The 576716-nt window shown below is 48.1% G+C and overlaps 3 protein-coding genes and 1 pseudogene across 3 annotated transcripts; 2 read left to right on the top strand and 2 right to left on the bottom strand.

Annotated features, from left to right (window-relative positions):
* Window positions 1–34922: 34922 nt before the first annotated feature.
* On the bottom strand, window positions 34923–39099 carry Nps (neuropeptide S). Its single transcript, XM_042701361.1, has 3 exons — window positions 39055–39099; window positions 38219–38326; window positions 34923–35102 (listed from the first exon to the last, which is right to left on the bottom strand). Exons 1-3 carry the CDS (start codon window positions 39097–39099, stop codon window positions 34923–34925), a joined length of 333 nt encoding a protein of 110 aa, XP_042557295.1.
* An 81001-nt stretch (window positions 39100–120100) lies between these two features.
* On the bottom strand, window positions 120101–559169 carry Dock1 (dedicator of cytokinesis 1). Its single transcript, XM_042701327.1, has 52 exons — window positions 558992–559169; window positions 516189–516272; window positions 509841–509881; window positions 507292–507347; window positions 504854–504950; window positions 501135–501283; window positions 498374–498509; window positions 497499–497656; window positions 496382–496463; window positions 495266–495401; window positions 488902–488974; window positions 485821–485900; window positions 480598–480723; window positions 475813–475937; window positions 474710–474808; window positions 473783–473855; window positions 471981–472084; window positions 471197–471380; window positions 466912–467009; window positions 462517–462606; window positions 462159–462259; window positions 457263–457397; window positions 447386–447494; window positions 407043–407113; window positions 403843–403949; window positions 386484–386611; window positions 384800–384895; window positions 275169–275270; window positions 268183–268277; window positions 204447–204525; window positions 203139–203239; window positions 195589–195647; window positions 186453–186601; window positions 176303–176388; window positions 175959–176115; window positions 170953–170993; window positions 169537–169627; window positions 166768–166887; window positions 158393–158482; window positions 157466–157570; window positions 152490–152631; window positions 152287–152365; window positions 150428–150512; window positions 145910–145996; window positions 144358–144534; window positions 143310–143393; window positions 139309–139446; window positions 134134–134279; window positions 129914–130112; window positions 126664–126817; window positions 124768–124937; window positions 120101–121257 (listed from the first exon to the last, which is right to left on the bottom strand). The coding sequence occupies exons 1-52, from the start codon at window positions 559035–559037 to the stop codon at window positions 121168–121170; spliced, it is 5610 nt and encodes a 1869-aa protein (XP_042557261.1). The 5' UTR covers window positions 559038–559169; the 3' UTR covers window positions 120101–121167.
* Insyn2a (inhibitory synaptic factor 2A) lies at window positions 319615–375389 on the top strand. The gene is made up of 4 exons (XM_042701328.1): window positions 319615–319675; window positions 337834–338983; window positions 359347–359418; window positions 374975–375389. Exons 2-4 carry the CDS (start codon window positions 337839–337841, stop codon window positions 375156–375158), a joined length of 1401 nt encoding a protein of 466 aa, XP_042557262.1. The 5' UTR covers window positions 319615–319675; window positions 337834–337838; the 3' UTR covers window positions 375159–375389.
* On the top strand, window positions 502049–502221 carry LOC122126888 (annotated as a pseudogene).
* Window positions 559170–576716: the final 17547 nt, after the last annotated feature.

The raw sequence follows: 576716 nt of genomic DNA, 5'->3' as shown, positions 1-576716 counted from the left end.
AAGCCCTCTTAGGAGGCATGGAGACAGGTGGAGAATGCTCATTTCCACGCTCAGGCCATTCCAGTCTGCTCAAGTTGCTGAGATGCAGGCAGGGAAGTAAACAGATCTGGGTTTAGAATCTGAAAGACAGGTGTGTGTATGTGTGTGTGTGTGTGTGTGTGTGTGTGTGTGTGTGTTCCAACTCAATTCAGTTTTTAGAAACAGATGGACTAGCTGACCAGCCTTTCACCTGCCAAACCATGAGCCAGGTTCTCATTGTTCTTCATGGTATATGTAAACCATTATTTTTCATGTTAAGCCAAGACTAGACACTGAATTTAAATACAAAACTCATTTCTATTGAGGGGCAACAAGAAATTTGGGGAGAAAACAAGCAAACAAAAACACAACTACAACCCAAGTAGTTTGTCTGCACATATAAAGGTAGAAGAATGAAAACTGTTGAACTTGTTTTAAGGAGTGGGAATGGTTTGGAAGTTCAGAAAATACAAATAATAAAATGAAATGAAAAATAAGTAAAATAAAATAAAGGGGAGGGAAGTAAGAACAACAGAGGCCAGTTTGTTAGGATTTCTTCCACACATGTATGAAATATCACAATGGATCCTCCTGTATAACTAATGGATTCTATTAAGTATCATTTTCTAAAAAACTAAAGAAAAAAAGCAATCAGAAAATTTAACATTCCCCATCCAACTATTCCTTGTGGCAGGAACTGGTATCTCCAGGAGTCTGTGTAAAATAGTAAACACCTACAGATACAGAATTTCTACAAGTGTAATAGTCTTTCTGCAAATTAAGCACTTTCCCTATACTAAGTTCCTTTAAACTATAAAACCTAGAGGAGTAGGACACATATTTTAGGTGGAAGAATTATATAAATGCTTAATAATTTTGTTGTACAATGTTAAATTCCAAGTACTGAAAGGCTGGCTATTAAATGACTCTTTAACCCAAACTCCTATCCAGCAAATGGACGTGGATGAAGAGCGGACGCCTGGCCCAGGGCTCACACTTGTGCCCTCCACAGACATCTTGTGATTTTCCCCGTGGATGTGTGTGAAGAAGCTGGATGACTCACAGTCTATGCCAGTCTCTGCTTGTCTTTGTTTTTGTGTTCCTTCTGCTTACAAGCAGAGTGACCTAGTGCAGAAATGATGCTCTTTCCAAAAATCACTCCTGGAGCCATTGGAAATCTACCTGCAAAACAGTATAAACACTGTCTCCCACCTCCTACCATCCTTCAGAATTCAAGTGGAGAGCCTTACAGCCAACATCCTAAAACTATAAAAAAAATACTGGAAGAAAACCAGAGAATAGTTTGCAACCTCAGACTAGGCAGGAAGATTTTTTTAATGCAACTTAAAAAGTGATTCATACAGCAAAAATAGAGACTTGGTATGCTTAAAACCTTAAACATTCTCAAAAATTCTCAATTAAGCAAATAAAAAGACAAATCAGATTGGAGATGCAACACACACACAGGGTAAGAGACTGGTAATGAGATTCTTGTTATCTCCTAAGTCAATAATAAGAAAACAAGCCTCCTTCTTGCCCGGGACTAGGGTTTGGAACCAACACCCGTAGCTTTATTTAAAGAAACATATAGCTGGCAAATAACAATGTAGAAAAATGGCAACAACGTCAGGCAATAAGGAAAAGCCAAGTAACACACCACATGGCCCATGACCCTCTAAGTTGGCCTTAAAAATAGAAAATTTTAAATGTTGGTAAGGAAACAGCATCTGGAGTACCAGAGGGAATACAAAATAATGTAAGCACTTTAAATAGCAATTCAGTATCTTCCATAAAACTGAACATACTCAACATTACAACCAGAAGTTCTGATCTTATATGCTTATCTGGAAGATATGAAATATTCAGAGAGCTGCACACATAGCAAATTTATTTACTTATTATTACATTATTATTTCTTTATTACAGTAGCAAATTTATTGTCCCCAAAGTTTTGCGAACAATTCAAAGGTCCACCAATTGGTAAATGGATAAATCATTTCTTCTATAGGAAGACATGCTATTCAATAATAATAATAATAAATGAAAGGACAAATTGCTGATTCAAATAACCTCATTGGTAACTCTCAAAAGCACGATGCGAATTGAGCATGACATGCTCAATGGACCACTGTATGATTGAATTCACATTAATGACATTCTAGCACAAAGTTTTAGGAATAGACCAGCGGTCCTCAAGCCCTGGGGCTGAGGAGGGAGAAGGGGTCAGGCTGCAGAGTGATCAGCACTAACAGGATCTTTTTAGAGATAGAAATACTTTATGTCTTGAAACTACCTCCCAAGTAGCTATACTCTCTGTCAGTTCATAGAACTGTCCACCTAAAGTGAGTGAATTCTACTCAATGAAAAGTCTCCCTCAATAGAGTTATAGGAGGAGAAGGAAAGCCACACGATGATCAGGTACAATATGTGCCCTCAATTGGATCCCAAGCCCAGCAAATCCTACCAGATAAACAAGACAACTTTTTAAAAACCAACAGCTACTACTTGGGGACAGCTATATTGTTGGGACAGTGTAGGCAACAAAATGAAATATATAGTTGTTTTTGGATAATGTTAATTTCTTAGGCATGATCAACGCAGGAGGAGCAATAAGAGAAGAGCTTTGCTTTGCAGAGACTGGATTAAGTGTTCAGGAGTAAGTGATCTATCATTGCATCTGCAAGTGACTTTCCCAAGATCAAGTTCTAGAGAAAAAAGTGTGTGTGTGTGCGTGTGCGTGCGTGCGTGTGTATGTGTGTGTGTGTGTGTGTGTGTGTACAGAGAGAGAGCAAGCAAGCATGGTGGGGAAAGAAGAAAGAATAAAGATGAGAGAAAGGTTCATGTATACTATAGTAAGTCTGAGTAGAATCCTCATTATACTATTTTTTCTTCTGTTTTTCCTGTAGGTTTGAAAATTTTCAAGTAAAGAGCTGGCAGAAAAATGTGTTAATCCTTTTTCATCCAACGGTGACCTTTGAGAAAGTTTATCTTAACATAATCAAAGCTGTACACAGATGCAGGGGTAATCCACTCTGTATTCTGAAGTTCGTGCTTAAAATTTTAGAAAATACCAAAATGTCCAGCAATATCCAACACCTGACACAGTGGGAATCCAACACATTTTTATTGAACAAATTTGTGTTTGCATTCTGGGATCATGAATAAATAAATTATAGAATATAAATATAATAGAATATTATGTTGACTTTAAGTATGCTTTGCTAAATATTTAATGGCATGTGAAATGTTTATGCTATGTTTAAATGAAAAATTCAGAATGTGAAACCTGAAGATAAGATTCTTTTTAACACATGGAGAGAAAGCCTAGAAAAAATAAACTAAGCAGTTAAAGGGGTTTGTTGTCTCTGGTGACAGGATTTACGTTTTGTTGTTGTTTATACTTTGCCCTATTTTCCACTTTTTGATACAGAGTGTATCCTTTTCTGTTTATGTTTTCTGACATCTAAAACCGTGCTTGAATTAAGCAGTGCGATGCATAGGAAAGGAGAGAGACACATCTAGAAGAATATCAGAAAGAAGTCTGCATATGGGGAGGAGGCAAAAACAAGGTTGGTAGCATAAAATACTGGATGAATTCTGCAAGCGACACACGCATTAACTGAATCTCAACTATTATGACAAAGCCCCAGGACCTCCACGGAATTCTTTTCTCCTCTATGCTAAGAAAGCATTTTTATATATGCCTTAATAAAATAGTAGCGTTTTCTGACTTCGTGTTACTCTTCAGCACGAAATTAAACCTTAGAATTAGCTAAAGCAGAATTATACAGTTGTTCTTTTCCCAGAATTTTCTTAGAAGCTCTGGTTTCCAGCCGCGTAGTGCGCGTGTGTGTGTGCGTGTGTGTGCATGCGCGCGCGCTGCCTGGGGTATGGAGACCCCCCCTGCCCTGTGTGTGGCAGCTGGGACACACAAAAAACCCCTTCTGCTGTGTCCCCCCCCCCCCCACGCTGGGTGAGACCCGCCCCTAGTCGGAGCTTCTCCCAGATCTGTGGCCGGAGGGGAGAACGCGGAGCAGGAAGGAACCTTGAAAAGGCCAAGCGGAAAATGTGTGAAGATGCCAAGCTGTCGTCAACCCCCCGGGCTCCGGGATCCTGTCGCCGCGGATCAAGGCTGAGTGGGAAGGATGCCGTGGGCCTGGGATTTCAGGAGACCTCCGTGGCGCGAGGAGACCTAGTCTGGAAGGCGGGCTGTGCGGGACTGGGTCAGTGCACACTGTGTGGGACCTGGGCTCCGTGCACTCTGTGCGGGGTCAGTGCGGGGTCTGGGCTGGGTGCGCTCTGTGCGGGGTCTGGGCTTGGTACGCACAGTGCAGTGTCTGGGCTGGGTGCACTCTGTGCTGGGTCTGTGTGGGGTCTGGGCTGGGTGCGCTCTGTGCGGGGGTCAGTGCGGATCTGTGCGGGGTGTGTGCGGGGTCTGGGCTGGGTGCGCTCTGTGCGGGGTCTGTGTGGGGTCTGGGCTGGGTGCACTCTGTGCTGGGTCTGGGCTGGGTGCGCTCTGTGCAAGGTCTGTGCGGGGTTTGGGCTGGGCGCACTCTGTGCGTTGTCAGTGCAGGGTTTGGGCTGAGCGCGCACTGTGCGGGGTCAGTGCGGGGTTTGGGCTGGGCGCACTCTGTGCGGGGTCTGTGCGGGGGTCTGGGCGGGGCCTGTGCGGGGCCTGGGCTGGGCGCGCACAGGTAACATGTGGGGTTTTCTCCAGCTTAGAGCCGGGAGGCCGAGGTCCGGGGTAGCGAAAGAGAGGCGCAGCATTTCGGGTTGAGGAGTCTGGTGTGCGCTGGGGAGTCCTGGGAGGAAGGACGGCATTGCTGGCGGAGAGCGGGAGCTGGGAGGCGCAGCGTGCGCCCAGTGGAGCTGGAGGTCAGGGTCGGCCTTGTGTCTGCCATCAATCACCCACTGTCCCCGGGGAGAGCGGAGGCCAGGCCATAGAGGACCGGCTGCGAGGCCCCAAGCTGGGCCGTCTCCACAGTAGTGTGCCTTCCTCCAGAGCGCCAGGGGGTTCTGCTGCGGCCTGGCAGTGTTGAGAGGCCAGGACATACCAGAATGAGAAGAGAACCTCGTGCTCCAGCAAGAATTTTTAAGCATTTTTCAGCCCTGTGTAATTTTCCGAATAAATTAAAAAAAAAAAAAAAAAAAAAAGCCGGTGCCAGTGGTTCATTCCTGTAATCCCACCTTCTTGGGAAGCTGAGAACAGGAGGATTGCAATTTGAGGGCAGCTGGGGCAGACAAGGCCTGTGAGACTCTCAATTTCCATGGATTTCCACGGAAGGAAGTTGGACACAGTGGTGCATTCCTGAAATCTCAGCAACCCCTTGAAGACTAAAGTAGGCAGCTCGCAGCCTAGGCCCCTGTCTGGTCAGGAGTGAAGATTTTAAAAACAACCAGAGAGAAACAGGGTTGGAGGCGTGGCTCAGAGATATTACAGGGGTGAGGCTCTGGGTCCAAAGACCAACTCTACTTGAAATGATTTTGGAACTGGTATTTTTGAATAAAGGCTATTTTTCTACGCTGTCTTCCTCACAGCGGCCATGAAGGCCTGTGGGACACACTGAGCAGCGAAAGCGTCAGCTTCGCCTCTCCCGTGAAGCCATCTCTTTCTGCTGGGCTCCCTGTGTCGCTGTCATTTCTAGTCACCTGCCTTGGACACGGGCCCTAAATAATGCAATTGTGCTGCAAAACGCTCTGGACTCAATTGAGTTAAATACTAAGTGTAGAGTTCTACAAAACGGTGTGGTTAATAAATGATGTTACGACTTAATGCGATGCTTAGGAACCTCTGAGAGCTTTTATCTTCATATTTTAAATTCTTAATGATTCCTCCCCTTTCTTATTAAAGCCATTTGGAGAAATAAATCTTTTTCTACAGGAAACCCTTAACATTTACCTCATTTGCTGGAGGGAATGGAACTGCGGGAAAGCAGCTCACTCCCTCGCAGTCTCCCCCTCGCTCTGTCTCTGTTTGTCTGTCTTTCTGCCCCCCTCTCTCTGTCTTTCTCTTTCCCCTCTTTTTTCTTCTCTTTTCCCCACCCCTCCCTTCTTTTTTCCCTCCCCCCTTCCTCCTCTCTCTTTCAGTCTCTCAGTCTCTCTCCCTCCCTCTCCCTCTCTCTCTGTCTCTCTCTCACACTCTTTCTGACTGCACTATCTTGGAACAAAGAATTGGATTTTACGGTGACAATTCAGCTGATATAACCACAGTGTGAGCTACTCAGCCATCTCTGGGGTGGGCACACACGTGGTCGGGGGGTTCGCACACACATGTGTGTGCACACACACAGTCACAGTGTGGGAAATCTTACCTACAAACACAGAAGCAGCTGAGGTCCTCAAGAGTCCTCTCCAGCCCAGTTCTGTCCCTTCACCTGTGCTGAGTCTGAGGCTCAAGGGCGAGGGGGGCCGCAGCAGGCCGGGGCCTGTGCAGACCCTGTCTTCTGGGGCACCATGGGGTGTGCAGGTGGCAAGACTCAGGAGTTGGGGACGCGGCCCAGTTTCCAGCATGGCGGTGAAGGGTGACGAGCCTGTGTGCCTGGTGGGAAGCGAGTTCTTCAGACAGTCAGGTCCTGAGCTCACGCGTCCCACCCACAGGCTGAGGCTGATGGGGTGGAGGGGACAGGGAAGAGGGGACAGGGAGGAGGGGACCGGGAGGAAGGGACGGGGAGGAAGGGATGTGGAGGGGGGCATGGGGAGGAGGGGGATGGGGAGGAGGAGGCGGGGAGGAGGGAAATGGGGAGGAGGGGACGGGGAGGGGGTCCTGGTGCCTGTTCCTGCCACAGGTCCCGCCCTTGCTCAGTGAAAAGGAACTTCCTTTGGGGATGTTTTGGGAACCAGCATCTACTGCTCACCTTCCTGTAACTCAACAGAGCCTGGAAGCTTCCATCCACCCACCAGCATCCTGCTGATTGACGACCAGTCAGGAGCGTGACCTGGCGTGGGGACGCAAAGCCACGTCAGACCTCATGAAAACAAAGTAGAATCGGCTCTGTGGTGGCAAATCTTGTTTTCCATGTGCAGCACAGCCACAGCCTCCCATCTATCCCCCCCCAGACCACAGCCACAGCCTCCCACCCACCCCCCAGACCACAGCCACAGCCTCCCACCACCCCCAGACCACAGCCTCTCATCCCCCCACCCCCACCCCACCCCCAGATCACAGCCACAGCCTCCCACCCACCCCCCCAGATCACAGCCTCCCATCCCCCCACCTCCACCCACCCCCAGATCACAGCCTCCCACCCCCCCACCTCCAGGCCTCAGCCACAGCCTCCCACCCACCCCCCCAGATCACAGCCTCCCATCCCCCTACCTCCACCCCACCCCCAGATCACAGCCACAGCCTCCCACCCACCCCCCAGACCACAGCCACAACCTCCCATCCCACCCCATCCCACCCCCAGACCATAGCCACAGCCTCCCATCCCCCCCACCTCCAGGCCTCAGCCACAGCCTCCTATTCACACTCCTACCCTCCCAGGTCTGTTCAAGTTGCCTATTTGTGTCTGGAATTCAGGGGATATCCTGCACCCCAAGAGAGTCATCCATGACCTTCCCCAGAATATTCCCCAGGGTCACATTTGTGGCCCTTGAAGGTCCAACTCAGACCTCCCTCCAAGGGTCTGGGAGGGGTCTGGGGGGCCCGGGAGCATGCTTAGTACAGGGCCGTGCGCCTGAGCTCTGGCTGTGGACAGGCCCAGGTGAGGGCTGGGCGGGTACTTCAGTCTGGTCAGGTGAGTTCTCTTTCCTCTTAGGCAGATAGCATCTGGTTCTGTTGTTGTTCTTCTTTTTCTGCTACTGTGTATCTTTACAGCTCACTAAACTTTAGGTCACTTAAGTATGCTCTAAGGCCAAAACAATTCCTCAAGCCTATCGAAGGCAGATGCAGAGCTAGAGCTGGACCTGATGTGACTGAGAGTCAAAGGACCTCACCAGTGCTGGGCTGACTGAAGGTCACTTACAGGGCATGTGCGGTGGCGGTGGGTGAGGCCGACTCTCCCTACTTTGAAGGAAGTAAGACAACGGCCGTATTCATTCCATGAATTTGCCTGTGTGATTTTTAAGACTGACATGAGACCTCACCTCCACCAGGACCCACCGAAGCCCTTCATGCGGGCACCGCAGACAGAGATTGGTGAGCACACACCTTCTCCACGTCATCAAGTGGAAGGTGACAGGCGTGATGCATGGTCATTCATTCTTACAATGAAAAGAGGAAAAACTTACTTTTAATAGAAATTGCAATCCTTTTTCAAATGAAGGGCAAATGACTTGCTGATTTCAGCCAATAAAAAGAAAGTAGTCAAAATCATTTATTAACCAGCTGGTGGCAGTGTTTTCATTAAGAAAAGATAAAGTAATGTTTTACACACTACTTCTGATCCATTTTTATTAAGTGTTAAAAAGGATGATTTTTTTTTGTCCTTCTCACAAATATGCTGGAAATTCCCACCAAATTTGGAGCTCTAAGAGGAAACAGTGTCTGATAGTTCTTCAGTAAGTTTGTGCCAGCAAAAAATTAATTATATAAACTAGACAGGGGAAATTTAAATGTGTGCTCTGTTTTCTTTTTCAATTACAGATCCTTTTGTGAGCGTGTGTGAGATCGGACTATGGGGCTGCTCCGCTGGGCTCTGCCTCCACTGGGTAACAGACTGGCTTAGCTGCACGGACAAGATACATTATGCATGTGTTCATACTGTAGCTTAAACTCAGGGCCTCCCGCTCTCTTTTAGCTTTTCCATTCAAGGCTGACACTCTACTACTCGAGCCACAACATCTATTCCCAGCGTTTTGCTGAGTAATTGGAGATAAAAGTCTCTAAGGATTTGTCTTCCCAGACTGGCTCTGAACACCTTGATCCTCAAATCTCAGCCTCCTGAGTAGCTAGGATTACAGACATGAGCCACCAGAGCTCAGCTCAGATGCATTTTTTGACAAGATAATCATTCCTCTTCACTGTGTAATATCCAAGAGGAGACAGTGGGATTTGGCTTCCTTCTCTAAAATGGAATTCTGTTCTCACGCACTCTCTGCAGAAAAGGAAGTCGGCCTGCAAAGAAGCCAGTCCTACGTCAGATCAGCAGAGTGCCTGGAGTTTTATTTCTGTGCATGGTCATGTGACAGCATCCTTGCCAACGTTTAGATTCCATTATGCCAAAAAGAATTGCCAATCAGGTGTGGGAATAACGTTGTCCTCCTACTGAAAAACACTCAAAATACCCACAGCCTTGACCTCTCCATCTGGGAGGATGAATAACTCCTTCTCAGAGGGACCGAGCCTCCCACCCGATGTGCTGCTGGGACCATCTGCACCGTCTCCATCTGGGAATGGGGTCCAAAGCCCACACAGCCACGCTCTAAGTCAGTGCTGGTTCCCTGAAGACCCTGGGACCCCTTGGCTCTGCAGGAATCAGCGGATGGCACAGAGCAAAACTTGGCAGTCAGTGTTTCCCCTCCTCTCGTTGAATCTGTGTCTTCTTCCTATTCCTAGGATAAGAATTGGGTCATTTTTATTTCCAAGGGTATGTTGTTCTAATTGGCATTGCATTTAGGGTGATCTTTACTAATTAGTGCTGCAAAGCCCCGTGGCCCGGCTGCCCCTGAGATGCTAAGTCCTCCAGAATTGGGCAGCCGGCAGCTTGGGTCACCTGCCAAAGGCTGCACAGCAAATTGCAGACAAATGAAGCAGGAAGCCTTGGAACTGCAGTTTTCAGTCCATGAAGACTGTGATGTGGGAGTGGAATGCACGTTGTTGATTTGCTCAAGTAGGGATACACAATCTGCCCTACAGGCGAGGTAGCAGGTCCTGGAGCGATGAGCCTTGAACACCTGGTGGCCATTCCAGTCCTGGCACCTGCCGAAAACCTGACAAGAGCTCAGATGACGACCTGAGTGTCCAGCATGTAACAAAATCAGTCACAGCACCTGCCCTTGCGTCAAGGAGTCTGAGGAATGAGCAGATCCTACGGACGACTGTGGGAGGCAGATGATGGGCACCAGAGGAAAGCAAGCCTCCAATGTCCTTGAGTAGACCTTGGTCAAGACCCAGGATGCTCGTGTTCTCATGGAGCACGTGGAAGACACTGGCCATCTGGCATACACAAAGTGATCTTAGCTTCAGACCTTCGAGTTTTCGTTCTATATACTGTCACATGACAGCAGGCTTGCCAACACTGAGATTCCATTATGCCAAAAAGAATTGCCAGTCAGGTGTAGGAATGACCTTGTCCTCCTACTGAAAAATCACTCAAGATACCCACAGCCTTGGCCTCTCCATCGGAGAGGAAGAATGACTCGAGCCTGGCAGCCTAGAAGTCAGGGGCTATGACCATGATAGGAAGAGCAATATCTTTAAATGGTAGAAAGGCTGGCTCATAAAAGAAAGGAGACTTCAAAGGGAGGTCCAGTTCCGCTCAGAGCTTTCTAGCAATTTAAACTGCTCCTGATAGAGGGGAGAATGTTCCTGAATGTGGCCTTAGAATGATTTGGGAATTAAGTCTTTGTTCTTATACATACCAGTGGAATGACCTTGAGAAGGTTACTCATTTCCTCCTCTCTCCTCCCCTCTCTTCGGTTTGTTATGGTTGTTAAGGGATGGATCTCCATTTGAACTCTGAGTATTCACATCTGAAGGGATTGTCATTTGTAAGAAGAACAGAGTTGGTGGCTATCAAAGTTATGGACAGACCTCGCCATTCCTGGGTAATAATTGCTTAATTTACTGGTACTGGATCCAGTAGCACCTCCCTGCTTATTTCCATGGCTTCAGGTAATCCTTCCAATAACTTATGAAAGACTGTTGCGGTTCTCATTTGGAGGTCCAGAAGCTGCATTAGAAGTGAGATGCATGGTTCAAATGGATGGCAGTGCTGAAATCTGAACTGGCATCCTGGGACAGGGTTCTCTCCCACTCAGGACCTCTATCCCTCCTGCCAGATTGCTTGCACTGCAGAACAGGAGAGTGGAGGAGGGGCACGCAGGTCCCCACCCACAAAAGGCCAACAGCGCTGGCAGTCTTCAGAGGTCCTTGGCTACCCTGTGTTCCAGAGTCCCATGAGAAGCCCCTCACTGATGTAACAGCCAAACCTACAAGTGTCTAAGCCTCAGAAGATCAAAGGATTGTCTTCCAAAATATGTTCTAAATAGCTTCAACGCTCTCCTTTAATCTGAATTGTAAATTCTACAAACATCACCACGATCTCCCAAGTGTCCCAGGAATGTGTGAACAGCTGGGCAAATGCAACTCTGGCGCTAATTGACTTGCCTCAGACATGTCTGTCTTAGCCTGGCTTGAACTGGAGGAGTTTTCTGGGGGTATTCTTCTGGCTTGCTAATGAACCATTATGAGCAGTGTGAGAGTCAGCTACATCTTACAATTCATGCCATGAAGATAGGGAGACAGGTAGCTATGAAGATGCAGATCAAATTGTGCTCTCAAAATTCTGCTGTTTCAAGTTAAGAGTCCTGTGTCTGACCAAGATCATGGGTAAATCCACCAGGTCCTATGTGTCCAGGAGAAAGAATCTGTGTGGTCTCTCTCATTATTTGTAGTCTTGCTCTTTCCTCCCTTCTTCCTTCCTTTCCTTCTCCTCTTCCCTACCCACCTCCTACTTTTCTCCTTTTCTTTCTTGTCAGTTAGGTTTTAGTTTTATCATTCTTGCCTTACTCATTCACAGGTTAAATGTTTATTCCTTAAAAATCTATTCACTCAGCTCACTTCCATATTTTTTTCTTTCTCAGACCTCCAATTGGCTAAAGAGCAATTATTTGGTGTTCACATCTGCATTTCCAAAAATATTCTGGTACCTTTTCTTTTTAGTTTGGGGAATATGTAGTTAAATTATTATTTTTGTGAGATCAACATTGGTTATTCATCTTATAACTCTGTATCGCCATTCAGTCAGCCACATAGTGAGCTAAGATTATTTTTCCTTGCTTTTGTTGGAGTTGAAATTTTTATCTCCTTTTGCTTGCCTGATTTTCTATGTACTTATCATTAATCCCAGCACAAAAGCTCCATTAGTGGTATAATCTCCTGTCAAGATGTTCAGACATGTCAGGATTTCTATTCCTTAGACCTCATGAAGAACTTAGTCTCAGAGCCTCTGCCCTCCTAAGCCTGGCCTGTTATCCAGAATGCCTGAGACACACTGTGGCTTGAGTATGCCTCCTCCATCAGTCCATGGTTCTCATCTCCAATCTTTCACCTTCACGACCTGCTCCTTAATTCTGAGCCATTTCTTGATCTAGACTCTGTGTAAGGGTGAGACCCATCTATCTGAGGGTCCCAAGAAAGTGTGCATCTGAAGTATGCATCTCTGAGATGATGTTTGCCTGAAAATCTCTTATTTCTCTTTCAAAATGTATTTGCTGTCTTAGCTAGGTATAGAGACTGCAAGTTATAAAATTCTATGAGATCAGCTTTCTGCTCTTGTGCCATTAGCCTCAGCTTTCAGTTAATTTTCAGTTTTATTAGGAAGATGGATGCTGCTTTTGGATCTCTTCAACGGTTTTGTTTCACATCTATGTTCTTCCTTCCTTTCTAGAGAGTTGTAGGATTTTTTAGCTTTCTGGCTTCAGCCTGTTTAAATAGACTTGGTGAGGTCTTCTCTTGCCTGCCAGGCTCCGTGCTGGATGAACCCTTTTCTCCCACACTTTCTTTCTCTTTACTCTGTGATTGAACTCAGGAACCCAAGCATGTCAGGCAAGGTCTCTGCCACTGTAGCCATGCCCCCTTCTGTTTGTATTTGTTTCTGACATAGAGACCTACTAACGTTTCCTGCTGGCTGAGAACTCCTGCTTCTCCTGCATCCACTTCTCAAGTAGCGGCGATTGTAGGTATACATCACCACACTCAAGTAGCGATGATTGTAGGTACACATCACCACACTCAAGTAGCGATGATTGTAGGTACACATCACCACACTCAAGTAGCGATGATTGTAGGTACACATCACCACACTCAAGTAGCGGCGATTGTAGGTACACATCAGCACACTCAAGTAGCGATGATTGTAGGTACACATCACCACACTCAAGTAGCGGCGATTGTAGGTACACATCAGCACACTCAAGTAGCGATGATTGTAGGTACACATCACCACACTCAAGTAGCGGCGATTGTAGGTACACATCACCACACTCAAGTAGCGAAGATTGTAGGTACACATCAGCATCACTCAAGTAGCGATGATTGTAGGTACACATCACCACACTCAAGTAGCGATGATTGTAGGTACACATCACCACACTCAAGTAGCGATGATTGTAGGTACACATCACCACACTCAAGTAGCGATGATTGTAGGTACACATCACCACACTCAAGTAGCGATGATTGTAGGTATACATCACCACACTCAAGTAGCGATGATTGTAGGTATACATCACCACACTCAAGTAGCGGCGATTGTAGGTACACATCACCACACTCAAGTAGCGATGATTGTAGGTACACATCAGCATCACTCAAGTAGCGATGATTGTAGGTACACATCAGCACACTCAAGTAGCGATGATTGTAGGTACACATCAACACACTCAAGTAGCGATGATTGTAGGTACACATCAGCATCACTGTTGTGTACTTTCTTGTGTGGTTTTGCTGATGTCCTCTGATCTGTTCCCTCCTTTCAAAATGGCTGTAGCCACCCTTATCTCTAGCTTCACTCTCCAGGGTTTTGGTTTTCCTCCACTAACCAAGTCCAAAAACAGTAAGCAAGTTGTTTTGTTCCCCAAATGTTCTTGTCCTGCTGAATGGCTGGTTAACTAGGGACACTCCAGTGTTGGCAAAATGGGTGCTTTGTTGTAGGAGGCCAGACAACCAAAAGAGAAGTCTCGTAATCATCTCTCTGGTAGGTAAAATTCCAGCCTTGGAGAAGCTAAAAGCAGTCTTTGTCGTCATCATTGTCATTGTTGCTGTCATCTTCCTTTCCTCCTCTCCCTCCTCCTCGTCCTCCTCCTCTTCCTCCTCCTCCTTTTCTTTGAGTAGTTGTACAAAGGGGTTTCAATTCAACATGCCATTTTTGAGTACAATGCATCATGATTAATGCCATTCCTTCCATCATTCTCCACTATGTCTCCCAACCCCATCCATCTTCTCAAGTTATCTGGTTCAATTTTCACAAGCATACATTGAATATTATGACTACAGCTTAAACAGATTTCTAAAAACCCTCCCTGTTTTAATCATCCCTGATTAACTCTGCTTCAGAGTTATCCAAGGCCATGAACGATTAGGCTTTCTGAAGGTTGCACTATATAAACCCTCTTAATTGATTCTAATTTTTTTCTTGCAGCCAGGTTAGAATTAAGTTCTCTGAGGTCTGCTAGGTCATGGACCTCTTCTATTTTCTTCCCCATATCCAGAACTTTACTGCTGTCCTTTCCCCTCCCTTTCTCCTTATCTTTCTGAGTTCATGCCTATTTTCAACCCATTTTTGTTACCACAATGTTATTGAGCTCCTAGGGGGTGGAAACATGTGTTTTACCTTCCGCCTTTAGGTAGAAGGCCAACCATCATTCCCCTGAAGGAATGTTTCATCTCCTGTTTGCACGGAGATGGGAAGACAGCTAATCAGTGTCAATCTTGGGTACACTTTCAAGTATTCTGTTAAACTGCTACCAAAAGTGAGTAGAAGGAGCCCTGCTCTTTCATTAGGAATTCTCTTAACTTTTTACTTGAGCTTAAAGTGCAGCTGATGGCCCATTGTGATTCCTTCCATACTTTTAGCTCTACGTATTCCTAGTTAATCATTTCTTAAAATAAAGGAAAGCATAAGTAAGTAATTTATTCATTTAGTGAGTGTTTACCATTTTCCAGTTAAGTACAGGGATTACAACAGGAATTAGAGAAAAATGCTTTGTCCAGAGGGACCTTAAGTCCTGCTTTAGTGGAGCTAAAATTCTAATGGTCATTGTCTAAATATAGTCTTAAGATTTGGCAGAATAACTTGGGTGGATGTGGTAGGGTTAGTTGGGACAGAGTCAATTTCAGTTCCCATTCAGGTACAGTGGGGCATTTACTGTTTGATCAGCCTATTAACTTAATGTTTTACACATAAATTATCTTCCCAATCATGCCTTCTTTCTTGGGCTCTACTAGTCACACAATATATGAAAGAAACATCCCCTTTACTTGTAATGATATTTAATTGCAGTTTTCAAATGTAGACCCGGTAGGTAACTAATAGGTCTGCCATTATAACTATATTAAAACATTGTTGTATTTATATCTATTTATCCAAGCCTTGTTTTGGGATGTGGCTCTTATAAAGGACATAAAATTAAAATGTAGAATACCATTTATGAAAAGAACCAGTTGCTACTGGGTGAATTTTACATCCAGCTATAAAACTGGTATCAGAGGAGGCTAGCATGGATAAGAGGATTGTACTGAAACAGGAATAAGTAGAAGCCCAAGAGGGGTCTGAGATGGATTCATCTCTGCACTCACCCACGGATTTCCTGTGGAAGTGATGATTCATGACAAATCCCCCGCAGTTCTACCTGCCTGGACTCCCCAGACATACCCAATGTCAGGCCCACTCTCCTCCCTGAAAACATGCTAGAAGACTAGAATCCCCAGCCTGGGAAGCTAGCCAAAGGTGTATAGAAGGTGACACTCATCTCTCAGATTGCCATCTTATTCCAAACAGCTCAGGGGAGTTGGTTAGTCATTAAGAGTCATTGATCCTGAAAACCAAGCTCAGCCTACGTGACACTAAAGCAACAGTTCCACTTAATTTTCACCTTCCTGTTGTTCCTGAGAGTTGAGTGTGTCGTACACTCTGGAAAAGTCTCTGAAAGGGAGCCCAGTGGAGGCTCTACTTTCTAGTGGATTCCATGGAGATCATCTGCCCTGTGTAGCTTCTTCTAAGGACATCCTCCACATCATAGCTTCATGGCTACAGCTCACAAGTGAGGTTCTGACACACAGAGGATGAGGTTCAGATGTGAGGTGAACACATCATGAACTACGTTCTAGACAGGGACTTACCCTTGGCCATACCTAATAGAGCCAAAGAGGATACAGCCTGGGGCCTGGCCATCCAGTCTGCAGACAGAGAAGGGCCTGCAGAGCAAGTGTCCTTCTCCCTGTACCATGGAAGCCATGAGATGAGCTCATGGTGGTCCTGTGCCCAGCCATGTGCAGGAAGCTATGTCTTCCTGGGGTGGAAAAGGAGCAGAGGATACAGAGAAAGAGACAGAGGGCTGCCCACACAGACAGCCTGGCAGAGGCCAAGGCTACCCCTGGTTCCAGTGGTCTTCAGAATCCTCACTCCATAGCCCAGAAGCTCCTTTGGTTGAACCCTGTTCCCCACCATCAAAGGAGTCCGTAGCAGATCTTCCACCTCCCCCCAGAAAATGCTGCTTGGTTCTCAGAACTGGATGTTCCTTATTTCCCGTGGGTCTTCCTCCTGGCACATGAAGCCAAGATCCTCCGGAGACTTGCTTATTTCCCTAAGCTCACATCAAGCTGTGTTTCAAATTAGAATGAAGAAATGGAGAAGAAAAGGGATAGAGAGATTCCGTGGGGGTTCATGTTGCCTTGAAGCAACCGACAATGTGTCTAGGAGCCAGGGCTGCTGAGTATCCAGACACCGCTTATGGTCCAGCCACCCTGGGGAGCTTCCTCCCGTGCCTGCCAGAAGGTTCTTTTCTGGAGCCTGGAGCCATGGAGGGTGCTGTGTCACATTTGTTTCTTCCCTGGTTCACTAGCTCACTTGGCTCCGGGGCTATTTCAATATGCCTCCTACTCGATGCCAGCTGCTTGGGGACAAGGGACGCATTTCCTTTTCTCCTCCATCTCCTCCTCCTCCATCTTAAAATCCCGTGACACATAGCAGAAGAAAGAGCCACACCACAGAGCCTGGAACAGGAATAGAGTGCCAGCAATCTTCATTTCTAAAGATCTGATTGTCATGCAAGAAGATCACCCTGAAACTCAGTCAGGTGACAGACACCTGCATCCTGAAGGACAGGAACGATGTGCTAGAATGTGTCATTTCTGTGATTTCTCCTCATCAGATGCCAAGTTCATTATATTACAGTCCAAACAAGAACTAGAGGCTTTCGACTGTGGCTTCACTGGAGCTGGGACTGTGAATTCTGTATTTACAAAGAAGTGCGGTGCGTGTCAACAGGATTAAGGGTTAATAATGGTGTGATATATGCTCAGTGTTGTATGTGTAAATATTTTCTACAAACTTGAGTGCCATCCTAGAATTAAATGTGGAAAAAGAAACTTGTGCATTAACTTCAGCAAAGAAAATTTATACAAAAGTAAATAGACAACCCACACACCACTCTACTACAAGAATTCTAGAAGGCTCATGATTTTTAAAATATGTAGTTTAATCTTATAATTGCCTTTTTTCCTGTCTAGCAACTAAATATCTTATTATGCAAGAGAAATAGGAAAGGAGAATGCCATCGATTTCCAGAGTCTATTTAAACATTTTTTGCTTTTTTTTTTTTTTAACCATCTGTGTGAGACCATTTCACCAGGTAGGAAAACTTTTCTCTCATTAAAGCCAAATTACATTTGAAAAGTTAAAAAGCTTTCAGCAGAACTTGTCAACAGTATTCTATTAGTGAAAATACAGAGATGGAAGGGGAGCTAACAGCAAGTAATTTCCAAGGTAGAGATGCTTTAAAAGTTATGTACATATATAGGCCGGGAATGGTGACACATACTTGTAATCCCAAGTATTCGGGAAGTAGAAACAGGAAGATCAAGGTTCAAGGACAGCCCTGAAAAAAAGTAGCATGAGACCCAGTCTAGAAAACAAAAAGACTATGGGTACAACTCAGGAATAGGTTTAGGAAGTATGAGACTCAGTTTAAACCAAAGGACCATAGAATGAATATAGATAGTGTATATATACATACAGTAATATATTCATATGGTATATATACTATATGTACTATATTCATTATGTAAAATATATTCATTATTCTATGCACTTATTATATAATATTTATTATATATCCATTCATATAATCATTATATTCATTCACATATATGTTCATTATACAATATGGTACTATATTAAATAATGTATATTATAGATTATACTGTAGATTAGTAATTTATTATATGTAATATTGTGTGTGTGTGTGTGTGTGTGTGTGTGTGTGTATCAGCAAGACCTCCATAAATGAGCCATTAGCCTTAGATCAAGGAGTGATATTAATTTAATGTCCAGGGTCTTAACGTGAGCTGTCCTGCGTTTCCTCTTGGACTGAGCAGTCTCAGAATTCTGTGAGAGGCACAGTGAGAGAAACACGGTGGTGGCTCATTTCCAGCCACTTAGGATGATGGCTGCAAACGGGTCGGAATCCGTATGACCTTCTAATTCGATGGTGGAAGGGAAGGCTTGTAAAGCGACTGAGTCATTCCACTTGAATTGCATAAGACAGAAGTGTAACATGAAAAATTACATCTGTCCTGTTCTATTCTGACTCCGGCGCATGACGCCGGCGATGGGGAATGCAAAGCATGTCTACAGCTGGGACACACAGGCAAGGCCGTGGACCTCTGACATCAACCCATGGAGAGAAAGCACATTCTCCCCAAAGAGGAGCTGAATAGAGTTTTGGTGACTGTGATAACTATGGCGATGGTAGTGGTAGCATACTAAGAATGACAATAGTAGTAAGGCCACTGCTGTCAGAGATGAACAATCAGGCTCTTTACCCAATATTTTATCATGTCATCTCATTTAGCAGCTATAAAACTCTATAATATTCTCATTAATAGATATTGTTACTACAGTTTGCACAGTAAGGAACTATATTCTACCAAAGTTAAGAAACTTTTCCCAAGGCTGACAGCTAGTGAGATAGGAGCTAGGATTACTGTGGGTCCATATGCCGGCGCCCATGATCTTGGCAGGACTTGGTTGGAATCCATCTTGATGAGATGGAGAGCCCAGGGAGGCCCCCAGCTTGCTTCCCAACAACACCATGGTGTTTGGTTCCTAAGGTGTAGTTGTGTAGTTGGACTTATCCGTGTCCAATCCTTCCGCCGAGTGCGAGCATGTGGTTTCTAAAAAGGAAGTTTTAGAGAGATAATAGATACTGCATAATAATTTAAATGTCCCAAAAGCTCTTGTGAACAATTTAATGTAGTTTTTTTTTTTTTTACCACTCATTAGGTTCAAAAGTTGCTATGTGAAGTCCTTACCTAGCTTGAAACTTCTGGAATCATGGACAAGAGAAACAATATTCTCAGTAATGAATTGCTGCAGAATCTTTCTGAAGTGCAGCGGGATGTAAGTCAGGAAAGGGTTCTTCTCCTGCGGCCCCACAGAGAGCAGATTCGTAATTACTTCCATGTTCTTGGCTTTCATCAGCTGCAAATGGGAAATTACACAACTCTCCTACCTATGTCCCAGAATGATAAAGATCAGTTCATGTGTGAACACAAAAGCTTTTTTCAGTATTTATGGAAAGGAAGAAAGGAAGTCTTATCAGAATGGAAGAGATGGCTTTTATTGTTACAGCCACAAGATGAAACACAAGAATTTTCACAAACACGCAGTACACCTTCCATTTCCGTTTTCCTCCGTGACAAGCACTTTTTCTCCCCCTCCTGCTTACTGGCAGGAGTTTACTACCGAGAAGCCACTCGCTGCCTTTCCCTCTCCTCTCTGCTCTGGATTGATGGGTGGCAGGTCCTCCTGCACGCTGGGGACCCAGTGTGGGCCTCGGTCGCCCTGGGAATAGATTAGCATTCGCTCTGCACAAGAGAAGGAAGTCTCCCACGTTAAGAAGAGAGCAACTTCATCTTAATTTTGCTTGTTGAAGGCTTTATATAATACTTCTAAGGAAACAACACCCTGAGGCAGGTCCCTTGGCAGATGAAATGCTGTGACCGCGTTATTAGAGAACATCAAAGCTGTTTAGTAGAAACCAAGGCGCTGGAGAAAGGGCTGGCATCGGACTGCGATGGAAATGAAGAACAATCGGGCTCTCGCTCAGGCCATATCCGGGCAGCAGAGGTGTCCTGGAGAAATGCTTGTTCACAAGCTGCACATCGCCCCCTTCAAAACCACTGAAATTAAGAGCATGGGCTGGATGGCATCCGCTGATGGCTGAAGGTAGTGCACAGCTTCAGACGCAGCAGCTCGGGGCCGCGTCCCCCGGGCGCTCCCCACAGCCCAAACATTGCCCTTGTTGTGGAAAAATGGCTGCTAGGGGCTCGGTCTTCATGGCTCTGAGGCTTCGCCTTTCGAGGAAGGTTCGGCCAGAGTCCTGCGCCCTTTCCTACAGAGGGGGTCCCCGTGGCTGAACTGGTACACCGGCTCGCATCACCAAGTCTGGGGTTGGGGCTGAGCTGCGTCTCCGGGGCAGAGCTTCTGTGAGCACCACGGGAAGCAGGAAGAGACCACGGAGGGTGGCACACCACCCGTGCCCACCTTACAAACCTCGAGCAAGCCGAAGGACGCCGCCTCCTTCCGGGAATGCCGCCTGGGCCCTGCTGTAAGGTCCACCGCCCGAGCCGGGCCTTGGCGCGACACCCACCTCCTCTGCTCCGACCTCCCGCGCCGCCCCGGCGTCCCCGACAGGCAACCCCTGAAAACACAGCGACGGCCGTGGAAACGAGCAGTGAACAGCAGCGGCTTTACAGCTAGGGGGATAGCCTGCGATGGCAGAGAACGAGCCTGGAGCTCAGCGCGCAGATCTCCCACGCTGACTGGACGCTACTCGTCCAGGGCCCCGTGGGGAGCCTCAGCCACCAGGACCCCCTACCCTGTGCGCCGCCCCGTGAGCCACCGGGGCCACGGGGACCCCCCTACCCTGTGCGCCCCGTGCGCCACCGGGGCCACGGGGACCCCCTACCCTGTGCACCCCGTGCACCATCAGGGGCCACGGGGACCCCCTACCCTGTGCGCCCTTTGCGCCATCAGGGGCCACGGGGACCTCCTACCCTGTGCGCCCTGTGCGCCCTGTGCGCCACCGGGGCCATGGGCGCCCACACCACGCCCCAAACCCGCTGGGCCCCTGGTGTCTGGCTACCGCTTCGGCCACTGTCTCAACCATGCACAGAGCTGCGCTCACCTCCAGCCAGCGAGCCCACAGCGCCTGCTCAGCACAGGGGACAAGGACCTCGGCACCGACAGCACACCCCGCGGGCCTGGGAGAAGGAGGGGAGGGGAAAGGACAGGGGTGGAGGACACCCTTCGAGGGGAAGGGGCAGGCACAGAGGCGGTTACACAGAGCAGGGACCCCTGCAGGAAGCCCAGGGGCCGCGGAGACTGCTGCCCGCAGCGGAGCGGCTGCGCCCCGCGCTGCTGCTCCACCCGCGCTGCTGCTCCACCCGCGCAGCTGCTCCACCCGCGCTGCTCCACCCGCGCTGCTGCTCCACCCGCGCTGCTGCTCCACCCGCGCTGCTGCTCCACCCGCGCTGCTCCACCCGCGCTGCTGCTCCACCCGCGCTGCTGCTCCACCCGCGCTGCTCCACCCGCGCTGCTCCACCCGCGCTGCTCCACCCGCGCTGCTGCTCCACCCGCGCTGCTGCTCCACCCGCGCTGCTGCTCCACCTGCGCTGCTCCACCCGCGCTGCTCCACCCGCGCTGCTGCTCCACCCGCGCTGCTGCTCCACCCGCGCTGCTGCTCCACCCGCGCTGCTGCTCCACCGGCGCTGCTGCTCCACCCGCGCTGCTCCACCCGCGCTGCTCCACCCGCGCTGCTGCTCCACCCGCGCTGCTGCTCCACCCGCGCTGCTGCTCCACCCGCGCTGCTCCACCCGCGCTGCTCCACCCGCGCTGCTCCACCCGCGCTGCTGCTCCACCCGTGCTGCTCCACCCGCGCTGCTGCTCCACCGGCGCTGCTGCTCCACCCGCGCTGCTCCACCCGCGCTGCTCCACCCGCGCTGCTGCTCCACCGGCGCAGCTGCTCCACCCGCGCTGCTCCACCCGCGCTGCTCCACCCACGCTGCTGCTCCACCCGCGCTGCTGCTCCACCCGCGCAGCTCCACCCGCGCTGCTGCTCCACCCGCGCTGCTGCTCCACCCGCGCTGCTCCACCCGCGCTGCTGCTCCACCCGCGCTGCTGCTCCACCCGCGCTGCTCCACCCGCGCTGCTCCACCCGCGCTGCTCCACCCGCGCTGCTGCTCCACCCGCGCTGCTCCACCCGCGCTGCTGCTCCACCTGCGCTGCTCCACCCGCGCTGCTGCTCCACCCGCGCTGCTGCTCCACCCGCGCTGCTGCTCCACCCGCGCTGCTGCTCCACCCGCGCTGCTCCACCCGCGCTGCTGCTCCACCCGCGCTGCTGCTCCACCCGCGCTGCTCCACCCGCGCTGCTCCACCCGCGCTGCTGCTCCACCCGCGCTGCTCCACCCGCGCTGCTGCTCCACCTGCGCTGCTCCACCCGCGCTGCTCCACCCGCGCTGCTCCACCCGCGCTGCTGCTCCACCCGCGCTGCTGCTCCACCCGCGCTGCTGCTCCACCCGCGCTGCTGCTCCACCCGCGCTGCTCCACCCGCGCTGCTGCTCCACCGGCGCTGCTGCTCCACCCGCGCTGCTCCACCCGCGCTGCTCCACCCGCGCTGCTGCTCCACCCGCGCTGCTGCTCCACCCGCGCTGCTGCTCCACCCGCGCTGCTCCACCCGCGCTGCTGCTCCACCCGTGCTGCTCCACCCGCGCTGCTGCTCCACCGGCGCTGCTGCTCCACCCGCGCTGCTCCACCCGCGCTGCTCCACCCGCGCTGCTGCTCCACCGGCGCAGCTGCTCCACCCGCGCTGCTCCACCCGCGCTGCTCCACCCACGCTGCTGCTCCACCCGCGCTGCTGCTCCACCCGCGCAGCTCCACCCGCGCTGCTGCTCCACCCGCGCTGCTCCACCCGCGCTGCTGCTCCACCGGCGCTGCTGCTCCACCCGCGCTGCTCCACCCGCGCTGCTCCACCCGCGCTGCTGCTCCACCCGCGCTGCTGCTCCACCCGCGCTGCTCCACCCGCGCTGCTCCACCCGCGCTGCTGCTCCACCCGTGCTGCTCCACCCGCGCAGCTGCTCCACCCGCGCTGCTGCTCCACCCGCGCTGCTCCACCCGCGCTGCTGCTCCACCCGCTCTGCTGCTCCACCCGCGCTGCTGCTCCACCGGCGCAGCTGCTCCACCCGCGCTGCTCCACCTGCGCTGCTCCACCCACGCTGCTGCTCCACCCGCGCTGCTCCACCCGCGCTGCTGCTCCACCCGTGCTGCTCCACCCGCGCAGCTGCTCCACCCGCGCTGCTGCTCCACCCGCGCTGCTGCTCCACCCGCGCTGCTGCTCCACCCGCGCTGCTCCACCCGCGCTGCTGCTCCACCCGCGCTGCTCCACCCGCGCTGCTCCACCCGCGCTGCTGCTCCACCCGCGCTGCTGCTCCACCCGCACTGCTGCTCCACCTGCGCTGCTCCACCCGCGCTGCTGCTCCACCTGCTCGCCTCATTCTTACTTCATCCTCTGTGCTAGACTCTCACGCCAAAGGAAGGGGTGGCCGGATGTCGGCTCACTTTCCGTTTGGGGTGGGATGGGGAGGAGTTGCAGGCTAAAATGTGGATCCAAATGCGGTAGACAATGGAAATGACATGACTTTGGGTTCTAAACATTAGAATTAAACGACCAGGAATTGAGAGAGGAGAATGTCAAGATATGTGCCTTGACCAGGACAATGAAGAGCTATTAGTGGAAATTTATCCTGGCAAGGTTACTGAACATTAAAGAAACTGAAAATACTCAAATGTTCATATTTGAATATATATATACATATATAATCGTGGTCCATATAATTATGTAATTATGCTATGTCCTTTATACAGGAGACATAATATAATTATATATAAATACCAGAATGATGCCTCAAACATGTCATAGAACTCCAGGAAAACAATGAAATAATTGAAAGTGTGCAAACTATTGACAGTAAACTATATGCTAACCTCAACTATATGCCACAAGAAGCCACATGCATGGCAATGAGAATAGGGCATTGGGTGTGGGCAAAGATCACCGTCTGAGGCCAGTCCACGCCCCCTCCCCCCCAAAACACATCCACCAGACCCCATGCCAACCAATGAAAGGTTGAACGCAGTAGTGGGCGCCTGTCATTCCACACAGGCCTGTAGAACGGAGGACTGGGGTCTAGGCCTGGTCTGGGGAGAGCCACAGAGTGGTAGAACGGGAAACTTCAGCTGCACCCTTCTGGGAGGACGCCCAGAGAGACAGCACGGATGGATTAAGACGCCAATGTGACATTTGTTTGCTCTGCTGGTTTGGAGTTGGAGGTGAGGGAGCAGACAAGGAGAGAAGACACTGGCAGTCTCTGTGGTGTCCTGAGGGCCTGGCTCGGGCCGCTGGCCACACAGGGGCAGGTGTGGCGAGGCAGGCCGGGTCGCTTCTGTGTCCAGCCCTGCAGTGGAACTTCAGGTCAGCTATGTGTCTGCCCACGGCAATTCTACAGAACCCAGAAGTCACCCCGGGTCTCAGCCATATCAGAATTTACGTTAGGTGAGAATGATATTTAGAGAAATACTTGGAATAATACCCAATTCATATTTTCCCCAGGAAGAAGCATTGTCTCTCCGTCCTTACCAAGTTAATTGGAAAGGGTGCCGAGTATGCCCGTCTTGCTGTACACTCACCTGGAATGTCTGCAAAGCTCTCACTATGACGCGCTCCCACGAGCCCAGCCCTGCGGTGATGATTACGTGTATGACTCCCTTCCTGCCTAGAAGACCCTTGGGTTCCAGGGCCACTGTGGCTTCCGGTTCACAGATGAGGAGACCGAGGCTTGGAGCGGGTTAGGAACCTGTCTGCAATTGGTCAAACGACACACCCTTGAGCTTGAGCTCGTCTGATGCAAAGCCTGTCCTTACATATCCCCAGAAATGTGAGATCCCAGCAAAGCCCAGGGGGTCCTGGGAGAGAGCACAGTGTGCCAATCCGGAGCTGTGGCGTCTGTTTCTTGAAGACTATAAAAAAGTCTGAAGCCGTAATTCTTCCAGGTAGCTGGAGGGTTTCCATCATGGTGGCAGGAAGCAGGGTTACAGCTAATGTCATCCTTTGACAGTGGTCGTAATTCACTTTGGTAATTACTAGCCCACCCTCCCGCTGCCCGCCCAAGGAAGCGAGAAGTCCCATTGTGGACAGAAGGACGAGAGCTCCCAACACCCCACAGGCTGACTGAGCTGCGAAACTGTTGACATGGCTGTAGATGGAAATATCCCAGCTCTCGGTTCCTGACAGGCCAGCTGCATGTCATGTCTGCATTTCTCACATGTATAGGGAGCTAGCTTGTAAGTTCAGTTTTTTTTCCTATTGAATCCACTTCAACCATTTTCTTTCTTCTTTTCCATTTCCTGGAGTTCATCTTGATAAGTATTATTCTCTATGAGCAGGGGCCCAGAGGAATTGTCCTCCCCTGGGTTCCTCCCCTGCGGGTATCTTCCTTAAGTCTCACTGAGTCAGTCCAGCCATTTTCAGGTAACTTCAGTAGGAGTAACCAGTGCAGTTGCGCATCCTCCATACGTCCCTGCTGCCTTTTCTGTTTACTTGATCTCTACCCTGCCCTCGCCCCCCCCCCCCCCGCAAAGCCTGCCTGCAGCCAACTTTTCCCCACCACCTGTGACATTGAAAAATACTGAGTGCTCCTGGGAGAAGGGCTCGTATGTATATATGCTCCTAGGGCAGGGCCTGGCACACAGTAGGTCTCCAGTAGCTCAGGTGTTTGCATGTGCACAGTTGTAAAGTGGCTCTAAATGTTAGACTCAGCCTTGCTCCAAGGGGTCTGCTGCTCATGTGTCAGTCAACTGCCTAGAGTGTCTCACAATGTCCTTCCATTGGGCATGGTGCCCTACAATTTCTGGGGTGACATACTCCACTGTCTCCAGTAATCACACCGCTGGTGTTCATACACAGTGTGAGTCCCTCCACTTGCCTATAGGAGGGACCTATAGCTTTCTCTTAGCCACTAGCATCCCACAGAAGCGATGGATGGGTGAAATCACCTCCATGACTATGTTATACAAGGCACCGATGCTCTGATGCCCATTGAACTAGAGGATTCTCCCCCTTGCTGGCTTTTTTTAGGCTTGAACTCTGGACCTGGGCGCTGTCCCTAACTCTTCAGCTCAAGGCAAGCGCTCTACCACTTGAGCCATGGCACCACTTCCGGTTTTCTGGTGGTTCATTGGAGATAAGAGCCTTACAGGCTTTCCTGCCTGAGTTGGCTTTGAACCACAATCCTCAGATCTCAGCCTCCTGAGTAGCTGGGATTACAGGCGTTAGCCACCGGTACCTGGCTCTCTTCCTGGCTTTGAGGAAGCTGGCAGCTATGGTGGAGGCCCAAGTAGAGAAAGGACTGACCACAGCCTCCAGGAACCAGAGGTGGTCACTGACCAGAATGAAACTGGGGCCACAAAGAGATCTGATTGAGCCTGAGCATCAGCCCACAGCCCTGTGACTGCTGCCCTGAGTCACCAGGCAGAAGGCCCAGTCTCCCAGTAGCAGAAGACCCAGTTGCCAGACCCTTAGAAGATAAAGCATGGCTGTTATTTTAAGCCAGTAACTTCCTGGTGATTTGTAGCACGGCAATGGAGAAGTAGTAGACCTTCTGGTTTTTGTTCTTTTCTTGTGTGGTATCTTCTTACTATGGATAGCTGTGGACAGCTGCATACGAAGGGCTACAGGACACCCCTAGCACAGAGACCTGCCTCTTACTGCCTTCATGACCTTGAGAAAAATCACGGCGGCGCTGTCTGAGCTTCACTCTCCTTGACTGCGCATAAAGACAGCACCATCCTGCATTCCTCTCAGGGCTGCAATGGAGAAAAGGAGACAAGACACGGAAAGGTCTTGGTGCGAATATTTAAGCCTGTTAAATAAATCACATTGTCCTCAGGGAGGAGCCTTTTTTATAGCCACAGATTGAGAACCACACAGCAAAAATCTCTTCAGCTTTGATTTTGGTGGGTTTTTTTTTTTTGGTTGGTTTTTGGGATTTTGTTTTGCATGATGAAGCCATAGAAGGCATTAATTACTTAAGTTGGTGTTGGGCAGGCAGAAGCTTGCAAATACCCAGGCACACTGTCAACATGACCAGGTCCAGGGTTTGGCTCACGGGTAGCACACACAGAAGCTGAATCATCCCAACAACATCTGGCTGTGGTCTCCCCAGAGAGGGCCATGAGGACACCACATGGCCACATCTATGGATCTACAATCTGTGCTCTAGAAAAAGGGATCCTGCCCACATCCTTTGATCCATTTCCTCAGAGAAGAGAGTTAGATCAGCAACTGATATGCCTCTTGAATGTCTATAAACTCTGACGGGGAGAAGCATGTTCAGAACGGAAGAGGCGGAGGACAGGGGCCTCAGGTTCCTGTTTCACTCCTACAGGTTGATAGACCAATGGACAGAGGAGAATGTGAGCTAGGACTAAAACTCTGGCATCAAATCACCAAGTTCTCTATCTTACCGTAGGCAGGAAATGAAATTTGATTCTTTTCAGACTTTCCTACCCTGAAGCGCAGATTCTTTCCTGCAGCTGTCCAAAGTTGAATCAGACAGTGTTTGGGGTTTAAATTTTATAACAGGCACCTTGGTGTGTGTTATTAGGTTACCGCATTAGAAATCAATAGCCAGCAGAAAGAAAATAAGGTCAGTGCTCCAGAACTTCCAGTGCAAAAGTTGAAATTGTAATTTTTGTACTTCTTGGCCTGGGCTTTCCACCCACCCATTCCCTCCTAAACAAAGCTGTAATAGTTCTATGAAGATTTTAGAAAGAGTTTACGGAACATTGCAGAAAATGTTTGTAGGAGCAGTATGCCCCTCATTCTTACATGACAGAGACTCCCCGGGATGGAGTTCCAGCTGCAGGACCAGCCTTCAGGAAGCTGACACTGCAGCTGGCTGCCTTCAGCACCTTGGAGAGATCCCACTCTCCTTGTCCAGGTCTTCGCCCACCAATGGCTGCACACCACTGCTCAACTGTGGAGCAAGAGAGAATGGACGGAATCTTTGTCCCTGGGCATCCTTCATAGAGTGAAGAAATTGCTACCTGTGTTGAAATTTCCCTTGTGTATATTTTATTTCTCTTTCCTCTGACTTCATGAAGACTGAAAGAGACACTTGATGGATAATGACATTTGCTGCTGTAAACCTTCCTGTGGCGTCCAGTGTCACTCAGAGGAAAAGCAAAGCCCTGGGGAGACCTTCCAGGAACTAGGAACTCACTCACCTGTCTGGTCCCAGCTCTTTGCATCCTCTATGTGTTCACTCAGTCCTGGGTTTCTTTATACATACTGCAGGGCCATCTTTCTCCCTTAAAAAAAAAAAAAAGAGTAAACTGTCATCAACTTCGTGGAAGATTAGCAGAAAATCATTCAGCTCACCTTGAGCAAAGAGTAGAGCTTTTTAATCTCACTGTAATAAAAGAAACTGAATTCACCATTATTATGCTACCTCAAAGGTAAAAAATATTTTAAGTCCATCCTTTGGTCTTAAATTCTGTACATGGTGTTTGAAATGTCTTTCAGTTGGAATTGTTCATCTTTGAGGTGACTCTTATTTTAACCTTGACTCCTTGAGTTTTAATTTCAGAGGAAAAGTGACTGGAAAGCAAACAATTCTTGCTCTGTGGTACTGAACATATAATTAAAATTCATCAACAAGATTAGAGCTGGGGTTGGGGCAAACACAAGACTCTAGGTTTGATCCCCAGCACCACCAAGAAGGAGAAACAGTTATTAATATATACTCACTGTGCTCCAATTTTGGAATTCTTGCTAATTCTTTCTAGCAATATTTTCTGTCATAACTTCATCAGAAATGACATACCCAACTCTGCCTTGTGAACTATTCCCTCTCTCCCTACTTTGCTGATCTTGTTATCACCATGTAAACATATATATGTATAATTGCATGTACTGGTTCATATGTGACCCAAATGTATACTGTTATTTGTAAATGTTATCTGTATAATGTATACATAGTCATTACTACCTACCAGTCTATCAAGTTAGCTTCTCTACCATAATGTAGAAAGATCAGAGATGCCATTTCTGAACTCTGGCTAAGTTGTCCACATTTTATCGGGAGTATGGTCCATGTTGTTTGTGGTCCACATAGATTGCATGTTTCTCAAACTCCACGTAAGTGAGTTTGGCCTGTTTTCTTCATTGCTATTTCTCAGTGCTTAAGACACTGTGGCACATAGCAAGTGCATGAGAAATATGTGCCAAACAAATGAACTAGTAAATGCATGAAAAACACCCCTGCTGAGGTAGTAATACCAGCTCCATCTTATATCGGTAAAACTTGGGCTCGAAAGGATTCTAAAAGCGTGGTCCAGATGGTACAACTGGACGAACAACGGCTGCAGTCTGTGGAGGCTGAGGTCTCTCTGGCTCCCAAGTCAGCCCTGAGGTCCTTCCTCCGCGTCAGCATTCTCTCTCCCCAGAAGCCTCACCTGCTCTTCTTCTCCCCTCCCTGCCCCTCACAGGAAAATCTCTGAGCCCGACACTCAGTCACACTTGTGCCTCACTGAGGGAATTAACTAACTCCTTGTCATCCTGGATGCTGTTTTCTAAGAACCTCCAAATCTTTGCATGGTGCATCCAGCTCTGGCTTCTGTCAGTGACCCTTGACAATGTGGGGTGGAGCCCCTCGGATGCCCTCTTACCTCAGGTTCATCCTTGTCCACATGTGAAGGACAGAGGAGGAGCAACAGGGTTCAAAGCAGGATGTGATTTGCAGTGTTCTCTCTGTCCTGCAAGCGAAGCTATCCATCCTTGGTGACCTGTCCAACGACTGTCTAAACATGATTCAGAGACATTTTCTTTGTCTTCAACATGACAGTCCTGCACCTTAGCAAGAGGTATAATTTCTCCTCAGAGAGCCAATTTTCCCGTCTGCCCGCTTGCAATCTACTATGATTTTCAGAGTGCAGAAACTTTTTCATAGTCCTTTTCCCCTGGAGGTTAAAACGATATTTTAGATCCAGAAATAGGAAGAGAAAATTTCCAATTATACTTCTGGTGTTTTATTATTCCAGCCAATCCATATAAATGCAAATAGTAGAAAATTAGAAAGAGTCCCTGAATTTGCTGTCTTCCCTCTGTGATGGCCGAGGTGCCCGTCACCAGCATTCGCAAGGTGAGCTTGTTAACGCAGCCGCTTGCTTTCTGTGTGGAAGCAGCAAATAACACCTATTGGGCTATCTAATTAGCAGCCCCACCAATAGTGCTGGGCAGAGTAGAACTGCCGGTTTCCCTGACAAACCCCTACCAGGTTTCCTATTGTACTGGAAGCACTTGAAATGGTGCCCATTGAGCCCCATGGTGCCACCCAGGCTGTGGCGCACCGTTGTTCACTCCATTCTGTGAGTGCAGGTGCCCCAAGTGCGAGGTGCTGCTTGGGACAAAGTGAGGAGAGCAGAGCTGCTACCGGCCATGGCCTCCCCATAGGACCAAAGCCAGTAACCATGGCAACAGAAAACAAAGGACGTAAGCACTTAGTTCACCAACTGCATTAGCACCTCCACCATTCATCCCTCTCCACATAATCAACTGGGAAATGATGACAAGAGCTTCCACTTGGGAAGTTTATGCTTACTGTTTCAACTATTTCAACAAACAACAGATTCTCAGTGACCTCAGCTCACATTGTGGCCACCAAGCACCCCGAGAGCTGGATGGAGATGGTGGATAGAGACAATGGCTCACCAGACACTCTGACCTCTAATGCAGTCCTCCTTTTGCCACTGGAAGGGAAGGTCCAACCTGCCCCACCCCAAGCTCCTGCACAGAAGAGGTGACGGCAGACCGGGATTGCTGGGGTGGGCTGGTGTCCCCTCCACACACCTCCTGGGGGAGGACATGCTGGTGAAGTCCTGCCGACACTGCTGCTGCTACCATGGGAGGGAACAGATCATAACAGCGAGGGAAGCTGGACCAGCAAAATTAGTTCCACCAGCTTTACCTACGCTGGCACATCTGCATCCTGAGCCCCATCGGAACTGCAAGCAAGGTGATTGCATGTCACACTGGTATAAAGACCCAAGTCTAGGCTGGGCATGGTGGTACACACCTGTAATTCCAGCTACTCTGGGAGTGAAAATAGGAGGATTGTGATCCAAGTCCTGAATCAGAGTGTATAACCCTATGTGATAGACAAATCAAAAAGCAAAAGAATCGAGGCATAACTCAAGGAACAGGGTGCTTGCCTAGCAAGCCTTAATGTCAAGCTCTAATAAGACCAAAGGGCAGGAAGGAAGGAGGGAAAGAAAGAAGGAAGGAGGGGAGGAAGGAAGGAAGGAGGGAAGGAAGGAGGGAGGGAGGGAAGGAGGGAGGGAGGGAAGGAGGGAAGGAGGGAAGGAAGGAAGGAAGGAAGGAAGGAAGGAAGGAAGGAAGGAAGGAAGGAAGGAAAAGAAAATTTTTAAAAAGGATCAGACTTTAAACTCTGCCTTCGTAGTTAGAAAATTAACCCTGTGGGGTGTGTGTGTGTGTGTGTGTGTGTGTGTGTGTGTGTGTGTGTGTGTGTGTGTGTGTGTGTGTGTGTGTGTGTGTGTTAGAGGGACAGGAATAAGGAGAGAAAGAAAATGTGAATATATTTTAGAAGAAATTTTTTAAGTATATCAAGGATAAAAGTAGGGAACAGTAGAAAAAGAAACATTTCCTGTTTTCCGCCCAGGAAAGGAGAGTTGGAAACGCGGCTGGCAGTTTCTGTCTGTGGCGTGCCTCCGTTTGTGCTGCGTGCATACACACCGTCCAGCAGTCCCACAGCTCCCGATCCTTAGACACTGACTGAGTGGGTAAGATGGGGTAGGCCCACTCGACACTGAGGTCACCCTTTACACAACTACTGAAAGAATTTTAAAAGTAATATTTTTTCCAAAAGCCAGGGTACCCTTCAGACTTTCCTTTTGCTAGATATGTTTTTCATATTTTGTTTTTACCCAGTCATGAAGGGTTCCCAGATTCTTGCCATTTCAAAGGAGAAGATGGCTTTAGATGGCCACTCTGTGACCTGCGGCCACCACCCCCCCCCCCCCGCCAACCCCCCCCCCCATGGTGTAACTTAACATTAAAAAGGAAGTAGTACATTAGTGCTTCCTTCTTGGCTTTAAAATGAGTCTCTCCTTTTGTTGATAATAATCTATTTTCTCTATCTCTGCATCCATCTATCAGGCTCCATTTCCCCCCTAAATGACTTTGGTCTCATTGAATCTTAAAGGGGTTCAGAGGGCCCATCTTCTATAGCTTCCTGTGGTATGCCCAAAAATGTTCCCTTTGGGTTAGATAGGGACAGAGAAGCCCCATCTGATTTAGACATTGACCTGGGAAATTCAGCTGGCAGGCTGACTAGAAGATCAGAATTGGAAGTTATCAAATTATTCTTCAAACTAAAAGAAATTGAACTGATATTAGTGTAATTAGTGCTATTAATGTTGTGCTATTATTTTTAAGGAATCATAGAACATGAGCAATGGAAATGTCTGTGGGTTTACTATATTGAATATTTGCAGAGAAACAGCATAATAGAATGGCCTCAGCCAGAGCCTCTGAGTAGGCAGATCACAGCTATCCTGCATGGACAAGGTTTTACATTGATAGTGAGTGCCTCCTAAAGGGATGAGGTTGGGTTTAAATCCTCTAATGGCCTACAGGAAGAGGATTCTTGGCTCCTCAGTGAATCTGGCTGTTTTTGTTTCTGTTGTAAGAACTTAAGAGAAATACATTTTATTTTTGAAATGTAAATCTGGATGCTTCTGCATCTAATAGTTTCGAAACCCAAGCCTTAGGCTACAAAATTTTTCTCCACCTTTGAATAAGAACTTTGAAAGCCATGACCTGCCTTACAGTTACATATACAGAGAATCATAGGTTTACCTAAATCCAGAGTCCCCGGGGCTAGGGCAGATAGCAAGCAGCTTTTAAGTTTGAGGTGCTTTGTTTCTCCAGTTTATCTAGGTGTTTACACTCAGGTCATGGGTTTGCTTCTAGAGAGACTGTGTTATTACCCCGATGGAAGAATATTTTTTAAATATTTCAAGTTCCATCTGCTTCCCTCATACCTAGAATATTTGATGAAAGAGAGAACAGCCCCCAAGGGGACGGGTATAAATTTGAATCCAGCCAACAGAGGGAAAGTGAAGCAGGTAACATGCTGCATGTGTGATTCCCCCCCCCCCCCCCTTCCACACCACCTTCCGTAGGGTCTGTCACCGTACAGCCCACGGAAGCATCCTGAGACCTGGGACCGGCACTGCTACCTCTGTGGAGACACACATCATGCACGTGTGTATTGAGTTCTGGAGCAGTGACACAAAGCCCCAGGAGAGGGTAAAGGGAGGGCAGGCCCCAGGTCTTCAAGACCATTGCATCTGCCGGGAGGGCCAGGGGAGGGAGAGAGACAGGCCAGGCCAGGGGGCAGAGCGCAGAGCTCACACAGGATCAAGCGTCACTGACCTTTCAGATAAACACCCCTTCCTCTAACAAGTCTTCACGGTGTTATGCCAGCTCAAATCATGCTTCACTTTCATCTGGGGGGGCAGAGGTAAGAGGAGCACCTATTTAGGGCCAAGGACAGAACTCAGACCCCAGAGGCCTGGCGTTTCCTCAACACCAAATGAGGACTGTGGCTTGCAGAATGGGTTTGGTTCCGTGTAACCACTCACCCTGAATACCGCTCTGTGAAGACCGTATCACTGTCTGAAATGAGTGACTGAGGACATTGTGTTCCCGGAGCTTCCAGGATGCCAGGTCTGGGGACTGTGTGTGGCTTTCAGGGAAAATGCTCACCATATTGCAGAATGCAACATGTACAGACACTTCCCTTATCACCGTACTTTGGAAATAACACACAAGTCAATGGTACATTATTCTTTCTTTTAAAAAAACACCAGGAGTTTTTAACGGAAGAGCACTGGGCCCTTCCCCGGAAGCCCCGAGTGTTGCCACCAAGCCGAGCTTTGGGAAGCTCTCCCAAAGGACTGCCCTGCCCCACCAGCAGCCAGCTAGGCTCTCTGGTGTTTTTGTTGTCACCAGCAGTATTTCATGTTTTTTTGTTTTTTTTTTTTTGGGTCCGGTCGTGGGGCCTGAACTCTGGGCCTGGGCGCTGTCCCTCAGCTCTTCAGCTCAAGGCTAGCGCTCTACCACTTGAGCCACAGCACCACTTCCGGCTTTTTTCTTTTTCTTATGTGGTGCTGAGGAATCGAACCCAGGGCCTCAGGCATGCAAGGCAAGCGCTCTACCACTGAGCCATCTTCCCAGCCCAGTATTTCATGTTTTAAGACTACTAAAGGTAATAAATACCCAAGACAAAACATCAATCCTTATATAAATATATTTGCAATCAGGGAAGGGAGGCAAGAATTACATCCAGAGAGCTCCACTGATGTCTAATTGATCGATTTATTGATTGATTGACACACTGTGACACTATTCATCTTAACTTTGGTTAATTTAACAAGTCTATCTTACAAACTGAAGCAGCACAACCCAAAATAATGGGTTGAGAAATTACATTGAAGAGAAATGTGGCATATACATGCTTTGCAGTATTCAGTAGTATGATATCACAATATTACAGACAGGGAATAAAAGCATACTAATGTCATGACTATAAAAAATGCTCACAAGATCTGCAGAAAAGTATGATCAAAGCAGATGCACCCATCTTTATCTGGAAAGTTACCAACTGAGCACATAAATAGTTTTTTTCTGTTACAATGGAAAATTTCAAAGAGGTTCACACTCTTTAAAACTCAATTTACTCAGAACCAGTTAGGAGAGGAGAGGTGTTTGCAGAGTGGGAGGAAAGCAATGCTTAATGGTAAAGCTACAACAGACTTCCAGCATATCAGTCACACTCCACATAGTTTGAGATTAATTCCCAGAGTTCTTTGCACACTTATTCATCGTTTTGCTCTTCGAAAGGAAGTTTTTTTCATTCCTGTGCCAACTCCATTGCGAAAAGACCTTTTCATTGACATCTTCTCCAAAATTGGCTTTAGAAAAGCTAGTCCCTCACTCCCATCCAGCCTGTCTGGGCAGCTGTTCAGCAGGATGAAGGAAGAATCGTACTTTCCAGACACCTGGCAATTCAGATGAGGGAAGAAGGAGAGAATGCAGCTTCAGGGTTAAAAGTTTATTTCAGCAGGAACAATTTTCAAAAGCTTACGGCAATAAACCCAATATATCTTAATCTTAAGGCAGAAACTTAGTCAAATCATAACATATATTTTACCTAGATACAAAAAAATATTATTTGAAGGGATACCCATTTGTCTAATTTTTATACTTTTTATGTAATTGCTGCTATTCAGTATTTCTATCACGCACGGTACCTAGTAATCTTGCTGCTGTTATTTTGTAAGGAATATTTCAAGTGGCACTAATTAGTCCTGGGAATAGTTTTAAATTTTCACTTGAAAACCACCCAGGAGGATGAAACTCCAGGGTTTGGGAGGTTCTACTGAGCCTCCTACCAGCTGTCCCGAGGTGCTGCAGAGGGGGCCCATTTCTTGAGCTCTGGGATCTTCACCTTGGGGTGGGGGGCCCTGTCCTCATTGTGGGCTGAGGTCTGGATGGCGCATGGGAGCATTGGGGTGCTGACGGTAGAGGAGAGTGATGTGAACCCTGAGTGCTCACGCTGCGCTTCCAGCCCCATGCCTAGGGATGGAGAAGTCAGCTCGAGAGCAAAGGTCAGACACAGTTACAGCCACAGAGACCAGGGACAGGCGGACCTGGCCTTCCGCTGGGAATTGTGAATGCTTGTCATGCTTTCTCTCCTGCCTGGTTTCAGAATTGAGAAACACACCAACAAGGGACAAATACAAATCACATCACTAGCAAAAGCTGTGATCACCAGTGGTCTTAGAGCCCCATGCATCACATGCTTCATTTTATTTGGTTCCACAGTAAAGCTAGACTACTATTTCCTCTCTTTTATACTGGGAAGCCATCTGACTAGTGGATAAAGTTATTTGAACTGATACTTTCTGACTCCAAGCCCAGGTTTCTCAGTTGTACCAAAAGTGTAAATTCTGAATTAGTTTATGAAAGAAATCTACTGTAAAGCAAAAACAGAAACAAAAGCCAATCCACGTTGCACCAGGTAACTTGAGGAGATGGGTGGGGTTGGGAGGGGAGACACCAATTAAAATTCATAAACTGATGATAAGTAGAATTGAAACCTCTTTATACAATCTATAAATATCCATTTTTCTGTCTTGGTGTGGGAAGTCAGGTTTGGCCTCGGGATCCTATAGATGGAGGTTGAGGCTAGGTAGGGTCCAGAAGGTTCTCTGTGGCTTTCCTTGCCTTGGCTGGTGACCTGCTGAGCTCTGCAGGTCCCATAGGAAGCATCCTACTGATCTCTGGGGAAATGATGAGCTTTCTGTGTATTTTTTCCTTTTGGATCTGGGAATAGTCAAAGACAGTTTCATAATATTGGTTATGGGGAAAACAATTTTACAAGTACCACTGTGTGTCTTTCCCTAAGGAATAAAGCAGGGGAAAGACAGCTATGTTAAGTAAACAAGAAATAGAAAAGCGACAGATGCAAAGATTAGCCAGAGGACCAATTATATAACTGGAGATAGTTATTTGGATACAGGATTGATGATAAGTAAATGATAGTTAATTGCCATCTATTTTAAATTACCACCAGCTCAGCCTAGGTATCAACTACAGAAAGGGAAACGATTCGGAGATTTCCAGAAATACTCAAGATTTGCCACCTTCACCTAACAGGAGGACACGTTCTAGTTCTGAGGTCCCTGAACCCTCCCTGAAAATATTGCAATACCCTTTGCCCGTTGGAAGGCATTTTGTGCTGGGAGGAATGTTATACACGTTAACAGAATAATATACATGTGGCCTGCTGCTGAGCTTTATGAAGCTCCAAACAAAATCATAAAATCCCATAAGTCCCAGATACATCATCATCCCCCCCTCAACAATCAAATTGGCATGCACACTAGCACCAGATGATGGGGTAGTAATGACAGCAAAATTGTCACTTGCAAAACCACAAATGTGGAAGATGCAGTCCAAGGTGAAATATTTCATTCGCAGGCAAGGAGGTCTTGTAAGTACGTTAGAAGAAAGAACATTCTTAATTTTAAAAAGCTACAGACAAGTGCCTCTTGTTCAATAGAAATGTCATGAGAAAACCTTTGGGGGAAAGAATAGAAAGTAATTAGGAAGACACTTGAGAAAATAGGCCAATTTATGGATTGTGACTCATCAACTTGATCAATGTGGTGTCTTATCAAATCAATGACTAAATTAGAGTTGAATGCTCATAGGAGTAGAGCAAGAAAAAGACAGCTATCTTAAATAAACAAGAAATAGAAAAATGGCATATGCAAAGATTGGTGAAAGGACCAATTGTATAAATAACGAGATCGTTACGTTTAGATGCAGATTTATCATTTAGAGTTTGTGTGATAGCTCTTTATCCTAAACTTAGTGTCATAAACTTCGTGGATCTCAGTCATTACAATGGAAAATATTAACATTAGGTGCAGAAAAGTTAAGTTCACAATGTCATCAACAACCACAGATAAACCTTCTTAAAATATTGGAAGAACTGAAATATCAACTGAAATAATATTAGACATTCCAAAGAAAATCTTTCATTTTCAGAATTTCCTGAACAGCTCAGGAAATACAATTAGGAGCTCCATGAAAGCCCTTAATAAATACATGAATTAATATTTTATGTACTCTTTCACTGGAATTTAAATTGTTGTCTGTATTCTTCATCTGGGAAATGTCTCTATTTTTTTGCAAAATTAAGAAATTCATGGCTTCAAAAAATAACTTTTGTTTTTGTATAATTTGGATGGCTAAATGTTCACTGTGACTATGAGCCCATGCATGCAGAGTAAACAAAATGTCATGGCAAAAAATTAAACATTTTAACTTTGAAATGAATGTTTCTCTATGCAAGAGATAACTCGAAGACAATTTCCAACAACTTTTATATTGGCCAGCATTTCTTCTGTCCTAACAATGCCTCTTTTGACTAATTTCAGGAATCTGTTTATACTTTTTTTTTTCTTGAAAGCTCTGGAAACAAAGAAAATTACTTTTCTGTCACATATTCTTTGAGTTTATTTTGGATCCAAATACTCTACAATTTCACTCATCTATTCAAACAGAAAAAAAAAAAAAACAGAGGCAAAAAAGAGAAAAGCCTTACCTTTGAAGACAGAGCTGGATAACACCAAAACACATGCATGGTGGACAGAGACAGAACCAAGATCAGATTGAATTTCAATGGGCTGCAGAGTAGGAAGGACAGAAAAGGCTGGATTTAGTTTCTCATAGGCAGTATCAATAAACAACATATAGAAATTCAAATTTTCTCCAGGCAGAGGAATGCAATGCTTTACCTGATCATTTTGGACTTCCTAAAATCCGTCCAGAGACAACGAATGGGTGGTCTTATTGTTGAGTTCCTCAAACTTACTGTCAGCTCCTCCTTGGAAGGCCCTTTTATAACAGAAAGTTCAGAAGTAAAAATGTCACCATGTCCCATCTTATGTGACTAGTTGGTCTGCCTGTGGCCTTTTGTTCTTGTGAAGTAGGAAAAGGACAATAATGTACACGCGTTGTCATTGAGCTCCTTGTGACTGACTTCATTAAAGGTTACCATGAAGAATGCCCTTCAAAAGTCTGTCCTCTGTGCTGTGTTCATCGGGACGTGGAGGGCCGGAGGTCTCAAGAGGAACGGAAGGTCTTGTTTTGTCTTAAGAGCTTAAACTTGAAAGAAGGCTGGCATATTTCCTTGAATGTCTCTGGCATCTTGTTTCACAGACTGGTACCAAAGAAATCACTATAGGACTTGGCAAGCAATGTTTGTGCATTAACTTCTCAACTGTGGTTTTCTACAGCACTTCCTTTTGAACTACTGTGAAGGGTTCCACTAGTTCTTCAGATCAAGGGACACACTGTTTCTGTTCTGGGGCCCTCTTCAAGACCCAGACCCAGAGTTCTGTAAGCACCTGCTGGTCTGACCTTTTCTCCCTAGGGTACCTGGTTCCCCGAAGGCCTGGACTGTCCTTGCGTGTCAGTGGGCATTGGTGGAAGCCCATTGATTTGGGAAAGCTCAGTAGGAACAGATGCTGCTGAGGTTGAGGTTCAGAATGTAGGAAACACCAAGGGAGATGCTTTCTGCTTGGATGGCCCGTGCTTCTGAGATGGTGCCAACATTTCTTTAATACAGAGCAACAGAGGAAAGCGCTTGCCTCCTTCAGATCAGCATATTTTGGAGGACAAAGCAGCCCTGCGTCTGGCACACTTTCTGCCTGCTTGTCAGTATTGTGTTTCTTTCTTTGGGAAACTTCCACTCTGCATGGTCCTCATGTGACTGTCGACCATGGAGTTCCGGTGCGACTCTCGGGAGAAGCAGAGAGCTGGACTCTTGAGAGAAACGAGATCATGGGGCCAGAGCCAGGCTTAGGGCAGGGGATATAGCACTATTGTTTTGGGGGCCATCTCATGGCCAGCCGGTGGCAAAGGGCTGGCAGAGCACAGAGGGGATGAATGTCCATGTTCTCTGTCAGTTTCTTCTCAATCCTAGCTAAAATAAATACATGAAAACCAAAGGAGCAGGGGTGGGGTGAGGGGTCACAGCCGCAGAATTCTGCTAAGTGCTGAGCACTTGAATAGGTAGTGCTGAGAAGGGCTTGCTGACAGTCCTTCACAGGCTCAAGTCTGCCTGGAACCAGCCACTCACTGCTTTCTGCGGGACCTGAAGGAGGTCTCATCAAGGAGGACTAGAGAGAAATCTGTTTAAGGGTAATTTGCATACCACGTGCCCTCCTCACTGACTTGCAAGAAGGCTAGATTCTCTGGGACAAGATACAGAGAAGGTCTCTTGACAGAACGGATGGGTTAGGCATGGTGGAATGCACAGGCACTTCTAAAAACAAAGACTGGGAAAATACTAGACTCAGAGCAGAGGCCAGGGGTCTCTTCTGTGATACGGCATCCAACACACTTCTAGGCTTTAACCTCAAGGAAAGCAACTGGAAAAGCCCTTCATTAACTGTCCTCCCTAAGAGGAAACCTTGGAAATCTAAAGACATGAAGGTTCCAGGACAAAAACACTCCAGCCAACTGCAATGCTGGAGGCCTCCAGTCACAGATCCAATAGCACACAAACCCCCACGGGCCTGCTGCTGCCTACTCAGAGATCAACAGACCCACCAGGCACAGCACAGTGAGTGAGCCAGAACCCAACATGAACAGTACAGCAAGAGAGAATGAAAAAGAGAAAAGAAAAAATGTTCTTTGAAGGACAAGAAGTTCTATCTATAAAACAAAAAAAAAAGAAGCTGTGTGAGAGGAAAAAATAGACCTAAACAAGCTAATGGAAATTAAAACTAAAGAAAACTCCATAGAAGGAACGAGAGACATGGTGAATTCCTCTAGACCTTATAGGAAAAAAGACAAATTAAAAAAAGTAAGGAGAATGAAAGAATAAGACTAGTCCAAGAGACCCAACACAGAATGAAAGAATAAGACTAGTCCAAGAGACCCAACATAAAACCAATAGAAATTCTGAGAGAGAAGAATGGGGAGACACAAGAGCATCGGTGAAAACAATTCAAGAACATTTATCATAAGAGTAAAAAAATCCATCCCTTGGAATAGGAGAAACCCTGGGTCTCCTCGGCTCAGGCCGAAATTTTCTGAATAGAGACCCGGAAACACAACAAATCAAAGAAAGGTTGGACAAATGGGATTGTATAAGGTTGCAGAGCTTCTGCAGGGCAAATGACATAGCTAGCAAGATCAATAGAAAGCCCACGGATTGGGAGAAGATCTTTACTAGCCATACAACGGACAAGGGTCTCATATCTAAAATATACTTGGAACTCAAAAAATTAAACCACCCAACAACAAATCCTCAAAGAAACAACTGCCCAATAAGTAAGTGGGCGAAAGACCTAAAGAGAAGCTTCTCTGAAGAAGAAAGAAGGATGGCCAATAGACACATGAAGAAATGTTCAACATCCCTAGCCATAACAGAAATGCAAATCAAAACAACATTGAGATATCACCTCACTCCAGTTAGAACAGCAAAAATCAAGAACTCTAACAACAACAGATGCTGGAGGGGATGTGGACAGAAAGGAACCTTACTTCATTGTTGGTGGGAATGTAAACTTGTTCAACCACTTTGGAAAGCAGTATGGAGGTTCCTCAAAAGACTCCATATAGAGCTCCCCAATGACCCAGCAATCCCACTTTTGGGCATTTACCCAAATGACCACAAACAAGGCCACACTAAAGCTACCAGCACAACTATGTTTATTGCAGCATTATTTGCCATAGCTAAGATATGGAACCAACCCAGATGCCCCTCAGTAGATGAATGGATCAAGAAGATGTGGCATATATACACAATGGAATTCTATGCCTCCATCAGAAAGAATGACATTGCCCCATTTGTTAGGAAATGGAAAGGCTTGGAAAAAATTATATTAAGTGAAGTAAGCCAGGCCCAAAGAAACATAGGTCCCATGGTTTCCCTTATTTGCAATATCTAGTATAGGTATGAGTCAAGCGGAAAAAGTCAGAGAATGTGATGTTAGGAAAACGAACCCTCAAATATGTATTTTAATGTTTTTGTTTCATTCATGCACGTGTTTCTAACGCATTTATAATATTATTTCTTTGTTGCTTTGTATGTCCCTCCCCCACAGTGTAACCCCCGCTTTCACTATATTTGATGGTAGTATAACATGTGGAGGAGACGGGGACAAACAAGTCGTTTAAGGATTCAGGTGGACCTGTTGCAACAATGAGAAGTACAAAATGTCATGTCAAAACCAGCTTTACAATGTCGGTGGGGGGGAGGGAGGGGGGGTATGATTGGGTGGGGGGGAGGGGGGAGGCTGGGAAGGGAGGTGAAGGGTAAACAAAGGAGGAGGCTGCAATGCTTGGTAAGAAATGTATGCATTTTCCTGCCCATGCAATTGTAACCCCTCTGTACAGTATGTTCTCAATTAAAATAAAATAAAATAAAATAAAATAAAAAAATCCATCCCTGCACAATGGATAAAATCCAACTTATACCAATAGACATCATAAAATGTCAGCAAACTGGATTTTACCAGTGTCCATATCAGACTTATCTCAAAAGTAACATTGACAACCTAGTCTATACTGGAACAATGCTTTCAAAATTTGAGAGGAGAAAATGTAGCCAATCCAGAATATTATTCCTACCAAATCATAAATAACCCGAATTACTTTCTTAATATGAAATGATAATACAGATTTTCAGATACATAAGAGTACAAAATTATACTTCCTGTAAGACTTTTCTCAGAAAGCTACTTCAGGATGTGCCTTTCCTTTATAGGCTTATTGTACATGAACCTGTAACAAGGAAAGTTCGAGATGCATCCAAGAGATGAAGATGGGAGACAAAAGAAGGGAACTCCCGGGATGACAGCCAGGGGAGCTCTCCATTGAGCTCACAGGGACGGTTGTCACCTGGGCAACAGGGAAAGGGAGGGACATGTGCCCTCCAATGAAAAAGAGGGACATGTATGCACTGCAGTTCCAGGCCTATTTGAACCTGTGAAAGGTCGATCAGCAAGCACTCTTCAGATCTACCTACTCAAGTGCTCAGGATTTAGCAAATCGGGGTATTTCTATTAGCAGCCTCTTGGAATGACTTCTGTGAGATGAAAGGAGCCAAAGAATGCCTGAATGTCTTGAGAGGAGAAACAGACAACTGGGGAATTAGGGCTCAGTTAGTCATGAATCCATACAAAACTAAGCAACGGGAAAAGAGGGACATATATTCACTCTAGTGAAATAACAGTTACCTATGAAGAAAAAGTAATAAAAGTTAACTACTTGAGTTAGCCAGGGGAGCATTTACGTAGTGATAGCAATCATGTAAATACCAAATACTCTTCTAACCCAAAAGCAATTTAAGTGTATTTGAAGATGGGGCTAGGGATGAGTGTATTTCTGTGGTGAAAAAACTGCCCAGCTTCTATGGTAGGAATACAAGACACAGGGGCTGGGAAGGTGGCACAGTGGTAGAGCATTTGCCTTGCATGCATGAGGCCCTGGGTTCAATTCCTCAGCACCACATAAAGCAAAAAGAAAAAAAGCCAGAAGTGGCACTGTGGCTCAAGTGGTAGAGCGTTAGTCTTGAGCTGAAGAGCTGAGGAACAGCGCTGAGGCCCAGAGTTCAGACTCCACGACCGGATTAAAAAAAAAAAAAAGGAATACAAGACACAATGTAGAAAATGAACAATCAAAATGCACTGTTGTTATTTAGAGATAAATACAAAGATAATCAGCTTTAAAAGGTTAAAAGTGATGGCTCTGGGGGAGGAAATTGAACAGGGAACAGAAACTACTGTTTTTGTGAAGTACTTCTCAGAATGATTTGATTCTTTAAATAGACTAAGTATAGTGTTAGCTGTGGTAAAAGTAATTCTTGGAAAAAAATGTAGGTGAGCATGAAGATATCAGGGGTCATCTCTACCATTGCATTGAGAAAATGCATGTGATAAAAAGGCTCAAACAAGAAATGAGAACCTGGGGATCTGATAGGGCCCTGGGAAGGGGAGGAGATGAAGGGGAAAGAGGAGGAGGAAAAGGAAGAGGAGGAAGAGGAGGAAAAAGAAGAAAGAAGAAGAGGAAGAGAAAGAGGAATAAAGACAGGGTAGATAGGGATGAAGAGAGAAAGAAAGACAAACACTGGGTTGGACAGAGGGAGAAAGACAGCTGTGGACAGAGAGGGAGAGGATTCGAGAAAGAAGTAGGGAGACTGGAAAAGAGATATGGCTGTAGTCCTGGAACTCACATCTCCCTCTTTATCCTCACGACCTTGAGAACAATTACCTACCTTTTGCCTCTGACCTTGATGGTATTATTTGCATTCTTATCCACATATTATCTTACATGGTTTTGAAATTTTTCTTCCCCTTTCAGATGTTTGCCTTATCCCACAGACTTGCTCTTCTTTCAACTTCTTATACTTCGGATGATATTTCTGGTTCTATCGGTGATTCCCCATTTATATGTTTAAGTAATTTGGTATGGATAATCCTTGGTTCAATCTGGCAAAATATGAAAACATCATTGCTTGAAATCTGTGAAGTAGATAGATTCCCAAGGAAATCTGGGGTCACCTTGCTCTCCAGGAGGCCCTTGGAATGACCAAGTCTCACCTAACTGCTCTGACTCATGTACAGAACCACTGAGACCAGAAGAACTCCCTTATTGACCCACAGGTACTAATGACTGTATTCGGAAGAGAGAAAGTAAAGCTGTCAGCAGATTCTCAAAGATTCCCTTAAGAACCATGACCTTCCACCCTCCAAAGAGAATAGCGCTGACCTACACCAGACCTGTACCTCGCCAGGTCCTCACCACCAACAGAGAGCGCTTAACCCATGGTGCCTCTTCCTCTCGGCCATCTGCCTGCATGGCTCTCATTTGTTCACCCATTGAGCCAGTAAGTAAATGGAGTATAGAGACTTGCAGCAAGAAAACTCAATAGGAGAGTTCTGCCACCTATTTGGTCTGGTGGGTTTGATCCTTTTCACCTATCTGTCTGGATTTGATCCTTGTTCAGACATATTTGTGCCCTCCAGGCTGCTATCCCCACAGATGGAGAGTAGATCTCCACTCTTCAGCGTTGGGATTCACCATGTAACTTGTCTTGGCTGGTGGATCTTTGATGTCATACCACCACAAGCCCCTGCTCCTGGCATGCCTGCCCGCCAGTGCCCTGGGAAAAATGTGGCCCGGAGGTGCTAGGGCTCCAGACCAACAGGTAGCAGCACTTTCCGGCTCAACAGAGACTGACCACTGGCCTGCAGAATGTCTAGGATTTGAGTCTCTGAACTTCAAGGTGTCTTGGTAAGCAGCAAGCTACCAGGAGTACTTCTGTAAAGATTCACTTGAGAAAAGAAGTTGCAAGAAACCTCGAATGCAGTTCCTTCTTGGAGTCAGTGCTGTGGTTTCTCCTGGCATATTGGCCTTCCTCCCCATACTTCAAAGACTGTCTGGCGTTGTAAAGGGCTCTGGACGTCACCTCCTGCCTCGGCCATTGGCCAGAGTGACTATGCCAGGAAGGGACACAGGAATTGTGGGTTAATGTTTTAGATTAGTTCTTTCAGGCCTAGATGTACCTCCTACCCTTCTGCTTTTGAAAGGAACGTCTGTTACAGGACTCGACCATACAAATGGAGTTAGTATACAAGGCATTCGGCCTACCATTTGCTCACTGAATTAGGTCACTTGCTTGTCTATGGTATGCTGGGCCCCTGGCCTGGGTGGTACTGATGCAGGAGTAAATGAGAGGCCCTGTTCTCACATTATAGGTCTTTATGGAATGCTCAGCTTAGGTTCAAAAATAGGGTTTTTATTAAACCCAAGTGCCAGGCAGTCGAGCAGCTGCGGGGAGAAGGCTGAGCTGGGGCACAGATCGTGCACAGTGCTCTGAGTTCAGAGCCCCAGGATCACAGCTCAGGGTTAGACTTCTCCATGGATCGGAACATCTCACCTCAGCCGCATAATACCCTTAGCCTGCACGTGTCGAAGGACGCATTTCTCTTTCAACCAAGTTTGGTCGGGAAGGAAGGGGAGAATATTGAGCACTGGATACTTAGAAATGGGGACCATGACTCTGCACCCTCCAGACGGGACAACAGTGGGAGGAGAGTCAGGAGAATCATGCTCACACAGTCTGGCGGTGGTGTGGGCTGTGTCTTTGTGTGAGCCGCCCTTTAGTGTGATGTCTGGAACCATGAGGGGACAATCACCCAACTCAAAGCCACTGTCAGCGCCTAACAGGGAAGGTTAGCACCAGCTCAGCCCTGGGATTTATTGGCCTTCTCACAGAAAGTTTACTTTGGCATGATGGATCTGTCTTAGTGTCACCAAAGCCCTTTTCACATATTTCTTCCTGACATCAGAGTGAAAGCAAAGGAGAGGGAGCAGATTCTTTCTGACTTTTTCCTCTCCCTGGTCAACAATGAAATATTCCAAGGTGCTTCGGTATCACCGCCTCAGAAGTTCAAGGACGTCAAAGCAGGCATATTTTGAACTGAAAGGATCAAAGGAGGTCTTTTTCTAATTCTCAGAGCTTAGCGTTATCATATCAAGAAACTTCCTCCAAGACCAGCTTTATTGCTATTGGGTTTTAGTACTTTACCAAAACTTTACAAAGATGCTTTAATGATCTTATGAGCAAACAAATGACAAAAGAGAAAAGATTCGCAATTAAATGCAGTTCAGGACTTTGGTGTCTTTCAAAAAATATTCTGCAATTGGTCCCAGTTGTAATAAGCTTCATATCTCTCTATATGTATGGAAAAATCCATTTAATTTTACTGCTTCTTAATTCATTTAACCATTATATGCTCTGGTAGTATAATTAAAATGTAAAATATGTCCAAGTATATATATTTTTTTGGCTTTCTACTTGAGAAGGAGAAATAAAGGCTTGTGCAGAGCTTAGGCTAGCTTATTGAAATAAATCATTGCTCTAATTGATGGTTGCTCCTGGAAAGTTTTGCTACACTTTTCATCTACATATTCTGAGAAGCCCAGGGCTTAATGTTACGACCTGTGTTCTGTGGAGACAAAAAGCTACAGGAAATCTAGATAGTGATGGGACTTGTCATGGCCGGATGGAGAAAGCACAGGCAGTGATTTCTCAACATGCAGCACTACTGGAACTTTTGGCTGGTGATTCTTGCTGGCCTCTATCCAATAGATATCACCACCCCAACTGTGGCTACTGAGGACTTCTGCAGACATTGCAAATGTCCCCTTGGAAAGTGGGCCGGGCACTCCTGGCTGAGGAATACCTCTACCCCACAGCCTGCTGGGCAGGCCAGCTGGGTGGGGTATGCGTTCCACAGTGATACATTCACCTTAGCTGGCAGCGGGTCATTCCTTCCTGGTGGTGCATCAAATAATGATAGAGTTTTTAGAGTCAACTAACTATTGTTGTTATTTCTGGATACCATGGGAAGCAGTGGCATGGAATAAGTGGCTTATGTGTTGACTTAAATAATTAGTAATAAAATATGCTATTAAGTTTTCTTTCCCCTGACATATGTCCTTAGCTACAAACTTACGCATATGGTCTATTTTTCTTGCACTTTGCTTTTGGATACTCTGAATGTGTTTCTGAGAAGGCAGATGTCGCGTCAGACTTGGCTTTGTCATTCTGCTGATGGCATTGTTGAGGAAAGCCCACTGGTGGGCAGGAGGGCCTCTGTAATGGGCTGCTGAGTCACTTGGCCCAAAGCAGCTGGATCTTCCTGGATGAGCAAGTAGCCTTTGTAGGGACTCAAGGTGCTGGGAGGAGAGCTCTGCTGTAAAGTCCCCTAAAGCTTTTTCAAGAATGTTCTTTGCAGCAGCCAAATCGCATTTGTGGATCCATCAAAGAATCAATGAGGGTGCCCTGCTTGCCAACGGCTGCCGCAATGAGCAAACACTGGGAAGCGTGAGTGCGGGAGAGCGCCGACCGCCAAGCCGCGTGCTGGCGCAGCATCTCGCCAAACGTGGCTCTGAGGAGGAGGAGGGGCCCAAGCCCACGGGTCTCTGTCGCTCTCAGAGTCTCCTTGCTGTCGCACAGGCTTGTTGGGGAGCACAGCACTGTCACACACGGCATGAGCACTAGGCCAAGCCCTCTGGACGTGTGACTGCAGACTTCCCGACTGCCAGGAGGAGGACCCGTTGGCCCGGTGGCGGCAGCAAGGAGACGGCTGCGTGGGCTGTGATCAGATCCAGGGAAAAGATGAGGCCAGGGACCAGACCGGGGCAATGGGCGCAGAGACAGAGCCTCGGGGCTCAGCTGCAAGTTGCACACGTGGGCATGATGACGGGGGCGGAAGGGATTTCTTTTTCCCACAGCTCGTGGCAATCGCTCAAAAATGTGCGATCTTCAAAATGTCCCCTCCACGCCTGGGGACAGTGCCACAGCTGCAGCCTCTCTGCTCCTGTTCTCCATCTCCTGGAACATGGGTTCCGGTCTCTGTTCCCACCACATCCTTCCTCCTACCCGCTTCAGCCGCAGGCCGCTCCTCCTTCATAGTCCGTCCCGAAAATGCTTCTCTCCACGCAACGCAAATAACACAATCCCAACCACGACTGAAGCCACATCACTCACTCTTTCCTGGTCCTACTCAAGGTATTACTGCACAACAGAAGCCACCTGGTCTCCTTGAGAGAGCGATTTCACACTATCAGTCCTGGGAAACTACAGTGCTGGGGGCTTGCATTACCCCACCCCTGTGCACACGCACACACACACACACACACACACTCACACACACACACACACACACACTCACACACACACACACACACACACTCACACACTCACACACACACACACACACTCACACACACACACACACACTCACACACACACACACACACACAGAGCTCACTGAGAACCCAGAAGTGACCAGACAGGAACGCTTAGCTTTTCCCCATCACATTACCAACTCACTCTTACAGGTACCCAGATACTACTCCTGCCTTGTATTGACGATGATAATTCTTACATCTTCTGGGGGCCGAGTCTCCCCCAGTTTCTCAAAGACTTTTTTCCTGCAATTAGCTTCCCCTTCTCTTGTTCTTCCTCAACCTTCTCTTCTTCTTCCTCCTTCTCTTCTTCTGCCTTCTCTTCCTCTTCCTTTTTCCTCCTCCTTCTTCCTCTTCTTCCTCTCCTTCCTTGAGTTCATCCTTCACCTCCTTCTTCATCTTCTCTCTCCCTGGCTTCCATCTGCTGGCATACATGTCATAGCTCCTGCTTCATAAAGGCATCTTCTAACATGCCTCCGTGAGTTTGTCCATCCATCCAGGCCTCCTCGGCTCCATGAAGACTCGTGTGTCTGAGCTCCAGACGCTGCTCGTGCACCTGATGGCTGCTCTTGTTCCTTTGGAAAATACTTTGTCATACTTGCCTTTCTTCCACTGAAAAAAATCCCAACTCTTGAGACCTCCTTCTGGTCTCTCCGTACAATCTCTCTGGAGAACCACAGGCAGTCCTGAGGCTGGAAAGACAGCTGGACATCTGACTCACATTTTATCTCCTCCTGTGACACTCTCCAGGACACCCCTGAGTATTCTTTCTCCTGGGAGCACTGGGGATTGAGCCCAAGGCCTTGAGCCTGTTAGGCTAGTGCCTTATGACTTGAGCTATGCTCCAGCCCTTTTGTTTTCATTTTTGAGAAAGGGTCTCACTAATTATTCCCAGGTTGGCCTCCATTACACCTACCAAGCAGCTAGAATTACAGATGTGTGCTCCATGCCCAGCTCCCCAAATGCATTCTTGACGTAATCTCCAGGCTTCTCCTCGTCTGCTTTATATAAGCCCTCAACCCCTCCCCTGCACAAGCCAAGCATCTCATTTTTACTTTGGTTGTCCCTTAGCCCTCTCCTCAAGAAGACTTACAAGTTCTTCCTGCAGGACAGACTGTGAGCTCATCCACATCTTTGCTCCCACCACCACTGCTGTCTAGGATACCTGCGAGAGACTCTTACTTGGCCTTGACCTTCTCTTTTCTCCCTAGAATCTTCAACACACAGCTGTCAGAGCAATTCATAGCCATGTTTTTAATAACACAAATTGTATTCCAGCCCTCCCTTATCTTCCCATTGCGTTTAGAAGAGATTCCAGGCTCTTGCCCTTCGCCCACAAAGCCCTGCTAAGTCCAGGGGCACTGGAGTTGCACTTTTGTTTATCACACTGAGATAAGCACTGCTGGTATTTGGTTCCCAATGCCCAGAGTCAGGCCCACACAATTACCCCCACCAAGACACCAACCAGGTTTCTCCTCTATGGGAAAACAAGGGACATTGTGTAGACTCCTTGTACCTCCCCAGCCTGCTCTTCCCACTCTATTTGCCAATGCCACGGGCCTGTGTCTCTTGTTTGAACTGAGGATACAATTCCTTTTGAGTCTGAGTACCTGGCTCCATTGTTTCATTTTCTCTGGGTCTGCATCTAAATGTAGGCCTTCCCTAAACCACAGGGAATCCTCCACCCATCCCCACCCCCATTGAGCCCCGCTTCTATTTGTTCATTTCTGGAACCTTCCCCAACCCAACCAGGAACAGACAATTTGCCATTCCATTCACTGTTTCATTCTCCACACAAGGAGAGTAAGGACTCAATGGATATTTGTGAGTGAATGAATGGGCGAGAAAAAATAAAGAGAAGAGGCTGTTCTGAGCCGAAACAGGGTCATGGCCAAGTTTTGCTTTATGAGGAAAATAACATCCTCTCCTTTATCCTAGAGGAAGAACAGGTTTATTTATCCAGCAAATACAGTTTGGACTTCTCTCAGCCATGCTGAAGGGCAGAGTGGAGAGTGATGGGCATCCAGTGTGAGATTTGGGGGAGACTGGTGTTCGGCAGTCTGGGACAGAACCCCTCACCCTGTTACAGGTTTTCTCCAGTAAGGAGAAATTTCTGGAAGCAGCACTGAGAATGTGAAGGCAACTCAGTGGCTCCTACCTCTGAGGATTGGCAGTGGGCATCAGAGTCTTTAGGGGAGGATGTCTTTAGATGGTTGACCAGATGTTCAAGGCAGCCTGCCATAGCCAAGTGAATCTGGGAAGGGTAATGGGCTGAAGAGAGGCATCGTGGAGAGGGGGGACAGAGGAGGAGGGAATCCAGGGGCACAGACAAGGAGGAAACAGACTCCTGACCTGGGGTTGGGGTGACCCTGGAGAGCGGGAGAAGCCCTACAGAGATGCAGTGGACCCAGTGTGCTTAATAGACAGTGTTCTAGGCATCTGGGGAGGTGAAGGGGCAGAATTGAGTCAAGGACACATCCTGAGGGGAGGGGAAGGAGGTTCCTCTTCTTCCTGTGCTTCTTGGACTTTGCCTCCTGACCTGTACCAGCCTCACGCGGACCATTTTACGTGCAGCATCCCATGGCATTCTCGTGTACAAGGATGCAAGCCTACACATCCATTTAGGCCACAGAATCTACATCCAAGGTCACTCTCGTGATGTTCAGCCCAGACCGGATCCCACAGAGCTGCGCCTAGGAAGGAGCAGAGCCTGTAGCTCTAGGAGCCTACCACTGCCTCTTCCTCTTCCGCTCCAGTAACCAGATCCTCTCCTGAGCAGAGTAGCCTTGGAAACAAGGAAGGCATCAGCTCCTGCCTAGCCACTGAGACCCCATAGGGCCCATTGTCTCCCAGCCCCCGCAGAACTTTGCCTGGGCTCCCCAGCTAAAAGCTCAGGGGAAATTAAGCCTAAACTCTCAGGGTACCAGAGGAAGAGGCAGGGCTGAGTGGTCAGCTCTTCTCTGCAGACAGGCCCCAGGACTCAGAAGCATTCCAACCCCCTCTCTTGGGACAAACCTGCTGAGTTTGTCCTTGCTTTCAACCTCTGGCCTCATCTTTATCCCCTGTGGTTTTAGAGATCTCATCCATAGATGATACTATCTGGGTTTTATGAGGTCCATAGTTATTTTCCAACTATGTACCTATTTAAACTTTACAATCTTTTATAAGGGTTGCATTCATGGATAAATAAATACCAGGCACTTAAAACTTTATCTCCTAGAAGCTTCTGCTTTGGCCTACAAAATGATCCTGATGTCCCAGCTAAAACAATTTAATGTCATTGCTGCTGGAAGACAGAGCTTCCTGAATTTCAGATCCTAGACAGGGTGAAGAGACATTTCTTACTGTCTAACTCAAGTGCTTATTTTGTGGATGTTGGGGCCATTTTTGAAAATTCCTTTATTTGAACACTGCAGATACCAGTGGAAATTTAGTGTACTTATTTTAATTTTCCTATAAGAATAAACATCTCAGTACAATTACAAATATGAAATCCATGTAGGCAAGGTAGTGCGGGCCCAGGCAGCTGCCTTACCTATTCAGATGATTTCAGTGCAGTCAGTTGTCAATGGAAATTTCAAGGGCATCTGACTAATATTTTAACCATGCAATTAGTAACAGATACTGTAATTGTCTCCTGAACAAATGAAAGGTTGTTGAGCCCAATGAAAGCATCTCATTTCCTCTAAACACACGTGCCATTCCTTCTTACCTTGTCAAATATGTCACCAGGGAACACCCTAAAATACAGGTCAGACGCTGGCCAGAAGGAGACACTGAAAGGCTGCCAAGTGTGGAGGAGCGGGGATGAAGGAGAGAAGATGGGAGAGCTCATCAAGAACTCTCACCGCATGGGGGACAGAGTCAGAGCAGGGGCTCCACCCCACCATAGGCTGGAGCTCAGCCTCCTCCCGAGAGCCACAGATGGAGAGCGTGGGACCAGCAGCCTGCCTGTCCTCATGGGGCAGCCCTGGCTCTGAGAGCTGGGGAGCTGCAGGTTCCAAATCCCCTTTCCTGAGAGGAGGAGAGAGAGTACTCAGCAAGGACCGCCACACGCTCTCTTCCTTGTGACCCAGATGAGCCCCAGGCCGCTGGACAGGCCACCGTGGGGCTGTCACCGGAAAGCCTGGGAGCCCATCCACCATGCATGTGGACTGTGCACTCTCTCGAGAAAGCAGTCTCGGGTATTGGGTCCTACAAACATCTCTGCATATTCCTTCGTGCTTCTTTTTATTTGACAAATGGGACAGCTGAGACACGGGCAGGCACCTGGGCAGCGAGTCACGCCTCTCGAGATCGTCTGTCTTCTTTCTCTCCGGGTTTCTCCTGGATTCATGGTGGTAGCTGGCATCTGAAAATTCTGTCAGTTTTCCATGAGAGAGGACTCTGTCACTAACAGAATCGCTGGTTAACCCAGTCCCTCTGGGTCAGGGAGACCTATGGAGGCCGTGTTTGCCAGCATCGGCTGGGAAGGGGTTTTCTGTGCAGCTCCACGGAGCTGGAGGTGGTACAGAGCCAGCCCAGCCCAGTGCCGGCCTGAGAAGCAGCTGCCTGGGGGGCTGTGGGAGCAGAGTCTGGAGCCGTGAACCCCACCTCTTATTCGAGTGGCCTCAGACAGGCGAGGGGCTTCACTTCTCTGTATCAATTCTTACCTTACAGGTCTTGTGAGACCCACGGACGGCTCCTCGCATGCTGCTCCACACAACCTTACCCAGAGCTGACCCCAGGATCTGCAGAGCTCCGCTCCGACCTCTGTGGCTGTCAAGCTTTTCCAGAGGCACCGAGTGTAAAGCTCCTCTCAAGGAGCTCCTCATCAGCCTGCGGGACAAGGCAGGCTGCTTTCCTGCCTGGATCTCCCAGGGGGCCAAGTGGGACCCAAGGATAGATCTGTCTCCTCAGGAACCCAAGCCTCTTCCAACTCCCCCCCTCTCCACACACACTCAGCTTCCTCTAAGGTATCTTCTCATTCTAAAGAGCACCACAGGAACCAACCAGGCTATGCAGAAGAGCTAGAGAATGATCAGAGCAGCTGCCTGGATGATAGTGAACTGGCTTAGTCAGCAGGGTCAGCTAGACCAGCTGCAAACTCTAGGCGTTGGGGGTCTAGGGAATAATCTATTGTGGGTAGTGGGCAGGTATGGAGTGATAGGAAGAAGGCCAGGTGGAGAGGAGAGCTGCCCAGGGGAGCTCAGCCCTGGCTGTCTGCTGGTGACATGCTTTATGAAGAAGTGACTGGCAGGAGAAAGCACCGCACCACTGTAAATGTCAGTCATTGTGAAAAGGTCCCTCCCAGAAAAGGCGGCCAGCACCGCGGCCAAGCCCTGGCCCAGGGAAAGCTGCTCCGCCTCCCAGCTCTAGATCCCATTTCTGTCCAGGAGCAGAATCTGGCCAAGAACACCACACAGCCCTAGGCTTTGTGGCCTGCCCCAGAGCTCGCCTTCTGCATTTTCAGGAAAGAGCATCCTCCTTCCCAGGCTCGTTCCTCCAAAGAGAACAGGAAAAGTCATTTAAGAGAAATGGAAAGCCTACTATTTTATAACTGCATTTGTGTAAAGACAGAGAATCCAGGCTGGCATACACGCTTCTGATTTTCAAAGAAATTGAAAAATGCACGAACAAGCTGAGCGCTTATGGACTACACCTGTAATCCTAGCTACTCAGGAGACTGAGATCTGAGACGAAGTGGTTCAAAGCCAGCCTGGGCAGGAAAATCTGTGAGTCTCTTACCTCCAATTAACCACCAGAAAAACCAGACGCGGCTCTAGTGGCAAAGTACTAACCTGGAGCAAAAGGAGCTCAGGAACAGCACTCAGGCCCTGAATTCAAGACCCACTACCAACCCCCCCCAAAAACCCACAAAAAAGCATGAACACAGAACACTGAGCACTGGCACCACTCAGGAAGAACTTGCCAGAGCTCACATTTGCTATGTGTGAGCTGCTGAGTCAGAGCCAGGAGCAGCTGCCTCCCCCCCCCCCCACTTTGCACCTCATCCCCTCTGCTGCCCTGGCCTGAGAGCATCACCATCCCACTCACCCCCCCCCCACACACACACAGGTATGTCCCGTCCCCTTGGGTCTGCTGTTCTCATACCCACTTCATAGATCAGAAGGGTCAGTGCTGATCCTGGGGTGCATCTGACCCCCACAACTTCAGAAGCCTGTGGAACCAACCCCAAGGCCCAAGTCTTTGCTAGACTCACAATAAAGAAAGTACACAGAGGACTGAGCAGGTGGCTCAGTGGTAGAGTGCTTGCCTTGCATGCATGAGGCCCTGTGTTTGATTCCTCAGCACCACACAAACAGAAAAAGCCAGAAGTGGTGCTGTGGCTCAAGTGGTAGAGTGCTAGCCTTGATCTGAAGAGCTGTGGGACAGCGCCCAGGCCCAGAGTTCAATCCCCATCACCAACAACAACAACAAAAAAAGAAAGTAAGTATACAAAATCACTTCACGAAGACTGGCTAAACTCCTCAATCCTTCCTTCCTTTGTAAATCGCTCATGATAGAGCCACAGGCTCGGTATGATTCTATTTGTTGGCAGTACTGAGGTTGCACTCAGAATTTGTCGCTTTCTTGGTGACCACCTTGCACTTAACCTGTGCCTCCAGCCATTTGCTGTTAGTTTGTTTTCCACAGAGAGCCTCAGTCTTTTGTCTAGGCTGGCCTCAGACTGTGATCCTCCTACACCTGGGCCCACAGGTGTGTGCACTAGAACACAAGGCCTTTCTTTGAGATAGGGTCTCATCAGCCTTTTCCTAAGGCTGGTCTGGAACCCACTCCTCCTCCCATCTCTGGCTACTAAGTTGCTGGGATTATAGATAGGAGCCACCATACCCAACTGTACAGACACTTAAAACATTTTTCAAAAACACTAGGCTTTAATTATTTTTTTAGAAAAATAAGGAAAACTGTTTCTCTAAATTTCCATCCTGCTCAGCCCATTGGCCTCGGGTGGTGGTAACTTTCAGGAAAACAGAAAAGGTCCTTCAAACTAGGGCTGTACACTCAGTAGGGACCCAAGCATGGAATTCTATTAAACAATGAGGCATGCACAGAAACCCACCAGGCTGATTCTCTGACTTCTTTTTCAAATACTGCAGCTCTGAACACCAGCCCAGCATTATTGGTACACTCACAGAATGCCCAGGACATGAGGAGAGGCAAAAAAGTAACAGAGATAAGCACTGGGGCCATGGGTGGGGGTTGGGGGACTGGGAACACTTACAATACACCATTGAAGGTTCCACTGAAAGCCACACTCTCTTCCCCTATACTATAACCAGATCACCTTAAATCTAACCTGTGGCACTTGTTGATAATCTGACAGTTCTTTAAGAACTAGACTTTTCACAGTTCAATAAACCACCAAGACCTACAGTTTATCCAAATGCACTGTCATTCTCTCCTGAGACCTGAGACTCCAAACGCTACCCCGGTAGTAAAGCAGAACCTGACTTCGTGGGCACGAGGTCTAGGGGATGCTCTGTCACTCAGAAGGAGTTGCTTCTGTGGGTATGGTGTGTAGGGTATCGACAGTCCAATTCCGCAAGTCAGTACATCCACAAATTGTCCATCTTTCCTCGATTGTTACTGCTTAATACTCACAAGTCTTTCCTTCATGTTGGAAAACTCATTTGTGATATCAGATTGCTGCTGTGTTCTTTTCCTCCTCCTTTCAGAAACACTTCCCAGCTCGCAGTCAGGATCACATTGGCAAGTGCGCTCTGCCAGGCTGTGGTGAGCTCTGTTTCCAGCATGGCTGGCCCACCCATGGCTGACTTTCTGTGGAAGTTCAGTTGCTCATTTGGTGGGACAGCTCTGCTTGCTTCCAGACAGTTCTAGAGGCCTCTCTTCTCTCCGTGCCAACTGGCTGTCTCAGGTCTCTGCGTTGTGGTGTGGAATTAGAAAAAGATGGTAGAAGACCAGGAAGGATGTGGAGGAAGCCAACCCCTGGGGCCTGGAGCACAGGAGAAAAGTAAGAGACAGAGGCCATCTTAGAAGGTCCCTACGCTGCAGCTGCTGTTCATATAAGGGAAAAAGTCCCGTTTGTTGGAAATAGCTTTCTGGCGGCCGAGCTGTTGTTGGATGGTCTGAGACTGCCCCTCTGCTGGCTTTGGCAAAATTCCATTTCAAACCTCAGATGCCTGGTCTCCTTCACTCACAAGCCCCGTCCTCCATCAGTCCCCACATTCTGCGAAGTAATACGGTATCCTGTGTCCTCAGTGTCTTCTTCTACATGTGTCCTTCAAATGCCCTCACCCTTCACCTGAGTAGGGCCTCCATCCACCTCCTCCCACCTGCCCAGTGGCCTTTTATAACCCCTGGTATCTTTGGACCGTTTTGATGTTTTCAGACTATCAGGCTCCTCACCACCCTGGAGTCACAGGAAAGCTGGATTGTGGTCAGGTTCACTTCCCTCTCTGGCAGGGCCTCCTTGGCAGCCTCATCTCCTCCTTGGACCCCACACCACTCCCTGGGGTCCCTCTCCCGGCTGCAGTTACGTCCTTGCCTTGGCTCCCAAGAGAGGACCATGCTGTTCTCTCCCAGAAGCTCTTCATCCCCAAGCCACCATGCTGTCCAGATCATCCACTTCCCACTTCTCCATTGTTGCTGCAAGGACAGCAGAGCTGTCTCCAGGCTGGAGACAGGCTCAGGTTCAGACTCTTTGGCATGCCCTCAAGAATATCTCTGGGAGGCCGGGTGCTGGAGGCTCACGCCTGTAATCCTAGCTACTCAGGAGGCTGAGATCTGAGGATCGTGGTTCAAAGCCAGCCTGAAGCACAGGCAAGAGCCAGGTGCACCACCAGGCCTGCAGTGCTCTAATCTTCTCTTCTCTCCACTGCTCTACCCCTCTACTCCTCCAGCCTCTGAGCCTCTGCTCATACTATGCCCTTTGCCACAACACTTCTTCCTCCCCCTCCATAGACCCAGCCCTTTGTATCTTTAGAAAAGCATAAAAATTGTGTTTCTGGAAACTCTTCCCCCAAATCCCTTGTCCAAAGCGTACTATCTCATTCTTCCTCTACCTGGTTCCCATGTGGCTCTCATAGCACTTTGCAATTTTTAAAATATATTTTTCATTGACATGGTTTTTCACCTGACTCACCTACAAAATTCTAGCTTCCGTTTGATCAGGAGTCCTATCCTCCTTAGTTACCCCAGTATCCCCAGAGCTCATCAGAACAAGACACGTGTTCTTTTTAAACAAATGTGTATAGACACAATTTTCCTTTCCAAAAAATTATATATGTATTCATCAGTGAAGGTAAGGCGGCAGTAACAAATAGACCCATATCTGTGTAGTGGAGTAAACACAACAGATCGCACACATGCAATCTCCCATAGGGTGGTCCTGGTTAGTAGGATATTCTTGGCTAGCAGGTAGCTCTCCTCCATGTGATGGTGAAAGAGCTAAAACTTCTTCCATGCCAGGACTCCAAAATTATCTAGGGCCTTCCAGTTGTCTGTATTCCGCTGGCTATAGAGGAAGCGGGGAATGGTATCCATTTCTTGGAAAGCATGGTTCTAATATGGCACCCAGTGGCCTTGACTGGGGAAAAAGTCTTGGAAAGAAGCAAAATAGGTAATAACCATATCCACCCATGATGGATCATAAGGGAACCTCGGCCTGTCATGGCCCAATTGAAGGACCAAGCTCTTTACCTTGAGGGCCTTTGACTTTCCAGTCATGAGAAGAAAAAAAAAACAACAACTAATGCCACCCAAGAAGCCAGAGCCACTCTCTACTGTATTACTGACTGTCCTAATAGGTTTGGGGCAGCTCTTTTTGAAGTAGCCTTTGTTGCCATAAAAGACTTCTCTCTGGCTATCCCTTTTAAAAACCTGTGATTGAAATTATTAATGGGTGGCGTTCATTTTTGTTCTTCTTTGTTCCTAAATATTTGAGCTCTCATTTGATATTGTCTCCTCTGACTTTATGCCTACAGAGCCATTCCCGGGTGGGATTTTGAGCACAGGTAATTGAAAGTAGAGCCGGTAGCCAGGCAATGAGGGCAGAAGCTGCCCATCTGCTGGCGGGGGAGGGGGGGTAGGTACTGTTTACCTCTCCATTGTATCTGCCTCCTGTAATTTGGGTTGCAGACAATGCCATCTGTTTCCAAAATCCACTTACCGTCATTGAGCAAGAGGGTAATAACCTCGCTGGCCAGGATTCAGTCTGCCCTCACTCTGATCAGCCGCCCCCCCCCCCCCGATCTGTGAGAGAGGTTCAGGGTAGGAGACCGGGAGCCACTCAGCCAGGACAGCTTCACCTTCCTCCCACGGAAGACCTGTCTCCTGTGCCCATGAAAACACAAAAATCCAGATACGGCCAAGGCTGGGAAAAGACCCTGAACCCCATGAATATGAAGATATTTCCGTTGCCTGGGAAACAATTTCCCCTTTGTGTCCTGGGATCAGCAAAGACATAGTCTATAAACTTCCCTCTCAACAAATACTCAGCTGGCTCGTGCACAGCCTTTCGGGAAACCCTCAGATTGAACAAAACTTGGGTAGCAACTCACTAAGTCTGTTTAACCCTTTTTTTAGCATGAGCTGCCCATTCCTGACATCTAAAGTAATATTGAAAGTGTTAAGCATGAGTTCAACTCTTTCTAGCAACTAGCACAAGTCTTCTTCCTCTCCCACTTATATGGAAGAGGTGGGGGAGGGGTTTCAGCTTATAATGAGAACCAGGAAGAACTTTGCGAGGTAAGACAGCTGGTCAGCAATCATGCCAAAGGATGGATTTTGGAGAATTAAACTCCACCTACTCATTTAGTCGCAGCCCTGCAATGATGGTTGAACACGGGAGGCTCCTCCGGGAGGCGTTCTGCCATTGACATTGGCGTGACAGTTGATTCACGGCTAAGAATTGGGGGTCATTATTTCTGCTAAATCCAAGTCACAATCACCACTTTACCAGCATCCTATTTCACACTGCTCAATTCAAAAATATGTAATGAAAAAGTTCTATTAGTGTGGGCATAAATTTTCAATGGTTGCATCCCTAAATTGCTACCAATGTCTCTATCCAATTTTGCGATGTTATCCTAGGAAATTAACCCGTGCATAACTGCCTGAACACCAGAATTGGGTCTGCGCTATTTGCACGTGCTTGAACCCTAATAGGCGTGGCATCTCACTCAGAGAGGGCAGAATCAAAGGAGATGGAGTAGAGCCAGGGAGCTCAGCAGGAGCCATCTGCCACGTGATGAAGGCAGGTTCCTTGGAGCCAGGATGCTCCCAGTGCAGAACAGAAACAACCCAAGCCTCTCCACCAGGCCTAGTACACAGGGCACGCTGCACAGCATGAGCCTCTGGAGCCATTGAGTCAGTGGACTAACACTGTGAGATCAGCAACCCCATCTACATCTTTTAAAACCCTGCTTTGTGCCAAGTACTGGGCAGGGCACCAGGGAGACAGAGATGTCTATTCCATGGTGTCTGCCTTTAAAGATTTATAGAATAGCTAGAAAGAGGCACTGGACCTGGGCACGTCAATGCAGCGACAAATGCCAGCAGGGTGGCAAAGGCAGGAGAAATTCTTTCTCCCACTTCTTGTGCCCCTGGCTGGTGTCGCTAAGGCGTTACGGTGCTCTTTGTCTGAAAAGGGGTGTAGTTCCAGAACCCAGTGAGGTCCTCCAGGCAGCCATGGTGCATGAGACAGCTCTCCTGTGCCAGGAGTTGTGTCATGCCCGAAGGTAGACTCCAACTTCAGTGCTTGGAAGAAGAGACGCCTCTGAATATCCAAGTCTGCTGATCTTCTGAAAGTCAGCCGCTCACCTGTGCTAAGCTGCAAGTAACGAAGATGGGTTGAAATCCTCCCAAGCAAAACAGTTGAGCACGATGGGGCTGGAGACGTCTCGGGGCCGTCGAGCAGCCCAGGGCTGACTGTGGCTGACTGTGTGGTCATGCCCGTGGACTATGCCACTTAAGATGGGATCTTACCTGAGGATGTGATGATCTTCCCCGGGAGAAGAGGGACTGGTCTGCACTGCTCTGTCCTGCACACCAGGCCTAGCATGTGTCTGGGATCACCTCCAATTTTCAAGACAGAATCTGGGCCACAGAGGATGGAGAAGAGAGCATTGTGAGCTTAGAAAACAGATACGGTGGTAAGACTCAAGATCCCCGCCCCCCCACATACCTCCCCCTCTTGCCTTTAGCAGAGCCCAGAGGCCAGACAGTACCAGAGTGAAGAGGTACCAGGCCCTCGGGGTGGACAGATGGCCATGTCCGGAGCACAAGCTGCCATTGGAAAAGGAAGCAGGTCTCCCGTCCACTCAGCATGTGTCTTCCGGAGCCTGGGGCAGGAGCCTGTGGGAGAAGCAAGGGGGAGCCAGGCGCTGTCTCTTGCAGGTTCACAGTCTTGCTAGGTGTGAAGGGAAAAGTAGAATTCCAAGTTCCTCACCCGATGCCACCAATGCTGACAGGTCTCAGCGTGATGATATTGTTATACTTATTTTAATAGCTTGATCACATCCCTGTGCTAGTATCCTACTGGCGCAGTAACAAATCCCCATAGACCTAGTGGCTTAAAACTGCTCAAAGTGTTACCTTGCAATTCTTGGCATAAAGTGTTCAAAATGCATCTTCCCAGGCTAGACTCCAGGGCGTGGTGCAGTTGCTGGGGTTACTGAATTCCTGGGCTGTAGACCCTCTCTCCATTGGCAAAGCTCACTGTCAGCTATAGTTTCTATTCTTAACACCCTCCACCTCTCTATTCTTGGAAAGCCCCTGTGATCTTGGGCCAGCCTGGTGAGCCTGATGGCTGGCCCCATCTCTGGGTGATGAGCTTGACCCCTCTGCAGGCTCTCTCCTGTTTAAAACTCCTTGGCTTCCAGGATTTGGAGGTGGTCCTTTGGGGTATTGACAATAAGGATCATCTGTTTTTCTTTCAAATTCCTTCCACTTCTCCCCTTGCCTCTGCTAAGCAGGTGGCACCAAGGGCTCTGTGGCTGAGCCCTTAGAGTTGGCAGGAGAAGATAACAGAGGCTGATTGTGAGAGCCAGGGACTTCAACTGCTGAGCCAGGCTCTTGAGATAGAAGAGGCTGATTTGAATTCCAAAAACCTTCATTTGGGAAAAAAAAAAAAAGCAACAGCCAAAGTCTGAAGGATGAGGCATAAAGTTAATCCAAATATAACAGATTAGAAAGCGAACTCATTTGTGTCTGTCCAGAACGGGATAAAGCGTTCCCAGCTGGTGACAGGAGGAAGAGCTGATGGGCCTGGCGTCAGTTTGGGAGTCTGCTCCCTGCTGGGCCAGCAGCCCTGACCAGTGCAGGGAGCCCAGCACTTCAGAGCAAGGCGGTGGGTCGTGGAGGAAGGAGACCGGTGCCCTCGGCAAACCTTCCTCGGGGCAGCCAGATGCAGAGGTCTCTCCAGACTCCCTCCTCTGGGCCCTAGGTTCCACACCCCACACAGTGGGTAGGAAAAGCCCTGGGGTTGCTTCTCCCAGAACAGAAATGGCAGAGTCAGAAAAAGAACCAGAAGGCCCAAAGTTTAGGGAGCGTGAGTCGGCAGGCGGAAGGTGCCACAGGGGATGGGAGTCCCGGGCGCCCCACATCCAGGGCCAGCATCCCAGGCGAGGCCCCGGGCCCAGGGTCACAGGTCATCTCCCCTGTCTGGGGTGGCTTCGGCACTCCAACTCAAAGGAGAACAAGATGGAGACGCGGTCGAGTGACGGGGGTGTTTGAGGGACCGTGTTCCGGTCACATTCAGAGCAGGGACAATGGAGTTGTGTTTACTTGCTAGTCTCTTTGAGGTGCTGATTGAGTTTTCATTATCCACAGACTACCAAGCTTTTATAAATCATGCTTTGAAAGTGTACATACTGCCACTTTCCACAGCTTACATATCCTTATAATAAGAAGAAAGACATGCATTTACCTGGATCAAGAAATGTCACTCGTGGGTGCCTGCCTTATTTTCTGGCATCCACCCAGCAATTTAGAAGGCCCTGGTCCCCAGTCACTTGCTCAAGAAGACAGGGGAATGATGGTCAGACTGGATTTTAACCCTTCTCTGCCTCCATCGCCCAGGAGCACTGTAGGTCTTTCCTTAGTGTGTCTTCACCAGAACATAGACTCCTTGAAGCCGCAATGGAACCTTATCTCCCTGGCTTTCAGCACCTACATGCAGCTCAGAAACGAGCAGTGAGCTGCACCGTCTGCCTTCAACCTGTAGTAGGACTGAATGAACGAGGGAGCATCTTCTGGCCCCTAGGTCAGCCTTAGAGACTTGAGGGGTATCAAAATACAAGCTGAGAGAGAGAGAGAGAGAGCAATGGGCAGGACCAGGTCACAGGTCACCTGGTCACGGGCAGTTGTCCCTAACGAGCACTTGCGCATCTTTGAATGAATGACATAACCCGCTGGCAAGTACCACAAGTCTTTCAAACACTGAGTCACAAGGGGAGATTCGACAGGGAACTGAAACCCTTGTCACAGGTCCCTGTTTTCTAAAGTAACATGTTTCTCTTCCACTGTCCCTATGATCTTGACTCTTTAGAAGAAACTTGAAAAAATGAACACCAGCCGAAGCTTCAATGCAGACCTTCTGGTGAGGCGTCTCTCCCACGATTCTCAAGAGATGGGGGTGGGGGCAGCCGCCCACACGGTCGGAGTGACCTCTGCGGAAATGGGGCTTTGGAAGTGAACTGCATGGAAGCTGTCAGCTCAGAACAGCTTAGATCTGGATTGCTCTGAAATAAAGATGCAGACTTGGGACATTTAAAAAGATTTCATGTGTCTATTTCCTCTTTAGAATATCAAGGGGGTTGGGAAGTGCAACAACACCCCCAAGGTGCTTTGCTTCTTCTTCAGCTGGTTCCTTAAAGGAAAAGACCACACTGGCCACTAGTATTTCCCAGGTCGGACCTGCGGGGGTCTGTCTGCATTGGTGCGTGGGTGCTCACCAAGTGTGCTGAGCAAGCGAAGATTCTTGGGAGAAATGAGACAGAAAAGAATGGCTCAACGTGAACACAGAACAGCCCACTCCATTTTATGTCCCTTATTTTTAGTTCAAAGGTGTAATCTAGCCTCATGCACATTCTTTCTCCTGGAAAGCAATCCCCCATGAGCAACTATATGTGGCCTGTCAGCACCCCGGTAATCACTGGGCCTCATGGTGCTTTGAAAAAGACAGAGATTTCTAGTCTTTGCTCCTAAAGGTTCAGATTCAGCAGGCCTGGGATTCTGCTCAGAAATCTTATCTTTTAAATACCTTTGGGGATGATTCTGAGCAGAGCCTTGCCTGGAATCACAAATTTCTAATTATTCAAAGCTACTAGCTGGGTCAGCATGCTTTGAAAGAGGATTAATTTACCACCAGGTGAAACTTTAGAGGCTCAGCTCCCAGCCCCGCAAAGCTTCTCAGTCTGCCCCCTAGAACGGTCAGATGGCTGGGAGCTTTGTAACCATGGGGCAGCCTGCCAGGAGAGAAGGGAGTCCTGCTTCTTGTTAATCACCTTACTAACTCCCCATACCTTATAAATTTACACAGTGTGCAGCACTCTTAAGAGTAAGGTTGAGGAGGAAAACTGGGAGAGAATGAGGGAGGGGATGACACTGTTCAAAAGGAAATGTACTCATTACCTGAATCTTGTAACAGTGTAATCTACCTGAATCTTGTAAAGGTGCTGTACAGAGGGGTTACGGTTCTATGAGTAAGGTAATGTGTACATTTCTTGTCAAGCATTGTTCTCCCCCCGCCCCCCCGCCTTTGTTCTTCTCCTACTCTCCCTTCCCTCTCCACCTCACCCACTCCACCCCCCCAAAGTTGTAAAGTTCATTTGCAACGTAGTGTCCTGTGAGTCTCATTGTTGCATTGGGCCATCCTATTCCCCTTCCCCTCCCCAAATTAGATAAGAGTATATACAAGATGGAGGGCACCAAAATCAAATACAGTGACAACAGGAGATCTACCATATGTGGAAGAACATACAAAAGAAACAAAAACAATCACGTAGTACATTAAAAACAACAACAAAGAAAGACCTCTTGCATCTATATCTCAGGGTTCATTTCGCTTAGCATCATCTTATATGGTCATATATACATAGCTTTTGAGCTTTTCTGCTCATCTGATAAGATTATCCTAGATTTATACTAGAAAGAAGTATGGAAGTTCCTCAAAAGACTACATATAGAGCTCCCTTATGACCCAGCAATCCCACTTCTAGGCATTTACTCAAACGATCACAACAAGGCCATACTAAAGCTACCAGTACAACTATGTTTATCACAGCATTATTCACCATAGCTAAGATATGGAACCAACCCAGATGCCCCTTGGTAGATGAATGGATCAAGAAAATGTCACACACACACACACACACACACACACACACACACACACATACACATACACATACACACACACATGAATTTATCACTTCCAGCAGAAAGAATGATACCACCCCATTTGTTAGAAAATGGAAAGATGGGGGAAAAAATCATATTAAGTACAGTAAGCCAGACCCAAAGAAATATGGGTCCCATGTTTTCTCTTACAATAATTAAAAAAAAAAGAGTATGGATATCAGGGAGCTGGTAGCTCACACCTGGAATCCTAGCTACTCAGGAGGCCGACATGTGAGGATTGCAGTTCAAAGCCAGCTGGGGCAGGAATGTCCATGAGACTCATTTCCAAGTAACCACCAGAAAACCAGAAATGGCACTGTGGCTCAAGTGGTAAAGCGCTCACCTTTAGCTGAGGACCTGAGGGTCAGTGCCCAGGCCCAGAATTCAAGCCCCATAATAGACAAACATAAGAGTAAGGTTGATCTTGCTTACTAACTCCACTTCACAGGTAAACACAACGATGCTCACACAGGTAAAAGTATCATGCAGGTTCTTCCAGCATGAGTGGGCACCAGCATAAGTACAGAGCAGCAACTCACACAATGGTCTTGCTACCGACTCCGGAGAAGTCTACTGCTGAGTCTGATCTTGCTCAAGTGAGAAGTTATTTAATGATTGCTTTTTAAAGGCCCACCCATGAGTCTTTCAGTTTGACCTCCAGTGGTAGTGGATGTCTAGGGTGGGTAAGAGGTATGCACACACAAGACAGTCAAGAGGGAACAATTTTCTGGGATGCTCATAATTGGCATCTTATGAAAGTAAGATGTGAAAAGAGAAAAAAAGACTTCAAGTAGCTAAGTGAATCAAAATTTGCAAGGAAAGAGATAAAATGACTCGAGGAGAGAGCAAAAACAAGATAACATAATATATATATTTAGGATCAGACTTTCTAATTTACTGCAATCTGTGATTCTCTGAATCTGACTACATTGGGTGTAATTATTTCTGTCTAAATAATTTTGCAGACTTGCTGCATAATAACCCAGGATCACAACTAGGAATCAACTCCGCTGTGCTCACAAGACAGCAGTAATTATGTTCTTGAGGCGGTACAGTTCCTTATGTCTTGGCGCAAAGTCATTACGTTTCTTTCTTAGCACACAGCATATTAACCTGTGGAAATGACAGATCGTAAGGTGTAGGAAGCTGTTTTTCTTATGGGAAAGTGCCAAGTTTGGCCTCCTGAAAATCCCAGTCTACCTGAAGAAGCTGGCATTGGTGAAGCTTTCTGGTGAACACTTTCCATCCCTGATTGAGGTCATCATTTCTTTATGTGGGTAGGGTTGTACAATATTATTTGTTTTATCCTCCCTCATTTTTGTTCTTGCAAAATCATCCACCACTTCATTTTCTTCCACAAAACAAGGAAAGAAAGAATGCAATTCAATGAAGATGACAGGGGTATGGCTTCTTGCATTTTCCAGACTGCATACAAACTGGCAGAGCACCTACGCAGTGACCTAAAAAAGTAATAAAATTAAGGAGTAAGTCACTCCCACAATCCTAAAGAATGTAAACATGGAGAAAAGTCTCCAACACCCATCAGGGTTTTGGTGTCAGTACAGAAGAAAGCAAAAGGAAGACAGAAAAACAGGAGAAATCCAGGGTGGTCAGCTGAACTTCCTGTGAGCAACACAGGCCAATCTAAGAGCAGAGGGCACTTGGGCAGAGCTGGCCTACATTGGTGAGGGTGGAGTGGTACCAAAGGACCTGAGCTGAGAAGGTCTGAAGGGACTAGGGCCCCTGTGAGCTCTGGAAACCGCCCCCCAGGATGCTTATGTAGGCAGAGCTCCAGGCTGAGAAGAAGCAGCTAGAGCAGCAATCAAACCTGAGCGGGAAATGGACTCCAGGGTAACAGAAATAAAAAGTGAGATAAAATTGTAAGGGTAGAGGAGATACAGCCAGAAAACACCAGAAACCGAGCGGGCATGTTCTGAATTTCATATGAAGCTAACAGAAGTAGGGCCTGCTATGAGTTACAAAGCTGCAGCTGAGCTAGGATTCCTTCCAAATACTGGAAAAATTAATTTATGCGGACTATTTATTATAGAGCATTGTACTACAGAAGATCAAAGCATTCTAGAAAGCCATACTAAGAAAGAAATTAGGTTAAAGTATAGTAAACATCATTAAGTAAACAATGGAAGATACACAATAACATCAATCGGAATTAAACAAATTTAGAACTAGGAGTCTTTAACTCCTATTCTCTGCATGGGGAGCAGGACGTGTTCCTCTATCTTTTTCTTACAACTTTCACTCTAAACTCTAAAAAAACTCTAAAACTCTAAACCTCTAAAAAAATCAGAATTCAATGAAACAAGTAGAAATTTAAAACATTTAAATGTAATTTAGAATGAGAATTAGTCTAGAAAGATCAAAGAATAAATAATCCAACAGATAGTGTCCTACTAAAAATAGTAATCAAAAGAATGTTTGTCTTAAAAAGTAAGAAAGAGCCGAGCACTGGGAGCTCACGCCTGTAATCGTAGCTACTCAGGAGGCTGAGATTTAAGAATCATAGTTCAAAGCCAGCTACAGCAGAAGAGTCCCCATGAGACTATTATCTCTAATTAATCACAGAAAAAGCTAGAAGTGGCACTGTGGTTCAAGTAGTACAGTGCTAGCCTTGAGCAAAATTGCTCAGGAACAGCACGCAGGCCCAGAGTTCAAGCCCCAGGACTAGCCAAAAGATAAATAAATAAAAAGTAAGGAAGAATTTAAGAATTTTTTAAAATTAATTGAAGATAATGTGGCAATATTGGAGGTAGGCAAAGAAGATGCCTTCTTAGAGAAGACGAAAAGACAGATACAGAATAAATAATACAAGCCTCCCTGAAATAAAGAAAAACACGTGAAACTAATTATTGAAGAAGCATTTTATCTACCTGAGAGCACTTGGCATAGAACAACCAATAAGAATCTATGTTCTAGAATTATTAAAAGAAAAAGAAAGGAGGAGATCTTAGATAGCTAGGCAAAACAAAAAGGTTATTTTAAAAGGAAAATAAAATTAGATTATTGCCAAATGATTTTTTTCTAGCACTATTTTGTACCAGAAGATCATAAATTAGTACAGTCAAGGCATGTAAAGAAAGAAATCAAGAGCCAGGATTTTGTGGCTCAGCAAAGCTTATCTGAGTATAAAGAGCACAGATAGTATCTCAGATAAAAGAACTTAGGAGAGATCTCCTAAGTTCACGGGAGATCTCCCAGAGAATCACAGGGAGAAGAGGCTCCAGACAATCAAAACACCCAGGGTTTTCAGCATGAGCTTGGCAGTGGGAATTACATATGTTTCCTTGTGAAATGAAAATTAAGTAAGACCTAAGGAGAAGTAATGTGTAATTACTCTATCTTTAATGCAAGCATAGAGTAAGAAGTAAAATATTGTCAATACTCACAATTAGTGATGGTAATAGAATTATTATCATCAGACTTTTGAAGATGTAAGTAGAGTGAAATAAATAAGAAAAGAGCATTCTCATGAGATAATGATTCAAACCCCAGTATGAGAAAGAGAAAAAGAGAAAAGGAGGGAGGGAGGGAGAGAGGGAAGGAAGGAAGGAAGGAAGGAAGGAAGGAAGGAAGGAAGGAAGGAAGGAAGGAAGGAAGGAAGGAAGGAAGGAAGGAAGGAAGGAAAGGAAGGAAGGAAGGAAGGAAGGAAAGGAAGGAAGGAAGGAAGGAAGGAAGGGAGGAAGGAAGGGAGGGAGGGAGGGAGGGAGGGAGGGAGGGAGGGAGGGAAAGAAAGAAAGAAAGAGCAAGAGAGAAAGAAAGAAAGGAAAAGAAAAGAAAAAAGAAAGGTAGAAGGAAGCAGAGAAAGAAAGTGAAAGAGGGAAGGAAGAAGGGAAGAAGAGAAAGAAAGAGAGGGAAGAAAGGAGGGAAGAAAGGAAGCCATAGAGAAGGGAAAAGGTAGGAAAGGAAGGGAGGAGGAAAGGAAGGATAGAGAGAAGAAAGGAGGTAGAAAAGAAAGGAAGGAAGGAAGGAAGGAAGGCAAGTGGAAGGAAGCAGAGAGAGAGAAAAGGAAGGAGGGAGGGAAGAAGGGAAGAAGGGAGAATTATTGTTAATACTATTAATAATAGAATTATGGTCAGACTTTTGAAGATGTAAGTAGAGTGGAATGAATAAGTAAAGAGGTAACAAAGGAAGAGGTAACAATGCTTGCTCCATAGGAAATGTACTCATTACCTTACTCATCTAACTCTAACCCTTCTGTACAGTATTTTTACAATAAAAAATATATACAAAAAAAGAGAAAGGACTCTGACTTGCAATGTTGAGGTTTAAAAAAGAAGAAGGAAAAGCTTCCTATCTCCATGTTTTTGTGCAAGTGGAATAAAATGTGGTAAGATAAGTTTCCCTGAGCTTTGCCAACTAGCATGAAACAAGTCCTTGGTCGGAGTATGGATGTAGATCCTTTGCTCTGGAACAAGAGGCCAGGGTCTGCCCATCACACCCGTAATGATGATCCTAGAGAGAAATAAAGTGCTGCCCTGGAGGTCTGTGACACACGATGAACTGTGCTTCCCTACAAGACACTGGGGTGGCCAACGTCCTCCAGTGCCTGCTGGCGGTGGATGGCAAGATCCATTATGTCGCATACACTCAATGTATGACATTTTAAAACTAGCTTGTTGAAAAAAACAACAATATAAGGGGGAACCCATATTGGGTGATTGCTGTTATTTATTCGGGTAGCAGCACATGATCATCTCTGTGGATCAGAGAAAAAGCAACAGCACCCTCAACTCTGGTTCTTCATGGAGAGCTGTTACACAGAGCTCAGCATGAGACACAGGATTCAGTCACGGGCGGCCTGGCAATGTGGCCAGGCTCTTTTTTCATCCTTAAGAGGAACGATCTGGAGGAAAAGCTGTGGAGATGGAAAAGGAAAGCTTTCCTGATATTCCTGCCCCTCCCTGCATGTCCCAGAGCCAGGGTCTGAGCGCACACTGCTGAGGAGAACACAGCTCTGGGTCACTGACCTTAGCACCAGCTCACCTGGAAGCCAAGGCCTTGTCCTGTCCTCCACGGGGTTTGCTGTCCTCTGAATCCCACAGAAATGAAGATGCAGGCCCACAGTCATCTAATTGACTACTTGCCCTTAAAAATACGACTGATATTACCACCTGCAGTCCCTCACTTGAGGCTGAGCCAGGATAATCTCAAGTTTGGGGCCACCCGGATCACAGAGCAAAGCTGTCTAAAACATAGGAGAAACGGGATGGAGGTACAGCTCAAAGGGTGCTACACTTTCCCGAAGAGCGCAAGTCCCTGATGTACAGTACCAACAGGAAGGAAGGGAGGGAGGAAAGGAAGGGAGGAAGGGAGAATGAAGGAAGGAAGAGGAAAGACTGAAGGAGGAGAGGAGAAAGAAGGAGAAGGGATGAAGACAGGCAAAGGGAACAGAAGGGAAACATGAGAGAAAGGGGAATGGAAGAGGGAGGGAAATAGCTGAGAGGCTAAAGATTTAGATACAGGCCCAAATTAACTAATAATCTGATCCTATGTTCATCTCTTGGATAAGTGCTAAGCATAGCACATGACTCGTAGTAAATATCCAGTTCTGGGAGCTATTATTATTATTATTATTTATTACAATGAGGCCCAAACTAGAAAGCCACATTGTACCCTTCCTTGGAAAACCCTCCGGAGTATTGTAAAGAAATCTGAAACCCACACTGACCCTAGGAAAGGGGCTCTATAAATCTCATATCGTGTGTTCAAAATTCATGGTTTTTACACTATGTCTTCGGGGAGATAATGTTTATACTTTAACTCTAAAACAAATGTTTGTTACCCTAACATATAAAAAGTTCTCTTGATCATAAAACTAGAAGAGCTATAAACCTAGTTTTATTAACACGGAGCTTAGACTAAAAGAAAGGTGAATGGCCATTGATACATGAAAACAGGTCCCAGCTCAGCCATAACAAGATAAAAACAAATGAAAACTATATTGCAATATTATGTATGATCTATCATTTAAAGGAATACAGATGTCAAGCCATGCACTCTGGTGTTTAGCCTGAGGACAAACCAGTTTCTGTACTATTCTGGTAGAAACCCATGATTCTATGGCTTCTATTCAGGGATAGACTCATGAGTGAACCCCTGTAGACGCCCTTGACCAAACCACCCGCTTCCCATAAGCTGCCATGAAGACAGATTGCTGCAAACACAAAGACGCCTCTTTGACAATTTTAATAATAGTGCAATTGCACACCATTGGAATCAATTCAAATGCCATTATCAAGAGACTAGCTGAACCGATGGACAGAGTGTGAACATGGCAGAGTTGTGAGAGGCCAGGAGAAGTGTCAGTGAGCCCCTATGGGCTCATTGGAGGGGATCTCAAGGGGGACTGTTGCGTGGAAAGACCTATGTAGGTCAACATGCGGAGAACACATCCTCAGGGGTAAGAAGGAAGGAATAATAACATTGCGTGTGTTTGCCCATTTATGCAACAAAAGAAACCCTACAAGACCAGCTGGGAGCAAACAAAGATGGAACTGTGGTGGAAGAGAAAATTCTTTGTGTGGTTTGGATCCTTGAATCCTAAGAATATTTCATATACTCAAAACTCATAAGTAAATCCAAAAGGGAAAGAAAATCCAAAGATTAAAAAACAACCAATGACATCAGTGAAGCAAACTGCATTTCAACTTAGGAAAACATCCTAAGGAAGCAGGTTATCTATGGCGGCTCTGAGTTCAGGTGGTCCTTTGAGACAGACCCCAACAAAAAGCCATCAAAGAACTTTAAACTTCACTTAGCAATTTCAGGATAGAAGTTCTATTGCAATTGTAGGTTTGGAAGCAGTTTAATCTGTATGGTAGGAACAAAAAAATAGCAAGTACGTTAGTGTTATTAGGAACTCTAAGACATCATAGTGAATGCTGACAATATCTCAGCATCTTGGGGTACAACAATAGGAATAAAGAGACTCTCGAGAGGAACTCAGGAAGGCCAAGTTTTTACTTCCGCCAAAGGTTGTGTTACTGACAGAAGGCCAAGGAAGCAAACATGCTGAGCAGCCAGTTTACTCCCTGATGCATTACCGCCCCTCTTTCCCATCGGTCGGTGCTTAGGTTCACGATCTTTAAAAAAGAAAAAAAGGTTATATTCATATATATGTGTATATATATACAGACATACATATCCTATCTTTTCCTTGTAAAGGTGATGTGCAGAGAGGTTGCAGTTACACACGTCAGGAATGAGAACATTTCTTTTTGAACAGTGTCCCCTCTCCCCTTGCTTTCTGCCAGTTTTCCCCTCTCAGGCCTTCCCCTAAGTTGCGTGGTTCATTTTCAACATAGTGTCAAGTGAGTGTCGCTGCTGCGTTTGTTCACCCTTTGTCCCCTCATTTCTGTGCTACCCCTCCCAAACAAATAAACTTCCAGATGAGACAAAACCGTGACAAAGGAGAGAAAGAAACAAAGGCAAAAAACCTCTTGTTTCCATTTCTTGGAGTTCATGTCGATAAATTCATTTTATATAATCATATGCACATAGCTATTGAGCCTTTGTGATCCTCTCAGAGTATCCGCCATTGGCCTCATTGTGTGAATGCTCAGAGACCCATATAATTTACCATGCCCCACTGTATTTTTTTGTCTTTTACTACCTATTGTATTTACTTGTAGATTTATAGGCACATTGGGGAAACCATGCAACCTATGTTTCTTTGGGTCTGGCTTACTTCCCTTAATATAATTTTTCCAAATATTTCCATTTATTGACATATGGGGTAATGTCATTCTTTCTGATGGAAGCGTAGAATTCCATTGTATATAATACATACCACAGTTTCTTGATCTATTTGTCCACTGAGGGGCATCTGGGTTGATTCCATATCTTGCCTATAGTAAACAGTGCTACAATGGACATAGTTGTATGGGCAGCTTTAATGTGGCCTGGTTTGTGGTCTATTGGATAAATGCCCAGGAGTGGGATTGCTGGGTCATAGGGGAGCTCCATGTGGAGTCTTTTGAGAACCCTCCATACTGCTTTACAGAGTGGTTGAACAACTTTACATTCCCACCAACAGTGCAGTAGCGTTCCCTTTGGCCACATCCATGCCAGCATCTGTTATTGCTAGTTTTCTTGATAATGGTCATTCTCACAGGGGTGAGGTAGAATCTCAATGTTGTTTTGATTTGCATTTCTTTTATGGCAGAAATCAGAGATGTTGAACACATTTTCGTGTGTCTATCAGCCAGTCTTACCTAAATATAATCTTTAAGTACCTCACAATCCTGTGTATTTGGCTAGTTTGAAAAGGGTTAAAAGTTTCTTCAAGCAATCAGCCAAGATCAGGACACGTGGCCAAAGCAAGACCTTGTTAGGAAAATGAGAACTGTAACCTAATCAAAATAGCTTCTTTTAAGATGGTAGCAATCCTTAAAATAATGCTGCTTGTATCCAACTCTGACAGCAAAGATTCTAACTCCCACACTCAGGAAAAGAGAAATGCCTCAAACATCTAAACATGCGCAAAGAAACCTGGTCTTGGTGGCAGCAGGTAACCAGAGGTTGAAGAAAGGCAGACAGAGCTAGGATTGTGTGCCAGCCAATGTTGACATGCTGAGCCAGACCAAGGGGAGGCATGGCCTTTATTTTTCAAAAACCAACATGTGACTGTGTCAGTGGCTGGCACTACATGCTCAGCTGACTTCCTTAACAACTTTATTTGTCCTGCTGTTCTTAGAATGTGTGCCAGGTCCTGGTAGGTCAACGAGTGGTTATAACTAAGATGGTTGTAGTCAAGTTGGATTTCCTATAACTCTGTCATGTTAAATTTAAACTGCAATGTCCGTGGTAACTCATAATTTAAAACAATGTCTTGTCTTGGCCTCCAGGGGGGCTTCAAGACCATGGCACTTCAGTGTTCAGAACTCGATTTTCTAAATGCCATTTCTTCCTAAAACATAATTAGGCTTGTTGGGACAAGAAGGATGATTACAAAAATGAGACATCATTATGACCCAGAAAGTATGGAAACACTCAATGGCCAAGAGGACTTTGTCAGAATGACCTAGAAGATTTACCACTGGTTTAGTGAGAGACATTCTGAACTTCAATGAAAAATTCTTATTTCTAAAATAAACAAAACCCCACACGCCTAGAGTGATTCACAGGGCTTGAGAGAGAGAAAACTTTCCAGCATCAGAGGCTGCTTTGGTAATTAGTCGTTCTGGAGGAAAAGCACAAACTCCACATTATTTTTGAGAAACTCTAGTCATTTCTAGTTTATACTCACAAGGATATCTCTTTCAGAAAGGCCAGCTAATAAATGTTGAAAGTGCGATAAAATTAGAAAATTACCATTCTGTCATCTTCAAGAAAATAAGTGATCTAAGTAAGAAGAATTGGATGATGCAACACACGTTCTGAAATGCTGGGTAACAAAATATTTGCATGGCGCCCAAGCCTGCCTCTGTGGAGGCTGCTCGCAGGGAAAACGTCTAACGAGACATTGTCAGGGGAGATCTTGCTGTCACCTTTAAATTTATTTAAGCAATCAGTATTAGGGACCCAGGACGACGCCTTGGGTCTCCTGGGAGGTTGCAGCATCACCTACACCTTGCCTGAAGTATCTGCCCCGTGCTGACCAGAATCTAAGTCCAGTGTATCCTAAGCATAGGGATTTTTGTTACCTATCTAACCAAAACACTCAAAGAAAGACCAGGGCTCTCCTTTGTAAAATAAGCAGTAACAATCATGCATCTCCTTCCCTGTGACTTGTTGTGAGGATTGTGTCAGGTAGTTCAAGTCACACATATATCACATACCAGACTACATTCGATGAATTTCGATTTCTTATTCTAATTTCTGTGTCACATAAAAGTTTGAAAGTCATGGAGTTTGCAGAGAATGGAACATGGTAGTGTTACATGCTTACATGGTATGTGAGCATTTCTGATCACATGAGAAGTTCCATCACACCTGCCATCTCCGATTTATTGCCAAGATTCCAAGCAAATGATGTGCAAATCCTTTTAAGTATTGCACTGAGATAGAGACTCAGTCTCTTGGAAAAGGACTTGCTTAAAGCTGGAGTCTAGCCAGGTGCCAGTGGCTCATGCCTGTAATCCTGGCTATTCAGGAGGCTGAGATCTGAGGATTGGAGTTTGAGGCCAACATGGGCAGAAAAGTTTGTGGGAGTCTCATCTCATGTGTGTGTGTGTGTGTGTGTGTGTGTGTGTGTGTGTGTGTGTGTGTATGTCTCTGTGTGTATGTCTCTGTGTGTGTGTGTGTGTGTGTATGTATATATATATATATATATACATATATATATATATATATATATATATGAAGAAGTAAAATTGCGGCTCAAGGGGTAGAGAACTAGTCTTGAACACAAAAGCTCAAGGACAGTGCCCAAACCCAGGACAGGCAAAAAAAAGTTGTAGTCCACTGGAACAGAGAGATTGTTTTCTGTAGTGTCTTTAGAATTCCTGGTTTTCGAATTGGATCTGAGACAGTAACATGTGGCAACCTCCAGAACTCTAGCACCGGGGAAGGGTGCTGCCTCCCTTTCCCGCCTCACGGTTATCAGCCCTCTGTGGTTGATGGAGATAATGATAGGAGATTGGAATCAACCACATGTTTCTCACATGAATTTCCTCGTGTCTGGGGGTAACACTGCCTGCCCATGCTGAGTCAGTACAGGACCCAGGAGGCCACAGCAAACCCTGCCACCCGGCATCCACAGGTGTGTTCGTTTGTCCCCGCACAGGGGCAGGGGCAGGGCAGGGCAGGGGCAGGGGCAGGGCAGGGCAGGGGCAGGGCAGGGCAGGGCAGGGCAGGGGCAGGGGCAGGGCAGGGCAGGGCAGGCCAGGGCAGGCCAGGGCAGGGGCAGGGGCAGGGCAGGGCAGGGCAGGGCAGGGCAGGGGCAGGGGCAGGGCAGGGGCAGGGCAGGGCAGGGGCAGGGCAGGGCAGGGGCAGGGCAGGGCAGGGGCAGGGCAGGCAGGGCAGGCCAGGGCAGGGGCAGGGGCAGGGCAGGGCAGGGCAGGCCAGGGCAGGGGCAGGGCAGGGTAGGGGCAGGGCAGGGCAGGGGCAGGGGCAGGGCAGGGCAGGGCAGGGCAGGGCAGGGGCAGGGCAGGGGCAGGGCAGGGCAGGGCAGGGCAGGGGCAGGGCAGGGGCAGGGGCAGGGCAGGGGCAGGGGCAGGGCAGGCCAGGGGCAGGGCAGGGCAGGGGCAGGGGCAGGACAGGGCAGGGGCAGGGCAGGGCAGGGGCAGGGCAGGGCAGGGGCAGGGGCAGGGCAGGGCAGGGCAGGGCAGGGCAGGGGCAGGCCAGGGGCAGGGCAGGGCAGGGGCAGGGCAGGGGCAGGGCAGGGCAGGGGCAGGGGCAGGGCAAGGCAGGGCAGGGCAGGGCAGGGCAGGGGCAGGGGCAGGGCAGGGCAGGGCAGGGCAGGGCAGGCCAGGGCAGGGGCAGGGGCAGGGGCAGGGGCAGGGCAGGGGCAGGGGCAGGGCAGGGGCAGGGCAGGGCAGGGCAGGGCAGGGCAGGGGCAGGGGCAGGGCAGGGCAGGGGCAGGGCAGGGGCAGGGCAGGGCAGGGCAGGGCAGGGGGGGGTGCCCCGGTCCCCCTAGGCTCTCCATCACTGCACAGGAAGCACCTCTGCACTTCGAGCTCCTCCTCCTGCCAGCCGTGCTAGGCGTAAGAGAACACAGACCAGCCTGTCACCCAAGTTTAAATATTTATCTCTTAATGCATTGTCTGTGTCCTTGTGGTGGGACATTATAAAGGATCAAAACGATGCACTTTAAACACATGTTTAAAAATTCAAGTCATACAACAAGCACTCAATAAAATACGTCTTCTTCTAGCCCAGTTTCCTGTGGTTGGAGAAAGCCACAGTGAGCCATCCCTGTCCTCTGCTTTCAGGCATTCAGCCAAGAAACATGCATGCACACATTTATCCATTTGCTACACAAATGGGAGCATCCAACACATCATAGACTCCCTACCTTGCTTTAAAAAATGCTTTCCATGGGGAAATACTACTGCCTACAGAAAAATAAGCAACATATAAACACACAGCCTAAGGAATCACAATATAGCATCAATAAACTATCCATTGATATCTACAATCAATATGGAGAAACAAATCCACGACTCACAACACAGAAGAGCCATGTCAAGGGCAGAGTCCAGTACCATGATGATCTCTTACGGCAGTGCCTTGCTCTCCACGTCTTACTGTGGCGTAAGGATGCATCTCTGACACTGCAGTGAGAACCTCTTCTTCATGAACAGAGGCAGCCTCTGACCTCTGTACGTGTTTCCATTTGCCCACATGAGGTCTGTGAGTTTCATTCCCATTGTTGTGCACAGTTGCCGTTCATTTCTTTACATTGTTGAAATGATGCATGGATGCATGACCATAGGAAAACAATTCTTGGTCCCTTTGGGTTGTATCCAGGTCCTGGCTGTTGGGAACAATGTTGGTGCAAGTGTTTCTGTTCATCCTCTCTGTGCCCCCGCATGCCCTCCTGCTGAGTGGATTGAGGGTTCACTGGTGGTGAGGACACTTCCAATCAGCTCGTCAATTAGTGCTCGTGGTGAGTGGTCCTCCCCACAGCCACGCTGGAGAGGCCCTGCTGCCTGGAGGGCTTCTCATCGCCGAACGTCCCAGCCCTTCTAATGTCCAGCTCTTCTGCTGAGCATTCACCGGCTTGCATTGCCGCCATCGGAAAGCGGTTCTACAGATGTGGTTGCCCATTACGCTTTCCATTCTTGTCAATTACCTAGCCCATTTCTTATTTGTTGTCTGCTGGGCTGTCTTTTTATTATTGATTTATAGAACTTTAGAAAATATTGTAAATATTACCTCTGTCAGTTTTATGAGTTACACATATTTTTCCTTACTTTTTCCACTCAGTGTATTATATTATAAATAAGTCCTGCCAGGACATGGAGATCCATCTGCTTTTGAAAACACAGATTTTTGGCGAATTCATGCCCTTCTAGTCACTATTTCTTTAAAAAGCAGTTTATTGAGACATAGATTATATACTATATACTTCATCCACTTAAGGCATCCAACTTAATGTCACTTACATTCATGAGATTGTACAAATATAGCCATACTATTATTCTAGAGCATTCTTTCTCCCGCAAAAGAATCCCACAGTCACTGACTTTCTTCTCTCACGATCATGTATTCAAACTTGCTCATGCAATAGATGACTTGGGGCTTCATTCCTGGTCAAGGCGTATTCATATTCGAATGTTTGGACATGCTACATCTTGCCTAGCCACAGGTCATAGAAATTTTACACAGCAGTTACCATGCTATGGTGTGCCTACGCCATGTATGTTTTAAAGAATCTAACACTGGGATAATGTTAGATGATTTATTCTGAATGTTGACAAATAAAAATAATAAGTAAATAATAACTGGTTGTTGTTTCTGATTAAGAGGAGGTAAAAGACCTTGCAGTATGGCTGTGTGAGGACACCGGTAGAAGATCCTTATTCACAAACCCAGAGAAGAAGGCAGAGATACTTCACCTACCAACACTTCCATCTGGGACTTGTAGCCTCCAGAATTGTAATGAAGTGATTTTTTATTGTTTAAAGTCCTTTGGTATGGGGTAATCGGTTATGGTAGCCCTGGTGGATGCTGGTGTTCAGCTTCCCATTGGTAAAGGGCTTACATGATGTCAAGATTGGATATTAACTTGGTTTAATATTAGTATTTTGCTGCTGGTGAGGATCAGTCAATTATTATATGTTCAATTAATGTCATAAGTGATATTTGTGAATTTCTTATGTCAGATCATCTGGGCATCCTTGGGAAAAGGGTAACTGTGGGTGATTAATTTGAGTTTTGGCATTATTGTGTTGGAATCCATTGGGGATATGTGGTTTTAAATTCTGTACCGAAACATCGCTGAAATTTTGTCAGTCTTTGTTTTGTCGTGTTGTGTTTGTCAGGTTCCCTTTTCACATTATTCTAGCTATACTAAAGAAGTTCGATGTCCTATATTTTGAAGTTTTGACAAAAAATCTTGCCTCTTAAACTTACCAACAATTTTTTTCTTTGATGGAGAACTATGTGCTTCGATGTTCTATATCTTCAGATTTGTCACTGTCAGTCTTTTTTGCCTGAATTTTGTTTCACTTTACTGGATTTTGTTATTACCTTGTATTTTAAATTAGAGTTCAAATGTCTTAGTGTTCTCAGTGTATCAAATAAATGACTTGGCTTTTATTTTGTCTGATTCCCACATGTTTTATTCTTTATGTGTCAGGCTCTCAGATTTTCTTTCTGTCAAGTTCTTGCTGTTTTTCCCAAGTTAATACACAACCAGTTCTTCTCACAAGAAAGTTCTTTTCCACCATTGTGTGTGTGTGTGTGGGTGTGGGTGTGTGAGAGTGTGAGTGTGTGTGTTAGTGTGTGTGTGTGAGTGTGTGAGTGTGTGTGTGAGTGTGTGTGTGAGTGTGTGAGTGTGTGTGTTTCTCCTTCTTGTCCTGATTGCAAGTTGAGCAACGTCAGTCTCATTCTTACTAATACGGACTTGGCATTTGTTTCTGTGATGACTTGGCTTTTCTCTTCCATGTCCCCCAGCCTTTCTACCTCACCTTCTACTGCCTTAACAATTGAGTCTGAGATTTTGCAGATAGCTCTCTGCTTTCCTCTCAGCACAATCACACTGCTTTTCCTTTGTTTGCTGTCATAGAGAAATGCTTGTCTGCACCTGTCTGCTCTTCCCGACCATGATACTTCGTATATTTTTGAATTTAGTATACACACACACACACACACACACACACACATATATATATATATATATAATTTAGTATGTTCTTATTATTCTATCTGTCAATATTGCATCTGAATCTGAATCAGATTCCTTTTGGATTGCATCTCATCTTTGAGTAAGTTCTTCAGGACCCTTTGATTGCTAGGCAATCTTCCTGGAGGACACATCTCTGCTTTGGGCATGCAGAAGGCTTGCCTAGCTCAGGAACAAGCCCAGCAGACAAAGGTTCTTCTGGCATTAGCTCTAGTTTCACCCCTTGTCTGCTGACTAAGACCAACCATTGCAGCTCTGATCCTCACTAGCTCCCTCTTCCACCTTGGCATTCCCTCAACAAGCTTGTTGCAAAGGCACTGTGCCTTCTGCTGGAACTCTGCAATGTCATGTCACACTCCAGGGCATTCTACCAGAGCTGGTCTTTCCACTCAAGGAATTTCTGGGGTGGAGCTCAGCCTCTGCAAAGCCCAATGCCCTTCTTGGCGCACGCACATGCATGCACATGCACACTCCACACACACATATGCACACACACACGTACACACACGCACACACACTGCACTCCATTACTGCTAAAGTAGCTAGCACGTAAGTGCATACCTTTCCCAGGCAATGTTTGCAATCTGGAAAGCTCCTTGTTCCACAATAAACTGAGACAGACTGTCCCAAAACACACCTTTGAGTGTCAGAACTAACAGGTGAGGCCATGTACAGGAACATGCATGGAAGCTGGATGCTTTCTGCTTGTCAAAGATGAGAGATTGACTGGGTAGAGTCTCACTCTTTATGTTCTTTGTGAGTTTCCAGTTCTTTCCCTTTCCATGAGCCACACACTGTAATGACGAAGCCCTGTCTGCGGGGCCGCCCAGGCAGAGACAGACACCGGAGCGCTGCGGCGGAAACCTGCAGCCCTGGCAACCAGGCTTCTGCTTTCCACCTCCCCGGTGTCCACTGACACATGGCACAATGACCAGGGAAATGTTGGGTGTGTAAATGACTGCGTGTCACAGGTGTGATCTGTCAGGCTTCGTGTCTAGATCTGTTCCCAACTTATGTCTAAGATGGTATTAAGAAAGGAGCAAACGCTCACTCTGGGGTCAGGCTACCACACCGTGATGGAACTGAAGCAGCATGGGAAGCAAAACACAGCTGTGGGCAGGAATGATGAAGGGGAGCCTGGCAGGTCGGAGGGTGCTGCACACCAGGTCAGGGGAGCGCAGAGCCCGTGGGCCACTTCCAGAGACGGAAGCAGAACAAACAGAAGCAGCGGCTGCTCTGCAGGAATGCGACTTGCATTCTGGAAGGCAGAGCAAAGTCTCTGGAGAATAAGGGATGGATGATAGAGATGGCTGTACAGGAAAAGAAATATGATTAACAGGAAGACATGGCTCTTTTCATGAAATGGCCTTGTGCTTCCAAAACTGGAGGAGAAATGCTTCCATTTTGGAATATGGTGATGGAGTCTGGATTGACCCGCCCCTTGGCTGTGTGTTACAGGATGGTCTCCGTTAGAGCCCTGGTCCTGTGATCATCCATCCCTGCCTGCAGTCGGCCTTGTTGTTGGTCTTGGCCAACCACACATGCTAGTGCTGCGGTCCGTCACGCTGCATTTGCTGTGAGGAGCTCATGCCGCAGGTCTCTGGGGAGCCAGGCGCCCCCTGAGGAAAACCAGAACCCGCACACTAGCGGTTCCACCCGGTCACCTGTCTCTGCCCTGTCTACGTTCATGAATCAACCCCTCTGTGTATGTCACAGTAATTTTTAAATCAAACTAAATAAAAGTAAAAGTCTTGAGATGACTTTACTTTTCATACAAAATTCAAAAATCCCCATGTGACAAATTCTCAAAAATGTTTGCATTTTCCTTAGTGCATATTAATTATACAAAGGGATTTATTGCACACACACACACACACACACACACACACACACACACGTGTTACGCTGTAGTCAGATTAGCCCCTCTAGTGCATTTTCTTTTCATATCTTCCTGCCTTGAATTGCAAACCAGCTTTCAGTGAGGCTCTTTATTGTGTTAGATAGATAGATAGATAGAGAGAGAGAGAGAGAGAGAGATGTATATACACATATATATGCAGATCTTATAGAAGTATATTCCCAATATGAGAGAAACTATTTGTCCCTGGCCCGTCTAAACCTTGCTTACTTGGCATGCTGACCTCCAGACCCATCTACTTTCCTACAAATTCCATAATTTCGTTCTTCTTTATGGCTGAATAATACTCCATGGGGTGTATATCTCACACCTTCTTTTCCTATTCATTCGTTGTAGGGCTGTATTGCAGGTAATGCGGTAATAAATGCAGGTGTGCACGTGTCTCTGTAGCATCTTTATTTACATTCCTTCCACTACATATCCAAGAGGGTAACACTACATCCTAGGGAAGTTCTGGTTTTAGTTCTTCGAGGAACCTCCATACTGTTTTTCCATAATGGTTGCGTTAAATTTACATTCCCCCCATCAGTTATAAGTGTTCCCTTTCCCAGCATTTGTTTTCATTTGTATTCTTTATGACAGCCATTCTGACTAGAGCGTGATGCGTTTTCTTTATGGCCAGCTATATTGAGCATTTATCCATTTGTTTATTGTTCATTTGTACTTACTCTTTTCAGAATTATCTACTCAGTTCCTTTGCCCATTTATAAACTGGGTTGTTGATTCTCGGGGAGTTCAAGTCTTTGAGGTCCTTGTATATTTTGGCTATTAATCCCTGTCAGAGCTATAGAGGGCAAAGATTTTTCCTCCATTCTGCAGGCAGCCTCTTTCCTCACTCTCATGACTATGTCCTTTGCTGGGCACAACTTTTGAGTCTGATGAAATCCCATTTGTCAATTCTTGGTTTTATTTCCTGAGAGACTAGAGTTCTCTTCAGGGAGTTGTTGCCCTACCTCCCAGTTCCAAGGTTTTCTTTCTGTTTTCTTATTGTAGTTTCAAAGCTTCAGGTCTTACATTAAGGTCCTTGATCCACTTTGAATTGGTAGTTTCAGTCTTCTACATTTAAATATTTCATTTTCCCCAGCACCACTTTTTGACGAGGTTATCTTCTGCAAAGTATGTTTTTGGCACCTTTGTCAAAAATCAGTTGACTGTAACTGCGTTGAAAAAAAATTTTAATGAGTTGTGTCCATATTCCCAGTACTTGAAAATTGTCACACAATTCATTTACTATAGAAACTCCTCATCTTAATCCTTTTAGAGTGCTTGGGTCAGTGGCACTAAATACATTTACGTTCCGATGCAAACTTTATCCAATCCATCCTCTGCGCACTTTTAACCTTGCAAAACTGAAAGTCTGTCTTTGTTAAACAAAAAAATCACATTCTTTTCCCACTGAGCACTGATAACCAGCTCTTTCTGGCCTGTCTCCTTGCATTTGGTGACTCCAGGGGCTCTGTCTAAGTGGAACTACACAATGCTTGCTTTTGGGGGTGAACTTATTCAGCCAACATAAGGTCTTCAGGGCTCATCAGGCAAAGTTTTGAAGAATCATTAAACTACACAATACCATGCTGTATGGATGGATCACATTTTTTGTTGATGCATTCACCCATCAGTGAATATTTAGGGTACTCTCACCTTTTGAACAGAGCTACTATGAACACAAATAGATGTACAAATAGTTGCTCAAGGTCCTGCTTTTAATTCTTTTTACATTTCTGGAACTTATGGTAATTTTATTTCTATTTGTGTGTGTGTGTGTGTGTGTGTGTGTGTGGGTGTGTGTGTGTGTGTAGCAGGCATACTGTCTTGCGTATTCCATACATTTTTGGAACTATTGACTTCTGAAGAGAAAATGTTCATGCCATCCTTGGAGAGAATGAGAACTCTCGGACCATACCACCTATCAGAGACCTCTGCCAACGGGCCATAGATCTGCTCATTCCTGTTTTGCTCAAAAGTGGTTCACGTTTTTAAAGTTCTGTTCAAGATACCTTCCTGTGGGGCCTTTCTTGTCTCTCCAGACAGGAAGGACCTGCCAGGGCCCCTAAGAGGTCTCACGTTTACCATTTTGCCATCACCTGCTCAGATGTGACTCCTGTACCAGCTACAAGCTTGTGGGGGGAAGGGACAGGACTTCCGTACCCCTCCCCTTGTATCTGCAATGATTTGCATAATCCCAAAGCGCTTCACTGACACTTCCTGGAGCTCTCACAATGCAGGGCACAGCTCAGGTCCCCAGTTCCCCTCTGTCCTCAGTCTCTGCGGGCTGCTCTCTGCCACAGCCTCCCAACCCCACCTCTGTGAGCTTGTTTGCCTGACCTCGGGGAGCGGGGAGCGCAGGCCCTTCCCTACTCCACCGTGGCCTCCTAGTGCAGGCCTTCCTCCCTGGCTCTTTCCTGCCTCCCTGGTCCTGGACTCCTAGCGAGGGCCATGTTCAGAGGCCTGCCTGACCAGTGGCCCCTCTATCCACTCTCCCTACAAGCCTACAGGCAGGGCAGCCCTGTAGGTTGCACCCTAGAACTCCTAAAACTCAATTTGGGTAGCTAGTCTAACGAGCTTTGCCTTCTGCAATGACTGTACATAAAAACTCATAATCCCAATTCTACAAACAAGCTTCTTTAGTCTCTTACCCTGCATCTGCTCCAGGACCGTTTTGCCTGCTGGCCCTGGACGTGGGGCCCCTCCTCCACGAAGAGCCCCTCAGCCAATCTCCTGTCAGTGCTTCGCCCTTCTGCATGTCCTGAGCTATGTGTGGCTTTGGCGACGACCTTGCCCTCTGCCTTGTCAAGGTCAGAGGTCACCAACTCCTTTGTCCATCATAGCTGACAGTTCACTGGCCATCAGCCTGTCCCACAGGAGCTCTTGAGCTCTTTCTTCCTGCCCAGGCCACTGCTGTGTCAGCTGAGATATGTGCTGTTAGTCCCCTGCCCTGGAGCGTCCTGCCCAGAGCGGTGTGGGCAGAGACCAGCTCAGAACCACAGGGCAGACTTTACCCTTCCCCCAGGGCAGACCTCCGTGCTGCCCGAAGCCTGGCTCTGTCGCCCTCCCTTGCCTCTGTCAGCCCTGTGGTAGATCTCATTGCAGCTGATTAGGAAAAGAACCTACCCAAGTCTAGCAAGTAGAAGGCAGAGGAAAGCACACAGAGCAGCAGGCAACTGAACACCAAGAGTTGCGGCTGCTACGGAGCCTATATGCGGGCGGGGGACAGGGACAGGTTTATCTGAGTAAAACCAAGCAGAAACAGAACAAGAGTGCACCCTCTGCTGGGAGGTGAGCCAGCTCAAGAAGGGACACTGCCCAGAGGTCCCCAGGCCCACGTTTTTCTGGGGTCTGCAGAGGTGAGGGTGGTCGGTCCGGGAAAACTGGGTTGTGTAGATTTAACTCTCAGAGACTGGGCCGTGGGTCAACTCCGCACATGGTAGGTGGGGAGGAGGGGTGGCCTTGGACGTTGTGTCATTTTCTGTGGACTCCAAGGAGCTGCAGGACAGCAAGGCCCTGCTGTGTGTCACCAGCAGCCTCTTTGCCAGCAATCTAGCATACCATTTCTTATTAACATCTACCTGATCTACCAAGCCCTAAGCCAGGGAAGGGAAGGAACGGGAGTCCTACAAGCCGTTATTTTGTTCCTCATGTAACATATCTGGAGAGAGAATCCCACATGCCCAGACCAGACACTGTTATACCTTAAAAAGTACCCAGATATTCTTTGTTTTTTTTTGTGTGTGAAAATACCATTCAGAGGGGTTACAATTACATGGGCAAGATAACGAGTACATTTCTTGTCAAGCATTGTTGCCTCCTCCTTTGTTTCCCCTTCCCATCCCTTCCTATACCCCCCCCACACCCAATCCTCTCCCCTCAACCAAAGTTGTAAAGTTCATTTTTTGACATAACGACTTGTACATTTCATTGTTGCAATGGATCCACCTGTATCCCTAGTTAAACAATTTGTTTTTTCCCTTCTCCTCCACAAACTATACCAACATCAAATACAGTAAAAGCAGGGGTTATACTGTGAGGGAGGGACATACAAAGCAACAAAGAAATCATATTATAAATATGTTAGAAACAATTGCGTGAAAGGAAAAAAACCAAAAAACATTTGAATACTTATCTTGGGGTTCATTCCCCCAACATCAACTTAGCTGACCTTTTCTGCTTGACTCAGACATACACTGGTATTGCAAATAAGGAAAACCATGGGATCTATGTTTCTTTGGGCCTGGCTTCACTTAATATAATTTTTTCCAAGTCTTTCCATTTCCTAACAAATGGGGCAATGTCATTCTTTCTGATGGAGGCATAGAATTCCATTGTGTATATATACCATATTTTCTTGATCCATTCATCTACTGAGGGGCATCTGGGTTGGTTCCATATCTTAGCTATGGTAAATAATGCTGCAATAAATATAGTTGTGCTGGTAGCTTTACTGTGGTCTTGTTTGTGATCCTTTGGGTAAATTCCCAAAAGTGGGATTGCTGGGTCATAGGGGAGCTCTATGTGGAGTCTTTTGAGAAACTGTTTTCCAAAGTGGTTGAACAAGTTTAACAAGTTTACACTCCCACCAACAATGCAGTAAGGTTCCCTTCTGTCCACATCCCCTCCAGCATCTGTTGTTAGAGTTCTTGATGATAGCCATTCTAACTGGGGTGAGGTAGAATCTCAATGTTGTTTTGATTTGCATTTCTTTTACGGCTAGGGAGGTTGAGCATTTCTTCATGTGTCTATTGGCCATCCTTCTTTCCTTTTCAGAGAAGTTTCTCTTTAAGTCTTTAGCCCACTTGGGCAGTTGTTTCTTTGAGGATTTGTTGTTGGGGGATTTAATTTTTTGGGTTCCAGGTATATTTTAGATATGAGACCCTTGTCCGTTGTACAGGGTATTCTTGTGTAAAAAGATCACACAGTGCTTTCCAGCCCTACCTTAGCATTTGTCCTCATTCCCTCACGTCCAGAGGCTTTTCTGGATATTGCTGCCCTGGTGTTCTGCCAGGAGAAGCAGCCTCCCCTCCCCCGTTCTCTATCTCAGGGGTGCAGATGTTTCCATTTTCTCTTGGGATGCACACAGTGGCCAGGTCAGGGTTTTCCCTGTGCCCACCTCTGACCGTCTCCACTGCACCAGCTGTCTAGCACAGGTCAGCGGCCACTCTGCCCTCATGTGGAGTTTTAGTGGGATCCTAGGAAGATTCTATGCTCCGTAGACCATGCAGATGAGCAAGCGGACAGATGGCCTCTCTCTGGAGACAGACGAAGTGCCAGGTTCAAGGAGCATGGAAGAAGGCATTCTGGGCTTGGCCAAAATTGGCTCTCTCCAAGGACTCGGTGCAGGGTACCCCAGCCCAGGCCTGCATGGGATGCAAGGAGTGTTTGCCAAGCAACTATGACTCATGCAGGCTGTACAGGGAAACCGGGAGCTTCAGTCCTCATCATCTGTGGTAGCTGCTGGGGTCTAGAGGTTAACAAGCTTCTTCATTTGGATTAGATTTATTTTTTAAGAGGCAAAGACGACTCGTGGAAAACGCGACCAATTCCAGGGATGCTGGTTCTGAGGAGAGCTGATTCCTTACAAGTGCTGAATCCACTGGGGTTTAAAAGCTGTATTCTGACCCTAGGGCCCAAGGCTTGAGGTAAGTGGATTTCAACATTACCTGCTGGGAACCGGCTGGTGACAAAAGGAGCCGTGTCTGAGGCATGGCCTGGATATACATTCCAAGAATAAACCCAGGCCCAGCCCCTTCCTTCCCAGCCTCACGAAAAACAACGAGAGCCACCACCGGAAAGAGCAGGGGAGAGTCACCAAGAAGGCCACAGGGAGCTAACCCACGCCCTTGAGTCCTAAGTGGGCTTCGCGTGGCCAGCGACGGTGCATATGAAATCAGCTATTTGGGTTCTCTAGGAGACGCTGATTGACTGTTCCTGCGGCAGGCTCCTGCATAGCATACATGCCCGGGGGATACAACCAGGGACGTGAGAACGGAGCAGGTGGCGGATCAGTACGCGGAACAGACGCAACTTACCACGGAGGAGCTGAGCAGAAGCTTTGCCCGTGCCTCAGATGAAAAGACTGGCAAGGCACAAAATAGCAATGAACAAAACCTAATGCACTGTTAGGATTCACCACGTGGGAAGAAGGACCCAAGGCATCGTGGGGGGAGCTGGAGACCCGGGGAGGGGGCAGAAGAAATGGAAAGTGGGGGGTTGTTAGCTTAGAGTGATATGCAAGAGCCAGATAGGGGCAGGGACCCAAAAAGTCAAGAGCGGAGATGTGGAGGGAGTGAGGGGACCGAGGCCATGGTCACTAGAGCACTGGGGCGGGCTCCTCCAAAGGCACCCACACAGCCTTCCCACAGCAATGAAACCTTCCATCCCATGGGGTACGCGATGGAGCAGACATGACGCCACAGAACTGTCCAACGGACAGTGGTAGAAACTAAGCACTGTTCTTAGTACCAACGCAGTGTGTCGGCGCTGATTCATCAATGGTAATAAATGTGCTTCACCAGTTCAGCACGTAAATAATTGGAGAAGTTGAGGAGAGGCCATGAGGCAGCTTTGTACGCTCTGCTGGATTTTCCTGTCAACCGAGAGCTACTCTAGGACATAAGATCTATGAATTTAAAAGAGGAAGAAAAGCAGAAGTCATAAAAAGATAAAGAAAACTCTCCACCGATGTCTTTCATGGAGCTCTTAAACCCAATGAGGCTCTGGGAAACATGAATGCGGTCTTCCCAACCTAGGGACCCCGAGTCACGCTGTAGCCCCAAGATACAAGCCTCATTTATCTCAGCTCAGAAGGAGGACTTTCCCATCTTTAGATGCCTGTATTTGATTTTCCTTCCTGTTATGATTGCAGAATACTCCCCTAAAGGACGTGTTGAAGGACTTCTCTTACCCAACACCTTGTTGCTGGATACACAAGAGGTAGAATGGTGGCACTGTGGCTCGAAGTACTAGAGCGCTAGCCTTGAGCTGAAGAGCTCAGGGACAGCGCCCAAGACCTGAGTTCAAGTCCCACAACTGACACAAGAAGGAAGGGCTCGTAAAATACTGACATCCTTTGTCAACTGCCAGGTGGTGAAGCTCTCCTCCACATCTGTGGAATTCCCTCTACCCAATAGCCCATCAAAGCTCTGCCTTGTCACTGAGTTTTTCACTCAGAATCATAAACAAGACTAAACAGAAATTTAGCAAAACTTCTAAAATTCTCACAATGTCAGCTCTGTACTCAGCTCATCAATACACAGGCGACCTGGCAAAGCCCTCATTTGCTGAAAATAAACAATCCTATCGTAGATCACTGACAATTTCCTTCGAGTGAATATCTCAAAGTGGTTCTATTTTTGATAAACCATAGTTATATGCAAATTCCTGGCTTTATTTCTCTGCACCTGAGCTTTGATTAAACCAAGCAATTTGCCTCTCTGAGTCTCTCCTGAGCTATGGAGGGGTGCAGTGCAGGAGGGGTAACTGTGATGGAAAAAGCATGTGGGGGCTCCACGGTGGGACCCCAAAGCACCTCAAAGCTGGCGATGAGGTGGAATCCTCACAGAAGAATAATATAGCCGGAGCTTGGGGGGTTCTTGGGGTCGGGGAAGCAATCTACCCACTGAGACGCAGAACATCAAGCCCCTGGGCTCCAGAGCTGATCTGCAGAGGCTAGCCGGCCACCAACAGAGAATGGTAGTTAGCCTTCACCTTCAACACCGACATGGGGTTGCTTATTGACCGGATGGTCTGTTTAAGTTTGGGAAAGTTACGGTGGTTAGACTACCCAGTGTCTGAGAAGGTGCTATGTCTGCATGCTGTGACCCTTGCTCCAAATCCCTATGTTGAAACCCTAACTCTACAGATGAGGGTAAGAGGCAGGGGGCCTTCATGGGTGATTAGGTTGGGAGGGTGGAACCGGCCATATGTGGAACACCAGGAAGCTCTCCTGCTCTTCCCTCCCCGTACAGATCCATGGAGATGTTTCCAGGCTGCCACCTAGAAGGACACTAGCAGCTAGACTCCTGATCCTCCATGGCCAATCTCTCCATCAGTCTATGATATAGGAACTTCCATGGAGCAGGACAGAAAGGAGCAGAGAACTTCTTTGTGAGAATTCAATCTGATGTTGCAAGCTTTCCATGTGGAGGAAGCGCTCACACACCAGAAATGCTAGAAACCTCTTCAAGCTGGAAGGGGCCAGGAGGAAAGGCAAATCCTGTGATGCCTGATGGAGCCCAGGAAGCTCCATATGAGACTTGTAGTCCATGAACTGGGAGAGGTTTACTTGTGCTGTTGCAAGCCATCACATGTCTGTGATGATTGATTACAGCAGCGAGAGAAACCCAACACATGCAGACTGCTACCCGCGAACACTAGCTGTCCCTCAGGGACTCTTGAATTCTTCCATTGTATCTCCATGTGATGGTTTATCTTGACTAGCAAGGAGAAGCGCATAGGACATGAGTGTGCCTACGAAGTGTTTCTGGAGTGGATTTGCTAAGTGAGCAGAAACAATCCTGAATGTGGGGGAGTGTCACCCTACAGCCTAGGAGTCAGATAGAATAACAGGGGAAAAGGAGAAAAAGCAGAGTCTCTCCCCTCCTTTTTCCTCCCCTGACCTCTCTTTTCCTCCCCCATCCTCTCCTCTCCTTCCTTGCTACTACAGTGCAAACGGCTCTGCTTTCCATACCCTTCCCTCCATGATGGGCTGAAACTATGAGCCAAAATAAAATCCTTCTTCTTTTGATTTCATTTCTCATAGGTATGTGTCACAGCGATCCAATCTGATGAACACATCTTGCAACAATTGTAGGAAAACCCCACCATTTACCTCATTTTCAAGAGACAGAAACTGAGTCACAAGGAAGTTACTACCGCACATGGGTTCAAGGAGTCCACCTGATTCCCACTGGGGCTTTGTAGGGAGGGAGAGGGGAGGAGGGAGTTCTTTACAGATCATCCCTAGGGCATGAGCTCAAATGAGAAGACTATGGAAGGCATCCTAGCCTGTCTTGTGTTACCACACACAGTACTCGTCTGAGTAATTGACTTAGAGGGCTGATTCCTTCCTGCACGGGAAGGTGGAAAGTCCAGTGGTAATCTTGGCCATCTGGCCTCATTGTCACATGGTAAGACAGAACAAGCATGCACACAAGCTTGGGTCTGCTATTTGTAGAAAGCACTGTCAGCCATACTGGGGCTGACCCTCATGACTTCATCTAACCCTAAAGTCCCACCTGCAAATCCCATCCACACAGGAGTCCCAAAGTTGTCTGAACACATGAACTTCGTGGGGATACAGTCAACCCACAACGGAAGAAAAGAAGCCACGCCTCAGAAATGACCAGGGCCCTCGTGATGAAGTCTTGGTCCCTGGCCCAGTCCGCTGGTCTTGACTCACCCAGGGCCCAAGGGCTCACAGCAGGTCCTCTCTCCCAAGACTGCTCCCCCTCCCTGCCCCCATCTCTCCTTGTGGCTCAGCACACAGCTGGGTTGAGTCCAGTAGAGTGATAGTGTGGGATGTGGAGGCTGGAGCTCCGGTCCTCACTTCTGCCTTGTTATTACAACCTGTGTGCACCTTCCTGGGCCTCCCGCATCGTCCTGGCTCTGGGACATGGATCTTCTAGAAGGCTATGCCCAGCTCTTGCAGTAGCTCACACGGAAAGAGTCATCTTCAGTGCTCCTAGGGAAGGGGGGTCATACTCGGTGCTCCTAGGGAAGGCACACCAACAACAAAAGTGCTGACATTAGTTTTGTGCCCAGCTTCACTTCCTGTGAAGCTTTGAAAATAGTGAGCTCATAGGAGAAATATTTAAACCTAGGAACTAAAATTCCCATTATAATCTACCTAGAGGGTCCCTCTTTGTGAGTTTTGAGCTACTCCAGAGAATCACTTATTACTCAGAATGAGAAGGGGAAAGAAAGCAAATTCACCTCCGGGTGAGAGAGAGACCATTCGAGATATTTTTTTAGTGCGCTTGCCCTTGGCTTTCCATTGCTATCGTCCATTACTGGCTAATGAAGGAGAAGAGGTATATCTCTGTGTGTTCTGAAAAGGAACACGGTGCTGTCGGTGGAGTGCAAGGGAATGGGAAGTAGGGAGGGGTGAAGGAAGGATCGCGGCCAAGTGGGGGAACTGGGAGGTGAATCTGGGAGACGTACCCATGGGGTGCTCAGGAAATGTCTAGGAATGGTTGTGCCGGAAACTAGAAAAAGCGGTGTTGCCTCCAGTGCTGTGTGAGACCTCTGAGAATGTGGCCTTGCATTTAAATGACGATCCATACAACACATGTCGGCAATTGTGAGTCTGCTACAGCCAGCCCTGCACTAGGCACAGAGGACCAAACACAGCTGCACCCACAGGAGCCCCTGCCCAGTGGGGAGATGCAGTCAAGTGCCTGAGAGGTAGAACCAGAAGGCCAGGGAACCCATCGCCGCGATTTATTATGCTAAGAGGTTAAATGAGAACACCATATGGTCATCAATATGGGCGCCAGAAAACATTTACAAAAATCACACATCCGCTTCTGCTACCAAGTTTAAGGAACCGGAGAGTAGGAATACATTTTCTAAAATTAAGAGCATCCATTCAAAACATCTAGCAGGCAGCATGTGTAGTGATAAATCACTGGACATTCCCATGAAAGGCAGAGTAGCAAATTGCTAAATGAGGCTAGGAACTCACACACCATGCCTGTGCACACCTCACCCTAGCGTGGCTTTTGTGCTCAGCTAAGTAGCTGAGGTGTCCCCACCTCCTGAACATGGGCTGTCTTCACAAAATGCCTAGGCATTCAATAGCTGTGAGAGAATCAAGACCCAGTAAAGCCACCAGCACAACCATGTTCACTGTGGCACTATTCACCATAGTCAAGGTATGGAATCAGCCCAGAGGCTCCTCAATGGATGAATGGATCAAGAAAATGTGGTATAGATACACATGGAATTTTACATAACCATCAGAAAGAAAGATATTAGACTATTTGTAAAGAAAAAGAAAGATTTGGAAAAAATTATATGAAGTGAAGTAAATCAGGCCCCATGATTACATGTTTCCCCTCATATTGGAAGCTATATTTAGCTTATCAACTCATAAGTAAGTACATTGGGTGGTAGATGAGTGTATACAAATGTGTTAACTGAAATACAGTAGATTCAAGGGAGAACTCCAATAGGGTAATTTCTTAGAAAGCCAAAATCCAAGTTTAGCAAAATAAAACACCAGGAACCAGGTACTTGAAAGGGATAGGGTGGAGTCAAGGGGAAAGAGGCAAGTGAACGAAGAGGAGAGGGGGAGAATATAGACTAGAATCCAATATATATCCTACAAAAATTAAGGAGAGTAAGGGAAAGAGTGGGTAGGGGAGGGCTGGGTGAGAATGTTGAAAGGGGTGGCGCAGGTGAAGACATACTGTATCCATAAACTACTTTGTTACGTGGCAACTCCTCCACACAACTACTTAAAGATAATAATAGAAATAACTGTAAAACCACAGTGAAGGATGCCGTATTGGTTCCGCTAGTGCGGCTGGAGGTCTTGTGAGTTCTGCTTTTGACCCCCAAGGACATCATGTGTAAGTGGTATGGCAGCCCGTGCTGCTCCAGCTGCGGGCTGGTGCCAGCCATTCTGCACGCGTGTAAGGCCACATGGCCCACTTGGCCTTTGTGAGCTGCCGATGGCTGGGGTCACATGAAGGACGCTGTGGGGGAAGCCACCAAGAACGGCCCAGCTGAAGCTCAGCCCAAACTGCTGACCCACTGAAATGCAAACAAACACGAAACCACTGCGGCATGGAGCCATCCTGTCTGGGTGATCTGTTCTGTGGGTTCGTTTACTTGGGCTGTCATCTCCAGTCGCTAAACAAACTGATGGGCATCACCAGCTGTGACTGCAGGGTTGGCTGCTTCGGGGGCTCTAAAGCAGGTCAGAGGCCTGGCCCCTCTCTCTTCCTCTCTCTCTTCCTCTCTCTGTCTGTCTCTCTGTCTCTCTGTCTCTCTTCCTCTCTCTCTTCCTCTCTCTCTCTGTCTCTCTGTCTCTCTCTGTCTCTGTCTCTCTCTCTCTCTGTCTCTTCTCTCTCTCTCTCTGTCTCTCTCTCTCTCTCTCTCTCTCTCTCTCTCTGTCTCTCTCTCTCTCTCTTGGACTTCAAGATCTTCCTGTTTATACGGTATGAAGCATGTGTGTGTCTGTGTCCACATTTGCCCCTGTCACAGAGATGCTGGCGGTACTGGATGAAAGCCCACAGTTTTGACTCCATTTTAGTTTGTTAACTTCTGCACAGACCCTTCCCCTGAAGAGTGCCTGCTTCTGAGCTGCTGCTGGCTGGGAAGTCCGCATAGGTATTTTAGGAGACCCAACTCAAGCCTGACCTTCTACACCCACGGGAAACCTATGGTGTCCACTGTCAGGATTTACCTTGCATCCGAAGGCAACGTAGTAAGACAGGAGCAAGGAGCAAAATGTCTAAGAATCAGAAAGCAAAGACAGCTTACCTTACTGTCTGCCTGCAAATCCTAAAAACTTGAACTGAGACACTATTGAAAGTCCTATGAAGAGAGTTCCCAGGGATTTCTGCCTGATTGTCAGGACAGCTTTATTTCCTGTGGAGAATAATTAATTTGAATGTGTAACCTAAAAAAACTACATTTGCAAACAAAAAGAAAAAAGACATATACTATTTCTACCCCCAAATAGAAAACACAGAAATTCCTCATCAGCTGACATCCAGAGGGCTGCACAGCCATCCAAGGATGGTGACTTGGGATCATGTACAAAAGGCTGGTACACACATTTTTCTATGAAAACATATTCTATAGCCGTTTAAAGCTGTTCAAACCTACATTTCAATGGATGACTTCACTTCATTATATGTAAATTGTGCTTCAAGAAATAGCTCTTCGAAATTCCAACTTTATTAAAGGGATAAATCTTTTTTTAAAAAGATATTAAAAAGTCCAAAGAAAATTTGAAGAATATTTATATAACCTTATGGAAAAAAATAATTTAATCAACATGACAGAGCCAAGCAAAAGCTATAAATTAAAAGATAAAAATTTCTGCACTCCTATATAAAATATTCTACGTGATTATGTATGGAAGGACACGAGCCCCAAAACTTAGAACCAAGCCACAGGGACCGAGGGCGCTGAAGCTCCGTGGTGGAGTGCTCGCTTTGCATGCCCGAGACATGGGTGGACCCTCACCCCACAAATAGAAAAAAGGGAAGTACTTGGGGAACTTCAGTGTGTCTGGCAAACAGTGGGAGATCATCAAAAATGCCGGTGTAGGGCGTGAAGTGAGGAGAGAAAGCTGTGGTTCGGAACCAGGGAGTTGGGCAGACCCCAGACATGAGAAGGCAAAGGGGCTAGGTCTGTTTGGATAGAGAAGCAGCCAGGAAGGCAGAGAGAGGGAGCAGAAGAGGCTCCTCAGCCTGGTGCCCATGTGCCACCCAGCGTGGGAGCAGTGGGAAGACCTTGTCCTGTGCCCTTGGCCCAGGGCACCGTGACCCCTGCACATCCTCAGTAGCTAGTGTGATGTCATTGCTCTCTGGCCAATCACCATCTCCTTCCTCCTAGAGCACAGTGGAGAATGGGTAGGAGGCTGACGTGTGGCTGCAGCTCTCAGCAGACCTTTGCATATGAGATAACCACTGAAGATTCCCAAAAGTGTGATCAATGCTTGCTGTACCAGAAATTAAAACGGAGAATGCACCCACAGGTTCACTGATATATTAAAATGACAATAAAGAACCATGACACCTTAACATAAATGAGCAGTAATTAAAAAAAAATAGCTCTATTTTTCAAGACAAACTAAACACAAGGAGGAGGAGGAGGAGGAGGAGGAGGAGGAGGAAGAGGAGGGAGGAAGAGGGGGAGGAAGAGGGGAGGAACAAGAAGGGGAGGAGGAGGAGGAAAGAAAGAGGAGAGGAGGAGGATGACGAGGAGGAGGAGAAGGAGGAGAGGAAGAGGGAGAGGAGGAGGAGGAAGAGGAGGAAGAAAAGGAGAAGGGGAGGAAAAGGTGGAGGAGGAAGAGGAGGGGAGGAAGAGGGAGAGGAGGAGAGGAAAGGAGAAGGAGGAGGAGGAGAGGAGAAGAGGAGGAGGAGGAGAGGAAGAGGGAGAGGAGGAGGAGGAAGAGGAGGAAGAAAAGGAGAAGGGGAGGAAAAGGTGGAGAAGGAAGAGGAGGGGAGGAAGAGGGAGAGGAGGAGAGGAGAGGAGAAGGAGGAGGAGGAGAGGAGAAGAGGAGGAGGAGGAGGAGAAGGAGGAGAGGAAGAGGGAGAGGAGGAGGAGGAAGAGGAGGAAGAAAAGGAGAAGGGGAAGAAAAGGTGGAGGAGGAAGAGGAGGGGAGAAAGAGGGAGAGGAGGAGAGGAGAGAAGAGGAGGAGGAGGAGGAGGAGGAGGAGAGGAGAAGAGGAGGAGGAGGAGGAAAACAAAGAAGAAGATGAAGAAGATGAAAAAGAGGAAGAGGAAGAGGAAGAGGAAGAGGAAGAGGAAGAGGAAGAAGAAGAAGAAGAAGAAGAAGAAGAAGAAGAAGAAGAAGAAGAAGAAGAAGAAGAAGAAGAAGAAGAAGAAGAAGAAGAAGAAGAAGAAGAAGAAGAAGAAGAAGAAGAAGAAGAAGAAGAAGAAGAAGAAGAAGAAGAAGAAGAAGAAGAAGAAGAAGAAGATTCCTCCATATCTCACTCATGACTTAGGAGAAGACAGCTGGATTCTTAGATTCAATTGGCCCCAATGGTTTGAGTACATAAAGAAGAGTTACTTTTGTACAAATAGATCATTGGGAAAGAGAGGGGTTTGTAATGGCCTTTTTCGATCATGTAGATATTCCTTTTACATACCGCATCAAATCTCAATAAGTTACCAGCACTTAAAAGTTTATTCCACATGAATCAGAAGTCTCACCAATGACAGTTTACTCTGCTACTTAAACTCTTATCGGTTGTACGTCTGTGAGTGGATCTTTGACTCACAAAACGTCATGCTCTGGTCATCTGAAAATGATGAAGTTGCTGAGGTTATGAAGATCTTCTAACTGTTGACACGTTATCTTTGTTAAAATCACTTCCAATCTCATCAGGAAGGTATTCATGTACTGAAATCTGCCAGGCTCGTGGCGTCGGCTACAAGTGTTCCAAAATTCCAATTTTCACTTGAAAGCTTGAATTTTATCACTATCCAAAAAAAAAAAAAATACTGTCAGTTGCTTTCCTTGAAGTGACAGGCTTGCATCGTTCATTTTGGAAAAAATGTCTAGAAAATACTGAAGCCTAGGGAGCCGTGGTGTGTCTGTCAGTCATTCTTTTGAAGAGAAAATGGTGTTCGGAGAAGGAGAAGTTAACTCAGCTCAAAAAAGAAGCATTGCACACCAGCCCTTCCGGAGACAGCTTACACAATGGGTGGGCGCACGCTTCCTCTGTCACCAGGCAGAATAACAGAAGTCATGTATGCAAAGGCCCGAGTATAATAAAACTAACTCTTTCATGCTGTATCATGAGCTTCTTCAACTACAATTGGTGCTAAGCATGAGTCCAGAGCTCCCAGGAGCGCACTGGCCATTGCTACCAGCACTGTTTCTACACCGTGGAGTACACGTGTCGGCTGGGCCCAGTGGCTCAGGTCTGTTACCCTAACAACTTAGGAGGCTAAAATCTGGGATTCTATCTCCAATTAATCAGCAAATGACATTGATCAGATGCATTGTACTTAGAGACAACTGATATGTTAAATTTGAGGTGCCCCTCAGTACAACAACTTGAAGATAATTTTTTTATAAAAGAAAGAATGAAAGAAAAAAGGAAAGAAGGAAGGAAGGAAGAAAGGAAGGAAGGAAGGGAAGGAGGGAGGGAGGGAGGGAGGGAGGGAGGGAGGGAAGGGAGAGAAAGGAGAAAGAAAGAAAGAAAGAAAGAAAGAAAGAAAGAAAGAAAGAAAGAAAGAAAGAAAGAAAGAAAGAAAGAAAGAAAGAAAGAAAGAAAGAAAGAAAGAGAGTGAGCAAATGAACAACAGGTCTGGAGGCATGGCTCAAGTTGTAGAGCACCAGCCATGAGCAAACAAGTCCAGTGAATGCTGAAAACTCTGCATTCAAGGCCCAGGGAGGAAGAAGAAGTACAGATGTACAGATTTACAGAAGTACAGAAGTACAGACAGCCACAGGATGGAAGAGAACATCTTAATGTTGTTAGGAAAAGGGTTTTGACCTCGGAGGCCTTGGGGAGCCGGGCCTGTGGGGTGCTCGCGCTCGGGCTCACCTTGGGGAACCCGGGCCTGCGGGGTGCCCGCGCTCGGGCTCACCATGACAAGCGCATCCCAGGAGGCCTCGGAAGGCTGTTCAAAGAGGTTTGGTTAAAGGTCTTAATTCCAACAACGTATAAAACAGCAGAGAATGGTGAAAGAACCATCTAGATGTGACTCAGGAGGGCATGTGTGCATGCAGTGGACGTGGACGGAATGGGGGGAGCAGGGGGAGGGTGAGCGGGGGGGGGGGACTGGCAGGATGGAGCCCACCGTGCTGGGGCATGCTGGGGCATGGGAATTGTCAGGACACGGGGGACAGGCACGGGACGGAGGAGACGCTGCTGAAAAAGAGGCCTGGACCCGACACACACACAGAGGGCCTTTCAGAAGGCGTGAAGGGCACGGGGCAGGTCTCTCTGCTCCTGCGTCTGCCATCCAGAGCTGGGCTTGGGTGGGAGCCTGGAGGGCACTGAGCTAGTGCCTGGGCAGGGCTCAGCACCTCCCCAGAAGCTACTAGAAGAAAAGCTGCTTCTTGCTAAAGGAGGGTCTGGGAAGCATGCTCGAGTATCCACCGTAAGCTTTCAAAGCAGACGAGGCAGTCCCGGGATGCGTCGTAGACAGATGTGTTCAATGGCTGGTGTGCTGTGTGAGTCGGGCAGCCCAGCTGCGTGGGAGGCTGAGATTGGGGAGATCACGGAAGGCTGAGATCAGGGGCATCATGGGAGGCTGGGATGGGGGGACCATCGGAGGCTGAGATCAGGGGCATCATGGGAGGCTGGGATGGGGGGACCATCGGAGGCTGAGATTGGGGGCATCATGGGAGGCTGAGATGGGGGGACAATGGTTCAAGGCCATCCAGGTCTCAGTTCTGAGCCTAAGACCACATCTCAACAGAAAAAGCTGAGCTCGGTAAGGTGTGTCTGTGATCCCAGCTAGGATGGGAAGTGTAAAAGGAGGATCAAAGTCCAGGCTGAGCTAAGCAAGGATGCAGGCCTCATCTCACAAATAATCAGAGACTAAAGGACCGGAGGTGTGGCTCACATCAATCTCAGGTATCCCCCCCAATAATAACAAATAAAAGATATAATTACGTGAAGTAAAAATTTCTAATGTAAGTTCATGTTCTATACCAATAATATAAAATAGAAAAATAAAATGAGAGTCCTCGTAGAATAGCCTAGAAAGATAAATAATGAACTTCACAGTAATGACCTTGAATGGTAGCATTCAAGAGGAAAAGTCATCTTTATTTTATGTGTATGTGTGTATTATTTACTAATCTCTTTACTTGCAGTACTGGGAATTGAACTCAGGGCAGGGTGCTTGATTGATAGGCGAGCACTCTCCTGCCTGAGCCACACCTCCAGTCCACTGGCTTTTAGTTTGTATTTCAGATAGAGTCTGGTAGTACCTTTATCCTAGCCAGCCTCGAAACTCAATTCTATCTCAGCCTCCCAAATAACCGAAATTACAGGTGTGTACTAGCACACTGAGGAATGCTCATTTTGAAATCCTGTGGACCCTTCGATGTTCTTTAACAAGTATAAGCAATGAGTCCATATTTCCTAGATGCACCCTAAGAAAACCTCTCTATCAGCTTGAGCATCCCAAGAGGGGTAAAGGAGCAGAAATGTAATTAAAAAGAATAAGCGGAAATGTTATTTAATGGGCTGGGCACCCGTGGTTCACACCTGTAATCCTAGTTACTTAGGAGGCTGAGATCTGAGGATCATGGCTCAAAGCCAGCCCAGGCAAGAAAGTCTGTGAGAGTCTTCTTTCCAATTAACCAGCAAGAAATCGAAGTAAAGCTATTGCTCAAGTGGTAGAGTAAATGTTGAGAGAGAGAGAGAGAGAAGCAAATGTACAGCTCCCAGGCCCTGAGTTCAAGTCCCAGGACTGGCACAGGATTTAGAGCCCTTAGGAGTGCAGAACCTCAGATCTACATCGGTGACACACGCTGCTGCTCACATGTGCCCCATTGGGGCTGTCACATAAAGAGTCCCCATTAGGCGTTCCCCTGGCTACCCCAATGGACTCACCACTTCACCCAGCTCGTGTTTATTGAGGAGCTGCTTATCGAGGACCTGCTTGTGTGAGACAGGTGTTGATTACAGACAGAATGTGATGAAGCATCACATTTCAGGCCTATCTAAACTGCTCACTCAGCAGGCTAAGTGACGGAAATGCCTGGCCATAAGCACTAAGGAGCTTCAATAATTGTGTCATTTTATCTTGGAACACAGAGACTTGCCTTTGCAGAATTTTTCCAACAAGAGGTTCACGGCAGGAAGTAGAAGACCTACACCTTATGATTCAACCCGAGCAATACTGAAGGCACTGAGTCCCTGGCGCCACACCCAGATCAGCCACTGTGGTCCCAGGAGGGAGGTACAAATGGAGCCAGGGGCCCCAACTGTAGGCAGATGCCGGGAGGGCAGTAACTCTGGCCTCGCCAAGGAAGAGAGCTCACACAGATCAAACTCTGGGGTTGACGGCAGCTGTGCGGGCCGCACAGTTCCTCCCTGCGGAAGCATGTGGCCACCTTCTGTACACTGAAATCCAGTCCACAGCTGTGCACTGGCCTCCTAGGCTGGGCCTGGACTAGAGAGCGAGTTGTGTCCTTGAACTCAGACCAACCTGTGCATCTGAAACCACGTCTAACATGCTCTCACCAAGGTCAGAGGCTGGCAGGTCTGTGAAATAATGTTCAAGGCGCCGGAGAAGGCCGATGGCCTCCAGTGGAGACCTGTGGGTCTCATCCCCCACATCTCATCCCACGGGAGTCCTTGGCCGGTGAGGCAGACGCTGCCACGCCAGGTCTGAGGTATGAGATGGTGCTTCCCGTTATGAAGCATGACGTTGTCCCCGCCCCCGCCCCCGGAACCTGTGAGCCTGCCTTTGGAGATTCCCCACCGCCCCTCTTGCTCCCCTGAACCATGCATTGTGAAGCCACGACCCAGCGACTGCTCCTAAGAGGTGATTCTGCATGCCACCAGCAGATCCGAAAGCCTGCCGTGACGCCGCATTTAGAGTTCCTTTAAAACACGACGGCCCCGAGAATGTCAGAAAGGGAAGTCAGAACGTCACAGGGAGCTCTGATGAGAGGGTGTGAGGGTTTCCAAGACACTGGCCCCGCTGGATCTTCAGGGAAGAGATGCCCACAAGAGACGGTGCGGGGGAAGAGGCTAAGAAATAGCTTGGCCTTGAGTGATCCTCGCCCTTCTTCCTCCCCCCCTCCCACCCCCTCGCTTCATCTAGCGACTAAAGTTCGTGCTATTCCATCCGTGACAGCAAGGTGAACTGGCAGGTGTGGGGCACAGGGGAGGGACGGACATGGGGAAGTACACAATGCATATCAACTGCCTCTCCCAGGCCCACAGATGATTCTGGAAGGGTCTGTCTTGCCTCTACCATCAGCAAAGGAGACTTTAAGCCTAGAAACCTGAAGACAATCGCTGAGTACCAGGGTGAGGGGACTGAGGTAGAGAACAGGTCACCCTTCTTCTAAGACAAAAACGCCGCCGTGTAGTATCTCATTTGGAGGGACATTTTAACCTGCAGTCATTCTGACCATGGATATCTTCACTGACGGGTAGAGCCACAACACAGAAAAGGCTTTAGGAGATGGCACTTCACCTGCTATTTAATCTGGCACTTACAAAAGATGGAATAAACCTTTTTGTGTCAGCTTCGTCCATCCTCACTTCAGTGTTTGTTTTAATTAGCTCAAGCTCTAAATTATCAGAGGTAAGCCTGCCTTACAAAAGTGTTTAGTTACTTTAGCTAACAATTGAAGAGGGCGTCCTATTTTTTTTTTTAATTGCAGAATTGCTTAACTGTTCTCATTTGACAGGAATTATTTTAGTGTCAACAGATTTCTTACAAGTTTGAGAACCATTTTAACCTCTTTCTGCTGCACTGGGAATGTGTGCTGGTACAGACTCTGAAGAGACTGTGGAGTCCGATGAGGCAGCTACCCTACCCTCTCAGAGAACTCTGTGGGGGTGGCGACTGTGCCTCACCCCGCCACAAGCATTGTATCTGTGCCTGCAGATGGGGGTGTGACATTCAGGACGTTTGGAAGTCATCTTCATAATACAGTAAACAGAATGAATGCTGCGAGATTGTGCATGCCCACTGACCTATGAAAGTGAACGAAATGATGTGACCACTTTAAAAAAGAAAGGGAGAGAGAGGAATTAAAGTTCCCTTTATGGAAACACTTTTTTCACACTTTATATGCCATCACTGATCAAAGCAACTCTAAATAGATTCGTTGATGTGCCTTTCTTAACCAAAATTCACCTCTGATATCCTACGGAGGGCATAGCTGCTTCCATTACAAACTCGTAGAACACGTGCAGGAGCTCCACTGGCTGGTTCCAGCGTAACTTGTGGGCGGTGAGGTGGTTGGAGAGAAAAGCTTTATTGGTCAGTTGACGTGCTAGCTTCTGTGTACGAATGTCACCATTTTGTCTGCAAGCTTTGAGGATAGATGTCAGAATCCATGGCCATTTTGTCAGTTACTCCATTCTCTTGCAGAACAAAAACTCTCTGGTGGAGTTCCCACAGTGCTTAGGAATTATCAATGTATGGTGTCCTGACTGTGCCTCTCAAGGCCTAGTGGACCCAGGAACCGTTTAGTCAACAAGTGTCCATGGTCTTTCTGTGTTTGCCCTAGAGATCCTTTGTGAATGAGAAAAACTATCCTCACGAAGACATTCTTGAAAAGGCTTGAGTAGTATAAAGAAGAAAAAGTTAACAGCCCCAGTTCTGGAATATTAATATATCAAAAGCACTGTCCTATATGATGTTCAAGAAAATATGCTTTCTTAGAAAATTCCTTTGCAATGGTTTGCAGGGGACCTGGGAACACTCGGAGCACCTTCTTCTTCAGTTTGCTGCGAACTCAAATTGTTGTTAAAAAGAAAATTACCCCGCAAATGCTGTATAAATGCTCTATACAGTATTTGATCAGCATGCAATATCTCTAGGCAAGCATTGGATAAATAAAAATAAACTGAACGTTCAAAGGCTTGCGAATCCACAGTAGACCTGTGTGTCCACCCGACCAGTTACTTGAAGGAGTCAGGCAGTCCGGGCAAGCCCATGGGTGTCTTTTTGACCTGCTAGCATCGGACTGGATTTTCAGCCTGGAGTAATGAAGCGTGACAAGACTGAAGTTGAAAAGGTTCACATAAAGGATCTGCGACAGGTCAGAAGTCTAACAAAATGGTAATGCTGTGCTTTGAAAAGTATTTCTCCATAAAACACTCGACAAAGTGAATATATCAAAATATAGTGCTGTATATATTGGAGAAAAATGTGTGACTCTTCTCTTCCACTGACCAGCAAGAAGCTGGTGCCAGTGGAGGTGCGGCTGAAGTGGTGTGGTACCAGTCTTAAGTGGAAAAAGTGAAGAAAGAGCCGAAGGCCCTGAGTTTGGGCCCCACTACTCTGCTATAAGAGATTTTGAAGTCTGAGTAAAAACATATGTAAGCTGTAATCAACTCTGAAGAAAAAAAGTAGCAAGCCAAAATAAGCCAACATAATTATAAAATCCATCAAAAAGCTGGGAAGAAATGGAATAAACCAGAGAACATGGAAATCAGTCAAGGATCTACTTCTGAAATTAAACAAACAAACACCTCCTCCGTGCAGATGGATTTGTAAGTTCGAACACCCTCTCAAGAGTTCCGAGATTTAAGCCATTGCAGTCAGGGAGAAACAGGGCATCATTATTAACATTAGTAACAGACTCATTCTTCACCACATCATGATTATCCCCAAAGTCTGTGGATTTAAACAATCGCCACCCATGCCCACGGCTGAGAAGTGGCTGAAGGTGAGATCCCACCACGGAGACTTGGAAGTCTGCAGCCAAGACATTGGCTCATGCAGGAGTCGTCTCAGGGCCTGACTGGGGTAGCTGGACCCAGTTCAGGTTCGGTTGTTCTCAGAGCCCTTGGCAGAAGTTCCATTCCTGACAGACAGCCAGCAGCTTTGGTCTTACTCATGTGGCACTCCTAGGGCTGCCTGCGTTCCACTGGGACACCATGGCTGACTTCCCCCAGGATGGGTAATTGGGAAGAGAAAACAAAGAGGGTGTGGCAATGACTCTGGTGACCCAGGCAGAGCCAGCACACAGCCATTGCTTCCTCTGTCTACTCCCCAAATGCCCATCACTGAATCCAACCCACCCTCCAGGGGAGATGAATTCGTTCCGCATCTTGGAGGGAGGTGTGTCAAGGAACTTACGCACGTATTGCCTGGTTCTCTCACAGGCAACACACAGCCACCTCTTCTCATCTCCCCAGAACCTACTCTCTACTACACCATCAGTTGTGCCACGCAGGAGCTGTGCATCGAAGGATGCTGCTGAAGTGCAGCGTCTCGCATACCCTGGCTTTTGCCGGAAGACTTGTGAGCTGAAGATATCTGATCTTCACCTATCCAAAACACCTATGAAAGAACTGTCATTGGCCCTCTTGTTAAGAAAGGGAAATGGAGGGGAAAACAAAGGAGGGGTAACAATGTTCGACAGGAAATGCACTCCTTACCTGACTCCTGAAACACTAACCCCTTTGTACAGTGTCTTTACAATAAAAGAATTTAAAAGAAAGGGAAACGGGGAAGTACGGTATCAATTTTTAGGACATCCAGACACGCTGTGATTTTTTTTTTTTTTAAATGAGAATGCTGTCCTATTTTGGCTCAGCTCTTAGAACTATCTTCTGGACACCTAGTTCTGCTTTCAGAACTATAATTTCTTTTTTCTTAAGAGATAATCATGCAAATGTTTTTATCTGCTTTCTGTGGCTGGAGCTTTGAGGGAGGGAAGACTGAAGGTCTCTTTTCATTGTCTATTGTTTCTGTCCTTTCAATCTATTGGTATTTCAACCAATATATTTCTTTTGTAAACTTTCTGGTTCTGCTACAAATCTTAGTAGGAATTCATTCCCCTAAGCATAAATCACAGTCGTTAATATTCCCAAGAAAAACTCTTCTCCACTTGGATGACTAACCTACACTTCTTGGGAGTCCTATTATCAGAGTGAGCAATTCACAGAGGAAGCAGGTATTTCTTTCTGAGGGCTACATCTAGGATTTCACAGAGTGTCTTTGTCTTTAGTCTCACTCTCCAATGATTGCCTTAAATTTTCAGTTAGAAGCTGTTTTTTAAAATTTTATTCAGCTGTTTGCCAGCTAGAAAGGCTAAGGGATAGTTTAAAACATGAGTCCTGCATCTTCTAATGTTTAAGAACCGAACTTCCCGAGTTATGTCAGTCCTCTCGCATTGCACTGGACACAGTAAAGATCCCTCAGCCTTTAGCTAATCATGGAGTCCATGAGTCTACTCCCCACCAGTACCCCAGGTGACTGAATCGTTGAACTTCCTGCCGTTATACAACAATGAGTCCCTTTCCTCTAGTCTTCTGCAGGACTCTCTTCGCTTTCCTTTAAGCTGTGGCCTGTATCAAAGGCCATCTTGCTTTCACATGTGGTTTCTTGAAGCTTGTGAAGTTCGCACTCACTCCTCAGCATCCTCCAGGTCTCCATCCACTGCCTGGCTGCAAAGTCATCCCACAGTTCAAGCTTTTGCCATGGCGATGCCCTACTCTTGGTACCAAAGTCGAGCTATCTGTAAGGGTTCAATCAGAGGAGTAGATCAAAACCACTAGGACATCTATAAAAGGAAGTTGGCTGAATAGGTCGTGAGAGCTGGCTGAGCCGTGTCTAGATTGTTATTACATTTTTATGGAGAAGCCTGACATCGGCACAGCAGATGGTTGGGAAGAGAAAACGTTGGAAGGTGGAGGAATGCAGAGAAGCTTTAGCCCCGAGCAACAAGCTGGCCCAACCCAGAAACACACACTCACCCCGTGTCATCCCTGCCTGTCCCTGATGAAATGGGGTTCCCTTGGAGAGGATGAGTCCTGGCAGCACCAATCTAAACATAGTCTGGACCCTAGAGTCAGGGAAGCCAGCAGGGATGGTGGGAAGGTGGGAGGGCACAGGTCAAGCTGCTCTTCCAGGCCAGTGAGGTGAATAGATGGGTACATGTCATCATGTGAACTGCAGAAGTACCCATCTTAGCCATGCACCTAAATAGAGAAGCATCCTGGCGACTGCTTTGGGAAAGTGGCTCCTGGGGCCATTTCCTGTGGAGGCCTGTGGAAGAGAGTGTTCAGGCCTGGTTGGATTAACTTCCAGAACAAAGAAGAACAACAGGAAGCCCCTTCCAAGTGGCCAGGCACGGAGTTCTTCAGTCAAGCCTGCACTTCCACTCTGTTTATTATTGCTATCCTCAGGGAAGAATTTTCTCCCTCTGCAATATATTCTATTTTGGAGGATGCCATCCGAAGCTATCCATCTATCTTCTTGCCTGTCATTGATACCCAGCAAGGACGAGGAACATAGACCCAGGAATCAAAGAGTTGACCCGGCCAGCTCGGAGAGGTAGGTCCTCCCCTACAGGCTAAAATCCGGCACCTGCCGGCGCTCCATCCCTCAAGAACTGGAGTGAAACATACTTTGGAGAAACGAATCCTTTTCTCACTAACAAATGCTACCCACACCTTACTACTATGTACACTTCCCTAGAGATGCGTTCTATTAATACCAGCCAAGGACACAGCTGGCCAGCTCCCCAAGAGCCCTACTTTCATTCTGGGCACAGAGTTCACTCAATGATTAGTCAGGTCTCAGCAGGCTGTGAGGGAAGGAATTGTGCTTGAGATCAGAGACCAGGGAAAGCCAGGGAAACCCCTGCCCCTGTGTGGCTCAATGGCGCGTCAGTGCTGGACACCTGGCTATCTGGTGAGTTCTCTCTCCATGCTAAGCCCACCTAGATTGGCTTTTCCTATAGGCTTTGGACCCATTCTGAAGAACATGCTAACACTGAGACCCTGGTTCAAGAAGACTACCATGCATGACAGAGATTGAGGGGGGAGAGGCACCTGAAGATGGGCCTGTAGAGAGAGAGAGACCTACAGATGATCTTTTCAAATAAACTGGAGGACTTGGCTCTGGTGATAGTAATGTACAGAGGCTCTGGTTTGCACTGCGCAGAATAGCTCTCCCCCTCAAAAGCCAGGGATGAAGGCAACTATGGCTTTATGCAGACTGTTTCTGGACAGCAAGCTATCATCTGATCAGACCTGGCAAAGCACGTCTGTCTGAAAGCAAACTCTAGGGTGGACAGAAGGGAACCGCTGGAGGGTGGATTGTGACTTGGTTTATAAGTTGAAAGGCCTGAAGACCATGAAGTCCAGAGCACTTCCTCCTGTGCATGGATTTGACCATGGGCTTGTGCAGCGTGTGAAGCAGAAGAGGTAACCTTGTCCAGTGCAAATTCCTTGGAAAGACTCGCGTTACATAAGGCAGGGCAGGGCTCAACCCAGACATATTTTACATTCCAGAGTTCTTACTGAGGCGCTTAACATCTTAGTAGAAGGTATTCCTCTAGATACACACGTGTACGTTTCCAAAGCTGATATGCTCACATTAGAAATCCAATATTTTCCAGTGTCTTTTTCTTATCATTGCGGATGATATTTGTTTTTTCCTCATTAAAAAGAATTCTTACAATCCAACAGATGGTTTGCTTATTCCACAATTAATTACTGAGTAATGAACTATGAGGAGTTAAAAAGTTAAACTAATTGTAAGTTAAGCTTGAGGACTGCTGAACAAACTGGTTGTGGGGATGGAATTGTGCTGCTTCTGATCAGCAGATTCCAGGGCGATAGATGAAGAGAGGTCCATGCAGTGATAGCTCCGAATAGTGTTTATTAAATAATTAATCTTCCAGTTACAACCCTGGGGAGGAAATGAGTTTAACTGACAGACATGGTTAGGCTCAAGGTGGCCCCCCAGTCTCTGCTTCATGGGTTCAAATTAGCCCAGGATAATAGACACAGGGGCCCGTTCCAAGGGGTAGGTGACAAATGTGAGAAAGCGTGCAGTTTCAGAAAGTGCTTCTGGAAATTTCCTCACTAAGATAATTACCTACAGGGACTCTGTCTTTTGACGGAAATTAATGCAAGAGGCCAAATGCTCAGAATCCTGTGACTTTAGTCATGGAACAAGCAACAAGACAACCAGGGTTTTCCACTGGAATCATTCCCTTTAAGCTCACCACGGGGCTCTGGGGCTCCCATGGAGCTGGGTGAACCACTGACCAAGGGGCAGGTTGTAGCAAGGAGCACCCCTACTTGGACCTAAGTACGTAGGAACAGATGATGTGAAGGCGCAGATAGAAAGGTGTGTGGGGAAAGGAGGAAGCAGGAGCCGGGCTGCAGAGACGAGACGTGGGGCTCAGTAGACTCAGAGCGCAGCAGAGAGGAGCAGAGAGGCCGAGCCGAAGCCCTGAGCCTCCTTCTGCACATGGCAGCCTGATTCTCTAGGCCTCTGTAGTTTCTCCCTCAGAGACAGTTATGGATCCTCACGACGTCCTGAGGCAGGCTGGTTTTATTCTGTACAGAAGCAGAAGGCCTTCCTGTGTGCCGATCCTCACAACGGCAGAGGAGACTACAGACTCGGAAAGGTGGGCTGCAGGGTACCAGAGGCCACAGGGCTCCATGCTGCTCCCCGATCCCCCCTGTGCCATGAGGGGTGTGGCCGGCCTGATGCCATCCGTTGAGACCACCTCCATGCGGCTGCCCTCCCGGCAGAGCAGGTCCCCTGCCCTGCACACACCTTCCACGTGCATCCTCTACTCCTTGGACCTGAAGCCTTGGTTTTTATCTGAAGTCCTCCATGGAGCAGGGCCTGTGGCAGGTGTTTAGGAAGTGACCTGTCACAGTCGGGGAGCCTTCTCCTGCTGGTATCCAGGCAAGCATCTGTAAGCCAAGTCCATCCAGCAAACAGCAAGAATGACACCTTCTGGGCGCCATTCCCAGGCCTGTCACATACAAGAGGAGGGCAGGGCTCTCCTCTGAGCTGCTCATGATTCTAGCTCTCCCCTGAGACCCTGTACACAGCGTAGGTCCTAGGAAAGGGGAGTGGAGGGCTGGAATCGCCACTGATTCCACAGGGACTTGGCACCTGTGGTATCTCCTCCTGCAAACAGCTAGAGGCTGAGCAAGGAGAGCCTGACTTGAAGCCAGTCAGGTCTGTGTGCCGTGCCAGATCTCTGCACAGCTTCCTCTGGGTCAAGAGGACGTGATGGCACCTAGTACTGCAGAGGGATGCCTAGGGCACCAGAAAGCAGGAGGCGGGCGTTGACCACCGGCATTGACCACCAGCCTTGCTGTGGGACTGCTGTGCGTTCACAGCTATTTCCAGAGCATCCTGCATACATACTGGTCCATACACACATAGACAGACACACGGACACACAAAGACACCACACAGGGACACACACACAAACAAGACACACACATAAATATATACACGTAGGCACAGACACATAGATATCATATGGACCCATACACACACACAGGCACAGACACACACACACACAGACACACACACACACACACAAGCACACGGGCACACAGGCCCATGCTATGGGTCCACTAAGTCTCCAGCCATAGCTCAGAATATTTGCTTCTCCTCTGTGGCCTTGGTGTTCCTGGGGGAAGGACAGATGGCTGCACATTGCAGAGCCACTTTGGGGGTGCTGTGCGGGGTGCCAGCCCTGCTGGCAGCTTCCTGGGAGTCTGGCGGCTGAGGTGGCCCAGGAGGAGCTCAGCGTGGGTCAATCTGGAGTCTGGCAACACGGCCTCTTCCCAAGGCACCGTGGGGCACAGGTGCGCTGCGTGGCGATCACCTAGCTGGAGGAGTGTCTGGGGACGTAGTTTCAGTTGACCATCTGAGCCAAGTCCTCAGTAAACACTGACTAAGTGAGGGCTGGCAGGACCCCAGAGGCCCAGACCCTCACTCCTGTGGACGTACCAATCCTGGCGGAGGCCCAGCTGTCAGATACACTGAGAAAGTCACTGACAGGCTCAGACCTGTCTGCATGAGTGGGGCTGGACTCTGTCAGAACCCCGAGGACCCTCTGCTCACCAGCTAGGTCTGGTTCTATCCAGCCCAGGATGGTTGTGGTCCTGGAAAGGCCATGCCCCATCTCAGACGCCCGGTCTCCCTCCTCCTGACCGTCTACAAGGACGGGGGCGCTGCTCGGATCCCCACACCCCATCGCCATGGCATGTGACTGGTCACTTCCAGTTATGCCGACCCGTCCTTTAACGCTCTTTGTCAGGCAGTGGAGACAAGGCCTGAGAGGAAACTTGTTCCTTTAGTGCCACTGTGGCATGGGGGATGGGCTCCCCCCAGGAAGCCACACAATGATCGGCTAGCCAGCCCTGGTGGAGCTCAGCCCTGGCGGGCACTGCCTGTTAGAAGGCTCCGCCCATCAGCCTCCCATCCCCAGGGGAAGCTGTCAGCATGCTTAGGGGCATTCAAGAGAGACCGAGGGTCACCTCCAGGCCTAGCTGGGGGCCTGGACCCCAGGTTTGAACCCCAGATTTCCCCCCGGGAGCTCTGGGGAAGCTCTGGGGAGCTACTGCAAAAACCTTCATGGCCACCCAGCTGTAAAGTGGGGCTGGTGTGGTGCCCCGCTCCGCAGCTAGAGGGGTGATGGCGCTGGCCTTCGCATTCACTGTGTCCAGCAGAGCTGAGCACTCTGGGTGCACGTAGCATCACTGAGTCCTGGGCTCCCATGTCAGAATGCCACAGCGACGAAGGACACCTCTGAGCTGAGGAGGAAGCTCAAAGCAAAGGAAGGAGGGAGCCGGCCAGGCAGGCACGGAAACAAATGACATAATGAGTAGAAAATCAACGGAGAGAGCCAACAGAACCTAAAGTTGCTTCTTTGAGAAGATCCACAAAATGGGCAAAGCTTCATCTAGCCAGAACCGGGATAAGAGGGAGAAGGCTGATAATACTAAAGTCGGGCGGGAAAGAGGGGCGCTGCGCTACCAGCCTTTCAGAAGCAGACATAAGCGAAACCACTCCACACAATGGTTTGAGGCAGGGCACACACTGGCCAGGAGGGGGTTCTGGCACCTGATAGGACTACAAGAACCTCCCAAGGAGACACAAGCCGACTGGCCTAGTCACAAGGCAGGCTCTGCTCTTAGCAGGCTTGGCCCCAGCTGTGGTAAGTATGGAGGCCTCTGCCTCTGGTTGAAGTGGAGCCCATCTGCCCCCAGGGGGCGCTGAGTGGTTGGGTGAGCGGACCGCAGACCCCTCTCCCTGTGGGGGCTTGGCTGACCACGGGGCCCTGCCTCCTGACTGTGGGTGCCATCTGTGCTGCCCTAAGCCCCTTATAGGGCAGAGACCTGGGTGACTACAGGGGACAACAGACTGTCTACAACGTCAGCCGCCTTTGGCTCTCCCAGGATTCCAAGAAAATCATGCAAGGGTTCCGTGGGTGGAGATACATGGAATATGAACGTCTTTCTCATAGGAACACTCTCCCAAGGTTAAAAATTAAAGGGCAGACTGCAGGTTGACTGGGTCATTATAGGTTTCATTCCCATCTTTTTTTTTTGGACGGTCATGGGACTTAAACTCTGGGCCTGGGCACTGTCCCTCAGCTCTTCAGCTCAAGGCTAGCACTCTACCACTGGAACCATAGCGCCACGTCCAGCTTTTTCTGCTTATGTGGTGCTGAAGAATTGAACCCAGGGCCTCATGCATGTGAGGCAAGCACTGTACCACTGAGCCACCTTCCCAGCCCCAGAAAAGTGGATTCTTAACATGCTCAAAGTCAGTAATTTGCTCACATGGAAGTAGAATCTCTAGAATGCAAATGAAGCTTCCAGGTGCTCAGATGCAGTCCTGCCTGCTGCAAAGGCTCAGAGGGGGAGGAGTTGGGTCTGTGAGCTCTGTGCTGCCGCACAGAATGCAATGCAGGGAAAGAGTCATGAATGCGGCAGGTGCCGAGGAGACTCGGATGGATGTCCTTTGGGACACATGGTTGGGCTCCTAAAAAGTCACAGCCAGTACATAATCCAGAACCGAGTTCCTTCTCCATCAAGTGGGAAGAGAAGTGTGCGACTCTGCTGATCCACTTAGGCCGACTACCAAGTCCAATGGGACTAACTGTGAACATAATTCGGAAAATAGAGCGATTCTTTATAAATAAGTATGATCCTGCTTTATACCTAGTAATAATGAAATCTTTCTAACAACTAACAGACAGTTTAGCAAAATGAATATGAGGAAGTTGAAATGGGATTCTCAGAGGGGCTAGTGGGAGAGGGGCGGATGAAGGGAAAAGGGAGTGGGAGACAAATAGACCAGAATATTCCATTTGCACATGTAAGGAAGGACAGGGGAATGTGGAATGTGGCATGAGTCTGGGGTGAGGGGCAGGCAGGATGGGAGAATGCTGGGAGGGGAGCCTCCACACAGAAAGCCCCGGACATCTAGACGGAAGAGTGGTCGCAATCCCCTCTACAACCTTCTGATGTTCAAAAGACTTAAATTTTCAAAAAGAAAAATAATAATTTACCAACATTATAGTTTTCTCGACTCATTGCTACGTGGCTCCAGGAAGCCACTGGCCATGAGTTAAAGTTTTATGAACATTTTTCTACTTTTCACTCTCTTGCACTCAAAATGATATTTCCTGTTCCACCAAAGGCATCTGTCAGAGGAGGAGCAGGGCCGGGGAGGGTGAGAATTAGCCTTGTCAGAGAGAGGCGAGCCCGGGCAGTCCGTGGGCACTGCTGGGCTCTCTTCTGCTTCCTTTAGTTGCTCATTCTGAGTCTGAGATCGATGGCAGGCTCCCTGGGGTGTGTGAATTAGGTAGAGCTGCGGCACGCAGCCAGGCAAGCTTGCTTGCTTATTCTCTCCTCCTCTCTCTGACTCTCTCTTTTCCTCCTCCTTCCCAGTGTTCCTCCTCCTCACTCTGCTTCCCTTCCACCTTCTCTCTCTCTCTGCCTTATTGCAGTGCCACTTTCTCCTCTGTAGACTTGGTTGTGACTTCTCTAAGATGCATGCCCCCTGGCAGAACTGCACTGCCACTGAAAGCCTGGCAAGCTCCGTAGCACACCTACTTGCACTCCCACCACAACTGGAGCCCGCATGGCATTGTGGGCTGTCCCCTCCTGTAGTGCCCACCTGCAAACTCATGTCATGGAAGTGGTTTCCTTCCCCCCTGTATACCTGAGTCCACCAACGATGCTGGTGGGGACGCTGACAGGATGGTGGCGCTGGCGGTGAGGGTAGGGATGATGCTGGGGGTGTGAAGATGACGGTGTGGTGATCCCGATGATGGCGGTGATGCTCACAGTGGTGGTTGGTGGTGGTAAGGACAGTGGTGGAGATTTTTTGACACTGTCCTTGTCCCTGCTGGCAAGATGAAAATGACAGGAAGGTTTCCTGACCATCCACGTGCAGAATTTCCAAATCTGCCCCAAGCTCCAGGGTGGACAGATGAGTCTCCCAGCTGCACCCAAGGAGCAGGTGGTCCCCATTCACAACAGAATAGGGGTGCACAGCCTCTCCACTACTCTTACAGAAAGGGGAGGATTTCAGAGTCTGGGAAGTGCTGCCCCAGGGAACGAGAGGGGCTGCTGGGTGGGGTGGGGGGTCGGTGGGAGAGCAGCAGGCCCCAGAGAAGGCGAGCAGCAAGACGCAGGGAGCCCTTTGCTTGTCGCAGGACCCCTCTTTTCTGCCCTGATATAAGGCACCATCCCTTCAGTAGGAAGCAGTGATATGTGCAGCCCGGAGTCTGTGAACCTCCAACGGGCTAGTGGAGCCCCAGGGCGGGAAGGACAGGTGGAAACACCAATTACATCTTTTGGAAGGACTCAGATGGCTGTGGAGGGAAGCTGGGGGTGGGGAGAGTATGAGGGCGCAGCGGCCGTTGGGGTTGAGGAGGGGATGGGGCAGGAGGAGATGGCGCCCGAAGACGATGTTCAAGGCCATTTGAGAACCATAGTCGCTGATCCACATCCTTCTTTATAGTTAGGGGATTGCGGTGAAATGGTTGGTTGTAAGAACAACTTTTAATCCACCTTCCTCAAAAATTAGATCACCGAAGGAAATGGGTTATAGATGGCTAGTGAGAGCCCTGGCTAGATTCACAGTCCGATTTTCCTTCCTCTAGACTCTGGCCAACTGTGAGGGGGGGCTGGCCCTGGGAGGAGTGGGGTAACCTCCATAACTGGAAGGAAGTGAATCCTAAAAAAGACATGAACTGGAAAGCCAGCCGTGTGACCTTGGTAAATCACAAGGCCATTCGTAGCTTGTGTCCACTAGGCTAATGCAAGTACTGTGATAGTGAACAATCACAGCATTGGGCACCGAGATGCGTGACTCCCAAGAGTTCTTACTTAGACAAGACTCTAGACTCTTCCTACTGTGGACCCCTCATCTCCTCTGACTTTAGACAGCAGTGATAGACAGAGCCGAGCCGCCAGTGGTTCTGACAGCAGAGCTTTGGCTGGAGAGCTCTGGGATGCTGGCAGCAAACACGGGCCTCCGGTGCTCCTGTTTAGTCTCTGATGTCTCTGAGCTGCCGACAGCTGGGCCTGCAGTGATTTCCAAAGCGTGGTGGGTCTCCATTGCGGTGATCCAGCGCACCTGCAAACTGCACAGTTCCAGTCATCAGCCATTGCATTCTGTTCTTGGCAATCCTCCCCGGAATGGGATAATCTCCAAGGGACATAAAAGCTGTGACCCCTAGGCCTCTTCTGCCCTTCCAGGCTGCAATGAGCCTCCACCACAGGCCGCCAAGCTGTCAATACAACAGAGCTGAAGCAAGGCAGTATTGGGGTCAAAAAACACCCACCTCACTAATGCTTCTGAAAAGCAAACGGGATGAGTCCTCTCCATTGTAACTGCTGTGCTTTCATAAAGCAAAGTTTGCTTTTCAGGTAAAAACAACAACAACAAAGAAAACCCCCAAACCAGTTTCACCAAGGCAGTGAAAACCCGCAGATGTTGTCTGTGAGCCCTGCAGAGAAGCCAAAAATACGTCGGCGCTTAAAAATAACCCTGCACTTTACGGGTAGCTCCTTGTTCACGCTTCCGCGTCCTTCTCTGGTGCGCGGGTCCATAATGCTAAATTAACTGTTAACAGGTATTTTTAAATAGCCCAGTTTATGCTCATTTAAAAATATTCCCGTTCCTGATTGGATTATTTTTACCTTCCAAATTGCTGCACTCTTCCATTGGTGGCGGACGCCACTGGTGGGGTCAGAGCTCTGATTGAGCAGCTCTGGATCCCGTGGCTGCTTTCCGTGGATGAGTGTGCACCGCCTGCTGGGGGCTGGTGGGGGCTGGGTCTGTGTGTGTGGCTCTGTGCTGTGCTGTGGTCTCTCGTGCTGTTGGGGAGGAAGCAGGGACACTGCCCGCATGGTGAGGACTACCTCACCGAGGGGCTGGGTGGTCCCAGGAGTACTTGTTGGCCCCTCTGAGCTCACCCGGCCTCTTCACCCCCTGCAGGAGCATGGCATGGGCGCCAACAGTGAAAACAAGAAGAACCTAACCTGGTGTGGACATTGCTTCCTCCACAGTCCCCGGGGACTTCCATTTCACTCATCACTTGCATGAGGTTTGCTCAGTTCTTCACTTGTGAAGCCAAGAACCTGGAATGATGCCGAATCGGACCACTATCCAGTAGCCACTTTTGCTCCTTTTGGTTTCTGAGTGGAGACCCCCAAGTTGGAGAAGTCCTGTTTCCATGACACTGAACCTAAGGACTGCGCTAAGCAGACCCCATTGTGGGTGTGGCCATAGAAGTTTCTCAGAGCAGCTGTTCAACACGGTGTCATTCTTCCCATGGGAAAGGCCGTCCCAGGCTGTGTGAATAATCTATGAAAGGCCAGGGCACGTCACTCCCCTCTAAGTAAGTTGTCTTGGTTTGGTGGTTTGTCTTCAAGTGAGGTGGTTTGTCTTCAAGTCTTCTGACTCAGGAGGTAGGTAGGGAGTTAGGAAACCTCATGTCTGTGAATAAGAGGTTGGGCACTGAGAAAACCTCACTTCCTGAGCTGATGACATGAACAGAACTGACCTGTGAACACTGTGGAGACTTCTTGACCCACAGCCCTCCCGGTCCATGGCGACAATGGCTTCAGTCTGACCATCCAATACTAAGAACTCCCTGTCTGACGACGGAGGAGCCGATGACACAGAGCCCAGCACCTGGCGTGGACGGCGCGGAACCCGGCTTCCTAGGACTGACCACGCCCATGCGCACAGATGCCAATGAACGCTTGCTGTCTCAGGACCTCTGAGACAGGGCTGCCGTGAGCCTGCCCGCAGTCCCCTCAGGAGGCACGCGCTGCCTCCACCTTGCGTCTCCTCCTGCTTGAATCTCCTCTGTGCCCTTGAGTTCTTCTCCAGTGCGACCAAGAGCCTTCGACCGCTGGCTGTGGCCTGAATCCAGTGATACAGCCTGACATAGCCTCCACGCAAACATCCAAATCAAGAAAACAACATGGATCCATCAGCACCCCCCATCCTCAGACTCTTCAGGCTTTCCGAGTTGTCCAATGTAGGGTCCGGATCAGAACTGCGTGCAGTTATTTATTGTGCCTCTTTAGCCTGGAATATGTCATTCATGGCATAGCACGGCTGGAGATTGAACAGCAGCAGTGTATAATTTAGCAACCATAACATTCACCCTGCTATGTGTACAGCTCAACAGCACATAGTATTGTCATGGAATCAAGCGGCTGCACCTCTGTGATGTGCTGCTTGAAGCTTCATCCTTCTCAAGAGAAGCCCATGTTTGCGCAGTCTCTCAGTCCCCACACCCTACTAATCCACATTCTGTCGAGGGGTCTGTTGCTGAGGACATTTCACAAATGGGGTCACCTGCTATAGACCAGTCGTTCATAGAACATCTGGGACTCAAATTTGGCCGACTTTCCTCCTGGTTGATTTCTGACCCTCCATCTTGGCCTCATAAAACAGCCCTGGAGGGATGTGGTATTCTTCTCGAGGCATCTCATCAGGGCGCACACATTGTCATCTGTGTCGTTACTGATGCTCTTTTATTTCTTGATTGAGGCAATGTCTGCCAGCTTTCTTTTTCCATTGTCAAAGTATCCTTTCCCATTGCAATTAATGTTACTCTGTGAGAAGATGCTTTGAAGCTTTGTCTTCCTCAACAAGCTTGTATATGTGGGCATTGATTTCTATCGATGTGAGCTCATGAAACATGATCACTTTATTCAATGGGTGTAACAAAAGTCACTACTGTCATTTATTTGGATGTTTGCAAGGCCCCAGGTTCAGCCAGTCCATTAGGAATTGCGTTTTCTGGCTTCTGCGTCTCATCCTCGTGTCCCCCTACATCTGGGGTATCCTTCTTCAGACACAGAATGCTCAGAGCTAGCTGTGCTCCCAGCTCCGGAACCAGAAGCTCCAGAGCCTCTATCAGGGAATGGGTTTTAGGAGAACTGGGCACTTCCCGGTACTGAAAACCAGTATCAACGAGCAGCAATGCATTAAAACCACAGGTGAACCAGGCAGTCACAGGTGGGAAACAGTGCTCCATGAGAGAGAAGGCTGGGGCCCTCTGGATGGGGGAGAGCAGCGTGAAAATCAGAGGATTCACTCACAAACTCGGCTGTCTTCAAGAGCAACGCAGGCTGCAGTGTGACGCCCGAACCAGCGGCCCCTGAGTGACTCTGGAGGAATGAGCAGAGCTGCTGGGCTCTGAGGAGGGCGCTCCTACCGCGTGGAGGTCACGTGGGAAGGTCAGAGCCACAGCCCCATTTTGGACTGGAAGAGTAAAGAAATTTTGTTCAGAATGTTAATGGAAAACTTGAGTGTGCAGAGCAGCTTCCTACGGATGTAATACAATATCCCCGGATGATGGACAGCTGGTGGGGGTGGGGGTGGGGGAGAGAAGTGGGAGGAACGCCAGCCGGCCAAACTGCCAGACATAGGAGGGAAGCCATCTTGGATGTTCCAGCCTGGTGAAGCGACCCCATGGGCAGTTGGTTCTACCTCTGGCCAGTGAAGTAATTTATGACTGGAGAGGCTAAGAGGCTTATTTGGGGATGTCTAGGTCTGGGATTCTACTCTAGGCATCTCTATTGGAAGGTGCTTCTTCCTGCAAGAATGCCAGGGCTGTGTGTGTGCGTGTGCATGTGCACCTGCCTGTGCGTGTATAACTGTGGGGGGAGTGGGTATCTGTCATGCAGCTGCAGGGCTGGCATGTGGGCCAAGCAGGCTGGGAAGCCAGGCAGGAGTCGAGGCTGTGGTCGGAGGGCAGTTCCATCTTCTCCCGGACACTGTTCACTCTGGTGTCTTTGAACTGATTGGGTATGGTCCATCCAAATTATCCAGGGTGCTGTTCTTTACTCAACAGTGGATTACAGGTTCTAACATCATCTACAAATGCCTTCACAGCCACGCCTGTGTAGCTTGGTATTTTAGCTTAGTCGTACGACAGTAGCACAAATCCTCCTGAAACTACCTTAGTTTGTCCTGGGCCAAACAGGCAGGTAGCCCCTGCTCCCCTCCCCAACTTGGGCTGCCAGCATAGGCTATTCTAAGGCCCAGGGTAGGAGTGAGAGGCAGTCAGGAAACCCCGATTCACTACCGCAGGAGACGTTTAAGTAACTCTGAGAAGGCCTATTGCCAAAGGAGTGGTAAAGTTGCCAGGTTTTAAAGAGTGAGTAAAATATTAAAAACTAATTAGAGATAGAAAGACTTCCGTGAACATGAAACGTAAAGTCCAACATCACCAAGAATCCAGAGCAGAGACAATAAAATCTTTTAGGAATTAAAAAGATGGAATCTTTACATGAAAGAATAATCTTCAAATTGATTTTAAAATAATTTCTTTGAATACTCAGAAGCAATCTTCAAGCACCAAGGGTGATTTTTAAGTAGGAAAAAGACTTCTTCCATTTAGGAAATACAGCTTATGTGCCATCTACGCTGAATAAAGATGTGAGAAAGCAGATATTAAATTGGATAGTTAAAGACAGAATTTTAATATGCCAGAAAAGTATTTTGGAAGACCAACAAAGTAAGACAAAAATTGTCCTGAGTGTGTGAGGATGGACTTTGGCTTTGAGCTTCCAGGCAACCAAAGCAAAAATAGAACACAAGACATTCACCTTCTTGGTTGAAGCACGTGATACTGAAAACTGTCATGGGAGAGATAGTCATCAGACTTTATGTTGCTGTAACAAAAATACCACCCATACGCAGTGTAAGGAATTATTTATTTCTCTCATGGTTTTAGGGGTCAATTTATCATTGGGGAAGGGAGAGGTCTTACATTATTGTGTGGACAACAAGCACACACACACACACACACACACACACACACACACACACAAGCACAAGGGGCCAGGGCATGATTCAGCCTCTGAGATACACCTGTACCCCCATAGGACTGTAACTTGTAACATATTGGCTGTGTCCTCTTTTCCCTCTCCTGCATTCAGCTCTGTATTCTCCAAGTACTCTCCAGGCCATTGTGGGGCGCACAGCCTGGGAGGGGAGGTGGGGGGGGTCCCAGGTGGGGTTGTGTTGCACAAACATGGTCCTGGGGGTTGAGAAGACCCGCCCCAGGTCCACTCTATGGTAAACCACCATTTCGGTAGGGTGCGGAACTAGTCTGGCAGTTTGGGGTGGCTGCTTGTGTGGGAGAACTTGCTGACCACCCAGAAAGGGACCCATGGCCAGCAGCGGGGCTCTCCAACTCTCCCCGATCAGTGTGCCAATGTACTTACTGCAGACTTGTGGATAATGTCCTGCTTCTAACTCACTGGCTGGAGGCTGAGCCTTTATCTTGCTCAGAGAGAGTGGATTCACAAGGGAAAAAAAATGTATCTTCCCCGTGTCTGTAGTTCCTTGGGGTGGACTAGATATTCTCAAGCGCGAGGAATGATGACATTTTAGTGTTAAGCAGGAGTTAAAGCAGAATTGTGCAGCTCCTGAGCCAGAGAACGACACCCCAGACGCGGCGCAGCAGCACGCGCTTATGGATGGAACACATCTGGAGGGAAGCAGTGGGAGAGAGCCCTCCACAGCAGGCAGCACCCCTCTGCCTTCCTCTCTTCTTGCAACTCAACATCCAGCCCGGAAGGTGCGGGGCAAAGCTCCAAGTGTCCAGACCTCTCAAGTCCAATCACACACCCTACTGAGCAGAGCCTCCTCTCAAATTAGCAGCTGCAAGGGGCGAGGCGGAGGTGTCAGTGATTGTGGCCGGCAGCCCCCCAGGGTCGGGCAGAGGAGGGGGGCCGCAGCGAGCGCCTGCTCCGCTCCCCGGCATGAGGACTCACGAGGACTCCCGCGAGGGAGCAGGAAAACATGGCGCCTGTGCCCGGGCCCCACCAGGCACAACGCAACCGAGATGACAGGAAAGTGATGTCTGAGAAAGCAGTGTGGCTTCTCACTTCTTCTTTAAAGAGAAAAAAGGTAGAGTTTCTATTTCACAGTAAAAACAAAACAGGCCAGGCACTGTGCCGCTTTTTAAATACCATTTTATTTTTTCATTTGCCAATGATTAACTTTGAAGCTATGAGGAGAGTATCATGATCATCGTGAATAAAAAAATATAGATAGAATACAATATCAGGTTATACACGTTAGTTTTCATAAAAAAAAAAACCTCGTTGTCCATCCATATCTTCAGGAGCTGAATGCTCTGGAGAACACATTGAATTTGTGGATGTTTTCTGGTATTTTTGTTTTTTTACATTTCTACCGGTTAGAATTAGGAATTCATCTTACGAATCATTTGAAAGTGACTACAAACAGAAGGGCCACAAAAAGTTAAAACAAGTTCTAAGAACCACCAAATATATATAAATCTCTCTATATACAAACTTCTGTACAGGAGACTGAGATACAGAGAATGCTCCAGTCTAAAACCATCTTGTGTGGTACGCAGGCTTTTACAGCAAAGAATGCCCGTGTCTCTTCTTCCTATACCCATCTGATCCAGTATCCTCAATGGTGTTTCTACTCCATAAATTAGTAACTGTTCAGTAGCTGAGAAATATCCTATTTTAAATTATACCAGGGAAAAAACAACCAAGAACCCAAACCAGGAACCTCCCTGAAGGGTTGAACTCTGAGTTGCTCGGCATAGGTTGCAGACATAGCCAACCCGCACAAGTCTAGGGGTGGGCTGGGGTCCGGGCGTTAGCAGACGGTGGGCGGCCAGGGGGATCGTGAGAGTTCTTACATCACAGCGGCACGCTGCTCACCTCTCCGGGCTGACATAGCAGCCCAGCTCTTCGCTAACACACATCATTTGGCACAAAAACAAAGGATGTTGGGCAAGACTGGGGCTCTCTCTAAGACTGACCTGCGAGGGGTCCCCAAGTGTTGATGAACTCCAGGTGCACCTTGGTCCAATGCCCCCCTGAGGACACCCCAGGTGAGGGCCACGGGTGAACCACCTCCCTCTTTCTGGGAAAAGCCCATGCACTGAAGGTTAGACACCACAGGCCCCCCCCCCAATGAGGTAACTGCCAGACACGAAAGATGGGGGGGACAGCTGGCCTTTGAGGCAGGCCCGCGGCTGCTCACTGCACGATCCCGGAGTCCACCGAGGTCTGCTTGCGGGTGGTCTTTGGAGGAGGAGGGGGTGGCGTCTTGCTGGGCAGCGGAGGCGGCTGGAAGACACGATGGGAGGAGATGTCATGTTATTTCTGTCCCCACGTGGAGAGGTCTGTCTCTAGGAGGGGCTGCTCCTGGCACAGCAGTTGGGGCAGGAAGCGATGCAGGCCGCTGGACTGGAGCCGTGCCCCACACAGCGACTGGCTGAGGGCTCGTACAACGCTACACCCAAATCTGGCTACCTGGCCACCGAGGGTCTCTCCAACAGCTCTGAGTGCTTGCTCACCGTGTGCACAGTCCCTGAGGTGCATGGCCCCCACACTTGGCTGCCTTAATACAGGTGCCACGGCAGTGGTGACTGGTCTGCTATCAGGGACGGGCAGGTCCCGGGAGAGGTTCTAGCGAGGTGGCGGCAGACCCCTTCCCTAGCCTTGTGAACCAGAAGTCAAGGTGGTCAGGCTTCCCCGGATGTGTGGGCCCCACAGTTCTACTGAGCTGGAAAGAGCTAGCGATGGCACTGGGTTCTAAGGAAAGTTGACTTAAAAAAATGGCAGGTCCTCTGAACAACTACCCAAAGATAATAACATAATACAAAATAATAAAGTAACCCTCCACTACTTTTTCAAGGGGGGAAAAATAGATGGCTGGTGAATCTGAGCCCTAAGCCACTGGATGTCTTAGAAAGAGAATGAAATATCTGGGTACCAGTGGATCACATCTGTAACCTAGCTACTCAGGAGGCTGAGATCTGAGGATCATGGTTCAAGCCAGTCCAAGAATGAAAGTCCGTGAGACTCTTATCTCCAATAAACCACCAGAAAACTGGAACTGGTGCTGTGGCTCAAGTGGTAAAGCGTTCACCTTGAGCTGAAGAGCTCAGGGACAGCGCCCAGGCCCAGAGTTCAAGCCCCATAAAAAGAAAGAGAATGAAGTTACAGCTGGAAGCGAATGGCCCTGCCTGACGCCAGCAGCAATAGGCCTCTGTGACCATGCACCCATCACAGACAGACAGAGGCGTTCCACAGCTGTGGGTCCATCACAAGGTAAATGAGCAATGGAGCCAATGAGCCCACGGCTGAAGCAATGAGCCGAGCTGAGACGGTGGTGCATAGCACGCAGGGCGGCTGGGAAGGCGGAGCGGCTGGGAGGGCGGCTCGCACGCCACCGCCTGGCTTAAGGGGCTTGTGGCTTGCTCACAGCCTGCAGCGGAGGCAGGCACGTAGGGAAACGCTGGAAAAGTTTACAAAGGACCTCAGAACGACGCAAGCTTTTCTCACCGGCCAAGTTTCTTCCCGACTCCCAGACAAGGATCTATGGCTGAGGATCTGGGTGAGTCATGGAGTTCACACCTTTATTAACTGAACCCAAGCCAGTGGAGAGGATGCTAGGCCTTTACCCCGGGAACTTGGAATGATGCGGTCCAGGAGAGGGGGAGGGGGCAGGAAAATGTTCCCCAAATTTTCCGTTTACTTGCATAGGGAGACCAGGGGCGACATTTCTGTTTTTCTAGTAAAATAAAAGAGAGGAAATTAAAGATGTGATTAAGTGAGCCAGTAGGCTAGAACACCTGACAAAGCCAAGGTTCCTCCTGGACTCCGCAAGTCTCCTTTGCGGCCACTGCACAGCTACAGCGCTGGGAAGGTCAAGTTTACACTGCAGCTTAATTTGGCCTCCAAGGAGCAGCCCGCAGCATCACCGGGTCCCCGGTTCTCCACCGAGCCACGTCTGGGAGGCAATGACACTCTGGTCTTGCAGGCAAAAAGTAATACCCAATAGATGCTACTAACAAGCACTCTCTCCTCCGCTCCTCGCAAAGAGAGGACAAGTCTGCAGAGCACTCAGGGAAACCGTCTCCCTGAGGAGGAACAGGAAATGGAAAACAGAAATGGCATGCAGAATTTCCATTGTCTAGAAAGAGCAAGAAGCCACACCTGGCAGTTTCCTGCCCCTGCGTGTCCCCTTGTGCCACAGGCCGTCTGTGACTATAGAATTACTTAACAGAGCAGCTGCGGAAATATGAGCAGAGACATTTACTCTGCAGACTGAGCTCCTTTAGTTTTACAAGGCCATGAATCATATGCGCGCGGGGAAGGGGTGAGACTCAGAAGTGGACTTTCTGGTTACTGCACCCATCACCCAACTGCACCTCCTGGTTCTAAACGGGAGCAGCGGGTCTGACCAAGGGCAACAGTCGTTGAGAACCAGGGACCAAGGCACTGGACCTAAATGGAAGGATTCCACACGTGGCGGCCGGCAGCAGTAACCAGATCGCAGGCTAATGTGCATCAGTGCCCAGAGCAGGCTCAGGGGCCACTGGGCACGGTTCATACCACACCAGAGCCTAAGGAGCAGCAGCCTCGGGTGCAGGTGGGAGCGGGCTCAGCACTGCCGGAGGAAGCCAGCACCCAGAACCCACATGAGGGGTCCATGGGGCTGGGGCACGGGAGGCGGGGGGAGGGGAGGGGTACCCGTGCTGTGTCAGAGCCTGACGACCCCGCTCTACGCCTGCGATCCCGGCACGAGGGGCACCGCCGGGACCTGGGCTGTGGGGCACGGGTTTGTGCCTCCTCTCCAGGGCAGCGTGCACACAGACAGCACAGGCAGGCAGACAGACAGACAGACAGACGCCTTGGCAGAAAAGCCGCTCTCAAAATCAAAATTCTGGTTCACTTCTGCCATCCCAGCTACCCAGAAGGCTGAGAGGTGAGGATCACAGGTCAAAGCCAACCTGGGCAGGAAAGTCCATGAGGCTCTTATGGAAATGAATCAAGTGGTGGAGTACCAGCTTTGAGCAGGGGTTAAAAAAAAAAAAAAGCTAAGGGACAGAGCCCAGACCTTGAGTTCAGGCTCCAGTACTAGCATAAAAACAAACAAACCGGGCTGGGAAGGTGGCTCAGTGGTAGAGCGCTTGCCTTGCATGCCTGAGGCCCTGGGTTCCATTCCTCAGCACCGCATAAGCAGAAAAAGCCGGAAGTAGAACTGGGGCTCAAGTGGTAGAGTGCTGGCCTTGAGCTGAAGAGCTGAGGGACAGCGCCCAGGCCCAGAGTTCAGGCCCCACAACCAACAATACAAACGAAAATCATGGCTTGGTAGGAACTGCACGCCCAAGGCACGGCAGCTGCTGGGAGGGGCTCCCTCCTCCCCACGAATCAGGAAGCCTGGCATGCGGCCTCCGCACCCTCGGAGCACAGGGCTCCCCTGCCCGCGCCCCCCTCGGAGCACAGGGCTCCCCTGCCCGCGCCCCCCTCCGCCCCCCTCGGAGCACAGGGCTCCCCTGCCCGCGCCCCCCTCGGAGCACAGGGCTCATCTGCCCGCGCCCCCCTCCGCCCCCCTCGGAGCACAGGGCTCATCTGCCCGCGCCCCCCTCCGCCCCCCTCGGAGCACAGGGCTCCCCTGCCCGCGCCCCCCTCCGCCCCCCTCGGAGCACAGGGCTCATCTGCCCGCGCCCCTCCGTGTGTGGTGCTCTCAGTCAAGCCCAGGCTGCTCCTGTCTCTCTTTCCTCACATCTGGAAGGGGGGGGGGTGGCGGGGTCGCGTGTTGGGGGGGAGCCCTGCAGGGACACTTACCCGCTGGTGGGGAGGCGGGGGCGGGGGCGGGGGCGTCGGCGAGCCCCCCAGGTCCTGGGTCTCCATCAGGTTCCCGTAGTCTGCCGTGCTGCCTTTGAGAGGCAGAGGGGGCGGGACATCCGCCACGTCCACGCTCGTCACGCCGCCCGTCACGCCGTTCAACTCCAGACCTGGAAGATCAGGGATCTACTCACACCGGCCCGGGACGCCCCTGCGGCCCGGTGCCCGCGGGCTGAGTCCTGGCTCCGGGCTTGAGGAACACTTCGTCCGGGGGAACATCTGCCCATGGAGCAGAGAGCCAGGGGGACATCGAGAACTTAAAGGGTAGGATTTCCTTCTAATGGAAGGCTCTAGAAATGGAATAGCAAGTCTCACAAGGCACTGAAAACCAGAGCTTTCATAAGACATCGGGCATTGACGCAGCTCTTCCCGGAGCCCCTGCCCGGTGGCTTCGCCACGCCACGGCCACTCTCTGGAGCCGGCCTGCCCGGACGGTCCCCAGGGAGAAACCCCCAACAAGGGGCACAGACGGCGTCCACCTCCCGCTCCTCCTCCCTCTCCTGGAAGACCGCACGGAGGGGTGGCTGCCGCTCTCCCCCAGCACAGGGGAAGAGGGGTGCATGGGGGACCGCACGGGGCCGTCCCTGACCCGGCCAGCACCCCGGCCCACCACCCCCTCCCCCGTCCCTGAGTATCCTGGGAACGATCTGTTTTCTTTCATATCAGAGAGAGACACATTGACAGGTTTGCTGATGGGCGTCTTCTGGAGTTCTCCCCAGTGGCTCATCTGATGATAAATCAATCGTTCATTAGGAAATCCTTCTCAGAAGCAGGGGTCCTGTCAAAGGGGAGGCCACGCTTCACAGGGGCGGGGGGAGTTGGAAGAAGGCACTGCTTGTCTTAGGACGGTGAAACAGGCATGGCATAAACTCTGCCATTTTGCCATCTAGTAGTGTATGACCCAGGGACAACGCTGTCTCTGCTGTCACCCACACAGACGGAGTGCGCACCCAGCCCTACTCCCTGAGTCTTCAGTTCCTCCACCCTTTGCCTGTTCCTGCTCTAAGTGCAGTGAGACAGAACTTTCCTTCAGTGCTCGGCCCACCTCACTCAGCTGTTTCCCAGGCTCATCAGTGTTGCAGCGCGTCGGAACCCCATTCCTTTTTCTGGCAGTATAATGTTCCACCGCCCGCGTCTCCGCCCCTCCCCGCTTTGGGTGCACATTTTGTTCATTTTGTCAGCTGATAGTATTTGTACTGGTTCCAGCTTTCTCGAATAACAATGCGGCAGACATTCTCATACAAGTATCTGAGGATTTTCCAATTTTTGAGGAGGGGGATATAGGTTTAGAAATGGAATTGCTGGGTCATATATGGTAATTTGGAGAAAACATCAAACCGTTTCAAACAGTGTTTTGGAATAGAGAATTCCTTTTGGAAAGGATTCCTGTGGTTTAAAGAATGCGGAAGGACGTCACCACCTTCCTTCCAAGTATCCCGGACATTCTTGGCTTACTAAAAGTGAGCTCCATCTATCTACTCCTGGAGCCGAGAAGCTACCACCTGAGGGTCTCCAGAATCACCGCTATTCTCCTTTCTGCAAGAAGTCAAGTGCTCGCCGTTGTCTGTCTGTCCACCGCGCTGCTCTCTGTCTTGGAGCCCTCCCTCTGGCCAGCGGAGGAGGGGACGCCCCCGATTCTCCAGCCACCGAGTTCCGAATCCAGAGACGAGCTTTGGCCGAGCTGCTGGCAACCAGCCCATCCTGAGGGTCATCCCTGGACGCTGGGCTGTGATGCCCTGGGCCTGCTGCTGGGGCGGTGGGGAGGAGTCGTCGCCGCAGAGCCCTGCTCGAGGGGCCGGCGGGGCGTGCGCAGCAGGGACAGGCTCTCTGACTTACCAGACTGAACGCTGAAGCTGAGCTTGGCCCTCGGCGTGACCGGAGGCGGGGTGTGCTGGGAGCCTGGCGGAGCTGGGGACACGGAGAAGCGCCGCTCACTGCCCATCACATTGAGCACCTGGCTCTTGGGTCTCTGTGGCCGTAAGGGACTGATCTGTGGGGAGGAGAAAGCCCGGGGCAGGCGAGTGAGCTCCAGGCCCTGTGCCGAGGCCCCTCCCCCAGGCTCCAAGGTGCATATCTGAAAACAGGAGTCTGGCAAATGGCCCAGTCCAGCTGATGTCTCCCCATGACAGGTGTCCTTCTAAAGGGGACGTTGCGCACACACACACACACACACACACACACACACACACACACACACACGGAGAACAGAGGAACAGAGTAGAGGGCCGACCTGCCTCTATAGGCCAAGGAACACCAAAGGATTCTGTCGGTTTCAGGAGCTGGGGTGGAGGATGGAGCAGGTGAGACTGTCCTGCACCTGAACCTCAGACTTCAGCCCCAGAATGGAGAGGGGGTGGATTCCTGGACTGCCCAACCTCAGCAGTGTTGCCCCTTAGTGTGGGCCTCATGGCTGGGTGGGGGTGGCGTTCCCAGGCTTCCCAAACACAGTGAACAGCGGCAGAGCACTGCCGGAAGCCATTCGATGCCCAGCAAGACGACCCCGGCAGCCCCCAAAGACTCAAGAATGGAGAGGAAGTCTAGAAACATTAGCAGAGCTTGTGCTGCATCCCTGCCACCTGTTACTGGGCGAGAGTTCTTTTTCTGTGACTTCTGTGGGCCTCTGGCTTCTGGTGCGCTTGACTTTCCTTGTCTGAGCCCCTTCCCCGGGGCTTGTTCTGGCAATAAATTTTGTTTACATATTTCCTATACCTTGGCCTCAGATCAGTGGGCCTCAGAGAAGACCAGGAATTGCAAAATATTCAGAGGTAATCAGAAAAGTTATTAACTCAGCCAAAACAGCAGGACGGTTTCTCCTGCTTCCCCCAGGAAGGAAGGGCAGGCAGGGGCTCCGGCCTCGGTGCTGCAGCCTGATCTGCAGGGGCGAGCGCGCATGCGTGTGTGTGCGTGTGTGTGTGTGTGTGTGTGTGTGTGTGTGCTGGGGTGGGGAAGGGACTGGTTTGAATGAGGAAGCGCAGCTGAGGTGCAATGTCCATCCCAGGAAAGGACCACAAAGCCAGAAGCATCTAAAGCTTCCAAGGCAGGCCTGGAGGCTGTGCCTGGGCAGGAGGCGGGTCTTGCAGAATGGTAAACAAGGGGCCCAGGGCTCAGCCAACAGGCCCACCTGAGACCCACCCTGTGGGGATGGGTGTGGGGAGGCCTGCTCGGAGGCCTGGTGCCATGCCAGGCTGATACATACACCCAAGGGCTGGAGAACACAGGATGGGGAGACTCAACACGGGCCTGGTAGGCTCTACTTGGAGAAGCTAGAAATTCACCTCTGGAGCCCACAGGCTCAGAGAAGGTGGTGACATCATGGATAGTGCAAATCAAGTAGGAGGCTAAGCCCAGTCCCAAGGGTTAAGGAGAGGAACATTCGTACAGTCTGGAAAGGTGAATGAGGGCAAGGGCAATGCAAGGCTAGGTGCCTGGCGAACACTAGGGGGCGCCAGGGCCACCTGGGGAACGCAGCTCCTCTCTGGGGCCTGGGGCTGCTCCCTGCCTCTCTCCCACTCCAGGCTGTGCTGGCACTGACCTTACCAATATCTGTGGCCTGGTGGTGGTGGTGGGGGGGCAGGTGGTTTTCTGGCTGCCCCCAGCTGGAGGTGGGGTTCCTGCCCTCCTGGTGTGGCTGCTGGCTCTGGTGAGTGTGGCAGATGTTAACCAACAATGCGGTCAGCTCTGCGTGCTGACCGTGCTCAGTGCCAGTGGCGGTGCTGAGGCCCTGCCCCCCTGGCCTGCCGTTCACAGGTGTCCTGGCAGGGAGCCGGGGCCGCCCGTGGGAGGGCAGAGGTTTCCTGGGATGATGGCTTAGCACGTGCTCTGACCTCAGGACTTCTCACCCAACCCAACCAGGCTCAGCTCCACCACTCGGCTCTACTTCGAGGCCCCCAAACTTCTGCCATTATAGGGCTAGAGAGGACATTCCAGATCGTGAGGGCTGCTGGCATCACAGTAGGGGGTGGAGGATGTGGGGTGAGGCCCGGCCCCTGGGCACCAGATGCTGACCTGTGTCCAGTGTGGGTCCAGAGCCCGACGCCCAGGGCCACACACACGCTGTGTGGAGACACAGGGGCCTCGCTGCGGTCACAGCACAGGCCCAGGGCGCGGGGGACGTCTGCCTTCCAACACCGCGTGACCACTGCCCTCAGAGCCGGGACAGACCCTCGGTGTCTTAAGAGACAACAGCAGTGCAGTGTGTCATATTAAGACATGGCCCTGTCTGAGTTCTCATGAAGAACCCTTACATCATGGACATGACAGAGCCGCCAGTCGCGGCTGCTGTCCAGCAAGGAGAGCTTTCTCCACTCACCAGACAAGCCTACGTGTGTAGAGTATGCCACGCCCACATCGCCGGGGAAGCCGGCAGCCAAGAGGCCCTCTTCCCACCTCGTTCCAGCCTCTGGACAGTGCTTTCTGTGTCTGCACTCAACCCCAAACACTGTGGTGTGCTTCTGGGAAGCCCTCCCTGCGATGACAGCAGACCCCCTGGACTTCACTCCCTCCGGACGCCCAGGACGCTGGGGGTGAACACGAGCCTCTGGGTCTGTCCTAATGTCAACTTGCTAGCGTGTGTCAAGTCCCTGTAAATCCTTCTGAACTATGGCCAAGAGAACTGTGCATGAGGCAGCTGGGGTGGAGGGTGTGGAGTCTGGTTGGCGGAGAGGAGGGGCATTGGGGCGCTGCCTGGGCGGGTAGTGATCGGCTATGATCCTGGTCAGGAAGGGGTGAGGGAGAGGTACGGCTGACATGTAGCACTGGTAGGCCTCGTCTTCCCGGACACCAGGTCCTTTGTGGAACCAAGCCACACAGAGCACAGGAACCCCAAGATGCCAGGGCCTGCAGAGACAGACCCCTCCACAGCCCTGGGAGCAGGGGATGAGGGCTAAGACATCACCCTCCAGAGAGCAGGCCGCTTGACCCTGCAGCTCTGATGGTTGAAGTTAGGGATGAGGACAGCCTAGGTTTTCAGATGACTATTTTTGTGAAAACTCAATAAAATCCACCCAGCAGCCCTCTTGGCTAGTTGCGCCAGAGCGATGGGTCCCAAAGGCTCCCATGGAATGAGGCAGATACCCCGGCGAATTACCGTTTCCGAAAGGATCACAGCCTCGGCCGGCTGCAAGGAGCCGTCGGCCGGCTTGAATTCCTTATCAAATATCTCCTGGTGCTTGCTGTTCCGCTTCTCCTTCTTCTTGTCCTTCTTCTCCTTCTCCGCGTCGTCCTTGTCCAGCTTGTCCTGGGACCTGGAGTGCATTTTCTTTGGCAGTAGAGGCTCCAGAGCAAACCTAAAGGAAGCAGTTAAGTCACAGGAGAGGAATTGCTTGTCACCCTGCAGAGTTAGTTCATCCGCTCGCCAGGCACTTCACCGCTGCCTGGGAATCACAGCCCTGGGTGCAAACGACTCAGCCAGAGCCAGTGGGGTCCTCCAGACACAGGGGCCCAAGAGTAGAAAACGTGTTTGTATCCCAAGAAAAACAGACGGGGAAAAGAACACCAGGAGGATAGGAAATCGGGCTGCGTATTTGTTGTTGGGCCTAAGAGCATCTGTTGATTTATGATGGTTGGTATGACTTATTGGGTCGATTGAGAAATGTACACATATATTATCAGAAGCAATGGGGGAAGTGGGGAGAGCTATGCGGGTAGCAATGTGAAGAAATTTCTCAAACCTTCATTCTGACCGAGCGTCTGGTTACAAATAGTTGGTCTCTTCCAAGTGAGAGCCCTTTGGACGGCTGGCCAGAAGCCAGTGGGTTCCATGGAGAGGACCCCAGGTTCGCAGAGGTCTGGGTTCCCACTCTGCCGCCTGCTTTGAGCCCTGGTGTCCGCGAACCCCTGGGAGCCTCAGGCTGGCCTGGAACGCCCACTGATCCCCCACGGCGGGTGGAAAGGTGTGCGAGTGGGTGGACTGGTGAGGGAATTGATTCTGAACGAGTTTGCAAGCCTGGGGCCAGGGGTGAGTGTGCACACACTGCACACAGCTGCAGCTTCTAGTCGGCATCCGACGGGGACGTACACCCCTGACTGGGTCCTAGTACATCATTCCTGGGGGGCGACGAAGGCTCCAGGGCTAAATCCCCACAGCTCCTGCTGTCCGGACGGTGAGGGGGCAGGGGCTCTTTGAGTCACGGGGTCCTCACAGAGAGGTTTATTTTCAAAGCAGAGCCGGTGAAAAGGTTTTCAAGAAGAGACATGGCCTCTGAGTAGGGGCCCTGTCACACAGTGAGGGCGGATTGCTGGTGGGGTCCCGCTACGCTCTGGTATCCACATCAGCTCTGGTGGCTGAGAGGAGGACACCAGACAACTCCAGGCTCTCCATGGCTCAATGTCCGTGTGGTCCCTAAGCCGGGTGGCAGGGCCGGCTCCGGCCCCATCGTGGGGTTGGAGCTGGCCGGAGCTGGCCTTCAGGAGCTTCCTGCCCCCAGCCTTGCACAGCCTGGATTCCCTGACCACCTGCAGAACACACGCCTGCTGATTTTGAGAGAAGGCTGAGCACGGCAGTCACGTTTCCATCTGCCCGCGGCTCTGCTCATGCCGACTTCTGAACGGGACCGTGGGGGTGAAATGGCTGCTCCACCGTGGCGAGCGGGCTCCCAACGCGGGCTGGGCATGGGGAAGGAAGGAGCAGCCCGACACCGCCCTGAATCTACTGGAGACAGACTGCTGCCGGCAGCCAGTCCCACCCCGTGACCCGCTTCTCCCCAGCCTAACAGAGCCGGGCAGCCCGATCTGCTGACACGGGCACAGGAGATTTCAACAGCAGTGGAGTGGAGTCTACACATTGACTACCAATAACTGCTCGCAACCAGAGACCAAAAGAAAGAAAATTGATTACTGGTAACTGCTCACATCCAGAGAGGAAAAAGAGAGAAAGCCAGCTCTGACGTGCCTCTGGGTGGAAGGACACACAGGTCTGACTGCAGATCAAACCAGAACCAGACCAACTCTCTAGCTTCAAATCCACATTTGCAGGAAATATGGGGGTCAGAGACACAGCAAACCAACGAACACATCAGGGGGTCGAGATAGGCCAAGCCATCACGACCTGACGGCACACACCCACAACAATCCACACTTTGGGAACACAACGGGAAAGAAAACCCTGATTTAAAAAAATAATACATAAGCCAGGCGCTGGTGGCCCACGCCTGTAATCCTAGCTACTTAGGAGGCTGAGATCTGAGGATAGCAGTTCAAAGTCAGCCCAGGCAGGAATGTCCGTGAGACTCTTATCTCCAATAAACCACTAGAAAACTGGAAATGGTGCTGTGGCTCAAGTGGTAGAGCGCTCACCTTGAGCTGAAGAGCACAGGGACAGCACCCAAGCCCAGAGTTCAAGCCCTACAACGGACCAAAAACAAAAAAAAAACAAAAAAAAAAACCATAACAAGGAAAAAAAAATTGTAAAAGTGGGACTGAAACAGACAACTAAATATAAGGTAATGGCCAAACAAACAAAAAATGAGATATTAAACAGTAATATATATATATAAAATATTCTGTATCACGGTGATATGGAATTCCCATTAATAGGTTGCCTGAAATAGTCTTCTCTTTCAGCAGTGCGTACTTGAGGCGTCTGGCTGTGTGGGGAAGGCAGGAGGCGGCACACGAGGGAGCAGACTGGCTGGGCTCCCTCCCTGAGCTCCCACGCCTGGGATCTGCCTCAACGGAAATCAGGACTCTGACGGAGCCGGCTTCCTGTTACAGGTTAAACAAGAGGCTCCTGGGAGGAGCTGACTGAAGCTCACCACGGTCTGCCTGGAACCCTAAAGTCGCAATTTTGTTCTAAGTGACAGGCACACGTGATTTAAATACCTGTAAGTGGGGAATTTCTGTACGGGCTGACATTCCAAATATCAAACATGCACAAAAAGTACTGTGAATAAAAAAAAAAAAAAAAAAAAAAGCATGTGCGGGCACACCGCAGCTCTCCACCGGCCCCCTCCACGGCTGGTTTCAGCATGCGCGGACAGCCCGGCCACCTGCGGCGTGGCCTGCAAGTGTGTGCCCTGAAGCCCTTGGGTTTGACACGGTGATGGCGTCTAAACCAAATGGGTTTGGATAAATACGTAATGGTGCACAACTCGACAGCCAGACAATGAGACGTCCTTCTCTGATGTCTAAATTGCACTCGGAATGTTTCCAATTTGCAGAACAAGATTCCACTTGACAAGGTACCCACGTCGAAATGCAAACACCCCAATATTGACCGAGGCTGTCCCTCCAACAGTCAGCTAACAACAAAGTTCCAGTGAGTGTCTGGGGCTCACATGCCCCTGGACGGGGCCCCAAAGCCCTCCTGTGACCCGTCCAACTGTGTGTTTGACTCTCCAAAATCAGAGGCACCCAGTGGAGTGGTATTTACGGGGTGGGGGGTGAGGTGGGGAGGGAGGGAGAGGGAAGGGCAGGTGTGGTTTAAGTTTTGTAAGATGAAAAAGAATTGGTGGCCGTGGTTCCACACAATGCGACTGTACTGTGGAGGATGTACCAAACTGTGTACTGCTTCTTATTTGTGCTGGGGTTTGAACTCATGGCCTTACATTCTCCCTCAGCCTTTTCCCCTCATGGCTGCTGCTCTGCCACTTGAGCCACCCTCCACTCTCATAAACTGTGTACTCAACATTGTGGTAAATTTGGGGGCATCTGTGTTTTAGTACAATGGAAAACGAACGAAAGGGCGGCAATTCTGTGTCTGCAGGGCGGTTGTGGAAAGGAGGGGACAGGAGGGTTCACCTTTCCCTTTAGAAGACAACAGCCTCATTAGAAATAAGAACAAGCAACGCTGTTCTCACACACACACACCCAGGTTAGAAGAGTGGCCCCGTCAGCCATCTTGGTGAGGACACAGAGGCTGTGTCACCCTAGGGCCATCCAATCCCAGCCTGGCTTGCTGCCTGCACGCAGCATGCACAGAGCATGTACTGAGCACGCAGAGCACGCGCAGAGCATGCACAGAGCACACGCAGAGCACGCAGAGCATGCACAGAGAACAGGTCCACGGGACGGCAGGGCCTTCGGGTAAAGAACACCGATGATGCCCCAGTGCTTGGGGAGGACTCGCAGGTGCACGGATGCCTTTTCCAGAAGTGCTCCCTGTGGGAGGACTCTCCCTCAACCATCACAAGACTTGGAGTATCACTCTGGGCACTATAGCCATTCAGTCTCAGAAGGTCTCAGTTTCCAGGAAGAATATCCAGTATGAAAAAAATCCTCAGCTGCAAGAAGTAGTCCCAGGATACAGTGTTCTTTGTGAGGACCCCAAGTCCTCCTCTGCCCCAACTCCCTCCTGCTGAACGTACTCACCCATCAGAGCCTGGCCTGGATGGCGTGCTGTCGGACGACAGGGAAGAGACGGAGGCCACGGACAGAGGCCGGGATGTGGACGGCATAGTGAAGGATCGCACCATGGAGCGTGGCCGACTGCCTCTTCTGTCATCCAGGCTTGAGGGCTGAGAGTGAGAGAGGGAGAGAGAGATTTGATATCCATACTACACATGGAACCTGAGGACAGGCACTGTCATTACTTCAGCTTCTTTAAAGCCAGACCCAGTGATGAAGAAAATATAAGGAAGGACCTTAGTTTAAATGCACTTTTCTTTTCTGAGGCTGTAATGCACCAACCTGCTCCTCAGTAGCACATACTGACCAGGAAGTTTGAGGCTAGATGCTGGAGTAGCATCTCACATCTAGAATGTACTTCCAGGTGAGTGTGGTACGTTCCCACAAGCTGTGTGGAGCTGTGAAGACTGCACTCCATGCAGAAGAGGTGGCCTCCTCCTATGAGCGATGCTGTGATGGGTAAGGTGCCCCCTCTGTCCCGGGAGACCACTAAGGCCACATTCTAGGGAGAAATGATCTCAGGGCTGGGAGCTGGTGGCTCACGCCTGTAATCCTAGCTACTCAGGAGGCTGAGATATGAGAATCATGGTTCAAAGCCAGCCTGGGCAAGGGAAAAAAAAAAAAAAAGCTCAGGAACAGTGTCTAGGCCCTGAGTTCAAGCCCCAGGACTGGCACATGCACACAGAAGAAATGGTGTCAGTGTAGAATTTTTCTCTTCCCTCATTGACACCTTGTACGTTACCACAACAAGTCTCACTGAGATGCTGCATTTGTCAACACCTAATTAGCCAGGGATGGCTCGGGTACCTGTACCAAGCCAGATGTTGGCACATCGGGAACCACAGCTGCTGTGCAAGCAGTTCCTTGGAAAACAGGGAAGCCACATTCCTTAGGGCACAGATGTGGCCCTGCATTCCCTCTCCTCTTCCCAGCCCACACCGACGCCCCGCCCAGCCGGTCACCAGAGGTAAGGAAGAACCATCACAGATTCCCGACGCTCACTCCAACACCTGAAAAGTGGGCCTGCTTCTTGAACATGTGATCCTAACTAGAACAGAAAGTCCAAGATTGCAAAAGGGCAGGCGCTGGCACACTCCCTCTGCAGAGGACCCCGGATGTAGTCTTTTAGGCAGACACAAACCTGCGCAAAGGAGGTGGCTGTGGACCAATAAAACTGTATTCTCAGAAGCAGGTAACTGGCCTAAGTTTGCCAACCAGTGGGTAAAAGCAACATGGCACCAGAAACGGGTAGTAGAGAGGGGTTTGAACTTTGCTACAGAGATGGGGTGGTGGTCGTCCCTGTGAAGATGTCCACTGTGCTCGACCAGCTTCATAAGCGAATAGCAGGGCGAGAGTTACTTGTCGAGAACACTTATACAATGCGACATCAGGAGACGCAGCGTCTACACCACCGTCTCTGGCAGCTGAAGGGGTCCTCCACCAGCCTCTGGACCAGTGGACTCTGTTCTGTGTCCTTGCTGTTCCTAAGGGCTCCAAGGCTACCCCAGATCCGCGCTGGGCCCGGGCAGCATCATCCTGTCTATCTCTTGATTCCTCCAGGGACTTTGAAGCGATCTCGTGACAGCCTTTGTCTTCCCAAGTCTACACTACCCCTGCCTGTTTCTTCCACGGGGTCAGAGGTGGGGACGGAGGGGGGAAAGGTGGTTGTTTCCGAACATCCATCCGGGGAGGGGCTGCCTTCCACCTTCCCCGGAGTCACCTGTGGCTGATGTGGCTCCACTGCCAGCCTTTCCGGACACAGGCTGGGAAAGCATGGAAGCCAGCAACCGTGGGTGCATCTGCTTCCTGTGGCGTGGAGAACAATCACTCTGTGACTCTGCCACCTGATCGGGTAGAGAAGCAGCAGCCAAGGAAATAGAGGAAACTCGCCACGCTTGACATGTGGGCGGGGTCTTGGCACATGGCACACAGCCTTGACCATGCTGGCATCCGTGTCTGTGATGAAATGATTTCACGGCCGCTGAGGGCCCGTGGGCACATGCCGGAGGGAGGCAGCCAGGGACCAGGAGGTAGAGATACCAGGGGGGAGGACGGCCTCGTGCCAGCTCGCAGGCAGCAGCAGCAAAGCAGCCCCCAAACCCCCAGCTGACCATCAGCAAGAGCCAGGAACCTCCCTTGGGACGTCTTGTGGGCACCCACTAGCCCCGTAAAGGAAGGGGAGCCCCCGGCCGGGGCTGCATGCTTAGGCCATGTGTTGGCAGTGGCCGTGGGCTCACTGCGCTCTTTGCTTCAGATTTCCTTTTTGAGTGAGCAAAACGTCTAGAAACGGAGAGACGGGAATTTCACTTCTTTCCGCTGAAGCGAGCAGAGTCTTCCTCAGTCCTCATAGGTACAGCTCAGCGCCAGCAGAGCTGGCCCACAGCCCGCAGTGCCAGTGTTGGAGCAGGGCTAGAAGGTGTGACCTTGCCGGAAGCCAGGAGCCGCTCTCCACCTCCTCTTGAGCACGAAGGCGCCATCTCCCCTCCAGGGTCCTGCATGGGGACACTGGACGGATGGTGGAGGGAGGCTCATCCTGCTTGGAGCAGGCAGACGGCAGTGCACCTGGCTCCCAGGGCTTGTGCTTGCATCAAATGCAAGCGCTCCCTTCAGTTCTCACAGCCGGAGTGACCTCTGCCCCTACCCAGAGCCTCGAGGCTGTGACGCTCAGATGAGCCGCGATGACGCTTCTTAACGCCGGACCACCGTGGAGCATGGCGGGGTGGGATCAGCTGAATTTCATCAAGGTGACCCGCAAAGGAAGTGAGAAGGTATGGTGTACAGTTCTCTGAAAATACGCTTTTCCACGTTACACGCATGCCAGCGGTGTCGTGCTGCCTGCTGGGAGGTGGCAGGGTCTGGGGGTAGGGGTCGGTCAGGCTCTGCTGGGCGGCAGAGGCAGCTGACGGGGCCCAGCCCCGCCTAGAGATGCCACCAGGACTGATCTGAGGGGTCAGGGAGACTCAGGCTTTTCACCCGGCTGCTTGGGCCGTGCCCGGGGGGACCAGAGCAGGGAGCCAGGCAGACCGCAGGCATTGGGAGGCAGCTGCAGACATGGGTTTGGAAGTCTGCTCAGCTCATGGGCCCCTGGGTGGCTTGGGAGGTGGACAGGAGCAGAGCAGAGGACAGCGGAGCCAGGCGAGGTCCCGTGGTCCCTCACTGGACTCGAAGGAAGAAGTACATGGGAGCAGGGATGCTTTCTAGCTGCGTGCAGCGCGTTGGTGAGATCAGCGGCCACGGCAGGGGCATCGTACTCCGTCTCCTCCCCAGGGTCCCCAAGGCCTGCTGAGCCCCCGTCCCACAAGCAGGGGCTGGGTGGGGCTCTAAGACTGGCCAGACAAAGGAGCAAGGCAAGAGGCTGTGCATTATGAAGTCAGAGGGCGTCTGAATCTTCTTTCTGAGGCTTAGGCTGGCTCAGAAACATTGACAAAATGGTTTATGTCCTTTCTGTGCATTTTTTATTTTTAAATCCATCCTTCTGGAAGCAGGGTGATACACTATTGCTTTTCTGAGTATTCCGAGATGCTTGCAAATTTCCAAAGAAGGTAAGACAGTCAAGAAACCTTCCACACTGCTTTATTGCTGCATTTCAGAGACCACCATAAAGCCCTGCTCTGGGGTCCCTGGGTGGAGAATTCAGGAAGGCAGCTCCTGGAGACAAAGCTCTTTTGGGTTTTGTCCCAAAGTCCCACTGTCTCCGCAGAGATGGGCAGGAGGCGTGGTGGGGGTGAGGCTGCCGCAGAAAGGGCTGATCTCCAGTGGAGAAGGCTGCTGTGCAGCACAGGACGCTGTCCTCAAGAAGACACATGCCCTTCACCCCCACAGACCCCTCACCCCAGCTTCCCGCCCCTGCGTCCTCACCCGGAGAATGCGCCCCAGCAGAGAAGGGACAGGAACGATGCCTGGCAGAGCCCGACACCTGCCTGGGATTCAGAGATAGGCACTAAACGATGGTCAAAACAGGAAGCTTTTCACTTGGAAACTTGAAGATCACACAAGTGTTTGTTTCTAGAAAGAATTAAGAGTCGGGAGGAACTTTTCAAGGGCTGCCTTCCGACACACTCTGCAACTCTTGCAGCCTCTCAGCCCTGACTGTAAGGAGCTGCGAGCTCTGAGCTCATCAAGCATTCTCAACGCTTCTGACTCACACGGGGGTCCTTCAGTGTGTGAGGAGGAGGGGGATGGGGAGGAGGGGGAAGGGAATGAGGAGGAAGGGGTGAGGAGGCAGAGGAGGAGGAAGAAGAGGGGAAGGAGGAGGGAGAAGGGAGAGGAAAGGGAGGGAAAGAGAAGGGGGAAGAGGGAAGGGGGGGAGGAAGATGGGGCGAGGGGGAGGAGGAGGAGGGAAGCACCCTGCTTCCAAGGCTGGGTTGCTGCGCCTCCTGCTGGGCTGTCTGTCCCAGGCTCCCATCTGCTGGCCTTGTAGCCGGAGCGCTGCTGACTACCTGGGCCCAGGACTCCCGACACCCTCGTCTCAGGACGCCAGCTCTGAGCCTTGGACGCAGGGCCTAGCCAGGGAGGCAGGAGCGCATCTGGATCACTTCTACTGCAAAGCTTTTTGCATTATTAAAAATCCTAAGCAGCTTCTGTCAGGCTCCTGACGCAGCCCTGACACTTTCCACCGGCTCATCAGAAGGCCAGATTCTCCCATCATCCTGCCCTTGAGGGGCCTCCTGACACTGGAGGCCAGGCCTTCCTTCCTCTGCCCTGACGCGCCTGCGTCCATGCGGCCTCTGGCCCGCCGCTCCGTTCCCGCCTCCCTCTGGGCCTGGACCATTTCTATTCATCCAGCAGGTGTGCCTTTGGCATTCATTTCAGCCTCAGAACCTCCTCTCTCCTCCCTTCCCGGCTCCCGTGTGTAGGGGCTGACCATGGACTGGGCACACGTGTGCTGCCCTGTGCGGGTGGAGCGTGCCTGGAGGCCTGAGACCTGCTGGGTGACGTGGGTCTCTGTCCACAGTGCCGCCACCGAGGGCCGACTGCCCAGCAGGTGACTGGAGCAGATCCAAGAACGGTGACTCATGCCAACATTTCCCATTTCTGGAAGGAGGTAGATGGATGGGTGGGGAACTCACAGACAAGGTCTCTCACGTGCACACCCAGCTTCCCCACTGCGGGCACAGCCCAGCGTGGCACCCTTCTTACCATGGTTCGGATGCCATATTGCTTCTCCACCTTCTCCCTCAGCTGCTTGAAGCAGGCTTCCATTCGCTCATGGAACGGCCTGAGAGCCTCTGTGACCTTGTCTCCATGAATCCTGATCCCTTCAGCAAGAAACGGAATCTGAAAAACATACAGGTTCATGGTCCCGATTCTGGGGTGTGTGGTCTAGAGAGAGCGATGCACTTCAGGAGGGGGTAGGGCATGATACAAGATGCACCTGCTTCTGCTTGGTGTTTCTAAATCAAGCTGATGGATTAAGCTCTCATCACCCCCAAAGACCAAGATATTTAGACGCAGCGCACTGGGTGTTGCCGGGGCCAGGTGGGTGAGGGACCCACTGCCTTGCTGGGCTCCTATGCTCTGCTGGCCCAGAGGGAACTCCCCAGCGCTTTTCACTGGCGTTGGGGAAGAAATGCACTTGGAATCTGATCAGTTGCATGTTTTTCTGTGACCAAAGGGTCACGTTGGAGGCCAACAATTTTTAGTTAAGAATATTGTCTTTACAGGTAATTGAGAACCCTACTCTAAACCACGAGAATCTAATGACGTGATCTAGAGTCCCACTGGATATTCTGATGTAGGAAGGAAAACTAAATTTATTCATCCCGAAGACTAAAAATAATCTCTTCTCTGCCAACACTGCTGTCACAAGACATACATGCCGACACTTCAATCCCCGAGAGCGGCCATGGCTCTGACCTCTCCTGCCGTCCCGAGAAGCCTTGTCACTCTCTCGGCCGCACAGACCCTCTGAGCAGAGGTGGGAACAGGTCTCCGTCCCTGACCTCTGCTCCCCACACCCGCCCAACGTGTCTAAAGGTAGAAGATAGCTACCTGCGCGGACTGGGCACTAGACACTTCTCAGTGCGCAAAGAGGCTGCCTCTCACTCATTTCTTATTAAATAGAAATACCGATTAAAAGCAGAGTTTCCTAATAGGACAGAATACCAATCTAAAGGAGCACATTTATCAAGAAGAGAGATAATAAGTAGGCACTTGGATTTTATGGGAGCAAATTCAAGAAATCTTATCAAGATGAGTCAACCTGTGAGATGCACTTCGTCGACATTTATACCGTATATACCCCGCGGCTGCTGGTTCTCCTGGCACTCCAGGGGGGCTCCCTGAGCCCCTCGGCCCCCCCCCCCTCCTGTCCACACGGTCCCCAGCCTGCTCTCAGGTGGCACTAGCACTAAAGGGGGTTTTGCTGACAGTTGGACTAAACCCAAGGCAACCCAACTGTCCCGTTCTGGGACACTGCGTAGGTGAGACTGTAACATAGACGGGCATCGTAATGTTCCATGTGAATTTCACACGCAGAGGCAGCTTCCCCGGCATTCATGGCTAGCACTGCGAGTGCTCACTGTGGAGCCCTTTTGTTTTCTGGCCTCTGCTTTGGGGGAAGGCAAAGGCATGCTGGGACAACTTTGAGGAGCGTGGCAAATGTGTTGTAACTATCGGGGGGCAAAGGCCAGTGGGGGCGGGAACGCCATCTCCACGTGAGGACTGCTAGCCTAGCCCCCGGCGGCATTTTAGAATGACCTTGTTCAAATGAGCAAAATGCAATCTAATCATTTCTCTGCTGGTTATTTTTTGTCTTTATAATAAGTCTTTTATTGGTCAGATTCTTTGCATTAAAGAAGCTACCAGCTTCTGGTACTTATTTTGTGGAGGGTACTTATTTTGTGCACTGGTACTACTTAAACTACAATCTGGCAAATAAAGTGGACTGGCTAAAACCTTCTTAGAGTGAGGTGCTGGTGGCTGTAAACGCAGCTTCTTAGGAGGATGGATCTGGAGGACTGTGACTAGAAGTCAGCCTGGGCAGAAAAGTCCTCAAGACTCCATTTCCAAAATAGCCAGCAAAAAGCTAGGCTGGAGTTGTGGGCTCAAGCAAGTCCAGCAAGCACAAAGTCCTAAGTGTAAACTCCAGTACTTCCCCTACCTACCTCCTCCCCCCACCCAAAAAAGGGAAAGAATAGTATCTGCCTCAGGGCTATGACTATTTGGGCTCAACTACAGCTGTGATTGTAGATGAATGGAAATAAAAAGATTCTGTGGCACCTAAATTACACAGAGAAGACACAGACCTAGGGCCTGCAATGGTCTTTGAAGGCCCTTTAGTTTGGTGGCTCTGCTATGGCTATGATTTAAAATCAGGCAAATTCCTGAACTCCATTAAGGATTACCTCACGGCCCAGCAAGTGTACCCCAAGAACCTTAATTGGCTGTAGGAGGACCCCAGAATCTGCATTTCTAAGGTGCTTCCCAAAGCCAGAAGCAAGGACTTTCCCAGAGTCTACCTCTAGCTATTCAATAGGAGCCTGCAGGCTGAATGATGCATTTGAGATCTCCTGGTACCCACACCCAAGGCTGGCCAGCGATGCGGGGCATGTGAAATCCCTGCTTCAGGCTCTGAGGGCACCAGGCCTAGCCAAGGGGACGGCTCCTGTCAGAGGCTGGGGGGTGAGGCGGGTGGTGACAAGCCAGTTTGATCTTACCCATGCCCAAGGAGAAATATGTAGCATGGCAGCAGTGTGATGGGAGGCTGTCTAGGTTCACCTCCCAGCACTCAGCAACAACAGGTGCACTGGTGGGAAGAAAGCACCGGGCCTTGCGGGACGTGCCTCACAGCCTGGCCTGACTTCGGTCTTGGTGCGGGCAGCTCAGTCAGTACCACACTCTACTTCAGAGCCAGCTCACAGAACGGAGGCACTGCCAGGGCCAGTCCGCCAGCCTCCACCAAGGGCTGCGGGGGCATGGGAGACCAGTGGCTTGCACACGTACACAAGTGACACAGACCGCACACAAGTCCTGGGACTCCCGGGAGGAAATCTGCTGTGCCCCATACAGCTTCAAGAGAAACCTCAAACCAACTCAGCTAGTGGACAAAACCACCACAGAGCATTCTGATAGTGCCCGAGCGCTCCGGTTTTTAATGAACACAATACTCAATTGCTGATATGAAGACAGGGGTTTCCAAAACATTTGCCAATGAAACAAAATCACAGGTGATGTTCTGAATATGTATTTTCCCTCCCCCTTTGATTTAATGAAGTTGCTAGAAAACTGGTTCAACTTTCCTGCAAGCTGCTTCAGAATTCCTCCTTTAATATAGTTATTAGGGGTGATGGCACAAGGCTGACATAAAGTTGCTCTCTAGGGAACAAATTATTTTCCTCGATAGGACTTAAAACTCTAAAAATCCAATTTGCTGTAAAAGCTTACAGGGGGGGAAAATCAATAGAACTTCTGCAGACCAAACTAGTTTTTTTTTTTGTGTTACAGCATTCACAGGAGTTTTGAGTTTTGTATCTTTTAGTGTCTACAGCATTCAACATTTAGTATCTATCTATCTATCTATCTATCTATCTATCTATCTATCTATCTATCTATCTATCTATCTATCTATTGTCTAATCATGGTATTAAAGGACCACTCCCAACAAGAGGCTTACTTTCCATGCAAAGAAATCATGGTTGGGTAACGGAGCACAGGGCACTCTTCAGGGGTCCCAGGAGTGAATGGGAAGGAAATAATATGCAGAATGAAGCTGGGGAAGCAGACAGACCAGAAGCCACTCCCAGCTCGCAGCCTCCGAGCAGAGGGAGCGAGGCTGCCTGCGGCTTCCAACCTACAGCTTCTCAAGGACTTCAGCAATCACACCGGGCCTTTCTTTGGGTGGGCTGGGGCTCCAGGGCTCTGGGCTCTCCCTGATGTTCTTGTGTTGTACCACCACAAAGACTTCCTAGCAGCTAAGATACCAAGGGGAGCCAAGACGTCTTGCATGTTTGCAAGAGAGTTTCCTGGGAGTTCAAGTTGACAGTGCAGCCTGAGAGTTGAGCTGAGAGTGAACTGTGGGGGTGGTGTAGGGCGGTTATCTGAGGGAATCATATTGGGAATTCACCCAGAGGCACTCAGACCTCAGTCCAGAGGCCTCCACACCAGCCTCGGCGGTGCGGGGATTTCATGAGACATCTTACCTGCCAGGCTATGAGGTCCTTGAGCTTCTCTATCTGCCCGTGGGCCTCAGGGTGCTCCTGCAGGTACCGGTCTGTGAAGAAGGCCTGTGAAGAGACAGAAGTGCTCAGAGTAGCAGCTCATCCCGCATGGGGTTTTACACACCAGGCCTTAGGGAGAAGAGCTGGGCGTAAGACGGCCCCACCCTGGCCTCTTGAGCTCCTGGCAGACTCAGTGTTAGGCCCCTCGCCAGGCCAGGGAAGGAAGTCAAGCACAAGTGGTAGACAGAGCGTCTGGGCAGCCACAGTGGCCACTCACCGATGGCATCCTCTCCTGAGAGCCCAGCAAATCTCCAGCTGGCCTGAGCCGCTTGGTCTTGCTAGACGGCAGTGAGTACGGCCCTCCCAGTCCCCACCCTACACCTGCCAAGGCCTGACTTGCTTTTCTCCACCCCCATAGCACTATCTCCGGTGCTGGCCTTTCTGCCTCAGTCTTTCTCTAGAGCAGATCACAGAAGCACTGCCTATGAGGACACCTGGCATGAGCAAACCCGCCTTGGCCAACTGCTCAGCTGTGCTGTGGCTGCATCGGGAAAACCACCACAGGAAGAAGCACAGGACCGGCAGAGTCCACACGTAGGCAGACTGATCTAGTCCACAGCCCACAACCTTCAACTCCTGCCCATTCCTACCGAGCTACCGTCCAGCGAGATCAGCGGGCCAGCTCCTTGGCCAGGGTCATCATCCTTGTCTAAACCTCTGGAGACCTCTGTCTGTCTCTCCAGTGGAATCAGTGGGGCCTAATCATCCCACAGCTGAAAGCTACCCAAAGGCTGCTCTCCAAGCTAGCCTGGTGTGGACGGGCCACTGGGGCTCTCAGGCTGAGGATGACGGCTCGGTGCTGGCATCTGGCCTCACGTTCCATCCCTGCAGACCGCCGGGGCTGCCATGAGCCCTGGGTCTGCTGAGGTGGCTCAGGGACACGGAGAAGCTCTCGTGCTCTGGGAGTTGTGACTAGCAGGCTCAGCCTGCCCCGGGGCAGGGTGGGGAGGAGGACAGGGGTGTCACATGCCTTCTCGTAGTTTGCAAAGCCTCCCATAACGGCGGGGTCCACGATGCCGTTCAGGAGCATGGACAGGGGGTTGATGGGCAGGCCGGGGTCGTCCAGGTGCTGCTGCACCATGCTGCTGATCTTGTCATTGGTCAGCTGCATGGTCTCGATGGCGTTCTCCAGCGGGCTGATCTCCACCTACGAGGATGAGGAGGCCGGAGCGGCGTTGGGGGGGAGGGGCAGGCTTCCTGCTCTCCCCTGAACAGCACCCTCACCAAAGCCCAGGCTCCCTCCACCTGCTGGTCAGTGAGCTTCCACATCCCAGCCGCGGGGCTCCCAGCATCCCAGGTGTCAGAAGCCATGCGGGCAGAAGTATCCGGATCGGTACCTGTTTATAACCTACTGTTACACGTAAGGCCTGTCTAAGCTAAAGTGAGTATGTCCCCAGGAGGGGCACGCAAAGAGCCCAGGGCTCCTTCCTACAGGCCCGTAGATGGGGGAGGGGGCCCAGAGCTCAAGCCCACGTGCACAAAGGAGGAGGGTGGGCTTGGCTGGAAAGAGAATTTCAGGAGGCCTCACTGAGAGCGAAATGGTGAGTACCATCCCCAGGGGCAGGATCCAGTCCAGTGAAGACTCAAAGATAAAAATGTATTTCAGCCAGTGCTGGTAGCTCAAGCCCATCATTCTAGCTACTCAGGAGGCTGAGATCTGAGGACCACAGTTTGAAGCCAATCTGGGCTGAAAAAGTCTACGAGATTCTTCTCTCCAATTTACCACCAGAAGTGGAGCTATGGCTCAAGCAGAACACTAGCCTTGAGTGGAAAAGCTGAGGGATAGTGCCTAGGGCCTCGGTGCATGTACATGCACGCACACACACACACACACAGACACACACACACACACACACACACACACACGGCAAACAAACAAGAACAACATATTTCAAACAGGTCTCTGAGTGTGGGCCATGACACTTTGGTACACGTGACCTGACATTTGCTGCCCAAGTCTGCTTCACGAGATGCAGCCGTCCCACGGCATTGCGATGTGAGCTTCTTGTAAATGGAACTGCCCCACAGCAAGGCAGGATAAAGCGAGGGAGAAGGAAACGATGATTCTTTAAAAAAATGCCCAGAGAGGGGTGTATTTTCAGGCTATTTTTACTTGAAATGAGCAAGTACTATTAATTAAGTTGTTTGTCATGTAAATGGTAATAAAAACCATCAGGAAGAAAGATCTGGTAAGGAGTTTATGTAAATGGGAATTTGTTTTAAACTTCTCATTTACTTAAGGGAGGAAACTGTCAAAACATCACAGCTATGACTGAAATGAAATACTGCAGGAGGGAGAAAGAGGTCCTGGGGCTGCTCTTAGCAGCGGGCGTGAGGTGCGTGGGATTCCAAGGCTCTTCCCGGCTGGAGCTGGGCGAAGGGACACTGACCCTTCCACAACAGGTCACATAGTGACCTGACCACAGGACCTGCAGCCAGCCACAGTGACCACCAGGCTCCAGCTGGGGGGAAGGGTGGGTCAGGGCAGGGTAGTAGCAGGTCCTTCTGAAGGGTGTCCTTACCATGAAAACAGATTTGACCTCAAACCACCTTAAGATCCCTGGCAGCTTATATGCTGTAGTGTATATGGTTCTCTCGATCCACATGTTCTGTGAAAAGAACACATGACATGGTTAGGGGAACGCTCTGCCCTCTGGTGTGGAGGTCTCCTCCAGAACCAGGTCCTGCTGTGTCCGGGCCAGGCAGGCATGAGCCATGGATGGGGCTCTCGGGAGTCAGATTCCACCTGACAGCACAGCACACTGCAGAGTGGTCTCTTTCAGGGCCAATATTGCCCAGCTCTCATGTGTATGGCAAAGACTATAACAGGAGAGCAGGGGAGATGTCAGTCCTTCTAAACACAAGTGGGGTCCCTCTTCCATAAACGAAATTCGGCCAGGTACCAGTGGCTCACACCTGTAATCCCAGCTACTGGGAGGCTGAGATATGAGGATCGCAATTCAAAGCTAGCCCAGGTAGGAAAGTCTGTGAAACTCTTATCTCCAGTAAACTACCAGAAAACTGGAAGTGATGCTATGGCTCAAGTGGTAGAGCACTCGCCTTAAGCTGAAGAACTGAGGGACAACACCCAGGCCCAGAGTTCAAGCCCCATGACTGACAGAAAGAAAGAAAGAAAGAAAGAAAGAAAGAAAGAAAGAAAGAAAGAAAGAAAGAAAGAAAGAAAGAAAGAAAGAAAGAAAGAAAGAAAGAAAGAAAGAAAGAAAGAAAAGAAAGAAATTCTGAGAAGATTTCAACTGAGTTTTGCAAAAGTCTTACTGAGGTTTCAAGAGAAACTCAAATGGCGCTTTAAGAGATAGGATTTAATATAATCTAATATTGAATGCCTGCATTTTAATCAAATTAATATGCTGGGTGCTGGTGGCTCACACCTATAATCCTAGCTACTCTAGAGGCTGAGATCTGACCATCTCAACTTAACTCCAGTGCATCAGCACAAGGTCAGAAATGGAGCTATGGCTCAAGTGGTGGAGAATCAGCCTGAGAGAAAGAACGAACAAACAGTACCCAGCCCCTCATTTGGAGCCAGTACAGGCATACACACATACATGAAAGTAGTTTGTATTTACATGTGAACATAAAGATTTGGAAATAGAAGGGAGAAAGTTATTCATTCTGCAAACAAGGAAAGCTAAACATTTTAGTATCCATCCTTCAAGACTTCTTACAAAGTATTGTATCTGACATGTTATGCATATTTTAAACAAAAATACTATTTAGCACTGAATGTGGTGACTCATTTCTGTAATCCTAGAGGTAGAGATCAGGAGAAATGTATCTCAGGGCCAGTTAGGCATAAAGGTCGCAAGATTATGTGAACTAATAAGAAGCTGAGTATGCCAGGCACTGGGGGCTCACACTGTAATCCTAGTGACATGGGAGGTCAACCTAGGCAGAAAGTATCTTGAGACTGAGAGCTGAGTGTGGTGGCACACCTCTATAATCCCAACTGTGAAGGAAAGCTTAATGTGGGTAGGTCATCAGACAGGCACTTGTGCAGGAAGTGAGGCCTCATCTCAGCAATAACCAGCAGTAGAACAGGGCTGGAGGTTCAGTGGCAAAAGAGCCTCCAAATAACTGCAAGGCCTTGAGTTCAAAACCCAGTACTACTACAAGAATTTTGTTTTTTACAGCTCAGCATGGCAGTGTGTGGCGTCATACCGGCTGCCAAGCCCGCTAGGGCAAAACTGTGAGATGCCATCTCAGAAATCACCAAGAAAATAAAGGCTGGAGGTGCCCCATGTATTGCCAAAAACAAACAAACAAGCCAGATGTCCACGCCTATAATCCTAGCTACTCAGGAGGCTAAGATCTGAGGATTGCGATTCAAAGCCAGCCAGTCAGGAAAGTCCATGAGACTTTCAAGAAACTACCAAAAAAGCCAGAAGTGGAGCTGTGGCTCAAGTGGAAGCGTGCTACCCTTGATCAAAAAAGCTTAGAGACAGTGCCTGGGCCAGGAGTTCCAGCCCCAGGACCCCAGACAAATGAACAAACAAATGTTGCCCAGGGACAGCACCCAGGCCCCAAGACTGGAAAACCAACCAACCAAGCAAAACCCACAGTGCCGTTTTGTAACAGGTATTTCTGTGAAGTGGTACACTACACATGGCAGGACAGTGCGATGCCAAGCACAGTTCTTCCCGTCACGGCTGAGCTGAGCGCCAGGGGCAAACCATAACCCTTCGTGCCACCGCTGGCTTGGGCCTGTCTAACTTTGGATCACAGACTACTGTTCTGGACGTTCCCTCCCTCTTCCCAGAGCAGAGTCTGCTAACAAGAGTCCAGACAGAGATCAATGGATGACCGTTCTAGAAAGCTGGTCTGGATCTTAGAAACCTCTGAGAGTCCAGGGAAAAAGGGGGGGGGGCACCTGGGGACAGAGGTGGGCTTCTGTCTCTCAGGCCAGCTCCGTAGGGGACCTGCCCAAGAGGGGAGCTGGTCTACCACACTTGCCTGCATCTCCCCACCTCATACCCGGACAGGGCCCGGGGTCCATCCTGGGCCTTTGGCCAGCTCCTCCTAACCCAGCCATATCAGTGTGCCCCTACATGCCCTTGCTTGCAGGACTTCCTTAAGATTTAGAGATCTGAGTGGTCACAGCTAAGTCTCAGCCACCAGCCCTGGGACCTGAGGCGACCAGGCTCCCTGAAGAAGAGGCTTTCCAGCACACACTATCTGGAAGCCTCGGGCTTTGTCAAGCACGCAACCATCTTATGTGAGGGCCTAAAAGGGGCCATCAGGGGATTTCAGAGACATCTAGAAGCCGGCTGACCTCTGAGGCTTAGCACAGCTCAGAACGTTAGGAGTCTCAGTTATTCTTAGCTCGGCTCCGTCTTGCGGTGCGCCCCGTGACTCGCGGCACGCCCCGTTGGCAATTCGCTTGACCTCCTTGTGTCTTTTCCTCACAGTGTTAAGGAGACACACGTCTCCAGATGGGAGACATGGGAGGGAAATGTGTAAATCCTGAAGCCAAAAGGCACGGCATAAGGAAAAGTGTAACTGTTCAAGGTACACATTCCCTAGCCATCCGCTACCCTGGCAAGCGTGCCCGTACTGCGTGCGCCCAGACGGTGTCTCTCGCTGCAGGCACCACTTAACCAAGAAAGCCAGGATGCTGGCATTCGCCAAGAAACAGCAACCAATCTTGACAAGAACGGAGTTATAGATTTTTAGGATTCCTGCAGCTCCAGGCTCCAGTTATTATCCAAATACACTGGCCTCAGAGCAGGGGGGGATGTCCCCAAGGTGGCTTCTAGGAGGAGGGACAGGCAATGAGGAAGCTGGGGACTCCTGGGGAGAGAGGTGGACGCCCTCCCTGGGGCAGCCCTGGGGGACACGCTGGAGCTCTGCTCTGGCTCAGGAACAGGTGCTCATTCACCTCTGACTCCAGAGCCAGCCAGCCTGCAGCCAAAAAGCTATTTCAGTGCTGCTGGTCTCCCTAGGGCTCCCTGAGGCTAAGGGATCCCACGATCTGAGCACACAGAGGAGCCTCGGGGAGGGCGTCTGGGCAGGAGGAAGAAGTGTTCACATTCTTAAGAGCTGCTGCATCTGATGTATGTTAGCAATGGAATCCGTGATGCCGGTTTGGATAAATAACTAGTTTCTGTGGAGTTTTGAATGTAAGGCCTCTTGTTTGCTAGGCAGGCCTCCCATTTGAGCCCTTTCTTGCTTTAATTATTTTTCAAGTACGCCTTCCCACTTACTGCCCGGAGCTGTCTGAGACCAAGGCCTTCCATCTCCCACCACCACATCCAGCTCGTTTGTTGAGATGAAACTTTGTGAATGAGTTGCCCTGGCTGGCTTTGAACTTTGACTGGTCCAAGTGCATGAGCACTGTATCCATCATGAAAGGTTAAGGGGACATACGTTACTATTTCCATGATACTCATGCCGTGGTTGGCAACAAGACACAAATATTTGGTAATGTCTGGAAATCTTTAGGGTCACAACTGTACAAACCATAATGTGCACAGTCCATAATACAATCACATAGCCCGTAAAGTGCAGCACTGGGTGGAATCCTTGATACAGCATGGAGAGCTACAGGGAGGTTGAGGCTGGGCTCTGGATTGTGTGAATATCTGTTCTAGATCCAGCTCATCTGACCACTGTCACTGGAGAAGGCCTGGGAAGTCTACACTTGTAACCAGGGATACGGGTGACTGGGGTGAGCAGGAAGGCCAACAAAGAAACAAACACAGCACCTTCATAGCTTTGGGCATCTTGTGATCTGTCTGTCTGTCTGTCTGTCTGTCTATGTTCTATATGCCATCTACCTGCATGTCTATGCATCTATCATCTATGTATCCACCATCTGCCAATATATCATCTATCAAAATTATCCTATTCTATATTGTCTGTGGTAGTCCTGAGACTACATTTCTTCCTAAGCATTTTTAGTGGTAGAATTAAGGGTATTTTGGGGGGTGGGGAAGGGGTAGGGAAGGAGTAGTTTGCTTCAGTAGTGAATAAATAATAAATACATAGATATATGTTGTGTGTGTGTGGTTTTTTTTTTTTACCGCAAATTCATTATCTGGGTTTTTCTCTCCTTTCCGGATTGGCCGTGAATATTCAAATCTCTGGACTTCATTCACCCTGTAAAAACTGTAGAGACAGATAATCATTAGAAATTTTACCTGAAAAATAGCCAATCTTCTTTTAGACATGGTGTCCTGTCTCAAACACTGAAGGCCAAAGCATTCCCAGCAGTGACCTGCAGCTGATGGTCTCATGAGAGAAATGTAGGTAGATAGAAAGATCACCTGAGATTTCCCTTTCTTCCTATTCCTGCTGGTCTTCAGGGGGTAATTGGCACTGGGAATGGAAAGGTAATGCAAAGGAAAAGACAAGGGCTTGCACAATCAATAAATAGTGTTTATCCTTTTGAGCACTAATCCTTTAGGAGTTTAATTCAATAACTTAGTAAAGTATTTAGACAATTTAATAATTTGTTATTTTTTATGTAAAAATTATTGTGCTCATTGCGTATGCGCGTGTGTGTATGCTGGTACTGGAGCTTAAATTCAGGGCTTGGGCACTGTTCCTCAGCTTTTTCACTCAACGGTGATACTCTACACCTTGAGCCACAGATCTACTTCTAGTTTTCTAGTGGTTAATTGGAGATAAGAGTCTCATGGACTTTCCTGTCCAGGCTGGCCTTGAACTGGGATCCTCAGATCTCAGAAGCAAGGATTACAGACAAGAGGCACCAGCACCCAGTTTTACTTTCAACATTGTGGTGTTTAATTGGAGATAAGATCCCTGCCCAGGCTGGCTGGCTTCAAACTGGGATCCTCAGATCTTGGCCTCCTGAGTAGTAGGCACAAGCTACAGGCATCCAGCTTGTGTTCATTGTTTTTAATAATACTTGTTTCAGCTCTCCAGGATGCAGAATTTGCATACTCCCCCCAAAATGCCAAAGATGTTACAGAGGGAACTGCTGTCATCCTGAGTGCTGGTGAGCAGCAAGACAAAGCATGGGAGGACCTGTATAGTTCCTGGTGGCTGCACGCTTCTCTCTCAAGCCTGCCACCCACAAGCAGTCCAGCCCGGTGGTTTCCATGACTGCTGATGGAAGGTCAGAAATGATGAAAGGCCAAAGGAGCCGGCACACTTCAGGATGCAGAGCAAGCAGGTCCCAAGGACCAGCGGGCCATCAAAGAGGTTAATTCTTCCAGCAGGACACAGATCAAATAGAAAAGCAAACTACTGACATCAAAGAACCATCTGCAAAGGCAGATGTTTCTACCCTGTCATATCGCTGCAATTCAGAGGCGCACACACTCCCTCAGAGCAGGACAGCAGACTCATGAAGTTACAAATCGCCATGACCACGCGCAAGGTGATGGGGGAACAAGAGCTGGAACCTCTTTTCCTGTTTTGCACAATGCCATCAGCCATGCCTCAGACTAGGCCAGGGTAGAGCGTGGGCTCTGCCCAGAAGCAGAATTCTACCCCACCTGAGATTTTATCTCACACACACACACACACACACACACACACGATTGCCTTTCCTCCTGTGCTCCTGTGATTCTTTTTTTTAACTTTTATTTTATTTTTTATTTTTGGTCCGGTCCTGGAGCCTGAACTCTGGGCCTGGGCGCTGTCCCTCAGCTCTTCAGCTCAAGGCTAGCGCTCTATCCCTTGAGCCACAGCGCCACTTCCGGCTTTTTTCTTTTTTGCTTATGTGGTGCTGAGGAATCGAACCCAGGGCCTCATGCATGCAAAGCAAGCGCTCTACCCCTGAGCCACCTTCCCAGCCCCCTGCTCCTGTGATTCTAGAGCACACCAACTTCTATTGCTCTTGGAAGGCAAAACAGCATTCAAAAGGTAGTGTTATTAGCAGAGGCTGTGTTGGTAAGAAAAGCAAGATCCTTACCTCACAATCTGCTCGGACACCGGTCTGTGAAATTTAGGGGGCAAATCAAGCTTGGGCTTCACTGTGAAACACTGAATATCTGAGAGGAAGGGGGTTAAGGACAGGTAGGAGAGATCTACCCCCATCTGCCACCAGCACACTGACTGCCCAAATGCACGGTGCTCTTCGAAGCTCGCTGGTCCTCACGGCCGCTTAAAGGATACACTGGCCTGGAGAGTTTTTAATATCATCGCCTGGTGGAGATGTTGTCTTCATTTTCTCAGCATTTGGAAACTGAGTTAATAGCCGAGCTTCAAAGTCTTCCCTGCGTTCATACTCTTTTCCTCGGTAAATGAAGACTTTCCCCTAGAAAATCATGACAATCTTTAAATAACACCACCGGGGAAGGACCGGGGAAAGATCGTAGGCCAAGGCACTGGTCTTCAAGACGTACTCGACAATTTTCTTACAAATGTCACTGTATTTAAGAACAACTTGTAATTTCATTGCTCTTACTAACCAAGAGCTTGTGGACAAAAGCCATCTAAGTTAATATGGTTTAGGAAACAATGAACCTCACATCACTGAATTTTTGTGATAAGCTTTAGTCTTAGCAGTAACCACCCATTAAAAAACTATGAAGAAGTGAGGCCCGTGGCTCATGCTTGTAATCCTAGCTACTCAGGAGGCTGAGATTGAAGTTCAAAGCCATATCGGGTAGGAAAGTCCATGAGACTCTTATCGCTAATAAACTACCAAAAAGCCAACCGGTAGAGCACTAGCCTTAAGCAAAAGAAGCGCAGAGACAATGTTCAGGCCCTGAGTTCAAGACCCAGGACTGGGGTTTGAAATAAGCAATCAGTGCCCCATTCTCAGTCAAAAGAGGATCAGGCTGGTAGGACAAGCAGAGAATGTCATGTGCACGTCTTCTCCCTGAGCAATTATGGCCATGCCATCTCAGAACATGCTGAATGGGCATAGATTAGTTATGTTGACTTAAGTTACTTAAAATATTAAGGCATTATGCGTTAGTAAGTTATCCATATGGGGATCCTATAAGTTAGTAACCTTTTTATGCTCTTCTCTTATTAATAAGGTCTTGGTTAATTTGGTTTCTAGAGCTCTCTAGCGCCAAGATCGCACATGAGAACTTGGAGGATGGAGAGAGGATAAATAGAAGGTAGCTAGAAGGTAGCTATCTTTCCCCTAAAGCCTCTGTCCTGACCAAAGAAGTCGGGCTTTATAAGACTAAAGCTGAGACTCAGAGCCTGAGTCTGACCATCCAGTGCTCCACCAGGAGACATCACAAGAGATTAGTAGCAAAGGAGCACAGACAGCACAGCAAAGGAGGCTCAGACAGAAGAGAAAGGTGTCGGTCTCTGGCCTCCCTGGGGGCGGGTGAACAGCAGCACTGCCCCCGTGGCAGTCAGATGTGCTGTGTGGATCCCTGTTCATCTTCTATGGACTAAGGTTTGTCCTTCTCTAATACCATTCCCCAAGGGAGGGTCTGCAGTGCTTGTCACCGAGGGCTGGGCTCGGTGTCCTTGGTGGGGTGTAGGGAGCTGGCTTCCTTACACCCACTGTCTGGTGGAGGCCAGCTCTGGGTGATGTGACACAGTCAGTCTGTAAATGGCCTGGCAAGGAGTCTCTATCTGTGAGCTAGCACAATCTCCGTTCCTCCCAGGATGCAATGAACCTTCTGGATGTCAACCGAGTCACAACCCGGTCTGCGTCATGACCAGATGTCAGCGGGTAGAGGTGTTAAGCTACCACTGATGGGGAGAGACTCTACCTGGAGACTTGGGCAACGAGGGACAGCAGGCAGGAGCCCTGGGCTCAGGAGGAGGGGGTCTGGGGTTGACTTCTTCAGAGCCCCAGGTTGCTCTGGGGTGTCTGCAGTTTTCCAGTCAATATCTGTGCAACCCTGCCTTATCTGTGGTAATTCTTAGAGAGCTACTCGAGAGGAGGATACGAAGACGGACAGACAGGCAGACAACATTTTGCTGTGTATTTTTGCATCTCTGTCTCAAAGACTCAGCCTGAAATCAAACTAAGATTTATCTAATTAACATATCTTCAAAAAGATAGAGAGATGCCCCAAAATTCATTTGTCCCTGCTATCCATCTCTATATTGTGTTCCCCCAAATTCCTGTTGAAGCCTAGTTGCTAAGGTGACCGTACTGAAAGGCCGGGAGAGGCCATTATGTCATGAGGGGTCCCCGGAACTCACCTCCCCTTCTCCTCGGTCCAGAACACACCCTCACCACACACCAGGTCTCCCGGCACCACATTAGACTTCCCAGCCTCCGGAACGGTGAGGTACTTCTGTTCTCTATAAATTATTTGCTCTGAGGACTTTTGTTATAGCAGCTAAAATGGACTGAGATGAGCTCTTCTCAAGTTCCACTTTGTTCTGAGCTTTTACAGATTGTCTAACAATTGAATGATTTTTTCCCCCTAAGCATTCTACTTAGCTATGCCTTAAAGTACCATGATGGAGGAAAAATGTTCAATTTTTCTGGAAAAAAAAATAACGTCCCCAGCAGAAAGCAAAGTAATTTGTAGTCTTAATTAGAGATATAAATATACACCGTGGTTGGTTTGTAAAGGTATCTAAAGCTAAACACTTCAGGAATTCAGTAAGATTTGATATACAGCAGGCTACTACTGAGCTAGCATGAATTTATTATACTTCATGCTAGAAGAAGACATAATAATAAAAATGTATATAAAGGCTTTAATAGAACAACACTAGTGAGTTATAGATGAAAGCAGCAACAATGTTCTCAAGAAATGTCAATTACTTTGCATTGGGAAGTAGTCCCTTCCAATGTGAAAGCAGGAGGAACAGCACACGCAGTCATAGATATGTATTCCTTGCAAGAACTGTAAATATTCATATGAACACAAAAACAAAACAGAAAAGAGAGATGGATTTGTGGAGTAAAGCAGAGGAAGGGGCGGCGGGGGCCTCGGGGCTGCGCCCGTAGCCACAGCAAGTCCCCAAAGCATCCCACCCACTTTTTTGGTAACTGCAAGTGTCATTGTCAGACTGACCCCTGCCAGGTGATCTGTGAAGCATAATAAATATATTACTTCGGCCCCACAAAGTTATTCAGGTGTGGCGGGAAAGTCAGTTCAATATTAATCAATCCTGCTAGATTCAATTCATACTTTGCATTTTGTCCTCTGATGGTGGCGGTGACCCAGGACTGTCCCCTGGCGCCCGCAGTGCCTGCCAGCCTGGCTCCCCACGGCACTCACTGGCATAATCAGGCTGCTGCCCGGCTCCTGGCAGATGCTGGATCATCACCCCGTGCTGACCTGTACTTGGTGGCCACTCTGTCACAGGAGACACGGTCCACAGGGACCCAATCTCGTACCCCAGCATAGCAAGCGTCTACACTGGGCTGGACTGGTGTTAGAGACAGCCTCTGGGCACAGGTACAAGACACGCACGCTAATGAATAAAGCCTTGCATGGCAGTAAGTGATTTCTCTTCCAAGCTCATTCTATCCTTTAGCTTTGTCTCTTATCTGAAGCTCTGAAGTTAATTTCTATTTCCTCCCTCCCCAGAGCTGGCATTGGAACATTCTGTGTTTGTGCTTTGGGCCAGCAGGCTTTCTGTAGCATCTGGGTCACAGACCCTCAAGGAGGGCAGCAGGAAAGGCTGGCCAGCCATGACCCCGGCACCCACGGAGGACACCGAGGGACAAGGCAGACCAGCCTCACCCTCAGGTCAGACTATGTGGTTCACTTCTCTAAAGAATGGCATGTCCTCAGTGTGGAAGCCATCTGAGTACCTGGGCACAGCGTGAAGAGAGATCTCGTATCTCAGTGGTCCCCTGTGACCAGAAACACAGGAGCTGAGAGCACATTTCTGGGACCAGCAAGATCCAAGGTGGCTTCAGTTCCCCAGAGACCTGTGTTCCTGGCACAGATCTTCATACTTCTGAAGCCAGGGGACGCACAGTGGGCTTCCCAAGACAAGAGAAACACACGTGTCCCAGAAACATTTCATCTGCCCAGATGCCCTACAGTACAGGAGTGGATCCCAACATAACGGATTTTATACAGCCATTAGAAAAAATAATATGATGTCATTCACAGGGATAGTTGAACCTAGAACAAATCATGTTAAGTGAGGTAAGCCAAGCTCAGAGAATGCATGTTTTCTTCTCACATATGGAAGCTAGACCTAAAATACACTGGGTCATGGTAAATGATACAGGACTAGGCACCCACGCAGAGTAGGACTGCAGAGGACACTCTTAGGAAAGGAACACAAAGGCGCAAGGCCTCTGCGCTCTGCTCATATAAAATCGTATTTATTGAAATGAACTCCAGGAAATGGAAACATCTTTTATGCCATTATTTTTCTGTTCATTTTGCTCTGTTGGTTCATTTCTCTGTTTCAGATAGGGTAAGGGGGGAAGGCACAGAAGTGGAAGAACAAAGGGTGAACAAATGAAGCAATGGTTCCACTGCACACGACGTTCGAAATGGGGATGGGAGGGAAAAACTGGAAGGGAGCAAGGGGAGGGTGACATTGCCCAAAGAATGTGTATTCTTAATTTTTTTTTTTTTGGGTCCGGTCATGGGGCCTGAACTCTGGGCCTGGGCGCTGTCCCTCAGCTCTTCAGCTCAAGGCTAGCGCTCTACCACTTGAGCCATAGCGCCACTTCCGGCTTTTTTCTTTTTGCTTATGTGGTGCTGGGGAATCGAACCCAGAGCCTCAGGCATGCAAGGCAAGTGCTCTACCACTGAGCCACCTTCCCAGCCCAAAATGTGTATGCTTTAGCTGACTTATGTAACCGTAACTGCTCTGTATATATCACTTTTATAATGACCAACATGTCACGGAAAGTGACAAGGAATAGTGCTCTCACAACCAATGACATCCAAGACTGTATTTTGACAGAATGGAAACAATTTTGTGAGGCAGCCAGGGCACATTTTCTTGCAGACTCCTCCTCTAGGCTCCTGCGAGCATGGGGAAATGGGTGCCTGGCTGGTGTTCCAGTCATTTGGGTCATGGGTACAACAGCACCCACCTCTCCCAGGGTAAGTGGGCATCCGCCCACAGCTCAGCTACCCACACGGCCGTGGCTACAATGCACCAAACCTTCCTCAGAATGGTAGGAATCTCCCTGAGGAAGACCAACCCTGGCTAGGAAAAAACAGAATTGAAATTTTTACCCGAAGGAATGTAGGAAAGCCTTGTCCGTAGTAGCCAACGGCAAAATAGTCAGGCTTGGGTCTTATCACTTTGACGATGTTTTCATAAAACTGAGCCTGTTTTTTCTGGAAGGAAGAAAGAAAAAGACAACCTGCATTTCAGGATAGAGCACAGCATAGGAACATCCACTCCTCTAGGTCCTTCCTCTGGGCTTCTGAGCTTTGGCAATATTCACGGGGTAGGAGGAGGTTCAGTGACCTGCACCTCAGTTTAATATCCAGTAGTTTTGACATTAATTCTCACTCATCCTCCCTTACTTTAGCACAGAATTCTGAACGAATACATAACAGCAATTTTGACTTTGAGGTGTTTTCAATGACCAGAGACACCGGATGGGATTTTCTCTTCTGATGAAATGATGAGCCCTTAGTGCTTTGCTTTTTTCAGTGCTATGAGTCAGGCATGGAGTATATTAAAGAATAATTTAAAAGGATGGAATTATTCTGCTCTAAATTAATGACAAACATTACAGCATCCTAATGGTGATCTGTTGAATACAAAAGAGACATGGCTGGAAAAGCAGTCATTAGAAACTTACAGAGCTTCTGTGGCAGAAGAGAGGTCTGGCTCTCATCTATACACTCCCTCTCAGAAAGGGGTCAAAGAACCCCTCCTGGGCCTCCAGACCACTAACACAGGAGAGCTCAGCAATTGGTACGGATCACTCCGTGTTGGGTTGTGAGAGCTGACGTGGGTATACAGAGAATATTTTCACAGGCTATAATCAACTAGCAGATGTAGAAGAATCATGTCAGCAGATACCACCGAGGACCAGGCCGGAGAATGCTTGGGGTGGTGCGGATCCCAGCATCCAAACAGAAACTCCAACAAAGAGAGCCTACATTGCCTTGGTTCAGTTAAAAAAAAAAAAAAAAGCAAAGACCTACCAGCAGTTCACTGAGTTGTTCATAATCAAACATTTCGGTTTCATACTGTTCGGCAAGTTCCTTGCCCAAGGCGATGGCCTCCTCCCACATCTGCGAGTTACAAGGAGGAGAAAAAAGCCAGACACAAACCTGAATCATGTAGTCTGATTACAAAGGCAACAACATCATTCACGACGCAGCGATTTAGAAATACACCGGATTAATTGAAATCGTAGAAGAATGATGCTGGGAAAATAAAGCATTTGTGAGTGAGGGTCTTGTCCGCTGGCTCAGGATCTGGCATCTGTTGACTAAACTGGTCAACCTCTGCCCACCCCCCACGCTGGCTGGCTCAGCCTAAGGGGATGCAGCTTGCTGACCTGTCCTTAACCCCCTGCCCCCGTGTCCAGTTGCCAGGCATGGCTACCAAGGCCCATCTGTTGGTGTGCTCCAATGCCAGGGAAAAGCTACTTCAGGGTGAAGGGCAGCTCTAAGGGGGGGCACTTATGTGGGAACAAGGGGTCTGAGCTGTGATTACACTTAATAAATACCACATCCCGGAGCACCAATTGCCAGAAAAGACCAGGGTCTATTTCACCTCCAGATTGAAGCATGCAAAAAGCTGGCTTCATGCATGCATGCTGTGCAGATGGAAGTCCTGCCCTCATTTTGAAAAGGAGGAGTTCCACAGGGCACATCTTGTCAAAGGGAATTTCCACACAACTGGCCTCATGACATGCAGATGAACTTCTGGCATGTGAGGCCCTCTGCTCCAGAGTCGGCTTCAATTTCCCTTGCATTGGGAAACAAAGAGGATCACTTGGGAAGCACATGGGCGGGCATTGGAAGGAACCCCCAGCTCCTCTGGGAAGTCTTTCTGGCTGCTACTGGTTCTCCTTTATGCTTCCAGGACGGCCATGACTTCCAACTTTCTGTCAGGGAGCAGAACTTGAACTCGCTTTACCATTCCTCCTCAAGATGACCTTCTGAGGTGCTTGTGAGGCCAAGCACCCGTCCCCTGGGAAGGCCGCTCTACACCCTACCTGCACAGCACGCTCGGCGAACAGAACTGAGGGTTGATGACCTGGAACCAGGAAGGCTTTGCACCCTCCTGCAAACTGTTCTAGGCTCTGAGTCCCACCCTGTGGCTCCTTGGCCACCATCCCAGCAGCAGCCCTCACACGAGCTGCCCATTTCTATCCTAGCTTTGCTTCCACGCCTGGCTGGGACACCGAAGACCCCGGGGGTGCGTCCTGCCACCATGACTATAGCACGGGCCAAGAGGTGCTTCCACCTCATCTGTGTTCCCTGACTGAGCCTTGATCCACTTGGTCGCGTGAGGTCTTTATTACGCCATTGCTGGCAAGTAATTCTCCCAACAGCATCCAACACTGAAGTGCTGTTGGATGGAGTTGGATGTTGTTGGAGTTGGCCTCGCCCAGCTCCATCTTCCCCAATGTTCTTCATCGTGAAGCCCAAGTCCCCGCACTTCCAGCTTCTCCCCCAGACCCTGGCCTTCCCCAGGCTTGTCTGTATCTCCTTCTCAGAGTGGACCCTAGGAGAGGCTAATTTATTAACTGAACTGAAGAGCCTGTTTTACTGAAATCCTTTTTTTCCCCATAACTACTCATCTATTTTTGATTTTTTTTTTAAAAAGGAAAAGAGTCATATTTTAATACTTGAAAAACAAGATTAAAGCCCAGATTGAAGTTGCGAGAAGGCCGGTGTCTGGGGATGGGAGAAGGTGGCAGAGAAGCCCTGCCTGTGGCCGAGAGTGCCCCATGTTCCCTTTGGTTCAACACTGGCATACATTCTTTGAACATCTATATCGGATCCCCAGATCCTTCTCCCATCTTCCTCCAGAGCCCCGGCCCACATTCCCAGGAAGGAAAACTCAAAAGTTTTCTTTTAAGCTCCAGTGATTCATGCTTCTCTTAGCATAATTCCATCTCAAAGACAACATTACTGTTCCTGGTAGGCCTCCTTTATGGGATTTCTTTTTCTTTAGTTTCCTGTAAGCTAATGTACATTCTCTTAGCTACTGAGAATGTTAGAGCTTCTAATTCACTGTGGAGTAAAAGCTTAATCTGTCTTTATCCTAAATGACAGACGAGGTACTTTAGATACATATCAAAAGCAATTGTTTTTAAAAGAAATACAAGTCTTGAGTAAATATCTTATCCAGCTAGCCCCGAGGTTATGTGGTTGTGTTTTCTATCAGATTTTCTATAAATACATATTCCCCATTCCCTTCTTCTCCGTGTGTGTTAAAGGCTTTCACAAGGAGGAGATTTTCATCTACTTTTAATTGGACAGTGCTCTAAAGAGTATGGGTAACTCATATTTCCAATGTGAGTACCTTAGAAAATATTTCTGTGCCAGAGAGAAAACAGATTCGATATGATCGGGATTTAGATTATCTCTGTGAAAGAATCGCTTTAACCTTCCCCACTGAACACCGCTGGGCTCCATTCTCAGAAGAGCTATAGGCTTAGCAGGTTTACGCAGCCCCAAATGAAAAAGCTCGTATCAGCAGACAGCATTATTTTCTGATCGGAACTCCTTAATCCAGTTTACAGCACTTTGGAAATTGTTAGCTACTGGCTTCCTGGGCACGTCCTGGCCTCTACTGCTTTTCACTAGAGGATGATTGGTTCCATTTTCTTGAGATGATAATCTTCCCCATCTTTCTGAGTTTCTCAGTTGCAGGAAGTTCCATTTCTCCCAGTTCCCTGAACAGAAAACTTTCTTTTCTGAGGAACACCTTCCTTAGGCCAAGGAAGAGTGGCCATCAAGAATGTATTATTGGGAACTGACTTCTTACAGAGGTTAGGGCTAGCCAGGTTGGTCAGAGGATGGCCTTGATCTCCAGGAGCTACGGATGGTCAGATGGTGACAATGGTCTCTCGCCACTAATGCAGACCTCTGGTGGGTGACTCTGTTAGCTGCTGCTAGCTGCGAGTAACTCACCAAAGAAGCTTGACACTCAGCCATTCATCTACGGTGCATTTGTCTTTTCCTGGCAATGACTGGAAAATTAGACCTACTCAATCACTCTCTGAATTTCCAGAGTCCTACACAGTTCTGATGGTGAAGTGGATTAATGCCAATGGAGTATGAGAATCTAGAGCTCTGGTTAAAGTCTCTTCGACCCAGGGAGGGCAAGGTGGCCCCAAACCTGCGGGAGGCCTTGTTCAGTCAGCGCCACGCCCAGCCAATGCCGAGAGTGGCCATCCTTCCAGTCCCAGGTCAGTTACAAGTTATGAGGAGGGTCCCAATGGTTGTGGCCAAGTTGACTAGAGGCCCAGATTATCATGTGGTCCTAACGCCCGAGCTGCAGCTAGCTGCAAAGTCAGTCACTTCAAAAACACACACAAAAAACCAAACAGGGCTGGGAAGGTGGCTCAGTGGTAGAGCGCTTGCCTTGAGCTGAAGAGCTGAGGGACAGTGCCCAGGCCCAGAGTTCAGGCCCCATGACCGGACCCAAAAAAAACCGAACAAACTGAATCACTCAGTGGAAGAGGCACCTTGGATGCTCCTGGTTCCAGTGTGACTTCACCTTCTTCACATGGAGGCCATACACAGGTTTGGAGTCCACCGGGTACGGGGCACACTTTGCATTCCGCCCTCTCTCACCCTCACCGGACCCAGGTGACCTCAGTGTCCTCGCCGACCACCTCTGTCTGTGCGTGTCCTTTCTACTCTTCCATCTGTGGCCTCCTGCTTCGCCCTCATTTGCAGAGCTTGTGGACGTGGGACACGGCTGAGATGCCACCCACTGGCCCAGGTGATGTCACTCCTTTTGTTCATTTGCTTATTGTGAAGAACCAGCTCTGTGAAGCCTCCTCTCCCCCAGCTCCAGAAGGAGGGGACATGCTGTCTCTGCACCCTTATAACAGACGTGGGGGAGCTTTTACCTGCGGTACAAGGGCCGGGCAATGGCTGGACGCAAAGCCTCCAGGGAGGCCGCTGTTTGTCTCTATAGTTCAGGGTGCAGGGTGGCCCTGGTCACAATGTGAGCAAGGAGAAACTTGTAGCTGCTCCTAGAGCCTCATGGGTGGCTTTCCTGACTTTAAAATGTGACTTTCTCAGGCCTTGAAAAAACATGATTATTTTCTAATAAAAAATCCATAATAAATAAACCTCCATAATAATTGATAATAATAATATTCAGGCCAAATTCTGGCTAGTGGAAGGCATTCTGACTAAACGTTATAGGAATGCTGGGCATTCATTTGGAAGAGCATTCTATGAAGCAGACCTGAGCTCATTTAATGACAAACTGCATCCTCCAAGGGAAATGCAAAGGATGAGAACACTTCAGCCCCTAATACTTAGGAAAGAGAGCCAACCATGCCATCAAACAGGGAAACTTGTTCCCCAACCCCTATATTTAGTTCACAAAATGATGCCAGCAAGCTGCATGGTTTTTCAAATTTGGTGCAAGGCAGAAGTGTGAACTTTGTCAGAGGAGGGTTATTTTAAGGGAAAAGAGAACAGAGCCCCAGTTGAAGATAGTAGCAGGGCTTCGCACATCCGTGTGGCTGGAATGGCTGCGCGGCCTCTGTCTGCACACAGCGAGGTGGGGCCTGGCTGCAGAGGTGGTGTAGTGTGGACCATGACTGGCTGTCAGCTTGGGCTAAATTCTCCTCTTGGTGCAGCTGCTATTTTCCTTTCTCACCTCCAAAGAGAAGCCTGGTAATTTTCAGTGAAGTACTTGGATTAAGGGCTTTATTGAAAATGACTAGGCCTCCACCAGACACAATAAGACAGACAATTGAGAGCACCTTCAGAAAAAGAACACTTGCCGCCCTGGTAAAGCTCAACAGAAGGCTTTCAGGGGCGGGGAAGGGGGGGGGTGCTGCAGTGGGTGGTGAGAGCGGACCGGGGAGGCTGCAAGTAGTAATTATGAGCCCAGGAAGGAGGAAACGTTCAAGAATGAAAAGGGAGGCAGATGGGAATGACGTTTTATGGTGAGAAAGAAAAAGGATTAAGAGACCAAGAGCTACACTGAAAGACATTCACAACTTTGTTTAAAAAAAAAGACCAGTGGGAAAGCAAGAATAGGAGAATGCTTTCGTGCAGAAGAAATACAGAAAAATAACAGAACATAATTCAAGGGCCAGAGTGTCCAGCATAAAGAAGCAGAAGGGAGGGAAACTTTAGTATCTTCCAAATCCCACCTCTTCCTAGCTCCTGGGCTTCCCAGCATGCACCTGGAGATGCAGCCATGGCGTGGGGGCCTCTGGATCTGCCCCCTGCTATGGCCCTAGAGTGGCCAGGTCTGCAGGAACTGCCTCCCTTTCAAAGGGCAAATTAGCTTGAGAATGTCTATTGTTTCCAAGCAGTAAGTACTTAGTGAAGACTTCCTTCACTACACCAGGACTCCCACAGCCCACAGCGAAGCTGTATCCATGGAGCTGAACCGAGTCAGGGAGCTGTCACACTGAGCTAACAGTTCCATTTCATAGTCTTGTTTACAATTCATTGATCTCTACGTTCAACCACGCTATTAAGGTCCCTACTCTAATATACTTTTAAAAAAGGTCAAAACTGCATTCTATTTCTTAAAATTTCCAGGTCTAAAATTAAAGCGAGGAGATGCTTCCTGAGGTATAACTGCTCTGGGTCCAGGGGCGTCTGCTCAGATATGAGCCTGGAGGAGCCCGGGCCTTCCATTAAGCCAGTAAATTCTGTCTGTGCGGCGATCTCTGCATGCCAGCCTGCCTGCTCCCTCACTCAGTAAGTTGTTGCAATCATTTGGACTGAAGATGGCTATTATTAACAGGCTTATAGGACACTAGGCAGTAAGGGCCAGCTTGTAAGACTCTGTCTTTGTCCAATCTACAACCTTTACTGCGACATGGTGCTGAAGGCAAGTCAGCATGAGACTGCGCATGCTCACGGCACATGTAGTTAAGAGGCAGCGTGGCAGGGGACCTTAGCAGCTCTTCACAGGGGATGGGGAACGAGAAGAGAAGAGGCTAGAAGCCCTTTATCCTTCTCAGAAGCTTAGAGTCTGAGTCAGGGGGCAAGATTCACACACATACACACCGATGAGTGTGTGGACTGCCTGAGAGATGGTGGTCTTTCCCATTATGTACATTCCAACTGGGCAGCAATGAATGCTGTGGAAACAAGACAAGGAGGTGTGACAGGTCTCACACCACAACAGGACAGCAAACACGAAGGAAGCACCCGAGTCCGGGGAAGACCTGAGAAAGTCCAGGGTGCTAGATCAGAGAGCGTGGGTAGAAGAGGCAGCATGTCGTGAACGATGAGAGGGCTGAGAGGTAGGCTTGATCCCTCCTTCCAGGCGAGAGGCATGTGGAAAGGAAGGGAAGAGCACACCTGAGGTCTGGCCTCTTAGAAGCCATTGGAGCTGTGATCCCAAGGCCATTGCTTACTGGAAACAAGATTGACAGCCCAGGGAGCAGATGAGCACCAGTTCAGGACTGGGGCCAGAGCTCCTCAGTGGGTGCAGGATGGGCTGCATCTAGCAGCATGCCTTTGTTTAGAGAGCTATACTGTCTGTGAGTGAATAGGGCAGAATTGCGTGGAATGGCTGCAGATCTCAGAGCCTCTCACCACCCAAGGTGGGCAGACATTTACCTCTCCAGGAGTCAGTGTGACTCATCTTCATAAAGCCAGGAAATTGAAAAAAAAAATGAGATTGTGACAGACTTAAGGTCAACACAAATTCATTGCTTAGGGATATAATCCTAAATTTTCATAATAAAACCCCTAGGTATAAAAGAACCCTCCAACTTGTTTTTTTAAATGATTTTACATTTTCTTGATTCTTTCAGCTTACAGGTCTGTTTCTGCCTGTCCATCTCCCTCTCTGCTTTGTGTTCTTCTTCCTTATCCTACAATGTAGGGGCTAGCCACAGGGATCCCCCCAGCTCCCTCCACGTTCTCCCCCAAACTACCCAACTCTGAGAGCTAGTTCACAGGCTAAGAAATGACACGGGGGTACAAGTATTATGCCTGTCAGGCCTTCACTTAACCTCCTGACATTTCACTATCTCTTGCCTATGGTGTAACTGACTACCTGTGACGGTCCCAGAGGACCCAGAGCGAGCATCCATTTCCTGGCAGTGCCCGGTCAGGGGCTAGACTGACAGCTTTCTTGGTGCTTAAGGAGAACAAAGGAAAGCTCAGAGCAGCAGACCCTCCTGACAACGCGGCCAGTAGCCAGCCCTGTGTGCTGTGAAGGGAGGTATCTGCTGCACCATGGCTAGGCTGGGCAGAGTCCACATGGCATGCTGACCCTTCTTTGTAAGTGTCACTCAGGACACAGGCTCCTGTGAGGATTCTCGACTTTTCCTGTGTTAAGGACCAAGGGAGACAGAAGATAGGGGAACGCTCACGTCAGACACAGGGAAATCCCCAGCTGGTGCCACAGTGATTGCTCCTAACGGGGTCTGGTTTATGTGAACGGGACAAGTGCTGCTGTGGGTCGCCGTGTGTCCCCCCGATACCGAGTCCCAACCCCTATAAATGCCACCTTCTCTGAAAACCAGGTCTTGGGTCGTGATTAAATCAAACTAGCATAGAGTGGGCCTTGATTCAATGGTAAGTAAAGAGGAAATATGGACACAGAGATGTAGCTGGGAGAGACTTCGTGATGAGCCAGCCAGGAGACAAGGGCCAAGGACGGCAAGACAGCCACAGTGGACACAAGCCAAGGGCCCAGAGCATGCTCTGCCCACAGCCCTGCTGACATTTGATTTCAGGCTCAGAGCTTCCTGCACTTCGGGAGAATGAATTTCTGCTCCTGAAAGCTGCATGCCTCTGGTCCTCTGTTACAGCAGCCCAGGGAATAGAACATAGGCTCCTTCCTGGAGTCCACTGTCATCTCCCTCAAGTGACCCGAATCAGCCCTGAGGTGAGTGGACAATCCAGTCCCAGAGGGAGCTGATGCCACAGTGGTGGTGTCAGATTTGAGGGACTTCTAAAGCCAGTGTGTCTAAAGCACAAGAATGTGGGTGACCAGGGTTGAGAACACCTGTGGAAGGTTAATTTTTTCTGTGACAACAAAACAATGCCATGACACGAAACACACAAAGACACATCCAAACCACTGCCACACCCACTGCTCCAGCACAGAGGGGTAAGAATGCTCTGTTTCTGTAGCCCTTGCCATCCAGAGCGTCTACAAAAGGCTATTGATTCCAAAAAACAAAAAAGAAAAAGAAAGAAACCCCTACTTGGAAGTGCAGGCTAGAGCAACACGTATGCATAAAACATTTCAGTACTCAATTTGTAACACATTTCTGCCTCTGCAAACGTCATGCGCTAAAAAGACGGGTTTACAGTGCTGTAGGAGGCACGCATAAAAGTAAGCAAGAAAACTCATAGGTTTTCTCTTTCCTCTCTCCCCCTCTCTTTACCTTGCCCTTGTCAAAGTAGTGGATGATCTCCTGGTAGAGCTGCTCTTTCAGCTGCCCCTGCGTGGTCGCCTGGTACCCGTCCCGCTGAGTGAGGTGAGCCGCGCACACATCTTCCGACCACTGAAGGCAAAAGCAAGGAGTGAGCAGGGCCCTGGCAGTGGGTGGGGTCTGACGGGGACTGGGGAAGGGGAGGTTGAGGGGGAGGAGTCCTGATGGGGGGAAGGCCCCAGAGACTGGTGCTGGTTGGGGGGCTTCCCGTGGGTCAGAATCAGAACGAACTCTCCACTCCATGAGTGGGGATTCCAGGGACAGGGTGTGGGGCTCATGTCAACAATCTGTGGAGGTCTGAGAATGCAGGGCAGCACCTCTGTCTGGGGGCCCTTGTTTATTGACTATAAGTATTCTGGCTGGGCATAGACGATTCTATGGAGGATTTTTAGCTACAGGATATAGGTCAGTGGAGCACCTGTACATAGTTCACACCTGCAATCCCAGTGACTTGGAAGCTGAGAACAGGAGGTCTGTGGTTTGATGCCAGCCTGGGTCAAAGCTGGGTACAGTGATACCAGCTTGTTATCCCAAGCTATGTGGGAGCCTGAGGATGGTGGGATCACAGTTCTAGAACAATCTGTGAGGCTCCCTCTCAACAGAAAGAAGCTGAGCATGGGTGTATATGCCCATCATTCCAGCTATGATGCAAAGCCTTAAATGGGTGGATTGAACTCCAGGCAGGGAGTGGACATCCTATCTCAATAACTGTTAGTGCCAAAAGGAGCTAGAGGCTTGGTTTTTATAAGAATACAAATCATGTTGCTGCTTAGTCAACCAGCTTAAATTCATATTTATAGCAATATTAAAATATATTTAGGAAAAATTACAAAATGTAACAGTTTAAAGAACGGGGTGGGAGATTACATAATATCCACCATTTACCTGAAGAAGTCGGAGCCCAGCAAAAAGATAACTGGGCCTATTGATTTGGGCAGTCAGACAATCTGTGACGAGCCATCTGTGCCCCATAAATCCAGTGATTAAGCAAATGATATGTTTATGCACGTATACATGGTCTACATTCTCATGAACATATAAAAGTTTATGTTCTCTGAGAGGAAGACTGAATGAGCAGTTTGTCAACCTATTTTAATCTCCATAGTGTTAAAAAAAAAGATCTTCACAGTTACAAAAACATCTTGTAACTAAAATTCAGGTTTCTAATAAATGAGGGCTATCAGAATTCATAGTGCCATGGCTCTCATCAGATACAAGCCCTTAGAAATCTCTATCCTCAGACATGCTGGCTTGGAAGGGCTTTAGATGACTTTGAGGCCCTCAGCCCGCTTGCCTGGAGGAAGATGGATAGAGAGGTCCAGAGAAATCCAATGTTTTGTTTAGTCCACACTGAGCCCTCTCGCTTTGACACGGAGGTAAACTACCTCAGTCGAGTACTATAGAGCAGCAGGTGTGTATTTATGCTACAGAAGCTACAGTGGATTTAAGAATCAGGAAGGCTAGGGCAGACTTGATGGAGTTTTACCTCCTAGTGCTGAGCTCCTTAACTCCCATTACTCAACAGACATCACTTCAGCCTATTTTAATGTCATTTTCTTTGGCTTCTTTTGATCCTGCCTGTGATGTCTAGGAGCCTGGCCTAGATTTGCAAATAAGATTCCTCGGAGAAGATCACTCAACTAAGTTCTAGTCTTTGTTTTAGCCAGTTCAGATTTCTTTTTTGAATTTTCAAAAGGCTATCAGGAGAAAGATAATCTAATGACTTGCTGACATGATAAATTCTAAAACTAAAGCCTGTCTGAGCAATTTCCCCATCCATTTCTAGATTCATTTACCTATTCCTTCCCACAGCCACTCACTTATCATCTACCCATTTCCACATATACCCATTTCCACCCCTACATTCACACACGCTCATCCATACATCTCTCCACCCACCCAACCACCATCCCATGATATCCATCTATCCATCTCCACACTCCATCCATCTCCATATCCATCCATCCATCCATCCATCCATCATCCATCCATCCATCCAGTCATCTATCCATCCATCCAGTCATCTATCCACCCACTAACCAATCATCTGTCTATCATCCACCCGTCTCTTCATCCATCTACCCACCCACCTAGTCTACTTATTATTAAAGACTGACTCTGTATTACTAACCATGCTGAGGCTGGACATTGGAGAGAACATGAACATATCAGTATTAAACAGAAAAACCTATGTCTAAATCTATCTGCATAATAAAAGAAATCCTAAGAGCTGAAAGATGTTGTGTTAGATCAATGCTCATGAGCAATGTTCTTTTAGAGGCTAAGACAGCAAACACTAAAGAGGTCTCAGAGAGAACAGCTTGACAGAAATGTCATGATCTGGCCTCCATTCTCACTGCAAGAATATTCAGTGGTGTGACTCATTCTATCAGTTAGCCACCGTGCCAGGGTCATTCCTTCTTCTCAGTGCTGCTCCCCATGCTTCCTGAGTCTTAGGGTACAACCTCCAGCCTGCTGCCACTTCATAGCCTAGTGACAGGTATTTGTGACACTTTGACATCTTGTTAAATCTCATTCTGTAGGGCCAAGTCTGCAATCAAAGCACTTCCTAAGTATTTCTGCCTATTTCACTGCCACTAGTCAATATCTATAAAACCTTCTTCGGCAGGTCTACTAAAATTTGTCACAGAAAGGTAAAATTTTGAATAATCTTAGCATCTAAACAAGAAATTGATAGACATATACAGAACTTTTTACTACCTTCAGAAGCTTCGCATGGAGGAGCAAGGTGTAGGCCGCTTCGGTGTAGTTATCGCACTCTTTGTGTAAGTCACAGAGCTTGTACAAATACCTGAGATGATGAAATACAGGTACATTCTTAAAATGTCACAAAGTAATTTGTGCCGAAGATTGCAGGAGCTAAATTCGACGTTCTACAGTAACTCATATCTATACCTTCTTTTTACAGTGTTCATAATTCACAATGTCTTGAAAACTTTTGGTGCAGAACTCACCAAAAATCTACAAGAGTAAATGCAATAACACAGATACATACATACATAACACACATGCAAATGCAATTATATATATTTTTAAATGTTAAGCCCTCCATTAACCTTCTCTTTAGGTCAAAAATGAATATGACACACATGGTAGAATTATACTTTAAGAAAGGTCCTTATTCCTTTCATCTTTTCCAACTTTTTACTCAAAACACTTGAAATGAGATTACACAATCTCAAAAATCCACAAAATCCAAACCCACAAGAATAAAGAGTTCCAGCCATCACAGAGTGTGTGATCGGAAGAGTTTTTCTGCCATGAAGAAAGGAAGGTTGCTTATCATACAAAGCAAACTACATTTTCCATGACAGAAGCAAACTGATGGTTCCCTGGTTTATTATATTCATATGTTATACTCTTAAAGAAGCAAAACAGAAATAGAATAAAAAATACACAATTACACATATCTTCAGAAGTACACAGAAAACACTAATGCCACATGGTGTAATGCCCTTCCATTATTTAAAGTGACAATCTGGCTAATTATTGACATAGGGCCCAAGTGTCCAAGAAAGAAAGAGGCTTCACCCAAGTACCTCCCTTCTACTGATACATGTCGGGAGTCTAACCCAGGGCCTCTGCCTGCCAGACGAGGACTCTCAGTCTGAATTATGCGCTGGGCATCACAGGGAATAAAAAGGCCAATGAGGGGCAGAGTCCCTCGGTCAAGGCAAAGCATTTTTCCTCTTTTGAGGGAGAAAGACACAGAAAACAAGGGAAGAGAGTGTCAGCTAAGGAAGAGTGAACTGAGAAATTACATTGTCTATTTCTCATAAATTTATAACTGGATTTCACATTTGATCTTCTGACTTACTGTGAAACATTAAAATTTATCATGTTATCTTTCTTCAAGAGCACCATAGGAGTTGGCCAAACGGTACAAAAACCTTCTGAAATAATCAGACAGTTTGGATTTTGAGTTGGCTAATTGTGAGACCCTCTGCCTCTCCCAAAATTCTGTTGGTACGGACAAGCTTAAACAAGGACCAGAGTGCATCTGAGCACCCCAGCAAACAAGATCTCAGAGATGTCATGATGATCTGCAAACTAAAACATTTCTTAGCAGGTTCTCACCAACAGCAATTACAGTAAACAGCAGCTGCAGCAGCTTACCTTATGTACATTTCTTCTCTCTCAATTTCTTTGTAGAAATTCTGAAAAAAGAAGCCACAACAGTTTTAGGAAGTCTGTTCCGCAAATACATTAATAACCCAAAGTTCTTCAGCCTGTATCAAACACGGTGAAACAGACCCATATGGGTTAGAACCATCAACTCTGATAATCGTCTCACTCTCTCCTGCACATTTTTGGCTTTTCTAAGGACCACATTTCCTATGCTTTTGACACTTGGTGACTAAAACCTGCTTCTATTATTTGGAAGTAATCTGCCTTCAATAAAAACAAGGTACAGGCCAAATACATGACTTCTTACCCGCTATAACATCATTTAAATAAAGCAGTAACAGCTGTAATCCTGGTACTCAGGAGGTGAGATCTGAGGTTTCACATTCGAAACCAGCCCAGGCAGGAAAGGCTGTGAGACCCCCATCTCCAATTAACCCCCAAAAAACTGGAAGTACAATTGTGGCTCAAATGGCAGAGTGCCAGACTTGAGAGAAAAAGCTAAGGGACAACACTCAGGTCCTGAGTTCAAACCCCACTACTAGTACAAAAATAAAACAATTTGAGAATAAGCAGAGAAACATCATAAACATGACTTGAAGCGTGCTGGGTCTAACTTCAGCAAGAGCCAAAGAAACTTCTGTGGCATTCCAGCCCTCAGGTGTCCAAGACAATAGCCACCAGCCACCTGTATTTAAAGGTAACGAAAGACACATTACATAAGTTAAGAATCTACATCTAGTCAGGTGTTGGTGGCTCATACCTGTAATCCTACCTACTCAGGAGGCTGAGATCCGAGGTGATAGTAAAAGCCAGCCTGGGCAGCCATGCGACCCTTATTTCCAGTGAACCACCAGAATACTGGAAGTGGAGCTGTGGTTCAAGTGGTAGAATGCTAGTCTTGAGCAAAAAGAGCTCAGAGATAGCACCTAGGCCCTGAATTCAAGCCCCAGAACCAAGAAAAATAGAAAGAAAGAAAAAAAAAAGAATCTACATTTACCTCCCAGTACCTCCCAGTGATGTCCATTGAATACCACTCACCACTGGAGACAGACCTTTGGAACCACAGTAAGACAGGCAGACACTAACAAGGCCCTGTGTACATGCACTCACGAAGAAAGGTGGGTTACCAGATTCTAACCAATGGCAGTTTCTACATCTTACAGCAAGATGTCTTGTAGCTGAGCAGACGCACATATATCACAATTCTGCTTCTTCATGCAAACGCCTCTAAACACTTCACATCTTAATCACAGATGGTGCATCAAGACAGAGCCTGAGTTACACCTAACAAGGCCTACAGAGTGGAAACATGGCAGCTACTTGCCACGTGAAATCTGGCACCTGAAAAAAATGCTGCTAGAATTCTAGATTCCAGGCCCGAGGGAAGACGTGACTATCAAGCATTATGAAGACTCACAATGACCCACTAAGATGAGGCAGCCTTTGTTCATTTCATTAGCTCAAAATGGCACTGCCTCCATGGCTCATCTCTCTGAAAAGAAATGATAAATAAGTATAGAAAGTAAGCAGGGGACACGTTCAGAAAAATGCACCAGCATCTGACATTTTAATGTGCCCCAGATCCTAGGATGTGGTCGGTAATGAGGATATTTTCAGCTGACAACTCAGAGCGACGTAACAAAGAGAATCTGCACCAAAGGCTGAGAGCGAGGCTTCATTTCCAGCTCTCCTTCGCCAGCAGTTACAAGCTCCCATTCCACACCTTCCCCCTTTTGTGCTCTTTATTTTTAATCCTTCTCTCCTGAGCTTTCTGTCATTCATTGTGAGATCATACGACCCTCATCCTCCTTTCTGATGGAAGGAATGGCTTCTATTTTCTGCCCGGGCTGAGGTTTGCTCTCTCCCAGCACTTCAAAACCTCTCACAGCTAGAGCACACTCATCTCAAATCCTATTTCTATATAAAACTTTGCGTTTCTTACGTCAGTGATCACACTGCTCAGGCACTCCTGGAGTTCTTGTCCGCTCAGCCCCTCGACCCTCCTGATATCCTCCCCCGCCTTCCCCCCCAGGGCCGGCCAGGTGCCAGGCCTAAAGCGTAACTCTCAGAGGGACACTGTGGGAGCTGGGCCTCAGCACTGATTTGCGGAACTTAAGACATCTGCATTACATTCAATTTTGTGCTCTTTATGACCCAAACAGAATCTAAGACTGCGAATTCTGGCCCTAGCCCTGTATGAACCAGACTGGGAAAAGAGTCCTCAGGCTGAGAGTGCCCATAAAATAATATCTCAGCACTCTCAGTGATGATCCCACCAGCATGAGGGCTGTGGTGTGCCCATGGCTGCAGGGAAGTACTAGGGGAACATGACTGAGTCACCAAGCACCCACTGCTTTATGTTGCGTGAACAATGGAATGTCCACTACAGATTAAAGAGCTACCAGCACGACTATGTTCATTGCAGCATTATTTACCATAGCTAAGCTGTGGAACCAACCCAGATGCCCCTCAGTAGATGAATGGATCAAGAATATGTGGTATATATACACAATGGAATTCTATGCCTCCATCAGAAAGAATGACATTGCCCATTTGTTAGGAAATGGAAAGATTGGAAAAAATTATATTAAGTGAAGTAAGCCAGGCCCAAAGAAACATAGGTCCCATGGTTTCCCTTATTTGCAATAACTAGTATATGTCTGAGTCAAGCAGAAAAGGTCAGATAAGGTGATGTTAGGCAAAATGAACCCCAAGACAAGTATTCAAATGTTTTTGCTTTGATGCAATTGTTTCTAACATATTTTTAAGATGATTTCTTTGTTGCTTTGTATGTCCCTCCCCCACAGTATAACCCCTGCTTCCACTGTATTTGATGTTGGTATAATTTGTGGAGGGGAAGGGAAAAAAACAAATCGTTTAAATAGGGATACAGTTGGACCCATTGCAACAATGAGATTAACAAGACATTATGTTGAAAAATGAACTTTACAACGTTGGTGGGGGAGGGGGGAGAGGATGAGAAGGGATGGGAAGGGGAAACAAAGGAAGAGGCAACAATGCTTGATAAGAAATGTACTCATTATCTTGCCCATATAATTGTAACTGCTTCTTTTTCAGATGGGATCCAGGTCTGGGTCCATGCAGACATGCATGCAGGGACTGAGAGACCTGGACAGTGAGGGCCCTGACCTGCCTTTGCTTTGTTAAGATTGGGGGGGGGGGGGTAGGACATGAATGAGCCTGCATGGCTAAATGGAATTCTATAAACTCTGTCTTTAAAGCACAAAATCACAGCACTGGTAAAGGGAAGTTGGCAGTGGACTCAGTGGCACCGGAGTATTCTGAGTTACTTACTTATCCAGAAATGTGTTTTTGTTTGAAAGGACACAGCGATGATGCTGTGTTATTTGAACACACGTGTGCAAAGATCAGGAGGCATGTCTGCCGCCTCCACATTTATCATTTCCTTGGGGGAAGGCGCAAACTCCCCTCTACGAGCTCTTTGCAAATCTTCACTCGATGGCCGTCAGTCACAGTTATCCGACTGTGTTACAAAACATCGCAAGTCACTGTCCTGCAGGCCTGTGCTGCCCTGTGCAGCGGGGTCCGCTCCTCGGTTTGCCTACTTATGGACTACACGGGGATTTCTGCTTAGCAGTGGACATGGCTCTTATATACACTGATATACCTACACCCATTTAGAGATGGATACACCCATACACACAAATATATGTATCCATCTTAATATACATAAAATTAAATATATGTGTTTATGTACATATGTACACACATATTTCATTTCCATGAAACTCTATTTGTTTCTACAGTAAAAGTATCAGGAAAAATGAATCAGGAAATTGGTTTGAAGGTAAATATTTAGAGACAGGATACCTATCTGTAAAACTGTAGCTGTGTGTGTGTGTGTGTGTGTGTGTGTGTGTGTGTGTGTGCGTGCGTGTGAGAGTGAGAATGCACTGTGTAGGCTGGGATCCATTCTGTCATCCCAGGAGATGGTGGACTGACTCAGGGAAGGAAGTTAATAATGTGGGATCATCTGGGGAGCCCTGGGTTCTTCTGAGAACACAGAGCCGGTGCTGGCCCCGGTGCCAGTAGGTGGTGCTGAGTCAGGAGGAAAGCATGGACGCGTCAGCATGGGAAGCTGAGGAGTGAGTGCAGGTGTGGTTACAAGTCTCCTGACGGGTGATCTGCTGGTAAGAGACCACATTGAGGGCACAGCGGCGTTTCTCTGCGGTGGCTCACATCCTGGTGAGCACAAGGGACCCCGCTTAAAACAACTCCAAGTCTTAATTATAAACGTTGGGAAGCCCACAAACTCATTGGTCATTCTGCCTACTAGGTGTCCATTGGTCCCGCTGATCCTCTTCAGGATCACAGGCAGCACTGGAGCGTTATGTTCGTAGGACATAGGAGTTTGAAAAGGCCTCCCTTTCTTCCCTCAGAACAATGCTGGTTCTTGTTTCATGCCAACCACGTTAGTACCATGAAGGCCCATGACTTTGGATGTGGCAAGAATGCAAGAAGACACTGTAACAAGGGCCAGCTGTGTTCCTGTGCCAAAGATCGAGGCCAGCTCACCCGGGTACACCTATGCTATGCTGTCGGGTGAATCTACGGGACAGGAGACAAATAGAAGACGACACGGAACACATGCGCATGTCCGTTAGCAGCCAGCATCCAGCCCACTCCCTGTAGAACATGGCATAATCCTAGCACAATGGCATCGTAAGACCTGCAATCCATCACACTTCCTGGGTTTTCCACAATGAAATAGCTCATCGCTCTTAACAACAACACGTCAGGACAACCTCTAGAGAGCTTACAGACTTGTTCTGAGTCGATCTACAAACAAGACTCATGGTTCCTTCCCCACAGCAGGGAGAAAAGCAGCCCAGGAAGTCATACTCTGCCATGGGAGGAGGTGAACTGTCACCAGCCGGCACGCGGGCCATGCGTGCCTTGGCCCAGGCTGCCTCATGCTGGGAAGATGGAAGGTTCCTGAAGCTTTCACTCACCAGCACGTTGACGGTGCAGCTCATGCGGTTCTCTTTGTTCTCGTCGTTCATGATGGTTCTGTAGTCCAGCAGCCTCTCCATCAGCCGCACCACGAGTTTCACGAATGTCTCCCCTGTCTTGGCGAGGTACTTGTGTTTCCTGCAGTGTTCCAGGAGGCTGCAAAAATAATCACGCACACCTTGTTAGTCATACTCAGGAAAAGAAACTCGACAGAGGTGCGATTTTAAATATTTTCCATTATTAACACATTTTAATTATTTCTGGGCTACAAAGTTCATTGTAGTCTAATTACAGTCCTTCTGTCTCGATTCCGACACAAATCCCATCGCTAATCAACACTTACATCTTATCAAATAGCACTTTGTACTGTTCATCTCCTCGGCCTCCTTCCACTTCATGATCCAGCTTGGTGACGATCTCATTTTCAAACTATAATTAAACAGAGGAAAGCGTAAATATCAGAATGGCGGATATTGCATTTTGTGGCTCGAGTGTCAACAGCACATATATCGGTCGGTTCATTGCCAGGCAGTTGCCTTCTGCCTTTTGGGCTTGATTTCCTTTCAAGATGCCATCCCCTGAGTCCCCGGCCACTGGGGCATTCTTCACTCCCCTTCCTGGGTAATGGAATGAGCATGCATAGTCCAACAGCCGAAGAAAGGCAAGGAAACTGTAGGGTACAAGAATGAAGGAATAATACACACACACACACACACACACACACACATACACACACGGCTCCTGAAATAGAACAGATGGCATGTCACTTGCCAGCCAAGAGTCCTTGGCACTCTAACACACCCAGGAGGCTACTTCACGGCCATTCCTTGATGGATCCCAGAGAAATGGCTCACTCTAGTTGGTAAAATACCAATTAAAAGCAAGAGGGGAAGCGGGGCGCTGGTACCTCATGCCTATAATCTTAGCTACTCAGGAGGCTGAAATCTGAGGAGCGTGGTTCAAGGCCTGTGAGACTCTTATCTCCAATTAACCACCAAAAGGCCAGAAGTGGAGCCGTGGCTCTAGTAGTAGAACACTAGCCTTAAACAAAAAAGCTAAGAGATAAGGCCCAGGCTCCAAGTACAAGTCCCCATACTGACACACACACACACACACACACACACACACACACACACACATACACACACACACACACACACACACACACACACACACACACACACACACACACACACACACACACACACACCCCTCCACCACCACCACCACCACCACCACCACCACCACCACCACCAGCAACAACTAAATTTGGGGGAGCCACAAATGTATAGAAGCTGCAAATATCCAGAGTGACCGGGCTGGAAATAACCACTTCAATAATGAGTGTGTTTTCCCCATCTCCTTCCCTGGCAGAGCTGGGGTTCCCCAAGTCTCAGAGGCCCTGGGGTCACCCATGCAGGAGTGCTGGGAGAAAGGAGGAGCTGGCTTCCATAAAGACGGAGACAACCTAAGTCTGGACTCACAGAAGGAGAGCAAGGGCAGAGCTGTTTGCCGGAAGCATTGGGGTGCCATCAGAATGCCGGCTGGGAGAGTGCAAGCGTTTTCTTCTTCCTTGGCCGTTGTTACACCCCCAGGGCGCACACCAGTACCCGAGAGGGCACAGGTGTTGCTTCACACAGGTACGTGTGGAGAGGAACGGAGCTCAGACAATGAGGGCCCACGACACAGGCTGCTCTCTAAGCCTCCTCAGCTACAAGCACAGTCTCCCCACAGGCTCCAACCACTGCACCGGGAGCTCGGGGTACTGCTGAAGCTGATGGTGTCCTCTGAGAAGCAGAGGAAAAGACCGGGAGGGGCTTCCATGCTGGCACCAATCGAACACCAGCTCAAAACAGGCCTGGGAGAAAAGCACCAATGCTTGCTCCACACCAAGGCCTTGGCAACTTCAAAGCAACTTTGCCCTTGGTAATCTTCCCACTCTTCCTCCTGGTCTCATGCAATCCTCCCCAGACACACACCAGGTGGCCTGGCTGAGTGGGGCCAGCCTCAGGTTACAGATCTTCCTCCTTCTCCCTCCTACCAAGCTGTGATGACGATCCCTCTACTTCTGTCTCCTAGCAGGGACTGCGGGCATGAACCACCACAGTGGACCCCAAATACATGTTTGTATAAAAGAGATCTCAGGCAGGTTGGAGCTTTAGGATCGGAGAAAGATGGTCCCATTAAAAGAAAAAGAATGACCTGGCTTTTTATTTTCACCTGGAATCTTATGGTAATGCCTTTTACTGTGAAATGACAACTTTGGTTCTGTACAGAGAGGACTTCTTCAAGAGCGTATTGATTCTGGAGTGCGACACAAGGCAGCTAGCCCCAGCGATGGTATTTAAAAGTAGTCCTTGCCTGTACCATGATGGAAATACCAAAGAAATAGCAAATACTGATAGGCTTTGGAGCAAATGGTTGAGCTATAAAATAGGACTGAATTAAATGAAAACAAGTGATTTAATGTCGCATGTTTAATGAGCACTTACAACTGGGAAAGCGTGGTGAGCACAGCAAGAAAACACGCCTCATCCTATCCAATGCATACATACACAGACATTTAAAATTCTTCATCACGCGTCAATCAGGAGGTGTTTGAACTTCTGAAAATGGCATGCTCCCACATAAGCCCGGCAGGCCGTAGGAAGCTCAGCTCCTTAAATACGCTGCTTATCAAATCTTTGACTGATGAATTTAATGCTTTCTAAAAAGAGTGACTGAATGATAAGTACCTCAGAACACAGCTGATTCTAATTTTACTAACCTCTAGTCTAAACTGAACAATTTGTGCTAACACCTGGCAACTCGGTTCTGTTTACCAGCAAGGATTCCATATCAGAGATCTGCAGCCAGCCTCTAATTTCAGGGTCTTCATTATTTTTTTTTTTGAAACAGAACATTCTAGACTCAATTTGCTAGTGCGCTGTAAACTATGATCATAATCAGAATTAAATGACCCTGTCCACATGAACTGAAGGTAGTACATTTGCTGATGGAGCAGAGCTGGTTCTACGACTCATGTTGACGAGACAGACAGTATTCACTGTCTGGTGATTTGTAGCAGGGCTGTGTGTGGCTAGGATAAAATGAGCACAGGTTTATTGTACTGCTCAAAAGGTGGCGAGGCTCACTCTCGCAATAAGCACGATCATTATGACTTCGCTTTCTGAAACACCAACACTGCTACAGAAAATATCCACAGGGTATCCAACTTAAAATATCAAGTGAACACACACAGTATCTCCACGGCTCTGATACCAGCAGCCCCCAGAGAACAAGGAACACGGGAGAACATCAATAGAAGGCTTTCAGAAGACGCTTTAAAATAGAACGTGGTCTGTGCTCATAGTGGCACTGATGTTGCTAATTCAATTTACTTAGCAAGGAACTGTGGCTTCCTCTACGCTTTGACAAAGTTAAGCACAAGTGATTGAATATGACCAGACATTATGACGAGGGTCTCAAAGCAAATTACATTTTGTGTGAAATGACTTTTTATTTTTAGATTTACTGTAATCTCAATAATATATTTATGTATGCATAAATACATTTTCCAGGGATCCAGAAGGTACTGGGGATTTGAACTCAGGGCCTGTGATTGCTGGGCATGCTTTCTATCACCTAAGCCACACCTTCAACCCCCTTTTGTTTTTTGCTTTACTTTTTGGATAAGATCGTGTACTTTTCCTGGGGTCAGCTTCAAACTATGATGCACCTGCCTCTGTTTTCTTGCCTTGCTGGAATTACAGGTATGCCACGCCCTTCCTGGTGGCCTTCACAGGAGGGAGGGAGGGAGAGAAGGAGGGACAGAGGGAGGGAGGAAGGGAGGGAAGGAGGGAGGGAGGGAGGATCAGACTGCACCTGGGTGAGAAAGGAGGCTAAGAAGAATTCCAAAGTTCCACAGAGACAAGCTGGCATTTCAAAACCCCAGGGGCTTCGGCTCCATGCTACCGCCCTGGGTCACTGATCTCTGAATCTATCACTTAGCCTATAATCCTCAGACACATGGACTTTTTTTTTTAATGTATATTGGACTTCTCTTTTCTAAAACACTTTGTAATGTAATTACATGCTTAATTAATGTTCCATCTGATCTCACATTCTCAAATTTCCACATCCTCTGTCTACCCAGCAGGGAGCTCCCTGACCTGGTAGTTTCTATGAAATACTTAGGAACCTTCAGAGACCTCAAAGCCACGCTCTCAGAAGAGCCTGGTGGGGCGCTGTCTGCTGTCTTCATATGCTATCAGGGCCACACCCCGGGCAGGTGCAATAGCACCCTGTGCAATAGCACAATACAGACTGAGGAGCAACGTCGTGTGTGTGGACTCGGGGCCTGCTCACGGTTTCTTAGCTTTTTTGTTCAAGGTTGGCACTCTACCACTTGAGCCACAGTTCTACTTCTGCCTTTTGATGGTACACTGGAGATAAGATTCTCATGGACTAGTCTGCTGGGGCTGGCTTGGAACTGTGATCTTCAGGTCTCAGCCTCCTGGGTGGCTGGTGGGAAGTGACGGTGGCTAACACAATCACAGGGGCTCAGTGGACTCTGGCAACACCGTCTCGTTGGGAGCCCTGCTTCACTGACTGAGCTAAGGGGGCTTATGGGAGCTGGGGCAGCTCTTCACTAGAGACCTGGACTCCTGAAGTCAAAGGCAGTGGCTTCCAAGAGCTCTGGGATGACCTCTGGGTCTGAAGGAAGACTAATTCTCGTGCCACAGTTTCCTTCAGAAGCGTCCAAAGCAGTATTTTGCAATGGAAAGTACAGACAAACAAACCAATGAATAAAAGTCCCAATGAATTGGAGAATAAACAGGATAAAATTGCCACCAAACTTCTTCACCTTCGCATTATAGTACAAAACATATTTGCTTTTCTACCACATGGCAGAAGCTGCCGGCATCCACTTGGGTTATTCAATTATTTGCTTAAGGTTACTGGCATGGGCAGCAGAGAGGGATTACTCAAACAGGAACTCAAAAACACTGACGACACAAAGATTACTCATGTTCTAATATTGTTACAACTAAATGGAAATTTCTGGAAGTTGTGGAGCAATTTACTGAGCCTCACAAAGATGACATAAAATAGCTCCATGATTGAAAATATTATTTTGCCGTGGAGCCTTTTCCATTCCATTTTATTAATGGTCTATGGCCCATGTGGTCATTTGCTACAATTCTCAGATGTTAGTTCTGCATTCTCCAAAGGCATAACAAATGGAATTCTTTAAAAAGATGCCAGGAGAATTTAAAGCATGCTTTTTTCCCCTTATAACGTAAAAATCCACTCTAAGGCCGAGACTCTGGGCATTACCTATCTGTAAAGCAGAGTTTCAGTGAGATGGGGAAAGTTGGTTGGTGGCCAGGTGAGGGCTCATCCGGGCATCTAGACAGGCTTGTCCAGGGGGATCGAGAAGGCCCTCCCCACTCCTCCGGGCCTCTCTGGGACTGGTGTGAGAGTGGGATAGGGAACGAGGAGCACAACCACAGAAGTGGTTTGAGGAGGAGACCAGGAGCAGCTGGGATCACAGGCGTGAGCAGTGATGCCTGGCGGCTGTTTGAGCTGAAGCAGAGCATCAGGAGTCCTCCCTGAGGTAACCTCCTCCAGAGGTAACCTCCTCCAGAGGTAACTTCCCCACTCCACAGGTAAAGGTGTAACACACCGGAGCTGATCTTTACTTCACTAGCAACAGTCTACCGACCCTTTCACCATTAACCGTTCTACTATGATCAGTTCTACGAAGAACGGTATGAAGACTGAGCAACCTGTAGGAGAATAAACCTATCTTGAGATTCAAACACTGAAGTTGAGAAAAAAGTTCCCCTCCATCTATTAGCCTGCACTTCCACTGAAAACGTGGAAGTAACTTAAGGCCTGTTGACGTGACTGGTCGGGTTAGATAATTAGACCAGTGTGGGATTAGTTAGAGCGCGGTCTGCCAGCCCCGTCCCAGCAGCTCCTGGTGGAGATGCAGGTCAGGGCAGCCAGGCACTGGGGCAGGGCGCATCGACGGAGCGCCAACAAGGAACCAGGGCCTGGCCTTGTGCTTTAGAAGAACCAGCAGACAGAGGGCAGGCTACAGAGAGCAGACAGGAACAAGAGAAGATAGAGCGTGTCGAGAGACAGAGGTCGTAGTCAAGACAAGGCCTGGAAAAGCGCAAGATGACAGAGGGAAGCTCAGGGGTGCTGGGGATGAGACTCAGGAAGGAGCCGCGAGTCCTCCCAACCACCGCCGGGCAGTCAAAACAGCCAGGAAAGGCTGGTGCAGCCTGCACCAAGCAGACCAAATGGTAACGAGGCCATAAAGATGGAGACGACGCCAGGCGCCGGTGGCTCACACCTGTAATCCTAGCTATCAGGAGGCTGAGATCTGAGGATTGTGGTTCAAAGCCAGCCCAGGCAGGAAAGTCCATGAGACTCTTATCTCCAATAAACCACCAGAAAACAGGAAGTGGCGCTGTGGCTCAAGTGGCAGAGCACAGGCCTTGAGCTGAAGAGCTCAGGGACAGCGCCCAGGCCCAGAGTTCAAGCTCTGGAGATGAGCACAAACAAGTGTGAAGGGAGGACATCTGAGAGGACCACGCCGCCCTGGTGTCCTCCTGGGACATCATGTACATACCCAACAGTAAGGAAAACTGGCGCTGGGTGCCAGTGGCTCACACCCGCAATCCCAGCTACTCAGAAGTCTGAGTTCTGAGATTGTGACTCCAAGATGGTCTGGGCAGAAAAATCAGAGAGACTTATCTCCAGTTAACCAGAAGTACGGTTGCAGCTTAAGTGGTAGAGCACCAGCTTTGAGTAAAAAAAGCTGAGTAAGAGTATGAGGCTCTGAGTTCAAGTCTAGTACCACCACAGAGAGAGAGACAGAGACAGAGAGAGACAGAGACAGTGAGAGACAGAGAGAGACAGAGACAGGGAGAGGGAGAGGGAGAGACAGAAAGGGAGGGAGGGAGGGAGGAAAGAAGGAAGGAAGGGAGGGAGAAAGGAAGGAAGGAAGGGAAAGAAAGGGTAACTCTACCAGGTAAGATATTTGGGACCCCATGTTCCTTTGTTATGGGCTTGACCTCCAGGCTGGCACCTTTGGGAGACGGCAGGCCTGGCAGTGGTGGGAGGTTTTCAGATCACTGGAGAGGAGCGTGGATACCAGGCCCTTCCTCTCTCTCATTTCTTTTCCTGGCCATGGAGGAGTGAGCAACTGTGAATCACAACAACTTTTTCTCTTTATAAGCTGACCATCTCAGATATGTATCATGGTGAGGGAAAGCTAACAGCAGTACTTTGCAAGTTTCCGAGTTTTTGGCCTTCCCTAAAACAAACAAACAACAAAGTGAAATGAACAGGGAAGGGCATGCTGGCCAACGCAGCTAGAGCAGGCGCTCCTTCTAAGGACCTGTGTGTTCTCGTTCGTGTTTAAGTATCATTTCAGACCAGTAGAATTAGCGGCAGCTTCTGAGATGGGATTCAAGGGGAAAAAGTACTTCATGGTATTACTCAGTGTCTAGCTTCTGGGAATGATACCAGACAGTCGTTGAAGCTGGGAGTGGGGGGTGTTGAGAAATGAAGCAAACCAGCTGTGGCTTCCAACAATGGGACAGCATTTGCCATCAAACTTGGGTGAACTGAGATCAAAACACCACCTTGGATTATTGTATGGTGTTTTTAAGCTACAGGGAGACAGCGGGGAGACAAAAGAATGTGAGGAAGGAGGGGAAAATTGGAAGCCAAGTTGTCATTCATCTTTATTCCATCTCCCCTTGACCTTTATTTTGACTCAAAGACCATTTTCCAATGACAAATGGTATACATGGCTCAAAAGGCTTCAGAGTTGAGTTTTGGGGGCATGTGGCATTTGTCTATATCAATATGTCCCTCATCCTCTGCCTGAATTTTTTTACAATAATAGCAGTTTTCACAAAGTCTTTCTTTGTGCTTGATTTATATAAAATTCAAAAAGTTGGATAAATTTCCTGCCTAGGAAAGAGTACTTTAAATGATAATTTGTAGTTGGCGTGAGCTAGCAGTGCCGGCACCATGATTTAGAGGCTGCAGCAGTGGAGATGGGACAAACCTGCTAGCAATCATATCAAACAACTTGGCAATAGTGTCAGAAGTTACAAAAACATTTTGAGTCAGCAACTGCCTTTTTGAGAATGTACACTAGGAAAAACGTTTGAGACAAATTCACGCGGAATGCAAGGATGTACCGGTAGTACAATCGTACTCGGCGTTGAAGACCTGCAAGCAACCTGAACAAGGGGACAGAGGGATCACAATGGCTACCATGCAATCAAAGAGAATGTCCTATGCTGTCAAACAGAGAGACATCACAGAAAGTAAAATTTACAAAAGTAAAATTTATAATGCTACCTATGTACAGAGACTGACAGTGAACCAGAGAAACAAAACTAGCTCTTCCAAAAATGTCTTCTCTTTGGTTTTGTATATAAAAAAATAGATGTTTGGAGACCTTCCTTTTCTAGGCAAAGAAAGAAAAAGAACGAAGGAAGGAAGGAAGGAAGGAAGGAAGGAAGAAAGGAAGGAAGGAAGGAAGGGAAGGAGGGAGGGAGGGAAAAGGAAGGGAGAAAAGATGAGGTACTAACACAATTACTTCTACCCAGATAAGAGGACATTGGGAAAAATAACATGGAGCCCTTTCTACTGGTCTCCATTGGGATACTATGAAGGGAATAGTAACCAGTGACCTTATAAACCCACTTGGAAGATCCAAGCACAAAAATGAATGCTGATATCCTACAGCCAGATGCCAGGGTCTTCTGCAGGGGGTTCTGGAGCCCAGTGTGGGTGAGTGGGAACTCTGTGGGAATGGCTTCTTCAGTACGCAGACCCCCTTCCTTTCAGAAGCTCACCTAGAGAAGTGAGCAGACCCAGCCTGTAAGCAGCCCTGAGCCTGAAGCACACATACACTGCGGGACCCTGAGGATTTGATGTGCAGGCTGTGCCCGTGCTGGGTGCTGCCCCGGCTACCGAGGCTCGTGATGGACACACATTGTTGGTGGTGGCAGGCATTGTGTTCAGGGCCGTAGGCTGGATCTTATGTCATTCTCACAACTCCCTTTTTGGCTATATCCTTTTTACACCCCTGTTCTGCTCCTGAACTGGAGGTGTAGGAGTGCACCCCTGCAGGGTGAAACCCAAGTCCTGCTCACCGGGTAGAGAGCCTTTGTTTGCATGTTCATTTTTCTGTTCCAGCACAGAACAAAACAATGCTTCAAGAATTCTGCTTTCTTGCAGTAATGGTGAAATGGAAAATGTTATCAGCCATTCAAGGCTTCCTTAAATTACCAGCAAGGACAAAGGTGGGCAAGGAAATCTGGCTTTTAAAGATTAGATCTCACTACACCTATACTACTTGAATTGTTGCACTTTTAGTTTCTCTTCATTAAAGTAATTTTTTCTCAAAATTCATCAAAAATCAAGTACTCATATATTGACTTAATTGAATTGCTATTTTTTAAAGGCCCTCTCCTTCTGTGTGTGTGTGTGTGTGTGTGTGTGTGTGTGTGTGTGTGGGTGAGTACTAGGGCTTGAACTCAGGGCCTCACGGTCTTCATTGGATTTTTGATCAAGACTAGCATTCTATCCCTTGAGGCACACCTACATTTTTGGCTTTTCGCTGGTTCATCAGAGATTAAGAGTCTCACAGACTTTTCTGACGACGTTGGCTTTGAAAAGAGATTCTCCTATCTCAGTATTTGAGTAGCTGGGATTACAGATGTGAGCCACTGGTACCCAACTTTAAAGGTTACTTTTAGTGTAGAGGTGCTCCACAACCAGGGAATGCCTCCTGCAGAGCACCATGGTCAAACCTTGAGCTGATTAAGGATAAAGTCGTTGTACGTGCACGTGTGCACACACAGGATGTGCAGATGTGTGCATAGTGTGGGTGTGCATGTACCCACTCAAGAATATACCGACAGGAGTTTCATTTCCACGGGACTGAGGAAAGGACATTTTGCTACTTCTCAAGCCAAGTGGCTGCCTCTGGTGTGGCCTGCTGCCGCCGTGGGAGCTGAGCACTGACACACACTTCCTTTGAGGATTTGGGGAGCTGAGCACTGACACACACTTCCTTTGAGGATTTGGGGAGCTGAGCACTGACACACACTTCCTTTGAGGATTTCTCCTCCGTTCCATCATGTGGACAAAAGACCCCCACCACACCCACAAGAGTAAAAGCAAAGACTTCAGATTTTAAAAGTAAGTGCCCAAGACAGCCATTACAACATCTGATTAAACACCCCACAGCACAGCAGGAGAGAGGCGTTACCCAAGGTTCAATGTGAACCTGCAGGCAAGAAAAATAAGCAAGCCATAGGTTCACATTGAGAACAATAAGGGCAATCTCAGGCTTCTGTTTCCATGGCTAATACAGCTTCAGTTCTAGAATCATCTATGATGCTCTTTCGAGGTGTCTAGGAGTATGGCTCCCCCCTCCCCACCACCCCATGTAGCCCGGGTGCCCTTACCATCTGGAAGCTTCGGGTAGAGTGGAATTCACACTGCATCATATCAAAGAAGATGGGGATGGTGGCCTTGCGTAGTTCTGTCTCAGGAATTAATGTCATTTCTAAGATAGGGCCCACCATTTCTGGAATGAACTTTATCTTGTGTTGACCTAGGAGTAAAGAAATGATTAAATTCAGAAACTTAAAAAAAAAGGACTCTAAAATCAGATTAAGTACACAAAATATAACAGCACGGGTCACATGGGTTTAAACTGGAGACTCGGGAATAGCCCATTGTTTCCTATCTGCAGACAATACTTTGGACATGTCTGGTCATAAAAACTCCATCCAGTAGAAGGATTACAGAAGGAGACAAGTGTAACATAGAGACTGAGCACACAAGGAGCCGCTGGTTTCCAGTTGTGGACAGAGCAGAAGCTGGGACCGGGAGAGTCAGTGCCTAACTCTGTGGACAAGGACCGGAACAGGAGTTGACACAGAGGGAGCATCTTCTGAAGAGCTTTCATGGTGCCTCTGTGAATAAAGCAGTGATTGCTATGGCCCTCCAAATGACTACAATCAAAGCCAACCAAAGCTCTGCTCCCAAAGGACAGGAATAAATAAGCAGGAGAAATTCTCCTACTCCTTTGGCTAAGACTGTTTGACAGGATAATGCTTGAAGAACTAGTCAACTAACCAATTTTCTGGATTATATTATATATCTCTATATATTTATGGAAAATATTCCATACACACACACACATATCACACACACACGTATGGTATTGGTACTTGAACTTCGGGCCAGATGCTCTCACTTTTTTGATAGAGGTTAGCACTCTACTTCTGGCTTCTGGTGAGTAACTGGACACAAGAGTCTCACAGACTTTCTGGCCAGGGCTGGTTTCAAACCACAATCCTCAAATCTCAGCCTTCTGAGTAGCTAGGATTGCAGGCATGAGCCACTACGCTCAGCTTGTCCATATATAATTTTTAGGAAGTCAGGAACTAACTTATTTTCCTTCCTTCCTTCCTTCGAACAAAAATAACAATAAACTAGCTGTGTGGATTGCCAAAGCAGGTGAGTCACTTGAACTAAGGAGTTTACAACAAGTTTCCAACCAAATATCATGCCAATACCAAGAGGTGAAAGGTCAGTGGTGAACGGTAGTGAACACTGTAACATTCCCTGACATTAAGGGCCCAGGGGGGACCCACAGCTGCTTAGTGAGGGGTGCAGAGGGAAGAGAGGCGCAGGGCTGGGCCTGGGTTTGGGATTGTGAAGTCGCAGCTGTAACCTTGCTTTAGGGATCCCTTCCTTGCCTCTGGTCACAGGGCCCGCGGCCCTGCCATGTCTCTACCACAGAAGCCATGGGTAAGACAGAAGTAAGACAGAAGCCAGCAACCTGCCACTTAGTCCTGCAGAGAGAAGGTCACCTGCACGCACGCAGGAAAACGTTTTTATTTCAGTTGATTTTGCTAGAAGTCTTGGTATCGTGCTTTTGCATGTGTCTTTACCCAGACACTCACACAGGAACACCATTGGTAAGTCTCCCCACTTAGCAAGCAGCCCAGGGAAGGGGCAGCGGCTCCCTCCTGCCACCCAGCCCCGCAGTGGCCCCATGCCCTTTGGCTCTGCTGCTTCCAAATTGCAGAGGATTGAGCTGGACCAGGGTGACCTTATATGGATTCTGAATTGAGCCAGGGAAGGCAGAGGGAGCAGGCAGCAGCAATCCCCAAGCTGGCTTCCCTGCCTTGATGCTAAGACTCCACGAAGCTGCTGGAAACCAATTCCACACGAAAGGTCGCCAGCCCTCCCACCCCCCACCAAGGGAACAGCAGAAGCTGCTCCTACCAGATGTGGCCTCTTCAACCCAACCCTCCCATCTTCAACTTCAGACGTCCTCCTTCATCTTCATGTCACCCCACTATAACTAGAGCCATTCCATTTCTAATGCAGAATAGGAATTAGTAGAAAAGCAGGCAGGTGACAGAACATTGTGGCCTGTAAAACTTGCAGACAGTGAGATACGCTGATAAACCAGAACCTCTCTGACAGCCAAATGGGGTCAGAGGATTTCAAAAGAATGCGTAAGTAAGAAGAAAAGAATGAGGAAATAAAGGCCAGACAGTACAGCTTTTGTGTGACAACCTTATAGAGCACAGAGTAGAAAGGAGAGCCACCAAACAAGCAGCTGTCTTCAAGGACCCCAATTCTCCCATCAACCCAAGTCCAATCTGGGTAACTCCAAAGATGACGCAAGATGGCTGAGACGGCGGAGTGTTGTCTTCCTGCAGCGTGTCGATGCCTCACGCTTTTTCTCTCCCAGATTTCTTCTCTAATGTCTTCACCATTGTCTTCACTACGTCCATTTGTTGCCCAATTCTTCTCTTGCCAGATGAAATGATCAAAGTCAACTCAGTTGCCCTAAATTTCTGTTAACATATTTGGTGTAAGACTTTAAGGGTTAAATATGTCTCTCTCTCTCTCTCTCTCTCTCTCTCTGCCTTGGATTCACCTAAAGGTTTCAAAAGTGTACACAAAAAATTATATGCTTGGGTAAACTGTGAGGTTTTTCTTATTAATACCAGTGATGTATCCAGTTAATCAATCTAACATTTTCGCATAATCAGGAATCAGAATGGATAAAGAATTTAGTTTTCTTTACAATTCAAGGAATACAGATCACTGTAGAGAGAATCATTGCACAAACTTGATTATCCTCAGTAACTATATTTAAGGAAATACATCTATAGGTAGTCTAGATGATTTTTTTTATTGGATGGATACATGTACAAGCTACCATGCACATGTGACTTTCAATAAGGGACCCAAATTTAATTAAAATCCTGTTTTCAAGTTTTTACTCAATCATTGATATTTTGACTAAGGCTGCAATAGTGTGATTTTCATCTCTCCCCCAAACCCTTAATGCTTTTGAAAGGCATATAACAGCTTCAAAGCATTCTCTTGAAAATGCCATTACATTCGTCTCCTCGCAGGTGACACTTCTGTTGTATTATGACTACAAAATGTCAGAGCCAATGCTTCAGAAAACAGATGACAGCGACGGCAGGCTGTTCATCAACAACAACCCCAGTGTGGCAAAGTTCTGCCCGTGTTTCAGGCTGCGAGGAACCTAGAAGGCCGAAACATGTGGCTATGGGTGCAGGTGCCAGAAAACTCAGCCACAGAAATCTCAGCCACAGAAATCGGGGTCACTGGACACTACCCTTGCCATGGGTATAGGGGGCACCCTGCTCAGGACAGGCCCTGCCCTTTGGGTAGCATCATCCTTGGGGGCTGAAGAGTCCCTCACAAACAGACCTTGAGCTGGCTGAGGCTCTACCATTCCTCTTTTTTTCTCTTGAAATCTGCCTTTTGGGCTTTCCCTGGAACATTCCATTTATCGCACAAAAGGATCCAGACCTTTCTTTCTCTCCAGTGCAGGCCCCTGCCAGCCAGTGCCTCCCAGTGTTCAGGACACAGTCTCATCCTGGGAAAAGCATCTCTGCACTCACCAGAGGAGGTAGGGCCAAACCTCCCCTAGCCAGCCAGGGCTATATTGTGCAGGGCATATTGTGCAGCAGAGACGTTTTCATTAAAACAATAAACAATAACAACAAACAACAAAAACCCAAAACTGCCCATTCCCGAATACTTAAAATGGAAATCCCTGCATGAACACTATCACTGGCCCAGCCAGGCCAACACAGATCCTGCTGTTTGGACACTTGTTCTGGGCTGCTCAGATGGCAGGTGCTGGCTCTCTCCATCAGCCAGTGTAATAAACAAATATAAATGGAGGTGGGTACCTGCTGCACACCTTGAGGAAAGTAGGTGCCTGCAGCCTGCCTAGGGGGGCTTTGATAAGCACCCACAGAGCTGAGTAACTAAGCACCTTTCCCTTTCCCAAGAACACACCCCCAGTTCCATGGGACAGCACTATTCAGGTGGCACAAACACACCTCCGATTCCTGTCCCCGTCTGTGGGCATTCCATCTGAGACCCTTGTGGACAGGGACTACACCTGGTACTGGAAGGGCTCGGGGAAGACAGAGTCGTAGAGTGCTTGGCGCTAGGTCTCCTGAAGTGAGAGGTGACTAATTCTAAGGTGACAAACACACCTGATCTGACTTCTATTTTCATTTTCCTGGCACAGATGGCTTGATGTGCTTGCCAACCCATTCCTAAAGCTGAGCCCATTGGAAGAAGCGTAATAAAAAGCTGTGTAGAAAATAGGTTGTGCACACACTGGGAAATTGAGATGCGCTGTCATGAATTTGGAAAATGGCAGCCCAAACAATGACACTCACAGCCAGACTCAAACACCTGAGCATCTTGGTAAGAAACGGGGAGGGGACCCAAGGTGACCCCCAGAGCCAGCCTGAGCCATTCGGAGGGGCTGCTGGTGAAACTCAAGCGGATGAACTTGATTACTTCTTTAACTTTTATTTCTTTGCTAGCACAGCATCCAACCCTGGCGGTTGCTTGTTATTTCCGGCGGATTCCAAGCCCCCGTCATTAATTGGCTAGGGCCATGGTTTCCTTTTGACCTCTTGTCTGCTTCTCATGCCCAAGTCAATGTTTTCAGCTGAAGAGCTGCAAAAACCATCTCAGGCATTAATCGCTGCATTCAAATCAGAAGTGACAAGAGGAACTGGGGATGTCTGCTCCCTTAAGAGCATCCTTCACAGGGCAAAGCAAGTCTCTGTCGCTGGGCCAGCTTGTTTGCCAGATGAAGCCAACTGTTCTGAAATGGCTTTAGAGAACCCAGCCAGGCCCACGAGGGTCTCCTCACCAGGCTTTCCAAAGGCCCCTGAGAAACCCCTCCTTCCCCAAGCTCCTCTCTCCTTCCTTGTTGCTATCTCGGCAGGTGACAAAAATGAAACAGGGCCACTTTCAAGAGTGGTTAGTCTCAAGGGCCTTCAAGGTCCTATTAAAAATACAGACCTCTGGGTGCTGGTGATCTTAGCCACTGAAGAGGCTGAGATCTAAGATCAAGGTCTGAACAGCCTGAACAGTGCCCTGGTCCTGAGTGTGTGCCCCACACACCACACTTGCGCATGGGAGATCCAAACAACAGATTACCCGTCGGTCAGAGCCTGGCTCTGGACAGTGGGGAATCCTCTGTTCCAGGCAGTGACCCTGGCACTAAAGGGCCCCTAGAAGGAGGAGAAGGTCCTCTGGAATCCCAGAGGGGACTGCACGGTGGCCACAGTGATATGCCAAGTGGGAAGGAAGCCGCCTCCCTGTGAAGCGACCCCTCGGGACCTCTGCTGGGCTGGGCTCCTCCTACGTGATGTGGAGAACGGCGTCTCCCGCGACATTCCACACGCCGTGCCTCCGTCTGAAAGCGGCAGTGGAGCCACCTCTTCAGGACTGGCCACGGTAAAGCGTCCAGTCCACCCTGGGTGGCCTGGCAGGTGGAAGCCACATTCCCAGCCCTGCCTTGCCCAGGCTGTCATCCAACAGAGACCCCAAGCGTCTCTGGAGCCGGCCTCTTGTGGGTCCCTCCTGCTCCCACCCTCAGGGGCTACACACAGTCCCCGACTGGTGTGAGTCCTGCAGATGACAGATGCATCTGCCACAGCATGATTTTAAGAAAGCACAGAGAGATCAATTAGAATGAATCATGAGTGGTCCTCTTCTCTGTTCTAAGAGACTTAACACTATTATCGAGCCCATCAGACATATGTCATGGAATTATTGAGCCTCAAGATTGGAAGGCTCTGAAAACTGCAGTCAGCCTCCTCAGCTTACTTTAAGGTGCTGCGGCTTGGGCTCAGAGTCTCCCGCTTTTGCACCTGTGCCCTTTGATCTGCGCCGTCCTCTGCTCAGTCCCTGCGCAGTCAGCTTGGACTCCAAGGAGAAGGCTCAGTGGGAAGCACCAGGCGTGGAAGGCAAACTTCCTGTCGGACGGGCCAAACCTTCTTGTCATCTCAAAGGACACAGACAAACACTCAGGAGGCAGGCAACTTGTCCCAATGTAACATGAAAAAAACCTTGAGAACTCTTCTGAAGACTGAGCTAAGGGTCACCTAGGCCATGCCTGCAACCCGGGGCTGTGTTAACTCAGCAGCCCTTCCACTCCATGCCCCCACATCTATTTAACCCAAATGTCTATATCCCTGAGATGGTGGGAGGCGTACCGAAGTGCTGTCTTCCCATGGCTGCTACGCAGTAACGATCTCCTTTCTCTGCCCTTCACCACGTCTCTTTACTTGGCATGCAGGGTAAATGGCTGAACCTTGCTTGAGACGCCTTGACTTTGGGCCTGGTTCTAAACACAATTCTATGATAACCTCTAGAGAAACGAGTGAAAGGAAATGTTGGACAGCGCCACCTGTCTGAGGCTAAACCGACAGGGACCCGTGACAGCTCTAGACTTGCAGTCTCTCCGCTCCATCCCATCTGGGGCTCCTACCCCGCCCCAAGGGAAGGGGACCAGGGACAGAGCGTTCCTGTGGGCTCTGTGTTGCAATGATCGGCAGGTTTCAGACAGACAAGGGCTGGCACTCAGATCATGGGCATACAGGTTGCTGTGCCCAGGTCACCTGCAAAGCCCTTGACAGTCTCTGAGGATCCTTGGCTGACTCCAGTCCTAACCCGAGAGCGCGCAGCAGGACAGGCTTTCGTGGGATGAGGACTCTTTTTTCTTCCAAGGATCATTTAGAGAGCTGTGGTACCATCTGAGGGCCGTACAAAATTATCAACGCAGGCAGTTGGCAGGGAAGTTGATGAGAAGCATACATGTGTTTGCTGTTGTGAAACAAATGACTGTACGTGTTTCAAAAGGGCCAGGTGTTTCCCACCCCAGGACACAGTGCACACAGATTCCGCTCCTCACTGCTCTGCCTCTCCACCCGGAAGCTTCCATGGCAGCTTTGCTCCTGAGAGCCTCACTGGGCTGAGTGAAGTGTCTATATGGCGAGCATCTCCACAGACAATGTTACAGCTGTGTTCTATGAGTTTGCCAATGTCTATTTCTGGGTAAAGAGCCATTTGTGAAGCTATGCTTCACAGGAGAAGAAAGACAAAGCACACCGGGGAGTTCTTGCCCGACTTTCCCTGGAGATAAGAGGGGTCGCTACAGGTCTGCTCACATAGAGAGCTCAGGAAGGTAAAGGTGAAGGGTCCTACAAGAGCCCTGTCTTGGGCTGAGAGGAGGTCACGTGGGCACAGTAGGTGTAGCCTTCCAGAGCCAGTCCTTCCAGATAGAAGGGGGCTGGGAGGCCAGGGAGGCCAAGACCCAATCAATGACACGCCGTCATCAAAACCCATGGTTCATTCTCTTTTTTTGGAGGCTGCAGGTACTGGGGATTGAATACAGCGTCTTACCACTTGAGTTAGACCCCAGTCTTTCTGCTGCTTAGTTTGTCTTTCAGATAGGGTCTTGCGCTTTTAGATCTGGACTGTGATCCTCCTACCACCACCTCCTGAGTAGCTGAAATTACAGGCATGCTGAAATAGGGAGTTTGGGTCAGCTCAGCGTCATCCTGGCCACACGGTGGACGGTAGGGTCTCATAGCTTGTCTTCACAGTGGGGGAAGGTGAAGCTCCCACCTCCCAGGTGATGGGTGTACCTGAATCCCTGGGGGTGGGGCAGAGACTTGGCTGATAGATTACTAAACCGGTCAGTCCAGTGCCCCCTGACCTGACCCTAGTTAGGCCTGGACCAGCTCAAGTGGCATTACTCCATGCCACGAGTCTCTGTGTTCATGTCCTGTGTCCTGTCACTTGGCTCTCCTCTGGTCACCATGGCCTCCCACTGCAGCTCTCCACTGGAGCTGAGTTGGTTTGTTGGTAGTTCCTTCTTTCCTTTCTGGCCTTCATGGCTCATTTTCCTAACAGTGTTAAGTGTATTTGCTGGCTGCTGGTCCTGGAAACAGGAGTCCACAATGCAGTCGCAGGCCTGTTGATAAAGACTCCAAGGTTCGACCTCTCAAAATGTGGCTTCTCTGTTTTGTCACCTTACACGATGCATCAATATGCTTGTCCCATTCCCACTTAATTTTCTTCACATTCTCCCATTCTGCATCTTTCTAGATATATTTGCAAGTCAGGAGCCAGGAGCTACTCGGAAGTGAGCAGCTCCCATGACCAGTCCTGAAAGAACAGGGGACACTTTCCAGTCCCTGAGGAAGAGGAGAGAGCCAGGCCCTCTTCACACAAGCCGCTGACGGTGTCAATCAGATGGGGGAAGATGGGAAATTAAACTGAAGCATTGTTGAGGACCTGGTCAAGGCTACAGCCCGCATGCTCTGATGGCACGGGAAGCAAGAGGGCAAAAAGAGCTGAGTACCAACTAGGAATGCGACCGCTACAGGTCTCCAGTTAAACGTCTTCAATGTCCTCCAGGCAGCAAGAAAACATTGGACTAGCAACAAGCAGATTATGACCAGTCATAATCAAAGAACTGCATGTTATAGTGATGAACCTTCCTACAGAGACTTGAACTTCTTATTCTGGTTGCTTATGAGCTTGTTGGAAAATTTTTGATACAATTGTATTTGCTTCATATTCTCCATCATCACAGTATCCCACGCATCCGTATCCCTGAGTGCTTTGACTGGAGGTGCACATGGTACCACCCACCCTCTACCCCACGGTGCCACCCCCTCCCCAGGACCACACCCCCCCTAGGATCCGGTTTGGGATAAACCACTCCGAAGTTAGAGTCTGTGCAGGGAGTGCAGGGAGCGATGGGCAATGTCACCCAAACTACTGCATGGTTTGTTACACAAGAAACGAAGGGGTATGCTTGGCACGATGTGCATGCCTGTCTCCCTGGCGCTGAGGAAGCAGAGGTAGGAGGATCACGAGTTCCCGTCCCGCTTGGGCTTCATAGTGAAATCCTGCCTCAGACAAGAAAGTGAGGCCTGCCAGGATGTCTGGGAGCAATAGAGACCTACAAGAAATGCAGTCCTGACACAAGAGGCTGGGCAGACACAAGGGGCACATTCTCCATTTGTCCATCTGCCCAACCCAGCAGATCTCTCTCCTCCCCTTTGGTCTAACTTTCAGTGACCCAGCACGGTGGTTACAAAAAGCAGCAATTCCGGTTTTTTAATATGTGGTGACCCTGAGGAACAGGGCATGTCAGGACCAAGTGCAGATCAAGATGGCCGCTAGCCCAAGACGGCTGCTACTCACCCAGGTTGTACCACATGTCTCGGATTTCAAAGCCAATCTGTCTCCTCATATCTCCATACCTGCAAACCAGGGAAAGGAAACACACCGAATCATTCACAGAGCCGGTAATCACACTTGATGCTTCAGATACATCAAAGACCTCTACCCCAGAGACAAATAGGGAACTGCCTGGGTTCCAACTTCCTCAGCTACCAGCAGGGCTTCCGAGACCCAAGGTCCAGCTAGGAATCTCTGTCTTACCCCCAGGTGACACAGCACCCCCTGGGAGCCTGGGGAAGCCGTGGACCATGACAAAACTATTCTGCTTCCTTCAGTCCCTTGGCTCCAGGCCTTTGGGCAGTTGTTTTTCTATGCCTGTTGGTAGAGGCGAAGCCCCAGATCACATTCAACCCCAGTATCGACCACTTTCTGGGGTTAGAACTAAACCCTGGAGTGATGGAAGTCTCCCCCGCCCCTCCCCGTCCCCATTTCCCTGCACTCTTTCTAGCATTTTTAATGTAAGGAAGGGCTCAACAGCAAACCACGTCAACACAGAATGCATGGGTTTTTTGTTTATCAGGGAAAATAAATGTAAATTTTCCTCCCGGTGGGCAGAGAGAGGAGGTATATGTTTCATGGGTAAACAGAATTTGAGAATTTGATGCTTCAGAAGATAAACCTTTATTAGTTTGTGAGCAATTCAACTTTTTTCCTCTATTGCCTAAGGAAAACACTGATTATATTAAAAATAATAATTTGCAAAATTATCATAGAGTGCAGCTGTCACCGAGCTTGCTGGGCTGTCCGGGCAGCAGCTGACGTGCTCAGGAAAGCTGATGGCAGATGATCACACTGTGGCTCTTGAGGCAGAGAGCCTGCCTAGTAAATCAACAACCAAGGTTCCTGCCACCTTACTAAAGCCTCCAGGGCCCTAAGTACTGGTCTATCCCGCAGGTGAGCAGGGCGCTCACCTCACCTGCAAGAGCTCCCCCTGGTGTGTGGGAGGCTCAGTGCAGAGGGAGAAACTGATGTCAGAGCTTAAATCATCCCCAGGACACCCTGGGAGCCAGAAACCCAGCCCAGCAGGTGGGCTGGCTTGGATGCAGGTGGATTCAGTGCCTCAAGGTGGGGGGGGGCAGGGAGGGAGCAGGCGATGGGCTCATCACCAACACCATAGTGAGCAGAGGTCTGACACAGGCAGAGAAAAGCACCAGTTGCAAAGCCACTGGGCCTTAGCAGGAGAGTAGCAACTTCCATGTATGACTCATACCCTAAGCCCAAGGGCCATACAATCTGAGCCTGATAAATCAAGCATCCTTTGGGAGTCTCTCAAGTCCCCCTTTGCTCCTGCATTAATATCAAAGACTCGCTCAGGGAGGATACCAGTGGCAGTGTGGGACCCGGTGGTTTGGCTTGGTAACTCGGTGGCCCAGAAACTTGGTATCTTCCAGCATTTAGCAGGGAGAAAGGAATGAGAAAAGTAAGCCATGCTCAATCCGGCATTGACCTTTCCTCCAAGGTCAGTAAGGTCCATGCTGTTGAGTGGACAAGCGCCTTTTTAGCCAACCAGGTATCAGACAAGCCCAGGACATAGCCCAAGGAAACAAACTCCTCCAGTCCTCTAGCCCCTAGGACGATCAGATTCCCCAACACACCGAGGAGGCCAGAGCCCCAGAGGAGGTGAAAACCATGGGCAGCAGAGTTGACCAATCAGCTGGTAAATCGGTGTGGTCACTCCCGCATGGAGCCTGCGTGAAATTCCTTGTCAACCCTGGGACAAGATCTCTTGAAACACAAGGGCTCCTGATGCTATGCTGATGATCTTCGCCAGGCTCTCTGTCTCTCTGGCCCGGGATTCAATTCCATCTCTCAGGCCCTCTAACGATTACAGTTACAATGATTTAAAGGAATTCCCAGAGTCTGGAAATTTAAATGCAAGAACATGTGGCTATCAGGGGCTGAACACAGCTGAGCTGTGTGGCTCAGGCGTGTCCAGGTGGTGGTCTTCCATTTTTCCAGTGCTGGGGTGGAAGCCCAGATGCTGACAGGTGTGCTTCGGGAGGGCACAGAGAAGGGTGGTCCCCAGTGCCCCCTCTCTGCCTGGAACCTCTGCTTCGGGTCGGAAGGAGGGCTGAGGGCCAAGGAGCTCCATTCCCAGTCTGGCTTTCCTCTCTTTGGGGAGCAGCTGGGAACGAAGGGGTCGGTGAGGTCCTGAGATCACCCGAGATCTCTTCAGGAAAGCCAGGCACCCCAAACAGTGCTGCTGAGTAAACAAGACCCAGTGCCTCCACCTGGAAGCCATGGTGATGAGAGGGAGCTGGACGGTAAAGGGCAAGATTGGGCTTCCCTGGCAGCGAGACTGATCTGCTCTTTCGTTTTAATAAGAAGGCAGCACTGATGAATCTATGCACGCCTCTGGGTAATCCCCACACGCAGCCACCGCTGTCATCAGCTCTCCAGAGGGCTTCCCGAAGCGTTCCTACCTTCTTCCCGTGCAGGAGAAAAATGATCATAATTGAGTTTCTAGGCTCCAGCTCATTAACTGGAGTCAGAATTTGGAGCTGGTGGCAACCCTAGAGATCACGCTCAAGTTCATCTCTAACAATTCAGAGCTGCGGGAGCTGACCAGGCCTGGAAGGAGAGGCATGGCTGCTGGGCCGGGAGAGGAGAGCGCACATTCTTTCTCCTCTCACACCAGCAAACACTGTGTGTCTTTTGGAACACTTGCATTTCAGATTAGGAGCGCAGAAGCAGACAGTGCTGTGATCCTTCAGGGAGGAGGCTGGATGGTACAGCATTGAACCCCTGCCCACGGCACAAAGATACACGGGCAGGGAGCGGAAGACACCTCGCTCGGCTCGATGCTCCTACCATCCCTCACGCCCCGTGCCACCCCATGAAGTAAGCATAGGATGTATGTTTAGGGAGGCCTGAGATCTTACACCTGGCTTCCTGTGTCTTACCCCTAGACCAGAACATCCCGGTCCAGCAGAGCCAGCCCAGGCTGGAACAAAGGCCAACCTGAGCCTAGTCACCTGACCATTCTGATCTCAGACTCCTGGACCACACAGGGGAAATGACCTATGATGTGCAGCTCCCAGGCTTTCCTGAAGAATAGGAGACAGATCATGCCTGCCTGTCCCAGCTATCACACCAGCTGGTTAGGCCCTTCCTTTAAAGATTCAGGCAGGGGGCTGGGAAGGTGGCTCAGTGGTAGAGCGCTTGCCTTGCATGCTCGAGGCCCTGGGTTCGATTCCTCAGCACCACATAAGCAAAAAAAGAAAAAAGCCGGAAGTGGAGCTCTGGCTCAAGTGGTAGAGCGCTAGCCTTGAGCTGAAGAGCTGAGGGACAGCGCCCAGGCCCAGAGTTCAGGCCCCACGACCGGACCACCCCCCAAAAAATAAAAAAATAAAAAATAAAGATTCGGGCAGGGATGGTGGCTCAGTGGTAGAGTGCTTGCCTTGCATGTAGGAGGCCTTGGGTTCGATTCCTCAGCACCACACAAACAGAAAAAGCCAGAAGTAGTGCTGTGACTCAAGTGTCAGAGTGCTAGCCCTAAGCTGAAGAGCTGAGGGACAGCGCCCAGGCCCAGAGTTCAGGGCCCACGACCGACAAAAAAGAAAAAAAAAAGATTCAGGCAGTCATGAATCGGCATTGCAATGGTCATTAGACTGACTCATTTGGTAAATGTTTACTGAGCAATTCTGACAAGATTTGCAGACCTCAGGAGGTTATTTGCGTGAATGGACAGACGGACATTAATCTGATAACCTGATACAATATATTTTTATATCTAGTATACTTGATTTCCTTGGAAATGGGATCTAGTTGACATAAGTCACGCTAATCCAATGCCTGGTGTCTTTAGAAGGAAGGGGATATTTACTGACAAAGACACAAAGGAAGCTGTGAAGGAAAGTCATATCTGAAGACGGACAGAATTTGTAGTTAGGTAACCACAAGCCAAGAACTGCAAGGACTGGAGACAGCCAGAAGACACCAGAGGAGAGGCCTGGACCGGATTCTCCATCAGAGCCATCAGAAGACCTATCCTGCTGGCATCTTGGTTCAAAGCTTTGGCCTCTACAATTGTGACAAAAAAAAAAAAATTCTGTGGCCTCAAGCCATCTGGGTTGTGTTCACTGCTAGGGCAGATGGACCTAAATAGGAAACTAATACTATGGTCCATTGGGTTAATATCCTGGCTCACTAAATGGCTGGTGCAGTCAGGTGACACCCTCTCCCACAGGAAGGTGCTCAGTGGCCTGCATATTAAAGTCAAGCTGGCAGCCAATCAAAAAGCAACTCTGGGACATGCACTCATGTTTCCCGAGCCTCGGTGGCAGGCACTGGGGTGGAGGGGGGTTATGGCCAGGCTCCGCGTCCTTCTCCTTCTTGGAGTGCTCCCGGCTGAGTGCGGCACTCACTGCATTTTCTTGTTATGGGCTTTGTGACCCAGGGGCCACTTATTCTGGGTTCATGGGCACATCTTGTTACCAGTTCGGGGCTGGCATGGTCAGTTCTCTGTGTGGTATGGGCCGTTCTTTTATACACTTGGGGACTGGATCTCCTGATCATCCCTATCTGCGTCACTGGAGGACTGAGCACTAAACAAGGGGGAACAAAGAGACAGGTCTTCTGATACTAGAACATTCTACTGTTTTGCACCACACAGAAGTGTGGGCCTACCGGGTATGGTAGGGCACAGACAAAGGTGGGCAGAGAGAGGCAGGGGTCATTCGCTAAGACCTAGAGAAGCAGACGGGCCCACTGGGGCCAACTTGGAGGTCTGGGACACAGACCGGTGAGCGAGTGCAACATGTTTTACTGTGTTCCAAGGGACCCCCAGCCTCCGGCTCAGGCCCAGGGATCCACCCACATCACTGCCCTTCTACACCGTGTGCCAGGGCCCCAGGCTCAACTAATTCCTTATGTCTCCTACAGACAGATCAGGCCCTGTCCCTGGCGGCTCCCTGTCCCCTCGGGGCTGGCTGTTAGCCAATGCTTGGCTCCAGGTAGTCAAACGGGCAGAACTCTCAGCTTTTTTCCTCTCAGCATGAAGCCCACGATGCCAGGAGGACGCTGGGTTCCCCAGGCTGTGCCCGGAGGGCCAGGGTCCCAGCCGTCCCTACCCCATTCTGTCCTCCTGTACTTGTGAATTTTACAATTTGGCTTCTCTGCCTCCTCCAATAGCTGGCGAATGTCTTCACTGTGGGAACCGCTTTTCCTTTCTCTCCTGAGCCCCAAGAACCCTGAGCACAGATAACTTTACACAAACCACTGTGCATGTCCACCGTACATGCATGCGAGAAAACAAACTGCTGAGCAGGACGCCTGCAAACATTTCTTACTCAGGCTTTGTTATTTAGAAGTAAGAGCTCTGAATGGCCTGCGAAGTGTGTCAGGTTTATTGAGGCGGGAAGAGCGCAGCAAGTGCTGATGGGTCTGGACGCAGCCGCCTTGCCCACATCGGGCTTGTCTCAGACAGAGGAAGGCCGGGGCCGCTTGATGGCGGTCCGCACAGACCCAGAGCCTGTGACCCCGGCACGTGCCCCCAGGCTCCCAGGGGCCCCGAAACCATCCTGCACAGTCAGGCAAGGACTCCTTGTGAAGTGCTCGGAAATCCATGGAAGACTGGATTGGTGGTGGTGAGAGATCCCAGGCCCGATCCAGGAGCCCTGCTGGCTTTGCACAGAGACACCGGCTGCCATGTCTGACTTTCTTTGGCTTTAAAGCCTCTGACTCTACCTTGCTCTGTGGGGAGCAGACATTTTCTCTGGCGGCCAAGGCCTGGCATGGCTAAGGCGCTTCCGGGCCTTGCCTTAGCTTGGACTGTTGCACACCAGCACGAGGACCCTCCCAGGGCAGAGCGAGGACCCTGCCCTGGCACGTGCCCACCCCAGCCTTTAAGCCTCCGGTTCCACCGCAGCTCTCTTCTCCTGTGGGCAAGCCTAGGGGTGGGAAGCGCAGGAGCACAGGAGCTGTGGGTCCCGCAGCCGGCTGGAGCGTCGTCGCTCATGGGCACAGCCAGTGGTGACAGGGGTGCTCCCGGCAGCCAGCTCCTCCTGGGTGATGGGCAACAGGGGCCTGGGCTCCGAGGAGCTGTGGTCCTCAGGGGGCTGTGCCCACAGGGCCCGCAGTGCCAAGGCGGTGCTGGTGGTTACGGCCTCCAGCATGGAGCACTGGAAGAACAGCAGGAAACAGCGAGCGCCGTCCCTCACCACCTAGGGCCGGGCGTATGTCGCCCTGCAGGTGCTGCTGTGGCAAGTCGGGCTCCAGCCTGGGAAAGTGAGGCCAAGGCAAGGAATTCGGGCCTGTACAGGTGCCAACGAGGTGGTATTGCCGGTACCATGGAGAGGCACTACTGTCCACGCCATGTTCAGATGGTATCTGTCCTTCTGAACACTGTGCACTGTCTTAGACCAGGGTTTTTAGACACTAGTTATCAGGGGGCCTGAAGAACTGGCCAGGGCCAGGCTGGCCTTACGTAGAAGGGCACAGACCAAAGGCTTCAAGGTTACCAACGCAGCACGTGTTACAAGGCTGGAATCTGAGCTGCCTGCACTGGTGCTCTCCAGACTTCTAGCCAGGGCAGCCAGCGACTCTGTCCTCACCTCATTTTATCTGGAAAATATGGGCAATGAGCGGACTCAATGGACGCTTTAGCTTTCCAATGACTGTATGTGAAAATGAGCACCAGGCTTGGTCATACTAGATTATTTACTGAAACACATCTTGCTCTCTAGGGTAATCTGCTTTATGTTTATCCCGTAAAACAGAGAAACACTGAAGGAGGAAGGCAGAGTGGCCGGCACCTTTGGAGACTGCCACAAGAAGCTCTGACTTGGCAAAGCCTAGGCTGTCAGCATATCGCAGAGGTATTATGAACACAATGATCTGGCAATAGGGGAGCCATTCCAGAATCTTCTCAGGGGTTCTGATGAAAAGGAGCAATGGGAAATTAGTGCAAATGAGTCAGAAGGAAGCGGCAAGAGCTCACGGAAGGAAACTCAGGCAGTGATTTTCTTTCTTGATGCTGTAGTGTTAGGTGCAGACAGGGGTGACAGGGATGAAGGTACCCCAAGAACCTTCCTTTCACAGAACTTAAGCTGATACAAGTCCACCCAAATCTACCAAGAGGAAGACAGGTCATCTGGTGGCAGGAGGGAGTCCACTGTGAGGTGCAGGCAATACCAGCCATGCCACTGCCTTTCATCAGAATCCTCTCTTTTTCCAGGAAGGATTGGGGAATTAAGCAATAAAGTAATCCACATGTGTAATGACATCACAACAGGCCCAGCAAAAGTCATTATCTCCAGAAATTCAAATTCTGTGTTGCTCTAACCATCTCTAAGGGCCCTGACGTTGAGCCTACCAGGACGCATCCTGCAATTTTAGATCCTGATTCATGGGTTAGAAAAGGCAATATTGGATTCATGATTTAAAACCACCCTTTCATTACACTGTGATTACATCTCAATTTGTACCCAGTTGGCTTAGAGATGACAGGAAAATTATGCTAATAGTGCTGCAGGCTCCTGCCCAGTATCAGGGCTGGACAAGCGACTTACTTGTTCAGGATTTTGCCTCTCTTGGCACTCGAAAAATTTTCCAGTTGCAGGGAGTCCTGAGTGAGGAAGGCAACTGCCAGGTGAAAGTAGTTGTTCCAGAGCTGCAAACCAGAGCGAGGAGAGGCTGAGTTGTTGCACAGCTTCACACAGGACCCCAGAAAGGCCCCGGGACAATTGTCATCTGCTTGACACATATTCAGAAATGTCAGAACAACAACAAACAGGGTTCTAGTGGCTCACACCTGTAATCCTAGCCATTTAGGAAGCTGAGGTCTGAGGATCGCAGTTCGAAGCCAGCCCAGGTACAAAAATCAGTGAGACTCTTATCTCCAATTAACCACCAAAATGCTGAAAGTGGAACTGTGGTTCAAGTGGTAGAGTGCTAGCCTTGAGCTAAAAAGCTAGGGGACAGTGTCCAGTCCTGAGTTCAAGCCCTAGTACCAGCTCCAAGATAAATAAATAAATAACAAATAAAAATAAAATACGTATTTTATTGTTTTTGAGTATGGCATTTTCAAACACACACATATACACACAAGCATACACACAGAAGAGGCTCTTCACATGTACATACACACGTGCACGCACATACACACAAAATCATACATTCTAGAGGCTTTTCACACACATGCACATGCATGCACACAAAGCATGCCCTCAAGAAATATGATATATGCCACATACATGCACACACCACACACACAGGGATATATACACACAACACACAGAGAAGCTATTTCACACACACAAAGGCACGTACAGTATGCACCAAAAGGTGTTTCATGCACGCACACACACACACACACACACACACACACACACACACACACACAGCATGCACTGATGAGCCCTTCCTGAGGGGCTGGCAAATGACTACCCTGGGTTAAGGTGTGGAGTGACATGAAGCCAAGAAAGAGTGCTGGGGACACAGTTCTAGGAGCAAGATGAGTGGGGCAGACCTGCTCTTCCTCCTGCTGACCCTGGTGCTGCACCTCAGGACAGTGGAGACAGTCCTGCAGCCACACACTGACACTGGAGCCTCCTGGCTACCTGCTTGCAGAGCCCCTCTTCTCTCCCACTCAGTCAATTCTCTGGAACAACTCCATCTCCTAAGTTGTTAAATTGAGCAAACACCCTGGAGGCATAACTGTCACTCCTAAGGTCCAACGGCACACTCGGTGAATTCTGTTTCCACACATCCGATGAGAGACCAATGCAGCTCCAGGATTAGAACTACAAATGACCGGCGTGCACCAGTCATTTATATTAACACCACTCCACTACAAGGCTCAGGTCTGCCTCTCTTACCTGTAGCTCAAAGTTGGCTTGATCCAGAAATTTCTTGTTCAGCATATCTGCGTACTGATTAATCGCTCTCAGGAAGACTCTGAAAGATCAAGAGAAAATTACATAATTACACATTAGAATCCGTACCTTTGTGGGGTTGGCATTTCAATTAGATGCAACCCCAGACTGTTTGGAGAGTGAAGTCTCCAAGTCCTGTTCAAAGTTGGAAGAATTTGCCAAAAAAAACAAAGGAAACCCACAGAATTACATGCAGATGTTCTCCAAATTAATCAAGAAAATTAGCAATCGCAGAACGAAGGGGACAGACCAAAATAACAGCTTGTGAAAATCACATTTGGAAAGTTATCACTTAAGAAATTCCAATTTTAAAGGAAGGAAGAACAGAAAGGTACAAATAAAATCCTTTCCTAAAGTTGCAATGTCTTAATGTAACATCATTAAATTATGTTTGCTTAGATAGCTTCTTAAGGCAATGAACTGGAATGGGCTTCTAGCACACAAACTATCAGGCTGGGAATGGTGGGTGTATCAGGCCTACCCCGGAGAATATAGCTGGCATTGCATGGTTTGTCTTATATTGTGCTAACAGTACTAATTTCCATCACTGTTCAATTGTTAAGGGAAAATTAAAGAGCTTTAGTCAATAGGAAAAGTGATTTGGTGAGACTTTTTCACAGGGATTTTAATTCTGTGATTCATGGATCCCATACAATGTTAAGCATCATTCTCAATACATCGACTTCTACTTTTTGATGATAAAATATACAAGGCAATCATAGAAAAGCCATTTATCATGAACCTCATTTGGGCTGTGGTGACTCTGGAGTTCCGGCTTTCCGGTGCTTGTTCATTCAGTATGGGTTTGTTTGTTTGTTTTCCTTTTAATCACCCTTCAAAGTGTTGACAAAAGAAAAAAAAGAGCAGAGCCCAGTTTCTTCCTTGAAAGTGGTCCCCAAGTCTGGCACAAGGAAGAATGTGAGAGGAATTAGCAGCGGGTCACAGATAATAAACTTAATCACCCTCCCTCTGTTTAGCAGCAGGGAGCAGCTGGAGTGAGAGGAAAATCTAGGTTACTTCCTGATAACTGGGGCTTTCTCACTACACCCCCTCTTCAGCCAGGCAGGGCTGGAGGAGCAGCCCGGGAGCTGTGTCTGCCTCACCCACAGGACCCGCACAGCTTGCTGCGTGGCCCACTCTGCAGTTTGCCGTCTCTACCACTGAAGACAAAACAAAAAAACTGCAGGCAGACTTCCCTGCATCTTTCTCCGGGGACATCACATCAACACAATGCGAGCCTGGAAGAAAATGTGTTTTTAAGTAACTGTTTGTGGAAAGCTATGAGAACCTCTGCCTTGTCCAGTCACAAGGGCCAGGCTGGCCAGGTCTGGCTGACATACGTCAGCCACAGGGCTGTCAGAGTTTGCAAATGAGATGCCCAGGTAAATTTGAAAAGAAAATGCCCTTACAGTGAATTTGGTAAATGGGTATGATTGTTTTTTAAGCTGTGGGCATCTTTGTAACAGGTACTTCAAAGCTGCTTTTGCTCAGCACCACTGACTGTCCAAGAATTCACTGAAGGCAGGATAAAAGCCTGGCATCCCAGACTCCATTTTTATTTGTGTTCTTAGCTCTGAGCCATCCTCTCCTGGAGTCATTTTATAGACACCTGGAAATCCAGACAGGAGACAGAAACTTCCTGCTCCACAGCAGTGCTCACTGTAAAAAAAAAAAAAATGGGAGGTTCCTCAAAAGACTCCACATAGAGCTCCCCTATGACCCAGCAGTCCCACTTTTGGGCATTTACCCAAATGTTTACAAACAAGACCATACTAAAGCTACCAGCACAACTATGTTTATTGCAGCCTTATTTACCATACCTAAGATACGGAACCAACCCAGATGCCCCTCAGTAGATGAATGGATCAAGAAAATGTGGTATATATACACAATGGAATTCTATGCCTCCATCAGAAAGAATGACATTGCCCCATTTATTAGGAAATGGAAAGACTTGGAAAAAATTATATTAAGTGAAGTAAGCCAGGCCCAAAGAAACATAGGTCCCATGGTTTCCCTTATTTGCAATATCTAGTATATGTATGAGTCAAGCAGAAACGGTCAGATAAGGTGATGTTAGGAAAATGAATCCTTAGATATGTATTTAAATGTTTTTTTTCTTTCATGCATTTGTTTCTAACGCATTTATAAGATTATTTCTGTTGCTTTGTATGTCCCTCCCCCACAGTATAACCCCTGCTTTCACTGTATTTGATCTTGTATAATTTGTGGAGGGGAAGGGGAAAAACAAGTCGTTTAAATAAGGATACAGGTGGACCCGTTGCAACAATGAGAAGTACAAGTTGTCATGTCGAAAACGAACTTTACAACTTTGGTGGGAGGGAGGGAGGAGGATTGGGTGGGGAGACCGGGAGGGGAGGCTAGGAAGGGATGTGAAGGGTAAACAAAGGAGGAGGCTACAATGCTTGATAAGAAATGTGCCCATGTAATTGTAACCCCTCTGTACAGTATGTTCACAATAAAAAAAAAAAAAAAAAAGACCACACCTGTCCAGTTGTGAGACCACGAGCTGCCAGGCCAGCGGTAGGCGGCAAGTCCACAGGTGATGAGTTACACTTCTCCCTCACCCCCAATTCTTCCTCCTGCTTAAACCCAAAGCGTGGGTTGAAATTCCACCTTCCCTCCTCCGAGGTCCCGGTGCCATGTAATAACCCTCCTCCTTCTCCCCCTACTACTGCTTCCTCTGCCTCCACTATTACTTCCTTTCCCTCTACTACTCCTTCCTCTCCCTCCTCTACTCCTTCCTCTCCCTTCACTATTGCTTCTTCTTTATTAGTTGTGCTAGGGCAAGACTCCAACAGTCTGGGTCTGGGACCCAAAACCCTTTTGAAACATCTTTACAAAGAAATACAGGACTGAGGACAAATAGCACAAAACTCAGGGCCTGCCCTGTACAAGCCCAGCACTCTAGCCAGCCCTCCGTGTGTGGGCTTTGGTTCAGACCTCAGAAGTTCAGGACTAGGGCCAAAGAGGAGAGCGTTGCCTCCTTGTCCATCAAAGCCGGCAACTCTGTGCACAGTTCCTGGGGACGTAACTGCAACAACTGGGGGGTCTGACACCATGCTCAGCGCTGGCAGAGGAAGTTTCCAGTCCTTGCAAGGGGGCTTGCAGGAAGCTCAAGAACACTGGGCTTCTAGAAGATACTGTCTGCAGCCCTCCACAATAATGACAAGTTTACGTTATTATCAGAGGGTAATTGTTTTGCCTCCAGATAGTTCCCACATAGTTGTAATGTGCTATTTCTAATTAAGCTCTGGAACAAATTTAGTTGGCTAAATAAAGATATTTCTCAAAATGACTTTAAAAAACAAACAACAAATGAGGTGCCAGTGGTTCACGTATATAATCCTAGCTACTCAGGAGGGTGAGATCTGAGGATTGCGGTTTGAAGTCAGCCCAGGCAAAAAAGTCCACAGCACTCTCATCTCCAATTATTCACCAAAAAGCCAGAAGTGGAGCTATGTGGCTCAAGAAGTAGAGCAGGAGTCTTGAGCAAAAAAGCTCAAAGATAGTGCACAGGCTCTGTTTTCAAGCCCTAGGAGGAACATACACACACACACACACACACACACACACACACACACCCCAAAACCCCATGTCAGGCTGAAATACAATAAAGGTTGAACAAAGGCTTTTTAAGGAACTGTCATCTGAGGAAGAGAAGTGCTGAGAGAGAGATTCTATAATTTAGATCCCCTATAAAAAAATTTGAAAGCCAGGACCACACACAAAAAAAAAAAACCAAGAAACAAAAAACCAAACAAACCACAAAACAAAAAACCGACTGCGAGTTGCACAAGGAAAAGTAAAGATAAAGTAAAAGTCATAATCAATTCAGCCCATGGGGCTCAGTGCACTGGCGTGGACACTGGAGAATAAATGCCCCGCCCTCCACCCTGGATGGGATTGAAAACCTATCGTCCACTTGATGATAAATCAATTAGCTAGCCAGGCAAACAGAAGCAGAGACTATGGTAGGTAAGACTGTCTATTAAGCACTGTAATTCTTAAGTTATTTCTAATAAATGTCAACCTATGGAATGTAAAGAAGAAAACCATATTAGATGCTGCTGTGTGATGATCTGCTTTCTGTCATCCAGAGGTGGGAAAGCACCACAGGCCAAGTCATGTGACTGGACAGATGGCGGGAGCCTTACAAGGTTAAACCAAAGGACTCCCTTCCACTGGGCTCCACACGGTGAAATGACCATTGGCTTAGAGGGAGGTGGAGGCAGGGAGATCAGGTGCAAATGACTTGCCTTGGCACTCTCGGTGGCCCTGTCTGTGCCTGGGACACTGTAAGAATTAGCTAGAGAAGCCCGCACCTACCATTGTGTCAACATCTTGGGGAGTGCTAGGCTCTGTGTCTGCTGGTTCACCCAGATGCCTTCTTTGCCCACACAGCACTTCGTACATGGAATATGCTCACTGGGTGATCATCACAGGAATGAATGAATGAATGAATTGATGGATGGATGGATGGATGGATGGATGGATGGATGGATGGATGGATGAGCTGGCCCAGGAGATCAGGCTCTGATTCACATTGGATGGAGACACAAATTGGCCATAGTATTTGGCTATGCATTCTGAGTAAGTTTTTTTGGATCAAGTTTAGCTCTTTTTAAGTTCTTATGACCCCAATTTCTCCTTAGGTATCTGGTATCTAAGTCTGGTGTTGCTACCCTTTTCCTTGCCTTCAGAGATCATTCCTTTAGTTTCATCTTCAGTGCTTGTCCTTTTTTTAATTTATTTTTTATTATCTTTAAGTTGTTGTACAAAGAAGTCCCCATTCTACAAAACGGTATATGAGTGAGTACAACGTGTCTGACAATATTGTCACCCATCTCTCCTCTTAACCCATCCCTTCGCTCACTTTTTTTCTTTAATTGAGATTAGGTGATTACATAACTTTCACATATTTCGCAGTATTGTGGAATAGTGATACTTAGGGTCACAAACACATTTTAACTTTTACAAGGCAAATTGTCATTACCATAGTCTATACAGTTTGTGAATTCTATGAACTTTGACAATACAAGTTACTTTTCCACATCAGGCGATGTTTACATTTCTTTTCTTTTGCTTAGGGTGCTTTCCTTTGATCACAATGATCTTGTCTTTTATGTATCAAGTTCCTCTAGTGCATTTAAGAGGACCCCTTGCTGCTGTGTACATTCTGAAATGATCTGCTGGAAGACTGTAAGTAGACTAACCCATCTCTCTGAGCCAAGGCCCTGGGATTCCCAGCAGCACAAACACGGCCTTCCCTACGCCCCCCGCCAGCTTGCTGTAGTGGAGGGGTGGAAGTCTCCCCATGGCAGCCAGCTCCTCTCCACTTTTCCCAGTCAGCACTGTATTGTATAAGCATCAGGGCCCAGGTGCAGAGGCAGGCAAAGGGCAGAGTGAGAAGCTGGAAAGAGAAAGTAGAACAGGTAGGCATTATTCTAGCCTTCCAGAAAAGTCAGGGACACCAGGGGAAGACAACAATCACCCTGTGAGCCAAACGATTTAGGTCTTATTCGGAGTCAGAAGAATGAGGTAAGTTCTAAAATCAAAGCTAATGGTGTGAAAATTAAATACTTTAACGGGTGCTGTTCCAAACAGTCAAAAAGTCATTAAGAAAAAGGGCAAGCCCACATTAGATATTCTTTCAGTTGATGGAAGGAATTATTCATAATCTAAAGTATTAGAAGTTAAAAATCAAATGCACGGATCAATAAGGGGAGCTGGGGAAAGAAAGGGTCAGAAGCAAATCATATTATCCTAAAAAGATCCAAAATGCCAGTAGGTCAAGATGTCTGCAAATTTTCTTTCTAAAGGCCCAGTGGAAAGACAAGAGCCTCTTTGTTTGGGGTACATTATTCTATTTCCAGGAAGGTGGAAGCAGACATCTCATGCATCTAAAAGATCGTGGAAGCCACTGGGAGATGGAGACAGTGCACTCATGCCCATGTAACTGAACAAACCACACAACTCAGAAAGTTTCCTAATTTCCTTCTTTGCTAGTCTGGATATGGAATCCTGGTGAGCTCCCACTAGAAACAACATTTGGCTACATTCTGTCTGTGTCAAATGAGTTTAATTATAGTTGACACGTTTATAATTTATATAAGTTGGGATGTTAATCTAATATCTGTCAATCAATAGTTTCATGTCCATGCAAAACATTTAGCTATGCATCTTTCAGAAAGTTGGTCCACACCACAAAGAAATGCTGACAACAGGAGGTGGCAGAAGTTAATAGCTTGATTTAACCATTCCACAAGAGGTATGCGCATCACCACACCACATTACAGCCAGAAAGACATACATTTATTTGTCAATTCAAAATGAAAGTTAAAACAGGCTGGGCACAAGTGGCGCTGCCTATTATCCTAGCTACTCAGAAAGCTGAGATCTGAGGGTTAAGGTTTGAAATTACCTGGGCAGGAAAGTCGGTGAGACTTGTATCTCCAAACAACCACTAAAAAGCCAGAAGTAGAGCTGTGGCTCTAGTGGTTGAGTCAGCCTTGAGTTCAAGCCCCAGTCCCCACCTCCAAGTTGAAAAAGCAACATTACAGCAAGCCCAAAGAATTCCTCAATTCTTTTAGATTCTCTTTCTCTCCACCAACAGATGAGAACACTAAGCAATGCACCTCTGAGCTCCCTGGAACTTGGAATCCAAACACCAATATCACTAGAACTTTCTGGAAATGAGGCTAATAAAGGGTTCTATTTTGTTTTTAACTTTGGGACTGAAGACAAAAAAAAAAAAAGAGACGCTACCACATGGCACAAAGTCACTATACTGTGATCTCCGCTGACAGTTTCTAAACTCTTCAGCCACAGTTGGTGAACGGGGAAGGACAGCCAGCACAGCACTGAGGATGAGGCCTGGGCGTGGCGGAAAGCTGGACAAGGCTGTCTGCAGCAGTCCCAAGGTTCTCAACCCGACATCCCATTCCTGGGGACATCCCCGCTTCTGGCATTCCCACCCAGAGGCCCACTCTGCCCTAGCACAAAAAGGGTCAGGGGACACTTCAGCCGCTATAGGAGAACACCCTGCAGGCCTCCCAGAGGGAGGGACTGCGGCTATGTGCAGGAATGTAGGTAGTACGTCCTAAGTAATTATGTGCTAATTGGGAAGAAGGGAATTTAGCAAGTGGAAAGTAATCAGAAAGCAATTTAACTATTACAAGCTCCTGGCACAGTCACCGCTCTTAAATGACTCCATTCTGATGGAGCCTCAGGCATGTCTACCATCTCTTGTTACCCAGCGCTTGATGCCAATAAAACTCACGAAGAGGTCCTTATTACTAAAGAGGGGGAAAATATGGAGCTAGGCGTTGAGCCTGCAGTGAAACGCAAAGCTCGTTTCTCAAATTGCGATGCTGGGAGGAATTTTTTTATTCCTTCTCTAAACTTACTTTAAGTTACATAATCAGATTGTACAGTTCACTATGAGGGCATTTAAATACTTTTGGCATCAAAACAAGCTGCTTTTGGGGGGAAAATGTATCCCTTTAACAAACTGTTTTGCCCAAAATGGATAGAAAAAAAAAATAAAAAAGGAATTAAAAGTGACAGCTTCTGTCCCTGCAGGATGGTGCGTCAAGTAGCAGTAGCTGGAAATTTGCCTTAAAATGATTTCTGCCTAATTCAGGAATGCTGGGGAAAAGGGGCAACAGGGTGAACTGATAAAAGACACAGGGAGACTGTCACTCAGTTGAGCGGGAGCAAGCGTTAATGTGTGTCTTATTTCCACTGACCTGCCCTTCTGCACAGTCCACACTTGCTGGAACTTTCTTCAAGTCCGTGACTAAATGGGATTAGCAGCCTCCTGCCCTGTGACCTGGATGGGAAATGGAAGCCCCACATGCACTAAATGGGCCTTTGAAGAGAGGCCTCTCGGGTGGGAAGGTGAAGTATTACATAGGAGCTTGGGAGCCTGGGGGCCTGCCTCAAGTCAATAGACCAATGCCACTAGAACCTTCTGGAAATGAGGCTAAAGGGTCACCTGGGAACAGGATGAGTGGCCAGGAATGTGGGATGGACGCATTTCCGGTAGGGAGTGGGGATGAGGTGGGATCTGGATGAATCTGCGAGTGGGAAATGGTGCACAGTGAGTGTATCAAGGCCGGGAAGACACCTGTGGGCAGTGCTTTGAAGCCACGAAAACCAGTCCCTGCTACTTCGGTCCACATGAGCTCTAACTTTGTTTTCCAAAATGCCCTAATTTTGTTTTCAACCCCATAATCCAAATCATCCTGGCTGAGGAAGACAGGCTGTGACACCCACTGGTTATACACAGACGTCCCCGGAGGCCACAGTGTCCACGACCAGAGCGAGCTGGGCCCCCGTCTACTGAACACTGGCAGGCAGGGTTCGTGCCCTGAACCAGCACTCACTGACACAGCACTCTTGGCCCAAGAAACATCATGAGCCAAGGTGGGCCGTCGTGAGAGTGGCCACACCCCACGTCCACCTCCAGCTGCCGCTCTACCCTTGAGCGCATGACCAACTCTGCATTCAAGGCCTGGTGGCTGAACCATTGCATACCAACGGTGCCGAGTGCTCTCAAGCACTCACACATGCTGCAGGAATCATGGGAAGTTCGAGGGGCAGACCTGGACGGGGCGGCCAGTGCACAGCTCGCTGTCTTCCTTAGCAACCTCCACCAGGATGGTCAGCATGAGCCAAGAAAATCCCTGCATTTCTGCTACTCTCACAGTGTATTAATTCCATCATAAAATGAAGCAGACAGCCTGGTAAGTGGCCCTTCAACCAGCTTCACCAATGAACACTTTCGGTCCATGATGTGCGGCCTGTCTCCCCAGCCCCTACCAATCTCATGGTCTCATTTTTAAGTAGACGTTATTTCAATACTGAGAACAGCTTTCGGCTCCCAACCCAGCCGAGAGGGATGTACACGTTTCCACCAGCAGCGCCCAGTGCTCCAGCCTCTTCCCAGCCTCATCAGAACATCCCAGGCTCCTGTTGCTGCTGCTGTTCCTTCATAATAATGTGCGTGGAGGGGAAGGGACAAAGTTTGATGAGGACAAAGCCACACTCATTCATTTGGGGAGGGCCTGTGGCCATTTGCCCACAGGGTTGAGCACGTGGACTCCTGATCTGTCCCCTATGAAGATTTTTTAAAAGAATTTCTCATGGGTTTTTTTTGGGGGGTGGGGGTAGGGGGATGGTAGTGGCCAGGCTCATATTTTCTGTTTCTAAGTTATCAGAAAATGCAACTTATTGATCAAAAAACAAAACCAGTCAGGTGCCCCGTGGCTCACATCTGTAATCCTATCACTCAGGAGGCTGAGATCTAAGGATCGTGGTTCAAAGCCAGCCGGCGCAGGAACGTTGCTCCCCAATTAGCCACCAAATAACCAGAAATGGCCCTGTGGCTCAAGTGGTAGCCTTGAGCTGAAGAGCTCGGGAACAGCACCCAGGCCCAGAGTTCAAGGCCCATGACTGACAAAAGCAAAAAACAAAAAACACCCCCTACCAGCCAAAAAACAAAACCAAATGAACAAGGTGCCTGGAAGACAACAGAACGTAACGACCCACTTACAGCTGAAGTGAGGTGCCAAATGTCAGGGTAGACACATCTGAAAGCCCGCAGGTCCCCTTTACTTGTATTACAGGCACCCCAGTGGTGGCTTAGTGAGGTTTTATTTCAGCTTTCTTTAAAAAGTACCTTAAATGTAATTAATTTTGTGCTAGTACTGTGGCTTGAGTGCAGGGCTTCAGACTCGCCTTAGCTTTTTCCATTCATGGCTCCAATTTTGGCTTTTTGCTGGTGAACTGGGCTGGCTGTGAACCTTAGAGCCTAGAGCTCAGCCTCCTGAGTAGCTAGACAGAGCCACCAGTGCCTGGCATAAAGAAGAACCTATTTCAAAACTCATACTTTTTTTTTTTAATTTTTTTTTTTTTGGGTCCAGTCGTGGGGCCTGAACTCTGGGCCTGAGAACTGTCCCTCAGCCCTTCAGCTCAAGGCTAGCGCTCTACCACTTGAGCCACAGCGCCACTTCCGGCTTTTTTCTTTTTGCTTATGTGGTGCTGAGGAATCGAACCCAGGGCTTCACACATGCAAGGCAAGCGCTCTACCACTGAGCCACCTTCCCAGCCCCTCAAAACTCATACTTTTGCAAATATTTTCTCAAAGAGATAACCTACAGAACGAGAGAGAATATTCCTCAACTCCATGTCTGATCATTGGGTGTTTGTCTTCAAGATATATGTGGAACTAAAGTGACTTAAATGCGAAACTAGAGCTAAATCCTCCACATAACCTAAAATATAGGCAAAGGAGCTTACTAGACAATTCTCACAAGAAGACACAGAAAGATCCAACAAATATATGAAAAATGCTTTAACATTAGTAATTGTGAATTAGAAAATGTGAATCAAATTTTCAGTAGGATGGCAGCTAATGGCTTTGGTTAAAAAAAAAAAAAAAGGTAACAACATTGTCCAGGGAACAGGCATGCTTGTCCACTGTCAGTGGGAAAGTAAATTAGTGAGACGTTATGGAAAATGGTAGGGGATTCTGCAAACAATTAAACTTGAACTACAAAGTAAGCCAGCCAGCTTAAGGTTGGGTAGGTATCCCAAGGGAACAACGTTAGTATGTTGAAAAGATACCACTCTATATACCCCTAATGTGTTTACTGCCATATTATGGACAATAGTTAACAGGGGCGAGGAATGGTGGTAGACGCCTATAATCACAGTTATTTAGTAGGCAGAGAATCGTGATTCACGGCCGGCCCAGGTTAAAAAGTTGGTGAGACCCCTCATCTCGCAAAACAAGTACGTCGTGGTGGGTGGGCCTCCCATCCCATCTTTGCTAGAAGTATGGGTGGGAGGATCTCAGACCGAGGCTGGCAAAAATGTCTTAGAGAAATCCATCAGAAAGAGCCACCAGTCAACCCATGGTAGAAGACTTCTCTATGGGAGTGAGGGAGGGCAAGGCCACAGCCTACCTTGAAAATTAATCATAGAAAGTGATTCATCTCCCCAAGAGACCCTTCCTTCAGCACCCCAACACCCACTTGCCTGGTCTTTCCCCAAGGCACTTCCCATTGTTCCTTGATATCCAGTGGAAGAGTCAGGGGCCCCCATGGACAGATCTGCCACAGGCTGGTGGTGGAGCAGAACCGGCAGCCCTGGGCACAGGCACAGATCCGGGAAGACCTGCTTGCCAGGTGCCGGCAAGCCCTGAGCGCGGGACATGGGGTATTTTGTCTCGGTGAATGGGGTAAAGGTGGAAAAGGGGTCAAGGGTAAAGGAAGAGTTTGGCGAGGGCCATGCCCAGCAGATGTAATCCACACCATACAATCCTGCACTCAGAAATGGCTGACGTAGTCACTTTATACCACATGTATTTTTTTGATCATACAAAAGAGAAACACAGGGAGGCAAGGAAACAGAGCTTTCCAGAAACCACAGAGGGAAAGTCATACATTTTCTGTCCTACTCCGATGACTTCATGTGACTCCGTTCCATGATGTAAAACATTGAAACCAACCAACCAACTCAGGAAGAAGAAGTGTGCCTTTCCAAAGACCCAGGCTGTTCCGATGTGCGTGAGGAGCAGACGGAGCACCAATAAATAAGCATCAACAAAGACACCAAGAGATACCTAACAGGGACAACTGCACACTCAGACTTTTTCCAGGCTGTCGCCAGCCCCAGAACAGTGCTCAGTCTGTGGCACACACCCCACAGTGTCCCGTGTCCTCTTCCAGCCACAGCACCCAGCACTGCCTCCTGCACGTGATGGCCAGTGTAAATGAACCCGTCTAGTGGCTCAGCACCTGAGTGCGCTGTATGATTCCAGGCACAAGTCTTAGGAGAGACTCGCAGAACAAAGGCAGATTCTTTTTTTCAAGTCATTTCCTGCTCAGAATAGACTAAGTATGCCTAGAAATAATCCTAGTGCATTTTCCAGTCTTGCTTAAGGGCACTTTAATCATTTAGCAAACTAATGTAGCTCGCTGGAGGCTCCTTGCCACAGGCTAGACATCAGAACAAGCTTCTCTGCCCACTGCAGGCCTAGGTGTCAGAGACAGCTCTGAGCAGCTGCTGGCACTTGCTGGCATTTTCCATCCCTCCCACCCTCTCTGGTGCCTAGCAACTTCTCTTCTATCTGCTTAGATTCCCCTCGCCAAGCCTGTGAAAGGTGCTGGGGACTCTGTACCATGGGAAGAGGAAAGAGGGGTTCCTGGCGGTCTGGTCACGAGCCCAAACTGCATGTTGTCACTTATAGGCCGGGCAGCCTTGGTCCAGTTCTGAACTCCAGTTCGCTGAGGTGCAGAGGGAGGGTCTAAAGGCTGAGGAGCATGGACTGTGGAGTGGAAGGGGACAGGTCCATATTAACTGTGTAATAATTGACAGCTACTGTTGGAGGGGAGGCGAAGGGTGTGACAAAGAGAGAAAAGAGGAAGGATTCCATCACCTGATTTACTGGATAGTCTCCAAAAGATCTTTGTGGACAAAGGAGAACTTAAAGGATATAAAAGTTCTGCCACTGTGACAGACCACTGTCAGGACTGTTCCCGCTCCCCCACCACACCAACCACAGCAAGCGGGCTCTATGTGCTTCTAATCTCATCTCCTATTTGCTACCAGCCAAGGCAAGCTCTCCTTTCAAGGACTGGTATGATTCCTGTCCAGATAATCTTTTTTCCTTTGGGCTAATTAATTACTGACGAATGTCTACAAGACCTCTATATCAGTGCAAAGATGTCATAGAAATACGTCCTATAACATCATATGCAATAATGACAACACAACATATTCTTCTGTCCTCTCTCAGGGGAAGAGTCTATGGGGGAGCCGCGGCCTTGGGCAGATTTAGATGATGACTGTGGTAGGTCTGAGCTTTTCCTTACTCAGGGAGGAACTGTTCTAGGCATTACCAGAACACATCCCAAAATTAAGGAGAGAGGAGGGGATTTCAAAGCTGGAGCACACACTGTGCGCTGCTTGTGGAAATGCTCTTCCCAGCATTCTGTGCATGTGGCAGATTTGACCTGGAACAGTGAAGTCTGGCAGGCAGCGGTGAGACCAGGGCTCACGTACTCGATGGGCAGCTTACAGATGGCTGTGTGTTAGTGTTGTCACTGTGACAAAACACTGACCTGAGAGAAACATCTAAAAGGTGGGAAGATTTGTTTTGCTTCATGGTTTCAGTCCATGTTTCCAATCATGGAAACCTGCAGCCAAGACAGAAGCATCATGAAGGAAGGTCATCCAGGGGAAAGCAGAGTTTCTCATGGTGGCCAGGAAGTAGAGATGAGGGGAAGAGTACAGGGATAAGATATGCTATCTGAAGCCACACCACAGTGGCCTTCTACCTCCAACTGGTCCTCACCCTCCCACCATGGAGGAAGTTACCACCCTCATGATCCAGACCCCAACCAATAGCGCCATTAGCTGTGGTCTAAGCCTCTAGGGAAGGGGCACCTTACATCCAAACTGGAACAGTGACCTCTGTCAGCTCCCATAGCGACTGGGCCTCTCTCCCTCAGATCCATCAGAGGAGGGTAGATGGGACCCCCCCCCCCCACCTCATCACACATGGGATTAGAAGCCATGCTGGCTGAGAAGACAATCTTGCTTTGGACCCTCAGTGGGGCCACGGGAAGCTGCCTTCTTAGTCTGCTCCGGGGAAGCCCACCTTCCAGGCATTTCTCAGTTCCAGTCCTGGCAGGATGATTGAATAGTGATTAGTGGCAAGGATGAGACACAGGCAGAGGACAAGAAGGCGTGTTCAAGGTCCCAGGAGATGAGCTTCATCATTGTCAAATGCATTTGTGGTAGGGTATTTCTGCTCTGTCTGGTTCTGCCATCTAAAGCCCAGGGGTTGAGAGAGCAGAAGTAGACTTCTCTCCTTTAAGGCTTCTGTGAGTCAGAGTCTAGTCTATACCATACCTCTTCTCCACGATCTTGAGAACATCTTTGTATTCCTGCTGTTTCTTGATCCCATCCTGACAACTGACAATTCCCAGCCAAGCTGGGGGAGAGCTTACTCCCACTTTCCATGACCAAGACCAGCTCTGCTGAGTAGCCTGCTGCTAAGTTCTGCCTCTCACCAATACCTCGTCATGGGGCAATGGTGAAGCCTGACCTGAGGGCCCAGTGGCTTCTCTCACAGCTGGCTTTGAACCAGCAGGACAGCAGCAGGGGCCAGATACTAGCTCATACCTCAAAAAACTCCTGAGAGAGGAGTTCATTCTTCTAAAGGTGAAGGAGCAGCCTTGACCAGACAACTCTTCCATGCTATCTGTTGGGCTAAGGGCTCATACACACTCTCTCCAATTTATAGGTGGGAAATAAAGGATGAGGGCTAAGCTGAAGTGCTCCTTCTAGAGGTTCTACAGAATCTCCTTTCTTCTCTGTTCCTGGAGGAGTTTCTTTACACTCCATATTACCACCCCTGACAACACATCATCACATATCTGGGAGGAGGTGCAGACATATTTGAGACTCTAGGCTTGCCCTACTGAATGACAAAATCATCAGACAACCATAACCACGTGAGTCCAAAGCGATGGTGCTGTCTCTCCTCCACTACCTCCAGACACCTATGTCACTTGAGAGGACTTTGCATGGCTCATTGTCCTTCGGGAGTTATGACCTGCTCCTAGAAGGCATGTCCACACGTGAGCCATTTCTGCAACCTCCATAACCAACTTTGCACACAAAGGCTCTTAATTAACATCAGAGTGATAGGTTACAGATTACTATTGATCACAGCCCATAAATAATATTTCTACTAATACGAAGCTTTCATTCTATACTGAAGGGTTCAGTCCATGGATGACGGATGTTTTCTGTGACGAGCCAGATAGTAAATGGATTAGGCTTGACAGGCCTGGTGGTTTGTGGAGTATCTCCCTTGCCAGAGTAGGCCCAGACAATAAGTACAGGGTGGGTATGGTCACATGCCCGTGTAGCTTTATTCCTGGCCATGGAAGTTTGAATTTCATGTACTTTGCATATGTGATACAGTAGTATTTTGCTTTTCTCCTGATCCTTTAAAATTATTCTTAGCTTGTCGGTCACAAAGACATCCATGCCCCACTGGTGGAGGCTAGTTTGGTTCTTGGGCTGCAGCTCACTAACTTATCCTGACTAATGCTCATGAATGAACAAATCTCCTTTGCCTCTCCGCCTCCCCCCTTGGGACTGGATTGTGCCAGGAATGTGCCCGTCAGTACAGGGTGATGAGCTGAATGTGGGAGAGCGGTGTGGCTGTGGGGAGGAGGGAGCAGGATGGATGGACCACTCCCAGGATGGGTGTGTGGTCTGAGTACAAACTCTGGGGATAAGGCCCAGTTCAGTGTAGACCCAGGATGTCATGAGTGAAAGGTCAACATTGGGAGGGACATTTGAAACTTTAACTAAGGGGAGTGGAGAGGAAAAGAAAAGAGAGAAGGGAAAGGAAAGAAAGGGGAGGGAAAGGAGAGAAAAGGGAGGGAAGGGCAGGGGGAAGAAGGGGAAGGGATAGGGGAGAGAAGAGGGGGGGAAAGGAGGGGTGAGGAGAGGAGAATAGGAGAGGACTCTGTAGAAGACAAGGGGACTGGAAGGAGAAAAGAGAAAGCGGGGAGAGAAAAGATATGTCCCAAACAGGGAACCAGGGCAAGTGTGGGGCCATGCCAGCGGGGACAAGCACAGTTCTGGGAGGGGACACCAGCAGCTGTGCGGGACTGGCAGGCACCATGACCCGAGCACACTGAGCCAAGTCCGCGGCAAGGGCAGGGAACAGATGTTGGAGGTGTAGTGGGGGCGGCGGCGGCGGCGGATGCAGAGACAAGGGAGGAGGCTGTGCGAGGTCAAGCAGTGAAGAAGACAAAACACAGGTCCCTGGGGCGGCAAGGGTGAGCTTGTGTAAAGGGTCAAGTGGAGAGAGAGACAGGGTCATCGAGAAGAGAATGTCCCCTGGAGGTGGGGGGCCCGGGACTGACCCATTTCAGTACTCACTTCTGGACAGTGGTTACACTAAGTGCTGTCACTCAAGTCCCTTCTCTCCCTGCGTCCAGCTTCGGAGCTCACTGTTCCCAGCACACCTTGAGCCCCTTCCTCTCTGCTCTCCTCAGAGCCCCCCTCCCCCGCCCCCCAGGCTCTGACCTCATTCCCGTCCCCATCCTGGCCCACACCATGCAATTTGATGCTATCAAACCTGACATGTTTCCAGCCACGCGGCTGCGCGCAAGGCCCTGGGCATCCCGTTCTACTTACACAACAGCTCTGCAGTGGCACCGGCCCTGCATGCCGGCCTCTGTGCTTCCCAGTCAGCCCCTGGAAAGGCTGGAAATAGATCTGCAAACTAACTCCACATCTGCCTCTGCTCTTCCTTCCAGACTGCCTGCCTGCCTCCCCCCTTCCTTTCATCCCTTTCTCTTCCCTCTCTCCCTCAACTTTCCTTTTTTATTTAAAGAATATACTATTCTTAAAGAAAGATCTCTAAATAGTGGTACGAATGGGCTTCCGTTCAACACATCAGCTGTGAGTATAATGCATCTTGATCAATGTCATTCCTTCCATCATTTCTCCCCATCTCTCCCCACTGCATCCATCCCCCTAAAGACATTGCAGAGTATGACTTCATTCATCCACCCTACCTCTTTCCATTCATCTGCCCCCTCCCCCTCGGCCTCCCCTCTCCCCAGACAGCTCCATGGTTTATTCTGAATCAAATATCTTTTATAAAGAGGAAAGGGAGTGAGTCAGAGGACCAGGCTAGATGACTACTGTAAGGAAAATAGGCAGCGGACTGAGTGAGGGATTCAGATCACTGCCTAGTACACCAGGCTCGGTTCCATCTCACCATCCCCGTGCTATAACAAACCAGAGAGTGGTTATGGTAATATAATGCTTACGATGCTGCCTCACAGGTTGATTGAAGACTAAATGAGACCCAAAACAAGTGGACATGGGCCAGAATCTAGGAATGCGTGAAGCTGTGAATAACTGAGCAACTACAAGGTCAGTCAGAGGCACGGAGCAAAGCCCTGACAGAAGAAACTAGATACACAGCTCTGCTTGTAGTGCGGCATCAACAGTCCAAAGCCCTCTTCTCACCTTACCATGAGTTTGGGTAACCAGTCAGGATTTCCTTGTTCTGATGGATATGTTATAGTCACTAATATAATAGTTCCATTTTCCTCTTACTATATGCTTTATCACCCAAATAAAGCCAGAGCCAACTGTATGCATTGACTTCGCTATTAACAAGAGGCAACTAGGTGATCATGGGTAATGATTGTCTACCTTCTTAATGCCAAGTGACTTATTACCCATAAACACATGCGGAAGAGCTCTGGGAAGCTCCGACAGCCGAACACGTGCAAGTTAAGCTTCTTAATTGAAAATATAATCTGTATTGCAAAGATTAAAATATATTGGATTCATTTTGGCTCTATTCTTCCCCATTGTCCCACATACATTTTCTTTATGCTACACAATCAAATTAGTTCCCTTGCTACGGAAATTATTTCAACACAATAAATCAATTTTATAGTGAAGCTATGATTGAATGTCCTATTTAAAGGGAAAGCAAATCAGGGATGGAAACAATTTTCTTACTGATGTGATCAGTATTTGCTTCCATACGCCTTTGGCAATCTGAGTTGGTTTTATCTTTGTGGGTTTTGTAGTTGTCTTTTCTCCCATCATATTGTCCTTGAGGAAGATGTTAATTCTGGGTAGAGGAGGAGGCAGGTAGGCAGCAGGGGAGGAGGCCTCCACGGAAGGGCTTCGCAATGCCAGATCTGGTGAGGGGATGAGCCCCTTGCCGACCCCGCTCTGCAGAGGATCCACAAGCCCGACCAGCTCCCAGCCACTGCTGGTCTCGTTGATTTATTTGTATAATACTTAATAGTCACCAGGGATGTTATAGAACTTAGCTACCCTTTGGTGGGCTCGTGTCAGCTCCCACCCAAGTGGCAGGCAAACTCCAGGAAGACGAGGCTTGGCTGGGTTTACTCAGCATTGAGAAGAAGACCTGGCACAAACGCCCATGCATAGTCCAACCGCATAAAATGAGACAGTGTGGCCCTACTGCAGTTCAAGTTTCACTGGAGCTGGATGGAGAGTGGAGGGAGAGTGTTCATTAGAGGCGGCCTTGGGGCTGGACACATGGACTCATAGGATGGCCATGGTGCCAGGCCTTCCGGATGCTCCCATCCTTCCTGGGTCCCGGGCCCTGGGCCCTTGCTGTTTCCTCTCCCAGGAGAGCTCCCGCTTTCCACATACGTCAATGTCTTTCAATTCTTCAGCTTCCCGGTACCCAGATCTAAGATTACCTTTCCCTGTGTTCCTGCAGGACCACCCACCTCTCCTTAGGGGCCCTAGGTTCCATTTTCCATTACTCACAATCACTACTTGACGATCTGAGCAATGTCCACGATGCCCAGCCTCAAATTCAAGTTCCACATCTGTGTAGGCTCAGAGGTTCCCGCCACCCAGCATGCCACCTGCCCCTGTCACCGGATACTTGTGACTAGAGAAAGAATCAATGGGTGTGGTGATGGGAATGATCCCAAAGTCCATTCATCAATTCCAGTCTGAACACAGGTGGACTAGCAAGTGAGGATCCAGTCATGCCCTTATGTCTAGTCTACTGCAATGTGAGTAAAGAGGAGAGAGCTGCTGAGCCAGGACTTAAAGGCTTGTGTCCTTTAGTACAGTGACTTGGTTATGACACCAAGGCCTTTCTCTGGCTTGTCCCTCAGCAGGGTGAAGTCAGAGCCCCAGGTGCAAACTCACTGGTGTCAACTCCTGTGTCCCTGGCAGCTGCTGTTGTCTAATGCCCTTGGGAGTTCAGTGGGAGCTCAAGGGTGTCCCAGGCATACACAGGGCAGGGGAGGCACTGCTATGTTGGCTGCTTGGGAGCAGCATGCCCAGAACACGCAGGTGCAACTTTGAAAGACTTAGTATCTTAGGAGACTCAAAGCTGGCCAGACCATCATCTTAACGAACCTAATAGCTGAGATGATCCCAAGCCCTGGATCAAGCGGTTGCGAGAGAAGCTGTGGCATAAGGTGGTTTTTGTGAATTATCTGTTCCGTGTGACCAGTGAATGTGAACTCAAACCCAGGGCTCCCAACTCTGGGTACTGTGCCCTTCCCATCTCTTTTGTAAACTGCTCCAGGTGAGCTCAGGGACAGTGTCACACCTGAGGAACAAGGCACCCAAACACAGATTGGGTGGATGAGAATTCCCAGTGCAAATACAGCAAGCAAACAAAAACTTAACCGAACAAGCACACAAACAACCTTCCGATTTTACCAAACCAATGTGTTCTCTTACACCCAAATTTAGAACCGCCACGTGGCTTCCATGTTTTGTGCGCAAGGCTGCAGCGGACAGGGCCTTTCGTTGCTGGCCCACACTCGGAGGCATGGACACTGTCCTTCCCAACCAGCCTGATTTTAACTTGAGCCTTTGACTTCAGAACACAATGCACGTCCTCGCACCCATACCCACAGGCTTAAACAAAAATATGCACTTAATGAGGTCCCAGAGTTAATACTGAAACGCCTAAAATACACAGTGTGGGCTCAGAAAAACTGTCAGCAAAGTCTCAAAATAGCTTTACTAAGGTCTGTCAAGTTTTGGGAAATAATCCAGGAAAATGATACAAGGGCGTACACAGACGAGTCAGTCTATTTTAGCTAATGACAGCACAGAGGACAAGGTTGAAGGTGAAGTATTTGATTATTTAGGGGGGCATTTCTATGCTCCACACTGACAGCTTCCTGGCCTCAGGGAAGTCTATTCTGGCTGTGGAGTGGCTCTTCCCAAGTCCACACACAGCAAGATGAGGCACAGCACAGGGCTGGTGGCAGGCATGCGTGCTGGGGGCAGGGAATGTGCATGGGAGGAGGAAGGTGGGCTGGCGGAGGGCATGCGCGTGCTGGGGGAGGGGCGTGTGCATGGGAGGAGGAAGGTGGGCTGGTGGCACAGGCTCTACTTTGAGAGAACTCCCGCATCTGTGCAATAGTGCTTCATAAAGCAGAGTCAAACCTCTTCCAAACTCAGAACTCTCAACCCTTTTGAGCTAAGTAAGGGCTAAGCTAAATCCATTCAGAATCCCAGAAAAATAGGCCCAATATTGCACAACAATAGAAACTCAAACCTGTTGTTTTCAAATATGGTAGCAAAGAAGAAACTAAGCCAAGGTGTTTCGGTTTTAATACGCTACTCAAATTAAATCCATAGGAAAGCCCACTGGTACACCAAAGTTTGTCTTTTCCCCAATGTGATTTCTGATTTCCAAGAAAAAATGATATTACCTCATTATCCTCCTTCTTCCTCAAATTTTAAATAAAGGTATAGGAGTAGGAAATGGGGAGACTCAGTCACAGGGTGAAAAGCTAAAGCTCTGTGGGATGAATAAATTAGATCTAATGCTTGAGGACTATAATTTACAATATTTCATCATGTGCTGAGAATTCAGAGGAGATTTTAGATACATTTACAACAAAATAAATAGGGAAATGTAAGTATGTGGAACAGATGCTAATTTATTTGACTGTACTAATCACTATATATATATATATATATATATATATCGAGGCTCCCCATGTAGATCCTAAATGTGCACAACCCAAAGAAAAATCTCAAAAGGTTATCGCTTATTTTTTAATATATTTTTATTTTTATTTTTTTGGTGCTAGTAATTGAACTCACAGTCTTGTGCTATTGCTTGGCTTTGTTCACTCGGCTGGCACTCCACTTCTACCTTTTTTTTTTTGCTGATTAATTATAACTGAGTGACTCACAGATTTTCCTTATTGGCTGGCTTTGAACTTAGATCCTCAGATCTCAGCCTCCTGAGTCGCTGGGATTACAGGCCTGAGGCACTGGTTCAAGACTCAACACAGCCACTCTAACCTATGCTTCTGGGCCAGGTAGCTCCTCTTGATTTGAGGGCCTGGGAGTCTTGTCACATTGTGATTGCCAGTTTCCAGAGGAAACCTATGCAGGGGGTCAGGTATGTGGGGCTCACATCCTCACCAAAGTTAAACCCTACTGAGGGGATCAGAAGGGTGGAAACAGAATCACTGAGGCATTGGAGGCGGGAACTCTGGGGAATGAGTAGTGGCTGTGGTACTAGAAGACAGGAGGGGTAACACTGACAGTCCAGACAGTCCATCTCTGTCTCACCCAGTGCTTCTCGGGAGCTCTGCAGAGCCGCCACCAGGAAGACGGACCTCACCGGTGGCCTGATCTTGAACGTTCCAGCTCAGGGCTGCCACCAAAATGAATGTTTCTCTTTTTGTAATACATAGGTCTTCACACGCTTGCTACGCAGATGTTCTACCACTTGGACTACCCACCCTGTGTGCCCCCAAAGAAACCTCCATTAAAAAATAAATAATTCCCCCAGTCTGTGGCATTCTGTTTTGGCACAGCAACAGAAAATGGACAACTACGCTATACCCACCCACATACGTGGCCATTTGAAATGACCAGGAGAGCCAGCAGCACCGAGGCCAGGGAGCGATCAAGAGGCACTCAGCACCGATCCAACTCCGTTTCTCACCGAGGCTGCTTGGCCTGCCTCAGACTCTGCCCACCCCAATGGGGTGATTCCTTGCAGAAATCGGCAGGAGCCACCTGTGCGCGCGCAGCTTGCTCTGGACAGACCCGTCCCAGGGAGCCATTTCTCTCTTCCAAGCTGCTGTGGGCTTTGGGCTTTGGACTTCTGTGATTTCTTCCTTTCTTCTTTGTGTAATTGAGAAAAAAAATCAAGTATCTAATCCCACTAAAATACAGACGAACATACAACCCCACAAACACTAAGTATGCCCACTCCAAAGGCAAGCCCTTTCCTGCTTTGGCAACGCATGAACACCAGGCATCGCTTGAGGAACTCGGGTCTCGGGAGGAACATCATGTGTGTGATCAGACACCTCAGTCCAATGTGTGAACACAGGTGCAGGAGGATGCATCTGTTTCAGTATCTGCAGGCATGGACAGCCATGTTCTCTGAAGGGTTCAGATCTCTAAACACCAGCACATAAAGCTGCTCCGTACCAAACCCAACAAATCAACGTGCACGTTGGAGGAGGTCCTATAGAAAACCAGCAGCCACAGGCCTGCACCAGATATAAAGCCACATGAGCTCAAAGCCGGCCAACAGGGGAGCCGGAGAGAGCCAAGGGACCTGAAATTACACTGAGCGACCTTCACTCTGGATGAAGTCTTCTGATGGTGGGTGGCTGCATCCTGAGGATGCAGCCCAGTGCAGGCAGCCTAGGGGTATCTCCCAGAGGAGACCGGATCAGGAAGAGGAGAAGAGAAGCCCTGGAGGTGTCTTCTGGGGGGCAGGATGGAAGACAGCAGGGAGGATGCGTGGCGACTGGTGTGTGAGGATACAGCGACCTTGGCTCAAGACTCCATCCTTGCAAAGCCCTTGGCTTTGGTAAACCCCATCAGGCTATGGCAGTGCCCCAAGCCAGCCCACATGGTAACAAAATAAGAAATTAGTTTGCTGAACAAATATTTCATCTGACAGACTCTGGGAGTAACAGATGTGAAGTTTGGAAATACCATTAATCTTTTTCTTTTTTTTTGCTACTGCTTAAGTACTTTCCCTGTAGTCCAGTGCTTGAAGTCTCTGATGGCACCAGGCAGAAACATACATTCTTCCACCCTTTCATTTAGTACTTCTGTACCAGCCTGTCTTTGGGTCACAGACCCACTTAGGAGGCTGTCCCTGCTTGTGAGTGTACTCAGGGCTAGGGAGTGGTTCCATGTCCTAAGTAGGTCTGTCACCCAAAGACAAGCTGGTACAACCTCCCCGACAGCAGAGGGCATGAGCCCTGGGCAAAGGTGACACATGAGGCTGGTCTGCAGACAGGAAATGGTGTGTGTCCAAATGCCCAGAATGAACTGGAGAACTGAGGTCCAAAGACCACTCACTCATGGAATGAGTCAAACAAAGCCACCTCGATCCGCCACCCAGAGGAAGACAACAAGGACTTCAGCTTGTGCAAAGATGGGGAGAAATAAGATGAAGAAATGGTTGGTATAGCTACTGGACCCAATGTGAGGAAAGGACAGGATCTTTCTCCCCAGAGAGCAGGAGTCAGGAGGACAGAAAAGCACAGAGGAATTGGTGGGTTAAAACCCAATGACGGGCTCAGAATAAACTAGAAAGGGCAGGCACTACATGAAGGAGGTCTGCTGGTTGGATGGAACCAGAAGTTGGGTACCATCTGGATGCCACAGATGTATGGCTGGGCCATTGTTCCTTAAGGTTACCCCTGGAGAGTCATATTGCATTATTGAGAGCCTCCTTCATAGATACCTAGATGAGAACCTACATTTGAACCAGACCCCCAAGGACTGGTATCACATACTGAAGTTTCAGCAGCATTTGGGTAAAAAAGCTCCGGGCTTATTCTTATTTGTGTTCTATCACTCCCAAATGCCTATGCACTATCAGGAGGAAAACCCACCAATGGAGGCGGGGCCCAAGGTCAACTTGAACTCTGGCCTTCACTCATTTCAAGCCCATTTCCTGCCATGGGCCTGGCTTGTGTCTTTTCTCTGTCTTCTGAATGCCATCTAATAAGATATAATAGGAAATAAATCAGCCTCTAAGATTGGGTCATTAAGAGATTGTAGTCATGTGTTCTAGCAGCCCACTGGAGTTTATTTCCTCATACTGCATGACAACTGATGCATTAAAGAGTTTTAAATCACTGGGCTGTCCCTGGCCTGTACAGTGGCCACTCCTGTGACTTTGAAAATCCGATATGAGAAATGACTCTATATGGCAACCTCCATAGCTGCAAGCAAAGCAATTTAGAGAACACTTTTACAAGACAGTTTTCACATATGCTGCCTCGGTTACACTGACTCCACGTTGATGACACTCGCAAATTCGGTGGTTTGAGTAATACAAATGGTGTATCAAATTTCCATATGTAAAACTTGTTCCGTACCAACACGTTCACAAAGAGGCAGCAAGGATGCCCAGCTATTTTGTGGCCTCCTGTCTCTAAAGCCAAATGGGGCCCAGACCCCGAGGGTGGGTTTTGCACCCATTTCCTTCATCTCACATAATAAAGTCCTTGATACTGGATGGGCAGCTCTATGTCCAATCAGAACGCAGAGGAAGGCATGGAGGGCGAGAATCACGGAAAATTCCAAGTTCTACTTCTAATTCTGATTATCATCAAGATCTCAACAAAGACACCTGTAAGGCAGGGTAATTCCATGACCTAAAACGTAAGATGCTTAGAGAATACACACACACACACACACACACACACACACACACACACACATACACACTCTCTCTCTTAATGTTAGAGAGTCATCTCTTGGATTAAAAACATTTTCAAGGATAAGGAAGTCCTTGGAAATGTTTGGTTAGAGCTGTATGACTAGAGGGTACAGAGAAAGCAACCCAGGTCACTCGGAGGTGAGGAGCGAGGAGGCGGAGCTCTAGGAGGAAGCAGCACCTGGCTCCCCCTGATCGGAGCCTGGCTTTGCCTGGTACTCACAGGAGACACATATAGTACTATATACATATACACACACATATGTATATATATACAATATACATATATATATATACACTATACATATATACACTGGTCATAACGTACCTCCAAGGTGAGCAGTTCTAGAGGTCCACAAACACAAGGTCAACAGGATAAGCCGGCACAACCTGAGGTCCTTATGTGGTCCCAGGAGAATCACCTCACCTCCAGACAGTGGGCACGATGACTCTCGTTGCTTCCTAAGGACCCCCAACTGAATTCACATGTAGCCTCCATGGGGGGGCCGGACTGCCAGGTGTCCAGTGCCATAGAGGGCCCCTGACTGAGACAGCCACGAGGCATCAAGCTCCACCCTCAACCCACCCAGCCTGGCTTCCCCGCTGGGACAACTCCAGGGAACAAGAGGGCAGGAGAGACAGGACCCCTGCTAAGAGCAGGCTCCTCTTCCTCCACAGTAGATGGGGCCATAGCAGGACATGTCCACAGGCCATTCAGAGTATCCGAGGGAAGCTATGTCTCTCTCAACAATGATCTGCGAGATCCAGGGGAGGTGGGTCAGGCTCTCATGAGCAGAGGCCTCATAAAAGCCAGGGAGGAACCACAGGAGGTCAGGCTCCTCAGAGCCCGGACCGAGGGACAGCGGAGGTGTTTGGCATCTGCGTGTGTGGAGCTAGGGGGGGTCAGAGCCGTGTTGCCCTCCTCGGGTCTGCCTAGCCTGCAGACGTCAATGTTTGTGCTCCAGCGGGGCACTGTGACACAGTAGGGCGTTGAACACAAGGATTTCCTTTGGGGGTTGAAAGTGCTGGTGGAGAAACTGGGTTTTTACCAACAAACAATACAACCCTAAGAGAAAAGAGGATCTGCAGGCAAGAAGGCGACAAAATGTGACAGCATCGTTTTGCTGTACAATGCCAGTCTTTACCGGGGACAAAGCTGCCGAATGTGTGCCAGAAGAGGAAGGATTTTCGCCCACTTTTCATCAAATGACAAAGCTGTCAACACAGAAGGCTGGATATCCAAACAAACTGATGAAAGTCAGGGAAAACACCAAGTACCATAAACCTGATTAGCACAGCTCCAGAGGGCTCTCAGACACTCCTCATACCTTTTTGCAAAGTTATATTTCCAAACATTACAAAAATTAAAATGTTTTCTTCTAAATGGAACTTCCTTTTAATTCTAGAACAATTCCCGAGCTAGAATCCATGTGCTGCCTCTTTTCAGTTATGGTTAATCTAATAGTGATGCTTCGCACATAATACATGTAAATATTTTCCTTAACTCTTGCCCAGAGAGAGATTATAGCAAATTTCCTTGTACCAAATCAAGACTATCAGAATCTCAGATTTCCACTTCAATGCGCCCCACTGCTTTATTTATTTATTTTTTAGTTTAGTTTCATAATAGCTGAAAATCTATCACACAGAGATAAGTTAAAGAATCCCCAAACACATACCCAAATTTCCCACAATGTAATCAGGATAAACAAAACACATTTTCCTGACAAATTCCTAAACCCACAGCAAACCGTGAGAAAGCTGCTTGAATGCTGGCCTGGGATAAACTTCCAGTTCTTATTGTCCTACACGCACAGATGTTTTGGGTAGCCATTCTCCTAGGCCTCCAAGAGTCCCCAAGATACCACAAGCTGTGTTTCCACAGCTGTGTTTTAAGGTGTTCCCCAGATCCACTGCATACACGATACAAGAATATCATCCGTACAGCACCCAATACCCAAGGCCACTCACATGCTACCACTCTGAACTCTTGAGTTTCCTGCGACCCTGTCCCCTGACCATGACCTCATATAGACCCCAGCCACCTCCATCGCCATTCTGCACTGTGTCCTGTCCCTTGACTTTCCTTAGGCCACCATGACCTCCCTCTTCAGCTCTCCATTAGAGCTGATCTGATTTGCTGAGATTCTTTTTCTGCCCTTTCTTTCTTCTACTACTCTTGTGGCTCTGTTTTCTAACAGTATTAAGTGTATTTGAGGCTGCCAGGTCTTTGGGGATATGTGTCCTCACGCAGTTGCTGGCTTTCTAATAAAGACTCCTTATTTGACCTCTCAAAATGTGTCTTCTCTGTATCCCATGATTGTATTCCTGGATAACACAGTGATTAAAATGTAGAGCTCTACATCTGAAATGTAGACATGCCACATCCTGATCTACCCGGCGAAGTCAGGGCCTTGGTGTGAGCGATGAACAGATGAACTTGGCTCTGCACACAACTACTCTGAAATCAATGAGGGAAAACGAATCAATAAACTTCTCCTCAGTACGGAATGCCCCGGCAAATTGACACGTCAACTCTATATCTCACATGTGGTCGCTCTACACTCATGGATTGTGAGCAGTCAATCGAACACGAAATTCTGTTCCTGAGGACTTGGAGGCCCGATCACGTTCACTGCTCGCCCTTTGCTCCCTTTGCCTGACCCCCCTGAGGCAGATCTCATCTCCTGCTGGGCACCCTGAACTCCTCAGAATTTGGGAGTTCCCCTCCGTGCTCAGCGCCATCTGTTGGGGCTTAGTTACAATATGTATCCTCTTTGACGTGTCCTGGGAAAATGAGCCTTTGTGTTCACCAGAACCACATGGCACCTCAGTGAAACACATGACCATGAGGATCCAGAGCTCTGTTAAGAGCAGCCTTTGGACCCCATGAGCGTGGATGGAGCTTACCTATCAGGCTCCTCGGGGCCCATCCTGTTACTCCATGGTGTTTCTTCAGCATCTCCCTCCCAGGTCTTCCACCACCCTCCAGGAGGCAGAGGGTGCAGTAGCCCCAGAAACCTCAGGCCTCGGGAGCTGAGCATCTCAGGTTAGCCGTCGAGAATGACTCAAATTCCCCTTGGAAAGACCAGGGGCAGAATTGGGCCAGATCTGAGGATCACGGTTCAGAGCCAGCCCAGGCAAGAAAGTCCACGAGACTCTGATCTCCAATTAACCAGCAGAACGCCAGGAGTCAAGTGAGAGTAAAAGCCCCTGAGTTTAAGCCCTAGTATGTGTGTACACACACACACACACACACACACACACACACACACACACACACACACACACACACACACACACACACACACACACACACACACACACACACACACACAGGCTGCCGCAGCCTGGGGACCAAGCCTTTACACAGGAATCTTTGGGAAACACTCATGAAACCACCTTAGCCTCTTCACAGATGACCAAAAGCCCCAAGAAATTCTTACTCCACAGTGAGGAAAATAGTAAAGCGAAGCTGGTTTGTAAAACAGCCTTCATTCCTCTGTCTGCCAAGAAAACTTTGTTAGTACAATGTTCATTAAAGTCTGTTTTATATTCATTTGTTACACCAACCTGATATTTGGGATCATTTTGCTAGGGTCAGTTCTTATGACTTGCAGCTTAAAGGAAGTAACGATTTCTCGACATTTCTTCTGAACTGCCTGGGTGGATCAAGCGGCCACAGCAGCAGCTCTGGTCTGGATACAAGCCCCACTTCTGCCCCTGATCCAGGCAGCACAGTCTCCAGCCCCTCACATAATTGGACAAAGCTTCAAAGTCTGTCCCTTTGTAGTCCTGCGTGCTGATGCAATGGACAGCACAGAGGTATGCTCTTTCTGTCGAGACAGAGTGCATACTGCTGGATGACTCTACCCGGGAGAGCTCAGACTTTGACCTCTTTCAAACAGCTCAAGGGTCTGAACAGCCAAGAACAAGGCAGCTGTGTTCTGAGGCCAGTCCTCATGCCTCATATGTGGTCGTGGTAGATCTCCAATGCCCTCTCATTGGTGAGGAGGAAACACAATGTAATCCCAAAGCCCAGGAAGCCAGGCTAGCATCCAGGGAGCTTGGAGGGAGCAAGACTCAGGCCCCAGCAGGCCAGCGGGGCAGCTCCGAAGTTACAGAGGAATCAACTCCTAGAAAGACTTCACGGAGGGATTCAGGAGGAACCCCAAGGACTGGAAGGGAGACAGAAAATAACCTGGGACGTCCTTCTGGGTGCCAGTCTGGCTGGCAAGCTCCCTGGTGTAGAGGACAGGGACCCTTTTGCAGGGACCCGTGAACACCATGCCTGCAGGGTGCGTCCCAGAGGACTGCAGGGCCTTCCAACAGCTTCCCAGCAAGCGGAGCCCATCTCCGCTAGAACACACTCAGGCTCTGGGTGGCTCATTTTCTGCTGGGCTCTCACAGGGAGAACCAGGAGCAGAGAGAGGAATGGAGGCTGGGAGGGACAGCGGAGGGAGGCCAGCAGAGCAGCCCAGCCTGCTGCCCTGGCTTTCCATTTCCCACTGGGCTGTGGTCTCGATCTACACGTTCCCAGAGCTCAGGCAGGGATGAAGGCTCCAGCTACCATCCTCCAGGACCTTCTATCGGGATGATGTCAGCTGAAAGGTCAGGACCATCCTGGCCTCTAGAATGTTCCAGAAAGGAAGGAAAGGCAGTACTTGCTTTGCTCATTGAATCCTGAGGTTACCTGTGCACCTGTCAGGCCTGATCAGGACAGCACTAATGTGAAAGAGAACCTCAGCCTGTACCTGAAGGCTGGGATGCTCGAAGCAATGTTGGAACAAGACACATAAACAACCCCGAGGGACGGCTCTCGGTTCAAAGCCCACATCTCCCCAAACCCAGGAGAAAGTGGTCAGGACCCCAGGTCTGGCCAGTCTAGGCGAAGACCACTGTGTAGTGTCATGGAGCTTGAGTCAAGAGGCTGACCGAGGCCTCTGCTGGCCCAGACCCCACTGTGGCAGCACGCCAAACTGATCAGCAAGGTCTGGGACACCTGGATGAAGCACAGATGTACCGCTAGGTCTGCTCTCTACATGACCATTAGTGGAACAGCATAATATGGATAGCCTGCCTAGTCTTCAAGAAGCCCCGGTTCAACCCCAGGCACCAAAACAAAATTAAAAAGTGCCGAGATTCCCTGTCTGAATCAGACATTCAAACTCAAGGTGTCAGCAGGGTTGAGCGTCCTCAGCAGTCTCCAGGAGAGATTTGTCCCAGCCTGGCCCTTTGCCTCCGGTGTCGCTGCCAATCCTGGGTGTCCTCTGATTTGAAAGCATGATTCCAACCTGTCTCTCTGGTCACGCAGGGTCATCTGATGATTCCAACCCGTCTCTCTGGTCACACAGGGTCATCTGATGATTCCAACCCATCTCTCTAATCACACAGGGATCACACAGGGTCATCTGACGATTCCAACCCCAGTCTCTCTGGTCACGCAGGGTCATCTGACGATTCCAACCCCAGTTTCTTGGGTCACACAGGGTCATCTGATGCTTCGGCTTCCTCCTCTTAGAAGGGCACTAATGAATGAACGGCCAGAGGCCCTACCTGACTCAAGCATCTATTTCCAAACATAGTCATATGCTCAGGAACCAGGGTCAGAACTTAACATGTCTTCTGGTTGGAGCCACAATTCCAGTCACAGGTAGGCTGACTTGATCATACCCCTTCAGGTATCCTGGGATTTTTTTTTTTCTGAGTTCCTTATGATCACACTTTTGTTGTTGTTGTTGGCCACTCTTGGGCAGACTGAGGAGCAGGGCCTTCATGTACCTCATACAGCTAAATTGAATTAGAGTTCTACCAAATGTGCCTGACTGATCTTCAAAACTCATGATGTGCTAACTGCAGACCCTGGGCCTTGTGATATAAACCCAGACAAGCTTGCTAGGTGTTTCTTTGAAAATCAAACACTAACAGTTTTTGTGTTTTTTTTTTCTAATCTGTCTTCATGAGGCTCAACAAGGCCTGGCACTGATAAGTGTCAGCCTCTGGGCTCCCCAGAGCAGACAGCAATCTCAGGCCAGAGAGAATTTATGGCCCAGCTGGGAAGGGAGAGATGCTGAGAGGAAATGCTTTGTGGTTGACAATGGTCAAAGCAATTGCTTGGTTCACTCAAGGAGAACTGAAGGATAGTCCAGTAAATTTAAAAAGAAAAGAAAGTGCCCTAATAACTGAACCATGAGAGGTAATTTAACGAAAGGATTTCATTTCAGTTAATGAATGATTTATTGAAAATGCAAACAAATGCAGTTCTCTGCTACAATTATCACTAGAATTCCAAAAGAGGGGCCTCGTCATCTAATTAGTCACAGATTCAAGCTAATCCCCCCAAAAGGGATTCATCTGTGAGACATCTGATTGGCTGACTCGTGTGATTTTTGACACTCATTACCATGTAGATGTTATTTGTTTGGCAATGAAGGTCCCAAGGTCATACCCAAGGTTACAGAAGCTGGTGGAACAAAGTATGCACGAGCTAATATTGAAATGATGGTGCTCATAACTAGGAACCAATGTGGTTTTAATAATAGTTTTTAAATTCACATTGATTCACACTTAATGGATTATTTTCCCTACAGATGGGTTATTACGCATGGTGAGAATAATTGCTTTTCTAATATAACGTTGGGTGGGATTAATTAAGTGGTGTTTGTTTTCTCTCAAAATAATATAGGGAAAATCTTGACATGAGTGATGCTCGGATGAGGAAGCAGAGTGGCATGCCTGTAGGCGCTGGGTGGAGGCAGGTGGAACTGTCTGCTCTCTCTCCAACCTGTGTGAATGGTGCATAGCTGTGGGAGGCCCATAGCTTTCTTCTCAGAAGATTTCCCCATCTCCCCCGTCACTGAGCTGATTTCCAAGGCCAGGGCTTCCCAAGCTAGCTCCTGGAGGCTTGGTTTACGCTTTTCAATGTTCTCAGGCACTAAGCCATCACTACAGAGTTACAAACACTTACCACAGTGAAGTAGGAAGGAGCATCAAGTATTACAGAAAACACAAGACACCACCCACATCCTCATGCCCCGGTCTTGGTCTAACTTTCAGAGCTCTTGTCTGGTCCTTCTCCCCATTGCTCGGTGACTGTGGGTCTCACAATGGCCAGCCCCGACTTCTCTCATCACACGCCTCCCTTTTGGACCTAGGACTTCTCATTCTGGTGAACTGTCTCCTCCCTCTCAGCTATGAGGTCAGTCAGATGCCCTGGAGACCACCCCATTTCCAGACTGCGGTAACCTCCAATGTTCCTTCCGCCCAGTGGACCCTACTGCTGTGAAGGCATCCACACACTAGCCGTGCCCAAATCAAATTGATGAGCTGCTTTCTTCCAAACCCCCACTGCCCGGACCATGCCTCGCATGATCTGCCAGCTGCCAAAGCAGCAGGCTGTGGCTCCCAAACACACTTGTTACCATTGCTCTTTTGCCCCCTTCCCTGTAGCTCCAGTGGCCTGTGGATCTGGACTTGGTGTCCCACTTCTGCTCCAGCCCCTCCCGCCCCTCAGCATGCCCACAGGAGGCCTTGGCACCTGAGTTGGTCTCCACCCTCCCTGCCCCGCCCTGGACACGTGACACTGGAGCCACGCAGACTTGGGAAAAGTCGTTATCATTCATGGACAGGGCATCTGGGGAAGCCACCTAACCTTTGCTAGGAACGGCAGGTTCCTCACCGGCTCTGGTAGCTGTGAAGCAAGAGAACAGCAACAGCAGCTGCTGAATAATCTGTCTTGGAAATTAAGCCACAGCTGGTCGAGATCCACTCATCCCTCAGCGACTGTGTACAAGGAAGGGGTGTGTGCGTGGGCGCTTTGGGGACTTGGGTGAGCAGCACAGGTTCCGCTGCGCGGGCTTTGTGTCCCCACAGCCCCTTGTTCGGCCACGTCTCTTTGGTGATGCTCCGATTTCCTGTATTTATAAAGTCTGTGTGGAAAATTCATGACCATCGTGATTCTATGCCCCAGTCAGCTCCATAGGTCACCCTCAGTAGGTATGGAGAGCAAGTGCTACCGTTTTTGAGGGGCAGAAACAGGATCAGAGGCCGCAGGAGGGATAGCGCCAGTACCACATTCACTCCATGCACCCCTGAATAAAGATAATCCCAGAGAGGCTAAGAAACTTGCTCCAAACCACACAGCGTACTAATCGAAACCTTGAGCCTCGCTTCCCGAAACAGGCTCCTGTATTAGTTTTATTTAAAAGTACAATTATCAGTACCCAAAGGAAGAGATTAAATATTTGCCACACTGATGACTTTAGGTTTTTTCATGTTGTCAACACCTTACTTACACCTGAAGATTAAATAAAAGCAAAACAAAAGGAACTTCATGAATTGCGGTTACAAGTGAGGCAGTGCTCAAGCGGTGGGCTGTGTTTGTTCCAGGGGCTTCTGTCTCTGGTCCCAAGCCCTTCCCACCACAGGTCTGTACGCTGTGCTCTTATGATTAGGGCAGTTCATATAAACTACATTGTCTTTTGGGGAAGTGACATGGTAAATAAAAACTGTTCTATTCCATGACAAGTCTACCAGACAAACCTCAAAATGAGCAGACAACAGCCACTCCGTGATCTTTAAGGACCAAGAGCAGACAGATAACACGTGTGGCCATGGGGTCTGGGCACACAGAGGAGCGTCCTACCCTGTGCTGTGTCACGTGAGCATGGCCTGAGGGGCTTCATCTGAGAATGAAGGGCACAAGTTTGCCTAAATCCTAGGGGTAGAACAGATGACCAAGAACGCTTGTGTCCTGCGGTGTGCAGAGGGCTGAAGGGGGAGGAGATGGTTAACTGAGGGAAGCTGCTCTCTTCTGTTCTCACAGAGCTCAAACGCCTTCCCTGTTTATGTAGGGTTCTTATTGCATAAGCATTAAGATTTGTCCTCATTCTCAGTGTCAGGGGCTCGAGGCCACTACCCCCACCGCCTCCCTCCTCCAGCGTCCTCATCACTGGCAGACCCTTCTCTCTGGCTTGTCAAAGTTTTGGCCGGTAGGTCTGCAGAGGCTGGCCGTCACCTTACTTGGTTTCTCAGAGCCTTATCCATTACAAATTGAAACTGTCAAGTGCGGGCCACCTAGCTCTGCTTTTAATATGCCTAACAACTCAGAGGCAGCAAATGGGTGATCAGGAGACGGGGCATGAAATCTGTCTGCCAATATCAACCCTCAGAGGGCTGAGTGTCAGTCCGCATCATTGGCAGCTCTTCCTCGGAAGGCCCAAAACATGAAGCCCATCGCTGAGGGAAGGCTGCAGGAACCGCTTTATTTCTTCTTCAATAAATATGATCAATAGCACACTTGTCAGGCTGGCAGGCTATAGTTTTTATCCACCGACAGGGATGCAAAATATACCAAGATGTATGCAACGACACACCCAAGAACTTTTGAGTCCCACAGAGGAATGCTGCGCTTGCCATTTGTCAGTTCTTTCCAGACTGCCACTGCTCCAGGGCCCTGTTCACTTGTATCCTGGGCAGGCTGCCGTGCAGGTCCCGCGACAAACACTGGTGGCCCACGGGCCTCTTCAACACACCTAAAGCCCCACAGACGGAATCCTGTGAGGCGAGAGAAGAGCTCTGCGGGAGCCGAGGCCAGCAGAGGACAGGCTGACAGCGGAGTCTCTGACCAGCCCACACCGGGCTGCAGCTAGCAGCACACTCAGCAGCCCGTCCGGAGGCTGGCGGAGTGGCCACAGAGCCCCGCGCCCGGAGGCTGGCAGAGTGGTCACAGAGCCCCGCGCCCGGGGGCTCTGTCCACATAGAAATGCAGAATCCAGTAAATATTTTACAGAGGGTTGAAAAAGGAAAAAAAATCAGGAGGTTGGAGTTGTCATAGTGGAAATACACATAATGAGAACCGTCAAAGTCAGAGAAATGAGAAATGAGGTCAGAGGCAACCTAGGGCCCAGCCCAGCAAGCGGATGACGTCTCTCCCTGGGAGCTTGGGACATGAACGCTTTCCAAGGATCTGTGGCTTCTGGTGTCCTTATCAAGCCATAGATTTCTGTCCGAGAGTGATGGCTGGCTCATTGCCAGGCCCAGCCTCAGGTGGGTGAGCTTCTGTCAAGACAGACTAGAGACAGACAAGATCTATGCCCCCTGCAAAACAACCCATGTCTCACTGATTGTTTATGGGGAGCTTTTCACGTAAGCTGGCTCATCAGCAACTGCTAGCTGCCCTATGTGTTCCGAGGCTCATAACGCGACCCCCCCCCCCCCCCCCCCCACGCACGCACCAAGAGTAGAGCAAAAAGCTTGAGCTCTGTCTTTCTAATAAGGTGGAGAATCAAGCTATCCGGGGAGTGGAGAGTCTGGGTGAGTGCTGGCTGTGCTGGGCTCCGGCGGGGAGCAGGTCCAGGGCTCTGGGGTTGGCACAAGGGAGGGAGGATCAGCAGGAGGCACTGTCAGCTCCCTCCCCTCTGGCGCTAGCTGTTTCTGCAGCCCTGGCCACAGTGGCAGACAGAGGCATGTGCCTACAGACACATTCAGACCTGTTTTCTAGAAACTTGTTTTCTAGAAACTCTGACTGAGAGGCAAGTGCAGTCTGTCTGGGCTGAGCTGTGGGGCCTAAAGCCGACACCATCCAGGGCCTCACTCCCGCCTGCCAGGAGGCCGAAGTGCGACAGTGGAGAAGGCTGTGACCGGGAGATGCGAACAGGCAGTGAGCCCCGCGCAGCCTTGTCCCGGTTCTTACTGCCCCTCAGGCCCGTGGGCGCTGGTCCTCCTGGCAAACCACGCTGCAGCTGTGTGCTCCGGACAGCTGACACGCGACGTCTCCTCCACCTGACCCTGAGCCAGGAGCACACGCGCTCTGCCAGGCCCAAGGCGGAAGCAGCGAGAGGCGTGAAGGGCGCCAGGTCTGGTCCCCGAGGCCCCAGAGACGAATCCCTGGAGCCCAGGGCTCAGAGGTGGAAGCAGGCATGAGCTGCAGAACAGCACAAATGCCCTTGCAGGCGTTTATCCCAGAGAAACGAAAATAGGACGGTGACACAAAACTCCACACATGCAGTAGCAACAATCTTTTTGTGTAATAGCTCTTCAAATGGAAACAACCCAAATGACCTTCAATGGCTACTCAAAAAAGGAAACATTTAAAAAGCTAAACCCACACACTAAGGAATATTACTCAGTGGTGACAAAAAGAAACAAGCTATTGTTATGTACAACATAGAGAGATTTCAAAGAAATTGTGCTGAGTGGGGAAAAAAAGCCAATCTCAAAAGGCTACCAATGGAGTAATCTCATCTACATAATAGTCTTATAATGAAAAAATGACAGCATTGGAGAGGAGATTAGTTGTTGCCAGGAAACAGGCAAAGGGAGGAGGAGGAAGGGGCTGAGGATTTGAGAGGATAACTCAGGGGCTGGGAACCTGGCTCAAGTGGAAGAGGATCCGCTCAGCCGGCAGGAGGCCCTGAGTCAAACCCCAGTGTACCAACAATAAAAAAAATAAAAAGGCAACTGAGTGTGGTGGTTTTGGTATGTCATGGTGATACAAGATATACGCACAGGAGTCCTCTCAGTATGGTTTATTATAATTTCATGGACACTCACAATTGTCTGAAAATAAAATACTCTAATACAGTAAAAATCTGTTTTCCACTCAAAACAGCTGTGATTTTCATTTTGAATATTACAAGAAAATGTTCATATCATACAATTTATTATATTATCCCAGAAAAGACTCCCATCATACAACCATAGAATAATTAATATACACAAAATAAAACCACAGGAAAGAAGAAAAAATGTATGCCATCTGGAGTAAGAGTAATGTATTCTTCATTAACTCTCATATATGTATATATATTTATGTATATATATTTCCTCACAATCATTTTTCAAACATACCAGAAACAAGGATATGACTATAAACCAAGACTCATTTCTACCACAAATGTCAATAGAAGCAGATACACAAAGTCATCAAGAATGCTTAAGAGACTAAAAGATAAGACAGAGAATTTTAGTTTCTGACTAGCAAAAGCCAACCAAATTGACAACTTCATAGCATCAACTATAATCACAATGGTTTCATGGCTATTTGGTTTAGCAGCTCTTTATAGCACTGGTAGTTCACATCTATAATCCTAGCACTACTTAAGAAGCTGAGATCCAGAAGATCAAGGTTCAAAACCAGCCTGAACAGAAAATTTCATCTGCAAAATAATAAGCCAAAAGCAGAACTGGAGGCATGGCTCAAGTGATAGAATACAAACTGAATAAAGGCAAGGCCTTAAATTCAAATCTCAGTCCTACTCAGCACCCTCCAAAAAGAGACAAAACTAGAAGATACAAATAACTAGATTACAATGCAGAGAGGCAATAGCTAAGTAGAGCATCAGAAACACAACCACAAAGATGAAAAGATCTAATGCTCACATAACTGAGTGGTAGAAGAGGAGGAGAAAGGGCAGGAAGTAAAAATAAAAAAAATAATAATAGAGATACTGTACTGTAGTGCAGAAACTAACACTTGGAAACATTCACATGGAGCCATACAAAATTGCACGCAGGTACCACGCAGATACCTGATAGACTGACAAAGCCTATGGAGTGTGAGAATGTAAGATCATGGAATGGTGAGAAGAAAATAAATGTGCGCAAACTTTTATTTTTGCGACAGTAGACAAAGGAATAACCCCACAGAGTAGAACTGGGTTTTTTCTACCACAATATGTATGTTGATTCGCCTTGCTCTCCAGCCAGAACACGGCAGAGGGTCTGGAACAGATACAAAGCTATTAACTAAAGAACCATCTACAAGAACAAAACACACAGCAATCAACCAACTGTCAAATACGAAAAAATTGCTTGAGTAAAATACCCTATGTACACCCAACGGACTACAATGCAGTGGTAAAAAGAGGAGAAACATCTCCAAATGCAGACATATCTCTAGAATAAAAATTTAGGTGAAGAAAATAAGTGGAAAGAAGTGTCTATGACAAGCCACTATTTAATAGCAGCTAGGGGCACGTGTGTATTTACCTGTACTGTGAGTTATGGAACAATGCATACATAAACAACAATCTAATAAAAATGATTTCTGGTCAGTAGTGAAAGGGGCAGAAATGGAAGTGTGGTGGGGACAATTGTGTACTCTGTTTGAACCATATATTTAAAACAAAAAGGTTAAAAGTGTAATCACTAAAAGTCAAACACAAAATTCAACCCTTCTAACTATCTTTGACAAGTAACAGGGATCAACTCACGTGTCTACACAGCAGTGACTCAACTATACCCTAGAGAGAAAACAAACTTTGCAAGTAACAACTGGCCTTGTTATTCTGAAATACTTTCATTCATGTGTGCTTACAGGTAAGAAATACACATATATAGGGGGGCAGGGAGGAGGTAGGGGCATAAATGGACAAAGCAAGCACAGGTATCCACACTGGTGTCATTACAGACCAAGACTGTCAGCAAATGAAGCAGAATTCAAAAACAAAATTTAAAAGGTAAGTGAATCTGTAGAATCCTAACATGGAAGCAGTTTTCCGTATTTATTCATGTGAAATGTTTTTTCTCATGAAGATGTATTCCCAAGCTCACCCATGAGAGGCACAGCAAGCATTCTCCGTCCAGACTGTGATCTCGAAATATTTCTTCCAGCTAAGAGCAACTACAGGAAGTTCAGCTTGGGACATTTTGTCCTATCAGGAAGCAACCACCAGGAGCTATGATCAAAGCCAACTCAGGATGGTTGAGAAGGACCCGGGAATTCACCTGCCAAGGTTCCTCCTGGCCCAAACTGAGAACAGAGGCTTCAATCTACAGAGACACACACTCATTCATCAACACTGTGAAGGAACTGGTCATCATTGCAGATGAGAATTAAAGGAATTGTCTAGAAACGAACTGCAAAGGGTGAACCAATGCAACAGGGATACTCACAAGACACGATGTTGGAGATGAACTTTACAACTTGAGGGGAAGGGAGTCAGGAGGGGAGGGAGAGCAGGAGAAAATGAAGGAGGGGAAAGCACTTGCCTTTTCTTTAAGAGCTATTCCCCAAGATAATAAAAAAAACTTCGTGGAAGAATTTTCTGCTTAATGAAGAATTCTAGCTACTGAATAAAGACAGTGGCACATAATTACACTCACGTATTTACTAACCCCAAAGGAAATAATGGGACCATCACTGCTTTGATAACACTTACGAGGAAAAGTGTTGTGCTTTGAACCAATCTGGATATACACAGTATGAAGCCACCAAGTAATCTTTGCATTAGAACAAACACAGACAGATGTGACGCTGCTGTCCTTCCTGGTGAGAGGCAATATGAAGAACACTTCAGAAACATTACTGCCCCGCACCAAACAAGACTTGGATTCTCGCCTGGTCTGTGGCTCTAACCATCGGTCTACAGTAAACACGACAGACACACAAACATGGCCACCCCTTGGGGAACCTGATCTGCAAATCTGGAATGTGGAAATTCTCACAGGACAAGAATTGTGATAACAATCATAAGGAGAAGAACCTAAGACTCAACATGTTAGATACAGCAACCTCATGCAATGAACTAACAAGGAAAATATAAATAACCTAGTATTTTCTAATGGGTAATACTATGCTGCGGTGATGTTAGTAATTTCTTTTTTTTTTTGGGTCAGTTGTGGGGCTTGAACTCTGGGCGCTATCCCTGCACTCTTCAGCTCAAGCAAGCACTCTACCACTTGAGCCACAGCACCACTTCTCGTTTTCTAGTGGTTTTTATCGGAGATAAGAGTTTCATGGACTTTCCTGCCCAGGCTGGCTTTGAACCATGATCCTCAGATCTCAGCCTCCTGAGTAGCTAGGATTACAGGTGTGAGCCACTGGCGCCTGGTTTTCCTTATTTTTAAGAGATGACATGGAGTGGAAATAGTTACGGATGATAAAATGCAATGCCTGAAATTTCTTCAAAATAACCGAGATGTCAAGCCGAGAGGGTTGGTGTTAGAAGCCAGGCCATTACAGGGAGTAGTTAGAACTGGATGATGGTTCTTAAAGAGTGTCATGCTCCATTTTTCTTTTGAACATAATAAAAAAAAAACACAACAACTTGGATTACATCCCATTGGAAGAGAATACACATGCCACAGCAGAGACAATGGGAGTCAAAAGACAATGGGAGGGGACCAGGCACTGGGATGAGCACCAGTAATCTTGCTATTCCCGACTCTGACATTAGAACATGGCAGTTCAAAGCCAGCCTGGGCAGGACATTCTCCAGGCTCTTATCTCGCTTGAGCTAACCATCGAAAATCCACAAGTGGATTTTTGTGTGTGGCTCAATTGGTAGAGTGCCAGCCTTGAGCAAAAGAGCTAAGGGCCAGCATCCAGGCCCTTAGTTCAAGCCTCAGAACTGTGTGTGTGTGTGTGTGTGTGTGTGTGTGTGTGTGTGTGTGTGTGTGTGTGTGTGTGTGTGTGTGTGTGTGTGTGTGTGTGTGTATGTACACACATACATGAAAGAGAGAGCATGAGAGAGAGAAAGAAAGTCATTTAAATAAGGATACAGATGGACCCGTTGCAACAATGAGAAGTACAAGTCGTTATGTCGAAAATGAACTTTACAACTTTGGGGGGGAGCGGGGAGGATTGAGTGGGGGCGGGCAGGGGGAGGATGGGAAGGGATGGGAAGGGGAAACAAAGGAGGAGGCTACAATGCTAGACAAGAAATGTACTCATTATCTTGCCCATGTAATTGTAACCCCTCTGTTCAGTATTTTCACAATAAAAAATAAATAAAAATTAAAAAAAAAGAAAAAGAGAGGAAGGAACAAAGAGAGGAAGGAAGAAAGAGGAAAGAAACCAAAGATATTTTCAGATAGTTAAAAGAATTCAAAACTTAACAGACGAGATGTTTCCAAGCAGAACATAAGCATCACTTCTCGGACAGTGGAAGTGAGGGACACAGGAAGTTCCTTGTTATGTTCTATGGAGAGGCGGGGAAGGCAGCCTGGGCCAGTGGGTGCTTGAGCAAATACAGAACAGGGACCATGGCAGTAGGCTCCCTTGGGCTGAGCCCAGTGGGGAGCCGGCTGGAAAAGGGTGGATCACAGCTCATGCCAGTTAGAGGGGACCTGCTTGGCTCCTAAGTCTAAGAAGCCTCCCTGGACTGGTGGATGGAGGTCGTTTCCAGTAACTCTGGCCACAGAGCCACTGACTCACAGGTAACAGAGCATAAAGGGAACACTGGGGTTGGGGCACGCCAGGACATCCTCAAACCCCCAAGTTCTTCCACCCTGCCCCAGGAGTAGTTCCATAGGCCGCCGGTGGTGCCCAGATGACGGCATGACCCCGGTGGGCAGGTGCGCCTTTGCTCAGGGCTCTGCCTCTGCCGGCACATGGTAAAGCAACAGAGGGAGCTGGGAGTCCTGGGCCCCTACACTGGAGGTGAAGCAGGGCTAGGAACAAGCCGCAAAGCCACAGCTCTGCCACCAAAGTCCTGATGGGAAAGTTTGGGGATGGCCTGGAAAGTTCTAGGTGAAGCTGTCAGTCCTGGCATTTGTGGATGATAAGAGACTTTGCCTTTCATCTGACCAATTTTCCATAATCAACATGAGTGCCTTGGCAAAACAAAGAGACAAAAGACACTGAGCATGAAAGTGAGCATTACAAAGCAGTGCTGCTTTCTATGAGGCCGTGATGCACATCCAATCAGAAACTGAAAATAAACTGCTTTGATAGATTTCACAAAATGATTTTAGATTTTATTGGGAAGAACATGGGTTAGACTACTAATGAAAACCGGAGAGTGGGAGAAGGGGTGGCATTGTTCAAGAAGGAATACACTCTTTATCTGACGTACGCAACGTTAACCTCCCTGCGTATCAATGAGGAGGAATGGGATGGCTGCAGCTGGGTCTCCAGATATTTACATTTAAACCATACCATGACACAGTCCTAACCCAACAATAAAAATACTTTATTGTGGAAGCAACACAGCCTAAAAAAGTGGCTCTCATGTCATTTCAAAGGTTTAATGGAAAGGATCACTTTTAAACTGCGGAGAAAGATTATTTCATAGAAGGTATTGTGGTAGCTAGCTGACATTTTAAATCACTTTTGATACATTTAGCACCAACTATCAAATTTCAGATAAACTCAAGATATAAATGCAAGATATCAAAATAATATAATACAACCAAAACTGAGTATTATTACCTCTGAGGAGGGAAAGTGGAATCATGGGAGAAATAATGAAGTAGATTATGGAGAAATATGCTAAGCATTTGCATGTGAAATACCAAAGACAATTAAAAAAACAGAAACAAACAAGAATGCACAAAAGTAAATGTGGAAATATGAGGCAGGTTAATATGAGCATCATATAAAATGCTGATAAAAATCTTAAAAAAATATTAGCCCCGCTAAAAAATGAGTGTGCAAAGGATGTGAACTGATTACAAAACAGGAGTTAGAAAGAAAATAACAGATCTTTTTGCAAATAATGAAAGAAATGTGAATTTAGTCAAGAAAAGGTAACTGTTTACTATTACATTAACAAATCTTCTCTTGTCGGAGATAATTCTGAATTCTGGCAAAGGTGCCCTAACATGGGTAAAATCCTTTTTGGAAAGCAATTTGACAATGTGTATCAAGCCCCAGTAATCCCACTTCTGGGAACGAATCCTAGGAAATAATCCAAAATATAGAAAAACCATATGGGTGAATACACACTCACGACAATGCTATATGAGACAGATACAACCGAGAGCAACTGAATGCACAAAAGGAAATGTGCGGCAAATGTGGGCACACCCGCCGGGTAGATCTCTGTGCAGGTCACAGGAAGGACGTAAAGAAAATCCTGGTGATGAGAAGAAGCCAGGTGCACCAAGAAGGCGAACACATAGCCCCGGGATGATGCTACGTCGTCACCTTGACTATAGGAAAGTAAATTAAGACCGAGGAACGGAGGCCGCAGGCCATGCCACAGAACAGCCATGGTAAGATTACAGGTGTTTTTCTTTCTTCTTTCTTAATCTCCATACCTCAAACACAGTATCTGATGCCTTTTGCTCATCCCCTAGTGCTCCATACCTCCAAGCTACAGGTGCTTTCGTCCACCTTTTTCCTTTAGAATCAGTACAGGATGTTTTTCCTCCTTCTGTAAGTACCGGACATACCCTTGAAGGGAAGCTGCACTCAAAGCTCCTCTGCCTTCTGGAGGTTTCTCTAACTGCCATGATGAAGAACCAGGGCAAGGCTCCTTTGCATCCTGGGGCTGTTCCACTGCACTGGTGGCTCAGCCTTGCTGTGCTCTGCTCCTCAGCCTGGGGAAACTGCTGCCACCAAGGTGGAGGCGCTTCCTGGTTCCTATGGAAACCACAGGTCCAGAGCTGGCCACCCAGGACACCCGCAGACAACTCCACCCCTCCCTTCACCCCATCTGGGTTTCCATTCAATGGCTGACCCCAAAGCATCTCCTTATAAAATCCTACCCTTAGGGCTGGGGGTGGAGCCCTGAGGCACTGCACTGGCCTAGCGCACAAGACCTCCCATCAACACCCAGCACTGGGGGAAAATTCCTATTCTCCCTTTAAAGCTCAGGCCCTAGGTGAATTATGCCCCGCTGCCAGCCAGCGCCCTCCATTCAGTAAGCTTGTCCCCAAGGAGAAAGGGGTTAGACTTGGTTGTGAACACTTCCTTCCTGAAATAGGGCCTCTCCCAAAGCAGGGCACAGAGGAGACAGGCACTTAGACACAAGCAACCACCGAGCTCAAAGTAGCAATCTATTCCCTAAGACACATCTCAAGTCCCGGCATCACTGACCAGCAGGGGGCAGCGCCCTCCTCGGCCCCATCTCTCAGGCCTCAGGTCTGGGTCAGGAGGTACAGAGGGCCACAAGGCCCAGTCAGCATCTGGTCATCTGAACAGACCCGAGCCCTGTCCCCCTGGGTGCTCCCAATACCCTCTTCAGGAAAGCCTTCCAGCACTGGAGGTGAGATGGGAGGCAGGCCAAGGCAGCTCTGGGGTTTCTGCTGGCCTCTGGGAGTGGTGAGGAGATGGCAGAGGAAGCAGCGACCAGTGGGCCGGCACCCTAGTGTGCCCCATCTGAGGCCCAGCCAAGCCAACACCGCCTCCTGGCCAACAGCGAAAGGCTTTCTGCACAGTGCTTCCGGAATGACGCATCCTCCTAGGTTGCTTGAAAGGGTCCGGAACCATCTAATTAGATCCTAGATTCTTCTAGCGAAGCCTGCCTTGCAGTGGTGGGGTTTGGCAGGGTGGGAAGAGAAGCCGGTGTCACTGCGTGCGCTGATGCACACTAAGCTCGGGATCATTTTCTCAACAAGCCACAAAACAACTTGAGGCCGTGGCAATTTGCGACACCATGGCTCATCGAGCTAATCCCTCTTTCTTGCTAACTTCCTACCAATTACAACCCTTGGCAGTGCATTTTAGGAAGACTGCAGCTTTATGAATTTGTTTCTTGGAGGACATTAAACAAATCTACTTTTCAATTTAAAAATAACACTGTATGGGGGGGCAGGGCCCGGAGCCTCGGCCTCCTGCCATGCTGGAGACAAAGACCCGAAGACCCCACTCCCTGAACCAAACAAAGTGACCAGGAAGTTATTGAAAACAGATACGTGCTAAATGGAAATATATTACGTATTGCTTTACTGAAAATTCCAAAGGGGCAACTTGTTCAACTAAACAGTGCTGGTGATTTGTTAACTCAAGGAAAAAAATATGGGCAAGAGTTGAGTAAGTTTTCATTCCTTTGTACTCTCTGACAAATAGAAATATCCACGTGTATGTGTGTGTGCATGTGTATTTGGTCTACATACATATGTATGCATATATCTTGCCAATACTAGGGCTTGAACTCTAAGATTATATGCACTGTCGCTTAGCTTTTCACTCAAGGCTAGCTCTCTGCCACTTGAGCTCAACTTCTTGGTCTAGGGTGGTTAATTGGGAGCTAAGAATCTCACAACTTGGGCTGGCATCAAATCCTGATCCTCAGACCTTAGCTTCTGGAGCAACGAGGATTACAGGCACGGCCACTGTCTGCAGTTCTCAAGAAGCACCGGGTGGAGGCCTGGGCTGTGCTCAGGGGGCTGCTGCTCATCAGCATCCTTTCCACCGCACACCTGACTACCTGCCAGACGCTGCCTCTGCCGACACCCACGATGATCTGTACCCTGAAGTCTCTCATGCCAAAGTGCTCAGCAAGAGGCCAAATGCCTGCCAGGCAATGAACAAATCACCAACGGTGTCCCTGGAACTTGTCAAAGATGAGCAAATCCCTTCCTCTGGCCTTCAGTTTTCCAAGTGCCAGAGAGCTGTCTGTCTACACGTGATGGGTTTAGGAGAGCGTGCTGCTGGGTGAATGTGGCATTTTTGTCTAAGTTGAAAAATAATTCTTTTTTAAGAAAAAAAAAAGGAAAGAAAAGGGATATTCATTCCCAGAGCCTTTATTCAAAGAACAAAGGATTCTCTCATTTTGAAAAAACAAAACTATATGAATTTCTAAAACCCACCCAAATTTACTTTTAAAATAAATGTGTTCTCAAAGTATGACATTTGGTTTAATTCTAAGGTTAGTTTCTTACCATGCTATTAAATAGAGCTATTGTGGAAAAGCCACTCTGCGGACAAATGAGAAATGAGGAAATAAAACAAATACTGCCTTTCATATGAGGATCCTTTCTTGTTTTGCTGCCAAATATGGGGCTTGAACCTAGGACCTGGGTGCTATTCCTTAGCTTTTTCAATCAAGGCTGAGGTTCTACCACTGTGAGCCTCACCTCTGCTTCTGGCTTAATTAATTAATCTCTACTGCTGGTTAACTGGAGATAAGGATGTTTTCCTGCTTGGGAGGGTTTTGAACCTTGATCCTCAGTCCTCAGCCTCCTGAGGAGCCAGGATTACATGCCGGAGTTACCAGCACCCAGCAATGATCCTTTCCACAATGCCATGCTGGCCAGTCTGCCTGCTCAGGAGCACTGCAGACTTCACTGTCTGCTGCCATCTGGTAACAGCCAGGGCACAGTGCCCCAGGCCCCAGGCCTCAGCTGCCTTCCACAGGGCTTTCAAATGCACAGGAAAAGCAGGGACCACCCACAGACCTATTTGCACCCCTGCTTTACTTCTATCTGAAACCACTCACATTTGACTAGCAGAGGGCTGGGATTGGTGCAGAAGTACTCCATCAAAGCAAGAAACATGATGCTTGCCAGAGCGACCTCACAGCTGGATGATCACCAGCCTGAGCCATTCCCTCCCTGCCACAAAACGGTGAAGAAGGTACAGCGCAGTCAGGGAGTTAAGATGAGGATGCCTGGTGGGCAGATGAGTCGAGAGGGCGGCTGAGCCCCACAGTCAGCGCCCAGTCAGCGCACCTGAGCGAGGAAGGCTGGGGCTTGTTCTCCGCAGCTACCGAGAGCATACATTTGAACAAACTGATGCGAGCTAAGCGTGTGGTTGGAATTAAGGCTCAGTTCATATGAGGCATTTGATTATGGATTTCACTGCTCACGGAGGCTGTGTGAAGTCCACCTAAAGTCGGGCTGACCACCTGCACCTATTCCAGCAGTGTCAAGGATCACAAATGTGGTTTTCGTGTGAGAAAGCAGGTGTGCAGATCCACCCTCTTTGTGGGAAACGTGGCACGGATCACCGATGAGGTAAAAGCAGGTGTGACAGGCTGTGTCCATCCACCAAGTGCTTCCCGGGAATCCCGAACGCCCAGAGCACGCTGAGGGCTGGCACAGGACACAGCGGCTCCCTCAGCTCTGGCGTGTGGTAGGGACTTCTTTGGGGGTGAATGTCTCAAGATTCTGGGGACACAATTTTTGTCCCATCATCTCCATAAGCAACAGCTCCAAGCACTGTCATTCGGGTCCCTGCTTGACATTCAGGAAACTTTGTATGTAATAAACAATGCTAAAAGCATCTTATAATTTGCTAACATCAGTACTTACATTTTGACAAGAAAGAACACATCTTTTTGAAAGAGAACAAAATAATTTCTTTCCCCCCCTCCATCACACCTCCCCAAGCCAGGGGGGAGCTGCTTTATCAAGTCATCAGACACTCTACTACCATGCCCCAGCGTTAGAGAGGAATAAAAGGCTAGATGGTCTTCTTTCCACTTTCTGAATTTAGTTCCTGGGACTTCCTCACCCTGCCCATTTCCCTCAGATGAGAGACAGAGACAGAGACACAGAGAGAGAGAGACAGACAGACAGACAGACAGACAAAGAGAGAAAGAGAGAGGGGGAGAGAGAGACAGACAGACAGAGGGAACGAGAACCAGAGTTTGACTCATTCTCCTCTACTCCATTGAATTTAGTATTTTTTTCCCCCTCTAGGTCTTTAAAGAGCATGTTCCCATTTTCTGAGGCCCTGCAAGATACAAGCTGCTACCTTGGAGAGGTGAGGGACTAATAACTACACCCCCAGCAGATACCAACAGCTGCAGCTCTGCAGAACTTCACTTAATGCTAAATAAACCCCTTGATGGCCTCTTTGCTAATACAAACACCATGGGTGTCCATTCGGGTCTCTTCCCATTAAAGTTTAAGTACACTAATTTAGGGGATACCTATAAGCAAAGCTGTTTGCACCCACACTAAATAAGGACACTCTAATTTGTGCCTTCACAGTTTTTAACAAGCTACATAACAATGACAAGGGGTCTCATCCAATAGCCCCTGTGTGTCTTGAACTTGTTGCTCAAGGCTTGAATGCAGCACACACACGTGCTCACACACACACTTGATGTGCACTGTGTCTCCGCGCTCCCCATTTCATGCCAATTAAGTGCTAGAACTGCCATTATTTACTGAAATATTACATAAGATGGGACTATGAAAAGAAAGTTGACTTTTACAGGAAAATAACGTCAAAGCTTTTGAAAAGACTAAGAAGATGATTCACTTTAAAAACTGCTGTCAGCTCAGATGGGTGTTAGACTACTGGGAGAATTATAAAAATGTGAAAGGGCTCATGTTTGCTGTGCGGTTCTCCCCAGTCGGTTCTTCTGTGACTTTAAGCTAGCTCACAGGAGTGTCTTACAGGAAGGAAGCGTCGTGAGATTCTCGCCAGTATCAACAAATAAGAAAGAACAACGTGACCCATACATGTGCCTGGGCAAAAGGAGGTACATCTACTTATTCCCAGTCAAATTACAATGTGCTTGGAGTATATGTGTATTATATATTTTAATGAATCCAGTTTTTGATAAGCAACTGATAATGTTTACAGTTCTAGTGGATAAAATGCTTCTGCATGTTGTAAATGCAGATTTTCGGTTTGTTTGTCTGTCTTTTCTTTTTTGGTACGGGGGATTGAACCCAAGACACTGCGCTTGCCAGGCAGCCTTTGCCACTGACCTACATCCCAGCTCCAGAATTTTCTTTCATTTTTTAAGTCAGAAGGGCGCTCGGATCACTGGTGCTCGACACCTTTCAGGACTAACACTCAGCCAGGAGGGATGCGCAGGGGGCACCAGTGGGATGTGGACTTCCGCAGAGGCAGCAAGCCTCCCCAGTCATCACCACCAGCACTGGTATTTCCAGCAGGACCAGAGGGAAGAGATGTGATGGTGAGAGGTGTCTAGTCCATCATCTTTTCTGGCCCAGTGTCCACTGACCAGCAGCTCGCTGGCCCTGGGCACTTCCATCTTATGTCTTTGAGGAAGTTGGGAGATGAAGTCAGCAATAGGAAATGGTGCGTCACGCTTGCCACGTGACTCGTAAATTCTCTTCAAGTATTCTCCATTAGAGGCATCGCCAAGGCAGTGGCCTCAGGGAGAGCAACTGAGATAATGCAAGAAGAAGAATTTGACTCTCAAATGTTTTTGCCGCATCCAAGACGTTGTAGGCCTGTTTTTGTTTTGTTTTTTCATTTTTCAAAGCTTTGAGCAGAGCAGTGCATTCTACACCTGTGGACAAAGTGAGGCAGAGACGGAGAGCTGCCGGCCCGACGTCTTCACAGGGAGGACCGGAATGACTGTCCGTCCACCCCAGTGCTTCGGGCAGCACTGCTTTGTCATGCTTGAGGACCCAATAAGTAGGAAGCCCAAAGGCTGGCAAGCAAGAACAGGAGCCAGGATTTCACACTAAGGGAGTGGAAGGGTGGACGGTCAGTAGCACAGAGCTGGCACCTGAGAGGGAGGACCCGATGGGCAGCAGGATGCTCATGCTGCCCTGGTCCCCAGCTAGAATGTTCCTAAGCAGACTCAGAGCAGCGGGGGGACCGGGACCAAGTGACCATTCCAGTTCCAGAGGACTCGGGGCCCCGCATCCCAGCCCGTTTGGGGCCCAAGGCCAGGCCGGCACGGCGCACTTGTGTGTGAGGAGGTCTGAGAGGGCTATTTTGAGACAGAGGATTTTGATGGCTAATAGGGTTTGTTGAAGCTTAAAAGACAAGATCCATCTAGACCGGCTCACAGGAGGATGACTTAGCAGGAGTTATTTAAAGCAATCTAGTTTCAGGTTCCTCCTCATGTGAGGCCTCTCCCGGCATTGGGCAACATGGCGGGGGGCACCTCAGGCCCAGGAGGGTGCTGGTGGGGGGACTCTGGGGGCCAGTCCTCATGGGCACCATGCAGATACAGATACACGCAGTCCTAGGACCGCCTAAACTCTTCCAGCTCATGGCTGGCCTCCAGGGCTGAACGCACAGCAACCACGCAGGGTTCACCCACGCTGTCTCCTTCTGTCCTCATTCCCACCAGGCCAGCCTTCCCCTGCCGTCCCTTCCTCTTCCTCCTCACTGCTCTTATTACCCGCTTCTCCCTCCACCAGACCATGCCCCAAGCCCTACATAAGCAAAAATTACAAGAGCCTTCCCAGCGCCCAGCTGCCCACCCCACCATTTGTCTGATCCAGTCCCCCAAAGCGCTGCCAGGACCATACCCCGCAAGTCTATGTACCCCACAATCTGCCACAGACCAGGTTCCCTGCGGCCCCGGTTACACTGTCAGTGACCCCTCCGCATCCTGATCATCAGGTCCCTTCTGTGATTTGCACCCCCTCCCTTAGGAATTCCACGCGCCTTCTGCTCCTGCCGGTCTTCTTGGTGAGCTTCTCTTCCAGCCCCTGAGGTTGTGTCTTCCTCTCTTCCCTCCTGTTGGGGTGCTCCCTCTCCAGGGGCCCAGCATTATCATCTAAGTGGTAATGGCACCCAGAGTTGTAGTTTTTAACATTCCCTTTCCACTGAGGCCTGAATTTCCCGTTGCCAGCCAAACTTCTGGCTGTCTCCGAGCACCCCACAATGAACTAGGCCATGCATTACCTAGGGGACAATCTCTCCTCCAGAGGGGAGAGGGGTAGTGGTTCTCTGAATGTGGTGCCTATGGAAACATCTTAGATATCCTGCGTGTGGCCTTCTACATGCACTGTGCCCTACCCCCAGAGAACCTTGTTCTTACCATTTAATTGTCTCCTGGGTGAAATGTAATTGAGTTTTCCTCCTCAGGGGTAAAATGATTGGAAAAAGAGGTTGGGAAACACAGCTAGGTCAGAGCCCCCGATAGCCTCAGCCCACCGGCCCGCCTGTCCCACAGCAAGTTCCCTTCGCCTTCTGCTTGAACTGAGTGGAAGACTTCTTTTTTTCTTTTCTTTTTTTTTTGATCGTGGGGCTTGAACTCTGGGCCTGGGCACTGTTCCTGCACACTTCCGCTCAAGGCGAGTGCTCTACCGCTTGAGCCACAGCACCACTTCCCATTTTCTAGTGGCTTTTATTGGAGATAAGAGGCTCAGGGACTTTCCTGCCTGGGCTGGCTTTGAATCACGATCCTCAGATCTCAGCCTCCTGAGTAGCTGGGATGATAGGCGTGAGCCACCGGCGCCTGGCGAGGAAGACTTCATAATGGCCCATCGTCTGTCACTTGCTGCATCCACTTCTAACAGGTGCCTCTGGCCCTGCCTGCCAAGTCACCTCAGCCCTCAGCAAAGCCATCTCTGTACAGATTATTCCAAGGGCTCTTGGCTGGCCATCTAATGTAGACACAGACTTCCACATGCTCCGCTCCACACAAAAGCCCAAACTGTCTCCAAGAAGCATTAGTCAGTGGTGTCATGTCTGTTTTAACGTACGGAGACTCTTCCCATCTCAAAATAACAGACACTACAGATCAGACTTCTTTTTGTCCTCTACAGTGCCCTCCAGTCCTTCTCCCACCACGCTCCAACTCGCCGCAGTAGCAATGAAGTGAACAACCACCTGAGGTCTACCCTATTCGCACATGGATGATCAGCAGCATGTTCCCTCTCCTTCCACCAATTCCATAAAAACTCAGTTCACGGAGTCCCGTGAGCTTGCTGTCCATAGGAGAGTATCTGGCCCTCTGAACACAGCCCAGATATGCCAGTCCTGAATAATTAGATGCAAACATGCTTATTTCAAAGTATTTTTCATAAAAGAGAGATACTCTAGTCTCTCTGAGTCCAACTTATTCTTAGGAGATATATATATATATATATATATATATATATATATATATAAATTGAATAGTGGAGATATATATATATATATATATATATATATATATATATATATATATATCTCCACTATTCAATTTCTTCTTTTCTATTTGCAAATCATCTGCAGGTCAATAGCTAATTTAAAAACCGACTGGTGGGAATGAGCTGGTCATTTACTTTAGTCCAGCAATCACATTTAGTTTGAAGAAGCCAATCGCACTCCGGACCCCTGACCCCCAGGGACATGGAGCGTGTGGTGAGGCACCAGCTCAGGGTGGGTACCAGGGGATGAGCTCATGCCGCTACCCACGAAAGCCGTGGCCTGCCTGGCTCTGCCTCAGCGAGGAGAAAGCAAGAATGCAGCACCACCAGTCCATTGGTGGCTCAGCTTCCACCAGCGCAGTCCAGTCCCCTTTCTAAAACCCGTCCCTATCCTGCGGCATCAGCAGGCTGGAACCTCGGCTGGTAACTGAGGACTTGTCTACATCTGACAGGAAATTTCAGTCTGTTTTTCCCAAAACACAAAGCATCGTGGGTAAAAGCAGGGGTGTGAGGCTCAATCATGTGAGGGTAAGGCAGTGGGGCCCTCTCACCTTCTTCTCCAAATCTCTGCCTCCCAAGCCAAGCCACGCCAGCTGGGATGACTCTCTTCAGCCAAACTGGAAGACAAGGTCCCTTTTCCACCCGTGTAACTAGCCGATACCCTGGGAAGAATGGCAGGTGCTGAGCAGCCGCCAGCGGGCAGACAGAGAAAGGGCACCTTCCCTCCCGGGGTGGTAAATATTTATAGGAACAAGAAGGAACTGTTAGCACTCTGCAGCGCTTCCCATGGACCCGCGAGACCGTGACTTACAGTCGGCAAGCCCAGATGCACCGGAGGAAGGACACTTATGATAAACAGCGGGGAGAGGCAGCCTTGCAGCCTGAGCTTTTGTTTTGGACCATTAGAATCCACTGAACTGCAAAGATCAAGCTGTCAGAGTTCATTTTCCTCCTAAATCAACCAAGCTGTAGAATAACACAAAATATTTCACTTTACAGCATAATTTGTATCTTCAATTTACTTGCAGCTCTGGGAGCTTGACAGGTACAATATTAAGTAAAAACCCTTCTCTGAAGTCTTATTGCAAAGGTTAAGCACCGAACGGCAAGCGGGAGCAGACAGCGGCTCCCTGCAGCTCTGACGCTGGCCTGAACTTACACACATAGATCTCCCTCCCAGGCTCCGTGGTAAATTTAGAACAACTTTCAATTAAGGAAATGCACTGGTTGCTAGGTCGTCAGGAGTGGAAGAGGTATTCCTTGCTCGGTGCATATTGACATCTGGAATTATTTCTTTGTGGACAACAACTCTTAAAAAGCTAAGTGCATTTTAGTCCTGAAAAGGAACGGCAATGGAAGTATGTCTTGTAGGCTGTCAGCTGGCTTTATGGTAACAAATGATTGACATCCATTCTTGAAGCCCGGCAGTGATAGAACTTGTTTGTTGAGCACCTACTATGCCCCAGCTGAGGTTTCTAAGCACCTTGCAGTCACTAGGATGGCTAGGGTTTTTTTTCTCACTCTAATGTCCAAGTCCCATGTGTGCAGGTGGCCAGAATTCCATGGAAAACCCAGCCAATGCCACAGTGCAAGGTCGCATAGGAGTAAAAATGGATAGAAGAGATCCAAGTCTGTCATGAAGACATCACAGCAAGCATCATTATGATTTCTGTCTTTTTTTCTGATCAGTTATGAGGCTTGAACTTGGGGCCTGGATGCTGTCTCTGAATTCTTTGGCTCAAGGCTAGTGTTCTACTACTTGAGCTACAGCGCCACTTTGGGTTTTCTGGAAGTTAAATAAAGATAAGAGTCTCATGGACTTTCCTACCCTGGATGGCTTCAAACTGTGATCCTCAGATAACTCAGCCTAGTATTACAGCCGTGAGCCACCAGCACCTGACTTTGTAATTTCTTTGTTGTTCTGAAAATGTATTACAGACATGACTTCTTAAAACTTAAGCATACCATGGTCAGGTTTTCTGGAAGGCAGAAATAATACTTATACTTCCAAATCTCAGGGGTAAGCATAGGAATATACGGATCAATAAAGGTGGGATGCCGTGTTTACTTTTTAACACAACTTCATTATTTTATGTAAAAAAAGTATTTTTTAAAGAATACCAAGTCTTGCTACCTGGACAGTCCACCCACAAGCAAGTCTATTCAGTAGCTTTCTGCTCGTCTTCAGAACCAATTTTAAATGTCAACCAGCAAAATGCCACTAAGTGAGAAGAAACCCCTGCTACTAAAAAGAGAAAGATACTTGCAACACACACAGCTGACCCAAGACTCTTGATATAAAAAGAGAAAGAGAGAGAGAGCCATTAGCACAGAAGAAAGACAAGAAGACTGAAAAGAAACCAGTGGTTATCATTATTATTTCACATAAACAAAAGAAAAAGTGCTCAAGTCTATCAGCCACGAAGGTACAGAGAGTTTAATATAATCCTACTACACAACATTGGATTGCAAAAATAGAGAAGTATTTGATGGTATTAAATAGATGTTGCTGAGAATATGCAGCATGGGGGTGGCAGGAGGCCTGCACATAGACCAAAGCAGAATAAGGCACTGTGAACAGCATTAAAACCCTTTGCAGAAGAGTTTGGAGAGGAAATCTTGGTGGAAAAGAAGATGGCAGCATTTATGAAAGGGAAAGAAATATGACTATTTGTAAGACTGGAAAGGAGGCAAGGAGAAAGGAAGGGAGGCAGAGAGGAGGGAGGGGGTAGGCGGAGGGGAGGAGAGGAGGAAGGCTGGAGTGCAGGAGGGAGGGAAATCTATAGAGGAAGGCTGAGTAGATCTGCACTTCCCATCATCCCCACTGAGCCGGAGCCAGCTGTCACCAAGGGCCTGCCTGTGCCAGGCTCCCTACCTCAATGGTCCTCCCCAAGGAGCACCACCCACACCTCCTGTGCCTGGATTGGGGAGCACTGTGCTCCTGAGTCTAGGCGGCCGGTGGCGGTGAGGGAAGCTGTTCGTCACGACTTCAGGACAGGACCACAGTTTCTTAGGCCAGTCTTTGTTCTGAACAAAGACAGCTGCATGGGATTCTACTTTCCCAAGTCCAGTCAGAGCACAGAAGATTATTCCAAATGGTACTTCTGTGAAATCAGCAAGTGACACCAACTGACTTGTCTCTAAGTTACGCAAACTTGCAATTTGAATATACACCATCGTCTCAAAGTCGTGAGGGAGTGTATGAAAACAAAGACTGCATGTCTTTATAACACGCTTGTTAATATGTGCAGAGAATCCTGCATCTCCAAGGCGATCGCCAGAGGACTAGACACTTCATGGCAGTGTATTATCTCCAGTGAAGTGGCCATGGCCACTTTACAGCTCTTGTTGGGTGGTCACTTTAGGCCGGGCTTTGGGTGGAGTGCTCTAACTGCAGGACTTCATTTCCCCTTCTATTTCCATCTCTAACCCATAGTGGAGAAGCAATAGCGTAGGGTCAGTTTGGCAAACACAGCAGACTTACCCTGGAGAGAACTGGAATCTGAGCTCCCAGGTTGCCTTCAGGCCCATCTCCTAACATCTGCATCTGTGTGGCTCTGGAGGGACAGGTACAGAAGAGCAGCAGCAGGGCGGCTCCCAGCCGCAGGAGCAGCAGTGGGGGACGTGGAGGCTCCAAGCCAAACACTCGCTGACAAGGCGGCACAACTCTCCACGCCAGGCACTCCTGTGGGCACCTCTGGCATCTGAATTCATGTCAGCCCAATGCTAATGCCCAGCTTGCTGCCAAATGGCACCCATCACTCAGTAGGCTTGAGCCAGGCCCAAGAAAGGTCTGTTGGAAGCTAGGAGCGGGGCTGGGGGAAAACCACCTCCTGTGGACAGGCACCACCCTAATAAATGGGGTTGCACCAGCCATCTTCAACAATGGCTGCAATGATTTCTCAAAAGTACTGGCCACATACGATAGGTAGATTACCACGTACCATGATGCGGTGTGGCATGTGTGTTGGCTCATACCTGCAGTCCCAGTTACTTGTAGGGCAGAGATAGAAAGATCAAGATTGAAGCCAATCTGGGCAAAACTTAGCAAGAGTTCAATCTCAAAAATAAATAAATAAATACATAAAAATAAATAAAAAGGAACGTGTAGTAGCCTGTGTCTATATCCCCAGCTAGGTAGGAACTAGAGGATGAAGGATTGCAATGTGAGGACATCCTAGGCACAAACCACAATACCTTCCTGATCAGTAACTAAAGCACAAATGTCTGGGAAGATGGCCTAAGTGCTTCGCTAGCCAGCATGAGGCTCTGAGTGCAAACCTCAGTGCTCAATAAAAAGATTAAAAAAGGGTCGGGTATCCAGCTGCATGTCTATAACCCTGGCTACTCCAGAGGGTCATGCTGGGAAGCCGGGCACGGCTCATGCCTAAAGAACGTATTGAAGTCAAATAGTGACAAGACTCCATCTTCAAAAAAGAAAAAAAGAAAGAAAGAAAACCACCAGGATCAGAGGTGTGGCTCACATGCAGAGTATCTGTTGGGCAAATGAAATAATACAAAATTTACCCCCCAAAGATAACCCCAAAAGGGTACTGGTGTCACACAACAGAAACGAGTAACAAAGAAAAGGGGAAACAGCAAAAGGGAATCTTGTTATGGCGCACACACGGCGCATCTGTTTCATTGGTTACTTTTTCCATCCTTAAGATGGAGAGGCCAGGGACACTTCGGGCAGCAGGGGTGGGCTGGTGCGCAGGGAGTCACACCAGGTAGATGCCAACAGCCCTGCCCTTCTCCCACAGGTAGCAAAAGTGGGTTGCACGTGGCCACTTGTCCTCTAGGGGTGACATCACCTCTGGTTGTATGTACGTAGCCTCAGACACTTTGACCTAAGGACTTCCAGTCACATCATAAACCAAAGCCCGACAAAGAGACCCGCAGGCAGTGCGGGTTCTCCTCTAAATCCCCCAGCAGTGCTGGGGTAAGAATTCAGGATGGAAGGCTGGAGAGGCACAGGACATGAGCGCACTGAGAGGCTCCTTCCCGTGGTGGGGTACTCAAGGACATCCCCTGCGGGAATGAGAGCAGGAGCCCCCCGCCCTGCCCCAGCACTGAGGGCCGGCCCAGCGCCCCCGAGCTGGATGCCTTCTGAGAATTCTTAAACCAATTTTGCCCTTTTAAAAACTTTCCCGTAGAGCGAGCGTCCCTAAATGAATTTGAGTCCTGGCTGAGGGCTCTTCATCACTGCCATTCCTTTGAGAGTGGTTTGATTTTTCACCTTGGAATTAAATAAAGAGGCAATCGGAATCAACCATACTGAACAAAATAGCTATGCTAGGTGCAATACCTTGGTTATAAACAACCAGGTAAAATGAGGAAATCGTTTATTTTAATTAAGCAAAGAGCAACAGCACACATGATACAGAATAACTATTACGGAAAGTATTGGGAGTTACAAATAATTGATGGAAATGTCACAATGATAAACAGAACTTGAAGAGGTAGCAGGTGTTAGTTGGTAGTTTCTACCACGAGGGGACACTTGAGTCAGCTATAGATAGCATCTGTAACTGCGCCCAGGCCCAAGGATGCCGGGGAGAAGAGCCAACATCTTTGTACCCTTCCACACCCACGTCTCAACTCAGGAAAAAAGGAGGATGATGGCCATAGCAAAGCACACTGCAGAGAGGGGCTCCCCAGCTTTGCAATCCACAGCTCCAGGCAGGGCTATACTGAAACCCTAGTGCAAGCCAGCCAACACCCCCCCAAGGAACTCAAACAGGAGATTATCTGGGGAATGAGCCACAGCGGAGCTCAGGTGGAGCCCACCGTGGCCCCAACACGGAAGGCAGGCCTTGCACTCGGGTGCTACCCACTGGGGGCGGGGAGCTGTGAGGTGCTCACACAAGGTCTGTCTCCATGAAGAGGGTCAGGGTTCAATATTTAGCTGAGTTCAGACCTGGAATCCTGACGTACAGGAGGCTGAGGCAGGAGGCTCTCAGGCTGGATCTTGTTCAAAGATCTTGTTCCAAAACAAAACAAAAAGGAAGGGAAAAAGAGCGATATTACACAGTTGATGAGCTGGGATAACTTGAAAGCCTACTGAACTCTAGATAGACATTTCAGTCTGGAGTGTTACCATTATATTGACTTGGAATTACATATAGATATATGCGTATATATATATATATATATATATATATATATATATATATATTCACACACATGTATTCCATATATATAAAGAATATGTCCTTATATATGTGTGCGCCTTCTTTCTACATTTGCTATCTATAAACAGGAAATGTAAGTATGATCTATAAACATAGCATTTCCACACACTTCCTTTGGGTCCATAGCTAGATGTGTTCTGACACTATTTTTTATGTCAACAGCTGGTACCTGTTGTTTCAAAGGAAAAGATAATCCTTAGGTGAGCTTAAAATTGTCAAGCCACCAAATGTGTAAAATCTCAGTAGTAAACCAATGAATTTAAACTATAAATTAGTTAAATTAGAAGTAACAACATCAACGAAAACCCAAAGCTTCAAAGAAAGGCAAAAAGATGCTTTGGAGTCAAAATCCCCAGGTCTCTAGAGTGCTCAATCCACTGCCGCCGCGATTTCGTGTTGCACAAATGTTTGTCAGCTCTGTGCCTTTCAGAGGGAGCAAAGAGCTTGCTTTGAATATTGAATAGGAGAGGAAACACTGCCCCAGACCCAGCCATCCTCAGGCTGAGGCTGGTCCCCACCACTGACCCCCGATCCTTGGCACGGGCGATCACCAGCCACAGCTGTTTCAGAGCTGTGAAAACAAATGGCACTGTGTCTGCAAGCCAGGGAAGTTTGCTCTCTGTGAGCCATCAATCCAATATCTCCAAGGCAGAATCCCTTTCTATGGTTTTTCCCTGTCCTGTCCTGATGCTATGTCAAATTAACTTTGGCAGATCCATCAGTGAGCTCCCCGTCTCATACATCAGAAGCAGGAATGCATTATATTTAAAGGGAGAAGAAATGCTAAGTGACAAGAAATGCTAAGTGACAAAATAGACATGGAAAATTTACCTTGTGAAATGTGATTATGTGTGTCCATCTATGTCAAGCATGTTCTGTCAGTGAGAACACAGGCATGGGTTACTGGATGGGCAGAAATACTTCCTGGTGAAAAGACATCTGAATCAACGGTGAGGAGGAGGAGGAGGGAGACAAGGAGGAGCGGGAGACAAGGGACAAGGAGGAGAAATGAGGAAAATCAGAGGAGGAACAAAAGAAGGAAGAAAGGAGGGAGGGAGGGAGGGAGGGAGGGAGGGAGGGAGGGAGGGAAGGAAGGAAGGAAGGAAGGAAGGAAGGAAGGAAGGAAGGAAGGAAGGAAGGAAGGAGGGAAGGAGGGAAGGAAGGAAGGAAGGAGCTGTCTTTCAAGCATTAGCCAGGCTCTAGCCAAAGGTGGTCGAGAGAACAGGTTGTGCCATTTTGAGGAGACTGCAAATGTCAGCCCAGGCTGCAGCAGGACACTCTCCAAATGGCCACAATTAAGACAAAACTTGTACAGAAAGAGAGAGAGACACATGAAATATGTAGCAATACGATCTCATGAACTTTAAGAGGAGCGTAAAGTATGGAGCGTGAAAGGATAAATACAAGGTGAGTTGATTCCAGGCCTACGAACAGCAGACTCTGGACTTTGGCAGGTAATCTCCAGGGCTCGAATGGTCAGCCAACACTGAAGACGAAAGGGAACAGGATATCAAATTCTGTAGCGCATGACAAGCCAGGCCTTCTGACAGGTCCAATTATAGCCAACCACCACTACGGCCTACGTGCTGAGTGCTAACATCTTCAGCATGTCAGCTTGAAAGAATTATCTCTTCCCCTTTCTCTAGGCAGACTTCTGAGCTCTCGATTGAATACTTCTGTCTCTGATTCTCTTGCTCATTTGTTAAAGGCGTTCGTCATGAACTGTCAAATCTACGCCGATAAGCAGCAAAGATCCACCGTATCATCCAGACAGAATTTTAGAACTTTTGTATTTCCCTTCTGTTGCTTTATCTTCCAGTCAGGTTCATGTATGCTGACTTTTTAGAAAGTTCCAATGGTTTTCCATGTCCAAGTTTATATTCATGGTCTACAAATGCTTACTCAAATGAACAATGAAGTTTTCCATTAAGTTATAGAGGATATAAAAAACAAATTACGGGGCTGGGAAGGTGGCTCAGTGGTAGAGTGCTTGCCTTGCATGAATGGGGCCCTGGGTTCAATTCCTTAGCACCATATAAGCAGAAACAGCCGGGAGTGGCACTGTGGCTCAAGTGGTAGAGTGCTAGCCTTGAGCTGAAGAGCTAAGGGACAGCGCCCAGGCCCAAAGTTCAGACCCCATGACCAGCAAAAAAACAAACAAAACAAATCACAAATGTGTTTCCTGTAGATGGCCATCCAACTGGGACAGGACCAATTAGTCAAAAACACAAGCCCTACCTAGACAGACAGAGACAGTGGAAAACGATGGAAAACCACAGTTGTAAACTCTGTGGACTGCGCCAGATATATATTGAGTTCCTTATTCCAGCCAGAGAGAAGGGCCCAGGACATGAAAGGCCCATGGAGAATTTCAACTGGTCTATTTGAATTGATAAAAATTCTGCAACCATGGAGCTGGGAGGGTGGCTCAGTGGTAGAGTGCTTGCCTAGCATGCAAGAGGCCCTGGGTTCGATTCCTCAGCACCACATAAGCAGAAAAAGCCAGCAGTGGCACTGTGGCTCAAGTGATAGAGCACTAGCCTTGAGCTGAAAAGCTGAGGGACAGTGCCCAGGCCCAGAGTTCAGGTCCCACAACTGGGAGAAAAAAAAAAAAATCTGCAACCAGCCTGAGTTGTGAAAAATGTGGCAAATGTTTGTTACCTGCTATGCGGTTGATTATGAACAAGAACATCTAATTCGAGAAATCTGAAAAATTACATTCCACACTACCTTTTTTTTCCCTCAGCCACTGAGGCAGAAAAGCCTTTCTCAAGTGAAATTAAAGCACTTGCTAAGAAATGCTTTCTAGAAGGAGAAAAAGGAATATGGTCTACCTGGCAGACTCAGTTCCTTCCAGGTGACACTCGTGGCTGGAAATTGTCCTGGGGTATTATTGATGCGCAGCTATGGAACCCCACTGGGCTGAGGCCAAGAAGAGAGACAAAGGAACACACTGAACCAAGTTCCCGCTGACAGCAGCAAGCACTCAAAGAAGACAGCGCATAACTGTGGGCTAGGCGACACTCAGGGAACACCTGGAAAGCGCTCCTCAGAGCCAGGACAGGTGTGGCCCTCGGGGCCAACGTGGCTTCAGATGCAGCCTGGGATCGTGAGTGGTGACGCACCCACTCTGGGAGGATCATAAAGCGCTTCGAGACGCCAGCACGCGAGCTCACGTGAGTCTACTATTTCTGAACTAGGCTCATGTTAAATGCCATCTTGCCATCTGGCCATATCCTACCTTAGTGCACTGCTGCGATGCCATTGCCAATCGGTCATTCTCCAACGCAGCAACCAAGCACTGGTTGCCCTTTGGGATGCTCATTCAGTCCTAACGCTTTGATCTTGATTTACAATCTGTGACACCCAGTCTACCAGCCGCTGTCTTTAATTACATTTTACAAGCTTCGTGTACTGGGGAGCTACATTCACAGAGACAAAGCTGAACAAGCACACAAATATTTAAGACACCAGAGAGGCTGATTTTGTCAATTCCTAAGTTGTGGGCGGTAAAACTCCATGTCCAGCTGTGTCATTAACACTTAAATACAGACTCCCGAAGCTTCAGAGAATCACAGCTTAGGCTAGTAGGGCCATGGAGTCTCTGGTGCATGCTGGTGGGGGATGAGGGACAAGCCTGGCAGCATGAAAACAGTCATTTATTACATCACAGGCAAAAATGATGAATACATACGTACATGCATACATTCATATACATGTAAGCATACATATACAAATAAAGAGAAGATATGACATAGAAACCCTATTATGTGATATGTACATATGTTCTATTGAGAAATCATTGTCCGGGATTTGTAAGATTTCCATCCTTCCAGTGCACACAGCGGGACTGGTGGACAGTGTGTTAAGGGGCCGGGTGCTGATAGCATATGCTTCCAGTGGTGAAGGTGAAGAAACAGCAGGTCTTCTTTGCTCAAAAGTCACTCATGGAAAACCTATGCTTAAAAGATGCTAGAATAAACTACAACAGTCTCTTGGGGAAATGGAGGCACACTTGGGATGAAGAAAGACGGGAGCTGGCGAGTTAGGACTTGACTCTGAATGGTTAGGCAGATGTAAATACGATAGTTCAGCTGGAAAATGAAGCTCTATGCCTCAGTTTCCCCACGGGTGCAATGGGTGCCCGCATAGTGGCCGCCTAAGAGACCCGTTGGTGTGAGCACAGTTCCTTAGCTGGTATTCCCAGAGGGACCCTGAGACACAGCACCTAGAAGGTCACTCACTTTTGTTCTGGAACAAGGGTCTATACAGCAACACATCACAACAAAGGCCCTCACCATGTGAAAACCCAAATAAACTCTGCACCGTGAAGCCAACTTTGGAGCAAGGCATTCTGAACGGCCAGGGAGCAGCTGCCTCCCTAACGGAGCTGTGAGCACTGGGCCCCAAGCAAGCAATGACCCTGAAACAGCAACAGCGTTGGCTTCTGCAAGCCGCTGGTTTATCCCACTGGAAGGGCAGCGTCGGGGTGCAGGCATGCGGACAGCCCTCATTCCCACTGCCACTGGAGCATGTCTGCCTAACCCATCTGCGCCCCGGCCGTCCCTGCGCAGCTCACCCTGGCTTGGGACGTGGCTGTCCAGGAAAATGTGTGGTCCATGCCCAGCAGTGTGAACCACGCCTCCAACCCCTCCCAGAAGCTCTGTTAGGGCCATGACACCAGATGTACAGCCCACAGTCTGAGCATTATGATGGGGGGGACCCTGAAGTCAAGTCCAAACCAGGGGGTGGGGGAGTGTCCCGCTCCCCTCAGCCTACCCTGCACGAGACCAGAGCCTGGAAGGGCTGCAGCACATACCCCTCAAGAACTGGTCCATAAATACCCAGACACCTCTGCTTCTAGGGGGAGGGGGAGGAAAGGGGTGTTATTGTTGCTGATTTGTTTGTTTTTCTTATGTGCAAAAGAAGCCTATTAAAAACACTTTTGCAGCTCTTCAGAGTAATTCTAAATTGCCAATCACAAAACAGAAACATCCTTGTTAGGAGAAAAAGGGAGAGGACTAGGACTTGCTTTTGCAGCTGAGGATTTAATAGCCCAGAGAAAGCCTCTTCATCACATAAAGCAGCACAGCAGGAGGAAAGGGGAGAAGGAGAAGCCATGACTTGCCTGTTCCCCTGGCTGGGGCTGAATCTCTGGCCATGCCCTCCCATCCCCTGCTTACCCGCTTCACATCTCTAATGGTGTCTCCCAGGTGAAAACTTCACCATGGTTGCATCTGACTTGAGAACCAACATGCCCTCAGGCTCACCCTATGGGAGACCAAGCAAAAGGCCACCTATGTCCCTGCAGGCACAGAATGGAACAAGACCCAGGGGACGCCCAAAGAGAGGTCTCTGCTGTTGTGACATGGTCCACAGAGGCCTTAACAAAAGGCAAAGCAATCGGTGAACGTAGATGGACACCACAAGGAGAAATACTACAGGCACAGCCTACAGCTAAAATAACAAAAATCCTAGCACCAAGTGCGAAGATTGGATGTGGGGAGCCTGGACACATAGCACATTGCTAGTGAGAATGGAGAACGGCAGAGCGTGGGCTAGCAGCTTCTTAGATTACCTGACATGCGATCACCACGCAGGCCAGCCTTTGCACTCCTGAGCATTTACGCCACAGAGATTAAGATTTACGTTCACTGAAAAACTGAGGCATAAACGTGCATTGCAGCTTTGCTCATAATAGCTGCGGATAGCGAGGAACCCAGATGATCCTCAAAAGGAAAGCAATAAGGAATACTAGTCAACAAGGAAAAGGAACATAACCACCTAAGAATGGAAAAGGCTAACTCCAAAAAATTATACATCGCTGACGTGAATTTATAATACTTTTGAGCATTTTAGAAACTGCAAAATTGAGTGGTGGCCAAGGATTAGTGCTGTTGGAGAGAGAAAGCGAATATGGTTATAAATGGGCCAGGAGAGGGACAGCGTGGTGACAGAAATGCACTTAGCTTGACTGTAGTAGTAGTAAGTTCAAAATCATATGCACAGGATAGAACTGCACACAAATAAATACCAACTCCAGTGAATACGAGTCCACACACTACCTGTAGCCATCCATCTGTCTTAATAGAGTGCAGTAATTCAGAGAACAAAGTCGGGTATATGGATCTCAACATTCTTCCCTACACATGCATGTGTATCCACAGTTATCTTCACAAAAATGTAACAAGAAGAAACTAGATCCAGAGAGATTTCTCCTAAAAAGTCCCAAATGACTGAGCAGTCTTGTGATCATGTGTGGTGCTTCTGGAAATTACAAAACCCAAAGTGCCAGAATATTAGCCAACAGTCTTCCCAGGGAGAAGCTAGGTGAAGCACCGGTTCAGTATTTCATCAGGATGGAGAAAATGCTCGTGATGTTTTTTAATCTAAACTATGCAAAATGCAAGTCCTTACAAAGGGCTAGAGCAGAGCTGAGAATTTCCTCCGCTAATGAAGACATCTGCTTAAAATGAGCCGGTATTGATGGAGAGCAGTTCCTTTCTTCCCTTACTGTGGCTAAAATAGCTGCCACCTCGGGACAGAGCCTGGCTCCTAGCATCAGAGCCACATGGGCCAGAAGGATATACACACACAGCCCTCTGAATGATGCAAGGCAGCAGCTCTTGGGGAAAGCCACCACCTTGGCCCCCAAGAAACACCTCTGTTCCCAGCTTCTCCCCACACTTACTTATTCTGCATCATGTTCATGATGACCCAGTCGAAAGGATAGACGTTCTTCCCAATGAGGTTCTTAAACATGATGAATGTCTCCATTAGAAAATCCTGAAATGAAAACACAACAAAAACACAACATTGAATCAGTCTGCCGGGAACAAGGGGAAAGCAACCCCTTGGAAGAAGGCATGAATGATGGCATAATAAAAGACCCCATTCTTTTTAGCTGAATGAGAACATTCTGAAAACTAATGAAGATGTATTTCAGGGGAGCTATGTATTTGTTCTGTCTTTCTGCTTATCGGTGTGCCTCTGGTCAGAGACGGCTTTGTTAAGGACATATTTTGAAATTGTCCCTCTCGAAAAGTATTTCTCTCTACAGTCAAATAAAGTAGATTCCCTGTGGGTTAAAAAGTATGCATTCCTTACCTTTTTGCTAAGAGGAAAACATGATTTTTGCAAAACTAACAGGAAGGTGATAGCTTCTTGAATTTATTCTACATTTATTGTTTTCACTATGAATAGCCCATGTTAAGTTAAATATGCGAACCTGTTCAATGATCCTTTCCTGATGGAACTGAAAAAATACAAGGCATATGCACGGACTCCCCGTGCTGTAGACCCCGTGAGCATGCCTTTGCAGGCCACGTGAGTGTGCAGCCACCGATCCACCGCTTCTCTGCTGCAGCTTCATCTCAAGCCACTCAATGATGTTTCCAGTTTCATGCAGTGATTTCCACTTCTCAAGTAGAATGAAGGGTTTCCCCCTTGGCCGACCCTGCTTCTAGCCTGCTAAGAGAGCTCCTGGTGTTAGCAGGGTCCAGTCGCCTGCCTTCTGTGCTAATAGAACCGGGAGAATTTCCCATGCATGAGGGCTGGATGCTTACTCTGTGCTGACTTGAACAAAGCAAGTTTATCCTAAGCCCCACAAGAATCCTATCAACCCACTTGTTCTCAGGACCTGGGGTGGGATGAGAGCCAGAGATTGCCAAGTCACAATTAGGTGCCGTGGCTGTGAAGGCCAAGGTAGCCAAGGGAATGTAAGCAGCCACCAAGCTTTTCAGTGCACGAAGCACAAGCCACACAGGGACTTTCAGGCTTCTTTCTGCTTTCTGCTTCTGGTTTGGTTCTGTGCTGGCACTAGGGCTTGAACTCAGGGCCTCACATTCTTGCTTGGCTTTTGGACTCAATGCTGACACTTGACCTCCCAAGCTACAGCTCAACTTCATCTTTTTGATGGTTAATTAGAAATAAGAATCTCATGGGTTTCCTGCCTGGGCTAGACTTGAACCCCTACTGCAGACCTCAGCCTCCTAAATAGCTAGGACTACAGGCGTAAGCTACTGGTGCCTGGTGTGGTGATTGTTATTTTGTCTTTGGTGACACAGCGCTCTGGGCTGGGTTAGGGATGGGGGCAGAGTTAGGCAGGAAAAGTAGGGGCAGAAGTCCTCCAAACTGTCCTTGAATCCCGTGACTGCAAGAAGTCAGGATCACCAGAATTCTCCTGTGCCCACCCTCTACCCCAACACACAAATGGCTCCTTATTACAGATTAATTATTAAAATTCCCACGTCACTACTCAGTTTCCCGCTTTTTTCAAGAGTCTCTGATGATCAGGGTGTGTGCGTCCCCAGCGGAGTGCTACAATTTAGCTCTGTCTCTATTTGCATGGAATTGTTCACTTCTTTGCTGATGAGTTTTCCAGACTTAATAATTGGGATGCAGGGTCTGAATTTCATTATTCGGGGAGAGAAACATCTTTTCCCAGCTTCTTTTCTTTCTTTTCTAGGAGACGCAGTCTTGTACTTCATTAGCATGGCTCAGCTGTTAAATTTTGGGACTTTGCTGATCAAACAAAATGCTTCCCGGAGTGGGAGACGAGGCTCTGCAGGCATCCTTGTTGTTCTGCATAATTCAGCCGTCATGGTGGCCCTCAGAATTGATGGGGAGGCTTCACTGGCTGTCCAGGGAGATCTCCAAGTCCACAAGGGACGTTCTGGGAACATCCCCAGTCATCGCTGATTCGTTCTTCTAGCATTGCTTAGCTCGATTACTCACAGGATGTCCTGTAGAATAAATGCACGGCGCTGACTCCAGCCATCAGCGCGTCCCACAGGCTACCTTGAGCGAACACTCATGCTCATCTCCTCACACTGGAAGAGACTCTTAACCCAGCTATTATTGTCCTGGTTTGTCCCTGAACTTCACCCAGCATGACGGTTCCCAATACAGATCTGATCAAGGCAGTGACACTGCCCCAGTCGCGCTCAGAGACATGAGGCATCTTCAGGCTTGTTGCTATGGCAAAGGAACAACAGTCACCAACAAGGGCTGCGAGTTTTCCACCCATTCAATGAAGGGCTGGAGGAAGCTGTGTGTCTACCAATGTTGGGTTGAGTGGGTTGAACACTGCCAAGGAGAGGGGTATTTCTTTGCAATGGAAGCACCAGGAGGTTGCCACCTTTGGACCAAGTGGTCCGATGGGTTTGTGGGAGAGCATTGGTGTGCCACCCTAGCCTTCTGATGGAACACAGCAGGAAATACCCAACCCATCTCTGAAACCCGTGGCTAACAAGCTGAGTGTGAATCTTGGGGCTCTATCATGGCTTTCAGGCCATGATAGAGGTGGTGGCAGTCAGGACAGGGAGGGAAGAAGGCTGGTTTTGGAAACACGTTGAAAGATGTTACAAAAGAACTGAAAAAAAAAATTCTGGGATGGGAGACAGCCTATCAATCTCTCAGCTCATTCTTTTCAAGATAAGTAGATAAATTAATAAATTAATAATCAATGACATGAAGACAAGAAAAAAGTAAGATGACAGGTTTAGTGTGGAAAAGAACACCAAGAGACACAAGGCGACAGGAAAATCTGGCCTGGATCCTGCCCGGGGGCCGGGGAAAGAGAGCGCCTGAGCCCAGCTGGTGGGAAGATGGCTCTGCTTCCTGAACCTTGAGACTACCAGACAGTTCCCTCGTTCTCTGGACAGAGACACAGGGAGACGCGGCCACGCAGCCCCCAGGCGGCAGGTCTCTTGGACAGCTCACGGCAGTGACACCCATCTGTGCTGTTCTGTACATTTAAAATGAATCATCACACAAAGTTAGGGCAAAAACACATGCCCTGCTGAAGGAAGCCGAGTGAGGCCGGTGGCCCACGTGCACGGCGGGGCACGGGCTGTGGTGGGAGACGGTACCATGGGGAAAAGCTGGGCCAGGCACACAGCACAGCGCTTCTACCAGCTGCATGCGACTCCGCTGCGGTCTCCAAACAAGGAGTTCACTCAAAAATAAATGCTTTAAGGATAAATGTTAAAGAACTAGAGGAGGGAAACAGCAAATGGATTAAAAAAAAGAGCAAAGATGAAACTGGAACAGAGGTAGCCCTGGGTGTCAGGTGACTCGGGATCCCCTGGAGGCCTCCACAGGACCTCCTCCTCCCTGAGCACAGGGTCTTTGCACAGACACCTGCCTGCAGACCTTGTTCTTCTCCGCAGAGGTGGCTAACCATCCCCTGGCCCTGTCCGCCTGGTGGAGGGATGCTTTCAGAGCACAGGTGATTTCAACTGACTGACTGTCCCTGATTAACTGTGGCGTTCTCCTCTGGACCATGAATGAAGAAGTCACTGTGAAAGAATTCTGTGCCTCAGAACCACCGTCCAGAGACCAGCCATCACCTTGTGTGTATCGACAGGAAGTAAGCTCCAAGGGGCGGAGCCTGGTTCTCTTCCCACCCAGATGCCCATCCTTGGAGCATTCAGGCCATCATCCTTCAGTGCCTGCCCACCATTCAGCCTGGTGCCTGTCCCCTGTATGCCCCTTGCCTGCCCTCTGTGTGCATCAGTGCCTTGAAGACCCCTCCAGCTTCCTCTACAACAGGGCGTTTTGTAGCTGGGTCTCTCACCTTGCTAGCATTCTTGCTTCCACAATGACCAGAGGCCAGAATGGGAAGCACTTTGTCTCCTGGTCCAGCCCGGCCCGGCCAGAGCGAGGGGTTCCAGGAGGACAGGGCCGAAGCTGTGCGAGGAGGGGAAGGAATCCCAGCAAGCGCTCCTGTGCCAGGCTGAGGTGCAAAGGCACCTGGAGATCCAGCCACACAGATGCAGGTCAGCTCCAGCCGCCGGGCTGCGGGTGAGCGAGCCACGGCACTCGGGCTGACCTCCCTCGTTCTGTCCTCGGTTGCCCACTGGCCCTGGATAGCTCTTCCTTCACTTAGTCACTCTACACACACACACACACACACACACGGCCGAAAAGTTCCCAAAGTATAATAGTAAAAGCCTGTCGGTCTTTGCCCAGGATCCTGAAAAGGAGTCTTAACTCCCCGACAATTTCCCAAGTGACAGGAATTCACAATGAGCCACACGTGTGTCCACAACCGAGCCGTGTCAGTGCGGTGGAGGGCGAGGCTGCTCAGCGTGAGAATAAGAAATAGAGGAAGAAATTGAGGAAGGGAGGATGCTAGAACTTTCAAAAGAGACCGGAGGCGCCTCTGGGCTACTGAACTGGTGGGGGTGCTGAGAGGTCAGAGGTCAAGAGAAGATACCCATGCCCCTGATCTACCTTGCCTGGTCACATGCTGCTTTTCCTTTAAGATTCCATCCAGCCTGTAGCCTTAATAACAAACCAGCACACAGAAGCTCCTGGGTTCTGTGACTCACTGAGCCCAAGCTCATGGGCGCCCCTGATGTACTCCCATACGGGAGCACATGCTTGTAACGTACTGGTCAGCACAGCTGGCCCCTGCCACCTGTGGGGTCTGAGGCTAACTTGAAGTAGGTGGTGTTGGAGGATGGCTCAGAACTGGAGGTCGTCAGCTGTGTTCTTCAGCCCGCCGTGAGGTCAGGGGCAGCACCGGGAGAGAATGTACAACAGGCAGGCAGAGGACAGCGTTCTCTGGGGGGTCCTGAGCCCTCAGTGTCCCTCTGCGGGGCCATAAGGCTTATGGGCCAGTTCCCTGCTTCCGTCCCTGATATGAGCATTGAGCCCAGGACCACAGCAGCCATGGGACAGAGTCATATTTATGGTGCAGAAGAGTCTGGATACGGGGGTGACTCTGTCCTGAGGCGGGCAGGCAGACAGGTTGGCCTTCACAGGGAGGGGGGTTGACAGGGACTAGTCCAGCCCTTTTCCTTTCTGGATCAGTCTGTCCCCTGTGAGTATTCCCTCACTAGTGTAGAGTTAAAGGGCCACTTGAGAGGCTGTATAAGCAACAGCCCTGTGGCCCATGACAATGTCGGTGTGATCTGTTTGGGAATGATTCCCTAATCATGGTGGTTTAGGCTCTTTTCCTATCGGAACACTAATTAACTTTCAGTTATTTCACACGAAATGATCTTTTTGTTTTTGTTTTTGTTTTTTGGTAGTTAGCAGAGTAGAAAAAAATGCTAAAAGACTCTCTACATATAGTTAATGGATAGGAACACATTTTACAAAGGTTCTGAAAGATTAACAACAATAAAAAAAATGTTTACCACAGTTGCATCCTGAATTTGAGATATCCAAATCACAAAAGCCATTTTGCAACGGAAATCAAATTGTCTGCAAAGAATTGATTTTCTGAACCGCTGTGTCTATGAAAAAAAAAAAAAGTCCCTGGGGAAATTAGGACACACTGTGGAGTAAGTATCTGATTCTCACTCTGAGCGAGGGAGAGGCCCATGCTTAGAATTTGGCAAAGTGCAGTCATTTTGAAACACCTCGCTGAATAACCACCTTTCACAAAACACTGAAGCTACCTTAGTGATGGCCAGTTTAACAGCACACATGAGAGGTCTGTAACATGTGTTTGTGTTGCTTCTGGCCCGACATTGCACAAATTGTTAATGGGCATCCACAGTATTCACTCTGCAAAGTTTACCACCCAGCCTGGAATGCAGTCTTGACCTGTATTCTTTCCACTGACCAGACATAGGGACATAATTAAGACATATTTTTGCTATTAAAAGCTACAAATATAAAACATGATTCTACTATGCCTTGATTTCAAACAAATCCTACCTTCTAATATAGCCAAAATACTTGAGTAGGCCTTTACCATGAACTACACAGTAATGCTTAAGGAAAACTAAAAACTACAGATATACAAATAGTTACATATTCTTATTCTTGAACCCTGACTTTCAATTAAGGGAAAGTGCTGTGATTTTGATATATACATTTCTTTTTGTTCTTAGACTGACTCTCTCTCTCCCTCTCTCTCTCTCTCTCTCTCTCTCTCCTCACTTTCTCTCTCTCTTACTCTTTCTCTATCCAGCCCTCTTGGCAACAATAAGGAAATTTGTCATAGAATCTTCTGAAAAAAAATCATTAAAAACCAATCTCTTCTTTCCATCCTTTAATAAGATAAAGGTTGGGTACAAGAAACCATGTTCTGGGGGCAGCCTTTGGAGGGGATCTGTGGGTATTATAGAGGGACCGTCAGGCCCTTAGGCCTAGCATCAGGAATCACGTCAGCTTCCCATCAGGAGTTGTGCCAGAAGGTTTGGTTACAGCTCTGCAGAGGACACTGCCATATGGCAAGGTAATTTGAGATCACTAGGGAGGAACCTCCGAAGCATTAAATCTCGCCCCATTATACTTTTCTTAATTAAGCTGCATCATAGTTTTATCTGGGATGACTAGAGAGTTATCTGCAGAAATATGATGAGTATCAATGACTAGAGCTAATTAATAACAGTGTTTGGCCATGCTCTATGAACCAATAAAAACAGAAGCCACTAGCCGACCATGTGTGAATGAGCTACAAGCACAGGACAGGACACCATGACCAGAACAGAGGAGATTCCTCTGGCCTAGACACTAAGACATCCTCTAGGTCAGCATCAGCTACCCGTCAACAACTCAGAACCCTTATCCTATTAGACACATGCTTGGCCTACACTGAAATCAATCAGAGCAAGTGTTCACTTGAAAATCTACTAAAAATGGAAATGCTGTCGTCTTCTGCTGCCCTTGCTGGCCCCACATGCAAGTGCGTGAAGAGGAGCGCGGGACACTCACCACAACATCCGTCCTCATTTTCCCGAAAGTCTTGATCAAGTGAGCGTAGTGGTAATCCTCCATCTGGCGTAAAATAGCTGTCATGCAAGCGACAAAGTTGCCCTGCAAGTGGATGAAAAGATAGAATTAGATGGGCAAGAGAAGAGTGCTCCTGGGAGAAGTCCACACCCAAGGGTCTGGCATTAAACAATCAGGGAGAGAGATCAGAGACCCCAGATGGAAGCCAAGCCTTACTTAAGGCCAACCAGCCAAAGTACCAGTCACTTGAACCTCTGGACATTTATTTTGGGGGAGAAGGTCACTCAGGATTAGAAGAATATGATATTTCTTTCTCATAATTGCATTAAATGTTTCCTGAGATAAGGTTTTCCAATTTGGAAAAAAAAAAACTTTAAATTTTATTTCTTGTTAAAACTACATAAAAATTAATCTCAGACTTGTAATCCTGGTCAGTCATGTTCTATACTTTTTTTGGAAATGTGCAGCCAGGCCTTATTATCAGGCAAAATGTGTACACAGCCCCTCCTCTCGGGCCATGGCAAAGACAGGTCTTTTATTTCTTCAAATCTGCCTGTGTCCCTGTTGGCCAATTTAGAGGCAATCACCACCAACTCTACAGTGAGTTATGGTGCAATTCTCCTCCTCAGGAAGGGAGGAAGGGAGAGGTAGGCTCATCGAATGTCAAGTGGGAAAGAAAGGAATTCCTCATACAAGACATAGCTGGCTGGAAAGGAGAAGGAGCGGGAAGAAAGAGACCAATGAACAAATCAAGGCAGAGGAAAAGGAAACGGACCCAGCTGTTAGCAAACAGTGGTGTCTGGTCCATGTGGCTGTGGGCACACAGGTCCCCATGTGTGCCCTAACAGTTGTTGACTTCTTATTGTGTGTGATGAGCAGGGAGGAGGGAAGCCTGCTACTATGAACGGCAATTTCTTACTTCCAGGTGGGTGGTTGACATCATAGACACTTTTTGCCTCTTAAATATGAACTCCAAAGTTAATGATATTTTTAAAAACACAAGATATATATTTTATCCTTATGAAACCAGTAAAAGTCTGTTAGAATTAAAGGACGAGACACAGTTTGAGACACATCCCTATTTTTTCCCTAGTAAATGAGCTCCCAAATTGCATTCTTTTACTCACTCTACTTTTTCCAGCAATATATTTGAATGCCTAAATGATTTTTATATTAATTTGGAAGATAACACTCCACAGCGCAATGTTAACGTCCAATATTTTCTCCAATCCATTTTGTATCTATACTATCCATACACACTTCCAAATGAGTCCTCCAAGGAGGCATTACATAAATTGAACAAATACAATAATGATGATATGGTATCTTCCATTTGCCCAGAAATGTAAATTATTTGTGAATGATGATAATTGCTGAGATTTCGATTCCATGTTGGTGGTATTTGGGGAAAGAACTAAATAATGCTTGTTTTGCATTGGAGAAACCATTAGTAAAGTGGTAAAAATGGCTATTTATGAATATGAACTTTTGAAAGTCATAAATATTTGGCATCTCATCAGGCTACAGAACAGCTGTCTTCACATCTGGATGTCTCCTGAGCTGCCAATCCTTGCACTGTCATCTCCATGGTATTCTCGTGTTAATCAAGCCCTGTCTTGGGGCCATGAGAACCACAGCTCCCTCAATCACAATTAACACAATGGCTTCCAGACCTGGTTGCAAACAACATAACTGAGTCTCAAATTTCACCCTCTGAAGAACAAATGCTAAAGCTGGATGAGCAACCTGCATTCCAGGGCTGTGAGGGAGGTACTTATCAGCTGACCTAATTTCTTTCCTTCTCATCCCAAGGCAGTTTTTAGTTCTTCTTCCCAAAGTCTGAGGCTACGGCTGCTGACCACCACCAGGGAGAGGTGAATTGTCTCCCAGAGAACAATGGAAGAGGGAAAGGAAGAGAAAAACCTCCAGAGCAGTGGATCCAGATTCCTGAGCGATGAAGCCATCTGGGACTGTCTCCTTCCTGGGACATGAGCTTTCTAGGAAGTCAGTCCTACATCTATCCAGGTACACTGAATAGAGTTCAAATGAATTCTGAAGGATAACAGAGCCCAACTATGGAGATTCACATTTTACAACTGCTGAAAAAAGCAAGTCAATGAGTCAGTGAACTGCGGTCAGAAGCACTATACCAACATGCTCAACTTTAAATACCAAGTTGGAAGGAGAAAGCAAAGAAAGTCCTGAAGGGGTTCAGGCAGGCTAAGGGCAAGGGCTGAGAGTGACATCAGCGAGCATACCTAGTCCGCCTCCAGTCAGGCCAGGGATCTGCACAGGGGCACAGACACACTCCACTTAAGTAACATGGCCACCACCACGCTAAAGTTCCCCCGAGGTGAAGAACAGAGAGACTGAGCTGATGCCTACAGTGGAAACCACAAAGACAGAGCAAAAACTGCAAACTAGTCCTGGGAAAATGTAAAGAGCCACTCAGAGTCTTCCCTCAGCATGGAAATGTCACCAAAAAGGCAGCCAAATGGCCCTGATTTAATGAAGATGGAGACTAAGTAGAGCAGGCCCTGCCAGGACAGGCCAGGGGCTTCTCCATGACTTAAGAGGAGCATCGCCCAGCAGCCTACATGCCCTCTTTACTTAACCTAAGGAAATGGGCCAAAAGCAATTTGTCCTGCATGCGCAGTGTGTCCTTTCCTGGAGGAAGCCAGTCTTGCTAAATGGGAGCCTGGGAGTCCATGAGGACAGGAGTGGGTTACGAGTCAGTGTTCTTTCATGGAAATGCTGCCCCTTCCCTTGCTGCCCTGCAGGCTGGGGTCCCTTGCTCGGAGTGTCAGTTGTTTCACAGGGGAAAGCACAGCCAATACTGTAAAGTTTCAGTGTCCCCATGAAGATGGGACCCCACACACCTCACTGTGCTTCCTAAGGGTAAAGTGCGCAGGCATTTATGGGAGCTGCATTAGGAACAAAGATGGAGGAGAACTGAAAACTTTAGTTCTGCACAGGTAGCTCACACCTATAATCCTTGCTACTCAGGAGGCTGAGATCTGAGGATCACAGTTCAAAACCAGCACAGGAAGGAAAGCCCATGAAACTCTTATCTCTAATTAACCACCATAAAGCTGGAAGTAGAGGTGTGGCAAGTGGTAGAGTGCTAGCCTTGAATGGAAAAATCTAAAGGACAATGCCCTGGCCTTGAGTTCAAACCCTAAGACCAGCATGTGTGCACATACACACACACAAACACTCACACACACTCACACACACACACACACACACACACACACACACACACACACACACACACATACCATTTAATCTATATTCTTTAACTGATTTTTTACGTGCATTTAGGAGTGGGTATACTCAGAGGTAGGCTGGGGGCGGAGCCCAGCTATGGAGCAAAAAAAAAAAAAAAAAGGTAATTAATAAAAATAAATCCTCAATCTGTGACTTCAAAGCAATGCAAAGTAAGGGCAGGGAAGTCAAGATATACTTGCAGGAAATTTCAAAACCAGGGCATTAACTGCCTGATAAACAAAAAAATGTGAACCTCATTAGTAATCAAGATGAAAATGATACATCATTATTTGCTGCCAAAATAGCAAAGAAGGATTTAAGTGACTGACGCGAAGAAGGATACACGGAATGAGGACTCTTGTACACCGCTGGGGGGAGTGAAAATTGCTGTAACCTTTTAAAAAGCCAGTTGTTGGCAGGTTTGAAAAGCTTTGGGGGGGAAAATACTCATCTCCTTGGTAATTTTACTTCTAAATAACCCACCTAAAGAGAATTCAAAATAGGAAATTTTATGTCCAAAGATGTCCACTGTACCACTGAAAATATCTAAGCATCCAATGCAATAAATTGTATAAGTAATATGATGTTACGTGGGTTGCAGGGTAAAATATGGGATGCTCACTTCAATTTGAATCTCAGATAAACAACAGTGCCCCAAATATTGTTTTGAAAATACTGCACGGATTGCATACAGAGGAAAAAACAAACAAAAAAATTGTTGTATAGCCAGGTGCTGTAACCCTAGTTGTCTATTTCATGCTTGTAATCCTAGCTACTCAGAAGATTGCGATACGAGGATCTGGACAGACAAATCCATGTGAGATTCTTATCTCCCCAAATCCAGCAAAAAACAAGAAGTAGAGACATGGCTCAAGTGGTAGAGCACCAGTGTTGAGAAACAAAATAAAGCTAAGGGACAGTGTACAGGCCCTAAGTTCAAGCCCCAGTACTGGCACACACAAACACACAAGCCAGTTGTTTACCTGAAGCTCAAATGCAACTGTCATTCTTTTAAACTTTTATTTTGCTAAAATCAAACAACTGTGAGATCATGTTACAAGGAAAAACATAACCTTTAAACATTATGCAAACGTGTTGCATTTTAATAGCACTAGCATGAACAAGTATTGGAGGAACAGAACAAGTGACAATTGTATGTACATACCATAGACAACTCTATATGGCACAGGAGAAATAAAACAACAATGAAAACTGGGTAAGAATTCTAAAAGACTCCAGATAATCCACAGGGAAGGAAAATGCACCCCAATTATTTTATTGCGTAAAAAACATAATACCACTTCAAAAGGTGGTCCTGCAGGAAGCGGTGCTCTGTGCGGAGGGCTGCTCACCCTGCCCTGCATCTTCCTTGTCCAGTCTCTTATCCTCTGGCCCCTCACACAGGCCACGCACTACTCAGATCTGTCTCCCACCTCAGACAGCATTCCCGATTGCAAGAGCCCTCTGACGGCTGTGCTCAGAACGCCAGGCCTAAAAGCTTTAACCGCAGGGCAGTGGGAAGGTGGATGGGTGGCAGGGGCCTGGAGCAGAATGGAGGACAGGGCAAGGCGAGGGCAGAGGACACGGAGATTGAGGTAGAACACAGACAAGCAAAACACAGAAAGGATGAGAGGCAGGTGGAGTGTGGACAGGCAGGATGGAGGACGGGACACGGAAGACTGGGACTGAGCATGTATGTGAGGAAGCCGGGGACAGCAAGGAGCCAGCGGCGCTGGCAGCAGGGCGAGTCACATTATGTCACGTGCAGAAGCAAAAGGCTGAGAAAAAGGCGACGTGGAGGGAGAGGTGAAAGGCCCTGAGACCCAGCTGTTCAACGGGGTTTCGTCAGCTGGGCTGAAGTTAAGGCCCACAGGCAAGCATGAGAGTTAGAGGAAAAAACTCAAGGACCAAGTCCTAGCCTTGAGGTGTCGTGATGGAATATGGAAAGGCCAGACGGGCGCTGCGCTTGGTAATTCCATCAGCTGGCTTTGAGCTACCTCCACCGTCTGGAGCTCTGTCACAGGAAGCACATCTGTGCATACATGCATGGCACGGGCCGTAAGGCCGACACATGCTCAAGTTCCAGACTCTGCAAGGCCTTTGGGCCATTCCAAAGCACTTGAACTATGGAAAAGAATCAATCCAGACACATGGAGTGAAGAGGGAAGATGCCAAGTTTGAATAAAAGGTGTCAATAATTTGGATGATGGAATAAGGGACAACTCTCAGGGATGTCCTGGGTGGTCTTGGTTTCAAACAAAATTAAGCATTTTTCACAAGGGCAAATATTTTGAGGAGGAAATCTCCTTGCAATGTCTAAATTAAAAATACATCAATGAAAAGAGGCTTATTTCATAATCATCATTAAAAGCTGAATGAAAGAAATCACCCTGTGACGCTGAAAAATATGTTACAATACAACCCTGGGAAATGTGTGTAACAGAGCTGGGAGATATTTAACTGAGTGAATCCTGAATGACTTTCATTTTAGAACATTCAGGCCAAAAGAATCAACAGTGGAAAAGAAGCATTATTAGACTAGAGGATTATGAGGAAAGAATATAGGAAAACGTAATATGGTTGAGCTAAGTCTTCAGTTTCAAAGCCAGGGGTGGGTTGAAACAAAGAATTATGGATACGTTTTGGTACTGATAGGCAAAAGGCCTATGTAATACAAAGTCTTTCTGTTTTCTACACAAATGCTAGTGTGAAACATTCATACGATCTATTTTCTATGAAGACATTTTCAAAAAGAGAAAAACAGGAAGTCCAAAACCAAGAGAGAAAAATCTCCAAATGTCACCAAGTAGTCTGAAGTCTGCCAAAATCTACTTAGGAAGGTGTGGGGGGGGGGGTTCACAAATTGAAAACAATTACCTCTGAGTCCTTACAACTGACAGCAGGAAGCATGTGTCAAATACAAGAACCCAGAGGGCCGAGAGCCGAGAGGAGAGTCCATGAGAGAATTCTGGACTCTGCAAAGCAGAGGGCTTCATTGCTCAGGGACCAATGAACTCACAGCAGGAAGGAGGGGAGATTCCTGGCTTCGAATCAGAGGGAGACTCAGACACTGGAGATGCCAGGAAGTCAGAAGTTAAGGCTGCACGTGAGATGAAAACAATGGCAGCAGTGGCCTTCACAAACGACCTCCCACCTCTCAACATGGCAGCGAGGCCCACCCCGCCCTATTGAAGAGAGAGAGCAAGGAAGAAACATGGCATGGGCGACACTCGCCACGGGGCTCGAGGTACTCAGCCAGCCCATGTCACACTGCCAGAGGCGCTTGACTCTGGGCTCTGGGCTCTCGCTGGTAAGCCAGGACTTGATTTTAGGGCCTCAACGAATGAAGTTCTCCAATTAATAAACAAGTCAGAACTGAATTCAGAGAAGAGAAAGGAAATGCAGAAAATACGGTAGAATTTGAAGAACTCTACTATGCTCAGGTTCACACAGGATTGTATCCATGAAACAAGATGATGATGATATAAAAAGAAATAGAGACCAAGAAAGAATTCTCAATTATAAATTTGAGAGGATTTACAATATGCTGACAGAAATAGACATAACAGCTGTGAATAAAACCAACCCCAAGATACCACCTCACCCCAGTCAGAATGGTCCACATCCCTAATTCAGCCAACAACAAATGCTGGGGGATGTGGAGAAAGAGGAACCCTATCGCACTGCTGGTGGGAATGTACACTAATATAACCACTTTGGACAGCAGTCTGGAGGGTCCTCAGAAAGCTAAATATAGACCTCCCCTACCACCCAGCCATACCACCCCTAGACATCTACCCTGAGCAACAGGAACCAGGATACAAGGGCACATGCACCTCCACGTTCATTGCTGCACTACTCACAATAGCCAAGATATGGAAACAACCCAGATGCCCTACTACAGATGAATGGATCCCAAAGTTGTGGTACCTACGTACAATGGAATATTTTGAAGCCATTAAAAGGACAAAATAATTGCATTTGCAAAACAATGGATGGAACTAGAACAAATCGTTTTGAGTAAGGTAAGCCAAGATCAGAGAGACAAACCACATATGGTCTCCCTGATATGTGGATATTAAATCCAAAATGCAAGGAACTATGACAAAGTAAACAGGACTCAAGAAACAAAGGACATCTCCTTAATTTGTCATATAATTTCTAAATGACTCCATGTTCTTGAGTCATATATATGCATACACACACACACACACACACACACACACACACACACACACACACACACACACACACATATGTACATCTGAGGGAAGCAAGGAGGTGGGCATAGAATCAGAGGGAAATGGGAAAATATACAGCAGAGGGGCCCATCAACTGTATTGAACATTAATGAAAATGAACTAAGCAACTCTGACCAAGATAATGACAATTTGCCTTGTGAAGGTTAAAGTGTGTTTGTGACTTTAACTAAGTATCACTATCTTACAATACTGTGAAATTTATGTAATCACTTAATCTCAATAAAAACTAGGAAATAAGAACATCGACCAGGCACCAGTGGCACACACCTGTCATCCTAGCTACTCAGAAGGCTGAGATCTGAAGAATTACAGTTTCAAGTCAGTCTGGGCAGAAAAGTTCAGAGCTCCTTAAAATAAGCAAGGCTGAAGATAGCATTTCTTAAATGGTAGAGATCCACTCTGGCCTGAGTTAAAAAAATCCCTAGTAAGGTCAAAAAGAAAGAAAATAAGAAAGTCACAGTCTATGTAAGCAATTAAATATCTGATCATTAGGAATTCCAAAAAGAATAAACACCAAAAATGGAGAACTGAGAGTCATCTTTGACAAAATGACACATAATCTACTATTAAAATTATTAAGCTTAGTAAGTTCAACAGATTTCAGGAAGCAGGCAAATGTATGAAAACATTCTATGCACAAGCAAGTGGCAATGCAAAAAGCAATCTCAGAAAACAACTCTGTGAACAAAGTCATCAGAAAGAATAAACTAGAAATGTTTCACAGAAAGAACTTGCTACCCCTGCAAACTGAATGTTAACAATGGAAAATATTGTTAAAACAAATTTAAGAAGGCTTCAATGCAAAGTCCTGCCCTGTATGTGGACCAGTGACATTGCTGAGCCAGGCCCAATCGGCAGCCCAATCCTCACATTCAACGTTAGCGCAATTACAATGCCCACCTCACTTCTCTGGAGAAACTGAGCAGCCAGGCTAGAAGTGCCCATCCAGAAGTGCTCACCACAGGCCAATGTGCAGGGTCAGGAAGGAGGCTAGGGACGGTCTAAGGGAAGAGGTCCGGGGAGAAATGGGGAGTACTGATAATGGGCACAGGTTGTGTTTAAGGGTGATGAATGTACTCTAAGATTAATTCTGGTGATGAGCAACTAGGTCAATGCACACACACACACAAGCCACTGAACTGTATACTTTAAATAAAAAAAAACTCAGTGTTAAGTGAGACATATCACAAAGCTTAATTTAAAAAAAATCAAAGATGTTAAATTAAAGGATATAAGACAATTTCACCAAACAGGTATGTATATCAGAAAGAAATGGCCATGAAGAGTCCACAGTGAACAAGCATTTATACCAAAAAACGAAGCCCATGAATTGTGATCGCTCTGCCCAGGAGAGCGATGGAGAAGACAGCTCAGAGGGTTGTATTTCAAGATATGTTCAATTACTTGCCTTCATAAACTGCATGTTATTTTACTCAGATTTAAAGTACTAATAACTATTATAAGGCTAAATGCACGTGACATGATACAAATTATTTAATTCCAATAACTATGTTCTTTTTCTCTATATACATATAAATATATCTTATACAAAGGCAATGTATTTTATATTAGTGTGTTACTCTTTGTTTTGATCTACTTGTCAGTTTCATCTGGAATTCCTCCCTCAGTCTCCTGTTAGGTCTAACTGGCCGTCGAGATCTCTGAGAAGACACAATGATCAAAACTATGGAAGGAACAATGCAGTAAGATAAAGATGAAGAGGACAGCATGGCATGTAACACACATGAAAAGCTATGAGTTGCTGCTGTGACCCACACGCTTACTTCTTGTGCTGTTAATTAAATGTTTGATTAAGCCCAGGACATAATAAACCTTGGAACTGGGTACCATCATTACATCTAACAGAGAGAGCTTACATCATGGCTTGAACTTTCTAGACCTTTCCTCTGACAAGTGCAAAATAAGGGCTGACTTTTCTTTTTCTTGTCTAAAAAATATTCAATCCCATAATATCATTATTAAATTTATGACTAGTATTCATTTACTTCTTTTAAAAAATCTTGTGATTTCCTCATTTTATAAAGCCCCACTGTGATGTTTCTAAAAAGATATTATGCCAACCTGTAAATAGAATTGTTGAGCACTATATTTGCGATTAACCATTTTAAACTACTAGCAAGAAAATTAAAAATTAAATTTAAATTGAGTGCTTGGTTATATTCATAGAGAACCAGTATCTCTTATCATTTCACACACTATAAGCAAAGAAATTTAATTTTAAAAACAAAATCAATTTTATTTTTACAGTGGCAGTAATTGTAGACAGATTTTTAATAGCTATATACCAAGAGAGAATATTTGGACATTAACTTACCCATAACAATTATTTGCCAACTTATTCAATGTAATCATTTAAATACCTAGTCACATTTGCTATGGATGATAAAAAAATGAAGTATAAAATTATACTTTATGGTAGAGTGAATATACTTTGTATGAATTCTCTTAACATAATTCATGGGATGCTAACCTAAGACAGAGAATACAGCAGACAATTTTATATTTTACTTTTATAAACCCAATAAATCAGGTAATATTGGAGCCTTAGAGAATTGAGGATTTTACAAGTCTTATCAGAAAGTATACAGCATCAATAAACAGAAAGTCATAGAAGCAAGAATAATTCATCCCTAATAAACTCCTGTTATCAAAGAGGAAAATCAATAGGACCACGTGTTTTATGATTGACTTCTGAACCTAAAGGCACCATCATGATCACCGCGATGGAAGTGGAACCTCTTCCTTAGCTAAGAGGGATGCATGGCTGGCACAAGGATACAACACACAGCTCAAGACACCTTGGTTGGATAAGGTCATGAGCAGAAATGTCCCCAACACCAAGTGTTAAAAATTAGTAAGTCAAAAGGAAGGGGAATCCCTTAAATACGTCCTTTAAACACTGCATAACAGAATACAATCTACGACAAGGTATTTCTCACGAAGTGATTATTTCATATAATAGGTACACGCACGGTAGGGGGTCGAATGCTCAGGTACTCCATGTATAATTTCACAGGACAATGAATAGCTTGTCTGCTTAAAATTATGTAAGGTATCAAAGTGATTTTAGGGAGAACCTTTCAACATTTATTTTCAAATGCACCCACTCTGCTGGGGTATGACTCCGTGGTGGGGAATCCCAGAACCCCTCCATCAGGTTTGTGGAGCAAAGCATGAGAAGCAGAGCCAGGTCTGGTGTGTGGGGGAGGGGGAGAGGCGCTGAGGGAAAGGGCAAAAGGGTGACATTCAGACTGGGCAGGGTCTGATCAAGAGCATTGCTGAGGGACCAGCCACAGCTGCCCCCCAGACTCCAGGACCATGTCAAGGGGGCACAGAAGAGGCCTGTGTGTTGGCTAACCAGGCCACATGTGTGGGAGACAACTGGGACTATCTAATGTCAAATGGCCAATGAGTATGTATGGACTCACTGAGTGAGAGCACAAATCCACACATCTGCGCGTGCGCGCGCGCGTGCACACACACACACACACACACACACACACACACACAAAAGTGGGACATTTTCATACACAATGAATATTACTAGACCAGGCACTGTTGCTGAGAATTTTCAAAGCCTCAGCTAGCACTCTTACTGCTGCTGAGCCACACAGCACAGCTCTACTTCTAGCTTTGTACAGGTGAAACGTAGGTAAGAGTTTCATGGACTTGCCTGCCCAAACTGGTCTTGACCCAGTATCTTCAGATCTCAGCCTCCCGAGTAACTAACCTTACAGGCGTAAGGCACGGGGAGTCTGGAGGACATTACATTTTCTTAGCTGTCCCTGCTGATTTTGACAGGTGTGAACAGTGCTGCGGGTTCTCTTAGAACACAAAACCACAGGTGGGGTCTAGGGATGAGCTGACTTCCGGCCTGCCCACTCACCCTGCACCTCAGCCCAAGGCAGGGCCAGCATGAATGGAGTCTAGTGGGCAGCCATGCACAATTTACTGGAATCTTCTTTCAACATCTTTGTACCTATGAAAAACTACAAAATAAAAAGCAGAGGAAAACAACTCTTCGCTACAGCCAAGTGAGAAAAACAGACCTGAAGACAATTAAGTAATTGCCACAAGGTTCCGAATATCTCAAAGGGAAAATATCACAGACTGCCAAGGGAATTCTAAGGAGGAGGCATTTCTGTTTTCATGGAAGGAGCTATTGCTGAATACAGCAGCAGGCGCAGGAGCCACGGTTTGATATTTCCTCTCACACCGGAGTAGGGGCAGCAGTGAAGAGACTGGCAGGGGATGCTCACGCAGGGAGACGTTCGGGCTTTCTGACTTTTGAACACTAAGCTGTTCCATAGGCACTCTTCTCAGTCTGAGAAGGGTTAAAGGATTTGGACCATTCACTGTAGAGATGCACAATGTGGTAAATAAAACACAGCCAAGGTGTTAAGAAAGCATGCAAACAGCTGTTTTCCCTGCCAAGGAGAGCCTCCTGATGTCACGCTGCCTCTCTTCCCCTTTCAAGATGTCGTGCGAATAGTTCCACGTGTGCACAGCAGGAATGGTGTGGAAGACAGAGAGGTGGGAATGCCTACCAGACCAAGACAGAGCCTCCACTGCCTCACCTGCAAACCTGGATCCTGATGCTAGAAAGCGGAACTCTCCAGAAGCTTCAACTGGGTGTGCATTTATCATTTCTGGCTTGGCCAGGTAGTGGGGAACACCAGTGAACGGTGGTGGCGGTGAAGATGGTGACAGTGCTCATGTAAATGGACAAAATATGAAGTCATTTGCTACGTGTGTATGATGTGCTTGTGTGTGCATGTGCACATGTGTGTGCATATGTACGGCTGGAACTCAGGCCCTGAGCACTATCGCTTAGCTTTCTCACTCAAGGCTGAGCTCTACCATTTGAGCCACAGCTCTACTTTGGCTTTTGGTGGTTAACTGGAGATAAGAATCTCACAAACTTTCCTGCCCAGGTAACTTCAAACCCGGATCCTCCGAGTTCATTTTCCTGAGTAGCTAGGATTACAGGTGTGAGCCGACTATATCCAGTTAACATCATGTTTTAAAGTCTCAGAAAACATTTAAAAGTCACAAAATGGCTGAACCCAGGAAACAGTGATGAAACAGTGATGAAAACATTTAAAAAGTAAAGAGAAGCAAATCTAGGTACCAAATGTTCATACCTTATAATCCCAGCTACTCAGGAGGCTGAGATGTGAGGATCAGGATTCAAAGGCCAGTAGAGGCAGGAGAATCCATGAGATTCATATCTCCAATTAAACATCAGAAAACTGAAAGTGGAGCTGTGGCTTGAATGGTAGAGTGCTAGCACTGAGCAAAGAAGCTCACAGCCCTGAGTAAAAGTCCTAGGACTGGCAAAAAAAAAAAAAAAAAAAAAAGAATGGCAATACCAGGTCATGAATTGGAAGACTCCATATTGTTATAATGTCTAGAGTTTTCAAAATGACAAGAAGCATTTGTATAGAAATTATCAATCCAGTTCCAAGCTTTTTATGGAAAACCAGAAAAACATGAAATAGCCAAGGGATGTTGAAGGATACACAGTACCTAGTGTTAAGATTATTACAAAGCCACAGACATCAAGAATGTGACAATAGAAAGATTGCCACAAACAAATGGCTAACTGATTTTCAAGGAAAGTACTGGGAAAAATCTATGTGAAGCAAATGGGCAAAGTAGGAAGGAGCCCCAAATGAAAAGGAGAGAAGAGGAGGCAGAGAGGAATGAGCCATGCTCACACCGCACACAAATTAACTCAGAAAGGTAATATAGATCCTAAATGTAAAATGTGAAAACCAAGCAAACAAACTTTTCTTCTTCTTTTTTTTTTTTTTGCTGTTTGGGCCCTGTCCCTGAGCTTCTGTGTTCAAGGGTAGTGCTACACCATTTGAGCCACAGCTCCACTTTTGGCTTTCTGGTGGTTAAAGATGAGTCTCACAAACTTTCCTGCCTGCTAGTTTCAAAGCACGATCTTCACAACAGTGCCTTGCACCACAAAACTTCTTAAAGAAAATCCTCTGTGACCATGGTTTACACATAGATTTCTGAGAAAAGCCAAAAGAATGAAACAACAACAAAAATGTACTTTGTTAAAATGAATAACTTTTGGTTTCTGAAAGTGTTTAAAGATTTGGAGATTCTCTTAAAAACTAAACATAGAACTACCCTATGATGATCAATGCTGGGCCTCTGTCCAAAATATTTCAGTTCAAGATACAATAAGGACACTTGACCATCAATGCACCATTCACCATAGCGAAAGAATGTGATCCGTCCAGATTCACATCAGATGAGTGGATCAGGAAAATGTGAAATAAATATATATAACATATGTTTTATATATATATTGCACACATATATATATATATGCAATGAAATTTTACTCATCAAAAAGAATAACATGTCATTTGCAGGGAAATTGTTGGACCTAGAAAAAATTACATTAAGTCAGGCTTAGAGAGACAAATGTTTGCCTCCTATGTGGATCTTAGATCTGAATTACAGACATATATAGAAACATTTAAAAAGAATATAAAGAAGGTAAGAAGACTGGTTCCATAGTTGAAAAAAATGTATTTCCAAAGCAAATACTGGATAAAGGCTTTGCAAAGAATTTTCAAAAATCAACTAAAAAACATTTCAAGAGATATTGCACCAATGGCCAAGATACACATGAAAACAGGTTCCATAGCAAGTCCATAGGAGCATACTAATTAAATTAAAACCATAGCAATATGACACGATGCACCAAGTACAATCACTGCTGCTGTAATTTTGGTAAACACTTGGGCAGTTTCCCCCACAGTCCTGTCCCCTCACCTTGTGCCCCATCAGCCATCTCAGATGTAGGAGCCAGAACTAGGAAAACACAGCTACAGGAAGACTTCTATGCAAAGATTTCCAAATAATGGACCAAAAAGAAATTTGTGGTAGATCCATTTGATGGAATACTCAGCAAGAAAAGAATAAACTACTAATAAATAAACACAGTGAGTTCTCAAAACATCATGCTAACAGAAAGAAGCCAGGCACAGAAATGCATACTGTGAATGAATCTACTCCTGTGTCAGAGGGCATGCGAGGTGGTGGTTACAAAAGTGTATATGTGTGTAAGTGTGCATACGTGTGTTATGTGATTGATTAAGGTTGCTTCAGATTCAGAAGTAAAATGGTAGATCTTACTGTACAACCTTCCAATATATGAAGACAATTTGAAAACTATCAATATTCACAAAATGAGGAGTGACACTTCCAGTGATTTCTTTCTTGTGGTATCTGCATACAATTAGTACTTGAAATATTAGTACTTTCATGGTTTTACTACTTCGCATTGCCAATCTTACCTCATTACTCTTATGTGCCAGTGTCTCAAGCATCTATTCCCATTTACACTCCAAGATAAGCTTTAGAACCACATTTCTCAGTCTGAAACATGTGCCATTGGAACTCAAATTGTAATTCCACTGAATTTTTAAAGTAATTGACGAGGTTTACAGTACTAGCTTTCCCATTTAGACACATAAACTCGTTCTCCATTTGTTCCTATTTATTTTTAGGCCATTTGGGAAAATTTGGAGGTTTTCATCATATGGATTTTAAACAGCTCTTGTTAATTTGGGTTCTATCGGGAGGATCGCTTTGTTCAATACGCTCTTTATATAGGAACTTACAGAATTCTATTACTTACAAAGTTTGTTTGTTTGGGCTTCAGAGAAGACTTCCAAACAAATCAAAGTAACATCTGTGAATAAATTTGTGTTGTACTTATGTTACTTGTTTGTTACTGAGAATGTGTTTTTTTTTCAAGTTTTTATTTACTTTTTAGAATCTCCCTAGGTAGCCCAGGCTGGTCCTAAACCTTTTTGCTTTTATACTCAGGACCCAGGTGCTATTCCTAAACTTTTTTGTTCAAGGAGAGTGCTCTACCACTTGAGCCACAGCTTCACTTGTGTATTCATTGTGGTTAATTGGAGGTAAAAGTCTCAAGGACTTTCCTGTCCAGGTGGCTTTGAACCTCAGACCTAAGCCACCTGAGTAGCTAGGTGTGAGGGGAGCCAAGGATGCCTGGCTCAACCTTTTGATCTCCTTGTTTCTTCCTCACAAGTGTGAGGATTACAGGCAGGCAATACCACACCCAGCTGGGGTGTCCTTTAAATCACATGCAGTCCTACTTCTGTTGCCAGATTTAATCCACAGTCTTGCATATCGGGAAGTCAAGTTACTATCATCACAGCCTGCCCTATGTTTCTCATTGATTTTCATGGGGTTTGGGGCCAATTTTTAACGATGACTTTGAATGGTAGATAAAACTTATTTATGAAGTTAGTTAGGTATTCCTAAGCAAGAGACAAGCTACAACAAATGCATAAGCCAAATGCATATGACTGAAGATAGACTTAGAAAGCAAGAGTTTCAGTATGGAAAAGCAAGTAGCTCAACAATAAAAGTGAACAACCAAAACCCAATCATATGTATGATTCTAAATTCTTTCAAAGAGGGTCAAAATAGTTTAAATAGTATGTGTGTACATATCAGGTTTTATAGGAAAGAAAGGATGGCCACTCCTTGAGAAAAATACCAAAAATGGTACCTGTATCCCTTGGAAAAACATATCTACTGAAGTATAAAGGGATATCCATCCATGTCTACATCTATATCTGTAGAAGGATATCTATTATATATTGATAATATTCATATTATATATGGATATATAATATATTATAAATAATATGTAATATAAAATATATATGGATATCTATTGTTCTATATAATACAGATTGTTGCTCTATATAATAGAGATCCATATTATAATATACTATATTATAAAATACTATTATAACATGGATCTCTATTATATAGAACAATGTAAGTTCTAATTTCTATTTCTACACAAAGGTATATTATTAGCCAGGTGCTGGTGGCCCATGCCTATAAGGCTAGAGACTCAAAAGGCTGAGATCCAAGGATCACCATTCAGAGCTAGCCTGGACAGAAAAGTCCATGATACTTGCATCTCAGTTAAACAGCACGAAGCTGGGAGTGAGTGAAGCGATGACTTAAGTGGTAGAATACCAACCTTAATGGAAATGGCAAGTGAAAACATGAAGCCCTGAGTTCAAGACCCAGCACTAGAACAACAAAAGGAAACACAGTATCAAAACATGAGTCTCCTCACAATTTAGAATTGCGTTTGGTAGTTATCAAATAGTTAACATTCATCATAATGTTGTCCATCATAATTTTAATTAGATAAAAATAGTGCCTTACAGAATAACCTCCCTTAAAATCCACATATTTTGCTGTTTTGTTTTTATTAAAACCATAGATAATTCAATTACCCCACACAATGCAATGAAGGGATCACGACCATCCAGTTGACCTGCTCCCAACTCTAGTCACAGGTCATACGGAGAAGAGGCAAACTAGAAGACATTTTGCAACAGATGTTGAGTCAAGATTTCTTTTAAAAATTTTTATTAATCTTGCTTACAGATCTTAGCAGCTTGCAGCGGAAGGTAAACCCACAGAGTGGGACCATAATGACTAATTTTAATTACTTTCCAGAATCACTACTTGTTTGCAAAATTGAGTATGTTTTTCACAAGCTAATTATCTGGCTACCCAGTTAAAAGTTTGCAAAATGGAATGTTTCTCGTTCCTGTCTAACAAGGAGCCCGGGATAATGAAACGCTGCCTGCTTGTTCTGAATTTTAATCAGCTGCTTTGGTGTCACAGAGGGGCAAAAACACAGAAAACTAGGTGGGTAAGACACAGTGAACAGGAGGCAACTGTGGGCCAGAACTGGGAACTTCAACCACCACTCCACAGACACTGCGGCAGCGGGGGGGAGGGGGGGGAAGGGGGGGGGAGTCCCCATTTTTAGATTGAAACCATTAACATGAGTAAGAATTGCAGCCCCTGGATGGACCGGGCACCCCACGCACAGGCCAGCTAGGCTGTGTGCGGTGGCTTCAGCACCACCTTGCCTCCCCTCCCCCGCCTCCCCTCCTTACTCCAGCCAGCAGGGCGGCCTTCACCTTGGCATCCTGGCCTGGGTCTGGCTGGGTCCTACAGGAGGCCCTCCCCCCACATGCCCATTTCCTGGCTCACCTCTCCTGAAGTTTCATGCCAAAGCCTCCTCTACCCAGGCCTATGCGTGCCACCTCCCACTTCAGACTTGCTGCTTGTCCGGGCCCAGTGCCCCCCATCTGCTCATCCTGCCATCAACGCACTGGTCACCTTGCACAGTACACGGGCATCTGTGGACCTGCCACAGTGTACCACTGCTCCTCACGAGGCCTGTAGGCAGCCAGGGGTCTTCCCTTGGCTCGCTGGCAGACACCAAGCCTGGAATACAGTCTTCACCAACAGGGAGCTCACCCCTGTGTCAGGCAACTGAGTGAGTACGCACCATCCTCTACCTGCCCTGATCAGATTTTGAAGACCCAGAGAGGCAGAAAGCTGGACAGACCCAACGACAGAAAAGCTAGCAGTCTCCCTAGGACCTCGACGTTCTGATGAAGTTAGAAATTTCTTTTCTGGTGGAGATAAGTGTCTCACGGACTTTCCTGCCAGGCTGGCTTCGAACTGTGATTCTCAGATCTCAGTCTCCTCAGTAGCTAGGATTGCAGGTGTGAGCTACCAGCACCCTGCGAAGTTAGAGATTTTATTTCTAGCCCTTGTGAATGTTCCCAAACCCATAGGAAATCAGCACCATTTTAATGAAATTTACACAACAAAGTATTTTTATAATCAGCTTAAAAACACACATGTTCAGACATAGACTACCCCAAGATTTGTTTGCTCACGGTGCTGAGGACAAGCTTTCAAAATTCTCTGTGGTGGGCTACACAGAAGGTGCTGACACAGCAGAAAACCACCAGCACTCCATTACCCTTCCTGTCAGATACAGCTCCCGCCATGTTGTTTTCTTTTCTCTTCTGAAAAACTATCTGTATCAGCATTGACTAATAATACAGAGCTGCACTGTGATAACAGCATGCCAGCACCTGTGTGCTCTGAAGAGAGTCACCCCACATTATTTTCCCTTCACTCCTCCATCCTTCCACTTTTTAAACATTTTGGAAAGATTTCATTATGCTCAGTACATATGTGTACATGGATGCATGCATGTATGTATGCATGCCTATTTGTATGCATGGAACATCTCAGTGTCATTTTCAAAGACGAAAGCCAGCTTTAGTCTTATTGTTAAATAAGATTGCCTGATGAGTCTTAAAACAGAATTTGTTTAATAAAAAAACTAACTTAATAATGATAATTCAACATGTTGGAAAATTCACTTCCAAAAACACTTAGGAAAAAGTTAACCAGAGAGGGGAAGATCTGCATACTGAAAAATATCAAACATTCATGGAAGAAACTGCATGACACAAATACACATCCTCATGACAAAAAAAAAATATATATATATATATATATGCGTAACACCATTTGTGCATGACACAAATACATAGCCGATACCCAAGGTTTACAGACTGAATAATTCATACTGGCAAGTGTCCATATGACCTAAAGTGGGTCTGTAGACTCATGCAAGCCCTATGAAAATTTCAAAAGCTCTTTCACAGAGATATAAAAATCAATTCTAAAATTCACATGGAACTCCAAAACAGACAAAGCAATCCTGGGCAGAGAAGAAAACTGAGGTGTCATGCTGACAGATTTCACAGTCCATACCAAAGCTATGCTCATCAAAACAGCATGGCACTGGTATGAAAATGGACACAATTACCATTTGATCAGATAAAGAGCCAAGAAATACATTCAGACATTTATGGTGAACTCATTTCCCACAAAGAGTCCAGAACACACAGAGGGAAAGGACAGTGTCTTCAATAAAACTGTCTTGGGAAAATTGAATATTCACATGCAGAAAAATGAAACTCAACATTTATAATGAACTGAACGGTATTGAAGACTTGAGACCAGAAGCTGTCAGGGACTGGAAGAAGACGTGGTTCAAGCCTCGGCACCGTGATGGGCGGTGAGTGTGCAGCTATGAATCCAAGGAAAAACTCACAGAATGGCATTGAAACCAAAAGCTTCATCACAGAAAAGGAAACAATGACCAGAATGATGTCTACCTAAAAATGAAGAGAAAATGTTTGCAATAAAACCTTCGTATTCCTTCACACGATAAATCCAACAACAAAGTAACAACAAAACCAAAGCATCCCCATCAGAAATGAGTAGAGGATCTCCACCATTTTTTAAAGACATGCAAATGGCCAATGGGCACATAAAAGAAAATGTTCTAGACCTCTAATCAGATGGAAAAGGAAAACTCAAACCACAGTTATGTAGAACTCCTATGTGGCCAGATGGACTGATATGGAAGAAAATGAAAGTTAGAAAGGATGACAAGGGAAAGGTTGGCACAGGCGAGCAGACAGACTTGGGACGGGCATTGTGGTGTAAGCACACTGCTCAAAGAGCAAAACTAGAACGAATCTATGGGCCCATGTGAGTGCCCTCAGACAGATGAAAGTAAGAAGAAACCCAGTGTATACACACAGTGGAATACTACTTAGCCATAAAAAGGAGGAAATGCTTCCATTTTCGGTAAAAGAGGCCAACCAGAGGGCATTAATGACATGAAAGAAGCCTGGAAGAGAGAGGCAAACACTGTCTAAACTTGCTCACATGTGGAATATAAATGGAGGGTGAGTACCAGGGGAATTAGGGAATGTTGGTTAAGGGAGACAAAATGTCATTTAAACAAATGGAATAAGTTCAAGAGGTCTATTATGAATCATGGTGACCTAGTTAAAAATAATGTATTATAGACTGAAAAACTGTTTAAGAGTAGATGAGTGTTCTCATCACATAAAAAAAAAATATTGAGGAAATTCATACACTAATTAGCACGACTTAGCCATTCCTCAAGTATACGTATTCTAAAAGGCCTGGCCGCAGTTCATAAGTATCTACAATTTTGTCCATTTAAGTTTTTAATTGAAGTAATGGTGACAATGTCACATGCTAGCAAATTATGCGGTGTTTCGCAGGGCCCTAGCGGAGCACAGGGCGTGGGTGCCATGGAGGCTACCTGTGAGGCCAGCGGGGGCAGACACAAGGCCGCCGGGGTCTGCAGTACACGCGCCACGTGCCTTGGCAGCGCACAGCTTGTCTCCTACGCTTCCCCACATTTTTATTAGCACATATTAATTGTATAATGGGAGAGTCGTGGTGACATCTACTGTGATCCTATTCTCCCCCTCTATTTTCTCTTTCCCTTCCCTTCCTTCCCTTCCTTTTTTTCCTTTCCTCTGTGTGTGTGTGTACATGCTAGTACTGGGGCTTGAACTAAGGTCCTAATGCTCTCACTTGGGTCTTTTGCTGACGGTTGGTACCCATTCAACTAGGGTTTAGAGGTGACAGAGACAAAGCCCACAAACCTCGAAAATAGCAGCTTGATAAGAGGTTCAGGATGTTGTTCTACCTGAAAAGCAACTGAGGTGGCTGGCTGCAGTCACCTGGGGTCATGGAGAGCCCAGCATAGTTCAGCCCAACGCCACTCCATCTCATCACTTCCCGTCATTGTGTCTGAGCCCGTGAAGGTATGAAAGTCCCGAAGTTGACTCCATACCAGGAAGGTCACAAATGGAAGCGGGTTCGTTAGCACTAAACCGAATGGAGAGATATGCATGGTTGACTGCCTGACCTGAGTCTGTGGGAAGGGCCAGCACCTTGCTGAGGCTCCGCCTCTTTACAATTTCCCCTTGGCAATGGAGCCCTGGGCAAAGCTGCTTCCTGCTGTACCACGGAAGTGCTGGAGTTTACAGAGGATGCAGAGTGGCACCAGGAAGACCAGAGTGAACGCTGGGGATGGACGGAGAGCCCAGCTGTCAGACATGGGTCTCCTCTGACTAGAGAGAAATGACCTACAAAGGAAGGAGTGTATCTGTGAAAGATCACAATGGGGTGACATGGAGCTGGAGTAGGAACCTGACGTTGTTCCCATCTGGGTGGGGATGACAGTGCACAGAGGAGGGGGCAGTGGGCAGGGGAGGGCAGTGCTGTAGAAATGATATGTAATCCACAGGGCCAGGGCAGCAGGGCCCCGAGGGCACAGGGCAGAGGAGGGGCAGTGCGCAGAGGAGCCCAAAACCGATGGGCCTGGTGAGCAGCACGAGACAGTCCTCTTCTGATGTGTGACCCTTCATCAAATGCCAAGAAATCGCCGCAGGCAGGCTGCAAGACGGGAAGAGCATTATTCAATTTTATTTGCCTTCAAGTTTCCTATGTCTTCTGCATAATCATTCTACTTGCAAATTCAACCTTCCTGTACCTCTCAAGACCTCAGTGTGATGGAGAAGATGCTGCCATTTCTCACTATTAGACAAACTCCAACTCAGAAATGAGTAGGTCCTATGCTATCATGCTTAGGAATCCCAGTTTTTGTTTTTTAATTTGGCTTTCTATTTTCACACTGTTGTACAAAAATTCCATTGCTGATGACCACAGCGCAAAGGTAAAAAGGGCCTTTGGGATTTCTAAGCTATCCATCCAACCCCTGGCACTCAAAAGACTAAATCCTTCAACTCATTCCAGACTAACCCCCAGGTCCACGAACAGAAACAAATCCTTTCAATCTGATGCACTACGCACTGGACATAGTTGGTGACACCCTGCACTGGGTACCAGCAATCTGGAACAAGAAAAGAGGAGGCTCTCTTACAGCCCTCGATGCCATTGCTCTGGCTGCTACAGGGAAGAAATAAGCCAGCGCTCCTCAGCAGGCCCTGCTTTGGCTCACCGCCTCCTGCCAGCTTCCAGGCAGGAAGCACTGGACATATTCCCATGCCCACCGTGCGCGCCTATCTTCACCAACACAAACAGGAAAGAAATGTCAGTTTATACTTAGAAAACACAATTACATGGGTCCTGTTGTGACAAATTATTATTTTCTTTCTCCTCCTCTTGAGTTATTTTCTATATTACTGGGGGTTAAACTTAGGGACTCAAACTTTCACTTGGATTTTTCACTCAAGTCTGGCATTCTACCACTTGAGCCACATTTCCACTTCCAACTTTTTACTGATTAATTGGAGATAAGAATCAAAGGACTTCTTTGCCTAAGCTGGTTCCAAATTGCAATCCTCAGGTCTCAGCCTCCTATGTAGCTAGGATAAAGGTACAACTCAGCAGCACTGTGTGTGTGCATGTGTGTGTGTGCACATATATAGTATATATATATATATATATATATATATATATATATATATATACACATAGTATATATAATAGATTTTACATATAGCAACTTAACAAATAGTATATACACACAGAGCGACAGAGAGAGAGAATAGATTTTACATATGCTAACTTAATAAACAGTGTATTGCCAAAGTAGAAATGGCAGTTTTTCTGCTTCTAGTTTAATGAATATAACCTTTCCTTTCTATTCAAAATTTTAGAAAGAAAATAAAATCTTTTCTTTCTCTTCAAAATGGTAGAACACTCAAATCCATTACAAAGCTTTTCATTAGTGTACTTGAACACTCTACCATTTTGAATCACAGGGAATTTTCAGTGTATTCTTTACCCTGACTTCAGCACCGTAGTTCATATTTTCATTGCAGTGAGTGAAGCCGTGGTGAATGCGTTTATGTGTATAACTGTTTGCAGTGAGTCTCCAGTGTAGGAGACTGAAGTTGACCCAGCAGAAACGTCCAGGCCCATACGCTTGCCATCTTCCACACAGCCCACCGCTGCTGCACTCGGTCCCTTCCCCCCTGGGTGAGCCCAGGACCAGAACGCGGGCAGGAACCAATTTGACTCTGGTGACATAACGAACACCATGCTTGCCTCTACACAATCGTGATGAACTAAAAAGGAAGTGAATGGGCCTACGCCATTAAAAATGCCACATCCTAACAAAATACAATGCATTTTTACAAGCATTAATGCCTATTAGCAGCTCATACCTGATGCCCTTCTATGGACAGACTCCCCTGATGGGTGGAGTGATTTTCCCATTTTTCCTGCAAATCTACATTATAAAGTTAAATGTTATCAGAAACAAGAGAGATGTGTCCGTGGGGTGGTACACACCTGTAATCCTAGCACTTGGGAGGCTAAGGCAGGAAATGAGAGCTTGAGAGTTTGAGGCCAGCCTGGACCACACAGCGAGATCTTGTGTCAAACAATAGACAAATGAAATACTGAGAATAGAATCAGTTTCTACATTATGAGACCACAGGGGAATCTGTGGATAATGTGAGGAAGATCATTTGACTCCAATTTAAAAACTGACCTGCAGTTCAGAAACTAATGTTTAGTCTGGTACTGGTGGTTCATGTCTGTAATCCTAGCTACTCAGGAGGCTGAGAGCTGAGATCACAGTTCAAAGTCAACCCAGGCAGGAAAATCTATGAGACTCTTGCCTCCAAATAACCAATGAAGTCTATGGCTCAAGGGGTCGAGCCCTACCCTTGAGCAAAAAAGCATGGGGGCAGTGCCCAGGCCCTGAGTTCAAGTGTCACACACTGGCTCACACACGCTCATGCACACGCACGCACGCACGCACGCGCGCACACACACACACACACACACACACACACACACACAGACACACCAAACCAATGCTCTAAAACAGATGGTGAAGTCTCACAAGTGGTATACAACATACTTCTATAGTTCCTCCAAGCTTAACCCAGGAGACAACGAGTACCATCACAATGATGCATGGAGTATTATCAGAGGTGTGCAAACAACGAAATGAGGAATAGGTGTGTGTCCCAGCATGGGGCTCAAACTCATACCCTTCTGCTTTAGCTTGGCTTATTTTGTTCAAAGGTAGCACTCTACCATGTGAGAAACACCTCCACTTCTGGTTTTTTGCTGGCCAACTGGAGGCAAGAGTCTAATAGATTTTTTTTCCACCCACGTGGGCTTCAATCTACGATCCTCAGATCTCAGCCTCCTGAGTAGCTAGGATTACAAGCGTGAGCTACCAGCATCCAACTATGCAATTGCCTTTTCACAGGCCAATGGTAAGCAAAAGTCTTGACTACAAGTAAGCATTGCAAATTCTGACATGTGTCAAAGCAGCATCTGTCAGCTTCCCTGGCTGTTCCCGAGGTTCCATCATAGCCATGTTCCCCTCTGTTCCCGCCATGTTCCCGCTTAGACATGCAGAGACCCTATCCACTGGGCTCTCCCTTCCCCCGCAGCAGGGCTCGTCAGGGAAATGCAGGTCACCTAGTTAAGTCAGAATTTCAGATAAGCAATAAGTGTTTTAGTACAAATCACCTCAGGTATTACAGGAGACATACTGCTATTCAAATTAGTTGCTTTTCATCTGGGTGTCCTATATTTAGCTGTGAGGGGTGACAGCCCCCGTGTGGTCACGCCATGGCCCCGTGAGGTCACATCACGCTCGCCCACGCACAGCGGGAGCGGCTGTGACATGCCCACCACCCCACTCTGCTGAGCAGCCCCACTTCCTCTTTTTTCTTTTCTTTTTTTTTTTTTTTGGGGGGGGGGGGTCCGGTCGTGGGGCCTGAACTCTGGGCCTGGGCGCTGTCACTCAGCTCTTCAGCTCTAGGCTAGCGCTCTACCACTTGAGCCACAGCGCCACTTCTGGCTTTTTTTCCCTGCTTATGTGGTGCTGAGGAATCGAACCCAGGGCCTCATGCATACAAGGCAAGCGCTCTACCACTGAGCCACCTTCCCAGCCCTCTTCTTCCCTTCTTCACATGATCTTGCAAACACTAAGCTGCTGTATGATGGAACATCATATCAGCAGAGAATGTCACCCATCCATTACCCAGGAAAACACAACACTACCACAGGAGCCGAGAAATACTTCACCAGGAGAAGTCTATACACGTTTTCCCATGATTATTCTTGAGAGAGAGAGAGAGAGAGAGAGAGAGAGAGAGAGAGAGAGAGAGAGAGAGAGAGTGTGTATCTCCTAAGATTATGCAATGGGCTGAAGATCCGGAGGTGTGAAGGTAAGTCGTAAGCACTGAGATCTTAATTCCCGAGGATGGGACCATGACAGCCAGGGGTGTATGGGTGATAGCCATTTGACCCCTGCTCCGGGGGTGGACTAAAGCCATGCACCAAGCAGGGTGGGCTAGGTGTAAGCATGAAGCTGGAGAAAGAGAACTCCTCAGAGAGCTCATACTTGGCACCAGAAAGACACAGGCTGCAACGATGTCATATGAAGATGTTGCCAAAATCAGCATGATGCCCTAGACAGTCAGTCCTCCAAGACAAAAACAAGGCTGGCAGTTGTTTACGGCAGAGAAAGGGGAAAACGGGAAGCTGTCCTGTGAGGAACACAGAACTTCAGTATTGCAATATGGCAAGAGTCCTGGAGACTAGTTGCACAAAAATGTGAATATATCGAACACTACTTCTCTAGATACTTAAAAATGGTTAAGATGAAGCCTGTGATCCTATTCAAGAGGCCAAGAGGATCACTGAGGATCACTGTTTGAAGCCAGCCTGGCAGGAAAATTCATGGCAATGCATTTAAGTCCTTATTCAGGCACAAAAAATGAAAAAGAGAGGAGGGGAAGGAAGGAAGGAAGAAGGGAGGGGGGGAGGGAAGGAGGGAGGGAGGGAGGGAGGGACAGAAAAGGGGGGGAGTGAGCTGGCCATAGGGGCTCCTGTCTGGTAAAGGCAGGATCAAGGCCATTATAACGGAGGCTTGGGGAACATGTGCCTCACTTGCGCTTTGCCCTCTGCCCTCTGCTCTCTGCCCCAGGAAGGTAACATCCCACTTGCAGAGCATGCAGCCATTAGGCACCACCTTGGAAGCTAATGGCAGAGTTTAGTAGACAAGGAAACCTCTTCACAACCTGATGTTGGATTTCCAGCAAAGGGCAAACTCTGAGAAATCAAATTTCTATTCTTTTTAAATCACTTAATCCACTGCCATTTAAAAAATATCCTACTATCCGCCACCTCCGAGCAGGAAAATAGATACCCTGCTGTGCAAAACTTTTATGACTTGGCGATTCCACTTTGAAGCAAAGTTTTCTAATGTCAATAATAGAAAAGGGAAGTTCAGAGCTTGTGTTTAGACACAGTAATATTTTTACTTGTGCCATCTCATGTAATACTGCATATTCAGTCAAATTGCGGTTATACTTCTATAAAAGAAATCCTATTCACATATTCTAAGTAGGATTTTCTTCCACTAATGAGAAAAATACTATCCTCTGAGATCAATGAGAATAATTCGGTAAACTTTAAATGAAAATGGCTTCCACAGGGCTGTTTTTCTGTACTAGCAGCATGGAAGCAAGATTTACCCTTTCAGGTGTAGGAGCACCCTGATATGTTCAGATGGACAGCGCAGGGTTATTGGTCAAGTGAACTCGAACGTTAAGAAACTGGAATAATCTTCAAAGCCATCCCTTCCACGCTCTTCCTGCCGTGGGGTCTGAAATTCGCAGCCCTCAGAGGCTGTGGGATGGCCAGGAGCCTGCCCACACCGCGGCCGCTCACTGTCTGGTTCTTACCACCTTGGTTCCCAGAGAAGTAGCACATTATCAGTTTAGGAGAATTATGGTCCATGCACAGTATCACTAATGAAATAAAACCCTGCGTGAGACCACTTAAACCGCTTATGCCGTGCACTTTCAAAGAAGTTATGGGCAGAATCCAATTAAAACCCCAGTTTTCATCTGCTAAACAAGAAATCAAGGGCAAAGCGACCGGAGGGGAGAAGGCGGTACTCACAGGTGTCCTACTGGCAAAGACGCTGGCCCTGGCTAACGTCCTGGGTCATGTGACGGTGAGAGATGTTTCTGTTCTTCTTGTGGCCCTCGGCTGCAATGTCACTCCAGGAGGACAGGGAAGAAGAGTACTGGGCACAGTACTGAATGTGCAATGCTTAGACACAGCACTTGCCAAATAGTAGGTATGGCAGACAGGTTGGGAGCAATGGCTCATGCCTGTAATCCTAGCATCTCTAAACCACTAGCTGTTACACATTTCAATCAGAGAGAGTTCCTTTTGATGAAAACCTCTCCGGGGCTGGGAAGTTGGCTCAGTGGTAGAGTGAGTGCTTGCCTTGCATGCATGAGACCCTGGGTTTGATTCCTCAGTACCACATAAGCAGAAAAAAAAAAGCCAGAAGTGACGCTGTGGCTCAAGTGGTAGAGCACTAGCCTTGAGCTGAAAAGCTGAGGGACAGCACCCAAGCCCAGAGTTCAGACCCCACAACCGCCCCCCTCTCCCCCCCAAAAAAACCTCTATAGATTAATCAAAGAACCAGGAAATTGTCATAGCAGTGAGATGCAGGAAATCAGTATGGAAACAAAAGCAGGACTCTCTATCCTTTTTGTTTGAGAAGGTGGACAGAGGGCTAAGGACCTTCTAGGGCCTTGGCCACAGAAAGGTAAAGCCATGGCCTTGACCAATTCATCCTTTCTTCGAGAAAAGTCTTAAGAGCTATCTAGAACAGTTCCACAGGAAATGAGACCTTGAATTGCAAGGCACCCAGGACCATGAAGGAGAGGCCCTGGCAAGCAGGTGATTGGAAAACAAAACAAGACACGTTGGAGCCAGAAGCAGGGCCGCATGCAGCGGCTGTCTGTGGGCCACAGACTTCACCTACTCACGGCTCCTCACTTCCCATGGAAACACATTCTCGCGTCCAGTGTGGACGACATCACACCCTAAAAACCCCCTCCGGCATGCATAAGCACAGAACAACGTGTAAAAGCTGACATGGAACCCACCTTGTCACACTGTAGCAATTTGCTCCCAAAACCATGCTTTGTAATAGTGAGAACAAAGACTAAAATGATTCTTGAAATAATTCATCATTTTCCCAAGCAGCCACAAAATCAAAGGCCCCAAACAAAGTTCTAAGGAATCAGCCAATCTGAATTAAAGACACCTCAGAGTCTTGAAAGGAAGGAATGTAATCAAATGGTCACACCCTCATTTTTTTGGGGGGGAGGGTGAAGGGGTCAGTCATGGGGCTTGAAATCAGGGACTGGACACTGTCCTTGAGCTTTTTTGCTCAAGGCTAGCGCTCTACCACGTTGAGCCACAGCTCCACTTCTGAGTTCCTGGTGGTTAATTGGAGATAGGATTCTCATGTACTTTCCCACCAGGGCTGGCTTTGAACAGTGACCCTCAGATCTCAGCTTCTTGAGTAGCTAGGATTACAGGTGTGAACCACCAGCATGGCTGGCTTGTGATAGCTACTTTTTAAAACCTAAGTGAGCTAAGATTTGATTCTGTACAGTAGAGAGAGGGGGAAAACAGTTTTGGATTTTATAATGCACATGCTCCCCAACGAGCACTGGGGCCAACACTGAAAATGTGTTCTCTGCACCTCACCTGCCCTCCCCAGCTGAGCCTGCAGCAGGGTGAGCCCAGCGCTGCCAGGCTGACCCAGGGACTTCCTTGCTGTCTTCGAATAACACTGCAAGAGCATGAAGCAAGTTCCAAGCCTAGGGACAAAAATCGGAGGTAGAGCCAGGAGCTGGTGGCTCTCACCAGGAATCCTGCCTACTGAGGAAGCTGAGATCTGAGGACGGGGATCCCAAACCAAGCAGAGAAGGAAAGTCTATGAGTCTCTTATCTCCAATCAACTACCAAAAAGCTGGAAGAAGGGGTGCGGTGCGGCTCCAGTGGTTAAGCACCTACATTGAGTGAAAAAGCTAAGGGACAAGGGTTCAAGTTCATATATTAGTACTAGCAGGAATGAATGAATGAATAAATGCCTGAGTGGAGGTGTTCTTGGTTGTTGTTTTTTTGTTTGTCTGTTTTCTGGTCAGTAGTGGGGCTTGAACTCTGGGCCTGCATTCTGTCCCTCAGCGATTCAGCTCAAGGCTCTACCACTTGGGCCACAACACCACTTCTGGCTTTTTCTGTTTATGTGGTGCTGAGGAATTGAACTCAGGGCCTCATGCATGCGGGGAAAGCACTCTACCGCTGAGCCCCCTTCCCAGCCCCGGAGGTGTGGATGTGGGATGACTTTCATGTCATTGCAGGAGCACAGGCTGGGGCTGACGCAGTCCCCTTGTCCAGGGCAGCATTTCCTTCAAGGAAGACGACGAATGTGCCTCAAAGAAATGAGTGGAATTCTCTGCAAATTCAAACCACTCAGTGACAGTAAGGGCTGGGGCGTGAGGGGAGGAGGGGCTGTGGGACGGGTGCAGGCCAGGTCTGTGGGCAGGAGCCCGGGACACAGATGCCACCAGAGGCTGGGCCTGGCCGCTGGCCGCGAGGCACTGCCGTCTCTCTGCAGCACAGCACAAGCATTCCTTTCATTACATCTTTTTTGTTTCTTGTTTTTAACTATAGTGACTGAATTTCTCTTCTCTGACCAATGATCCAATCGATAAGGCAATGTCTGCAAAGTTCAGTAATAGAAGTGGGTAAGTGTCAGAGGGAAATAGGAAAAGGATAAAAAGCACAGGACAGTTCTATCTCCTCTACACGGGACCCCACGCCCAGACCCCCAAAATCACACACTCTCAAAATTCACACGGGTGGTGCCGTCCGTGAAAGCGGAGAACATGAGAGAGCTGGTGGCTTTGCCAGGGCTGGGAAGACTTGCGGGAGCACTGTCAGAGGATCAGCCAGTGGTGTGTGATTTGGAGAAGTCTGCCTCTTGAAAGTGAGTTTCTGGGCAGCAGCCTGGAACCCTAGCTGGGTCCCCGGTGGCGTGGGGGCCATTCATGGTAGGTCTTCCCTGGTAGTTGACACAATGATACCCATCTACCTAGCAAGTTGCGCTTGGCTTTCCTGAGCCATCCATCCCATAATCAGTTCATGGAGCCCACAGCCCAGCTGGAGCTTCAGGGGATCCATTGACAAGGGTTTCTGTTACTCAGAATGAGTAATTCTGAAGATTGGCCCTATAACACATGCTGATAGATCCAAACACCACCATGTAAACCTGAAAATCGGTGAGGAGGGTGGGTCTCAGTAAACAGTTATAAATAAAATGAAATAACCAATCTAATAAAGGTAAACAATGAAATAAAGCAAAATAGAGATTGTAATGTATTTGAGGCATTCAGCTGTGGCACTCAAGAAATGAGGCACAAGAATATTTTGAGCTCTGGTTTCATTCTTTTGAAGAGACTTAGTAGCATAGTGTGTTGCCACAGAGGGTAAGAATTTGCATTGGATTGCCAAATTGAGGACACTGGGCAATCTTAGAGGGTGGGGACAGGGGCAAGGGAGGTGGGAGTGAGACTTGAGAAGGAGAGAGACAGAAGGAAGGGAGGGGGGAGAGAGAAGGGAGGGAGGGATAGGAGAGAGAAGGGGAGGGGAGGGGAGGGAAGGAGGGACAGAGAGGGGCACAAAGATAAAGAGCAGATAGGGTAAAACAGTACAGTACAGGGAAAGGGAAAGAGAAAGAAGAAGGAGAGAGAGGGAGAAGGGGAGGGGGTGGGGAGAGAGAATCCTAATTAAACTCTATTAACCAGGGCACCAGCCAAGGGGGGTAGAGCAAAGCTTTGGCCTGATCAGTGCCTCCCATACTCTACACTGCATCTGGCTGCAGTTTAGAGACAGGGCTTGGGCACACTGGAGGATGGAGACCAGGGACAAGGGGGAAACCAACAGCCCTGACCTGACTCCTCAGGACATGCATTTCCTGGCTTCCTGAGCTCAGCGTGAGTTGTGTGAAGGAATGCCAACAAGCTCTCCTCTGAGTGTGTGATCTCCTTCAGAAGAAATCCTCAGGCCCTGGTCCCTTTACAGCTCGGAATGTCTCCTGTCACCTCCTTGGCTCTCCATGGCTTCGGCGGGAGTCGTTGGCGGAGACAAGCAGGGGCCACTTCCGAGGCGTCAACGATGCCCGCAGCTCGAGTTGACGGCAGCGGAACGAGGACTTTACAGTAATGGAGCAATAACCACCAAATTTAAGACTTCATAAAAAATTCCGTGCTCTCAGCATAGAGGGCTGACACTGAGAGAAGAAATCTTTCTTTCTGTTTCTTTGTTTTTTCTTTTGTGATTGAGGGGGAAAAAATCCCCAAAGATGGCCACTGCATTATAATGAAACCCCACGCAACCCAGAGTGAGAACCCACCCAGAGGCACCACGTCAGGCCTGGGATCTCCTGACTTGGAAAACAGGACATCTGGGAACTGCCAGCTGCAGCCCTACTAAGTGAAGGAAGTTCAGAATGAGATGTGCTAAGCAGAGGGGAGTGAACCTTTCTGCTCAGTGTCTGCATGGGTGTGGCTGTAGCAAGAGGATGCAAGCACATACATGCCACACCTAACTGCCCGGCGGTGGGAAGTACCTAAGTTTGCAGCCATATTCCAGGGAGTACTTACTGACTCAGGTCAAAATTCTGGCACTTTGACTACTGAGGCCCTTTACAACTCCATCACTGTAACATGAAAGGGAGCTCCATTCCAGGGGGACAGAAAGAAGGGATTTGATTTACCACCCTCCTCCCAGGGGACAATGGGATGGCACAGCAGGGGGCAAGGCTGGACACAGCAGGAGAAGCTTCGGGCCTCACCCAGCCCTCACCTTCCCTGAAGTGGCATCCTCCAGGCCTGCAAGAGGAGCCCAGCGCCCCTCCCACTCCTGTCTTCTCCTAGTTCCTCTTTTCAACCTTTAATCTTGTAAGGCACCAGTGCCTCCTGCGTGTAAGTAAGCCTAGCTACTTCAGGAGGCTGAGACCTGAGGATCTCCATTCTAAGCCAGTCAGGGAAGGAAGATCTGAGACTCTTGGTTCCAATTAATCAGCAAAAAGCCAGATGCAGAGTTAGGGTTCAAATAATAAAGTGCCAGCTTTGAGCTAAAAGGCCAATTGACAGCACCGAGGTCCTGAGTTCAAGCCCCAGGATTGGCTTGCACACATATGTACACACACACACACACACACACACACACACTTCAATCTGAAATGAGATCTTCCCATACAGGCCAATACCCGGAGTTTGTTTTCTTTTATGAAAATCCAAGTGAGGTCCTCAAATATCCTCCCTGACACATACATACACTTGACTTTAACATCCCAGAGGCAAGCTCCGTCTTCCACTTCCCTTTGTTCAACATTCTGTGTCATCTGAAAGGGAAGAAGATGAAACTAGCCAGCGTTCTCAAAGGTGATGCTGGTAGCTCAAAACCACCACCACCAGAACCACAACAACAACAAACAAACAAACAAATAAACAAACTGCCTCTGGACATCCAAAGGCATGCAGTGCTCCTCAGCGTCACACAGCAGTGCTCCTCAGCGTCACACAGCAGGAAGGTAAATTCAAAGACGCTACCTTCAACTAGACGCACAAGAGAAAAGTACAACCTAGGTTAAACTTTCCATGGTCAGATAAACAACAACAACAACAAAAAACCCACTTAAGAGAGCCTGAATCGCGTGACACTTGGTATGTTAGAGCCCTGCGCACAGCCACCACTTAGTAATGAATAGGGGAGCTCCCTGCACTTAATAATAGGCCACTCTAAGCTACTGCTCTATAAAATAGGCTTATCATATATCCTTGGGGAACACGGAGAAGCACTCATAGAAGACAGAGTACTGAAAAATTCCAATGTGGGGTGAAAACGCAGAGTGACCCATGGAGAATCTGACAACCCTTTTATCACCATTTTGTCATGTTGAAAAAATGATTCCAGGTCATGAAACCATGGCTCTGATAATATTCTAGTATGTAACAAGGAAAAAGGAGCTTTGAACATTGATTCTTCTTTTAGGGGAAAATTCATATTACTGTAATCGTTCATCATGTTTCATAGGGTTACAAAAAACAATTATAGAAACTTAACTATTTGTCTCAATTGTGTGGAGGCCGTCAAAACAAAAAATTAAAAAGTAAATCAGTCACCATTACAGCTCTCATCTTAAAAGCCTACAGCAAAGCCATTCCATTAGGTCAGGCTGCATGAAGCACTTAAATAAATCAGCCACAGATAAAAATCCAATATAAACAATACATTGCTGACTGGCACTCTGGATTTAGATAGGAGTCAAATACACATACAGGATTCCTTTAAAGGGATTACTGGATTTGGGTTCTAACAGCTTCATTATTCCCATAGTTATCAATGCAAAATTACTCAGGTTTACAATGACAAACACTTTGCTAAGCCCAGTGCTTTCCTGTTGTCAATTACTGACCTTTAAAAAACAAACAAACTGAAATAAAGTCTCACTAAGTTTTGCCCTAGCTGGTCTCCCATACCAACCAATCATCTCAACCTCTCCTATAATGGGCATTATAGGAGTGTACCACCACAGCTGCCCAAGAACATGAATCCTGATGCATAATTGTCTTTGTCACCCAAATACTAATGGATGAATATCTCCTTGCCCATCTGCCCAGAAGTAGTCCCCGATGGTGCTGTTCTGACTACCAAAATCCCAAATGAGGTAGGTTCGGCCTATAGTCCAGCGATGAGAAGCCGAGAATCTTCCTGTGATGAATTACATGACTTAACTCATTCTGAAAATTAAGAGTCTACCACATACAGTCTCTAAGTCCTGACAACATAAGTCACAAATAAGGGAGGGGCCTTGGGAAACTGTTCTGTGAACCAAATCTGGCTACTTCCCAGATTTTTCAAATGAAATTTTACTGGAACTCAGTCACAGATCAGTTCTGTTTCTTTGTTTTTGTAACATATTGTCTATCACTGCTTTCCATCTTTCTCCAGCAGCAGAGATGAGACCCACAAGTCCTCTGCAATCAAGAATGAACTCATTAAGACAAGGTTTGCACCCTGTACAGGAAGGAATCTTCCACTAAGCATTTAGGTATAGGAGAATTGCCCATGCCCGCAAGGAGAGAAAGAATAAATCTAGATGTTTCCTCAGAGGAAAAAGTGACAGTCTTCCAAAAGTGCTATGGAATCATCCAGGTACAATGTGAAAATGAACAAGGCCAACATAAGTCTACTCAAAGCTGGACTGGGTCGGACATTGGTGGCACATGCCTATAGTTCTAGCTTCTTAGGAGGCTAAGATCTGATGCTCCATTTTAATAAGCTCTTATTTAGCAAAACTTTGAATATGCTGTAGACAAGACTCCTCCCTTACGAAGCATGACCTGCTCCTCAGGTTTTGTGATCCATTAATACTTCAAATTTTTTGATATGGCCCAAACAATAAAAGCAAAGCTCTGTGGAGCTCTGTGCATACAGAACTGTGGTAGCCTCTGCTCCTACCGAGCTCCAATGCCTACTGAAAATGACACCAGAAAACAAAGAGGGACGTAGTGAACCTGAATCCCAAATCCTGCGAAGACAGTCCGACTTGTGAAGTGTGTCCCGAAAACTGCCACATACATCTCTGGAAACAGTAATATAAGAAAATTCTTGTTCATCTATATAAAAACAGGATAATACTGAATGTAGTAAGTGTATGTGAAAGTCATGTTTTAAGTAATTTTTGACCATCTGAATCCTCCAAGCATAGTGAAAACAGTGGCTATTTGCAGGCAACCCTAACGAAAAGGAATATTGCACAGAGGGAAACCTGTCCATTGTCTTGCAGATAAGCCACAAGTTCATATGTGGAGACAGCGTTACGTAGTTATGTTTGTAAAGCAACTCTTAAACTACCAATTCTGATGCATCCAGATGTAGAGATCGGGCATGCTTGTCAAGAAATAAAGAATAGGAAAGGGGATCTCTGCACTCGATGTGGTACCTAGATATTACTTCTGCATTAATAGAGCTTATTTAAATTTCTCAGCAAGCATTGCCCATGTTCTAACACTTGTCATATGCATCACAGCTCAAGCTGAATTTAAACACTAGTGTCCTGTAAACACTAACAAAGTGTGTGGAGTTGCCCTAAATGAAGTAAAAGCAGGCGGCAGGAAGCTCCACCCATATGTGCACAAGAGGAAGGAGATATCAGCCAAACATATGTCCTACATTCTGTCTGCCCACTTACTCAGCTAGGAGCAGCCATGACCAAAGACATGGGGAGGTAAGAGTCCAACTCCATTCTACAGATCCACTCGCTAGCAAGACACTGTCCTGGTAACAAACCAAATTCACTGGCTTTGCAGAAAGACACACAGACACCCAGGTCTGCCCCTGGAACACGAGCCAGGCAGCCACAGACACAGCCTCCTATGCACACTGAAGTCAGCAGCAGAGAAAGCTCCGGAAGTGAAAATCTTCATTAACACCCAGGGACCAAAAAGGAAAGAGCCAGGGACTTACGAGTCTGCAGGTGAAAACGTCAGCTCTTTACTATTTTCATGGTGTGAATGAATCACACAACTTATTTTAAGGGACTAGGAAGTATCAGCAGGCATTTCATGTGACAATATTTACTCCACTGGGAAGGGGGATAAAAGTACCATTAAAATGTGTTTCTTCATCTTCATATGTGGATCCAGTGAGCAAAACACATGATCAGTAGACTCCATCTTTTATTAGCTGTCCAGACTCACTACTGCTTACAACTCAAGCAGGCCAACAGAAAGACAATTGTACCTTTTCCAAAGTGATGAAATCCAATCAGGAGATCTCATTTACAGGATAGAGAGAGAGAGAGAGAGAGAGAGAGAGAGAGAGAGAGAGAGAGAGAGAGAGAGGTCTCTGAACACATGGCAGGTGGCAAGAAGACAAATTATAGGCAATAATGACAGGCTAACCTGGCCAATGCAACCATTAAGAACACCACTGATCATGGTAGAGCTTTGATTGACTGATTGCAATTGAATCTTTATTTTTTTTTAAAAAAAAACCCTGCTCCAGGGAATAATTTTCAATATTTGATACATTCTGAATTAAGAAGGAAATCCGGGAAAGCATTCCTATTTGATGCATATCCTATGGCACTAAGGGCACTGAGGGTGGGGTGTGCTGGGAGGGACAGGAAGAAGGTGAAGGGCTGTCATTCATCAAGGTGGCTTGTACTCATGCGCTGACATCAGAATGGTAACCCCTTTTGTACAACTACTTAAAGATAATAATAAATTCAGAAATATACAGGGTCATGCCGAAAACACAAAATGAATGACAATTTCCTCTAGTCTTTATACTGTGTATCAAGGTTCCCTGATAATGCAGGTTCTTTTTTTTTTCATTACTCAATTCCCATAATTCCAATCAAACAGAAATTCATTCTTTCTCAAAGACACCTTTTCCTTCCTGTCCTCATTTCCCTCTCTCCCTCCTCCCCCCCTCCCCGCCCCCCCTCCATTTCATGCTCCCACTTAGTTTTGTCACTAGACTCTGAACACTAAACTCCTGAGCCACACCTCCACCTTCAGCTTTTTGCTGATTAATTGGGGATGAGTCTCACAGAGATTTCTGTCTAGGCTGGCTTCAAACTTCAATCCTCAGATCTTAGTCTCCTAAGTAGTTAGGATTACAGGCGTGAGCCACCAGCATCCAGCCAGGTTTGCTTTCTTAAATCCACCAAAACAGCTAGTGAAGAGTGATGGGGGAAAGTTCTGCATGATTTACCTCTATCACTTGAAGGAAATCAATGGCCCACGAATCTCAAGAGTCTTCCTCCTTCTCAGATCTGGGAGGGCTGGAGGGTCCTGGGAAGTCTCAGATCTGGGAGGGCTGGAGGGTCCTGGGAAGTCTCCTTCAGGATCAGAGAGCAGGTCCCAGGGCAGCTGTGGAAGCTGAGAACCTAGGCCCACACGCACAGTATTCTAGTTCCACACATTTCAAATTATGAGCACTGGCATTTTTGTGTGTATGTTCTGGTCCTAGGACCTTCTTTTTTTTTTTTTTTTCTTTTTGGCTCAATGCTGGACTCTATCCCTGACAGCGGCTTATTTTTTAATTTTATTTTTCCTTAAGGTTAGCACTCTGCCACTTGAACCACAGCTCCATTTCTGTTTTTTTCTTTTTCCTGATAGCTTATTAGAAGTAAGAGTCTCACAGACTTTTCTTCCCAGGGTGTCTTCAAACTGTGACCCTCAGATCTCACCTCCTGAGGACCTACAATTACAGCTGGGAGACACTTGTGCCAACTGAACACCGGCTTTTTAAAAAAGAATATTAAGCAACATTGAAAAACAAAATATCATGCTACTGTTCAAACTCTGTAAAAAATTCAACTTGTAGATGAACTATATTAATATATATTTTTAATTACTACTTGAGCTGAAAGGTAAACCAGTACTGGTACACAAGCCCCCAGCAGCAAGCCTCCAAATCACAGGAACCTAAAGCTCAACATGGCTCCAAAAGCTGCCAAGAAATAAATTTAGCAAATTGGAGACTGGACAAATGGTGGGCCACAGTGCAGTGGAACTATAGTAGTGACCTGTTTACTGGATTTCCAAGGACTCAGTATCAATGTGAATATTAAAAAAAAAACTTTATTTTTTTTAAAATGGGCTTAGAGGCTGTGTCTGACTTTAGAGTTATCAACCATAACTAGATATTAAAAAAAAACAAACATCAGGACGCTTCCTGCTGGGTACCGACCTGCCCATCCACAGCAATAGTCCTGCTTTCCAAGTAGTCTGTATGATTCAAGTAAATACAACATCTAAAATCAGGTGATCACTTCTTAAACCTAAATTAGCAAAATAATTTATTGCATTGAGTATAAAAATGTCAAGAGTAGATAATTAGAATTATATGCACAGTGCGTTAGTCATCTTAAAAAGGGAAAGCAAAAGAAAAAAAGAAAACTAAAGTCACTTGCCACTGCTCACTGGAGATAAAAAATGACAGCCCTCAGAGTTGCTCAGGATCGATCAGAAGCCAAAGTAACCTAGAGCCCCTATACTTAGGACCAGCAAAACCAGAAGGGGAGCTTGTGCCTTCTGCAGAACATGTATGTGGTGGATCACTTTAATAGCTGTATTTCAAAAAAGACACTGCCTGATAATGTCATTAAAATTGCACAGGAGCAGCATACAGCGTGATCCAAATGCAAAGTCACAATGGTCCATTCCTGTTTCTGGGACATGAACTCAGTCCTGGGGCTTGAACAAACAGCCCAGGTGCCATCTCTTAGCTTTTGTGCTCAAGGCTAGCACTCTACCACTTGAGCCACAGCTCCATTTCTAGCTTTCTGGTGGTTAACTAGAGATGAGAGTTTCACACTTTCCTGCCCAGGCTGGCTTTGATCCTCAGATCTCAGCCTCCTGAGATCTAAGATTATAAGCATGAGCTTATAATCTGGGTCTAGGACTATTTTTCAATGCAAAGCACAACTAACTGATTCAGTGAGAAGATGAAGTACAGCTAATAAAGGTCAAAGTCACTCCTTACAACTCCAGGATGATTATCTGCTCTAAGAGGGCTGAGCAGGAGCACAATATTCCAATCAGAGCTGCTTGGGTCCCTTGAGAACATATAGCTGATCCCCTCGGGGCCTCAAAGGAAGGTGACCACTGAGGGACTGGCTGTACTCTAGGGCCAGCAGGACCAAGATGCCAGTAGCCACTGCTGCTCCCCAAGGAGGACCACCGTGTTTAAGTACTTAACACTTGGCTCAAACAAAGCCACACTCCTTTATATGTTCTTCAGCATTCCCAAGGTTAGATAAAAATAATAAACGCAAACAGGCAGTTTGGCCCTGTGCAGAACGGCACTGCAATCTAGATTCCATCCCTTCTGAGCTGTGTGGCCTTGGAGAAATTCTTTACCTATTCTGACCAATGTCTGGGGGAGGACGGGGGGAAGCTTTACAATGCTTTCTACACAGCTGTCTTGAGAACAAAAGTAGATAATGTAAATACCCCTGGGGCTTGGCATGCTATGGGCACACAACTAAAGCAGAGCTTCATGAAAGTCCCATGTTCCAACATTTTAGGAAAAGGAAGAAGTAAAATGAAGAAGTTTCCATGTTCTTCTCCTTTCTCTACAATGCCCAGATATCCCCTGGGCCTCCCTAGAAAAGAGCAGACCTTAGAGGGGAAGGGAAGGGAGGGAGGGATGGGAAGTGAACCATCTGGACTCTGGCAGAGTGGATTTGCAGACATATATCAAAGTCTGAAAGCAATTTACACTCCTTGTGGAGCCAGTTTGGGTCATGACCTGGGCATGGGAGTTGGCCCCAGTGGGTGGCAGTACCAGCAGAGCTTAGGAAACACCCGGAGCTGTCTCTTCCTCTGCCATAAGACACTTGGCCATCGGTTGATTAGACTGAGATAGTAGAACCCAGACTGGCTAGAGGGTGCGGAAAGAATCAGGAGAAGAAGACTACTCCACAGCTCACCATGGCTGTTGCGTGGTGTCTAAGGAAACCCGCCAGTCACTCCATGCTTTTTAGAAGTAAAAAGACCCCACTTGGCACAGAAAACTACATGCAACATGATGCAAAGCAGAAAATCAGGGATTTCAACCAGCCTTCAAGACTGCCCTCTCCTCTCAACCCACGAGACATGGAGGCTAACAAAGGAAGCAAAAGAAGGCCTGGGAAATGGAGCATCCCAATGAGTGGCCTCGTCCTCAAAACCAGAGTTTTATTTCCGAGAGGCGACATAGTTCCCAGAACCATGGAAGAGCCACAGGCCAGCAGTGGCTTTCTACAAAAGGACTCATAGCAGAAGGCTAGAAGAGTGTGTAGGCTTGAGACAAGATGACAAGGAGAGCTATCTATTCAGAAGGGAGGCAGGGTAAGGTGAGGCCAGGCTGAACACTCTGTCCATCTTGTTCCTGAAAGAGAAAGCGAGGCTTCCTCCCATGACTGATCTCCATGCAGCAGGGGAGGTGGGCGTGGGGGCGGCCCCTCTCCACGGAGGAGTGGAGAGCACAGGTGAACAGTCCCTGAGTTTGTTGAATGGAGCCCAAGGATGCGACCGCTTCATCACAGACGGGTGCTCGTGTACAGTCTCTTTGGAACATTAAAGTAAGAGGGAAGAACATCTTTCTAAGTGAACTCTGTTAGGGTTGCATGTGAGAGTCAGCAGGGCCTGGGCTTGGCAGCAGCCAACCCCTCCCCCCAATCTGAACAGTCCTACAAGTTGCTAAATAAGTCCCAGTGGCAGGATGTAGCCTGCATACCCCTCTCTTTTCCATCACTTGGCTCAGGAGAGGAAGCTGGCTTCAATCCATACCATTCATCTCACAGACGGATGAACCAGTACACTTAAAGGAGAGAGATTAGGCTGGGTGCCCGTGGCTCACGCCTGTAATCCTAGCTACTCAGGAGGCTGAGATCTGAGGATCACGGTTCAAAGACAGCCTGGGCAGGAAAGTCCATGAGATTCTTATGTCCAATAAAAACCACTAAAAACCGGAAGTGGTGCTGTGGCTCAAACGGTAGAGTGCTTACCTTGAGCTGAAGAGTTCAGGGACAGCGCCCAAGCCCAGAGTTCAAGCCCCACAACCGACAAAAAAAAAAAAAAAGGGGGTGGAGGAGAGGTTATTAAGGAGTGCACATCGACACCAGAAAGCAACAGCGACTCTGGTCAGAACAAAGGGGGTTGCACTGAGCCAAGAGGACAGCACTGTGCCAGGACTGGGCTTAAACTCAGAGCCAGGGTGTGGTCCCTTAGCCTTTTCATTCAAAGATGGCACTTGAGCCACACCCCCAATTCCAGCTTTTTTTGATAATTAACTGAAGAAAAGAGTCTCATACATTTTTCTGCCCAGCTGATTTCAGATCTCAGCTTCCTGAGTAGCTAGAATTATGGGTTTAAGGTATCTGACACCTGGTTTGGAACACACACACACACACACACACACACACACACACACACACACACACACGGAAAGAGAGCTATACAAGCATATAATCACCTAATACAAGACACGAAACATTCCAGCAACAATGAAGGAACCTTGGCCCTATGCCATTATCCTATCCCAGTGGGAACCTGCACTCTGGTACCTAGCATCTTTTACAAGTCTTTTGTGAACTTCATTTAAAGGATTCCCATAATACATTCTGTGTGTATACACTGTGTGCATTAGGAAAGCTTTGCTTTCTTGTCCTGACCTCAGAGCGTTTGTGAAAGCCCTCCTGCTCCTTCCTGTACCAGCAGCTAAGACTGCTAGTATGTAGCACTCCACAAAATGAATAAACCAAGACGTTTCTATCTAGTCTGTTGTTGATAGCTATTTAGGTTATTTCTAGTTTGGAATTTAACAGACACAATGTTGGCAGGACCACTCTAAAACATCTTTGGCTTGCATATTCTTACATTTTCTTGATGTGGAAATTAAGACCCCAAAGCTCAGTGCATTGTAAGTTTGGAATTCCAGCAATTCTCCCTATAACATGTGCATACTTACAAAAAGTGGGCAAAAGAGACTCACATATTTTGATTTGTTAGCTGTCTTGCACTTCCTTATATTTTTATTCTCTAGATGTCTCTGCCTTCAGGAAATCCCACTTGAAAAACAGCTATTTTCCTTTGCAAGTCTATCTTCTGTAGCAAAAGTTCTTTTATATGTATACAAATATATATACATATAGCCAATCTATATCTAATTGATTTCAAAAGTGAATCTTTTTATCATTTCACTCTTGTCCTGAGGAAGATGAACATAAGGACTCATTATAGACCCTTAAAATATACATATGTTCACTCTATAAAGTAATAACGCATTGCAGGTCTATTGGCAGGAAGATGACCTAATCTCTTTTCACAGTGGTCAGCCCCCAACAAAATGCCTATTTTAAAGATCGGAACATTATTCCACCCAGGTGGGAGTCTATCAGTAGTCAAAAGTCAGGCAAGACAAGCTTTCATCAATAATTTCATCTGTGACACTGGGGACCAGCACTTAAGTGGTGCAGCAGGTAAATGGTTTTTTACTCACTAAAGGAGGATAGCAATGATTCAAATACTTAGAGAGCAACAATTGAAGTCTGGCAGGCAACTGCACAATTTAGTGCAAGTCAGTAAGCTCTCTGAACTGCTAATTACAACATTTCATTTTCTTTCTAGAGGTATAGATCGAGAAGATCTTAAGTAACAATATTCTTGGAGATTGTTTTTAAAACCAGTTCCTAGTACATCCTGTAGCTGAGCTCTTGTATGTGCATTGCGTTTACCTGGTTTTTACTAATTGCTGGTAATGCATAGGCTTCCCAAGATCAACAGCACCATCTCTGAACTTTCCTGGAGGCTTTTCAATGGCAGGTTTAGGAGGATGGGATGCAAATTTTGATTTTATGGCCTTGCAATAGAGCAAGGTTTGTAGCAAGTCCCCTGGGAGGATTCCAGAGCCCTGGGCTCCAGGAGGAGTGGGGGTGCAGATCTAAGCTGCAGGAAACCGGAACACCTGGAGCTACAGATCCCCAAGTCTTAGACACCCCCTTCTGGCTCCCTTCTGAGCAGCAGACATGGCTGCAGGTTTGTAGGCTGCTCACATATAACCAGGCCTATCTCCCAGGGCAGCCCCAACAGCCTTCCTGGTCAGCCAGAGAGGTAAACCGGCCTCTGGGCAGAATGGAGGGCTTCAGAAGGACACCCAAAGGCCACATGGGCAGGCTGTGGAGCCCCAGCCAGATACAGCACTCCGTTCCCAGGCATGTCAGGGTCCTAAGGCGCTTGTGTTGGAGCCAGTTGAGGGGCAACCTGCGAAGGGATGAGACTGGAGGGTGTTTTTCCTCTTGGGATGTCTGCCTACATGTCCAGGGAAAGACCAGAAACACATTTCATGTCAAGCCACAAAGACTAGCCCTCCCCCCCCCCCAGAACGCCAGGAGCCAGAGCCCAGGCTGGGCCAGGCTGGGGGTACGGGGCCTCGGGGCAGGGCGGGCACGGTGACCCCTCTGCTGGGTCCTGGGAGGGGGTAGGTGCGCGGGGGAGGGCGCCTGACACCATCGGTTCCTGCTCTGTCAGCTGCACTGTGTGTCTGGGTCTTTCCCCCTCCTCGGGACCATTCAGCCCAGTGAGTGAGTATTCTCACTTGCGGGTCCGTTCCAGGAGGCGGCAGGGGAGCCGGTGATGCTGGCTGCCAGGCAGGGCACCGGGGGATGGTCGCCCTGGAGGTCCTGGAGCTGCAGCAGGCCTGGCTGGAGTCCTTGCAAATGTCAGGATGCAACAGGCGGGGGGGGGGGGGGGGGGCAGGGATGTACCCCCTCTCCCCTCTCCTCCCCTCCCCCCCTCCGCCTCACATAGGCCCTTCGGCCGCCCAGACCACATGGCCAAGGGGGACTTCAGGCTGGCCCCGCGGGCAAGCACGCCCCTGCGCCCGGCTCCCCGCGAAGGCGCAGCGTGCGTGCTCGGCTTGAGCCCGGCCCCAGCGCCCAGTCCCCCACCCCGTGCCCCCAGGCCGGCCCTCTGGCATCGGGTCCCGGAGGCTGCCGCCCGCCCGTGGCGCAGGAGGCGGCGCCGAGGTAGACTCAACAAGTTCCCGGGCCGGGCAGCGCCGCCTGCAGCCCAAAAGCCCGAGGACGCCTCGGCGGAGCCCGAGCGCCGGCGGCCAGGCGGGCGGACAGGCGGGAGGGGGCTCCGAGCCGCACCCCACGCGCGCGTCCCCCCCGACCCCCCGCGCCGCCCCCGCCCCGCCCCCGCCACGCGGGGGCCCCGCGGCTCCGCCCGCCTCGGTGCCAGCCCGGCGCACGGGCGGGCGCGCGGCGCGGCGCGGGGCTGGCGGCGCTGGGAGCCGGGAGCCGCGGCCAGGACTTCCCTCCCCGGCCGCCCCCCTGCGCCCGGCCCCCGCTCCGCCCGCGCAGATCTCGCCCGAGACCATCGCAGTCAATGAGGACGGCGGGGCGGCGCGGAGCCGGGCGGCGGCGGCTGCTGGCTCCGCCGCGCGGCCAGCGAGCGAGCGCGCGGGCGTCCCCGGCGCCGGCCTCCGCGCCGCTGCTGCCTCCCCGTGCGCGCCGCTGAGCGGAGCCGGAGACACGCGAGCGAGCGGCGGCTCGGGGCGGCCGGGCCCGGCCGTGGTCACAGCGCGCGGGGTGGGCGGCGGCGCGGGCGGCGGGCGCGGCCGGCCAAGCCCCCCCACACCCCGGAGCCCATCCCTCCCCCGCCAGCCCGCGAGCCCCGCCACGGAGGTGCTGCCCCGACATGCCCGAGCCGGGCGCCGCACCGACCTGGACTTCCCTGTGAGCAGCTGGAGGTAAGCGAGCCGGCGCCCCGCGCCCCGGGGCACCGAGCCGCCGCCGGGACGGGGCTCCGACCTGGGCTGGGGCGCGGACCCGCGGGGCGGGGGCCGGGACGCCCGGGCGCCCGGCGGGGCGGGTGGGGAGCGGCGTGGGGCCGCTTAGGGGCCGGCGGGGGTGGGGGAGCTGGGCTAGGCGGTCGGCTCCAGAGCCACGCCACAGCCCGTGGGCGCCCGCGTCCCCGGCCAGGCAGAACTGGGGCGCGGGGGGCGTCCGTGGGCGGCCGGCCTGCTCTCGGGAGCGTTTCCAGGCTTTTAAGTATCTTCCAAACTAGAGCGAACTGGCGAGTGCGGCAGGGGTGAGTCACTTCGGGGGAGGTGACGGGCGCACATGGGGTCCCAGCCACCCCGGAAAGGCAGGGCTCCGCGCGAGCCGCGCCGATGCCCACGGGAGACGCGGTCCCTGCCGCCAGCTCGGGCCGGCCCCGCCTTGGGGCTGCGGGCCCGGGGGGGTCGGTGCCCACCGGGGCTTCGCGATGGAGAGCATCCCACACGCGTGGGAAACCAACCCGTGCTGCAGCCTGAAGCCAGCAGGCGAGGGCCGGAGGAGGGCGAGCCCGGGGCCAGCCCCACGCCAGGCAGCCCCAGAAGCCCAAAGTCAAGAGCCAGAGTCGGCCTGCGTCTTGCTGCTTCATGCTGGGGTTCCAGGCTTGGCGTGACCTCAACCTGCTCCTGGGCAAAGATACAATGGGCACGGGGGAGAGAGTGGGGCGCCAGCCGTGGGGGGAGAGAGGCGCCCCAGGAGCCAAGAAGAGGGGAATGGGTGCATCTGGCCCATCTGCAGATCCGGGCTGCGCTCCTTGCCCTCGCCTGCCGCAGGTCTGTGCAGGGGGCCTGGACGTCCTCCTGGGCCCCTGAGCCAGAAGCAGCAGTGAAGCACTTTAATTTGACCTTGCCTGCTCCATTCTGCCGGAGCATCCTGAGGTGAAACTGGCCAGAGGAGGAAGGAACTTTGGGCAAGCCCTACCTTGGCTAAGCACCCGAGAGATCCATTTCAGACTGCTACCCGGCCAGGGCTAGCAGAGGGTTTTCTCCCGGACCAAGGACTCGCTAGTGGGTTTATCTTTCTAGATTTTCCGGCTGGGTACTGTCAAGGTGACAGCACTGGGGACCTGATTTTAAAAGGCCACTTAAATCACAAGGGCCTGGCCATTCTAGTGAGTACAGTGTCCGTGGAAGTGACATAACCTTATTAAGCGTGAGCTCCAGCATTAGCAGAAAGTAACCCATGTCAATACGCAGCACGGGAAGATACTGCCTTTTGCTCTTCATAGTGTGCTATTTATTACATATCCTGTTGAATGTTACTTTCCAAAGTTCCTATTTATCTTTGCAATATTTTTTGCAAGGATGATTAGCAAACGTGCATGAGCGGCTCAAAGGGAAAAAAAATGGAAGTCCTGTCATCTGCATGCCTTGCCCGATATTAATAATTTACTATTCATGTTTACTACTTACATTAGATGGCACTGCTCCACGCGATGGGCTTCATCAGGAGCGCATTGGGGGAGGGGAGTGTGGTGGAGCCATCACTAATTGCATGATTTTGCATAAATTATGTGAGCTACCCTGAGTTTTTGCTTTCTTTACTTCACAAAATTCATTTCCTGACAAAGATAGAGTGATTCAGTTTGATTCTTTCAGCTAATGAAAAGACCTCTGCTTAAAGACAGGGTGCCCTTGAAAAAGCAAAGTATGCTTTTAAACTTACTACAGTTGCCATGACTTTCTGTTTTATTATTGTGATTAAGACTTTGAGCTTTTACATAAATCAGACCCATTATCCTACTGAGAAACATAACTACTACTCAAGAAATAGCTTCATAAGGCAAATGCTAGAAAAGCTGCAGGCCTGCTCAGGAAGCTTGCAAAAAAAAAAAAAAAAAAAAAAAGCTGGATAAAGGCTAGGCACCCCATTACGTGATCATTTAGGTGGGGGTGGGTCCTCTGTTTTGACACAATTGTTTTCCACATGGAAGGACAGGGGAATTTTTGTCTTTTGTTTCTCCATCTGCAGGGAAAACATTTAAAAATACATGATGAATACATAAACGAAAGACTCGTACAGGAAAGGCATATGTCTACAAAAAAGGTTTCCACACAATGGGACAAGCAGAAGAATTTAAAAAATCAACAGAAGATCATCCAAAGTTACAGAGGCTCACAGCTGAGAGGCTGGACACACAGTCACGGGCGCCATGTTTGTAATCTCTTCTTTGCTCCAGCTCACGGTTGCCTCACGGAGAGCAGCAGTGACTGAGCTCTCCTGTGCAGGAAGCAGGTTACTTAAGAGTACTTAGCTCAGGGCCAGGCTGCTTCTCCAAGAACAGCGTTCAGAAACCATTACCTCTGTGAATGGGCCTTCTCAGAGGCCAGGGACAGGATCGCCATGGAAATGTATTCTAAGGCTCTGGACCAATCCCCAGACACCTAAGCAGATGCATGACTAGGATGCAGCCCAGCAGGTGATCCGGCCATCCCAGTGACCATACCAGTGACACACCTGTCGTTCTGGGGTGGCATGGTATAAGGACTATCCACATAAAAGTAATCTCACTAGTTTAAACAGTTACTGCCTAACCTGACTCTGTTCCTTACCCTCCAAAATTCTACAGAGACCTACTTTCCCCAACCCCCAAATTAGCTGACATAATTTATGAAGCAGATTCTTTTTAGTCTCCTCACATATTTGATGTGAATATTTTATAACATTATGAAGTGGCTTCAATATTTTAAAGCAAAATTTAATATGATTGATATTACATGACAACACATCCATTTCCTGAAGTTCCCCTACAAATATTCAGAAAAGTCTGTATCCAAACTTGAATTCATCTTTACATAAATGGGATGAAAAAAATCAGACCTTTTAATCAGCTTATTTTAAAATACGCTGCTCATACACTTTCAGGACAGAATACAGATGTGGTACAGGTGGATGAAGTCATGTGACAGCGCTGTTTTGACAACATCTTGTGCTAACTACATCATACAAGGTCCAGGTCTGCACCTTTGGGTTGTGTCTGATCTGTTTCAGTGGCTGAAAGCACTCAGGCATCTCCAAGAATTTTGCCTTTCAGACTGAAAAACACCATAACTTTGCCGATTATCTTTTTATCCTGATAGCCTCTATCTACAACATCTAAGTCATCAGGATAGCCAGTATGAACTAGAATCATCCAAACTTCATATAAGTCCCAAGTGAGTTGAAGCATTTGGGGCTATACAAAGTTCAAGTTACAAATCTCTGTCTTCATTAAAGCAAACTATTCTAGCTCAACAGCCCTGTCTTCCTGCTGAAGACATTCCTTCGCTCTAACTGGTAGAAGGATGAGAACGAGCTTGAATATGCAGGAGGAGGAGGAGGAGGAGGAGGAGGAGGGGGACAAGAAGAAGAAGAAGAAGGAATTCGCTCTCTAAATTACATTATAAACCTTTGGGATGATACCATATTTCACAGGGACTTTGAAAGTACTCTCTCTCCAAAGAATTTATTTGTGAATATTGCTTTCACAGAGTACAAAGCTGACCACTGGAAGTGTTGTATGCCCACAGACCTGACTCTGCCCAGCATGATCCTGAGATCAGGAAATGCGAGCAGCAGAAGGCTGCAGAGCATGCACCTTCATACAGTGCATTCACAGACATTACACCCTTTAAGCCTATAAAATGAAGAAACTTAAAGAGCAGCATGTCCAAATACTGGTTGAAGTTTATACTGCTGTTACTGTAGAAATTCCAGTTCCATCCTTAATAATCTAGCTTTGGTCATAAAAGGAAAGGCTGTAAACTACTGGTTATGAGAGACATGGAGGAGATTATGGGATGCTTTGCAAATAAACATTGCTCTCTCTCCACATCAGTGCCCCAGGGAGGAGGGGAACAGTCAGGCTGGCATCAGCTGCTCCGCTGAGAAACACCATTGGGGTTCACCACATACACTGGCAACCTTCATGAGATTGAACTGTCTGGTCTGCATGTTTCTAGGTCATTCCACTGTAACATGGGTCCTTGTACTCTGGTTCTGTACTGCTCAATTGGCCTTTAAAAGCCATTCGCGCTCTTCATGCTTGTCTTCCAGATCACTCATATGATCTACATTCATGAAATCAGCTTATTTTTGTAATAAGTGATCTTAGCGTCCTTGAGAAGTGAGTGGAACTATAAAATGGGGCAGGCAGAGGGAAGGTGCATATGCAGTTGGATTTGCGCACCAAAGATGTGTGGATGAAAACTGCCCTGAGCAGGGGCACAGGGCACAAGGCCTTTTGGCACTAAATGATGCACACTTGAGACTCTCAGGGCCAGGAGCAGAAAAAGAAAAGCAGCCAGTGCCTGAAGGCTCCCAGGTGGAGGAGTCACAGAGGAGGGAGTTCAGGACAAAGTGTGGTTGGCTGGATTGGAGAGTGGAGGGTGAGATGGGGCTCTTGGGCCTGGCAGAGAGCCATCCCAGGACTTCAGCCTAGTGGGGTCCTGCTGCCAGAAAGACGCCCACAGGGCAAGCGTGACAAGTGGCACCCAGTAAGGGTATGCATGTCTGCAACAGGGGGGGTGTGAGTCGGAGCAAGAAGAACAGGGGCACCGCCCATCACTGAATATTTTGACATTGTGAGAAGACCAGAGATAAACCAGAGAAAAGGCATTGCAGCCCCGCTGAGAAGGCGTCACAAGTACAAACTGGCTGGGGCCAAAGGCGACTAGTGGCTCCGGGGTGAGTGGAAGGGGACGAAATCCACTGGAAAATCCCTGTAACATGGAAGCTGGGAAAAGAAGGCATCACAGATGCTGCCCCGGGCTAATAAAGGAGTAGGGTGGTTTTAATGGAAACTTTAAGAACCAGCAAGGGGGAGGAGGGAAGGGATCACACGGTGATTATGTAGAATTTAAGTACGTTTTCCACTGGAAATATTATTTAAGAAGTATGTGTTTCATCATCTCTAGCATCTTAGAACTTCTGTGAAGTTCAAATAGGAGAAAAAAATGCATTCACAACCCAAGAAATCCTTAAAGTACACAGCAGAGTACTATCTAGTAACAGGTGTTTAATAAATATTTAATGTGGTTATTAACAGGAACCAGAGCCAGTTGTTTTGCTAGAAATTCAGGGAATCCTGACTGGGAAGGAACTGGTCCATTCCATAGATATCCTTTTGCTTCGTGTAGTAAGAATGGAGGGAAAGGGTCTAGAAGGGTGTTCAATGGAAGGTGGCATTCAGAAATTAACTATCAGTCCTTACTTACATCAGGCTATTCACTGTTTATAGAGAAAAGTACCCAAAGTCTTGGCTTTTTGATGGCTGAATTCAACCTCAGGCATTTTATCTGGTACAGGTTCACTTGGATAGAAGTTGACTTGGTGAGGAAAGAATGCCTTTGAGTATACTGGTGTAGTAACTGAGTAAAAGACACTATCCAGGAGAAAGAAGAAAACTTAGCATGCTACAATCATTGAGATTCTCTTACAGTCCAAACGCTGACATTCTGAGTTGAAAGAAATGTTCACTAGAGCTTTTCCAAAAAGAGTTGGGCCAACTGGAGACACCTAGCTGTCTAGGCCTCAGCTCTGCCTCTACATTTCAATTTGACATAGCAATAACAATGCCATTGATCTCTGTGCCAGACCCATCTACATTTGACTCCTTTTCAAAAATCAATAAGAGTGGTGTGTACAGCTTCCCTTCTCCCATCTTTCTTCTTGAAAGCACAGCATGAATGACTAGCATCCAGCAGATCATGAACTTGAGATGCCCACAGTGTGGACTGTGTGAGCAGGATTCACTGCCCCACGTGTAAATGTAGAGAGTTTGAACTCAAAGGAATGCAGAAAACAATCCATTTCTCACCTTCTAGCCATATTTTTCATTTCACATCTCAGGCCATTTAAGAGCCCAAATGATAGCCACTGTTCACAGTTATTTATTCTGTGTGTTTGTTGTAATGGTGGTTGTTAGCTCGATGGTTCACTGCAATAGTTTGCATTCTTGTGTAATTTGTTTTATTCTTGCTGTTTCTATTTGTCTCCATATGTAATATTAACTCTCCTTACAGTGTATCATGAGTTTATTTACTGGCCTTATTAGATTTGGTATTGTGGCACAGGTCCCACCCTGTGCTGGGTGGTGCCACGTGACCTGGGGAAGGAACTCTGGATCCAGGACACTGTCACCTACTCTGACTCTGCCGGGCTAGCACTCCTCCTCCAGGGATAGAAGGAAATTGTAAGTGGGTGGGAGACACTGCTCTTTAACTTCAATGCATTCTTGGCACTCATTAAACTTCTACATGCAAGGACCACCGCCATGCCCTGATTTAAAGGGAAAATCAAGGGCAAGCATACGATTGGTTTTTAATTTTCCTTTCTCTTCTTTATAATGATTCTTAGTAAGACATGCCAATGCAAACCTTCTGCTGGCTGTTTCTCCCCAGTGAACTGTACCCGGTGTTGCACACATATGGAACATGCTTCCAAGTGTGCTGGGTGTCAGCCTCCACTGCACAGGACGAGAGGCCCATAGCTTCCCGAGAGCCTCCCTGCTCTCCACACAGGGCAGCAGAGAGCTCCTAGCCAGCGCCCAAAGCTCGGGCAAGAAGCTGACCGTGGGAACATCACCTAGATACCCAGGCCTCAGCTTCTCACTTGGTCATGAAAATGGTACTCATTTCAGAGGGGTTTTGGAGAAGGAGCTCTGAATACAGACCACGTACAGAATGTAATGCGACATCACCTCTCATCACCGCCTTTAGTCTCCAAAATCATAACTTGTTCAAGATGTTTCTGGAAGGACTAATACTCCACACAAAGCAGTTAGCTCCTCCACTACAGATCTGAAGGACTGAAGCCAAGAATTTCCAGGTCAGGGAAATGAAATGTCCTAGAATGTAAGAATGCTAAACAGATGACCTTAAGCAGCCCCCCTCCCCCGACACCAGTTTGTAAAAGCCAAAAGTAAGTCATTCACTGAAAAGACAGGGTACTAATAACTGACCTCTGACCCAGACCCCAGAAACATAAAAAACAAACAAACCAACCAACAACAACAGAAAAACCACCAAGATTGGGGAGTATATCACATGTCTGTTGGTGAGTTAACTCCAGAGTTGCACTGTGCTCATCAGCTCACTGTGGTAAGACCGGAACCTCACAGGAGAGCACTGACTGGCCGCCAGCTCTCCCCCTTCCCGGGCACGGAAACCTCCTTGACCAGCTTCATTCTAGAAAGACACTAAAATCAAAGAAGCCGGCACTCTTTCCTCCAGGGACAGTCATCCATCCATCTCTTCATCAGCAAATATTCTGCTCTTTCCTGTTTATGTGCTACATGTTGGATTGAGAGTTCAACAGCCTCAAGTCTCCTCCCTTCCGTTCTCCTCTTCCTGGCTTCCCAGACTAGCTACCTGGCCCATAGGCAAAGCTTCCAGGGTGCAGGCTAGAGAAATGTACCCCACCTGTCAGAACAGCCAGCCTGAGGACTTTCCTCTCACAAGTCCAGAACTTCATGCTACACACACATACACACACTCCACAGAAGGGGTAACTTGAGGACTGCGTGTGGAAAGCCATTGTGCAGATCTTCACTACTGCTGTCGCTGCAAGGCTCACATCTAGTGACAACCTCTCCGGCCCTGCGCTGCTGTTCTCATTCCATTTTCCTTAACCTAGTAGGAGACACTAGACAGACCGCAGGACAGATGCAAACACAGGAATGTCAGCTTGGACTGCACTAAATGTACACACGGGCTCATTATGCCTTGAGAGAGCTTGAGCTGCCGGGCCTGGCCTGGCCTGGCCGTGGTTTGCCCCAGGACCAGGTGGTGGTGAGTTCCACTCTGGTGAGGAGGGGCTGGGTGCCACAGCACCCACCCAGCAGCTGAAGAGCCATGGGTGTTGAAGGTGACAGGGCAAGGCCATCCCTCATCTCTGTGCCTCCCGGGAAACAGCACAGAAGGCACCGTGATTTATCCAGTGTGGGTCCCTTTCCTGCTCCTGTCCGTCCACCTGTGCATTTCTCCACCGTCTGTCCATCCCACATCCCCTTTCCTTCCTCTCCACACACACCTCAACGGGCAATGGCAGTGGGGCCTGTGTTTCTAAGTACTGACTTAATGCACCAAGAGTACCTCCACCATCACTGCGTGGAAAATGGAAATTGATTCACCGAAACTTCTGGGACCCCCAAACTAACCCAGCCCACGAGTGTGGCCTGCAACCACAGTGTTTTTCCCCACTGACGGTCAACCATTCCTCCCCACAGCTTGTTAGAAGACTAAGCCCAGGAAAGATGCCGTAACGTAATTTTTTTACATGATTCCAAGCTATTGAGATGTTTGATTTAAATTCTTAATTTATTTTGCCACTACCACTTCCTAGTCCCTAATAAAGTGGGATAATTCAAGAAATCTACTGATAATTCCTACCAAGTCACATTTACTTTTTACAAAAGTTATGTAGTAAAGTCCTCGGTATATTTCTTGAGTCAATGCAAAGCACAGCCATTTCTAGGCCATCTACTTATTTTTGTGAGTGGGTGTGCCAACTCCTTCTCTCCTACCAGCACAGAGAATATTTTCACAGTGAGCCAACTCCAGACAACAGTGCTAAGACGCAGAATGTGCCTAAGAACCTCTGCTCATCGTTTCATTTAAGATTCAAAGAAACTCCATTCCTTTTCTTATTGCTACCCGAGGTTCAGAATTTTGCAGGTGATGTCGAGAGAATCCCTGAAAAAGCATTCTTGACATATCATGGATAGGGCCTCCACTGTAAGGTGGCTTTAATGTGTACCTTTATGTTTTTAAATAAGTCAGCAAGTACTGAAGGATGGATGGGCACAGGAGAAAGGGAGGCACAGAGGGACCTTGTCCACACCATACTCATTTGTTCTCCGGTGACAGAAGTGGCACACAGCAAGGAAAAGCAATACATTCTTTAGTCCCCTTCCTACGTGCACGCAGGCGCGGCTGCCCATGCCCCCAGGGTCGCTGCCAGCCCTCCTCTGCATCTCCACCAGGGTGCCGCACTCAGGGAGCTGCAGCCAGCCAGCTAGCAGGTCGTTCACTGCCCCCCTGTCCCCCAACGGCACACTGCTGAGGACTGTGTCTCCCTTTCTTCTGTGCCCTCAGCCTCCACAGGGGCCCGAGCCAGGTTTGGCTCACCGGGCGCACAGGGAGGTAGCAGACAGGGCTGTAGAAGATGGAGGCAGCAAGGCACGATCCAGACCATCAAAGACAGACACTCCAGGGTCCTCAGGCCTGGACAGGGAGCTCAAGAAGTGAAGACAAGAAGTAGGGATGACCCTGGTGTGTTCTAGAGATGACGAAGGGACGTGTTCAGCCTCAGCAGCTGGAGAACTTCTAACAGTGATGGAAATCTAGAGAAATAAGCAGGGTGGGTAACAACGCCAGTTGAATAAAAAGGACCTGGTTTTGGAAGTGCCCCTGTGCAAAGCTGCAGAGAGGAGAAGCTGGAGTACATGGGTCCCGGAGCTGCAAGATGGAGAGAGGGGAAGCTGGAGTACATGGGCCCGGAGCTGCAAGATGGAGAGAATAGAAGCTGGAGTACATGGGCCCGGAGCTGCAAGATGGAGAGAGGGGAAGCTGGAGTACATGGGCCCGGAGCTGCAAGCTGGAGAGAGGGGAAGCTGGAGTACATGGGCCCGGAGCTGCAAGATGGAGAGAGGGGAAGCTGGAGTACATGGGCCCGGAGCTGCAAGCTGGAGAGAGGGAGGGCGGCAGAGGCACGAGGAGGGGGGTGGGGCAAGGTCAGGACAGGAAAGGTGTGCAGAGGAAGGAGGGACTCAGGAAGAGAAGCAGCACAAGGGAGAGTGAATCACTGGGGGTACGAGATGGTGATGGCTGGATTTGGGGCCACATGAGGGAGTGGAAGCCAGGAAGGGCACTGGTGGCACCCATGAGGACCTCCTCTGGCTGAGAGCATCGGTAGCCTCTATGCTCTTCTAAGCCAAGGACAGGCCTGTTGGACCCATAGGAGTGGGCTCAGTTCAGCACTGCCTTTAAGCCCAGCTACCTTTCCTGCAAGGGCCAGCTGAGGGAGGCCCAGCAGTTGTGTCCCTGGGTATTGATATAGACCCCTCCCAGGTTTCAGGCCTCCCTGGGTTCACTCTCTCTCCCAGAAGCCCCCCAAAGCCCTCCAAGCTGCCAGACACATGCTGAGGTTCTCATGCACAGGAAGACATCACGGTGGAACTTAGCGAGGGAAGCATGAGGCTTTATGTTTTTGAAAGTATCTAATCTCTCTCTCTTTTTTAAAGAACAGAGAAGATAGACATTCACTGTCGCTCTTAGTCAAGGAAAGAGTAAAAGAACCAACTGACCTGACCAAACAGAAAATGACACCAGAATTGATGATGAGGGAACTTACTGTAAGGAATGAGTTGTGACAGCTATCTGGATTCAGAGACTAAAGAACACAATATACAAATTAAAAGGAAAAGAAAAATCTCTTGCCCACCCTTCCGGTGACATTTGGGTTCTAAAATTTGCCCTATGCAAACCTGCCACCACCCACACTTCCCAAGCTGCACACTGCCTCGCCCCAGAATGAGCTCTGTGTAGACGGACAGCTGTCTGCAGAGGGAAAAGCTCTTGCTGAGGTCCCCTTCTGACCATCAGCTCCAAAGGAACGAGGAAAAAGTCTCCTCCATTTCATACCATGGGCTAGTCTTAATTGTTTCACTCCCAATAGGACCAGCCCCGACTCATTTGTAGACCATGAATCAGAAGAAAACCTGGAGAAGTCCATGGAAGACAGTCTTTCCCTATAAGACCACACCAATGAGACCTCTGAAGCCTTCCATGTCAGTCACTAACTACAGCCTATTACAACTGTGTCTATGGGCTCTTGGTGGAGCTCATTTTCTCTACAGTCTATTTCTCATAAATAGTAGCCAATCCTGAGAAGTTCTCTTTCTCTTTGGCTTCACAGCCCAATGCAGCTGACCAAACCAAGGGAAATACAGGATGGGTGGTATGAGATCCGTATGAGAACAGATGGTCAATACGTGTAAGGCCTGCCATGCTCGGTGCTGAATGACTCCAGCTGCAGTGAGAAGGTACCCAAAGCAGAAATCCTGCCCTGGGTGTTCCTATAACCTCATGAGACCAACCTGGGCCACAGCAGGGAAAATGTTTTCCTTTGACATACAAGTCATTTCAGGAGGAAAAAACTTAATCATATAACTTTAGTTTCTGATATAGCATGAGATAAAATATGTCATTTCTTAAGTGTGTTTGATGTGTGTGTGTGTCTGTCTGTCGTCTGTCGCAGGGCTATTGCAGAACATCAGTTTCGTAAGACTGAGGGTATCATGAACTGTGTAAGAAAGGGATGCCACCTGTGTGGGTTCTACGGACTCTTCCATCTCTAACGGGACCCACGTGACCAGCTGACTAGCACTTAGCTATCTGGAACCACCCAGGGACACTGGCTTTGGTGACCTAATGCCCCAAGGAGCCACACTCACGAAGCCAATGTCTCACATTTTTTTGTAATGGCCCTGGTCGAAGTGGGGAGGAAAGGGAGATTAGTTATCTCCTTTCCAAACCTTCCAGACCATTTGGAGTTGATGGAACCACATTTATTAGACTCTTTCTGGCCACTGTTGGTTAGCAAAGCTGACTGCTGCAAACAAGGGTAATTTTTTTACATCTCTGTAATGACTAATTCAGAGGGGGCATGCTTTCCAGTTGATTTTTACCAACATCATAAAATTTTGCTAATTCATTTCTACTCATTTATATTCCGTTTGGACAGTGGATAAGCAAAGGTTAACGCCCGTATGAGCTGGAAGTCATAGAATTGAGTAAATAGTGAAACACAAATGAAGAGGGAAAGTCTGGACTGGGGAAGAGGGCCATCCTATGGTTCTTGTCAAGCCTCCAAACCAAGCCCACATCGTCCAGCCCTACATGAGACCCATGGTTCACTGCCTACAGGCAGATGTGGGACTCTGGCTGGAATACTTCATTGTAGCCTTTCTGGTAGTGAAATGTACGTTCTAAAATCACAGAGAGCTGTGTATAGGGAAGGATCTAATGAGGCTTTTCTTCTGCCTCCAAACCTGCCTTGAAGCTCCAAGCATGCCTCTCTTCCTGACTTCAGGCTGGACAGTCATCAGGACCCTACTCCCTCCCCCCCTTCCCCCCCCAACTCCCCACAGTGATCTACCACCAAAAAGTACATCTGAGGTACTGAGCTGCCCCCTTTCCAGGCCTCTTCATCAGTGACCTTTGAAGAGGGCACATGTGTAGAAAAATATCGTTTCAGGGTATTAAAGGAAATTAAGCTGGATGGTGAATCTAACTAAGACACAGTCCAGAATCTATCCTAGGTGCTTTTGCCCCAAGGAAAGAAGACTCATAGAACAGAGCAAGTCCAAAGGCACGCTGCTCCCTCCCAGCTCAGAGTGGTATGCTGAGCAAGTGGGATTCCGTCTAATTGCCTTCCCCCGTGGGAAGCTATGTGCCAGAGTGGCATCCCCATTTTTACCAGTCTCCCACTCAGAGCCGAATGCTCAAGCGTTCCTGCAGCATATGGAATAAAATCCTGACCCAATTAATTTTGAACTCCAGCCAGCATCTTTCACTCCAAGGTGTCTCAGCAGTGGGAGAGCAACTAGGAAAACCAATAATTTCATAGTCTTCCTTGCACGTTCAGATCACTTGCCTAGCCTGTAGGCCACATCAAGTGACACCCCCAAAACGTAGGCCAGCCCACCCTGCTTACTAGCGCCACCTGTCAGAGGATAGTGTCATTACACCTACATCTCAGCCAGTGGGAACAGGACAGACATTTTTAAATGTACAGTCTCATGGACTCTTTCTGCCAGGAGTGTGGAATCCTTTTCCTGGATCTTATGTGATTATCTTTCAAAAATTACGTTATGATTTGGATTTACTTAATGTAAACTTGTTACTATGAAAAAAACCTATATTGGCCATCAGGAGCTGCCTTGTCAAGACTAGACCAAAGATTTTGTGATGGACATCCCTAGCCAAGCATAACAAAGTGCACAGGACAAGTCCATTCTATTTCTACTAAAACCAGCAGGACCTGATTCCTAGCAGTATCAACAGATATGCGCAACACATAAAATCTATTACTATCTACGTACAAAGGTCGAACACATGCACTGTAGTTACTTGTAATTCCTTTTCTTTCCTTATTCAGGCCTCCTCCAACATAATAAAAGATACTGCTTTTCCCCACACCTGTCCCTTTCTGGGTTTTTCTCATTTTAACACGGGTTCATGCTTTGTGGGGACTCAAGGTGAGTACCGCCTATGCTCCATGCTCTAGAAACTAACAAAGCAAGGCGATGACACTGCACCCGCCAATTGGAAACAAAGGAACAAACAAATCTCTCCCAGATCACACGGTTTAATACCAGTGCATGACCACTTTTGTTCGTTTCTCCAATAAAATTTGGTAGACTATTTTCTTCCACTTAATATGATTTCCTAAGTGGATTTCTGTGATACTAAATAATCTTTATAATTATCATTTTAATGGCTGCCCTGAGTGAATGCACATTATAATTTACTTTACTGTTTTACCTATTGTTAGCCATTTAGTTGCTCCCATGATTCACTTCTGTAAGTTGAGATGAACATTTTTATATAAGCTATTAATCTAAACCAGTATATATGCAGAGATGAGTCTACATCGCCAATCTAAAAATATAAGACTTATATATTTACAGCTCACATTTGATTATGAAATTTAGTTTGCAGGTAATTAAGACATTTATATTCTCAACAGCTCCTCGACACCTAGCTCTCCCGGAGCTAGATGGGCCCGGCCATGACTTGCCACTTTCACCCTGAGCTGGCACAGGGCAGTGGCGGCCACATGACTTTCCCAGGAACAATAAATGGTGTGAATGCCTCCTGCAGCTCTGGAGCTGAGAAATTAACTCTAAGAACATAAGTGTTGGTCTGTGGTCCATGGGGGTGACCTGGCCAAGGAGCCATTGTTGCAAAGGCCACTGGATCCCCGCTCCCTCCAGACTTACAGCAGCCCTCACTGTGGTTTGGAGTTGCAGGCCGAGGGTTCACTGTCTTAAGTCTGGGTTTTCAGACCAGATGTGTTTCCCATCTAGGTATGTGTTCTTAGGCTAAATATGCTCTTGGTGTGCGTTCTCAGCCAGGTGTGTGCTAAGTCTGTGTTCTCAGGATGGCTATTTACTGGACCAGGTGTGTTACTGGCAACAGGCCGAGAAAACTACATTTTTAGCTACTTGATGCTTTTGGAAGGTGACTATAGTTGTTTCAAGTGACAAGGGACACTGTAGTCCAGTGTCTGGGCCCAGGTCATAGGCCTAAGTACTGGGTACAGCACACAGCCCATTAGTTGTGTGACTCCAAGCAAGGTTAGGAGTTAAGTCTCCAGTGCAGAGATCACGATCTTGGCACCCATGAGCCTGCCATGAGGGTCAAAGGAGAAAATGAAGTGGAGCACAGGGAAGGTGAGGGCTGGTTAGGACACAAAAGTAGGCCATATTGGAGACGCCTATAATCCTAGATACTCAGAAGGCTGAGATCTGCGGACCATGGTTCAAAGCTGGCCCAGACAGGAAAGTCCATGAGACTCTTACCTCCGATTAACCATCAAAAAGGAGGGAGTGGAGGTATGGCACAACTAGAAGAACATCAACTTTGAATGAAGAAGCCAAGATGAGTGCAGGGTCCTGACTGCAAACCTCAGGTGTGGCACAGAAAACAACAACCATCAAGTGAGCCACACTGACTGCAAACGTTCTGTGACACGGTAGCATGTGCTTTCATTGCACAGATGCAACACAGGAAGGTGTCCACAGGTGAGAAGGTCCCATTGTCTCAGGGACAATATTCCACACTACTTGTTTCCTGACAGTCACTTTCTTACTAGCAGTCTTGATAAGTATTTCCCCTCCCTCAAGATGCCGTAAATAAAACCCCCAAAGATGTAATTCCTAATGCCGAGTAAAATTCCACCCAAACATTTAGGAACTGCCATCCAGACATCAAGAAGAAGTCATCATCTCATCTGAAGTCAACATAAATCAGCAGCCGGAGTTTCTGGGTATCTTCCCATTGAGGACTACATCAAACAAAATAAACTGATTAAATGTCCTAAGTACTCCACCAGTATTACAAATAAAGCAATTAATTCCATGTACTTAGCAGCTCCATAAAGAAGAAAAGGGCTTAGATTTTTTTTTTTTCCACCACTACTATTTAGCCACCAACAATTAATTCTTCTGATTTGTCTTTATGTGTTCAATGGTTGGCATTCCAAACCAGCAGAAATGATGTCAGAAATGGGTTCGGTGCAGTTCCTGGCAAATCGTGATGATGAATAGCATAGCAGGACAAACTTATTCAGACACACATTTTTCAGTAGTGGCAGGGAAAAGGCTGAAAAATTACTAGTAAATTGCTTTTTGTAAAAATGCTCTCTCTTTCAAATTTCTCCTAGTATGAAGGCCTTCTGTAGAATGATGGCACAATGCATTCTGACACACCTGGACAGCATGGCTATGAGATAGCACTGAGGGTTAAGATTTAATTTTCCCGTCCTCTTCCCCCACACCAACTTCCTTTGTGCACATCTTTTTAACCTGTTGGGAAAAGTGCTTCTGAAAGATATCTATTATCTATGCCAGCAGACACACCCTGCCCCGCACACCTGTCATTGTGTCCCAGCAGAATGAGCCAGGATGCTGATGCACCTCTGGTCTGTCCTTGATTTTGGTCTCCTTCATAAAAAGCTACTTGTGGGTAGAGTTTCAGATGACGGAAGTGTGCAAATATCCTCAGCACGTAGAAAAACACCAGACTTCTCTGCTTTCTCTGCGAGCCTTGCCTTCCTGAACACAATGGTACCACAGAGCAGGCATCCAGGCTAGTGCAGGCATCTCAGGCCCCTGAACTCAGTTAGCAGTGTCCGTTTCTAACTGGTGTCCTCCTCCTCTTGGGTAGTCAGAAGCCAGGCTGATACTGTTGATGGTGATGAAGCTCCACTCTTCAGGACAGCACTTCTGACAACAGCAAGTTGTCTAAACTAAAACACCAGTAGTGTGGTGGCTGAGAAAGCCTGGTCTAAGCAGAACCACACGTCACGGGTTGCTTTCTGTTATGCCCACACATGATCCCCAGCTGGTTCTCAGCCTAAGTTACAGACTTGGTTTTCTTCTAGAGCCTTCTGTTTAGGAAGCACTGGTGCAGCTTGGGAAATGACAAGACCCGGCGGCTTGACAGGCACAGGTGACTTGAGGAGAGAAGTGGGCGGCGGAGCTCCGCGTCGTGCGGTGGTATCCTGTCTTCTTCCTTTTCACCGAGCCGCCAGGCCTGCTGCCAGTAGTGAGAGTCTCTGTGGACTGAGGATGCGGGTCTCTGGGTCCTGGCTGATGGACACCTCGGGCCTATTAGAAACAGTGTTGATTGGCGATGTCCTGCCGCAGGGACTGTGCTTCTTGCTTGTTCAACAAGTGACATGCGTTCTTGGAACCCTGCGTTCCTTCATGGAATAGCAGGCCTGGCACTGACCTTCAGTAGCTTTTTGTCTTTCTTAATCCTAGGATTAGATCTTGAACTCAGAGCCCGGGCAATAGCTCTTAGGTTTTCTGCTCAACAAAGGTGCTCTACCACTTGAGCCAGAGCTCCACTTCTGACTTTTTGCTGGTTTATGGGAGACAAGAGTGTCACAGACCTTCCTGCCTGGGCTGCTTTGATCTGCACTCCTCAGATCTCCTGAATAGCCAGGATTCAGAGGCACTTGTAAGGATGGCATTTCATATGTGGACTAGCTGAACACCCACTTACCCACAGGCTCACTGACCTTGTAAGTGGTGGCTACCACAGAAGCAAGAACTTCTGTTCCAGATCTTTCCACTAGGTGTGTAGCCCCATGAGGACAGTGTGAGGCCTGTGAGCACTGGGTGTGGTGTGTAGATTTGTGTTTGACCTTGACTCACTGGAGATTTGGTTTCGGATACCTGGGCCCGTACAGTGTTGTCCTTCCCAGAAGACTCTTCTGCTCAAAGGCCAGGTCTGCACTGCACACAGGCTAGCTCACAACCTGCTTACGTTCATCTGGCTTTAAGTTCATCCCAGAAAAAAGTTCTTGCATGTGCAGTACACAGCTGTGAATCTGCTAATAAAATGAAGGCATTCACCCCTCTGGTGTTCCCCAGAGGCCTCGTCGCCACCTGCATCTCTTTAGCTGCATTTAATAATTCAGCCCAGGATGAATTTGCATGATTAACATAAAGCCTTGCAAGTTTTTCTTCTTTCTGGATTTAAATACTGAAACAACTACCATTGTTTTCATTTCCAGAGGTGATGATCAAAACACAAAACTTGCTTCTAGAATGAATAATGTCTCTTTCTCTCTCTCTCTTTCTAAGTAGTTGCAAATACCACTTCTCCATGGAATCAAAGGAAAAAGTTGTTTCAGCCATCTTTGTAGAGGTAGAAAAACCCAAATTGCTTTGGGGGCTGAGGTTGACTCATGAGATGTCAAGCATTGCGCCATGATGTATATCTGTGTTCAAAATGCCCAGGGAAGGCAAGCCAGCTGACCTGAACTGTCTGTCTAGTTCCTTACCCCAGCGCTGTCCACCCAAGCTTGCTTGGGACCACCAGTCTTCAGTCAGCCTGTGAAACAGCAGCTCTCTTCCATTACAATCATAGTTTAAAACAAAATAACAACAACAAAAAACCCCACAAATAAAGTTTGCATTTGGTAAACCATCTGTCTTTGGAGTGGAGACACCCATGTGAAAAGATAATTTGCAAAGCAGACAAGGCGGAAGCGTTGGGCTTCTTGATGAATATAGTAAAAAAAAACGGTTTGCCTAATGGGGAAACATGTATTACTATCAAAAGAAAACCAAGAGTATCCCACCTGGAAAAAGCCAAGCAGGCTTTAATATCTGAGAAGCATTTCACGCTGTGCCTGCCAGCAACTCCCCGCCTGTCTGATTTTCCTTAACATAAAGGCCGACCCACCTGTTTAAAAATAATTAGGAAGCCGGCAGCGGTGTTTGGCTGGACGTGCAGAGGCGGCGCTTGCATGTGTTCCCCCCTGACGCCTCTGTTGCTGTCTCTGCATGCAGGAACCATGGTCAGCAAGGACTCCGGCAGCTGCCCGCTCACCACGCCCGAGCGGGAAGTGGAAGTGGAGATGAAATACGCACTGGACCCCAACCGACAGATCAAGAAGCGAAACAAAGCCCTGCAGGTGCGCTTCAAGGACATCTGCGAGGCTCAGAACGAGCAGCGGGACCCCCAGCTCGCCTCCTCGGGGCCGGGGATAGAGAGGCCAGAGGCCAAGCCTGTGTCCTGCAGGGCGGCCTACCGCAAGTACATGACCGTGCCCGCACGCCGCTCCATCCCAAACGTCACCAAGAGCACAGGGGTGCAGACCTCTCCAGACCTAAAGAAGTGCTACCAGACCTTCCCCCTGGACCGCAAGAAAGGGAGCCTCAAAGGAGGCCCGGCTGCCGATCCCTGCAGAAGCCAGGACAATGGCTTCCTCACGGACACCAGGGAGAGGGGCGAAGCAGGACCCCTGGGGGACACCCGGCCTTGCAGCGCGGGCCGTGTCCACAAGACCACCGCCTTGGTGTTCCACTCCCACGAGCATATGAACGCTCTGGAACAGCCTTTCGGGGTGAACTGTGCCGAGCCCTTTAAGAACCCCGAGGCGCTCAGCCATCCCGATCCTCTGCTCCAGAGCTCCTCTGGGCCACCCTCTGAGGAGCCTGGCCAGCAGCTGGAGGGGGGAGCCAGGCCCAGCAGCGGGACCCCGGACTCCGAGGAGCCCACTCCGCCTGCCCACGGGAGGGTGTTTAAGACCGAGGTTGCTGCGGAGTACCCGCCTGCCGTCCGTGCCAGGACCCCCGAGCCTGGCTTGTCAAACTCTGCCGCAGCCAGCCAGTGGTCACTCTGCCCTGCGGAGGAGGAGCCCAGGCGCGCTGCCCAGTTCAACGGGCTGCAGAGGCCCCAGGGGCCTGCGCCGGCCTGCTCGCCCCCAGCGCCGTGCCTGTCCCCCGAATGTAGTGGCCAGACCCCGCAGCCCCAGCCCAGTCCCACGGCCGTGGCGGCCAGTGAAGAAAGCCAACAAATTGTGCCTCATACAGAAGTGGTGGACCTCAAGGCCCAGCTTCAGGTGATGGAGAACTTGATCAGCTCCAGTCAAGAGACCATCAAGGTGCTCCTGGGCGTGATCCAGGAGTTGGAGAAAGGAGAGGCCCACCGGGAAGGGTATGTACGCTTGCCGGGTCTTGTCACCTGGGGTAGACGGGAGGGGGGGGGGGGGCTCCATCTAGAATGCCAGCTCTTCGTCAGCAGGCTATAGTCTAAAGGCCTCGAGCTGCGAGGGTCAGAGCTGAAAGGACCAGGTCTCATGCCAGGCGCACTTTTCAGGTCAACTGGGCTGGCATTCACCTGGACTCAGATCACGACTTGATGCCTCTTATCTTTTATTCTAGGATTATGCATTTATGATTGCGATACTATGTGATTTATATTCCAATGTAAAATACCTAGGTAAGAAGCTATGTGCCTCTTAGAAATCACATTATGGAGGAGGAAAAACTATTTTTCAGATGGCATTGGAGAAAGTTAATGCTGACTTATGAACTCATAAGAAATAATCAAAATGGCATTATATCCAGCACTATATAAGATTCTAAATAATAGGCGATATATTTTCCTGAAGCACAAAGCCACAGTGCCCCTCCTCCTTAGAGAAATCTCACCTCACCATGAGGACGCAGACCGCTGGCCCCACGAACTGCCCACCCTGTCAGGCCGGACTACACAGGGAACAACACCAACTTCACAGCCAGCCCTGCTGAGTTGTGTATTGGACTGGACCATCCTGTACAGAGCAACTTTAGGAACAAATGCCCTGAACACAGACCCAGCTGTTGAGCTCCATAGCAGGCTGAGAGATAGGCTGATGCAAATCACCAGTGCTGCTCTCACTCGGTGCTCCTGTGCACGGAGCCCCTGGATTGCCCGCCTGTATTTGAACAGCTTGGCCTCCCATTGCCGTTCGCTCCAGCAAGCGTCTGGAATTGCTCCAGCCTGTGTTCTGCAGTTGGATCAGAGGCAGTGATCTGTTGCCTTGTGTGACCTGCACCCTTCCTCTGTGGGGGAAGAGAACAGAGAGCAGCATAAAGGCAGGCAGGCAGGCAGGCAGGCCAGCTGGCCAGGAGTGCATTACCAGGGCAGCAAGGAGCACGTGACTCCCAAGGGGCTGGCCTTGGTTAACTACATATCATTGGCTTATCACAGGCAATGGAGAAGAAACAGCCCCACATTTCAGGGGAGGAAGGCAGCCGCGGTGTTGCCTTCGATGGCCAGGTACCTGGTATAGCCCCTGCCCTAGTTTCCAGATGCTTCTGCTTGGTACAGGGGATGCTCTGCAGAATGAGCTAATTCTCAATATCCATCCCCAACCTCTAGGTTACACAAAATTGCAGTTGTTATTAAGCAAAAGAGCTGCTAGCGAAATATAATTAAGCAGGAGATTGATAGGAAGTCTAATAGCATCCGTCGGGTTTTCAGATGATATTGGATGCATTTCAGGGCGGTATGGCTGTAGACCAACATCACAAACTTTCAGGAGGCTTAGTTGAATCTTGTGATCACATCTCCATCTTCACCCCATCTCAGTCATTCATTCTTGAATCCATACCTAGCAAGAACGAGACAGGCTGGGGAGGAGGGTCACATCAGGAATCTGTAGACCACTAGGCCCCAGTCCCATGTCCACATTAAAAGCTCCAGTGGAGGGGCTGGGAAGGTGGCTCAGTGGCAGAGTGCCTGTTTCACATGCATGAGGCCCTGGGTTTGATTCCTCAGCAACACATAAGCAGAAAAAAAGCTACAAGTGGAGCTGTGGCTCAAGTGGTAGGGTGCTCGCCTTGAGCTGAAATGCTGAGGGACAGCGCCCAGGCCCAGAGTTCAGGCCCCACGACTGACAACCGACAAAAAAAAAAAAAGCTCCAGAAGAGGATGTGGTTCTGAAGTACAGCACATGCCTCCCATGTACAAGTGTCTGGGTTGAATTCGTAGTATCTAAAACAAACAATGAGCTAATCACTGACTTTGACATAAGGTAGACAGCATAGAGGAGAAATACCCCCATCATCATGTGAAGAATGAAGTTCATCCAGCAATGTCAAACCAAACGTCAATGTTTGTATTGCTAAGCATCCACAGGAACACTACAGAAGGAAAACCATGCTTAAAAGGCCAGGCATCTCTTCTATTATTAGAACAAGTATGGGACTTGGTTTTCAGACCAGATTGCTCTCGATTGTTTGAGACAGGCTTTGGACAGTGAAGTGCTCCTAAGATTCAGGAGGCCAATCTGGGCAGGATCCTGGCCCTGGATACCCAAATAGCACTGTACCCCACTGTGTCTCACTGCTCATCTTACAGGGAGAGCAAGGACTACACAGGTGACCTTCAGGGTATACAGCCCAATGACAGAAGTGACTCCATGGGACAGTGCATGCTAGAGGCTAAGGCATAGTCTTCCAGGCCAGTGAAGTTAGGGATGGGAAGAGACAGTTGGATTGATGGCAATTGAACACTTAGGATTGATTGATGTCTAGCATGATCAGTGCATTCCAGCAATATGCTCAACATATAGATTACCACCCAACAGTATAGTATGCCTCAAAGGCCGGAGCTTCTCTGCCCAATAGAGTGGGTGTCTGCCCATGAGCCACTGAAACACCAACTCACAATTAGTAAAAACTGAAAACCCAGTTCGTCAGGCACAATGGCCACATTTTAACTGCTTCATAGCAATATGGATAGGACAAGCAATATACACAGAGGAAGTATCCCAAGAAAGCTTTTCATTCCCGTGTATCAAAACCTGGCACAAAGCCTGGCTCGTGGCCATCTAAGGACACAGAACCTTAAATCAAGGTGCACAGGGTTCACTTTGGAATTAATCACCACCAAGGAAAAGCACTCAGTACCAGAGCAAGCACACAGAGTAGGAGACCCTCATCAAGTGTGAGAGCTTCACCTCTACCTCCACCCTCGGGCCCTAGGTACACAGGCCACAACGAAGCAAGAGGTTCCAAACTCCAAGGCAGCTCTCTGGGCCCAAGGTCATTCATTTGGCAGCACCTCAAATTTCCCAGCCCTCTTTTCCAGCTTAGAATCTTGAGGAGGGCAGCAGAGTCTAAGGAAGGCAAAGTAGAATCCCCTACCCCTCCTCCTCAGGCTGGGGTCCTGCAGAATTTTGGGGAGTAGAAAGACCAGCCAAGAGCCATGCTGTGCTGGAACATCTATCTGTAAGATCTGACAGCACGTGGTAGCATCTGCTCATTTCCCAGGCGTACATTCTACAATGGCCAATACAGCTAGCCAATACAGTGACTTGAGCAAAACAGCAAAGTCAAAGGACATCAACATCAACTTGTGAAAAGCAAACAACCAATCCTTGAAGGAGAAGTGGGGGAGAGGGCCCATGAAAACAAGGAAATTTATAGAGCTTACTTTATGTCTCTGGCTGAGTTTGGAAAGGGGTGCTTTAGTTGCATACCAAAGTAAAACCCAGATTAACACACTCTACTTTATACGGACTATTATATAGTCTTTCTGTGACACAATAAAGAATTGCATGACCAATTCTCCTTTTCCAAGTTGTTTTTGGGAAATATCCAATGGCCTGCAGGTCATTAACTGGGACAGTGCTAAGAAGCTGGGTTGAGTCAACTGTTCACATCACCTGCAATTAAACCTCAAGGGGCTTTTCATAGAATTTCACTCTCATTAAGAAGTCTTGGTGAAAAAAGGCACCTCTGAACCCATAACTGAGTCTAAGTGACAAGTCTGGCCTCTGAGTCTCCCAGTTTGACCCGAGCCAATAAGGGCTTGGGACTTCTCTTGTTTACGATGTCAGGACAGGGCTGAAGAAGCTGATAATGCTCTTTGAGTTTGGCCGGCATCCTTTAGCCTCTGTGTTTCTTGGAACATATCTGTTGTCTTTAGTGCATCTCTCTAATAGAACTTATTTTCACAATGGGGCTCCTCAGGGAAGTCCTTCCCAGGGGCTTTGACTGTATAACACAGAAGTACTTTCAGGATTTTCTTTCTCTTCTAGATTAATGGGATTCTTTCATTTAGTTTCATTTGCTTATGTGCATTTCTGAAAGGTCAAAGGAAAGGAAGTTTTCACCTTAGGCAGTTAACCTCAGTGAGCTTCGGATCTGTCTGTGTTCAAGAAGGAGCAGTTTTAGCTTAAATGTGCTCTGTCTGAAGCCTCTACCAACAACCAGCACTCGGTGGGCACAGCATTAAGGCAGGGCCTATCAAGAGCCTTTCAGGAGGATGCATTCTCCAAGGAAGTAGATATGCAGACATATTCTACACTGTGCCTTTTACTCCCTTGTAAAATGTGTGGGCAATTGACTGAAATCGCTCTGCTTTATGCAGTGCAGGCAGTATTTGTATCACTCAGCTTGCATGAATGCCAAGAATTGTCCTATTTCAGAGCTCTCCGTATTCTTGTCTCTTCTCAGGAAGTTCAGGGTCACACAGGCCACTGCGTGACTAATGTGGTCACTGCAGACTGAGAATGGGGCAGGAGGGACACAGATTTAACACAAGCAATGCCAGGAGCAGTGCGGCTTTCCATGGCAAAGACAGGGCTCCTGGGCAGGTCAGCATTGTGTGAACTCGGGCCTGATGTGTGTGGCAGATGTAACGGCACCTGGGTGGGAACAGCTCTGCCTTCTCCTAAGACTGTCCAGCAAACACTCAGGTTTTCATGTGTTCTCAACAGCGTAACAATGCTTGGCTATATACAGAAGATTTGAAACCCACCCTGTGAGAAGTTACATTTAAGAACCTACAAGCTACTTTCAAGGACATCAAGCAAGCCAGGTGCTGATGGCTCACGCCTGTAATCTTAGCTATTCAAAAAGCTGAGTTCTGAGGATTGCAGTTGGAAGCCAGCTCAGGCAGTGAAGTCTATGAGACTCTTAGCTCCAGTTAACCACCACAAAGGCCAAAGCAGAGCTATGGCTCAAGGGTTAGAGAAAAAAAAGATAAGGGGTAGCAGCAGCCAGGCCCTGAGATCAAGCCACCGTACTGGCAGGCATGACACAAGAGTATACACACATGCACACGTGCCGTACGAGTGCACACAGATACACAGACACAGAGACAGACACACACAGTTATCAGAATACATCACTGCCCAGAGTAAAGCAGCGTCTTGCATGGTCTGTGGTTCCTCAGCATCTTCTATGCCAAGCCCAGGCTTACACATGACCAAGAGGCAGAAAGGAAGCCACAAATCCTCAGGGGCTCTGTGGTAAACTAACCAAATCAGAGCAAATGTGAGGCTGGATTTAAAAGAATGTCAGCCACAGCCTCTAACAGCTTGCAGGAAGGTTTTAATTCCAGTTCCTCAGTCTCCTATAATCTCTGCCACTCAGTCATGGTGACTGCTTGTTAGGTGGGGACCTGGTCAGCCTGGGAAGGATTGCTTCTCAGGAGCCAAAGGCTCATTTCTCCCCAGCTCAGGACTCATGGTGGTTAAAAATAATAAATCCAAGGGAACCCCCCAAGGTCAAAGGCCCTGTGAGGACTGCACCTCTAGGCTTTTAAGGCTAGGTGGACAGGAATGAAGGGTGGAATTAGTGTACACCTGTGCAGTAACCTGTAGGAATGTTTACCCAACTTCATTTTTCTTAAATAATAAAAAAAAAGACTGAAGGAAAGTGAGAAAGGGTCATGCGCGAAGGGCCATGTGTGAAGAGGCCTGTGTTACGGAAAGATCTCCAGAGTGCATTCCTACATGGCAGAGTCTGCAAATGGTTTCTCACAGAATGACAGAGGAAATATTTTAGGCTTCAGGGCTATTGTACGGTTTATATCATCATACCCCAACATTTGCCACAGACAATCTGTGTACAAATGTGTACAGTTCTGTTTCAATAAAAATTTTATGTGCACGCCCATGTCAGCGGCTCACACCTGTAATCCTAGCTACTTACTACTCAACAGACTGAAATCTGAGGATTTTGGTTCAAAGCTAGGCTGGGCAGAAAAGCTCATGAGACTCTAATCTCTAATTTATAAGCAAGAACAAAACAAAAACTGGAAGTAGAGCTGTGAGTTGTGGTTCAAATGGTAAAGGGCCAGTCTTGAGTGAAAAACCCAAGCAATAACGTGAGGCCCCAGTTCAAGCCCCAGTTCAAGCCCCAGTACAAGCGCGTGTGCACGCGCGCATGCGCACACACACACACACACACACACACACACACACATACACACACACACACACACACACACACACACACACACACACACACACACACTTCACAAACATAAGCAGCAGGCAAATCTGGACCACAGGCCAGAGTCTGACATAGCTACATGGTTTGTAAATGCAGTAGCTACATCTGCTCAGCTGAAACTCAGGTCAGAGTACGGGTGTAGGAGATCTGGGTGTGTGATTAGCAGGCATACCAGTGTGCCCTTTGTTCAGACATTTACAGGGTTTCTCCAAGCGATTCCACAAGTTGAGACTGTACCAGGCAGTGAGACAGTTCACAAACACTGAATTTGTTCAAGTGTGTGCGACACTGCTCACCAAAGTGTGTAACTTTCAGGGAGCAGCCTCAGAATTAGGTGTGTGGGCATATGACACACATATGCAATGCAGGTGTGTAATTTATTCAGTGTGTGGGTATATGACACACATATGCAATGCAGGTGTGTAATTTATTCAGTGTGTGGGTATATGACACACATATGCAATGCAGGTGTGTAATTTATTCAGTGTAGCTCCTGAAGCCGTGAGACAGGCCTCAGTGTCCCCCTGCAGGAATAAATGGCCATCACAGCATGGCTCTGATGGCCGTGACTTGCTCTGACCTAGATATCCATGCTGGAGAGAAAGGAGGAACAGACTCTCTCCTTCCTTCGTATTGACGAGCTGTTCAGAAGAATCTGCCAAGGAAGAAGAAATCTCTCTGAATTTAATTACCCATCCCCAAACAGAACAAATACTGCATCCCGATTATGGGGGAAGCATGAGGGGACAGTTTAATTTGTCTAAGTCACAGAGCAAAAAGAACCAATGTGGAACATTGTGCAGCTACGGCCTAAACACCCAGGCATCACAAAGATCAGACATCAAGAGTCTGACTTACCAACTCCCTGAGTCCCTGCTCCAAGAGCCCCGGACAAACTGGGACACGAATGACTGGGCTATCCCTGCCAAACCTACCACTCAACTGAAATCAACCCTTGCATCTGTGTAGCTGGAATGGGCTCAAAGGAGGGGAGGAGATGGGCGGCATTAGACTGTGTCATGCTTGTCCCTGTGGTCCTCAACACAATGTCTGGAGACTCCGGGGCGTTGATGGCTGCTTTCCTGGGCTCAGGACGAGAGGGGATTGAGAATGACACAGAGAAAGCAGCACTCGCTCAGTGTGAGGTCAGAAGCAAAAACGGTTCTGCTTTCTGCCAGATGCTCTCCTGTCCCTCTGCACTGGCGATTTGCACGGGATAAAATGTCAGCACTTCATTTTCTAATGTTCTTGATAAATTGGTTTTGGTGTCTCTCTCTCGACGGATGTTGTAACCCAAAACATTTTCAACTGTTGCAGCAGACTGACCGAGGTCAGGCGCCTGCACGCTGGCTTGTGCTCCCTCTTCAGGAGCTGAGGTTGGGGGGGAGGGGGGAGCGCAGAGTGGAAGAGCCAGGGCCCTGCGGACGGACAGCCAGTCCCAGGCTGGGAACGTCACTCTGGTAATCCTGCCCTAACTGCATGGGCAGCGTTTCTGACCTCAGCCTCTTCCTCTGTAACAGAGACCTAGGCATGCCTACTCTTCAGAGAATAAAAGAAATACAGAAGCCAGGTGTGGTGGCACATACCTGTAATCCCAATAGGAGGGGACAGCTGACGCAAGAGGACGCTGAGTTTGAGGCCAGCCTGAGCTATAGACCTTGTCTCAAAAGGTCACTAACTAAAAATTAAAAGTATATATATCTCTGTGGAAGACAAAGATCTCCGTCCCCAGAGGGTGTCTGCACTCAGTCAGACAAGTTAATTTGAGAGCTCACAGAAAGCAGGCATGGACAGGGGACGCTCTGTCTTCTGGTTGGTTTGTGTTGGAGGTGGGGGTAGAGATGCTGGATGCAGACGCTGTGCTGTGGACTCCCCTGCAGAGCAGAGCTCAGGGTAGGTAGATTTGGGGTCCTGAGCATACACACAGCTGAGCTACACTTTCTGACATGAACAAGAAAGAAAGTGTTCATTAGAAAAGGAGCCCCAGAGGCTCCCTTCATCTCCAGGAGCACCTTCTACAGAAATTTCTAACATCATCACCATCTTAGTCCCTGTCTTCAAATACTCCTACAAGTTTAGAGGGGAAGAAAACGCTGGCGCCATTTGTACAGATCTCTGCCAAAGCGTATGCAGTGGCAGCCATGTTGTTTCCTTCGCTGGTCACTTTATCAACTCTTTTCCTCTGTCAGGCTGCAGGGCTGGAGCCGGCCTCGCTCCTTCAAGGTTGCCGCTCTGTGTCGTTTCCAAAGAAATTGTTCTTTTTCTTCAGCTGCAACTTACAGCTTTCCTAGGTTTGTGATAGAATATTCAGGTGCTAGAGTCCAAGTCTAGTTATTACGTTTTTTGTGTAGCTTGGAGATGAAGGCATAGATCATATCCTTTCTAGCATTTCTTTTTCATTTAATTCAGAGGGTCATGGTGAGCTTTCTCTATAACTTATATTTAGATAACTTTGTAAATACTATTCTTACATTCTTAACAAATAATAAGCCATTCCATCCCTAATAGGAAAAAAATAAAGCAGAATGTATTTGTAAGTGTATAAAGGACATTTTCGCATTCATGCTTTGGGCTTCATGTAGGTATTGCACATACTTGAAAATGTAATTTAAATAATCTTCCTGTGCAGAATGCCAAAATAGCTTTCAAATACCTCCCTAGCCTTTCAAGTTGGTAGGTGAATAAAAACCTTACCAGTGAGCCACTAGGCAATTCAGACACCCATTTGCAGATAAAATGAGCAATTCAAGGCATGACATGAACGTTTATGGAATTTATGGATCTGTGTTCCAGAATTTGGATTTCAAAAAAAAAAAAAAAAGATGAAATGCAAGCTCCAGTTTTCAAATACTTAAAAAAAAATCCCATGCAATATCTGCTAAGCTATGCAAAAAGTGGTTTGTGATCTATTTCCCAGTGGATCTGAGGGCGAGTACCAACCACAGGAGCCTCCCTAGCAGAGCACCCACAAAGCATTCTGACTCAGAGCACCCAGAAAATGCTAACTACCCAGGACTGCCAGATTGGATCCCAAAAATAACAATCCAAGGTAGAAAGGCTCTCTAGGAGACCCTAAGACTTGTATCTCCCCCTAAAGATAGATTTCAGATGAGACATCAGAGATTTTGCAAGTAATCACATGAAAATTCAAATATTTTAATCTTTTGTGAGGAGAGCCCAGAACCATTGGTTTAAAACACAAATGCAAGGTCAGGCCTTTGAAGCAAAGCACAAAAGCTTCAAGAAGAGTAAGTTCTCACTTAAAAATTGTTAACTAAGCTGTTCTAAAAAAATGCATCAAAAGAAACTATAAATAAAAGATAAAAGCCTTGGTGGGTATTTACTGTCGGATGGCTGACAAATGCATAGCATGGGTACCTTCAAATTAAAACCTCTGTAAATGCTTCCATGGGTCCCAACTCAAGGCAGACACAAAGACCAGCCAGAAGGAATATCCATTTCCGTCCTTTTTCCTAACACCCTTATTTTTCATTCCAGTGTAGTAGCTAGTGCCACCGAAATTCATTTTCATTAATTTGCAATAAACTATAGCTTAAGCTTTTCTTAACTCTCCTCCAGGAACAGAAGTTAATCAGCCTGCCTCCGCTTAGCCCTAAGAAAATGGTATTTGTTATGAACGGCCAGCTCCTGGTGCCTCAGGAGCCAGTGGCTAGGTGCCGGCCTTCCTGTCATCATTTTGCAACTTAGGATCACCCTGACTGCAGGAATGTGTGAAAGAAATCACAGGCTTCGTCCTGTTTATAATAAGATAGCCGGATGGCAGACACACTAAGAAATAATTACTATTTGTCTTGGTTTTTTATATATTATAAACCTAAAGGAAAAACAATAGTCCTGCCTGAGTAACACCATTCATCCTCGTGGTTTGTCTCTTTCTAAATCTGCATGCTTTCTGAAAATAGTGATAAATAATTATGAATACTATTACGTTATTAATATTATAATGTAATCATTAATATTCCATTATATAATAGTGGAGACTGAAGATTATTGTTGTTGTTAGTCTGTGTTCCCTTTCCTTTAGTATGCATGGCTCTAGGTACCAAGTAGCATGCAAGGAGACAGACTAGGACCATAAGGAAAGAAAAGAATATAAAGAAACAAATGTGGAGTTGAGCCAGGGCCAAGCGAGGACAAGCGGAGAACCAACCAGTCCATTCTGGCTGTTGGGAGAGGAGACACCACACAGGCAGGGACCTCACACTAGCTAAGAATCTTCCCCATTAGCCACCATTATCATTTCACTTTAATTCTTTGTAATGAAAACAAGCATTAAAACCTTCCCTAATACCTAAAGACTTCCCAGAATTATAGTGTCACCACATCTCAGGAGCTGCTGGGCCAGTAAAAGTGGATTTGTCAACATCATCTAAAGAAAGTAATTGAGTTCACTGAGAAACAAGTTTACCGGGATGGCTCTAGGGCTAAAACAATGACCTTTTCTGAGCATGTGAAGAGGTACCTCTAAGGTGCAAAGCTGAGTCATTTATTTTCATAACTGGGTATGGGAAGCAAAGATGACTGCCCTTCTCTCCACTAGTTGAGAAAATTCTTTTAATGGGCTGAGGCTTACTGTACCTAAGCCACACCCCTTACTCAGCCAGGCATGGTGCAAAACTAACTAAGTCTGGTTTGTCTTCTCATAACCAAAAGGGCATTGTGTCCAGTAACCAACTGGTACATAGACAGAGTTCTTCATATGCTCATTCATTGTTTCATCAAATCATTATTCAAAAAGTATCTCTTAACCATCTACTAAACTCCAGGCTTCCATGTGGGCATTGAAAGTTCATGAGGGAACAGACAGAACTTCTGCCTCCTTTGAGTTTATAATCTAGTGGACAGAGACAGAGAAAAAGCCAAGTCAGAATCTGACATTCATGGCAGGTTCCACAGGGACAAGTATGGGGGAGAAATTCAAAGCAATAAAGTCACCGCAGGAGGAGGGAAGTAGTTTTCTACCAGTCAGGAGAAAACCAGGCACTTAGTCAATGGAGGGCACCAGGCTGGGACTGGCCAATGAGATGTTTTCAGCCCATCCTACAGGAGGAAATGACCCATGGGAAGAGGTGTTCAGAGGCTCACAAAAGGCTGAGACTTGCTGGAGATGGGCTGGGGGTGGAGGAGGGATGCCAGCTTGCAGGCTTGCAGGCACACTGCATCAGTGTTGTACAAAGAGTGTTGCCTTTGAAAGCCAAGCAAGGTAATTCCCTAATATAGGGAACACTCCTTCATCTTGCAAAAATGGGTCTTCTAGATTTGAAGTGTGTTGAGGGCTTGGTATGGGTTTTATTTACCTATGTACAGCATCAAGCTCTGGATAAACTATGAGAAATCAAGTGTGGTGTTGGTTTGGGTTGACATCTAGCAAAATCCTTGAAGGTCTCTAAGTAGGACTACACAGGATGACCAAAAATCACCCTCAAGTTAGAGGTCTTCATGGGGTTTACGTGCAGAGCTAATCCTCCAGAAGATCACCATTCCTGCCTCTGAGAGGAGGCGGCAGGGACTATGAGAACTTCAGCCTACCGTGAAAAGAATTTCATATGGAGAAGTAACAAAATAAGATAAAGAAGACGCACCTCAACTTGTGAATGGGATGTGCCCCAAACACTGTTTCTAAGTAACTTGGGCTGGAGTTCACAGTTTGGTCTCCAGAAGTGGTTAAGCTACAGAATGCTACCAACACCTGATCATGTTCTGGAAGGGAGCATCCTGCCGCCCTCCCCGGAGGCAGTCAGCCGGGGGAGATGAGTTTACTCTAGGGATGTTTAGGATGCACGTGCTCAAAGTTGAGGAATCTGTGAGTTGATCTCAGTCAGAGTTCCCTGCTCAGAAATGACCCAAGACTAATATGGAAAAACAATGGTTACTGCGACTGCTCCTCACACCTGGATTATACATCCAGAAGCCAAAAAGCAGGAAGATAGAATAAAATAATTGGGCAAACATTCTCTATATGCACAAGATTCTTTGATTCTATCAAATAACTGTAATAGAGGAATTGCTCTCCCATGACCATGGTACACTGGGCAGAAGACATGGAGTGAGCTTTCTGAAGTTTTGTTTACCTATCAGAGAAGGCATGTGAAATTTCACTGGAGCCAATTGAATTAACTCTCAAAGATCTGCTAAGACCAAATCATTTCTTAATTAAATTTGCTTCTCATTTGCTCATTTTTAAAAATGCATCCACATACATTAACTGCCATCTCTTCTGTAAGAGGCGTGGCAGACATCAGCTGGTCAAATACAGAAGGGCGGGTCGGCACGCTGGCAGTGAATGCTGAGCACGCTAGCAGGGGAGAGCAGGTAGAGCAGGGTGGCTGAGAGCTGGGCAGAGGACAGGTGAGGAGCAGGTGGCAGTTCCATCAGAGCTCTGAGACGACGATGCCAGCTGGGCAGCGCTAGCTCCACCAACAGTCACTTCACTTAACCACTAACCCCCAAGGCAGGGGAAAGCAGTGGTGCCTCCGACGGCTTCACCAAACTCGGAGGTCACAGTGACTTCGTGCTTTTGAAAAGAAAAACCTCATTTCTTCACCCTATCAACCTACTTTGTCTGCTTGGAGATCCGACATCAGGCAAAACCACAGTGCTACGTGCTCTGCCTTAGCATAGCTGCCGTGGCTGTAAGACAGCAAATAGCAGCTACTTAGGGCAAGGCAGCTTGTCAGCCCAGCAGCTGTGTGGGCCCAGTTTGCCTCTGATTGACCAGTTGGTGGTCTTGGGGTTGGTTAGGAAAACGAATTTCATATTATAGCAATCTTAAATTGGGTGGTCCCCAAATCCTGGCATGTGATTACTTAAATGTTTAAAAGGGATGTTATTGAGTTCTGTGGATAAAGGGGAAAATCTAAATTCACTTTAGCAACCGGAGAGCTGAAATATGAACTGCGGACACTTCCCGGACTAATGTGAGGGGCATGCCTGAGGACACCGATGAGGGAGGAAGCAGATTATGGGCCGTTCCCTGGACAACTGACTCTGACCACTTCTGAAATTTAATACCGCCCCCCTCCCCCATAGTACAGCCATTGTTGGTTCCCTCTAATGAGTGTCACTTTGAGACTATTAAGTGACAAGGCCCTGTGAGATGCGGACATAAATGATGGCTTAGTTATCAAGAAGGGACAGCCGGACAAGAAGGCAGAAGGAGAAAGCATTTCTGGCTTCCAGTGAGGAAGCCCAAAGAACAAGAGAGAACACAACGAAGATAATGAATTAGACAACTGCATAAAATTAGCACTGAGAGCAGAAACGGGGCTTTTTGGTTTTTGCAGTGACCAGCTTCCGTGCCAAGGGCTATAGGCACAGCGCAGGACACAGCCTGTGAGTAAGTCAACCAACAGTCCCAACGCCGCATGTACCAGCACACTCAGAGGGTCACACCGGGATTTAGCATTATGCACACTGCCTGTTGCTTACAGGCTGGATCTGGTGAACATTTAGCAAATGAATGTGCCATGGACCACCAAATTAGGCCACAGAGCTGGGCACCAGTGGCTCACACCTGTAATACCAGCTGTTCAGGAGGCTGAGATCTCAGGATCATGGTTCGAAGCCAGCCTGGGCAGAAAAGTCAGTGAGATTCTTATCTCCAATTAACTACCAAAAAGCCAGAAGTGAAACTGTGGCTCAAGTGGTAGAGCACTATTCTTGAACAAAGAAGCTCAGGGACAGTTCAAGCCCCAGGACTGGCACCAAAGTAGGCCACAGGATCACTGGTTGTCTCCAGCACAGAACAGAACTTTTGGGGAGGGGTGTAAAGCACTTAGTGTGACAAAATACAGTCAACAGTGAGAGGGAGATACCCGTCTGCATTCCACAGCTTTTTCCCAGACTGATACCACACTGCTATACTGATATCTAACTGATCCAACCACCTCAGCCACTCTCATACCTGAGACTGCAGGGGCACACCAATGGCTGGTGAGAACTTAAGACCTTACCATGGTGTTGAGGATGTAGCTCAATGGTAGTGTGACTGCCTGCCATGTACAAAGTGCTGGCTTTAATCCTCAGTTCTACAAAGACGGATGGACGGATGGATGAATGGATAGTTGGATAGATGGAATAATTAAAGAGAGAAGATGGGTAGATAAGAAAATTAGATGGATGTACACATAGGTAGTTATATAAATGGAAGATAGATAGATTAGATAGATAGAGAGAGAGAGAGAGAGAGAGGGATGATAAGTGGATAGATGATACACGCATGGATAAATATTTACAAAGACAGACAGGTGCATGGCTTCCTCTTACAGAGGAATTGTGCATAAGCAGGCAACACTGCCAACATCATATCTGATAAGCCAATATTGGTAATTACTATTGGATGCCAAAAAATAAACGTTTAAAACTTTCAAACCATTTCCTCTGAGATGCTTTTTAAATAGCACAGTGGGAGACTTTCCCCCCCTTTTTCTTGACCTTTTAACCAAACAGTTTGTGTTTTGTTTTGTTTCACTAAAGAGTTTTTGGTCCTGCTTTTCAAGACCATCTTCAAGGTCTGAAAGACCTCAAAGAGCCTGGATTGGGAACTGTAAGAAAGCTGTCAGTAACCTTTCTCTGATATTCCTCCTGCCCTTTCCTTCCACAAGGACTCTGCTAGCTTAGCTCTGACTACTGCCTCCACGAAAAAGCAGTCTCCTGCTCCCTGCGCTCCCTGCCTCCTAGGACTGGGACGTAGCGCAGCTCAAGTTCAAGCTGGCAGCCTTCCTTCCTCATGATCAGGAGACACATAAACATGACCGCACAGAATGGTCTGACCCCCTCCCACTCTCCCTCCCGCCCTCCCTCATCCTTTCCTTTCCTTTTCTCCCTCTTCCCTGTCCCTCCCCCCCCCCCCCCCCCCCCCGCTTCCTTCTTTTCATATAGTCTGCTCCTGATTCCTCCTCAAGCCTCGGGTATATAAAGGGAACTGAATGCAGCAGCTTTCACCTGTGTTCCTCCCACAAATCTACTACCTGCACTACACAGGGGCACATACGCATATGTGTGCTGTACTGGTAGACTCCCACATATGTACATTTGCACATTCAGAGATTTGATAGTGGCGACTGACTAGCTGGAGCTTAGTGCAGAAGCATGGGGAAGTTAGAGAACGTAGTGGGGCGTCTCAGATACACTAGAGACGCCCAGGAGCTGCCGGGAAGCAGCTGTGGGGAGGTGTCCGGCGGGATGCCCCAGGCCCAGGATGTGTGCCGGAAGCCAGACTCACACTTTCCTGAAGAAAGCTGGCTCACTTGGAAGTAGAAATGATCGACAACTGGGCTCAACCAAAAGTAGCCTGTGAAATTGGCTTGTCCAAATCCTTTCCATTTCAACAGAGTGTTAAATTAAGTCCTTCCCCTCTTCCTATTTCCACCGAGCCCTTGTCCTCCCCACCCTATGCATCTTCCAAACGTCTCCTTGCCTTCAGTCGTCAAAGAAGCCCATCCTGACAAAGGGGTGGCCACAGACATCAAGGAAGGAAAGGTCAGGGCCCTGGGTCTGCTGCAGACTGTGGGTTACACCTGGGGGAGGAGAAGCTACAGAGGCAGCAGAACTGGAAAACAGAAGGCACCTTGGATCCTTGGTGCTGTCCATGGTGCTAAATGCCGAGTTTCCCCTAGTTAACGTCGAAGGTCAGTGTTGATGACAAGTAACAGAAAGGCACCAATGGGGGCACTAAAATTTCCTTTTTCATAATGAGCATGTTCAACATTAGTTGAGTCCAAAAAGTTCACATTAGGAAAAGAGAGGATCAAACCGTTCACTTCCATTGTCTACCTTCTCTTCCACTTTCTAAATAGATTAGCATGGTATCTGGAGAAACAAACAATGGCTAACTTAAATATGAACTGACATCCAGAAAGAACAAGGCACCACATCCCACATGAAGTTATAAGCCCACATAAAGCAATCAGCTCCTCGACAAAGAAAAAGCTTTGCATAGGTGGCAATTAACTTTGAAGATAATATTTATTTTTTAATCATAATGTTTTTGCATCCCAATAAGGTGATTTGTGCTTGCAATCCTAGCTACTCAGGAGGCTGAGATCTGGTGGATTACAGTGTGAGACTCCAAAGAGTACTCAAAAAGTAGAGTTGACCAGGTGCTAGTGGCTTACACTCGTAATCCTAGTTACTCTGGGTGCAGAGATCTGAGGATCACTGTTCAAAGCCAGCCCATGCAGGAAAATCTGTGAGACTCTTATTTCTAATCATCCACTAAGAAGCCAGAAATGCAGCTGGTCTTGAAAGACACTGGTCTTGAGCAAAAGAGCTTAGGGACAACAACCTGAATTCAGGTTCCAGGACTGGTACAAGAAAAGAAAGCAGATCTGGAGATATGGCTCAAATGGTAGCTCACCAACCTAGCAAGTGGGAGGCCCTCAGTTCAAACCCCATTACAAGAAAAATTTTTGTGTGTAGGTTTTAGATCAACAATGTAAGCACTTACATGTCTACATTTCAATGCACAAAATATCTGTACGAATCACCATGGAGAAGTATATGCTCCAGGAATCTGAAGCCTTACAATTGCTTCTCTTCGTGGCAAAGACGGTATGAAAGGGCTACCATCTCAAGTACTGGTTTTATGATTTGTTTCCAAATTGAAGAGGAAAAAATAGAGAAATTCTAGAACAGCACTTTGTGTCCTCCCACAGAAGAACTTTTCTGTTCCGTCTATATTTGGAGTACACATTCATTCAGATGCTGCGGCCCAATTATTAATGTGACCATAAAATTATCAGTGATGCCAAGCCCTAGAGCCTGGAAGTTCCAAGGACAATTAGATGGATTACCAGAGCAATAAGCACAATGAATTACATAGCTCTTTAAACCCTCTATTGAGAATACTCCCATGCTTAATAAAATTTTAGCAGCCATACTGTGATTGGCAGTCCTGACTGGTGGTAGCCTTTCAGCTTACCCCATGACACAGGTTGGTGTTCAAATTTTATACATATATTAATCTCTCACTAGCTCTTTCTGACACCAATATTTGATTCCATTAAGTAACAACCACTTATGAAAAAGATCTTAAGCAAAACACTGAAGGGCCACACCAAGAGATGTCTGCAGTAATTGAGTCTTGAAAAACATTTCCCAGCTATGAGAAAATATGACTGGCCTGCCATTTTCTTTTAAAATACCTGGAGAGTGACCACAGATAGGTCCTGATACACCGTAGGCAAAATGATCCCAACACCTCTTACCATGTGACACAAACCAGCCCATTTTGCAGGACTGAGTAAACTGGGTTGGGTTTGAGTATAAGAAATAAGAGGCCGGGGTTAGAATGGCCACATCGCTGTGGGGGATGGATAAGAGGAAGGGCTTTTCAGGTCATTCTTTCAGCCAACTGACAAAAACTCTGTAATGGCTTGCAATTCAACTTAAAATACAGCGTTATACGATCCAGCATCACCTCCCTCACCTCCATGGGCACCATCTATCCTGAACTCTCACTGTGTCTAGCTGACAGGTCACCAACGCTCCTGCGGTCATATGATAACATGTGACAGACCTTGTGCTTATAAAACTCAGGCCAGAAACATGGATGAGTGATTACCTTCTTATTATTCCTCTGGCCTCATTACAGATGCTACATCCTAGAGGTCACATCAAAGACATTCCCTCACAGCACTTTGTTCAGCCCCTTATTGGTATCCACATGATCTAAGCATCAACCATCCACATGTACAGGTACATTAGCCGCCTGCCTCTCCACTTCTGCTGTGAACTTCATGAGGACAAGGACCTATTGCACAAACATCTTCCCAGGAGTCACAATGATACCTGGGACCGGTGGAAATGTGTGCACTGTTCAAGGTGATTAGCACATAGTGTATTCAGGATGAGCTTTCAAAAGGCAATTCCTTACTGAAGCCCTCAACCATCCAGAAAGAGTCCTCTGTGAGGTGCCTGAAGCCTTTGTCCTATCATTGCCAAACTCACCTACTGTCCCAAGCTGCCAATTATATAGTGCAGACACAGGCGAAACGGAGCAACAGAAGCCTGGGGTCTGAGAATAATGAGCTTCTGCACCGGAAGTACTACTGTCTTCTCTGTGAAATGAATCTAGCATAATTAACTGAAAGATTCCAGGCTGTAATGTAAGTGAGGCCCTTGGAAACACCGAAGCCACCAAGCAAAGAAGAGATGTTGATGTTAATAAAGCTCTATAAACACTGTCCTGAGATCTAGGAAGATTCTGAGAGCTTGAAATGCACTGAAGAGAGCCCTATGAAAATAGTTGAGAACTACCCTGATGCTGCCTTCTGTGAGCAGCTGAAGCTGGATGTGACTGGCACACGCAGATAACTACACATTGTCTCCTTCCACCACTTGTAAGGCATAGAATAGCAGCGCCTCTTCTCAAAACCACCAGCGTGACACTACATTTGGCATGAAGCACATCGGGACCAGGACTTGGGCTCTAGGATGACACTTATTTCCCTGTGCAGAATAACTCTAGTCAGAAACGAGCACAGTGCCAAGTTCAAGTAGAGTAAGCTGGACAGAGAAAGCTATTCTGCATATCCAAGGGATGGATGGGTAGACAGTGAGAACTGTGCTGGGTCTTAGAGGAACGTGGCAAGGACTGGACCATTCTGCAGCTCTGGGGTTGGGGATTGGGAGGTGGGCACAAGTTACCATGTGAGGAGGGAGGAGGAGGAGGAGGAGGAGAAGGTGTAAGGCACAAGCCCCTCTTTCCTTCTCAATGTGGACAAACCTAAAGGCAGAATGGAAAGGCCGAACTTGAGTGACCAAAGGTGCCCCAAATAGGATGCAACGATAGAGACGATAGAAGTGCAGTGAGGCTAGGATTCTTGTCCAACTGCAGAAGAGACTTGGCAACATTTTGGGGACAGAAAAAACTTCACTTGATGAACAAGCAATAGCAAATGCAAAGGTCACCCATATTTGTCCAAGGTCAGGCAGATAACCTCAGCACTGAGCAGACAATCCTTTTGTCAAATGTTTCTATAACTCCAATGAGCAAACCTTAGTTATTTTCCATTTTAAAGTCCATGATGCACACACAAGCAGGGAACACAGCGAAGGTGATAAGAATATCGACTACCAATGTTGACAGAAAGCCTCTGTGCACACTATACCAGCGTCGAGTAAGTCCCCGTGTAAATCTACCCCAATGTGATGAGAAGCCAATTCCGAGAGGAGGAGAGACGCTTTCCTTCTGCCACAGGTTTAACAGAATTGCTTGAGGCTCTTTGTCCCTGAATACAAACAATATTCAGGATAAACACACCTTCAGGTTGCAAACAGCAGAGAGGAAAGACCAGGCTATAAAATAAAATCTGCCGGGAGAAAAGCCTGCTCATCCTTGTTCCTTAAGAAGACTGGGCCGATGCATATTTCAGGCAATTCCAACCTAGTCAAGAAAATCCTCCCAGCATAGTTCATAAGTCCACGCAACCTTCAACATTTTGCTACAAAGATTGTCCAAGGCTATTTTGTTTTGACAGGAGGGAGGATCGCAGCTCACTACACATAGGCATGCCAAAACCTGGGTGGCCTCACAGGACCAATGACACTCAACAGAGAACACCCCTGAGACAGTAAATCAGGCATCAGACATCTACATGATGACACTCTGGTTACTCACACAGCCATGCAGTAAATAGTGTGGGAGCTGTAGACCGAGGGACACAATCAAAAGTACTGCCTAGGTATTTATGTAAACACCTTCACTTCACTATTAACACTTAAAAACTTTATGGACCCTGCCATCTAAACTTCTGAAAACCTGACTTGAGTCACAAATAATCTTCTATCAACTTTTTAAGCATTTAAACGTGTAAAACCCCACTCAATACCTGGGAAGACCAAGCACAAATGAGGAAGGGACAAAGCCTGCGGGCTGGAGTGTATCAAGCCCTGCTCTCGCAGGGGCAGGAGGTGAGAGGGCAAAACCAAGGCCAGCAGCAGCAGCAGCTCAATCTGGGTTAGATTCTCTTCCAATTTTCTTTCAAACATCCTAAATATAAAGCTGCACGGAAACATCCCATATTCCCCATGCTTATAACCAAATCAGATGATGTACTTCATCCAGGAGCTTCTGTTGGCAACCTCATTTAAATATCTTTTCAGCTGTGGGTGTTGCATGGACCGGGTACACTAGAAGCAGAGACAGTTTCCATGAACCTGGCCAGCTGGGCTTTGTGAAAGCATCTGATTTGAGACTTGGGCTCTAGAGGCCAGCAACCCCCCAGCCACCGCTTGTAATGCTCTCCTGTTCTTATCTTGTAGGCTTTCATATCGGACGGGGCAAGACACAGCTAATTGTGACACATGCAGGAACAGTGCATGCATTATCTATAGGTAGGTCAACATTCTCCTCTTCCCACTTTTTTTTTTTTTAAACTCTGACAAATGATGTTTACCCACAAATACAAGATCCATCTGGGGCCATGCTGGGATGACTCGATCTGACAGAAAGTAAGGGGCCTGCCTTGACCATAATCCTAAGTTACCTGTAAATACCACCCCTCAGGTACGTGTGAGCGCAGGATGAAGGAGAGCGTGAACACATTTGTCTTGCTAATGTTCCTCTGTGGATTCAAGAGCTGGGATCGGCTTGATGGCTCCGTCCCTTGGAATCGATACCATGAGTACCGCACTGTACGCTCTGGCAAGGCTGTAAAATATAAGCCCTTCAGCTAGCATAGATCAAGGCAAAAGAAACACTTTATGAGTTCAAAATGCCCTGGAAGGTTCAGCCACTCGCACCACACGGGCAATTAATTCGTGGGAACTCATAAGGAGCGGGTCATTCTCTTCCTCGTGGCACGATCCTTTCTCTCTGGCCATTCTTCATGCTGTGGTTTTTTTGTTTTGTTTTGTTTTCTTTTTGAACTAAAGTTTATGTTATTGACATCCACAAGAATAGAGCAGAACCTTTCACCGGGAAAGCAGCTGTGTTAGAACGTTGGCAGTCATTCAGGATTTTTAAGACACAGTCCAAAGCAGTGAGAGATGTTATGATTTTGCTTATCTTACAAAAATTAAGACTGCAGACGGAAAGGGGACCCCATGTTCCAGCTGCTACGACAGGGTTGCAGCAGAGCTGTCAGTGCTGAGGGTTTCTGACACTCTGCCTGCATTCCCTTGCATGAGTGCCCAGGAACGGGGCTGTAAGATCCTGTGGATCCAGCTCTTAAAAGTTTATTTTGGCGGGTATTTTTTTCCTTGGTCTTGGAGTAAAACCTAGAGTCTTGCACGTGGAAAGTCAGAGCTCCACTACTTGAGTCATTCTCCCAGCCCTGCTGTTTTTTTATTTATTAAATTATGTATTTTTCTTTTCTGTTATTCTCTTTAAGTAGTTGCACCAAGGAGTCTGTATTCAGCGTGTCAGTTTATGAGTTCAGTGCATCTTGATCAGTGTCATTCCTTCCATCATCCTCTCTCCTCAGTCTGGTGAGATTCTTTGAATTTTCCTTTTGAGACAGGATCTTGTAATACTTCTGCTCAAGGTGGCTTTACATCTGAAATCTTCTTGCCTCCACCTCCCAAGGAGCTAAGACTGCAGGCACTCGCCAGCATACTTGTCCTACTTCTAGGTTTTCAGGAACTTCCATAATGGCTGTCCTAATTTACATTCCCACCAACAGTGCTCCTTTACCTCCACATCCTTACCAACATCTTACCTGATTGCTAATGTCACTGTAAATGGGGTAAGGTGGCATTTTACTGTGGTTCTAATCTGTAATTTCTTCTGGCTAGTGATGCTAGGCATTTATTTCTATACCTGTTGGTATAAGAATAACAAGTGTATATTATATGTATATTATATATATTACATATGTATATTATATATCTGCTATTGAATGAATTGATTTTAGTAATCTTCCACATTATCAAGAAAAGCTACCACATAACTGAATAGTTATATGCCTAAGATATATAAAGATGCCCCTCCTTCGATAAACAAAAACAAACAAATGACAAAAAACCCACTGAAATAACTTTATAGTTACTTTCCTGTGTATCAAGATGTCAGACATGAGCCAGGCCTGGTGCTGCATCATTGTAATCACAGCACTTGGGCGGCTGTGGCAGGAGAGTCACAACTTCAAGGCCAGCCTGGAATACATAGCAGTTCAAGACTGGACTACACAGTCAGACCTTGTTTTTTAAATAAAATTCAGACTTAGAGCAACAACAAATTCAGCCACACAATCTCAGCCCCACAGGCTCCTCTCCTGAGGGAAAGACGCCCTCTCCTTCCCACAGCACAGCCTAGCTGGTGCATGAACCCATTCCTTACTGTGGAAGTTGTGGGTCAAGGCCAACATCTTCGACTCCCAGGGCCTACCTGGCAAAGGGAGACCCTTTCCACTGCCATGAGTGGACAGGTACAACTGGCATCTAGCGGGGAAAAGCCAGGCATAATCCTGACATCATGTGTGCTCTAGTCAGATGACAACAAAATCATCAGGTCCCAGATGTTGACAGCTAGACACAATGACAGCTAGAAACAATGACTGTTCCTAGCTCTGGCTCATGTGGAGGTGAAAGGTCACACATATCAAGAGGTTCCTTAGAGAACTCTGAAGTCAAGTCTAGGACAGAACCTAGCATGCCCAGTGGCCTCATTTCACCACACTGTTACAAGGGTGAGAATTCCGAGTCAAGAGCAAGAGAGTGTAATTCAGACATAAAATAACCTTCACTGACATTCGTGCGTTAGGAAATGAGGGGATGATGTAGCTCTCGAGGCAGACTCTCAAGGCATCCTTAGACTTTAGCATCCACTATTTCAGGAGCTAAATCTCATCCACTTTTTTAATGTAACCAGACAGAAAGGAATGAAGATTTCCAGAAAAGGCTCAGAGAATGGGCGTGTTCAGCCTCAACCTATTTAACATCTTCTGAATGATTGAAAAAGGAATTTATTAGGACACTATCCAATGTAACCGAAATAATCTGAATAAATTTAGCTCTAAATCCAGAAGTGACTTAACATAAAAAGTGATATTAAAAGTGATTTAACAAGTCTGGAAAGGATAGGAATTAGCCTGGAGTGGTTACTGTTTTGAATTGGCTTAACCAGCGATGAACATGAATCCTAATACTTTAGCCTCTGGCTCTCTGTCTAAGCACTACAGGAATTTGCCAAAGAAGCAAAAGACTCCCAGGCAAAAGAAAGAGGAATGATGATCCTATCGGTGACCTGCACCACAGAGGTCCCTCTGCTAAGGATAGGGGTATAGCCAGGTGCTAGTTGCTTACGCCTGTAATCCTAGCTACAAGAGGCTGAGATCTGCGGATCCCAGTGTGAAGCCAGTTCACATAGATAAATCCAAGAGTCTCTTATCTCCAGTTAACCAGCAAAACGTCAAACAGAGAGCTGTGGCTCAAGCAGTAAAGTGTCAGCTTGAGAGAAAAAGGCCAAGTAAGAGGTAGAGGTCCTGAGTTCAAGTCCCAGTACTGGCACACTCACCTGCAAAAAGATATGATTGTAGAGAAGACTGAGTTGATTTGGTGGCATGCACCTTCAAAACTGAACAGAGATGGCCACTCATCCACATCACAAACCGCCATCAGCTCTGTACAACGTACATAGATCCTACAGGGTAGTATCAGTCAGAAGGAGAATAGAGTGGGAAACCTTCTGTGCAGGCAAGTAGCTTAAACTAAAATTAGTACCTTCAGAGTAGTACCAGCACCTAACAATCCCCACAACCCACAATTAACGACTGTCAAACTCGGGTTTAAGAAGAAGGTTCTGGAACATTCTACATATTAATACTTTAATACTGGACATCATTGCCTGCCCTCCCCCCAAAAAACATTTCACCGACTCTTCAAACTAGGATTCAATTAAACCTCACTGTTCCTACAAGTCAGCCAGTTCATCAGACTGCTTCCCAACATTCTGATCATTCTGTACAGGAAGTACTGCAAGTCATGACCACTGCCAGCAATCACAAATTTCAGACAGGTTTCCTGAGGCCTACCCAGAACAGATGTTAAAGGAAGTAACTGTGCTCAATTAATCAAAAACCCAGTCCAAAGGGACATCATAAAAATGGTTCTGCACCTATCCTAAGTATGCTATTTTAACATAAATCATGCAAATGGAAGATTCCTATCTATATGATGTAAACTTCTGCCAATTTTCTATGGCGGGAATGAGCTGTTCCCTCTGGACGTAAGCCCTCCCCGACTTTAGTCTCCGGGAACTTCCTTGAATCGCAACTGTGCTCCCTTCTAGAGAATATGATGTCTTGTGATGGGCTCTGTGGGTACACACTTGACTTGTCTTCGTTGTTTTTCACACCCAATCTTTGGTAGCAACTCACTCTTTCCAGAGGCTCTCAGGAAGATCAATCCCTTCATACCTCATTGGTTTCTGCAACATTCAAATAATTTCATCTACACAATCAAATCATGCCAACACAAATGGCATGATGCAAATACAACATATTCTAGCTAGAAAAATGGAGAGAAACGAAGTAGAGGCTTGTTTCTCTGAGCAGCACCAATGCCTTAGAAAGAAAGGCCGGTCAGGCAAGGAGAACAGGGATTCTCCAAGCCCACCCAATACCAAAGACTGACGGGCTGGGGAGAAGAGGAAGCTGCACTCTTAGCAGAAGGAGAAGGGTTGGTGGCTAATGGTCAGAATCCTTATGGTTGGTCAGATACCTGGCTTTGGTTCCTGGGTACAGGCCCCTGCATCGTAGAGTTCAGGAACCCTGCTGTGAATCCCAGTCCCACCAATACCCACCTCCTCAAGGGTTGCCTACTCCAGGATTGAGAAGACTGAAAGAAGATTCAAACTAAGAATTTTTAACACATTGCATGGCCCTGGTTATCCGAGAGGCCGGAGCACACAAGGGGCCATGACAGCTGCCAGAGTCCCCATGTTGCAATTTGTCATGCGTGCTTGCTGACAGACAGAGAGTCCTGCAGGTCAGTGAATTTGACCCAACCTGTCTTACATGTAAACACTGCTTTTTGCTTGAAATCCAGCTGCTCTTTTGAAGCAGCATAGTCATCTTTATGCTTCCAGTAAGGCCTGGCCTTGGGTGGCTCACTGTTTCTTGCTTAGGCCCGAGAACAGAGGCCATGGTCAAGACTATGGTAGTGACTGAGCCTTTACCATGCCAGGCAGTTCCTGTTTCTTTGTGTGTGTGTGGCGAGCGGGGGGAGGGACAAAAAAACGACTATCCTGCAAATATATTGGTCTTGGGGAAAATATCAAAAGATCTTGAAGCAATTTCAGTAGCAAAGCTGGAAGCAGCAGCCATTCAGACCTGGTACCAGGAGATCAGGTTTACTTCTCTCGCTCTCTTGCCCATCCATTTATACAGAAGCCTCAGAAGTGCGCTGTGGGACCTTACAGATCTGGAATCTCATAGGCTGGTGACAAGCTTACAGTTTGGAAAGGAATGGGTTTGAGCCGAATAGATGGAGGCTAGAGTGAGGACCATCAGCACAGGTGTTTCTGCATTCCAAACATCCCTTCCTCTGCTGGTCGTGGACGTTCACACCCAGCCCAGAACTGACAACTCTGTTGAGTGGTCTACGGCAACACCAAGAACCAAGTTAGTTCTAATAACTGGAGAGTTTGAGATGTTCTGTTTTGTCTTTCTCTAAGATAACATCCCTTTGTGACCTGAACCAGTTGAGATAATCACATTAAGGATCTTAGCGTGAAAGATGAATGGAAAGCCAGGCTCCCACCTATAATCCTAGCTATTCAGGAGACTGACATCTGAGGATCAAGGTTCCCAGATAGGCAGAGCAGATATAGCTAAAAGACTCACATCTCCAATTAACTAGCAAAAAAGGCAGAAGTAAAGGTGTGGTTCAGGTGATAGAGCCCCAGCTTTTAATGAAGAAGTAAAGCCCTAAGTATAAAGCCCTAAGTTTAAGCCCTAGAGGGAAGGGGGGGGGGGGGAGAAAAAGGAGAGAGAAAAAGAAGGTTCAAATTCAAGGGTTGGAATTCTTTAAGTAAAATTTCTCTGGCGTATCCATATTTCCTGTCAAAATATGCTTTAATTAGCTCAGAAAATGTTTTCAGGATAAATTGCTAATATGATCTTTGCTCATAAACAGGTGAAATCTTTTGTCTGCAGTCTATCTCAGTAACTTCTTTGTCAGACTAATCTGATGAGTCATACATGGGTGATTCATCCTTTGTTCGAATACTTTTTCAGGGAGGAAAATGAAAGATGCCATTGGCAAATCCACCCCCTTCCCTCTTCAACTGAAATGGCTAATTCATTAAAAACAAAATGGGGTGAATTCTAATCTTTTATGTTTTTTGTGAAAATAAAAATATGCGAGGCTCAATTCAAAGGCTTTTGGGGGTATGAAGCAGATTTAAAAGATAATAACACTGAATCACATTAGTGAAGTAGTGGGATTTCCAGAAGATACAAGAGAAACAACAGAATTTCTACTGTTAGTTGCTAGACCTGAGGACAGACTCCTCCAAGAGGAGTGCACTTCTTTCTGTCACGGGATTCTTCCCAAGGAGCAGGGAGCAGGGAACCAGAACCTGCCTGGGCTCCATCATCTGCACTCGAGAGAGAGGAGGCTCAGGATCATAAGCCATTCCGCATGAAATGCCTTCAGCACCTGACAGGATCCATGTCAGGTGCAATTTGTGAATGAGCACTTCTTCCTATTTATCTTTTTATTTTTATTTTTTTGTCTTTGCTAGTCCTGGGGCTTGAATTTAGGTCCTGGGCACTCTCCCTGAGCTGCTTTTACTCAAGGCTAGCACTCTACCACTTGAGCCACAGTGCCACTTCTGGCTTTTTCTGTTTATGTGGTGCTAAGGAACCGAACCCAGGGCCTCATGCATGAGCGGCAAGCACTCTACCACTGAGCCACCTTCCCAGCCCTATTTATTTATTATTTATTGTAGTGCTAGTGCTTGAACTGGGCTCTGTGCCTGCAGTTTTTTGGGGTTTTTTTGACCATGGTAAGCAGTCTACCATTTGAGGCATAGCTCTACTTCTAATGGTTAACTGAAGATTAGAATATGAAGAACTTTCCTCCCTGGGCTGGCTTTGACCTGTGATCCTCCCATCTCGGTCTCTTGAGCAGCTAGGATTGCAGGCATGAGCTTCTGGTGCCCAGCCTGCCTGAGCAATTCTGAGTGGCCCATGGAGGTCACAACAGCAAAGCTGGGACCAAGTGAGGCCATGGGGTTGAAGGCATAGGGGAGAGATGTGCAGCCGTGGAGGGCAGAGGAAGAGCGGGGCGCAGGCGTGCTTCATGCGGCAGATGTTGAAGTCAGAACATGATGGAGGGCTAGCATTGAGGGAGGGCTCAGATATTATCTCTGGAGCCCTTGGGCTAGAGAGTTAATACTGGCAGGAAGTAAGGAGAGAAAGAGCATCCTGCAGGCTGGAAGACCATGCCTGGCTACACTTACGTGCTACCATTGCTACAGCAGCTGGGCTTGCCCAGTGCAGTCTCTGCTGGTTTCTCTGCGGTTATGCAAGTTATTGCTGGAGGATTTCAGGACAGATGAGGGAAACACCCTGACATTATGAGATTGAATAAGGAACGCAAAGATGAATTGTGGAAGTTGGGTTTCCTCAAACCATCCAGGGGTGACTTACCATGTCAGCAATAAAAGCACCAATTGTAAGGGTGCAGGGATACCCACATAAACACACGCACTGATCCTTCACCCATCCCAAACAAAACAGAAGATAGGAGGGAAAGCCAAGTGAGCAGTAAGACTCATAATAGAGAGGGGTGATGACATTTGTATGCAGAAACAGCGCCCACTCTAGCCTGTCGTGTCCAGAGCCTGATTGGAGCTTGCTGGTGTCTACAGCTGTTGCCATCCAGTGATTAACTCTTCAGGGCAGTGCCCCTTCCAGCCCTGTTTCAATTACTACCTCTTGTGCATATTAAGTCTGGTAACAATGTAAGCCTGGGTAGGCAGGGAGAGGGGAGGTGATATGCTTTCTGTGTCATATTTAGCATTCCACTCTTAGTCCAATACAGTGAGTGGTAAGGACACAGGGAAGGGACAGAAGGGAATCCCGGGGTAATACCTTAAACAATACTATTCTGACATAAGGAAATATTTTTGTAATAAAATAAATTGCATCAGAAAAAAAAGTAGAGTGATTTTGACAGGTCTCAAAATCCTCCTTGAAAATTCCCAAAGCTAATAATCCAGGTTCTTTCTCTATTCTATAAGAATTCTAAAAATATGCAATTTCCACAAATGCATAAGGATTTAGGTTTAGTAACTTTGGTAACTTAGCAATACCTTAAACTTAAATGCAGCCATAAAACTGAACACTGATTAAAACTTAGTATTTATAGAGCAATTACTAAAAATTCATTCAGAAGAAAAGGGCTACTTGTACCAATTGCCTTCACCTTTGGTTACACTCAAGGGTAAAATTTAGGGGCCTTTGACTCATGTGTAAAGCATACTGAGGGCGGGGAAACGTGTCAGTTTCATGAGGAGATAAATGTAACTCACTTTAACATGAATATGGAGATTTCTCTGAGGGTAAATAGAAGAATCAGTACTGCCACAAAACCCAGAGTTAGGTAGAATGAAATTCCCTGGCCAATGTCTGTGACTACAGGATGCAGCAGTTCCTGGCTCTACAAGCGGCTTCGTCCCTACACCAGCCACCGTGGATGAACCCAGGCCTGTGTGACATTCTGGGCGGCGCTGGGCAGGCAATGGCCTGGAGACGCATGAGTAGCCAGAGGCTCTGTGTGTGATGGGTGCATGCTGGCTGGTGGGGAAGGCCGGCTCTCTGTGCTAACATCAGGAGGGCAGTCAGCTCCTTAGCCTCAGCCTACAAGCAGAGCTGGGGCCAGAGCCAACATGGTAACTGCCTCTCTAGACTGCAGGGCTCATCTTCCAAACGAGAAGAGCAAGTAAGACCATACCAGAATTACAGCCACACAGAAAGACTACCCTGTCACAAATTGGCTGCTTGTGCCCTGATAATATTCTTGTGTTTGCATTATCTCATAGCGGTTATTCCCCAAAGATGACAAAAGTGAGCTCTTCATTGAGGCCAGGGACCCCAGCACTTACCTGCCACAGTTGATAAAGTACTGATCCCTTCTAATTACAACATATAACCTCTGTGGTTTCAGAAACAGCAACGATGGCATCAGGTATGTTGAATATACATGCTTCAATCCTGTTGTCATCTGACTGCTTTCCTGCTGGGGACGTTATCATAGCAGAGGTCATAAAAATGACTTACATCTGCCTCTGCCTCCCCATGGTTAATACAGGGCTGGCTGATCCCAGAGCATCTAATCTGGCCTCAGATGTGGGTGTGCGGCCGGGACCGGGGCACAGCATGTAGCATGGGCACAGCATGTGAGGGCGAGGCCTGAGCTCGGGCACAGCACAATCCCACGGAGGTCAGGCCACAGCTTCAGAGGCACCCAGGAAGCTCAGTCTAACTCAGATGGTAGACAATGCACAGTACAGTTTATAGCCAAGATACCTACTGAATGCTAGGTATGGAAGTATAATTTCCTTTTCATAACATACCAGTTCCAGTATAAATATTATTGACTGATTGGCTGCCTATTTCCAACTTAAGATATGGGAAGTTGGTAGCAATTCTATAAACATGTACCTAATACATACACACTGGGGGGATAAATGCAAAATCGCAATGAATTGTGTCTATGTTTAATGTGTTCAACAGGTACGAATTCTGTATTGAGATGGGACCTACATGCATATATGTATGTAGATATATAAGACATACATCTACATACATGAGATCATGTGTATAATAAATCAGATATTATATAACATGCATTAGAAATTATACAAGTAATAGGATAAGTAGAATTCTAGACAAGTAGAACCAATAGTTCTACAGACATAACAAATGTTGAATGTAAGAGAGCAAAAGGGGCAGGAGCAGTAGGCTGAGATGTGGAGTAGGAGGATTTGGTTGAGCTCATCAGTTCACTGCGATTCAGAACACAGAGAGCATGCTCTGAGCCTGGCACTGCTAACCACTGCAGATGAACGATGGATCCAGTATAATCTGTGCCTCAATGGGCAGAACGAGCTGCCAGCCTACATCAGCCATGCTGAAGGAGAAGAATGGAGGGAAGCTGGTAGAGGAGAAGGATACTTACACACAATCGAAAAGGGGGCAGACCTGGCCTCTCCAGAAAACCCACCGGAAGAAGGGGTGACGTGTCACCTAAATGCAGACATATGACCAGGAATGTGAAATGGCCTTGGAGATTCCCCACAGCAGGCCTGGCAACAGGAAAGCAAGAGTGATGGAAGAGAAGAGGAGACTCAGATACTTCAAGTCCCAAAGAGCAAATGCTGACACTTTGGAGTGAGATGGTCGAGTGAGACCAGTGGGAATACTCGGGAGACTTCGTTGAGGGCACACTTGCTGGGCCCCGCTGCTAGGAAGGCAGGGGAGACACCTGAGCTGGGGTCTAAGGGAGTGCAGAGGGCTCAGCCTGCCGGGGGAGTGGTGGCCATCAGCGGTGTGTGGAAAGACCAAGGGAAGACATGGGTGAAAACCGGCTTCAGACATGGCGGACAGCTGATTCTGTCCAAACAGAAGATGGTCCTAGAGAGTATATTCGGAAGAGAACGGTGCCGTTTCTGCCTCTGCTTGGAGAAGAAGGCAAAAGACTTGCCCACCTTCCTGTAGCACAGAAAGGGAAGTGCCGGGCCTGGAAGTGAACCCTAGCGTTCGGCTTCCTCTGGGCAGAGGCAGTGCTGCTCATCAGGTGAGCTCGAAGCTGGCCAGATTCTAGCTGACTTCTCTTCACATCGTTGTGCTTTGGGACTGGATTTACTCAACCTACACGCTAAGAGGCTTCCCAAACCCCAAAGAGTTAGGTCCCCTAAGCCCGCATCACTGTTGCCTGAGACCATTCTGTGAGTGCAAGCGCGTCCCTTCCATCATTTCACAGTCAGGGAAGCTCCGGTCCCCGAGGTGAGCTGATTTATCCACAGCAGCAGAGCATGAATCGGTGCAGGGCCACGGTTAGCACCAGGGACTCTGTGATCTAATTCAAAGAGAATTAAAAGCAGAGACTTGGGATCCGCAGCCCACTGAGCCACTCGGCACCGGCCAACGAGAGAAATCAAAGACTTCAAGTTTTCTTCCACTCCAGAAAACAAACAAGTACTTGGAGCCAAAGTCATCTACTTTGAACTCTTCCCCGCTACCTAGAGGGAATGAGGTCAGAGACTGACTGCATCCAATAAACCTGAGGAGTTGGAGACAGCTTGCAAAGCAATCTGGCAGGCCCAGGTACTTCTACGAGCATCAGACAGACAAACAGTGGAAACATCAGACACAAAAGAGGACCTTGCTCTTCATTAGGAAGTGGCTGGGAGCAGACGGCCTGAAAACCTAGCCATCCCCGGGGAGGAAGCAAAGCCGAGTGTGAGCTGATGGCGCAGCCTGACATTTGGGGCAGATTTTTACTTCTTTGGAAACATATAGGATAATAATAGTAATTTTGTTACGACAGTCCGCATACTTAAAACTCATTTTTAAGAGAAAAAGACTGAAGAAACAGCCCCCACCTGACGTAAGCACGCGTCGGCTCGTATGGCACTGTGGGGATGAGCGCAGGTGTGCAGAGCTAGGGCTTCCACACACGGGGAGGTTCTGTTGTAAGCAAGGGGAACAAATGGACGTGCAAGCAGGCAATGAAGAGCGACACACAGGGACATAGTAAGACGTCCTGTGGGATCCTTCTCTTCAGTGAAACCCACAGGCTGCCTCTGTCTAAGGGCAGACACAAAGGGAGAGCCTGCCAGGCTCCAGAGATTCACGCTCTGAAATCAGCAGCCACGACACTGTTCTGACTGCTTATCCTGCTGAGGTGTTAACCCTTCATCAAGATGCACATAGCTGCTGGCCTGGGTATTACAAATGCCAGCTTAGGCCCCTGAGCTGGATAGCACACAGAAAGGCTCCTGCTTTAAGTGCCACGGACAGAGACTTGGACAACTGAATGGAGTCTAAAGAGACAAAGGGATCCGCATCCCTGACACTCCATCTGCCCATGCAGCGAAGAGAAGCTCTGCTCTGGTGCAGGCCCCCTGGCTGCTTCTGATGGCCATTAGAAGCAACATCATCACAGGACAAACAAGAGTTTGGACTCAGACCCTCCTTTGGTACAGAAGAAGGCACAGAGAACCAATGATATGACCTTTTAGGAAAGCACCAGAAACTGTCCACTTGAAGGCCAATCCTAAAGGTGCCAACAAACCATCAAGCTCCTGCAGACACCTAGGGAGAGGAAGCAGTGAGCAGGCCGGCACGCTGCATCCTGCAGAACATGGTTCAGACCAGTGCTGCAGAGGGAAGACAGGCTGTAGACTGCCTGCCTAAATCCCTGCTGCATCACTCACTGTCTCCACGAGGAGCCCCGTGTGTCTGTGCTATGCAGGGCCTCACACTGGGAACAGGATAAGAAGAGCAACCCCACTGGGAGGGTCAGGGCAACTGGGATGAGCACTGAGTCAGGACTTGCCTTCCAGACTCCAGTCTGCATTCATGCAGGAAACGCTGCCTAGGCAGCTGCCGTGACTCAGGTTCAGACAGAGCTGCTGGGAACAGACACAGCACACCGTTCTTCCCCTGGCCATGGCACCTGCGATCAGGAAGAAGAAAGCCAAAAATAGTGTAGACACAGATGGAGTTCCGTGTTCATGTGCAGGAGGAATTCATGGAGGATGAAGGTGGGCGCATAAGTGGGAAGTGATCAGACATTTGTAGACCTGAAGGGCAGCGGGATGGTGAGTGGACAACCCTGCTAGGAGCTGATGACAGGTGCTCCAGGAGACAACACTGTGACCGCAGCCATGCACAGGAATCCCGGCTACCGATGGGGGCAGGTCATTCCAGTGTCTCGGTGAAAGCCATCACCACCCCCCATCAGCCAGGTTCCCCATGGCCCTATCTGGACAAGGAGCCATGGATGGAAGGCTAGTCAGAGGAGCTGCAGCGGCCTGGAATGTCCTCGAGACAGGTCTCTTCTAGCTGTATAGTTGTTAAGAGTAAAGGAACCCCTTTCTACCTTGGCCAGAGACAGATGGACTCAAGCTTGTGTCTAGCTGTGTGCTTCACCTCTCAGTGATCTGGTACAGCAGCTTAACACCAAGGAAAGTCTCAGCCGACAGCAGTGGAGCACGGTGCAAACATGCCTGCTAGCAGTCAGCGTTCCTGTGACTGCCTGGTGATGCACACTGACCCCACAAGCAGATGCCTGCAACCTGACTGCTGTACACGTGGCAGCCTGTGGCAGGGCTCACAGCCACCCGCTCCCTCCATCACCCCACTGTAGGCCTGTCCCTGAGGCTCTCAAGGCTCCAGGTGGCTCACCAAGCCCACTCTGGTTGCAGTGTGCCAGGACAGCTTTCTGGAGGAGTATGGACAGAGTCTACTCGACAGATAAAGTCGAGTCATTCTGTTAACAAGGACTCAGATTAGATTACTCTGTGATTACACGGCTCTGCAGTGTGATAAATTGGTTAATAACAGGATTCCCAATGTAGTTACTTAATGGGAATTCAATAATTACAGGTACCCAGGATTGCACTGTTAACTCTAAGAAATGCTAGCACTATCCACTGTCCTGACAACCCAAAAACCTAGGCAGGACATCTGAAATGGCCCCAACCCGGAAGACAGGTGTTCGGTACTAGCCAGGCACTTTGGTAGCACTTTTCTTCGGTGCCCAGCATGCCACCCCTCGGAGACTCAGTCAAGGGACTCTTGTTTGCTAACGAAATGAGAAGTCTCTAATAGATCTCTTTCTGAGTTAGCCCTTGATCTCACTGGAAAGTTAGTGATGCACAGATAATGATGTGGATAAAATAGTATCCAATTCACAACATATATTTAAGAAATTCTTTCATGGACTCCTTTCTTAGGGAGGAAACTTCTTATCACAATTCAGTAAGACAGGAACTACTACTATCCTTTTTCAAAGTGGAAAAAACAACAACTATAAAGCTTTAAACAAGACGCAGGACCTAAGGCAGACCTCCATCTTGGCTCTTCACTGGGGCAGGAGTCACAGACCCGCTCACCACCTCTAGAACTGAGGCCTGAATTTCACATGCACAGTGCAGACGTACGCCTATACTTCTCACAGCTGTTTCTAAGAGGGACCATTCCACCACCCACTCTCACACATTCTGGAGTCACGAGTCTGGAGTTTATGAGCAGTTTGGGATGGGGTAGGGAGGGGGTGGCTTGAACTCAGGGTCTGGTGCCCCTGCCTAGCTCTTATCCACTCAGTGCTGGAGTGCTTGCTACCACTTGAGCCACTCTGGGCTTACTGGTGGTTAAGCGGAGGTAAGAATCTCACAGACTATTCTTGCCCGGGGTGACTTCAAACTGCAGTCCTCAGATGTCAGCCTCCTAAGTCGCTAGGATGACAAAGTTGAGCCTTCACTCCACTCCCTATGCATGGCAGATCTCACAGGGGCCTTTGAAGTAGGGAAAAGAGAGTTTGCTTGAAGAACGTAGGGTAACTAGCCATAAACATGTCTAAGAAGTTTTGGGGATATTTTTAGGAATATTATAATCTTTGACCATTAGTAAAATGTAGCAATGAATTTAAAACATAAAGAACCATTAGGTAGGGCTGGAACTTGTTTTTAAAACTCCAGATAATACAGTTTTGCTACTTTGTCTTTCCAAAATGTCAAAATTTGGTTAGTATAAATGGTTCTCTAAATCCACAGGGTTTCATGTTTATACATGGTTTATGGTTTTCACTAGTTATAAAAGGTTATGAACATTTGCATTATTATTGTTGCTGAGCCTCTAATGAAATCTAGTGACCTTTTGTCTGGCCACCAGATTCAACAAGGAAAGAGGAGGACACAGAATCCTCCAGCTCCCTGGCCCAAACCACAGGGTGCCGAAGATGAGTGGGAAAGTCATGAAAGGCAATCCCCACTGCCGTGGATAGTGGCAGAAATATAGCAAGTGGGTCGGTGACTCTGTCCCACAGACCCAGGGAACCCAGACAGGGCAGCCTGGGCAGCCCTGCCCTGGGGAGAAGGGACGACTCCAGGTGAGTTGACAGCACTCTTCATAGAAACTTCCTGAGTAGCAACATGCATTTGAAGAGTCATCTTTAATCGTATCTTTCTAACGAAAACATCACTACTGGCAAACATCTTTCCCCTGGAACTACATGTTTGCACACTCTGGCTGCGGAAATGTAATTACAGTTTGTGTTGTTTTTCCCAAACACTATCTGTGTTGTTTCCTGAAAATCCATTTGGTAACAATTGCGTATTATAAAATGGTGTAGACTTGATAAACACCAGGCGCTCCCTAGCCTCAGTCAGACGCTCTGGCTCCTAGGATGAGTCAAATTTTACAAGGAGAATGCAGTCCAAGGTCATTTTGCTGCACGATGGCTGAGGTGATAAATAGATTTCTCTGATTGATGACAAGCTGCATAGAACAGAGCTTGCGTGGGCCTGGCAGGTATGTGTTAGGATAGTCTATACTTACTCCCACTACATGGCAATATGTGCACAGTCCGGGATAAACATTAGATCACTCATACTGCACGGTTTTCACTTCAACAGATACCTTACAGATGTCCACACCAGCTACATACATCAAAACTGCATTATTCCACCCATGAAAGCAAGTAAATTATTTTCATGTGAAAATAATCTGATTTGAAAGCAATTTCAAAGCAAGCTAAAGTTAAAACATAATATAGCCAATTGCTTAACAGGATGCCATACAGTTACTATGAATGTACAAAGTTCCCTAAGAACGGCCACTACCAGACAGGATTGTCACCCCAGTTTGCTATCCCAGAGGGGGATTATCAGACAGGAAGGAACACGTACTGAAGTCTTCCTTTGTCTTTCTAGTGTGGAGCTGGATTTCAAGCAGCAAGAAGACAAATTGCAGCCTGTGCTGAAGAAACTGCACCCAATCGAGGAAACTCAGGTTGTACCTTCGCCTTATACACAGGAGACTTACTCCTCGACACCCAAGCAAAAATCCAAAACTGAGTCCAAAAAGCACGGAAGATGGAAACTCTGGTTTCTTTAAGACTCGTGGTGATCGGAGTATCGAGGCCGTCTTTAAAACCCACAGGAGTTATTAAGTCAATCCTCTTCCAAAACGAACAGGAACAGGATGAAGGGAACTGAGGCGCAGACTCACGCGCTCCCCGCTTCTCGCCCTGTGTTCCTACCAAAAAGGCCTTTGTACCAACAGATCATTAACAGAGCAAGAGAGTAAAGGGCACACCTAGCCAGCTGCTCTTTTCAGTTTTCTGATGTGGGATGTAGAGACTGAGAGGAAAGCCTATGTAGTCAAGATGATCAGTAAAAATCCTCCCCCCTCCCCCTACCGCCCCCCACCACATCCCTAGCTCAAGAACTACACCGCCAGTCAGCGATGGGCGGGTTATCACTCCCTGGACACAGCTAACACCCATAGAGTTATTTTCAAGCCTTTATTTTTTTTAAATAATGAGAAGAAACAAGCAAGCCTTACGTTTGCAAAGGACTTCATTTTTACATTTCATTTTGCAAATAAGGGGCTGGGGGGCGGGGGGGGGGGGGGCAAGTGCAACTCTCAGCACACCAAATTCCGGAGAAAGCACAATTTTTTCACGTGGTCAGAGACCATGAATAAGCTCTAAAATGTGACTTTATGTGTATTTGCCTTCATGTGCTGTCGCGCTAAGCCAAGTGACCACAATTCAGTGTCACATCGACACCTCAAATTTAACATCCTCTTCATCCCCAGACCTACAACATGTTTACTGCTCTTTTTCCAAATGGCCAGCAGCCAGGAGGTCCCTAAAGTCAGGACATGCCTTTAATCACTGAGAGTTGACAGGGTCAGAGCTTACAGGACACTAAGCTTTCTAAGATCTCGTTTTTAATCTTTTGGTACCCAAAGGCCAAATGATACATTCTGGCAAGAATTTGAAAACACACATTGAGATAAACAATGGATAATACTGTCACCAATAAATCACAGGCATCGGGCCCTGGCAGGAAGTATTTTAGTGGATCAATCCTGGGCCTCCGTGAGCACGGCCAGACGTTTCATGCAATTCGTTACACTCTGTCACAGCCGTGCAAGATCTGGCCACCTCAGAGTGAAGCTGTGTGTTTCTTTTAGCTGCTACCAATGGACAAACTTAATATCACCTACATGTAACTTGTTAGTGAGCTGTGCTACGCGACATACTTAGGGGAAAGCTGTGAAATCCAGTGTTTTTAGGTATTTATTAAATGCACAGTAACAGAGTTCTTTTTGACTACACATCACAACTGCAAACCTCCATTCCTTTATTTTTCCACTGGTTTCTTCGCACCTTTGCAAATATCTTTTTTATAGGAACTGAAATCCCCTTGTGTGCTAATGACGCTGTCTATCAAGTTTCAGCTTTCCACAATAGGAAGTAGGAAGTTTTATTTTTGCCTTTTATTTATTTATTTGTTTGTTTATTTATTTATTGGTACAATGGAAATTTTGGACAGTTTGTGGACATACCAGAAAACATAGTCTTCAAGTTTTTGTGCAGCAATCTGGTCTCCTGTCTAACTGTGTGCTCCCACACCCAACTCACGGCTTAGAGGCCAAATCCAACATGGTCTCCCTCACAGAAAGGGTCTCAACCTGCTTCCTCCAGATTTAAGCTACTTCTTGCCACACATTTTCTTCCGACTCAACAGTAATTCCATTTTAGTTTCCCAAGTTAGGGTTCTAAAGGAGCCATTGACCAGCAATCGGATATGAACTAAGAAGAGAAAGTAAGAGAATATATAAGCATTCTTTGGGGGTGACGCTAACAAGATGGCGGAACTATATTTAACACATGCATACACATATTTAACTCTCTCTCTTTTACGTGCACACACGCGTGCATGCACACACACACACACACACACCTTTTGTGGAAACATTATATAAGCATTCAAATCTCTGAATAGCAGTAACTGAACTGAGACATTTCTTTTTGTGCAAGAAGATAAGCAAGTTGACCCTGTACCAGGAAGGAAGTGCAATTGTTTCACGTAGACTCAATATTTAAAACAACGTGTTTCATGTTTTTTATACTGTTTTTAACTAAAGTTATGAAAATGTTTGCAACAAGTTACCTTTCCTTATGTCAGAAGAACCCTCCCTCCACCCCCTCTGGGTGAACTGAATGAAGTGCTTTCTAACTAGTACTGCACAGTGTCTAGATAGAACACATCCCAGCCCCAGAGAGGTCACCATTGCCAACTAGTCTTGACCAAAAAACTAAAAAATAAAAAGATCAACATTGTTAGAGTCAAAAAGAAAACGCTAAAGATAAACTAACTACACCCTAAAAGTAATACCATCTCCCAAATAGAAAAAGATATTTTAAAAACCATTTCCTAGGTTAATTGCAACACATCCTTGACAGATGGTGATCCTTCTCTTGGGAAGATTGAAGTGAAAACTTTGATACCAAACCACGGTAAATCAGTCTTCCCATATGTAGACGTGACTCATGCCATTACAGATAGAGACTTCAATTATTATACTTGTCATCAAGTTCTTTACTAATTTTTAAATAAAAACTCAAACATAATGTTTTGTATGGCTTCTAAATTCATTTCTTACCCTCAGGACATTGAAAAAATATGAAGTAAGCTAAGAAAATCATAGTGAAGGAAGGAATGGGTCCCAGGAAGGACAAAGCTGGGTACTCTGTGATCTGGGCACCGCCAAGCGTTGCCTGTGCGGGCTTGGAGACGGGACCTGCCAGGTTTGCCCAGCTCCCTAGCGTGAGCTTGGACACCAACAAGACAGGTTAACTTTTTAAGATGGGCAGGGAAGCAAACAGGCTTAGAGCACCACATGCCTGTAGTGTGGAGTGTAACTTTTAAAAAGCTCCCGCATGGGCAGCTCACCTCAGCCAGTGTCACCACCGCAACGCTCCCTGGGCGCCAGCCGACAGCTTCACCCTACAGCATCCACCAAGCAGGGGGGATCCTAGCCACGGGGACAGGACAGCCCCTTCCTTTGTTCCTGCCTTTCTGCCCCACAGGAGGGGGCAATCGCCTTGGCTGGGTTTAGCACCTGCCTCCTCAGTGAAATCACCCAGCCCTACCAGTGTCCAGAACCCACTGGGAAGCCACAGGGCACGCTGACCTGGACCAGAGGCTTCTGCAGCCCTGACAAGTTGCTCAGGGGAAAGAAATGGATGAAGACGGGAGCTGTGTGTAAAAGGAAGGCAGGCGCCCTCACCTGGGCAGGGGAGGAGGGGAAGAGGTTCCCCAGATACATTCTATAATCATCTGTAAACTCTTGACCACCCCCACCTCCAGGAGCCTCTCCCAGAAAGGGAAAGAGACAGGAAAGGCATCATCGGCTAACCCACTGAGAAGGACCCCCAGGCACCCTGCAAGGCTGCTCAGGGGCCTGTTGCATAGAGCTGGGTACCGAAGGGGTGAGGAAAACCGGACCTCGGCTGAACACCTCCCCCCCCCCCCCCCACCACACACACACACACACTGACAAGAGCAAGGAGGCATCTGGTAACACAGCTTTCCTTGAGGGATCTACCACACGCAGGTAGGAATTAAGATACACAATCACTAAATGAACCCGAAATGACCACTTCCACTGAAAGAGTTTTTCATGGCTGAGAATAAGAACTAGAAACAAGTAAGGGGTGGGAACTTTTCCCTATCACATTGTCTAGAAGGCCAGGACAACTTTACAAAGCCTACCACTGTTGGGTGACTCTTTAGGAGCATTTTTACCAGGAAGTGAAATTTTGCTTGAGGCTAACAAAAGCAGTCTCATAGGTGCAAAGTCACCTAAAGACAACAGGGGCAGATATCCAAACCAATGTGTTCCTTGATCTTCAAAACCTCCACCACTCATACTTGGTCTAGAAGTAAACAGCACTATGATGCAAAGAAGTCCCATCCCAATCATGAATTAGCATAAACTAATCATGTTGTAATTGGTAGCATGCAGCCTGATGGGTGGCAGATCACTGAAAGCTGCTTATTACCCTGGAAATCACTCAGTAATTAACTTAAGCCACCTTTGCAGTTTAGTATCCATATGCAGAAATTACAAAACATATTTGGATCATGTACTGATAACATTTTTATTTCCTCTGCCATAAACCCACAGGGAGTGGGCAACCTTAAAACACTACTGGGGGAGAGGGGGCTGGGATGTGGCTTATTGGTAGAGTGCTTGTCTAGCATGCATGAAGCCCTGGGTTCCATTCTTCAGTGCCACATACACAGAAAAAGCCAGAAGTGGCATTATCGTTCATGTGGTAGAGCGCTAGCCTTGAGCAAAAGAAGCTTAAGGACAGTGCCCAGGCCCTGAGTTCGAGCTCCCCCCCCCCACAAAAAACACTGGGGGCCACAGGAATCAAGAAAAATTGCTCTACCAATACCAACTACATACCTTGTAGGCAGAGCTGGAAGGGAAAATCAGGGGAAGCAGAGGGAGGGGTGACATTGTCCAAAGAGAATTAGGCTCATTACTTGACTTACAATGGCAAACCCTCCATACAACACCCTAATAATAACAATAAAATTACATAAAATGACGTTACATAAATTTACATAAAATGAAAGTATCTTAAACTTATAAAGACATCACTGTTCATACACAGATGTGCATTAGGGAGATTTTCTGAAAACCTTGTGCTCTGTCAGAAGATTTACTAACAAGCGGAGTAATTAAGAATTTGTGTGATACTTGAATACAAGAGCCACACATTGTCTACTCGAAACATTTACATTTTTCCACTGCCAACAAAGACTTAAAAAAAAACAGCAATTTTTTAAAAAGCATATCATATACTTAAATTCCAAGAGAATAAACATCTCGATATAACAGCTCATGCAGGATTCAGCATCCTTGCAGAAAGATTTGCTTCTGAGCCATGGTAACAAGGCACAATTCACCAGGAAACCAATTCTATAAACCTATTTTCCAAACGAAGAAGCTTGTCAGGTACTTACTTGAACCACCCACAAAGAAAATATGGATTTTTTTTCCTTGGTACCAACATCAAAATCCTAACCCCCACATCAGGTACCCAGAGGGGAGAAGAAAAAAGAAGTGTCCATCACTAGACTCCAGCAAGTCAGAGGCTTAGTGGAGAATCTAGGCAGGTCTTTCTGTCCCTACACCTGCTTCTGTGAACATTCCCAGGAAAACACCTTCATTAGATGAGGCCCACACTTCCATTTTAGTGAATTAGTAAAGTTCAGTCTTCTGGAGTACATCCAGGGCAAAGAAGATTCTACAATAGTCCTTCCCCCTCGGTTTGGTTACACTTTTAAAGGATCCATGAACAAAATGCAAATCCAATCATCTGCAAGAAGCTATGCCAGCTGTAATACCATAGAAGAAGGAACATTGCTACGTATCAATGGTTTCAGCAGCTAATTCCGGGGAAGACTGTGCGCAGTAAGGCCCAGGCCACCACCGAATGTCTGTTCTGGCCCCTATAGACAGCACGAGGCACCTGAAACCCTGCCAACCACACAGAAGAGAGAGGAGCATTGAATATGTGCCGGGCCTGGGCAGTCTTTGAGAAAGGAAGAGAAAGAGGAACCACGAAATCTAACATGATATAAAACTATTTTGCTCAATTATGCCACAGCATCAGAGTACAGCAAAGATGCAATGACCTTCAAATCTGTGGCAAGGTCACTGCAAAACTTCAATTTCAAGCCTTGTTGAGAGCAACAACATATCTATTCTCCCATAGCCAAACAGTGTTCTGTGCATTTTTGGTTTATTTTAATACTTAGGATCATGGGAGAGTTCAACCTTATGCATGAAATGTATTCCAACAGCCATTTCAAATATAATGAACTAAAACTAATGATACATAGCTGACTGCAAAATGAAGCTTTTATAAAGGATCACAGACACTGATAACAGAAGCCTTGTGCTTCCATCAGAACTTACCAGCTGTGGTGACAGTTGCCCAGTTCCCATCTATAACACAACGAGGCAGACAATGCCCCAGGCCCAAAGGGCAGTCCTGACGGATACTGTTCCCCGTGCAACCTGACAAAATGTCCACTGCTTCTAGTGCCAGTTCCAAGCAGGAAGTTAGTTGAGTGAGCCAAGTCTCTTCAAGAGTTTTTTTTTTTTTTTTTCTTATTATACTGCTGTTTTAGAAGTGATGTACAGCAAGGTCAACGTTACATATATTGGGTGCTATGCACATTTCATTTCTTTTGCTTAGTATCAGCTGTTCCCTCCTCGCTCATTGCCCTCTCCCATCACCGCCCTTGAGTTGCTTCATTCACTCTCCTCAACGTTCAGTGAAGCTGACGGCCCCTCTACTGTATTTTTCCACCTGCTTTCCATTGATTCTGTGTCCTCCTCCCACCTCCCTCGGATGTGCATGTGTATACACCATTTATGAGATAAAGAATACCAGCAAGACAAATTAAGAGGAGGTCCTTTGTGAAACCTTGTCTTTGGGGTTCTTTTCAGTTTGTATATTAGTTTACAGACATATGAGGAAGTGCCTGGACATTACATTTTGAGTGAGGTAAGCCAAGATCAGAGAGACAAAAGGCACATGGTCTCCCTGACATACAGATGTTAGGTTTCAAATGCATTGAGATATGACAAAGTAAACAGGACTCAAGAAACTCATACACAGTGAGACCCAAAGAGCATAGTTTCAAGAACTGGTTTTTTTTTTTTTTAAATAACTTCAAGGTGTTCAAAAATCCATTTTGACAGATAACTTGGAACCTTGAAGCAGTTCCTCAGTTATTCAACTTCTCTGGCACACAGTTTACACACACACGCACACACACACACCCCAGAGTAATATACAAAGCTTAAAACCTCCAAGGTAGACAAGACAGATGTGTGAGCCTTTGCCTGCTCCTCTCTCCATGCTCAGATGTCCACTGACACGCTGCCTCAGGCCTGTTGGGGATACGTGTGCTGTACTCTTTCTCTAACCCAACCGCACAGAGGAGCAGCAGAGATGAGAAGTCACGGCAAGAACAGGGCGGCCACGGCGAAGTGCATTAAGCAGGACGCCGCTTCCCTCGCGCACTCGGCAGACTCCGGGATGAGACTCTGAGTTAGTGACAACTGAGAGGTGTGTCTCAAAACCCAAATGTTAAGTGGTGAATGCCTTTCTTGACACACCTTCATGCTGTCACACTCAGGAAGTAATTACAGCGTATTCAGGGTTATGTCTCTCTGAGATTTCTCCCATGGTCACTCAGTTTTACAAATAACAGCTAAGTAAACTTTTTAAGATTCCTTTTTTCAGTTAGGTTCGCTGGAAGGGGAAGCAGGCAGGTGAAGCACTCAGGCGCTTTCTGGCTTCCATAGACTTCAGCAGAAGGTAGGGCTGTGGGGGAAGGGCCTCGACACGGCAGTAGGCTGGGCCTGCTCAGTCACTGACAGTGTCCTGAACCATGGGGCAGGCCAGGGCTGGGCGAAGGACTGGCAGGCCCGCTTTCCAGACCATGCAAAGGCCCAGCTGCAGGAATGCCCAAGGACCCCAAGGAGCATGGAGGCTGCTCCAAGTCAGGGAATGGAATGGCAGCAAACTGGTGGTCTGGCCCCTCCCCCTCCGGGAGACCCTGGACTGGGCTCTGATGGAAGTGAATCAAGGCAGAGCATAGAATATATTCCCCCAGAGGGCTGCCTCGCTCTCAGGAGAGACAGTGGCGAGCGGCTTACAGGCCTCTGGCGCCCTGGCTGAAGGAGGGCAGGGCACAAGCACTGGCTCCCAGCAAAGACTGAGGACAAGTGGACACCAGACCCGGGCTCTACCACAGCTCTGACACGCTGGTCAGAGGTCCTAACAGATGCCCCATGGGCCCATGGGCATTGGGTACAACAGTCCATGCCAGTGGAGGGTGAGAATTAACCACGAAACTTGCCGGTCATTCTTCAGTGTCCAGCCCATGGCAGAGTCGCTGTTGTATTGTCACTGCTACTGTGTGACTGAGCAATGCGTCCTGGACCCCAAGGTTTGAAAGGAGATGCCATGCTTCACCCCTTCATTCTATCTGCAATAAAGATGGCTTACCACCTGTGCAGTGCTGTCTGGGTCTCTCCTCGCCCTCCTCTGCCCATTAACTGCTGGCAGGAAGACAATGAAGTGAGCACAGCCCTAGGACAACATCCCTCATCAGAGGGCAGAAGGGGTCGCTTAGTGGTGGAACATGTGCTTAGCATGCAAAAGACCTGGTTCTACTCAGAGGAGGGACTGTGCCTCCCCACCTCATTCCCTGGGGTCTGTTATACACCTCCACCTACTGTGAGCACGGGACCACCTCGCTCATCCCTCATGCCCTCCTCCCGTGTACCATTCTGTCACCACCAGCCTCACTACTCAGCCAGCCCATTCCAAGAAGTGACACGGCAGTATGTCACAACACATGGTTCAGCCTCAAGCCACACGCCATCGATTCTACCTGAGCCCCTTTCCTAGTGCCCATACGCACATGTATTAAGTACACCAGAGGACTACAACATCAGACCACCTACTCCACAGAGCTCTGTCCTCTCAGTGTTAAGGATAAAAAGGTTTTTCTACATTCTGGTGAACAACAGTCCTGGAGTAAAGTATTCAAAGAAACAGGGAAATGGACATACAACAATGGAAAGCCTACTTCAAATACAGCCAATTTCCTAGTTCATCCTTGCTACAGCCCAAAAGTATATGACACAAACATAAAAAGGAAGTGCCTGAACACAGCGGGTCCGGAGACTCAAAGACATAAGCCAGCATGGCTCATTGAAGAAAGACAGACTCCAACGCATTTGTCTGCCTCTGCGCTGACTCCTGCAGCATCCATCTTCTGTCAGGAGGCCAGCCACCACCAGGAAATGAGTCCAGGGCTATGTCTTCTGTGCCATCCAGAGAGGCAGGGATTTCCCCTTACTTGTCCACTCTCTAGCTAGGTGGAAAGATCCAAGGTCTCACACAATGAAGGCTCATGTGCCTTTTCTGACTGCTAGTGAAAAACCTACACTGGCTTTTGATATTTCAAGTATGAAAGTTATTTTTCTGAAAAGCCATCCAGTCAGGTTACTGAAAGGACAGTGCACAGTACAAGTGGAAAAAGGTCAACAAGACTGGCCTATGGCTCTTCTCCCTACGGAATCAAACTAAAGAACAGTGGGAGAAGGTGGAAGACTCAGGAACAAAGGCATCATGATACAAAATTACAAATTAATTGCTAAGATGTTCTTGGAATAAATTGTTTTCAAAGTGTAACTACTCAGTATAAGAGAAGCTCACCTAGACTACATTAGAGTCCACAATAAAATAGCCAACATGGAGTAGCTCAATTACTTTTTAAGACCCTTCATAAAATTTTATTAGTGCTACCTTAAATGTAAATAGAAAGAACGACATTGCCAGAAGAAAAAAGACTTAGAAGGAAATGCATGTCTTCTGTTAGAAGAAAGAAGAAAATCTAGCACCAAGTTTTCTGTGTCTCAAGTGCTAGCTGCTTATCCTCCATCTCAGGCATGGCCTCTAGAAGCACGTGGAAAAACGAGACAGTTTTCTACACCAGACTGTGTCTCGACTGCTCACTCTGTCTTAAGAAAGTGAGCTCGTTTCTCCACGCCAGTTGGAAAAAGACCAGATGGAATTGGAGGCGGGAGAGAAAATGGTGGTGCCTGGAGCATCCAAGCAGGAGCCGCTGAGCACTTACAATGAGTTCGGAATCCCGGCCCATGGAGATCACGGTCCGGTTCACTGTCCTGAGAAGTTTCTCCATGATTATCTGGACATGCCTCTGTGTTGGCCCCTGGAGGAAGACACAATTGTCAGCACGGAGACAAGGCAGCTGTCCATCGTAAGGCCCCTTACTGTGAAGAGTCAGTCAATTACAACCCTTGGCCAGATGCATACACATAGGCACATGCACACACACACACACACACACACACACACACACACACACACACACAGAGGAAATGATCCTTGTCAAAGGCAAAGCCTTCCTAAAGAAAACTGAATGCATTTTATTAATTATAGTCTATTAATGATAATCTGCTATAATCACAGTAATTTAATTTAAGCAAACCTTAAAACTGAAAGCAAATCCATTTAAACAATGTAATGTTTATGATCCCTGATTAGACCACCAATTAGTTTTCTAAAGACATTTGGCCCTCTGTGAGTGGAAGGCAGGCAGATAACAAGCTGAACTGCTCTGAGAGTCAAGGCCTGACAACAGTCACAAAGAACAGAAGGTGTGAGTGTCACTTTAGTAAACTATCTGAAAGTCAAACTGCGGTGGACTTCCCTTTTATTTAGTGTGGGATGGGGTTGTTGTTCCTCTTCCACAAACCAAGATGTACGTACTGTACTGGGCCTTCCCTCAAATTCCCCTCCCCTTCCTGTGGTCTGTCCTACCACCTTCTCGCATAACCAATTCTCTGACAAGATAAGCAATGGTCTAGTGGAGCCTCTCTAGCTGGCTTGGGGCAGGGCAACCCTTTCCAAAGGCAAAGACCCTGGATCCTCTTCCTAAGAGGCTTGGAGAGACTGTGCCAGCACGTGGGTTCATGTGTGTTTGTGTGTGCATGCATGCTCATGTCAGCATGCAAGCATCTGCATGAGCATGTCATGCCAGGTCATGCAGAAGAGACCTCAGAACAGATTCTGCCTGCTAGGAACATAGGCAGGTAGAACCCTTCTTCCACCACAGCAGGCACTCCTGGAGAGGCAATGCACACATGGCATCACACGCACACGCACAGGCCTGGCCACCACAGGAGGGCTGCTCAGGACTGAGGCCCATGGTGAGCTTCTCCCATATGTGCTTCCCAACATCTGATTGACTGAAACAAGACCAGTGGAATAAGCATAGCATTCAGAAATGCCAAAGAATATTCGGAGCTGGGAAGGCCGTGGAGGCCACTCCTTGCTGGCTGAGGAGCAGAGAGACGTTCTCTCAGGAGAACTCCCAGAGCATACTAGTCTTGTTGCCTTAAAACAAAACAAAAAAACTTTGTGCGTCTAATAGTTTAATAAAAATAAAAAAATTCAATAAAGAGTGTAGGTAATTAGCCAGATTTCAGCATAGAAGTCTTTATCTGACCTTCAGGACTAAAATGGAGGCTGTGAGGGGCATTTACTGGGAAGACCTGGGAAATAAACTAATTTCAATGCAACAGGATAAACCTGGCAATACAACATCATGATCTATGCATAAATAAAAAAGGCAAGGGCACACTGCTACAGAGAGAAAGAGAGAGGCTGAGCTTGCACACAAAGACCACGGCTTGGCAAATGCATTGGGTACAGGTTTATGGAGCACCATCAAGGTGAAAGCCAATGGCAGGCGAGGCTGCCCGGGAGCTGGACACAGGGGCGGGGCTGTCACTCACCACGTCCTTCTTGTACAGCACCTCCAGGATGTTGCTGAGCAGCTGGCAGCAGGCCTCCAGGTCCTCCTGCCTCTCCAGGTGGTACTTGAGCTGCTCCGTCATCATGGGGAGCAGGATCTCTCTGCAGTCTACAGGAAACACAAGGCGGCCCGTCAGTGCCAGGCGCTCTTGGACCCTTTATGCGTTCTATCTTCACATTCTGCACCACAAAAGCTGCAATTGTTGACCACAGTGCCATCATTTCTATGGCTGTCAGGAATTTATAACCTCACACAGGTACTTGTGCTTTTGTGAGCATCTCCATGAACATACACAGTATGTCACAAAGACGCATCATGTACACAAACCATAGCTGCACATATACTAGAGAAGATGTAAACACAAACCATGGGTTCTTTTTTTTAAAATTTATTTTCTCATACTATTAACGTATTGATTTACAACCTTAAAAGCTTTACTTCTTGTAACTGGGGAAAAAAAAAAACTCCCATGGCATATTTCTGTCTCTAGCTAGCTCTGGAGCAGGACATGAACACACTGGGCCCTTCCCAGGGTTTAGAGAGGATGAAGGATGAACAAATAGGACTCAGGGGCAGAAATGTCACTCTGAGAAAAACAAAGGTAAAATGAAGAGATACTGGTGGGAAGGGTGAGGACCAGGCCAAAGAAGGTGTGGGCTTGCATTTGTTGTTGAGATGGGCACACACAGCGACTGCTCAGAAAATGGAAGAGCGAGAAGGAAATGGATGCAAATGAAGTTAGAGATGAAATGAAATTCCTAACTGCCTCTTCCAGTTGGGAAACCCAGGAGAACGCCAGCATCCTCTAGTTTCCAACCTGGCTTGTTTATCGCACCCGCTCGGTGTTTTGACAGTAACCCAAACGTTACTGCTTCCTTTAAGATGCAAAGCATGAGAGAGGCGGCGGGGTTTGGCAACATTAAATCGATGTAGCTGGATTTTAGGATTTACAACATTAATGATACATAAAAAGCATGTTTTGCATTAATGTTTCCTTGAGTGGTTTATGTAAGGAAAGAAAAATGTGTGCAACGTTGGTATGGTTCCTCTTACGCATTCAGAAGCGCACACAGAGCTCTCCCAAGGACAAAGGTATAAGGAGAGACTGGAGCAGAGGGGAGGACAAGGTAGGCACACGACACAAGCAAGGAGAAGGAAAGATCCAGAAATAACATGAACTCACCAGGCACTGGTGGCTCATGCCCATAATCCAAGCTACTCTGGAGGCTGAGATTTGAGGATTATAGTTCAAAGCCATCCCAGACAGGAAAGTCTATAAGACTATCTCCAATTAACCACCAGAAAACCAGAAGTGGTGCTGTGGCTCAAGGTGGTAGAGAGCTAGCCTTGTACAGGGACAGAGTCCAGGCAAGCAAGTTCAAGCACCATGACCGACGAAAAAAAAGAAAACTTCAGATCCATGCTCTTCCAATGGGCAGCTAATTACCAAAGTTTTTTATTCCATTTGCATTTATTTCATTGTAAAAAAAACTAATCAAGAGTCGGCGTTTCCAGAAAGAGTTTAGGCCAATGAGGATATGAAGACATGGATATACTGATTTACATGTTGACTTCACAATGACAATAATCCATCCACGGGCACAAATAATGTATGGGATACTAAAACTGTATGTCACCAGGGAAGATGGCAGGCCAGGCTTGTTGGCAGTGATGACAGGAGACATCATCCTGCAGGAAGTCAAGGAAGAGGGGACAGCACAGAGCTATGGGGCCACTGGGTCTCTGCTCTGAGAGAGTCCTCATGCCCACTCCCGTATCAGCTCATCTAACTCTTCGTGTGATACAGATGAGAGCACCAAGGCCATCCCAAGAGAGGATGTGATCCTTTGGAACCTGAGGGGCTCCCAAAAGCCAAGTCAAGCTTTCACGGTAGGAAACGGCACCGACGTTGAAGTCAAGGACAAACCTCACAAGAGACATGACTCCCAGGGGTGAATCCATCTGCAAACATAGCCACACGGAATGCATTATTCCAATGAGGACCCCAAACCCAATATCTCTTCCCCTAGAACTCCAATGTCTTCAAACTACATCCCCCCTCTTCAGTCACTCCAAATCTGCTGGCCTCAGCCACCGGCAACATGGGTGGAAGGCACACACTCACCTAGAAGAGGGCTAGAAGAGCCCTGCTCGGCTCTGCTGCCCTTCGTGTGGCCCCCACTCAACACCTCCACGCAAGTCCTCTCTCCCTGCCAGGGGAACAGGTAGCTCACAAGGGCCCACTTTCAGGACTCCAGAAAACCTGAGCCGTCCCTGTCCACTTGGTCATCCTCTCTATAATGGATTCCATTCTGGAAAACCAGCCAATTTCCAAAGCATTTTAGAGCAGGTGTTCACAGCTAAGGAAAAGCAATAAGGAAGCCTTGGTAAACATGTTCTTTAACGCCTGCTGAGGAGGGACTCAAAGTGGCAGAGGGTGAAAGGCATGTACCAGCACGGGCCAGAGGAAGGATGTGCCGATAAATGATGGTACAAATTAAGCCAGGCACTGGCGGTTCATGCCTATAATTCCAGCTAATCAGGAGGCTGAGATCTGGGACTTGAGGATTGAAGCTAGCTAGGGCAGGAAAGTCTATGAAGGGCTGTTATCGCCAATTAACCAGCAAACAGCCAAAAGGGAAGCCGTGGATCGAGTGGGAGAACAGGAAGTAGGCTTGACCACAAAAGCTTACACACAGCACAAAGGCCCCGAGTTCAAGCCCTACAAAACAAAACAAAATTCAGAGCTGTCCATCCTTTCCCTGGTAGCCAGATGTCCTGGCCTCTCTCCAACCCTCCTGGCCCCATTTATCCGTCATGCTGGGCAGGCAGTTGGGGCCTGCACTGTTCCCAGAGCTAATTGCGTGTGTTGGTTCCATTTGTCAGAATTACTCCAGGGTGAAGGAGGAGATGTCTGCGTGTTCATCCTAGCAGCAAAATGCCATCCAACATCTTTGGCTAACTGACAAGAACGGCCGCCACCCACCCAGTCCAAGGTCTGTGCTCGCTTCACCCATTTGTCATCCAGCCCCTCATGATGAGAAACAAAACTTCTGTAAAGTTCACTGGCATCTTGTCATATTTAAAGATATTTCATTCACTGAGCGCCCCCAAGCCCAAGACCATAGGGAAACTGGAGTAAGCATACTTTACGAAGACCAGGTAAAGCGGTGTGAGGAAAGAGCTCCCAGAGTGCATGTCTAATGTCTCTGTGAGAGGCCCATATCCAACCGACCACGGGCCAGAAGCACACCAGGCCTGAAGCTGAGCAGAAAGATGCCCAGCTGCCCTGCAAAGCTGGAGGGCACAGTGTCCAAGCTAGCGACGTGAAGAGGCCTCCGAGGCTATAGGTTGCTTTCATGGTCGCTGCCACTGCCTGCCTCAGGCCCCCCGGAACCTCAGCAAAGCCCTCTGGAGGAAGGAAGGCAGTGATGTGGCATCCCACAGAGAGGCGAAGGACCAAGGCCTCTATGGAGAGGAAATGTCACCTCCAGCAGACCAGGCTCCGCAGGCCTACACACAAAACTAAGACAGGCAGTCATCTGTGCTTAGTCCATGCCCATGTGAACACAGACTGCTTTCATGTTACAACAGTTGATTGGAATCCAACCTTTGAGAAGGCAAATATTTCTCTGTTCTCTTTAAGAGGAATAGCCTTACAACATGAAACAAGACCAAACAGTGAGAGAGAGAGAGAGAGAGAGAGAGAGAGAGAGTGTGTGTGTGTGTGTGTGTGTGTGTGTGTGTGTGTATCTGTGTGTGCACATGCCCAGGCTCAATGTGGAGGAGGGTTTTCTCTTCCATTGTTAATATTACCTGTCTCCAGCAATGTACAGAGACCCATGCCTGCTAAGTGGAGAGGAGGCGCTGTGGCCCAAAGCAGCACAGATTCATCCTTGGCAGCCACCTGAAGGACAAAGGCACTGGAACAAGAGCTAGCCACATCTTTAGGGACCTCACTTTCCTGGACTGTTTCCCAGCCAGTCAGGGCGGCAGCACACAGGTGTACTTGCAGGTGCCTGTCCAGGGCCTGCCTGGGGGTAGCATGTGTGATATGCTTTAATTTGCAATGACATGCACACAGTTCCAAACCCAAGCCCTCTGCAGTTAAAAGCAGGTCGAGTGCCCAGTCCTGTTCCCAGCCCTCAATACACAGTGGTTGTTATAAACAATGATATGAAAAACTGTGTCCTAGACACCCAGCCTTTCCAACTGAAAAGAACACAAAGAAGACAAATGTCTATGAGTAGATCTATCCCACACAGTAGCTACTCCACTGCCCTCCCCTAGAGCAAAAACTAGCACACGACCTCAAGCTTCATCTTAGTGGGACTTTTGATATTCAATAGTGCACTCTACAGATCATTAAATTTGTCCAAGAAGCAGTGCAGCACAAGTGAACACAGGACTCTCAAAGTTTATCTTACATCAAGATGGGGAATCAAGGGTACTGGGAAAGGTAGGATATGTAGACAGACACACAGACAAACACTCCTGCAGGGAAGGATCTGCGTTTAAAAATAGACCAAGCTCCCTAGGGCAATCAGGGAAGAGCAGTGTCCTGCCATAGCATAGATATCCCAAGCCGACATCTGCAGTACCCCTCCCAGCAGACAGAATGTCATGTCTACATAGTGATGTGCATGGATAGTCTCATTAGATCCAAAGCAGATGGCCAATGCAAACAACAAAACAAACCAAGAAAGCCCCTATATTTCAAAGGGAAATAAAGGTTTTCAAAAACAACCCACATACAGGGAAATCCAAGAACACACACTTGACCAGATGTCCAGGATCTTGATTCACATGATGAATGGTGGTATCCAAAGATAAAGAAATAAGAAAATCCCCTTTGTTTAGATCTTGGGCAGATTGTTTAAAAATTCTGGGCCTGGATTTTTCTTCTTATCTGAAAGGTAAGGCTGCCAATGGCTACCTATCAGGTTTATGCTACTATGATCTAAAGCATGTGCTCAGCAAGCAGAGAGCAGGTCATACATGGAGGTGGGCCATGGAATCACATCCTAGCTACTCAGAACTTAGCTAGACTGAATCTCTAAAACAAACCAGTGAAAAGCTCAGCTAGAGATGTGGCCCAAGAGGTAGAACTGCAGTTAGGAAGCAGGTAGAGCAAGTACCAAGTCCTGAGTTTAGGAAGATTCAAAGTGCTTTCAGTTAAAAATACAGTAATAAATCCAATATTTCACAACTCCACTACCGATTATGGCAGCCACTGAAATCTGAAATTTAGCTGATGTCACCAAAGAATGGAATTTTTCATTTGATTTCATTTTCACTTGTATATTGCAAACTCTGACATATAAAGGGATATATCCTTTCATCTTACTGGAAATACCTGTTGGGAATGACATGAAGCAAGGTTGTATTAAATGATCAAAAATCTTTCATAAAAATTTTGCATCCAATTGAGAAGCACTAACTGTATAAATGAAAGCCGTTGAGTTTCACACAAGACCAGTGCTTTTCAGACTGAGTTCCTATTTCAGGTAAAATACAATGTTGATATTAACTTCACTATGGCTTCATACTACCCTCAGTGTGGAGGCTGGGAAAGCTGAGTGCCATCCGGGATTTGGGTTCTGTTTCTGATGGACAGCACAGTCTTGGGAGAAGGAAAGGAAGCAGACGATGACTCGCACGTGAGCTCTCACTTTAATGAACTGCTAATCCTCTCTGTCAAGGGCACTGCTTTCTCCTAGCACACATGCCACCCCACAGAGGGGACTCCAGGACAGCCCTGAACCTATGAGCACCAACCCACCCACATCAGCCAGGTTGCGAGAATACTCAGTCGTCCTGGTTTGCTCTGTCCCGCACACACAGCAAGACAGGCAGCTCAGCCCAGGCGGCCTGGGAAGAAGTCAACAACCGGGTGGGCCGCAGCCCATACAAATGGGCAGAGGGACCACAGGAGCCACCTTCCACACCCACGCCCGTGTGATCCACAAGGATTACGGGCGCCAATCATCCAACATCTGCTCACCGCAGCTGCAAGGCCTGAAGCCAGGATGATTAATGCCCTGGTAATAGGCACAGAGTAAAAAATATTAATCTTTATAAAAGGTATTCAACAGGCATCATCGGCTTATAAATGTCCAAGCAGAATATCCGTCTCTAACCCCATTACAGCTCTACATTAAAGTAAGATGCAAAAACGAGAATGAATTTGTCCATTTAAAACATTCATTTTTATGAACACTGAGTAATGTGCTTCTTAATTTTTAGTTTGGTCACATTAAACAAATGATCCATAAAGTGCCTTTAATAACCTTGTGTGTGTTGCATAGAATTGAGAGCCAAAATAACACTTTTAATGAGAATTAAACAGTTAGAGCTATATAAATGGGGAATGCATGGTATTCATCTTTTATAGACAATCATCTTCCTTTTCAGCCATCTACGAATCCTATACCCACGTTGCAATATGCTCAGACTGCTCCCTCTGTACAAGTCCATAAGGGCGGAAGTTCAGGAAGCCATGCCAGCTGGGGAAGGGGCCACGAGGGCCATCTACTCATCTCTGCTCAGCACAGATGAGGGAACAGGGAGCCCGGGGTCAGACACATCCAGCAACACATTACTGAACAGAAGCTGGGCTAGAATTAAACTCATCAGCCCCAAACCGGGGTTCCTCATGGAAATATGACCCCTGCACAGGCACAGGAGTACAGACATACACACCACTGGGACACAGAGATGAAATACAATGGAATTTTCCCAGGAATTAATTTAACAAAAGAAGTTATAAAAGTTAGGAGTTTCACCCACAGTACATTATTTTCCCTGCTGAATGTTAGTTTCCTGATGGAGGAAACAGAAGAAAGCACAATGGTGTTTCTAATCCTGCTGGCTGGGCATCTTCTAAGGTACTGTGGTTGGAACACAACAGCTGCTCAGCTATGCGCTGACACCATCTGAAGCACAGCAATACAACCCAGCCCTGAGGCGCTCCGTGCCACAGATTTTTAATTGGGAGGATGACAGAGCAAGGGAAACCATCATGGCGATCAAAGGAAGAACAGCCTATCAAACAACGGGGAAGGGGACCAGCCGAAACCATGTCTTCCTACTGCTGTCATTAGTCCTCCCAGAAAGGAAGAGATCTTCAAGTAGAAGTACACAAGCTAGTAGATATTCTCTGTCCTTACTTAAGAGATAGTCCCCTTCAACAAAGAGGCCAAAGTTCCATAACTCTTGTAGGAAAGGGTAAGGAGTCACATAGATAGAGAACCATGCAAATGAGAGCAATTCAAACCATAGGAAAAGATAGTAAAACTAAAGCCAGGTTCTATTGACTTACACTGTAATCCTAGGGGCACAAGAGGTAAGACCGAGAGGATCATAGTTCAAAGGCAGCCTAGGCAGAAAAGTCGGAGAGACTTCATTTCCAAAATAACCAGCAAAAAGCTGGATAGAAAGTGTCATTCAAGTGTGCTAGAACATCTACCAGGTAGTCTTGTAAATGTACTGCCCTGGGTTCAAACTCCATTACTCGAAAGAAGAATAGAAGGAAGACAGGGAGGAAATGGGAGGGGAAGGGAAAGAGAGAAGAGGAAGGGGAAGGGCAAGGAAAAAGACAAGACAAGACTGAGAAGACTAAAATGAAATTCCAGGGAAGATTGTGTGCGAAGAACAGGTCAAGTAGGAGTCTTCTCAGAGTGGACAGAGGTTTATCAGGGCAGTTAGATCAGGCTTGTGAAGTTTGAGAGAAACTCTCTAGCTCTGCCACTGTGTGAGCAGAACCTCATCACATGGAAACTGAGAAAACAGAAAATGCAAGGTAATGAGAAGGCATGCATTTTTTTAACCAGGGAAAACAGGTAGCCAAAAACACTGTTTGTTTGTTTGTTTGCTTGTTTGCTTGTTTGGAGCCGGAAGTAACACTGAATTCAGGGGCTTGAGCACTTCAGCAAGTTCACTCAAGGCTGGCTCTCAACACCAGACCAATTACTCCATTTCTAGCTTCTTTTGCACTGGTTAATTGGAAATTAAAAGTCTCATAGACTTGTCTGTCCAAGATGAGTTTAGACATCATCTCAGCCTCCTGAATAGCTATGATTGTTCCTCCTACTCGTCCTCACAAGGCGAGGAGGAATATGTTAAAAGCAAGTGATCTGGAGCATCTGTTACCCTACTTTTAGCATGGTGCACACAGGAAGATCACAATTTGAGGTCAGCCAAGGCAAAAAAGTTTGTGGCACCTACACTGAAAAACAGTAAGCATTATTGTGTGCTCCTATAATACCAGCAGTGCTAGAGGCAGAGGCAGGAAAGCACCAGTCCAATGCTGGCTCAAGTGAAAATATAAAACCCTATCTAGAAAGCAAACCAAAGCAGAAAGGGTTGCAGACATGGCTCAAGTGGTACAGTACTTGCCTGGCAAGTGTGGGGACAGAGTTCAAACCAGTACTGCCAAGAAAAACAAAGAAGGCCAGATGCTGGTAGTTCACACCTGTAATCCTAGCTACTCAGGAGGCTGAGATCTGAGGAACATGGTTCAAATCCAGCTCAGGCAGTAAAGTATGTGAGACTCTTATCGGCAGTTAACCACCAGAAAACTGGAAGTGGCGCTGTGGCTCAATAGTGTTCAATAGTAGAGCTGTAGCCTTGAGTCATCCCCCCCCCCCCCAAGGGCTCAGGGACAGTGCCCAGGCTCTGAGTTTAAGTCCCACAACCAACATAAAGAGAGAGAGAGAAAGAGAAGAGAGAAGCCAAGAGAGAGAGAGGGAGAAGGAAGGAAGGAAGGAAGGAAGGAAGGAAGGAAGGAAGGAAGGAAGGAAGGAAGGAAGGAAGGAAGGAAGGAAGGAAGGAAGGAAGGAAGGAAGGAGGCAGGCAGGCAGGCAGGCAGGCAGGCAGGCAGGCAGGCAGGCTGCAAGCTGATATTGAACAAAAAGACAATAGACTGCTCACAAATTGGCACAGAACAGAGAATCAGAACAGAGAATAAATAAATTTTGACTGCTGGCTCCACCAATTTGGCCACAGAGAAGTCTCTCCACCCAGAAAGAGAAGAGAAAAACTATTAAAACTCCATGAACATATAAACACCACCATAAGTATAAACCATACTGTTTTATTTATGTATGTGTTTATTTATTCATTTATTTGTATTCCACATAGCATCTGAAGTTGATTCAGTTTTCAGAATGGATTGCTCATGCATTGGGCGAGAAACACTTTAGGAAAAGAGTGGGAGAAGAATGGTAAAGATTGATCCCCTTAATCAGCACCATAGTGGTGGACAGTTCCCTGCCTGGGATTTCTGCATACAGACAAGGCTTCTTAGTTAACTCTGATGTCCTTATCTGTAAATTGAGATAATTACTCTTTTCCAATTCTATGTTTTTAAGTTGATGACTCTGAAGACTCTCAGAGGAATCCAACTGGCTAACCCACAGTCCTGAGAGCAGGGTAGGTGATCAATAAATTATGAAAGGACTGAAATGGATATAATTAAGAAACCGAAATTGAGTTCACTCTCCTAGATTCAATAAGCAATTTCTAAAAGCCTGCACTGTTTTAACAAATGGTCTTTTCAAAAAAACACATATAATGAAAGATACTGAGAGAGATACACAGTCTGAAAGCTTATTAAAAAAAGGGATACTGTATAAAAAAAAGTTTTCCTGTAGGCATGGAGATAAAAAAATAAAATAAAACAAAAGAGAAAATGATGTTTATATTCCACCATTATTTAAAGGAGTTAGTCCTCAGGGTTCACAGCTGGCAACATTCATTAGAAGTCATCAGCACAGCTATCTAATTAAAGAATTCTAGAATGCCACATAAGTGGTGCATTAAATGACTGAAGCAAAATTAGCCCCAACCCCAATTTTTCTCCCTGTACATATCCATCATGTGAACAAAACTACTTGAGAATGGCTCTAGTTTTCAGATCTATTTTTCACAGTAGAGAAGCTCCAGAGGTGTTATTTTGTTTATGGATGGAAATCACTAGAAGGTACATTTTATTATAGGTCTGTATAACACATGCAGCTTTTCTTGTCCAAGATACAAAGCAAAAGAAGTTTATTAACACAGGCAATTTTTAAAGATATATACATTTTCCATTTAGGATCTAATAGCTATTAAAAGAGGAATCTGAGTTCACTATTTCCTAAGAGCAAAATCCCAGTAGATATTCGGGGCTTTGCCGTGAGACCTCAAAGGGCTATAACTAATGTTTCACCATTAACAGAGTTTTACTCTGCTTGATCACTAGAAGATTTATTTGCCTTGAAAAGTAGAATGAGAGAGAGGGAAAAAAAAACCAACCCTGTAGGCCTAGATCCATAAGAAGCTCTATATTCAAAAGTGGAGGTGAATGTTACAATGGTGAGGGATAGTATCAAGCAAAGCAATTTGTTACAGCAAAGGAAAGAACATGGGATGGCCAGGGCTTGCAGAAAGACACATATAGACAGGGAGACTCCAACCAACCACCAGAAAAACAGCAGCACCAACCAAAACAAGCAAACAAACCAAAGGCTGCCAGTGAATACAGGCTTTCCAGAAACCATTCATCAGGCTACTGAACTCTTCCCTAGTTCAAAAAGTCATAGACTTCCACTAATTTTTTAGTCATTAAATCTTCAAAACTTGACCCAACAAATCTTACAGTATATCCCAAAACAAAGAAAGAAGACATAAAGGTAAGTTTGTAGTAGGCCCTAAATTCAAATCTGTCCATTTCTTAGGCCTCTATTAGTATAGAAATAGGAAACGGAACACATCTTGTTAATGAAAACAAGCTACTCCAGTGTGTGGGATTCAGAGCAGCTGGAGAAAGAGATACATGTCACAAGGAGCACGTGTTCCAGTAGGACCCGCATATTTACTCAAAGGTATTGCCAGTGAAGCCCGTGCTGTTTTCTAAATTATAACAGTGCTAGCTGAGGTTGATTCACTTATTTCAATTTCTGTGCCCTTACAGTAAAAGACATTTTTGTAGGTGTAAATCCTCAACCTTAGTCTTCCTATATTCAAATGAATCTCACGGAGGCTCTCCTTTTCTATAATAAATTTAAACTTCACTTTTTAGTGTTTGTCAGAAATGTGGGCAACATCTGGGAGCAAAGTTAGAAATGGACCAATGATGAAGCATCTACCTTTTCTTCTCTTTGTATCTGATTTGGGAAGCTGCTCACTCCACACCATCTATTATACGCAAGAGTCCTCTTTTGGTGCACCGCATGTCTATCTAGCCAGTTTTCAAGTATTCAACTCACATGGTGAGACCAGGCTCAGAAGCCATTACCGACCATTCATTGGCTCTCATGTGCAGCATGTTAAGGAGGCAAAGGCCTTTCACCTGATCAGAGGAGCAGAAAACCGACACCCACAGGGGCGGGGCACACCAGAACAGGGGACCCGACTCAATGAACAAGACCTATTCAGGAGCAGTGCCACATGCTGAAGTTTCTCATCCTACACAAACGTTAGTGAGTGGGATTGTTCCACAGATGCGGGAGACAGACAGACAGAGAGTCTGACTATGATTTCATAATTGTCCCAGTTGGGTGATGGGTAGATAGCTGTGCTTTGCTGCTAGATATCAGAAATCCTCCTTTTTCTGCTCAAGAATCCTTGAATCCAGAGGTAGACCTGAATTGCAAATATCCCCTATCACGTTTCCAGAAACCTGAGGAATGTGTGGTCAGAAGAAGCTAAAGCCAATCTGGACGCCCCCCCCCCACCCCCAGCCCTGATCTTGGCACTCTCTGATGTCCCTCTCTTCCCACTCGCCTCCTATCACTCTTCTTCAAGGACATCCCACACTCCCTCTCAATCCAGCCAGTCAGAGCCATGACCAGCATCATTGCCACCTCTCTTAGAGCAAGTGAATGGGCCTGTGGGCCTGGCCATGAGACAGCTGTGCTGGCTCAGAGAAGCCCCCCTATAGCTCTTTTCCCTGATGAATGAACATGGTAGGAGTACAGGGAGGGAGGAAGACAAGCTCGATGAGCCAGCAGTGGAATAAACCGAGATGTACAAAGACGTAGGCTGGGGAGCTCTAGTCTAGGGAAAGGCCACAGAAGAGAAGCAAAATCTAGGAAAGAAATGTAATGGCTTCACAAGGTGATGTGGTGGCTATGAGCACCCACAGAATGCCCAGAGTTCCTCTCAAAGAAGCCTAAGCCCTCAGGGATCGGTGATTCATGTGTCCAGCCTTGGCCCCCAGGACCCACAGGGAGGTGAAACATGTCTGGGTGTGTCTGTATTGAAGTTTAAACTGACAGACAGAGGAAGGCAAAATCTATACCCTGCCTGGTGGATAGACTCATGCCATCTTTGAGCTGGGACAGATCAGAGAGGAGAGGAGGGCTGGGCTTCTCTGTGGGCAGAGGTTGGTAGTGTCAGGACTCATGGGGTCAGTTCCATACAGACTAGAACCCAACCCAACATCTGTGCTGATAGCACATCTCCTGCTGTAGCCCAACCAACTCCAGTGACAAACCATCTGTTACTATGCCTTAAAGGGGGGAAATAGGATGCACACAAGCAGGAAACAGTGTTGGACAGGGAACCTGGACATGGCAAGGGCTGGCTTAAGACACAGGAGCGACTCCAGTGTCAGGATGCACTGCCCATTCCCATAGCAGGGGGATGCTGGAAGCCAGAGAGTGGCCTTGTATCACAAGAGATGGTACCAAGGAGAAAATCACCATGGCCTAGCATGGGTGCAGGGCACATCAAATGCAGCCAGAGGCTTTGCTAGATCTGGTCTCCGACACACCCATGGTTGAGCCTTTGGAAATGGCTGTAGTCGTGCACACCCCTGCCCTCCCAGTCACAGGCATGCTTCCCCAGTGTGCTGACCCTGGACCCAGGTGTACTGACGTTAGGACTGTGCTACCCTTCATTCTCCAGAAACCCAGTTCACTTCTGTTGACCTCCAGTCTGTACAACAGACTCCTCCCCCACTCTATGCCAAGGATAAGACCGTCCATTCCTTGCAAAACAGCACGAATCACAATCCCTGATAAACAAGCTCTGTAAAGCACAATCCTGGGCATAAATCTATTATATGGCCCCCACTATGTAAAAATTAGAGCCCAATTTTAAGGATACCAGAATCTGTGTTTCCGACATTGCCATCTTGAAGACCCCCAAATACCAGTTCGTTGTTCTCAACAAGGCTGATTTTATTCTGGGTGAAGAATGCATCAAGGAAGGGGGTCTTTCAGTAAGAGGAGACGAAGCCCACACGGAGAGAGGCTGAAGGTTTGCACAGGCTGCATTTTATCCACTCCCCACGGGGGTTCAGTCAGTGCTACATGCAGCTAGACCTGCTAAATTGAGTCCTAAAAATCTAGACACATGGAGAGCTGATTTGACTGATTCTACTGGGATCAGGAAACAGGACAAAGACAACTATATTTTTCACAAATTAACAAGACGTATGGAACGCACAGCTATCATATCTCATTAGAAAACGGCTCAGCTTTAAATATTTATAAAAACGAGGCACAGAATACTTTGCAGAAGTAATGGCATCTTGGTAAGAGCAGACCAACCAGAAGATTTCAGCTGACAAATCTGTCCTGACAAGGAGCTAAGACAGGTCTGAAGAAGCAGAGCTTGCAGTTGAGAAAAAGTGGGGTCATCTTTGCTACTCCTACCAGAAAGACGCAAAACCCAAAGCCTTCAGAGGGGATCACTTTCAACTGACCAAAGCATTCTGTAAGGATCCCAGACGGCAACTATGTTTTCAGAAGCACATCTGGACAGCCAATCGTGGCTCAGATCATTGTTACTGGATCAGATGATTCTGGGGCTGCCTGCGGATGACATATGATGTGATGCTGCAAACTAATTATGGTTCTCTAATCCCATGACAAGTTTCAATTCATGTATTCCACACCATCTTATTTATTACACTGAGGATGGTTTATTAGTAAGATCAAAACCCTAGCCTCAGAGGAAGACAACAGCTGAGTAAGCCAGTATCTCGTCTCACAGAGACACCAGATTCGAACACACATCCTGTAGAACAGCGAAGGACCAGCACTTGTGACAGAGTCAACCCAATTACACCAGGATCTCCTGAACACGCCAGATGACACTACACAAAGCTGAAGAGGCGTGTGCCAATCAAGCAGAGTTTGGGGGCAGGCAGTAGAGAATTCAGCAAGTGCAAGTCCTGCTTGTGGGGCCCCTAGCTCGCTCTACATGAGCACTTTCCAATCAATAGGAGCAACCAGCAGGTCAAAAAAGTCCTTGGAACAGCATGGCACCACATTCAATGTAGACCCAAAGGTGCGATCTTGGAGACTGGCTGCAAACCCAGATCCAGTGCTTTGAAGTCTCTGAACTGGGAGGCACAGCCACACCGGTCTGGAGAAAAATGACTCAAGTGGGCACAGAACTAGAAAGCATGGAGAACACTGTGGGTCCATTAAGAAGCAGATGCCAGACTCCAGGGTGCTGGAGAAGGAGAACTTTCAGCCAACATTATTAATGTAAATGTTCTAAACATCATACAAAATTTAAAGGAGCCTTGGTAAAATGCTGTTGGTTATCATTCTTACCTTACAATGTTTTCCATAATAAAAAAATAACTAAATTGTTTTGTCAATGGCACTCACCAAAATTTCTGACTATGTTTTGCTATACATAGTTTTAGTTCTTCTAAAATACTTGAAATCAACACCATCAAAGTAAAAATCACTACAGACTCTTGAAAATAATGTTCAGGTCAAAGTAAGTTCATCTTATAAATATACTGCATTGGTTTGATAATTTTCAGTAAAAATTAGGGTAGCTATAAAGGAAAATTATGTATTTCAATTCAGACTTTTATAGATTCTCTTGGGCTCTTAATAATTTTGTTCTTTTTTTTCCTTTTTAATATTTGTACCTATTGTTATCAAAAATTGTGCAGAAGTACATGTCCTAAGACAATAACTGGTCTGAGCATTAAGGTGATACCTCTTACCTGTAGGACAGAAAGAACCTGAATGATGAAAAGAACCTGAATGAAAGCCATGGAGGAGTTCTCACACAGGACTGCCTGGCAGGGATGGTCGGAAGACTGCAGGACCGCACACCTATACCTCCACACTGCAACCTTGTACCACAGGTCTTCCCACGGGACATCTGCCCAGCAACCATGGGACTGAAGCCTCTTGGTACTAGCCAGTGCAGCAAAGGATTATCTGATAAGAGTCCCCAGGCCCTTTGAATAAGCTGGCTGGGCCATGACAGGATGAGCATTTCCACATTTCCCTTCCAGTGCTTTCCTTTTCCCATCTAAAATTTGTGATTCTTAACAAATCTCTTTATTTTTTTAGCTGTATGGGATTTGAACTAGGGCCATGAGTATCCTGAGCAGATACGCTACAACCGGAGCCATATCCCCACGCTTTTTTTTTTTTTTTTGCTGTAGTCATTTTTTCAGATAGGGTCTCTCATACTCTCTTGCCTGTGGACTGAACCATGCCTGGCTTATTTGTTGTGATGGGGTCCTGTTAACTCTATTGCCTAGCTGGCCTCAAACATTGATTCTCCTCATCTCTGCCTCATGAGTAGAAGAGATTCAGGCATGAGCCACCATGCCTGGCTTTTTTTTTTAAAGTTGGCAACAGGTATTAGGCATATGATGTGTGTGTGTGTGTGTGTGTGTGTGTGTGTGTGTGTGTGTGTGTGTGTGTGTGTGTGTGTGTGTGTGTGTGTGTGTGTGTGTGTGTGTGTGTGTGTGTGTGTGTGTGTGTGTGTGTGTGTGTGGGCATTGGCATTGGCAGGGAGGTGTAACATCAACCATGGTTCTAGTAAGACCTAGCTATAAACCTTCTATTGGCTCTTACTTCCCTGGTAGAGAGCGTAGTCAGCGTGGAGCAACACTGTCCCACGTATCAGCCGAAACACATGTTCTGAGAAAGGCCTTGGCAAACACCCGGGCAGCAAGCAAATCAAGCCTCGGCCTCGAGAGAAAACTGTGGGCAGTTAGAGACTAATAGCTCCTTTTACATATCTATTTCTTTTTTTGGGACTGGAACTCGGGGTCTGGGAGCTGTCCCTTAACTTTTTTGCTCAAGGCTGGCACTCTATCATTTGAGCCTCAGCTCTCCTCTCAATTTTTTGCTGGTTAATTGGACCTAAGAGTCTCATAGTCTTTCCTGCCAGTGCTGGCTTCAAACTATGATCCTCATATTTTAGCCTCCTGAGTAGCTAGGATTTTATTTTCCTTTTAATCTAATGATACGCTTTGATTCCTGTACTTTAAGTCCCAGACTGTGAGAGCCTTGATTTTCTTTTGGAAAAACAAGAAACAGGCCTCTGAGACAGAATGGTGGCTTCAGAAGGTTATGGGGTTCCTGGGTCACTATTTCTCTGTAGACACACTCACTCCCAGAAGAATCCTGCACATTTTCTCTCGACTTAAGCCTCATTAACCAGTGTCCATTCCAGTGCAGTTCACTAACTTAAATCAAGGAAGGAAATTAAAACCAGCCAGAGAACCCAGTACAGAAGCCCAGGAGACATTAGGGACCTGGCTGGATGCACGGTGAGCTCTGTAGAGCCAGTTGTTTCTGACTGGGGCAGGCCCATCTGGCCAGCTTACCCGTGGAAGCAGCACAGGGCAAGCACCACAGCAGCACCATACCTGAGGACAGAAGGGAATGAAGGGAGAGACCCATGGCCCAGACCCAGGTGGAGGAGAATACACCCACGCCGCCCAGCCAGAATGTTACTCCACTCAGGGCAGTGAAGAGGAAGGTTGAAGAATTATGCAAAGGTTTTAAGCTTTCAATAAGACTGCTTGACAGGTGTAAAATACTAATTCAATCTGTCCAAATAGAGGAAATGATTAATGAAAAGGATGGGAAGATAATGGAGGGGAATACAAGGCGATGCAGGGGATGAATGACTTTGGGAGTCATTACCATCTGTATTGCTCTGAGTGGGCTCCAGAAAACCCTGCCAAAACACACCAACTTCCTGAGAGGGAAGACCATTCCTGGAAAGTTTCAAGGAAACTTGAGTTTTTTTCACTGCAATCATCTTGATGGCGGCAAGTGATTGCCTCCCCAGGAGAGACAATCACACACTTTAAGGGCTACAATGTATGCTGATTGGACCAGGGCTCAGGTGCTGCACTTAAATTACAAGCCACGAGCCTGTGCCTCTCTTTGTCAATGATCTATTACCTACCTCACAGGTCAATTACTATTCTCTTGCAGGGCTCCAGCTCCCTGTCTGGTGAGGGAGCTGTTCCCGCTGGGACAGCCTCCGCTCTGTGTGGTGAGCAGGAGAGGGGTCACACCTGCACACAGTGAATGATGGGACAATTTAATGGTCTTCAGCGTTCCACTCACCATGTTGTGTAAAGAGGTCACTGTGAACGATTTCGATCAGGCAGTAGAGCTTCTGGATGGTAAGCAAGCCCGTGGGGACGTTGAGGATGAAGTCGGTGAACATCTTGCTACAAGAAAACCCAAGTGGAAAGATTCAGATTCAAGCATGCAGAAAGCATGGCCGTGAAAAAAAATTGTTGGTTTTACTTCATAACCACTAAAAATAGTTACATCTCTCAAATGAGAGGCAGTAACAAGTGTTGGTGAGTATTTCCTACCATGAGGCTGGGAGTGTAAACACTGTGTAGACACTGTGGAAAACAGTCAGGCACATCCACAAAAAGTTACACGCAGTTACTCAGGACTCTGCAATTCCTCTTCTTGGAAAGGAGGAAGTAAAAGAAGGAGAGAGGGAAGAAAAGGTGGCAGGGAGGGAAGGAGGAGAGGGAGGCAGGAAGAGACGGGAGGGAGGGAGGGCTGAGGGAAGTAGGGCAGAGAAGGAGGAATGGGAGGAGGAGGAGCAGGATGTTAAAGGGGAGAGAAAAAGAAAAATAGAAGAGGGAGGGAATAGGAGAAGGAGGAGAGAAAGGATGCGTCTCTTTGTACATGACAAGGTAACGTGATTCATAGCACTCAAAAGGCACTGGCATCCATCAACTGTTGAATGGCAACACAAAATGCTACACAACCAATCCCACAGCTCATCCAAAGGAAAGGGGCGACCTGATCCTTGCCACGACGCAGATGAACCTTGAAAACACAATAAGTAAAGGCTCAGCACTGCTGACTCTATTTCTATGAAAGGAGCAGAAGAGATAAACCCAGTGCCTAAGGCAGGGGATGGGAAATGACAAGGAAATGGCACAAGGGGTCTCATGGGAGTCGTATAAATTCTACAGAATTGGACTCTGCGGCGATGGTGGCACAGTTATGTAAGCAAATTAAAAAATCATGGAACGGAACACTCCAAAACAGGCATTATTTCCATAGCATGGAAATAACATGTTTTTTTTTTTTATTTTTATAAATAGACAACTGACATATGAAGGAATGTAATGAAAATGTGCATTGGAGATATGATGAGATACTGTTCTTTGGCCAAAATGCAGTTTCTATGAAATGCTAATTCAAATGGTAGGGGCACCTGGGAAAACTGACATGACAATGTACGGGCAGAATGCTCATTTGACCTCTCAGAAGGTCACTGGGTAACACTTAGTTTTTAGAAGCTTTTAAGAAAACACAGGACCAAGTAATTCCACTTGTTTAACATCTCTAATGACAACTGGGGTGTGTTCTACAATTAAGTCACAGGAAAGTTTATCCCACTATACTTTGTAATTGGCACAACCCAAGACCTCTCAAGTAGCTTAAAGACTAGAGCCCCGTTCTTCATAATCAGAAAGCCAAGTTGGCCTTGAACCAGTGCCAACAGCCATTGAGTTATCATGGTCAAGCAAAATTAGACTAATAATAGGGCCAGTGCCGGGCCACTGTAGTAAAGATTAATTGACCACCACAGGGAGAGGGCTTGGAGAGAGCTCAGCTGACATAAACAATGGACAGGACCAAATGACCCACTATGAAAGATGCTGAAAATTGTAATGCTGAAGAGGATGTCATGACATAGAAAACAACATGTCTTAAATGAAGGATCTGGTCACAAAACAAGGTTGATCTTGAGGATGAGTGTGAGTGAGTGAGTGAGTGAGTGAGTGTGTGTGTGTGTGTGTGTGTGTGTGTGTGTGTGTGTGTGTGTGTGGTTATTTGGTGGTCATGTTTTATAAAACTGTGAATGTGTTTTCTCAATAGGAACATATATTTGCATGATGTTTATGGTCCCTGGCAAAGCCAGTACAAAAGGCACTGGAGAGGGATACGCAAGCTCCCATAACAAGAGCCGGACTGTGGAAAAGCAGGTCTTCTTGAAGCTCCTGTCAGTGAGTGTTGATGGCAGCCTCTGTGGGCAAGGGGTGGCCACCAGTGTCCAGTGAGGACAATGACCAGACCACGGCTCCATCCACCTCTGAGCTTCCCATATGTGCACCAGGAATGCCCGGAGGGCTCCGTAAGTGCAAAGATGTGAGCCATCATTTCTACTCCAGGGAAGCACATGGGGCGGAACATTCTAACACGCTCCCAGGGGTCATTCAGGCTGCTGTTTGAGGACTACTTTTTAAGAACCATCTGGAAGGAACAGAGTGTGCATATTGCCCTAGGCCCATCACTTCCTCCTTCCATTGTGTGCCACACTACGCCATAATCACATGCTAAGTACGACACACTACGCCATAACCACATGCCAAGTACCCCCAGGAGAAGGAAATAACTGTGTCTCCACTGTGTGTGACACACTAAGCCATAACCACATGCTAAGTCCCCCGGAAGAAGGAAATAACTGTGTCCCCACTGTACACTGGACCTGAGTCAGCACCTCCCTAGATGCCTCCATCCCTCAGTTCCAGAACAATGGCTGTCTTTAATCTAGCTAGACACTAAGGGGCAGAGGGGCACTTACTCTATTTGGGAGATTTTTAAGGGCTGATACAACTGGTGCCACTTATCTGCCCCTGAAAGTCATTCATTATGTCAAATCAAAGCCAAGGGAAAAACAAACAAACCAAAATAGATAAGTACCAACCATGCTATTCTGAACTACAAGGGAGTCCCTGGGAGGAGACATGGCTCCCTGTGGTATAATGGAGACTTGGGTCCCAGCCTCACTTCCCAGCCAGAAAGCCTAGTGCCCACCTTCCTCATAGCACGTGTTAGGGGGCTTTGATTTTAGCATTCCCCAAGATGAGAACTTCTGGGCACTGTGCATGAAGGTCCCAGCTCTCACTCCAGAGCACCCGATGAGAAGCTGTGCATTGACCCGGGACTGGGAAGGCTTTACGTACATTCTCCAGATGCTGGTGACTTAAACCCGGCCCCCACACGTTGAAATCCAAATACTAAAGTATGCAAAATGCCAAGGTTATATCACATCCCCACCGAGTAACAACCTTCCTCCACAAATGTCACTCTGTGGACAGGTGACAGCTTTTCCAAAGAAAGTCACATGGAGCAAGGTGTCACTGAAACAGCAGCAGTGTGCATTCTGGAATGATCCAAACACCGACCGACGTGGTCATGACACAGATCTCAGGCAGTCCTATGAACCAGCATGGCTCACTGCGGCTGGCAATATTGGGCCCCCTCCCCAGCCCCAAGCTACTTACCTGAGCTCCTTGGGATCAAACACCAACTTCACATCATTGACAATTGTGGGCAAGTACTTCAGTGCTGCTCCCTGCAGACCAGAACAAAGAAGGAGGCTGAGCAGGTTGACAAATGTCAATGAAAACTCCAAATTCCAATGAAGAACCAGAGGCAAACAAAAAGAGAAGCGTTGCTTCGAGGGCTAACGGCAACAGAAATAGAGCAAAGGAAAGGTCTGATCCAAGAAAATGGTCTTTTCTTAGACAGTTGTGTTGACACATAATAATTAATGGAAACTAACATTTATCACCTGTAGAGCAAGGAGGTTGAGCCGGTATGCAGTTTGTCTCCTTGAAGCCTCACATTACAAAATGAAGGCCTGTTCCCTACAGCACTCCTCTTATATTACATTGACAGCAACAATTAAAATGGACGGTTTTTGTGATAGTCCTAAAAAGTGTTTTCCTGTACCTATGTATCCCCATTATGTTCTTTAGTAAACATACCTCCTACACTCATAGTTCCAGCTTCTCCCTCAGAGAGTAATGGCAGTGATAGATTCAGTGGACTGTCAGGCACTGAGTAATACCAGGACCCTTGTATATTTTGTTGCTAATGCTAACAGAACTCCTGTGGAGTCGTTAGCTGGGAGAGAAACTGTGATGGAGATATTAATTACTTTGCTCCTGTTCGCAGCCATGAGTGAGCTAAGCAAAAGAAATTCAATTTGAGGGAAGTCAGAGACTCCAAGCCTTTTGTTCTACCTGTTGGGTAGCATTCCTGATATTACATGTTCTACCTGTGACCCTGGGCGACTCCTGTTCAGGATTAGCTCTATCCCCCTAAAAAGCACGTGGCTCACACCAAGCCCTTCAAGGGATTGCAGAAAAGCTCAGAATCAAAGGGAAGACAGAGCAAGATGACACTTGAGACACAGAGGAACACGATGCCTCTTATATAAACAATGGATAACACTGCTCTCCAGAAGCAAGTGGCCAGAAACCAACTTTGTGAACACCACCCTGAACATACATGCTCCCAGTCTCCTAACACCGCTGCCAAACAACTTCCATTCCCTAACTCACACACTGCACAAATGTTCATTTTAAATACATGCTGGGTCTCAAATGAATAATTCAGGAGTACAATACTTATAGAAGAAAACATTTGTGAACTTCAGACCAAGCAAAGATTTCTCAGGTACGAACCTAGCTGCACAGTTTGCAAAAGAAAACACCCAAAACAAGAGCTCAGACTGGAAAAGGTGCCTTGCTGATGGAAGAGCAGACCCTAGCGACAAATCAGCTCCTGGTAAAAGCTCATATAGAAGATGAAGAAAGAATGCAATCTCCATAATGAAACCAGCTCTTGCACTGAAGAAAAATAGACAGAAGACCTGAAGATCTTCTCTAGGGAAGAAAGAGGATGCAAATACACACCTGAAGCTGTTTGGTACCACACCTCAGGAAAACACAAATGGAAACCACAATGATGTACCACTATGCCTATCAAAACTGACACCAGCTAGAAGAGAGCGATGTGTGTCTATACATCCAGTGGGCCTGAGTACATCAGTGGTAGCTCTACCTTAGAAACGAACTTAGTAGCTTCTTCCTATGAGACCTGCTTGGCCAAAGACTAGGCAGTGTGGCCCTGGGTATTTCCCATTGGAGAAGTGGGGGGGAGGGGGGGAAGCTGTGCCTATGGACGTTCTCAGAAATGATATGTGTAACAAAACTACAAACAACCCAAAATTCCCCCAAGAAACCACACACACACACACACACGCACATGTACACACACACACACACACCCCAGATGCACTTGCATAAGTAAAACATTAAGTCAGAGTCAAAAGGCACACAATGTGTGATTCCATTTCAACCGTCTTGTAAAAGTCTAAACTTCAGAGACACAAGAAATCTTAGCAGATGCAGGGAGGCGGGCAGGGCTGGAGGAATGTCTCCAGGGAGGGAAACGCCTTATAGGAATCCTTACAGGATGTCTTTGTGGAAACAACAATTAAGAAATACCTTGCCTGGATATATATCCGTTCCTGGCATGGCACACATAAGACTTAGGTAGAAAGATTCAATCACAGCAGACGAGTATAAGCTCCTAATCTATCCATGTGACATCCTCTACACATCCGACATGTTGCAGAAGCTCAATGAAAACCACTGACACCTTGAGTCCTCAGGACACGCTCTGCAGGGCAGTAGTGCACGGCCCCCCTTCCACAGATGAGACCGCCAAGGCACAATGGCTGGGATCCCCACAGCTCCCACTGCAGCAGTCCACCCCAGCCACTGGTCAAACACCACATCTGCGCTCATCACAAACATCCACCTGGGAGTCAGGGAGACAGAGGGCAGGTGGTCATTTTTACCCACAGGCCTCCACTGCCCATGGCAGGATGACTTTTACCCATAGGTCCCCACCGCAGATTATGGGGTGATCTTCTTTGTAAGAGTTAACTCTGTCCTTCAGTGCCAAACACACTGAGCCATTCCAGTCAGCTCCAGTTAGCTGTGATTGAAAAAAAAAAATTAAACAGAAATAATTTCATTCTGGTTTCAGACGTTCTGCTTGGATGACCTCAGACTTAGCTTGGAAAATATATATCATAATATTTAATAATAAGCCTTTGTCCAGGCCGATTGCTAAAGTGCCTTGTTTAGTCGGTGGATGATCAGAGGGGAAGGGATGCACAAGATGCACGCATTTTATGCTGCACCTGACAAAGCAGGATGCATGCATTTTATACTGCACCCGATGAAGCGTCCTGTGTGCAGCCACTTCATAAACACCACTCCCCATGGACAGAGCAGATAGTGACAAACCAGACAGCCACAGAAGCCCAACTTCGGCTGGCCGGGGACACCACCACACACTGTGTTTAGAAGAGTAGCTGGCGCACTGGGCGGGGCCTGTATCCCACAGGCTTCCCCCACGCAGGGGTGTCCCAGGGAAGTGCACAGCGGCTCTGCAGGATCAGCTGGGGCACAGCCAGCCAGGGAGCCGCAGCACGGGTGAAGGGAGAACACTGCGTGTCACCCCACACGCTGAGCACAGAATGGAGCAACGCTCTGGAGCCCCCAGCGATGTGACACCGGCTCTGGGACCTTCCACAGCACTGCCATGATTCTCCCGCAGAGTCCAGGGTGCTTGCTTCCCAGAGATCCAACGGCAGCTGCACCCCTGTCCCAGCATGCTTTGCAGAGCCCTCTTCCTCCCAAGCACCACACCTGCCAGCCACTGGACTGGCTGCCCGTGTACACCGCCACTGATTGACCCAACAGACACCTGACCTCTTCCAAGACGCTCCTCTCCCTCACTGCCCCCTTCCAAAAAGCCACAAAGCTCAGTCCATCCTGAGATTAACCTTCCGTTTCTGCCACCTTCTCCCTTCTGCTGACACCAGCCGGTCAGGTGTTCGTGTCACGCCACAGCCTGCCTCCACTGCTACCTCTCGGTTCACTCCCTGCTGGCCCCCAGGACAACTGAATGCCTCTGCTCTTATGGAAAGGGAGACCTGGCCAGCATCCCTGGGGTGTCCTGGGGGCGCCTCCCCTCCCTGGGCGAGGTCACCCTCCGAGCCTGCTTCACCTCGTCCACCTTCTGCAGAGGATGGTGCTCACGTTGTCACCTCTTCCTGAGCGCCTCGTTCCCTCCACTCCATAGACCCGCTGCGGCTGACAGCTGACCAGGCGTGCCTCACATACACCTCGCTTTCTCCAGTACTCCGGGATGATAGTTAGGTACCCCAAGGCTTTCCCTCTGCAGACAGCAAGCCAAGGATCTCCTCGGCCCTGGGCCTCGCAGAGACCATGGGCCTGGCCAGACTCCATGACGTCCGGATGAACGGGAGGCGCTGGTGCATTCGCCTCCTTGCTCTCAAGAGTGCAGCCAGGCCCATCCCGTCCCAGGGAAGGGAGGAAGGGCAGGCCCTCTCAGAGGGTGCTGGCTGGGCAGCACCAGAGCGCCTGCCTACAGAGTCACCCGCCAGCACCCCACAGCACACCAGCCACCCGCCAGCACCCCACACCACACCAGCCAGCACCCCACATTATACCAGCCACCCACCAGCACCCCACAGCACACCAGCCACCCGCCAGCACCCCACACCACACCAGCCACCCGCCAGCACCCCACAGCACACCAGCCACCCGCCAGCACCCCACAGCACACCAGCCACCCGCCAGCACCCCACACAGCACACCAGCCACCCGCCAGCACCCCACAGCACACCAGCCACCCGCCAGCACCCCACACCACACCAGCCACCCGCCAGCACCCCACAGCACACCAGCCACCCGCCAGCACCCCACAGCACACCAGCCACCCGCCAGCACCCCACACAGCACACCAGCCACCCGCCAGCACCCCACAGCACACCAGCCACCCGCCAGCACCCCACAGCACACCAGCCACCCGCCAGCACCCCACACCACACCAACCAGCACCCCACATTATACCAGCCACCCACCAGCACCCCACAGCACACCAGCCACCCGCCAGCACCCCACACCACACCAGCCACCCGCCAGCACCCCACACCACACCAGCCAGCACCCCACAGCACACCAGCCAGCACCCCACAGCACACCAGCCAGCACCCCACAGCACACCAGCCACCCACCAGCACCCCACACCACACTAGCCAGCACCCCACAGCACACCCGCCAGCACCCCACAGCACACCAGCCACCCGCCAGCACCCCACACCACACCAGCCACCCGCCAGCACCCCACAGCACACCAGCCACCCGCCAGCACCCCACAGCACACCAGCCACCCGCCAGCACCCCACACAGCACACCAGCCACCCGCCAGCACCCCACAGCACACCAGCCACCCGCCAGCACCACAGAGCACACCAGCCACCCGCCAGCACCCCACAGCACACCAGCCACCCGCCAGCACCCCACAGCACACCAGCCACCCGCCAGCACCCCACACCACACCAGCCAGCACCCCACAGCACACCAGCCACCCGCCAGCACCCCACAGCACACCAGCCACCCGCCAGCACCACAGAGCACACCAGCCACCCGCCAGCACCCCACACAGCACACCAGCCACCCGCCAGCACCACAGAGCACACCGGCCACCCGCCAGCACCACAGAGCACACCGGCCACCCGCCAGCACCACAGAGCACACCGGCCACCCGCCAGCACCCCACAGCACACCGGTCACCCGCCAGCACCCCACAGCACACCGGCCACTCGCCAGCACCCCACAGCACACCGGCCACCCGCCAGCACCCCAGAGCACACCGGCCACCCGCCAGCACCACAGAGCACACCGGCCACCCGCCAGCACCACAGAGCACACCGGCCACCCGCCAGCACCCCACACAGCACACCGGCCACCCGCCAGCACCACAGAGCACACCAGCCACCCGCCACCACCCCACACCAGCCACCCGCCAGCACCCCGCACAGCACACCAGCCACCCGCCAGCACCCCGCACAGCACACCAGCCACCCGCCAGCACCCCACACCACACCAGCCACCCGCCAAGCACCCCACAGCACACCAGCCACCCACCAGTGCCCCACAGCACACGAGTCACCCACCAGCACCCCACAGCACACTGGCCACCCGCCAGCACCCCACACCACACCAGCCACCCGCCAGCACCCCGCACAGCACACCAGCCACCCGCCAGCACCCCACAGCACACGAGTCATCCGCCAGCACCCCACACCACACCAGCCACCCGCCAGCACCCCACGCCACACCGGCCACCCGCCAGCACCCCGCACAGCACACCAGCCACCCGCCAGCACCCCACAGCACACGAGTCACCCACCAGCACCCCACACAGCACACCGGCCACCCGCCAGCACCCCACACAGCACACCAGCCACCCCCAAGCACCCGGCTCCATGCAGGCCTGTGGCATCGCCCACCCGTGCTAAGGACCACATCTTGTTTTGCCCACTTGGAACCAGCAAGGCTTCCACATCCTCGGAGGAGCTGGCTGCCACACAGAATTCAGGTCTCCCTCAAGAAGAGGGCCGTCCCTCACATCAAGAGTATTGTCAAGATAGGATGCACCCAATGTAGACACTGGGCACTGCTGTGTGGGTGGACAGCACTGGGCAGGCAGCATGCTACAGACAGACGCTCACAGGAGCCCTGACACCAGCAAAACCAGTGATCAATACAACCCCCCTCCTGAGGTCCCCGGGAGAGGGAAATACTTTGTGTGCATGGTAAGTAGACTCAGGATTCCAGCACAACGGTGACACTAGCAGCTCCCAGTGGGAGACCACGGATGGACACACGTATGCATGCGGTCAAGGGAACGTCAACCGAGGGGACATCCTGAGCAGAAGGGCGCTTGAGGCGTGAATCTTTACCGAGGGAGACCTTCCGAAGCCGACCCTTTGTGCACACAGAGGTGGGGATGAGAGAAACAGAAGGTATTTAAGGCTTTGCCTGGCCTTGTGTGATGCTCCGTGGTTTTTCTTACACCAGTGAAGGTCTTTATGGAAGCAAAACCCTGTTCAGCACGTGCCAGGCTCTTCCACACTCTGGCGAGGAGCTGGCCGCCAGCCTCCCCTGGTCCCCGGGCACCGCACAGAGGCACAGCCACCCGTGCCTTGTCAGGGACCGTGGAGAGGGTGGAATGCAGGACAAGGCGGTGGTGCCCAGTAGCTGGGCGGAGGGGGCGCCTCTTGTTCACCTCTTAGAGCTGGGGACCTGGATCTGGCCACGCCCCACAGCAGAGAAGAGCCCTGTTCCGGAATCTGAGGATGTCACCAACTTTCGGCTTGGTTTATTTATCTGCTGTTCACTAAGCCATAAGCAGATTTACAAGTAAGTATTTGCTTCTGAAGCAAGTTACTTCTTCCTAATTATTTTTAAACCCAACAAAATTAACATGATAGCCGTTTAAGACCTCACTTGAGTTTTTCTTCACGCTTGCTGCAGCTTTGGTGTGTCCACTGCAGGATGGAAAGGACCACATCTGAAGGGCTCCAGGGACATCCCTGAGGTGCACTGACCCCACAGTACTCAGGGGCTCCACACCCGAGTCCACACACATCCAGGAAAGCAAAATGCAACAGGGATCCCAGCACTGAGCTCCGCTCGCAAGCCAGAGAGCCACGGGAACGTGGAAACGGAATTGTACGAGAACACAGGCAGCCATTGGGTGTTCCTCTTAAACGGCCCTTCTCTTAATATCTAGGCAAGCAGGACTCACAGCAATCAGCAATCGCTACCCTTAAGAAGAAAAGAGAGGTCCAGGCAGAATCACATGTACGAGGAACACAGTGAAACCTAAGTTTTTGAGAGGAAAAGTGGGAAACTCATGAAAGAACTCTGAGAGGGCAGAAAGTGCTAAAAGTTTCTTAATTGCTAAATAGTTTGGGTTAAAGAAATTAAATAAATGTTATACTCTAAGCCAATTTTATTGCTAAGCTTCTCATGAGAATGCCAACTTAATACAAACTGTAAAACAAAACAAAAAAAATGTTCTTTCTAGTGAGCATCAGCTAAACATTATAAGTGTCTCCAGCTAAAAATATTACTACTGCTGATGAGTAATAGATACTATTTTAGGGTAAAGTTCAGGCTACATTATTCAGTATAATTATTTTAATTAAATCCATTAGCATATCTTTATATAAGATTAGGCAAGCTATCGGTGATACAAAATAAATTTTTCTTGAATAATGTATGAAGCAATTATTAATTTACATATTTCTGGAGAAAATGCATATTAAAAGATGCCATTTGAAGGTTTTTGAGCTAAAACATACATGTCTACAAATTCTCCTTCTGGACTGAGGTGTTCCATCTTTGGAAGGTTGGAGGCAGAGACAAACACTCAGAAAGACTAGACTCTCTGGAAGAAAAAGTTGAACAAGGCCCCTCCAGCATTAGGGTGACCCCGGCCCAGCAGGGCTGAATTGTGTCGCATGACAAGTGGCCAGATGTGATGGCTTGACTAAGCTACAGGCAGCCCTTTTAGCAGCCGAGGATGTGCCAGGTGGTATACTCTTGTTTGAATCCACAACAGAGAAAAACGGGGAGAGGATGTCTGCTCAACTTCTTGGGTCCTATTAAATAATCACAACTTACATCTTCAGTTACTTAAATCTAAGCACAGACTTTTCCTTGTCACCAATGTTCCTTGAAGCAGATTCCAATCTTTCTGATAGCATTCTTCTTCTCTTTGTCAATCCCTTGGGTCATTGAGCTGCTGGGGGGTTTTTATGGCTTGCGTGAACATCTGCACATCTACTCACCACAAAGCCCAAGCCAAGAAATTAACAAAGAAGGATAAGCTTGAAAACATTTTTCAGTAAACCCAACTGTAGCTTCCATGGTTCAAAGTCCATTGGCTATGCCAGCTGGGAGTCTCACAAGTTTAATAGGTAGAGAGCTGTGGTCTTCACTGTACAGGGATGCCTTCACCATTTCAGTCATACACACACATGCATGCATGCAAAAACATCCTTGAACACTTGTTCGGTTATACACATGCATGCATAAACATCCATAAACACTTGCACACATGCATAATTATGTGCTGCATGAATGGTCCACGCATGCATGCATGTGCGCACAGGCACATGTGTGTCCATGCATGTATGTGTGCACATGCATGTACCTGCACACGTCTACGTGCACACCCATACATATACCAGGCACACATAGACACATGCACATACAATAGCTTTCTTGTCCATGTAGTTATGTAACCAAGAAGTCTGTATCGCACGCCAGACTTCAGCCCTGAAGACCTGGTCCAGCAAGTTCCAGGGGCTGGTCCACTCTGGCCATATGACCCTATCCTCTGTGTCTAGTCCAGGGCTAAATAAAACTCTGCTCTCTGTCCCCAAATCATTATGGGGATGTGCAGCCAAGGTTCCCAAGTGGTATATCCTCTTGTCCCACTGCTGGGCACAGAAAAAGCCAAGTGAGAGCCTAAGGCCTGCGTTCCAGCCTCATATCAGCACCAAAAAGGCCAGGGGCTACAGCCCACACCTGTCAGCTCAGCTATGGCAGGATGCATAAATAGGAGATTCGAGGTTCAGGTCAGCTGGGTAAAAAGTGAGACTATCTCAGAGCCCCATCTACCACTCAAGGTGTCACTTAAGCAATAGACACCCATCTAGTAAACTGTGAACTCCAGAGTCCAAAACCAAGTTGCTGCCACCCCCAAAGAGAGGTGCACTCATATCCTCCTGATCTGGGCTGGCTCAGCCCTCGGTACTGCCACATAGTCCACTCACAATTCTCCTAGCCTCAGGTTCCTCATGCTACCTGCATAAAACCGGCTGAGACACCCCAGTGGCTATGCCTAGGAGCTGACTGAAGCTGAGAGAGAATCTAATTCGATGCTGAGCATCGGGGAAACAGACGTGGGTAGAGATGCACAGAATGCATGTACAGACCAAGGCAGGCCTGCAGCAATGCTGCTGCAGTTGAAGGCTCACCGCAGACTGCCTGGAGGTTAGCCGAGCCCCACACACCCACCCACCCACCTAGGCTGGAAAGGCAGCAGGGGGTCTCTGCCCAGTGCCTTCAGAGAGCATAGTCCTGCCAACGCCTTGGCCTCTAGCGTCTAGCTTCCGGAAGCATCCAGGGGTAAGCTCATACCACTCCCGGCCACTCGGGATGTGTTCATTTGCTAAAACAACAGGAAAGAGAAACAGCACCCAGGCCAAGACCAAAAGACATTATCTTAAGTCCAAGATTTCCCCATTACCTGCAGTAAAAGATCAGGATTTGTTTTGATTTTCATTTTGTTTCTGACCTAAATCTTTGCAAAACCCAAGAAAAAAATGCGTTTTGTAGACGCTGAAATGCCATTTGGATGGCACAGTAGTGTAAGATCATTGTGAAACTACCTCAAGATGATGACCCTCAAAGCCTGTCCTCATCTCCCCAACGAAGCACTCACCAAGATCCACACACAGACCATGGGCAAGGGAGCAAGGCTGGCATGCCGACAGACTAGGAGTACTGGGCCAGAGGCTTTGCCTTGCTCAGCAGTGAAAGAGCCAGGTTTATGAATCCCATCTCCAACCTGCCATTTCCTCCCCACCCCTCATCCAGCCCAAAGCTCCTGGCTCTATTGCAGCTGGGACGGCTCCACTTCCTTCAGTGATGCCACCACGCTGGAGCTCTGTGAGGACAAAGCCCTGGGCACAGGCGACTCCTGAGCAATGGACACACAGCCAGGAGCTGAGGAGCAGAAATGGTGGCGTGGATCCATCTGAACAATTTAAACGTAAACAGAGCGCTGCAAGACCAGAAGAGCTGACACCACAGCAGGAGTTGAGACATCGCTGCCCTCATGCTTACTGATGCCAACACCACTCAGCATCTTCCAGAGGGAACCTCCAATGAGCAGTCACTGGGACACTCCTGGGAGGGGGGTCTATGCACAGCTGGAACGCCATCATTCCTCCGGGGGCACAGGTGACGCCCTCATGACCACCCAGGGAGACTCCACACTGCAAGCTCCTCTGTGCAACACGGAACCAGAAACGCCACCTTCTGACACCGTGTCCTCCTGAAAAGACACAGATCCATGCAAATTCAAATCTTAAGGCTGACTTTTATCCTGTGACTCTGCCCTGCCTCTTCCAGACAATCCTCTCTGTGGCCCAGACACAGACACAGCATTCTGGTACCTTGAGCCCTGACTTTCTAGGAAGAGCCTAAATATCTGAAGGCATAAAAGACAGCCCTGGTTCAACCTGCAGCGAAAGGTCTGGGATTCTTGGCAGTCATTAAAATGAAATACTTGAAATAATTAATATATGCAAGAAAACATCTGTTTAGCTCACAGGTTTGGAGTTCCCAACTCAAGCCAGTGAACTCTTTGCTCTGGGCTTCTGTTGGGATGGCAGGGGGGTGGGGGCTGCTTACTTACAAGAGTAAATGGTGAGGAGCTTGTGGTAGAACAAACCATTCATCTCCCAGCCAAGAAAACAAGGAGGAAAAGGAAGAGTGTATGCTACGGTCCTACATCCTACAGAACCCCATGATGTACAGATGGCGGCTAGGCACAGTCTCCTAGCGGATGCTCGCCTCCCAAGCTTTAACTCACGAGCTTTGGGGGACAGACAACATCCAAACCTCACCGAATATAATTTTCACAAATAACATTTTTAAAAGGGAAGATCCCCAGGCCAAACCACATGACAACAAGGAATCACAGGGGAGGAGTTCATATGTATGAATGAAACTATTAAAAGACTGTCTTTTCTCAACGAGTTCAACTGGCGGCCCACCCAGCAGGTCGACACACCCAGGGTATGTACCCCAAAGCACTAAAACCCACAGGTGTTAAAACAAAATCCCACATGAGAATGTTCCCAGTGACCTTGCACACACAGCCAAGGCAGAAGAATCAGGCATCCCACAAAAACACACAGATAAAATGCAACAGGCAGAGCCTCACAACGCTGGACACTGCAGCCACCAAAGGGCAAGTACTGACTCAGAACACAGTGTGCGTGAATCCCAGACAGCTCAGGAAAACAAGGGGCGCGGGGAGGGGGGCACACACCTCCTCTTCTGGCATCATTCGGTGAAATCAATAGATTAGTAGTTGCTGGGGAAGGGCGGAGAGAAGGCAGGATTTCCTTGAAGGTGATGGACATACTCTGAAACAACACAGTGGTGATGGACACAAAGAAGATAAGGTCAGTGGCCTCCGTGACAAGGACCGGTGCAAGGGAAGATGGTTGCAAAGATGAACTTTTCTGTTATGTGTTTGAACACAATGGAAATCTGAAAATATCCAGCTCCCAAAGGCTGGCTGACATAAGCCGTGTGTCTAGGCCACAGCCTGTGACTAAACACGCAAAGGTCTCCAGGGGTAACACGCACGAGCCAAGGAGACACCAGGCTGCCTTGGGTGGCCTTTAATATGGACACGGGGAGAGTCACCGTGTCAGTGAGTTCCCATGCCATTTTCCACTAAGCTGGAGTGTGGGCGTCCCCTGAGCAAGCCCCCACCAACAGCACCCAGCTGAAGGATCAAGACAGGGAACCAGAAACAAGAGCCAACCCAGCACCCAGGCGCAGGCCAGCATCCAAAGCCAACGGCTCCTCTCCAACCCCTGAGCCCACTCACATCCTCATCTTCCTGTAGCCATTTTCAACTATTTTCCGATTAGTGCTTGACGAACACCTTGATCAGGAAAGATAAAACACAAACATCCCAATTCACAACTTTTTTAAAAAAAATGTGCTCAGGGATGTCAGGAAGACAAGTTTCTAAATCTTGCCAAAATAGAGAAAAAGGAAAGCCCCTATCCTCGAAGCGAAAGCAGCCTGGGAGAATTCAAAATCTCCAGGCACATGCACTCCCTTCACAAATGCTACCCCAACATCACATGAAGAGCCACAGATTTTTTTTTCTTTCATGCGAGTGTTTCTAACATATTTATAAGATTATTTCTTTGTTGCTTTGTATGTCCCTCCCCCACGGTAGAACCCCTGCTTTCACTGTATTTGATATTGGTATAATTTGTGGAGGGGAAGGGGAAAAACAAATCATTTAAATAGGGATACAGGTGGACCCATTGCAACAATGAGATGTACAAGTCATATGTCGAAAACAAACTTTACAATTTTGGTAGGGAGGGGGGAGGGTTGGGCGGGGGGGGGGGGGCGGGGGGGGAGGATGGGATGGGAAGGGGAAACAAAGGAGGAGGCTACAATGCTTGATAAGAAATGGACTCATTATCTTGCCCATGTAATTGTAACCCCTCTGTATAGTATTTTCACAATTTAAAAAAAAAAGAGCCACAGATGCCACAAACCCCCACGTGGGCCACAGACAGCCACTGAGCTGGGCCGGGACCACCCCTCCTCAGGAAGGAGGCCTATGACAGTCCATTCTCCAGCCAGGAATCCGTGAAACCGCCTTCAGAAGACAGGCACACATCAGAGCGTGGTGGGGACTGGGGCGAGGCTGGCTTTCATTCTCCAGTCCCTGTCCAGCCCACGGAGCTGGTGGGCCCAGGAGAGGCAGCTCCATGGGCTCTGAGGGGCACTGCCTGGGAACAATGGCCCAGCATCCACACAGGTGCCTCACTATGCCCACTCAGACCCTAGGCCTCTTCCCTGTGCTCTCCCCCTCCCTTCTGTCTCACAGCCCACAGAGCAGGGACATGGGCATGTGAACCCAGGCTCCCGACCCCTGCCCTAGGTCCCTGGCCTTGCGTTCCTGATGAGCTTCCTCAGGGCCTAAGACTTGCTGGGACTCATTGCCACTCAAACCATCCCTTGCAGGAAATCAACACAGGGCCTGCTGGTTCCATTTCCCACTTAGACACTGGCTTGTTGCCTCTCCCATGTACTTCCTCATCACAGCCCTGTGGGGGCTGCCCTGGACCCTCTAGGATGGACCCATATGGTCCCCACCAGCTCTGCAGGACCTCCCTACAACCATGCATCATGGATAGTGTGTTCTGCAATCATGGCCAGAAATAGAAAAGGCCAGGCATAGCCACCGTCACTGGCTTTCACTCCTCATTCACTGACCCCACCTAAACATCTGGCTGGCTGAAAACATGAGCTAACATTCCACAGAAGGACGGCCGTGGAGGCTGTTGAACCCACTGGAAATAAATGCCCAATGCAGGGGCTTTCCAGCTTCTGTTTAATAGAAGTTGTAGCCTCTGAGAGAGGTGCAGCGTGGGCCGTGCGCAGGTACAGCACTCTTCCGGCCTGTGCCTCTAAAGGGTGATACAATTAAAGATGAGAATCACCAAGGAGAAGTCACAGAAATGAATTCTAATGGGCTTCTCCCAGGCCCTGGCTTCAAGTTCATTTTTCTGGGTTACACAAATGACATAAAGCATACCTTTCATGTTGCCTTCTCTGCACAGTTCACACAAATTGGAAGTTATTAGGAAAGCACTATCATCATTGTCATTCTCGGGTGTAATCAGAAAAGTGATAGATTAATTTCAACCAATGCAAGATCTCACAGAAAGACCTAAGCCAGGACAAACTAGGAAGAGTGCCAGGGCTTCTTCTGGGCATCTTCAAGCCAGTCTAACAGCATGAGTAGCTTCTGGGGCTGCGTTTGACACAGATGGGAGCAGCACCCCCGTTTGCAAAGGTGTCCCAGAAAAGAGGGTCCTGCCTGCTCCAGAGGGACAAAGTGGCAACTCCCAAAACTGACAGAAGGAGAGAGAGAATGTCACCGGGCACGAAGGTAAGCAGTGTAATCAGGGAAATGACGATCTCTTTGATGTTTCACGATGACCCAAACATACACTAATGACAAATAAGAGACACATGATGGTAGCTAGCTTGTTACCAAGTTCAGCAAAATTTGGGATAAATTTTACAATTACATGTAATTGTAAAATTACAGCCAACATCAAAAGAAGAAATAAAAAAAAAACCTGTAGCTTTCACTTTGTATTTGTAAGAGGTGACTTAGAGCAAACCAGAGAAAACTTTAAAATTAAATACAAACACAATGATAAGAAAATAATTATATTTACTGGAAAATGAAATGACAAGGCCATCAAAGAAGATTAGATAATTCAGCTCTGGGATCTGGAATGGTCTATGAATTTGACAAACACACAGTCCATAAAAATAAAGCCAGGAAAAAGAAAGCTTAGCATGAGCTTCCCATTTATACCCAAGATTAGAATCGGTAACCAAAGCATCATGTATCTATTTAGCAACCAGTTAATATGGAAATCGCTAATACTTTATATAGATGGCTGTAAAGCAGCTCTGTGAGGTTACTTGCAAACCATCAGTGTCACCTCAGCAAGATAAGGCTAGATCCCAAAACCACAAAGCACTTGAGCAAGAGATGGAGATGGTGTTAGGTTGAGACTAACCTTACTCTGCATTCCTTTCTAGTTAATACTTTTAAGAATGTGAACTGAGGCATACATAGGTACCAACCCCCTTGTGAAATGATCTCCCAGTCACATCCTCACAGGCGTCTCTGATGTCAGTATGTCACTGTCACTGCCATCCACTGGCCTTTAACATAAAGTCCTTTGTCAGGGCATTTTTGACAAAGCACAGGAATGTTTTCCCAAAAGCCACAAGTGCCCATTTAGAAAATATTAGCAGTGGTTGCTGTCAGTTAGGTACATATTCATGATCTTTCATGAGCTCTACAACATAGCCAGTTGCTCTATTTTTAACATGACCTTTAAAAGGCTTATTTAAAATGACATCCAACAATTGTATTCATGCCAGCAGGAAAATGCCAAATATATGTTAAGTTTGCTTCTTTTTTTATTCGTTCTGCTATGTAACTTCCAAAATCGTGCCAAGACTTGGGTGGGTGTGTGTGTGTGTGTGTGTGTGTGTGTGTCTGTCTGTAGTTCTGTGTGTGTGCATGCAGATGTGAGTACCAACTCTTAGGAACAGAACAAGAGTGTTAGAAGGCGCTAAAGCAAAGGTGAATGGACTTCCACTGATCTCCACTGACCAGTATGGAGCAAATGCAGGGGCTGCAGGTGTGGACTGTCTCATTAAGGAGGCCAAGGCGGGTTCCCCTCCGAGACCACAGAGACTCTTCCAGCTCTGGGTCCCAGGACCTGCAGGGAGTTTCCTCCGACACCAGCACAGCTCCTCACCGAGGGCGGGGCTGTGTCCATCCACTGCCTCTCCTTGCAGGCCGCCCTCTCCTCACTCTCTGAGACCCTGAGGCTTTCCAGGCACCCAGCATCTGGCCTTTAACTGATGCTGGAAAATCTTTGTTTAAATGATACATGCATGAGTAAAATCACCAAAAGGCACCTAAGAAAAACAAAACACACCAGGTAAAGGGGCACAATACAGACAGAGAAGCAGGAAAGGAGGCCAGTGACTGAAGGAGTTCAGCACCCTAATTCCTGAGGGCAACCTGGGACATGCCACTACCAGCTGCCAGCTGGGTGGAAGAGGAGGGGTAAAATACACATTTTACAGCAAATGAAAGCTTTAAAAATTTAGACCTGTTCCCAATTAAGAGACCGAATCCCTCCCAAATTAAGATCTGGACATTCTTTCTTAAACAAAATGACAGTCACCATAATCACAGTTGGTTGAGGTGTTTTATTTTGAGGGATAGCACACTGCTCTGAACAGAACAGTCAGCTTTCTATCACCCCCCTCTCCCTCTCTACCTTGCCCCGTGTAAGAAATCCATGTCTATAGTGCTGCCTGACACCTACAAGGCTACAAGATCTCTAGTAAAAAAAAAAAATCATGGACTTTGGTTGATGGCAATTTATTTTTCCATATTTACTGACTGATAAAAGGCTGCCAAATATGCACAAAACGACTCAGGAGTCATATAATAAAGGAAGGAGAAAGGATTTTAAAGCTCCCTTCCCAAACTGTCAGCTTGAAGCTTCCCTATTTTATAACGGCTGGGGATTCATAGGAAAGGAGAAGAAGACCACCCTAGGAGGGCAGGGTCTACAATGCAGAGACTGGATCACAAGGCAGCACATAAGCCAGGACCAGGAAAGCAGCCCAGACGGAACCCGAGGTCTAATGCCCCTCAGCACTGCTCCTTCCTTCCACGCGAGCTCTTCTGGAGGTAACAGGCCTCTGACTACCCTCCTTCACAGGGTGACCCCAGCAAACAGCCTGCCCCCATCTATCTGATCATCTGTTCTAGATGACCTGTCACCTAGGATGTAGGGAAGCTAAAGGGGTAAGGGGGGAAACACCATGAGGAAAAGAAGTATTGGGCAAAGAATATGCTATAAAGTTTACGTTCTAGTTCTTATTAAGCACAGAATTCCTCATGGAAACTCACTAGAAAAAGAAGACAAACCAGTATAGTGTGGACATGTTCACTGGTGTTTTCTTCTGACGTGACCCAGCAAATAAGAAATGGTAGGAAGGCAGTACACCTGGTTCAGCCAAAGGCTGCTCCGGCCAGGTGTTACCCGTACTGACAGCTCTCCCGGTAGGCTAGCAGGGAGGAGCGTCCAGATGCCCCGAGAACAGCCCTAACCCTGGTATTTCCCAGAGGCCCCTGGGAACGGGGCCTGCACAATCCCACCAGATTGAACTCTGTGTCTTGCTGGTGACATGAGTCTCTGAATTTGATGTCTTTCCTTAACAAAAAAGTGAAGTCAGAGATAATTAAAAACAAGTACGTAGAGGCCAGCTGAACCATGGCCCAATGGAGACCATGCATTTATTAAACTTGGCTTTCTATACTATCTTCTTAATTACAATATGTAACATTCACTCAATAACAAAGGATTAATTAATTGTTCAGTCATGAGATAGTCACAATCATGGACAGGAGATTATGGGGTAGAGGATTTAAGGATAAAAGAGGTAAAAAAAATAACACTCTTTAATCATCAAATTACAGGACAATATTAAATAATGGGATTGAGGAGGATTTAGACCCTCTGAGAATACTAATTTTTAAGGGCAACACTGCAAAACATGGCAGAAAAATTATAAATATTTTAAACGTACAAACTCATCAGTGCATTTATGACAACCACCAGCCATATAAGAGTGTGGTCAGAAAGCCAGGCAATGTTGACCCAGGGTTAATAAGACACAGCACAGCTGTGGGCATAATTTGTTTTCTCTCCTGTGCCATAATACACTAAAGGGACAGAGAGATTACTCATTCCTACAGCTTTAAACAGCTTCTTAAAGGTTTTAAGTAACTTTTAATGGGTTTTTCTTTTTCTTTTCTGTATCACAGGAATTTGTCGAGAAGATTAAGAAATCACCTTAGGAAAAACAGAAAACAGAACTCACTAATCATCTTCCATTTAGCCTTTTATATGAGTAAATAGGGAAATCATTTATAATCACATCCATTATAAAGAATTCAAATTATTGCGCTCAGTTTTATTATCTATCCATGGGAAGCATGTCTCTGTGCTATGAAGCTGGAGAGTTTCTTACATGACTAACCCCTACCTTAATAGCCCAAGGCTTCTCCAAGACGGCAGTCGCGTCAGAAGCAAAGAAACAAAGGTAGCGGGGAGAGGGATGAGTGCAGGCATCAAGCTTGGGGAAGAGGCCCGGGAAGAGCCTGGGGGACGCGTCCTGGAGTGCAGCACCAGGCCTTCCACATCTCACAGGCACCAGGCAAGAGCCTTTCCACGGGAATCTGTGCGCCTCCCTTCCATTTATCCACTTGTCCACAAGGTGCTGGCACTGTGCACACCTTGCAAAGTGCTCAACGGCCAAGAACTGAGATTAGCTGGAGAGGACAGGGGTGAGAAACTGCCACACGAGCACACCTGCTCTGTGGAGCTTCCTGAGAGTCCTCTGCATGGAGGAGGGGATCCAGGGCCCAGGCAGCAGTGCAGGGAAGGCCACCCGGCCAACCCGAGCAGGAGCAGGTCCCCTGGCACAGACGAGGGGGCAGGTGCTCCAGGAAGAAGGCACTATACATGTGGTGACCCGGACAGGAAGGGGGAAATGAGGCGCAAGGGAGACAAGGCTTCACGGGGCTCAAGCGATTTGTGACAAGACAATCGTGGGGGGGGGGGGGGGCTGGGGGAGCAGGGCAGAGCCTGCAGGCAGCTTCTAGCTCCTCCCACACCCGTCAGACAGGTGCTGTCACTTCTCACTGTCCTCCTGAACCTTGTCCGGCCCACTCCAGGCAGCAGAGATCGGGGTGGAAACCAACTTCTGTATCTCAGGGGAAGAAGGGGGAAAGCAACAGCAGAAGGAAGGGGAGAAGGCACAACCCCAAGCCTTGGGCTGGACGTGACATAGAGAGGGGACCTGCTGGGCACGGAGGCACTGAGCACCACGAAGAGGTTACGGTCTACTCCTGAAGCAGGAGTCTCAATCGAGCAGGAAAGAGAAGCCACAAGTCAATCAGTAAGAACTATCATCCCAGGCCAGACAGCAACATCGTCAGCCATCCCTTTAAGCAGTGGTGGCTTTCCTCACAAAAACATTCCATCTCCTAATAAAAAGAAATAGGGCTTTTAATGCGTGATTGGAAATTCTCTGCAAATACTATTTAGTTTGGCCAAACATAGCACCTGAGGTTCGGGAGTGTTTCAAATAGAGATGACATATCTAACTCACAAAGAAAATGAAATCTCATTTAACTACCGTGGAGGGTCACCAAGGATAGAGGGTGACCACAGGCAGCTCCCAGGAGCCTCCAGCACTGATGGAAGCTAATGAGTCCACCCCAGAAGGGCGGGGGGAGGGGGGGGAACTGCAGGCTGGCCAAGACAAATACCAGACCCGGAGTATTAAAATACTGAATGGCAGTGTCCAGATCCAAACCTAGAAAGCCTAACAGCAACTTGGAACGGCCCAGCTTTCCAGACAGGCTGGCTCAAAACAAAGGGGGGTCTCAGAAATTTCAGTACACTGAGGGTTCCTTCCCTCTCACATGACCATGTTGTGAACAGCATCAAGAGCCAGAGGTGCCAGAGGGCCCCACCCCCACCCCAAACCCATGGCTGAATAACCCCACAGCTTCAGACAATGGGACATTTTCCACATCAAAGCTGATGTAGCCAGGTGTGGTGGCTCATGACTATAATCCAAGCTACTCAGGACACTGAGACCTAAAGGTTGGAAGCCAGCTCCAGCAGGAAAACCCTTAAGGTTCTTATCTCCAATTAACCACCAAAAATGCTAGAAATGGAGTTGTAACTCCAGTGGTAGAGTGTCAATCATGAGCAAAAAAATTAAACTGGAGAGCAAGATGCTCAGTTCAAGTCCCAGTACCAGCATCAAAACAAAACAAAAAAAAAAAAAGATTATGTAACCACAGTGAATAAAGCACTAGAGTTGGGAATTATATTTAAAAAGCAAATTCCAATCAAACCCCACAGTCTATGTTTAAAATGAAGAAGGGACAATTCCTGAAAAAAATACCAGAAATGACAGATTCTCAACTGCTATTAACTTGCAAGCTTTCAAAGCAAATGAACAGCCTGGCTTTCTCTTGATTTGGGCAACACGTCAGAATCTCTGAGCCGGAGGAGACCTGAGGTCATCTCTGCGTCCTTGTAGACTTGAGAGGCGCTGAGGAGGATGCAGTTCCACAAAGCACGTGCCTGTACCGGCTTTGCTCTCTCAGGAGCTGACTTAATCCTGCCAACAGTTCGTGTGTGTCTGGCGGAGTCTCCTGTTCCTAGCTAGGAGAGGTGAATGGCAGCCCAACCACTACACTAATTATCCCAAATTATGAATAAGCAGGGTGTGAATGAGACTCTGCTCCAGTGAACTTAACATCGGTGTCAAAAAAAAAAAAAAAAAAAAAGAATGTGAGAAAAGATTTTAAATGGCATGCTAATTCTGGGAATTAAGATGAGTTTACAATACAAAGCCAGCACACTTCCAAAGACTGGCTCCAGCAATCCACAAGCCACTGATTCTTTCTTTTTTATTTTTCTTTATAAGGACTTCCTTCCCAAGGCAGACAGGTGGAAGCATTTGTCCTTCCTCTGAGGCCCCTCCTGCACTTTGGAAGTGACTGCTTTGCCTCTCGAGAGGAGTCCCAGGGTACAAATGCAGAGGGAGCCTGGAATGGTTTCCTTTGTCGCTTCCATCTGAAGGAACTGATGGATTCCAGGAGAGGACAGAAGAAACATGGCCCAGGCCATCAGTGAGCATGCAGGCCCGGGAGACGGAGGCGGCATCTGCTCCGGTGGGTATGAGGTCTGTGACGGGGCTGGACCCCACGGCTGTGTGCATGTCGGTGTCTGTGTATGAGGCCTCTACCTTCATTCAGCTTGTTTGGTAGAAGGATTACTAAGCAAAAGGAAAAGAACACCCAGGCTGGTAACTGAAGCCTGTCATCTTAGCTGCTTGAGAGGCTGAGATTATCCAGGTTCAAGGCCAGCACAGGCAGAAAAGAAAAGAAAAATTCAGAAGACTCTGCACAATGAAGAGGTGGACACAGGGACTGGCACCCATTCCCCGAGCGCCAAGAAAGCCTGGCATAGGTGGACTGTGCCCATGTGGAGTGAGAGCTTATCTCAAATATAACAAGGAAAAAACCCAGACACACTCAACAGAACAGAGTCCTGCCCAGAAAGCCTGAGGCCCTAAGTTCAAGTCTCAGTATAGGCACCCCCCTTCAAGGTATAGGATTGAGTTCTGCATGCAGATCAAAACCCAAGGTTGTCACACAGTGGATCCTAACACAACAGTAAATAGTTTACAACAGGCTGTCCTTAAATACAAAAACAACAGAAAGTAAAAAGATGAAAGGGGTCATCATCAAACACTGACCCTGAGCAGGCAGGGGCCCTGTAACACCAGAGCAGACTTGAAGACTCAGAACAGGAAGAGAATATCACTGTCCACTCTCCCTGTGGGATGGCCCGCCCTCCCTCACGTCCAGGATGATGTCCCAGCAGGAAGGGGTTTCTCCAGTGCCCGGCCCCAGCGCTCTTCCCACCCTAAGGAGATGGAGACCCGGCGACACGGAAGGGGAGGACTTGGTGGTTGGGCGTAGAATGCCCACCGTGCCAGGCTTCGGAGCTGCACATCCTGAGATGGAAGGACAGCTATCCAGCCAGAGCCAAGGGACCCGGTGACATCTGTCCTACACAGATGACTGCATGTAGCATGTCCTCTATCCAAGATGGAAAATAGGCTTGGGGAGTGGCCACCATGGTCTGCAAATACAAAGGCTATTCGTCCCCTTCACCAGCTCTCGGGGGGGGGGGGGGGGGGGGGGGAGGAGTCCAGAGAAACAAGATGGCAGTCTACAAATCACCCAGGCAGCTGCCTGCCTGGCATGGGAGGTCAGTGGGAGGGGGGGGGGGGGGGGGGGGGGGGGAGGGTGATAGCCAAACACCCTGAGATGAGGGTCTCAAGGAAAGCCACAAAATTCTAGAAGGGGACAGGCAAGGTTCCACACAAGGTTCTCTTTAAATTAAAGACATATTTTATTTACAAATATAAATGAAAAAAGTTATCCCATGGTGAAAATAAGAGCACTAATAAAGAATTCAAGACAAAAAATTTCAAGAACTCATGTAATTTGCATGCTGCGAGGCCCCGGCCCCTTCCCCTCACCCCCGTATCTTCCCTGTGAGATCTTAACCTTTTCTAAAAATGTAATTAAAAATTAAACTTGTATGTCAGTTCTCAGCATGGCAGCCGGGGATCTGAGAAACAGCCATGAGACTTCCGGAACAGCCAGCTCCCGCCTCTGAGCACGGGCCTCAGGGCGGACAGGACCAGGCCCACCCTTCCATGTCTCCGCCTCTCGACCTCGCTCTCCACTCCAGCACCCCGAGTTTCACACGCTCCCCAAAACCAAGCCATTCCTATCACCTTCTGCATTTCTCCTGCTCATCCTTCTATCGCTCTCCACCCAGCCCAGAAGCTCGGAGCATCCTATCCACCAGGCCTTCCCTGGAGGTGATGGTCCTCTTGCCACTCACTCCGGAGCCCCGCCTGGCCGGCAGCCTCCCATGTGGACAGCAATGATGCCCCACCTCACCTGTCATCTGTCCTCCGGGTCAAAGATCTGGCCTCCAGGAATTCCCTGCAGATGCAATGCCATCTCTTTCTCTAGGGGTTACATATGGCCTCTGGCCAGCTGAAATCCAGGGCTGGCCCCACAGAGCACTTAATAGACTACAAAGTCAAGTGACCTGAGGGCCATTATCTCTGACTAGATGCTAAAAGTGTACACACATTTAAAAAGCCAAACCTCACCACACCCAGGGAGAGTTCACTGTCTTTAGTGGAGGTAGAAGAAAAACATTTCCTGTTGCTTTCTCAATAAGAACGTAATAAACATCAATGGACTATATGGATGTTGACGTTACCCTAACTTCTCTAAGGCATCATCTTCCTAGCCATTCCTACGGGGCATCAGCCCCTATTCTGTGAACACACAGGTTCCTGGTACCTGCCTGCCTCTGCCCGGGGTGGTCTGTGGATTTAACAAATCCACAGGGCCAGTGGTTGGGCCCTGGGTGGAGAGTCCCCCATGCTATATCATGACACTTTATACTTTAATATTTGCCTGCCTTTGAGAAGCAGCCAATAAAGAAAGAGAAGTTTCACTGGAATACAGTCGTCCTAACATTTCTGTGGCTCTAGATTCTGCATCAGGCCAGATGGTAGCAAGAAAGCACAAAGAGCAATGGTCCCTGCCCCAGCAAACCCATGGCTACCTGTCACCCCACGACTCTGACACAGAGCTACAGCAGAGGTTAAGCAATGACACCCACACCTGGACATGCCCAAAGGGGAAATCCCCCAAAGTGAATCCTGCACCCTGGAAGTAACTTCCACACTGTGAACCAGGAGTCCTTCCTTGCTCCCCCGAGATGGTCCAGGGCCCAGAGGGAGGCAGAAAGAAGAGGCCACCGGGCAGACCAAGTGCCACAGCAGGGCAATTTCCTGGGGGCATAAGAGTGGTAGAACACTTCCTCAGAATCACCTCCTTCCCAGAGATGATCCAAGATGATCAGCCTCAAAAAGAGGAAATGTACATGGGGAGTGTGTGTGTGTGTAAATAAAACTAGTGAATGAGGAATGAGCTTGGTGTCCAACTATTTCTCAAGTTTAGCCTTCTGAAGTTTGGATTGAAGTGTTCACAAAGGGGCCAGGTGAAAGGCTTCCCCAGTGTGGTGCCCTGGGGAGGTGGTAGCGTCTTTAAGAGGTGGGGCAGGGGGCAGTCTTCAAAGGAACTGTGTGTCCCAGCCCTTCCTCCTCTCCCTGGCTTCAGAGAACTGAGGGGAGGGGTTCTGCCCTGCCTTGTGCTTCTTCCCAATGTACTGCCTCGGCACAGGCCTCAGCCAGGAACCATCAGGAACTTCTCCTTTGTCCTTTTTAAGAAACAGAGTAAGTTAATTTGAAAAAGAAAGGAAAGCCATGGGAGAAAGAAGGTAGACATTTTTCTGGGGAGGGCCCCCAAAAAGGAGTCCAGAGGCGTCCTTTCAGGGTGTGGTCAGTACTATATAGGGCTCCTCCCAGAGCTCCTCCCCTAGGCTGTGCACTGATGGGCCGCCTGCCTCTTTTCATTGGTTGAGCAGGAACCCCCGGCATTATGGGAAGACGTGTTGGAGCAGGAACTCAGATTTGTGGGAAAAAATCATGTGAGCAGGCGCTCAAAGCACTACGGAAGCAAGAGGTACCAAGATGGAACATGAGTTATACGCCACCTGTTACATCCACCACTTTTTATCCCTAACTACCTGATTCCCTTTCCTTCCTTCTTTCTTTCCCGTTCTCCCTTCTTTTTTTTTTTGGGGGGGGGGGGGGAAGGTCCGGTCGTGGGGCCTGAACTCTGGGCCTGGGCGCTGTCCTTCAGCTCTTCAGCTCAAGGCTAGCACTCTACCACTTGAGCCACAGCGCCACTTCCGGCTTTTATCTTTTTGCGTATGTGGTGCTGAGGAATCGAACCCAGGGCCTCAGGCATGCAAGGCAAGCGCTCTACCACTGAGCCACCTTCCCAGCCCCCTCGTTCTCCCTTCTTAAATAGAAATTTTTTATAAGTTGATTTTCTCAGGTATGTGTTTGCTCTCTATCACACAGCACCCCTGCTTTGAATTGTTATTGGTGGGCACACATAATAGTGTCAGAACGCATATTTCTCAGAGTTATTTGAAAAATGTCACTCAGAACTATGGTCCAACAACTACAGATTCTACTAGCAAGAAGAAAGTACGCTTTGTTTTAATGAAATACACCTTTACAGCTGTCCCCTTACCGCTTCCCTCATTCAGTGCACCATATTGACTGTACAGGATTTCCCAAGGGGAAAACAATTCTGTTTGAATGATAAAAGTGTCACAGACACAGTTCATTGGCAAAGAATACTGCTTGGCTTTTCATGAAAACTACAGTGCCTGGCAACCGATTCTAAATACAGCCAAAATGATGTACACGTTTAGTATCAGACTAGGGTAAAGTCATGGAAAAAAAGACAATGAAGTGGAGAATCGGAAAAGGGGAGCAGATCCTCCCCAAGGCCCCTGTGTTCCCGGTTAAATGCCAGAAAACACTGAGGACAGATGGGACTCTCTGCTCCCCATCTCTGATGCAGCCAGGTTAATGATCTGGGAGAGATTAAGAAACAAAACCTTACCCAAAGTCCACACTTCACCCATCCAGAGAGACAAATAACTCTTAAGTTCTGCAAGCTAGCCTAAATTTTGTAAGTACTCAATCTCATGATAACAGACTAATGCCTATTTTTAACTCACACAGAAAGCATTTCTTTTTCACCTTTGTTAATGCTACACCACTAACGGACATGTTTCTCATTAACTCCTTCTTGGATGTATTTAAGGGTCAGGGGCCTCCCAGGCCTCTCCTCAGGCTACCTGGAATGCAGCTCAACACCAATCCTAACCGAGCACTCTGAGGACACAATCAGATTGCTCCCGCTTTGTAATAAGACTTGACATCAGGAGTGCCAGTCCATCCGCATTTGTTCTTTTCCTTTAATAGTGAGCTGGTTTTTCTAGTCCTTTGTGTTTCTGTATAAACTTCAGAATCACATTGTCAATACTCACAAAATAACATGCTGAGATTTTGACTAAAACTGCACTGAATCTGTGGACTGTGTTGAGAGGAATTGGCATCTTAGCAATATGAACTTGTCTCATCCAGATCTGTATTTACCACAGATCTGAGATTTATGCGACCTGCAATCAAAACAGGTCCAGTGGTATAAAAACTTAAAAAACTCGATGGGCCGGCAGATACCTGCAGCCAGGGCGTGTAGAAATATCACTTGCAGACTGGCATGCACATGAGCCTCTGCAGGCCTGGGAATGTCAGCTCTGGTATGAGGGTCCACCAGAGCCAGTATCTCCGAAGACCCCAGCATCTGAAGACCCCAAAACACAGCCAGAAGACGGACATGAGATAGAAATGTTTCCACCAACAATTCAGCTCTTAGGAGACACAAGCCATGCACGATTATGTCCTCTGCCCACCGCCTTAGAAAGCTTCTCTCAGTCCTGTCCTGCTTTTAGCAGCCATCGTGGTGGTGGAGGGAAGATCCCCGGAGACGCCAGGCATCCCAGGGCTCTGGTGACAGGGAGCCATACAGCTAGAGGGGATTAGGATTATTTCACACAGTACAATCCTCAGGACAAAAGCGGCAGCTAAATCCTCGCCAGACCATATGGGAGTCTGGTGTGGGACATGCTCAGCCGTCATTATGTAACTGTGCGTCCAGCACCACCAGATCTGCAGCTGCCTGACCCCGCTGGCCAGCCACCCAGAGCACCACTTCGTAGGCACCACTTCCAACTATGGATGCTCCTGCCTCAGCCTCCCCAGGGCAGGCAGCACTGATCACACCATGTCTCCTGTGTACAATATTAGATACCGAACCTAAAGTCGCATTCATGTCTGGCTGAACAACACCCTAAGCCCCTTCGTATTGTATTTTCAGACGGTCCTGCTAGCTTCACGAGGCTGGCTGCAAACTTACAATGCTGTTCCCTCTGCTCCCAGCTAGCTGGGAGGACAGGTGTGTGCCACCATACCCACCCAAACTCTTGAAGGTAACAAATACCTTCCTGTCTGCAACCTCTCCCTGAATATTCTCCAGTCTATCCTTTCAGGCTCACTCACCCCTGAATCTTCCTGAAACCCTAAACCGCTCCTGATTCCCCCACATCCCTGGTCAGTCCAACCCTCAGTCTTTCTCAAATGACTTACTACAACCCACAAAGAGAGAGGTCTGCAATTCCCCTGACGTCACCTCCTACATACAACTGTACAGTGACATGTTTATGGGAGCGGCTGGTGTCTCACACACTCACACGCAGTCACAAGCCCACAACAGGTGGTTCCTGCAGTGCTTGCAGGAACTAGCCCGGTGCCTAGCACACGGGAGATAAAACCCTATGGAGTGATTGTTCAAATGAGTGAATGAGGAGTTGCTAAACCTCAGCCTATCTGGAAGGCCCAGCCCCTCCCCGAGGACTCGAGTGGCTCATGATGGGGAAGGGCTGCACGGCACCTTGCACGATGGCAGGAGTCAGGGGCCAAGGCAGATGGCACAGATGTAGGAGGGGCACTAGGGCAGAGAAAGCCAAGCAAGGCCAGGGGCAGGGGCAGGAAGAGGAAGTCACGGACGAGATCCCGAGCAGAATCCACCTGAGCAAAGGAAACTTCATTAGAAAGAGGGGTGGATAGGGGAAGGAAGTGGCCAATTCCAAGAGAAAGGTTTTCTGTCTGGTAGGGAGGGGAAGCTGGGGGCGAGGAGCGTGGTGGTGATACCACAAAGGAGACCTGACACAACACACAAAGACGACGTGTCACCACTGCCTGCCAATGAAATCACCCACTCCAGGATTAAAATCCTAAAGGCAAAATCCTGGTATTTGATAATAGAAAAATTAATTGAATCAAAAAATCATTTGATGAAGCACATGAATGCACATGGATTCAGGAGCACATCCGGAGTGGTCACACAGCAATCGAGTTAGGACTACATACTCACGCAGTAGGTGCTCAGCATTAAGGAAGGAAAAAGGTAAGAAATCACACATTCTCAGCCCATGCGCCAGGGTTGATGGAGACCTATGCTGGGGGCCAACTTGCTGAGGAAAAGTGGGAGGCAGGAAGAATCTCTGTGCTCCAGCCCCGGGTCTGCAATGCCGTACTCACAAGCACTGTGCACACTACACACAGGTGAGAGACAGGTGCTCAGCACACTGCACACAGGTGAGAGACACGCGCTCAGCACACTGCACACAGGTGAGAGACGCGCTCAGCACACCACACACAGGTGAGAGACGCGCTCAGCACACTGCACACAGGTGAGAGGCACACGCTCAGCACACTGCACACAGGTGAGAGACACGCACTCAGCACACTACACACAGGTGAGAGGCACATGCTCAGCACACTGCACACAGGTGAGAGACACGCGCTCAGCACACTGCACACAGGTGAGAGACACGCGCTCAGCACACTGCACACAGGTGAGAGACACGCACTCAGCACACTACACACAGGTGAGAGACACGCGCTCAGCACACTACAAACAGGTGAGAGACACGCGCTCAGCACACTGCACACAGGTGAGAGACACGCGCTCAGCACACTACACACAGGTGAGAGACACGCACTCAGCACACTACACACAGGTGAGAGACACGCGCTCAGCACACTACACACAGGTGAGAGACACGGTGCACTCAGGACACTACACACAGGTGAGAGACACACACTCAGCACACTACACACAGGTGAGAGGCTCACGCTCAGCACACTGCACACAGGTGAGAGACACGCGCTCAGCACACTGCACACAGGTGAGAGACACGCGCTCAGCACACTACACACAGGTGAGAGACACGCGCTCAGCACACTGCACACAGGTGAGAGACACGCGCTCAGCACACTGCACACAGGTGAGAGACACGCGCTCAGCACACTGCACACAGGTGAGAGACACGCGCTCAGCACACTACACACAGGTGAGAGACACGCGCTCAGCACACTACACACAGGTGAGAGGCACGTGCTCAGCACACTACACACAGGTGAGAGACACGGTGCGCTCAGGACACTGCACACAGGTGAGAGGCACGCGCTCAACACACTGCACACAGGTGAGAGACATGATGCGCTCAGCACACTGCACACAGGTGAGAGGCACGCGCTCAGCACACTGCACACAGGTGAGAGACACGCGCTCAGCACACTGCACACAGGTGAGAGACACGTGCTCAGCACACTGCACACAGGTGAGAGACATGGTGCGCTCAGCACACTGCACACAGGTGAGAGACACGCGCTCAGCACACTGCACACAGGTGAGAGACACGTGCTCAGCACACTACACACAGGTGAGAGACACGGTGCGCTCAGCACACTGCACACAGGTGAGAGACACGCGCTCAGCACACTACACACAGGTGAGAGACACGCGCTCAGCACACTGCACACAGGTGAGAGACACGCACTCAGCACACTACACACAGGTGAGAGACACGCGCTCAGCACACTACACACAGGTGAGAGACACACGCTCAGCACACTGCACACAGGTGAGAGACACGCGCTCAGCACACTGCACACAGGTGAGAGACACGCGCTCAGCACACTACACACAGGTGAGAGACACGCGCTCAGCACACTACACACAGGTGAGAGGCACACGCTCAGCACACTACACACAGGTGAGAGGCACGCGCTCAGCACACTACACACAGGTGAGAGACACGCGCTCAGCACACTGCACACAGGTGAGAGACACGCGCTCAGCACACTACACACAGGTGAGAGACACGCGCTCAGCACACTGCACACAGGTGAGAGACACGCGCTCAGCACACTACACACAGGTGAGAGACGCGCTCAGCACACTGCACACAGGTGAGAGACACGTGCTCAGCACACTGCACACAGGTGAGAGACGCGCTCAGCACACCACACACAGGTGAGAGACGCGCTCAGCACACTGCACACAGGTGAGAGGCACACGCTCAGCACACTGCACACAGGTGAGAGACACTCGCTCAGCACACTGCACACAGGTGAGAGACACGCTCAGCACACTACACACAGGTGAGAGGCACACGCTCAGCACACTGCACACAGGTGAGAGGCACGCGCTCAGCACACTGCACACAGGTGAGAGACACGCGCTCAGCACACTGCACACAGGTGAGAGACACGCGCTCAGCACACTACAAACAGGTGAGAGACACGGTGCACTCAGCACACTACACACAGGTGAGAGACACACACTCAGCACACTACACACAGGTGAGAGGCTCACGCTCAGCACACTGCACACAGGTGAGAGACACACGCTCAGCACACTACACACAGGTGAGAGGCACGCGCTCAGCACACTACACACAGGTGAGAGGCACACGCTCAGCACACTACACACAGGTGAGAGACACGCGCTCAGCACACTACACACAGGTGAGAGACACGGTGTGCTCAGCACACTGCACACAGGTGAGAGACACGCGCTCAGCACACTGCACACAGGTGAGAGACACGCGCTCAGCACACTGCACACAGGTGAGAGGCACGCGCTCAGCACACTGCACACAGGTGAGAGACACGGTGCGCTCAGCACACTGCACACAGGTGAGAGACACGTGCTCAGCACACTACACACAGGTGAGAGACACGGTGCGCTCAGGACACTGCACACAGGTGAGAGGCACGCGCTCAGCACACTGCACACAGGTGAGAGACATGGTGCGCTCAGCACACTGCACACAGGTGAGAGACACGCGCTCAGCACACTACACACAGGTGAGAGACACGCGCTCAGCACACTGCACACAGGTGAGAGACACGCGCTCAGCACACTACACACAGGTGAGAGACACACGCTCAGCACACTGCACACAGGTGAGAGACACACGCTCAGCACACTGCACACAGGTGAGAGACACGCGCTCAGCACACTGCACACAGGTAAGAGACACGCGCTCAGCACACTACACACAGGTGAGAGACACGCGCTCAGCACACTGCACACAGGTGAGAGACACGGTGTGCTCAGCACACTGCACACAGGTGAGAGACACGCGCTCAGCACACTACACACAGGTGAGAGACACGCGCTCAGCACACTACACACAGGTGAGAGACACGCTCAGCACACTACACACAGGTGAGAGACACACGCTCAGCACACTACACACAGGTGAGAGGCACACGCTCAGCACACTACACACAGGTGAGAGGCACGCACTCAGCACACTACACACAGGTGAGAGGCACGCACTCAGCACACTACACACAGATGAGAGACATGGTGCACTCAGCACACTACACACAGGTGAGAGGCACGCGCTCAGCACACTACACACAGGTGAGAGACACGCGCTCAGCACACTGCACACAGGTGAGAGACACGCGCTCAGCACACTGCACACAGGTGAGAGACACGCGCTCAGCACACTGCACACAGGTGAGAGGCACACGCTCAGCACACTGCACACAGGTGAGAGACACGCGCTCAGCAGACTGCACACAGGTGAGAGACACGCGCTCAGCTCACTGCACACAGGTGAGAGACACGCGCTCAGCACACTACACACAGGTGAGAGACACGGTGCGCTCAGCACACTGCACACAGGTGAGAGACACGCGCTCAGCACACTACACACAGGTGAGAGACACGCGCTCAGCACACTGCACACAGGTGAGAGACACGCGCTCAGCACACTACACACAGGTGAGAGGCACACGCTCAGCACACTACACACAGGTGAGAGGCACGTGCTCAGCACACTGCACACAGGTGAGAGGCACGCACTCAGCACACTGCACACAGGTGAGAGACACGGTGCGCTCAGCACACTGCACACAGGTGAGAGGCACGCGCTCAGCACACTGCACACAGGTGAGAGGCACGCGCTCAGCACACTGCACACAGGTGAGAGGCACGCGCTCAGCACACTGCACACAGGTGAGAGGCACGCGCTCAGCACACTACACACAGGTGAGAGACACACGCTCAGCACACTGCACACAGGTGAGAGACACGCGCTCAGCACACTACACACAGGTGAGAGGCACGCACTCAGCACACTACACATAGGTGAGAGACACGGTGCACTCAGCACACTGCACACAGGTGAGAGGCACGCACTCAGCACACTGCACACAAGTGAGAGGCACGCGCTCAGCACACTACACACAGGTGAGAGACACGCGCTCAGCACACTGCACACAGGTGAGAGGCACGCGCTCAGCACACTACACACAGGTGAGAGACACACACTCAGCACACTACACACAGGTGAGAGGCACGCGCTCAGCACACTGCACACAGGTGAGAGACACGCGCTCAGCACACTACACACAGGTGAGAGACACGCGCTCAGCACACTGCACACAGGTGAGAGGCACATGCTCAGCACACTGCACACAGGTGAGAGGCACGCACTCAGCACACTACACACAGGTGAGAGGCACGCACTCAGCACACTACACATAGGTGAGAGACACGGTGCACTCAGCACACTGCACACAGGTGAGAGGCACGCACTCAGCACACTGCACACAAGTGAGAGGCACGCGCTCAGCACACTACACACAGGTGAGAGACACGCGCTCAGCACACTGCACACAGGTGAGAGGCACACGCTCGGCCAGGCGGCTCCACACCGACCTTGCTCATGCCAGGCGCCTGCACTGGCTTCCAGAGGGCAAGAAGACTCTCGGGGAGCAGTGGAGGCGGGGGGGGGGGGGGGGGGGGGGGGAGAGACGGCAAGAGCCAGCTCTCTTCTGGACTGTGCAGATCTGCAGGACCATGGACCAGTGACCCAGGGAGGCAGCTGGGAGTTCTGTAAGGCCCAGGTGGTGAAGCACTGCCTCCCCTATCTTCCCTCCCACACCTGTTCCCTGCTGACATGAACCACGACTTCACCCGCAATGGTCTTGCCATCCGTGCTTGAGACCAACACATCAAAACAGTCTAGAATGTTGGGCAACTGAGGGCCCTGAGCTCTGAGGGCCTCGCCAGCCCCGAGCACACACTGCAAGCTCTCCGTGCCGGCCAAGGCCAGGCCAGGCCCGATTCCAGGAGGGGCCGGTGGCCAACAACTCCCAGGATGTGTTGGAAGGAAGCAGCCGCCCCAGACTCACAGCTGGATTCTAGACAACCATGAACACATGGAGGTCTGAGAAGGTTCTGGTCCACAAAATCCTGTATGGCAGGCTGACCACAGAACCTGGCTTAGTGCCACCTTCCCATGGCATTACCTGCCAAGGGGCACCTAGGTTCCGTTTTACCGCAGCATGGAATTCTGGCCCTCAATAGCACATGTCCATGTCCTCCCAATCCCAAACCCTGATGTGAGGTGATCTCAGGTAGAAGCGGGCTTTTCTCGGGCATTATCCAGTTAACACAAGGCCCTCAGGGGAGAGCGCAGGTGCTGAGTGCCACACGACCAAGAAGAGGAAAAAAGACACAGACACGCTGTGGAGACCACATGTAGACGGAGGCCGAGACAGGCCGCACAGCCAGCACTGCCAGCAAGCCCGTGGGGGCGAGGCTCCAAGACCCCAGCGCAGGGAGACATGGCACCTCAGCTAAGATTCGGACAGCCACCTTCTGCGTTTGTCATTTTTACAATCTCAGAAGACTACAACAACTTCCAGGTGGGCCAGCCCCATTCCTCCATGACTCTGGGACCCTCCCCTCCACTTTTGTGTCAACAGCAGAACTCTCCAGAAGGTCTACCCTGTGCTGCTCCCACGCTGTCTGAGGCTCTCATTCTACAAGGCCATCTCCCACACAGGGAACATGGGTTGGACAGCTGCCATTCCAACCATCACATCGTGTGCACACGAAACGCAAGATAACTGCAGGTGGACCTCGACCACGGCCACAGCCTGTCTCAAGCCAACTGCTCCCCAACCTCGGAGAAGGGAGGCAGAGAAAAGATCACTCGCACTGCTCTGTGTAATCCTTTCAGGCTCAACACGCCTCCAATTTTCTTAAGGTGTACCCTCCTTCTTTATCCCCAGCAAGGCCAACAGTCCTCAGGCAAGAGAAACAGGATTACAAAAGCAGGTGTGAGACAGGAAACGGCTCCCTGCTACCCAACACTGTGGCTGAGCCGCTGAACCCTGGGAAGTGTAGAATGTTCTGGAAACACAGATGGAGCACTGATGAGAAACCAAGCCCCAACATCACTTGTCATCTAGGAGGGAGCGAGTCCTGAAACCCTCCGCATGACTTTCACAGGACTCCAGAGCACAGAAGGCTGAATGCCCTGACTCCAGAGCACAGAAGGCTGAATGCCCTGAGCAAACAGATGGAGCAGGGCTGTGCTATGACAGGAGAGCCAGCCACAGAGCGGGAGACATGCGCTGCTGGTGGAAATGAAGCTGGGCCCCACGTGGGGGCTCCGAGATCAAGTGGGTGACACAAGCTAGGATCCAAGCATGAGGTGACATCCACCTACAGACACGTATTTACACATCTATACACACATACGCATCACCTACATACACATAGATACACACACGTGTATGTACACGCACACATACATGCAATCTTACAAAACACGTTCCTCGAAACTACCGATGGACATAGAAGGACAGAGAGCAAACAGAAGGGGGTGGGAAGAGTGTCTCTATGCGCAGTATGTACAGACTGCTCTCACTATCGTCCTCTAAAGAACACAGCCTGCTAACACTAGCACGCTTACACAGCACTTCATGCTAGAAGAGCCTAGGGCAAATTAGATGTCCTAACTGACAGATGATTTAGAGTAAATGGGAGGGTACGCATGGGTCACATGCACACACTATGACGTTTTCTATGCGGGAGCGCGTATCTGTGGATTTGAGGATCTTTCAGGTCCGTATACACTGAGGGACTGGAGATTGATGAAGATGGAGTGGAGGGGATGAAGACAATGGAGATGGAGATGATGGAGATGTACATACAAAGGTGACTTCAACTGAGAGCATAACGTGCAATTCTACAGGCGAAAGGCTAACAGTAAGGTGATAAACAATTACTCTTTGTTTCAATTGCTCATGAAGAAAACACACAAGGGCAATGGGGAGGGGGACTGAGGCAGGTAGAGGGCTGGAGGGAGGTGGAAAGAGGGCTGGAGGCGCGTAGAGCGGGGGCCGGAGAGGCATCTTGCTGAGAGCAGAGCTCCACGCAGGACCAAGCTGTGGGGTGCGGGCTGTCTTATCAGATCCTTCCCTGTCTTCGCCCCTAGTACATTTAGTCTATTTTTCCTGAGGACTATAAAATCCTACACTTGAAAATTCATGAAAAGCAGTGTGGACCCTAGATGCTAGCTTTAAAATAAACAGATGACAAACAGTAAAATCTCCCCATAAGAATCTTAGCATGACATAAGGCAAGTAAGACAGTTCAATTCAAGTCAGAGTATTATTTTCAGGGAAATTTGGATTGGAGGGCAAAACCACCATCAAGTGCATTTATGAGGATTACAGGACGGCTTATTTCTGACACGGCTGGCTTCCAGAGGCCAGATGGAAATGGCATCAAGCCATGATGAGGATGGAGAGGAAGGTGTGCTGCCCCCAGGGTGGGCCTTGAAAGCAGGCTCCGCTGAGGCTGAGGGGCCTCAGTTAACCTCCAGCCCAGACGGATGCTCAGCCCGAGTGGCAGGGCGAGGCCTGGCCGGGCAAGGCAGTGGGGAAGACCAGGGATGGCATTTTCACAGCCACTGCCCAGCAGATCTGGAAGAGCCCCGAAGAACCACCAAGGACGCCAGTCTAGTCACTCAAGAGACACTGTGCCTGTCAGCAAGACTTTCTTTTTAATTTATTACCTTCAAATAGGTGTACAAAGGGGCTTCAACTCAACCTGTGAATTTACATGTAGAAGGCCTCTTGATCGGTGTCACCCCTCCCCCTTCGCCACCCAGACCTCTCCAATCCTGCCTGAACACGGAAGTCTCCTGGCTCCATCTTCACAGACACACACGCGTATAAAACTGTATTTATTACCCAACATCCCTCTCTCGGTTCCTCTACCCCCTGTGCCTAGCCCCACCTCCACAGACACACGCACTTTAGCTTTCTGATGTTCACTGTGTTACGCCATCTGGACAGGCACGGGAATCTAGCCCTGCGTGCATCACAGTGCAGTCAGTCTGATCATGGGTGGATGCACATGGCCTGTACGTGTCTCATGTATGGTTATGTTTCAGATCTAACTTCCACACAGGGGAAAAAAATAGGCATCCCTTTGTCTCCTTGACCCTGCCTCACGTCACTCAGTATGAGTTCTTCTAGATCTATCCACTTCCCTGAAAATAATGCACTACTCTTCCTAATGAATGCCCAAAATTCCATGTCATGACTCTGTGTGTGTGTGTGTGTGTGTGTGTGTGTGTGTGCATGTGTGTGCACGCAGGCATGTGTCTCATATTTTCTTGATCCACGTATCCACTGAAAGGCATCTGAGATATTCCCATGACTAGGCTACGGCAAATGCAAAGGTCTTTACTGTATCTTCACTTGTCAGGTTTTGGGTAAGTGCCCAAGAGTGGTATCAAGCCATGGATTTTTGTTAAGTGAAAAATTTAGTCTAAAGTATATGAAATGAGGCTGGAAAAGTCCAGAATATATGGCATGAATACAGGTACAAATTTTTCATAAACTATTTTCCAGATTCATATATGCAACAAATACATACACGCACAGATACACACAGAAAAAAGTACGTACTCAGACGCACGAGCAACAAGTGTGTATACACATAACACACAGAGCACCCACAACCCACACCTGCTCATAGCCCACAGGTACACACACACGCACACACGACGGTACAAATACATGCAGGTAACACGCAAACTCACATACACAGGATACGTGTAACTTACACACAAACATGTGCCTGATGAGTTGGAATCCATTTATTCCTGTGGCCTATAATCAAAGTTCCCTTCTATAGAAAATTCTGGAATTCTCAGTCCCAGAGAGAACAAGAACGTGTGCACAAGTTGTGCGTAGAAGGGTCTGTCCAGGGCCACCCCAGGGAGAAGGAACAAATATCCATGGAAGTGGCTTTGGTGACCGTGACAGCAGCGCCCTATCATGCCAACCTCGCTTCTGTTGGCAGACCAGGAAGGGCTGAGCACAGAACCCTGCCTGACACAGAGCGGAGCCATCACCAGAGCCTTTCCTCCAAGAAGCGTGTGACTACTCCACGGGCGGGCTCCCTTCCCTGGATGAACGAGATCTCTGGGAAATGTCCCTCCCTGCTTTAGGCACATTCCCAGCAAACAGGTAGCGACGGGAAGCTGCACAGGGCACACAAACAACGGCTTTCCAGAGCAAAGCACCCACACAGAGTGCTTGTCTATCAACAAGAATGACAGGTGGGAGCCTTACCGTCCTAAAGGAGCAGCCCAGGTGGAGGGAGGCAATGGGCAGGAGGATGGGCTTCACCACTTCTGAGGGAACAAAGGCAACAAGGGACATGGAGAGGCCTAGCAAGCTGGAGAGGCCCAGGGAGCATTCAGGAGCACCGATAGGGCGCGCCATCGGCTGAAGCCTGAGGGTGGTGAGCTGCTGGCAACCTCAGTTAAGGTAAATGCCATGGGGGGTTTAGAGGATCTGAGTGAAGTTATAGGGCATTGTGGAGACTGTGCTGATTTCTCCCAATAGAACCATGAACTGCACTTTCACTTCTGGGTATGTAGGGAAGAGGACAGAAGGCAGGATCTTAAAGAAAGATCTGCCTGCCAGTGTCCGTAGCAGGACAATAGCTGAAACTCAGATGCCAACCAAGTGTCCAGCAACCAATAAATACATTCACACCATGACTAGTGCATATATCAGAACAGAATATTATTCAGCCTTCAAAAAGGTGACTACAAGGTTGGACAGCTGAGGCACTGTGCGAAGTGAAATTAGCCAGTCATGAGAACACAGGTGTTCTGTGACTGCACACCCGTGAGCTTCAAATTCACAGCGCCAGAAAAGGGAACAGTGGTTTTCAGGGGTGGGGAGGGGGATACCACTGTTGCTGCGTAGGTACGCAGTGACAGTCTGGGAGCATGAGGAAGTACTCTGGAGACAGACGGTGGTGGATATGCTTAGTATCCCTGAACCATACACTTCTGAGGGGAAGCTGCAGCAGGGAGACGGGGCGGTCGGTGAGAAGCACTGAAGTGCACAGTGTCTGTTTCCAGAAACTCCCTGGGCCACAGCAGTAGCCTAGGGACCAGAGGTGACACGGGGTGGCCGCATTGGGTAGAAGGAGGAAGGGAGACGGTGTGCACACTTGCTGTAGCTTCTCCCGTGATCTGTACATGTCCACCTTCTCACTAAAACTAACTGCCCTGGTGCGAGTCTGCCGAGGAGTCACGCGGGAGAGACGCTGGGAACAGCTCCCCCGCGGAGCACCACTGCCTGAACCCCCCCAGCTCTCCACAGAGGCTCAACCCCACAGCCAGGTGACCCTGTGACCTGGGGGTGGGCAGAGGGCGTGTCTCTGAGAAGGGAGCTCACACCAGAAAACTGTGGGCTGGTCACCAGGAATAGCGCTGTGAGGGCTGGGCGGTGGGGGAAGGGGGAGGGGCGGGCAGCTGGCCTCTGGGCCCCACAGACAGAGGCAGCCTACCAGGTGTCCTTTCCCCGGGAAATGGCGCAGCACGGAAACAACTTTCCCTACAAAAAACACTCCAACTGGCTTTCCATTTCAACCCAACGAAACTGGGAGAGCCAACACAGCCCACAAACCCAGGACCCAGGACATGAACTCATATTTCCCACAGGAAAGGCCAGTGATGGGACGGGACACAATGCTGAGTTGGCAGGGAGGGAGGCAGCCTGTCAATCAAACTCCCAGGCACCTGCACCTGGGAGGCACGAGCAGTCCATCCCTCCCCCTCCCTCACCTCACCCACCCCACTGCGCAGGGACGTCATACATCTCGTTCGTGCCCCACCAAAAAAAAAAGTTTGAAACAAAACCAATTTTTAAAAATCTCAGCAGCCTCCACTCACTAAATGATTTCATTCCCAAGGATGCAGGCAGACACAAGTCAAGCCCAATCAAATTGAATAATGTAAGTATATATTTAGCAATCTAAAATTACTTCTGGGCACAAAACTTCCTGCAATTTCTATCTATTCTTATGTGATGTGCGTCTGCTTTGTGACGTGTGTGTTTCTAAAATGCCACTGGATTAGTAGTAAAATGTTACACGACAAGGCTAATTTTAACCTTGGAATGACACAGCAGTTTTAGGCAACATCAAGTTGCCAAAATAACTAACCTAAAACTTCAAAAGACGTACTGTGTGCCTTTCTGCATAGAGCACCTGTTTTCAGAGGTGACTCAGACAACGATCAAGAAAGTATGGTGGACAAAAGGAAGTTATGACTTTACCCATGTTGAATCAGACTTGGTCCCTTTTAAACCAGGAAATACTTCTAAGTGTACGTACATGCACACAAACAAACATGCACACACACAAACATGCACACACAAAAACATGAACATGCATATGCTTGCGTGTGCACACGCATGTGAGCATATACACACTTTTTTGCTGTCTATATTATGTTTTAAGACATTTTTTATTGTAAAGATACTGTACAGAGGGAATACAGTTACATGAGTAATGAGTACATTTCCTAGCATTACTACCCTCTCCTTTGTTTTTCCCCTACCATCCCTTCCCTTCCCACCTCCCAACTCCTCCCCCCCCAGCCCAAAGTTGTAAAGTTCGTTTTCAACATAGTGTCTTGTACATTTCATTGTTACAATGGGTCAACCTGTATCCTTGTTTCAGCATTTTGTTATTCCCCTTCCCCTCCCCAAATTAGAAAAATGTATATACAAGATGCAGGGCACCAACATCAGATACAGTGACAACAGGGGTTATACCATAGGGGGAAGAACGTACAAAAGAAAGGTTCAGAGCACAGCAAAGCAGGAAGTCCCCCAGATGGCTTAAGACAAGAGTCCTAAGAGTGTTTTCTGAAAATATACATTAAGAGAACACTGGAAGAAGGAAGTAAAAGGACGCTGCCACCTCCCTGCAGAGCAAGCGAAAGCCACAGCCAAGCGCTCGGGAGATGCGTGCTCTTGGAAGGAAGTGTCACGGTGCAAGCTGCAAATTGTGCAGCTTTTTCTTTAGTATACCTGCCCACAAAAATCACAGAACTGGACGTCCAAGAGTGAGTGCTGCTCCTCCTCCAGCCTCCGCACCCCTGCTTCCTGGCTACCCAGTCACCAGGGAGTGCCCAAGCACAGACAACGGGGCAGGAGGAGAGACCCGGAGCCAATGCGGGACAAGGATGGTGAGAGCTGGCGCCCTGCTCTTCCACGCCGGTGATGATGTCGCAGCACACGATGCAACATCACAGCGGGACCACAACCTGGGGCCGCCTGGTGCCCGCCTCTCCACCCACCCCGCTGCCCAGCGCCCCACATACCGGGACACCCAGAAAAGTTAGGCCAACAACCTGCCTCTCACCAATTGCCCCTCATGACAAAAGTAAGTTCAGAATCTCCCGTTATGAGAGAAGAAGACACAACCAAAAGACATATTTAAGCACACCTCAGGAGGAAGTACGGAATTCCAAGCCGGGAGGAGCCGGTGGCTCGCTCTTACAGTTCTAGCTTGTATGAGGAACAGGGTTCAAAGCCAGCCAGGGCAGAAAGGTCCGTGAGACTCTAATCTTCAACTAACAATCCAAAAGCCAGACGTACAAGCATGGCTCGAGTGGCTGAAGCCTAGCTTTGGGTGAAACAGCTAAGGAACAACACGGCCCTGCCCTGAGTTCCAGCCCCAGAACCGACACACACAAAAGAAAAGGCAGAATTCACAGCGGCAGGCAGTGCACGCTTCCTCCTCCCACTGCAATGCTCACAGAGAGCAGCCCCCAGGCCCAGCCGCACAGGGAGCCCTCATCCCAGCCGCTGGTCCAAGCACGGAGGGCACCTACCTTCACCCTGACCGTCTGGTCAGACACACTGCTCATCATGTCATTGATGGACCGGAAGAGCTGCAGCAAGGACTCCACGAAGTCAGCCTCCCCTTTGTCCTCATACAGCCTGCAAAGAAACACAGGAGACTGTGGGCTCTGCAGAGCCGGACATTGCACTGGACGCCATCAAGGGAGCTCAACGGGGTCAGGGGGAGACATAGACAGGAGCCACTGCCCTAGCATCACGGAAGCAACGTAATTCAACCTGCACAACAGGCAGGAGGCACGGGGGCCTGGCCCAAGTGTGACCCCATATGAAGAACCAGGCCCAGCGACAGCACCAACTGCTGCAGTCCCTGAAACACGGCACATTCACGCAGGGAAGGATGGAAGGAGCAGGGCAGAAGGAAGGGGAAATGAAGAAATTCAACCAGAATGCTGCCCCACAGAAATCATTACCAATAAATCTGTGCATTTTCTGCCAGTATCGTGAAACTCGTAATGTGGTATAATCGCCAACCGTGAGGACCCTTAACTGGCTACATTTAACATGATCTTATAACCATTTGAAAACGAGGTTATAATGGTAAATTCAACATGACTTTATTTCAGAGTAACAATGCTCCACCAATGCAGTGGTAGGGCTAATGGTAGCTGAAGAATCTTCATGAGTGACCACATGTTCACTGAATGGATAATAGGAATCTGTACATCTGGCTCTATGTATGCTAATAAATGCTGTTAATTGTAAATAACCTTCATTTATAAATTATTTATTCACAGCTACTTCAAGTCCAATTACATTTAAAAATGCTGCAACTCAAATGCTTTATTAATACAGACTAGTTTTCTAGACATTATGAAAAGTACATCCTACCTGAAACCTTGTGCACAATGAAAGGTCTGACAACTGAGTGATAATTAATTACCCTACAGGAAGCCATACGTTTAAATCAGCTCCACTGTAAAGCCAGGAGTTCTGCATAAATAGGTAAATTCTAGCCTAGTATAACGGTTCTGCAAAAAGAGATTTCTAAATACCAGTTTGCATAAATGATGTACTCAACAGTTCAAATGGCGCTCGGGAGCCTGCACAAGGCTGAGGCACAAGGGGGCATCTGCCCTTCTTCCCGCACACTCATGTGTTTCTGGATCCACATGATACACAAGACCAAAATCCAAAACGGAATTCTCTAGAAGGCAGAGTGGGAGCATCATCAGCTTCTGGAGGAAACAACTTTGAATTCGGGAAACAGCAAGAAGAAGAGTGCCAGATAACAGAGCAGACTGTCAGGTGGAGGAGCTGGAGACCCTGAGCACACCAAATGCAGAGCACGGCTCACCAGGGCCACAGGACAATCCTGTCTGACGACAGCCACATGCTCATACCACGCTCACAGCCCAAAGGAAGGCGGAGAAGTCACCTCTGCAAAGAGGTGCCACAGACTAGAGCTACTATACAGCTTTCTAACCACAGTCCAGCCATCAAATAAAACTCACCACACCCAGCAAAAGACTACACCATGTGGCCAAGTCAAAGAGAAAAAGATCACAATTGAAACAGACCTTCAGGTGATCAAGACACGACAGTCAGCTCAAAGAACATCAAAATAACTGGAATTACATTTTATAGTTCTATTTATATTTTAGAATAAAAAGATGGAAAGAACAGAAAGGGGGCCATTTGAGCAGGGAAATGTATCTGTTAAAAAAAACTATCGGATGGAAATTCTAGAACTAAAACATTCAATACCTAAATTACAAATTAACTTAGACACGAGACAGAAATAGTGAAATGCAAAAAAAAAAAACTCAACAGAAAAACAGGAGAAAAAAGAAGAGAAAAATTCTAAAAAGAACTTGAACTACAAAGGCTCAATGAAGAGACCCAAAGAAGATGAATGGAGGCATCAGAAGAACAAGAGGGAAGACAACCAACGAGGCAGGTGAACCATGGGAGACCCAATGACCCTGAACTGCCCAACCCTCACAGAGGATGTCAATCAAGCAGTCAAGAATTCTAAGTAGGAAAACATAAAGCATCTACAGCAGAACATAACAAGATTCAAAGAAACGCCAAGAGGAACTGTAAAAGCAGCTAGAAGAAAAAACAAAACAAAGTATAATTTACCTTCCACAACATAACAATAAGTCTGAAAGTGGACTTCTCAACAAAAATGACAGGAACCAAAAGAAAATAGAGTAACACCTGCAGGAAGAAAATAACCGCCAATCCAGAATGCTGTATTAAAAGAAAATATCCTTCAAATACAAAGGCGAAATAGATCATTTTCATACAAACAACACCAGTAGCTGACTTCCACTAAAAGAAATTCTACAGAGAATTCTTTTGACAGAAGGAAAATGATCCCCAAGAGAAACATGGAATTGAAGGAAGGATGGAAAGCAATCATAAATAGAAAATGAATGCTGACTACACAATAGTAATGTCTGATAGCATCTTAAAATATATGTGGAATTAATATGCAGGACAAGAGCAACACAAAAGAAGGGAAAGAAAAGGGAGCTGAAAAGTTCTGTTTATCTAGCTATATGGAACATTCCCAGGTAAGCAGTAGCAATGATTGACCTGAGTAACCAGCTAAGCCCATGATGCATGCTTTGATCTGTGATAATTATGACATGTTAAGAGTAAATGGAATGAGAAAAAGAAAGGTTTGGTTACTAAAGAAGGGAGGGAAAAGAAAGAGTAAACTTTAAATGGCTAAATGAGAAAAACGATCATTACAAATCTGTGGGGGACAAAAACAACTGTAATGCATAAAAACAATATGGCTCCTGCCAATGCTATCCAAATCACGCCAGGAGCTTAGAAAGGAAGCTTCTTACCCTGCCTGGACCATTGAAAGGCTCTGTCAGAAACTTGAGTAGGGCCAGGCGCCGGTGGCTCACGCCTGTAATCCTAGCTACTCAGGAGGCTGAGGATCGAGGTTCAAAGCCAGCCCAGGCAAGGAAGTCCGTGAGACTCTTATCTCCAATAAACCACTAGAAAACTGGAAGTGGCACTGTGGCTCAAGCGGTAGCGTGCTCGCCTAGAGCTGAAGAGCGCAAGAACAGCGCCCAAGCCCAGAGTTCAAGCCCCACGACCGACAGAAAGAAAGGAAGAAAAGAAAGAAAGAAAGAAAGAAAGAAAGAAAGAAAGAAAGAAAGAAAGAAAGAAAGAAAGAAAGAAAGAAAGAAAGAAAGAAAGAAAGAAAGAAAGAAAGAAAGAAGGAAAAGAAACTCGAGCAGGTACTGAAGAAACCACAAGCCAGAAAGTACTCTGAGGCCTGGTGAGGCGTTACATACCTGGGTCCCAGCTACTCAGAAGTAGAGGCAGTGGGACTGCAGATTGGGAACAATGTGAACAAAGTTAAAGACATTCTATCTGACAAACAAGCTAAAATCACAAAGGTGTAGGGGCATAGCAAGCAGAAAGTCCTGGTTTCCATCCTCAGTAACGCCAAAAAATGGGGCTGGGAGCCAGACACCAGTGGCTCAATCCTAGGTCATCAGGAAACTGAGATGTGAGGACTGTGGTTGAAAGTCAGCCCAGGAAGGGAAGACTTAGACTCTTGGTTCCAATTAACCAGCAAAAAGCAGGAAATTTACCCATGGCTCAAGTGGTAGAGCAACGGCCTTGAGGGATAAAGCTAAGGGACAGTGCTTAGTTCCCAGTATTGGTGTGGGGGAGAGAGACACATATCAGCATACCTTCATCTGTCTGCTCAGCTGCAGAAGCCTGACACTCCTCTTCCTAACCACTGAAACCCAGCCTGGACATGTGAGTTCGCTAATGGGATCCTGCTATTTGTGTCCTTAAAAGCTCCCTCTTGGGGCTGGGAAGGTGGCTCACTGGTAGAGTGCCTGCCTCACATGCTTGAGGAGGCCCTGAGTTCGATTCCTCAGCTCAACATAAACCGAAGAAAAATAAAAAGCCGGAGCGGCACTGTGGTTCAAGTGATAGAGCGCTAGCCCTGAGCTGAAGCACTGAGAGACAGCACCCAGGCCCAGAGGTCAAGCCCCATGACCAACAAAAAACAAACAAACAAACAAAAAACCCTCCCTCTTGCTTCAACCTTAGTTTGCTAAGGCACGTGTTCACACTGCAGTGCTATTTTCAAAAAGTATCATTACTCTCTGGAGAATCTCTGAATTGTTTTTCCTTTTAAGTTGACACCGACTATGAGGGAGTCCTGGAACAAGACCACCTTGAGAGCAAACAGGACCCAGAATGGCAGCCTCATTGAGCCTTGAGCCCTCTGTTCCCTCTGTGACAAAAAGCCACCTCTCAGCTAGTCTCCAGGCTGGGTCTGGAATGTACTGGAAGGCAGCCTTCGTTAAGCAGGAAGGCAGACTCATCAAAGCCACTATTCTGGGTGTATACCCCCACTACAGCTCTCTTTTGGCAGATGCTGTCTGCGTTCTCAGGGCTGAGTTTGGATCGTTTTGGCTTTCTGAGAACCCTAGCAGGGTCAATCTGCAGAGCTGATGTCAAGCCCGTGGAGGTAAGCAGCCCTGGAGGTACAGGGACACTCTGGTGAGCTCCCGCCCCTCTCTGCGGGTTTGCTACAGATTTTTCGGTGCTTTATCACACAATCGAGTTCATGGTAATATCTTGAGGGTTGTGGTTTCGTGTCTGTTTCCCTTTCCTGGTAATTCTGAGAGCTTCACAATGTTTTTCTTTGATCTACATGTCGAATTTAAAACTTAGTATGAATACCATACAGATAACTCTTATAATTGCAGGATTAATATGTAAATGGACTTTCTGCTCTATTTTCGTTTCCTTTCTTCCTAATTTGCTGACCTTTTAACTTGTAGTAAGGTAATTTTGTCATCTACAAAGTATTTGAAAGTTTGTTATTTCACAAAAGCATGACTTAAATAAATGAGGCAAGCCAGGGGGCAGCAGCCATGCCTGCGATCCTAGTTACTGAGGAGGCTGAGACCTGAAGCCTCAGGCTCAATGCCAGCACAGTCAGAAAAGTCTGTGAGACATCATCTCCAAAGTAACCAGTAATACTGTCTTTTCCTTTGTTAAGCTTTATGGCTTTTGTCTGTTAAAATTCTACATTAGTAACTCCTAATCAAATAATGTAGCCTAGAGATCATACCCATTTCCTGCAGAACAGGTAAAATGAGACTTAACAACTATAGGTACTTTATCTGAGAGCCATTCCTGCTAAGCCTCTGTTATACAAATGCAAGTAAGAGGGTTTTGACACTATCTCCTAATCACTAATCACTTCAGCCCCTGACACGTGAGACCAGACAAGCAACCAAGACATTCTTCTCAGTAGCAAAACAATCCAATACTAACAAGTAGCCCACTGATCATGTTATCAGAGAAATGTGAAAGACTTAACAAGTATAAATCTGTAGGCCTATAATAACTGCTTTAAAAGCTACAAAACATAGGTAATGAGCCTTTGATATAGTTATAATTCTACCATGAACCTGTCAAGGATGAAAATTAAATAGTTTCTCTGTTGCCAACCAGTATGTTCAGACACATAATTAATTAGCATTTCACAGTGGTCCTCTGAGTCATCTTCCCGAAATGTAAGATGACCGCTGATGAAGTATCTAGAGGTTTAAGTCTTCGTTTTTATCAAATTAACCAAGAAAGGTCATCTGTCTGACCTACTCTGAAGTGAAAAAAGGGACTGAAAACTCAAAAGACCTATAGACAGATGATTAAGACCTCTTCATTCCTTGTTCTACTTTCAATAAATATTCATTATCAACAAATAATAGGATCTTTGTCTATTAACTACATCCTATTTTGTGACCTAGAGAATGGCAGCAAAAAGATAGATCAGCGTAACTTATTAATAATAAACAACTAATTATTTGCAATGCTAACACTAGATGACAGGCAAAAATTACAAAGCAGGAGAAGGACAGCAGAGGAGCCAAGTGATAACCAGGCTTAGTCATTTGGTTCAGAAGAAGGTCTGATATGGGATGCGTCTATCTGTTTTCCGGCTTTCTGGCTAATGCAGTCCACCCACACAGAAAGCACAAACAAAAACCAGCAGAGAAGTGCCTCTGGCTGCCAGGATCTTTCATGGCTCCCTGTGAACTAAATGTCTTTGGGCCAGAGCTTTTAAACTGCTGTTCTCATTTCAAGACAAAATGAGCTTTCTAAACAAAACAAAAAAGTATGGAATCGCATAGCAAGAAAGATGGTACGATAAGTAGAATAAGGTTCTGCATCTTCATCTTCCAAGTTTCACCCTTTGGTTCTTAGGGAGAATAAATACTGTCAATTACCCTGGAATTTAACAAAACTAGTGCATTATACGAACCCACAGAAGACCATTTGGAAAAGAAGAAGGAAAATAATAGATCTCCAAAGTTGGTTCCAACTGCAAAAAGAAAAACACACTTGTCAATTCCAGCGGTGAACACAATTGTTTTTCTCCCAAGGTAATAAATGTGTTGCAGGTAAGAAAATGAGAGCCTGGTTTGTTTCCTTCCCTTTCTGGCCTCTGCAAACCGCCCCCCCCCCCCCCCACACACACCAGACCTGCATCAGACCCACTTAGGGCTGCCTGCGATTCAGTATTCTAGACAGCCTGCATGGACCACCAGACTGCTGCTGCTTTAACAGGCTGACTCAAAACAGGAAGAAAATTGGGCTTACAATCAGGTGAATGTTTCCATAGGACATGAGAGAAAGGAAGGGAAGTAAAAAGGCTTCAAACGTACTGCCAATGCTTTTAGGATCACGAGCTTTTTCTGCCTCCTCTATAATCTGTCAGATACTAAAACATTTTCTTAACACCATTAATTCGGAGACTTAAATTAAGGAGCGTTTATCATACCCACAAAATGTGGCTAGAACTGCCTTCTTCATCTCAAAAGAGATGTTTGTTTGTCCCTTCCCTCAGGAATCCTAGTAGACAACCAAAATCTACATTAAAGATACATTTAGAGGGAAAAAGAAAACACCATAAAACTATCACAGTCTGGCTTATAGACAGGACACATAAGTTCATTAGGAATGTATGGAAGAAAGAAGGGTCAAAGGAGAGAGGGAAAAGAAGAAAAGAGGAAAGGAAGAACAGTAGAAGAGAGAGGGAGGAGGGGAGCCAGAGGGGAGCAAAAGGGGGAGAAGAGAGGAGAAAAGAAGGAAGAAAATGGAAGAAAGAATGAGGGAGGGCTGTGACTATCAATGCACTATGATCTCCAGGTCAGCTAATAAGGTTAAGGATGGTGATCCAGGGCCATAGCAGCAACTGGACACCTCATATCATATAGAGATTGGTGATATTCTGTGTCCTAGACAGTTTCAGCAATTTTGACAAGTTATCCCAGCTAAGAAACTCAGGTTCTATTATGTCCAAAAGGGGAGAGAAGCAGGCTGTAGGATCAACAGTGATCTGTGACCAGTACAGAAAAGAAGGCCTGCCTGATCACTGAAACACAGAGTACTTCCTGAGTCACAAGGTATTACTGAACACATACAGAGTAGTTCCTGGGTCAAGGGTGACCCTCCACTGAGTATTTAGCCTTGTTTCTATGTAATTCCTAGGGAATAATAATTTTTTGACTTGGGGCTATAATTTTAAATAAAAAAATTTAAATCAGAGAGACACAGGTGACAACAGTTGTAGACACTAACATCAAACTAAAGGGACACAAAAGTTTTGCCCATCTGACTTGAGGATTAATAATCTGAAATAAAATAAGGAAATTCCAAATTATTAAGCAATAGACAGACATTTTCTGGGTTATAGACATGATGAGGAAAAGTTGGAATGTCACCCAATTATCTCACTGGAACACTAAAACTGCTTTCCATGGGAGAGCTTGTTTAGCCCCCAGCCTCTCCTATGCCATCTTTCCATTTTCTCTCCCAGAAACTGTGACAGACTCTTCTTCAACTCCCTTCCACGAGGGGGACACAGAGGGTGAATAATTTTGGAATACATTGCACCTACACATGAAGACAACATAATAAGTCTCAGTGAAAGCTGGTGATCAACAAGGGGATTAAAGGACCAAGGAAAGAGAAAGCAACAGGGAGAGTTATTCAGAGCAAAACACAATATATGCATGTCATAAATACCATGGTGAAACCCTGTGGTCAATTTTAATACACACTAAAAAAAAAAAAAAAAAGAATGACAGGAAAGTAAAACAAGCTCTGTTAGGGATGAGGTGTGGCTAGAGGCGCAGGAATGACAAATGAGGAAGCCTATGAATGAAGGAGCTTGTTTGCATGTATGAACAGAGCAATGAAAACTGCTGAAATAGTTTTAAGAAGGGCAAGATGGTGAGGGCAAGTGACTGCAGAGTACAATGATTTCGATACCTTTCTGTGGACATGTCACAATACCACCCCTCCACTCTTGTATAACGAATGCGAGTAAAAAAGCAACTACAATCCTTCCTGCCTCCCTTGCAGCTAGAGTAGTCACATGACATCATTCTGCCAAGGTAAAGAAAACATAGAGTACTTGAAGGAATAGCAGAGATCATTGCCAGGGAGAAGAGCAGACAGGGCAATGTCCCCCTTTGCCCTTTCCTCTCTTCTGCTTCAAGTACGAATGTAAGATACAACAGCCACTTCGGGAACATGAGACAATGGAAGACAATAAGCTTCTCTTCCTTGTGGGCCCTTCTAGATGTACCCAGAAAATACACTTACGAGGAAATAGGGAGGTTCTGATCCGAGCCATGCAGGTTCAGTGCCCAGCTTCCACTGAGAAGGTCTTGAGTACCACACTGTTTTTTTGTTGTTTGAATTTTTTGCCAGTCCTGAGGCTTGAACTCAGGGCCTGAGCACTGTCCCTGAACTTTTGTGCTCAAGGCTAGCATGCTACCACTTGAGCCACAGCTCCACTTCTGTCTTTTTGGTGTTTAATTAGAGACAAGAGTTTCAAGGACTTTTTTGCCCTGGCTAACATCAAACTACAATCCTCAGATCTCAGCCTCCTGAGTAATTAGGACGCCAGGTGTGGGCCACAGGTGTCAGGCTGAGTACTGCACTGTTTAAAGGTGAAAATGAGATCTGTGATGTAGAGGAACTCTCGGGGGAACTCACCGTAGCAAGGCCATCAATTGAGAATTGAGAATAACCACAGACACTAACAGGTACATGGTAAATTATCCACAAAATAGCCACCCCCCACCCACCCAAAGTAAGAGCAAGTCCAATGCCAACTCTCCATCTAGTGAAATAATGTAAGCTAACAGAAGGTTCTTTTATTTAAGCCGTGGCTCTTACTATTATAAATATTAATATGCAAGATATTCGTTCTCTATAAATTAATGAAGTCATAAATACCCCCAATTTACTTTAAAGCTTGAAAATAATCCCTAAACTGATGCAGAGTGATTAAGAGATGCCAGGAAGCCAAAGCATGGAGAACAGAAGCTGAGCTGTGCTGGCTGGAATCTGTGCTAGCTGGAATCTCTCGGCAAATCAGACTCAGGTGAAAGGAGGCGAGGGGAAAGCCCGTGTCTCCCCAAAGTGAAGCAATTTCACTTGATTTGGGCTTTGTGTTGTTTCTGCTTGCTTCATTTCTGCTAGTTTTTTTTGAGTGTTTTGCTATATGAAGACATACTGTAGAGTGCTCAGAGCTGTAATGGATGTCCGACACTACGTGGGAGGCATGCCTAAGCTGTGGGCAGACAGCATCTGGCTAGAAGGCAAACACTCCAGCCCTGGTAGCACACAATCTCAGCAGGGCCAGCCTTTGACAGCACAGGGCCAGGATAGGGTCACCGGGCAATGCCACCGCAGTCCTTGATCAACAGGTGTTATGTCACAGGGGATACCAAGTAGGAAGGAAGAAAAGGAATAGAAGATGGCAGAGCAGGGGAAAGGAGGAAGAAAGGAGGAAAGGCTTCTCACAGGATTTCCTGTGAGCATACTTACTGATTGAACAGGATCCTGGAGCGCACGATGAACTTGAAGATGTACTCCAATGCCTTCATGGCTTTGTACAGCTGTTCGTTGATACCAGGCTTCTCCGCACCATCCACATAGGTCCTTAGTACCTTCGTCAGCTTCCTGTTTGTGATGGAGGCCCAGGCCAAGGGTAAGTGTGGGAAATGACTACAGCTGGAATCTTCACTAAGATATCCACAGCATAGGAGTCTCCCCTGGCCACCCTTCAGCTTATCCCTGGATATCTAATCATTTTTGATAATTCAGTAAACTGTACTACACTTAAATTTCATAGACCATCATAGACACCCCCCCCCAATTCTTCATACACCTAAAATTGGTGTTTCTGTGTTTAGGTTGTATTTTTTTGACTGTGTAGATAGCTTTCCTAACAGAAAAATAATAAGTACATTTATGTAATACCACATCATATTTGGGTATATGTATAGATTGTAGATTTTTTTTTTAATTTTTGTTAGTCATAGGGCTTGAACTCTGGGCCTGGGTGCTGTCCATCAGCTTTTCAGCTCAAGACTTGCACTCTAGCAATTGAGCCACAGCGCCACTTCCGGTTTTTCTGATGGTTTATTGGAGATAAAAGTTTCACAGCTTTTCCTACCCAGGCTGATTTTGAACTGAGATCCACAGATCTCAGCCTCCTGAGTAGCTAGGATTACAGGAATGAGCCACGGGCACCGAACTTAGATAGTAGAATTATTAAATCAAGCTTTCTATTTCACTTTTCCTAGGTTTATCTACTAGTTCTAGTAATTTTGTTCATTTGGTTTTGGGCTTATGTTACCTAGATTCTTTATAGTTTTTTATGGCCAAAATTCACAGCAGGTGGAAAAACAGTCCTACTTTCTTCCCATTTTTAAATAACTTAGTTTTTGCATCCTCACTCCTGTTCACTCATTAACAAGCATGATGATACCAGACAGCCTTTCTATGCTCCCAAAAATAGGAAAAAAGCTTTAGAAGTTCAGCACTAATCATTAAATTAACTACAACTCCATGCTGATGGGTTTTTATCAAGAGTAAGGAAGTTCTCTTAATTTCATGATTTGCTATTGCTATTACAGGTTTTATTATAAACAGATGGTGAATTTCATCAAATGCACTTTCAGCATAATTGAGACTTATGGCTAAAAGCATAAAGCCACAAAAAGAACTTTCTTCAGTGACAGAAACCCTCTATGGCTGAGCTGCCCATGGTGGTAGCCACCCAGTAGATATAAGACATGGCCAGTGGAAATGGGCTTGGCAAAACATAAACGTTTAAATGTATTTCATTTAAATATCCACACACGTCTAGCACTAGGTCACCACGCAGGACAATGTAGACAATGGTAAGACAAAGCTACTTTAGCCACGAAACTCAACCCCTGTATGTTAAAATGCTGAATGAGGCTTCAACAAAATTACAAATAAAAGTTCATGGAAAGACACAACTAGGAAAAAGGATAAACAAAGCCCAGTGAATGTGCAAGACTCATGTGAGTCGACCATAAATGGCAAACAAGAAATAACTGTGTGCCAACTGCCATCAATCAATCATGAGAACATAGGCCTACACAGACCACCAAGGCCTACATAGATCAAGTTGCCTCCATTGCAATGTACCAAAAGTTCTTAAAGTCAGACAACACTACACGTAGATGAGGATGTTACTAACAGCTTGCTGTAGATCAGCGACCCTCTTTGGAAGAGCTAAAGGAGAACCACCTCACCACTTTCAACAGGAAAAAGGGGGATGAATCCATAAACTTCCCTCACTCTATTTTCCCAGCTTTAAATACCTTCTCCACCATAGACCTCCCAAAAAACTCCATAGGAGACACATTGGGAATTCTTTCAACAAATTCATCAGAGAAATATTAAAAAAAAAAAAAAGGTTCACAAGGAAAATAGCTCACAAGTAGAAAATAAATATGCCAGACTGTCTTCTGTCTGCATAGAGATCAAACACCCCTGCTATGGCACAGAAGTGCAGATCAGGTACAACATGAACTAGGTGTCCTCCAGGGCCTGGGGTGCCTCTGATTTTTTCTTTTTTTGGGGGGAAGGGGGGTCAGTCGTGGGGCTTGAACTCTGGGTCTGGGCGCTGTTCCTAAGCTCTTCAGCTGAAGGCTAGCGCTCTAACACTTGAGCCACAGCACCATTTCTGGTTTTCTGGTGGTTAACTGGAGATAAGACTCTCACGAACTTTGTAGCCTGGGCTGGCTTTGAACTGCGATCCTCAGATCTCAGCCTCCTGAGTAGCTAGGTACCTGTGACTTAGATGGAGCCCCATGGGCAGAAGGAGCCCAGGCACGCTGGTTATGTGCTAAAGCCACACCCACCATCTTCCTGTGCTTAAGCCATGCTCTCTTCCAGTATAGACCAATGCTAGTCCCACCCACAGCCTCTGATCTTCATGAACTGTAATGACAGAGGCGTTCTGATGGCGTTGCCATAATCACACTGCTAAAGCTTTCATTCTCCTCCTGCTGGTCTAGTCTAACCCTTGGGAAGAAGCACAGAATAATCACCATTTATCAAAGGAAAGAGAGGACCCGACAAGATGTAGGTTCAAGGTCATCTGGGAGGAGGGACGGGCACTCTCTGTGACAATACTGAGTTCTTGAATTTCCGGTGGCCTAGGGAATATCAAAGCAACTACATGAGCCCAGCATCCTTCAGTGATTTGGCAGGAACCTCATGAGCCACAACGGACTTCCCTGCTCTTTCAAGGTGTAAATCCTAAGATCCCAATTAAACACCTGAGCCTAGTACTGTATCAAAGAATGATAAGAATACTTATTTGTAGAATAAAAATCTCCTTTGTAGCCGACTGCAGCGTTTGAATGGGAAGCTCTGGTTATTATCTCAGAGCCGTGCTGGCTTCAGGATAACAGGCTGTTCTGTGTCCTCCATTGGGGAACTTGCCACAAAACACCTCATCTCACAGCACAGCCCGCTGACAGCCAACACGTGTAGGGAACGCAGCACGCTGGCCTTGCACTGCTCTCCTCTCCCCGCACTGAGAGGAGGAGCAAAGCCACTCATACAGACATCACGCCTCCTTCAGAGCACCTTTCAGGCCAGTCTACAAACCCTCGACAGCTGTGATTGGTCACCCGAGCCTGTGGGTGCCACAGGATGTGCCCCTCCCCAGGCTCTATTTGGAACTGTCCATCATGCCACCCGACGGGGCATGTCCTCCGGGTGAGCAAATTGCTCTAAATGGACATTATTAGCAAAACACTCATGAAAGGCTTCTCATGGCTGCCTCTCCATGCACCAGGCCATCTGCAGCTCTCCGCCCCACCCCCGATCCACCACCTTGCTGCACTCAAGTGCTATCTGCACAGGACTGGGGTTTAGGAGCCAGAATCCCCTGATCTTCAGTTCACAGCCACGTGCAGTGAGAGAAAAACAGGTTATACCTAAATCTCCTCAAAGACGTGGATGGAAGCATAGACTAAAGAGACTGTTATTAAAGAGAACCATTGCTAACGATGGTAACTAGGATGTTCTTAAATAAATAATATGAAGTTTTATTTTTGCACAATGAATGCCAATAAATCCCACCATGAAAACAAGTAATGCCATATAATAAACGAAACCCAACAATTGCTCAGGTCTTTTAACGTACCAAGGATTTGTCAAGTACTCTACCTCTGGTAACTCATTAAAATTTTGAAACACCAGGTATGGTGTTGCATGCCCATTATCTCAGCTACTCAGGGGGTGGAGGTAAGAGGATCATGATCACTGGTCAGCTCTGACCAAAAGCTTGAGACTGGCCTCATGTGAAAGATAAACTAAAAGCAAAAGTGCTGGGCCTGGGGCTCAAGCAACAGAGTGCTACCTAACAAGCACAAGGCCCTGAGCTCAGCCCCATTACTGAAAAATAAAAGTAATAAAAAGTATTATCAAACAAATCTACCATCAGGTCTTCCTGCATAGGCAAGGCTGAAGAGTAGAGAGGTTAAGCAATTTGCTCAAGATCACGGTGCTTAAGAGGAACAGAGCCCGGGCAGCCTGGCCCCAGGACCACAACGCCCAACAGGAGCTGAGCTGCAGCTAAGTGTGGCCAGGCCCAGACACCCCTCCTGGGGCACCTGTGGAGAATAAGGAGAGTGGAAGAGGCAGGCAGGAGACTATAGGTAAGATACAGCTGAGTGTGGGGAAGAGCAGGGGACAGGAGACATCTTGTGTCCTGACAGAGTCCTTGCAGAGCACAGGACTGTGTTTTATTCACACTGAAGAACCAGTAACCTCCAAGCAGGACACACCCACCCATGCAGGGATAAGCCCAGCTATGCAGGGACACGCCCACCCATGCATTCATCAAATGCTTGTTCAGAGGCCACACAGGACAGGTCTGCATCCATCCCTCAGATCATCCAACATACACTGAAATTTCCAACGATAAGTAGAAAATAGGTCGAAATTTATTCCAGAATTTCTGATAGTGTATCACATATCCCTTCCAGCAAGATCTTTAAGATTGTTAAGAGGGAACCACTAATAGAAATTATAGAATTGGGGAGAGGGGTGCCATAGACAAAATGCTATAATCCCAAAAAGACTAATTAGCTAACATCCTAGAAATAATAATTCCTTTAAAATGACACAAAAGAGCCAGGTGCTAGTGGCTCACAACTGTAATCTTTGCTATTCAGGAGGCTAAGATCTGAGGATCACAGTTCAAAGGCAGCCTAGGCAGAAAAGTCCGCAAGATTCTCATCTCCAGTTAACTACTAAAAGCCAAAAGTGGAGCAAGCTGTGACTCAAGTGGTAGATTGCCAGTCTTGAGCAAAGGAGCTAAGAGACACCATCCAGGCTCTTAGTTCAGGCCCCTATACCTGCATGAAAAAGTAGCAAGAAAAAACTCACGTGTAGGCTAACGTGGCACTGAAGTGTTTCTTAATGTAAGTTTCCAAAACAGGATTAAAATGCTGGAATTTTCTATCAGCAATTAGCCCAATGATGAAGACCTGTCAAATTAATCAATAACATTGTCATGAGCAACGCAATGAAATCAATTTTGGAAACTTCCCCAGGCACAACTGGAACCACAGATGACAAGACCAGGTAGAACATTTGCAGGTAGGATGTCCCAGCTTATGCCTTCCTACCCTAGAAATGATATTTGCACAGGTACACTTATACCTCCCCTTCGCCAAGGCTTTCGAGGTGACAGTGAAGGGCCCCCTCCCCCTCCCTGCCTGGGGATGAGAAGAAGGCCCCTTACCAGAGCATCGAACACCAGCGTGTCAAACGTCTCGCTCTCCGAGTTCTCCATCATGATGTTGAAGAGGGCGTCCAGCGTGTCCTGCAGAAACTGCATACACACTCAAGATCAGTGACAGGGTCAGCCACCCCATCCCTCCCAAAAGTGGAGTGACCATCCTGGCTGGAACATTCCACACACTCAGCTTTCCCCGATGATGCCTAGAAAGCTAGCATCTTCTGAGATTTGTTCAGCATTAGGTGCCAGAGACAGGAGTTTTCCATGAGTAAATCCAAAGATCAGCTACACAGAATAAAGCAGGAAAGACTCACAGTCCTGCCCCACCCTGAGACCTGCTCAACCCCTTCCTCCTTTTCACCAGGATGGATGAACTATGAAGTGATGGACAGCTACTCTAGAAAGACTGGCTCAGACTCATCTTCATAATGGACTTCAACCCATGAAGGCACAGAAGCCAGAGACAGGTGGCAACCCAGAACAGCAACAGAGAGGCCCAAGATAGGAGGGGGTGAGAGGGTGAGAGTCTGAAGCTCAGGCACAAGGCTGATGGGAAACTTAATTATCCATTGTACTGAAATTTACCAAATAAAGGCAACCATGGAGTGTAACAATACACTGTAAATTAAACAAAAGGAAAAATTCCAAGTTAAGGAACCCACTAAAGGAAGTGTAAGATGGGTGTGGCGAATTCATAACGGAAGTGGTGAGTTCCGGAGTGGGGGACCAAGAACAGGTGGAATGCTGCCCAACAAACGGCCGTCTGTGAGAGACAGGCAATGTGGACACACAGCCGCTAGTCCTGGAGGAAATGCCTACTGCAGCCACATGAACACTCACACTCCGTTCAGTGGCCGTGTCAATGATGGAGGGACAACAGTAGGTACAAGGAAGGTAGAAGGAAACCAGAGCCTTGCACACTCAGTGGTGGTAGAAATAGAAATGGTGCAAGGCCTTTGGAAAAGGGTCCGACAATTCTTCAAAAAGCTAAACCCAGATTTACTACCTCCTCCCGTGATTTCGTTCCTAAGTATAGATCCCAAGGGAAGGAAAACAAGTGCCACGCAGAAACGTTTACATGAATTTCCACAGTAGCACTATGTGTAATGACACTCCAAAGTGGAAAGAACACAAAATGTCCGTGAACTGTTGGTAGGCAAACGTGCTCCAGCCACACAATGGGATGGGAGTCCTGCATCCGGGGACATGCTGTCACACGCTCAGACACAGAGGAACCTGCAAAACGCTACAGGCGAACGAAGCCAGACACAAAGGACACATGTGGTATGGCTCCAGTTACAGGAATGCCCAGAAGAGACAAATCTGGAGAATGACCGTGGATTCTGGGTCATGGGTGGGGAGGATTGCTAACGGCTATGACCTTTCTTCTCAGGGTGATCAAAATGTTCTCAACTTAGATGTGGCGATGATGGCACAACTCTATAAATGTGCTAAAACCACTACGCCGTGCAGATCAGAAGGGCGGGCTCTGGGTGAGACCCTGTATAGCCTGGGCTTCTGAGCTTCTCCCACCAGTGAGAGAGCCTGCAGCCAAGGCAGTCACTCAACCCTCTACCTCCAGGCCAGGGCTCTTTAAACCTTTATCCTTTGTAAGTTTTGAAAGATAAATTTTATGGCACATAAACTGTGCGATGGGTATATGATCACTTAGTAAGATGGGTGCATCAGATGTGGATGTAGAATGTTCCTGAACCATTCAAGAAGTATGTCCACTTCAAACTGTCACAGTCATGAGGCTGAGGGCCAAAGCATGGGAACCTGCTCCCAACCCAAAGCCGCCGCTCCTGCCCAGCCACCTGGTGACAGCACCAATACCTCAGAGCTCTCCGTGGACATAGGAGGCTCTGCTTGGAGATGGGGGAGGGGGGTGGTCCTCATAGGCACAGAGGGCAGCTTCTGAACCCGGCAGAGATCCCACACTGCAGAGGCATAAATCCTCACTGCTGCCCACCACTCCTTATGCCAAAAAAATGTCACAGAGAAAGGACAGTGAACAAAACCTCCCGGAACAAGAGGCATGCCATGCTAGTCTGGACGGGCTTAATCAACTGCTTGGGTCTGTACTGCCTCACTTTTGTAGCATTTACCATCGTTTTCAGATTACAGATCTTTGCAAAGGTCAAAACCTGACACCATCCACAAAGAGCCTACCATTCCTGCCAACAGGCTGGTCAGGTGTCAAGCCCTAATGAGACGCTCATCCCACCCACACAAATGACATGGTCAACCCCAGAGAAACAGAGCTGAAGAAACAGAACCGTACCAGACTAGAAAGCCTGCAGGTCAGGGGTGTCTCCCCACAAGCCACAGAGAGCTTAATGAGAAGCCCCCACCCTGTGAGACCACCCACAGATGGCTGGACCCTCAACTGCCTTCCTCATCTGAATGAGAAAGCATTTGTTTCACTAAGGTGCAGAAACCTTCCTCGATCTATCCATTACCCAACTCCCAGTTATGAATCCACAGAAGAGAGACCAAGCGAAAGCCACTCTATATCTGTGTATCTATAGAAAGTCTTGGGAATTCCTCAAGCTCCAGGTGGCTCTCCAGGGCTGGGGGCTTCGACAGCCAGCCCATCCTCTAGCACAAGGTGGGAAAGGCAAGGAAGAAAAGAACGAAGTCCAGCACACAGGGAAGGGGAGTCGAGCCAGTCTGGAGTAACAGGGAGCCCAGGAAGGATGGAGAGCTGGGGAAAGTATCTCTAGGAATCACATCTCATGAGGAATCTCATCCTCATGAGATGGCAGATGGGAGACCAGGAGCACAGGACCAGAGGATTCTAATTTTTTTTCCTGCTAATTATGACAACAGATCAACAGATATACAATGAGTTCTCAAAGAGACAGAGACTTAAAAATGAAAACGGGTGAAACTTCTTGGGCACTGTGTGTCTTCTAAAGTAGCTTTGCTTACTCACAGAGCCTCCCCCTCAACGGGGAGCACACAGAACCCAGGGAAGTTGAAAATGCAATTAATACTGTCCAAGCCACTGGCAGAAGAGCAGGACTGAGAAAACGATTAAAATTTGAAGATGAGCAAGGATATGTTTGAATGACTACACAACGGAAATAGCAAAGGAGAGAAACCAAATTAATTCATGCTGAAGTTAAGCACATTGCTGGTTAATTAAGGCCATTTGAAGTAATTAATTCTACAGAGATAAGGCAGTCTCCTTCCACAGGCTCCACTCGAGGAGGGTGAGACAGTAAACCAGTGACATTGCTTATGAAACACCACAGGTCACTGACCCGCTCAGCAGCCCCTGATCCAAGGGAACACACTGAAAATGATAATGCACTATTATTAATGACAGTCACACACACTGAGTGGTCCATGAGAGAAATATCAAAACCACAGACAATTAAGAACAGAGCATTTGAGCCAGGTGCTGGAGGCTCATGCCTGTGATCCTAGCTACTCAGGAGTCTGAGGTCCGGAGGATCATAGTTCAAGGTCAGCTCAGGCAGAAAATAGCCAGCAAAAAGCAGGACTGGAAGTATTGTTCAAATGGCAAAGTGTCAGCCTAGCAAGCACAAGGCCTTGAGATCAAGCCTCAGTGCCACCAAAAAAAAAAAAGTTACAAAACTTGGATTTTCAAAGGGATCTCACACTGTTCTATCTCACATGCCCGGCCTCACAGATGAAGCTGCTAATACAAGAAGGCTTGAAAAAACATAGGGCCCAGCATTTCTCCAGAGCTGCAGAAGCTTAAAAATATGCCCAAATGTCACAGAAAATAAATGACCAAGCCAGACACAGGCACTGAGGTCTGTCTACCACATCATTGCATCCCCAAGTCAGTGTGAGGACGCAGGAAGGTGCTCGCAAGGTTAATAACCAGGGTGGAGACAATGACCGACCAGAGGTGAAAATAACCAGGGATTTCTCATGGGTGCCAGGCTGGGTACCTCACCCCACCCAGGGAAGGAGGCTCCGTTAGCCATTGTCAGCACTGCACAGAGGACTGGTCAGCCATCCAAGGCCCGACCCTTCTGGATAGGCCTCCATAATGAAACCAAGCAGCCACAACCCACATAGAAGTAAACATCATTGTTGGCAAAGGAGACTGGAACCTGACTCCCATGGTGCCTCTGGGCTCATTGGCTCCATACACTGACAGACTCCCATAGTGCCGCTGGGCTCACTGGCTCCCTACACTGACAGACTCCCATAGTGCCTCTGGGCTCTGGCTCCCTACACTAACTGACTCCCATGGTACATCTGGGCTCTGGCTCCGTACACTGACAGACTCCCATGGTACATCTGGGCTCACTGGCTCCCTCCACTGACAGACTCTCATGGTGCCTCTGGGCTCACTGGCTCCGTACCCTGGCAGACACAAAGACAAGGCAAGACCTCCCGCCAGGGCCCCGTTACCTTCACCACCTCGCCGCCATCCACCTTCATCAGCTGCCTCAGGTTCTGCTGAAGAAGGTTGGTGTTGGAGCGCCACTTCAGGAGCCCCAAGAGGTCCACTGCAAGCACAAAGCAAAGCTCAGCTCCTCTGGTTAAGACCTTGGTCTCTGCTTCATGCCTCACCCCAACCCTAAAAGAAGAATCAGCCCTATTTGGGAAGGTTAGCCTACTCAAACGTTCATTACCATGTTGCGGCACACGTAATACCGAGTGCAGCTGAAGTCATTATTTCCAGCCACATCATTTACCATGAAATCATTTCTATGTAGAAGCTTTACAAATGTATTTGAGAAGCTTAAAAATAAAAAAAAGGACTGGCTTTCTCGGCCTACGGAAAGCAACTATGGAACACAGCAACATCTACCCAGAAAGTTCCATGCAGGCATCTACTCCCAAGTGGTTTGTTATGAGAAGGAACATCCAGTTGCTTTTTAAGTAAAGTAACATAAAACAAAGAATACAAATTAAAGTCCAAACGCTTCAGTATCGCCAAGCCACAAGAGCCAGGGACCGCTGAGAGCACTCGCTAAGGGCTCCCTGCTGGGCTGGCAGGACAGTTTGTCGGACTTAAGATGGTGGTTTTTGTCTGTTGCCTTTTTAATGGAAAAATCGAGGGTTGAATATACTGGATTTGTAAAGGTTTAAAGGATATCTCAAATTTTGAAGGATCTTACTTAAGATATCAAGACATTCTTCAAGGTGAGAAGACAGCCTCGGAAAGCCCCAGGAAAGTAGGGGCACCCACACATGTGCACTTGACGTTGTATTAATATCCCAGTACAAGAAAAAAAATGCAATTAGCAAAGTGCATCTAATTTACTACTTATGCTAAGCAGCAACCAGCTTCCACTAAAAAAAGAAGACAAGATCCTAGTGAATACTGAAAGGAAAACATAATTGGGGGAGCGGTAGGATTTCAGTGAACATGGACATCCATTACGATGTTAAGATCAAACAATACGAAAGATAAGCACATATGGACATTCAAACATATACTGCCAGTGATCTGTCCTCATCCCAAGTATCTTGAACAAAGATTAGGGTTAAATAAAAACCAACAGCCCCCATGGATTCTGTGGCATCTGAAAACTGTGGGCTGCTGAATCCTGCAGCAACTACCGAAACTGGAACAATGATTTCACCTCAACTTTCCCATCTGAACACTAGATACAGCAAGGTAACCTAATTAATTAATCTTAATTAATCTTACTCTTGCAGGACTGCTGCAAAAATTAAATGCCATAGGAAAGAGCCCAATGCCCAGCACAAAATACTAACAGCAGCAGGCACTCGAAGAAGTATTCTAGTTGATTTCTAATTAGAAGTGGAATGACAGCCTGGGCACCTGTGGCTCATTTCTGAGATCCTAGCTACTCTGGAGGCCGAGATCTGGAGGGTCATGATTCTAGGTCAGACTGAGCAGAAAAGTCCATGAGATTCCATCTCCAAAATAACCAGCAAAAATCCAGAATGGAGGTGGAGCTCAAGTGGCAGAGTGGAAGCCTAGTAAGCAAGTCAAGCAAGAACATGCATGGTGCCAGAAAAAAAAAAAAAGGAAGGAAGGAGGGAAAGAGGGAAGGAGGGAGGAAAAAGCCTATACACTGTGCTCATACTCTCAGGATTACAGTTAAGGCACAGTTTCTTTAACAGAGACCAATCAATAATATGGACCTGATTGATTCAAGGTTGGTGGTCCCTGGAATATGGCTGAGATGAGATTTACTTCTGTGTTTAAGAAAATGTTCGCCAGAGCAAATAGGAAGTCACCTTGGAGAAGGAGGAGGAGGAGGTTAGAGGAAAATGGAGCTTGCCCAGCCCTCACAGGGCAATCCACTGGAATAAGGTAAGTCTGCAAGTCCCCAAGCCAACTCCACGGTGACTCTTTGTTTCCTGAGTACTTTCTGTCTCACTATCCAGGAAGCGAGCCGAGAAGAGGATCACATCTGATGCTATTTTTCTATCCAGGAGGCATCCAGCAGGATGCTCAGAACAGAGATGCGTAACGCAAACTTCAATGAATAATTCAGTCTCTGTTTGTCCCTAAATGACAGAATGTCAGTAATGAATTACCATCTCAGAAAAATGACTCCCTCCAATGAGAGTCAGAGGCTCGATGCCTGGATGCCAACTGGGGAAGCTCCATCCTATACCCGCCTGACGTGGCATCCCAGAAAAGGTGCACGACCATGGTCTGAAACAGAAGCCACAGATGTCCCCTCTGCTCCAGTGAGCAGCCCCACACTGGAATTTCCTGTTGCCCAGCAACAGCTGCTGCTGAGCCGGCTCTCTTCCTGGGGATGCAGAGGGAATCGCCCTCCAGCTGGGGAGGCTGGGGAGCTTCAGGGTTCCTAGAAGGTTCCAGCCTACCCTAGGAGCTTCCTGACTCTCAATCTTCTTTCCAGGAATGTTAGGGTTAAAAGGATTCTGGATGGGCTTCAGAAGATAATGGCTACTCAAAATATTGTTTGGAAAGAGAAAATACATCCAAGTTTAATACGTGGCAAAATACATGGTAGAAATGGCATGCACAGGCCCTGCCTGCCACCGAGCACCCACCAAAAACCTGACGTGCCCAGCACATGAGATGGAAGCCACCTTCATCTTCACTCTGGCCTAAACAGGGTCCTGACAATGTAGTCTGCAGGCACATGGAGATGTCAGGCCATGTCCAGAGAGCAATGTTCATAGTGAGAAGCATCCTTTCCATATCCAGCCCCCAGCTGACCACATGTCCCCTGGGCACCAGCCGTGGAGACTCCTTGCATGCTCTTCCCTAGCCCTCCTGCCTGCACAGATCCCACAACCCAGGCAAAGCTTTCCATCTTCCTAGTTTGCCTGAATCATTCCTGAAGTGTCCAAGCATGTGCCTGGGCAGTGCTGTCCAGGAGCACACGGAACGCTTGGTCTGGCTATATTTCCTTTAAGGTTATCCTCCTCCTATTTTGCCTGAATCATTTCTGAAGTAACTATAGCCAAATGGCCTTTGAGCCTCTGTATGGAAATGGCACACAAACGACCTCAAAGTGTCCACATCCAGATATGGCCAAATCGTCCTAAATTGTCTGAGTGACTTATTGATCAATTCTCTGCACAGTTCCCTCCCGAGATCCTGGTGGTAAGTGCTACTGAGCATGTCTGAGGCTGAGACAGCAGACAGCCAGGCAGAGAAAGTTTGAAAAGCGTCTGAGGCAGGGTGCATATGCTCGAACCCTCGGGACACCAGCACCGCCCCTGCAGGGCCCAGGCCTCCAATGATGGGCTTACTTTTGTCCTGCACTTATCCTATTAAAGCTCAAAGGATGCCTGCCTCTTGGTAAAGCCAAAATGCCTGTCATGATTGACGGACAGCCAGGGAGATGCAATTCCTGATAGCAACAGACATTAATAATCACAGTCCATATCGGTCAGTTAAGAGGAAAAAATTGGATTTTCAAGCTCAGTTTCAAGAGATCATAAAGTCACTCTGCACAGCTGTGATATGGCCACATTAGGGGATGCAATTTTTAAATGAAGGATCTGTGCAGAAGAGCCTCTGCCTCCTCCAGATAGAGTGACAGCAACAATGGCCCTGTGCTCTGAATATGAAGTGTTCTGCTGGACAGCCAAGTCCTCAGGGAGGATGCAAATGGTGGGAGATGAACTTGGCCTGCCTAGGTGCCCCAGCTGTTAGCTGACCAGTGGCCTGCAAGTCAGGCTCAGGTTCATGTGCATGAATCGGCAAGGGTGCCTCATCTCACACTGCAAGGGGACAACAAAGTATCAGGCAAATCCACTAGTTAAAAGAAGGATAACTGGTGTATTATCCCCAGGAGTAGCTAAGAAAGAAGACAGAAGGAGGGTAGGTACCTCAAATCCAAGTTATCTAACAGTCAGAAAGCCCTGGAAGCGGGCATGAAACCCAGGTCATAGGAAACAGGGTTCAGAGAACTCTTGTTCAAGGTCATTTCCAAGATGAACACAGGGCTGGAATGCCAAGGTACTTTCCAGTGGCTGAAAAGCACTGTAAAGAAACCCATTGCTCTGACTTCCTGTCAAGCTAATCATTTGATGAAAATAGGAGCGTGAATCTTAAATGACGATGGATACCACTGCCTCTCTTCTAGCCCAGGTTGTGATCCTCAACACAACCACAACAGAACAAGGGATGCACATGCACCTACAGAAATCTCTGCCCAGCAGCAGCTGAGAAGAACGGGGCTGAGAGGAAGGAATCCCAAGGAGAATGGGTTTCTACTGGCCAGCTCACCGTTCTGGGTCAGCTTGGTGGAGCACACGAGTGTGGAGATCTGGAAGGAATCTTTGCTGATGGTGCAGCTCCCGAGGCTCTGCATGCTCTTGCCTGTGGCTGAGTGGCCCTTCTCCTCCAGCTCAGCTTTGGTGGAGGGCAGACTCAAGTAAGTTGCTGCATCCTCCAGCTTCTTGGCTTCAGCCTGTAGGTTTAGGTAATGTGTCACACCTGACCCACACACAGCAAGACATCACTTTCCCAAGCTGTGTTATCCTTGACCCTTTTCACTCTTAACGCTGCTCTTCATGGCCAGCCCCACAGTGTTTTAGGGTGTTTTGTTTTGGTGCCAGTACTAGGGCTTTAACTCAGGACCTGGGCTCTGTCCCTTAGCTTTATTTGCTCAAGGTGAGTGCTCTACCAGTTGAGCTACAGTTCCTCTTCTGGCTTTTGGTTAGTTAACTGGAGGTAAGAGTCTCATGGACCTTTCTGCATGGGATGGCTTTAAACCAGAATCCTCATACTCCAGTCTCCTAAGTACAAGGATTACAGATGTGAGCCACTAAACACCCAGCTTCCACAATGTGTCCTCACCATTTCCCTTACTTCTGGCAGGTTGAATCATGCTCTCAGCCTTTTTGCACAGCACTCTCTTCTCTCAATACGAACAACAACAGGGCTGGTCACCATCAATGTCCACTTAGATAATTAAAGGTAGCTACACGGCAGCTTTCTCACGGTAATGGGAAAGGTAGTTCAGGGAGCCCAAAAAAGCCCTCGATACTGTAGCAGTGACAAGACCTACCTTGTAGACAATAAGGTCATGTTCCCCGTCCCTCAGAGTTGTCCCGTCGTATCGCATCAGTTTCACAAATGCTAACGCAAATATCTTCTCAGACTTATCTTTAGCTGCAATAAGAATCAGTAATCGCCTTCAATGTGGTCATGACAAAATAACATTATAAAGTGCCACAACAACTACTTTCATGAAAATAACTCCAAACCTATACTGACAGATGTTAAGGTCTGTCGAATGGTGTGGAGACATGGGAGATGGGAACACAGGAGGACCTGGAAGAAGTCTCAGCCCTTCCCCCACTGGCCAGCTTCGGCTGGAGGGTGAAAGGTGGCTCCTGTTTGGCCAGGGCAGGTCCTTTCCCTGACCCTGCGCATCTGCAGTCAGGCCTGGCTGGAGAGGTCCCCCACAGCCACCTTCAGTGACTAATAGCTCAGAATCTCATCAGCAGCCAACTTTCCATGCTTAACATTTCAGAGCCTCCCCTGGCTGCAGCCTGGGAAACTTTGTTAATTATGCAAATGTGTCTGTCTACAATGAGTGCTTAAGTTTGACGGGAAAAACAAGGATTTTGAAATTTAGAATGCAAGAGAAGGTATTCCTTTGCCCCTGTGTAATTTATTAATTAAGGAGAATGAGCTTGTTAGAGGGGGAAAGCATGGTGGTAAAATAATCCTCTGAGGAGTCTAGAGCTCTCTGCCCACATCCTGCCTCCCTGGGCCTGGGAGAGAGCCCTCTGGTGCAGTCTTCCGGGTGAACCCTGGCTCAACCTCCAGCAGGCCCCTAGTCCCAAAGGACTTGTGCCTAGCCTCACCTCAGCCCAGGTCTAGCCGACCCCACACCCAGTCCTGCTGTGTCACTGTGCAAGCTGCAGAGCCCACCATGCCCCGCCTTGGCTGACAGCACACGGGTGCTCAGAGATGCCCCTTTCACGGGAGCCGGTGTGGCCACACCACACCTCTGGGAGCTCATGCTTTGCCCTTCACTATTTACACTTTGCAGAATCTCAGGCAGCAGGGGACCAGAAGAGGCTCATGCGGACACCCGCAGGAGGACAGAGCCAGCAACTGGTCACGTCTGTCACCCCTGTGGCCTCATTGGGTCCACACAGACCACTCTATTCTTCTGATCCTGTCCAGCACACAACTAGAGTCAATATCACTGCAATTTATTTTCCCAAGACAGTTCCAAGCCAAGACAAACCACAAGGGGCAGGGACAGAGTGAGTCTTCCTTCTCTAATCTCATCTGTTGGGTCTAACTAACGCTGCACACAGTGTTAAGACTCCGCAGCAAATAGCACAGAAAGTGACGGATTCAACACATGTGATGCGTAATAAATTCTCTTGGAAAGTGAGTGGTGTGGACACTAGCTCCTTCCTCCCCTGTCCGGGCCTCAGTCAAAATCTCACAGCTGGAACTGCTCTGGCTGAGCTCCCCTCACCACGTGCCACCAAGAAAGATAAAGAGGTTCCACATCCTCCTCTCCAAGACAGACAACACTAGGAGCCAAAAGGAGTTTGGTGAGTGCAGGCAACTTTTCTAAATGCAAAAGAGAGGGGACCCCAACGATGAGAAAGGAGCAGCCGTGTTCCCTATTCCACAAACAAGGGCAAGAAGAAGAAATTAGAGGTCTCCTGAGGTCCGAGGACATTCCCAAGATCAGGTTCAAGTTCGAGACCATGCCGTACATGACAGTCACACCTCAGAGCCACCCAAAACATGTGCAGGCTGCTGAGCTCCCCTCCCCACCCCTTCTATATCCCCCCCACCGTGGCAAAAAACTAAAAGATGACATGTTCCGCTACTCACAGTCCTGGGATGACCTATGGCGGAAGGTGAATCGAAGGTGACTTCGGTTAACGTCCTCGATGGGGATGGCCACCTAGAAGAACAGAGAGGAAATCCAAGCTCGTTCCCCAGCTTTGTGCAGCTGACACACCAGGTCTAAGTGTGAACACTTCCACACTGGATATCTAATTCCCTATATGGTTTTTCCAAAGTCAAAATGACTCTGTGTACAAGATTCCAAACCAGATGTCAGACAGCTGGATTTTTCTCTTTTAATGTGCACATCCTTACTAGAAAGATTCTCTTTTTGAAACTTGGCACCTTTGTTGTGAGCCCCAACACACTTTCAGCAAGAAAGCTTTTTCGTGATCACATTAGGGAAAAGGAAAAGACCTCCCATGTGCTGTCTGTAAGCAAGGATGGTACTTAATTCTGACATCTAACATCTGTACTCCAGAGCCAATCTCTAGCCTAGTTTTCAAAGACTCAAGCTCTCAGGAAGGGGGAGGGGGAGGCATGGACTCTGGGGTTGCCATGGTACAGGCAGTGTGCTGCGGAACTCTCAGCATGCTGCACAAACACAATGCACGGGAACGCACAGGAATCCTCTTCTGGTGGTGATCTCCACAGGCTGGAGTCCCTGTTTCGTCACATTTGATGTAACAGGCAGCAGGCTACATGTAGAACAGATCCAACAGCTATCTTTAAGACATTCTGTTATTCCCCATAAAAGTGCTATTTTTGTGGCTAAAAGAAGATGAGGGCAAATACATTCCAAGAAATGCCAATGTGGTCCCTTGGCAAAACCAAATGATTTTTTTGGCCACCACTGGGCCTCCTGTTATGTCACCAAGCAACTCCTGGGACTAGCAGAGAGGTTTGCTTTCCTTGCAATACAGTGAACGGTTCATCATCAGTCCAGGTGATAAACGATCATGAAAATTATACCTTAACGGTCTCAAACCAGCGCGGCTGCTTCACTTGGTAGTAAATCACAGATTTGTACTCCGAGATCGCCTCATCGCCAGCACCAGGGAAAATCACATGCTTAAAGAAAAAAGTAAAGAGTCACCTAAGACCTCCCAAACCTACACATGGCACATGTCTGCCCCTGCACACCACACTACAGCCTGCAGGAAGAGGAGCAGAGCCCCCCACAGTCGCCAGTAAACCATCACCACGGAATATGTCCCCAGCAAGGGAGCCAGCCTCTAGCTAGTCTCAGATACTGGAGACCCTGATGGCTTAAGATGGGGAAGAAGCTGTCCCTCTCCTCTTACCATCCCAGTCACTTTCACATCAGGACCCATAGTCAGTTGCTTCATTCACTAGGCAGGTCTAGGATAAAGAGCTGCCCATCAAACAGAGGGTGCGACCCTCCCCCAACTCCCCGAAGCCATGGAGGGCGTCCACTAGACTCCTAACGACGCCACACTGGTGAAGGCAGAGGGAAGGGCAGCAGCCCCCTGCTCCCAGGGAGACGGCAGGCAGTGACAACGACAAAATCAGTCACCAAAAACCGATGCCAACACCACTCCACACAGTAAGACACAAGCCCCAACCTCTGCTCAACAGCCCCAATTCCTAGGACACCACAGGGCACCTCAGGCCACAGCCCAAGAAATGGGGTGGCCACAGGGGGCGCTCAAGGTCACAGAGCAGGCTGTAGGGATCAGAAGCCCAGGTTTCAACCTCAAGTCCTCCTCTGATTTGCTCTCTGGCCCTGGGGAAATTGCTTCTTTCTCATGATCTCCTTGTCTGTCAAGTGGTAATGAAAATGGTATCTGTATTTGCAGACAACAACTAGGCCTTGTTGCCCTTGGGATTATGCCAGCAAAAGTCACTTCCTGATAAGGTTGGGCAAAGAAGGTGGTCAAAACGCAAGGGCTCTCTGGAGACAGGCTGGTGGCAGGACCCAGAGGACAGGAAGGCAAGCCGAGGAACAGGAGGAGACAGCCAATGCTTATCCAGGAAACAGGATTACAAGGCCTGTGGAAAATGCCTCCGGTTCTACAGCAGAGCCCAAGCAGACACTTCCAAAGCAGACATACCTCCAGTCGCTTCCCATCTTCATCATAGACAGACACTGTCACCTCCACGTTCTTCGCTGTCGTTTTGTTGCCTTTATCAAAATCTCCTTGCACTAATGTTACATAGATATCATTTCGAACATCACCTATGGGGTTGGGGGGAGAATTAAGCCTTTACTATCAATCTATTATTTCTAGTGAAACCGCAAATTGTACAAGATTGTCTAAGGGGCTACCAATCCTAGCAGAATATTATAAATAACTCCATTTGATGACTGCGAAGTATTTTTTTTTTTTTTGGGGGGGGGGGGTCCGGTCGTGGGCCTGAACTCTGGGCCTGGGCGCTGTCCCTCAGCTCTTCAGCTCAAGGCTTGCACTCTACCACTTGAGCCATACCTCCACTTCTGGCTTTTTTTTTCTGCTTATGTGGTACTGAGGAATCGAACCCAGGGCCTCATCCATGCAAGGCACTCTACCACTGAGCCACCTTTTCGGCCCATCTGCGAAATATTTTCTACGAAACAATCTCAGCACTAAAGGCATAACAAAAGCAATTTGAATCATCATCATTAGAAGACTTGCTGGAAAGAGAAAACATTTAAAAGCCCAAAATTTTCTCACTGTATTGCACAGGATTTTCTTCTCTGTGCCTCAGCAACAAGCCAATGCCCAGAACATCCACAGTGCTACTGACGGAGACACAGAGACTGGGTCCCCATGAGCGCCGGTGGCATGGCAACCAGCCTTACCACCTTGGGCGCCGGTGGCATGGCAACCAACCTTACCACCCTGGGCGCCGGTGGCATGGCAACCAACCTTACCACCCTGGGCGCCGGTGGCATGGCAACCAACCTTACCACCCTGGGCGCCGGTGGCATGGCAATCAACCTTACCACCCTGGGCGCCGGTGGCATGGCAACCAACCTTACCACCCTGGGCGCCGGTGGCATGGCAACCAGCCTTACCACCCTGGGCGCCGGTGGCATGGCAACCAACCTTACCACCATGAGCGCCGGTGGCATGGCAACCAACCTTACCACCCTGGGCGCCGGTGGCATGGCAACCAGCCTTACCACCCTGGGCGCCGGTGGCATGGCAACCAACCTTACCACCATGAGCACCGGTGGCATGGCAACCAGCCTTACCACCCTGGGCGCCGGTGGCATGGCAACCAACCTTATCACCATGGGCGCCGGTGGCATGGCAACCAACCTTACCACCCTGGGCGCCGGTGGCATGGCAACCAACCTTACCACCCTGGGCGCCGGTGGCATGGCAACCAACCTTACCACCATGGGCGCCGGTGGCATGGCAACCAACCTTATCACCATGGGCGCCGGTGGCATGGCAACCAACCTTATCACCCTGGGCACCAGTGGCATGGCAACCAACCTTATCACCATGGGCGCCGGTGGCATGGCAACCAACCTTATCACCCTGGGCACCGGTGGCATGGCAACCAACGTTATCACCCTGGGCACCGGTGGCATGGCAACCAACCTTATCACCCTGGGCGCCGGTGGCATGGCAACCAACCTTATCACCCTGGGCGCCGGTGGCATGGCAACCAACCTTATCACCATGGGCGCCGGTGGCATGGCAACCAACCTTATCACCATGGGCGCCGGTGGCATGGCAACCAACCTTATCACCATGGGCGCCGGTGGCATGGCAACCAACCTTATCACCCTGGGCGCCGGTGGCATGGCAACCAACCTTATCACCCTGGGCACCGGTGGCATGGCAACCAACGTTATTACCCTGTCTGATTCTGCTGGCTGAGGTCACCTGACGCCTTGGGAGCCACACCAGGCAACAGCATACATCAACTGCAGTCTTCTTCTTCTCCTTCTTCTTTTTTCCAGAGCTGAGGACAGAACCCAGGGCGGTGCACTTGCCAGGCAAGGGCTCTTCCACTGAGCTAAATCCCCAACCCCAACTGCATTCTTCTAAATGCAGGATTCCAAAACCGAACTAAAAAGTGGATTAAGAGAACTGCAAGCCTAAGATGAGGAACAAGAACGAGTCATAGGAAAAACTTTCTGCATGTTCTTATCATGGTATATCAAGTAGCTATGAGGATCCTGGATGAGTATCACAGAGAAAAGATAGCAAAACAGAGCTATGCTGCGTGTGTGTGTGTGTGTGTGTGTGTGTGTGTGTGTGTGTGTGTGTGCGCGCGCGCGCGCGCACAAGTGTACATTGGTGCATTGGTACTGAAGCTTGAACTCAGGTCCTCATACTCTCACTTGACTTTTTCTCCTCAAGCCTGATGCTCTCTGTCACTTGAGCCACAGCTCCACTTCCAGCTTTCTGGAGATAAGAGTCTATCAATTTTCTTCCCTGGGTTGGCTTCAAACCACGATCCTCAGATCTCAGCCTCCTAAATCCTTAGGATTACAGGCGTGAGTCACCACAACCTAGCCTCTGTGCATTGTAAAGTAAGATAGGCCTTTAATCGTGGTGGGGAAAATTAGAACAAATGAACTCAACTCTTCTTCCTACTGAGAACATGTGAGCCCCCCCCCCCCATAATGGTCCGACTGGGAAAACTTCACAAGCTTCGTTAGCAACATGATTTAGAGGAAGCGTCACTGACTGTGACTGCTTCTCCACCTCCTGCCTGGTCTGGCCTCCTACGACCTGGCTCCTTCCTCTTTCTGGGTCCTCCACCTCCTCCGACTCCTGCCTGCCCCCCAGCTGGTGCTGAACTGCTCCGCACAGATCATCAAGGTCCCTCAAGAGCAGCCAGGGACAATCTTGCACTGACTAGAGAGCCAGGGTTTTTCTTCAGGAAAACAAGCCTTTCTTTGTTTTCTTGTGTTTTCTTCTGCTTCTTTTTCCTTAACTGCTCCATTTTGGCTTTTAATGTATCCAACTATTAACTTAAGCTTCCATTTAAAAGTCATTATTGTAATAGTCCCAGTGGGTTCTCCCACAGCCACAGAGTGGCTGCTAGAAATCATGGCTCCAAGTGCAGTACTGTCCACAAGAGAAATTAGGGAGGATGTACCAGCTGGGGAGCAGGAGGCAAGGCTACCTGTCCAAGACCCACCACTCACAAGCTGGGTGACCTTGCGCGGAGCACGACTAACTTCAGACTAAGATCTCTATCATAGCACAAAAAACAAAACAACAACAACAACAAAAACACAGTCATCTATTCAGAGGCAGCAGCAGCCTCTTAAAGACCAGCCTGAGAAGTGACAGGCCCTGGGGGCAGCAATCGACTGGTTCTCTGGGGCCACCCCAGAAGATCCTATGTACAGAAGGTAAACCCCAGAGGTGGGCATCCCAAAAACCCTCAGCAAGTGCCTCCTCCAGAGGCAGGGCTCCCATCTCAGGAGGAAGGAAGTGGAAACAGCTGAGGGTAGAAGCCAGCATCCATCCCAGGTGACCCAGGTGCCGGGACCCTTCTGAAGGACTCGAGGATGACAGTGGGTGGAGGGGGAGGAGCAAACAGTGCCATGGCCAGCTCCACCACTGGGTGATGGAGATGGAAGAGCAGACAGGGCAACTGCCCAGGATAAGCCAGTCTAACTGCAGAAAGGGACTAAAAAACATTCCCGCTGCCTCCAGTACCCACACACTGGCCAGTGATAACTCAGCCAACAGCGAAGAGAGATAACTTATTCCAGCTACAAGCCCTCTCTAAGGAACCCCTTAGCACATGGAACTTCCCAGAACAGCAGTCAGCATGCTTTCCTCACAAGTCTGTCAACGGTAAAGAAAGCCTTCATCAGCATATACGGGAAGTTTCCTTGGCTTCCCTTTGGACATAAGGACATCCTAAGGCCCCCAAATAAATGCACATCATCAACTTCAGCTGAATTTGCTTCTCAAGTCCAAGTGCACACAGAAAGTCCACAAATTAGTCTACTTCCATCAACAAGTCTGCATTAACTTCCTAAATACAAACTCATCACAGGAGAGCAATAGCTGTCCCACAGCACCACTGGAGGCCAGCTGTCCTGCTTTCTCGGTACAGGTGAGCCTCGGTGCCATCCACTCTGATTTCCAATGCTTGCTGAAAGGACTTAGCAGACATGGTCTTCAATAACCCAAAATGGTTCTGAGAGTCAAGAGCAATGGAACGCACGCAACCCACAAATATGTGAGTTTCAGATGGACAATGACTCTTGGTACACGTGAACAGGGGAGGCCTGCAAAAGGAGGCCACACGCGACTGCCCAGTATGGGATGGCCTGGCCCCATTTCCACTGCTCATTGCCCAGTGACTCTAGGCTGTGGTTGCATTTTGATGGGAATTAGCTCAATGTGAACTTGTAGGGGTCCAAGAACCTTATGTAGGTCAACTGTTCACACACCAAAAAGTATCATTCGGATACATAGGACAAATATGATCACGATTCCAAGATCAGAGAACCAAGTCAGACTGTAAATGTGAATGTTATCGGGAAATCAGAAACGACTGTGAAATGTAAGAGAGGAATGTGAAAGAATCCCAAAATCATGTTACGCTGTCCAGACAAAAGCCAGCGTGGTGAGGACCTGTGTAAGCATTTAGACGCACTGCCCACACCCTGTGGGGGACTCATCTTGATTCACCTCCTTTCATCTACTGTCTACTCAGACATCTGTACAGTATCTGTGCCAACCACAAGACACCTGAGTCAGGCAGGGGCTAATTCTGTAAGATCCAGTGACCGACGTGCCCCCACCACGCTGGGCACAGCCCCTGACCTCTAACTTAACTCACAGCCACACTGGGGCTTACCTGTCACAAGCCACAAGCCACACCACACCCAAACCATCACCTGAAGCCCTGAAGCAGCCAGCCCTTACCAGGCATGATGATCTCCGGGAAGCCCGTCTTGCGAGCCACGGCAGTGGTCCTGTCCACCAGATGAGGAAACTCCTTCCGAATCTGATGTACATCTCCAGGAAGCAACTTCAATGTTACCCACAAACCTGGAAGGACAGAAGGCTCCTGGTCACATTGTATCTTAAGACAGTTCCAGAAGTTTTCACAAAAGCAATTTTGGAAAAGGAACAACTTCGAATTTATGTTCAACATCAGAGCTGAAACATACAGCCAGAAGCCCAGGCAAAAGGCACCTGGTAAGGGAATGAGCTGCTGGGGTTAGCCGGGAAACAGACCTTGCCCAGGGGGGAGGAACAGATAGAGGGGTCCACACAGAGCGTCTGCACAGCCCTTTTGAGCTGACAGACATTCAGGCTGCATCAGAAGGTGGCGTTTATCTGGGATAGACAAAGAGACTGACATTCTCCTGTATGCCCGGAAAGCAAATGGCAAGGAGGAGTCAGCGGTGAATAGTTTTCTTCAAGAACACAGGGGGTCTCATGCTGCCAAAGCACAGCACCCTGCCTAGGTGAGCAGCAGAACGTGGAGGGTTGTGCCAGAGACAGCGCAGCCCACAGAGCGAACCCTCCATGCTACATCAACAGAGCAGGCCTGCTGAGACTCACTTCTTCCCTCCTAGTAAGGAAAAGAAGACACGGAAGACTTCCTGGAGCAAGTGTGGTGTGGTGAATGCAGTGCCCCCAGGCCAGGAGGCCAGGGAGCAGAGGCCACAGGCTCTGTGGGTGGATTAGCACGTGGGCTCAGCTCTCAGGGGACGGGACAAAGCACACGCCTGCAATGAATGCATCAAGGGCAGGAGACAAAGCGAGCGCCCGGCGGGGCCAGCTGCACTCAAGCACAATGGCTCTGCTCGCGTGCAAAGAGTGCCAGTGTTGTCTGGCACGTGGCAGCCAGGGCCTCGGGGCCCGGCCTGCTCCGCACAGCTCGGTGAACATGTCACAGCGTCTGTGCCGGGCTGTGTCTGCGTGTGCCTGCATACATCCGTGTGTTCGTGTGGCTTTGTGTGTTACTGTGCATGTTCCTATGTGCTTCTGTGTATGAACACAGGTGTGTCTACATAGATGGCTGTATCTCTGTGTCTGCAGACGTGTGCAGCTAGTCACATTCTGGATGCTTCCAAAGAGCAATGGGCCTATCTCTCCTATTGCTTAGCTCAGCACCCTGCAGTCTGGTGAAGGAAAAATAAGATAAATATCCAAAGCCTTGTCCACCATAGCTTGTATTCTAAGTGGGCCTGGAAGCCGTTCCACGGACACACGCAGAGCCCCAGGCCAGCTGCCCACTGGCTTCACCCCGGAGTCCAGCTCGCGGTCCTGGAACAGCTCTCCTGGAGAATCTGTCCCCTTACAAAGATGAGCATCACTTGTGATTGAGAAAAAAATCACAGATGACTCCTCATCCTGCGAGTTGGGGAAATCCCATCCTGCTATGAGAAAGCCTCCTAGCTCCTATGTACCTACTATGTGCCAGGCCCTCCCTGCACACTGAATACACGGATGGGAGCTTGCTGTTCCCACACCAGACTTAGGATCATCATAGGAACCCCATGCTAACTCCCAGTCCCTTGGAGACACGCACACGTGGAAGAGCTGTCCTGAAGGGCACAGTGGGCTCATCCCCACATACGCCCTCCTCTGAGCACACGAGGGCGGGGGCCTGCGGGACACAAGAAATGAAACTCCAGTGGCTGCATCAGGAGGCTGTCAGGAACCAGGACCCACCTGAGAGGAGGGGGGAGGTCCCCAAGGAGGGCTTAGGAGTGAGGCCCAGGTCTGCCCCCGACACCACGTGGCAGCACGGGAGCAGTCAGTGGGAATGGACAGGGAGAGCCGTGCAGCAGCCCCAGGGGAATCTACACTCAACTGTGAGGAGGGTGGACAAGAATCCAACCTTCGGGTTAACATGCAGAACTGGAAGAAAGGCCGGGGAAGGAGGGAGACTCTCAGAGAGGGTTCCTATTGGAATGCACCAGGGCAGGGGAAAAGAAGAGGGTCCTGCAGTATGTATAAAAGCTTTCCTTCCCTCCACCCCCTCTTTCTCTGTCCTCTCTCTCTCCTCTCTCTCCCTCTCTCTCTTCTGTCTCTCTCTCCTCTCTCTCCTCTCTGTCCCTCTCCTCTCTCCCCCCTCTCTCCTCTCTCTCCTTTCTCTCCCTCTCTCTCTCTTCTCCCTCTCTCTCCTCTCTCTCTCTCTCTCTCTGGTATGAATCAAAGTCCTCTCTCTCTCCTTTCTCTCCCTCTCTCTCTCCTCTCTCCCTCTCTCCCCCTCTCTCCTCTCTCTCTCCTTTCTCTCCCTCTCTCTCTCTCTCCTCTCTCTCTCTCTCTGGTGTGAACCAAAGTTCTCTCTCTCTCTCTGGTGTGAACCAAAGTTCTCTCTCTCCTCTCTCTCTCTCTCTGGTGTGAACCAAAGTTCTCTCCCCCCCCTCTCTAAGTTCACACCAGGAAGGAGAAGCCAGAGAAATGAGAGAAGGGCTGGAAGGGAGGCGTCCATGCGGCCCAGGTGCCAGCTGCTCCCACAGGAAAGGGAGTTTGGAGCAGGCCAGGCACTGAGCACTCAAGATGCCACCCAAGCCTTAGCAGGAGCCACCTTGGCGCAGGGCAGGGCAGACAAGGTGAGAGAAGGAAAAGAGGCTCTCAGGATCTGCACTTCAAGTGCTGGCCAAGAAAGTGAGTGGCTCAGCACGCCACGCATCCCTCACTAGATCCATCTCCTCGCCCAGACAAGGGGCCCCTTTTTCTAGTTCACACGCAGCAGCAGCTGAGTGGAGGTCTGGCCACGGCCTCCCCCTGTCTCCTGGCTCTGCGTAGTTGTTAATAACTGAAAATCCTGTCCTCTCTTTCCTGACAAAGACCAGCTCACTCAAATATCTGCATTCTTTAACTGGAATATTAGTGACAGCATCCATTGTGCTACAACACAATTTAAATATAGAGACTAAATTTTCCTGATGACAATGAGTTTAAAACATTCTCCTCACAGGAGAAAATGAGACCAATTTTCTCCAAAGAACGTAAGTAGGTTTCTAGGTGACATCTGCTTAGCTAGAACATCTAAAAACAAAAAGGCTGGGTGCTCGTGACATCACAAACACAGAAGGGGTCACGGGGCTGCGGGCTCACGGCCCCCGTCGATACCCATGTACCTGCAGCTCACAAGTGAGAATCATTTGGATCAACTATAAAAGACTTACAAGACTGAGAGATGGATCCTCAGCACTGAAAACTAAATGACGAGGCACACATCGCAGCAAGGTAACTAGTACGTACAAACCTAGAATAGGAATAGGCCAAGGTTTGGGGCAAATGCAGATAGACAGGCAGAGTACTTCCTCCCGCTCTTCAGCCCAGGTGTTTTCCAATGGCCAAGCAAGCATTGGCACAAGCCTGACTAGTGAGGACGGGAAAGCTGGAGCCCCAGGGAAGCCTGCAACAGCCCCTAGTAATTGCAACCCAAACTCCAGGGTCCTATCTTCCATCGCTTCCTGTGGAATGGCCTGGATTCTGCTCCGGCAGGAGCCATGAACTAAGGTTCAGGATGGAGGCAGAACTGGTTAGGGATATTGCCCAGGGCACTGTGAGTCAGTGACCGGAATCTACTCCCCCTTCCCAGGAGTCCAAGGCACCAGCTGGGCACTGGTGTCATCATGTTCCAGAGCATAGCTGTGCCTCTGACAGAGGCAGACTTCTGTCCTCCCCTGGGGGTAGTGTCCTGCTGGCCTGACACAGTCCCCTTCTGCTTGTTTATAAACCCACATTCGCTAAAACTCTGACATTGCAAGAGCAACCCAAATCCATGCAGTGGGGGGGGGGGGGGGGGGGGGGGGGGAGTGTCTGTTCCAGGGCTGAAGGGCCGGCTAGGGCCCTGGCTCACTGGCTCTCAGCCTGGAGAATGGCACCAATATAAACTCAGACCTGAGGCCACCAGGTAGCCAGGGACGGCTGAATTTAGAAGAGGACGGGGCCTGTGTGGGTTTACATGTGCTCTGTGATCGAGCCCATCCCAGGGACTCAGTGCTTAGATGGCTATGCTGCTATTGCTGGCCTAGGAAGGGGGTGGTTTATACCAGCTAAGGGTCCCTACAGAGCCCTTGGAGGGCCCATTGTCCAGAATAGTCTTCCAACTCAATTAGTACTCTCCTGAGGACAAAGGGGGAATGGATGGAGAGGTGGTTTGAGGAAAGCCTGGGGACTGGGATCGGGGGCTGGTAAGTGGGTTTTCCTAGACCTCACAAGCCAGGCTAGCATCAAAGCTCTGAAGCTGACTCCCCTTGGTTGGGCAGGAGGGGGCCTCCATCATCAGTTGTTTTCTGGCAGCCTCCTGGCCAGCCCCGTGCCAGGCCTGGGGTGAATGATCCATTAGTTCTGCCTGTGGAAGGTCAGCTGCTGAGAACTTGTCAGTGTGGGATTGAAAACAATGAAGGTGTCAGATTGGGAGTGGGAGGGGAGAAAGCCTGTCCATGACAGAACGGCAGAGAAGCCACCTTCCTGAGAGACAGAGGGACAAATCAGAAGCCAGCAGGGCAGTGATTAGCACACCTCACGGTGAGGACAGACAGGGACAGAGGCACGTGCTGGGGACCGGATGGGAGGAGCTATGGCTGCAGAGTGAGCAGGGGACGGGAGCAGGCAAGCTACAAACGGCCAGGAGAAAAGGAGCCTCGCATAAGCTGTCTGGAGCTGTAGAACGGTCCCTTGGAACAGGGCACAAACCATGTCTCATCTGCCCAAAAGACACTTCCTGTAGGATCCCAAGCTGCTATACCCCACTCTGTCCCTTTCACCAGGAAGCCCGGGGGGGGGGGGGGTGGCCCGTCACCCTGGTCCCTAATAGCAGTTAGTTCTATCCCAGAGGGGTAACGAGAGAGAAGGGAGAACTGGTAGGTGGCAGATACAGAATATGGCAGATAACATGTGGCCCACCAGAGATCCAATCGTGTCTTGTTCAGTCTGCAGCTGTCCCTGCAGCCCAAGCTGCCTCTCAGTAACCCTTACAAAGGCAATCAGTGAGGAAGCCACACTTGCTGTCCACAGGGGACCACTGTGACACACCCTCCCCGCGGTGGCTGCCACCCACATCCGACTGAAAGTCCAGCCGGCCAGCCAGCCAGCCATCACCCCCCAAGGTTCATGTGCGTGCATGCACACACACACACACACATACACACACACACACAGCACAGTACGTACCCTGCCCCTTGTGGTTGACTTCTTTGGCAGCGATGACTTTGTTTATAACAGTCTGAAGGAAGTCATTCTCCCCTGCCACCCTGGGTGAAAAACGGGATGACATGTTGAGCGGCTTGTGTCGAATGGCTTCATCCAACGCGAGCCTGGAGGGCACGGGACAACCAAGACCACAGGAGACAAAGGGCACAGAGACCCAGGGGTCACAGTAACAGGGGGACACAGGGGAGCATCGCCGCGAGTGCGAGAGCGTCGTCATGAGTCAACGCACGACAGAGGGCAGGATAGGTAACAAGAGAAACAGGGAAAAGCATCGATCAGGAAAATGAGAGACGTCAGGCCTTCGGGGTCCCCCATTCCCAGGAAACATGCACACTGGGCCTCTACTCCCTTTGCTACTGGAAGGGGTGGTCGGGAAGTATGGTGGTTCAACTGTGTCTTATTCCAAGGCACGGTTATGGTCATTTCTCCTACATCGGTAGTCCTGAACAAGCAGAGGACAAGGAGCAGGTTCTGAAGGGAAAAGGGAACCGAAGACCCCTACCCATCCCCTAAAACCACCTCTGAAACTCAACAGCTGGGGGAAGTTTGGAGCTTTGCCCTCTAGGTCTGTGAGGGGTTTAGAAGGACACGTGGGAGGGGCCGCCATGGTGGGGACGCTGAAAACAGGACACCAACTGGGGTGTAAACCCGCACGGTTGTCAGCACCCCTGAGCCAGGAGCCTCCTTAGATGTTGGCTGCGTAAGTGACCGACTCCAACCAGGCCACACGTGCCAAGAGACACGGCATGTGGTGCCATGGCTCACAAAAGGGGAAAAGAAGGAAATACCCATGGTGCACGTTAAGTTGAAAATGAATTCTGGACACAATGGCAGAGATAACCATTGCATCACTCAAGGGAACTGAGGGCTGTACTTCACCCACTTAAAGAGAAAGACAGAGACAGAGACAGAGAAAAATAGAGATGCGCTGAGCTTTCGTTCCTAAAACAAGCCCTGTGGGATAATACATCAGTTTTAATGGAGCAAAAATGGTTTCATTAGGCCGACATCTCCCAAGAATGGCTCTGTGGCTTAGGCTGCCATTAGAAATGAGCTGCTCTCTGTGCTTCCAACACTGAAAACATCAATCTGCGTAGGAGACCTCCGTTATAGAGCAAGAGTCACAGCTTACGTAAGTGATGAGCGTGTAACATTTTTTAAAGGGGACGATCACTAAAAGATAGAAAGACACAAAGGAGATCCCAAAGACCTTGTGCCAGGACTCATAGAAACCATATATCTAAACTGGTAACTTCCTTACCTAAAGCTTTGGGTGATTGTTTATTATTTTCCCCTTGAGTTTTCATAGAGAGAAAACAACAGATAAAGTCAACTTAATGGCACATTGGGGCAGAAACCTTGAAGTCTAATATATAATATAGCATTAGGAACAGCTTTGGTTCTTATGGACAAGAAACAATAAAGTATGATCATTTTACAAGGATGTATTTTATTTATTACCTCCATGTCTGCCCATGTTCCAAAACGATGTTCCCTTTATTGGCTGAAGAAGCTTCCAGAACCTGCAGAACTGTGTTCCTTTTCCTAACTACCTTCACTGGGTACAATTCCAACACAACATCACCCACCACAGTGTTCCAGTGATGGAGATGGTTGTAGGTGCTTTGTCCAGCGCTGTAGCCACCTACACCATGGGGAACTGAACACTTCTGGGGTCGTGGAAGAGCTAAGTTGTTTATCCTGTTCAATTTGAGTTGATGTAAATAACTACATGGGATAGTGGTTAACATACTGGATAAACAAAAACAAGTCAAAAGCTATCAACAGCCTTTGTCTCCTGTTTTGTGTGGTTATATCTGCATACATATATGTATACTTACATACATATAAATATATTATATAAATATAACTCAACCCTGGCTTTAGGCTAGGTGATGCAGGGTTTAATGGTATTCTCTTGTCAAGAAAATTACAAAGTCTTCTACAAAGCTACACAGAAAGCCTAGGGCACTGCTGCCCACATGAGCTGCCCGCAGAGCAAGCCCGCGGTGCTCTCTACACACAGGTGGTGTCACACTCAGGCCTCGGGGGCAGTCACTAAGAAAGTGTGAAGGACATGCCATGTCCTCTTCCCTACACCTCCCAAAACAGGTGCTTCCCACACCAGCCTCCCGCAGCCCCTCCACCCCATAAACAACGTAAACATTCTAAAATACCATGGTTTCAAGCCTGCAATCCTTTCAATAAAAACAAAAAGGAAGAGAAGGCAAGAACACAGACCGCCATGACAGGCCACGTGGCTAGGCCACAGCAGCCCGTGGAGTTTATCCCTCCAAACCCTCAGAGCCGGGAGAAGCCGCCTCTCTGCCATCGCCATCCGCTTCCTGAGGGAGCAGTGTTCCCGAGGCTGCCGAGGACCGGCATGCAGGCGGCCACACGTGCGCCAAAGACCAGGAAAAAACAGAAAACCCTCCAACGTCCCCATGGGGTCTAGCTTCAAATCAAAGCATCGATTCCACAAATCTTCCCCCAGGGCTTTTCCTGAGTCTTTTGTCCTTTAAAGAAGACTATGGGTCAGAAGTAGACAAAGACTAAAAAATGACAAGCACATATATGGTCCACTCTGAGTGAAAAACCACGACAGAAAAATTCCGCAGTGTAAATTAGAAGCTTTAAAGTATTATTTCTTGCTCTAACCAAAGAACTCATTATTTTGTTTGGCTTCTGTTCTCAAAGCGGCAAACCCTGTATGATGAATTTGAAAGTATTGTATTTTGAAAATGTGAATTGCTGCTACGATAAATCAATTATGTACAGCAACATTTAAAGTTAGATCAGAATTGTAATTCTTGTTCTGAGACAGTAGGTAACTCAGTGAACACAGTGAAATCCACCCCCAGGACCAGGACTCTAACAGACACCAAAAAATTCTATTAGCTGTGGCAGTGACTAGACAGATTTCTCATTAGGGTAATGAATCCCTCCTTGAGCTCCATGTAGAAACTTCATTACAAGGATGATTACAGGTAGAACTTCCACATTCATTCTATCTGGTTAGGACTTGGACCGCTCCATACTTACGGCTGGAAGGGAATGAAATGCTGTTTATCTTCATCGTCTACTTTTCCATTTATTATATCAGTTACATCCATCACTGGGAACAAGAAAAGAACAGAGATGGGTTTTGCTTAAATGCTACAATCATATGAAGTCAACAAACAAACAAACAAAAGGAATTCAGGGTCCTCTTCTAGCCAACCACCGTGGGTTATGTAGAGGAATTTTCTTCAAGTCTAAATGATTTCTCTGTTTGAAGACAAACTCAGTCAACGGAGAACGCTGAGCCCCATGGAGTTGGAGCTGCAGTCAGCATCACACCGAGAAAGTTCCTTTGCCATCCCCTAGCCACGACTCTGTGCTGTGAAACCCCACAGACAATCTTGGGAAGAAGAAAATATAATCCAGCCACGGGCGCCTAAACCTGGGCCTGTGTGACTGTACTGATCTCATTCACTTAAGCCTAACTAAGGTCCACAGCCACGTATCACAAGCAGCAACACTCCAATCAGAAGACACCAAGCAAGTAGCCCTAATTTACCAAGGACCCCTCTCCCCTGCCACCCCACACAGGTGTCTGTTGAGGAATATGGGGGGTGTCATTCAACGTTGGCCCTTGGTCACTTGCAGTGCATCAGAGGAATCTGAAGCTCACAGACAGGAATTGACAAATACCCCGAAGCCACAGGGCTGAAAGGCCTCGGTGCCCAGCTCTGGATCACTAGGTTAGCTCAGGCAGGCGCTGCAGGGACTGGGCTCCCTAACATCCCAGAGAAACTCTTACATCCCTGATAGTATTCAGGTCCCCCCCCCCCCCCCCAGCTACTTCCTACCTTCTGGACAAAACATCTTTTACCCTGGGCTATCACAAACATAGCAAGAAAACCCAAGCCTAGCTCCGAGAGGACTGGGAATGACCTCGGACTCTGTGTCTTTCCCAGCCCACCTCACCTGGCCAAAGGTGAGAGCGCCCAAGTTCTTCCCCAGTGACAAGCGCCGTGTACTGAAAATGTGGACGAATGTCATTCCTGCACCACGACCCCTGTCCAAGGAGAGACCCCAAAAGAGGGCAAGCCCCTACAGGGCAAGACAGGATGGCTATGTCCCCTGCTCGGTGTGGAATGAGATGGGTCATGGCCCCCAGTGAACTGGTGGGACCAGAGACCGGAGAATATACCAGTGTGCTCAGAAACATCCATGTCCAAGAATCCAAAGTGAAGGAAAACCATGGGAAACGGTCGACCACCAGACAATGGGGTGGAGCGCAGGTCCGACCCTGGTCAGATGCCTGCCCAGCACTGGGCACTCATGGGGGTGGCTGGCTCCACATCCAGCCCCTACCTGTTGCTAAGGGACTCACACACGCAGGCATGCACGTAACCACTAGTGTAGAAGCATGGAATCGTGCTGGCTTTCACAGGATGCCACCCAAGTGACTGCAGCCAGGACAAAGTCAGCCTGAACCTGGCGCTCCTCTACCCCAGACTGTCTCGACGGCTCATGGTGGGTCTCCTCTCATATCACGCTCGCTTGCGGAATCACCAGCATGAACCCCGGCTATTGATGGGACTCAGTAACTGTGTGTAGGAAGGCAGCAAGTAGGCCTGAAACACAGCCTCAGTTCAAGCACCCACAATGCTGGCCCGCTTTCATCCTGCAAATAACAACCATGCCACAGGCCCAGCCCTGCCCAGCACGAGGCCCGTACACATCACCTCTGATGTCAGAAGACACAAGGGACTCATGAGAACCGCCTCCCAACCAAGGCAGCCAAGTGTCCACATCCAGGTGGAAGACTGTCAAATCCAGTCGCAGATAGCACGATGGTGTGTGGGAGTGAGAGTGGGTGGGCTAGAAAACAACCACGCAGCGTGTGTGGGGAAGAGGAAGGTGGCAGGCGGGGGACAGAGCCAATGGGGAGGTGATGAGGCTCAGCTCAAGCCCTGGTGAAAGATGCATCCCCACAACGTAGTAACAGCATCTGGGCGTGGAGCAAGTGAGCATGAGGACCACAGCTCCCCCATCACAGCGATGAGACTCTGTGGCCAGCAGAGGGGGATGCTTCCGCTCCAGGGCCCTCACGCCACACTTCCGGCACCACACAGACTAGAGAAGTAATGACACAGCCACAGACTCTGCTCCTCCAAACCCTAACCCCTGAATCAACTTAACAAAACCAGATGTCCATGAGACATTCAGTTTTTAGAAACTAAATGGTACATGGCTTCTATGACTGAACGGTGCATCTGAAAATGGTTAAAATGGCAAAGAAAAAGAGACCGAAGAGACAGGAAAAAAAAAATCAACCAACCTTACTAAGCTACAGTTGTTAAATTACATACCACAAACACAGAAAAACAATTAGAAATATACCAGACTCATCACAGGGTACAGCCCTGGCTATGTAGACTTAGGAATGATTTATTAACAATCTTTCTCCCATAAAATGTCCAGTATTGAATGTACATTATCAAAAGGCTTAGGAGAAAGGAAGGTGATTGTAATCGGAGGGTTTGGGGTTTTGCTGCTGCTGTTGTTGGTTGGTTGGGAGGGAGGGTGTCACTGTACTTGGGTTTGCACTCCGGGTTTTGTAGGCATTCTACCACTTGAGCCATACCTCCGGTCCTTTTTGCTTTTGTGATTTTTCTCATCAGGTCCCACTATTTTAACCAGGCCCAGCTAGACTGGGAGCTTCCCGCAGTATTGGGATGTCAGCCCAACACTACTGCCCACAGCTACTGGTTGAGATGGGAGCCTTTTAACCTGGGGTGGCTTGAGACCAAAATCCTCTCAATCGGAGCCTTCTGGGTAGCTGGGATTACAAGCATGAGTCACAGTGCCTGGCTTTGACTTTTTTTTTTTTCAATAAGACTAAAACTGATAAGTTTAAAGATCCATGAATATTTTTCTCATTTTAAGGAACTGGGCTCTGTTGACCTAGACAAGCAAGAATCATTCTGAAGAAAGCCTCAAAATTAAATTTGCATGTGGAAATTGGAGCTGCATACAAATAGGTAGAATAAAGTAGAAAATGCCTCTCTCCTTCCTCTGGCAGGAACGGAAGGGGGCCTGTGGCAGGAGGGGCCCGTGTGGGAGGGGCTCATGTGGCAGGTGGGGTTCTGTGCAGATACACTCTGAGCTACAGAAGGGGAACATCCCCTGGGTACAGTGCTACCGACACATAACGGGCAGGCTTGGGTAGCATTTTGGGATTGGATAAATCTGCTTAGCAAAAATCACGAGGAAATGCTCCCCCGCTGTGTCCCAGGGTGACTTCCATTCGGAAACTGGACACTGAATGAGCAGAAAGTTCAAGCTCTTACTTTAGTGCACACCACTGAGTGGGTCTCACACAGCAGACGTCTGAAGTCACGGGGGGGGGGGGGAGAGGACCCCGCCATGGGGCCCAGGATGAACTGAGGCTCCGGCTTCCTCAGGCGCTGAAGAGCCAAGAGAGCAAACAATGGCAAGGTAGCTATGACCAGGAGCAGAGGTCACTGCCCAGAGGACCTGGGAGAGGCCTTCATGTGACCAGGCCTGGGATGTCCAATGGCAGAGAGCAGAGGCAGGGGTGGGGTGGGGGGAGTGGGGGTGGGGAAGGGGGACTGAAGTTATGAAGTGAGGCTCTCATGCCAGGCCGTGCAGGGAGCTGTGAGAGTCAGGAGAGCTAAGACCGTATCCAGAACAGACAACCAGCAACCTACAGAGTACTGGGTACCAGGACATGAGACAGAAGAAGAAGACAAAGAAAGACAAATCCAAGCCGGGCGCTGGTGGCTCACGCCTGTAATCCTAGCTACTCAGGAGGCTGAGATCTGAGGATCGCGGTTCAAAGCCAGCCCGAGCAGGAGAGACCGTGAGACTCCTATCTCCAATAAACCACCAGAAAACCGGAAGTGGCGCTGTAGCTCAAGTGGTAGAGCGCTCGCCTTGAGCTGAAGAGCTGAGGGACAACGCCCAGGCCCAGAGTTCAAGCCCCACGACCGACCCAAAAAAAAAAAAAAAAAAGACAAATCCAGAGGAGCCAGCAGTGGAAAAGTGGTTGTAGAGACCAGGAGTTAGGACACGGCCGGCCTCACGGACAGAGACCAAAGCCCCAGGGAGTAAACAGAAGCCAGAGTGCCCGCTGACTCCAGAAACAAAGTACTAAGTCAGGGCCATCAGCACTGCCCCACAGCATAGCCTAGGCCAGAGTTTCTGGATTTCTAGACAAGTCCAGGAGCCAAGAGGCTCTGACCCAACGCCAGCTCAGCCAGCAAATATGGGCACAGTCTGAGCCTTCATGGGTGACAGTGGCATGCACAGGAATGCGACCATCATCACCCCTGCCACGCCCCTGTGCCATCATTCCCTGGGAACATTAAAACTGAACTGAAGAATACTGGGGGTGGGGGAACCCCATTTTAATCAAAAAGAGAGGGAAACTGACAGCCTTTCGCCAAAAGCTCATCTTCACTTTAACAACTCCAACGACAATGGCGCTCACAGGAATTTAACAACAGTGTGATCTCTCCAGTAATCTAATAACCAGAGGACCACGCACCACGCTGGCATGCGGAACAGCTCAGGGATCCTGTCAAAGACGTCTCTGATTACTTCAGGAAACCTAATACGGCTGTGCCTAAAATAAAACATTTCCTTCAAACTACCCTGCAGATGAGAGAGGGAGAGAACAGAAAATTTCTGCAGAAAATACAGGTGTCTCAACTACCTACAGGGACTTACAGGTTCTGAAAAGTGGAGGAGCAGCTATAAAGCGGGAATTCCAGTCACCGTGAGTGGAAATGTGACTATGCGCGCTGGTGCAAGGCCGAAGGAACCCCACAGCGGAACCCCAGCCTCCACATTTCACTCACAGCCGGGGAAATCATAGAACGGCCCATTAGACGGCAGCAGCAGTTAGATGGAAGCAGCGTGGAGCAGCCTGCTTCTCTCGCTTATGACGCCCACATCACTGAACCACACGAAGTGGTTATCGTTGATTTAAATGACTGGATGCGTTTTTGCTTAAAGTCCACAGGAGCATGGGGGATTTGCAGGGCAGTGGAATGACTTCTGTGCGGAGAGGAGGACACAGGGCAGGATTCGCTGTCCCAAACCGACAGAGAAGCACAATGCTGAGCATGACCACGAGCGCAGCCTGTGTCCTCTGAAAGATGGGGACCGGAATGCCTGCTGAAATGAGAGTTCCCGTGGGAGGGGACCCTCAACCCTGCCCGGCTACAAGTCCGGCACAGGGATATGAGAACTGTCCAGATCTAAAACTGTTCTGAACACAGTCTATGTAGAAGAGAGAGACAAAAGCCTAAGTTCTGAGCTTCTGAGAAGCTCTCATCATTGTGCAGGCAAAATATAAAGAATTTCCCCAACCAGCCAGGCACTGATGGCTCACACCTGTAATCCTAGCAACTCAGGAGGCTGATATGTGAGAAGTGTGGTTTGAAGCCAGTCCAGGCAGGAAAGTCTGAGCAGAAGACTCTTATCTCCAATTAACTATCAGAAAACTGGAAGTGGAGCTATGGCTTAAGTGGTAGAGTGCTAGCCTTCAGCAAAAAAAAGCTCAGGAACAGCGCCCAGGTCCTGAATCCAAGCTCCATGTCTGACAAAAAAAAAAGCCAGGAGTAGTGGCAGATGCCTGTAAGCCCAGCACTCAGGAGGCTGAGGCAGGAAGATCATGAGTTCAAGGCTAGCCAGAACTACATAGCAAGACCTTGTCTCTAAAACAAAAAACAGAAGGAACTGTGTACATGTATGTCTCAAAAAAAAAAATCTAAGTAAGGACAAAGAGGACAAGATGGCAAAATCCCACAGTAACTATAAAACAGTGAGGAAAATGTTGGCCCAAATTATGAAAAAAGGAATGACACTGAGATGGTCAGCCAGTGACCAGTGTCTGGGGACACTTCTCCTTCATCACGAGATCTGACCAGGATCACACTTTGCTTTTGCTTCCACCAAAGATAACCAGGCAGATACAAAGGAGGAAAAGCCTACATTGGGCTCATTGTGCTCTCTCTCTCCACCACCCTCATCCTTTGATGGGTCTACACCATTCCCATCCAAATCAATCGCCAAGTCCAGTAAGCCTGAAACCCTCCGATGCCTGGCTTCCCTGGAAGCTGAGGGAAATGGGCCACAGCCTCTCCCAAGAAAAAATGAAATCTCCTTTCAAACCAAACATTCCTCGAAAGCTCTTCGACCCAAAGCCTCCTGAGTTTAGTAGGTCAGCTTGAAACTATCCAGGAAAAAAAAAACGAATACACTTCTTTTTTCTCCCCACCATCAAAGCTTAAATCAAAGCTGCCCACGGTGGAAAATACAAGAACAGCTCTTACTCCCGGTGCAGGTGGTGACCTGGCACCCTAAGGAAAAGAAGGAAATAGATTACCAGCCACGCCAAAAGGTCGCCGCAGGCCCGAGGTCAGTTTCCGAGTGTTGCTGTCCCTCAGCTCCATGCGACCCACTCGGACAATCTGACAGACAAAACTAATCTTCTCCCTCTTCAGGTCTTTGCTTCCAAGGTCCTAGAAATAGTCATTTCCATAAATTATGATGGAGAACCATTACTCAAGGTGAATGCAAGCAGAAAGGAGGGGGAAGACCTGGGCTGGGAGTCTTCTCTCAATCAGGACTGCAGCATTTTGATGCTTGTCAAAGGAAAAAAGGAACCTAAGTGAATTGAGATATAAGTCTAAGGGACACGCTGTAATAGAGAAAATCTTTGTCACGGTAGTATTTTTGAGGGGAAGCACAGTACTAGGGTTTGAACTTAAGGCCAAGCGCTTGCTAGATAGGATCTTCGCGCTTGCTAGATAGGATCTTCGCAACATGAGCCACACGCCCAGCCTTCTCTGCTTTTGTTATATTTTGGATAAACTCTCACATTTATGCCTTGGACTCTAATCCTCCTACTTATGTTTCCTACTTAACTGGGATGTCAGGTACAACATACTTAGCCTTTTTTTTTTTTTTTGTCAGTTGTAGGGCTTGAACTCTGGGCTTGGGCACTGTCCCTCAGCAATTCAGCTCAAGACAAGCACTCTACCTCTTTAGCCATAGTGGCACTTCTGGTTTTCTGGTGGTTTATTGGAGATAAGAGTCTCATGGACTTTCCTGCCTAGACTGGCTTTGAACCATGATCCTCAGATCTCAGCTTTCTGAGTAGCTTGGATCACAGGTGTTAGCTACCGGTACCCAGCTAACATACTTAGCTTTACTGACTGAGATGAGGTCTTGCAAAGTTTTTTCCCAGACTGGCCTTGAACTGCAATCCTCCCGATGTGAACCTTCAGCTAGGATTACAGGCATGTGCTGCCATACCTGGCTTAGTCACAGGGACTGTTAAATTTAGCTAGAGACTCCAACTTCCATATAGCTAAGAGTAACCTATGCTGCAAGGTTCTGAGGTCCATGCACCAGTGAAGAAAAAAATCAGAGAAAAAGCTCACTTAACATAGCCTTTAGAGAGATGAACAATACAACTAGTCCTGGAGCGTGCACTTACCGTAAAGACAGCTCTCAAATTATGCAGTCTGTCTATGTCCTTGGGTAACCCTGAACTCGACCAGCGAACAAGGTAGTTTTCACTGGAAAAAGGAAGAAGTAAAAGCCAATTAATTTTCCAAATATAACAGGGTCTTAAATGCACATGTACATGACCTTATAATTAATACCATGGAGATCTACTGTAACCACATTTATAAACTGTGAGTGTATAAACAGCAACAATGTCGAATAGACTAATTCCCTCATGAGCAAATACTGCACACACACACCTTGGCAGGGTTCCATTGAGATTCTTCAGTTATGATTGTAAGGGAACTATTTGCGAACTGTATTTCGATGTTTACAATTTGAAAAGCCTTGTCAATTTAGAATGATAAGAGCATAAAATTCAATACAATGTATATTTAATTCAGAACATAAAACAAACCAAATACAATGCAAATACTGTATCCTACATCAGAAAGATATAAAGTCCTTATCAGAAGTGGGAATGAATTCACCCAGTTATTCTGTCTCAGACCTACACTGAGGTTTTAATCGTTGAATAATACAAGAGTAGACACTTGAGTCTTAACTCATATCGACTCTTGCAGACTTCGCATACACTTTAATTAGAATGTCTCCAGCTGGACAAAGAGGACCCTACCAGAACAATGGGTTGCTGCGTTTTCACTCTGCAGATATTAATGATGAGTCCATAGGTGGCAAGCACCCTTCCAGACTCTATTCCAGCCAGTCGGCTTGGAGAAACATAGCAGTCACAGAAACAACATTCAAAAGTTAGGAAAAGGTGACCTTCTGGTGAATATGGAAATACAAAGTCTTATACAGACACACATAAAACTAAGGATTGCTTCCACCTCCAGCTCACCCCGTAAAATATCACAGGGTGTTCCAGGAACTACTGGAATCCAACAACCTTTAAACAGCAACACAGCTGTAAGAAGGCATACTCCACCCAGAGCCCAACCAGCTACCATGCTGGCCAGAAACAGCCCCTCAAGCTGAAGCCTGCCTTCCCAGCACTATCAGTCCAAGTGGACGTATGGATGGTTCTGGTGCCATTTGCTTAAATCTAATCAGACTCCAAAACTGTGACCGAGGAAGTCACACACCTGATGAACTTGGACTCTGTAGGGTCGTAGAGAGACATGAGGACCTCGGCATCTTCTCCGATCTTACAAACCACATTCTTGAGGTTGACAAACAGGGCCAGAGAAGGGGTGGCCGCGAACTTGGCTTGTCTGTTAATATCCAGGTTCTGCTTCTGAGACTACATGGAAAAAAAACAAAGTCCACATGAGCAGCACTGCCCCTGGGCAAAGGTTCACAGCTAGCCGGCCACTCTCACTGGTGCGGTGTCTCTGCAATCCCCACCACACATTCCCAAACCACACATCCACCACACTGAAAACACAGCACCCTAGGCCGGGGTCGCAGTGCTGTGTACCAGCTAGTGCTGAGTATCCTCGGGGTCACAGAACTGCAGGGAGCAGGAAGGTGACCACAGGAGGAATAGCTTTTTGTAGTTTGGGGGGACCCTCAGAATAAATGACCCACAGACATCGTTGTCTCATTCTTCATCATATCCTTCACATATACCAGATGCCTGATAAGTGCACGTTAAATTAAAAGATGGTTCAGGCAATTCTTAGAGTCAGCCCTGAAGGACAGAGAAGATGAAAAGCTGAGACATGTTCCCTGCCCTCCCCTTGCTTACTCTAGGTTGCCCACTTTCCGCTGTCAGCGAGGAGAGGCTGACCATGGCCTTGTCTCCCACTCAACAGAGGACTACAGAGGTGAGCGTCACTGAGAGCTCGCTGCGTGCATCTCCTCAGGAAGGGAATCCCCTCGCCTCCCTGCTTGCCGCTGTCCCTTCCCAGGCTATCACGGGATGCACTCTGTGTACTTCTCCCATTCATGCAGATTCTGGGCTCCCTGAGAAGTGCAGTCCACATGCACACGGCCTACAACAGAGGGGCCAGCATACTTTTTCTTCTTGCAATCGTTCCTCCACTTGCTTAGAAGCTACTTTGTGGGCCCGGAAGAGACTAATGGTGCTTGTTAGTTCTGGATCCAAAATATTCCCATCTTCATCGCGCACCACAAGGTCCAAGTCAAGAATTCTAGAACAACAAGAATTCACAACTTCAGGGTTACAAACAACACCAGGACAATTTCAGCCCCAGCCACTGAACAGATGAAAATATCTCAAAAAGTGTGGTTTTCAATAACTCAACACATGTTGTCGCATTTGGGAATTAAAAGAGCAAATGTCTCAGTTTTTAGTTCCATTGCAATAGTGACTTTGTCAATCAATAAGAAGTCAAGCCAAGGCACTGGGCATGAGAACAGTAGAAAGGACCGAAAGACAAAGCACATTACACTGTACACCCATACAAAACCTGTGTACGTCACTATATATCTATGTTGTCATAATCACATCCAAACTCGTGGAAGAGGACAGCTATGTTGCCTGAGAGCCGAGGCTCACACCTGTAGTCCTGGCTATGCAAGACTCTGAGATCTGCAGATCACAGTTAGAAGCCAGGCCGAGCAAAAAAGTCTGTGAGACCTCTTATCTTTAATGAACTACCAAAAAGTCAGATGTGGAAGTATGGCTCAAGTGGAAGAACATCAACCTTGAGCAAAAGAGCTAAAGATCAGCACCTAGGCCAGGAGTTCATGCCCCAATACAGGCACAAGAAAGAAAAAAAAAAAAGATGGCAGCTGTCATATCGTGGTTGGGTTGAGGAAAGAGAGGAGGAGGAAGAGTTGGCACAAAGACACAAATACCCACACATAAACTCCACACCACTGTCTGGTAGGAATCTCAACAAAACTTCCCTTCTGCCTAGTGTCCGTGCCAAAACCTACATGGAGCCACCAGAAGACTTACAATAAAGATGTTCCATTGTGTTTGAGCAGGGAACATATGGATGTTATTCACAATTACATTAAGCAACTTCCTGGCCAGATGGCTGAATGCAGTGGCCAACTTAAAATACAAGCAACATCTGGCTAATAAGTCTGTCCATACTACATCTAGAACTATTTTTTTTGGCAAAAGTCTCTCTAATTCCCAAATCCAGTACAATTATTATCTGATATTTTTAACCCAACCTTTTATTTAAAAAAATAAGTAAAAGGAATTATACAAAATGAAGAAATCAAAATTTCTGCCAGGGTGGGGTACTCTGATTTTCTTTTTAGTAGAACAAGTAGATCTTAGAGCAGGAAATTAACCAGAGGCAGCTGATACCCTGCCCAGCCCTTGGGATTATATTTCTACTACTAACAAATCTATAGGAGCAAGGTCTTTTTTCAAAACCATATGACACAAGAAAGTCCTTCAGAAAAATAAACTGCAGTCCAAAGATGTCTTTAACAGTTACCAGCTTAGGAGGAGAGTTGAATCCAACAATAAACATTCCATCACAAGCTAACCTTACATTTCTCTTGCTGACACACAGCTTAAAGCTAGAGGTGAGACTCAAAAGCAGGTCAGCTATGTTTCTTTTTTACCGTTAGGCTGGCACAGCACCATCTGGAAGGTAACTGCAACTGCTTCACTTTTCCAACCAGAGCTGCAGCAGCCTGAGGGTAAACAGACTTGGAACCAGAAAGAGGCCTGAGGTCATTGAGGGCGCTCTGTGAGCGTGGCCAGGGCTCTATGGGCAGGGTCAGCATTGGTGTGGATGTGGCAGTACTATGTGGGCAAGTCAGTACCCTGGGTGGATGAGCGCTCTGTGGGCATGGCCAGGGCTCTGTGGGCAGGGTCAGCACTGGTGTGGTTGGGGTCAGAGCAGGGGTGCATCCCAGCATCCCGTATCCTAAAGCCTTTCCAAGTGATTCAGATGTAGATGTGCCCAGATCATGTCTAAGTTTACCTTAGCATTGTTCAGCCAGGGCTGGGCACCAGATGAACTGTATAAGGCTTCCAAAATCATTTGGTCCAACTCTACCACCTACAGTAAATCTAGAGGTGTTTTTCATGGCTACATAAATTAATAATAATTGAATCATAATAATAATGTAAATTTTGAAAGACAAGCCAGGAATTTTCAGGGAAAAAATGTGCCAGTCCTGCAAGAACAACAAAATAAACGGAGACTGGACGCGCCTAGACACATCTTCGTTCTGGTTACAGACCTGACAGAATTGGGGTCAGAGAGGGTCTCCTGCCCACATGGAGCAGGCCCTGGGGGGCAGGGGTAACTGTCTATGCCGGCATTCAAGGGGAGCTGGCTGGCGCCTGCCTTGGGTGGGAGCACTTGCCTGAGCTAGCTTCTTAGAATTTGAACGTGGCCGAGCTGTGCATCTGTTTGTAGAGTCCGGCACAACTACCCAGAGGACAAGTTTCATGGTGACCTGTCTTGGGACTCAGAACTGGGGGAGTCCCTGGGAAGAACCCTAGTTCTGAGTACTGCACACTTGGACTAAGGGCAAGTACTACCACATGCGGAAAAGGAAAGAAGCTCCTTGTGGGGAGCTGCCCCGCCCCAACCTGAGGGAGAGGGGGACACCCCACCCTGGGGAGAAAGAGAGCTCAGGTTTATAGGGCGATTCGACAGTGCCCTGAATTTCAGAACGCAGCGGACAACACCTCACCCCTTTCTAAGTGGAAACATGCCTCTGTTTTGATGTTAGAAATTTGATTTTTTGATGAAATGCAATTGTGGTGTCCTCAGGCTTCTGCCTGCTATTATGCTGGGTAATTTAAGCATGAAATCATCTTTAAGTAAACAAACCTGTTTCCATAATCGATTTTGGCTGTAACCTTCTTCTTCAGCTCTTTGAGCTCATCCTGGGGCAGAGTTCCAGACAGAATCTGTGACCTCCACTCGATGAGGTCGTAGATCATGTGACGGACACTTCGAAACATTTCCCTGTTATCTTGCTAGACAAGAAGGGAAACAAAGGTCATGGAAAAGTTTCTCGTGTAAAATGTTGGATTGTAACCCCTTTGAACTACTACTTAAAGACAATAAAAAATATAATTTTAAAAAATTAAACAGCATTGTGAAGATCACACTGAACAGATACTTCTTTTAATATATATAATATATACACTATACCATGAGATTTGGTTAGTGTCAAGTTAAAAATTGATTTTAGCTGGATAAGGTGGCTTGTACCTATTAATGCCATCTACTTCGAGTTGAAGACAGGAGGATCATAGTTCAAGGTCAGCCCAAGCAAAAAAAAAAACAAAAAAAAAAACAACCTAGTGAGAACTATTTCAAATAGAAGCCAGATGTGGTACATGCCTGAAATATTAGCTAAATGAGAGGAAGAGGTAAGAATATCTCAGTCTGAGTTGGGCCCAGTGCAAAAGCCTGATAACCTATCCAAAACACAACTGACATAAATATATACCAAAAAACAAACTTTAAGAGAAAAAGGCATGTAGGGGCCAGTGCTCTAGAGGTAGAGCATTTGCCCAACAAGTACAAAGCTCTGAATTAAAATTCTAGTACTGCTAAAAAAAAATTAAAATTAATATAACTCAGACTGATTTTAGCAGGAAATAGAGCACATTATATAAAATTTGATTCTAATGAAGCAATCAAACATTAAAAATAAGAAGAAGAAGTAAAGCACCACCCTCAAGATGTCAGGGGACATTCCCAAGTATACAGCACTGAATCAAGGGGTTGAATGCCTTTGTTCTCTGCCATTGGGTTATGATCAAGCGTCCTGTCTGTTCTTATCAGTGTAATATCCCATCTTCCTCCATCTGAGGACAATTTATGAAATGGATTTTTGGAGTAAGGAGATGGAATAGGAACTTGTCTGCTCATTGAAACTACTAACCTGGTTCCTCTGGAAACCAAAGCCCGCGGGGGACTTGAAGAAAAAAGAACAGGAAGAAGAGGAGGAGGAAGAGAAGGAAGAGGGAAGGAGGGAGAGAGGGATGGAAGGAAGCATAGCAGAGCTCAGGTAAGACTCAAGCGTGACCTTGCACATCTATCATCAGTCAAGGAATAGGCAACACTTCAAGCTCCCTGTGTGTTGGTATCAGCTGCAAGCCCTCCCTTCTTGCTCATTCCTTCTGCCATTCTTCAGAAGCCCCCACACCTGGACCCTCCAGCACCGTGGGGCCTGCACTCTGGCCTGGCTGTCAGCAAAGTCTCACAGGGAGCCATCACACAATGGCTGCCTGTGTGTCCTCTGGCCCACACAGCTGAACAGGGCCTGTGCAAGGCCTGGTCTGGAGCCCCCTCCCCTTCTTTGCCAAAGGAAGATGCACACAAGAAAGACAGCAGACTCACACTTCTTCCCACCCAATCTATATTCTGAAGGGATTCATGGTGCTAAGGAAAAAAACAGCTTTGCAATGGGAGTGGCACTATTCACCAATTAGGGACTCCCTATACAGCCTTTTCATGAAGAGAAATCCAGGTGGAACCTAACTGGGGAACATTTGATTTGCTATGGTCCCGGTAAAAAAAATAGAACATGGCCATCATCATTTGTTTTTTGTTTTGTTTTGTCTTGAGGGTATTTATTTATTTATAGCAGTACTGGGGTTTGAACTCGGGACTGTGATATTGCTAGAGAGGTGCTTTATCACTTGAGCCATGACCCCAGGGCTTTATATTTTGCTTATTAAGTAAAGTCTTGTTAGGCCAGCCTGGACTACAATCCTCCTATTTATCCTCCACAAAGTAGCTGGCACAACATTGCATGGCCATGCTCAGCTGTTTCTATTGAGGAGACTCCTGAACTTTTTTGTTAAGGCTGGTCTAGAACCACAATCTTCCTGACCTCAGTTTCCCCAAGGATTTTAGAGGTAAGCCATCGTGCCAAGTTGTTATTTCTGTTTAAAAAAAAAAAAATGTACTGCCTGAATCTGCTGCTCTTGGATTTGAAAACTGATCAAGACTCCTTTTTCTTCTAGGACTTGCTAAGAGCCTTGCCACCCATTCATCACACGGCACCTGGCAAGGTGTTTTACCTCCCATGTGGTGTTCATTATAACACCCTAATTTTGATTTCTTAAATAAAAACCAGAGAATCAAGTTTAATGATCTACTGCAACATTATGTTCTTTTCCCTCTTCTTTTTTTTAATTTTTTTTTTTTTTTAATTCAGGTCTTGGGTTTGAACTCAAGGCATAGGCAGTGTTCCTGAGCTTTTGTGGTCAAGGCTAGCACTCTACAACTTAAACAAGCAGCTCCACCTCCAGCTTGTTGGTGGTTAACGGAGATGAAAAGTCTGCAGCTCTCTTGGTACAGCTGGCTTTACAATACACTCAGATCTCAGCCTCCCAAGTAACTAGGTTCACAGACGTGACCCACTGCACCTAGCTCTCTTCCCTCTTCTTAATTCTCCTGGTTACAAAGGTCCGTGAAACCGTTCCAGCCCCCTTACAACAGACAAGGTCCGTCCATCTGGGTCAAATGTAGGCTCATAGGGGGAAGACAAGGGGTCATTAGGAATGGCCGCTCCAGGACAGCCTAACACCAGCATCCACACATATCAGTCAGCAGCAACTCCTGTTTATTTTGTTGCCATATTTTTGTTTAAAAATTGCAAAGTTGAACATGAAAAACCGACTATGATATTGCTCAGATTTACACAAAACATTCATGGCTAACTTTACGCTTTTAGGTTTTTTTGAGTCCATTTGATGAACAATTACAGCAACTGCTTATTACCACGCATTTATAGGAAACCACTGTATAATCAAAAATGCCGAGCAGCTGTGGGACTTTAGGAAGTTTTCTGTGTTCCTGAGAAATTAACGCACTGACTTCCTCCCAGAGCCCTGGCTTGGTGATAATAACATTAGCATATGAGAAATCAACACTGTGAATAGAAATACGGGCTTAACAAAAGGTAATCTTCTGCAAATATGAATTTATCTGCAAGGAAATGCCCTGAGGGAATATGAAATGAAAGATGTCAGATCTCCAACTTCTCCGCATTAATAGGATTTCTTCCAAAACCAGGAGAACTGGACAGCTGAGCACAAAGCCAGCATGTACAAAGCTCCTACCCTCTCAGTAACCCACATAGCTACATCTACAAAACCAACTACTCAAAACCATCAGAATTATCAGAGGCATTACCTATAGGTAATAGCAAGAAAAAAGAAGAAACATCCCTATTATATTATTATATCCATAAACAAATACTTATTTGTTCTAAAGTAGGGGATTTTTTGGGGGGAAAGTGGGGGAAAGGATTTTGTTATTTGGTTTATACCAATAATGGAACTTGAATTCAGGGCCTGAGCACTGTCCCTTAGCTTTTGTGTCAAGGCTAGCACTCTACCACTTAAACCACACCTCCACTTCTGGCTTTTTGCTGGGTATTTGGAGTTTCATAGACTTCCCGGCCAGGGCTGGCTTTGAACCATTATCCTCAGATCTCAGCATCCTGAGAAATTAGGATAAAAGGAATGAGCCACAAGCGCCCGCACCACTGTATTAAGCTCTGACTAACCCCCCCATTTTCTCACCACATAGAGATGCCTCCAGATGGCGGCCCACTCCCGGAGCGTGGTGGTGACTTCCTGTATGAGGGGGAGGTCGCCTGGGATGACAGTCTCATGTTGCCTAAAACAAAAGCAGACTTGGTGAACCACAGTCAGCTGCATCGGACAGATCCCCCATCCCAATCATGGGGTCCAACAGTTAAGTGGAAAACAACAACAAAAGACAAACATGACCAGGTCGACACCCAGAAACACATGTCTCTGCACAAAGCTGGAGAGGGTTCCTGTGTGACAATGCAGGTGAGCCATCCAGCTTGTAGGGAAGAGAAAGGAGGCAAAGTAACAGCCATGAAAAGACTTCCGAATGTCATGGGAAACCCGACTACCCCTCCACCAAAGACACACCGTAAACTACAACCAGTCCGTGCAGCATTCAGCTGCGGTTCGGGTTAGGAGTGTTTTCACCTCACCATCAGGCAGAACACTCACCACATGATAGTGCGGGGGGCAGATAGCCTTGGTGAAATGAGGCCTGGGGCCTCCTGTGGGGTGCGCTATCCAGTGTCAGCCCCCATTATCCTCCCCTCCCCCTCCAAACTAACCCCTGCCTTGCTTTTAACTCTTTAACCATATATGAATCTTTCAAAAATCCAGTGCTTGGGAAGAGCACTACTCTAGACTGAATCCGCATGGGACCATGTGAGCAACCGGATCTGTGGCTTGTGTCTCTGGGCATCTGGCCCCAGGGACCACTGCCTCAGTGTCCTGACACTGTCCCTGAGTGTGTCCTGAAGAAGCAGAGTCAGCCCACACGGAGGACCCACATTCACTGCAACCGGTCACCCTGCACAGGCCCACACCAGTGCGAAGGACCACAACGTTGCTGCCCTGCTAACTCTCATATCTGAATGACTTACTGATGGAAGAGGCCCTAAGCAAGAGATAGTGGCAACCCTGAAGGGGACTTCCTCCCGGGGAAGACCGTCCATCTCCCTGGGGAGGGCTAGGCCCCCATGTCTGAGAGGGCTATGTGCAACCAGCCCTCACTGCTGTCCAATGGGACTCCATCAAGTCGTCCAAGGCACATGACTGCTAAAATGGCAGCCTGGCCGGCTAGCCAGGATGCTAATGGGAGCGTGGGTGCTTGTGGGCCAGTCGCCTTCCAGGGCCTGGAGGGAGAAGCCTCCGCTGATCAGCACTGCTGGACTACCAGAGCTGGGAGCTCAGTCCTCCTGACTTTGCCCAGGTGAGAGGGGTCATTCTTCACGGCCAAGACGATAGGTAAGTACCACCACACCTCATTTCTTGATTGAGATGAGGTCTCACTAGTTTTTTGCATGGGAACCAATGACTCACTGCCCAAAGCAGCAGCAGGACAACTGTTGGTGCGCTGCTCAGTCGCCCGTTGATCTGCTCACTCCCCTACACTGGTGCTTAAGACCGGCTCCCTGTCTTCTGAGGAGGCACGTGTGGCTCTCCTTACCAAAAATCAGCCTGCGCTCACATTTATATCTCAAAATGCTTTGGAAAAGAAAAATTAATCCAATGCAAGGTGATTTGCATTAGGATTCTGACACAGCCAAATATGAAAACACATTAAACGCACACTTGATCAGTTCTGTCCACAAAAGAGTCAAAGCTTCAAAAACTTTCTCTTCCTCTTCCACTTAGAACTCTGCACACAAAACATTTTATCTGTCTGAAAATAAAACCACCACCGGGCAGGGCCTCACCGCTCCCGCCTCTCAATTGCTTTCTTCATCTTCATTATGCATCGTGGAACTCCAGTCCTTTTTATATGTTAAAAGTACAGTGCTTGGAAAGGCAATTTTGTAATCAGCCAAAGAGATGTCATTATGCAGTAATCATATGATTAGTAATTTTATAATTTACATATTTAACTGAGTGTGAAGATGGAGCAGAGACCAAAAAGAAAAACATTCTAATGCTCCTTCTTCCAAGTTCACACCTGGCTATTCATTTGCTGTTCCAGCATAATAGGCTTCCTGGTCTACAAGCATCCTTTTAATGATCTTCTGCATCAGTCTGATGACCTCCAGGAAACATACATCACAATTACCTGAGATGTAAATTCTACCAGACCTCCACTTAACGACAGTAGAGTCCCCCAAACCTCCATTTGTATCATGGAATGCCAAGACTTCTAGAAAAGTGGACGCAGAGGTGGGATGATTACAAGTCCCTGGCCAATGGGACAGAGCCCCAGGGCCAACGCTCCCCAAAACCAACCTCAGGTTCAGTGAGTTATGGCGCTCACCTACTCCAACTCTTGACTCAAGATCAAAGCAACACACTGCACAATCTCCCCTTTCCTTACCAAACATCCTGGACAGCATGCCAGCTCCACCCTGCACCTTATTTCCCAGTTACTTGACCACATATACGGCAGCCACACCAAGCGCAATCATTCCAGTTCATTTCTACATCAAGAATGGACTCACCCTTTTCCTTCAACTATTGCTTCTTTAAGATGAATATAAGAAGCAGGAAATATGCCCTTGAGGAAACAAAAAGAGAGAGTTTTTATTATTAATATAAACCCTGACTGCAAATCAGACAATGGTGAGGGTTAGGAGTGGCTGGATTTTCATCAATTCTTATGCTAAGCTTACTGTACAACAAAGCAAAGAAAACACAATATAAAATAAACAAGTCCATCAGTTTGTATCTCAAAAAGTGTGCAGATGTCGTAAAAGAAAACAGAGATGGTATGTATGCCAAGGATTAATTCCACTCAGCTATAGAAAACTCATCTTCTCCCTAGGTTGACTCTCAGCTCCACACCTGATGTCAAGACCCAACTGTGGTGATGTCTGACATCCTGCCTTTGCCAATTGGTGCAAAGCATTGGCCACTGCCTGTGCAAATGACCATTGCACACTTGGGACTTCCTCTCAAATCTCCACAGAGGGCCCATAAACCTCCTTCACAGATTGCCCAGTCTGCTTACAGTCATTCGGTGCTCTACATCTCCCAAACACGATGCACACTCAACCAACATAGCTGTGCCCAAAGAAGCTGCACAGGAGATTCAAATCAGACTGCCCGTTGTGGGAGGCTGTGGGGCTCAGAGGAGGCTGGGGGTGGGGCTGCAGTCCACAGAAAGAAAGTCAAAGGCTAATTGACAGCAAGGAAGATCCAATGGGAGGAAGGCAAAAGCTGAGTGACAGCAAGGAAGATCCAATGGGAGGAAGACAAAAGCTGAGTGACCACGGGATGATCCCAGGGCCCCAGCAGAGTTGCTCCATTCACATACTGAGCATCCCAGACATCCCCAGATCCCAGGAGGGCCTGCAGGTAGGTACAGAGCATCTTTCCACCATGCCAGGGGGTGTGTTTGGAAACAAGCTATCCCAGCCCTGCCAGGCCCCAGGGCAGAGATCCACCCACCCAACCTCAGCAAAGCCACTCGGGGCAGAAGACGCTGAATGGCAAGACTAGGTTGGACACACCTGGAGGTCTGACCAGAGGTCTGAATTCATCAGGGAGGGCATTACAGATCAGCCCAGAACTGCACCCCGGTAAATATGTATGTAGAACTGAGAAAGTTGGGATTCTCAGGGCAGGCTTTGTCCCTTCCCCATTACTGCCTGGGAGCCCTTCACAAAACGACAGACCAGGGCCTTGACCTCTTTACCTGCAAGGGTGATTCTAGACGCAAGGCCTAGGCACCCGCAGATCAACAGCTCACCGGGGCCTGTGCTGCCCGTGAAGCCACAGCTTGTCTTGGATTGGCAGAGCTTGGAAGGGAGGAGCCTGACCTCACACTTCTTCCTTCTTCTTACTAAAGTCCCCAACTCTGCCCTTCCAGAAGAAACTCGGGCTTTCCATTGCAGAAATAGAGCCCTGACTGATTGTACCCAGGGAACCAAACACGAAGACAACTTTCCTTAGGAGAACTTTCCTCTCCCCTCTACAGAAGCAGCGTGGAGACCACTGGAGGAGCAGAGAGACACACTGCCCTGTCTAAGCTCAGCAGGTCCAGGAGGGAGTCCTTCCGCTAATCTGCAGGTCATAAGGTGACTTTCCCTCTAAAACATCAACATGGCAGTGCCCTGGGCCCAGCCTGGACCCTGGGGTTTCCAACCAGGTCACACAGCGTGGCTCAGACCTCTGGGCAGGGAAGCGCCCCAAGGCCTTGGCACTGGATTTATAGAGCCTTATTACGAGCTGGGGACATAATGAAGAAGTCAACCAAATATGGAGACAATGACAGGCCAACTTTAAGAAGTAAAGCAAACCATCTATCAAGTAAAATCAGAGAGTACAGTGTGGAAGTTAATGGGGAGAGCCTAACCACAGCTTAGAATGGACCTGGCTTCGCAATTACAGGATGAAAGAGGAAGAGTAATAATTAGGTCTTTCTGCAAAGCTAAGAACGTTGAATTGTGGATGGGCATGTCCGCCACAATGATGAAAGATGTAATTACATGCCTTAAATGCAAATGGAAAGGACCACGGATACAAACTGCCCTGGACAAGCAATTTGTTTTTTTGCAACTAAACTTGAGAAGTGTGAAAACTGTCATAGCAAGAAGGAAGTAAGCACAAATGAGCTTTGCAAATTTGTTAATTTATCAAGGACCATGTATCAGGTTGGAAAGCGTCCACCGTGTTTTGTGTCTGAAGTCTTTAGACACGGCTTGCTCTCTCTTACATACACACTGTCTGAATAGGATTTGGGATTCTTTGGGACAAGGACACTCCCATTGAGGACCAAAGGCCAATACCACACCACACAACCCTGCAATTCATTCTCAGAATGAAGCTGCAGTTTTATGAACAGTTATTGTTCAGAGGAAAGCACTTCAAGGTCATTCACATTTCAACCCACATGTATATATAGAGAGATATAGATATATATACACACTTTAATTCAAGCAAGAGATATATAAGTAAAACTCTTAAGACACCAATGCAATGGAATTGATTTCCTCTCACAGTTTGATTTATGAAGGGACACACATCGTGTTTAATGGAAAAGACTTACCTTCTTTGACTTTTTCCTTAAGGTGTAGCCTCGGTACCACCCTGAACAAACACAAAGGTGAAAGAGTTAGGTAAAGGAGACACAGTGGGGACCAACAATACCTCTATGCTGTAAGAACCATCGAAGGACCAAGAAGTCAACAACCCTACGGCCTAAAAGGTGACACCACTAGGAAGACAGGCCACCTCCACATGCGGGCCTTCATCACTACCTGCCTCCCTTGGTCTACAGGCCGCAACCTGAGAGTTTAGTTCCGAGCAGAGAGCTTGTCCTTTTAACCTGAGTCCCGGTGAGAGACTGTGTGCATTTCCCTGCCTCTCCCTCAGCCTTACTTGGATCAAGGTCTCTTCAAGTGCACAAACCAACATCAGATCAAGAACAGCGCCCAAACAGAAAAGCAATTGAGAACGCACTTCCTCCCTCCTCAGGGCAGTGGGGCTTTGCCCCAAGCAGCCGTGATCTCAATGAGCACTTCTGGAGCAGATTCAACCCTCCATAGGAAGCACCAGGGGTAAGCACTCTGGCTCCCCTCCCCATTCCAGGGCCAGCCTGGAGTCAACTTCCCGTTCCCTCTGTGAGGTGAGAGGGGAAATACAAGGCAGAGAGTGGAATGAAGAAGGAAGAACTGTTCACAGCAAGTGCTGAGTGGAAGTCCCGCCCCTGAGCCTTGGGCCTCCTTTAGGGCTAAGTGCAAAAATTTGTCCCACCCTGGCATGAAGTCACAGGGACCTCAACATTCTGACCCGAAGTCACCCCAGGCACCGCACTTCCAAGAAGCAAATGAAAAGCTCAGAAGCAAATCCCAGCTCTGCCCCCAGAGAATTTATTTCTGTTTGTCTACTTTGATTTTCCCTCCCTGTGTGCACAGGTGTATACACACACCTGTATGAGGGCTTCAGCTCATGGGTTTTTCACTCAAGGCTGATGCTCTAACCACTTAAGCCACAGCTCCACTCCCAGTACTTTGTTGGTTAATTGGAAATAAGAGTCTCAAGGACTTTCTTGCCCAGGCTGGCTTCAAAGTGCAGTCCTCTGATCCCAACTTCCTGAGTAGCTGGGATGACAGGTATGAGCAACAAGTACCCAGCAACCAACTTCCTTCTGGACAAAAGGACCGAACAGATTGAGGAGGGGGTGAGTGCAGGCACGAATGCCAGAGGTCAGGCACACATCTGCAGGACTATCTGACCACCACTTTGTCCCACTCAGAGGTTTCAGATGTGCTAGCCACCTCTCCACACTGCTCACAGCAGCAAGAAGGGAGCAGGGATGGTAAACCTAAGCAGTTATTATTCTAAAGCTTCATTTAGTCAATTCAAAGGACTGTCCTTTATCCTGTCACTGCGTCCTTCCTGCATTTGCAGGATTAACATGTCCTTTCTTCTCTGAGAATGACAAAGGATTAATGTCCTAGAATATAAGGAAATGTCACAGAGACAAGAAAAAGTCGGCCAAAATAAAGCAAAATAAAGGAGCAAACTCTCTAAACAATGTTTTGAAGAAACCAAAAAGCTTACACATGCATGAACTTAAGAGATGCTCAAACTTAACGAAAAAACCAGAGAACTGAGATTGTAAAAACAGCACCATTGCATGATTATTAAGAGGGGGAGGTTGCAGGAGACAGCAGCCCTGGATCCTGAGGGGAATATGGCCTACAGCTGCTAGTAAGATCACAGCAGGACCTACACCCCCAAAGTGTGAACCTCACACCCAAGACCAGCAACCGCTCCTGGGAGTGCAGCCAGAGACAGGAGGAGAGAAAGGACACATAGCAACACCGTCCAGGTGGAAGAAGTGGAGATAGTCTAAGCCTTCATGATTGAGAGGGTGGTGCACAAACAAGGGACATGAAGAGAGTGGTGTGCAAATGTGAGACACGTACAGGAAGCACATCCTCACGTGGAGCCCTGGGTAGGGAAGCAGCACACAGGTGAGAGCTGTGTGTGTTGGCCATTTGTATTTCTCCTTTATTTTTAGCATCTTTGAGCAGTTGTACAGAGCAGCTACCATTCAGCAAATCAGTTCAGAAGCACAATGCACCTTGACCAATGTCGCCCCTTTCATCATTCTCGCAACCCAACCCCTCCGCCTCCAGTTTCCTAGTTTCCTAGGACATGTGTGGAATATTATGACTGCATTCTCTGCCCTGCCTCTCTTCATTCCTCCAGCCCCCTGCTTCACCTCCCCCACACAGTTTTCAAGTGCCAGTTCCCTGGTATTCATTTTGTTGGACTGTGAGTTAGTTTTTCTAAGGACTCACACCATTTGAATTCCACCCTGAAAATACCATACTTCAGCGAATGCGTTTGCTGCACTTCTTTCGAGAACTCTCTGCTCTATTCACTTGCCCATGTATTGATTGGGTTGTTGATTCTTTGGCTGTTTAGTTTCTTGATCTGTCTATATACTCTGGTTATTAATCCCCTGTCAGATGAATAGCTGGCAAAGATTTTCTAACAGGGGAGGGGTGCTGGGGATGGAGGGACACTAGTGGGAGGAGGGAGGGAGAATAGAGAGGGTGAAAGGAGAACTGTCAAAGCATGTTGTACGCATATATGAAAACAGAACACTAAAACCTAGTGAAACTGTCTTAAAGAGGAGGGAGGAGATGAAGGGGAGGAAAGGGAGCGATGGAGAGGGAATCTCATCACGACATATCCACACTGCGAGCAAATACAGACATGGCAAATGAAACCCACTTGTACAACAATAACAAATAACAGTAAAAAAAGATTAAAAGAGCTGTGACCATATTTATCTATATGAAAAACATATACACCCCAAACAGGGCAAGAACACAGGTAAACAAAAGTGCAATCCAAACAGAGCAACAGAGCACTGAGTTTCATTTTGCTTTCGAAGCGGGCGAGCCATGGGGATAAAAGCGTGGGAGGCTCTTGGTGAATCTCATTAATAGATGATGGTTTCTTTTGTAATAAGCTTTCTAAGCAAAATGCAAACTACAGTTGCCTTCCCCAGGTACTGTGCATGCATGGTTCCTTCACCTCTGTGGCCCAGAAATACACAGAGATTGGAGCAACGCCTGCCCTCCACCAGCTCCTGACCTGGAGGGCACCCCAGACAAACAGAGGTCACACCACAAGCCACGCTGCTGACAAAGAATGCACAATGAAGTATGGGCATCAAGAGGGGCCACGGCGGGGGCAGAGACTCTCAGAGCTAGTGGAATTTCAGGCTGGCTGACTTCACCCAGGCTAACGACTTCCACTAGGTAAGCCACCCGCTTCAGCAAACCGCCCCTCCCCAGGAGGCTGGAGAAGGAGGGCGAGATGTGGGCCCTAAAGTCAGGGAGGCTCTGTCCAGCACAAGAAAATGGCAGGATATTTTGAAAGAAAATCTATTATTATTAATATTCCTTTTCACAGTGTAACGTCACCAGGCTGGAATACTGTAGGTTCACAGATGAAGGGTAACTTTCAAGCTTGGGAAGATGTCTGTAGCTGCCCTGAGGCACAGCCACCAAGCCCTGGGGGATCCTTATGCAAATGAGGGGGCAGAAAGCCTGGCATCGTCATGGTGCAAACAGAGCACTTAATAAACACCTGGAAGTTGGCCTCATGCCTCTGGTCTGGACAGTGGGAACTGTCTGAAGGAAGAAACCTAAATGGAATAGCCCCTCGAAAGGCTGCCCACCGCCACCATAAACTGGAAGCTTTCTCTAATGTATGCTCTAAGCCTTCATGAGCTCAAGAAAGAGCAATTCACTACAACTTGAAGGAAGTGTGTTCTCTGAACCTTATCTAATAGACTGATTTACAAAATAGATGTAAAGAGTAAGAAAGCCACAGAGATAGGAGTTGTAACAGTCACCATTTGGAATCTACATCCTCTGCAGCAAATTATTGACAGTCTGAAAGGAGCACAGAGACAAAGTAAGTTATACCAGAACACAGCGGTGCGTACACCTGGAATCCAAGTATTCAACAGGCTGTGATCTGAAAATGTAGGTTCGAAGCTAGCCAAGACAAGAAAGTCTATGAGACTCTTATGTCCAATTAACCAGCAAAGTGCTGGGAGTGGAGCTGTGGCTCAAGTGGTTAGAACATCAACCTTGAGTGAAAAACCCATGAGCTGAAGCCCTCATTCGGGTGTAGGTACACACCTGTGCATACAGAGATGGAAAATCAAGGTAGATAAACAGAAATAAATTTCTTAGAGGAAACAGAGGAGAGGGGAGAGGAAGGAGGGTACAAGCCAAACTCTAAAAACCATCAGCAGAAGGTGAGGAAGACACAGAAAGCAATCAGAAGTGCACTGTTGTCTTTAGTGGATGATGATAAAAGTCACCAAGTTTCCCAACGGTGAAATGAGTTCCCTGAATCTCTTTCTCTGAATAGAATCTTGGTGAAGTCCAAACAAATCAGCTGTCAAGGAAGGGAAATTCATTTCATACTGCAGAGTCTTTACAAAGACCAAAATGTCTTAATCAGAATCTAGAAAAACTGTCCCGCCTACAAACACATGTTCACTGAAGACCCCAGTGAAAACCTCTTATCAGGATGTCAGTCTACTAAATGTCAAATGCCACCATCAGATTATTTTGAAGTGTCTAACAAGACTTGTAGATGTGCCCAAAGGTAGCACTGTTAAAAACAAAGAAGCCAGTTCCTTGTCATAAAACAAAGGACAAGACAGGGCACCCCACAAAACCAGGCACCACAGGAAACCATTACCTAGACAGGGATGACATCACTAGCAGTGGTCAGGAGGGGGGATTTCAAGCTTAACTGACAGATAGCAGAGCATTGCCCTTCTGATGAGAAGAGTTCTGAGATGGGAGAGCTGACCCTTCATCTCTCCTTAATTTCTCTGTATCCTTGCCACTGGCAAGATGTATAGAGAATAGATAAGAAATCCAACTGTCAACCGTCAAAATAGAAAATGAGCAGAAGGCGCCCCGCACAGCTAAGGACTAGCTCTGTTTCACAATGGCACAAGGTCGATTCTTTTTTCCAGACAGGAGTTTTTCAGGGTAAAGGTGCAAACGGACTAGAGTTCTCTATGTTAGACTACATCCAGTGGATAAAATAAGGGCCAAACCCAAGGGTATTCTCCTCAGTCTGTGCATGCTAGCCCTGGCATGCCCGGCCTGAAGAAGCTGAGCCTGGCTCATCTCTGTGTAAACAGACTTCACAGGCCTCTCTGGAAATTCAATTTGTTGATTATTATGGGATATCTAAAATTTCCTGGGCCACTTAGAATGTTTTAGCTAAAATGTGGTCTAAAAGCAATTTGGTTATTTAAATTATCCATCTTAATCAGTTCTTTTTATTCATACGCTATCTGAGAATCGGCCCTTCAAACAGAAAATGAAGCCAAGCACAGAAAACACCATCTGAACAAAACTTCCAGATCGTAGCAGTGCTTAAAAAAAAAATGGCTGGGAAGGTGGCTCAGTGGTAGAGCGCTTGCCTTTCATGCCTGAGGCCCTGGGTTCGATTCCTCAGCACCACATAAGCAAGAAGAAAAAAGCCAGAAGTGGCGCTGTGGCTCAAGTGGTAGAGCGCTAGCCTTGAGCTGAAGACATGAGGGACAGCGCCCAAGCCCAGAGTTCAGGCCCCACGACCAGACCCAAAAAAAAAAACAAACAAACAAAAAATGAATTAAGCCCATCACTGCATCCCTCGTATGTGATAATAACCTCAGAACAAAATGAGAAATGGTCCACTCATTGCAAAAAATAAAACATGAAAGTGAACTGCAGAACACTAGAAAGCCCCTGTGATCAGCAGTGCATTTACTGAGTAGCTTAACAACTGATTCATTAGGCTGCATCCAGGTCACTGTGACAATCTATTCAACCCAAGGAAAATGGGGGTCACAGACTATAGGAAAAAGGAAAGGGAACAAACAAAAAATGACATTCTTGTCTCCCTTGAGAACTACTGTTAACAAATCAAAGTGACAGCAATAAGAAGAAATCTCACAATTCACATCAACACTTCACATCAATGAACTCAAAATCGAAGTATCTTCAACCCTGTAATCAAGTGCTCAATTATTAGCCATCAAGCTTCACATACACTTGTAACATGAGGAGAGAGTGGAAGAGTTATTTTGGAGGTTCAAAATGAGAAACCTTTAGTAAAAAGTTGATTTTAATAAATGTTTAAAAAAGAAAAAATACCTGAAATGAGCAAACCTGGAAAAGGCTGATGATAACAGACATAGCCTGTGTGTATATGTGTGCATGTGTGTGCTGTGTATGTGCACGCATGTGTGTGTGTATGTACATGTGTAGCTGGGATACGCTTTGCCCAGCAGGTACAGAAAGAATAGCTCAACCTCCCAAAATAGTAGAGGAATCATCGAGACAGCACGTACCTTCATAGGTCTCAAGGATGTGCACCGTGTCCCCTATCTGCAAGGAAAGTTCGTCTGCTCCCCTGGCATCATAGTTATAGAAGGCTGTCAAGAAAAGAAAAAGCAAAAGCGATTAAGAAATATGCTAATAGGAGTTGGCAGGGCTGTGGTAAGTTGCGTCACTTGTCTTCACTGCTGAGACATACCAGGCTGTTGCCTGTACGTCATAGTGTGGCGGAGGCGGTGGCGGCGCCTCCTTCCAGACACAGGAACGAGCCATTACATCAGAGAAATTCAAAACCACTCAGAGTCCCAGGCAGCCCTGATATTTGTTTATTGCAGCAAAACATATAGAAGTTGTGAAATGTGTTACTTTAACCATTTTAAAGTGTATAATGCAATGGCATTAATTACACTCACAACATATAGCAACCATCGCCCTTAATTACTTCCAAATCCCCACCCCCAACAGAAATCCTGAGCCCACCACACACCCAGTCCCCATTCCACCCCAGTCTCTGTTACACCAAGATCCACACATCATCCTTTATGCCATCCCATATAAATGAACATTTCCATCAGGAAGAAAATCGCAGCCATTGTTAACAACATCTTACTGGTCACTTCCTATACCCTCCTCTATTTCCATTAAGAGAACTCTAAATTCTCTGAGTGATTTTGCCCATGGAATAAATACTTTGAAACTAAGCTGATACAATAATCACATAATGGACACTGGTGGGAAATGTTACAATCACAGTAGACAAAATGTCAACATTAAAAGGAAATCTCTAGCGGTTGAGGGATGTCTCAGTGGCAAGGCTTGGTCTCACAGGCTCAAGGTCCTAGATTCAATCCCCAGCATCACAAAGACAGAGAGAAAGAAGAGAGGGGGTGGGGGAGGAGAGGGAGAGGAGGGGGAGAGGGGGGGGAGAGAGAGAGAGAGAGAGAATGGTGATAGCTAAAAATAAAGATAAATAAGATAGATGATTGATAGATACAGATAGACATAGGTAAGATAGATGATATAGATAGACATAGATAAGATAGATGATAGATGGATAGGTGTCCTTAATGTTGACAATAATATTCAGAAAATGTCTAAAAACGTCAAATGTTTATCCTGGTACACAGCTATTACCAATTTGCAAAAATGCCACATTGCTCTTAGCTAAGCACCTAAGAATTACATCAATAAATATAACCACAATTGTTCTCAAGCATCTTGAAAAACAAAAAAAATGTTACTTATGTCAAGGATATAGTAAATTATCTCAGACCCAAAAACACAGCCCTGTGGGCTTGTGTGCATGCGAACATGCACACATGCACACACACACACATGTGCACACACAGAAATCCCTCCAACACAAATCATTGTACTTAGAAAGATGCACCGTTTATTGTAAAACATATCTCCAAATCCCAATGAATTCTCCATCACCCACCCTGAGAGACTGAGAGACGGATATTTAGCCTACTCCATAGGAGATACATAGCAGCTCTCTGGAATGTGCTTCCGGTGTCTTATAAGGAGATAAGCATCCTCATGTGCAAAACCTCCAAATGTATGAATGGACGCACGCGCACACACACACACACATACACACACACACACACACATGTACAAGTTCTCTCAGCACATGGGCTCACACACCCTTGAAACATGACTTCCAGATGTCAAGTAGCAACTTAAAATGGAATTTCTTTCAGAAAGTTGACTCGTGAACGTGGGTTGCTCCCTCTGCAACCTTCTTCCCTCTGTCTCATCTGCAGTTGGGAAGGTCTCTCGTGGAGATGGACCACACCCCATAGGAAGAGGGCCAGGGCCTGTCTGAGCTGAAGCTAGGATGTGTCCATGGAGCCTGACCTTGAACTTCACAGTGTTTGCCTGGTCTATGCCAGCGGCTTGCTGCTCCGACACTCAGTGCTTGGACAGGGGCTGCAGAGGGGAGGGGAGCCAGCCAGGTAAGAGCCCAAGGGGGCAAAATTAACTCTAATCCTGGAAAACACTGAGCCATTCAGGAAATACTGAGTAGGAAGAATCAGAGCATTCGACACTGCCTTTGAACTTGACCCATGGAAGAGGGCAGGCCTCCAACCCCAGGGCTTGGTGAAGCCAGAAAACGAAGTCCACTGTACTATTGTGAACGGCTAAAAACGGCTCTGCTGCCAGCACAACCAAGTCCAGTGAGAATAACCACAAAGGGAAGGACAAAAGCATCAGACAGTACTGGCAGCACCCACTTAGAATAGGAGCCTGGGTTTCCTAAACTCCATGTTCTAAGGAAAAGTGGAAGCCACACCCTTGGCATGTATTTGCCCCAAATCATACTGGCGGACAGGTTGAGCTATGGAGATGTCTCCAGAGCAAAATCACCCCAAATCAGAGCAACTATTCCCTCACAAGCAACCACTCCCTCACTGCATCAGCTCCCCTGGATTCTGAGCTCATCCAGCACAAAACTCCTGTCTTATTTCTTCCATGGTTCTATAACACCTGGCACATAGTAGGTCTCTAATACAGAATGGAAGGACAGGAAGGAAGGAAAGAAAGGGAGTAGAAAGAGGGGGAAGGAAGGAGAAAGTGTCTAAAGGTCTGGTTCTAGCTGGGCGCCATTGACTCATGCCTATAATCCTAGCTACTTGGGAGGCTGAGATCTAAGGATCTTGGTTCAAAGCCAGCCTGAGCAGGAAAGTTCGTGAAACTCTTATCTCCAATAAACCACCAGAAAACCGGAAGTGGCACTGTAGCTCAAGTGGCAGAGCACTAAGAGCTGAAGGACAGAGCTCAGGCCCAGAGTTCAAGCCCCACGGCCTACCAAAAAAAAAAAGTCTGGCTCTATTGGTGCCTTTCAAAGTATAGTCTCTAATATGTTGGGGGGGATTAATTTTATCTATTTTCCTGTATTTATCTTTTGTAATTGTACAACAGGGGTCTCTAATATGCTTTTACGGGTAAATTTTTTAAACAATGAAATTATCAGGAATAAAGTTAACTAAGAAAGCAAGGATTAGACAATGAAAAGCACATGGCACTGCAGAAGTAAATCAAGACAAGTACACATGGAAAGACATTCACATTCTCAGGGCAGAAGACTTAATATCATCCAAATGTCATCGCCATCCAAAGCAATCTATAGATTCAATGCAATTCCCACCAAAATCTCAATATTTTACAAAGAAATGGGGAAATCCATCACAAGGTCCTAGAAAGAACCAAAACAGCAATGAAAAAGATCAAAGTTAAAGGTCTTACACTTCCTGACTTTAACACTCACCACAAAGCTGCAGAGATAAACTACGGTAATAGCAAAGAGACACAGACACACATAGACCAGAGTTACCGAACTGAGCCCAGAAACAAAGCCCCACATAAAAGGTCAAATGGCTTGAACAAGGTCTAAGACCAGTCAGTGTGGAGAAGTTAGACTCTCTGGAGGATGGTGCTGGAAACCACTGGACCTCACATCATTCACAAAAATACATTCTCAACAGGGGAAAGAATTAAATGCAAAAGTAAAAACTGTACAAGTCTGAGAAGAAAACATGGCAACAATTCTGTGGAGACTGTGAGGCCCGAATGGGACCTGTCCTTATCTTGAGGCCCCCAACCAGTGCCTTGATTAACAACATTCCGGCCTTCCCCTCTGTCCCTGACCAGATGAACTCATGTGATTGATGGGGACCAGACAAAAACTTTACTGGCAATTAGGGCCTTGAGCAGATACCCCTGCCTGGCTCTGCCTGCTTCCTGCTGTGCCGTTTTCCCCACCATTTGTCCTACCATTAATTACTTTCAGACCACCACCTCCAGACAAATCTAGCCTTCCTTCAGACGCACTATAAATACCTCAGACGGCAAGCAAGGAGTGAGCCTCTAGCTTTGGCTGGTTTTCTTTCCTGCCAATAAACCAGTGTGATAGTGTTGAGCCATCTCTTTGTCTATCCTCTCTCATGACTGTCTTTTTTACAACCTAACAGATATAATGCCAAAAGATATAAGCAACGAACGGTAAATCTAAGCCAAACTCCATCAAAATCTAAAACATTCATTCCTCAAATATACTATTCACTGAGTGACAAAGCATCCCACCACATAGAAGATAATTATACAGCATATACCTGATAAGCAATTGTTATCCAAAATAATAAAAATATTTCTAAAAATAGGGTACTGGTAGATCATGCCTATAATCCTACCTACTCGGGAAGCTGAGATTTGAGAATCAAGGCTCAAAGCAAGCCCTGGCAGACAAATCTGAGAGACTATTGCCAATTAACCAGCCAAAGCAGGAAAGAGTCAATGGGGCTCAAGAAGTAGCTAGGATTGCATATGTGAGGCACCAGTACCCAGCAAAATGGACAAAAACTATTTTGAGTAGCCATCTACTTCTCCAAGGAAGATACATAAGTAGCCAATAAATGCACAAAGCAATTCCTACCCCTCAGGAGTATTACCGTCAACTTCTACACCAAAAAAATCAATGCATAAAAGTCTTGGTGAGAACGTGAAGAAACTACAATCCTGGGGTTGGGAAGATGGCTCAGTGGTAGAGCGCTTGCCTTGCATGCCTGAGGCCCTGGGTTCGATTCCTCAGCACCACATAAACAAAAAGAAAAAAAAAGCCGGAAGTGGCGCTGTGGCTCAAGTAGTAGAGCGCTAGCCTTGAGCTGAAGAGCTGAGGGACAGCGCCCAGGCCCAGAGTTCAGGCCCCAAGACCGGACCCAGAAAAATAAAAAAGAAAAAATATTAAAAAAAAAAAAACACAATCCTTTATGCTGCCAGCAGGATGGTAAAATGGCGCAGCTGCTGTGGAGAAGGACAATTTACCATGGGATGCAGCAATTCTGCACTTGGGTATAAGCCCAGAAGAAGAGAAAGCAGATACACGCACACCCCGGCTGGTGCTGCATGAGTCACCAGATCACCAGAGCCAGACGCTGGACACAAGCCTAGCAACTGTCCACCGATAAATGGATAAACAGAACGTGAGGGAAGCATACAATGAGTGTCACCTGGCCTAACAAGGAAGGAAAGTGTGACACATTTTACAATGTGAACATTATACCAAGGGAAACAGGTCAGTGACAGAAAACACTGCACGATATCACGTTGAGAAGGTTCTTATGGAAAGTAGAATTCACAGAGAGCAGAACAGAGGGGAAGGGGCAATTAGTGTCTGGTGAGGCAGAGATGGTGGTGGCGATTGTATTCATGCACACAACAGCACACTCTCAGATGACCAGAATGGTACCTTTACAGAAATGCATATTTTAACTGAAATTTAAAAAGAAAAAAAAAAAAAAAAAGAGGATGCAACCAATAAAAGGCCACAAAAGTAACAAGGAAATCCAATAAACAGACCTGGCCTCTGCCATTACTCTGCGTCCTCCATACAAACCACCGGATTTTACCTAGCAGCCTCTTCTCCATGTTCAAACAGGAAAGACACAAGAAGAAACTGAAGAAGACTCAAGGTCAAAGCACCGCTCTACCTGCATTCAGTAGTACCACCCCAGATTCTACCAGAAAGGAAACCACTTTGAAAGTCACCCCATTCTTCCTTCAGCCTCCTATCTTTCCTTCTTCCCAACTCAGAGATTGTTTCTCTCCCAATAAAATCCCCTGTGGTTCTACTCCTTGCACGGTTTGGATAAGCGAATCAAGGAACTCATCTAAATAATTAAAGAAACAGAGCAGGGGCAAGATCCGATAAAGGGCTGGTCATTTGTTATTCAATATTTCTTTCTGCCTTTGGAAGAAAACAGGTGGGAGGGATGGAGGCGATAAGACTGTAAAGAGAAAGATATAAAAGAGCCTTTTCTCAAATTCTAATTGAACTGACAGACACAATTCAAAGACATTTTAATATCTTTCTTCAGAATAAAATATCACTGTACACCTTATCCGAGACCAGCCAGCAACTATCTGATTTCCATCTGGTCCAAAAGGTCACAGAGCTGAAACACACGGGTTTGTAGTGGGCATGCTGGGGGAATAAGCACTGGCTTTATTGCTTTTCTAGTGTAGGAAAAGCAAGATTCTACTTTTTTATAGTTTCAGCTTCATAAAGTCAGTGCTAGGAGAGAAAAGTGCTGGGCTCTCACTGATAGGTCTTTGCAAATCCATCCACAAATAAGAAAAGACTTGGCTGACCTGGAAATGATGTACTTTTACACTGAATTTTGCTCAGCGACAAAGAGATGCATAGTCAAGACGGGAAGAAGATCTAATCTCTTCAGTCATCTTTCTCCAAGCCAGAAAGGTCATTGCCACTAAGGAAATCATATGCACTTACTCCTGGAGGAATCCATTGTCACAGTGTGAACAGAGGTATTCCCACAGACTGAACCACAAAATAACCGAAGAGCTGTCCGCCTTGGCCACGTGACCAGGGCTCAACTCCACCTGTCCATGTGGGCCATCCACCTTGATCAAATACCTCCTGGCAGGCCTCCTCTGCTACAGGTAGCTCACTGCAGGACCGACTAGCCTAGAGCAGGTTTCAGGACATGTGACGTGCCGGGGAGGGCCCTCCTTCCTCCTGCATCTGCTGGAGGAGCAGTGCCTGTCAGTCTTCCAGATTCCCCTCCAGCTGCCTGCACCCTCACCACTTCCCATCCCTGCCTCCTGAGGCAGATCCCAGTTACATAGGGTTTATTAATAAGCCAATGGAGAAATTCAAGGTGGCGAAACTATGACTGGAATCCTTAATCTACCAGAAAACACTGCTGTTTTGTTTTGCTTTTCTTTCACATTGGAAGCTAAATACCAAACCTGGGTCTCCGCCAACAGAGGCAATGCCCAAAAGTCTCGCAGACAGGCTTGTCCTCAGGGCTGCTCCCCCTCACCCCACATACACCTCAGGAAGCAGTGAACCCACTTCCTTTCCCTCAGGTGGACAAGTGGCTCTCAGGATGGCCCTGGCCCAGGCCCTCACAGCCTCTTTTGCCAAGAAAGACTCCAAAGATCAAGCAAGTCTCCCAAGAAAATGCTGCAGCCCAGCCGGCGGTCTCCCTGCCCGTGACACGGATCACTGACTGTGCCCAAGACAGAGAGTAGGCAGACAATGCAAGAGCTGAGCAGTGTCACCCCAAGACGGAGGAATCTCAAACCCACCTGTGACCTGTGACCATGCAAATACTGAAGAAAAAGCCTGCCCACATCCTACATGGTTGCTCACCCTGTCAGCACGCCCAAACTCCCCTCCATCAGGACATCTGTGTCATCTATGATCAGCATGGCAAAATGCCAAAACATGGTGACCTGCTGTGGCCCCAGGCACTGGTTAGCACTTTTTTTCTAAAGCCCTAAGGAACCCCATGAATTAGCAACCACTGATGAGGGCTACGGGCCTGGTCCTAAAACCAGAGTGCCTGCCTACCAAGTTCAAGACCCCAGGTTCAGTCCCCAGTACATACACATGCACACATGCATGCACACACACACACACACACACACACACACACACAGAAGCAACACCTCTGGGAAGAAGGAGAATGGTACCCCACAGCACTAAGTACATTCTGCAAACAACATGCATGCTATGATCACACTAACCCATGTGTGCACAGGCCAATTCGCCTACATGCTTATTAATGTTTATAAATCCAATGAATAGCCACCCACTGGTGGCTCAGGCCTATAATCCTAAATACTTAGGAAGCTGAGATCTGAGGATCATAGTTCAAAGCTAGCCTATGCAAACAAATCCATGAAACTCATATCCCCAATAAACCAGCAAAAAGCCAGAAGACAAAACAGGCACTGGTGGCTCATGCCTGTAATCTGAGCTACTCTAGAGGTTGAGCTCTAGATCTGAGGGTCATGGTTTAAAGCAAGCACAGGCAGTAAAGTCCTTCAGACTCTTACCTTGAATTAAACACCAAAACAGTCACAAGTGGAGCTGTGGTTCAAGTAAGAGTGCTGGCCTTGTGGAAAAAAGCAGAGACACCATCTACATCCTGAGTTCAAGCCCCAGGATTGCACATACACGCACATACACACACACACACACACACACACACACACACACACACACACACAATCTAGAAGAGATATGGCTCAAGTGATAAAGCACCAGCCTTAGCTGGGCGCCAGTGGCTTACACCTGTAATCCTAGCTACTCAGGAGGCTGAGATCTGAGGATCACAGTTCAAAGCCAGCCCGGGCAGGAAAGTCTGTGAGACTCTTATCTGCAATAAACTGCTAGAAAACTGGAAGTGGTGATGTGGCTCAAACGGTAGAGCGCTCGCCTTGAGCTGAAGAGTGCAGGGACAGTGCCCAAGCCCAGAGTTCAAGCCACACGATCGATGGAAAAAAAAAAAAAAGCACCAGCCTTAAGAGAAAAGCCAGGCAAGGTTAGAGGCCCTATTTTCAAACCCAAGCACAGTCACCCATGAAGAGACAAAAAAGTACACAATCTTAGAAGATCAGCTACACAAGCTGTGGATAATTCTAATTCTTGTACACATCATCTGCACACATCTTCTGCACACAAAGATAAGACAGGTTCAGAAAGCACACTTGTGACCCCTCTAAGGGATCTCCTCCCCAGCCCTGTCTCATCTCCATGACAACAAAGGGATCTCCTCCCCAGCATTGGCCTCTCATCTCCATGACAACAAGGAGATCTCCTCCCCAGCCCTGTCTCATCTCCATGACAACAAGGGGATCTCCTCCCCAGCACTGGTCCCTATCCCCATGACAACAAGGGGATCTCCTCTCCAGCCCTGTCTCATCTCCATGACAACAAGGGGATCTCCTCCCCAGCACTGGTCCCTCATCTCCATGACAACAAGAGGATCTCCTCCCCAGCACTGGTTCCTCATCCCCATGACAACAAGGGGATCTCCTCCCCAGCCCTGTCTCATCTCCATGACAACATGGGGATCTCCTCCCCAGCATTGGCCTCTCATCCCCATGACAACAAGGGGATTTCCTCCCCAGCCCTGTCTCATCTCCATGACAACAAGGGGATCTCCTCCCCAGCACTGGTCCCTCATCTCCATGACAACAAGAGGATCTCCTCCCCAGCACTGGTTCCTCATCCCCATGACAACAAGGGGATCTCCTCCCCAGCCCTGTCTCATCTCCATGACAACATGGGGATCTCCTCCCCAGCACTGGTCCCTCATCTCCATGACAACAAGGAGATCTCCTCCCCAGCCCTGTCTCATCTCCATGACAACAAGGGGATCTCCTCCCCAGCATTGGCCTCTCATCCCCATGACAACAAGGGGATCTCCTCCCCAGCCCTGTCTCATCTCCATGACAACAAGGGGATCTCCTCCCCAGCACTGGTTCCTCATCTCCATGACAACAAGGGGATCTCCTCCCCAGCACTGGTCCCTCATCTCCATGACAACAAGGGGATCTCCTCCCCAGCACTGGTTCCTCATTCCCATGACAACAAGGGGATCTCCTCCCCAGCCCTGTCTCATCTCCATGACAACAAGGGGATCTTCTCCCCAGGACTGGTCCCTCATCTCCATGACAGCAAGAGGATCTCCTCCCCAGCACTGGTCCCTCATCTCCATGACAACAAGGGGATCTCCTCCCCAGCCCTGTCTCATCTCCATGACAACAAGGGGATCTCCTCCCCAGCACTGGTTCCTCATCTCCATGACAACAAGGGGATCTCCTCCCCAGCACTGGTTCCTCATCTCCATGACAACAAGGGGATCTCCTCCCCAGCACTGGTCCCTCATCTCCATGAAGACAAGGGGATCTCCTCCCCAGCACTGGTCCCTCAGCTTCATGACAACAAGGGGATCTCCTCCCCAGCCCTGTCTCATTTCCATGACAACAAGGGGATCTCCTCCCCAGCATTGGTCTCTCATCTCCATGACAACAAGGGGATCTCTCCAGCACTGGTTCCTCATCTCCATGACGACAAGGGGATCTCCTCCCCAGCATTGGCCTCTCATCCTCATGACAACAAGGGGATCTCCTCCCCAGCCCTGTCTCATCTCCATGACAACAAGGGGATCTCCTCCCCAGCATTGGCCTCTCATCTCCATGACAACAAGGGGATCTCCTCCCTAGCACTGGTCCCTCATCTCCATGACAACAAGGGGATCTCCTCCCCAGCACTGGTCCCTCACCTTCATGACAACAAGGGGATCTCCTCCCCAGCCCTGTCTCATCTCCATGACAACAAGGGGATCTCCTCCCCAGCATTGGCCTCTCATCCCCATGACAACAAGGGGATCTCCTCCCCAGCACTGGTCCCTCATCCCCATGACAACAAGGGGATCTCCTCCCCAGCACTGGTCTCATTTCCATGACAACAAGGGGATCTCCTCCCCAGCACTGGTCCCTCATCTCCATGACGACAAGGGGATCTCCTCCCCAACACTGGTTTCTCATCTCCATGACAACAAGGGGATCTCCTCCCCAGCACTGGTCTCATCTCCATGACAACAAGGGGATCTCCTCCCCAGCATTGGTCCCTCATCTCCATGACGACAAGGGGATCTCCTCCCCAGCACTGGTCTCTCATCTCCATGACAACAAGGGGATCTCCTCCCCAGCATTGGCCTCTCATCCCCATGACAACAAGGGGATCTCCTCCCCAGCCCTGTCTCATCTCCATGACAACAAGGGGATCTCCTCCCCAGCACTGGTCCCTCATCTCCATGACAACATGGGGATCTCCTCCCCAGCACTGGTCCCTCAGCTTCATGACAACAAGGGGATCTCCTCCCCAGAACTGGTCCCTCATCTCCATGACAACATGGGGATCTCATCCCCAGCCCTGTCTCTCATCTCCATGACAACAAGGGGATCTCCCCAGCACTGGTCCCTCATCTCCATGACAACATGGGGATCTCATCCCCAGCCCTGTCTCTCATCTCCATAACAACAAGGGGATCTCCTCCCCAGCACTGGTATCATTATTAGGACAAGTTTTGTCATACAAGGGGGATTATGCATTTACATCTGGCTTCTTTTGCTTGATTATTTTCAGATTTATACTTGTGTGTTCTTTTTAACTATAGAATGCTATTCCATTGTATTAGCTGTCCTAATGTGTTTACTGGTCCCCGATTGATGAGCAATACTTCCAGCTGTTACAATTAAGGCTGTGACATTATTTGTCACCCAGTGGCAATTAATCCTTGCAAAGGATGAAAAGCTGCGCATCCTGAAGGCACCCCGGAGGAGCCCCTCCCCCAGGACAGCCTCCTCAGCTGAGCATCCTGAGAGCTCAGGAGGAGCCCCTCCACTGCTCGCCAGAGGAAGAGGCCGTGCCAGCCAGCCACCAGGCAGGACTCCATTATCACCAAGGAAACATTTGATTTCTTTGTGGTTTGTTGGAATTCCACCTCCTTTGTGCTACATTACTTTAGCTTTGATAAAAAATAAAACTGAAGATTAAAAAAACAGTCAATCCCTCTTTGAGAAAACAATGAAGTCAGGCTGGTGTGGGAGGTTAAGAAAGGAGCCCCGCTCTGACTGCCGAAGGGAGCCCTCCCTGTATCCCTGTTCTCCATGGGCAGCGGTGGCTGGGGGGGGTGGGGACCCGCAGCCGCCCTGGTCCACCACATTACAAAGCCCCAGTCCTCCTCCCTGTGTGCTAACTGAACTGCCTCCCACATCAGACCTCACAAGGGCTCTGCTCCAGGCTCAACGTGACCCCTCCCATCAAGTCAGATGTGCCTCCATGCTGACCTGTGCAGGGAGCTCTGCCCCACCTTGGGGCCTGTCCTGCCAGGGCCGGCTGACTGACCACTCCCTCAGGACCAGAATCCAAACACCCACTACACAAGAAGCCCCCGCTTGGAACATTTGGACAAGCAGTCAACATTTGGCATGGCAAGGCTTGGTTTCCCACTCTGAAATGGGTGGGAAGAGGTTGGACGGCGAGAGGGAGATGGTATGAGATTTCCCAGGGCCCCAGAATTTCCTGAGCCTGTGCACCAGGGAGAAACAGCAGCTGGAGTTGAAAAGGTGCACAGAGGCGCAGTTCAAGGCACTCACGGACCCACTTTGCTCCAGTGAGGGATGCAGGTAAATGGCCGCACTGCAGACACCCAGCCATCCCCACCCAGACATCTCAGCTCCCAGCCCAGCCCAGCGCCCTCCTCTGCAGCTCACTCAACCTGCACCAGGTTCTGTCACTTCTGAGGAGCAGAAGGAAGATGACCCTACAGTACAGGACTGAGGGAAAGTTCAAGGTCACTCTCAGAGCCTAGAGGTCAGAAGAGTACATGAACCCCTCCTCTAGGTGCTCCCAGGGTTGCTTAAATCCTCACCAGAGAAGGAAGCTGCTCAGCTGCACCTGCCCGACGGGATGCTTGCTAGCTGCATCTAGGACACAGCCCTCCTGTTCCCAGGCGGGACCATCCACACTTGAGGGGGAGGGGCAAGGGCAGGGAGAGCCAGTCCAGCCTGTTAGATGAAGCTCAGACCAAAACAGGGCCCTGCCTGGGCACCAGCCTTCCCCACGAGCAGATCCGGCAATGCCTTCAAGAGCTAGCATGCCACACAAGTTCCCAGAGGACTCAAGACAAACCTTTCCTTAGTTAATCACTTGATAAATCTGCCTTCCCTGGGTGATGCCAAAAACCATGGAGGAGGCAGCCATCGCAATTAGGAGAGTTTGCCGTGGGCTGCCCGCACTGAAGGGCAGAGAAAGTCTCCTAGCCTTACACAGCAGTGTCTCCCAGGAACAAGGACTGTTTCAGAGAGGGGTATTAAATAACTCCAGGCCTTGCCTGCAACTTGCCACATGAGACCAGCAGCACAAGCCTATAAGCCCAGCACAAGAAAGGCAGAGGTAGAATACCATGAGTTGGAGGCTAGCCTGCATTACAGAGGAAGAACCTATCTCAAAAAAGAAGAAGAGGAAGAGGAGGAGGAGGAGGAGGAGGAAGAAGAAGAAGAATTATACAACTTGTGGGTGGGGATGGGAGGGGAAAACAGAGAGGGCAAAGGAAGGTATGACATTGTCCAAAAAGAAATGTCCTTATTACCTGACTTATGAGACTGTAACCCCTCTGTACATCACTGTCACAATAACAATTTTTTTTTAATATCAAAAGCAAAGAAGCCACTCAGCCCAGTTTCCCAGGCCTGCCAGGAACCACCTTTACATCAAGACAGAGTGAGCCTGTCTTCCTCTTCAGTCTGATAAATCCATTCCTGGGCCAAATGTTCCACTGGGGCTCCACAGTACAGCCCACCAGCCCATAGCAGCAGCTGTTCCCAGGAGGACTGGCTACTTAATTTTCAGGCATCAATGAAAAAAAAAAATCATCATAAGTTAGCCTCATTCCAAACTCATTAGAAATCAGCCAGGTCCAGTAGCTCTCATCTGTAATCTTAGCTTACTTGGGAGGCTGAGATTTGAAGGATCACATCTCAAGGCCAGAAAAAAGTTCAAAGACCATATCTCAACAGAAAAAGCCAAGCCTGGTGGTATACATCAGTAATTCCTGTGACAGCAGGAGAAAACCAAGTCAGCCTAGTCAAAAAACAAAAAGTTATCACTAGGCACCGGTAGTTCACACCTGTAATCCTAGCTATTCAGAAGGCTGAGATCTGATGAACTTGGTTCAAAATCAGCCTAGGCAGGAGATTCTATTCACCAATTAATTTCCCAAAAAAGAAGGAAGGAGAGATACAGGCAAAGTGGTAGACCTCTTTCCTTCAGCAAAAAAAAAAAAAAAGCTCAGAGACAGCTCCCAGGCCCCAAGACCAGTCCTAGCCCAAATAAATAAACAAACAAATGTCTATCTAAGAAATAACCAAAGAACTAAGGGCTGGGGGAGGGGGTGGCTCAAGTAATAGATTACCTGCTTGTCGAGCCCTGAAATCAAAGCCTCAATATCAACTCTCCCAAGAAAGTTATTATAAATGTCAAGATCATTCAGAACACAATTATTTTATGATAATAATATTGAGTTGATTAAAAAACAGAAAACTAGGAACCGTTTATGCACTGATGGTAGGATTGTAAAATGTGACAGCTGCTGTGGAAAAAGAACACCTTGACAGTTCCTGGAAAGACGTAGTAGAGAATTTTCACATTACCCAGCCATCCCATGTCCAGGGAAGAGACCACGAGAGGCTGGGAGCGAGGTCTTGGACAGAGGATTGTTCGCCCACAGGCAAACAGTGGGAAAACCCAGCTGTCCACTTCTCCAAGAACAGAGCAAATGGGATCCATAGTTATGATGAAATAGTACTCAGCCAGAAAAAAAAAAGAAGGAAATCCTGAGGTATGGATGGACAGACATATGGATGGACCATGGTGGCCCTAAATCACTTGATACCAGACAGCACAGTTGCAGGTGCTTCTCGATGCCCCTCACCAGCTGCCCTGGGCCATCGGCTTGTATTGACAATTCTGAACGCCTACAAATGATATTATAAAAACCTACATGACCCTTTGCAAAAAATATGTTCCTCGCCCTGCTGAAGACATTCGGCAAAATGAAATCAGCCAGACAAAAATTTCCCTTACGAGAGGTCCCTGGAGGAGGCAAAGCCACAGACAGACACAGAGGTGGATGGTGGCTGCCAACGGCTGAGCAAAGAAGCAAAAAAGCTGTTTCCTGGGCACAGAGCTGCTGTTCCAGCAGATGAAATAGGTCTGGACATACACTGCCAGGGGCCCAATATGCGTGTGCTTAATTCCACCCAACTGTGAGCCTCACAAAAAGCAGGCATGGCCCAAGTGGGAAATGTTACCTATATTGTATCACAGTAAGAAGCGAGAAACGAGGGCAAGCAGTAACCTCATAGTGAAAAGCGGAGTGGGACTCTCACCCCTCACAGGTCACGGCCCTGCGTCCCCGCTCTGCAGCCCCAGCGCAAGGCCGGGTCACCCTAGCAGAGCCACTGGGAGTCTCAAGAGCTGCGTTATATTTTAATAGTCATTTCAATTGACTATAAAAATACAGCAGCACATAATAAAATTGTTTTTGCACCATGGTAGACATACTTAGCATGAGGCCATAAAACCCTATTTGCTTGTGTCTGGAGCTGCTGCTGAACAGGACAAAAGCAGGGAGGGGAACAGGGAGGCAGAGAAGCAGCCCCAAGAACGCACTCAGGGTGTTCACTGCGGCCTGAACCCACAGCGCTGGGTGCAGGGCTTTTAAAAAGGTTCTGAGCGGGAAAATGAGTGTCTCGTTTCCATCGGGAATCACTTCCCGCAATAACCATGGCTCCAGCCAGCCTCCCACAGCCAGTGCTCAGCAGCCTTGGCTGCAGCCAGAGGGCCAGCATCCTCCACAAAGCCGCGCCCTGGGGAGACAGCCAGCCCAGAGCTCAACCGGCACTCAGCCTCCCACACCGAGACTCCAGCAGCTGAGGCTCGGCACCACCACAGCACGACCACCAAACCACAGCTACCACCACCACCACAGATCCATCACCCAAATCAGCACCACCACTACTACCACAGCACCAACACAGCTGAACCACAACACTGCCACCACCACAACTCTACGACTGATAACACCATCAAACCAACACCACCACTATAACCAGTAACACGAGTGCCAAATCAACACCACCACTACACTACCACTACGCCATTAACACTATTACCAAACCAACACCACTTCTACAACACTGCCACCACAGCCACTACTACTACTAAAAACACCACTACTACAGCACTACCATTACTGTCAACAACACTACTACCAAAACCAACACCACCACTACCACAACTCTACCACCAATAACACTACCAACAAAACACCACCACTCCCACAGCACCACCACAGCTCACCATCAACACTACCAACACCATCATCACAGCTACACTAATAACAATACTACCAAAGCCACAACCACTGCCACCACAGCTCTACCAACAACCCTACTACCACGATCACCATACACCAATACTACTACAACATTAACACTACCACCACCATCAACAGATCACCACAGCCCTACCATCGCCAGTAATTCTAACACCACATCATTTCCACTGTAGCTCTAGCACAATTTCAACACCACTGCCACAGCTCTACCACCAGTAACAATGCTGTCATCATTACCACTACCACCATCACAACTGCCACAGCCTCACCGTCATCAATACTACCAACACCACAACAACCACTACCCTCACATCACCACTACCAATGCCTCCACCATCATGGAAATAACCATGAATCTCATTCTGCACCCAGTACGTCAGCAAGCACACCGGGTATTGGTCATTCCATGACTTCAAGCAGCCAGCCCGGGAAGCGAGCACATAAAGACTCGGAGGCCCAGAGCAGGATAGAGAGGGTACAGGGCCACACCCGGGAGCAGCGGCCTCTGCTCCCAAGGCAGGGGCTTCAGCAGCCCCTCTGTGCCCACTTCCCCTCTGCGCTCACCTCTCCTCTGAGGCCCCCTTCCTTCTGTGGCCCCTCCCCTCTGCCTCACCCAGAACACCCTGGAGACGGAACATGAACAGAAGCAGGGCAGGAGCTCACGCTTCCAGTCATTTCCGCTAAGCTCACCCCATGGGGGCAAAGAGCAGAGCTCCAACTTCTAGGCCAATTCAGCCCCTGATCCCTGATGTAGCATCAGGATCCCAGGCCAGGGCAGTGCAGACCATGAGGAGTAAGTCAAAGGAGCACACCACCTCTAACGGGCGCCCCACAACCAACAGAACAAAGACCAGTTAGAAAGCGGGTCTCCAGAGACGGGCTGGCCAGGAAATCCCTTGCTTTGGGACAGTCATCGATGGCAGTTTCTCAGGGCGCCCAGCTCCGTCTGTCAAAGTGCATTTCCACACAAGGTCCCCGGGAAGGACACCACGGTCCCCACATTCAAAGCCAGAACACCAAGGCCCGAGAAGATGGAGAGCTGCCCCCGGTCCAGAAGGAGCAGAACGCTGGAGTCTGAGTCTTCCACCCCTCCCTGGCTGTCCCCAAGCGCCACAGGATGGCCACCCGGACCCCAGCGCCTGCTACAGACCCACGGGAGGCTGGTCCTCCTCTGGGTGCTTCCGGAACAGCTCCCATAAAACCAGCCAGGGAGATGTCAAAACAAAGGCACACAAAATACCATCCACCATCACACAAGAACTGTCACAAGCAAACCTTGTCACAAAGCCCTTTTTAGGTGAAATATTTCCTAGTAATAGTTTCCCCTCAAGATCCTTCCAGCATCTGTCAAACTCCTGCGCGTTCCTGCCTGAGGTGGATTTATGGTTACAACACGATAAGGACATCCCACACACCACACGCTCATGGCCCGCTCAGGTCTCCAGCTCAGCCCGCCCTCCTCCACCCTGCAGCGGAGACACAGATGCCCCGAAGGCTGGGTCGAAGGGTAGGAACCCATGAAGGGGCGCCCCTCACCCACCTGCCTCCCAGGACTGCCAAGTGCAGCTGGCGGGCAGGCTGAGCTGGACCCCAGCTCCGACGGCGCTGGGCACGCAGCAAGTCCGCCCCAGTGGGTGCCTTCCTGTGATCCACTCGCTGCAAGGCTTGGGCACTGTCCAGGGAGTGGGCACTGCCACGAGCCGGGGCGTGTACCCCAGGTTCGCAGCGAGCATCTCACAGAGCTCGCACAGGAAATGCCTTCAGATCCACCTCAGTGGATCCATGCACACAGGCAGAGGGGCCCGAGTGCCAGGCAGAGAGCAGAAGTTGAGCCCACCTCCCTAGCAAGATCTGGAAGGGAGCCAGAGAACTCGCGGCCCAGGCAAATGCTTGGCTGAGGAAGGAGCAAGGTCCTGGGTGGCAGGCAGCCTGGGCCCGGGGGGTTCTGAGTGCCTGGCTGGCTGGGCAAACACCGGTTCCAGCGCCACCTTCACACCCAGCCATGGCACTCTGACCAAGGCACAGAGGATGCCATAGGCTCACCTGGGCCCAGCTCAGGGACACAGGAGGGAGATGGGCTTCTCTGAGAGAGGAGGGGAAATGCAGCTCACAGGGCCTCAGGAGTTCAGACATGCCTCCAGCTAGAAGCCTGACTTGTGCATCCCTAAGAGGCTAAGAGCATCTCTGATTCTGGGGACATGACCTCCTGCTGTGCTCCGATGTGTCCCCCAGGTTCACATGCTGGAAACGGCACCCTCAGCACAGCAGAGTGGACAGGACCCTACAAGGTGATCAGAAGCCAGCCCCACAGACCAGCACCATACTTTCTTGCCTCTGTGGAATACAAAACCAACCCAAAAGGAAAGAGGGACGGGCCCCAAGGCAACACAAAAGAGGGACAGAGGAGGGATGAGAAGGAGCAATCGACAGGGAGAATATAATCGAGGGTGTTCTATGCATGTATGAAACCCCTTGCCATGTACCATGTAATACGTGACAATTTAAAAAAGAAGACTTCAACAACTTCAACAACTACCCACAGTTCTGAGCTGGGCATCCTAGCAGCCCCAGTGGATGGAGGAGAGGCCTTCCCTTCCCGGAAAAGGCCATTGTCTATCACTCAGTGCAGTAAATCCACAAAAGCCGTCTGTGAGGTTTTTGTTGCTATGGCTGGGCTACTTCACTGATGTTCTTTTATTTTTGCGTTTGAAAAGATCAGAGTCAACACGAGCACCATGAAGTGAGACATTTCATCAGGACTTAGGTGTCTGCAATCGATCCTCACACGAAGCCTCTTTTTATGTGTCTTTTAGGGCTTTCTTTAGGGAGTACGTGTGTTATTTTTCCAGTGGGCTCCCCACTGGAAAGTTTATGTGTTCAGACTTCTCCACTGATGGCAGCCACCAGGGTAGAGAAGGTCATGGGGTAGGGGCAGCAGCGGCCTGAGTCACAGACCTCAGCACACCTCCTGCCGCCCTCCCTCTACCTGATGTCCTCTGCCACAGCAGACGGCATACACTGCTCCTGGATCTTCAATTTCCCAACCTCCGGAATGAAGAGCAATAAGTATCTTTGCTCTAAAAGGTACCCAGACTGTGGCATTCTGTTACAGCAACACAAGACACAGTGGGACAGTGCCTTCAGCTCATATTCAAACAACACAAACCACCTCTCTGCCATTCCCTCTGCACACCAGGGAGTTTGTGGAAGAGAAGGGACAGAAACGCCCTCTGGTAAGAGCACAGGAATGATGATAGGGATCGGCAGGTTTCATAAAAATGTCCTAACAGTGACCCTGGGCTAGAGGAACCCTGAACACCATGACAAAGACCACAAACTGAGTGCTGACCATTGCACTGGCCATTTGCCCATCTGCTGGCTTCCTGGTGTATAGATTCCTGATCACAAGAAGTCACCCTCAAAACAATGATCTGGGTGAAACTATAGAGCAGCACATCAGCTGCTGTAATTCCACTGACACTTTTGATTTCTCTGGGAAGAAAGCCGATTGTGCTTGCTGGTCAACACGTGCCAAATTCTGATACACTAATTACACTCTGGCCAACTGTAGAAGGAGGCATTCTTGATTAATTTGCACTGAAGAGTTTATGAATGGGGCACTTGCAAAATTAACGTTGACTATGAGGTATCCCAGGTTTTACTTGTCCTCTAAATTGGGAAACAACCCTGGTTTGAAAGAGTAAGCAGAGTTATTACACATCTTTCTTCACCCTACGATTGTTTTATTCAAAATTCAAAATTTATTCTCAATTCATTCCCATGAAATTAAACCAAAATTATAAAGCAAGGCAGCTTACTGAGAGTAACCCCAAGTACCCAAAGTTGATGTCAGCATGCTTAACTCAGAGTACACTTCTTGTTACTGAGAATGCAAAGAAAGGGCCAGATTAAAGCCAGAAGCAAAAGCTTGCACCTACAATCCTAGCCACTGGAGAAGTGGTGTTCAGGAGGACCACAGTTCAAGGCCAGCACACAGTTCAAGGGACCCTCATCTCAACTGATAAAAGCTGGGCATGGTAGCGTGTGTTTATCATCGCAGCTACTTGAGAAGTATAAACAGGAAATCTCTAGTCCAGGCCAGTCCAAGGCATAAACACACCTTATTAAAAAAAAAGAAAATAACAAAGGCAGCTGAATGCCCATTCCTATAATCCTAGCAATTCAGGAGGCTGAGAACTGAGAATCATGAAGTTGGCCAAGAGACTCACCTCCAATTGGCCAACAAAAAGCCAGAAGAAGCTGAGTACCGGTGCCTCACGCCTAGGATTCTAACTACTCAGGAGGCTGAGGCCTGAGGATTATGGTTCAAAACCAGCCAAGACAGGAAAGTCCATGAGACTCTTATCTCCAATAAATCACTGAAAACTTGAAGTGGCGCTGTGGCTCAAAGTGGTAGAGTGCTAGCCTTGCACAAAAAAGTCAGGGACATCACTCAGGCCTTGAGTTCTAGCCCCATGACCAGCCAAAAAAAAAAACAGAAGAAGAGGTGTGGCTCAAGTGGAAGAACATCTGCGGTACACAGTAAAGTCCACAGAAAGCAGAAGGATGCTGTCTCCTTCCTGCTGAGTCCTCCTGCAGGATCCTCTCCGACCTCAGAAGCCAGGCATCCCAGGCCTGACTGATGAGCATCCACAGTCAAAGACAGAAAGTACCTCCAGACCGCGGCCTTCGCAGACCGCCACAGCCTGCGTGGGAGACCCTGAGGTCAAGACCCAACATGATGACCAAGCAGACCAGGCCCCGGGATGCTGCCATGGAAACCTAACCCTCCCCATTGGTTTTAGACCATCAGCCCTGTCCTTCCCAGGGCCGCCCCACTGAGGCGGCCCCCCCTTTCTGCCCCACCACACCATCCTCCACAGTCCTTCCAGGACAGGTGACTGAACCCTGCCTGCTGGGACCAGGAACCAGGGCTGCTGCCCTAACACAGCAAAGAAGAATCCAACTTCTCCCCATAGAGTCGACCGTTTTTCTTCAGGTTTATGTTAATGACTTTCATTCTTTCCCCGGGGTGGCCCGTGGGGCAAGCCTAGTGTACTGTGGGTGAGCCGTGAGCAGACGCCCAGTCCCCTCCGTCCCGCCTTCCTGCCGCTGCAAGCTAGAGTGGTTTTTAGGCTTGTCAATAACCAGGGATGCAGTTAGAAAGAGCAATGCATGACGCGCAAAACTGGTACAGAGTTTACATTTCAGCATCCATCAGTACTCACAGGACACAGCCAGGCCGGGCAAGGCCGGACACCCGTGTGGGTTCAGACAGTAGCTGAGGTGGAGACAGCCTCAGTTGTGTAAAACTGCTCTCACAGAGCTTCAGGAAGCTTCCAGAACTTTCACACTTCAGTTTCATTCATCATCAGCCTGACAAAACTAGATGCCGGGTATACAAACACTGGGTCACGGCTGGGCCATGCCCTCTTTCTCCTCATGGAGAACACAGTGCCCAGCAGCGGGCCAGCAGACAGCAAGGCCAAGGAACCAGACTGAGGGTGTCCCAGAGACAGTGAGCAGATAGGCAAAAAAGGGAGAGAGGAAGACACCTTTCCCTGACAGCCAAGCCTGGTCTCAGCTTGAAAGACTTCAAGAGCAAGGAGCCCAGTGCTGTGGTTCATGCCTGTAGTCCTAACTACTAAGGGGGCTGAGATCTGAAGAGAGCGGCTCCAAGCTAGTCCAGGCAGGAGAATCCTTGAGACTCTTACCTCTAATTAACCACCAAAATGTGGAAGTGGAGGTATGGCGTAAGTGGTAGTGCACCAGCCATGAGCAAAACAAGCTCAGGGACAGCTCCCAGGCCCTGAGTTCAAAACCAGGCATGTGGATCCTGCTGGCCATCCAATCCTCACACCCAGATCCTCACCTTGGGACCACTAGTCCAGAGCAGGAGTAAAGCAATTATCTCCAACCTCCTGCTCTCCCCCCACCTCCAAGGCCCAGCACTAGAGAGCACTTCCCCCATAAAACTCAGGCATCCCACATACACCAGAAAACTCATTCATATTTACAAGCACTTCAAACCTCCAGGCCTTCTTCACAGAAAGTTCCAGATGAAAATCAGCCACATCCAAAATGAGGCTCTTTCTGTGACTGGGACACAACTGTCCCCATTTCAAAAGAAGTTTTAGATTTCTCATAATCCTTTTTGTCAGCCTGGGAGTCTATGGGCTTCAGAAAGAAGATAAGACAAAAATAAAAAAATTAGAAATCGTAAGTTCCGAACAAGCCATGGCCGGCAGTCACTGAGCCATGAATGCAGCTGGACTCTCAGCAGGTGGGAAAATAGATAAGTGGGCATCCATCTTTTTAACTAGAGGAAGGAAATCAAAACCCTGCTCTTGTGGACTTAACCGTGGTGCTCAGCGCTGCTCCCTGCACCGCTCCACATCGAGCGGCGGTGATTTTTCAGGATAAAGCTGAAATACACCTTCAGAATTTCTCAGGCTTGGATCCTAAATACCCCTGAGTTCAGACGATGTAAAGGCAAGACAGAAGATGCGAGCTTCTCTGGGGAGTTGAGAATCTGCGGCAGACCCATGCGGTACCACTCTCTAAGCCTCGGTGACCACTGGGATCTGCGGGGTCCCGGGTACACTGGCAGGGGACTTCACTGATGCTTTTCTCCAAAAGCTGGGAGGGCACGGCTGTGGCAGGTTGCTGTGTCTTGTTTGGGTAATAAAAATCCAAATCCTCTCTTAAAGACTTAAAAGCGTCTAGAATGAACGCCATGACTTTTAAGAGTGGATAAAGATAGGTGGCAGGGGCTCACACCTGTAATCCTAGCTACTCAGGAGGCTGACAGCAGAGGCCTACAGTCCTACAGTCCCAAGTCAGCCAGGGCGGGGAAGTCCGTGAGACTCTTAGCTCCAATGATCCAGCAGGAAGCTTGAAGTGGGGCTGTGGTAAAAGCAGAATAGCACCAGCCTTGAAGACAAAAGCTAAGGGACAGTGCCCAAGCCCTGACAAGCACACAGGCACACAGGGGTGGGCGCGCGCGCACACACACACACACACACACACACACACACACACACACACACACACGAAAGTAACTTCAGATTCACAAATGAGAAGTACCCTGGAGAATTCACACTGGTCAGGTGCAAATGAAGCCCAGTCAGGGCTGGTTGCTGGTTATCTCAAGCCACCCATCACTGAGTCAGATACAATTCACTTGTCCTGCATCTCTGTCCTTCTGCTACCACATGCCAGTGCAGAGCATCCCCAAACACACAGCCGTGTCTCCTCCACCTCTTCATCCCCCACCAAGACTGGCACCTAGGACAGGAAGCCATCAGCAAATGCCATGCATCCAACTGAGAAGGCGCAAGAGTAAAGCAGGCAGGAAGTTCCCCCGCCCCAAGGACACAGTGTGGCTGAGACACAGTGGCATCCATAAGGATGGGCAGGGCACATCTGCCTACAGAGGAGTCTTTGCTATCAAGTAAGGTGTCGCCCGAGACACCCAGGTGCTGGCAGCTTGTACTTCAGCAACAACACCCCACATGAACCATGGTTACCAGCAGCCTCTGTCTCCCGCAAGCTGAGGGCTGTCACCTCAACGTATGTGCAAGAGCAGCAAATCTTCACGTCCCACAGAATCCATGCCAGCTGTGGGAGGTGCTCCAGCTGGGTCACCCAGCCACACTAGGAGTGCAGAAGCAGCGACCCACACACACATCCACAGAGTAACGGAGGGGGTCCTGCGATGACGTCTGACGCCAAGTCATACCAGCAGGGTCGGAGCCCCTCCAGGGCTCCCTTACCGGCCCGCAGTGCCTCCCAGGGCTCCTTGAGCAGGTACCACGGGGCCTGGCCTTCTTTGGCACCAGGAAAGCAGCACTGCCCGCTGCTCCAGGCTGACCAGCCCCAGCCTGGCCCCGCCTCCCGTGTCCTCTCCTACCAACCTCGCACACCACCAGGCCAGAGTGAGAAGGTCGTTCTGCTTTCCTAGAAACCTTGCTGATGGAGAGCAGTCCACAGCAACCTCTAGAGCACAGCTCTCCGGAGGCCACACCACCCTGCACGAGCACGAGTCAGCTGCCTGAGTCCTGGGCCATGGGGATCTCCTGCAGTGCCCAGGACGTACGTGTGTGTGTGTGTGTGTGTGTGTGTGTGTGTGTGTGTGTGTGTGTGTGTGTGTGTGTGTGTGTGTGTGTGTGTGTGTGTGTGTGACTAGGACTCAACATTTCAAGCCCAGCCGATCTCCTGCAGTGCCCAGGACGTACGTGTGTGTGTGTGTGTGTGTGTGTGTGACTAGGACTCAACATTTCAAGCCCAGCCCAGGACCTGTGTGTGTGTGTATGTGTGTGTTCTAGGACTCAACATTTCAAGCCCTTCCCAGGACCTGTGTGTGTAGTGTGTGTGTGTGTGTGTGTGTGTGTGTGTGTGTGACTAGGACTCAACATTTCAAGCCCAGCCCAGGACCTGTGTGTGTGTGTGTGTGTGTGTGTGTGTGTGTGTGTGTGTGTGTGTGTGTGTGTACTAGGACTCAACATTTCAAGCCCTTCCCAGGACCTGTGTGTGTAGTGTGTGTGTGTGTGTGTGTATGTGTGTGTACTAGGACTCAACATTTCAAGCCCAGCCCAGGACCTGTGTGTGTGTGTGTGTGTGTGTGTGTGTGTGTGTGTGTGTGTGTGTGTGTGTGTGTGTGTGTGACTAGGACTCAACATTTCAAGCCCTTCCCAGGACCTGTGTGTGTAGTGTGTGTGTATGTGTGTGTACTAGGACTCAACATTTCAAGCCCTTCCCAGGACCTGTGTGTGTGTGTGTGTGTGTGTATGTGTGTGTACTAGGACTCAACATTTCAAGCCCTTCCCAGGACCTGTGTGTGTGTGTGTGTGTGTGTGTGTGTGTGTGTGTGTGTATGTGTGTGTACTAGGACTCAACATTTCAAGCCCTTTCTGTAGCCACTGTGTGCAGGCCACAGCTCCACAACGCAATGCCTGGAGCTGGAAGGAAGGAAGTGGGCTAGGGACCTGGAGTCTTCAGGATGCTGGGCAAAGTTACAAGTCCAGACTCATGAGGCCCTGGGGACAGAGCTGCCAGCAGCCCTGGTCCTAGCTCTGGGTCATCAACCCAGGGCGGCTGGTATGGCACCCCGGGGAAACAGGCCCCTCTGCCCTCCTTCCCCGGTGTGGTCCGGGGTCCTTCCTCTCACATAGACTTACGCCACAGCTGCTTAGCACTAAGGCACTTGGCTTCCACCCTTGGTGCGTCTCAAATCACTGGCTCAGACTACAACCCATCGTGGGGCACGGCCTTCCTAGACGGCAGGCATGAGGCTGGAAGTTAAGCCGGCCTTGACCCCACGAAGGGTGTCACACAGGGCAGCTCTGACTCAGAGTCAACTGATGAGTGCATGAAGGAAGGACCCACATTCTCTTGAGAGAAAGGAATAGATCATCCCTACTTCTAAGTAATGGGGCTTTCCAGAAGGATCTGGAATGTACATGTGAGTGCCTGACCCTTGAAGGGAGGGTGCATCAGGTGGCAGTGGCTCACGCCTGTAATGCTCACTACTCAGGAGGCTGAGATGTGAGGATCACGGTTCAAAGCCAGGGAGGAAAAGAAAGTCTATGAAACTCTTATCTGCAGTTTACCACCTTCTAGTAGAGGTGGAGGTGTGGCTTCAGTGGTAGAGCACCAGCCTTGAATGAAAAACCTCAAGGACAGCACCTAGGCCCTGAGTTCAAACCTGCCCAAGCACAGGCATATGTGTGCACGTGCACACACACACACACACACACACACACACACACACTCTCTCTCTCTCTCTCTCTCTCTCTCTTATCTCTCTCTCTCTCTCTCTCTCTCTAATGTAACTGTAGGAAAACGGCAAGTCAGACAGGGAATCTGCTAACATTATCACATGAAGCACCTCACTCTCTAGATGCACAAGGAAGATGGGCGAGGCACCGCCGCTGTGCACTTCAGGTCCCTCGGCGGTCCCCCATGGGGGACAATCGTGGGGCAGGGAACCTGAAAGTCCTGCTTTGATGGTGTGAGACCCCTGACAACGTGTGGCGACTGAGGCCTGAGCCCCGATCCCAGTCTCATCCGAGGAAGCAGGCCGCGCTCCTCCAGTGCCTAGGGAACACGTTCCTTGCCCAGGAACCCAGGAGCCCAGGCACCCTCCTCAGCCCTGCTCAGCATGGGCAGGGGACCCCACTTTCTGCAGAACGTTCTGGGCTGCCTTCTTGGGTATCTTGACCCCTCCATGAGAGGACTGTGACACTGGAGGAAAGTCATGGGTCCCTAGTGTGACCGGCGTCATCTCTGCTCATGACACTGACCCTAGCGAGTGTCAAGTCAGGTCACTTTCTGTTAGGGACACTGAAACTTCAGATTTCTACCACCTGGTTGTTGGGGGGCGGGGAAAGTAGCCACAATTTAACCCTTGATCCCCACAGTCCCCCCAACACAGGCTGTTTATCAATGGACACAGCCAAGCAGGCACAAGTAAATGTGCTTTCCCTCAAATTGATATGCAAATGTATGCAAATGCTGGTGGAAAAATGGTTTTTAAAGTTTAATGGCTTTCTCTTTTATCTACTTTTCCTGGAAATCTCAATTCAGACTGAGAACAAACAGCAAGTAATTTGGATGGAAATCTCTTGATTCTACTTAAGAGAGTTCCAGTATTATTACATTGGGTTGTTGTCATTGTTGTTGTTGTTTTAACGGAAGATAGAAAAGATAGGTAGGTCTGTCATGGGGACGATTTTCTGCTTCCCTGGTGCCAAGGATCCTGTGGCAATGCCCCAGGGGGTTAGCAGGTGCAGGCTGGAAGCTGACCTCCCCACACCCACTCTGCAGGGAGCAGGCACCATGTGGCCCCACCCAGCACACACAAAGGAGACACCCGCTTCTCATCCTGGCCACCACAAGGCAGCTCCCAGACCCCTGAGCACCCGAGATGGCCACTGTCAGCCCCATCAGCAGTGGCAGGGCCTCTGCGCCCCTCTGGAACCCACAGCATTTCATCTGGAGGCAGGCAGGCAGCCTCCCCAAAGGAGCCCACGATCCTCCGCTAAGGCAGCCTCCGTCCTTCCTGACTCTCCTTCATTTTCTGCTCAGAGGAGTCACGGCACTACCCCAGGGCTAAGAAAACCTTCCCTCTTCCTCGGGAGTCATCTGGAACCAGGCACTGGGGGCTAACCCCTGCCACCCCAGCTACTCAGGAGGCTGAGATCAAGGTGAAGATTGAAGTTCAAAGCCAGCCCAGGTAGACAAATTCATGAAACTCTTATCTCCAATGAACCAGCAAAAAGCAAGAAGCAGAGGCATGGTTCAAGTGATAGAATGCCAGGCCTCAGCAAGAATGTGAGGCTCAGAGTTCAAGTTACTGGCACAAAACCAATAAATGTCATAAAGAGTTCACTCTCCACACTGCCTGGCCTCTCAGCCTCCAGGGAAAGGTCAAAAGCTCAGAGCTTGACAGCTGTTACCAACACATCTCCGAAGAATGAAGCCATTCCATCAGAAGTTCATTCCTGTAGAGACACCCACCCTTTGTTTACACAAGCACACATGCACGTGCGCGCGCGTGCGCGCGCGCGCACACACACACACTCTACCTCCCTCCCCCCCCCCCTCTCTCCCTCCTTCTCCCTCCCTCTTTCCTTCCCTTTTTCTCTTCTCTCTCTCTCTCTCTCTCTCCCCCCCCACCCCAGCATACATGCTCCATGATGTCCCTAGGACTGCATTAAACAGCAGTCCTGTGCTTCTCCTACATATTTATAAATGCAATTATAAATTAGACACAGTGAGCGAGTAACAGCAATAATAAAAACTGGGCAATTATACACACCTATGATATCAGGTAACTTATAAATTAGGCTCAGTAAGAGTCACAACAACAACAAACAGTAATGGAACAATTACAGCAATATAATATAATAAATTATTTAAAACTTAGCAATTACTCCTTTCTGGAATTTTCTATTCAATAGTTTCAGACCTGAGCTGGTTATAGATAACATAAATACAGAAAGCAAAAACAAAGAGGGAGGAGGATGCATTCTGGGAATGTGTGTGCTCTGAGTGTGTCTGTGTATGGTGTGGTATGTGTATATACACATCCACATACATGCAAACACATGCACGCAAATAAAAGTATTTTAGGGTTAGGTGTAGCGGTGCATGCCTATAATCCTAATTACTTGGGAGACAAGATCTAGAGGATCATAGTTCAAAGCTAGCCCTGGCAAAATATTAGTGAGACTCTACCCCCTCACCCAAAAAAAATTAAAAGAATGAGTGTAGTGGCTCATGACTGTAGTCCCTGCTACACAGGAGGCATAAGTAGGAAGAGCCCAGTCCAGGCCAGTTCAGACATATACAAGACATAGCTGGTGAAAGTAACTAAAGACTAAAAGGACCAGCTGTGGTTCAAGAGGTAGGGTGCCGGCCCAGCAATAAGGAGGACAGGAGATCAAACCTCAGTACTACAAAAAAACTACTACAGCCTACTACCTCAAAAGGCAGCTGTCTCCAAGAGATGTGTGACAGTGGGAAGTGAGAGTGGACACCACCCTTGCATTTCTTGGGGCCCAGACTGAGTCACGGTGACATCAGTGCTGGAGGCGGGAAGGCCAGGGCTGGCTCACGACCCAGTCTCTGCATAGCTCTGCACAGCTGCAGGCAGGCAATGCGCAGTGGCAGGTCCGTCCACGAGACACAGACGCTCAGCGCTGCGATTATTCACACCCTGTCCTTAAGAAACACGCTCCATCCTTCGCTTCAGGGACTCGGATCCTTCACTGTGCAGGCTCGCTAATCCCACCTTTAAGTGCCGGCCTGGAAACCACAGAGATCAAAGAGGGACACCGAACAGACAAATGTTCCGGAGCCCTGGCCCACAGCTGGTCCCCACAGGGAACTCCAGGCAATGAAAAAGGCAGAATGTTTCTGAATTTGGACAAGTTTGCTTTGTTTTGACTTTTTATTCATCCAGAGGCAATGCATGCAAGAGGCAGAGATCCAAAAGAACCAAACTTCTGCCCGATTATTCTTGAGCCTTTCCCCCAACCCCTTGTCCTGGACGGGGATCTCCAGAGAAACCCCCTCCACCCACCCCACCCCATCCCCACCTCCACTCAAGCTCAGCTTCACCACTCAGCACCGCCTCTGCCTCCATCTCCACCTCACCTCCTGGAGAGGCTCCCTTTAGCTGCAGGGTCCTCTCCCCTAACCGCCCCCTCCAGCTTTTCTACTGAACTTCTACCCCTCAGCGCTGGCTGCTCAACCAAAATGCTTTAAGTGTGGCCTCTTAGCAATGGCAACTCATTCCCCACCATTCCCGAGGCTGGCAAATGTGATGTCTGGTGAGGCTCTGCTTCAAAGAAGGGACCTTCTCACCATCCCAACATGGTGGAAGAAAGAAGTCAGCTCTGTGAGCCAAGTGTGGTGGCACAAACCTGTAATCCCAGCACCAGGAGGATGAAGCCCACAAGCCCAGTTTGGACTACATACGAGGTGCCAATATTCACACCTGTAATCCTAGCTACTCAGGAAGGTGAGACCTGAGGACCTTGGTTCAAAGCCAAACAGAACAGGAAAGTCCTGAGAAAGTCCCTGAGACGCTTATCTACAATTAACCACCAAAAAGCCAGAAGTGGAGATGTGGCTCAAGTGGCAGAAGACTAACCTTGAGAAAAAAAAAAAAAAAACAGAACTGTGAGGACTTGAGTTTAAGCCCCAGTATCAGAACACATGCATACACAGGCAGGCAGGTGCATGTGCACACACACATGCGCGCGTACACACATACACACACACACAGGAGAGAGAGAGAGAGAGAGAGAGAGAGAGAGAGAGAGAGAGAGAGAGAAGGTGGGGGGAGGGAGGACAGAAGGAAGGGAGGAAGGGAGAAAGGGAAGGAGGGAGGGAGGCAGGGAAGAAGGGAGATGAACAGACAGGCAAGAAACATCTGTGGGGCTTCCCTGAGGGCAGTAGTCCAGCAAACCTTATCACATGCCCAAGGCCTGGCTCCAAGTACCAGCCCTGGGCGACCAGTTTTGGATACATGAATTGTGGGAGAATGCAAAGATTCAGTCCACAGCTCGTGGGCAGCAATATGCTTACAACAGTGGTTATTTTTGCCTCAAACGTTACTTGGAGAATAACAAAGCTTAGGAGCTTTTCTTTTACATCCTTACTCTTTTCGTATTATTTGCTTAAAGAACTAGCACTGAATGTTACTGCAAAAATAAGCCATTATTCTAAAATGTAAAGTCTAAGACTCAAAACCAAAGACAAGTAAACACAGCTGGTAAACCAGATGACCCAAAGCTTGGCTTAATTGACATTGTTCATAAGGTAAGCATGGGTTTCTACCTTAACTGAGCCTCTGAATTGAAGCCCCAGCACTGGCATACCTGCACACTCACTCGTGCACTGCACATACACACACAGAGGAGAGACTCCAGCCTTAAGAGGCCTCTCCACATGCCACACCCCAGTCTCTGTCCCTGTGGAGCTGCCTATCCTGTACTGTTCACACACGTGGGGCCATGTCATACACACACATTCATTCACACAGCCTCTGTGATGCGCTCCTTCCCCTCAGCATAGTGTTCACAAGATCTTCCACGCTGCAGCACAAATCACAGCACCATTGCTTTTTATGGCTAAGTAATATTCTATCCTATTAGCATGTCACCTGATGTTTAGGCATTCCTCAGCTGTTGGCTGAGCTGGGCTGCTTCCACCTTTTCAGTATCGTGAATTGTCTGCTATGAACATTTTTGAGCTGCAGTTAACTGCTTTAAGTGGAGTCCCTGGGTCATATGCTTAATGTTTTTGTTAATTTTTTGATAATCTAACACTGGTTTCTGGTTTCTAACTCTTGGGTTTTGGTTTTTTTGGGTTTTGGCTTTTGTTTTTTGTTTTTTTTCAGTGCTGGTAATCAAGTGACCAAACCTAGGGCCTTGGACATGCTAGGTAAGTACCCCACCATCGAGCCACAACCCCCACCCTGGTTTTAATTAATTGAACTCAGGTTGCTTGCTTGCTCATCTGGTGCTTTGCCATTTGAGCTATGCCTCCAAGTCTTGCTTTTTGCTGTTTGTTGCCGGTGCGCCTTTTTGTTTTGTTTTGTTTTCTTGGTTTAGGAGATATAGTCTAGCAGATTTTTCTGCCCAGACTGACTTCAAACTTTCAATCCATGATCCTCTAGATCTCAGCCTCCTGAGTAGCTAGATTATAGGCATGAGCCACCCATGCTGGCCCAATATTTTAGTGACTGAATGAGCTCCTACATAGCATTCTCAATTTGCCCTTGGTACCTAAAGTCAAAAGTATTTATCATCTAAACTTCTATAGAAAAAAAGTGGCCCGTCCCAGTTGTGGAGAGAACCTTCTACCGGTTCCCTTCACCTCTTCAATTACAAAGTATTTTGGTATCTGTTCTCTCCTTTGATGTCACTGGCTTTTCAGAGCATTTGGGAAAGGAAAGGCCGGTGGTGGACCCTTTGTCAGAGGGCTGCTCAGAGAGTCTCGAAGCCCTTCAGAACCCTAAGGGGCTCCTATGACTGCCATGGGGTCCCATGGCTGCCAGGTCTTAGGCACCATCTCCCTTCACAGACCCAATTTTCCTCCTAGTAGTCACTGAAGTGAGGTATACCAGCAGCTGAATAAAATACTGAGTTTTCATTTGTTCTGCTTTGCCTCTTTTGGTGAGACTACCATACTCACAACCCTAGTCTCAAAGGAGGACTTAAAATGTGTCCTGATAGCAATGCCAAGAGGGAAGAAGACTTAGGAGAAAATTCTACCAGGAAGAGTAAGATCAAGAAAATGCTAGTGATGGCCCCAGACTATCTGGAAGACTCGGGTTCCACCAAGGGCGTGGAGCACCGCCAAGCCCCACCCACCAGGCCCCGCAACTCAAGATGCCGATTAGACAGAGCCCTGGTGGAGGAACTCTACTGTCAGGGCAACACCATCTTCCACAGGTTGCACAGCTGAGCCCACCGGTGTCCTGGAAGGAGCAGCCCAGCCCGGGCTGCCACACCCACCCACAGGACACTCCAGGTCCCCCAAGGCTGCTCATGACACTCGGCTGCGATGAAACCCGTCCCTTCATCCGCACTGCACAAGGAGTACAGCGCCAGACTAGGTCTGGGAACGGAGAAGAGGATGCTGCTCAGCCCCAGGGACTTGGGGACTGGAGCAGACACCCACTGTGCAACTGCAGGGAGGACCTTCTCACCATCTGGATGTCCCCACCCAGGCCAGATGAGCAGAGCGGAGGCCGGGAAAGGGAGTTGAAGGGTGGTTCAGAAAAGAAGTTTCAGAAAGCAAGAAATGCATTTTCAAATGCCCTGTGGCCTACCAGACCGGAGGGCTCTGTGCCCCTCCGAGTCACATGGACCAGGGCCACAGAACCTCGGTAGGGAACTATCAACAGGACATCGCCAGGGTCACCAGCAAAGGCTCTTCCCTCTCATCCCAGGGGGCTCCCTGGGTGGCCCCCACCCCACTTCAGCTTCCCCCTGATCTAATCAGGCTGGTCCTCAAAGCAGCACCATCTCCCCATCTCCAAGAATGGTCCAAAGAAGTGGGTGGGCCTGCCGCAGGCCCAGGGACCGGAGACGCATTCCTGCCTTTGACAGATGGATGGCCGAACACACATGAAGTTAGAAGGATTTGGAATAAATCATGGAAAGTTAATAGAAGAAGGGCAGCAATTTGGAAGAAAAATAATCTCATTTCCCTCCTGCTAAATCATTATTTGCCCCTGGTAAAGACAATTACGTTAAAGAAAGTAAGATACTATTTTAGAAAATAACGCAAGATCTTGACAAGTGCCTTTATTCCCACAAATCAACCTTGGGAGGTTGAGGTCTGGAGCTCAAGAAGGTCTCCAGGCAACCAGAATGGTTTCTCACAGGAAGAGTTGTATCCACACATCTCTCCCAGGGCTGACCTCCCAGAAACTCTCTCAGAAAGAGAAAAACAGCACTAGCAGCTCATATCTGTAATCCTAGAGACACAGGAGGCTGAGATCTGAGAATCATGGTTCAGAGCCAGGACAGACAGGAAAGTCCTTGAGACTCTTATCCCCAATTCACCAGCAAAAAGCCAAAAGTGGAACTGTGGCTCAAGTAGCACAGCACCAACCTTGAGCAAAGAAAGCTCAGGGACAGTGCCCAGACCCTGAATTCCCAGTACTGGGACAGAGGCAAAAGGGGAGGATAGAGGAGAGGGAAGGAGAACGGGAGGGAAGAAGGGAGGGAAAGAGAGAGGGAAGGAGAGAGGGGCTGCCAGCTACACAAACCATTAGACAGTCAAGGAGCCAAGCCACAGGGCCCCCAGGTCCCTTGGTTTTCAGTTCTCCCCTCCAAGTCCTCCTCCCCCTGAACCCCACAAGGGTCGAGATGGTCAGGTCCAGCTTTTCTTCCCAAACACAGATGGTCCCCAACTCGTCATAGTTTGACCTCAGATGTTACTTTCAACCCACAAAGGTGGGCTGAAACTGTAGTGTGACCTGAGTTTGGGTGTTTCTCTGGAGCTGGCAATGTGTGGGGTGACCCCTATGTGGCGCCGCCCTCCCCCACGGGCTCAGCCTGCAGCCCGGCCTCCCTCGTGCTGCTGCTGAGCGAAGATGCTAAGCCTCCACCTAACAGAGCAGGGACCGATGGCGGCTGCTCCGGCTGCCCTCTGCCGAGGGAGGACCGGCTGCACGTGGACGGGCTGCGGCCCGTGAGTGGAGTGATTGCCAGTGAAGTGGGCACTCTGTCCCCAGGGGACACTGAGCAATGTCGGGGACATCTTCAGGGGATCGCTGGAGGGGTCCACACTGGGTGGAAATTAGCTTAAGGCTCAGCAACTCCGAGAGGCAGGAAGTTCTGTTATCCACACCCCACACAAGCACAGCGGGACAGGGCGCCTCAGGCCACACACCCCCGGCACTGGGACAGCAGGAGGGATTTCTGCACCCCAGATGCCGTGAGGCGGGAGAGCAACAGGGGGAGGAAGGCCAGGGGGCCTGCACCCCGGATGTCACCAGGAGGAATTCCCTTCTCTGCACTAAGACCACTTCATACATTTTGCAGCTGGTGCAAGCTGGGCACAGATGCCCGGGGCTGAGAGAAACGGGGTCTCTCCTCCTGGTCCAGGGCGGCCTGCCCCCAGCTTCTGACAACTCTGCCCAGTTGGGAGAACCTGCCTCCCCTGGCCATGGACCCTCACATCTCTAAAATCTACCTGAAGGGATTCAGGCAACAGACAGCTCCAGGAGTCCTGGAGGGGGGAGACTCCCATCCCTCCTTCCTCCCCCACCCTTCCCCCTCTCCTAGGTCTGGGGCACCAGGGATCATTCTTGACTGGCCCTCTCACAGCTGTCCCATCACCTGGGCTCAGCACAAGAGGGAGAGGTCAAAGGCTACCATGACAGGTCCACAAGCCAGGGAGCCGAGCAGAATGTGGCGCATTGAGCTAAGATGGAACGGCAGGAAACGGCAGGTCATGACCCAGGACCAGCCGGAAGAGACGAGGGAGGAGGCCACGGAGGACAGGGACAGAGCCAGAGATGTTTTCTGGACTCTAAGACAAAAACTGTATTGATTTGGCCATGAAAACATAATGGAGCCATATTTCAATACCCAAGGCCCAGTTCCTCCAAAGCTTCAAAACTCAGTAAGAATTCATGTAACGGTACAATCCTGGCCGGAGCAGAAAGCAAGCTGGTCATGACCACTTCTGCACATGGTGCAAGGTCAAGCAGGCCAGTCCACACGGAGCCAGCAAGAGCTCACGGGGTGTCCGGTAAGGGACACTGTGCCAGAATAAAAGTCCCGTGAGGACAGCGGGGAACCAGAGTGCTCACAGAGAGTGCTTAGAACATATAGGATATGTACACACTTCTGGTATAAGGAACAGGGACCAGAATGTGTGTACACTTCCAGCGTAAGGAATATAGACCAGCTGCTTAGTACATACAGGATGTGCATACACTTCCAGTGTAAGGAATACAGACCAGAATGTTCAGTATGTATAGGGTGTGTGTGCACTTCTGGTGTAAGGAATAGGGACAAGGATGTGTGTACACTTCTGGCATAAGGAATACAGACCAGCCACTTAGTACATACAGGGTGTGCATACACTTCCAGTGTAAGGCATACAGACCAGAATGTTCAGTATGTATAGGGTGTGTGTGCACTTCTGGTGTAAGGAATAGGGACCAAGGTGGTATTCACTCTGATGGTGACATCAGGAGCTGCCAGGCCACTATGAAAACCACATTTAAAGGGCTTGTCCGGGTCCAGACCCTTGAAGATCTTGAAATCCTCAGGACCCAGGTAGCAAAACAGACACAAAGGAAGAAGATGGCATCGGTCCTCACCGGCCTCTCTTCCCAGCCCTTTGGGAGACACTACTCATGAACCCACTTTGTACCATCAGTGCTCAACACCAATAATGCTTCAGAGCCCCTCCCCTCACACTTCCTGCTGGGTGAGGAATACGTATCTGAAGGCCTTGGTATGGAAGGCATGGAAGCCCACACTCTCTGGCTCACATTATACCTGCAGTAGGCCTGGCCAGAGACCAAGGTCAGAGCAAAGGACCTGGAGCAGAAGGAACCACCTCCACCCCAGCAGGGAAGACAAGCTATTCTAGGCAAAGGATGGAAGGAGCCACACCAGCCGGGGCAGGGCCCAGCCTTGCCCTCTGCACTGCACCCCCTCCCATCTCCACTCTCAGGGTCCATGGAAAGCAAAATATAATGACAGGAAGTACAGCACAGTGGGGCTGCTTGTTACAGCAGCTAACAGCTCTAATTGCTACAGTGATATAGAAATGTTTGCATAATGTATTCAATTCAGTTAAATCATTCAAGATAGTGCATCAATTTGTATCACACTCCAGAGGAAACCAATGGTGAATCTTGGCTGTCAAGAGCTCTGAAGTACAACTGCACCACAGTAGAAATGAAGAAGCACCTTCCCTGATAGATGCACTGGGGAGTCCGGAACTCTGCCCTGCCTTGTCCCTCCAGGGTCCCCTGGGGGTCAGCAACCAAGGTAGCTGGGCTCTGACATCAGAGCTGTGGCCTCCCACTTTCTCTTCACAACAGGGAGGGGCTGCAGAAGCTTTGGGCTCCTCCTTAGAAAACAACCCATAAAGAAATGAGCCTTCATTCTGCACAGGCTGGGGCCGGGCTTGTGCCAGGTCCTCTCTCTTTATCCTCAGAAATGCCGCCAGGGTTGGTGCGGCCACTAATTTTACCAAGGAGAGCCGGTGGCTTCAGATAAATTGCTGGCCCAGGTCACAGAGCAATATAGAGCTGAAGGGAGCAGGGGTTTCAAGGCTGCAGGAAAGGTGTCCAGGGCACTCTCCAGGCCATGACACCAGACTCTTTGATGGCACAGCCCATGCCAAGATAAAGTGCCTTTCTTCCCCTCCAGGCACCCAAATGAAATTTTAACAAGCTGACAGACACCCATCTGGGATGAAGCCCTCGGCCTGTGGACAAAGCCAGCCTCACACCTGCAGGTGGGAGGACGAATGACTCATATCTAAACGCTTGTTCCATGAAGCCAGGGTCATTAGTTTGTCACAAGCCAGGCCCCTCCCCTGCCCCAAGGCTGCCCAGGTGGTGTGGTTGGGGGAGATGAGCCAAGCTGGAGGCAGGCTGACCACATGCAGAGCCCCCGGGAGGTATCCAGTGGTCAGCCCTGCATGACAGGAAATATGCAACACCAGAGAGCCCGGAGCTGAAGGGCATTCCTTCCACCATGGTCCAGCCGGGATCCTGAAACCAGCATGCACCTACTCGTGCTAAGAAACTGGAAATGGCCCAGGCCACACAGAGCAGCTGAAGGCAGGCAGGAGCCATTCCACAGGCCCACAAGCAGCCACGCGGAAGGGCTGCTCGAGTTCCTGCTCCGGACTTCATTAGATTACACAGGAAGTTCCAGGTCTGAACACAGAAATGTCCGAGTCCAAGAGGAAAGGCTTAGGCTGACAGCCTCGTCCCCACCTCCCACAGGCCCCACGGCTCCCCAGGCCACCCAGATGAACCTTCCGCCATGCAGATCACACTGTTACTTCAAGGGGGACATGTGCCCACATCCATGTGCTGGAGGACCAGCATCAGTTCTGTAACCAAGAAGGGAACCTGGGAGGTGAGGGGTGGGGGGGATGGGGGGGGGTGATGCCCTCAGCAACTAGTACCCAAGAAGGGAACCTAGTGGGGGTGAATGTCCTCAGTGTCTGGGTACTTTGTGACAACCACACCAGCAAGCTAATATATGCACTGTGCACAGCAATTTTAATGTCAGAATAACAGCTCCCACAGGGTGTCCTGTCCCACCACAATACTGAAAGACTACTGGTAGCCAAGGGCAGGATGGCTCAGGTATAATCCTGGCTACTCAGCAAGATGAGATCTTAAGATCAAGTTTCAAAGCCAGCACAAGCCAGACAATCCATGAGACTCTCATCTCCAATTAACCACCTTTGAAAAGGCAGAAGTGAAGCTGTGGCTCAAGTCATAGAGTTCAGTGAAAACGCTGGGGGACAATGGTCAGGCCCCAAGACTGGCACTAAAAAAAGGGGGGAAGGGGAGGAAAGCAGATGTGCGAACAGTGCCACTGCATTGCATTCCAGGACTCCGCAGGGCCTTAGACAGACACAGCCATTTGCTCCTGTGAACTTGCCATCCTGCCAAATTGGTGGCAAAACTAAGCACTGGAAAAGGGAAGCTTACCCATGTCACAGGAATGAAACGTGGACCGGCCACAGAGAAAATCCAAACTCTGATCCCTCCAAGCTCACCAAATCACAGCTTCCCTCCCCTAAGTGATGGTCGACAAGAAATCAGAAGAGCTGTGGATCCTCGAGCTTCCCCACCTCGCTGCACACCACAGCAGCCAGGCGCAGTCCCTCAAAGCCCCACACCACCCCCACTGGCGCAGGCACCTGCATGCTGCCTCCACGTCCACATAAACCCCACTGAGGCCGCAGACACCTAGCAGACTGGACAGCCCAGACAACAGGGATAATAGCAAAGATGGCAGGGACAGGGCAGAACTGGCCAGCACGTATGCGCGCGCGCGCACACACACACACATACACACACACAGAGTAGCCGGTGGCCATGCAATCTGGTGCTTCCACTCTGGAAAAGCCTGGCAGCTTCTTAAAAAGCTAAATATTCAACTAACACAGGACTCAGCAATTTTATTCCTGGGCAGTTATCCCGAAAAAGTAAAGACGTATGTTCATGCAAAAACCTGTACACGAGTGTTCTTAGCAGCTTTATTTGTAATACCCAAAACCCAGATGGCCTCCAACAGATGAACAGTCAAACAAGCTGTGGCAGAGACAGAAAGAACAGTACTCAGCAATGAAAAGGAACCAACGTGAGAGACACAACTTGAGAGATCCTCAGAAAATATATCAACCAGGAAAAGCTGGTCCCAAAACCACACACAGCCCCTGTATGACGCCAGTTGATACAGAGACAGGGAACAAATGGATGGTGGCCAGGGGTTGAAGGTCTTCGTGATGCACAAAGTTCTGCATCTTGTCTATGAGTGTCTGTGTCCTGCTGCAGAGAATGGATTATAGCTGTACAAGGTGTAAACTTGGGGAAAACTAGTAACAAGTACACTAGATCTATTCTCCATGACTGCAATTGCTGAATATGCTAACCTTAATGAAAGAAAAGAAGGAAAAGGAGGGAGGGTGAGCTCCATCCCTCCCAGGGACAGGCTCAACCTGCTGCTTCCTTTCTGCTTCACCCTCTGCACCCAGAGGTGACAAGCGAACACAAAAGCGAACACAAAAGGATTACAGTGGTCCACACCTGAATCCCAGCCATTCAAGAGGCTGAGATCTGAAGATCATGGTTCAAAACCAACCTGGGCAGAAAAGTCCCTGAGACTCTTATCTCCAGTTACCTTGCAAAAAGCCAGAAGTGGAGCCATGGCTTAAGTGGTAGAGCACCAGTCTTGAGTATAAAAGGCCAAGTAAGAGTGTGAGGCCCTGAGTTCAAACCCAGTACCAGTACCAAAACAAAGAAAGAAAGAAAAAAAAAAGGACTAGTCACACCCCTAAGACAATCCTGACCAGACACCTGATCTGATAGGCAAAGTGATACAACAATAAATTTTAGCTCTCCATAATGTCTCTGAAATATAATCAGGTTTATAGATACATATTATGTACTAATCTTTTTCCCTCTAGCTCTAGTGAATGGCAAGGCTGACTCAGATAACAAAGGAGGTCTCTCTTGCACACCTTCACTTACAAACTTCTGTGGTCATAATACTTTTAAGAAATCAACTTTTCTTTTTCTGACAGCCTAGACAGCAACTTTTGAAGGAAAAGATTTCCCCAGAAACCATAATGATGAAATCTAAACAGAAAATCACTTGTCACTTCATTTCCAATCTTTGCCCTTCGTTTGATGAAAAATTAATACAAGTGAAGGAGTGACTGGCATGCCTCAAACACATGTCTGCCCCCCTTGACTCCACGAATGCTTGAAGTCTGCAGTAAACAGGCTCAGTTCCCCTACCAGATGGGGACAGGACTAAAAAGTGGTAGTCAATTTGCTCAGGGGTCACTGCACAGGGCGTAAGAGTCAGGAATCAAACGTGTGTGAAGCGCCAAGGCCCCATCCCATTAAAGGCGAGAAGGCAAGACAAGGCTCACGGTGTTCCACCAACCTGGCGACAGAACAGTTCACTTCCTGTACGTCCCTGTGCATTGGTTCTCACAGCTACCACACCAGGCCCCCTGCCCCAAGTCTCAACAGCTTAAGCACACACAGATGCAGCATGTCCACTTCTGAGGCCCAATGCCCAAGGGCTTAATTCTAGGTGCTGGCTCTGATCAGGCGGTTCTGGGAGAAATCTGTCTCCAAGCTAGAACAGAGGTCCTGTTCCTTGGCTAGCTGTTGGCTACAGGCTGCCCTTAGCTCCCTTCACAAGTGAACCTCTAATCTCAGAATCAACAATTGCCCACTGAATCCTCCAGGTTTGGGATATGATTTCCTTTCTGCAGCACCCCTCTTCCCCACCGGAAGGATACAGGACCATTTCTCCTTCCCAAGCTCTAATCAAATCCACAAAGCTCCTTTGCATATAACTAGCACATCCTATTCCCAGGGGGCAGGGATTAGGCTGGGGGCGTCCTGGGGTCCTTCCTCTACCTCGCACACAAGCCTCACCTCTTCATCCAGCCTTCAAAACAGAATCCAGATGCACTTCCTCTTCCTGATTCCCGGGAGGTGACCCTGCCCAGCCATGGGGGTGGGAGGGAAGATGAGGCGGGGAGGGAGGAGGGGGGGGAGAGGTGACAGAAAAGAATCTATGGCCCATCCTTCAGGGACCGTGAAGCCAGTGCAAATAAGCCAGAGCCCTAAACACAGTCCCACACGAGCCCAAGGAAGGGGAAGGAGCCATGGGGCAAATGTCAGCGGCGGGGCCCAGTGCAGAGAACCCAGGGAACCCACACTTCCTACCTCTACACAACAGTCCACAAATCAGCTGTCTACCCTTTTATAAAATAAATAAATAACTGAAGCGTCTCAATTTACAAACAATGCTTCTAGCAGATTCCAAAGTACTCTCAAACAATGAGCTATGATTCATGTTTCCCAGTGAGAAGGAGTTTTACCATTTCCTTTCCCCTCGTGATCCATTCATGGGCCAAGTGGCGAGTGGAAGCATGGCCCACCCACCAGAGCCCAGAGAAACACTGCTCTGTTGTTAGGCTCCCCAAAAAACTGTTGAGGTTGAGAAGAAGGATCTGCAGTAATTTTCCCTTCATTGGAAATAGCCAGTCAGCTACTGCACCCTTCCCTGCATCATTCACGGCCACACCCGAACCCCTCACCTGCCCTGGGAACAAACTCCCAGCACCACAGCACAGCACAGCACAGCACAGCACAGCACAGCACAGCACAGCACAGCACAGCACAGCACAGCCGCCTGGGATGACTCCACCGGTCAGCTACCCTCCCACTCCGCCTGCTGAAGTCTCCAGCCTCCCCACCACCCTCTCAGATAGAGGATTTAGTCTCTACAGGGCCTCCTGAAACCCTTACTTTCACCCAGCTCAGCTATCGTCTCCCCATCAGGTAAATGGAAATAAAACCCACCCCCTGCTCCACTCCACAGGAGAATCAGTTACACCTTGCTATTCTTCCCTGGTAAAGCCATCCCTAGCGCCTTTCTCCTCCGGGAACTTTCCAACACTGAGTTCTGAACATAATATCTCAAAATATTAGCAAGAGGTGTGAGGTTATAATTCCTAAACAGAAATGCTGGTCAAGCTCTCTGGAAGAGAGCTATGAGTGACAACAGGCAAGATTATTGGCATATTCTGGCCCAGGACTAGCCACCCACCTACCTGCCACTCCTTGAGAAGCCTCTCACCACAACTTGCAATTTCAGGGAGCCCATGCCTGCCATAATTGGCAACGCTCCCTCTGGTCTTCACCACGTGGACAGGGCACATTTCAAACATGGTGCCCGCCAACACCATCAAGGCCACCTGGATGAGTGCCTCCTTGAAGATGTGGGAGGAAGCAGGGCTCTGGTGCTCACCTTTAACCCTAGCTACTCACACCTGTAATCCCAGCTACTCAGGAGAGGCTGAGATCTGAGCATCTCCATTCAAATCCAACCTGGGCAGGAAAATCTGGGGGATTCTGATCCTCCAGTAACCACCACAAAGCTAGAAACCAGGATGTGACTCCAGTGACAGGGGCCAGCCTTGAGCGAAAAGCTAAAGGGGCAGTGCCCTGAGCGCAAGACCTGGTAACAGCACACACAGGGTGGAGGCTCAAAGAGAAGCCCTCCCTCCCTCCCTCCTCCACTCCAAGGACCTGGCAGCAGCGGCGCACGGTGCTCACTAAAGCATGGACAAGCCTCCCTGCCCTAACCCTGCAACACGGAAGTGGCCACAGTCACAGATGGGATGGGGGGGGGGGTCTCCTGGCGCCCCTGCACCGGCCTCTGGGGCTGGGCTTGCTCACTCCTCCGGGGCTGGGCACGTGGGGACGATGCAGCTTTGCCTCCAGGCCATCCAACCCTGCCTCCTGCACTGCGACCCCAGAGCCTCTGGGCTGGAAACTCCCCCCGAGCCTGCCTCTCCGAGGCACACCTGGGAACTCAGGCGGGAGGTCGGGGGACACACACACACTCCCTGCTCACAGGACTTGGCTCTGCCATGCCCCTCCGGGGGTGTCGGTGCCCGGTGTGCTCAGCCAGAGCGGCGGGAAGCCCAGCCCCGGTGCTCCCGGAGCAGGGCGGCCCCTCGGCCTGCTCCCCGCCTTAAACACCGAAGCCGCTGGCTGTCCACGCGGCGGGGGTCCCGGGCCCTCCGGGCCTGCTGGGCACGAGGCCGGGACTTGAGGCGGACCTGCGGCAGGGCGGACTCGAGGCCCGGCCGGGCTGCAGGTGAGGCGGCGCCCGGGGAGCGGCACCTGGGGCCGGGGCGAGGCGGACCGAAGGTGAGGGCTCCTGGGGCGGGCTGCAAAGCCGGGGGGTCGCGTGCCGACCGGGCCGGGCGGACGGGACGAGGCAGGTCGGGGAGGAGCCCGCAGGCTTGGCGGGCCGGGCCGGGAAGGCGGGCGCCGGGGTCCGGGCGCCCGGGCCGCGCAGGGCGGCCCACTTTCTGGGACGCGGGGCCGGGATGGGAGCAGGAAACTTGCGGCGCGGCTCCCGCCAACCAGGAGCCCGCCCGGGCGGGCGCGCGGGCCGCGGGGTCCGGACCCCGCTGGGGACAGGGCCCCCGAGGCTCCCCAAAGTTCACCCGAGAGGCTGGGGGAGAGCCGACGCGCACCCGGGGTGCCCCGCGCGCCGCGCGCCCGGACCCGGCCCCGGGACGCACGCGGGACGGCGGGGGACCGAGCGGCCACGGGCCCCGCATCCCGCGGACCGCGCGCGCGCGGGCAGCAACAGGCTCGGCGCCCGCGGCCCGGGAAGTTGTGCGGGCGGCGGCGGCGGGGAGCCGGGGGGCCCCGGGGCTCCGGGAAGGGGGCGCGGGGCGCTGCTCACCCACGCCGTACTTCTCCTCCCTCTTGGTGGGCACCCAGCGCGTCATGGTGCGCGGCCGCGGGGCCGAGAGCCGCCGCCGCAGGTCGGGCCGGAAAGTCCGCGCCTAGGCCGCCATTTTCCATTCCTTTCGAGCCGCGACAGGATGGGAGGAAAAAGTTTGCGGCGGAGGCGGCGTCATGTGGGACGGGGCGGGCGGGGCGTCGCGGGCCGGATGGGAACGGCCGGGAGCGGCGGCGGGGGCGGGGGCCGGCGGCGGCGGCGGCGGCGGCCGGGGCGCGCGCGGGACCCCGGAGCCTGGGCGGGACGCAGCCCGGCCCAGCGACCCCGAGGACCCCGAGACCCCGGAGCCCGAGCGGGACGCAGCCAGGCCCAGGGACCTCGAGACCCCGGGACGCAGCCCGGCCCAACGACCCCGAGACCCCGGGACTCCGGAGCCCGACCGGGACGCAGCCCGGGCCGGCCCCGCGTGCCCGCAGCAGGGGTGCCCTCTTTTCCCTCTCCTGAGCTCGCAGCCCTCCAGGCCACGACGGGGAGTTGGGGGACGATGTGCACCGCGGCTGGGGCTCTACCTTGGCGGGGAGCCGGGGGAGGGGGAGGATGGGAGGAGAGGTGAGGCGCTCCAAGACACGTGGCTCATTCGCCAGTCTGAAGGGAGCGCCTACCTGGTGGGAGAGGGTGGCCCCAGGCACGGCGCAGCCCACTTGCCACAGGTCCCAAGGGTGGCTCGGTGTGCAGCAGGGAGGTCCTCCTGGGCCTGGGAAGGGAGGGGACCCCACAGCGGAGCTCTGGCTGGAATGCCGGACCTAAAAGTGGGGCGACCCAGAGAGGCCTGGAGGAAGATGGTGAGCAGAGGGGCAGAGAGCTCTCCAGCCAGTCACCGGGCCCCATATGTAATGAGGGCTTCTGATGGCTTCCAGGGGAAAGCAAGCAAGACAGAGAGGGAGAGGTGCAGCCTCACCATGAAGGCTGAAGCCGGGTAGAGTGTGTGTGATTTTGTGGCGTATTCAGTGGGGGTCTGTTCTTTCACCAAGCCTGAGCTTGAGTGGCTGCAAGGTTAGGAGGAAGGAAGCACCAAGGTGAAGGCTCTTTTAGGTAGGTACTAGGTAGCTGGGTCAGCCAGAGAACCAGGAAAGGCCCAGAGGACTGCTGTGCTGTGGAAAAGGCCTGGGGCCTGCCCCTGCTGCTGCCCCGAGCCAGGACGGGGTCTCCGGGGCCCATGCAGAACGTGGCTTAAATGAACATTTCTGAATGATGGAGAAGTTCACTTTTGAGCCAAGAGGAAACCTGTTGCATTCAAGAGAATAGCATGTAACGGAAGTAACCTAAGAGTTCTAGTAATTCAACCACAGATTCATGGAAAGTCACAGACTTCATTTTACTGACAAGGAACTTGAATCCTGCAGCGGGAAGCAGCCTGGGCTCCCTTCCCACGTTCTCTCAATACAAGATCATTTAAAGCCTTCTGTGCAATTCGAGGGCTCAGACCCTGTAGGCACAGCCTGGTGACTCAGATCCCTGGGAAGCAAGTGATGCTGTGGCCTGTCCTGCTAGAGGACATGAAGGTTGCCTCTGGGAAAACTCTATAAGCCCAGACTGTAAGGATAAGCAGAAACAGCTAGAAGAGGAACCACATGTACAAAGGCACCGTGGTGAGAAGGAACATGAATTCTTCAAGAAACTGAAAAGCCAGTACAGCTGGCTGAAAAAGTGCCCAGTGTGGCTGCACAGGGTGAGGCTGTGGGATAGAGGGGTGTTATACGTGTTCCTAAGGTTTAGAATTCTTGCTGGGCACCAGTGGCTCATGCCTATAATTCTAGTTGATCAGGAAGACAAGATCTGAGGATTGTGGTTCAAAGCTAGCCCAGGTCAGAAAGTCTATAAGACTCATCTCCAGTTAGCAAAAAGCTGGAAGTAGAGATGTGGCTCAAGTAATAGAGTGCCAGTCTTGAACAAAAACAAAAAAAGCCAAGCATGGCCCTGAGTTCAAGAACCAATACCAGCACCCCCCCCCAAAAAAAAAAAACAAAGTCTGGAATGTTTCTTTACCTGGGGAGATCAAGCTGAGGCTGCTGTGGGTGAAAACAACAGAGATCAGCAGCATTTAGGCTGTGCCTCACTTTGACCTAAACCACTACATGGTTTAATTGTGCCGATAAGCAATTACATCATCAAACATATCACAGCATACCCAAAAGACCAGACTTGAATGTATCAGACACACCGGCCCCAGTGATTTGGACACCCCCCCCACACTTGGCTCTGGGACACACCGCCACAGGCCTACCTGTCAGCAGACCCTTCAGAGTATGTGTCAAGAATCAACTCTCCCTGGGGCTCCAGCTCAGTTCTGTCCCCTGCTTGACATGATCCCTTCTAATTGCTATCCATCCAGAAAGCAGAACCATCTCTGCACCTGGATTTCACTCTGCCTGAAATCAGTTCTGCTCTTCAGCATTTCACCTGCAGCCACTCAGCATGGTGACCTCACTAGGTGTCCACAGTGCTGGGACACGGACCCTTCCCTGCATCCTTCAGGATCACTGCAGTGACTCCACAGGTCCCTATCTACTCTCGGCTTTGCCTTAAGCAAGGTCTCTGAAGTGGTGGCCACTTCACTCTCTAGCTATCCTGCAGCCTCTGTATTGCTGGGAATTGTGTTTTCTGAGACTAATATTAGTAATTAAGAAGGGAAAGGCACCAGTGGCTCACATTTGTAATCCTAAGATCTGAGAATCCCAGTTCAAAGCCATCCTAGTCAGGAAAGTCTGTAAGGCTCTTCAATTAACCACCAAAATACCAGAAGTGGACCCTGTGGCTCAAGTAGTAGAACTTGAGCCAAAAAGCTCAGGGACAATGTTTGGGCCCTGAGTTCAAGCCCCACTACTGGCATAAAAATAACTTATATTTCCAACTGCCTAGCTTATTATGTGATCTCAGTAGTACTCGGCAAGTTAACACTCACAGAATTGATATAGCTTGTGAATTTGTAGTTTTTCAATAAATTCTGACATTGGAGAGACTCAAAAGTGTCTGTCCAGTCTTGACATTGCCCACTCTCTCAAGACAGTGCCCCACTTCATTTCTGTTTGTGAGGCTACACTTGAGGGAAGTTTCTTACTGTGTGGAAAAGCAGGGTCTCCAGAATCCCACAGTGCTGAGCAGCCTGCTTAGATGGGCCAGCTGTGTGGCCATTACATTTCTGGTCATTCTCCTGTCTCTAAACTCTAAGATTCTTAACGTTTCTGCAACCATGTGATGTGTCCAAGTCAGAAGACATAGTTAATCCCTAATTTCCCAGCCAATGCACCAAATACATTACTAGAAAGTTTAGAGCAGCTGAACAACCTCAGTCCTTGTGTCTGAAAAAAGAAAAATCCAGGCAGGCAGGACGAGAACAGAAGTAAGATGTTTGGGAAGTTGACTAGAGGAGAAATATGGCAGAGAAAGAGTATGTGGCATATATACTTGCCACAGGGAAGAAGCAATTTAGTCCATCTCCACCATCTTGGCCCTCTTTCTCATACGATCTTGGCCTCACATTGAGCAGTGAGAATGAGCCAGGTGAGCAGCTGTACATGCCCTTGAAGTACATGTACAGGTTTGTCCATACCCCTTGGCCGGAGCAAGTAGTAGTCTTACCTTTCAGGTCTAAATTACAAATGTTGGTGGCCCTATTTGAAAAACAAACCAAAAGCAGGCCTGGGTATAGTGCAAGTGATAGAACACTTGAAGAAGAGATCAGGGTGAATCCCCAGTACTACCAGAAACAAAAGTAAATTCAGCAAAAATCTGGCCTTGAAGAAATGTCACAAGCCACCATGAGTCAGTGGTGGGCAGTAAGTTGGTTGGGAAGGGAGCAGAAGTCAATGGACCAAGGAAATGGAGCTCTATGCACAAAAAGGGCCTTGGCTACAAGGTAGAAGGAAAGTGCCTAGTTTTGCAGTGAGCACCTGGTTGGATTCTGGTCTGCAGAAGGGAAGAAACAAGTGAGAGTGTCCTGCAGCCGCCTGAATTGCACTGAGAAGGTTGATTGTGGGCCGCAGGACAGGATGGGATCTCACTGACTAGAGACAGACTTTGGAGTTCAGAGAAGCCAAGCCTTGTTGGAGTTGTAATTGTGACTCCCCAACAGCCAGCTGCCTACACAAAGACAGAAGAGCAGAGATCTCTAGAAGGGTAGATGTGGCTGAGTACTACCTTATCTGTGTGTGGAGTGATAGCCAATAGTCTGCAGCAGAAAGAACGACCAGGAAGAACAGGCCCCAAGTTATAGCACGAGCTACACAGGCAGCAGGACACATGGAACAGCTGTTGGCCAGGGTCTGGTGGAGAATGACCTCACCAATGTCAGGCAAGTCTTCAGAGGGACAGTAGCTTCGAGGACAGGCCAACTCAACCACAAACCCATGGCCTGCTCTGGTTAAAAACAACAACAACAAAAACTTAGAAGCAGACTCAGAAGAAAAGAGCTGAGCTCAAGCAACTTTGCCCCCAACATGCACTAAATCTAGTTTGTTATTACCTTGAAGTTGTTGCACAAAGGGGTTTCAGTTCATCAGTTTATAATTGAAGGCATCTTGATCAGTGTTACCCCTTCCATCACTCTTTCTCCTCTCTTCCAACCCCACCCATCTCGAGTTCCCACCCATCAGACTAAAGACCCAGTGGCAACACAGGGAGAAGACAGCTGAAAGCCATGGCTACCACACCTGGATCTTGGATGTCAGCCTCCAGAGCCGAGAAATCAGACACCTGTCGCTCAACCATTCCTGCCATTCATGGTGTTCTCAGATGGGCCACCCTCACAGTTCCTAATCACTTGAAACCCAGAGGAAGAACCTGCCCCATCTCAGGTGGTCACATGGCCCAGCCCAGCCAATCAGTGGAGTTCATGGATTTGGGCCTAGTACATTTGGAAATCAAGGACCCAACTCTTGACCCAAATTAAGGGTTCTTATTGGACATACAAGAGCAAGACAGATTCTTCCCTTGGCATTTCAGTCACATGGGCCACAGATAATGTTTCCCCCAGAGGCAGTTTGAACTGGGTTTATGGGTTGACCCTATACTGTAACGTTGTAACAATGTAACAAACAGAGGATGAGACCGTGCTTCCGGTTCAGCCAGTGCCTGCTTACTGGAGGCTCCTTGAGTGGCTTCACCTAGCTCTATTTCACTTTTCAGCCTTGAATCATGATGGTAATAACCTGCCTCATCTTTGCAGGATGGTCAGAAAGGGCTCCTGGTGAGTAGTTGGTACTCAGCAAACGTGGCTGCCATCCTTCCTTGCTGGCTTCCTACAGGCTCTTGCATGGCATCTACTGAGGCTTTCCCTGCCATCTACCCTCCAAGAGGAAACCAAGGCTCCCACAGGCAGCCTGCCCTGAGTCCATCCTGGAAAGTGAGAGAATCCAGATGGAACCCAGTCACTCACACCACAGGCTGCAAATCCTCACCAGCCATGTGCATTCGGCCTCACCAGCAAATGGCTTGACAAGTGTGCCAGGTGCTGGCTTATAGAAGAGGCTAGAGACAGAGTTGCTGGGCCAAAGCCCAGACATGCAGACATTTCAGCCCTTGGAGACGGGATCCTCGGGTCCCACGTCCTGGGGCACACAAGGACCCAAACTCATACAATTTGTCAGCAAGACTGAATTATGGCCCAGTGCCAGTGGCTTGTGTCTGTAACCCTAGCTACTCAGGAGGCTGAGATCTGAGGATCACAGGCCAGAAAGTGCTTGAGACTCTTATCCTCAATTAACCATCAAAGAGCTGGAAGTGGAGCTGTGGCTCAAGTGACAGTGAAAACAGAGGCCCTTCAAGCCCAGTACCAAACGAAAAATTTTCAAAATGACTAGATTATGGCATGCCTGGCCTAACCACGTGGAGACTTCACCTTCTTTTGGGGAGCAGGGGAAGCCATGACAGGATGGAGAGGCAGGCCCCACGGGGTAACCCCCAGTCTCAGCCAGGTCTCAGGGCCCAGCCGGCCCCGCTGACTCAGAATTCACCTCCTGCACCTCACACTCACCACCCACCGACAGCACACCCAGCCCCACAAGACAAATACACATTTGCAGTACACTTGAGCACACCTAAACTGAAGCCCTTCCTAGGTTGGGACCTCCCCCACCTACCTTTCTCCTCCAGGCAAGGCTAAGCCTTAGCAGCCAGGCAACATGTTCTACCCTCTAGGAGGTCAGTCTGTCTCTCTGAGGTAAGCACAAAGCCCTAGCTTGCCTGGCCCGAGTCCTGTAATTATGTGACTGCCCCATGGCTGAGAGAAAGTATCTGCATTTTATCTGCACAGCCTTGTACTTGGAGCTAATAAGAGAGGAGAGCAGCAACCATGTAGGCAGCCCTTAATGCGCACATGTATTATCTCATTTAATTGCAGGCTTCCCTTTGCAGAGAAGTAAAGGGAGGGAGCGTTTTGTGCTCTGCCTGAAGGATAGTGCATGTGGGATAAAAGTTAGCTACTGTTGTCCTGGATAGAGCAGGAGTGATTGATGAATGAATGAATGAATGAATGAGGTGGTTTGAGCAGCTAAGCCTCCTTGTGAGTGCTTTAGGAGTCATGCATGACTTAGACTGTCAGCCTGATACAAGGTCATGGCCCTGCAAGGGTCAACTGAGAGACAGCAGAGCGCAGGCTCCAAGCCCGATTACTCTGCTTGTTGTTATGAAGCTGCTGCATCTTGGAAGATCTGAAATAGATATGAGTGTCACCCAAGGTGGCTTGAAGGCAGGCAGCAAGGTGCAGGCAGTGGTGGTCAAGAGATGTGCAGAACTGAGGGTCAGGGGAGATGGGGAGGGACTTCAGAGGAAAGAGTAGTTTGGAGGAAAGGTTCACGGCCCAGCAGTGGCAGGCTGCTGAGGGAATGAATGGGTGGATGGATGGATGGATGGATGGATGGATACAGTGGGAAGGACACCAGCCTGTATGGTTTAATGCATTAGCTAATGCATTAGCATTAATGCATTAGCCAGGATTAGATGAGGCCCTGATGATGGGACCTCCAAGGTGGTACTAGTGGGTTTGTGAGGAGAGAGAGAGGCTTGCGCTAGGATGCTAGCTCTCTCTCGTCAGGTTATGATACAGCACAAGGCCCTTACCAGGCACCAAGCTGACTTCCCATTATCCACAGCCCTGGGCCAAAAGAACCACTCTTTATAATTTACCTGGTTCCAGGTATCATGTTATGGCAAGAGAAAATGGGCAAAGACAGGTTCAGATTGGGCAGTAACAAGCCTTGTACACATACCAGTGTTGGTTCATACGTGTGTGTGCACATGTGTGTATGTGTGTTCATTCCAGATGCCTGCAGTCTGGAATCCCTAGAGGGTGTGTGTTCACAGCATGCTCCTTGGAGCACCTAGGGGCAGGCTAAGCCATCTCTGAGTTCACCATGGACTTTGTGTTAGAACAGGGAGAGCCAGGGTAGTTTCAAGAAGGAAGACATGTGTGCCTAGAAGGAGCTAGGAAACAGTGCTCAGGGTCCTTCCCCGAGCTGTCTGCAGGAGGCGGCACCCCTTACAGGGTCAGGATTTGAGAGTTCTTTCTCTGGCATAGTCACATGAACTCCAAAGCGCAGAGACCCCTTCCCGGTGCCCGAGTGCAGAGTAGTCTTCAAGGCTTTGATATTGTCAGAAAGTTAGAATTGCAAGCACTTCCAACTGGATGATAATTACAATGTGCCTGGAAGTCCTGCTCTGGAGGAATCTAGCTTTTCAATTTTTAAAGCTCCTTTTCTTAAATCTGAGGAATAAAGCAGTTTTAAGAAACAGGTATTCCTGGTGTACTTTGGGAATCTGATGTTCTTTTCTTTTGGCAAATCGAAATAGTAGTAGGGAAATGTGTCTCAGATAGCAGCTCTTAAAGGGATGATCCGGAGTCATCCCGGAGTACACTGCCCTCTCATCTCCCCCGTCGTTTCCCCTCCCTCTCCGGGCCCAGCCCTCCCCTCCTGCTGGCAGAGGAGGGCCCTGGGGAACTGAGCCGGGCAGTTGCTGGTAGGCCTGCGATGACCTTTTTCCTGCTATTGGAGATGGGCACTGCGCAGGCCAGGTGAGCTGGTGCAGCTTTGGCCCTCGTGAGGCTCCTTGGGTGGGCAGGAGGGAAGCTCACCTCAGTGGCCCAATTCCATGGACAGCAGGCGCCCCTACAGCTAAGAACTGCATTCATGGAGCCCTTGCTACCTCCGTAGGAGCCACCACGCTGGCTGTCCCCTGCATGCTTCCCCGGCTCCACCAGTGCTGGGCACCAGCATCCCCTCGGGGAATGAATGGCAGAAAGGACAGAGCCCAGCCAAGCTCCACGTCCACACCCTGCGGATGTCTGTACTAGGGAAGTTGCCATCTCCAGAGGGTGGATGTCACGTAGGAGTTTTGTGCTGGTGGACTGGAGCTCAGGATGCTGCAGCCCAACCCAGGCCAAGGCCGAGGCGAGGCTGGCACAGAGGGTTCTGGCCATGGCCTCGCTGCCCACAGGTGAGACAGTTCTGCGGGAAGTCTAGCTCTGGATGGACTGAACTGGGTGTAGCCGCTCTTCGCCAGTGTCCCCAGCAGTGGTCCCGATTTCCCCCTTCCTGAACAAAATGATTTCACAACGTGCCATCTGTACTCACACTACGAGAAACAACCAGAGACCCAGATGCCTGGGAGCTGGGACAAGTGGAAGGCAAGGGTGTTTGTGGAGCCGGGAGAGAGAAGGAGGACTCCACCCCCGTGAGGAAGAGCAGAACTCAAGCTTCCAGAATGCAGAGATGGACCTGGGAGCCTTGTACTCGCAGCCCATGGGGGGGGGGGGGGAACAAGGGTGAAAAATGGGGAAATGAGTGGACAAAGCCACTCGGAGTGTGCAGGGTGCTTGCTCTGTTTTGCAGAGCTGGACAAGTGCTCGGGTACTAGGCCTTGCTTGGCCCTGTGAGCATGCTTTAGATGGGAAAGTTCACAAACACTGGGCCCAAAAGATCCAGAGGCAAGATGGAGGCTGGAAGGCCTGGACGAGGCCCCCGGAGAGGCAGAAGAGCAGTGGAGGAGGGCGAGAGGCACCCAGCGGTGCCAGGCAGCAAGCACAGGGCCCCCGCCGGCCAGGCAGCACAGCACAGAAACAGATCTTAAATGTTTGTACATGTTGTCCTTTATTTAAAAGTGCCCCTAAATGTGCATTTATGGCAGTGTCCTGTGGAATGTGTTCGTGTGCTATGAGTCTTCCCACGCACGGAGAGCCTGTGCAGTTTTTCACTTGGGCTGCAGGCTGGGAGACCTGGGCTCTCTCCGCTGGGAGACCTGGGTCCAGCCTATCTTGCTGATGGTCTGGAGCAGATAATGGAGAAGTGTGTTTGTGTGGCATTAAGGAAACACGCCTGAACCGTGTCCCGGGAGCAGGAGACATGTGTATGAGAGTTGCTCGCTCTGCAGACTGGAAACGCAGAGCAAGATCTAGTGCTCGAGAGCTTGTCTAGTGCTGCAAAACAGAGCACGCACCCTGCACACTCCGAGTGGCTTTGCCCACTCATCTTCCCACCTTTGCACCCTCCTCCTGCCCCACCCCTTCCCCTCGGCCCCATGGGCTGCAAGTCCAAGGCTCACAGATTCATCCCTGCATTCTGGAAGCTCTACCTGTGCCCATAGAGCTAAGGAAGGTCCGTGTCCGCTCCTAGAAGTTCTGTTCACTTTCTTGTTTTATAGAAGTCATTGTTCAATTAAGTTTAGAAGTCAAAGTCATGAGCCAGAGAGGCTTTAGTTTTCAAACCAAAAATTGTTCTCTGGGGGGCTCTGCCTTTTTTGTTTATTTTGATTTTAAATCTTTTTGTTATAGAATTAAGTCACAAATATAGAAAATGTGCCCATCACAGCTCATCTCTGCTCCCTTAAGAACCATTATCTTGGTTCATAAAATAAGTTTCTCATGCTTTTAATCGGTTGCCTCCGCTATGGCTTGGATGCGCCTGCTCGGCTGTGTGTCCGTGTTGGGGTGGAAGCTTTATCAGCTGGGGGCCAGTGGAGGTCATTCTATCTCAGTGTCTGGGTCAGGCCATCTCAGGAGACAGAGCTGTGATAACACACGGCCGTGCCCTGCAGTTTCTCTTATATGGGCCAGCCAAGTGATGAGGCTGGCCGGTCAGGAGGTCGCACGCCTTCATTTGGTGACCAGTCCCTTCACGCCATGCTCCGCAGGGGCACGATGCGCTTGGGAAACAGGGGCACTGCTGATTCTTCCTCTCTGGCTTCTGGTTTTCTCCACGAGTTTGTTCTGCCATCCTCCACATGGGACCCCTTTCCACAGTGATGATTCGACACAAGGCATTTTGGGTCCTTGGAGGTTGTTATTATTATAACTGAAGCAAACCTTCCCCTCCTTGGTCAGCGGGAGGCATTTCACACACATACCACACACACACACACACACACACACACACACACACACACCACTCCCTTACCAGCATCCTTACTGGCTGGGGGTAGAAGAACTTTCAGGCCATCTACAGGGGTTCTGCTCAGACATGGAGGCAGTCATTTCTCCAAGAAGCACTCACTTCTTTCAGTGACAGTCACAGGATGATCGTATGAGCTCCAGAGATAGGATTGCTGTTGGGTTGGATTTGGGTTGGGGCGGGGGGAGAGGGTCAGGAGCATGAACCCAGGATCTCATATATGCCAGGCAAGCATTCTAACACTGAAGGAAGGGTAAGCAGGCAGTGTGGTCCAGGACACTATTGGAAAAAGAAAAAAAAAAAAACAAAAACTTTAGTTAAGGCAAACAGGGCTGAGAATGTGGCTCAAGTGATAGAGCTACTTGGCAAATACAAGGTCCTGAGTTCAATCCCCAGTAATACAAAGGGGAAAAACCCCTCAGGCTTGGATTTATTGTTTCTAGACCTTTTCAGTAATGAGAGTTAGGAGAAGAGTTTTCATTTTGATCTTCAAAGTCAAGACTATAGAGCTGTGAATGACCTCTTTCCCAGACCTTTTCTACTGTATCTCTGTCCCTTCTGTGGATACTTAAGGACACTGGGGTGGAAAGTTAATATTCCCCATATTTATACTAATTGAACAACACATAGCCACCCCGGAGTAGTAGCACCAATACTGCCACAAACATTTTAAATGGTTTTAGAGCATATCTCTTACCCTTTTCTATGTTTTTTGTGTTGGCAATAGTGAGCTTTGAACTCAGTGCTCTGTGATTGGTAGGCCAGGTGCCCTACCACTTAAGCCATTCCCTCAGCCTTCTTGCTTGTGTTTATACCTGAGCTGCTCTAGACTGCAGTCCTCCTATTTACACTTCCATTTACCTGGGATAACAGGAGTTCCACTGTCCCCAGATTATTGCTTGAGATGGGATCTCAAGAACTCTTTTACTTTTCTTTGCCTGGGCTTGCCTCAAACCTGATATTTCTGACCTCTGTCTTGCAAGTAGCTACGCCTTATTCCAGCTAGGATTACAGTCCTCAGCCATCGCCCCTGCCTACTCTCTAAAGTCTCCATCTAAGTTGGCAGAGCTCATTAATTGCTTCTCAAGCCCTGTTCCACTTGGTATTTGTTACCTTGGTACCAGAAGTTATGGTCCATTCCATGCTTCTGATAGTCATGTGTTGATGATTCTGATTGCTGGGGTATGAGACCCTGAAATTCCATATGTGTTCTTCATTTTCCCCCAGCAGGAAACACCACCAGAAAAATCTCTGAGGATTATCTGTCTGTCTTTTAAATCCCATGTTCTGTCTTTCTTTTGTTTGGCGGGGAGGGAATGGTCCTGGGGCTTGAACTCAGGGCATGGGCACTGTCCCTGAGCCTCTTTATGCTCAAGGATAGCACTCTATCACTTGAGCCACAGTGCCACTTCCAACTTTTTCTGAGTAGTTTATTGAAGATAAGAGTTACACAAACTTTCCTGCCCAGGCTGACTCCAAACTACGATCCTGAGATCTCAGCCTCCTGAGCAGTTAGGGTTACAGGCGTGAGCCACCAATGCCCCAGCTTCTGTTTGTCTTTTTAAAATTCCATGTTTCTGTTTGTCTTTTAAGTCCCTTATTTCTTTTCTAGGATAACTGTAGTGTTCTTTCTCACTCACACACACTTTGTGTATGTGTGTGTGTGTGTGTGTGTGTGTGTGTGTGTGTGTGTGTGTGTGTGTGTGCTCATGCGCCAGTACTGAGGCTTGAACTCAGAGCCTGGCTCTTAGTTTTTTTTCACTCAAGGATGGTACTCTACCACTTGAGCCACAGCTCCATTTCTAGCCTTTTGAAGGTTAATTGGAGATAAGCATCTCCTGGAGTTTTCTGCCTAGACTGACTCTGAACTAGGATCCTCATATCTCAGGCTCCTGAGTAGCTATGATTACAATAATGAGCCACAGGTACCAAGTATCTTATGAGACTGTATCTGTTGGTCACTGAGTCAGTAGCTCTGAGAGTGAACCCTCTACATAAGTAGTTTTGTATCTCTCTTTGTTTCTTTTAAGGAATTTTCCTTGAATTATGTTTTTAATATTTGCGATTATCTTCTTAAGGGACTCCTATTATATCCGTGTTTAATCTGTATTCCCTATTTTTAAATATTTGTTCCTTTTCTCAAGTCTTTTCACTTTTTTTCATTTCTTTTTAATTTAACATTGTCTTCTGTTTTAAAATATGCTATTTCTCTTCAGGCTTTATCTGATGCTTAGTCATCCTAAGCTTTCTTTTGACTTCTAATTCTCTCATGAGTTCTGCTAGCTCATTTTTTTACTTTTCCCAAATAGTATTTTGCCCTGTGTCATATTGTTTGATTTTACTTTTTACTTTTAAAAATTACCTTTCAGTAGTTATACAAGGGAATTTCAATTCAACATGTCACTTTATGGGTACACTCCATCTTGCTCGATGCGACCCTTTCCATCTTCTCCCTGATCTTCCCCAATCCCACCCATTCCCTAGGTACCTGGTTCCATTTTCACCTATGTACAGTGAATATTATGTCATATCACTTAAGCTTCTTTTGAAACAGTATGCAAAGTTTTACTTTGAGATCACATCTCTCTTTCATGCTTTGATTGTCTGTAGGGTGATTATTATGCCCCCTACTCTCTTTTTCTTACGAATGGTTCCTTCATATGAGATTTTTTTTTTTTTGGTCAGTCATGGGCCTTGAACTCTGGGCCTGGGCACTGTCCCTCAGCTCTTCACCTCAAGGCGAGTGCTCTACCACTTGAGCCACAGCGCCACTTCTGGTTTTCTGGTGGTTTATTGGAGATTAGAGTTTCATGGAGTTTCCTGCCTAGGCTGGCTCTGAACCACGATCCTCAGATCTCAGCCTCCTAAGTAGCTAGGATTATAGGTGTGAGCCACTGGCACCTGGCCCTATGAGATTTTTTAATTTATGGCTCTGGGTCTTGAACTCAGGGCCTCGCATTTGCTAGGTAAGTACTGAGTCTTCTACTTGTGTCATGCCTCTAGCCCTTTCTGCCTTTTCATGTTTTTCTTTGAGATGGGGTCTTAATTTTTACCCAAACCAGCCTGGGACCACAATCTTCCTACCTATACCTTCAGAGTAGCTGGAATTGCAATCTTGCACTACCATGTCCAACTGGGATTTGGTCTTAAAGACTTACCTGTCAAATAAAATTCGTTAAGTGCAATTTGTATTCCCAAGTTTTCCACTTAGATGATACTTGGAGAAACTTTTCTAACTCTACAGAGCTTCCCTCTTTAGTTCTATGTGGTCATTAACCAATATGGCAGCTGGCTTATTGAGCCAACAGACCCAGTCCCTGTCCCCAGTATGGTCTGGACCTTTTCATTGTCTCTATCATCCTATCCTTATCCGTTTTGCTCCCATTCCCTGAGGTGTCTCATCTGTGCAGCCCCTGTCTGAGACTTGAGGTCTGGAAGGACAGTGTTGAGAGTTCCCAGGACTTGACTTTGCCAGCCCTTCCCTCCCACCTTCTTCCACTAGCTGTTAGAGGAGACAAAACCTTGCTGGGTACCCCGCTAGTTCCAGAATTCCCCCAGATTTTTACTTTTCCTTTGCTTCTAAGATGACCCAGGCCTTCCATGATTGCACTCCAGTCAGAGGAGATTGATGCCAAAACTTTTGTCCTTGTCATTTGCTATTACATTGGAGAGAGGAGCAAAGTCTATATTTTAGATGCTCAAGCATGAGCCAACAGTGGCTGGGAGCTTAGCTGGCCCTGAAAATTGATGGTTTGTAATATGGTTGAACGAATATTCTAGATAAATTGCAGGTTGGCTGTCTCTGTAATTTTGTTATGAGCTGAAAGGAATGATAAGTGTTTATTTTAGTATCACATATTAATTTGGATTTTTTTACTTGATTGTAATTGGTATAATTAATAATTTTTAAGTTTTCATTAATACTAATAATAAATCTTTACTTCTAAGATATTAATTGAGAAAAAAGATAAAATTTTATGTCTTGGGTAAGTCCTCACCTTGGTATTAAAAGAGTAATGAACTGAAAGATATTTTTTTAATTCTGTTATTTTTAGACACTGAATTAAGCATCAAAATTAATCTTTAAAATGGACTGAAAACTCACAGTTGGAGACAGGTAAGGAAAATCCATTTGTGAATCACTTACGTGATTCAAGCACTATGGAAAGAACGGTCTTTTGTGAACCCCTCAGTTTTTGTTCTCGGGATTGAGCAGCGCCTGAGGAGGAGCAGAGTCTGAGGTCTGGGAAGACTGGCAGAGGAGGGGAAGCCCTCAGAGGGGGGTAGGTAAAGGGGAGGGAGCAAGGACCGGAAGTAGGTAGGGAGGAAATGCCCTTCAGGAAGAAAGGACATGAGCCAGAATGAAGAAGGAAGACACAAAGCTCATGGGGTCTGGGGAGCTTAGTGCAGAGTGAGAAGGAAGAGGGGGAGTGTGGGGAGTGTGGGGATAAATATAGACAGGTGAGGGCCTGTCCATGGAGGCCTCTCCTATGTCCTCTATCTGGGCTGAGGGCCCAGGTGGTTGGATAAAGGCTCAAGGTGAAGCATGAGGATACTGAGTCAGGCAAGTCCCACTTGACACAGTGATGAGGGCCTGGCCCAGGACAGCAAAGAACGACAGGAAATACTACAGCAGACAGGAGACACTTCGAGATGGTAGAAAAACTCAGAGCCTGCAAACAGAACTCTGATTGTTGTCTGATTGTTCCACACTGACTCCTCACCTGGTGGAATGGGGTGGTACCTTCATTATAATTGTTATTTTTTGGTCCTGGGCCTTGAACTCTGGGCCTGGACTTGTCCTTGAGCTTTTGTGTTCAAGGCTAGTACTCTACGGTTAATTGGTGAAATGAATCTCAAACTTTCCTGCCTGGGCTGGCTTCGAACCGTGATCTTCAGATCTCAGCCTCCTGAGTAGCTGGGATTACAGACGTGAGCCACCAGCAGGGCAGTACCTTAATTCTTAAGTTACAGTGTCTTCATCTGGACCGTGTGATAGGGAGGGGTGACGATGGTTATCTAGTATAATGTGAGGAACTGTCTCTTCATCAGGCTTGAAGCCAACATTATGATTAATGACTTTAGGTCAGAATGTTCAGGAAGTTTCTACTGATGTAGTGCCTTCAGGCCTGAGAGGGTGACGAAGGCCAGAACCATCTGTATGGGGAAAGCCCTTGTCTCCCCATTTGATACGCTGCCATTCTTCCATATTAAGCTGTGCTTTTAACAGTCAAGAAGAGACGGCTCTCAGTTTCACTCTGCACAGCCCAGGCCCACTCCTGCCGCTGGATTATGACTTGACGGACGTTGACAAACCCTTCTAAATTAAAGACCTATGCTTTAGGCTTCAAATTGCTTTTCTTACTGAAATATAAGCCTGACATATAATTATAGGAAAATGACTGATCAAAATCCAAATCCTGATGAAAGAAACCAAGAGGCAGGTGATCAATGGCACAGTTCTAAAGTGATCACTCATTACCTGGCACTGAGTGCCAACTTCAAGAGCTGGAGAGGAGGCACAAATAGATATTTCTTTGAAGTTTGAGCCTGAAGTGTGTAAGAGAGGCCCATTTATCCTGCCATTCCGGTTCCTGGTGTCTCTGGTTGATGCTTCACTGTGAAATGTTGGAATTGCAATGCCAAGGCTGATTGGGAGGAGGAAGGAGAAGGAATCAATTGCCCTTGGTTGGATGTCTGGCCACAACCTTCTCTTTCTCACTGATCGATGGAGATAAATGTGATCTCATTTTTCTTGCCAGGTGAGTTGGTGGTTCCCAGGGGTTTCTTGGGGTGCCCTAAGAGACTTCAGGACATAATCCCCGTTTCCTCCTACTTCGAAAGTGCATTCCAGGGGCTACTGGGCTCAGCCCTGACTGTAGTACAGTGCCAAGACTGGAGAAGTTTTTTGGAAATGATGAGATAGCATGGAAGGCTCTTGAGAGAATCAAATGAGGAGATAATACAAGGCGTAGACTGGGAAGGAGTTTGTAGTAAGACAAGGGCGTAAGTGGTGAGGAGACAGGCCTGGGAGGCCCCAGACCCAACATGAAGATGTGCTGTGTGTCTTGAAGGAATCAAAATGGCCCAGCAGCCGGGGAGATGTGGCAGGGGCCAGCAGAACAGATCAGAGTCAGGAGGGGGGTAGAGGGTGGAGGGGGCAGGAGAGGAAGTAGAGGATTGTGAGGAATAATGGTTTTGTTCTAAATGTGGTGGCCTGCCTTGGATTTGGGGCAGGATGAGCTTACTTGACATTTAACACTTTTCTTGGGTTAACAAGGGAGGCCCAGGAGTCAAGGCAGGGGATTTGAGGATTCAGACTCGCAGTTCACATCAGAGATGTGACAGGACTCTGCAGGAGGTCAGGAAGGAGAGGCCCTGGCAGGCTCCCCGCCAGCTCCTGGACTCTGGGTTTGAAAAGCCGATGAGTGGCATAAAGGATAATGAGGTAGCAAAGAAAGCCCAGGCTGTGGGTAAAGAAAGGAAATGTAACTTTGAAATTATTTCTGGGTACCCTAGGAGCCTGTTTACAGGGGAGAAAGGTTGGCATCTGGAATTCTGGGAGGAGATGGAAAAGGAGAGAGAGTAGGAGGGTGGCTGGTCCTCATTTGGTACCTGGAGTCAAGTACAGAGAGAAGGAAAGGGCTGAGGGTGTCCAGCACAGAGAATGAGAGGAGCAGGAGCACGGTGGGAGGCACCCTGGAGGCCCAGAGGTGCATTAGCAGGGCAGAGTGGCCTCCTGTAGAAGCCCAGATGAGGAGCTGAGCAGCAGAGGTTGGGGAGGAGCCTGCTGATTTGTCTGCAAGGAACTCAGTCAAGCCTTGCCCCCTTAAAAGTGATGGATCTTCTAGGGTAGGGTGAATGGAGGTTTGTTTGGATTGAGATCTGAGACAGAGGCTGAGAGAGGACATTTCCTGCAAGTTGGGTTTGCCAGCTGCTGGAGAAGACATGGATAAAGCAGGAGGGAGAGGGAAGGAAGGACTTTGAGAGAAGGCTGGACTTTGACATGACCAGGGAGACAGGACCCTAAGCACAGGAACACTGGCTGAATTAGGAGCAGCCCTGGAGGGGTGGGAGGGAGCTGATGGTCTCAATGCTTGGTGAAGACACCCGCCATTCTTGTCTGTGCTTTCTTCTCTGTTCTGTGTATTGAGCCAGACAATATCTGGGTTCCATTCTGACCACGGGCCCAGCAGTGCTTGTGCCAGTCACTGCCCTCCCTGGTTGATGCTTGGCATGTTTCCACAGTGACCCAGCAGTGCTCTATCTCGATCTGGTGGTTGCTG

Source organism: Dipodomys spectabilis, unplaced genomic scaffold (genome assembly GCF_019054845.1).
Source record: "Dipodomys spectabilis isolate Male_0828 unplaced genomic scaffold, ASM1905484v1 ptg000289l, whole genome shotgun sequence".
NCBI classification, from domain to species: domain Eukaryota; kingdom Metazoa; phylum Chordata; class Mammalia; order Rodentia; family Heteromyidae; genus Dipodomys; species Dipodomys spectabilis.
This window is presented reverse-complemented; position numbering and strand designations above follow the sequence as displayed.

Excerpts from the sequence above, each read along its gene's own strand:
- Insyn2a (XM_042701328.1), top strand. The coding sequence starts at position 337,839 with ATGGTCAGCAAGGACTCCGGCAGCTGCCCGCTCACCACGCCCGAGCGG. Across the intron at positions 338,984-359,346 it reads GGAGAGGCCCACCGGGAAGG|GCTTTCATATCGGACGGGGC; the intron begins GTATGTACGCTT and ends CTTATCTTGTAG. Across the intron at positions 359,419-374,974 it reads AGTGCATGCATTATCTATAG|TGTGGAGCTGGATTTCAAGC; the intron begins GTAGGTCAACAT and ends TTGTCTTTCTAG.
- Nps (XM_042701361.1), bottom strand. The coding sequence starts at position 39,099 with ATGCCCACTGACACGCAAGGACAGTCCAGGCCTTCGGGGAACCAG. Across the intron at positions 38,327-39,054 it reads CCAGGCCTTCGGGGAACCAG|CCTTTTCTGTCCTTCCTACT; the intron begins GTACCCTAGGGA and ends AACTAAATCCAG. Across the intron at positions 35,103-38,218 it reads ATCCAGCTCTGTCTTCAAAG|GTGTCTGGAAAGTACGATTC; the intron begins GTAAGGCTTTTC and ends CTGAATTGCCAG.
- Dock1 (XM_042701327.1), bottom strand. The coding sequence starts at position 559,037 with ATGACGCGCTGGGTGCCCACCAAGAGGGAGGAGAAGTACGGCGTGG. Across the intron at positions 474,809-475,812 it reads AAGATGGGAAGCGACTGGAG|CATGTGATTTTCCCTGGTGC; the intron begins GTATGTCTGCTT and ends TTTTTCTTTAAG. Across the intron at positions 204,526-268,182 it reads ATGAACATGATGCAGAATAA|AGTCTTCCTGAGAGCGATTA; the intron begins GTAAGTGTGGGG and ends TTGATCTTTCAG.